The sequence below is a fragment of the Panthera leo genome, chromosome C2 (genome assembly GCF_018350215.1).
Source record: "Panthera leo isolate Ple1 chromosome C2, P.leo_Ple1_pat1.1, whole genome shotgun sequence".
In the NCBI taxonomy this organism is placed as follows: Eukaryota; Metazoa; Chordata; class Mammalia; order Carnivora; family Felidae; genus Panthera; species Panthera leo.
In genome coordinates this window covers 139,216,668-139,793,383 of record NC_056687.1, presented here as the reverse complement: position 1 = coordinate 139,793,383, position 576,716 = coordinate 139,216,668, and the positions used below count along the sequence as shown (strand labels likewise).

General features: G+C 39.8%; 1 protein-coding gene, 1 long non-coding RNA gene, 1 other non-coding gene and 3 pseudogenes across 4 annotated transcripts; 3 read left to right on the top strand and 3 right to left on the bottom strand.

Annotated features, from left to right (window-relative positions):
* Positions 1-34,736: 34,736 nt before the first annotated feature.
* LOC122199020 lies at positions 34,737-34,828 on the bottom strand (annotated as a pseudogene).
* A 16,863-nt stretch (positions 34,829-51,691) lies between these two features.
* Positions 51,692-87,970, bottom strand: LOC122230297 (annotated as a pseudogene).
* Positions 87,971-122,400: 34,430 nt separating this feature from the next.
* Positions 122,401-129,520, top strand: LOC122198685. The gene is made up of 3 exons (XR_006193097.1): positions 122,401-122,742; positions 127,769-127,930; positions 128,858-129,520. It is a non-coding gene; the product is annotated as an uncharacterized LOC122198685 (long non-coding RNA).
* A 28,483-nt stretch (positions 129,521-158,003) lies between these two features.
* On the bottom strand, positions 158,004-527,866 carry UBE2E2 (ubiquitin conjugating enzyme E2 E2). 2 transcript variants are annotated; one of them, XM_042955881.1, is made up of 7 exons: positions 527,720-527,866; positions 521,839-522,022; positions 512,865-512,915; positions 246,552-246,684; positions 206,021-206,168; positions 203,003-203,099; positions 158,818-158,875 (listed from the first exon to the last, which is right to left on the bottom strand). In XM_042955881.1, the coding sequence occupies exons 2-7, from the start codon at positions 522,012-522,014 to the stop codon at positions 158,872-158,874; spliced, it is 609 nt and encodes a 202-aa protein (XP_042811815.1). In that variant the 5' UTR covers positions 522,015-522,022; positions 527,720-527,866; the 3' UTR covers positions 158,818-158,871. The 2 variants fall into 2 exon arrangements, with proteins under 2 accessions (XP_042811816.1, XP_042811815.1); XM_042955882.1 differs by lacking the exon at positions 203,003-203,099 and having other exon boundaries at positions 158,004-158,875.
* LOC122198983 lies at positions 268,610-268,712 on the top strand. Its single transcript, XR_006193268.1, has one exon. It is a non-coding gene; the product is annotated as a U6 spliceosomal RNA (small nuclear RNA).
* Positions 392,057-393,688, top strand: LOC122230177 (annotated as a pseudogene).
* Positions 527,867-576,716: the final 48,850 nt, after the last annotated feature.

Below are 576,716 nucleotides of genomic sequence, written 5' to 3'. Positions count from 1 at the left end.
TGGACCCTTCATGTATACACCTAATCCAGCCTGAGCCTGCCGAGACCTCTCCCACCTGGCTTCCTTCCACCCTTCCTTCTCTTCTGCCTCTGCCACTGGGGACGTGGAAGCAGAGAACATTCCTGCTCTTCTGGGCTGGAGGGCTTGGTCTGGCTCCCTGTCCCGGCTATCTCCCTTTGCTGAACTTGAGTTTCCTTCACTGCAAAATGGGAATGATTTTAGGGCAGTCTTAAAGGAAAGGATGTTCTGTGAGGATTAAAGAAAAAACTGTGAGGGTTAAAATATAAAGCACAATAAATTTCCTGGCACACAGTACGTGCTCACTTGATGGTAGCTATTTCTGTTATTATTTTATTGTAGGGGCAGAAGTAAAAAAAAAAAGTTTAAAGATGAGAACTAAGCAGCTATTAGCCTGTGGTACCGACTTGTTTAGAGTAGGCGTCATCCCTCAAAGAGAAACTTGCCCGTAATTTTGATATGTCTGTCGTCAGGCAGTTTTGGTTTGCAAGATGTATTCGTTTCCTGTAGCTTCTGTTACAAATTGCCACAAACCTGGTGACTTAAAACAACAGGAATTAATTGACTCACAGCTCTAGAAGCCCGAAGTCCACAACTGAAGTGGGGGCGGGCCTGTGCTCCCCGCAGAGGCTCTAGGGGAACATCCTTCCTTGACTCTTCCAGCTTCTGGTGGCTCTTGACGCAAGGCCGCATAATTGCAATCTCTGCCACCATCCTCCTCCTCCTATGCCTTCCTCCTCATGTCTTTCTGTGTCTTCTCCTTTTCTGTCTCTTAGAAGGATGCTTGTCATTGGATGTAGCCCCCCCCCCCCCAGATAATCTAAGATGATATCATCTTAAGATCCTTAACTACATCTGCAAAGACCCTTTTCCAAATGAGGTCCTATTCACAGGTTCCAGGGGTCAAGATGTGCCCATGTCTTCTTCCGGAGCCACAGTTCAGCTCACTACGCAAGGCATAGAGTGTCTCTCATTTCTTCTGTCCCGGGAGAAAAGTCCTTTGTGGTAAGGAGACATGTGGACAGGAAAGGGAACCAGAGGACAGGTCAGCTCCATGGTTCTCGTTCAAGGTGCCCCTGCTTTTCATGGTCTCCCTTCTCCCAACTTCACGCCCTCACGATCCCATTACCATGGCCTGGGTCCTTCCAGGTTTCCCAATCAAATTTCCAAGTAATGAAAGGTTGTCGGCCAGTCTGGGCGTAGGCTGATCTCAGGTTAGGTGTCTTTCTCCGGTTCAGTCACTGGAGATCTTGAGGCGGTGGGGAAGGGGCACAGCACAGCCACATGAGTCAGAACACAGCCTCCCACGTCTACTCCTTCGGTCCTCTCCGGTGGATCTAGTGGAGCAACAGCTTCTCTTAGAAGGAGGATATGTGAGCAGACATCTCTTGTGCGAGCCCTTGGAGAAGAATGTGGTGGAATCTCAGGTTCCATGCTGTACCTGAGATTCTGCTCCCTTTATCGAAGTGTCATGCTCCTTTTTATAAGGCGGCCACATTTCTGGGGAGACGTACAGCAGGAATCCTGGGGTTGTGTTATAAGGGAGGCTCTGGTAATGATATAATCATAATAGCAGTCCCATTCATGGGGCACTTGCATTTCTCATTAATCTTTGTAACAACGAGGCAAGGAGTCCTTAGCTCTGCCAGCCTGCCATGGAGGAGGAAATCAAGGCTGATAGCAGCTAAATTACTCGCCCAAGGTCACCTGGCTTCTAAGTACAGCACCAGAATGAGTCCACAGCCTTCTTCACTGCAATTTCTCCGTAATGGCTGTTTTCATTAATGCCACACATTAGTCACTCCCTTTGGAAATCAGGTTGGAATTAATTTAAAGCCAAGGACACCATCTTAGAAAAGAGAGCAGCTCTCATTTGGAATGAGAATAAATGTAAGGAAGGAGAGATGGATGTGTGAATGTAAGTGCTGGGGAATGTTGCCCACTCCAGCAAAAATATCTCATATTCATTCAATCATTTTTTTTCTCTCTTCGGGTATTATCACTGAGGGCTTGTTGCCTATACAACACATGAAGGACATTCATTAATGTTATTTATCTTCCCCAACTGAGGATTAACTGTGGGGGGCTCCAGCAGGGAGTGGAAAAGACCCCCAGGGAGTTATGGGATCCCTGTAAATAACGGGAAATGCAATTACACAGCTTCAGAGCCAGGAAGGGGAAGGAGAATCCCTGCGCTAGGGGAGCAGTGAACCACCAACCTCCTTTTCCCCAGGAGATGAGAAAGTGATGAGCTGGCTACCAGGAACTGGGGCTGAAGGAGCCGCTTTGAGTTTTTACAGAAGAGCCTGCCTTCCGCTCATTCCCGTTTCCCAGGTTTGGCTCAACACCATGATTCACGGCACCCGGGCCTTCCAGAAACGGCCGCTCTGGGAACCTTCTCTTTTCCCAGTTCACCATAGACACTCTTCCTTTTCAAGGAAAAAAATCAATTTTGAAAATAACGAGATAATCTTTAAATGAAGTGTATTTCCAGTGGGCAACCCCGGCTCCATCCAGAAGGCTCAGGACCATGCAGCCTGGCTTCTGTATCGTTATCTTCTTTGGGTCTGCACTATTTTTTTTTTCTTCTTCTTTCTTTCTTCCTTTTTTTTTTTTTTTTTTTGCATGCTTCAAATGCACCTTTGCGGAAGGAGATTCTAACTCCACCCGCCCAACTCTGGGACGTCATTAAGACCTCCATGGGCCTGCTGGGCGCTGTTGGCTGGGTGTGCTAAAAATAACCGGGTAGGTTAAAAAAAAAAATGTTGAAGCAGATTTAGGGGCTCTTGTGGAAAATGAAACGCAGAAGCTGGGCCCTGGGTGGTTCTATTTAAAGATGATCACCATCTCATCCCTTCCCGTGGATTTCCATGTGGAGACTTTATTCCCCTACTGAGCCAGCTGAGGGCGGGGGTGGGGTCTCATCTGGATCAGGACCCACTCCTCCCCCGACCCCCTGCGCCCGCGGCTGCAGCAGCTGCCCGGAAAGAAAGGAGCTCGCGGGTCCGACCCGCAGCTCGGTTCTTTAGCACCACGATTGTCCCTTTGAATTGAGGAAAGCGAAAATAAAGTTTTCAAGGCCAATTTCACAATTTTATCTTCTGTGAAAAGCAAAATCAACGAGGCTATGAAAACTTACAAGCAGTTAAAACACTTTTATGTCCTCCTCCCCTTAGAGAGGGAGAGAGGAAATCAGACTGCTTTGTTCAAAGCAACGGCCAACATAAGCCTTTTCTTCTTTCTTTCTTTTCCTTTTTTTTTTTTTTTTTTTTAACACATCTGGTCTCAATCTTTATACACCAGTGGACAAAAGCAATTAGACAGCTCTGCTTTCCATGTCATAATAATGAAAGTCATATATTTTCCATGGCTGTCTCATTTGGTTACCCAGCTCTGCAGAAAGAGCTTAAATGGAATTTAAAATGCAGGTCTTTGCTTGACAGTACCATTAGTGACCTGAGGGATAAGTGCTTCAGCTCTTCCAGAACCAGGAGAAGAGAAGGGGTAGGTATTACAGGTGTGTGTTAATAGACGCCCCCACCCCCCCCCCCCCCCCCCCAGTCTTTCTAACACGCCCTGGGTGGGGTGGGGACACACGATTAGAACTGGCTCAGATACAGCAAGTTCTATTGACCAGTCTGGTAAAGTTGCTTTCATGTAAACGATGAAGCTCTTTCTCCCTGTGGTGGTCAGAATTCTTTTGGTCACAAGGGACAGAACTCAACACAACCCAGCCCAAGCAAAAAGGAGAACTGGTTCCTGTAAGTGGGAAATGTGCTGGGGGGGTGGGGGTGAATCAGGTCACACGACAGATTCCAAAGCTTCAAACAATTCCATCCTCTTGTCCTCTCCTTCTCCCTCTCCCAAGATTGACAACCCCAGGGAAAGTGTTGCCTTAATAACTAATAGTTGCAGCAATAATTTAGAAGTGAATTCTCACTGAGTAAGGTGCTCATCCTCAAACTGATTATGGCTTGAGTCACTGGTCCACCTGAAGACGTGAGTGGGGTCAGCTCCACGAAACACAGGACTCAGATTAGGTCACGATTGGCTCCACAAAAGAAAATTGCGTTTTAGCTTCAGAAAAAGGGGCAATGGATGGAGAAAGAGGTAGTTAGCCCATATGGGACCTTTGTGAGTTGGACACAGGCATCCCCTCCTGGCTGATGCAGCCTTGTGTGCCCACTGCTTGGGGAGTGGATGGCACCTACCTTCCAGCCTCTGTGGGGCAAAAGTAGCCCCACACTCAAGACACACGGTTGAGCGAGTGGAGCTAAAGTTGGATATTAGCCCGCTCTCCCCCTTGGCAGGATGCTCTTATGCAGTGTGACACCTGAACAACTGTATGTAAGTGGCACTGGTGGTGGGCGAAACCGGCAGATGTCCCGGACATCCACCCCGAATCATCTTAAAAGAGACCCATCGTCCCAAGTTTTCTTGCCTGATATGCTTAAGCTAAGGCTTCCGCACAAGCGCATATGCATTAGCTGTTTTACAAGTTAACGTTTGTTCACATGATTTGTGTGATGTTTCCTCGTAGAGGGTGTGCGGGAGTGGAAGAGTCCAGACGTGGTTTGATGACCAGCTCTGTCCTTTACCATCTGGGCAGACTTACTCTAGTCCTGACGCTTTTTTGGGGGTCTCAGCTTCCTCATGTGTAGGACAAGAGGACCCTCCCCAGTGGCCTGCCCTCCCACCAGAAGTCTAGACTGGGAAGACACTCTGGTGTCTGGGGGGATCTTTGCTTTCCTCCCAGTCTTCCACTGCCTTTGTCAACAACTACAGTTCTTCCTTGCCCCTCCCCTCAGCAGGTCTCCTCGGCTGTGTGAAATTGGTGGTTTTACTGCCTCGTCAGAGCCATCACCTCCGGGGTATGCTCAGATTGTAATTTCCTTCCCCTGCAGCACTGGTGACCCACAAACCCCTTCTATGCCTGTTAGGCAAATTAGCACCCACTCACTGACCTGAGCCCCTGCAGAAGCCGGCTGGAAGAACCAAAAGCAAAGCCCAGCAGTGGGACTTATATCCCAAGGGGTGGGTTGCTCACAGCTTGAGCGGAAGGAGGACCACTAAACGGAGGTATCTATAGGGGAGAAACGACCCTGGATTGTAAATCCTACCTGGGGGTACTGAGAACTGACTGGTGTGCGTAGAGTCTTTCTCATGCCTATTTGCATTTGCCAACAGCAAATTCTGGTGCCCAGCACAGAACCCCATGCATACCTTGATACCTCTGTTATCGAAGAGAAACCAAACGTCCTTTTAGGTCCTTGTGCCTGGTACCAACCCCCCCCCCCCCCCCCCCCCCCCCGCCCAGGCCGAGGAAAGCTAGGGCAGAGTGACCAAGGTTAGCCTTTGCCACAGCTGCTGGGAGGGGGGAGGGGGTTGGCAACGTCCTTTGGGATGAGTTGGTCTGCTTCTATTTTGCGACTCAGAGGCAAATTGGTCTTCCAAGGCATATAGATTAGGCTCGTTGGTCTGTGTGGGGTTAGGCAATGCCAATGGATGCCACTGGGTGCCAGTAGTGAAGTATTTTGGGGCCCAAACTACCAGGCACACACAAAAGGAATGCTTTCTGGTAATATCTCCTCTATCATTCAAAGCCTTCCAGAGTCCAGAGCATACACAGGAAACATAATAATCATGATGTCTATATTCACGGAGCACCATTCAGTCCTCGAAGCAGGATAGTCTAGCAGTTAAGAGCTTGAAGTACTGGACCCAAATCTTCAGCCCTTTAATAACTAAGGAAGCTTCAGTAAATCGCTTAACCTCCTGGAGCCTCGGTTTGCTTATCTGTAAAATGCAAGATAATAATGTCCTCTACCTTCACAAGTTTGGGGAGAGTTCATTGTAATAATAGACGTTAAGCTCTTAGCACATGGTCAGACATAGAATAAACATGTTGAAGACATGTTGTGACTGCTATTATTATCCATGAACTCATTGACTATAAGAACAACCCTTTGTGAAGTTGATGAGGCTGAGATATTTTCTTCTTTTCTAGATGAGGAAAGTGAGGGCACCTGGGTAGCTCAGTTGGTTAAGCATCCGACTCTTGATTTAGGCTCAGGTCATGATCTCATGGTCCATGGGATTAAGCCACACGTCAGGCTCTGTGCTGCCAGCATGGAGCCTGCTTGGGATTCTCCATACAGAGATGTCTCCATACAGGATGTCTCCCTCTCTCCTTGCCTCTCCCCTGCTCTCTCTCCTTCACTCTCTCTCAAAATATATAAATCTAAAAAAAAAAAAAATAGTGGTAGGGGCACCTGGGTGGCTCAGTCGGTTAAGCACCTGACTTCTGCTCAGGTCATGACCTCACAGGTTGAAGCCCTGCATCAGGCCCTCTGCTGTCAGCCCAGAGCCTGTTTCAGATCCTCTGTAACCCCTCTCTCTGCCCCTCCCCTGCTCTCTCTCTCTCTCTCTCTCTCTTTAAAAAATAAACATAAAATTAAAAAAAATAGTGGGATGGGGCGCCTGGGTGACTCAGTTGGTTAAGCATCCAACCTTGGCTCAGGTCATGATCTCACAGTTGGTGGGTTCGAGCCCCGCGTCGGGCTCTGTGCTGACAGCTCAGAGCCTGGAGCCTGCTTTGGATTCTGTGTCTCCCTCTCGCTCTGCCCCTACCCCAACTCATGCTCTGTTTCTCTCTGTCTCAAAAATAAATACACATAAAAAAATTTTTTTTAAAGAATTAAAAGAATAGTGGTATAAATGAAGAGAGTGAGACCAGAAAGTAAAAAAACAAACATGGGGGCAGGGGAGACAAGGGGGGGAGAGAAAGAGGAGATGTTCATAGGATGGGGAAACAAGGTGACACTTGTAAGAGGCATCGAAACGGACAGAGGCTCACTCTTGCCACAGCAGCTTTGAGTTTCCTTTGTGTGTGCAGGAGGGGCTGTGACCTGCAAGTAACTGGCACCAAGACAAGGCCATTTAAAGGGGACCCATTGGGGCGCCTGGGTGGTGCAGTCGGTTAAGCGTCCGACTTCAGCCAGGTCACGATCTCGCGGTCCGTGAGTTCGAGCCCCGCGTCAGGCTCTGGGCTGATGGCTCGGAGCCTGGAGCCTGTTTCCGATTCTGTGTCTCCCTCTCTCTCTGCCCCTCCCCCGTTCATGCTCTGTCTCTCTCTGTCCCAAAAATATATAAAAAAAAAAACGTTAAAGGGGACCCATTTACGGAAGGGATGGGAACATTACAGGAAATAAAGAGGAAAATACTTGATTAGCATCTTATCCTGAAAAAAAAGAAGACACCGAAATTATGACAATAAGTTTATCCCTCTAATGAAATTTAAATTATGGCTTCAGCCATGTGCTAATTCTGAGAATAACAACAACAAAAATCTAAACTTTTTTTTTCTGATAAAACCTTACGGTATTCTCTACTTCAGTTTTGACTTTCACATCACTTTCATAAAGAGGGTTACAAAATATTTGATGACTTCATCCAATTAAAAAAATTATTTTAATGTTCATTTATTTTTGAGAGAGAGAGAGAGAGAGAGAGAGACAGAGCACGAGTAGGGGAGGGGAAGAGAGAGAGGGAGACACAGAATCCGAAGCAGGCTCCAAGCTCTGAGCTGTCAGCACAGAGCCTGACAGGGGGCTCGAACCCACGAACCTAAGATCATGACCCGAGCCGCAGTCAGATGCTTAAGCAACTGAGCCACCCAGGTGCCCCCATCCAATCTTTTTAAGGTCTTTTCTAAATCCTCGCTATTCACATTGTCTCGCCCTTCTCTGTTTTTGGTGGCTGCTAAGTGGCCTCACTCAAGGCTTTGAGCAGTCCTGCTAAGTTATTTTCACAGACTTCAGGAAACCCTGCAGCTCTGTAAGATTTGCAGTTTCACCTTATGAACTTATTTGCATTGAATTTGCATTATAATTTTGGATGTTGCTGCAAACCACAAAGGTGTTGATGGGTAGGGATGTCTGCTAGTGTGAAACAGGGAGAGACTTTATTTGAGTGTAGACAGTGTTATGGTCCATTAGCACGTGGGTTTCATGTTATGACAACTTTGCTTCATAAGCAAGTCATAACTGTAGGCATTTGGGTAACAAATACTCAGATAAAAACCATCCTCTGTTAGGAATGAAGCATGCAGTTTGGATAAACACAAGGCTCCGTGGCCAAAAACATGGCTAAAAACCTCTTTATGTAGGCCGTTGTAGCAGGATGAGAGAGAGTAAGAAAATAAGGACGGTAACAGATTATATAGAACACATTGAACAAGATAGAAAACCACTGGTCCATTCTGATATTCATAAAGAAATGACTCAATTGAAAGTCTGATGAGGGATGAAATATTTACATAGTTTCAATGGTTTCCGCACAATACTTACGAGAGGGAAAAGAGTCACTGTCACTGTTGATGAGGAAGCTGGCAGACACCTTTCTAGTCAAGGGACCCACATGAACATCACCAGGACTGGGGCAAACGGAAACCGTGCACCATGCAGTTAGATGCAGTGGGCAGAACCCAGCATCCCTTCTGCAGTATTCCTGACCAAGATGCGCTCTTCCTACCTGACTGTAATCAAGAGGAGATAATCAAGTCAAAACAAAATCGAGGGACACTCCACACTCCGGTCTGGACCGTAGTCCTCAAAAATGTCAAAGGCATAAAAACCAAGGAAAGAATGAGAAGTTGCTCGGACGGAAGTCGCCCAAAGAGACACCACAACTGACGCACGCGTGATTCTGGACATTTGCCACGAAAATGGTGTTACGGGGATAGTTGGCAAACCTTGAGTGGGGCTTGGGGATTAGATGGTAGCCAGGGATCAATGTTAATTTCCTAACTTTTCAAAGTGTACTCTGTATGTAGGAGGATGTCCCTGTTTGGGGGGGAAGTAAATACTCAAATTTTTAGGGCATCATGTCTGCAGTTTACTCTCAAATGGTTCAGGAACAAAGGTGCTGTTTGTACTGTATTTGTACCTTTTCTGTAAGGTTGAGATTGCTATTGAAAAGCGCAAAGAAGGAGGTTGTTTTTGCGGAGCGGTCGGCAAATTTCCCCCATCCCTCCAGGGATGGAGTCGAAGGGCAGTACCAAGATGTGGCACACACTGAGCTGTGCTCTGGGAAGCTGCCGTCAGCTGTGTGCAGGGTGGGGTCCTGGGAGTAGGGCAGAGGGGGCTAGGGAGACTGGAGGCAGATGTCCGGGCTTGAGCTCTGACGGTGACAACATGCAAAGCGGAAGACAGACTTGAGACCCATTGAGGAGGGAGACTCCTTACGTTTTGGGGAAGAGGAGGAGAAGATGAGCAAGGTTTCAAGCTTCTTAGAGAGAATGATGTGGGGCCAGCAGTGAGCTGGGAGTCTGGGGGAATGCTCTGGGGCAGCGAGATGATGGGTGCTGTTTGGGGATGTTGCTATGAGAGCAGTCTGCTTGTGACATCGGGCTCCTCACTGATCTCCAAGCTGTCAATCAATGTGGCTCATCTTCCCAGAGGTGGAGTTGGAGATCTTAGTGTGACATTCTCACTGAGCCACCGCAAAGCATGAAATACGATCTGGAACCAGGAAGAAAGATCACAGTAGGCAACATGGATTTGGGGGTCATTTGCTTGCAAGCTAAGAGGGCAATTGAGATTGGTGAGGGAGAGCATGTGGGAGGGGAAGGAGCCTGTGTAGGAGGCACAGAAAGGGTGGCTAGGGTGGCTAGGGTGGTAGGAGGGGAGCCAGTCTGAGTATTTAGTAGTGTGAACGTGAACCACACATTTTCTTCTGCCCTAATGAGAAAAAGATCCACCAACTCGCAAGGGTTTCCTACTTACTTTCAGACATCCTAGCATCTGCTGGCTTTTTTCTTACATATAAACTAACCCCTGTGGCTAACGTAGACCCCTCCCCACAACACACCCACAATCTGTATAATCCCCTCTTGCTCAGTTTTGACAGAAGACTCAGTCAAACCACTACAAGGGAGGAGGCATAGTGTAGTCATCAAGGTCCTGGAGTCTTACTTCTACGGTTCAAACCCCAACTTCACCATTTTCCAGTCATAGGACCTTGGAAAGTTACTTAACCAGTCTGTGCCTTAGTTTCCCCATATGTAAAATGGGGATAATAGTAGTTCCTACTCCTAGAATTGTTATGAGGGCTAAACATTTGTTTGTTTGTTTGTTTGTTTGTTTGTTTAGGGAGCAAGTAGGGTAGGCGCAGAGACAGATGGAGAAATTGAGAGGGAGAGAAAATCCCAAGCAGGCTCTTCACTGTCAGCTCAGAGCATGACATGGGGCTCAAACTCACAAACCGTGAGATCATGACCTGAGCTGAAATTAAGAGTTGACGCTTCATTGAGCCACTCAAGCACCCTGAGGGTTAAAGGTATTAATATATTTTTTTTAGCGTTTATTTATTTGTTTTGAGAGAGAGGGAGAGACAGAATCTCAGGCAGGCTCTGTGCTGTCAGTGCAGAGCCTGATGTGGGGCTCAATCCCCACAGACCACGAGATCATGACCTGAGCCAAAATCAAGAGTTGGACGCTCAACCGAGGCACCCAGGCGCCCTAAAGGTATTAATATTTGATCACTACTTGGAATAGTGGCTGGCACTATATAAGTGTATGTGTTATTACATAAATGGGAATCTAAGTGGGCTGGTGACTCTGTGCAGTCCAGCCACAGACATCTAATTGCCCTTGCTATTTTGTGAGTGATATACAAGTTATACCTCCACAAGCCTACTCCCCGTAGGCCAGAAACTTCTGATGCCCAGAGGCCGGCTTAGCCATCCATTTATTGACCGATTGGAGCCCAATTGGTTGATCTTAGGAATCCGAAGTTGCCCTCAGACACGTGACTATGAAGATGATCCCTCCTGGCTGGAGGAGGAGTAAGGAAAGCTGAATCCCAGCGAGGCCAGTCCTCTTGGACATTCTTTCCTCCCCTGTCTCAGCTGCCAGCAATCCAGTAGAGGAGGACTTCTCCAACCTTCGCGTGCACGCACATGACCTGAAGATCTTGACAAAATGCAGATTCTGCTACAGCATGGGTAGAACTTGAGGATATTATGCTTAGTGAAATAAGCCAGTTGCACAAGGACAAATACTGCATGATTCTACTTACATGAGGCACCTGGTGTATTCAAATTCATAGACAGGAGTGGGGGGAGGGGATGGGGAGCTGCTGTTTAATGGGTACAGAGTTTCAGTTTTGCAAGATGTAGAGTTCTTTGGACAGATGGTGGTGATGGCTCATAGCAGTGTGAAAGTACTCAATGTGACTATACCGTGGTCTTAAAAACGCTTGAGATGAGGGACGCCTGGGTGGCTCAGTCAGAAGAACGTGACTCGCGATCTTGGGGGGTCATGGGCTCAAGCCCCATGACGGGTGTCGAGATTGCTTAAAAAAAAAAAAAAAACTTTAAAAAAAGTGGTGAAGGGGCGCTTGGGCGGCTCAGTCAGTTAAATGTCAGACTTTGGCTCAGGTCATTATCTCACAGTTCATGAGTTCGAGCCCCGAGTCGGGCTCTGTGCTGACAGTGCAGAACCTGTTTGGCATTCTCTCTCTGTCTGCCTCTCTCTCTGCTCCTCCCTCCTCTCTATCTCTAAATAAATAAATAAACTTAAAAAATGGTTAAGATGAGGGGCGCCTGGGTGGCTCAGTCGGTTAAGCGTCCGACTTCGGCTCAGGTCACGATCTCGCGGTCTGCGGGTTCGAGCCCCGTGTCCGGCTCTGGGCTGATGGCTCAGAGCCTGGAGCCTGCTTCTGATTCTGTGTTTCCCTCTCTCTCTGCCCCTCCCCCGTTCATGCTGTGTGTGTCTCTCTCTGTCTGAAAAATAAATAAACGTTAAAAAAAAAAAAGAAGGGAAGGTTCCTTTAAAAAAAAAAAAAAAAAAAAAAAAAAAAAAAAAAAAAAAAAAAATGGTTAAGATGATAAATTTTACACGCGTATTTTACCACAGTTAAGTTTTTAAAAATGCAGATTCTGATTCAGAAGTTCAGGGGCAGGGCCTGAGAGGGCCATACAACTCCCAGGTGAGGCCCATGCAATTGGAGGACGCTTTGTGCCAAGATCAGACTTTGAGCTGCAAGCTACTACAAAGCTGAGCCAGGTGCCTTTAGTTCCTTTTTTTTTTTTAACAAGCCCAACACCTGCTTTGCATTAAAGCTATAGTAACTGCTTGAATGAAATGGAATCGGACTCTAAGCCCTTTGAGAACTTTGGCCTCTGCATTCTACACTCAGAGAAGCTGCCAGGAAAGGCTCCGTCACAGCAGACACAGTCAGGCAAAATGCATCTATAGCCAGGATAATTTTCTGGTCCTCTGGGGCTGGCCTACTCACTAGAAAATTATCTCCAGCTCAACAGCTCATCTGGTCAGTTACCAGGGGGGTCTTACAATGGGTTTCAGCCTGCTGCTTTTCTTTGGGTAGCCTGTGAACACAGGGACCGCCTCTGAGGTGTTCACTGCTCATCTCCAGGTTGTAGCACGGTAGCTGGTACGGAGTAGGTGTTCAGTAAATATTAGTTGAATGAAAATAGCTAACACATATATAGTGCTCATAAAGCAACGTTCTGAGAATCTTAGATTGTTAGATTCTATCTTCCGAAGAAGGCCATAAATTATTTCCCATCCTACATGTTCTTTTTATAATGTGATATTCTTCCCACTGAGGTTTATGTCCCCTCCCCTTGAACCCGGGCGGACCCAGTATGGATCAAATGGGCACTTGAAGAGAAAAGTAGAGGACTATCTGCGCAAGTCTGTGTATGCTTGATCACCGGAGAAAAAAGCTTTCTAGCATTGGACTGTAGCTTCTTCCTGTATCGGTCGACGATTGCCACAAAACGCCCATCAGTGGATTCTCCATACTCCATTCTCTTGGATCCGAGGGTTCACTGAGGTTGGCTGAATCAGACTGCACCCAGCTGGGATGGCTGGGTTTGGCTGAGCACGTCTGTCATCCTTCTCTAGAACCAGTGGGCTAGCTTAAGTATGTTCTCATGGCAGTGGGAGAGGCCCAAGAGAGCAAGCCAAATCACACAATTGCTTTTCAGTCCTCCCCTAGGATCACGTCTGCTTATATCCCGGCAGTTACAACAAATCTCACAGGAACCCCAGTCAAGGGCTGGGGAAGAGAGTAAGTGTTTTTTATTAATAGTTATACCCTTTTCCAAATGTTAACAACCTATTTAGAGGTATTTAGAGGTCTTAGGAATATATATAACCAACCATTTCCTCATTCCCTTTAATACCCGAGAACATTCTTTTCAAAGGCTACCTGGTACCCCACCATATGAATGTGTCAGAATGTCATTTCATCACTCCCCAGTGGGGGAACATTGAGCTTGCTCCCCATTATTGCTACTGTAATTAATATATTACAATAAACATCTACGTACCCAAGTCTTGGCTCATATCTCCTGATTATTTTCTTACTATAAATTCCTAGAAGTGAAATTTCGTACCAGAGGGGCTCAAAATTTTAAGGCTGTGGACAGAGTACTTACTAATGGCAGAGAGCTGTGTTTGAATTCTCTCCTGGACAGATTACACACCGGCTGGTGTATATTAAGGGAAACTCATATGCTGCTTAAACTCTTCCTTGCAGGGGCACCCGGGTGGCTCAGTTGGTTAGGCATCCGACTCCTGATTTTGGCTCTGCTTATGATCTCACGGTTCATGAATGTGAGCCCCGCATAAGGCTCTGCAATGACAGTGTGGAGCCTGCTTGGGATTCCCTCTCCGCCCCCCCCCCTTCCTATGTGCTATCAAAAATAAATAAATTAATTAAAAATCATAACAAAACAAAAAAAGTTTTCACTGCAAATCATGGAAGTGACTTTTAGCCTCAAATGAGTTTGGGTGACAAAAGCCAGTTTTGCCTACGACCCAGGAAAATGGGAAACTTAAGTTTTACCAGGAAGAGAAATTCTGTGCTAAGAACTGTAGTTTGAGTCAACAGATATTTATTTTGCAAAACACTATGGGAGGGGTATAGAAGAACAAAGCATGCTTTCTGTTCTCGAGAAAGTTATTTTTTGTAACGAAATTCAATCACTAAACCACACTTAGGAGTAAGACATATTACATTTGTTTAAAAAATTAAATTAGGAATGCCTGGCTGGCTCAGTCAGTGGAGCATTTGACTCTTGGTCTTGCGGTTGTGAGATCAAGCCCCACGTTGGGTGTAGGGATTACTTAAAAAAATAATCAATCAATAAAAAATTAAAGTTCTGGGCTCTCACTGTCAAGGCTGGTGACAAGTCAAATGTCAATTTGAGAGGCTACTCCCCCCCCCCCCCACCACAGACACACACACTCGCTCAGGTTGTGCACTGAACAACCACAGGAGGAGTTATTCCATAGAAAACGTGTAGGGTTATGAAGGGTTGTTGTCATGTAGTGCAACACCCTCCACCCCACCCCACCCCACCCCACCCCACTTAGGCAGCCCAAGAACTGTGGGGGATCATGCTAGGCGGGAAAATCGAGATACGTCAGCTCTTTGGTTGATATGCTCCCTGATGCTGCTGCTCCTTGGGCAGGCCCACTGAAGGCAGGTATCTCTGTGGGTGGTTGTGAGGGTAGCTCTGGTTTCTCTAGGCCCAGCTCAGCCCTGGCAGGTTGTCTTGACATTGTCAAGGTGAAAATAATTTTTTTTTTAAGTTTATTTATTTTGAGAAAGAGTGCCAGCAGGAGAGGGGCAGAGAGAGAGGGAGAGAGAAAATCCCAAGCAGACGCTGTGCTGTCAGCACAGAGCCCTTCGTGGGGGTCCATTTCACGCGCCATAAGATCATGACCTGAGCCAGAATCAAGGGTCAGGCGTTTAACCGACTGGGCCACCCAGGCCCCCTCAAGGTGAAAACATTTAAAGCCCAGTCCTCAGAGGCACCCACTCAGCCAACTCTATCCCTCATCCTGCTCCTTCAAGAGAGTATGTTAGGGTGGGTGGGGGGCTGGGTGAAATAAATGGTGGGAATTGAGAACACACTTACCAAGATGAGCACTCAGTCATGCATAGAATTGTTGAATGACTATATTGTACACCTGAAATTAATATAACTATACTGGAATTAACATTAAAAACGTAATACAAATTTTAAAAAGGAAGGTAGGTTAGCAGAGGCTAAAGGTTCTATAGGTTCTAAAGACCTACAGAATGTCCATGCTCTCTCTCACTGTTGAAGCTCTTGGTCACCATCTCCTTTCCCTTAATGCTTCAGATGAATACCCTTGTTGGGTCTAAGCAGGGGCCGAGAACTCAGATGCTCACAAAAACAGGCAGGTACATAAAGGAACGATGTGAGTCGTGTAAGATCTTGGGGAATGGTGGAGATTGTGGTAAATTGGAAAGTACATGACCTGTCGAAAAGGGACCAGCAATACTCGGATCCTGCCAACTTTTGCCAAGTAAAAATAGGGACCCAGAGATGCGAAATCTGAGGTGGTGGTTGTTGTCGTTGCTTTAAAGAACCCAGAAATTTAGGTTTTCGTGGGAAATCTCCTACTTTTTGAAAATTGCAACTCATATTTAAAATTCATGTGAAAATACTTCCAGGCCAAATAAAAGATATCCCAAGCCACCGATTTTAACCCGTGGCCTAGACCTCAGAAAACAAAGGGGGAGGCCATCCCACCAGGCTGCTTCCCTTTTTCCCACAGAAAACACACAAAAAGGCTGTTAACTCTCCCTGGGGCTGAGGGAAGTCAGGCTTCCAGGACACAAAGGCCCAGCTACCTTCTCTCAGGGGAGGGAGACAGAAGGGGGTGGGGGAAATACTTTTCATTCTTTCTGGAGGAACCAAGGAGAAACAAATCCTTTCTCAACCAATGTGGTTAATGGAGTGCGTTACAGTCTTGATAATTTGGCTGGCTATTAGTTGGAGAGTCAGACATAAATAACTACGTGTAATAATTACATGGTGGCATTCAGACAGGCCCAGAGCATGAGCCCGCCAGACTAGGGGCACGGAACGTACAGATGCCAGGAGGTGGGAACTCTGGCCGTGGTGGAGGGTCACAGGATGCAGCTGGATGGGAGGCTAGGGGCCAAACTGGGCATGGAGGGCCTGACCTAAGCATTCGGCTACAGCACATTTGGGTTTTATTCTTTAGGAACGAAGGGCCCATTGAGACTTTCTCTCAGGGGTGTGGCATGACCCAGGCTGCAGTTTTGAGAGTCACCTTGCAGACCAATGCTGGCATCAAGGTGGATTAGGAGGGAAAAGAAGGGGAGGGAGGCGGGGAGCCAGTTCAGAAGCTGTGGAAACTGTCCAGGTATGAGCTAAGGGCTGATGCGGGTGTGGGCAGGGAGAAAGGAAGGGGCAGTCACGGACAGTGTTACAAAAGGAGAACTGGCAGGAAGTGAGGCACCAGGGAGGGGAAGCAATCAAGATCACAATCTGGATAGCTACGCGCTCCCTTCCTCTCCCGGGTCCCTCAGGAGGGTGGACGGGAGATACCGATGGTTTCAGAGGACGAGGTTTATAAATTTCCACACTCACACTAGCCGAAGCACACAGAATGGTTCTAGTCCCCCTTCCCGACTGACCGCATTTTAGAACCGTGTGGTTCTGACACGCACACTTGTTCACATGTTCGTATCTCTGACGTCAAGATACATCTAACAACTAATGGCATGCCAGAATTCAGTTGCTGGGTGTGATGGGCTGAATTGTGTTGAAGTCTTAACTTCAGTACCTCAGAATGTGTCTGTATTTGGAGATAAGGTATGTATGTATGTATGTATGTATGTATGTATGCGTGTATCTATTTATTTTTGAGAGAGAGACAAAGTGTGCCTGGGGAGGGGCAGAGAGAGAGGGAGACACAGAATCCGAAGCAGGCTCCAGGCCCCGAGCTGCCAGCACAGATCCCGACGCGGGGCTCGAACCCACAAACCGCGAGATCATGACCTGAGGCGAAGTCAGACACCTAACCAACGGAGCCACCCCTGGAGAGAGGGCCTTTAGGGAGGTGATGAGGTTAAACAGAATTTTCACCATGGGCCCTAATTCAATCTGATTGGTATCCTTAGAAGAAGAGGAGCTTAGGACACACACAAGCACAGAGAGAAGAGCTTGTGAAGACACAGAGAGAAAACAGCCACCTGCAAACCAAGGAGAGTGGGGGCACCAAGGAGAGTGGGGGCGACTGACCCTTCATTTTGGCTCAGGTCATGATCTCACAGTTCGTGGGCTTGAGCCCCACATCTGGCTGTGTGCTGACAGTATGGAGCCCGCTTGGGATTCTCTCTCTCCTTCTCTCTCTGCCCCTCCCCTGTTTGCACTCTCTTCCCAACCACTCTAAATAAATAAGTAAATAAGCAAACAAATAAATAAATAAACTTAAAAACCAAAACAAAACAAGGAGGGTGGCCTCTAGAAGGAACCAACCCAGCAGCCACCTTATTTTTGAACTTCTAGCTTCAGCTCGGTGAGACAATAAATCTCTGTGGTTTAAGCCTCCCAGTCTGTGGTACTTTGTTATGGTGGTGCTGGGAAACTAACACAGTGGGCTTTTTTTCTTTGTTAACGGTACACGACATGTTAGTGTGTCTTAAACTGATGTCATCTAGGGGCGCATGGGTGGCTCACTCAGGTAAGCGTCTGACTCTTTATTTCGGCCAGGGTCATGATCTCACAGTTTGTGGGTTCGAGCCCCATGTCAAGCTCCATGCTGACAGTGTGGAGCCTACTTGGGATTCTCTCCCTCCCTCTCTCTCTCTCTCTCTCTCTGCCCCTCCCCAACTCACGCGCATGCAGACTCTCTCTCTCTCAAAATAAATAAATAAACTTTAATGCCATCTAAGCTTCTCAGAGTCTATGAATTAGTGTAGTACCTCATCATTTTCCCTTTTGTAATTTATTGTTCTTATCCACATACACTTCACTCTGATTAAGGTAGCCATCTAATTTGCCGTCCAAACTGGGATCATTTTAAGAGTGAAAAGGGGAGGAGGTGCTATTAATAATCACTCAGGGACAACAGGGGTGAACTAGCACTGTCCTAGACCAGTATTCATAACCCTCTGACCTATTTGTGAGAATGTTACAAGAAGGGCATGGCCTAGATCTCAGAGGCATCTCATCCCTAGATTTCTGAGTGCCATGACTCAGGCCACCATTTGCCCAAATGACAGCACAAATGACATTACCGACAGAAACAGAGAAACCAGTTGTTCTTTGGTCCGTATAGCCCTGGACACATATAGGATTATATCTTATAATATCTTGGTGACGTAATTGGGCACACGTAAGCACACTCCCCGAAGGCCTGATGTCTCAAGTCTGTCTTTCCCAATTGATCTGCCACAACAGGGGAAATTCCCACAGGACTTCCTCTTTTGAGTTAATGCCTAAGAAAGTCTTATAAAAATGTAAAAGCAAAAAAATTACATATGAAAAGTGACAACACATTGAACTATTAAACCTTAACTTACATGGGCTCAACAGAGAAAACCACTTACTGAGCAAGAACCAGACATCTTATATAAAAGACATTGTCTTATTTAATTCTTACCACAAACCCAATGTGATAAATAATATTATTCCATTTTCCAGATGGGATAATTTGGACTCGGGGAAATTAGAGGGCCTGTTCAAGACCACACAGCTATTTAAATGTAGAGCTAGGATTCTCATATAGGTTCACGGACTCCTGAAGCTGATTTTCTTCTCTGCTGCCTGATGTTCTTTTTTCCTCAACTAATTTTTATAGGTTTAACCAGCTTGCAATATTAAAAAAAAATTTTTTTTAATGTTTATTTATTTTTGAAGGAGAGAGAGATAGGAAACACATTTCCTGGTTTCACCTAACATTGGCTCTATATTCCAGGGCTGTAGCTCCTAGAACCTAGTTCTAATACTATTATTTGGCACTGAATTGAATAAGACAGGCAAACAGTCCTCACATTTTCCTTTCCTTTCAGAAGGCAATTATCTTAATAGTTAATGGTTTAAATGTTATTAGGGTTACAAGAGGCCCAGAAAAAGACATGCAGAGTATTAATCAATCACTTTAATACAGCTTCAGCTTATAAAACTGGACAGGATTATTTATTTATTTTTCTTATACCCATGCTCTAGTGAAGCAATGCTTTTATTCCATTTAAGCAAAAAAAAAAAAAAAAAAAAAAAAAAACAACAACAACAACTCTAACACATTTTCAGAGTTACAGATGCTGATAATAAAATGCTAGGGTGGAAATCAAAATATTGCTGGAAACGCCGTATATGGGTTTTTCTACAGCAAGGCAAATCTCTCATTATCTTGCATATTAACTCTGGAACAAAATTGCCAAATACCCGTTGTATCATATGCCTTATATAATTCTGCACTTCCTAACTTAGGTTGAAGAATCCTTCAGCTGGTGTCATCTGAAGAAATCTCCATTTAGTGTCCTCTCTCCCACTCACTGACCTTTGTTTTCGGGAAAACACTTATTGTGGGCACCTGGCTGGCTCAGGTGGTAGAGCATGTGGGGTTCAGGAATTCGGGTCCCATGCTGGGCACAGAGTTTAGGTAAAAAAACCTTTTTGAAAAAGCAGTCCTACTTTGCTCGTTCTTCAGTGACCATATTGAAAGAGACAAGATCAAGATTTGAGTGGAGACAATATAGGCTTTCTGGTTGTTAAAACCTGTGTATTAATAATAGTTACCAATAAAGGTAAATTATGCCAGTTTTGAGCTGTCTTTTCCTCCAGAAATCTAGTTTGAGCCCAGAGCTCTAATATGTGATGAAAACGGTGGCAATTTCCACTTTCAGACCCTTGGCATTCCAGTGTAAAACTGGCAGTATGATGGGCACTCTATAAACACTCAACAATGCTGCTGAACTGGAAGGAAAAGAGAGAGGAGGAAGGAAGGAAGGAAGGAAGGAAGGAAGGAAGGAAGGAAGGAAGGAAGGAAGGAAGGAAGAAAGGAAAGAAGGAAGGCAGGCTGGAAGGCTGGCCGGCCAGGAGATATTTTCTGGAGGAGTCTAATTTTCCTTTCTAATGATGAAGAAAACCTGGAGAAGTAAAACCCAAACCATATTTGCTTAAAAGTCCAGGCAACCTTGAGTCACCAAGGACTTGATTATAGCTCATGTAGCACTCGGGCCCCACTCCTACTTCCCCTAATTTCTTCCTTCCTGTGGGGCACATCATTGCTCATTAGCACCTTCACCAGATGGTAAGCTGTGAGAAGTGAAACTCAATTCAATAATTTATTTCTTGATGTTTCAGCAGCTCTTGAGTCTCCTAGTTAGGGAGGGAGAAGACTAAAATTAATGGCCAGAATTAGTTATTTGCATTATCTCAGGTTTCCACATACACATTTTTTTATTGGCTAGGTGGGTTATTGAGAGTTGGATCTTATGAAGAAAATTTTCCTTTTTTAAATGACCTGAGGGAAGTGGGACCTGGTGAACACAAGAGAAAGCTGACGTCAGGGTTGGAAATGACAGAGAACCAGAATTGACATTGGTGCACAATGAGGGAAACCATCAACAAAGGGAAAAGGCAACTTACAGAATGGGAGAAGATACTTACAAGTGATATACAGTATCTGATAAGAGGTTAATATCCAAAATACATACAGAACTCATAAACTCAATAATAAAGAAACAACCTGATTAAAAACCGGGCAGAGGATCTGAATAGACATTTTCCCAAAGAAGACATAGGTGGCCAACAGACATATGAAGGGTTACTCAACTTCGCTGATCATCAGGGAAATGCAAATCAAAACCACAATGAGATATCATCTCACACCTGTCAGAAAGGCTAATATCTGCCCCCCCACCGCCCCAACCCCTGCCAAAAAAAGCTAAAGAAATAACAAGTGTTGGCAAGGTTGTAGAGAAAAGGGAATCCTCATGCACTGTAGGGAGAAAGGTACATTGGTGCAGCCACTACGGAAAACAGTATGGAATTATCTCAAAAAATGAAAATAGAAATACCATGTAATCCAGCAATTCCACTTCTTGGTAGTTATCTGAAGAAAAAGGAAAGACTAATTCTAAAAGATACGTGCACCCTTATGTTTATTGCAGCATTATTTACAGAAGCCAAGGTATGGAAAGTAACCTAAGTGTCCATGGACAGATGAATAGATAAAGAAGATGTGCTATACACACAATGGAATATTACTCAGGTACACGCACAGAAAAAATGGAATCTTGCAATTTGCAACAGCATAGGCAGACCTTGAGGATTTTATGCTGAGTGAAATAAATCAGACAGAGAAAGACAAATACTGTATGTTTTCACTCATAGGTGAAATCTAAATAAATAAACCAATATACAAGTAAATAAAAATGAACAAACAAGGGGTGCCTGGGTGACTCAGTCAGTTAAGCATCCAACTCTTGATTTTGGCTCAGGTCATGATCTCACGGTCGTGGGATTGAGCTTCAAGTCAGGCTCTGTGCTGGCTGTGGAGCCTACTTAAGATTCTCTTTCTCTCCCTCTACCGCTCCCTCACTTGCATGCAAGCGTTTTCTCTCTCTCTCTCTCTCTCTCTCCCCCACCAAAAAAAAAAAAAAGAAAAGAAAAGAAAAGAAAAGAAAAGAAAAGAAAAGAACAGAACTGGGGCACCAGCATGGCTCAGTTGGTTAAGGTTCAGACTCTTAATTTCAGCTCAGATCATGATCTCATGAACTGTGGGATGGAGCCCTGCGTTGGGCTCTGCACTGACAGCTGGTAGCCTGCTTGGGATTCTTTCTTTCCCTCTCTCTCTGGCATCCCCCCCCCCCCACCAAAGTAAAAAAAAAAAACCATTAAAAACAAAACAAAATATAAACAGACCTTTAGATATAGAGAACAAACTGGTGGTTGCCGGGGGGGGGGGGGGGGGGCACCAGTGAAACAAGTGAAGGGGATTAAGAGGTACAAAGTTTCAGTTATAGAATAAATAAGTCACAGGGAATATACTCAATCATATTGCAATAACTTTGTGTAGTGACGGATGGTAACTAGACCTTTCAGAGTAATCGTTTAGTAATATATAAAAATATCGAATCACTATGTTGTATACCTGAAACTAATACAATATTGTACGTTAATGGTAATTCAATTAAAAACCCAAAAGAATTGGTATCGGGTCCTCCTAGTCAACTTCTATTGCAAGGAGTTGGGTCAGTTTGACAATTTATGGCAGATTTGCACCAGAGCTATCAAGTTTTACACCATTTTTCTTCATGTCTTCACTTTACTCTTTCAAGAATTGGTGGGTTTCACAGAGAGAGGATGGCAGGGAGGGGCTCTATAACCAATAGGGAACAATGCAGGCCAAATCTTAAATTTAAGACCTCTGGGCTTTATAAAGCATTCTCTCCTCTCCAAAGAAAAGTGGTCTGCCAAAACAGACCTGTTGAGTACTGGATTCTAGTGAAATTATAGTATTAATTTTTCCATTTCTGGAAAAAGATGAGCTTGGCCTCCTTGACTTTGAAATTTTATTAGGGTGTAGGTGTGTGTGCATAATTTTTATTATCTTTGTAGGGGAAATGTGTGTGTGTGGGGGGGATAATGTGTTCAAAGATGGGACAAATTAAACCTTTCTTCTTTGGTTACCTTCAATTTGTTGCCACGGGAAACTTGAAGAAAAGAAAAAAAGACTAGGAATCTGGGCAAATGGGAAAAGGCAGGCTTCCCCATTCACCTGTCCTCACCTTCAGTTATCCTTTTGTACACTCTCATCCAAACAGCTTGCTCCAGGATTGGAGAACCCCTCCCTGTTGGTCTCCTTCACGGTCAATTTACCAATGGTCTTTAGAATTTAGTCCTTGGTGTCAGACTATCCTGCCTTCTTCCTAAGCCTCAGGTTGATGTTCACTCCGATCACTTGCGGGGTAGGTTCCTGCCTTCTGGAGAAGGAAGCATTTGGCTTCTCAGAGAGCAAGAGTTTCACCAAGTTGGGAAGACTGCTGAGGGGGTGGGTGGGAGGGGTGGGGAGAAGAGAGCAGGAAACTCAGAACAGGGGGCCTGTGCTTGGAGGGCTAGGTCACTTTTCCCTTATTCCCCAGGACAGGAGGTGGATAGAAATCTCAGCCCAGAACTCTGATAGAAAACACAGTTTGGTGCCTGAGTGGCTCAGTCGGTCAAGCGTCAGACTCTTGATGTCAGTTCAGGTCATGATCTCACAAACCATGAGATGAAGCCAAGCATGGGGCTCTGTGCTGATAGTGGGGAGCCTGCTTGGGATTCTCTTTCTCCCTCTCTCTGCCCCTCCCCTTTGCACTCTCTCTCTCTCTCTCTCTAAAATAAACATTAGAAAAAAAGAAAAGAAACACAATTTTTAAAACAAGTCACTAATTTTTAAGTTTCCATTCTTCCTGAGGTGGCGGAAGCTTAACCTAAATCAGGTGTTCATCTCTCCTCTTGCGACTCATGCATCGTCAACGCATCAGAGGGGATCATTGATTTCTTGGTCATCCCTCGCTTGGGTCACTCCAAGACACCAAATTGCCGCACTGGGTCCTGTGCTGGTCCAGAGGCCTCATTCTGCTGTTCCTGTGTCTTCCCATGGAGCAGAAATCCCATTTCCTCTGCGGGGTTCTGCCACCTTTGTGGGGCTTGAGCGGAAGCAGAACCCCCAGCCCTCAGGTCTTAACAAACCTCCTTCCGGTTTTGCTGCCTACCTGGGGTTCTGCTAGGAGGGAGGACATACGGCTTCTCTCCCCAGACGCACCCCGGTCTTTCCTCTCTCTAGCCCTGGGAACTCCTTCCTCGAACATCAATTCTCTCTAACATTTTGCTTCTACAAATGTTTGGCTGGCTTCTGGCCTCCTGGAGATCAAATAGTGAAGCTTTCTTTGTTTCTGCTCTGCCCAGGAACATCCACCCCCTGGGATAATAAGCTCACAGCTGCTCAACAGGCTTGAATTGGTCCAGGGAAAGGGTGGGGTGGGCAGAAAACAAGACTGGGAGGGGGATAAAGATGGCTAGCCCAGAAATATTAACGCAATCTGATGGTACTGAAATTCATTTCTCCAAGGCAGGGCACCTAGGAAAGAGGGACTAAGCCTCCTTATCTTTGCACGTATCCTTAGTGAGTTCTAGGAAAAGTAAACCAGACCCATTAGAGTCTGTTCTTTATAAAGGAAACCCTGAATCCCCAAGAGGTCAAAACTGTACCCCACTGCCTTAGGGAAAGGGGGGGCCCTCACCTCTGGGGAGTTGAAAGACAGGGATGGAGTCTGCAATGCTGTGTGCAGAGCCTGAAGCACCCCCATCCCCCACCCCACCGCCCCCGAGCACGAGGAGTGCTGGGGGTAGGGTTATCACCGAGCACCAAGGATCTGCATTTAATAAGCGCTCCCTACCAATTTTTTATGATCTTGGTGACAGGTTTATTACATCGAGGATAAGAAATTTCAGTGGGACACCAACTCTCCTGAGGAAAGGTCCCACAGTTGTACACTGAAAAGCAAGTGAGTGGGTGAATTAAAATGTGCTTGAACTCCATTCTATAAAGCCCCTGTCAGCAGCCACTCAGGCACTGTAAGCATTCGCTCATAGTCATTAGGTATTTTGTTAAATAGAATCACAGAATTTCTGTACATTTACTTAAAACATAAACTACGGCAAGACAAAATCAACACAAATTTTAAAGCTGAACAAATAAATATAACTCCTATAACAAGTGGCTTTGCTTTGGGCTGGGAAGACAGCCAAGTGATATGTGTTTTGGATTAATTTTTTAAGGGAAAACAAATTAATTACTTGGTAAATATAGTTTGCTATACAAGATCTCTCAAAACTGTGGGGGGAAATTGATAAAGAACAGTTATTAGTGATTCAAGCAAAGTCTATTTATTATTTAAAAGTTGGTTACTTTAGTAAAGGGGCAAATATTTGCGTTTTTATGTTGGTCTTAAAAATATTGATATATTTGAATAAAGATTAGGGTGGCAATTAATCAGTGTTAACATCCAAAGTCAGCTTGAAGTTGGCATTAGCTGAAGTCCCTAAACTCTGATGCAGAATTGAAACCCTGGAACCTATCAAAAATTATTGAAAGGGTAGGAGCTCCTGGGTGGCTCAGTCGGTTCAGTGTCCGACTTCAGCTCAGGTCATGATCTCACCGTTCGTGAGTTTGAGCCCCGGGTCAGGCTGTGTGCTGACAGCTCAGAGCCTGGAGCCCACTTCGGATTCTGTGTCTCCCTCTCTCTCTGCCCCTCCCCTGCTCGCTCACTGTCTCTCAAAAATAAGTAGACATTGAAAAAAAAATTTTTTTTAATTATTGCAAGGGTTAGGAAGTTGCAGTTACTGGTAATCTTGGTATTTTTTGTTTGGCATTGGGTTTCTTCTCAGCCTGTGAAAAAGCTGAGGGGATGGCCCTACTCAGTGACCCCATTGTTACATTTTACCTAAGTGTTTCTGACACATTGAAGGGGAGCAAATTTGCTGGTTGAGACCGCTTTTCTGAATCCTCCTGAAATACCGCCTCAAAGCTGTTCGTTGAGAACAGCGGCTGCACCTGAGAATGGCAATCTGGGGCCCCACACTATTTTGTATAAAGATCCTTCCCCTGGGACCCAGCAAGGGACACTGGTCACCAGTGAAGGCAGGAAGTGATAAGCTGTAAGACACTTGCATCTTGCAGCTAGAAAGGTTCATCTGGTCACCCCCTCGATTTACAGATCTGGGACAGGGTGAATGGAGCATTCACCATTACTCCTGAGCAGGCTTTGAATCCACATCTCCTGTATTAAATCCAAAGCATAATCTACTTCATTATGGTTTCAGAACATTAGCTCTGTATGATACTAACAGATGCCTCCCACTCCCCAGATGAGGTTCTGGGGGAACCTGGGGTGCCTCTGCACTCTGGGGTGCCTGGGTGACTCAGTCGGTTAAGGTTCTGTCTCTTGGTTTCTGTTCAGTTCATTCCCACATCAGGCTCCGTGCTGACAGTGTGGAGCCTGCTTGGGATTTTCTCTCTCTCTCTCTCTCTCTCTTTCTCACTCTCAAAATAAATAAATAAACTTTGAAAAATGGTGGGAAGTGTCATGATTTTATGCATACAGAGCATTTGTTTTCCCTCTAAGTGTTTATGGAAGGTGCTGGCGAGAAATCATCTGTTTTACAAGCTGAGAAGCCCATTCTCTTGGTTCCAGGGACACACTGTTTCTTGCAGAGAGCTGGGAAGCATGGGAAGTTGAGCAAAAGGGGGACTTGTATCCAGTGTAAAGTGATCTTCCACTTCCTCCCCTCTCTGCTGCTGCTTGCTATTTCCAGTGAATCCTACTTGGACCTTGGGGGCTGGAAAAGCTGGACTGTGAATAAGTCAGGGCTCTGGTGAGCAGTGAGGCACTCGGGCACAACTGAAGGAGGCACTCACTCTTGGGGTTGTTACATGCTGAGCCCGCACTTACCTGAATCCAAGGGTAAGTGTCTCCTTAAGTCATGCAGCCCAAGCTCCTGCCCTGTCCTTGGGATGAGTGGTAGGTACAGTGGGGCACGGAGTGTGGTCCCCAGAGAAATGAGTCCGCTGGGATGGGGTAACTCAGAACATGTTGCCTGAATCAATCACACTGTGGTCAATAAAGACAAAACGGGTCATCAGTCCAATTCCACGGGACATGTGGCACTAGAGACATCATGATGGCAGGAGGTTGCCAAAAGAACAGGCAGGTCTAGGGACAGAATGTCATCTATAAGAACTGACATCGTTTTTTGTTTTGTTTTGTTTTGTTTTTTAAGAATTTTGTTATTTTTTTAAAGTTCTCTCTATACACACTATGAGGCTCGAACCTACGACCCCGAGATCAAGAGTTGCACGCTCCACTGACTGAGCCAGCCAGGCACCCCAAGAATTGACATTGTTTTAAGAAGTGTCCTACTTGTGGCTCAGAAAACCCACTAGCTGAAAGGGGTTGGGAAAATAATGCCTGAGTCATCAGGGAAGGCACTAGGCTAAGAGGCAGAATGACAGTGTGAGATGGGAAGAAAGGGGGGATAATACAAGGCTTTGGGATGTGCACGGATCAGTGGCAGAAGAGATACAGCGTCTCAGGAAGCAATTTCTATGCTTTCCATATGCAGAGTCTCCTCTACCCCTTCATGGTTCAGAAGTGGGCACTGTGTATGGATTTTATTAGATAACCTCAAAGGTTCATTTTTATAAATGAGAATTCAGCACTTTGCATTTGCAAAGCAATTAATAGTGTGTGTGTTAGTTAATATCCCATTTTTGGTTCAAAAGCAATATTTTGTTACTTAAAAATTAATAGCAATATCACAAAGGGCTGATAAAAAGAGATATATTACTCCAATAGGCAATTCCATATAACGCTGTTTTTATTTGCCATTACTTTAATTACTTAGATATTATTTTATATGTTTTCATTATTTTAAAGTGCCTTGGGAGTATGAAAGATGTCTTACAGATAATGTATTCTGTCTTAGCCCGAACAGCCTAATCATAAGTAGCTGTAGATTAATGCATTTATCACTTAAAATTTCTTTTTAATGTTCTGTAAGCAAGTGAAATTGATGTCTCAGAGAAGACTGATACCTCCCATGCCATGGAACTCCTCTGCAGCGAATATTTCTTCATTAGATTATGAACATTCCTTGGAAAGGAAAAGAAAAAAAGCTAACAAGAAGTGGAAAGAGCTGTACCGCAGCATGGCACACATTAGTTAAGAGTTAGTGCTGAGAAAATAGTGTTCATCCTTGGGGCATGGAATATCTATTTTAGACTAAACTGGGTCTTAAAATTCCACGTGGACAAGTTCCTCTCCATTTCCTCCTGGGTGGGTCGGTGTGAGTGCTTGCTCTGCCGAGGTGGCAGTGTTTTAGGGAGGGTTTTAAATGTCTACAGAGCCATGTGGTTTTCCTTCAGCCGGCAAACTCTGGAGATAAATGTGACTCATGGTCATGATCTCTCGATGAGGGTTTTTAAAAATAACCTATAGCCTCTATTTTTAGCAAACCTGCCAAGCTGAAGTGCTGCCAGCTCCCTCTTTCACAGAAAGTAATTAACAATCTCTAATCCCCTAGGAGAGCGAGATCACTGAAGTTCCTGATATGGAAACAAAATGCAGCGTCTGAACCAGTGGACAGGACTCACGAAACAAAGGCAGCCACCCTCATGCCACAGCCTGCTCTGCAAGAGGGAGAGAACTCCAAAAGGATCAAGTCGATCAAAGAAAAGCAAATAGTTCTCAGCTTCTAAGAGGTGTTATAAATGAGGGGGTCTGAAGCAAAACCATTTAAGGGCAGCTCTGTCCTTTCTTTTTGCACAAGAGCTCCCGGGATGACTTGAGCTCATTTGTTACTCAATTTCACCCCCCAGTCAATGCTACAGGTTTGAAAGCTTTTGGCAGTTTTCAGTGGAATAATTTAAGCACTCTAATAGAAAGAACAGAAGGGCAAATTATACAAATTCATTTTGAGAACCTGTGGTTTGAGAAGAGAGGATACAAACCAGCGGGGAGTGTGTATTATCCAGGATGCCCTTTCAAAATTTTATTTTTTTATATTTTTTTTATGTTTATTTATTTCTGAGGCAGAGAGAGACAGACCATGAGCGGGGGAGGGTCAGAGAGAGAGGGAGACACAGAATCAGAAGCAGGCTCCAGGCTCCGAGCTGTCAGCACAGAGCCCGACATGGGGCTCAAACTCACAAACCGTGAGATCGTGACCTGAGCCGAAGTCGGTCGCTCAACCGACTGAGCCACCCAGGCGCCCCATCCGGGATGCCCTTTCGATGGACAAAGACTGTTGGTCTAGTTGACAAATACCCAGGTAAGAGGCTCCATCCAGACCTTCGTTTCACACACCCATATAAACTGAGTCTTCAGGTCATGGCTGTGGTGGCCCTGTCTCCGTGCATTTACCGATTTTCAATGAAGTTCATTATGATGTTACAGAGACTATTAGTTTGGAAATGTTGGTTGCCTGACACTTCCTTTGAAGATGATCACAAGCAAAGTCGCATGGTGTGGCCCACGTTATAAGTGTTTGCACAATAAATGTTCAATAAAATGTTCTTAACAGTACATTTCACCAGTTTATTTTCTCATTAGTTTATTATTGCTTCTCTGCTGCTCTTCTTAAATTAATTTCTGTTACCTGTTGGGATGAGCACTGGGTGTTGTATGGAAACCAATTTGACAATAAATTTCATATTAAAAAATGAAAAAAATTAATTTCTGTTGCTTTGTCGACTACATTCTCTAGCAATCCTTTCAAACAGGGTTTGTAAATGGTACATTTTCATCTTCTTGCTTATCTGAACTACCTAGATGTGTTCCCCATGTGAATGATATTTTCACTTGAGTCTATGTTCACAACCTTTTTCCATCATCAGGATTTTAAAGCTCTAGCTTCCCTGCCCCCCCCCCCCCATACCGTCACCTACTGCTGATGTGAAGTATGAGGTCAGTGTGATATTCTTCTTGTTTTTAATCCTGTGTATAATCTGCTTTTCTCTCAGGAAGATTTAGGACTTTCTCTTCATCCTTGGTGTTCGGAAATTTTACGATGATGTCAGCACTATACCTGTGGCATTTTTCATTTTTCCTGCTTGGGTCTTGTTGGGTACTTTTGTTCTGAGGACTCATGTGTTTTATTAACTTTGGCAATTTTCTTCTATTATCATTTCAGCATTTTCACCCATCTCTCCTCTTTGTCCTCTTATTCTGAAAATGTTATTAGCTAGATGTGGATAATTATGGAACTCTTCCCCATGTTCCTAACTGTTTTTCATACTTTTCATCTCTTTTCAGGGAAATCCTTAGTTTAATCTTCCAGCCCACTGACTTGTTCCTCTTCTGTTCCCATTCTGCTATTTTATACATCTACTTTTTTTTTTTAACGTTTATTTATTTTGAGAGAGACAGAGTGCACATGTGTGCACACAAGTGGAAGAGGGGCAGAGAGAGAGAATCCCAAGCAGGCTCTGTGCTGTTAGCGCACAACCCCGTGCGGGACTCGATCCCACGAATTGTGAGATCATGACCTGAACTGCAATCAAGAATCAGATGCTTAGCCTACTGAGCCACCCAAGCACCCCGTCTACTTTTTTTTAATGTCAGTGATCAAAAAGTTAATTTTCAGGACCTCCATTTAATATAGCAGATGCACTGTCTGCTTCTGTGTCCATGAAGATACTGATTAAACTTATTCTAGATCCCTCTTCTGTCTTTTTTGATTAACTTCACCTTCTGTTTGCTCTTTTAGTTGTTAAATTTGATGTCTGCTTTCATGGGGTTGTTTTTCATGGCGATTACTGTTGTGAGCTTGAAGCAGGACCTGGCAGGGCTCCATCCACCTGCTCTCGGGTCTCTTGACCATTTTTGTCTACACAGGCTCCTGTGTGCTTTCACCCCCAACAGCGGGCACCTGCATCTCTGTTGCTGGCCAGGCTGCAGCCTGCTGGACCACACTTTGCCAGTGCATACCAAGAGCCAGAAATGCCTGGGAGTTAATGTCCCTGGGGACAGTTTCTGTACGGATGGGTACAGGAGAGATAAATCCTCCAGGCCCCTCGCTCCTTGATGGGGACGACTCTGAGTTCTGACCTGTGCTGTCTCCAGAGCTCCCTGCATTAGGCCAAAGTTATCCCTTGAGGGCCTCTTGTTTGCTACGACACCCGTGGATGGCCTTCTCCGCTCCTGGTGCCACTTCCCCACTCTCCCCTCCATTCTTCCTGGGAATATTTCCTTATAAATCAGCTTCCCGCAAATCTTTGTCTCAGAAGCTGTTTACAAGAACCCAGCGGAAGACTGTGCCTATCTTCCCGTGGAGGCTGTGCGGGGCTCTCTGTGAATCTTGTAGTTCACCACGGCTGGGTCCAGGGACAGGGAGGGCCTGAATGGGACATGTAAACACACACGCGCGTGCTCACGCAAATGGGTATCTAACATAAGGCATATGTATCTTTTAAGTCTATTCTAGAAATTTGGAAGGGGAAGCTGACACTTGTCCTCAGTCTGCCTTTGTAGCTCAATCTCCATAAACATCTATCCAGTTTTCGTTTTGTTAATCAGAAGCCAAAGCTACAGAAAGCAGGGCGATGCGAAATATCCATTCCTGACAGGGCATCTCTAACCTTCGGAGCACAACGACAGATTCGGCCGCAAACCCTGAGCTGCAAAACCTGAGCTTGGAAGTCAGTCATTCATCCCATTATTGAGCTCTTACTGTGTACCAGTCACAAGCCAAGCAGGCTGCTACCCTCACAGAGCATGACGGCTCATGTTGTCACATGCACGCACGCACATTTCCCCATCACTATCTCCCTTCTTACTCCTTTTGGACAACAGTTTGGCCACTTTTATCATAAGCTCTAAGGCTAAGACTAACATTCCTCTGACATAGGAATCTCTCACTTTAGGAAATTTGCCCTAGGGAAGTTATTCGAAAAAAGAAGAGGAAAAATATGTATGTGTAAAGATGTTTATGCTCATAAACATGAAAATTTATAAAACAACCTAAATGTGTAGGACAAATACTGCACGTGAGGCCCACTGGACAGACAATAATGCAGAAGTTGAAAATTATAATGGTCAGGACTATAGTTATCACAGAAATTGTTTATAAAGTTAAGTAAAAAGAGCTGACTGCAAAATTGTGTATACATTTGATCATGATCAATCATATTAAATACATATGTATGTGGGTCCAGATTGAATGCAATTCACTCTAACCAAAAAAAGAGGGGATGTTAAGGTAGTATGATTACAAGAGATTTTTCTCTCTTCTGTTCTCAAATGCCATTTGTTTTCCTATTTAGATTCTTTAAAAACTTTGACTACAAAAAATGTTACCAAGTGATTCTTAGAGAAGCCACCTAATTACCCCCTTACCCAGCTTCCAGTCATTCGCCCCCATATTCTGTTTCCTCTTTTCCAGGCCAAAATTCGATCTAGAATTCTATCTTATTTATGTATGTATTCCCTTATCACCATTTGCTTTACCCAGGTAGAATGTAAACCCCATGAGCAGACAGACCCCATTATTTTAGTTACCTATATCCCCAGTGTCTTCAGCGCCAACTACTGGAGACTATTTGCTAAATGATGGTATTCATCCGCTCGACCATCCCATGGTCTTGATAAGTCAATGTCAAAATGCCCTTCACTTCATAGACTGTAATACCTTCTATGATCTGACCCTTGTTTCCTCTATCCTTTTACTTCCTGACACTTCTGGCCTCAGATTTTAAGCTCTGATGATTCTGACTGCTCTGTTTCCCTCACATGCCACACTGTGCCCAGGACCACGTTTTCTTGCGTCTCATCCCGCTGATGCCTCTGCCCAAGATGTCCCTTCCATCTCCCCTCACCTGGTCACCTCCTACCTAAGGTTCAGCTGGGTGGCCATCTTCTTCTCCCTTAACTGCCCACTTGGAGCCAGGTGTGCCCTGACTCCTGGTGCACCCAATGCTCGCCTCCAACGATGCACTTTATAAAGCACTTTGTGCGGTGTCCCCGTCAGACGAGGAGCCTGTGAGAGCAAGGGCAGTGTCTTACTCACTCTTATACTGACCTGTTTCCCGGTCAGTTCCTAGTATGCAGTAGGTGCTCTATAAATATTTGTTGATCTGTGATTTTGCATAAAAACCCACATGCCTGGCCTCTCCTTAAAGAGGAACAGTTCTTGCAACAGGACAGTGATTAATTGGAACTTTACTTTTTTAAATGTTTATTTATTTTGGAGGGGGGGGGTGCGTGACAGAGGATCCGAAGCAGGCTCTGTGCTGTCAGCAGAAAGCCCAATGCAGGGCTTGAACTCACAAACCGTGAGATCGTGACTTGAGCCGAAGTCAGACGCTCAAATGACTGATGTATGCACCCAGGCGCCCCGTGATTGGGGCTTTAAATAGATGTGCTTTCCTGATTACACAGACATGCAACGAGCAGTTTTCCAGTCCCCACCATTCTCCATAGTCTGCTCAGTCTAAGCTCGACTGTTAATGTCTTAAGAGAAACTACAAAAAGTTGGAAATAAGGTGATAGCATATCCGTTCAGTGTTGCAGAAGAAGATGACCTCTCAGGCCCTGCCAGGGGTTTAGTTCTCTAGGGCCTTACTGTCCAACACCGTGGCCTCTAGCCACCTGTGGCTATTTAAGCTTTAATTATAATTAAATAAGTTTCCAAATTCAGCTTCTCAGCCACACTAGCCACATTTCAGGAGCTCCTTAGCCACATGTGTCTAGGGGCTCCTGGATTAGACAGCCCAGATAAAGAATATTCCATCACTGTAGAAAGTTCTGTCAAGAGAGTGCTGGTCTCAGAGATATACTTGGCTTAATTGACCATTTATAATCAATTAGTGAACTTATAAAGTCGTGCGCTAACTTATAGATTTTGTCCAAATAGATTTCTGTGGGAAAAGATAACACCAGGTTACAGTTTCATTGCCCTGTGAGACATGAACTGTTCAATTTTTTTCTCTCTACCTTAGCGAAGTTATCTTGGCATGCCTTGACTGACTGACCAGAGAAGCCTGTTTCTCAAATTTTTCTTTAAATTTACGTTGCCGTCCTGCTGGTTCCCTCATTAGTGCACGTAGTGGATTGAACAGAGGCTCTCAAAAACACAGGTGAGGCCCAAATCCCTGATTTTGTGTATGTCATCTTATTTGGCAAAAGCGTCCTTGCAGGTATGATTAAATCAAGGGTCTTGAGATGAGGTCGTCCTGGATCCCCTGTGTGAGCCTTAAGATAAGTGTCCTTACAGGAGACAGAAGAGAAAAGAAGGAGGAGGCAGCAGAATGAAGACGGAGGCAGAGAGCAGAGACTTGTGCCCACAAGTCAAGGAGGCTATGAAAATGCCAAAGTCACTAGAAGCTGAGAGGCAAGGAAGGAGTCTCCCTTAGAGCCTTTGAGGGCACGTAGCCCTGGTGACCTCGTGATATGGGGCTTCTGGTCCCTGGAACTGTGAGAAAAACAAACTTCTGTTGGGTTAAGCCATCTGGTGTGTGGTAATTTGTTACAGCAGCCTTAGGACACTGATACGATCAGTTAGACAAACATTTGGCATATGCTCATTTTACATTTCTATGAGAATCATATATATATATTTTTAAGTTTATTTATCATTGAGAGAAACAGAGAGAGTGATCGGGGGAGGGGCAGAGAGAGAGGGAGAGAGGGAATCCCAAGCAGTGTCCGCCCTGTTAGCCCAGAGCCCGACGTGGGCTTGAACCCACGAACCGCGAGATTATGACCTGACCTGAAGTTGGATGCTTAACCGACTGAGCCACCCAGGTACCCCAAGAATCATATTTTGAAGTTTAAAAAATTTTACTTTGAGATTTGTCATTTATGTTCAAGTTTGTGCTATTCTTTTCTCTTGTATTCTTACACTTATTATTATTATTATTATTATTATTATTATTATTACCCTCCTGACCCTGACAGGTTTTGAGATTGAAACACAATCCTTGACCTCATGCCCCAACCCTATAGGAAGAAATAGTCCAGAGACAGACAACGTACTGAGAGGAAAGTGAATGTGGTGCCCGAGAGCACAGATTCTGGAACCAGCCTGCTTTGTTCAAGTTCTGGTTCCGCCATGAGTTATGCCACGTCGGGCAAATTGTTGGTCCTCTCTGATCCTTGCTTGCCTCGTCTGTAAAGTGGGATAATAATAGCAACTACCTCATAGGACTTTTTATCTCCACATAATGTACACAAAGATGCACACCGAGGCCTGATGGAATTCACTGATGCCGTAAGCAGTGAATCAACATTTTAACGATTGATTTTACAATCGTCCTGCGGAAGTAAAACTGTGGTGCAGTTGGGTTTGTAAAAATATGGAACTCTTCATGAATTTGCACAGGGACCAGGAGAATCTTGTCTGTATTGTTCCAGTTTTAGCATATATGCTGCCGAAGTCAGCGCTAGGTGCAAAGTATTTTCATGTGTCGGGGACATTAACTTGCATGTCAACAGTCTCTGAGTCCTGGGCTGGGCTCCCTGGGAACCACGTGGACTCAGAGAGAGTTTGTGAGCGGGATGTTTATCAGGGATCACCCCGGGGACCACCGACTGTGGAAAGGAGCAAAGGGCATCGAGAAGTGGCAGCTGAGATGCAACCCGACAGCAGCCTTGGTGACCCCATGCCTTTCAGCATTATCCTGATTTGAGCCGACACAACCAGGCCCTTAGACCATCCGCCGCCCTCGGTCACCGGATGTGGACCACCTCTGGAGGAGTGACCCTGGTCTAGGTGACCCCTGAAGGGGCTGACAGCTGAGGCTGTCCACTGACAGTCCTCCTCCTAACAGCTGAGCGACAGCAGAGGGAGCCGGAGGCGGTGAGTCCTCTCAGCCGTCTTCACGTTTCAATGTCCCGGGAATCCTGAGAAACAGAGGCCCTGCCCTGGGTGTGCTGACTATGGCACAGTCCTTCCCCTCTCTGGCTGTGGGTGACACTTCTGCGTCATTTTCTTCCACCCACTCTGTCCCTCCCTCCTCTTTTTCAAGATTGCTCTTGGTGCTGACTGGCATGGAATGGAGGGGAAGCTGGAGGAAGGGAGAGGCCAGATCTGAGCAGAGAGCCAGAACTCCTTTCCTTCCAGTTGCCTGGGCTGGCCCCTACCCATGCTGCGATGCTGCCTCAAGGTGTGTGTCCCCATGCAGCCCCGGGCCAGCCTCAGAACCCCTCTTTGCAGGAGGAGGAGGCTGCCTTCATGTAATCCAAGGAACTGCTCTTTAAAAGCTTAAATTCCCAAGGGATTATTGCCACGGGGGGTAAAGGAATAAAAGGAACCCACTTCTGAAAACACGGAACAAAGATCAGAACCAGGGTTTAAAGGCAATGCTCAACTAAGCCATAGAAAAGCATGCAAGACTGTACTGCGTTCTGGGATGGGTTTTCATTTCTGATCTGAAGAAACGGTTAAGTGAGTGAGGTAGACATAGGATTTGGCAGGTCGGAGATGCCAGAGGTTTGAGATGCAACAATCTCAAGCTGCCTGTTGATGCTGTCAAGGGAAGCAGAGGGCTGTGGAAGGGACCCGTGCATTTCTCCTCATGACAGCACGGCCATGTAGTCCCCTGGCTGCAAGGAGGGAGACAAAGTCACAGGGTAAGAGTGATGCTGGTGTTACCAAAATCAGGCTTGACGTTGTCTCTCCCTTTGCATGGATTTAGACTGAGGGTTTGTTTTTTTTTAATTTTTTAAATGTTTTTATTTATTTTTGAGACAGGGAGAGACAGAACATGAGCAGGGGAGGGGCAGAGAGAGGGGGAGACACAGAATCTGAAGCAGGCTTCAGGCTCTGAGCCATCAGCCCAAAGCCTGACGTGGGGCTCGAACTCACGGACCGTGAGATCATGACCTGAGCTGAAGTTGGCCGTTTAACCGACTGAGCCACCCAGGTGCCCTGAGACTGGGTTCTAATCCTCATTCTGCCATAACCCCAGGAGAGTCACTGAACCCTGGCCTTGGTTTCCTTATCTGTATGATGGGGATAATACCCACAGCATCAATACTGGCCTTGTTTGCAATCATGCAAACCAAGTCTGCCTAAAGTAAACAAGAAGGGGAGTTATTGGAATTGATGGAATCCCAGAGGTGAGGGAAAGAGGGCATGAAGTCAGGAGACTCAGAAGGCAGCTTGCCTCAGTGGGTTGGCTGCGTCGGCAGGATGAGCTCCCATCCCTGAACCAGAATAAACACGTAGAGCACTTTTATAGCAAGTTGACAGGGTGACTTTCAAGTGTGTGATCAGAGGACTGGTCGTTTCCAACAAGGAATGGCCTGTGTTGGGTATTGTTGAACTCCTGTGGTCATCGAGTAAGACCGCACGTTGGTCTGCTACACATGGGGGAAGCACTTTCAGAAGCAGTGTCCTGAGCTGCCTTCGCATCTTACAAGCCACTCGGGGAAGGGCAGCACACCATCTGCCCCCCATCCCCGGCGTTATTCCTGCATCAGTGTGGCCACTTGGAGTGTAGTCAGCGAATCTCTTTGCATTTGTGTTGATTTTAGGCCTGAAGTCTCTGGGCACACACACTTGCCAGGACTAGGCTACTCCATCCCTTAGGCTTGTCCCCCACCCAGGAAAAGCCTAGATGAAGCAGGCAAGTGTAGACAAAACAGGCATTCTCTTAAGAGCCTACGACAACGTCCGCCCAGACGTCGTTCCAAGGCCAGTCGTGACCTTCACATCTTGCCAAATGCAGAAATGGCTAGTTGCCACCCCCAGGATCCCTTCTGTGCTTTACTCCTTGCTTCCTCTTTACTTGCCCCTATTTTTAGATGGGCACATTGTGACCAAGAGAAAAACACTGATTTCCTAGCCTCCTATGCCTTTAGATGTGTCTATGTGACTTGCTTCTGACCAGTAAGATAAATTGTGCGGGACGCCCAGCAAGGCAGTGTGAAGGGAGCTGACTCAGCAGGGCGGAGCCCCTTCTTGCCTTTACTTCTCTTCTCCTGGCTTGCAGCCCCAGCAGCTGATCTTGGACCCTGAGGTCACTTGGAGGACAGAAGCTACAAAACAGGATGGAGCCCCAGTAATACAGAGTTTAGATCCCATCATCCTTGGACGCTTGCCTTTGCACTTTCTTTGTAGAAGGAAGAAATAGGCTTCTATCACGTTTAAGCCATTCTTTGATTTTTCTGTTTCACACAGCTAAGTCTAATCCCGACTGATACATAATCTACAGTTTCCCTCTTCTCCTTCTTTCACTGACAATTACCCACGAAGCAACCTTCACTTATCCACCCTCATCCCAGAAGTCATTGAGGAAAGCAGGCTAGGAGGCCAGCAGTCTGATTACACATTCCCACAGGCGTATTTGGACTTCTATAAGGACACCAGAAAACACAGTGTGTTACCCAAAAGAAGCATCATGGCACTGGTTGAAGTACAATTTGGAGTCTTGTAACTCTTCTGTGTAGACCTAGATACAGGCAGGGACTCTGAGAAATGTACCCAGTGCATCCTCTGGCTTTGGGCAGCCACGTGTAAGCACTTGGACACGGTCATGAGAAGAACAATAAAAGCTAACCTGTTACTGGGGCACCTGGGTGGCTCGGTGGGTTGAGCGTCTGACTTTGGCTTAGGTCATGACCTCATGGTCTGTGGGTTGGAGGCCTGCATTGGGCTCTGCCCTGACAGTGTGGAGCCTGCTTCGGATTCTCTCTCTCCTCCCTTTCTGCACCTTCCCTGCTCCCACTCTTGCTCTCAAAAATAAACAAACAAGCATTAAAAAAAAAAAAAAAAACAAGTTAATCTGTTACTTCTAAGATCCAGGCAAACATGTGTTTGGAAAGCCTATAAATTATATGCAGGTTCACAAAACAACTATTCCTCATATCCTACCATTAAAAAAAAAAAAAAGTTGGTCTTCTCCAGAATAATTACATAGAAGTTTGAACTCTTCTCTTAAAACCACTGACTTTTTTTTTTTTTACAGAATCTATAAAGAAATTGCTTTTGAATTTAGAAGTTGAAAGCTCTAACATTTATAAGTGATTAGAGAATTTTATTCACTGAGAAGTGTCATACAACTATAATAAAATCCATTGTTCCTCCAAATACTGTAACTTGTATATAACAGGTGGGCAGACTGATTTATGAAACTTTTTTTGCTTCCCATGAACCATGAGTTTATTACAAAAAGGTACATAATTTTATTTTTATTTTTTTGTTTTTGAGAGAGAGAGAAACAGAGCACAAGTTGGGGAGAGGGGCAGAGAGGGAAAGAGAGAGAGAGAGAGACAGAATCTCCACAGTGGGCATAAAGCCTGATGCTGGGCTCCATCCCACGACCCTGGGATCACGACCTCAGCCAAAATCAAGAGTTGGATGCTCAACCGTTTGTTCCACAAACAGTTCTATAAATTAAACTTTCTCTTTATAGCTTTGTCCTTACCAATGATATCATTATCTCATAGTAAACTAACATATTTCCCAAAAGATACACATATACACACGTGCATATATGCACACATGTACACAATCACTTGCTCTTTCTCACACAGTCAGGTTGATATTGGGCTAAAAGGTTTTAGAGTATTTTAGGTTATTCTAACTTAAAAAAATTAATTATCGGGGGCATTCACTTTCGCATGCCCCCTTTCTGGAAAGAGAGCTTTCCTACTATTCTTACTTTCTAATCTTATATTCTAATAAACTTTTGAAAAAACCCACAAACACACACAAAATTAATTATCCAGAAATACTGTGAAATTCACAGTACTTCCAACTGCCTGTGCCTAAGACAATGGAACTTTTATCACGATTTTTTAGCTAAGTGTGCCTATATCCTTGCCTCCTGTCCCATATGTTTGTTTTTAAAGCTAACCTGTCACAATTGCTATATTTATAAAATCAAGTTTCTCTGTGGTTGATATCCAGAAACCAATTTTGAATAGCTCGATAAAATCCGATGAACATATTAACAACTGGAAAATAGCACCGTGTACTTCTCCAGCACCCCGCTCTGTGACTTCATAGGGCACTGAGCCTTTCCTTATAAGAGGACTTCTTCCATTTGAAGAACGAGAGTTGCCATAAAGAAAGGGACAAAGGAGAGAACTTTTGGCAGAATTACTGGCAGCAACATTAGCTATTTACATTCAAGTCTCCAAATTCGCTTACTAGACGTTTTTTGGTTGCTGTGGTTTCTTTTTGAACTTGAGATTCCCTATAGTTCACGTCCATTACGAAAGAAGGAGTGGTGTAACAAAGAAGTGTAACATGTTCGGTGACAGTTGCCTAAGAAAAGGCTGGAACTGTAATTTCATCTGCGATGCCTTCCTTTTCTCTGGTCGGTACCTCTGCTTCTGTGAACTGGCATGCTTCACGCCCAGCCCCAAACAGAAGGCAAATACGACATAAGTCTCCAATTGCTTAATCAAATAAACAAGCCTAGAGCCTGAACATAAACTTCATGCCTTTTATTATAATCACAGTTGAACAGGCTTGGCTGGACTTCAGTCATTTATCACCAGCAGTTTGTGCTTGCGTTTGGGAGGGGTTCAGAGATACATCATCTTCTCCCCAGCCCAAGCCCATCCCTTGGCACTGACTGTGCCACTGACTGTGGTCAGTGCAGCGGGTCCAGACCCTCGGTTGCCATGGTTGCCATACCCTCATCTGACTTGGCAGGGCTGGCAGAATGAGTAGATGAGCCCTCAGCGATGACGACAAAGTTGCTCCCACAAACACCTTCCGCCCTGGCGTATTATTGCTTTGAAAAAAACTGCATGCATTGTTTTTGTTTTGCTGCATTGTTATTTTACGGAAACATCACATGCCATCCACGAATATATTCTCTTTATAAAAATTTAAAACATCTAAACTCAATAGCACCATCAATTAACTGGATATAATTGACATCTATAGATGATTTCATCGAAAACATCAGAATACAAATTCTACTTAATCTCACATGGAATATACAAGATAGCCCACATTCTGGGCTATAAAATACACCTCAAGAAATTTAAAAGAATGGAAAGCATACAATGTATGTTTTCAGACCACAAAGAAATTAAATAGAAATCAATAACAGAAAGAGAGCAAGAAAAATCCCCAAATACTTGGAGGTTAAACAACATACTTCCAAATAATACACAGGTCAAAGAAAAAATGTTACGAGAAATTTCAAAATATTGTGAGTTAAAGGAAAATACAACTTCTCAAAATTTCTCAAAAATCCAGCAAAAGCAGTGCTTACAGGGAAATTTATAGCATTCGATGGATATATTAAAAAGAAAAAAAGATCTAAAATCAGTCACCTAAGCTTCCATTTCAGGAACCTGGAAAAAGAAGAGCCAAAAAATCAAATCCAGAGTAAGCAGAGGAAAAGAAATAGTAAGAATTAGAGCAGAAATAATTAAATTAAAGCAAATCATATCCAAGAATGTATAAAAAGAATTGTACACCACAACCATGTGGGATTTATTCCACATATGCAAGGCCGGTTCAACATTAGAAAATCAATTAATGTAATCCATCACATCAACAGGCTAAAGAAGAAAGATCACATGATCATATTAATGGATGCAGAAAAAACATTTGACAAAGTCCAAGACCCATGCATGATAAAAACTCTCAGTAAACTAGGAATAGAGAGGGAACTTAACTTGATAAAGAACATCTACAAAAAACATATCACAAATATCACACTTAATGGTGAGAAATGAGAAGCTTTCCTGCTAAGATCAAGAACAAGGCAGCCTGGGTGGCTGGGTGGCTCGGTCCGTTAAACATCTGACTTCAGCTCAGGTCATGATCTCCCGGTTCTTCTGACTTCAAGCCTGCGTCGGCTCTGTGCTGACAGCTTGCAGCCTGGAGCCCACTTCAGACTCTGTGTCTCCCTCTCTCTCCGTCCCTCCCCCAGTTGCGCGCGCATGCTCTCTCTCTCTCTCTCAAAAATAACATAAACGGGGGCGCCTGGGTGGCGCAGTCGGTTAAGCATCCGACTTCAGCCAGGTCACGATCTCGCGGTCCGTGAGTTCGAGCCCCGCGTCAGGCTCTGGGCTGATGGCTCGGAGCCTGGAGCCTGTTTCCGATTCTGTGTCTCCCTCTCTCTCTGCCCCTCCCCCGTTCATGCTCTGTCTCTCTCTGTCCCAAAAATAAATAAAAAACGTTGAAAAAAAAAATTAAAAAAAAAAAAAAACATAAACGTTAAAAAAGAACAAGGCAAGGGTGCTTCCTCTCATCACTCCTTTTCAATACTGTACTCTTAAAATGTCATATGTAGTTCATTTTTCTTCCTTATCTTCTGTAGAAGTAGAGGATGGTGTGGTCTGATTTGTATTTAACATTCTGAGGATGGAATTGATGGGAGTTTTATCACATGCACACCCTCATTCCACATACTCGGCAGCACATTTCAACCCATTTCTGATTACATGGTCTTTGTTCTTAGCATCTGCCCAGGCGTTTCCTTTCAGTTGTCTTACATGACTCCTCCTCAAAGGGCTGGCAGAGACCCCCTCCTCCCCTCTCCCCTCCCCAAGCCATCATCTACACTATCATAGCTCCAAGGATCTGCAGAAGTTCCTGGGATCTGCTCCGTCCTTCAAACGCTTTCTCAGCTGGATTTGCCCATACAACCAACCTTTTAAAAGTGGAGTGGCCATAGCTGTGGTCTCCAGCTATGAGAGGCAGGCAAGGAGGTTTTGCAAGTAATGAAAGATCACCTCTGACTTCTGACTAAATGTGGCAGATTGAACAAACACATTAACTCTGCCCTTTCTCCACATCCTATTAAATGACAGTAAATTAAAAACAACAATATAAAGCCACAAGAAAAAGGGAACAAAAGAGGAGTTGGCAGCAGATGAGCAATATCAATAAAACCTTAGAAAAGTGAAAGCAGATGGAAAGATGATAACTGCTGCCTTCACAGAACAAAGAAATTGAAACCTATTTCTTATAAATCAGGAGGCATATTTGCTTGGCTGAACACAGGATTTGGAGGACCTCTAAGCACTGAGTAAAGGGTGGGGCTAACCCCAGGAATTGACTGAAAGTTGAACTGAGGAGCAGTTAGACCCAGATTCCCTTCCCTCACCCAGTCAGCCAAATACCCTTCCTGTATTAGTTATCTGTGGCTACATAATGAAATACCTCATGATCTGGGGGCCTAAGGCAAAAATAAACACTTATTACCTCACCGTTTCTGTAAGTCAAGAATTCTGGAATGGCTTAGCTGGGTGGCTCTGGCTCAGGGTCTCTCATGAGGTTGCAGTCAAGATGCTGGTGGGAACCGTGGCCACCTAAAGACTTGACTGGTGTTGGAGGATCGACCTCCTATGGGGACGGCGCACTCCCATGCCTGGCAAGTTAGTGTTTGTGGGCAAGGAGCTGCAGTCTTTCACCGCATGGACTTCTCCACTGAGCTGTTTGTGTAACCTCACAACATGGCTGCTGGCTTCACCCAGAGCCAGTGGTCCCAGACGGCAGGTGGAAGCTACAATGTCTTTTATGACCTCGCCTCGGAAGTCACACTCCACCATTTCTGCAGTATTATCCTGGTGATTCGGGTTCCTCTACTCCATACAGGAGGGGACTCCATAGGAGTTGCAAATACCAGGCAGTGAGAACCACAGGGTGTCATCTTGAAGGCCGGCCACTAAATCTCCTTCATCTCTTTAAATGTCTCACTTTTTAATATGAACATAGAGATGATGATCACCAGGAAAACTTTTCACTTGAAAGAGAGACCAAAAAGGGGCACCTGGGTGGCTCAGTCAGTCAAGCGTCCGGCTTCGGCTCAGATCATGATCTCAAGGTTTGTGGGTTCAAGCCCCGCGTCGGGCCCTGTGCTGACAGCTCAGAGCCTGAAGCCTGCTTTGGATTCTGTGTCTCCCTCTCTCTCTGCCCCTCCCTCACTTTCTCTTTCTCTCTCTCTTTTTCAAAAATAAATATATTTTTTTTAATATATGAAATTTATTGTCAAATTGGTTTCCATACAACACCCAGTGCTCATCCCAAAAGGTGCCCTCCTCAGTACCCATCACCCACCCTCCCCTCCCTCCCACCCCCCATCAACCCTCAGTTTGTTCTCAGTTTTTAACAGTCTCTTATGCTTAGGCTCTCTCCCACTCTAACATCTTTTTTTTTTTTTTTTCAAAAATAAATATTTTTAAAAAGAAAGAAAAAGAGACCAAAACAAAAAGAAAGAACTCAGAAAAAGCAAAACAATAGGAAACAGAAGGGAATTAAAAAAAAAAAAAAAGAATTAAGTCTTCAGATGGAAAAAGTAAGATATCACAACCATGAAAGAAGACTAGGATATATTATAACAACAAAATGACACTATTCCCTTGCCCCCCACCCCAATATTTACTAAGTCTGTACAATGTGACAGGCCCTCTTCTAAATAGGACTGTGTATGTATTAACTCACTGAGTCCTCCAAATGACCATCCCAGGAGGTAGGTTCTATTACTCTGTTTTATGGAGGCGTTAAATAATGTCTCCAAGGCACAGCTGGTAAACGGAAAAGTCTAGAGTCGAACCCAGAGCCAGAGCTCTTAGAAAAGAAGACGTCAGTGCCCGTAATCAGTTCCCTCTCTAGAGAAGGAAAGAACGCTGATTTCAGATGCAGATTGAACGGTGAGAAAGTCAGCAGGGTAGAGCTGGAGGTAAGGGATGAGCCTGTCTGCAGTACGTGCCCTAACGGAGAGGGGGTTCCAGGGCTGAGGGGCAGAGGACGCGGCACAGGGCCTGGCTCACTGCACCGTGGATCCGTGTGCCACAGTTCCTCAGGGTAGCCCCTTAAGGAAACTCTGGAGCAGAATCAGGAGTTTAGGGGTCAGCGTCTGGAAACTGGAAACCATGGCTGTTCTTGACCACAGCGATAGCTACCACTTAGTGATCAATCACATCACCCCAACCTGCGCCACAGGCCTGTCTTAAAAAGGAAACAACAGTTCGGAGACCTTTCCAAGGTCTCATAGTTAGTAGGTGGCAAAGTGAGGTCAGGCCCTAGGCCAACCTGGCCTTTGACTGTGCCTTTTCTCAGTGTGAGAGATTGCTTGGTCCAGTTCCTCACCTCTCCTTGTGTCCACACTCTTTACATTTCCACGTCCTCTTACTGCATTTGACCGTGGCTGCTTTGGCTAATGGACCATTCGCATGTGTGATATGGCCAAAGTCGTGAAAATACCTACGACTTGGGTCTTGATCTCATGCACCTCTGCCATCACAACAATGGGGACAAGCCTAAACCAGCCCACAGTTCTCAAGAACAGGATGGGACACACATGGGGCAGAGACGCCCCAGCCTAGGTCAGCTGTCCTCCAGCCGACCCACAGAATCCAGATGAATAAATGTTATTTTAAGCCACTGAATTTTGAAGTGTTGGTTATGCAGTTTTCGCAGCAATAACGAACTGTATACCATGCGCTAAAAATGCCTGCCATCCAGATAAATAAATGGATGACTGACAGCTGGGAGTAAGGAAAAGGCTCATGATCTGCCTGGCTAGGGTCGCCAGATTTAGCAAATAAAGGTTATTCATTCATTTACTCTGTGTCCGTGTCATCCCCCTCGATACATTTAAATTTCAGATGGACATCAAATAATTTTTTAGTATAGGTATGTCCCATGCAATATTTAGGAAATACTTACATTAAAAAAATTGTTCATTGTTTATTTAAATGACATATTTAGCTAGGCATACTATAGTTTATCTGGCGACCCTGTTCTGGCACATTTGCAAGAGTCACATCACGTAGAAAACACTTGTGTGTAAAAATGGGCCTGAGCTAGAAAAAATGCCTGGGTGCCTCAGTCGGTTGAGCATCTGACTTGGGTTTCAGGTCACGATCTCGTGGTTCATGAGTTTGCCAGTGTGGAGCCTGCTTGGGATCCTCTGTCTCCCTGTCTCTCTGCCCCTCCCTGGCCCGCATGGTCTCTCTCAAAAACAAACATTGAAAAAAAAAAAGAGAGTTGAAAATAAGAAGTCACCTCCTCCCATCTCCATTAGGCAACATGTACATGGCAGATTTTAAGTCTCTCACGCAGCCTTTCCTAAAGGGACGGAATCAGACAAAAAGCTGCCTGAAACACTAGGAAAGGGTGGGCTTGCCAGTGGTTGGGGAAAGTCTCTTTCAGCCTTGCTATTCAACCACTCTAAAACTGGGGGTTCATGGGGAGGGCTGGTTCCAGCGGTCTATGATACGACAGCAAGCATCCCTCCCAACCTGAAACCTGCATCCCTTTTGCTGGATCCAGGATGCGTTTCCCGGGTTACTGCACCATCTGTCTCCAAGGTGCCTGCGAGGGAAAGGCGCTGCGGGGGGCAGGGAGAGAAGGGCTGCAGCCCAGGGACTGTCCAAGGACTGTTTGGGAAGAGGTCAGGCAAGTAGGGAGCAACCAGTGAAGCCAGCAGGGCTGGATGAATCAGAAAGAAGAAATCGAACACTAAAGAGGCCAGAGTGCAGAAAAGCCGCCTGGGGGACTCAGTCCACCCTCCACCTCCATCTCTCTTTAGCAGATTGGGGCCAGTCACCGTTTTGGGTTTTGCACAGCCTAATTGGCCATCTTTGTGAATAATCACCAACTCAATCCAGGAAGGAGTTCCATGCTGTCAGCCAGCAGCACAGACTGTTGCAGGAAAAATGAAACAACTTCATCCTCTGGGCAAACTTGCAAATTATTACAAATTTCCCCATCACTCCTCCACTCACAGCTGGCTGGAGAAGTGTGTCAGTTTTTCCATGGAGATGTGAGACTTTTTCTCCATTTGATTTCTCATGATTAAGCAAATCCTTATGGCTCTTTACTTTCATTCCTGGTTCCCTTTCCCCTGACACTGAAACAGCAGGCCTTGCTCCAGAGCACTGGTCGGGACACAGGCACCAGGCTCACCCACGCGTGGCCTTGGTCAAAGACAGATTTCTGAAAGGGACGCTGGCCAGCTAAAATTTTGCATCCCCTGATAAATGACATCATGAAAACCAAACGTGCATAATGCGGTCATCAGTGCAGAACGGTCTTGACATAAACCACAGTTCACTCATCTGAGGACCAAGGTTGACGTAACCACTGATAATGCTGCCCCTGATCGCTGACAGGACGGCTTCTCAGCTTTCTGCAGACCCAGGCTCCCACTCACATGTTGCTTGTAGATTTCATACAGTCTCTCCCCAAACTCACATGTTGCTTGTAGATTTCATAGACTCCCTCCGGCTTGGACTCAATTCAGTTAATAAGTATCAAGCCCCTATGGTGCTCATCACACCATGCTAGGCTCCAGAGGAATACAATAATTAATAATGCACAGGGTCTAGCTTCAGTGAGTTTGCTGTTTGCAAGGAAAGGAGATCTACAAATTGTTGTAATGTGGGAAGAGACCATTAAGGACCTGCATAGTAGTAGCCGTGACTGGAACGGGGATGTGGAGAGATGTCCCTTGGCAGGAAAGGCTGGGGGAGGGGGGTGTCTCATGGAGGAGGCAGCATTGGAGCTGGGCCATAAAGGGCTTCAGTAACGACCTCTGGGAGGTCAGCAAAATCTAGGCACCAGGAGGAACAAAACTGTGGAGGGAAGGTTTGTAACAGGAGTCAGAACCTCAGAAGCTCTCCCTCAGAGGAACACTCAGATCTTGGTCTGTGTCCCCAGCTGGACCCCAGATCGTGGTGGGGTCTCTGACTCCCAGGGCATAGCCCGAAGCCCATCCCTTCCTTTCTTATTTGGAAAGCTAGATTCTAAAACAGTTTACCCCAATAGCTTCAAGGACGAATCTTGCGTATACCGGTGTTAAGTTACAGTCACGATTCCTTAGGCTGTTTCTTTAGAAGATCTCAAGTAGTTTCGTAGTGAGCTCCACCTGTCTCTGTTGATAATGTAAATTCTCCCCATTGCAAAAACTTTTGGAGCAGCGGCAAACCAACCTGTCAAGTGAAATCGATTTATTCGCTCAACTGGAATGACCCGAGCCACTTAACACATCCCCTGAGAGGGAGCAGTTTACTTCATTCAACCCATAGGATCAGGCTGATTATCACATAATAATGTAACATCTTCTTGAGGAAGTCAAGGTAGAAATGACCATTCCCACTTAATAAATGGAGGAAATGGAGTACAGTTTTCACTCAAGAGAAATACTCCTAGCCTAAGAATGTGTTCCCCAGATCATCCTAACAGGATCATCCTCGCACGGTTTCCTTAGCTAGAGGATGAATTCCAGGCTTCCTTTGCATCCCTATATGTGTACTTCTCTTAGCCATAAAGCCAAATGCTGGGACTTCTTTATCATGATAGGGAAAGAGAAATCTAGTTTTGCAATCCCCCCGCTAAATATCCGGTAGCCTCCGTTTTCTTCCTTTTAGGACTATTCCTTCCGATCTCTCTTGCTCTTTAGAATGATTCTGGAAGTTCTTTCTTAATCTGCAGCTTACAGGCTGAGGGAGAGCTCAGAGCCCCGACAAGCTAAGTCTCATTCTGTGACAAGCCGCCTCCAGGGATTCAGTCCGTGAGGAAGTGACATGTGCAGCCGTGTCAGCTTCCAAAACTTCCACCTGGCCTTGATCACCCAGGGTCTCCAGACACTTGTGTGTGTTGATCTTGGGATGCAAAACAGCTGCTGGCCTTTGAGGCGTCTCGGTAACTATGGAGACAGGAACATAAACGTCGATGAGGATGTCAGGGAGCGGGCGCCTGTCTGAGGAGGAAAGCATTGGCGGGCCGATTTGGCTCTGTCGGGATGTGTTGTAAATGATGAAAGCAGGATTCCCAGGCCTCTCTTTTCTCCAGCGAGGTGACCGTAGCTCTATAGTGGGGCTCTGCCACTCTGCTTCCTCTGCACCCGGGTACTGGGTGACTCGTTCGCTTACGCCACAAATAGGTACCGAGGGCCTGCCACGTGCCAGGCGCAGTGTAGGGGCCAGGGACGGAGGTGCAGGGCAGAGTCCCTGCCCTCACAGGGCTTCCCAGGGTGTGGGGCTTTCAGAGCTAAAATCGGGAAGGGCCTGATCAGATTGGGACACGTTGGTCACCCACGCAGGGGGACGGACCATTCACAAGTACACAAATAAACACCTGAAGTTCAAATAGTGATAAATGGAGTGAAGGAAATAACCAGGCTGATGTGATACCAGTTGAGTGGGGGCTGGGGGCTGGGGGCTGGGAGGAGGCTTCTGCTGACAGCAGGGTGGAGGGGGCCACTCTGAACCCAGGCCCCAGGAGCCAGGGAGGTATATTGCAGATTGAGGGAACAGGGACAAAGTTGGCATACGCATCTGAGGAAAAGGAGGAGGAGTGCAGTGAGCAGGGGAGCAGAGCAGGAAATAAAGTCAGGAGGCCCGCTTGGGCCAGGCGGGTATGTCCCTCAGGCCGCGGTAAGGAGCTAGGATCCTGCAACAATATTCATCCAGTGACCTGGCATCTCTGGGGCCCAGACACTCTCAGGGGCTTTACGTAATCTAACTCATTTTATCCTCACAACAAAGTAGGCTCCTCTCATTATTCCCCTCTTGCCGCAAGTGAAAACACCGAGGCCCGAGGAGGGGTGAGGATGCTCCCACGTTCACAGAGCCCCGTGGGGCAGAGAGTGGGGCTTCACGGCCAGCTAGTCCCGCTCTCTTATTTCCCCACACTGCGTCAGGTTGCAAGCAGTGAGGCTTCAGGATCTGATTTGCACTTGGGCCAAACCCTGTCTGCGGCCTCCCTGTGTGACCGGCCCACTCCAGCGCCGCGGGATCCCGGAGCTTCGCGGACCGCGTTCAAGTCGCCGATCAGCCGTGGGCTGTGCCGCTGTAATATTTTCATAATGGGCTTCAAATGGAAGAAGCCAGGGAGGTGAAAATATTATGGCACATTGCCTCTTTAACTTCCACTTTGCTTCTTTATAACCACCCTCGATATGTTATTCTTGCCCCTTGTTGAATGTAGAAAACAACATAACCATCCAACTGCACAGGCTGTAATATCAGCAGCCAAATTACTTTATTGGCGGTGGTTAACAATGGGTTTTCTCTCCTCCACCGTTTCTGATAAAATGTTTGCACAGCATTATATGGGGAAATATAGAACTACGGCAATAAAAAACGAACAAGGGTAATTTGTGTGTTGGCATTTCCACAATAGAATGTCAAATATTTCATACCCTGGCGATACTCAGCCTTTCTACGCGTACTGCTACTTTCTTTGAAAAGAATGCTTTATGTTCATTTTATTATTAATCTTAAGCTGCACAATATACATTATATACACTTTTTGTATGTTTCTCAAACCATATTTTCAAGTCTGTAATAAAAATAAATATGTCTTGAGCTTTGAAAATGATACCATGTCAGATGAACGGACAGGCAGTTGCTACTGACGGAGAACATTCTTTCTAAAGACCACCCTGTCCTTATTTCACACAATACCCGCATCCTTTCCAGAATTCCTTGCAGTGATCCCTTTTATAAAGAGAGTCTGTTGCTTTTACAGAGCACGATGATTAATCAATGTGGGTTCATTTCTCTCATTATTCCAACAGTTTTTTATACAGAAACTTTCTAGCTGTAGGTAAAGATAATCAGATCCCAAATTTAACCAGGAATCATCACATTTTAAGAGTGCTTACAACTCACATACTGTAAGATGAATTGAAAAGTAATCTGTATGCATCATTTGAATTTTAGGGCTTTTTTATTCTTTTTCAAAATATATTTATTTTTAGGAGAGCACAAGTCGGGGAGGGGCAGAGAGAAGGGGACAGAGGGTCTGAAGCTGGCTCTGAGCTGACAGACTGACAGCAGTGAGCCCGATGTAGGGCTCCAACTAATGAGCCAGGAGGTCCTGACTGCAGCCAAAGTCCCACGCTCAACTTATCAACCAATCAAGATCAACTGATCAACCAACGGAGCCACCCAGGTGCCCCAGGGCTTTTTTCTTCTTAAGAAAGAGCTTTTAAATTAAAACACAATATATTCTATGAATATAAATAGAATTTAAATAAAAATTTGAAAACAGAAGAAACATAAACCACAATGGATACTTTACATAGGAAAGTATCAAAGGGAAAAAAAAAAAAAAAGGAGGGGCAGGAGACACCTTATAGCTAACTCTAGTTTTGCATTTCAAAAAGAAGGCTCAAAAGCAGAAGCATCCCATCCCCCAGTCTCCCTGTGGGATGTAGGCATCTCGTGAAGACCTTGCATGGTCCACCTGGTTTGCTGTCCAGGTATAAACCTGCCATAGAGGTGATGGAGGTTTCATGAAGCCTCTAGAGGCAGAGAACCTAGAACCTGAGCTCAGTGGTCTTCAGAACTGCCAGCGAGATGAGGTAGTTGTAGCCATGAGCATACACCTCACATCTGGTACTAAATGTTTTATTTTGTTCATGGCAAAGTCTGAAACAAATCACCTTTAACATCCCAGTGTGAGCAGTGGGTGAAGATGTCATAAACACCTGTCATCTGACAATTGGATACTTGGTACCCAGGTCATGGGAATGGAGACAGAAGGTGTGATTGGTTGAAAAGCGGTCTCACAAAGATTTGTCCGCAAGCGAATCCCCAGACCTGTGAATATTATCTTATACAGCAAAAGATGTGATTAAGTTAAGGAGGAGGAATCTACCTTGGATTATCTAGGAGGGCTCTAAATGCAAGCATGTGTGTCCTTCCAACAGTGAGACAGAAGTTCTGACCCAGACCCACACACAGATGAAGAGATAACTAAGAAAACAAAGGCAGAGACCAGAGTAATGCCGCCAGGAGCTAAGAAACATTTGTCGCCACCAGGTGAGGCAAGGAACTTCCATAAAGTCTGAGTAGGAAATGTGACTCTACTGACACCTAATAATAATAATAATAATAATAATAATAATAACAACTCTTTTAGATAGTCAAATATCAAAGGGAAAAAAAAGAGGCAAGAGAGACCTATAGCTAACTCTTTTTGCATTTCAAAAAGAACACTCAAAGGCAGAAGGATCTGGGTGCCCGGGTGGCTCAGTCGATCAAGTGTCTGACTTCGGCTCAGGTCATGATCTCATGGTCTATGAGTTCGAGCCCCGCGTTGGGCTCTGTGCTGACAGCTCAGCGCCTGGAGCCTGCTTCAAATTTTGCGTCTCTCTCTTTCTCTGCCCCTCCCCTGCTCGCACTGTCTCTCTCAAAAATAAACATTAAAAAAAAGCAGAAGGGTCCCATCCCTTATTATTATTATTATTATTTTAGATAGGAAAGTATCAAAGGGGAAAAGAAGGGCAGGTGAGACCTGTAGCTAATTCTGTTTTTACACTTCAAAAAGAACACTCAAAAGCGGAAGGGTCTCATCCATCATTATCATTGTTATTATTATTGTTATTACTACTAGAAAGAGAATGTTTTGGTACTTTTATGTACAGAAAATTCAACAGCATACACTTAGCCCAGTTTGGTGGCCAGTTTTTTAGCCTTTGCCTTTGGACCCAGGACACTGCCTCCCCAGTGATGGCGGATCTCATCATATCTGTCATTGTCATTGGTTCTGATGGCTTCCACCAGCTCAGCCAGAGCCCCTTTGTCTTCCAAGTTAACCTGTGTGAAGGTGACAGTGGTGCAGGTCTTTCTGTGGACCAGACGCCCCAGCCTGGCCTTCCCCTTGATGATGCAGGAGGGAACCCCATGTTATGACACAGGACAGCCAGGAAGACAGCCGGCTCGGTGGGATCCACAGCACGTGCAAACACTCCCAGCTGAGCCTTCTTGTTTTCCACTAAGGTGGTGACAGTATTAACCCCAGCTGGAAGGACAGGTGGCCTCTTCGTGGGGACATCCCCTTTGCTGGCATCTTTCTTCTCAGCCTGGGACCAACGATTTCGGCTTCTTCCGACTCTGGTCTATATTTGTGGGCCAGCATAAGCAGTTGACTAGCTGTTGGTGATCCAAGGCCAGGTGGACTGGTTAATAGCGGGAGGCACTTTTAGACACTTATAAAGAATGGCTCTTTGCTGCTGCAGCTGGATATAGCGGGGCCATTTGACAAAGCAGGTGACGTCCTATTGGATCTGGATATCTGATCTGATGCCAAGTTCTTGGGTCTTTTCTCAAACAGCGGATTGACACTTCCTTGGCCTCCTACTTCTTCTTTTTTTTTTCTTTAATTTTTTTTTAACGTTTATTTATTTTTGAGACAGAGAGAGACAGAGCATGAACAGGGGAGGGGCAGAGAGAGAGGGAGACACAGAATCTGAAACGGGCTCCAGGCTCTGAGCTGTCAGCACAGAGCCCGACGCGGGGCTCAAACTCACAGACCGTGAAATCATGGCCTGAGCCGAAGTCGGACGCTTAACCGACTGAGCCACCCAGGCACCCCGGCCTCCTACTTCTTCACGAGAGCAGGGGCCAGGGCCACCTTCTTCCCCTTAGCCTTCTTTCCTTTTGGCATCTTGGATGGGCTGGAGGAGACAGAAGGAAATTATTTTTTAACTGCATACTCAAGGAGGCCAGAACCTTCTGTCGTTGTGCAAAGAGTCTGCGAGCTGGCAAACAGCAATGATATCCTGTGGCAGGCAGCACTCTAGGATGGCCATGATCTCCACTCCCTGGTGTTTTCCTGTGGCCGTTACTTCAAAGGGCATAGAGATTTTGCAGCTGTAGTTAAGGCTACTAATCAATTGGTTTTAGAACAGATTGTCCCTGCGGCTCTAACCTAGTCACATGACCCCTGTGACTGCAGAGTGTCTTCTCCAACTGGTAGCAGAAGAGAACATCATCAAGATGTACTCTGCTGGCCTGGAAGAAAGCAAACATCCACGATGTGAGCCCTTGCCAGAGAGGGTGGGCTCGTGCAGCTGAGAGTGGTTCCCATGTGACAGCAAGGGAAAATGGAGACCTACTCCTGCAGCCAGCCGTAAGGAAAGATTCTTTTGTTTTTGTTTTTTTTAATTTTAGTTTACTTATTTATTCTGAGAGAGAGAGAAAGTGAGACAAAGCACACGCACCAAAGCCTAGGGACTCCTGGGTGGCTCAGTCAGTTGAGCAATGAGCTCTTGATTTCGGCTCAGGTCATGATCTCATGCTACGTGGGTTCAAGCGCCACACTGGTCTCGGTGCTGACAGCATGGAGCCTGCTTGGGATTCTCTCTCTCTCTTCCTCTTTCTCTGCCCCTCCCCTGCTCTCTCTCTCTCTCTTAAAAGAAATAAATCTTTAAAAAACAAACAAAAAAAGGATCTACCAAAGCCCAGGGTACACTTTCTACGATCTGATCTATCCAAGTTAATCCTGAAGGAATCAAGTTCTTAGCCTAGCAGATCCTGTAAGCAGGTGCTAAAATCATGTGAAACAGAGAATAAACTTGTCAATTCCAAATGGAATCCCCTTTATGGCGCGCGCGCACACACACACACACACACACACACACACACACACACACACACACAATGGTAGAGCTAAATGTTACCACGTATTTTGCCCATTTTCAAGAGGGAGAAACTACAGACATTCACCACTCTAACCAAGAAGAAGAAAACTGCACTGGACTTAACTCAGAGAATAAAGCGCATCTCTCTCCACTTGCTGCAGCCTCCCTAATTTCCTTTAAGTCTCTGGAATGTGCTAAGCTCTTCCCTGCTCTCTGGCATTTCCACAAGCTTTCCTTCTGCCTGAAATGGTCTTTCCTCCACTCTTCATATGGCTGAGTCCATCCTTAAGGTTCCAACTTAAATACAATTTCCCAAAAGCTCCTGTCTCTGACCCCCGAGGCTAAAGTTGGTCTCCAGTGTCAGTCTCCCCCAGCTTCCGCTCTTCCCTTTCTTGGCACTTTATCGCATTCTGTAATTATATATTGATTTCTCTGCTTGCTGGGCCACTAGAATATAGCTTTATATATTATTCAGCACTCTTTTGGTTGCAAGCAACAGAAACCTCTCTGCCTTGATTAAACTATAAAAAGAGGAGTAGCTTGTATGATTCAAAAAAAAAAAAAAAACCATTGCCCACCCCCTCCCCCCCCACCTCAGCCTCTGCAAGGACAAGAACGATGGATACCCCGCCCCCTGCCCTATAGGACTTCTCAGTCCTCCCACAATTCCAGCCACTATAGAGATTTGGACACCACCACTCACATTTCAGATTCCTAGGAGAGAGCATCTGGCATGTCAGGCTGGGTTGGGTTTCTGCCCTTGGACGTCATTGTAGGTGCCAGTGATGGGCTCAGGGTAAGAACAAGAAAGCACAATCTGTTATTTTGTTATTAGGAGGCAGGAGGGACGAGGTGGATGGCTGTCGTTAGGGAACATACCAACATGACCGCTTTGACCGAACCTGGATTGTGGGTAAGGCTCTGGATTGAGCTGTGTTACTGTGTCTGTGGGTCTGACTTTTTCAGTCTTGCTGTCAGTCTTTTCAGTGTTTGGATAGCACACGCTTCCAGCAGGTGTTGCCACCAACAAGAGACTTGATGTCACTGTGCCGAGGTGCTACGGATTGAGTATTTGTGTCTCCTCCAAATTTATATGTTGAAACCAAATCTCAAGTGTGATGGTATTAGGAAGTAGGGCCTCTGGGAGGTGATTAGTGACCTTACAGAAGAGGCCCCGGAGAGTTCCCTCACCCCTCCTGTGATGTGAGGACACATGGGAGGGCGACCTCAATGAGCCAAGAATGGCTCTCACCAAACAATAATGAGTCTGTCATGACCTTGATCTTGGACTTCCCAGCCTCCAGGGCTGGGGGAAATACATTTCTGCTGTTTCTAAGTCACTTAGTCTACGGTATTGTGTTATAGCAGCCCAAACACACAGACAGAGATTTGTATTGAGAAGTGGGGTGCCCCTCGAATGTGAAGGTGGCTTTGGAACTGGGTATTGGGCAGAGGCTGGAGGAGATTGGAGGCTTGTGCTAGAGAAAGCCTACACTGCTGTGAATGAAGCTTTCAGGGCAATTCTAGTGACAGCTCAGAAAGAAAGAGCCAGAGAGGAAGCCTCAATCTTGCTAGAGAATACTTGAGTGATCTTGAACAGAATGTCACAGAAATATTCAGGCTAAAGGTCATCCCAGTGAGGTCTCTGATGAGGAACATGTTACTGAACAGTGGAGGAAAGGCCATTCTTGTTACCAAGTGGCAAAGAATTTGGCTGAATTGTGCTCAGGTTCTAGTGTTTTCTGGAAGTTCGAATCTGCATGTGGTGACTTGGATATTCAGCTGAAGCTGTTTCTAAGCAAAATGTTGAAGGAAAGGTCTGCGTTCCCCTGACTGCTTATAATTAAATTCGAGAAGAGAGAAATGACTTGAAGAAGGACTCGTTCACCAAAGAGGAAGCAGAAGTTAAAGATTTGGAAAATTCTCAGCCTATTAATTTTTTAAAAAATGACGCAGGGTGATGGGCAGAGAACACTGCGGATGTGGCCTAACCACAGCTGATAAGGAGACTATGAATCAGCCACCTCAACAGAAGCCTAGAGCTATTATCCGAGACGTGGAAGAACCACCACCTGAGGGAACTCACAGGTCACCAGAGCGGCTTCTGCTGTTCGCATTACCTCCGTCTTGTTGCTGGGGCTGCTTCAGATCACCAGCTCTGCTTCCCACAATTAGGTGGGGGTATGGGGGGGGGCGGGGTGCTAGTGTTTCTGAGCTGCCCCAAGCGTGGCTCCTGTGGACACCCCTCCAGAAGGAACCCGCAAACTTTGTCAGTGTCTCTATGGCACTTTCTGCAGAATGCGTGAGCTTTGGGGGCATGGCTACTGACACCCAGATTTCAAAGGATGCCCAGGCACAGAGCTGGGGGAGGGGCCATTAGGTTAAGTCATGGGGGCCAAGTCCTGCCTGAAAAAGATGCAGGGAGGGGGGCTTTACCCTAGTAGGTCCAGAAGGGGAGACTTCTGCCCCAGTGGGCATGGAGGGCAGAGCATCAAGCCACAGAAGATTACTCTCATGCCTTAGGATTTAATGCTGTTTGCTTCATTGGCTTTTGGACTTGTTCAGAACCTGTCATTCCTTTCTTCTTTCCTATTTCTCCCTTTGGAACGGGGATGTCTATCCTGTATCTGCCCACCATTGTATTTTGGAAGCACATAACTTGTTTGATTTCATAGGTGCACAGCTGGAGAGGAATTGCCTCAGGACAAATTGGGAGTGAAGGCTGAATCTGGTTGAGCTGATATTTAGCTGAGACTTTGGACTTGGACTTTGGAGTTGATACTGGAACAAGTTAAGGCTTTTGGGGCCGTTTGGACGGAATGAATGTATTTCACGTGCCAAAAGAACATGACTTGGAGCAGAATGTCATAGAATATTTGTGAATACCAGTCTGTGACATTTGGTTATAGACTAAGACAATAGATGAACCAGGTACCATATGCTAATCCAGCCTATGTGTTCCACAGAGCTGGAGGAGTCCCAATGCACCTTGACAAGACAATCTCTACAGGAGGATGTAGTGAGAAAAAGTAGGCTCTAGAGACAGCCCGTGAATCCAGCCTTACCGCTGTGACTTTGGCCAAGTCATTTAGGCTACACATCGATTTCCTCATGTATAAAATGGGTATAATTATATATACTTATGAGGACATTGCTTTAAGTGGCTAATAAAGCCTTTTCGGGGATTCCTTCTTTACCGTAGTTTCTGTACCACCTATCACCATGAGAAATTACTTTATGTATACATTTATACCCTTATCCCCCCACCAGAATGAAAGCTCGAGGAGAGCAGGAGCTTGCTTCCTTGAATTATTCAAGGCTGTATTGTCAGTGCCCGGCACATTTTAGCTCTTTAATAACTCTCTACTGAATAAATGAATGCACGAATGAATAGATGGACGCCCAAGAGGGAAACAGAAGGGAATATAACGGGGATCACTTTTCCTGGCATCTTACGTGGAGGGAGGGGACTGAAGAGCTCCAAGAAAGAGACTGCACCCTGTGAGCCACGTTTTCTGTGTTCATGTTATTCTGTTTTCCTTTTGTTGTCCCCAAAGCCTTCGTCATTCTTTTTAAACATTCCAACTGTGTCTCAGCAGTGCCACGGGGTAATAAAGGTTGAGGGTTAGAGGATCCCCTACCTCTGAAGATACCAGGACACCGGTGACAATAGCTAATGAGCCAGGAATCCTGACTGCAGTGCCCCCTCTGTCCTGAATCAACCTGGGAACTCCCAGGCGGTTTATCTGAAGAAAGCAGCAATTTCCTTAACACTTCCCTACAAGTATGAGGATCAAATGACATAACTTATATTTTTAGTACAAAATTGTTTAAAGTTCATTTGAGAGAGACAGAGCGAGCGAGTGAGGTTGAGGCAGAGAGGGTGAGAGAGATCCCAAGCAAACTCCGCGCTGGTAGTGCAGGGCCCGATGCAGGGCTCGGACTCACACACCTCAAGATCATGACTTGAATGGAAACCAAGAGTGGGACGCTTAACCGACTGAGCCGCCCAGCCTCCCCATGACATAACTTCTATATAAAGCGCTTGACATATAGTAAGTCCTACGTGAACGTCTGTTCTAAAAATTACCCTAAAACTCCATAATCCCAGCTCAGTACATACTTTTCCTTCAGAAATTTCTAAACATTACCACTGAGTGATAAACTGTACTTTCTCAGAATTACTGCCAGCTCTGGCCCATGGTATTTCCTTTTTCAAGAGAAAAAAAAAAAAAAGCAAACTGGTCCCTTCTTTCTCAACCTTGTGGCAACTGAGCTCTAGCAGAGGAAATGTAAATTGCGCGACGAGCAGCCAATCTGAGGTGTAATCTCACGGTTCTCATGTAAAGAAGTTAAACAGTGGAATGCCTGACCCCTTATTCTGAAGTTTTTCCACCTGCTTTGTAATTAAACACCCGTTTATAGCCCTGGGGAAAGCCCGGGCTAGCTGCACATCACTGCAATCAATTTTCAAGCAAACTTCTTTGTGGGTCTGACAAGATTCCTCTGAAGAGTCAGCCCCCCCCCCCCAAAGTTCCTGGGGCGCTGGGGAGACCCAGCCTGTGAGGATGACCTCTTGGGGCCAGGAGCGCCATCTCCTGAGCAAACCCCGTTTCGAGCAGATGGGTCACCTTTTTGCCCGGGGCTTTAGAATTATTTGTGAGCTGTTTTTACGTTTTAGAATACTTCAGCCTGTTTGATCTTGACAAAGCTCCTGCAGGGCTCCCCTGGGAAATCTCAAATTCTAAGCTTTCAGAAATCCAAGGAAGCTGGGGAAGGGGGCTAGTGAATCTCCGCAGAGCAGACTTCCCTGGTCAAACCCCCTTCCTGTGAGAGCTTGGGGAAGGTCCTTAACCCCTCTGTGAAATGGGAATAATAACAGTATGTGTCTTGTGAGTGTAGAATGAGGACTGATATCTTGGAACGGTGCCTGGCACACGGTATCATTCAAAAAATACTTCTTTCTCCCTTTTCCCTTCCTCTGTTTTAGAAAAGGTTGTCTTCAGTGATTGAGTAGGAAATACATGAACATGATATTTATCGAATGTTTTATTTATTTCTGAGAGAGACACAGTGTGAGCAGGGAAGGAGCAGAAAGACACAGAATCCGAAGCAGGCTCCAGGCTCTGAGCTGTGAGCACAGAGCCCGATGATGTGGGGCTCGAATTCATCAACCGCGAGATCGTGACCTGAGCCGAAGTCTCACACTGAACCACCCAGGTGCCCCAGGAACGTGATTTTTAAAAAAATTAAACTCACGCGTGGCATGGATTACAGTGAAAAGAAACCCTCCCTCTGATTGCTACCCGTCATTCCCCTCTCCAAGAACGTCAGTGTCAGGGGCATCCATCCAGATGGTCAACAGAGGCACACATTTGTATTTGTGTGCACTTTAAAAAAGGCAAATGGTAGCACACAATGCGCTCCTATGCCTTTTTAGAAAAAAATGTACAACACCTCTCTTGAGGTATTTCACATACCATACAATTCACCCCTTTAAAGCGTGCCTTGCTTTCTTATGTATCATTTATCTCAGTTCCATGCCAGCATGATCACATCCATCCTGTTCTTTTCTCTGACTGCATCTCATTCCACTGTATGGATGTACCGTGATTTTATTTACTCCTAGATCGCTGGGCATTTAGGTCGCCGGCAGTGCTCCCATGATAATGAATACCCTTGGACTTAGGTCTTGGTGCGTGTCCAAATATTTCTCTGAAGTTTCTCTTCTTGTCCCCCTTTCCTGGGAGATTGGATCTGTTCCTCAGTTACGTCCATAACACCTCTTACAACCCAACACACTCACGATGCTCGCAAAACATACCTCCACACTGTTCTGTTGTTTTGGCCTAGGGTTTTAACACATATTGGGCAATATACATTATTATTATTATTATTGCTACTGTTATTGAGACTGAGCATGAGGACAGTGGCTTGGCAGGAAAGCAGCAGGGAAAAAATGGGGATATTTGTGGCTTCATTTCGATAGAACACTATTTACTAATTGTCGAGGCTGGGTTTGGCAAGAAATACTCATGGACACACCATGTAGGTCACGAAGCCAATTTCTCTACAGTTCCCCTCCCCCAGTACTTAGAAATGAACTTACACAGACTTTCATAAAGCTCATCCTTAGTGACCAAACAGTTCTCCTAGACAACCCAAGGCTGACATGAAGACTCCTGAGAACTTGTCCAATAAGGGACTAAGGGCATTTCTTCAGTCTTTTTTATAACAATACCAGCAAACACTTGCAAAAGCTTTTGCCACACGCCAGGCATGACTCTAAGCGCTTTACCTGTATTAACTCGGCTGCTCCTTACGATAAGCCTGGGAGCTGTTACTGTCACAACCATCTTACAGATAAAAAACTGAGGCATGTGGAGGCTGTACAACTTGTCCAAGGTCTTCCAGCTGGTGAGCCAGGAAGCCAGCATTTGCCTGGTAGCTGAGCTTTATATCATTAACTGCCCCTCTCTACCGCTGTAGAGATTGCGCGAGCGGCTTGTTTTGTGTCTAAGTAACATCGTGGGAGAGAACCAGGCTCTAGCAGGATGGGCACACAGAAGACACAAGACACATTATAATCAATGTTCTTGTTTTATTCCTGAGAGCCATATTCTGCTTCTTGTTAAAATTCTCCATCAGAGGTGCATTCTCTGCAGTCTTAAAGGCTTGTGGGGGGGGGGGGGTCTCCAATGGAAACACAAAACGCCTGGGGAAAAAGAAAGCCTCCTTGATGGGAGTGAGTTCCCTGGAGGGAACAAAGCCGTAGGCTGAAATTCCTCTCTGCAAGTGGCTAGCTGTATGGGCCTAGGCACTCCTCTTTATCTTCAGTAAGCCTCAGTTTTCTCACCCGAAAGAATGGGATAACGTGCGTTCCAGTGAGGCTTCAATGAACTTGAAACACTCACCACAGGGCCTGGAGCAGGGAGGCTGTGGAGAGTGGTGGTTAACACATAAACCCGAGAGTCTAAATGCTTGGTTTCAGAACCTGCCTCTGCCATTCAGCAGCTGGGCCACCTTGGGCAAATCACTTGTGTCAGTGCCTCATCTGCAGAATGGGGCTTTGGACGGGACGTACAGGAGGACGCTGTAAAAATCAAAGGAGCTACTGCGGTGTACCTACTCGTACGGGGTAACGGGTGTGGCCATCTTTATCGTCCGGGTTGTGTTCTTAATGCTTGTATCAGTCAGGGTTCTCCGGAGAAACGCTTTGTTACCCATTTTAGTAGTTTGCTTGGGCTAACAAAATACCACAGACTGCATGGTGAGACTGGGTGGCTTAAACAACAGAAATTCATTTTTCATGGTCTGGAGACTGGAAATCCAAGATCAAGGTATTGGCAGGTTTGATTTCTTCTGAGGCCTATCCATGGTGACCTTCTCCTCACGTGGTCTTTCCTCTGTGTGCACACGTCTCTGGGGTCTGTGGATTGTCATCTCCCCCTCTTATAAAGACACCAATCAGACTGGCGTAGGGCCCAGCCTAAAGGAATTGTTTCAACCAATCATTTTGTTTTTTGTTTTTCCTGTAAAGACCCTATCTCCAAATGCAGTCACATTCCGAGGTACTGAGGGCTAGGACTTCAGCATGTGAATTTGGGTGGGACAGGATTCAGCCTATAATGGTGTAACATCAACTTGAAAGGATTGCTTTGAAGATTAAAGAAACAAGGCACCTGACAGGTTTGTGACGGTGTCCGTACATAGCAGGCACTCAATAAAAGCTATTTTCTTTCCGTCCTCTTGAAAACCCTTCAGAATTCTAACAAATGATGAGTTTAGGCCTCACGCAGCTGGTGGGAACCTTAGAAAGGAATTTGGAGAACTGATGGGAATCCTTGCCAGCTGAAAAAGAGAAAGATCCCTTTCCAGGGCTTGCCAAATGTAGTGATTCTCAAACTTGAACATGCGTCTGAATTCCCCGGCTGGCTTATTGATACCCAGAGGGCAGAGTCAGTAGGTCTTAGACCAAGGATGAGCATTTCCAACAAGTTCCCAGGTGATGCTGCTGGTCGAGGATGAGGGGGCCACAGGTTGAGAACCACAAGCCTAGTGCCTCAGAAGATAAAAATTAAGAAAGGGAGGGGTAGGGGCGGGAGGGAAGGCTCCGGGCAACAATGGCTTTCATAGACGTCCTGGGCTGCATTCTGAGATGTCCAGTATGATGACCCCAAGTCTATGTCCTATGTCTCCACTGTTCCCCAAGGGACAGGACTGAGGAAGATTTTCCATGCGCTTTGCAAGAAGTCAACCTTGTTCAGCTCCTGTGCCCTTCTTTGCCGTCTAGGTCCCCTCCTCCACCTGGTCTGTGCTGGCTGCAGCCCGTAGTCAGCCAGCTGGGCTCCCCAGGCTGTTACAGGCTTAAGGAGAAGGCAGGTTCCCAGGGAGAGGCTGGCCCCTTCACAAAGCAACAGCTCCCGCAGGAGGGAACAAAGCCGGGCCTCTAGAAATGTCAGCTTTTTCCACAGAGCCGACTGGATGATGTGAGAAGGCAAGGATTTTCTCCTTCTCATTCAAGTAGTTTTTATGTGTCTAAAGATGTTTTATGGAAACAGAAATTGTACCTGATAAAGTGCCAGCATTAATCCATTTGATGTGTTTAAGGGAAGCGTTTTCACAGCAACATATCATGTTAATGTAATTCTGATGGATAAGAAATGGCAGAGGATGATTTCAAAAGATCTTTTTTTAACATGATGAGAAAAAAAGAGAGTGACTTCCCATTTTATTTTTTCCTGTGAATAAGTGTATCTTTAATCCTAATAGTATTTGCTGAAATAGAGTTTTGGCTAAAATCCAAAGGGAGTTTTCAGAGCTGGGCAATTTCTTTTTACATCTGCTTCACTGACGCAGCCATCAGACAAGGAATTCAGTTCAATAAACATTTATTGAGCCCCTACTGTGTGTCAGGCACTATACTGCCTTCTAAGGAACTCATAGGTAAGACAAGGACCCAACAGACGACAATGGTGTGTGACAGCTGGGGAAAATGCCCCCTGCTACTTTCACTTCATCAGGTGTTCTATTAAATAAATCCTTACTATTCTCCTTACTATAAATCCATACTATTCTCTGCAATAAGGAAGCACATCATCCACCTACCTTGTACTAAAACCTTGAAAATGTTTGTATTTTAAAGCCATGTCTCTCCCCACTAAGTCCCTGAACATCCTCTTCACCAAAGGAAGTACAGAATTAAAGTACATTTTTTTTTTTAAACATTTATTTATTTTTGAGACAGAGAGAGACAAAGCATGAACAGGGGAGGGTCAGAGAGAGAGGGAGACACAGAATCTGAAACAGGTTCCAGGCTCTGAGCTGTCAGCACAGAGCCCGACGCGGGGCTCGAACCCACAGACCGCAAGATCATGACCTGAGCTAAAGTCGGCTGCTTTACCGACTGAGCCACCCAGGTGCCCCTAAAGTACATTTTCAAAGGTGTTTCGTATACACGTTAAAGTTTAAGAGGCCTCTGGTTTAGAATATGTGAATGAATTTTTTAAAAACGTTTCCTTAAAAAAAAAATAAACATTTTTGAGAGAGACACACACACAGACTCGTGCCACATGCAAGCGGGGGACAGAGCGGGGGGGGGGGGGGGGGACGGAGAAGCCGAAGCCAGCTCCTCGTTGACAGCAGAGAGCCCGATGCAGGGCTCGAACTCAGGAAATCGGGAGATCATGACCTGTGCCGAAGTCAGACTTAATTGCATCCAGGTGCCCTGACATGGATGCATTTTGATTCTTTTTTTTTTTTTTTTTTTATTGCAACAAGTTTATTATTAATGAGAATCAAAACATTGTGGTTGTCAAAAGCCTGGCTTGTTTTTTGTGTATTTGAGGGTCTTTACTGTTGCTCTCACTCACTTGCATGACAGCAAGCTCACAAGGATCAGCCCACAGCCTTGAGCGCGCTGGTGGGAGGGCAAGATAGAGACTCTCCTCCATCTCGGTGGTTTGGGCAGAAAAACAGGCCAAAACCAAGCTGACCTAGAAAGGACGAGGGTGTGTTCCAGGCGGGGGCTCCCAAAGCTGGACCTGTGGTCGTGTGTAAAAACAGGGCTAGGGCTCCAATTTAGTCAAGTTACACCAAGACACTTTGAAAAGCAGCCAGCAGAATGGAGAGGAAAAGGGGAGTGGAGAGGAGGAGGGGAGAGAGAAAGGTCACAGAAATCGTGTTCGCTTCATCTTCCTTTGGGATTTAACTCCCGATTGACGGAAAGACCACCTTTTAGAGACATAGCCTTCCTAAGTCGGAGTTCAATGGTCTCCCCATCCCAGTGGGATACATGCATGTTTGTGTCCAGTGAAAAGGGTTTCCAACCTTTTGTTTTTTTCCAGTTTATTTTTCAGAGCAACTAAGGGAGCAGGGGCGTGGCAGAGTGAGAGGGAGAGAGAGAGAATCCCAAGCAGGCTCCGCCCTGTCAGCACAGAGCCCAGTGTGGGGGCTTGAACTCAGGAACCGTGAGATCATGACCTGAGCTGAAATCACGAGTTGGAAGCTTAACCAGTTGAGCCGCCCAGGCGCCCCCCCCCCAACCTCCCCTCCCCGCCGCCTTTTTTTAAGTAGGCTGCCTGCCCAACATGGAGCTGGAACTCACAATCCCTAAGATCAAAAGTCGTGTGCTCCATCAACTGAGCCAGCCAGGCACCCCTTTCCAATCTTTATGAAACTGAGTCATTATTTTTGAATTAGCACGAGGGGCTTTCAGAGTTACCAAACGGAAAGGATGTGTTTGGTCAAGAAAGCCTGTTCAACCACCCTTCCACTTTCTAGCGATCCTTCAATGACACCTGGAGCCCCGGCCACAGCTACTGGCTACTGCCACCTTGAAGACCCAGAATAGAATGACCCTATAAACTTGTGACCCTACACCCTAAGGTATATATATAGGGCAGAGGGCCCCATCCCCTTTTCTTCTCTTCCTTTAGGCATTTCTTGCCCTTCCAACCCCAACCCATTCAAGAGCCCAGGTTATTTCCTTCCTATTTTGTGAGTAGTTATGTCACAGGTGCTGTGGGCACAGCTAGGTGCTGGGGCAGATTCGTGGGGAACACAGAACTGTCACCCGGGGTGCTCTCACTTGACTGCTGGGTCAGGAGGGGCCAACTAGCTGAGCACTGCAGAGGGAGGAGCAGGGGCACAGGCCGGGGGAGCTGGGCAGGTTCTGGAACTGCAGAGAATCCAGTAGCAAAAATGTAGCTGGTAAAGGCACGGGATCCTAGAGGAAGCAGTGGGAAGAATGGGAGAGGGTACCCAAGGGTAGAATGTGATTTTGCATTTTAGAAAGAGCCTTCTGGGGGCACCTGTGTGGCTCAGTTGGTTGAGTGTCCCACTCTTGACTCTGGCTCAGGTCATGATCCCGTGGTTCGGGAGTATGAGCCCTGCAACGGGCTCTGTGCTGACACTGCAGAGCCTGCTTGGGATTCGCTCTCTGTCCTCATCTCTCTGCCCCTCCCCCACTCCTGTCCTCCCTTTCAAAATAAATACATAAACTTAAAAAAAAAAAAAAAAAAAAAGGAAGTCCAGGAGAGATTTATTAGAGATTTATTAGAGATTTATTAGAGATTTAATGTGCTACCACTCTCATGAATGCTGTATTTTTAAAAGACCTCCAAGGCAAGAGTGGTGCTCCACACGCAGGGAGGAGTCCCTGATGGTGGAACCCGGTGCACCCAGAGACAGGTCTGGCAGCCTGGATGCCTTCCCTGTGGCTGAAACCACACTGGAGGCAGCCTCTCAATGAGGAAGAACATCAGCGAGGAAAGGGGGTGGGGAGGACATCGGTTAGGAGTGGGGGCTGGGGGGCTGGGGACAGAGAAGCGCGGAAGAAGACCCCGCGAGTGTCAGGACAGCAGGCAACTGCTGCACACTGGACTCACTCGGGGGGTGCGGGATGCTCGCACCTCGTCCCAGCCCGACTAAACATTTCTGGGACAGAGCCAGCCATCGGCCTTTTTCAGGCTTCCGCGAGGCCGATGTGCAGCCAGGATTGAGAACCACTGCCCTAACCCGGTGATGCTCAAAGTGTGGCCCGTGGACCAGCAGCGTCACCTGGGGGCTGGTTAAAAGCGTGGTCCCACCTCGGACCTGCTGAATCAGAACCCATATTCTCCCAAGATCCCTGGGTGACTACGTACCGGAATCATCTGGGGAACTTTCAAGAGACCGTCTCAGCACCTGGGGCCCAACGCTAGCAATTCTGATGTGATAGGCTTGGAGTGTGGGCTGGGCAACTGGACTTTTTAAACCTCCGCAGAGCATTCTCAAGTGCAGACAGGGAGGAGGAGCAGTACCAAGTTCAGAAATTCTACCAGCGTTCTTCATGGCCTCAAAACGAGGAGAGGACAGTGGGGCTCAGGACTCTATAAACACAGACCCTTATAAGTAAATGCAAAGTTAATTTGGAAAAGTTATTCAGAGTTTAAAATACTTGAATGGGATTCTGTGTTCTTTTCAGCCTGTCAGTCCTGGAACTGAAATTCCTGACAAGCAGGAGCAGCCAGAATATTCAGTTGGAAATATGCTAGCCCTGCGCAACCCCATTCAAGGCACTCAGCCTCATGTGCCTAAGTGTGTGCGTGCCTGCAGTGCCCACGACAGCAAAAGATCAACAAAGGAGGATGTGGCAGTCAGCCTCTAAAACGGCCCCAGGGGGATCTCCCTTTTGGTGTTCAGGCCCTGTTTGCTCCCTTTGTACGTGGGCGGGAGTTGGTGACCAGCTTCTAGCGAATAGAAAATGACAAAGCAACGGGATGTCACTTCTGAGATTAAGGTTACAAGACGACTGTGACTTCCATCTCTCTCTGCCTCAGAGCCCTTGTGAGGAAAACAAGCTTCCACATTGTAAGTGGTCCCGTGGGAGGCCCATGGGGCAAGGAACTGAGGTCTCTGGCCAACAGCAAGGTCCTGAGGTATATAGGTGCGCTGGGCCAGGGCCCTTCTCCAGTCAAGCCTGCAGGTGTTTGTAGCCTTGTGTGAGAGCCTGAGTCCTTTGTGTGACCAAAACTCAAGAGCCACACAGCATCACTTCCACTGGGTTCCTCTGTTTGGAGCAGTGGGAAGCCACCCGGGTCAAGGGGAGGGAAAACAGAGTCCACCGTCTCAGTGGAAGGAATGTCAGTCTCATTGTAAGAATATTCGGGATGAGATATACACACACGTGTATATATGTATATGTATATTTATGTATCAACACGTGTACATACATACACATGAACATATCACTGCGTGGCTCTGAACCCCCTGAAGAACTCTTCAGATCACAATCAGGGTCTGGGTGTGAGACAAAACAGCTCCCACAGAGCAGCTCCTTCCACCACCACCTTCTGGATTATATTTTTATAGTTGTCCATCTTTGCAAGATGCAGTCAGTCACCAAGTATTTGTACTCCTATTTTACCATTACTGTCATCATTAGCATGGCATCCCCACCACTGGGGTCCCGGGGAGAGACGAGGAACAGTATTCCCGGCATAGGGCTTTGGAGCAAGACACATCTGGGTTGGAATCTCCGGTCTACCCTATATACTGGTTCAACCCTATTAACAGCAATCTCTTGGAGTCTGCTTCCTCCTTTGTAAACATGGGGATTGTAATAGCTACCAGTGGGGTTGTTGTGAGCATGCAGGGAATCTATGAAGCATCTAGTTCATCATCAGAGCGAAAGAATGCCAGGGTCAGTCAGGAAATGCCCTTCCTTTGGCTAGGAGAGAGGAGAGCTGGGACTTTTTTGGTCCCAGCTCTCCTACAGGCCGCCAGGGAAATGCCTGAAGCCTCTTGGGGCCTGGGCTAACTGTGAACGTAAAGGGTTAAGGTCTGAATTCAGAAGCAAAGGGTGGAGGGGAAGGCAAGGCAGGAGCTGGGGCCGGGCACTATTAGCATGCAGCTGGTAAATGCTGCCCACTGATCCAGGCTCAGCTGTTACTCCTCCCAGAGCCAAAGGAGAAGGATGAAAAACAGCGGGCAGGACTGTTGGTAGAAGGGGTCTCTCTGTGGGAGCTGTTCCATCTTGCACAGCCCTGATTTAAATCCGAGGAGCAGCCCCTGGAGGGGGGTTTGTGAGCCATGCAATGCTAATTAGCTGCATTGTTATATTTTGTTTTCAACATTAGAGTCCCTCTAGTATTGGAGCACTTCTTTCTCTTGCAAAAATTTTAAATCTTGCTCCTGTGTCCAGAAGTCTCTGCCAGCATCTCCCGGCAGAGGGGCCTGGAAGTAGAACCTGCAGGATTTTCTGGGGAAGATTTGGATGGAGACTGGTTTCAGTCAAGTGAGAAGTTGCTAATACACCATAACCAGAATCTTCTTTCGATTTTTCATCCTATTGAAACCACTCCTTCAGCTTCCTGAGTTAGCTTATGTTTTTAATGGCTAAGGTTTTTTTTTTTGTTTTTTTTTTTTAATGAAAGGGGCGGGGACAGGGGGTGGGGAACCAATAAAGTAAACGTTGAGAGACTGGAAGCCCCGTGAAGGGGCTGATTAGCTTATGCCAAATTCCCTGCAAAAGCAATTCCAGAAAATTCAAGCTTTCTCTGCCAAATGCCTGGACTGTCTGGGAGCCAAGAAGGAAAGGAGGGACCAGATGTGAGAAATCTTGGCAGGGAGCCCTGGTTGGTTGGGCAGAACCAATTTTCCCAACTTGATCTGATCCCAGAGAGGATCGGGTGATTCAAAAGCTAGTCAGGAAGACAATTGTTCCAAGGCCTTCTGGGTTACTCATAACTCATGCCCTGACTCACCAACCTGGACCCTCTCCAGGTAGAGACAGAGTGAGAGGCTCAGGGTGAGCCCACAGAATGGCCCGCCCAGCCAGAGGCAAACCCAATCTAGACAAGGACTGCGGAATTGGAATTTTTGTCTACAGGGCAAAAGATGCGTGCAGTTTATGAGGCTGGTGGTAACCTTCCTATTCCTGAAGGCTGAGTTGAGAGGGAGGCCCATGCATTCCAATAACCAACTGGAATTCTCAAGTGGTTGTAACTTGGCTGTTCCTGATTGGGGCAGTGGGGACTTTAATGCACAGGAAATAAGAGCATGGCCAGGTAGCTCAGTGACTCAGGACGACAGTGAGATGCTTCAGACCTGTCATGTGACTACTAGAAAGGTGACTACAAATACGCATGTGACTCTTATCTGTGGTTCACGTTTTGTTTCCTTGGAAGCACTACTTTAGACACATTCAAGTCTCATCTCTCCTAAGGCAGAGTGATTGAGAACATGGGCTCTGGACCCTGACTGCTCAGGCTGAAATCCCTGATCTGCCCTTATCTGGCTGCAAGACCTGGTTAAGTCACATAGACTACCCGTGTTTTGTTTTCCACATGTCTAGGATGGGACTAATACTAGCATAAAGGTGGGGAAAGCTTGACTGAGAACATGGACGTGAAGCACACAGAACAGGGTCTACAGTAAGCATTTCATACATAGTTGCCTTCGTTATTATCTACACTTCCAAGTTTCCCATAAAACCAAGAAGCAGACAGGGAGGAGTCGGGGATAATGGGGCATGAGATTGTTGCTCTTGGGATCCATCTTCAACCCACTGGTCTCTCCATATTAACTTGTGAGAAGAAGCATCCTCTTCCCATGGATTTCATTTACGAATTTGGAAACCACAGTCAGAGAGGCAGACTTTCTTAGTAAAGACCGAAGAAGTCAGCCAGCTCAGAATGAGACACTTGGCGTTCTGCCTTGAAATGGGAGGCCGCGGGTTCAAGTGCAAAGAAGATTTGACTCAGTATCAGAAGACGACCCGGGTCTAAATCCTGTTTACCCTAGTAAGAGTCTTAACCTTTCTGGGCATCAGATGCCTCACCTGTACACAAAGCTGAGTACCCTCCAGTTCTCTACATCGATCAGAGAGTCTACAAGGTTTTCATCAATATCTACTCTATACCTAGCACTGTGAGAACAGTAAGTATCCCACAAGGAATTTCCAGGCCAAGAGGGAAGACATGTAGCGATTAATTATGTAGATGCAACACACACACACACACACACACACCCCGAAAAATGGGAAAGAAAATATAGGAAGCTGGGTAGGATCATACCAGTTAAGGAGTCCTAAGTTGGAAGAATCAGAGAGGGCTTTTCTGCATATGCTGGGACACCATGTGAAGAGAGAGGTGGAAAGCCTCGCAGGCAAAGGGAAGAGAGTAAGCACAGGCTTTAAGGTGCCAGAGACAGAGAGAAAGGCTGAGCAGGGAGAATGCATGAAGTGTGGAAGCATATTGGTTAATTTTATATGTCAACTTGGTTAGGCTAGGGTGGCCGGTTGTGTGATGCTAGACCCGCAGTCTAGATGCTGTGACAGAATTTGAGGCGTGACTAACCTTTAAAATCAGGGTAAAGCAAATTACCCTCCATAAAACAGGTGGGCCTCGTTCAATCAGTTGAAGGCTTTACAAGCAAAAACTGAGGTTTCCTTCTCCAGAGCAAACTCTGTCTGAAGACTGGAACATAGAAATCCTATTGGTAGGGCCATGCTCCAGAGAAGAATCTAATCCATTTTTTTTTAGTTTCTGGAATTTCTGGCAATCCTTTGTATTCCTTAGCTGGTATACATATCACTCCAATCTCTACCATTGTTCTTAGATGGTATTCTCCCTGTGTATCTGTATCTTTTCTGTACTTAGAAGGACACCAGTCATGCTAGATTAGGGTTCACCCTACTTCATCATCTCAATTTGATTACATCTGCAAAGACCCAACTTCCAAACAAGATCACATTCACAAGCCCCAGTGGTTAGGACTTGAATGTATCTTTTTGGGGCACCACAGTTTAACCTACAACACAGCGTATCAACTTTTTTAGGTAAAATGGTACCCCCTATTTAAGGACCCCTTTACCATTCTCCAGAAATCATCGTTTAAAAACAATAAAAGTACAATCATTTAGGGGCTCAAAACCTCATAGAACTTAACCTGCCTCAACAATATCGAAAAGGTAGACTTTTGATAAAAACTCTGATGCCTGTCTTAGCTGAACTTCCCTTTAATGAATATTAAAACAAAGCCTTTGCAATTTTCGTCCGTCACTGAACAAACAAACGGTCCTCTTGTTTCTGAATCAGCAACATTGTAAGTGATTCGATGAGGCACCAGCCAGGTCTGGGTGTGCTAATTAGCCTGGAGACATGTTTGCTGTAAACCCTTAGGCCTTGGTTGAAAACTAAACAGTAGGAAGATGCCTCAGAGTTTCCTTCCGTTTCGACAGGGAAGGAAAGTTTCGTCTGTTTACTCCTGGGTAGCTCGTGCTATACTCTGCTTCTCTCCCTCACAGCCTTAAGGTCATCTATCTGCAGAGATTTTCGGCATCTTTCTAAAACCTCACCTTCGGTCTGCTTGAAGAATTTTACCAGAGAGTAAAATAAAGTTTTATTTTTCCACATCACCAACTAAGTTTGGTTTTTGTTGATATTAACCTAAAGGCTTCGTCTATATTCTCTCACGTAATCCTCACAATGACTATCATTTGGCTATCAGTATTAGCCACAGTTCTAGACGGGTCGCTGTTAGACCTGTAATTTGCTCTTGGTGGCTTGGCCAGGGAGTGGCAAAACTAGTAGTTGAACACAGGCCTGCAGGACTTTACTCCTCACCCGATCATTTGACTTTACTGCCTATTCCTCTATTCGCAAAGTCTCAGCTGGCGGCTCATGGACCTCACCCATCCCGTAGAGGAGTCTTGGGCAGTGATTTTTTTTTTTTTTTTTTAATTTTTTGCCAAGGTTTTTACATTTTATCTTTTAGGTGATCTCCACACCCAATGTGGGACTTGAACTTACAATTCTGAGATCAAGAGTCTCACATTCTACCCACTGAGCCAGCCCCTTCTAGCCCATTCTAATTCCTATTTTCTCACACTGTTACTTTATACGTTGATGTTTCACTCAAGAGTGCATCTGATTTTTGCCTGTCTCTCCTACATTCGAATGCCAGAGTTTAACATCTTTTCCTGTTTTTCTCCGCTTTAACCATTTCAAGACCTTGTTGGATGTGAAGCACTACGTATTTCCACCTGAATTCTATAATTTGTAATTACCAATAGAGTTACAACCACTCCGGATTTGTAGATATGTTCACTGGTTAGAAAGTATTTTAATTTTCGGGGCGCCTGGGTGGCTCAGTCGGTTGAGCGGCCGACTTCGGCCCAGGTCATGATCTCGCGGTCCGTGAGTTCGAGCCCCGCGTCGGGCTCTGTGCTGACAGCTCAGAGCCTGGAGCCTGTTTCAGATTCTGTGTCTCCCTCTCTCTGACTCTCCCCCGTTCATGCTTTGTCTCTCTCTGTCTCAAAAATAAATAAATGCTAAAAAAAAAAAAAAAAAAAAAGAAAGTATTTTAATTTTCTCATAGATGCAGTGGCTATTTTTACCTGATTAATCTGTTATATAACAATCTACCTCTCTAGCTACATTTTAAAGGACAAGACAGGAACTTGGGGAATATCTAGCCAGTTTTTTTTTTTTTTTAAGTTTATTTTGAGAGAGAGAGGAGAGAGAGAGCAAGCTAGCGCACACACAAGGAAGGGAAGGGGAGAGAGAGAATCCCAAGCTGGCCCTGCACTGTCAATGCAGAGCCTGACACAGGGCTCCATCTCACGAATGTGAGATCATGACCTGAGTCCCAATCAAGAGGTAGAGGCTCAACCAACTGAGCCACCCAGGCGCCCCTAGCCTATGTGTGGATTAAGTAGCTACTGTCCCACACAAGTGGGACTTTTACATACAAAGATATTTAGCCTGTGAAAATGAATAAAAGGAAACCTCATTTAAAGTGGAGTCAGGAGGCCAGAAGGGGGAGCCCTCACACCCCACCACAAGTCCTCAAATGCTGAAGCAACAGGAAGAGAAGGACCTTGCATTCCCCACAGGAAGAAGCACATCTACGCTTCACTACCCCACCAGGAGAAACAAAGATTTTCTCCTTGCCTGGCAACAGCCCAGCCAATGAGAGACCGTCACAGCTCAGCCAATGAAAAGCCATGAAACTTAGTACTCCCAGTTTATTCCGGTGGACTTATGAGGCTCTCCCCATACCTCCTTTTTTTTCATAAAAGAATATTCCTTTCCTTTCCAGATTTGCCTATGGTTTTGTCATAGCTTGCATGTCTCAAATTGCAGCTGCTATTCCCAAATAAACCTGTTTTTGCCAGTAAAAGAACTGACAGTTTTATTTTTAAGGTTATCATACCTTATACAACAATCTTAAATATGGCTGGATATTGGGAAACTGGTGTGAAAGTACTCTTTAAGCTTGTGGAGTTGTCTTTTCAAGCCCACCCAGGTGGAACCAAGCTTGGACTCTTCAAACTGTCTCCCCACCCAAGGGAGAGCAAGAGTTCACCCAAGGAGAATAAGAATTCGGTTTGATGCAGTTTAAAAATAAACAACTCAGGGGGCACCTGGGTGGCTCAGTCAGTTGGCTGTCTGACTCTTGATTTCAGGGTAGGTCATGATCTCATGATATCGAGCCCTGCATCTGGCTCTATGCTGACAGCATAGATTGCAGATTCTCCAATCTTGGGATCGGGATTCTCTCTCGCCCTCTCTCTCTGCCCCTTCTCCATGCTTGCTCTCAAAATAAATAAACATTTAAAAAATGAACAATTCACCAGTTCCAAGATTTCCTGCTTCCATAATACCAAATGCCTTACACCAACTAGAGCATTATCTGTGTGTTATACAACATGGTGTTCCATATTAGCTATCTGTAGGTTTTGTAACAGGTTGACTATTGATTACCGGGTTAATCCATGTGTGAGGGGTTATCTGGAAAGCCCTAAGTTCTAAAAACCCTTCTCAGAATGAAACGGTCTTTGAAAGCCATGACAGTGATGTGTGGAAGATAAAATGTTCAGGCATCTACACAAGGGGCTCAGGGATCCCTACAAATACCAAGAAAAGTCCTATGATCAACCCCATCCAGAGGAGAAGTCATGCTTCATAACTGCTGTCAAGTTCCCAGCTAAGGGGTCTTCATTTCCTTCATAAGTCCAGTCATATTTCGACAGGGCTCTGAATGAAAGTTACTTCCAAAATTTAAGCCATGTACTTTTCCTTGCCAATTACATTTAAAAAATCAAACCAAAGACTAATCAGCTTCTTCCCTTGACAAAACACATTTAATATCTCATTAGCTTTGGAAAGTTTCACAGCAAATTGGCATTAATGGACACTCTAGAAAGAGCATTATTGTCTTTCCGTCTAAATAGCTACTGACACTCTTTGTCTTCCCATTTTTTTTTCTTTTTGGACAGTATACTCTGCACAGTGGCTTTATAAAAACAGAGTGAGGGGCGGTATTAGTTCACCTGCTTCTCTGCATCTCGAAGCTGAGATAGACAAATGGGCTGACAGACCGCTGCATTTCCTTTCGCTGCTTTGTCTTCAAGGGATACTGTGGAAAATTAACTTGAAATATTATCAAGAACCTTTTTTGCTCCTTTTAATTCCAGGTAAAGGAGTTATGCCTCAATGTACTGATCCATTTAAAATACCTGACTCCATTCCACAGTTGTCAGATGAATAGTAATTGCTTAGCAATAACTCTTGCACACACAGCCCTTGCAAAATAAAACCACTGTGAGGAGATCACGATTTCAGAGATTCCTTCCAATCTAGGTATGTCCATCCAGTGGAAGAACACGACTACACTTTAAGAAAAGGTACTGAAAGACTCTTATCTAAAAAATAGCAAAATGAACAGTAAGAAATTCCAAGTTAGGGCTGGAATGGAGAGAAACCTTCCAGGGTTAGGGTACGGTTGTTGTTGTTGGTTTTTTTTTTTTTGTTTTGTTTTTTTAATTCTCATATTGGCCACTAGAGGAGAATCATCACAGGTTTGGGAACCACTAGAAGAAACCCAACAGACCAACCCCCTATCACCAGATCGGATGGTGTCTACACTGTCTTCACTCAATTTAATTCACAAGTTTTTAGCAGGCTTTAATATGTCTGTATCACCACGTCTGTTGTTGTAAAATTCTTTAGAGAACGGCAGAGGATGCTCTCGGTCATGCATTTCAGCAAACTGTAATTCTTGGAAGAGGTGGGTGATGGAATTCAGCTTCCACTGGAGGAAGATATAAGGAAATTCTGCTGGGAGCAAGTTGCTACAGTTGTAAAACTGGTTGCCAACACGGTCTTTTATGGTATCCAATGCCTATGCAAAACTCACAAGATAAATTTCTACTTAAATTTGGAGGCAGGAAAAATTTTGTCTTTCTAAGCAGTCGTGTGTGCTTGCTTTTCATGTATAAAAGAAACTGTTTACAATCTAAAGCTAAATTTACTATAGAAGCACAATAATAAACTACTCCAGGGGTGCCTGGGTGGCTCGTGTCTGACTTCAGCTCAGGTCATGATCTCACAGTTCATGAGTTTGAGCCCTGCATTGGGCTCTGTGCTGACAGCTCAGAACCTGGTTTGGATTCTGTGTCTCCCTCTCTCTCTGTCCCTTCCCCACTCGCACTCTCTCTCTCCCAAAAATAAACATTAAAAAATTTTTTAAGAAAATAAACTACTCCAGCTATTTGGCAATGCCTGGTTTTTTTTGTTCATTTTAATTTGCTTTCTTATTATTTTTATAACCTATTTTCATAGGATTTAATATCATGAGCCATCTCTCCCTCCCTTTTTTGGCATACAGGACTACATTTTAAAAATTACTCCAATTAAAACAAGTTACCACTATACACCTATTAGGAGACTAAAATTTGCAACTTTTCTGACCACAATGTTATGAAAGTAGAAATCAACCACAAGAAAGAATCTGGAAAGAGCACAAATATATGGAGGTTAAATAACATACTACTACACAATGAATAGGTCAACCAAGAAATCAAAGAATAAATTAAAAATTACATGCAAACAAATGAGAATGAATACACAATGGTCCAAATCTTTGGGATGCAGCAAAAGTGGTCCCAAGAGGGAAATTTATAGCTATACAGATCTACCTCAAGAAGCAAGAAAAATCTCAAACAACCTAACCTTACACTAAACAAGTCAGAAGAACAAAACCCAAATCTATCAAAGGAGGGAAAGGATAATGATTAGAGAAGAAATAAATGATATAGAAATTAAAAAAAAATAGTAAAACAGACCAGTGAAACCAGGAGCTGGTTCTTTGAAAAGATCAACAAAATTGATACACCTTTAGCCAGACTCATCAAAAGAGAGAGAGAGAGAGAGAAAGATCAACAAATAAAATCACCAATGAAAGAGGAAAAATAACAACCAATACCCCAGACATACACTTAGAATATTATGAAAAATTATAGGTCAACAGATTAGACAACTTAGGAGAAATGGAAAAAGTCCTAGAAACATATAGCTCCACCAAAATGGAAGCAGGAAGAAATAGAAAATTTGAACAGACCGATTACCAGCAATGACATTGAATCAGTAATCAAAAAACTCCCCAAAAACAGAAGTCCAGGACCAGATAGCTTCACAAGCAAATTCTACCGACCATTTATTTGTTTTCTGCCAAACATTTACACAAGATTTAATATCTACTCTTCTCGAACTATTCTAAAAATAGAAGAGAAAGGAAAACGTCTAAATTCATTCCATGAGGCCAGTATCATGCTGATACCAAACCAGATAAGACACCACAAAAAGAGGACTATAGGCCAATATCTCTCATGAATATAGATGCAAAAATTCTCAACACAATATCAGCAAACTGAATCCAACAATACAGTAAAAAATCATACAGCAAAATCAAGTGGACTTTCTTCCCAGGATGCAAGGGTGGTTCTATATTCATAAATCAACCCACGTGATACATCACATCAATAGGAGAAATGATAAAAACCATACAACCATTTTAATAGATGCAGATTAAGCATTCAACAAGGTACAACATACATCATTCACGATAAAAACCCTCTGCTAAGTAGGTCTTAACAGAACATATCTCAACATAATAAAGGCTTTATATGAAAAACCTGACAGCTAACATCATATTCAATGGGGAAAACTGAAAGCTCTTCCCATAAGGTCAGGAACAAGACAAGATTGTCCACTCTCACTAGTTTAAAAAACAATTTTTGTGTAAGTTTATTTATTTTGAGAGAGATAGACAGAGCATGCATACAGGGGAGGGGTGGAGAGAGAGGGGACAGAGGATCCAAAGCAGGCTTTGTGCTGACAGCGAAAGCCCAATGCTGTGCTTGAACTCACGAACCGCAAGATCACGACCTGAGCCGAAGTCAGATGCTGAACCAACTGAGCCACCTAGGTGGCCCTGACTACTTTTATTCAACACAGTATTGGAAGTCCTAGTGCAGCAGTCAGACAACAAAAAGAAATAAAAGGCATCCAAACTCGTAAGGAAGAAGTACAACTCTCACCATTTGCAGATGACACGATACTATATATAGAAAATCCTAAAGACCCCACCAAAAAAACTACTAGTATTAATAAATAAATCAGTTTATCAGGATGCAAAGTCACAGATACAAAATTAGGGTACAGAAATTTGTATATTCCAATACAATAATAATGAAGCAGCAGAAAGAGAGATTAAGAAAACAATCCCATTTACAATTGGCCGAAACCAATAAAATATCTAGGAATAAACTTAACCAAAGAGGTAAAAGACCAATAGTCTGATAACTATAAAACACTGATGAAAGAAACTGAAGGTGACACAAAGAAATGGAAAGACATTCCATGCTCATGGACTGAAGAATATTATTAAAATGACCATATTGCCCAAAGCAATCTGCACATTTAATGCAATCCCTATCAAAATACCAACAGCATTATTCACAGAACTAGAATAATCCTAAAAGTTCTAAGGAACCGCAAGCAACCCCAAATAGCCAAAGCAACCTTGAAAAAGGAAGAACAAAACAAAGTATCAGAATCCCAGATTTTAAGATACACAAGTTGTAGTTATCAAAATAACATGATACTGGCACAAAAATAGATACATAGATGAATAGAACAGAATAGAAAACCCAGAAATAAACCCATGATTATATGGTTAATTAATCTTCCACAAAGGAGGTAAGAATATGCAATGGGAAAAAGACAGGCTTTTCAACAAATAGTGTTGGGAAAACTGGACAGCTGCATACAGAAGAGTGAAACTGACCATACACAAAAACAAACTCAAAATGGATTAAAGACCTAAATGTAAGACCTGAAATCATAAAAATCCTTGAAGAGAGTACAGGCACTAAAGTCTCTGACATTGGTTGTACCAAAATTTTTCTAGATAGGTCTCTGGAGGCAAGAGAAAGAGATGCAAAAATTAGCTATTGGTATTACTTCAAAATTATAAGTTTCTGCACGGTGAAGGAAACAATCAACAGAACTAAATGGCAACTTGCTGAATAGGAGAAGATATTTGCAAATGACATATCCAATAAAGGGGTTAGTATCCAAAATATGTAAAGAACTGATACAACACCCACAAAACAAATAATCCAATTTAAGAAAGGGCAGAAGACATGAACAGACTTATCTCCAAAGAAGGCCTACAGATGGCCAACATCTTGTGTCTACAATAAAAAATGACCAACATCACTTTTTCAATGTTTATTTATATTAGAGAGAGACAGAGAGACAGAGAGACAGAGAGTGAGTGAGCAGGGGAGGAGCATAGAAAGAGGGAGACACAGAATCAGAAGCAGGCTCCAAGCTCTGAGCTGTCAGCACAGAGCCCAGTGCAGGGCTTAAACTCACAAAAACTGTGAGATTATGACCTGAGCTGATGTCAGATGCTTAACTGACTGAGCCACCCAGGTGCCCCTCAACATCATTTATCATCAGGGAAATACAAATCAAAAGTATAATGAAATATCACCTCGTGCCTGTCACAGGGCCTAAAATTAAAAACACAAGAAACAAGTGTTGGCAAGGAGGAGGAAAAGGAAGCCTCTTGAACTGCTGGTGGAAATGCAAACTGGTGCAGCCACTGTGGGCAACAGTGTGGAGGTTCCTCAAAAAGTTAAAAATAGAACTGCCCTACGATACAGCAATCATACTACTATTTACCCCAAAAATGCAAAAACACTGACTCAAAGGGACGCATGCATCCCTATATTTATAGCAGCATTATTCACAATAACCAAACTATGGAAGCAGTCCAAGTGTCCATCGGTAAATGAATGGATAAAGGTGTGGTATATATACACAAAGGAATATTAGGCCACAAAAAAAGAATGAGGTCTTGCCATTTGCAAGCTAGAGAGTACAGTGCTAAGTGAAATAAGTCAGTCAGAGAAAGACAAATACATTGGATTTCACTCATATATGGAATCTAAGCAACCAATGAGCAAAGGAAAAAAAGAGTGAGAGAGACAAACCAAGAAACAGACTGTGAAATATAGCGAACACATGGATAGTTACCAGCAGGCAGGTGGGTGAGGGGATGGTGAAATAGGGGATGGGGATTAAAAAGTACACTTACAATGATGAAAAAAGTAACTTACAAGTGACCAAAAAAAAAAAAAAAAAAAAAAAACGGACAGTACCAATTGCGGGCAAGGATGTGAAGCAATGCAACTCTCATCTGTTACTGGTGGGATTGCACAATGTCACAGCCACTTTGGAAGACAGCGATAGTTTCTTACAAGGCTACACACAGGCTTACCACGTAATCCAGCAATCATGCTTCTAGCAATTTACCCAAGGGATCTGAAAACTCCAGTCTGCATAATCACCTGCATGTGAATGTTTACAGACGCTTGACTCTTAATTCCCAGGAATCGGAAACAACCAGGATGTCCTTCAATAGGAGAACGGATGGGCAAACTGTGGTATACGTATATTGCTCAGTGATAAATAACGAGCTACCAAGCCACAAGAATGCATGGATGACTTTTAAGTACATGTTGTTAAATGAAAAAAGCCAGTTTCAACAGACCACATGGTTTATCACTCCCATTTTTTAAAGTTGATTTATTTGAGTATTTTTGAGAGAGTGAGCTGGGGAGGGGCAGAGAGGGAGAGAGAGGGGGACAGAGGATCCGAAGTGGGTTCTGTCCTGATAGCAGACGGCGCTTGAACTTATGAACCGAGAGATCATGGCCTGAGACAAAGTTGGACGCTTCACCAAGTGAGCCAACCAGGCGCCCTTAGGACTCCCATTATATTAAACTCCAGAAAAGGCAAAAATAGAGAAGTAAAAAAGATTAGTGGTTGTCAGGGGTCAGCGGGAGGAAAGGAGGATTGAATGGGTGGAGCACAGGGGAATTTTTGGGGGGGGGGGGCGAAACCATTCCATATGATACTAGAGTGGTGGATACAGGACACTATTTGTCAAAACCCACAGACCTTTATAGCACAAAGAATGAACCTTAATGTATGCTGCAAACAGATCCCTTAGGAAGCTGGGAGATCCTACGATAGAATGCAACAAAACAAATTATATTACAAATATATGAACAACCCCACTGAAGGAGTGAGGGACCTAAGTAACTTTGGAAATGACTGGAGTCTGCAAGGCTAAAGGCAAAAGAAACTGTCCATGAGCGCTGTTCTCTAATAAGGTTGTTTCTATGGGGGGGGGGGGGTATAGGTTAACCGTGGGTTAATGTATATATATTGCCATACACGCATATTGGAATTGAACATTAAGTAAGCGGATAGCAGGTGGAGGGATCCATCCATCGGAGTGGGGAGGTTAGAATGTTCCATGCAGCAATGGATTAGGGCTGATTACAACAGCATGAACTCACGTTTAGCTTCATACAGATACACAGGTTTGTATATTTGCTCCTTGTTCTGTCAGCTAAGAGGGCCTAGAAGCAAAGTTACCCTAGTCCCAACAAACACTCCTAGCACCCAAATCTTGGTTTCTTCTTCTTCTTCTTCTTTTTTTTTTTTTTTTTTTCCAATTTCTTTACATGTTTATTGACTTTTGGGAGAGAAACAGAGTATGAGGAGGGGAGGGGCAGAGAGAGAGGAGACAGAGACACAGAATCTGAAACAGGCTCCAGATACCCAGGTGCCCCCCCCACCTCCCCAAATCATGGTTTCTAGTATTATTCCCCAATAAAAGGAACTAGAGCCCTTTGGTTCTTCTAGGACTGGGGCCGAAAATATACAAGATGATCTTGGAACATCTAGAAGGCCAGAAAGTAAGGAAGTGCTAACCCAAAACAGTACAATCCCGTGAGGAGAAGGGGATGTCAAATGAACACAGGAGCCAAATGAAAGAGCTCCCACTGGCCAAAGCTGAAACAATTTAAGAAAATACGGTAGTATTATTGGCTTATTACCCAAAACATAAGTTACATACCCATGAGTCTGTACTGGTACAAATAAACGACTGAATATATAAATGAATGGGGGAGAATAGAGAATCTTTCATGAGGAGCAATTTCAACCATTTTATGTCAATACTCTACCCTGAAGGTCTGGAGCATAGTCTCCCATTCCTTAAGTATGGGCTGCACAGAGTGGCTGCCTTCCAAAAAGTATAGTATGGAAAGGAGGGGAAAAGGTAACTCTACCGTTACTGTTGGGGGAACCCGACAAACACTGCCTCAAGCCGGGCACCACAATGACAAAATACTATCATGTTGACAGTACAACCTTGATAGGATGTGAGAAAATGGCCCTTCACCTCTGAGGTCTTCACCCCCTCAACACAGAACCACAGTACAATCGTGGGAAAAACGTCAGGCAAATCCCAATCGAGGGATATTCTGCAGGATCCCTGACCAGCCCTCCTCAAATCTATCAAAAAACGAAGTCTGAGAAATCATCGCTTCCAAGAGAAGCCTAAACAGACAACTGAAAGTAACATGGTATCCGGGATGGAATCCTGGGACGGAAGAAGGTAAGTAGGTAAAAATAAAGGAAATCTGAGTCAAGTGTGAACTTTTGATAATAACGTATCAATATTAATTGTAATCACTGCACCCTGCTGAGGTAAAACGTTGAGGGGGATGTTGGTGCCAGGTATGTGGAAATTCTCTGTACTACTGTCACAATAGTTCTAGATGATTTATTTATTTATTTTTTTTTTTTTTAATTTTTTTTAACGTTTATTTATTTTTGAGACAGAGAGAGACAGAGCATGGACGGGGGAGGGTCAGAGAGAGAGGGAGACACAGAATCGGAAGCAGGCTCCAGGCTCTGAGCCATCAGCCCAGAGCCCGACGCGGGGCTCGAACTCACGGACCATGAGATCGTGACCTGAGCTGAAGTCGGAGGCTTAACCGACTGAGCCACCCAGGCGCCCCTAGTTCTAGATGATTTAAAATTAAAAGTTCAGGGGCGCCTGGGCATCTCGGTCGGTTAAGCTTCCGACTTCAGCTCAGGTCGTAATCTCACTGCTCATGAGTTCAAGCCCCATATCGACCCAACTGCTGTCAGCGAGGAGGCTCTGCTTTGGATCCTCTGTCCCTGTCTGTCTCTCTGCCCTTCCCCTGCTCACGCTTTCTCAAAATTAAACATTTAAAAAAATTAAAAGTTCATTACAATGACACACACACACACACCTCTCCAGAGCATGGGCTTGTGTTTCAGAGGGGAAACTTGCAGGCCCACCAGGCAAACACCTAGAGTAGCTGAGGCTCTGAGCAGAGTCTGTGGGGGTGGAATTCAGACCACCTCACAGTGGTTCAGAAAAGAAGTTCTACTCTCATCTGTTCAAGGTGTCAAGCCAGGACTTCTCATCCATTTCCAATGGGCAAACCCATGCCGCAGGGAATCCTTGGAATTTCACCCAAGGGGGAAGAAACTCCTCAGAGAAAAGAATTTTGGAATCTGACGTTGTCCCTATCATGCAACAGATCTGGGGGAAAATGGTACCACCCACGGAGAAGCGTTTTCTGTCCGGCTGGCAGAGCCTGCCCCCACCTTCATCCCTGAGGTGGGACCCTGGGGAGAGCAATGAGGTCCCAGCGAAGGCACCTGTGGATCACACCCCAGGGAGGTGGATCTAGATACCCTGCTGGGGTGGGCCTGGGAAGCACCTTGAGGCCCACGGAAAGGAGCAGGCCTGTAGGAAGGAGGTGCCGTGTCGCTAGGCCTTCTGATTTTTCATGCAAAGCCAGGCATTCCAAATGTCGTATGCAATTACAGAAACTTTTTTTTTTTTTTTTTTTTTTTTGCAACTGCAGAGCTTTTAAATGTAGGCGACTCATTCAACTTCTTTTTTAAGAAAGCACTGTGCTGGCTAAACAAAACACATCTGACGGCCTTACTCAGCTGGTGGACCCCCAGTCTGTGACCTCCGAGAAAGGGGAACTCTCTTGATAGTGCTCAGGTTTCAGAATTATACATTTAAAAGCCAGGACGATGGAACCTGCATGTTAACCACTAGCCACTGGGATGTGTGGCTATTTAAATTAAAACTAATTTAAATTGTATATAATTAATTATTAATATAATTAAAATTTGACTTCCTCAGTCACACTAAGCCCATTTTAAGCACCCAACAGCCTTTTCCATCATGGCAGAAAGTTCCATCGGACAGTGCTAAATATATAGGACAGATTGGGACAATCGTCAAAATTTGAATACAAGGTATGTATTTGGTAACATGCGTCCATATTAAATCTCCTAATTTTGATCCATATAACATAGTTATGTAAAACAATTTTTTATCTCTGGATGAATATGTGGAAATACGTAAGGGTAAAGCAGACAAGAGGCCTGCAACTTGCTCTCACATAATGTAGAAAGAAAACATATGTACTTAGGTCAGTAATGCAAATGTGGCAAAACCCTAATAACTGGTGAACCTGGGTACTATTCTTGCAACGTCTCTGAAAATTTGAAATCATTTCTGAAGTTAGGGTGAAAGGGGGGAAATGGAGGGGAAAACACACACACACACACACACACACACACACACACACACACACTCCAGGGAAGCCAAGAAAGTTACCATGTTGACTTAAACAAGGGGTGGTCCTCAACTGTCCATGGTAAACCCCATCTCATGGCCTTCCTCAGGGGGTTTCCTCACACACATAATTATCCCACACGTTTCCTCCGTGGCCCTTCAGAACTTCTCACTTCCTTCGTGGTGCCTTCATGCTCACTGGGCAAAGTGTCCCCAGTCCCAGGAAACTCCATTCTCCGTTTACAGGTTGACATGATCATTACTGGACACCTCTTCTGGCTCAAAGTAAGGTATGCCCAGCTCTAGAGCCCTTCTCTGGCCCCTCACTGCTCAGTGTTTCACCTGGAAGAGCGTAGCACAACAGCGTCTGTCCTCAGCTGTAGCCCAATTGGTTTTACACATTAATTCAAACCGGGCAGTGCACCCAGAGGTGTTCATGGTACCAGGCTGTCACCACCTACCCATCTAAGCATCGCAGCTGTAAGAGTTTTTAAAAAAACATTTTTTTTCAGTTTATTTTCAGAGAGAGAGAGAGAAAAAAAATGAGAACACAAGCAGGCAAGGGGCAGAGCGGGAAACAGAGAAACCCAAGCAGGCTCCAATAGTACAGAGCCCAATGAGGGGCTCGAACCCATGAACGGTGAGATCATCCCCTGAGCCAAAACCAAGATTCCAACACTTTGCCAGCTGAGCCATCCAGGTGCCCTGATTTAAGAGCTTTTTTAAATTGGTATGCAGTGGGGCTTCCGGGTGGCTCAGTTGAGTAAGCATCTGACTTCCCCTCAGGTCAGGATCTCGCGGTTTGGGAGTCTGATGCCCGCGTCGGGCTCTGGGCTGACAGACAGCTCAGAGCCTGGAGCCTGCTTTGGATTCTGTGCCTCCCTCTCCTTCCCCCTCCCCCACTCGTGCTCAGTCTCTTTCTCTCAAAAAAAAAAAAAAGTAAACATTAGAAATTTTTAAAAATTGTTTCGTGTTTACATCTTTATGTACCATCTTACTCAAATGTGTAATTGCAGTAATATACGTGCATTTCATTTCAGTGCAATGGTTTTCTTTTTCCTCTTTTGCTTCTAACTTCCTGCAACACCTTTCTCCCTTCTTTTGGCTTCTACCCAGGGTGCGGCAAGTCCTGCTACCCTTGCTTCCATCCTGGCCACAGAGACCCCAGCCTTGGGCACATACAGTTGTCTGTCCACATTCCCTGGCATTGGGAGGGGAAAGGACCTGTGGTGCCAGAACACCCTCAGCTGGTTTTCTATGGAATCCTTTCACTCTAAGAGCACCTGACTGTTCTTAACCTTTGTTCATTAGCAGGGCACTGGGTGCTGTTGTGGTCATAGATGTTGCATGGTTATTTTAACTGAATTCAGCAAACACTTCTTGAGAGCCTACTTTGGGATCCAGGCATCCTGCCAGGTGCGGCTGATAGAATCCTCATCAATGAGACCTTGCCCTTGAGGAGTTCCCAGGTGGCAAAACCCAGAACTATGGAAGGTGCTGGTTTTTATCAGCAGTGCCGGGGTAAACCGGGCATTGTGCTAGAAGCTTGAGCTCATTTGGGGGAGGGCACCTGCCGTGACTGCAGCATGCCTTCTCTGCGAGCAGAACCTCTGACATCTTAGATGTTGCATCCTACCATGTACATTCTTCAAACTTTCATCTCACATGTAGCTCCTGTTATACTCTCAGGCTCCCAGACTTGTTCTATCGCCCAACTAAGAGGCAGTTTCAAGTTCAACCAATTGAGTCCAAAACAAAGCATCCAAGAGAGGAATGCACCTGCTCCCCAAAGCCCCTCTCTGTATAGACAGAATTCATTTATTGCTCATCTGGTTCTTCCTTCACGAGAGACCCATGCTTGTGTCTCAGGCAGCTCTCTTTTTCAGGGTTTTCTATTAATCCCTCCCCACACCCACTTCCAGGCTTGGAAGGTATGGATAAGTCAACCCTTCTTCCCTGGGCTTTCAAGAAGCACCTTGGGCAAGGCATCAGATAAAACCCTCCATATGAGTGATAAGCATTTTCCACACCAGCTCTGCCAGCAACAACTCAACTGCACAAGAAGTGACAGTGACTACATAAACACATCCCACTACACCCAAATTAAATGTGTCTCAGCTTTCCTTCCTCTTGGCAGAATTTCCAACAACAACCGTGGACCCTCCCTCCACACCCCGCTCTTGACAGGAGGGCAAGTCAGAAAGGAAAGAGATAGGCACCTTAACCTCCGACACTAAAAATAAATCTTACTTTTACGAAAAAACAGAAACACAGCAAAACATATGCTGTGAATGCCCCCTGGGTCCCTCCCAGGGCCTCCTAGGGCCAGTGAGGGGCTCTGAAGCCCAAGCTTCAGTAGCTTCTTGGCAAATCCACCTCTGCTCCCATCAAATATTTTGAGCCACTCTAGAAAATCGCTGAGCACTTCCTGCAGAGAGCCCTGGATTTGAGAAAGCTCTCTCTGGGGAGTGTGTTTTTGGGATCCTTCTTTCCTCCAGGACATATTGATGTATCCTCAGTTACAGGCAAGTGGAACAGCAAACTCTTTTAGGTTCCCAGGGCTCAGACCGCGTTGACCAACCATTCAGCTTTGCCCGTCTCAGTTTTAGCTCCCCCAGTCCCACATCCCGGGAAATCCCCTCCATCCCAGGAAAACCAGGATGGCCAGTGGCCCTGGTGTGGGCTCTCAGAGGAGGCACAGAGCAGTGGCAACTTGACAACCACACAGACTTGGGGACTGCACCCATGCCTGCCTGCCTTCCTGGCACAAACCTGCCACATCCCGACCTGAGAAGGAAGGGAAACCGGCTCTAATCAGCTTAAAGGAATTTTTTGAAAGAAGAAATTCCTCTTTCTCTTCTACCTTGAAATCGGAGACCTTGGGTAGGGGCATCTGATTTGCTAAGCCAAGCTACGTGTCCGCAAAGGCACAGTGGGGTCAAGAAGGCAGCTTAGAATTCATCCTTTTTGGCTGTAAAGGGAGGTGGACTCTTGGGACTTCCAGACACATACAGTGACAAATTCCCCAAACTTGGGAAGGGGATACAGGTAACAGCCAGCCAAAGAAACCACGAAGTCAAAGACTAAGAGTTTATGTTGTACACGCATCCAGCATGAACGAGCAGGGCAGAGAGTGGAAGGAAGCTGTGCATGTCAGCGTTAGCCAAAGCAGGTTTACAAAGAGCCAGCACCTGCCTTACAACCTCAGGGGGGCCATGAGGAGGGACGGAGATGTGGTCTGTGTGCTCAGGATCTGTTTGGATGACAAAGAACAGCCAGCGTGGAGGGCTGGTGGCAGATAGGATTGGAACAAGATGGGGTGCTCTAATCCTAAAAACGCTCAAAGGTTCGAAGGCGGAGGCACTGATATTCAGGGGACATGGGGAAAATCACGAGATCTCGGGCTCTAATTCAGGGGCCTGCCAAATTGCTCAGACACGTGAGCTGAGGATTTTGGATCTGGTACATGGTGATAGCGAAACAGGGGAGATAAGACAGGAGAAGTTACATTTTTCTTCCCAAGAAGAGCAAGTGTTAGTATTTTTGCTGCTTTGGGTTTGTCGCCATTTCTCCTCAACCCTACTCTAGGAGCAGTAGCTCAAGTCAGAACCTCAGTGTTTTTCAAAACCCATCTGGCTCGACTTAATCTGTTTTCACACCCAAATGTCCGCTGTTTGCAAGGCCCTCTGGGCTTGACTGCCTGGGTGTATTCCTATCCTTAGCTATTTTAGTTGCACGGATAAGTCACTAGTTGTTTTCAGAAAGCTGTGGTCCAAGTCAAAAACTTGAGCTTTCCAGGGCCTCTCAAGCCAGAGTCCCACCCCTACTGTCTTAGCTCAGTGCTTCCTTCTGGCTGTCTTGTTAGTTTCTACCCTGCACAGGGAGCTCCTTTCCCCAAACATAGGCCTTTTGTTGGGGACAAGACAGGGTTGTTTTCCTGTTGAAATCTGTTTCTTCCCTTCTCAGCTTTTAAAATCTCACCTGTCCTTCCCGTTCCTGCTTTACCGTTTCTTCTCCCCGGGGCCTGCCTGCTCGTGTCCTCCCAGCAGGCAGTCAACTTTCCAGCCTCTGAACTTCAGAGAACTTCACCTAGCCCAGCAACAAAGCAGCGTCTTCCAGCACCTTGAAATCTAGACCTTGCTGTTTTGTAGACAAGAACATAGACCTCATCTGGCAGCAGGTTAGAAATGCTGTATCTTAGCCCCACCCAGATCTGCTGATTCAGAATCTGCATTTTAAGGAGATTCCCACATGACTTGTATTAGACACGAAAGTTTCAGAAGCACTTAAGATCACTGGTCCCCAACTTCAGCTGCCCTAGAATCTCTTGAGGGGAGTTTTAGAACATGTTGACCTCTGGGTCCCGCCCCTAGAGATTGTGATGAAATAATCTGAGATGCCAGCTTGACAAGGGAGAGTTTGACAAACTGCCCAAGTGACCGTACTACACAAGCACAGCAAAGTTTGAGAACCACTGGCTTAGCACAGTCACTCCGTCCTTGTCCCATGGCCCCAGGAAATTCCAGAGCCTCCCATGAGATCTCTGTTCTGAAACCGTCTCGGGCAGGGGTGGGGACGTGGGCACGTCCTCGCCATCACCTCTTTCTCGGGGGTCCTTCCTCATAGCACATGCTGGCACTCCACGGGTTTCGCCACGTCTTTGAATCCCAACCCCCACCCAAAGTAAAATTTGATGCACATGAGACATCTGTGGGTGTGGTCCGCTACAGACCTGGGAACATGGGTGAAGCGGGGGAGGAGTCGACATGACCAAAGTGCCAACAACCTCTAAGAGGAATCGTTTTGTCAGTGGTTAATAAAATGTCTCAATATATTTAGGCCTTTATGGACATAATAGCGCTGCCTTGACCTTATAGTTGTAGGGGTATGTTTCTTAACTAGATTCAGGTGCTTTGAGGACAAGACCCGGCAGCCCCAGCCCTTAGCCGGTATTGGTGCTCAACAAGCCGCTACTGAGGAACTGAGTTAATCGCTCGGGATTTAAAAACCCATGCGTGAGGGGTACCCAGGTGGCAAAGTCAGTTAAGCGTCTGACTTTGGCTCAGGTCAGGATCTCCCAGTCCGTGGGTTCAAGCCCCGCATCAGGCTCTCTGCTGTCAGCACAGAGCCTGCTCTGGGTCCTCTATCTCCCTCTCTCTCTCCGCGCCTCCCCTCCTCTCCCACACTCTCTTTCTCTCTCAAAAGCAAAACACATTAGAAAAATAAAATAAAATAAACCAGATGTGTCAGAGGGGCACCAGGGTGGCTCAGTCAGTTAAACGTCCCACTTTGACTCAGATCATGATCTCACGGTTCGTGGCTTCGAGCCCCGCGTCAGGCTCTGTGCTGACAGCTCGGAGCCTGGAGCGGGCTTTGGCTGTGTCTCCCTCTGTCTCCGCCTTTACCCTCCTAGTGTTCAGTCTCGGTATAAAAACCCTGATCACAAACTCCTACAGGCAAGGAAAAGGAGGCGTCAGACGCAGTTACTAAATGGTAAAGAAGAAAGAAAGTGAAACCTTTGTAACAGACTGTAGGAAGTAAAGTTCTGGGTTACCTGAATGAACGAATGTTAATTAAATATAACACCGTTATTAACTGTAACCATAATTAAGGAAGAATACTTCTCATCTGAGTTTGTCGGCAATAAAGTGATCTTGCTAAGCTTTGTGTTCCTTGCCCCGATATACAAACCCATCTCCACATGTGGCTCGCCTGCTTTCGAATGACTGATCATCTTGTTACCTACAGTACTTGAAACACAGGAAAGTGTTAGTGAGCTTAAAACAGTGGTTCTTGGGGTGCCTGGGTGGTTCATTTGGTTAAGTGTCTGACTTCAGCTCAGATCATGATCTCAGTCAACGGTTGATGGGTTCAAGCCCCACATTGGGCTCTGTGCTGACAGCTCAGAGTCTGGAGCCTGCTTCGGATTCTGTATCTCCTCCTCTCTCTGCCTCTAACCCACTCACATTCCGTCTCTGTCACTCTCGAAAATAAACATTAGAAAAAATGTTTAAATGAATGTCACCTGTTTGTATACTCTTTCCACGTGGTTGCCACAAAGCTTAAAATGAGAGACATGGTCCCATTCCGTTTCTCTGTGATGGTGCTACTTCCAACATGGCAGTCCAGGAGAAAGACGAACAAACGGGGTAGGAGGGGTTGCCTTTGAGGCCAACCGGGTGACAGGTTCTGTGCCTGGCCTCACAACCGCCCTGAGCAGTGAGCTGTATCATCTCCACTTTCCAGATGACAAAGTGCACAGGTTCACAAAGGCTAAGTATCACCAAGAGCCCAAACTACTCAGCTAGGGAGAGCAAGAGCTGAGAGGAGAAGTTACCTTTACTGAATTCTAAAGCACAAAGGTAGGGCCCCCCCCCCCCCCCCAAGAGAGAAAACCCAGTGGGGAGAAGGTCAGAACCAAGCCACACAGCAACTGTTACAGGACTGAGAGGTGTTCAGTGTAGAGAAGCGAGCTCAGGCCAGACCACAGACACCGTTTTCAAATATCTGAAGGTTCAGCGGTGGTCAGATGGATTCTGGGTAGCTCGGGAGGAGGACAGTAGGAGGACAAAGTGGTGAGGAAAAATATTTGCAGGGAGATCGAGCAAGAATTTTTCAGCCTTCATAGCTGCCCCAATTCAGCTACCGTGGAAAGCAGGGAGGGCCGGGTGCGGGACAAGACCAGGCAAAGGCTTGGTCACTTGGCCGACTCCCAAACACCGCGATGCCATAGGGTGGTTCTGGAACACGGCTCCGTGGCACGGCCGCATCAGGATCACCTGGTGTTATTCAAAAAGGTCTCCCCGGGCCTACTGAATCGGAATCTCGCTGGGGGGAGGCTAAATGAGTTTTATTTTGAACAAGTGCCTTCACTTATTCTGATGTGCAGCCAGGCTTTGGAGCCACTGGTGCATAAAGGACATCTGAGCATCCATTGGCCGTTTCGACCAGAGGACTTCGCAAGTCTCTTCCAATGTTGAAATTACATTATTCCATGTCAGGTAACGCTTGCCAACAAAATTATGGTCAGTGAACCTGGCAAGATGAATCATTTCCTTATTTGGTCTGTTTACTCTTTAATGGGAGGATTTCTTCAGCCAAAACAGTAAAGCTGCTAGTCGCCTAGGTTAAGAGAAATGAATTAGATTTTACTTCTTTTCCACTTTTGGCAAGTTAGGCAAGTTCTGGGGTAGGAACACAGTCAAAGACTTATTTTCTCCCAACTCTTCTGGCCAATAGGAATAAGCAAACTTGAGCCCTCATTGCCGGCAACTTATTGTAGACTGGTGAATAAAGTCCCACTTGGAACTTCGGTTGCCTTACTGTAGGTAAGGGTAGCAAAGGGCTTCAACGTTCTGCCTGTGGAATGAGACTGTGTTAACGATTTTCAAGGAAGCAGCTTTCACAAGCTTGATTCATAACACACCAGTGACTAAGAGAAGTAAGTGCCAAGTCCCATCCAGTTGAGGTATTGTTGAGAACACAGCTGGGACAGAGACCGAATCGGAAAATGAGAGCAGAGGAAAACCAGAAGCAGCCAAAAGGAACCAGAAAGAGGGACATTTATTCCTGAGAACGAAATGGATGGCACTCAGTCCAGAAAGAAGGGAATCTTTGAGGCCTGAATTTAGCTTCACAGGACATCTGAATCACCCAACTCAGGTGTCGCAGGCTTTGCTTTCCTCCTGGTGTGGACCAGAGTGGGAGGCGATCTCAAAAAAAGCGAATCAAGTGGTCACTTCTTTCCCAGAAGGCTAAAGCACAGTTTGTCATTTCGCCACCCCTTTTTATTCAAGGGTTGCCTGAAGGACAGGTTCTGAAGAAATGAGTAAAGGAGGTGGACATGAGGCCAGGGAAAAAGCAAATGTGGAAGCAAATGTCTTAACTTGATTAAGTTTGAGCCAATAGCTGCTCGGTGAGGAAAAGTCATAAATGTAGAATAAGCAGCTATTGGTTTCGGCTTCTCTATTTCTCCCTAAAGGGTATTACTTTGTTCTTTGTTTCATTCAGCTGTTAAACATGGTCTTTTGAGAACATTATCTGGATTTAGGACGCGTGGAATCCATTTTTTTTTTCTTCTAGAGCTTCAATAAAGTCATTTGTCTCCACTCCTTCTAGCTTATCATATTTCTGGCACAATTATAACAATTGTTTGATCCTTCCTTCTTGGATACTTTGATTCTGGTCCTCATAGGCCCTTCCAGTTCTATGTTCGGATTATTTCTTTTTAAACATACAAAGGGACTGCTGTCATTTTGGACTTGTGTCTGCAGTTTGTGAGCCTAGATAAACGACACGTGGACGCTTCAGGGATTAAGCATGGGGAATGGCTCAGGTATGCCATTACTAATACATGTTGCAGAAGGTTCCCTAACTAGGGTTTCTGAGAATTTGGAGAAACCCAACATAATGTCACTTTTGTTTAAAGAAGTGGTTCTCCAAGTGAGATCTCTAGTGGCTGTGAACTAATCCAAAAGTGCAACTCCTGTCACCGATTTGTATCTGTATGTACCACTCAGCACCATTTACTGTTCATCTATAATCTTAAAAGAAGCACCATACTGGAGTATGCAGAGAATTATACTTTGTCTTCCCCTAAGAGTTCCAGCTATGACAACATTTGGCATCACTAATTTGACTCATTTTTTTCCTAATGAATAGATTTTATGACCTAGTGTGCATTGTGGTTCAAACGTGAATTAACCACAGCTAAATAAAACATACACCTACGTGCAAGTAACAATTTCCTGCTCTTACCTAGCTGCTGCCTCATAGGGAGGTTGAAATGGGTGGGGCATTGGAGTCCTTTGTTTCAGCCAAATGGTCTGAAACCAGGAAAGTTGGTGAGCACTAGTCTAAAACAATGGGGTATAGGAAAAATAGGGCAGGTTGTTGGAGTCAGACCCATCCAAGGTCAAGCCCTTCTCAGGGTCTCCACCTTCCAATCTGCAGGCTGCAGTTGGACAGGGTCATGGTGTGGAGGGGCTCCTGGGCCTGAGATCCAGCCTGCACTCTGCCAGCCAAGCTCCTTACATTGGGCTGTGTCTACCCTGGGGTGGGAAGGAGGGGAGGGGAAGAGCACTTTTTTTTTGTTTTTGTTTTGTTTTTGTGTTTTATTTTAATCTCATGTACACAAAGGCAAACAGCCTCCCTGCCTGCAACCCTGGTAGTCTATTTTAGTAGCAGAGTGACTTTAGGAAAATGCTTACCCCATTTTTCTAAGTTTGTTTGTTTGTTTATTTCCTTAAAGCATGAGGGGAGCCGGTGGGGGGAGCTGAGAGGCAGAGAGAGGCAGAGAGAGGGAGAGAGAATCCCAAGCAGGCTCCATGCTATCAGTGTAGAATCCCACAAGGGGCTCAAACCCCCAACTGTGAGATAGTGACCCGAGCCAAGATCAAGAGTTAGATGCTCAACTGACTGAGCCACCCAGGTGCCCCAAATGCTCACCCTTTCTGTAGCTCAGGCTTCTCATCTGCACCTGTGGAGTAAGTCCTACTGTGCAGGATTGATGGAACATAAGATGATCATGTATGCAAATGACCTGATGCATAGTAATAGCAACCTAGCAAAAGATTATGCTTTAGTCCCAGCCCTGATCTCAAATGGTTTTGTGAAATGGGGGGGATGGGACTCCTCCTAACTGAGGTGGCCTGGCCTAGCAACAAATTTTTTAATCTTTGTGGCCAAGTGGAGGGGTCAAGGTCTTTGGAGGCCAAAAGGCAAAAGGGTCAGTCCTAACTCTGTTGCTCACTCACCATGTGACTTTGACCAGGTTAGGAAACTGCTCTGAGTTTCCAGTTTTCCTCATCTAGAAGATGAGTGCAAAAGTTAAGTCAAAGTGCTATTGACAATCTGAAAGGAGTTTATAAACCCAGAATTATAACTGGCACATTTTAGGTGCTTGACAAACTTGAGTTCTTTTCTCCCACCCCTAACCCCTCCTAATCTAGTTACTTGTTGTATTTAGTGTTTACTAAACTCCATCCACACAGAAGGTCAGGCTCAGCCTTCACCAGTGCTCTTTCATTAGGCCAAAAAAAAAAAAAAAAAAAAAAAAATTACTTATGGCTTTCCAAGTAAATTTTAATCAAGTTGAATAGCCATTTCATAGACTTAATATATCCCAACAGCCATGTAGGTAAACTGAGTGGAACGAGTAGGAAACAGATACAAAATAGCATACTAAATAGAGAGCTGGGAAACTGTCCTAGATACACTGGGGGCTCAAGTTGTGACAGCAATGTCTCTATAAATCAGCAATGCTGGGACAGCTGGCGATCCCAATGAGAAAAATGGAAATGGAAAAAATGGAAAAAAAAAACAAGACAAGATGAAATTAGATCTCCACCTCACTCATCCTGAGGAGACTGAACACCTGTATGCAAAAAGCAAAACTTTAAAATATTTTCATAACCTTAGGGACAAGCAAAGATCTCTTAGCAATGACACACAAAAATGCAGAACTCAAAAGGCGGACACATCTGAGTTCATCAAAATGAAAACCATCTGTACTCCAGCAGCATCATGAAAAAGTATTAAAAGACCAACAGCAGGGGTGCCCGGCTGGCTCAGTCAGTAGAGAGTGCGACTCTTCATCTCGGGGTTGCGGGTTCGAGCCCCTGTTGGGTGCAGAGACGAAAAATACAATTTAGGGGCACCTGGATGGCTCAGCCAGTTAAGTGTCTGGCTTTTGATTTGGGCTCAGGTCATGATCTCACAGTTCATGAATTCGGGACCCACATCAGGCTTTGCACTGACAGTGTGGAGGCTGATTAGGATTCTCTCTCCCTCTCTCTCTGCCCCTTGCCTGCTTGTTTTGGCTCTCAAAGTAAACGTTAAAAAAAATGAAGACAATTTTTAAAAATAAAAATAAAAAAAATAAACGAACGGCAGACTAGAACATATTTGCAACAGACAAGCAGGTGAAGGATTACATTTGGAATATGCAAAGAACTATAAATTATTTTAAAAAAAAGGACAAACAAACAGAAAAACAGCAATAAACAAGGGCAGGCAGGGCACAAAAGAGGATGTCTGGATGGCCAGCATCTCCAGTGAAGGACATGCTCCCGCCTTAAATCATCAGAGAAACAAGTAACATTTACAACTCCAAAGAGCTGCCATCAGATGAGTGGCAATCAACAAGTCGGAGGAAAACCAAGCGAGAGGATGTAGGAAAGGAAGACAGAAGTGCTGACACCCTGGCAGTCACCTCATCGGTGCAACTCTGCAGGCCAACTGACCAAGACTGAGAACGGGTGAATCCACCTGTGCGGTAGGAAATCACAAGCCAGTCTGAAATATCTAAGAATTGGAAACAACCTGACTGGACATCAAGTTGGGAATAAATACACCAAGGAATGCTCATGATGAAACCCTGCAAGGCAACCCTAGAAATGAAGGAAGACTATTTGTGCTCATGTGACTCCAGCTCACAACCGAGTGAAAACAGCAGCTTCTGGAAGGATGTACATTCATGCAAAATGATAACCTAGCAACTCTGTACTCTGTTTATGACCTATATCCACACAGTCAAGTATAAAACCAGAAGAACACAAAGATGATGACCAGGCATGCCTTGGGGAGGGAGGGAAGGAGGGTTTCAGTGGACCTACAATATTTGTTCTTTTTCCTTTTAATTATTTTTTCGTGACAAAATGTCAACATTTGCTTGTTCGTTTTAGGTGCATGTTAAGGTTTTTACTCTGGTTCGTTTAGAAATTGTTTTCAAGCAAATAGAAAGTATCACTTAGGGCAATGGAAATTTGAGAACGGATGATGAAGTTTGAGGTTTTCTGGATAGAATTCAGTTCATAATAGTTACGGGATGTTAAATGATTAAGAAATTGGGATGGGGTGGGGAACCGAAGGAAAGAAATGACACAGGAGAGGGAGAAGAAGAAGAAGAAGAAGAAGAAGAAGAAGAAGAAGAAGAAAAGCTTAATGAGGGGGGACATACCCTGGCAGCACTGTGAGATTCCAGAAATGACAATGCCATAGAGGGGGACCCAGAGCCCAAAGGCCACCTCTCTGCTTGTAGGCCTCAACCTCATGTAGTTAATTAACATTTGTTCATACAGGTAACCCATAGCTTTGCTTCCTACAGTCTGTTATGAAGGTTTCACTACTTTCTCCCTTCTTTGTCATTTGGTAATTGGGCCTGATGCCTCCTTTTCCTTACCTCTAGGAGTTTGTGATCAGGATTTTTATATGGCAGCTCATATAAAATTACCCTGTTATTTTACCTCAGAGTTTCTTAAAAGGTCATCAATTTATACTGAAAATTCTTTTATGCAGATTTATAGCAAGGCTGGGTGAATCCAATAAAGCCCCATCATCAACACTAGCATCCCTTAAGTGCCCGCTGGGTTCTGGAACATGTAGTGTAGATGTAACATGCCGGCAGGCCCCCAAACGCTCTTTTATTGCTGTATCTCTATTTATATGAAGTGCCTTTCCTTTAAAGGACCTAGGGATCTAATTACATGGTCATAGCCAAGGACTTAAGAATATAATAGATCCAATAATTTGTTATTAAGTACTTGGATATGCTAACTACTTGCATAGCTTAGAGGCGCCACAGAGGATGGAGTTAAAGACACTGAGAATGAACCTATCAAGGTGGCAGCATCTTCAGAAAGCATACCTGAATAAGCACAGCCTTAATCAAGTAGCTTATGCTTCAATACATTTGTAATTGACCCATGATTTGTTGCTATGGGGTAACACCCAATAATAATACCCAAACACCAGGACCTTTATCACATAATTAAATATCTTTAGTTCTATTCTACAGATAATTCAGAGTAGGGATTTGAGGGGAAGAGGTCATCCTTAATTTTAGTTGCTCATAATTTTTTCAGATGCAGTAAACAACGCCTTTTCTTGAGAAAAGGCTTAGTGCTATGGATGTGCACCTTTTCCTATCCAGCTCTTAACACAGTTCCATAGACCTAATATAAAAACCCAAACATTCATTTATTAAGAAGATGAAGATTTAAAGGGTGTATTTTTGTTGCACCTAGCTTTTTGCTCATACCTGATGCTTTTAACGAAAAGCAGGGAAAAACAGACAAAGAAGTGTTAAAAGTTATCAAGAGAACCCTCTCCTTCCTGGAATGTGTCAAATGATAAAATATAGTAGGTGGAACCATCTGAACCTACTAAGGCAGCAATTTCATGTATTCAATATTACGTAAAACAGCCGTGGCTCGAGTCCATAAATGCAATATGGTTAATTGTTAATTATAACATATTTTGCTCAGCTCCTGTACCCTGGGCTGGGGATCCTCCCAGAGCAGAAGAGTTGGGACTTCTTCATGGCTGACAAACACAAAGCTCCCTCCCAAGCTCTAAGGGGTGCTTCACCTGCAAAAAAAAAAAAAAAAAAAAAAAAAAAAAAGGACAAATCTTCACTGTATGTGATAATATAGAATGGCCTTCGGACCTGGCCCAACTGCAACTCCCATTCTTTGTGAGAGAAGTTTAACCAGGAGACAAAACTCTTCTGAGAATTAGGATGAAGCAGTCTCTGAGGGTCTTTTACTTTTTCATTATTATTTTGAGAGACAGAAAATCCCAAGCAGTCTCCACAACCAGCAGAGCCCAATCCAAGGCTTGATCCCATGAACCATGAGATCATGGCCTGAGCCACAATCAAGAGTTGGATACGTAACCCACTGAGCCACCCCAGGTGCCCAGGAGGATTCTCTCAAGTGTTTTTTTTAATTTATTTTTTATTGGTAATAGTTGAAGGCCTGATGTTTGCACAAGGTGAACGTGTCAAGTGATTGGAATGGAGAGCAGGCTCTTCTTCAGAGCAACAGCAATGGAAGATGGTCTCAGGTCCAGAACTGAGACTCCAGGCCTGCTCAGTCCATACCCTACCCTCCTTACGTCACTGCATCAACTTGGCTGGCCGGCCCTGGCCATGTGCTACGGCCAGCCGTCTATCACTGGGGCTGTGGGTCGTTCCTGCTCGACCACCCACCTCTCGCCCATTCCTAGATTTCACACCTAGCAAGGGGGTGGCACGGATGCTGGGCAGGAGCGCTTTTTCCTCACACCTTTCTGCATTTCCCAACCCGATGGGACTAGCCCTTAGGTAGCTGGGAGCTAGGCAGACCTAGATTTTAATTCCCGAACCGCTACCTACCAGCTGTGTATCCTTGGGAACCTCATTGTGTCTTTGTTAAGTTTCTTTCCTTTGTAAAAATGGGACTATAAATATCTCCTTAGAGTTTTGACAACGAAGTAAGTTAAAGCAGTTCAATTGCTGGTACACGATGAAGAGAAAGGTTTTATTTTTCTTTCCCTTCTTTACTGCCTCCCCCCCCTGCTCCTCTTCTGATTATGTTTCTTTCTTTCCCAGGCACCGAAGGGAAAGGTGGTCTGTGGCTGTACAATATTAGTTGATTTCTTAGACAATTCTAAATAGTACAACTCTCATCGGCCTTGGCAGAAGTGGAGCCTTGGCATATCTATAAAGGGAAGGTTTGCTAAGCTCAAGGGCACTAGTAGGGACAGGCTAGGCTTCTACTACAGAAACAACCCCAAGTCACAGAACAGGTTATTTCTCACGGCATGTAGTTTACTGTAGGGGCATGGGGCTCCCCACGGCAGCTGCTTATATCCTGTGACTCAGTGGCCCTACCTGTTCCTGTCACGTGGTTCCATCGGCCAATCGTGGCCTCCACTTTCCCTGCCCAAGGGGAAGAGAAACTGAATAATCACACGGAAGCTTCTTGCTGCCCCACTGGGAAATACCACCCACCTCCTCTGCTTACACTGTCTGGGCCCAAGCTAGCCCGAACACCCTATCTACATGCAAAGGGGTGCAAAGTGTATTTTCACGTTACCAGGAGGGAACACAAAGAAGCACGGTTAGGTGAACACACAGGCTTGCCCCTGCCCTATCAGTGTAATTAGGAATTCAGGGAGGGGCTCCTGGCTTGCTCAGGAAGAGGATGGGACTCTTGTTCTTGGGACTGTGAGTTTGAGCCCCACATTGGGTGTAGAGATTACTTACAAATAAGTAAAACTTAAAATACATCTAAAAATCTACTTGTATACATAAGGTAACTAAGATACTGCAAACAACCATCAGCAGGTAAATGGATAAACTAATTGTCCTGTATTTACACAATGGAACACTGCTCAGCAGTAAAAAGGAGTGAACTATTAATATACACGAGAGTGGGGCTAAATCTTGAAACAATTATGCTGACTGCAAGAAGCCAAATGAAAGGGGACTCTATTGTATGAACCCATTTATATGGAATACTGGAAAATGCCAACAAATCCACAGTGACAGAGAGTAGAGCAGTGACTGCTTGGAGACAGGGATAGAAGAAGGGATGGATTATAAAAGGGCTCAAGGAAACTTTGGGAGGTGATCAAAGTTTTATCTTGATGTGGGTCTCCTTTCACAGGTGTTTATGTGTACCAAATTTTATACTTGACTATATGCAGTTTATATTCCTCAAGGATACTTCGAGTTAAAAGGACTAAGATATAGGTTCAAAATTATTTGATGTAGTATTTATTACTCAAGAAGCTCTTTGTCTCCTTTGAGTTTTCTGATTACTTGAAAGCCATCAAATGGCATTTCATTACACACATTGAGTAGTCTCTTCCCCACCTCCATGCTCTCTGTTTGCTCTAGATTCATTGCAGAAAGACTGCTGTCCAGGGCTTTACAACCAAAAAAAAAAAAAGTTGATTTAAATCTTGGCTCACCACTTGCTAGCTGCCTGGCTTTGGGCAACTTACTGACCTTGAACAGGACACTTATTACCTCACAGAATGGTCATGCAAGTAGGTGTCCAGCTAATTCTGGGAGCCTACCGAGCATTGTTCCGACCTTACACACCTGCTCCCTCCTGCCAAGCCACTGAAACTTCCTATTTGGTTGTTCCGCTGGTTTTGAAAGTGGTTCATATTCACTCGTTTCCAGTCCCCGTACTAAATGCAACAAAATTTAACAGGTTTCAAGACAACTTAGCCATCAAATAAATCCGACTTGAAAAACATCAGAAATATAAAAACCTGTGATGAACCGGGTCTCAACACTTTAAATCAAGACCATCCCTGTCCCTCCCGTTTCCTTGTCGAGCCCTTCCTCCAGTTCTGGCAATCCCCACTGCATCTAATTCTTTTACACCTGAGGTGTGAAATGTCAATACCCCTGGAATAGACGAGTCCTATCTCAAGACTTTCGAGTATTTCTTCATGAGCAAGGCATGAAGGAATTGGAATCAGGAAAAAGGCTAGAATTGGCAATCATGTAATTATTATTCATCATGGATTTTTCTATTTTTATTTGAAAAATATTTCATAGATATTATTACTGAGGTTTTTTTTAGAGGCCCCTTAAATTTTTGTGCACCCTAGTCCTGGCCCTCCAGAAAGACCGTCCACCCCAAAGTTGCTTGGGTCAGAAGGACAGCAAAGGGAGGTGGTGTAACGCGTAGATGTGCCAAGGACTTGGCAGTGAACACCTGAGTTTTAGCTCTTTATTCTGCCGTTGTCACTAGCGCTGTGAGCCTCAGGAGACAGGCTGTGGGTCTCTGCTTTCCCAGCTGTGACAAGGACAGGATGATCTCCCACTGAGGTGGGGTGGGAGGAAGACGGTCCTGTACTGGTGAAGAGGATAGACCCTGGAAACTGGTTCTCTGGGTTCAAATCCCTGTTCAGCCATTTGTTAGCCACATGACCTCAGTTTTCTCATCTGAGAAGATTAGAGGAGATGCTACTACGGATCTCAGAAGACCAGGCTATGGATCAAGAGTCGATACATGGAAAACTCACAACCGGGACGTGACACAGTATCGATTCGGGGAATCTTTCCAACCATCCTCCCCACCACCCAGTTGTTTTAAGGATCCAGTTTTTCAGTATTCTCAGTAAAAGGGTAAAAGCCATTTGCAGGCTGCAAAATCTCACTGCTAGCCATGATTATCACATGGCCTGAAAGGACATCTAAAAATCGATTCTGCTGCTGCTGGCTGGGTTTTGGTCCAGCCCAAGTAATTGCAAAGCCTAAGCTGGAAGACTGACAGGTCGTGACTAAATATTAATCTCTAATGAAGAAGAAGGTCGTCCTTCTCCAAAAACAACCCCAATGCTGCAGATGCCTGTTTTCACATCCATTTCTGGCTTTCCCCTCCTTTGAAGACAGCACTTGAAACCTCTTTTGCATAACTGAATCTTCAAAAGTTTACAGACCCATAAAAGAAAGCAGCTGAAGGGAACCATTCAAATGAAGCTGCTTAGAAAAGTAACTGATAGAGTTTCAGAAATGGAGGGCTTTCTGTGGAGTAGAAACTGAAGCTGAACATTTGAAAAAGTAGAAGAACACTAAGGTACTTGTTCATTTGATTTTGTGTAACTCATCTGAACTTTTCCATCAATATAAAAAAAAAAAAAAAGCAATGAGGTTTTCCTGGGCTCAGCTCCTCTCTATAGATATTAAAAAATAACCCCTGAAAGAGAATTAAAGTCGCTTAAGTGATTGTTCTCCACTAAGAAACTGCGGACTAAAAACTTTGTGACAACAAGGACAATTCTTACGGCAGAAATGAAAACGATAGATAATATGGTCTGTGCCATTATATAAATGCCTATGTTGAAGTTTAGTAAAATGGGAGCTTCTTAGAGATTGGTTCCATTGCAAAAAGAAAAAAAAACTTAAAAGATGGACTCCATTCTATCTGGGAGAAAGTGAAGTTTCAATTTCAATTCCCAATCCATGCAAAAGTAGCAACATTTAAAAAAAAACAGAATCAACTTGACAGTTTTTTTCCCCCTCCTGAGTGAGGGCACACAGAAGCCCCTCCTTCCCTACACGCAATGGCGCCCCCCAGCGCTCCTGTGACCAGGATTCTCCACACTGGGGGCCCAGCCTTGCTAGGGGAGGACAGAGGCAAGATGACCACCATCAAAGAGATGTGAATGGATGGCCATGCTCAAAGAAAAGGAGATGCTTTTGGAGCGGGGACGGGGGGCTTCCCTTACCGCCTTGTCCCTTGCTCATCCTTTTAACACCAACTCCTAACCAACACAAAGTAGTTTGTGAATCACTGAATGGTTATGAAGAACTGGAAAGGACAGACTCTAAGGACAAAAGCATTTAAAGAGGATGCCTAACAGGAATGTTTCCAGAGCCCAAAAGAAAACAAACCAACAAAGAAAATACCAAAAAAACCTCTTCAAAAAAGTTCCCACACGAGTAGAAGGTAGTTTAAGCTTGGCTCTCCTGACTTGGATGCCCTCTTCGCCTCTGAACACTATCTCCATCCTTCCGCTCTGCTGTGGAAAATCTCACCTGCCACCTCAGGAGGTGGTCTTGACTCAACCAGTGTAGACACAGGATAACTAACTCCCAGTCATACTTTGCCCACAGCCTGGGTATTTGCTCTCGAACACTCCCGGAGGGGCTTTGGCACCCCTGCGTCACACTCAAGTTCCGTTAGGGAGGTCGCGATATGCTTCTTTATTCTTTCTGGGTTTCAATGCACAGCTCAGCTGTCGCCAAGATTTACTTCGTCATAAAAATGTCAAAACTAAAAGTTGACTCAACCCACAATTGTGACATAACCCTACTGGGAAGACAGGGGAGGGAGAGTGTGTGTGTAAATAGTGGTGAGGCTGGCACCAGGAGGGAAGGGAAGGTGTGGCCACGCGAAGGCCTAATTTTCCGCCATAGGAACTAAAGGATACTTAAAACAGAAAAAAAAAAAAAAAAAAAAAAAGGAACACATTCAAGTATAAATACTCTAAGAAATAGCTCCAAGATTTCAAAGCGCTTGCCTCTGGAAAGCAATATTTAAAGATAGGAAGGGTAGGAGACTGCTGCGTTTGATTTTTAGTTTTGTAGCGCTATTTAACTCAAAACCAGAATGTGTGCTTTGAGAACAAAAATCAAATCCACCCCTCCTTCTCAAAGGTCACCCTTTCGCTACATAAAACCTTGAAGTTACCCCTGGTCTTTGTCTTGGGCTACGTCAAATTCACGGGCCGGATGGGTGTTCTCTTTTATCCAAAGTTAGGAGAGAAAGGGCTAAGTGGGTTTGGTCACCCTGTTGAGGGGGCAGATTACTGGTGACCCATCATCACATCTTCTTGATAAAAAGAAGTAACCAAGATCATCTGTCACTAGTTTTTATTTGAGAGCCAGAGAGCGAAAGTGAGCAAGCATACAAGCCAGTGGGGGAGAAGAGCCGAGGGAGAGGGAATGCCAAGTAGGTTCCACGCTCAGTGTGGAGCCCGACACAGGGCTTGATCCCACGATCCTGGGATCATGGCCTGAGATGAAATCAAGAGTCAGCTGTGTCACTGCCTGAGCCACCCAGGCGCCCCATTTCACCATTTTTTTTTTAATTTTTTTTTAACGTTTATTTATTTTTGAGACAGAGAGAGACAGAGCATGAACAGGGGAGGGGCAGAGAGAGAGGGAGACACAGAATCTGAAACAGGCTCCAGGCTCTGAGCTGTCAGCACAGAGCCCAACACGGGGCTCGAACTCACGGACCGTGAGATCATGACCGGAGCCGAAGTCGGATGCTTAACCGACCAAGCCACCCAGGCACCCCTCACCATTTGTTTTTTTTACCATTTGTTTTTTTTAAGGAGGTGGTATCCATTATGCTCCCAAGAAAAAGTTCTATAACGAAACTGAAGTACAAAGTCAATGCGGCATTAGGAACTTCCTAGCAAGGGGAATAGACAAGAGTGCTTTCCCATCTTGAAACATTTTCAAGGCAAAGTCCTTCAAAGGGGGCATCCAGGAAGGGATTCCGGTCTTCCACGGGTGGGAGACTAGACCAGATACCTTCCCAATTCCACCCAATTCTAAGATTTTAAGTTGCTTTAGAGAAGGGTCTTACACTTGTGGATTAGACTGCTGCATTCACAGTCCTTTTACCCACAGTATAAAAATTCAGTGACAATTCAGTGCCTACTCTCCACCCACACCGTTCCCACAGGTGTGGGGCATTTGTCAACTATGATAAGAGAAGCTTAGAAGCCACTACCCTGTATGTGTTTGTTTCACACTCTGTCATTATTACAGCCTGTTTTAACAAATGAAGGTAAAGTACTGATGTCACCCTGAAAACTGGTCATAAATCTGCCTGATTTGGCCTTAGTGTGATTCATAAAAGTCTTTTGATGTTCTGGAGATCCCTGTTACACAGGAAACGGCCCAGCTCTGGACTCATCGAGGAAACAAAAAGTCAAAGACCAGTTCCTTTTTTTTTTTTGTTTAAACTAAGTTCAGCATGTCTAAGCTGTTCTTATAACCTTTGAATCAGCTATCTGGGGGGGAAAAGCCAGATTAATTGCAGGGTGTGGAATGAGGAGTCAGACCTTGGTTCCAAGCCCAGTTCTGCCACACTAGCTGTGCAATCTTGGGCAAGTTACTTAATCCCTCTGGATATAGGTTTCCTCATCTCTAAAATGGGTGTAACATCTGGAACAGTTAGGTTGCTTTCAGTGTAACAGAAAAAAGCCAACCAAATTGGCTTCAACAATAAGGAAATTTATGGGCTCGGACACCAGTGAGTCTACAGATTAGGAGGTTTTCAGGGTGGTTGGTCCAACCTTTCAGCCATGTCCTCAAGGATCCACTCTTTCTGAGTCCATGCTGCTGTTCAGCGTCAGGCACATTCTAACAGGGTTCCCTTCAGCATCACACACAATGACAGCCACAGGCAATCCTGGTCTTCTTGTTCATATCCAGCTGAAGATGCAAACTGGCTGTCTGTGGCTCTTTCTCCAACCCAAAGGGGAGGGGGCAAATCCAGAAGCCCCAGCAACCTTGTCCCGCATCTCAGAGCCAAACTGGTCATAAATCCATTTCTGAACCAGTCACAAGGGGAGGGGATTGCACTGACTGGCCTAGATTAATCCAGACCACCCAGTGGATTTGGCATCTATGTCCCAAACCCCTCGGCTGCCACCCAACAGGAGGGGGGCGGGTAGACAGAAGGAGACACCCTGGTACCTGAAACAACATCTACCTCGCACACAAGTTGACCGGGAGGAGAAAACAAGAGGACACACACAGACGCAGGTGGGGTGGTGGCCAAACAAAAGTCCCTCCCCTTCCGATGAGGGGGGAAATGAACTCTAGCATTTGTAGGGTTGGTCTCACCAGGATGAGCTAGGAGAAAGCAGTCCAGGTCCCCTCCACGGAGGACATGAAGACATGACTGGCCAGAAATACCCGGGAGCCTCTATGGGAGGCACAGCGGGGTCCAGGTTGAACTGCCCAACATAGAGTTTGCGCGGAACTCAAACCCAGCTTTCAGGTCTTCCAGTTGGGGCTCACCGTTAGGTCTGTGGCAGGCAGATGACCGCGGGGGCTGACCCCATTCCTTTCTCTAAGCCACCCGACCACACGACCTGGCCCTGGTCAAGGAGGCACAAGGCTGCTGTGAGGCTCTTGGGAACGATCTGGCTTTCTTGATAGCGATGCTCCTCTCCGCCTTTCTCCTGCTGACTGTGGATGTGGCAGCTGGGGAGGGGGCGCTGCACTGATCTCTAAACCACGTGGCATACCCAAGGTATAGCAGGGACACCAGCCCAGATGCCAGCAGGTACCCCCTTCATTCAAACCTTTACTAGGTCAAGCCACCGTGCTGGCCATCAAACAGGACCACTCAGCTCTCCCGCTGCAAGGAGCATAATGGAAGGCTTTGCTGCTTCTCTTCTGGATCCACCAACACATTTCTGGGAGGCCCACTTCCCACAGGCTACTCCCGGCCGGTGACTGAACAAGGCCACCGGGTCGGCACAGGCTCACTCCTGAGAGACGTGGGGACCCTTCAGTAGGCAACACTGCATCGGGGACTCCCCCGTCAAGCTGAGCTGCCCTGCAGTGTGACACTGTCTACTCCCCCTCCTTCCTTCCCTGGTTCCATCTTACCTGCTCACATCAGACCTGCATCCCTGTCTTTCCTCACCTTCTCCGGCCCCTCTTCTTTATCCTCCCCCAGCGCCGCTCCAATCCATTTCTGGCATCTCTACTCCTGTCTTGGCAGCTGCCCCTCAGAAGCCCTCCAAAATGCAGCCATGGTAGTCTTCTTCCATCACTTGCTACCACAAGCTTTCCTAACGGACCCTTGGAAGATCCCTATTCTAAGGGCAGAAATGCGGGGCTCCTGGGTGGCTCCGTCAGTTAAGCATCTGACTTCAGCTCAGGTCACGATCTCATGGTTCATGGGTTTGAGCCCCACGTCAGGCTCTGTGCTGACAGCTCAGCCTGGGGCCTATTTCAGATTCTGTGTCTCCTACTCTCTCTGTCCCTCCCCTGCTTGTGCTCTCTGGCTCTCTTTCTCACTCTCAAAAATAAACCTTAAATTTTTTTTTTTTTTTTTTTAAACAACAGAAAGGATTATGAGAAAGCAAAGTGATTTTTAAGGGTCAAAAAAAAAAAAAAAAAAAAAAAAGACTCTTTCCTTCCACATTCTAAGTTGAGAAACAGATGTGCAAGTCAGTGATCAAAAGGTCCACTCTATTACCGCAAAAGCTGGAGCTGAAGCCAAAATGGCCACGACTTTCCATTGAATTCATACTCACTGAAGCACACTCCCAACAGCTGGGGAACTGCAGGTTCCAACACCCCCTGCTGCACATCCCTACCTCTCCCAGCACCCCATCCCCACCCCCAGGACTAGGGCCTGCGGGGACGAGAGCCTCCAGCCATCAACACCAAGATTGAGAGCCCAAGGAGGGCCAGACAATGCATGGGGGAGCAGGGTCCCTTCGTAGCGCTGACCCCACCCTGCAGGGTCATGCGGGCTGACGGGGCACCTCCATCACCTCCTGCGGTCGGTGGGACTGCTCTTCCTCAGGGTGGATCCTGTGGGAGGCTCCTAGGGGTAACTTCCCCAGGGCCCCGGAGAAGTAGAAAAGCTTGTTGCATAAACTAAGACGATGGAGGGGACAAAGACAGAGGACGCACCCTCCACTATCACAGTCCTGTAGCCGGGGCTCACTCTGCCCTCAAGCAGCCACCAGGTCGGTGGTGCCGAGATGTGCTCCAAGAGGACTTTGATGGCAGGTCCCGACTTGCCAGCCAGAGGTGTAGAAACAATGCCACAGGCTCTAATTCTGCACAGAGACACTGATGGCTCCCTCTGCTCTTTCCTGTTCTCTTCGTATCGTCCTGATTTGATCCACCCTGGATTTTAAAGTTTATTTACTCTTTATGCACTTGTGTAAATTATCATAGATCCTTTCTGGAACGAGGTGTGGGTTGGATAATTGTCATTTATATAAACAGGAGTAGAAGGGCACCTGGGTGGTTCAATTGTTTAAGTGTATGGCTCTTACTTCGGGCTCAGGTCATTCATTACCTGGCGGTTCTGTGGTTTGAGCCCCACACCAGGATCTGTGCTGACAGAGTGCAGCTTGCTTAGGATTCTTTCTCTACCCCCCTCCCTCTTGTGATCTCTCTCGCGCGCACACGCTCTCTCAAAAATAAACGTTTAAAAAATACAGGAGTAGAGTTTTAGGGCTTCGGGGTCAGGCTGTCTGGGTTCAACAGCTTTGTTATTTCCCACTGTGTAACTTTTTAAGAGTCTGTGCCTCAGTTTCAACAGCGGTAAAATGGACAGAATAAGAATATTACCCCAGCAAGTAGAGGTGAAGGTTCAGTGAGCTAGCACTGGAAAAATCTTAACACCATGAGCCCTCTATAAAGGCTAGTTATGGTTTTTATCACAGCAGGCACACCCTATTGTCTGGGCCAACCCGCGCGGATTCCCGCCACGGGGGACTAAAGCGGGACTTCCACAAGGTGACACAAGAACAACGATTACTGATGTATCGAGGGAACATCACTGATGGATCTTGGACTAGACTGGCCAGAGGAGAACAGCCAGTTTTAACACAATGACTGCTGGAACTGGGGGAAAGTTTGGACCAAGGTTATTTTTCCAGAGAGGCACAATGTTCCCTTTTGAACAGCTGAGAAGCTGTAGGGTTGGGGTCTGTGGAGGTGGTGGGTGCAAGATGAGGTCATTACAAGAGGATTTGAGGGCACAGGGGTGCCAAAGACACGTGGGGGTGTTCTTCACACATCCCAGTGGGGAGGCTGTGCCTACACGCCCTAATGAGGTTCAGGTGTGAAAGACCAGGCATCATCCCTGTTCTAGAATCAGGTGCTCCAAGTGGAGATAAAGTGCCAGCACCCAGGGAAAGAGACTGCAGCCTCTGAGTGCCTAATTTAACACAGGAACAGGGAGAACCCTCTAAAATATGCAAAGTGCCTTGCAAGAAAGAAAAGCAACCCAGATCTGAGCAGTAATTCTGTTGCTAATTCTGTCTCCGATATTATGTATAAAGAACATGAACAACTGGGAGCGTTTGGAGTTTCTCAAAAGCCTAGAAATTCAATCAAGTCTCCCCCAGCTAGAGTAACCAGCCCTTCTTGTTTGATGTGCAAATTATAACGAGATTTTTCATTACACCAAAGCAGGAATTTACAAGCTGCGAACGCGTATCTAAGAGTGTCAAGTGAGAAGCTACTTGAACACACACGCACACTTCAAGCTATTTCCAATGTCTTCCGGAAATAGAAACACCTATAAAAACTCAGTTTAAGATCACAAAAACCCTTTAAAAGCCCTACCTGGGATATTAGAAGTTTCCACCTCTTCTGGTTACGGCCAATTATAGAACTTCCTCCACCGTAAATCACAATGAACAGAGCCGAGCAGGTGAATCACACGCTTTTTACGGTAATGACAAGACATAAATTACCATAAAGACTTTCAATCCCTGCATTTCCAAGTGCTGCAATTTGGGAGAACGGCTTGTCCCTTTTCTCACTTGTTATTCACCAAACTTCGCGTTGGAAATGCGCTTAGACGACCGGGATTCAAATGAAAAACCAAGCCCCTGACCTCTGACCGCGAACGCGTGTGGGGCCGTGTGGCCAAATCTAATTTTTCAAGAAAAGCTAGAAACCCTATTTTTTTTTTTCCTTTCAAGAGCAAAACCTCTGGATTTTTAAATGTTGGCAGCTAATTACGATCTCTATAGAGGTACAGTGGGTTCCACAAGACGTACCTGGGGCTTAGTGGCCAGGGCACCAACCAGGCTGCGGGTTCTCCAGGACTTGGCCTCTCTGTCTCCAGAGCCACGTCTGAACCCGACTCCGGGACCTCCGATTTGGGGGGGGCTCCCCTCACTGCTCCTGGTGTTGGAGGCCTCGAGGTAGCACTGCGGTTTACTTTCCCGAGCTCAGCAGTCTCGGGCTTGCCCTCTTTATAGTTGTTTGCCCCGGCGGCCATTGCAAAATTCCACACACCTGGTGGCTTCAACAGCAGAAACTTATTTGCTCAGAATTGTGGAGGCGGGAGGTCTGAGATCAAGGTGTCCACAGAATTGGTTTTTCCCGAGGCCTCTCTCCTTTGGAGTCCACAGGCCCCCTCCTTTTGGGGTCCACAGACCCCAACCCTACAGCTTTTTGGTTTGCAAATAGATGCCCTCTTGCTGCTGCTTTTTAAACACGGTCATCCTGGGGCGCCTGGGTGGCGCAGTCGGTTGGGCGTCCGACTTCAGCCAGGTCACGATCTCGCGGTCCGTGAGTTCGAGCCCCGCGTCGGGCTCTGGGCTGATGGCTCGGAGCCTGGAGCCTGTTTCCGATTCTGTGTCTCCCTCTCTCTCTGCCCCTCCCCCGTTCATGCTCTGTCTCTCTCTGTCCCAAAAATAAATAAAAAACGTTGAAAAAAAAAAAAAATTTAAACACGGTCATCCTGACCTACCCTATGACCCAGCAATAGCACTGCTAGGAATTTACCCAAGGGATACAGGAGTATTGATGCATAGGGGCACTTGTACCCCAATGTTTCTAGCAGCACTTTCAACAATAGCCTAATTACGGAAGGAGCCTAAATGTCCATCAACTGACAAATAAAGAAATTGTGGTTTATATACACAATGGAATATTACGTGGCAATGAGAAAGAATGAAATGTGGCCTATTGCAGCAACATGGATGGAACTGGAGAGTGTGATGCTAAGTGAAATAAGCCATACAGAGAAAGACAGATACCATATGTTTTCACTCTTATGTGGATCCTGAGAAACTTAACAGAAACCCATGGGGGAGGGGAAGGAAAAAAAAAAGAGGTTAGAGTGGGAGAGAGCCAAAGCATAAGAGACTCTTAAAAACTGAGAACAAACTGAGGGTGGATGGGGGGTGGGAGGGAGGGGAGGGTGGGTGATGAGTATTCAGGAGGCCACCTTTTGGGATGAGCACTGGGTGTTGTATGGAAACCAATTTGACGATAAATTTCATATCTTAAACAAATAAATAAATAAACACGGTCACCCTGGGGCACCTGGGTGGCTCAATCAGTTAAGCATCCGACTTCGGCTCAGGTCATGATCTCGTGGCTTGTGGGTTCGAGCCCCGTATCGGGCTCTGTGCTGACAGCTCAGAGCTTGAAGCCTGTTTCAGATTCTGTCTCCATCTCTCTCTCTCTCCCTCTGCCCCTTCTCCGCTCACAGTCTCTCTCTCTCTCTCTCAAGTATAAATAAAAAATTCAAACATGGTCATCCTTCAGTGCAGGGTGGACTGTGCAGGAGCTGGTGTGTGTCTTGTGTCCTCATCTCCTCTTTCTGTAGGGACACCTGTTGGAGTGGATAAGGGCTCAGCCTAAAGGCCTCATTTTAACTTAATTACCCCCTTTAATTTGTCTAGCTCCAAAATGCAGTCATATTCTGACCTGAATTTTGAGAAGGACATAATTCAGTGCATAATCCTTCTGCCTCGTTAGCCCTGCCCCAATTCCCGATTGGTCCCCAAAGGTGAGGGGAGGAGGAATATGGGCACGTGCTTAGAGCAGAATGTCTCTGGAAGACATGAGACCAGATCGCTCCCTCCCCACACTTGGACCACTGAACTGATCTCTTCAGAACTGTCTCAGACCCTCAGACCACTCCACACGGCTTCTCCTACTTCACCCACCTTTTCTGCAGATCTGGAATTTCCAAAGACACGTCTCAAGCCTTCGATCCCCTGACGTCCTCGGTGGCACTTTGCTCCCACACTGGCCGCCCACAATCGCTTCCACTGCTGAATGGGCACATCCCTTCGCCCACTAGGAGGCATAGTGTACTTGCCCTACCCTTGAATCTGAGTTGACTCATGTGATTTGCTTTGACCAGTGGAATGCCCTGCCGGTTTGTCCCATAGGAGCCCCGCTTCCACTTTTGTTCTGTTAGAACCCTGAGCCCACCATGGGGTGCAGAGCCCCAAGCTAGCCATGTGGAGGAGAACAGCCATGTGGAGGGCTGTTGCCCCAGCCGAGCCAACAGCTGCTTGCAGTAACACGTGTGACCCCAGGCGAAACCACAGAATAGTGAGAAATCATCAAGCATGGTGCTTTTAAGCCATTAAGTTTGGGGGATGGTTTTTTATGCAGCAATACTGAAACATCTCTTCCTAGTGACAGACCTCCCCTGTTCTTTGTACTATTTTCCCCATTATTCCAATCACCGTTCTCAGTTCAATGTTAGGAAAGGGAATGATGACCTTCATATGAAAGAGAGGTGAGTTGATTTGCAGAACAGAAGCCGCATGGGAAATTTTTTACAGTTCGTGTCTTCTCTTGCCCTCTGAGCCTTTATTCTTAATGGTGTTCTGTGTACACACTGTGTAAGAGGATTATATAGGAGGTGCAAGGAACACAAAGACTGGGTGGGACGTTTGTGTTGTAACTAGACTAACAATGTGCTGCTCCCTTAGTCCATCTCTGAGAACATGGAAATCATTGTTACACAGAGATGCTTGGGAGAAAGGGTGCCGCTGGGAGTACCATATATCATTTTTGCTTTAAAATTTTCTTTTAATGTTTATTCTTGAGAGAGAGAGACAGAGAGCAAGTGGGGAAGGGCAGAGAAAGAGGGAGACACACAATCCGAAGCAGGCTCCAGGCCCTGAGCTGTCAGCACAGAGCCCGACCCGGGGCTCGAACTCACAAACCGTGAGATCATGACCTGAGTGGAAGGCGGACGCTTAACCGACTGAGCCACGCAGGCGCCCTATGTCACTTTTGCTTTTAAAGTTTCACATTTAGGGGCGTCTGACTTCTGCTCAGGTCATGATCTCACGTTTGTGAGTTCGAGCCCCGGGTCGGGCTCTGTGCTGACAGCTCAGGGCCTGGAGCCTGCTTCGGATTCTGTGTCTCCCTCTTTCTCTACCCCTCCCCTGCTCATGCTCTCTCTCTTTCAATAGTAAATAAACATTAAAAAAAATAAAAAATAAAGTTTCATATTTATTACGTAGTCAGCTGACCTTTGCTGTATCATATTGAGGACTGGGAGGTGTTTCATTTTGTTTGTTTTTTAAAGTGAAAACCAAGGTACAGAGAGATTGAATGACTTACTCAAAGTCAGAACACTGGCAGACTACAAGGAAGCTACTAGATTCTTTTTTTTTTTTTTAAGTTTATTTATTTATTTTGAGAGACAGAGAGAGAGAGCGAGCAGTGGGGAAGGGGCAGAGAAGGATAAAGAGAGAATCCCAAGCAGGTTCTGTGCTGATAGCATAGATCCTGATGCGGGATTTGAAGCTGGGCTCAATCCCACGGACCCCCATGGACAGTGCGATCATGACCTGAGCCGAAATCAAGAGTCTGACCCTCAATGAAACGAACCACCCAGCCCCACAGGCGCCCAAGGCTACTAGATGCCTGGTGTCAATATTGAGTCAGGTCCTTAATGGTGTAGACATTGTGTGTAATAGGAAGGGATGTGAGGGGCCACTATTTGGCATGCAAATGGCCTGAGGGCAAGGCCTTGTTCATCTTGATGGGTCCTGGGACACCCTGGTTTGTGTTAAGTCCCGCTGACTTTTCACGGGGTGTTGAAAACGTTAATTTGGATGAAAAGATTTGGGTTCATGCCCTGGTTCTCCCACTCCTTGGCTATACGATGTTACTCAAATCAGTACAAGAAGCCTCAATTTCCTCTTCTTCAAACTGAGATTGTCAATAGTCTTCCTACTACACCTACTACCACTGCCTTCTACTTCAAAGGGTTACGTGAAGAAAAAATTTTGAAAAGGAACATGAAAACTCTATGAAGTGAAAAGATAAAAAATGACATTATCATTATTCAATGTCCTGTTGTCTATCTCGCATTCTCCTATCACTGCGGAATATAATGCCTCACTTAACACAGGGTAAGGGCATTCACAGGAATTTGAGAGAACCTGGGTTTTCATTTTATCTCTACCAATTATTGACTCTGGGTCTCGGGAAGAATCAGTTTCTTTGTGTCTCTTTCCCAGGAGGTTAGAATCTTAGGATTCTATGATTTCCTACAATGCTATTATTTCTGGTGAATTATAGAATGCTGGTAAGGCATCAAAAAACAGCTACCCAGACCCCTGTGGCTGTCATGCATAGGGCTGTGGAAATGGGCAAAATTATTAAAATTATCTTCAGTAAACTATAAGCATGTTTATATACCACACTCTCATCGAGGTAAAAAAAACAAAAAACACAGAATCTCAGGGCGCCTGGGTGGCTCAGTCGGTCGGGCGTCCGACTTCAGCTCAGGTCATGATGTCTCAGTCCGTGAGTTCGAGCCCCGCGTCGGGGTCTGTGCTGACAGCTCAGAGCCTGGAGCCTCTTTGGATTCTGTGTCTTTCTCTCTCTGCCCCTCCCCTGCTCACTCTCTGTCTCTCAAAAATAAATAAACATCACAAAAAAAATTAAAAAAAAACAACCTGGAACCTCTTGTGAATGGAAATATGTTAAAGCACACTATTAGAGTTATTTCAATATTTAACAAAATTAATTCACGACTTACCAGACTGAAGCGCCACTATCTCAGTGGAACAAGCGTGGCATAGATTATTGAGTGCTGTGGTTTTGTTTCCCTCCCACAACATTTCCTAAATATGATTATTTTCTTCTTTAACAGGAAGGACATAACTGTTTAAGTGGAGACTTAACAGTTTGCAGTGTCACATTTGAGTGCCCTTAGATCTCAAACTGTATTCTTCTTCTTCAGACTGAAACTTCACAATTGCTGCTGACGTAAGGAAATGTCTTAATTCGGCCCTTTGTGCATTGGGCCCTGTGTCTGGGGAAACAAAATGCATTCTGCAGAGAATATAAAGCTTGCTGTGACCCTGCTGGGTTATGAATAATTTGTGCCATCCAGAAGCAGTACTCAGTTTGAAAATACCATTTTAAAGACATCATTTGTTGTTTGACTACCATTTCCTATTTCATACAAAAATTGGAAAGCTGGAATAGCGGGTTCTGTTCTCTTGGGACTTATATCCTCATTTATTTGAGGTCTGCTTCCAACTTGAAAATGTAGTCTGTCTCATATTCCTGATATAAAATGAAAGTGAGCTACCAGCATTCTGCTTGCTAACTATGAGGGAGAGGAGGAGGAAATGCAGGATATCATTTGCAATTTCAAAAGGCGACCAGAGTTTGCATTAAGCCACTGCTGTTTTCTGGGAACATCCACAGGTCATATCCTTTCCCATCCCAAGCCTCCCATATGGAGAGGTCAAGGGCTCATCAATCCAATTAGATATAGAGTTTAAAGCAAAAAATCAGTGTAGGCCAGGACTTCCAGAACGGGGAAGTAGGAGCTCAGCAGACCCCCTCTTTAGCAAAACCATAATTTAACTGGTAAACATTATTTAAAACGCAGGAATTTAAAGTCTCCAGAAATTGTTTGAAGGGTATACAGCACATGGAGGAAAAGTCACTCGAGAAAATCGATCACACCTGAGGGAGAACAGCCAGTGTCTGTGGTATTTGAGTCACATCCTGTTTCCTTACCCCCTTCAGGCCAGCTCCTGATTAGGGACGTGCCGCTGGGCGCTCTCCTGTGGGCAGGTGTGGCCAAGAAGATGGGGGTTCCTTCCTACCCCAGCAACCATCTGAGGCTATGGTTTCACTCTTGTAGGGGCAGGCTCAGCACCACCGCCAGACCCCCACCACCAGGGGCAGAAGCTGTCTTCTGGACAGCATAGCCAGCTTGCTCCTGAGGAAGAAGCTCTACTCCAGATGAGAGTCCTGGGGCCCTGACACCCCCAACCCTGGCCCCGTGCCCTGGCTAGGAGGGTGGAGGTTCCATGGTGCCAGAGATAAGCCAGGACGACCAGGCACTGTCACAGCCCCCACCCCCAGTACACGCTTATAGAGAGGGGCGTTTATCACCCTTTGGAAGAGCGGGTCCCTGACCACAGTGCCTGTGCAGTGGTGCAGGAGTTCTGCCGTGGGGAGGGGGAGGTCGGGGGGATAGTGGGGAGGGTGGAGGCTCGCGCTGAAGACAACAAGCTCAGTAGCTCAGCTGAGGCGCCTATTGGGAACAGAGTGGAGAGCTCCATCCCTAAAAGTGTTGTCAAAAACAGTGGAGGTCTTGGTGGAAATGAAGAGGCTGGTGATTCTGACACACGATAAGCAGAGAGCAGCCAGAAGTTTAATAGAGAGAAGCAGGAAAGAGACCACCAAGGAGAGCCCTCCTGGGGTCACAGTGAACTCAGGGGGTTGGGAAAGCTGTGCGCAGGTGGGGGCTGCCTAGCACCTCCCGCCTTGCCCCCCCCGCCCCCACCTCCAACCCGATGAAGCGATCAGAGCAGCCAGTGGAGCTGACTTGAAAGCATCCTACGAGTCTCGAAAAGACCCAGCAGCACGGGGAGGGGCTTAAATACAACCTCTGATCAAGCACTGACTGAAAACTAAGTCACTTTGACACAGGACACCTGATCAGGTTTTAAAACAGTTATTGCAGTCATTCCTGACAATCTGGAAGACTGTGCATGGCCAAGACTGCACCCACCCAGGGAACAATCAGACAGGAGCAATCAGAGGACTCTAAGATACTAGAACATGGGACAAAAAAGTAAATGCTCTGAACTTCAAGCCGTACACATGTGCCACCGAAAAGGGTCAAAACCTAACTGGCTAAGGGGGCTTGAGCACAACCTTTGACCAATAAATGGCTTACACCCATCCGAAGCGATTCCTAGGTGGCCAGGCTAGAAGAGAACAAGGTGAGAGAAACGTGAGCAGGGATGTCAGAGGCTGTGCACTGGGGGAACTAGACTTCCCAGGATTATTGCAGTCAAGTCCCTAAACAAACAAACAACCCACCCACACCCCCGAGAGTGGCGTCAGTATCCAGTCACCACAAAACAGTATCTAAAATGTTCAGTTTTCCACAAAAAAAGTGACAAGACATGCAGAGAAACGGGAACACGTGAGCCATACACAAGGGAAAAAGCAAACAACAGAAACTGACTTTGAAAGGGTCCAAATAGTGGACCTAGCAGCCAAAGACTTCAAAACAGCTATTATAAATATGTTTAAAGAACTAAAGATAACCATGCTTAAAGCACTAAAGGAAGGTATAATGACAACGTCTTACCAAAAGACAATGTCAATAAAGAAAACCCATTAAAAAGAACCAAACAGAGGGGTGCCTGGGTGGCTCAGTCGGTTAAGTGTCCGACTTCAGCTCAGGTCATGATCTTGGGGTCCATGAGTTTGAGATGGTGTTGGGCTCTGTGCTGAGAGCTCAGAGCCTGGAGCCTGCTTGGGATTCTGGGTCTCCCTCTCTCTCAGCCCCTCCCCGACTCATACTCTGTCTCTGTCTCTCAAAAATGAATAAACATTTAAAAAGGTTTTTTTAAAATAAAATTAAATTAAAAAAAAAAAAAAGAACGAAATAGAATCCTGGACTAAAAAGTACAAACCAAAATGGGAAATTCGGAGGGGTTCAACAGTAAACTTGAGCTGGCAGAGAAATCAAAAGGAAAATTCTCTGAGATGAAATGAAGGCATGCACACTAAGACTCACTGGGAGCAGCTAAGGCAGTGTTTAGAGGAAATTGTATATAGGTAGATGCTTATATTAAGAAAGAAGAAAGCTCTCAAATCAATAACCTAACCTCCTACCTTAAGACATTGGGAAGAGAAGAACAAACGAAACCTAAAGCAGGCAGAAGGAAGAAAACAATAAGAACTAGCGTGGGGATTTATAAAATAGAAACACAACAGAGAAAGTCAATGAAACCAGAAGCTGGTTATTTGAAAAGACTGACAACACTGACAAACTCCTAGCTTAAATCAACTAGGAAGAAAAAAAAAAAAAGAAGACTCAAATTACCACAATTAGGAATGAAAAAAAGGGCATAGGACCGATCTTACAAAGGATTCTGAGAATACCTTGAAAATAGTATGGCAAAAAATTAGATAACTTAGATGAAATGGAAAAACTCCTGGGAAGACACAAACTAGCAAACCTGACTAAAGAAACAGCAGAAAATCTGAATAGAGCTATATCAAGCAAAGAGATCAAATTAGTCATTTTAAAACTTCCCTTAAAGGGAAATCCAAGAGCAGTTGGCTTTTCTGATGAATTCTATCAAACATTCAAAGAAGAAGTAACACTGATTCTTCACAAACTCTTCCAAAAAACAGAAGAGGCGGGAACACTTTCTAATTCCTTCTTTGAGGTATTTCCCTGATACCAAAACTAGACAAAGACGTCACAAGAAAAGAAAATTAAAGATCAATATCCCTAATGAATATAGACACAACAATTCTCAACAAAATACTAGCAAACAGAATACAGGAACACCTAAAGATGATTTTATACCACAAGCAAGTGGGATTTATACCAACAATACAAGATTAGCTAACATCTTAATACATACTGTTAACAGAATAAAGCATCCATATTAGAAAGGAAGAATTAAAACTCTACTTGCAGATGACATGATCTTATAGTAGAAGATCTAAAGGAATTCACTAAAAAACCATTAGACCTAAAAAACAAGCTCAGCAGGGTTACAGGATACAAGATGAACATCAAAAGTCAATGTTATTTCTATGCACTAAAAATGAACATTCCAAAACTGAAATTAAGAAAGCAATTTCCAGGCATCTGGGTGGCTCAGTTGTTAAGCATCTGACTTTGGCTCATGTCATGATCTCATGGATTGGGAGCTCGAACCCCATATCAGGTTAGCATGAGCTCCGCTTTGGGTGAGCCCCACTTTTCTCTCTCTCTCTCTCTCTCAAAAAAAAAAAAAAAAAAAAGCAATTCCACTTACAATAGCATCAAAAAGAATAAAATATGTAAAAGAAATGCACACTTTGCATACTGAAAACTACACAACACTGCCGAAAGAAACTGAAGACCTAAATTAGTGGATCAGAATGGTCTAAATCATTGATTGGAAGACTTACTATCGTTGTTAAGATGGCTATGCTCCCCAAATCGATTTACAAATTCAAAGCATTTGCTATCAAAACTGGCTGCTTTTTGCAGAAGTTGATAAGATGACCCTAAAACTCATATGAAGATGCAAGGGACCCAGAACAGAAAAAAGAGTCTTGGAAAAGAAGATCAGGCTGGAGGACTCACATTTCTGGATTTAAAAGCTTGCTACAAAACTACTGTAATTTATCAGTCATCATAAGGATAGCAACATAAATCAATGGAGTGGCTTTGAGAATCCATGAGTAAATCTTTACATTTATCATCAACTGATTCCCAATAAGGGGGCCAGCATAATTTAATGAGGAGAGGAGAGTCTTTCCCAACAAGCAGTATTAAAATAACTTTATGCAAAAGGAGGAATTTGGAACCCTACTAAACACCATACACAAAAATGAACTACAAATGGATCTTAGACCTAAACGTAGGAGCTAAAATTATAAAACTCTTAGAGGTAATCTTTGTGACCTTGGGTTAGGTACTGGTTTCTTAGCTATGATACCCAAAGCACAACCAACAAAAGAAAAAATAGGTTGGAGTCTATCAAAATTAAAAACATTACTGCCTGTAGTAATATTATCGCAGAGGTGAAAAGACAACCTACAGAATGGGAGAAAATGGTTGCAAATCATACATTGGTAAAGGAGTTGTTTCCAAGAGCAAATAAAGAACTCTTGCAACTCAATAATGAAGAGACAAATAACCCAATTAAAAAGTATTTGAGTAGGCCTTTTTCCAAAGAAGATATATGAATGGCCAATAGGCCCATGGAAACATGATCAATATCATTAGTCATTAGGGAAACCACAATAAGACACCAACCACTTCAGACCCACTAGGATGGCTGTAGTGAAAAACGCAGGCAATAACAAGTGTTAGTGAGTATATGGAGAAATCGGAGCCCTCACCTATTGCTAGCCGAAGCGTAAAATGGCGCGGTCACTATGGAAAATGTTTTGGCAGTTCCCCGAAACGTTAAATATAGAATTATCATACGGCCCAGCAATTCCCCTCCTAGATGCCCAAGAAAATGGAAACATATATTCACACAAACACTGGTATATGAATACTCATAGCAGCATTACTCATAACCAAAAGGCAGAAACAACCCAAACGTCTATCAACTGATGTGTGGAGAAGTAAGACGTGGATTAGTTGAACAGTGGAAGGTTATCCGGTAATAAAAAGGAACGAAGTGCTGATACCTATCACCACCTGGACGAACCTCAGAAACATCATGCGAAGTAAAAGAAGGTGGTCACCCAAGACTGCATGTTATATGAATCCTTTAATTTTTATTATTATTTTTAAAATATTTATTTATTTGTTTGTTTTGAGAGAGAGAGCGCATGTGCATGGGCACACGCATGAGCGGGGGGGAGGGGCAGAGAGAGAGAGGGGCTTGATCCCATGAACCATGAGATCACGACCTGAGCCGAAATCAAGAGTCAGAAGCTTAACCAATTGAGCGACCCAGGCACCCCAATGAATCTTTTTATTTTTATTTTTTAAAGTTTACTTATTTACTTAGAGAAAGTGTGAGTTGGGGAGGGGCAGAGAGAGAGAATACAAAGCAGGCCCCTCGCTGTCAGCACAGAGCCAAGGGCTGAGCTCGAACTCAAAAACGTGAGATCATGGCCTGAGCTGAGGTCGGAGGCTTAACCCACTGAGCCACCCAGGTGCCCTTCCAATGAATCTTATCATAGGAAATGTCCAGAGAGGGCAAATCAGTAGAGAAGGTATATTCATGGATACCCGTGCTGCGGGTCGGGGGCAAGAATGAAAAATGACTGCTTTAAAGGTACAGGGTTTTTTTTTGTGAGGGACAAAAATGTTCTAAGAGTAGATTGTGATGATAGATATACAACCGTGTGAATGTACTGACAAAATGGAATTGTGTATATTACCTGAGTGCATGGCATGGTATATTAATTATATTTCAATAAAGCTGTTCAAAAAAAATCAATGTATGTTTTCCTTGATGAAGATAAAAAACTAATGTCAATCTTGCAAGCAGTTAAACAATCTTAATACCCCTTACTCAAAACACATTCATACTAATGTAAAAACAGTATTTATTTTTCCAGAATAATCCTCACTGGGGAAGATGACTAGAGAGACTTTCCAGATATGTAAGACTGAAAACCAATGGGAACAGGTGGCCGATTTAGTCCCACTGAGTGTTACCAGAGGGACCGCAAAAAAAAAAAAAAAAAAGAAAAAAAAAGAAAAAAAAGGGTTTCTGGAAAACAATAAATTAGAAAAAAATACCTTATTTGTCTTAAAAATAACACAATTACCAGGAAGCCATGGGTTTCTATTTAGAGGGATCATTTTACATTACCAGTTCTTGCTATGAAATGAAATCTCTTTCAACTAAAAATTCTGGCAGATTTTTTTTTGTTTTGTTTTGTTTCCTCATGGGGATTTCAAAATTTTATTCACATGCTTTTTAAAAGGAGAAAAACTCCTTTGTAACCATGATCTGTTTCTTATACTTTCCAGTGGCTGATTATATCCACATTTTTAAGCAGATGGCAGTTGAGGATACTAACAAAAAGAAAACACATTTTAATTTCCTTTATTAAATCGACGTAGGCAGATAATCTCCTGATGATTAAATTAGATGACTTCAGTAACTCATTCCTTAGAAAAAATAGGGCCCAAATCAGAGAGCTATTTATGGAGTGACAGTGGAAATTGAGTGGTCACAGGACAGGGAGGAGGCTGATTTTCTTTTTTTTTTTTTTTTTTTTTTTTTTTTTTTTTTTTTATTTATTTTTGGGACAGAGAGAGAGAGACAGAGCATGAACGGGGAGGGGCAGAGAGAGAGGGAGACACAGAATCGGAAACAGGCTCCAGGCTCCGAGCCATCAGCCCAGAGCCTGACGCGGGGCTCGAACTCACGGACCGCGAGATCGTGACCTGGCTGAAGTCGGACGCTTAACCGACTGCGCCACCCAGGCGCCCGAGGCTGATTTTCTTTAATAACAAAGAAGAAGGAACAATGTCCTGGAGACGCGGCCATCTCACCCCTTTCTCTAGGAGCAGTTCCGGAAACGGCAGGAATTGCCCACAAGCCCTGGTGTGTGGTACACACACAGGAGACTGAAAACCTTAGCAGGAGAGGAGCCTCCAGTCAGCACCTCACACACCTTCTCCTATTACAAGTGAAGAAAACATTAAGGGGCTGCTCGATTTACCGCCGCTCTCAGAAGAACGCGGTGTGTGAGATGTGACCGTTAAAAGTGACCTGCCGTTCTTTCTCAGAGCAAAGATGCCATAACCTCTTCTTCACGAGCCTTTTCCACTTTATTACATTTTTCTGCTCAGTTCTAGGAGTAGATATTTTCTACGAGGATGGGAGAATAAGTCATTTGAACTGTCAAATAGGATCTGGCCTTTATGTGTTCAAGGTATGAATTACATCTGCTTCGCTCCAGGAATGTAAACCAGCCACACTGTAGTTCCTTCCGCGAGGATGCAGGAATAACACAGCACCCCCTCACCTTCGTCAGACCTGCTTTGAGTTGGGGGAGCTGACTGGTGCTGCTGTGGGGGGAGCTGGGGCCGAGGGACCCACTGCCACTTCCTGACCTGTAGACTGTGGGTTCATGAGACAAAGTGAGGCACAGAGAGGAGCTGACCCACTTTGTAATTTTAGAAAATGATGTGTGGCTAGATTTTTTTAAAGTTTTTTTGGTTTTTTTTTTGAGGGACAGAGAGAGACAGAGCAAGCGGGGAAGGGGTAGAGAGAGAGAGAGGGGGAGAGAATCCCAAGCAGGCTCTGCACTGGCAGCACAGAGCCTGACAGGGGGCTCAAACTCACAAACCGTGAGATCATGACCCGAGCCGAAATCAGGAGTCCGACACTTAACTGACTGAGCCATCCAGGTGCCCCAAGATGTGGCTAGATTTAAAAAAAATTTTTTTTTCAATGTTTATTTATTTACTTTTTATTTTGTTTAATGTTTATTTTTGAGAGAGAGAGACAGAGCGTGAGTGGGGGAGGAGTAGAGACAGAGGGAGTCACAGAATCCAAAGCAGGGTCCAGGCTCTGAGCTGTCAGCACAGAGCCCGACATGGGGCTCGAACTCACGAGCCATGAGATTATGACCTGAACTGAAGTCGGACACTTAACCGACTGAGCCACCCAGGCACCCTAAGACATGGTTGGATTTTTAAGAGTGCTTGCATATTCAGTGTTTTAAGGGCTGATAACACTGGAACAGGTAAAGAAAAGAATAGGGTAATTGGTACAATCGTTGACATGCACAGTGATTTTTGGTTTCACTCTGCTTTCATAGTGGACACATTGGTAGAGCCCATTCTCATACATTTTAGTGGGATCCAACTGGCTAAAAAGAAATAACTGTCCCCCCATAATAGAAAGAATACTTACTACATGTCTGTTTCTTAGGGTCTGTGGTAGATTATACATTTACCCCATCCTGCTTGGTTTCCTCACAATAGGACACTGACACGCCCCCCCCCCCCCACCCCCCCCAAGGAAAGGAAGGATCTGTATCTCCTCCCTTCGAAACCAGGCCAAACTTCATCACTGCCTTGACCAACAGGATGGGGTGAAAGTGACACTGTGTGACTTCTGAGGCCATAAAGGCAATATGGCTTCTGCCTGACTCCCTCCCTGGGTTATTTGTCCTTGGAATGCAGCTACCATGTTGTAAGGACTCCCAGGCTGACGTCCTTAGACAACAGCCAGACATGTGAGTGAAGGAACATTGACCTGATGAGCTCAGCTCTGGTCTTCGAGCTTTGTAGCCCGGCCCCAGACCTTGTGAACCAGGGACAAGCCATCTCCAGCCCTGAATCCCTGAACCACAGCAACGGTGTGAGATAATAAGGGAGTATTGTTTTAAGCCATTTTGTGTTGGGTAAGTCATCAGGCAGCAATAGGTAACCAATACAAGAGCTATCCTCTTCCCAGTAGGAAGCCACTAGGCAGGGAAATTAAAAACACTTTTAGGACCCAAGATAACAATATCTCAGAAAGGAGTTGTGGTCTCATTGAGCTTGGTTTTCCCAGAATGCAAGTCAGTCATGTATTTATTTATACCCTAAATGAATTTTCTGTCCTTCCTTCCTTCCTTTATTCCTTCCTTCCTTCCTTCCTTCCTTCCTTCTTTCCTTCCTTCCTTCCCTTTCTTTTCTTCCTTCCTTTTCTTTCTTTTCTTTTTCTTCCTTCCTTCCTTCCTTCCTTTTCTTTCTTTTCTTCCTTCCTTTTCTTTCTTTTCTTCTTTCTTCCTTCCTTCCTTTTCTTTCTTTTCTTCCTTCATTTTCTTTCTTTTCCTTCCTTCCTTCCTTTTCTTTCTTTTCTTCCTTCCTTTTCTTTCTTTTCTTTTTCTTTCTTCCTTCCTTCCTTTTCTTTCTTTTCTTCCTTCCTTTTCTTTCTTTTCTTTTTCTTTCTTCCTTCCTTCCTTTCCTTCCCTTCCTTTCCTTTCTTTCTTTTTCTTTTCTTTCTTTAACAAATAGCTATTGAGTAATTATTACTCAAGCTACGTATAAGAATAAATCAAATATGATCCCAAACTGTACCTAGTCTAGTCTTCCTGGGTTCAAATTTTGGCTGTTTATTAGCAGGTTACTCAACCTCTCTGTGCCCAGGTTCCTTGAATGTAAACAGAGACAACATTAATATCTACTTCACAGATTTTATGAGGATTAAAGGGGTTAATGCACACGAAGTATTAGAACAGGGCCTGGCATATAGTCAGCACTGTGAAAGTGTTAGTATTATTATAATTGTTATCTGTAATAATTTGTTGCTTAAAATAAGACTCGAAGTAAATATGGCAAAGTGTTAACATTTGTTAAATCCATGGGATGTTTTTGTGAGTGCTGTATTATTCTTGATATTTTTCTGTTTTTTTTAAATAATTTATAGTAAAACTAAATTATACATAAAAAGATAAGGTATCAGTTCTAGAATAGTTCACACGTTAGGGAGGAAGATAAGTAACCTATCCTAGAGAATAGTCAGTGTGTGTGTGTGTGTGTGTGTGTGTGTGTGTGTGTATGGGTGCACACATGCATGCACGTGTATGTACATATGTGTGCATGTTGAGCCAAAATCTTTACCTTACCACCTGGATCCCAAATTCCTTTTAGAGAGAGAATGTGTTTGTTTTGGAAAAACAACTTGATAAGCCACTTCAGCTTGGGGTTGAAGGTGGGATCTTGCGGCCTGGGTGCTGGCATGAGTTCAAGTATGAAAGAGACTGAATTAAGCTTCTCTGCATGAGGAGATGAAGGGAGGAAAGCGGGGAGAGGAGACAAGAAGGAGGAAAAGGAAAGAGGAAAGGGGAAATGGTGGGAGGCTGGGCTTTAACCCGTGAAGGGCGCAGGTTAGGAACTCATTCAGCAACAAGTTATAGAGCAAGGGTGTAGAGAGACAAATAGCTTATTTTTCTCTGACAGTGAGTACTTCAAGGAGGTTAGTTTTTGGCTATGGTTCAACAGTGTAAAGATTGGTGTTGGGGTATGCTTCATGGACCTCCTGCCACAGGGAGCATAACTGAACAAGGGCTCCAACCGTTTCTCTTTAAAATCCATCACAATGTTTGTGCCTAAGCTCTGCCTTCCGTGGCAACTAATGATGACTCAGCAGGGATACCGAGGCAGACCCACTCTGGGGGATCTGGGACTCCTCTGACAGCCAACTTTAGTTTGAAGACTTCCTGATGGCTTTGCTGGACTTTGTTTATTTATTTATTTATTTATTTATTTATTTATTTATTTATTTTGAGAGAGAGAGAAAGAGAGAGAGAGAGCAAATACACATGAGCTAGGGAGGGGCAGGGAGAGAGGGAGAGAGAGAATCCCAAGCAGGTTCTGTGCTATCAGTGCAGAGCCAGGCGTGGGGCTCAATCCTACGGACCCGGAGCTCATAACCTGAGCCTAAATCAAGAGTCACAGGCACCTGCTTCTTGAAGGACCTAGACTGACACAATTGGTAACTCTGAGATTCCTTTCGGTTTTCCGCCATGGTTGCAAAAGGGTGACCAGAGCTCCTGCCATCCCACTCACATCCACAACCAAAAGAAGGGACAAAGAAAGAAAGGCTATGCCCTTTGCACCCAACCTTTTCATCCGGAAAGCATACTAGGAGCCTTTACGTACTCATGTCCTCATACCCAGCGAAGTCATTTGGGGTAGCTTTCCTTGGACGTCTGAACTGTAACATGAAGCGTTGAGCAAAAAGCTCCCTGCATGTAAGAGTTCAGACAGCACTTTACACGCTAAAAGAAACTGTCTCCAAGAGTATTGTTAGTCACAGTGCCAACACTTCAGGTATTCACTTATTCAGTATTAAAGCTCCAGCAGGGTGCAAGCACTGGCCCAGACTGAACAAACGTGGAACAGACTGAGCCATGCCCAGCAGAGCCCTCAGCATGCATTAGAGCCGCCCAAACAAGCCATCTGAGATCAGCCAACCTCAAGCTGACCTGCAGACCCGTGAATGAATTTTGGGGGTGTGCAGGGCATCATGTATCAGCCTTGCCTTAAAGCCCATCTCCCCCAGCCATTTCTGCCCTCTCCCGCACACCCTCATTGTGACTGATTGTGACTGATTGTGACTGATTGTGACTCTTTCCTTCTTTGGAGCCCCCAGCACCATGCACCCCTCTTACAGCTCTCAGCAGACCCCTGTAGTGTCTGTCCCCCACCCACATTTGACTGTGCCCTGCTTGAGGACAGGAGTCACATCTTACGCACCTCTGTGTCCTGCGTTGTCCACCGACTTGCACTTTGCTCAATAAGTCTTCACTGAACTGAAGTCTGATTGAGTTTATTTCACGATTCTGTCTTTGGAGGCTTCGATAAGAAATCATCGGTCGATGTCACTAGTGTAAAGAAAGAAAACAGAAAGCGGCCACAAAAGAGCACCATTCGTTTAGCTGAATTTGTGTTTCCTCCGGCCGATCACCTCCTTTGTCTATCACCTTGGGGAGAAGATTCTGGCAATACCTCGGAGGCACCTAAGACTGAGGACTGAAGGAGACAGCCCCGGTCCTGTGAGCTCCATACCCATTACAAGTGGTTTGTCCATACACACACAGCTCTGTGGCTTCCCACGTACTATGGGGACTGAGAAAGCCATCACGGAAATAGGACAACAAATGGAAACAAAATGGACGCCTGGCCCAGGGTCCTCGTCTCCCCTTGTAGTACACGGGACAAATGTCGGTGCTTAATTTTTATTGTTTTCAAAAAAAATTTTTTTTAACATTTATGTATTTTTGAGAGAGAGAGAGAGAGAGAGAGAGAGAGAGAAAGCGAGCAGGAGAGGGCCAGAGAGAGGGAGACAGAACATCTGAAGCAGGCTCTGCTCAGTGAACACAGAGCCCGATGCAGGGCTCAGACTCACAAACCATGAGATCATGACCTGAGCTGAAACCAAGAATAAGATTCGTAACTGACTGAGTCACCCAGGTGCCCCTGTGCCTTATTTTTTTATGTTAAGAGCGGGTAATTTGGGAGATGAGTCATTGGTCTTCCACACGGCTGTGCTGTAGGCTCAGGCCAGGGTCTCAGTGTGGGGAGTATTTCAGGACTGGTGACAGAGGATAGATCCCTCCGGTGGTCCTTGGCCAGAGGTCCCCTCGGTCCCTCTGCGGCTGCTGCATCTGGTGTGGTCTCCACCTCCCTGCACCCTGCCCTCCTGACTTCACAGCCTCTGCTTACCTGGGCCGTCGGTCACTAATAGAACTAATGGAACTGCCAGCCACGGAGGCAATTTCTGTGGCTTTCAAAGCCCTGGTCACCATGTAAGCAGCCAAATGGAAAAACCACTTAAAATGAAGAGAGGGAAAGAGAAGAAGCCCTCTTCTTCTGTCCCACTGAGGAAGAGACAGCTGCATTCTGCTCCCATCTTAGTATTTTATGTCATTTCATTTTTTTAAATGTTTATTTATTTTTGAGAGAGAGAGACAGACAGACAGACAGCATGAGCGGGGGGAGGGTCAGAGAGCTAGAGGGAGACGTGGAATCTGAAGCAGGCTCCAGGCTCTGAGCTGTCAGCACAGAGCCTGACGTGGGGCTCAAACCCATGAACCTGAGCCGAAGTTAACCACTTAACCGACCGAGCCACCCAGGTGCCCCCGTTTCATTTTTAAAGGCTGGTGCGCTGACCACTGTGGAGCCTGGATGGAGCAAACACACTCACCTGTTCGGCACGGTGTTATGGTTTGCGCCATCCAGGAGCGCAAAGGCCAGCTTCCTGTGCGTGTTCAGCGACAGTTCATGTACAGAGCTGCCTGGAGGTGACTTCGCGCTTCTGCTTGGAGATTTAAGAGGCTGTGCGTGATAAGAGTCAGAAAATCAACGTGCCCAGCCGTAGCTCAGGCGCACCTACAGCCTCCCCAGCGTTTTAGTGATGGGCTGAGATCAGCTCTGTCAGCCACAGGAATGTTCGGCAAAATGCACTAAAAAATATAAACTCACCGCTAATTACAGCAGAGGAGAAGTGAATGTTTAGAGCGGCTGTTGGCAAACTTTTTCTGTAAAAGGCCAGAGTGTTAATAGTTTAGGCTTTACAGGCCAGGGTATTTCTGTCACAACTATTCAGTTCTGCCACTGTCACCAGGAAGCACACAGAGACGATCCAGAAGCAGGTGAGCACAGCTGTGCTCTAATAAAACTTTATTTACAAAGCAGGTGGTGGGTCCCAGTTTAACTGCCCCACGTAGAGTCGCACTGAGACACAATCGTGTGGAATCACAGGCTGATGTAAAATTGCCTCTGCTGGCAGAGCACAAAGAATCCCTTTCCACAGTAATCCCAGAGCATAATCTGCCCTAGGTTTTTGCTTCCAAACAATTACATTTATTTTTAAAGTGTAAGTCTATAAATCTCCTGTGTTCAGCAGTTTTCTTTCTCTGATGTCGTCAAACATTACAGACACCATTCGTGCAAACGTCTCCTAGGAATGTCTTGAGCAGAGTTGGAAGGCACCCCAGGACACCCAAACCAACCCCCTTGTTTTACACCCTGTGGAACTGAGGCTCACGTCACAATGCCAGTGGATGACAGAGCAGGACCAAAGCACATTTGGCCTTCATGGTGGGTCACCAATTCATGTGCATTGTTAAGGCCATTTCTTTTGGCAACAGCCATACAATGAAAGGTGTGTGTGTGTCTTCAATTTCCCATCACATTTCCCAGAAACTCCACGAGGGAAAGATCATATTTCATGGCACTTTTTTATTAAGTTCTTAAATTAAAACAAATTGTTACAAAAATAGTACCTGCTTAATGAAACAATTAAGAAGCATACCGAGTAAAATAAGGTCCCTTTCCATCCACTCATAATCTCCTCCATGGCTTCTCTAGAGTAGCTACGTTTTTCCCCCAACATGTTGTCATGAAAATGTTCAAATCTTTAGAAGTAACGATTTTGCAGCGAGCACCTGTATGCTCAACCTACATCCCACAATTCACATTTTACTATTCTTGCTTTATCACATCTCTGCCCATCTTCCATGCCTCTATCCACCCATCGATCCATCTTTCTTCCTTCTTTTCAGTATGTGTTTCTGGGTAAACAGCAGACATCAGCACTTTCCCCCTCCTACTTCCTCTTCGACACTTCCCCCCAATAGTTCAGCATTCAAATCATTAGCTAGATGTTAAGATTTCTTTACATTTTTTTGTCTGTTGAGGTAAAATCCATATCCAATGAAATGCACAGATTTTACGTGTACATTTGCTGGTTTTGACAGAAGTAAGAAGCCAAACACAAACATCAACCCACAGACTGCCTGCCTTCCTTTTCAGGCAACCATTGTGCTGGTATTTTCAAACCACAGATTAGGTTAGTTTGGCCTGTTCTAGAGCTTTACTTAAGTGAATGTTTGTACACACACACACACACACACACACACACACACACACACAGTATTCTTTTGTATAAGATAGCACTGCTTGGTTACCTCCTCCCCATGCACACATTCACACATATAAATACGTGTTTGTTTTCTTTTACCAAAGGGACACGCAGAGCACCATCCTGAGACTTGCTGAGTCGCCAGAAGCTGACAGTCTAGAGTGGAGTTCTCGTTGGAAATCTCCTGACACTAGCTGAGCATTTTAGGCAAGTGATTTAACTTCTCAGTGCTCTCATTTCTGTTGCTGTTGTCAGGCTTAAATGGCCAATGTCTGGAAGCACCTGGAACAGGGCTGGCCCACAGTAGTGACTGCAGTGATCCCGCTGGTGACCCGCCAAGCTCCTTGGACTCCAGGAGTCCATGTGATTTGCTGCTGACATCAGACAGCTGTGACCCTCTTCAGGGACTGTCCAGAGGCCACTGGAGCCCTTACCAAATACACAGAGAGCTGAAGATGCCTCTTTTCTACTCATAGTGGGACATAGCACACAGTAGAGAACATGGATGTGCCCGTCTATGCCTTATGCCTCCACATGGGAGTTTATGTCCCCTGGGGGGCCTGTTCCCAATAACTGACCCATGTGGGAGGTGAGGTGAGGGCTGGCTCCCTTGCCCCGGGGTGAGATACACTGAGAATAGCTTACACCCCACAGCCTGCCTGGGATGGAAGCTCCTGACGTGTGGTTTCCTCACCCTTCCTGGTCCCTCCAGGCGGGACGCCTGCTTCCAGGCGTCTCCTGGGAGCACTTGGGTAGTAAATCCCTTGTCCATGATCCTGGTCTCACTGCCTCTGGGACCCCACCTAAGGCGGTGCCCGTACACTTCTGTTGGTTGATCTTCAGACTTGGCCACGTCTGTGGGCAGGGGTCTGGCAAAGCCTGCTGCGGGAGCCCCAGGCGGGGAAGTGCTCACCGTGCTGGACCCATCTGCCATTTTGTCTCCCTGGACCCTTTCTTTCTAGGTAACATGGGAGGCGGAAACCAGATTACAGTAAGGATCCCATTAAACGACTCTGAGTCAGAGGGGGATTCATCAGAGACCCTTCACGTGCATGTGGCTGGTTCCTGCAAATATTAAGTGTGCTGGGTAAAGGGTTTGGGCATAACCGTTAGAGAGCGAGTGGTGGGAGGGGTGTGAGCCACAGCGGTGCACAGGGAGGCGAGTGGACCCTTAATGTGGGACAGGGTAGGGCCTGGGGACGTGCCCAGCGAAGGCCTTGTGTGTGGTAGAGCCCCGGGGTAGGGGGCGGGTGGTGCTCGCTCACACTGCCCTTACTGCTTATCTGTGCGGACGCTGAAGATCTTTCTATGCCTGTACAGTCGTTTTCCTCTCTAAAAACAGACACCCCAGTGTGTGGACCTCAAGGAATGGAGAGACCAGCCCTGAATACAAGTCAGGTAAAAGTTTCAAGTCAACCAATACTCTGATTCGAGCGGATCATGAGCGACTTCCGCACTTCCCACTCCGTGTGGGGCTCTGAGAGCAAGACGAGCGGTGTCCAGCCCAAGTCCTCCTTCAAGGCCTTTCCAGCTGAAGACAAGTGCTCCTCCCCGGGCAACACGGAGCCTCCAGGAGACACAGGGCAGGAAGGAAGGAGATCCTTCAAGGAGGTTGCCATTTTCCTGAAGTGGGAGATTCACCTTTCCCCAGGCTTCTCCCCTGGCCCGTGGGAGTTACTGTCCTGGGGAAGCAACTAGGACAGAGCCCGGGAGCTGAGGGGAGAGGCCAGCTGCACCCCACCCCTTTGAGGGTATGCCGGGATGGAGAATAGTGCACCGGCTGAGGGAGAGAGGACAGAAGGAGCCCCTCAGGAAACGCAGGCATCAGCGTCTCACCCTCACTTGGAGAAGCCAATAGGGGAAGTAACAAAGACACCGGCTCAGAGGGAAGGGGATGGAGGGAGTGGAAAAGGCTGGCCTACGGAGAGAGTTCGAGAGACGGGGAGTGGGTCCACCATTCCTCACCCCAGGGCCCCCAGGGAGAGGCTCCCGGGTGCAGCCAGGAAGTTCTGGGTTTCCAGGCTCACAAAGACCCCGTGTCCACGCTTGGGGCAGGAGTGACAGAGCCCTCCCATAGTCAAGGACCCCTTGACGCTGACGATGAGTTCACACGTCACCGTCAGTGTCTCAGTCTGGTAGGCTGCTCTCACAGAATCCCATACACTCAAACAGCAAACATTTCTTTCTCACAGGCCTGGACGCTGGAAGTCAGATCAAGGCCCTGGCAGATTCAGTCCCCTGGTGAGAAGTGGACAGTGGGCTTTCTGCTCAGTTCCTAGGGGCCCGGCGCCTCTTGAGCCGCCCAGCCCCTGGCACACACACACACACACACACACACACACACACACACAGTTTCTTTTGCTTGGAACTCACCCCGTCCATTCAGACCTACGCTGCAGGTCTCCGTTGAAATGCCCAGCTTGCTCTCCAGTTCCCAGGCTGGCTCTCTTCAGCACACGCTCTGCTGAGGTACTTCTTAGTGGTTACAAATGCCCGGACTCCTAGCTAGACCTGAGCTCGGGGCTCAGGGATGTGTCTGTCTCGTTCGTCCCGGTACCCCTAGTTCCTAGCCTGGTGCTCAGAATCTAGTCTCCCCTCCAAAATAGGGCGTACAGAGTGACTCTGTAGCGAGATAATGTTTTAAATTCTCACCCGGAGGACCTTCTTCCCTGGCAACTCCTCCCGCCCCCTGCCCCGTCCGTCCTCCCAACCCTTCACCACGAAAACAAGAGAAGCTGAGGCTTGTTCTGCCACGGAAGGAGAAACCCATCAAAACCAGAAGCAAATCCTGACAGAACACGAAACTTCTTGTGGTGATCATTATCTTGATTGTGGCGATGGTTTCCCGGATGTATACCTAAGTCAAAACTTACCAAATGGTACACTTTATATATATGAAGTTTTGATTGCAGTCAATTATCTCTCAATCAGGCTGTTAAAAAATCAAGTGTGGCTGTTGAGCTAGCTCTCAGGTGGGCCTATGAATATTTCAATCAGGTAAGTTTTGAAAGCCTGGTGCCTGAGAGAAGAGAGCCTTCTGAATCCCACACGTGGTTTTCACTCTCAACAGTTGGATGTGGCCGGTGAATAGAGCTTTGCTCAAACTCTGGCCGGGAGCAGCTGGTGGCTGGTTAACCCATGCAGTCCCAGGACACCACCCGTTCCTCTGCCTCGGCAGGTCTGGGACGGAGCCTGGGGATTTGCCTCTTGAGTCCTTAGACGGTCTCTGCTGGTCCAGAGAGCGGAACGCTGGCCTAGAGCATGGAACGAGTGAGGAAGAAAGCTCAGCTTTTCTGCCTCGGAGGAGAGGCTAACTTGAGGGGAAAGGAAAAAGACTTGCAGTGGACAGGACCGGAGCCTCGAGGTAGGGGGTCCCCGAGAAATGCCCAGTGTTGGGTGACTCTGCCTCAGGGCAAGCTCCAAATGGCTGGTGGAGGTGGAAGGAGGTCAGGGGACTGGAAAGCAGACTGCAGCTGCCTGCCTTTCCCCGCGTCGCCCGGATTACGAACCCTCCTGGAGGATGCTGGAGCCTGGGGCCTGGTAGTGTCCTGAAGGCTGGGCTCAGGTGAGGCCTCAGGGCCTTAGGGCTCGGGTGTGGCCACTGGCGAGTAGCTCGAACTCCCACTCCTCGGGGAGAGGCGGGGTGGGCCAGCCCGGGCCTGTAGGGGAAGAGGAGGATAAGGAGGGCAGGCGCCTGACAGCCAGGACATCAGAAGAGATGCAGGCAAGGCCACGCAGGTCCCACCCCCAGAGGCCAGCGGGGACAGCCGGGCACACTTTATGGAGCCTCCCAGCCCTTGGGTCACGAGAATCTCAGGTTGTCCCCCTGAGGTTACCCAAAAGGGCATGATTTTTAAATTAGAAGCGACTAATTGTTTTGAATTGACGCGATGAAGTTTTCCACCTTCAGCAGAAATGAGGGCTGAAAAGCTCAGTTCGTTCTAATCGGAAACGAAGACGGTTCCATCTTTGCACACTTGACTTGCTGACTCTGGGGTTTTCCACCTTTAAACCTGTTGGGGTGACCTAAGATCCCATGTCTGTGGGCGGAGGAACAGTAGCACATCTTTAGGAAGGGGTTGAGGTCTTGAGGTGTGGCAGGGCTATCAAAGGGGAACTGGAACAAGAAGAAAAAAGCCCAGAGGTGAGAAAGCTCAGTGCCTAACCTTGATGAGGGTCAAATAACTACCGGAGATTTGAGTTCTGCCTTTGTCTCCTCCGCCCTCCACCCCCTCGCTCCCCGGGCAGACGTAGCGAGCTCTCAGGGTTGGCTTGATGTGGAGCCTCGCTGGGGGGCCTAGGCTAGGGCATTGATCTGACTCTGGCCCTTACCAGCGGAGTGGAGCATGCCGGGCCACCCTGGGACAGCCACAGCCGTCCGTGCATGGGGCTGGCAGAGTTTAGTTATCGCTGCAGGTAAGATGGGAACAGAGGAGGTGGTCCCTGAGAGGACAGTCATTCTTGCGATCGAGTACTCATTATTCAGTCGTCATCCATACTGAAACCCACACAGGAGACATATCTCGCTCAGCTAAGATGCAGGATTTAGAAATAAGTTACAGACTATGTAACCATGAAATAGCAGCTGTTTGGTCTCCTGGGCAGAAAAATGACGCCCTATTGGCAAACCTTTATTGACGATCCTGTAGCGGGCACTCTGTTTACACAATGAGGTAACCCTTTGTACTTAGTAGGCCGGCTAAAATCAAAGTAACACGTATCGGCAAGGGTGCGGAGAAATCGGAACCTTCATATGTTGCTGGTGGAAATGTAAATTGGTGAAGCCACTATGGAAGACGGGTTGGAATTTCTTCAAAGAGTTAATCAGCGTTAGCGTATGACCCAGCAATTCCACTCTCAGGTATGTGCCCGAGAGAACTGAAAACATGTCCACACAAGGACTTACATGTGAACGTTCAAGGCAGCACTATTTGTAATAACAAACTGGCGAATAACTAAAATATACAATGGAATATTACTCAGCATAAAAAGGAAAGTACTGACATACGCTACAGCATGGAAATGCTAAGTGGAAGAAGCCGCACGTAAAGGGCCACGTTCATGATTCTCCATCTATGAAAGGGCCATAATCGGCAAATCCAGAGAGACAGGGAATAGGTTCGTGATTGTCAGGGTCTGGGAGTAAGGGTGGATGGGGAGTGACAGCTAACAGTATGGAGTTTCTTTTGGGGGTGATAAAATATTCTGGAATTACTGGCAATGGTTGTACAACTCCCTACTAGAAACAGCTGTATTGCACACTTTAAGAAGGTGAGTTTTATGGTCTGTGATTGTATCTTAATTTTAAAAAGGCACTCTCTTTAAGAATACATTTGCACTCGGGGCACCTACGTGGCTCAGTCGGTTGAGCCTCCAACTTCGGCTCCGGTCGTGATCTCACCGCTTGTGAGCTTGAGCCCTGTGTCGGGTTCTGTGCTGACAGCTCAGAGCCTGGAGCCCGCTTCGGATTCCGTCTCTGTCTCTCTCTGCTCCTCCCCCACTCGTATTCTGTCTCTCTTTCTCTCTCTCTCTCTCTCAAACATAAAGAAACATTCAAAAAAAAAAAAAAAAAAAAAAAAGAACACATTTGCTCTCAAACTTCCACCCCGGCTCCCATAGTCTTTGATGATGATGATAGCTGCGTCTTCCATAATATGCTCTCCCCCTCTCTGGCAAAACCTGAAAGAAGAAAAACACTGCGCCTTCTAAATTGCTCACTGGAATAATTGGAATGGTGTATAATAAATGCCGTTTTATAATAAAAAGGCAAGAAGCTTCTTTTATAGTTTGGGGCATCTGTTGAAGAAGGGGATTGTCACTCAATCATACGCCTGCCTTAAAGAGGGGTTGAAACAGTTCCTCTGATCTTTTAAATATCCAAAAAGATTAGTTTTGAAACTGATGTTTAACTGGAGAAAGGAGGGTTTCAGAAGTTGCAGCTTCAAAGCTGGAATTCGTGAAGCCGTACAGGAGTTATAAAGCAGAGTATCACATCATAAAGTAAAAGTGTTTGTGACTTATGAGGAGACCCTTGTGTGCATGCAAGAATCTCTTAAAGGACTCAACCATAATCTTGGTGGAGTAAAGGGAAAGGCAAAAGCTTTTTTTTTTTTTTTTTTTAATTTTTGGGGAGAGAGGGCGTGAGTGGGGTAGGGGCAGAGACAGACAGAGGGAGAGACAGAACCCCAAGCAGGCTCCATACTGAGCCTGACTCGGGGCTTGATCCCAAGACCCCAGGATCGTGCCTGAGCCGAAATCAAGAGTCAGACACTTAACCCACGGAGCCACCCAGGGGCCCCAAGGCATTGTGCATGTAGATTTTATTTTATAGGAGTGACAGTGCCTGCTAGGTCTTACTTCACAGGGATTTTTGGAAAGCAAGGAAATATATGTGAATGTGTTTTGCTCCTTCTAAAGAAATGTGACATGTAAATTCAAAACACTATTATCTTAATTCAATAAAAGTTTATGGAAATGATATAAAATCACCTGGTGAATTCCAGTTTGTGCTCAAATTACCCTACACAAAACATTTTTCACTCACTCCATAAAAGGGTTATAGCCCTGTTTCTTTTCATTTGTGAGAGCTTGAAATGAAATAAACTCACTTCCCGGTAAGGAGGTGGAGAGCTGTCAGATGGCAGGGAAAGGGCTGATGGGGTAGATCGCAGGGGAAGGCCGATGGGGTGGGGGGAATGGACACCAGGAGTTACACCCACCCGCTCCTATCTGGTGTTGCTCCCTCCCCACACCGCATGCTGCAGCCAGAAGCTTCTTTTCCCCCCCGAAATTTCTGCTTGAGAAGGTGTATTTGTACACCTTTAAAACAAGCTAAGTGTGAGCCTGTTCTCCCAGCATGAATTGTGTTCAGGCTTCTCTCCTTTCTCGCTTTCTCTCTCTCTTTTTTTTTGTTTTGAACAGAACCCAATTATTAGAACGATGGTTTTCTTAAAACACTGTGGCACAGAAAGACGGGGTTTCGTCTGGCTTTTCCCTCTGGCTCTGAGGAGAGGCAGCCAGTTTAGGTTTTAGGGCCCTGGGATGTTCTCTGAATGATCACCAGCTGGGAGTGGGCTCTACCCATGTGCTCCTTTGGGGCTGGGTTGTTCCTAATTAAGCCCCGAGATGTGGTCTGCCTGAGGGACCCAGGAGTGTCCTCTGAGCGGGCGAGGGGGGACCTTTGGCAGACTCCCCACACCTTCCTGACTGCTTCGGACTCCCAGTTCCTTTGCACCAGCCACACGTGGAGAGCCGCAGCAGCACGAATGTCCACGTGGCTTTGAGCCCACCCTGGCATATGAGGAGGGGCAGATGTTTTTCCTCTTGATCCAGCTATACCTTCTCCCCACCCTCTCCAACCCCAATCCATCAGCTCTGGTTTGCCGGCTTCGGTGAAGTAAAACCACCAGATTCTCCTTTATATGCTTATAAAATGGCAGCCCGTGACAAACCTCCAGAAAAGGCTCCTCCCCCACTCTGGCAGAAAGGTTCACGCTCACTTGCTTGGCCTTGATGTAAGCTCCCCTTCTCCAACGCAAGACCACCCGATTCCTTAACAGGACGGAACCTTGGCAAGCCCGGAGAGAAACACAGTCTGGCTGATTTGCATATTGCAGACTGTCCATCACCAGTTTAAGAAACAACACCTTTGGGCGCTGTACCTTCCTTGAGGCACAACAGTGAGTTACGGGCTTCAAAGCAGCTTTATTTAAAAGCCGTGGAGAGGAGCAGCGAGGGCCGGCCCGCGGCAGCTGGGGAATGAATTCTTAAGGCCTGTCAGGCACAGGCTCCCTCATGGGGTGGCTGGGTCTGGTTTTATTTTGTCCTTGTCAAATTCTGGCTGGAGTCTGCACTCGTGTTGCCAGCTCATTCGTTCGCCCATAAAATAATAATGCTAGCAATAATAACAACGGGTAATAATAACAACAGTAGATCTCATTTACCCAGCGCTTAACATGAGCCCGACCCTGGGCTAAATGTTTAACCGAAATTTTCTCACTGAGTCCTCGTAAACTCATAGAGGTTAAATAGCCACCCCAAACCCATGCCAGCTAGAAAGCTTTTCGGAATTTAAAAGCCAGTGAGGACTCTCTCTTGGGGGTTTGGGGCCCTAAGAATAAGAAGAAGGGCCTCGGGGCTCCGCATTTTCAAATCCCCAGAGGACTGAGCTTAGAAAGGCTGCTACACCTCAAGCCCTTGGCCACTGAAGGGCTGTCATTGTCAGTGAGGTCCTGTGCACAGAGACACGGCAAAGCCACGTGCCCACCTCTTCAAGTCAAAGGTTAAGGGAAATGTCACTTTCTTTTAAGCGTCAGAAAGAAAATCATGCAATTGGGAAATTGGTATCAGAGGAAAGCAAAGTCTGCTTTTCCTATAGTAGATACTCAGGATTACTTTAGGAACTCAGACCCCCTTCTTGCAAGAATTCTCTCCCATGTGTTTAGGGGATGCCTGTGACGTCTCTGGCAGGGGGGAGTCTCCCAAGCTTACTTTCTCTCACTGTCAGCCTCAAGTTCTTGAGCTGTACATTTTCAGGCTGGATAAAATGTACATGGAAAAACAATTTCCCCCTTAATTTCTTTTTCTCTGCTATCTTGATATTTAAAACTCCGTGGAGCCTAAATGATTCGCATATTTGTGAACATCATCATGATCATCATTGACATTAATACTCTGTTCTATTAATAGAAACAGTGAATGAATCTTAAGTCTATAAATAGCAGAAACCAAAACAGGACAACTCCTCATCAGGCTGTATTTAAAACAGATCCAGATGCAAGATGTCCATTCGGGAGTTTTCAACAACACACCCTGACTTCTAGGCTCTGTGCTTCCATCAAGGGAGCTGTTTCCTCAGAGCGAAATTAACCACCCTTCTGCTATTTCCGCTCTCCTCCTTCCTGCCCCGCCCCCAGTCTCTCCAAGCCTTTGTAGTTGTACCTAATTTTCCTGCAGGCCTTGTAAATCTTTATCTCTGTTTCATTTCTTTGGCTACATCTGTTTGGCTCTGGCGGCACCAGCAGGTGCACGTAATAATGTGGGTAATTCAGACCAAACTGCTGCACGGATTCAGGTAGGGGGACCGACAAGGGACGGCGCCGCCCACCCAGCCCTGTGTTGCGCAGTGGGATGACTGCCCAGCTCCAAGGCTCTGCCTGCACTCAGGCGGCTCCCAGAACCTACCCCAATGGAATGGGACCGAGCTGACCACAGCCTGGGCCCCCAGCCCCCAAACGTGCTGTCCCAGGCCTTTGATGGGCTCTCTTCCCTTCCTGAGAGCCTGCCCTGTCTTCCTTCCCGCCGTGGTCAGAATCCTACCCAACAGACACCATCTCCCTCATGGCCTGACCCACTTCCCCCAGTGGTTATGAGATGTCCCCCACTTCGGGCTTTGCATTCCCTCCCACCCACCCTCTTTCCTGCCTTTCTTTAACAGTTTATTACGGGAAACCTCAAACATATTCAAGAGTAGACGAAATAGCACAACAGACCCTTGTGTGACACCTGCCCAGCTTTGACTATACGAGCACACGGCTAGTGGAATTCTATTGACTCCGCTCTATGGGATCATTTTGCAGCAAATCCCAGATACTGTATCATCTCATGCGTGAATGTTTCGCGATGTGTCTCTGAGGATTCTTTAAGAAAAAAACCAAAACAAAGCAAACCACACACACACACACACACACACACACACACACACTATCATACTGGGGCACCTGGCTGGCTCAGTTGGAAGAGCGTGCCATGCTTGATCTCGGGGTCATGGGTTCGAGCCTCATGTTGGGTGTACAGATTAAGGTTAAAGAAACCCCCACATGATGCTATTATCATACCAAAGACAACGAACAATTCCTTAAATCATTAAATTGTCCTTAATGTCTAAGACATTTCTTGGTTACAGATTGTTTAAAATGAGAATCTAAATAAGGTCCAGGTACTGCAAACGGTGGGTTTGTTTCCTGGGCTGCTGTTAATTTCTATCTCCCCCACCCCCTCCCCCAGTCTCTCTCTGTTGAAGTACCTGGGTCACTTGCCCTGTAGGGTCTCTAGAGCCTGTACTTTGCTGGCCATACCCCCTCTCTCCTTTCCTGCTCCCTTAGCCCTGGCACTTGGGTTCGAGTTAGAGAAGCCCCTCTGGGCTTCGAAGGGCTTTGACTGGGGGTCGAGAAAGGGCCCAGCAAGGTTGTGGATCTCTGAGGAGTGTCTGTGGACTTTCCTTGGAGGCAGGGTCCTCACAGTGAGGGCTTCCCCTTCTGGGTTGCTGAGGAAATGTCCTCAGAGGTCTGCGGCCACTGTAACTGAGTGTCCTGAACCTTTAGGGTCCAGCAGTGGCCCTGCTTGGGGCAGCACGCTCCTAGGGGTCCTGCCAACATGGGCTCTAGACGGGCCCCCCGGGCTCCAGCTATGGCATCTGAGGGTGACTCAGGGTGACCACAAGGGCCTCCTTGATTCCGGCCCTGCCTGGTTTTCTCCAATGGAACTAAGGCCCACATGGCCCCTCTGCTTGGAACCACTGTCACTTTCTTCGAGCAAAAGCCTGTGAGAGGAAATTGCCGTTTTTGTACATCTTAACCTTTCTTCTCTCCCCGTTTCCTTCCTCCCTCTGGGCTGGTGGAGGGACCAGCTGTTCTTCTGTTTCCCTTTCTGTCCTGACTGCTTTTATGTAAATCCCCACCCACTGATACACCACAGGAGTGATAATGGGATGCAGACGATTCAAGAGTGCTTTCTTGCTGAAAAATCCTGTTCTTGAAGTTTAGAAGTCTAAACCTACCTATCCCTGCTTAACCTAATTCACTCCTGCAAGTTTTGCTACTAAGTAATTTAGTCATTTTGGACAAGTCATTTAGTCCAGGGCCATACCACCCTGAATGCGCCCAATCTCATTTAAAGGGCAAGTCATTTAATGAAAACACTTTTTTTTTTTTTCCTCATGAAAAGATGATGATGTGTTTTCTCCCAACCCCAGATACCTCGGTAGTTTTCACAGACAAAACTCTATCAATTGAACAATGAAACTAAGTTCACGCAAGTAATAACAACAGGAAGGTAGATGAATCTAGTTTATACATAAAATGTAACACAACAAAGGTTGTTTTGAACTCACCGAGGGCGCAAGAGTGGTTGATGGAAGAGGGCTGGGAGAGAGGGTTACATCTTCTTTGTGTTTTCCTAAGTGTTCAACCTTTGGGCTCACGAGTATTTTGCTCTCATGCTGCACTGCAGAGAAACATGGTTAGGGAAAGATAAAGGCTGAGCACAAGAGTTCTTGGAAACGTGGAAACAGTACAAGGGTACAGCTTGCTGGTACAGCCACAGTCCCAGCTGAAGTCCTAGGAAATGCTGGTTCTCCACGTCCCTTGCCTGCTTTACACTGGGTTCATGTAGACACGGCATGCAATTCAAATCCGTTCCATGTGATTTTCTTTGACAAGACGCCGCTGTATTGACTAAATTGCCGAGTGTGTTTTTGCCTGCCTGGATGTCAAGATATCACTGCCTTTAACATATTTATTTAGTGTGCTTTTGGATTAAAGGTTACTGTACTGAGAGAAAAAAATAAGCCCTCGTCCAAAACTGTGGTTTTATGTCGATAAGTTAATTCCACAGTCATTACATGAGGCAAGTCTCTTGACTTTCTTCAGCAGTTGATGCTACTTTCCTTTCAGGGGAATGGGTGCTTCAGGTGGACTCCAGAGAACGTCAGGGTCTCGGAAAGCCAAAAGAGAACAGCCTATCGATACTTTCCGAAGTATTACCAACATAGTACTTACCTGTTTCTCAGGGGAATCAGAGTTAAACAGTGCTTTGAATTATTGATACACACAATAACACGGCTGAATGCCCAAAAGATGCTGAGTGAAAGAAGCCAGACACAACAGAACACATACTCCATTTATATGGAATTTAGAACAGGCAGACCAGTCCACGGAGATAGAAATCAGAATGTGTTCCCCGGGGGTCGGGGCAGGAATTGACAGGAAAGAAGCATAAAGGAATTTTCTGGTATGAATGAAACGTTCTGTATCTTGTTTTGGATGGTGGTTATACAGATGTGTGCAATTGTCAAAATTCATCAACTTCAACATCCAAGATCTGTGCATTTTCATTGCATGTTTAAGAACGTTTGAAATAAGCAGGAAAAAAAAAGAATTCAAGAGCACCTTACATTAAATGGTTATTAAATGTCTTTGGATAAACTTTACAGGCTTTGGGGTTGGAGGGTCTAGGTTCGAATTCTGGCTCCAGAACTGGGTCCCAGCTGGAAGACGCAGGCGAGGTAATTATCCTTCCTTAGCCTCCATTTTCTCACCAGCGGCAAAAACAGTACTTACCTCACAAGTGTTGTGAACATTAAACGGGCCCATGTTAGCCCACAAAGCTGTCAGTAACTGGCGAACAAGTGTAAGGTTCCTCTTCTTCCCTGAGCAATTTTAAGGGCACTCATCGAAGCTTTCACGTGCTCGGTGGTGTCCCCATTCACATTTCCCGGTGACCTGACCTCGTCTGTCCCTCCTCCTCAGACACCCCCACACCCTGGCCTCTGGGTTCCATCAGTCCTGGTACCGAGGCCCCCTCTAGTTGCCGGCATCTTCCAGCATTGCCGAGGGCAGGCCCTGCCGTCTCTCACCCGGGCATCTTCAGTGGTTTCCCGGTGGGTTCTGCGTTCTCAAGGTTATGGTGCCTCCAGTCCGACCGCCTCCAAATCTGCTGTGTTTAGACTCCTCCTGCTGATATCCAGGCTTCTTCTCAATCTGGTTTTTTCCCCGTTCTTGCTGACCTGGAATTCTCGTGGTTCAGGCTCATGCCTGGCCTTACCCAGCTCTGCCTCTTTGGTCACAGTAGTCTCTTTATATGAAACGCTCTTACCCATTCCCGCCCTGTCATGAGGCCAGGGAGCCTCCCCTGACCCTCTAGCCTGCGGTGACTCCTCCCTTGTCTCAATGTTCTAGCTCTTTATTCAACTTGACTTTGTTCAACACACATAAATCTTTGGTGGTTGTTTTTGACAGGTGTTACCTTCAATGGGGAATGTTGCAAGAGGGGAAGGATTTTAAGCACTCTTGGGTTCCCCTCCCTGCCATCCACTTAGGAAGTCCTCAACAAGTGTTTGGTGAAGGTCTCTTACTGTTTTTAAAATGTCAAAGCCCCTTTCATGTAGAAAATCTCCATAGATCCTCACAGCACCAATTTGAGGCACTAAAGGGACCTGACCTGCTTGTGATAGATGAAGAGACCGAGTACAGAGAGGGAGGATTGTACAAAGTCCCACAGCCAGCATGAGCCCCCCCGGCCAGGCTTCATTCTCTGCATCATCCAGGCACTAATGAGGGAGGATGCTGTCCTGGTGTTCGGTAGTAACTCAGATTGGGGAAGGCAGTGCTGAGGTTAAAGGCATCTAAAAATGATCACCGCGAGAAAAGAGCATGGTTACAGACCTCACGTCCATGGGCAGTTGTCGTTAGCTTAGTCAAACGCTTTTCAAAACGGTGAATGGTTCTCGATGTGAGGTCCTGGCAAAGTTAGGGATGCGGCAAAAAAGTTTCTAAAGAATTCCAGTTGAGGGGGCGCCTGGGTGTCTCAGTCGGTTGGGCATCCGACTCTTGATTTCGGCTCAGGTCAGGTCATGGTCTCGAGGTTTGTGAGATCGAGCCCCGCGTCAGGATCTGCGCTGACAGCACAGAGCCTGCTTGGGATTCTCTCTCTCTCTCTCTCTCTCTCTGCCCCTTCCCTGCTTGCTTGCATGCACGCAGCCTCTCTCTCTCTCTCAAAATAAATAAATACACTTAAAAAAAAAAAAAAAGAACTCCAGTTTAGGCCTACCACAGCGGTTCCTGGAAAGGAAAGTTGAGAAAGCTTCTTTAGGGTGGTAGTAAGCCCACCTGGAGGTGCACAGTCCTGAAATCAAACCCAGAGGAGGAGCAACATCTTGTGAGACCCCTGGAGCCAGCAGCTTTCTCCAATCCTGGACATAGACGCCCTCACTGGGGCTGCGGTCATCAAGGCAGATAGGATGTCTGGCGGTGTGGGGACATCTCCAAGCCCTACCTCATACCCCACACTCCTGAAGGTGGTTCAGCTTGCACATCTTTCTTGTGTTGCATTTCCCCAGGGCCGTGCAGTGCTCTGCGTGACTGTATTTGTCTCCAAGGCCTGCCAGGATGAAGTGCCATAAATGACGTGGTTTAAACGACAGAAATTTATCGTCTCACAGCTCCGGAGGCTGGGAGTCTGAGATCAAGGTGTGGGCGGGCCTGTGCCCCCTCTGAAGGCCCTAGGAGAGGCCATGTTCCAGGCCTGTCTCCTCGTTTCTGGAGGTTCCTGGGCCTGTGGCTATGTCTTCATACTCCGTTCTCCCTGTGTGCGTGTCTGTGTCCACATTTCCCATTTTTATAAGGACACCAGTCACCCTGGACAAGGGGGCCTCCCTCCTCCAGTCTGACCTCATTTTAACAAACTGCATCTGCAACAACCCTATTTCCAAATAAGGTCACATTCGGAGGCACCGGTTAGGACTCTAACATATGAGTTTTGGGGGAAAACAATTCAACCCCTAGCAGTGTTCTTCAAACTTTAGCCATTTTTTAAACCACCTTGCGACTGTTCTCATGAATAATATGCCACCTATACTGTTACCTCTTGTATCTTCACCTGAGACCATAGTGGACACCTAATGTCACACAGCATAGGGGAGTTAATAGTAAGCGTCATACATGGAATTCACACGTATAAACACAGACGGTATAATAAACACAAGTATGTAACTATTACAACAAGTGTTTGTCATGACACTGCTCCAAATCATTTTCGTGTCCCTCTGGCTGAGGGAAACACATACATCTCATCTGGATAGGGGCTGGGAGGCCTTTCTAGAAACATGGGAAGCTCAGAAGGCACTCTCCGCACGGGGATTTCAGGCACTTTAATGGGGTGGGAGCAGAGACGAGCGTGGTCTGCTGGGGCTTGCGCAGGAGGACAAGGTCTAACTACTCTGCTGTGGCACCACAGATCACCGCGACCTTACAAATCACATTTTATAGAAGAGAATAAGGAGACAGGGAGAGGTGAAGGCCGGTCAGTGCCAGGGCCAAGGCTGGAACCTGATCCTCTGACCTCCCAGTGCCTCGTGAGCTTAGTTAACCCTTCGGTACTCTGGAGTCTCAACGCCCAGGGCTAGGGCCTGTTTCTTCGCATCCTGCATTCGATCAAAAGTGGGTTTGCATTGCAACTAAGCTCCGACTTGTGGATGACGAGGACAAGCCAGGTATTTTCACACTCTTTGGCCGTCATGCGTCTTTATTAGTTTTGGTTTGCTGTTATCAAAAGAGAAAGGTACATTTTGGGTGAAGACATTTCTCTTAATTACCCTCAAACTGTTTGCTGGAGAGAATTTTGTTTGTTATGTTGGTAACTTTTTTTTAGTTACATATGGCTAAAATTCACATAATGCTAAAAGTACCTGGGGCGCCTGGGTGGCTCGGTCGGCTAAGCGTCCGACTTCGGCTCAGGTCATGATCTCACGGTCCGTGAGTTCAAGCCCCGCATCGGGCTCTGTGCTGACAGCTCGGAGCCTGGAGCCTGTTTCAGATTCTGTGTCTCCCTCTCTCTGCCCCTCCCCTGTTCATGCTCTGTCTCTCTCAGTCTCAAAAATAAATAAACGTTAAAAAACATTTAAAAAATTAAAGGAAGTGATAAAAAGTTATAATTCTAACTTATAATATCCCAAATTCCCTCCCTAGAGACAACTGCTGTTACTGTTTCTCATGTATCCTTCTAGAGATATGCAGGTGGAGTGTAGCTTAACCATGAGCACCGATGAAATACCTGAAACAAATTTCACTGGAATTAATAACTTTGGGAAAAACCACTCAATCTCCCCTGATCTAGTGTTTCTACACCGCCTCCTATTTAGCTCACATTCTTTCTTTTCTCTTCCTCTTTTAATTAAATTTTAACCCTTTTGTGTCCCTGGGTTAAGAATCCAGGCTAGGGGGAAGGGAGGCAGCTTCGGCCATATCTTTGGCTCACACAGCAGATTCTGGCTGCACAATCTGGTGATTTCGGCAGGATGACGTTTCGGGAAGGGATAGAAGGTGGGTAATAGCATGTATCCAGCACTCACTGTTGGACAGGCATTTAAAAATATAACCTCACGAGGCGGGAGTTTTATTTCCAGTCTGTGGACAGGCACACAGCAGTGCGGGAGGTTATATAACTTGCCTAAGTCCCAGCTTGTACGGTTCCGGAGTTTTCTCGAACGTGCTTCCTCCTGGAGCAGGAGCTGAGGCAGGTCAGTCCCGTGACTCCCCTGGGGGAACAGATGAACATGGTACGGGCACATCTGGTCCCTTGCAGGATGTGCTTTGTCTGCGTCTGCGGTCCTCCTGCTGCCGTACGTCGTCTAGGGATGTGATAAAGGCATACTGAGTGCATGAGTTCAACTCAAAAACATACAGTTTGCTGTGCTGGTGGGATTCCCAGTTTTAGTGGGAAGTAGCCGATTTGGAGCTGACATTTGTGAGAGACCCCAGGTGAGGGACTTAGAAGTCATCAGAAAACATGAGATGATCCAACAAGGGGGGGAGGCGAGAAGAAAGGACAGAAAATCAGGGATCAGATACATTCAGTGAGTGAAAGCCTGCCATCGGGGCCTGTGGGATTCAAACCTGAGCCAAGGAGAAAAGAAGTTCGGCAAGGAGGGTGCCCGCATGGAGTGTGCTATCTGGAGCCTGAAGATGGGCTTTGAGAAGACACCATTGGCTCTGATGAGCAGTGACATTCGGGTGAGTGGGGAAAGTGGCAGGAAGGAAGCCAGACTGTGTGTGAGACAGAGGCGGGCAGAAGGACGAGGGAGCCAGAGAAGCCCAGTTAGTGTTCGTGTTCACCTCGTGTCTCGTTTTTGGCCTGCTGCAACTTTATGAGGTTAGATTTACCAGCCTCTATTCTGAAGCCTGGCATTTCTCCCAAGTGCACCAGTTCTGCCTAATGAGGGCACCTCAAGTGAATCCACGGGAAAGAAAAAGGAAAGTGATATTTTAATTTTATCCAGCCTGAAACGCAAGGAATGTGCCTGCAGTTCTGAATCATAAACGTATCAATGCATTATGTTACGGAATAGAGATGTGTGCTGCCCAAATTGGCTGTGAAGTGAATAAACATTATTTTTCTACTGAATTCAGCTATAAAACGACTAGAAATCTTCCCACGGGGATTGGAAGGAAAAAAAAAAAAAGAAAAGAGGAAAAGTAGAAACTTCCTGCCAGAGGGAAGAGAATAAATGGCCACAGTGCTCTTTGGTGGGCTTGTGAAGCGCAGGGGTGACTCTGTGCTCTCTGGAACGGATTTCTGTTGCCTTCTTCCAAATACCCCAGACTATAAGGATCACTCACATTTCCTCTTGCTTTGTTCTCCTTGCTTTCCACTTAAGGGGCTATTAAACTCAACGGAGCTGCATGCAATATTTTGCTTTACCTGGGTTTTGGTTGTATAAACCCAATAATTTCCTACATCATCAACTAGTGAACTTGTAATTATGTACATATCAAGTTGCCTTGGGAGGCGAGAATTCTACCACTGAACCACCAATGCTTCGCTCTCAAATTGCCTTGGATTGGGAGATCGGATCACACAGTAGTTTAGCCCATGAGCTTTGCAGCCACGCTCATCTGGGTTTGAGAGCAGCAAATATGTGTTTGCATCTATTAAAACCTCTGGGTCTCAATTTCCACACCCATATGATGAAGATAATACACACTTCAGGGGATTGTAGAAAGGGTTAAATGAGATTATATGTATACACATACATACATATATATTTATATATTGTGTTCCATGCCCTGTGCTGAATATTTGCATAGTGGTGATTCTGGTAGTGATTATGGTGTTAGTAATAATTACAAGGATGATGGTAATAGTAATACAGACTCTTGTCCCAATAGATTACCCTTTTTATTCATTAAACATAAAGCAAAAATAAGCCAAAAGAGCAGAAAAAGCAGCCCGAAATATCCTGCCACAGAAATCTACTTTTGTTGCCCAAAGGTACACAGTCTTCAGCTTTCTAGAATTTCAAGCCTCTGACATTAGTACTTTTAAAACAGTTTCACCCCTAATCGCAATGCCAACTTAAAAAAAAAATCTACAAATAAGAAATGTTACCATATTCTTGAGAACCCCCACCTTCAGCAAGTCACATCACCACCCAAGAATGTACTGCCCAGGGTTTCTTGTTACTTTGTTAGTTGAACAAAATGTGGCAAGAACCATGGAACGTGTGCGCTGGGCCGGGTGCACCTGTTTGGACACGTGATCACCAACAAAGTCACTCTTCTTACAGGGAGAGGCAGGAAGGTGTGAGAGGAAGGGCTCAGAATCCTGACAAGGTTACTTCCTCGCTGGGTGACCTTTGGGCAAGTTACGTAACCATTCTGTGTCTGTTTCCTCACCTGTAAACTGGGGGTGATTATGCCTCTCCTATAGGGCTTATCTTAGGGATAGAGGTGTGAGTAGAACATATACTTCTTCTCCTCCCCTTCGCAGGGCACCTGATGTTATCGTTACCAGTAAACCCAGAATACAGATTACTGCCATTTTCGACACTAGCCGACAGAAAGTGACACGCATATCCAAACTGCCCACAAAACGCGAATCATGTGGAAGGCAAACCCCTGCATTCAAAACAGGAGACCTGTTCCAGTTACAGTAACTTGACTATGTGGTTCATAACTAACCTCAGAGACTAGTCACACGGTGACATGTCTCAGTGCCACACTGCCCGTTACTAATACGTAATCACCACTTTCCATCCTTCCCTTGCCTTTGACCCCACTGTCAGGATGGATGTCAGGGTCCATCATTTAATCAGTTCCCTGTGAGTACCCTTAATTCTCTGGCCTTTCTCTCTCCCTCCTGCCTACATGGCCCAGCACAGTCCATTCTTGGTTGCCTGTCTGCCTCCTGTTCCTGAACGGTGCTGGAGAAAGCCATCCGGGCTGGACGACTAGTTGTTTTGGTTTCTTTTAGCTCAGAGCTCCCATCTCTACGTGGGCGGTGCTCCACACTGGTTGGTCACTTTCTCCTTTCTGAGATGACCCTTTCAGGGTTTCTCTCCTCTCAAACCTCCCACGGTCCCTTTCTGCCTCCTAGGTGATTCTGCTTCATTCTCTACTCGGAAAATAGAAGCTGTCAGGTGGGGACTCCCTCACCTCCCCATTGCCAAACCCATGATCTTCCCTCGTCCGCACCAGCCCCTGGGATCCTCCCCCGCTATGACCAAGTGCCCTTCCTGCCACAGGCTGTCCCCCTGCGCTCAGCGTTGCTTCTGTTTCAGTGTGCACGTGGACCACCTGGGGAACTTGTCACATCCAGCAGGTCTGGGCCTGAGACTCTGCATATCTCACAAGCTCTCAGGTGCTGCCAGTGCTTGGAGTAGCAAGACTAAATTCTTCTCCCTTCATTCTTTTTCTGGTCATTTTCATCATCATAAGGAGGCTCTGGCATCTTTCATTTTCAAATCCCTTCCATTGATCAAACCTCTCTCTCACACTACCATCCCATTTTTTCTACTTTCTAAATTTTTTTAAACACTTATTTATTTTTGAGACAGAAAGAGACAGAGCACGAGAGGGGGAGGGGCAGAGAGTGAGGGAGTCACAGAATCCGAAGCAGGCTCCAGGCTCTGAGCTGTCAGCACAGAGCCCGACGCGGGGCTCGGATCCACAAGCCAAACTATGAGATCATGACCTGAGCTGAGGTCGGACACTCAACCGACTGAGCCACCCACCCGGGTGCCCCTCTTTATCTTTTCAAAAACAATTCTTATTGAAGGGATTTTCTACCTAGGCTGCCGATACCCATTCCAACTCTTCTCTCCTTTGTTATGTCTTTATTTTCCTTCTGATTTCAACGGCAATACCATTATAAAAAACTTAAACTTACCAAAATATATCACACTTATCCCCTCTTATGTAAAGCTTACTTACAATCTGTTTTTCACATTACATTTTTTAATTCGGAAAAATATTTACATATAGCAAAGTACAGATGATGCTGTAACAAACACCCTGTTTTCAACCACCCAACGTGTGTTAACATTTGTCCTAGTTATTGGCTTTCTAGCTCCATACAAAAAAGAACCATAACATGAGAAGTAAAACTGAAGTCTCGTCTGTCTCCCCAGCGTTGTTCCTTCCCTTCCTCAAAGGCAGCCATCAGCATGAGGTTGGTGTGCATGTTTTTAGGCTCGGATCAGCTGCAAGCATCAGAAACCCCGACACGGCAGGGCTTAAAGAAGATAAAAGTTGACTTCTGTCTGCATGAAAGTCTGGCAGGATGTCCACCGTCCTCCAGTGCTCTACGGTACAGGCTCCACCATCCCGTGGCCCCATCCTCTCGTAGGCTATGGTAGCAGCCCCGGTTCTTGCATTTCAGCAGCAGGAAGGAAGTCGAACTCTGGAATGGCTCTTACCCTGTAGAGTTTTCCCTTGTGTGAGTTCTACTTTGCCTATACTTCCGCTTATGGTCCATCAATAATTCCAGCTGCTCTGTCAACCTCGGAATATTTCGTCTGCCGATGGCATTTTTTTTCTTTCCACCAGTAGTATAGATGTTATTTTTAAAATAAACGTTTTATTTTATTTTTATTTTTATTTTTTTTTCAATATATGAAATTTATTGTCAAATTGGTTTCCATACAACACCCAGTGCTCATCCCAAAAGGTGCCCTCCTCAATACCCATCACCCACCCTCCCCGGCCTCCCACCCCCCCAAAAGTAAATGTTTTAAAGTAAATGTGTTAAAGTGTCATCTCTGGACATTTGGGTCAGGGCGGTTGGTAAGCCGCGTGGTTCATCCACCAAGTTTGTTTCTGGCCTTCTTTCTCTTATTTTACACTCACTCTGAGCGGTATCATCCTCTTCTAGAGTCACATACAAGGATTCCCAACTTTATAGCTACATCCGGGACACTCAGCTTTCCTCAATGTGAGCCTCACGTGTCCGAAGGCCAGACATTTCTAGTTGGATGTATCCGAGGCACTCCAGTCTCAACATGTTCCAAACTGAGCTTCTGCTTGTTGCCTGCTCCATACTCTCTTGGGTGTGGCCCTTGTTGACATGGTCACAGCTGGCTCACTAGCACACCTCCACTCCAGACCACGGAAAGTGCAAAGAGGAAGTGGAGGGTGAGCAGCTCCCTCCTACAGGACGAGATCTGGAATTTGCTCCTGTCGCTTCTGCTCACTTCCTTTGGCATTGGCATTAATTACTGCTGTATAACAGAACACTTCAAAACTAAGTGGCTGGAATCGATACCATTTATTATTGCTCACAGGTAGAAGGATCAGGTGGGCAGCTATCTGGTCTTAGTTGGGTTGATGGATGCAACTGCTGTCAGGCCCGAGTACACGGTTCTGCTGATCTTGCCTGGACAACCTGGGATATTGGTGGATGGGCTGGTCTAGGATTATCTCAGCTCGTCTCCACATGGTCTCTCGTCTCCTGGCAGCCTAGCCTGGGACTTACTCTCAGGGCATGGATGGGTTCCAAGAGAGCTGGGAAGTGCACATGGCTTCTGGAGGCCCAGGCTTGAAACCAGCATAAGATCATTTCCACTAAAGTCTACTGGCCAAAGCAAGTCATGAGGCCAGCTCTGATTTAAGCGGTGAAAAAAAAAAAAAAAAAAGACTCCATTTCTTCATGGAAGAAGCTGTAAAAATGTGGATACTAGAAGGATTGAGAATTGGGACCCTTTTTTATAATGAATCTATCACAGGAAGACTGGGGAATTTAGTTCCTAGTTAGGTGGTCATGTGTCCAGCCAAAACTTGATGGTTCTATTTATGAAGGGAAGAAAGAGAGAATGGGTATTGGGGATAATTTATAGACTCGGCCTCAGAAAGAATTGTAGTTCCCTATTCATCTTCCTTAAATGGAAGCTACACTCTCAATCTCTTGCTATCAATAAGAATATTACCATTCTGACAAAATTTCTGTTCTTAACTAGTGCACACATTTTTTATTTCCCTGGACTCTGTTGACCTAGCAACTTGCTTCTTGACCTCTTAACCCATAAAACAAATCAAGGAGCTTGCAAACATTATGGAGTTTAATACATATAATCTTTATGTTATTTTGCAGTGCCCAGGAAGCAGTATTTTTTATCTAAACCTATTTTTTACTCTATTTTATTCAACTATTTAAAAAAACCCCAAACAAGAACATTACCTTTCATCCAAAGTCCAACAGCTCAAATCTGGATTGACAAGTACATCCTGGCATTTTATTACACACCACTAAGAACACACAAGAATTTTGGGATTCGTTAATAGGGACAGATGTTTTACATTTACGTAAAAATGCATAATCACGCTTGAATTTAAAATCATTTCCCCATTATTGTTTAAAGCGAATGGGGTCTCCTGGGGATTCATAACAGCTTCTGGAGTTTCTCATCATAGGTTTTGATTAACTGTCCACAAGCTGCTTTGATTTTTAAGTTGTGGTAGCTGGGACATGTTTGGTGAACATAAAGTCATGAGCTGTCAGTCTAAAGGACAAAGACGAAAACTGTCCAGTTTCATGGTAGTGGCCATCTTCATTTATTTGTTCACCAGCAGTTTCGAGTGGGAGACTGAACAATGAAGAATGTTATCATCTTACTTGTAGACAAGCTCAGCAGAGGGAGGCTGTACCAGCCAGCGAGCATGACCTCTCTCTGCCCCTTTGTACTGTTCTTGCACTACAGATTAAGTAGAAGAATCTGGTGGGGTGCTTCTCGGTGGCACCAACTGTAAAGCATCTGTTACCTTGCTGTTGCATAGCCTGACAGAATTTCTCAGGAGGTCTAAATTTCCTGCAAAGCAGGACGTGATTGTCATCCTGAACTGTGACCTCCCGTCCAATTTTTAAAAAGATGGATGAGACTGCAATGTTGTGCGGGAGGAGGGGGTGATAGGAGGGTGGGATTACGAATCACGCCAGCCCCAAAGGATGCCAAGGTGATTGGGTAAGGCTTTTTTTTCTGTAACCGGAACTGAAAGCCCTGATACCTGGAGATCCGGAACAGCTGGGGTTGCCCCCAACTTTGACTATGTGGATTTATAAACAGGTAAGAGAGAGATGATCACGTTATTTCCTCCACTGTCCTGTGGGGCTCTGATACATTAAAAGATTTTAAAATTTAGGAATTTCCCTTTTAAAAAATCCACCCGGGGTGCCTGGGTGGCTCAGTCCTTTAAGCGTCTGACTCTAGGTTTTGGCTCAGGTCATGATCTCATGGTTCGTGGGATCGAGCCCCACGTTGGGCTCTTTGCTGACAGTGTGGAGCCTGCTTGGGATCTTCTCTCTCTCCCTCCCTCTCTTTGCCCCTTCCCCGCTCGTAAATGCTCTCTCAACATAAATAAATACTTAAAAAAAAATCCTCTCAAAAAGTGTATTATGCATAAGACTATTTCAGAGAAAGGCATACGTACCTTAAGTCATGTTTGAAGATGTAAAGGAAGTCTGCAGTTGGTTTAAATCACTCACATGCTTCCGCACCAGGGAGTGAGTGGAGATGGTTGGGTGTGAGAGCCATAGAGAGTGGTGAAGATTCTTCAGACTGTCGAGTGTGCATCTCTTCTAAAAGGACCACTTTATATCAGGGAAAACACGGCTCCCCAAGCCCAACATTTCCATGGGCTAAACTGGCCCTGTGTAATGCCTGAGATCTGCCGCTGAAATTTAGCACGAGCACAAAAGCTCGAATGACCAACAGCCCTGGTTTGCCCTTGACTGCGGGGGTTCCAAGACATGGGACTTTCTGTTTTAAAACAGGGCAAGTCTGGCAAAACTGGGGTAAGTTCTTTACCCCAACCCACATTACCAGTGCACATGGTGGAATGTGAGAGAGAAAGGTATGTAGGGGAGGGGCCATGCTCCAGGCGCAAGGAACCAGTCAGCGCCCCAGGGGTGTCTGGGTGTAGGGAAATGCACGTCTACTAGGGCAGGTCCTCAGAGGCCAGGCTCCCCTGAGTCCCTGAATGTGTCAATTCTAAGAGATACCAGATGTGATGTAACTTACAGAATTATGGTCCAGAATATAGTTATGCTATATTCTGCTCTGGATCTCCTCTGAGGATAGCTGCAGGACTCCTTTAGGACACGAGGTGCGCCCCTATGGCATGAGAGATTCCACCCCACGTACCAGAGAGCCTCGTACAGAAGGGATATCTTGATGGTGTTATAAAGTTACCTTGAAATAAAATGCATAGGTAGGTCAGGATCCTCTGGTAGGGCTTTTTGTACAACTGTTGTCAATATCGACTATGGACATACCTCTTTTTAACACACAACTTATTATAGAGACATTTAAAAATTGCCATGTATGGATAAAGAAGATATGGTGTATACACACACATACACACACACACACACACACACACACACACACACACACACACTGGAATATTACTCGGCCATCAAAAAGACTGGAATCTTGCCATTTGCAATGATATGGATGGAGCTAGAGTATAATGCTAAGTGAAATCAGTCAGAGAAAAACAAATACCATATGGTTTCATTCGTTAGGTGGAATTTAAGAAACAAAATGGATAAATATAAGAGGAGGAAGAAAAAAAAGAGAGGGAAGCAAACCATAAGAGACTCTAAATGACAGAGAACAAACTGAGGGTCGCTGGAGGGAGGTGGGTGGGAGGATGTGCTAAATGGGTGACGGGCATTAAGGACGGCACTTGTTGGGTTGAGCACTGGGTGCCGTATGTAAGTGATGAATCACCAAATTCTGCTCCTGAAACCAATATTACACACAATATGTTAACTAACTACAATTTTAAATAAAAACTTGAAACAAAAGAAAGAAAAAATACAAATTGCTGTGGAATTTGTTAGGAATAATTAATGGCCCCTTTTACTGCAGTATTGAAATGCAGAGATGTTCAGGGGTCTTCCAAGTGATAGGTTTCCATAGTTGGGTCACGTCTAAGATTAGAAGTGCTGTTTGGTCTCCCATGTAATACCAGGTCCATATTTTCTTCAAATTTTTTCCAATTGTTGAAGATGGCAAAACCCCCACCACCTAGAAATTGTATGGCACCTCGACTCTAAGACTGAATTACGATAATTTGTTTCTGTAGTATGATCTGAGTTTGCAGAAAGGTGCATGTGGTCTTGTATATAGCAAGGCTCTGGTATCACATGCTTGGGTGGGAATCTCACTTTGGTATCTTGTTCATTGCGTATGAACAAGGGCCACTGTCTTAGACCACTCGAGCTACTGTAAGAAAACACCACAGACTAGGTGTCTTATAAACAACAGAAATTTACTTCTCACCATCCTGGAGAATGGAAGCCCAAGATCCAGGTGCCAGCATGAGTGGGTTCCAACAAAGGTCCTCTTCCTGGTTGCAGACTGCTGACTTCTCACTGTGTCTCCACATGATGGAAAGGAGTCAGGGAGCCCTCTGGGGTCTCTTTTATAAGAGCACTAATCCCAGTATTGAGGGCTCTGCTCTTATAACCTCATCACTTCCCAAAGGCCTCACCTCCTAATACCACCACCTTGGGATTCAGGTTTCAACATATGAATTATGGCAGAGGAGGGGGAGACACAAATGTTTAGACCATGGCAGCCTACACCCTGAGGGACTATGCTAAGGTCTTATTATTAGGTAATTTACGGCCTGGTGCACAGTATATTCTGAGTAAATATTTCCTTTCTTCCTAATTCCCAAACCAGTATTGTAGGATGAACTTCTAGGTTGACTCTCTAATCTTAGAATAAGAAGAAAAGATTGACTACTTCTGCACCTGGTGCATTCAATGGATTCTTGTAAAAGAGATGAAGACTGTTCAATTTATTTGTAGTTTTATGGCAAATTAAGGCCACAACCTTCTGAAATACTTAAGATCAATAAGTATCATTTCAAACTACTTTCTCAATGACCAGAAGTCCTGGCTCGCAAGGATCTGCCAACATTTTATTTGACAAATCTGTGAAATACTACAACTAGCAATCGCTGGCATGGAAAGTTAAAGATTAAGGTTCAAAATGACACTTGAATTTTAGAAATGCTTTTCCCATGATTATTAGTGAAACGACTTAGTTTTCCGAGTGCTAAACTACTCTTAAATCTTACTTTGCAAACATTTTAAGAAACACTGGAATTGTATTGCCTGCTGTGGTTATAGATTTCCAGTAAAATTACTACGTTATCTGGAGTCTAGACTTAACAGGCTCAGCTAAGGATTTGTTGTTCTCTCTGGAGTTTCTCTTGCTTTCACATGTTGAGGCGAGGGTACATTTGTTTGTCATTAAGTATTTAGAGTTCATAAACACAGGGAAAAAAATTTTAGAGATTTCCTATCAAATTGACATAAAATCTAAAGATGGCTCATGGGAAAGCAAACACAGATTTGTGACAGGAATTCCTACTAGAACTGTTATCGTCTCTGGCTCCCAAATAACACATATTTTTAAATGATCTGAAGTACAACCAGATAGGAGATGTACATGTAATATATGGGACACATCATTTAAAAAATGTCCAATGGAGTTGACATTTTAAAAGAAGAAAAGCAAAGTGAATTTAGAGATTTTCAATAAAAGTCAGTTGTAATATCGCAAGTCTAGTTTAATCAGTCAAAAGCAAAATAAAAATCAGTTTAATAAGAGTGCATATTTACAGGGCTAAGTGCTTTTAAGATTGACTTTTTAAATCTAAAGTATTAAAGTAAATATAAAAACCTTTGGTGAGAAAATCTGTAGATAAAAACACATTATGAGTAATTTCCTAAAAATTAGTCTTGTATTATATTAATTAAATTAATTTTATTTTAGGGGCACCTGGGTGGCTCAGTTGGTTAAGCATCCAACTATTGATTTTGGCTCAGGTCATGATGTCACGGGTTTGAGTGATCGAGTCCGGAGTCAGGCTCCTCACTGACAAAGCCTGCTTGGGATTCTCTCCTTCCTGCTCTCCCCTTTCCTGCTTGAGTGTGTGCACTCTCTCTCTCAAAACCAACAACAGCAAAAACCCCCCACAAAACTAAAAAAAAATTAATTTTATTTTAAAGAAAGAGATGTTACAATAAAAAAGAATGAAATCTTGCCATTTGCAACTACGTGGATAGAACTTAGTCAGAGAAAGACAAATATCATATGACTTCACTCATATGACGACTTTAAGACATAAAATAGATGAACATAAGGGAAGGGAAGCAAAAATAATATAAAAACAGGGAGGAGGACAAAACATAAGAGACTCATAATTATGGGGAACAAACTGAGGGTTACTGGAGGGGGTGTGGGAGGGGGGATGGGATAAATGCGGAAGAGGCATTAAGGAATCTACTCCTGAAATCATTGTTGCACTGTAGGCTAACTTGGATGTAAATTAAAAAAAAAATAAATTAAAATTAAAAAAAAAAAAAGAAAGAAAAGAAAGAGATGTTAAACACACAGTTATCTGACTCCCACCCCACCCCCACCCCTGTCTGTTTTGGTCTATATATCAGGGACTGGCAAACTACAACTTATGGGCCAAATTTGGCTACTGATTATTTTGATAAACAAAGCTTTATTGGAATACAGCTATGCCCATTCACACATATGGTCTGTAGGAAAATGTTTTCAAATAAAGTGAGTGGTAAAATCATTATTAGAACGACAAAAAATACCCTATGTACTCTGGTTTAAAACTTACCTTTTCGATGTTTAAACAATATTTTCTTTAGGATTTCTTTTTAACCACAAAAACCTGCATCTTTTGAATCAGATATTTAAATCTGTTCCAAATAAAGATTTTAAATCTGAATCAGAAATATTTAAGAGGTGAATGACTTCTATTTGTAAATCCCACTATTTAGCAGTAAAGATGTTCCTCAAATGAGACCAAGCTTTATGGTGGGCTTCTAACTGTGATTAGTGAGAGCAGGACTTTCCAATATGCCTTGTAACACAGAGAACCCTGAATTTCAGTCAGCAGGTCAGTATGTTCTTTTTTTTCAAAATCTTTTATTTATTTTTAAAATTTTATTTATTTATTTTTAAATTTTATTTATTTTCTTGAGAGAGAGGGCCCAAGTGAGTGAGGGGCAGAGAGAGAGAGAGAGAGAAAGGGAGAGAGAATCCTATGAGGGGCAGAGAGAGAGAGAGAGAGAGAGAGAGAGAGAGAAGTGGGTCTCATCCCAAGTGGGGCTTGTGCTCATTGAACATGGGGCACGGGCTCACCCAGTGCAGAGCTCGGACTCACAAACTGTGAGATCATGACCTGAGCCAAAGTCAGATGCTTAACCGACTGAGCCACCCAGGCGCCCCATCGGTATGTTTTTCAAACTGCACCACACACAAGTTTCTTCTGCCTCTATAGCTGCATACCTAAAATAGTCTGAAGGTCAAAGCGAGACAGACATACCCTTGTCACAAATGTATTGACCATGAATGATACAGTTGAGTTTATTTCTTCCACTAAAATTATGGGAGAAAACAAAACATACCTAAAATAGTCTGAAGGTTAAAGCCAGATATACATACCCTTGTCAGTGAATGCGTTGACCATGACTGACACAGTTTACTTCTCCCACCATAACTATAGAGAAAAAACAAAACCCAAACTCAAGGGTAATCACGACAACAATCTTCAGAGGAAAAAGGGAGAGAAATAAATTCAACAGTGGTTAAACACAATGATCAGTCTGACTTGACTTCCACTAGAAGGCTGTTTTTTTTTTAATTTTTTTTTAACGTTTATTAATTTTGAGACAGAGAGAGACAGAGCATGAACAGGGGAGGGGCAGAGAGAGAGGGAGACACAGAATCAGAAGCAGGCTCCAGGCTCTGAGCCATCAGCCCAGAGCCGGATGCGGGGCTCGAACTCACGGACCGTGAGATCAGTGACCTGAGCTGAAGTCGGACGCTTAACCGACTGTGCCACCCAGGCGCCCCTAGAAGGCTGTTTTTGGAGTCCCGTATTTTAATTGTCAAGTAAAGAAGGTTGTAACAGAAAGGAGGTCTACGACAAAGTAATGTGTGGCCAATATGTAAAGTGACAGTGACCTGAAACAACCATAAAATCATCAGGTTATTGACAGCTGGAGAAATTCCACATGGTAAGCAACTTAGCTACAAAGAAATATTACAGGTCTGAGATGAAAAATACACTTGAATCTGTAATTGAATTAGACAAGCCTCGCTGCTCGTAGGGCTATGCTGGTCACCAGGATACAAAGCAAACGCTGGGTTACCAGAAGTGCATTTATCAGCCACAGTGATTTATTGAGTGCTTTAATAATACAAGTGTACATCAACTGATCCACAGTCAAAAGTGGCAGGTCCCTAAGAAATTTACAAGCACTTTAAGTAAATCAAAATACATATTATTTTGTTCAATCCAACAGTCTTCTGTGTGGGAGACAGAAGGCTAGTGATAAACAGAGTCTCAGTAATGCACAGTGATTCTGATTGAAGCTTTTGTACAAAAAACTTGTTCCCAGTAGCATGCACCCACCAATAAAGACTTCAGTACAAAAAATTAATCCTAAGCACTACATTTAAGTAGAAATGAGATATAATTCTGAATTTGTGTTTTCCCAAAGATCACATAAAAGGAAAAAAACCAAAATAAAACAAACACCAACAAAAAACAAAACCACACAGTAATACGAAGCTTTGTAAGAAAGCTCTTACTATTACAGATCCGACATTGTTTGCACTGAAAACAAAAGTTCCCATCCATGTTGAGGTGGGAAAAAAAAAACCCCAAATCTTTCAAGTTAATAGAAATCAAAAAAAGGGAATAAATTGAGAAGGCAGGGGTGGAGGGAAGAGAGAGGGAAGAGGAGGAAGAGGAGGAAGAGGAGGAAGGGACAAGGGACGGGGGATGGATGACACATCATCAGAAAAAGGTTCAAAATGTAATAAAAATAAGAAGATCAGAACCGAGGTCCGGAGGGGTGGGTAGGGCTATTGATGCACTTGGTGAATGTGCTTGCACAGGTCCGGCGGGGGCAGCAGCCAGCAGGCCCCTATGTGGCATACCGCTTGGTCCACTGTCTGGCCATCCGGTCGTGCTCTGCTCTGTTGGTCATGTACTGTGTGGCGATGCTGCCCACCAGAGGGTCAGCTGGAAGGGAAGCAGAGCCGGGAGTCAGTAAACAGCAGCAGCACCTCCTCTTTCAGAGCTGGGGAAAAGGAGTGTCTGGAAAGCTAGCCCTCGTTCAAGGAGCAGACGGGGAGGTGGTGGAAAGCGGCTCTCTACCCTGGAACGTTGCTTTAGCAAGACCTGTAAATGCCCTGCCAGAGATAGATCACATCTCACACCAGTTGCCCAAAGAGTCGTCTGCTTGTGCCTTTACTGATGGCTCCTGTCATGTTTCCTGACAGGTCTCATTCTCTCTCCCTGTGCCCACCGCACGTCTCCCATCCTCCTCCCCTCGTTTTCAGATAGACTCTTCACTGAGAACTCTTCGGGAAGTGGTTGCGATGGCCTGGCTAAGTCCTCCACCCGGAGGCTTAGCCCCCCCGGTGGCCTACACTGAGGGAACCTTCAAGAGCCTCAGCCAAACACAATCAAGCAGCAGCCCCGAGTGAGACCCACTGACACAGGGGAAGCTGATCTACCTCTCCCTCCAAACTGGGGAATGTCAAAATCCATATAGCTCTTTATTACAAAAATACTGGTAGATATTAAATAATAGCTAATACTCAAATACACCACGTCCTAACACAAACATACTAATTCCAAAAAACTCGGAGGAGCTGACACACCAGGAAAGTGAAACACAGGAGGGTAAGTCACTTGCTCCAGACGGAGTAAGTGGAGGTGCCAAGCTCTGGGCCCGGAGCCCCCACACTTCACTACACACTGCTCGGGAGCCTGCTCTCCACCCAGACAGGACCCCCAAAAATCAGAGCAATTAAAAAAAAGTAATTTAGGTTTCTGGGGACCCCAGAATGCACCCCCTTTTCCTCCATTCTCGTCTGATTTTTATTTCCTCTACTTTTGGTGTTGAGAATTTGGGTGTATTAGAGCAAGTAGATAAGAAAGAACCAAAAGGGAACAGGAGAAAAATTAGCAAACACTATGTTAAAGACAAGAAAAGAGTAAGGAAGTGTGCCCATGCTCTAACACAACTGATAACTGGGGAAGATTCTGAGACTCTAGCCTAGTAAGACATTCATGGTTATAGCTTCTTAATATTAGAGGTCCAAGAGAAACACCACCTTTTAATGATCTGGTTAGGGTGCTGCTGCTGAAGCTTTTGAAAACCTTCTCGACAAGACACTGCTTACAACCTTGCTTATGTTTTCTTGGATTTGCGCTCAGCTTGTTACGATTATTCTAGGCAGAGGCCAGTGTCTTATGCTCACTTATATCACAAACAAATTCATAGACTACCCACTATTTGGGTTTGTTCAGAACTTCTGCCTCTCTTCACTTGCCCAAATCCTATAACTGAAACCACTGCCTAAACCAACCAGGTTCAAGAAGATGAAAACTAGGAATACCAAATGCTTGGAAACTGGCTAAGATACTGTAAAAAAAAATGCAGTCTTGCAGTTCAGATTAAGTAATGACTTTAGAGTCTAAAGGGACGAAGAGAAGTCTGAGTCACACAAAAAAAATCATCTTGCTCTAATTTCTCAGTCTAGAATGCAAAACCTTAGTGAAAACATAGGTATTCTTAAGAGCTGAGATCTACGTCACTGAAGACAGGTGTTTAATTGAACAGAATGTCCATTAGTGAAATGCACTAAAGACCCATCTGTGCTTCCTAACTCAATGGTCACGGTAAAGGACAGGTTTAATGTCAGAATGACCAGTGATGTTAATGTTCTGCCTCAAATCATATCCTCACAGTGTGGGCATACGGGAACAAGATAGGTCTGTCACTGCAGCTCAAAGGAAGAAGAAGGGGACAGATGAAGGATAGGGAACAGGAAGCTGTGGGAGGGAAAGGTTTTATATCAAGTGTTAATACTATTTTAGTAGGGGAAGAAAGGAAAATCTCATAAGGCGGAGAACTGGTAAAATTAACATGCATTGTGCAAAATTTCTTTGTATGCTTAAACAATTTAACATTACATTTCTTTCAGAGATCCTTTTACCTTTTCAAGTCTGATTTTAAAAAGGCTATTTTTTCATATTTACATGCTAACTGAAAAAGCAATAATTAATAATAAAAACCACCTCCAACAATACATATGACAGAAAGTTGTAAGTGAAGACCATCTCCAAATTTACTCAGAAAGAAGTATTGTTAACATTCATAGATCTTCCTGAACTTCTTCTCTAAACACACAATTAAAAAAAGATTAATGTAGAGAATGCTTTTATCATCTTAAAAAATCATGATATGGTAAATAAGTTTTTATGTCAATAATCACAAATTGATTTCATCATTTTTAACATTTACCTGAATAACCAACTTCTGGTCTAGAGACATTTGGGCTCTTTTCAATTTTTGCTTTTATAAACAATGCTGTGAGGAACATTACTGTGCATACACTTTCACAAATTTATGCAAATCTGAAATTTGTTTAATGTACAAATGAAGGAATAACATAAAGGTATAAAATGAGGGAATTTAAACATCGAGTGTTGTTAACCACGTAGTTCTCAATGTTAAAATGTTTTTGGTGAATAGAAGAAAATTAAGATTGTAGGTTAGTGAGTCAAAACTATGCAATATATAAGCAGCAAATGACTATCACAGAGAATTTAATGGAATGAGACCCACTCTTTGTAGTGTATTTATAATTACGATCCTAAGTAAAAACAAATCTCCTTACATAGGTTTCATATTTCATGGATATAGATATGTCAGGGACGTAATAACAGTTTCCAAACATGCATTACTTGTGTCTCTAACAATTTCTTTCTAAAAAAGAAGAAAAATTCCCATCACTTTAGGTTTCTACATTGTTACTACTTTCCCAAATCTTCATCCGTCTTTGATATTATCCTCTATTGGTCTTCCTCCTCTTACTAATGAAGATCCACAAAATTTATCAGTGGATAAGTAAATTAAAGTTTAAGTCTTCTACACTTTTTGCCTTGTTCACAGCAAAATTTTGAATTTTTGAGAAGAGGAGCATGTTTATGCTTACAGCACAGGGCTGGATGATTTTAAGCACTTAATTCTCCCAAATACCATTGATGCATCTATTAAAGGTTCCCTGAGGCCGAGGAACAGGATTTACAGCGTGGGGTCAATGGAAAATAATGGGGGTGAGAGTTGGTTTATAATGCTCTTCATTAACTAGACCTCTAAACCACATCATCTCGTCTGTTTAATAAAAATGCCATCACTTTTGTTGACACAATACTAGCTATGAAATACTAGCCTGAATGAAAGTGCAAGACTGAAAGACCATTGATTGGCAAGGGGCAGTACAACTTCCTCTTCTCCCAGCTCTACCTCCTGGTCTCACCTCTGCCTCCCAACTCAGTTTCGGGCGCAAAGAGAAGCTATTCACTAAATGCTTGTTGACTGAACAGCCATCATGATTATTTACAAGTGAGTGAAAGTGAGTGAAAGGTGATCATATTGAGTACTCTGCCCCCTCTCCCATTTTTTTGAGATCTGTGATCTGTGCACCTTTGATTCTGGATGGTGAAGTCTCAGACAACTCCTGCAACTTCATCGCCCAGCTGGCCTCTCTCTCTTGGCTGGGGCTACACTGGGTACCCTGGAAGCCAAATGGGTTAAAGCTTATCCAGAAAGGGAGGGGAGGGAGACAAGAAGCAAGACTAAAGGAGATAAAGAAGCAGCTGTATGGTAAGAGGGGACTGGAAAAGACAGGCAGACTACTAAACTGCTGAATGATTCTATTTGCAAAGTCAAAGAACATTCTATCTTGGTTGGTAGGCGATACGGGAAAAATTACATGGAAAAAAATTTTGATTCCCTTTTCTTAAGAAAACAAATATGTTCTTAAAAAACACAAACAAAAGTAGTACAGAATATAGGAAAAAGGCATGGGCTTTGGATACAGACTGCTTGGGTTTATATATCAGTTCCACCAAAAACCGAGTCACCTTGGGCGAATTACTTAACTTCTCTGTGCCTCAGTTTCCTCAACTACAAAATGGAGACAATAACAGTAACGACTCCATAGACTGTTATAAGAATTAAATGAATTAATTCTTGTAATGCACATACAAAATTGCTATTACTTTCAAAATAAAGACTGGCAACTAAGTGTTCTTGTGCATCTTTTAAAATATAAATCTGTTGGGGTGCCTGGGCGGCTCAGTTGGCTAAGCATTGGACTCTTGATTTCTGCTCAGGTCATGATCTCATGGTTGTGGGATCAAGTCCCACGTTGGGCTCTGTGCTGAGTGTGGAGCCTGCTTGGAATTCTCTCTCTCCCTCTATGCTCTTCCCCCATACTCTCTCTCTCTCTCGCTCTTTCTCTCTCTCTCAAAATAAAATAAAAATAAATTTTAAAATCTAAATCTGATTGTCTTCGTGAAGACATTCTCTTCAGATAAAATCTAAAAGTCCTTAGTAGGGCTCCCAAGATCTTTGATCTAGACCTAGTCTTTCTAGCCTCCTCTGCTCATGCTTGAAGCCAGAAAAAACAGCTTGCAGCTTCTTCAATAAGCCCTGCTCTTCCGTAAGTCTGAACTTTTGCTTCTGCCATCTCCTTTGCCTAGAAAGCTTCTCTTCATTCTCAACATTTAGCTCAAGCATAGCATCCTTGGGGATGTCTTCTAGGAGCTTTCTTGCAGTCTTAGTCGTCCCATTTCTGTTTTGAGTGTTCCCATCCCTATTACTGCACGGAGAATACTGTCTTTTAGTTGGCTGTTTACTAATCTGTATTCCCCCCTGGACTAGAACCTATGCATTCATTCGACAAATATTTATTGAGTCCCTACTCTGTACTGGGTACTGGAGAACTAGAGCTAAACAAAATCCTGCCTCATGGGGCTCTGCCTGTCACTCCGCTTCCCTCTTGCTAAGTCTGTTTACTGAGTGAATATAAGTATGGACAGAAACACATGAGACAATAAGTAAGAAGCACACACAAAATAGCAACCATATCACTCCATATGGCAGGTATCCCTGTGTGGTAGTACCATCATAAGTTGGTTCATCACAGACGTTTCTTCTCTAGATGTGAATTATCGGCAAGTCAGAGAAGGGGACCTGATGGTGACTGTGACAGCTTTCTTTCACTTTTCTGTTTTTTTTAACTTAATTATTTTATTATTGAAATCTGTGCTTTGCACTTCGCCATTTCTTCGATTCTTCAAGGTTATAAACGACTGCCTTGCCAGCCGTTTCATAATACCTGTGATAACATGATTCTTTTAGCTCCCATCAAGTCACTGGAGGCTTTCTGTATGTCTGCCTTGAAATGATGTCAAGTAGCTCATTTTTGTGTCTTTCATGGAATCTTTCTTCTGTGGTTCGGTCTAACCTAGTTTTATTTAAGTCTTATATAAAATGAATAAGTAATAGATTCTCATTATAATAAACTCAAGTAACAAAGAAGTACGTATGATATCAAAAACATTACCTTCTTCCTTCTATTTCCTCCATCCCTATACTCCTTCCATCTCAAGGTAACCACTGTTAACGGTTCGAAACTCATCCCTCCATACTTTTTTAAATTTATGTTTACATCAAATGGGAATCACATAAAAACATTCTGCAACTTGCATTTTCCTCTGTAACAATACACTGTGCTTGCATTTATATGGCAGTATGAATACACCTAGCTCATTACTTCTAATAATTGTAGGGCATTCCTTCATGGTTCTTCAGCATTCAATTCTCCGTTCCTCTACAGATGCACACTTAAATTTGATCTGATGTTTTGTTATAACAACGAGTATTACAGTTTTGTATAAATCTCTGAGCACATGGCTGGAAGTACTTCTGGAGGGGAGATTCCTGTTAAGTAACAGTGCTGGACAAGAGAGTACACATCTCAAACTTTTGGGGAATACTGCTGAGAACTGCCTTCACTACAAGGAATTTACCTAGTTTCTAGGCATTCTCAGCAACACTGCATTACCTATCTTTGTAATTTTTTTTTGTTAAGCTAACAAAGCCTGTTATTGTTGTAACGGCCTTTAACTTGATTCCTAAGGTTTCACATTTGCTCAGTTTTGTTCACTATTTATATTTCTTTCTCTGTGAGTTGTTTGCCTTTGTCCATTTTTTCTTACCAATATGAAGGAGCACTTTACGCATTACAAATATCAGGCATGCACTGAAGTTTAGCTTGGGTCTCAGTATTTAGCCAAAATCTGCATCAGTGTTTGGAAGACCGAACAGACAGATGCCTCCTTTGACGCCATTTCTAGCTTTACCGAACTTGCGGAGCTCACAGATCATGTCAGTTACCATCATCTTTAATAAGCACAACACCCTCATTCGTACTCAATGCTACTATGCGAACGGTGGCTTTAAAAGTATTGGTAAGCGATACGAGGGTCACTTTGGACGGAAAATCTCTTTCAGCCAAAGACAAACGCTGTGACACGCAGGGGAGTAATTTGGACCTGCCTCCTGATATTCAAACAAATGTTCCGAGTGAGATAGAAGAGCAGCTACCACATGTGAAGAGGCTGCTGGAACAAAACGGTTGGTAACACTGTCTGCTGTTAAACACCGGCACTGACAGGAAAGGACTTGGGAAAGACCAGCGGCTGCTGGCAGGGAAGGCAGCACATCCAGTGACTGTGGGAAGCAGCAAGCATGCAGAAATATGAGAAATTAAAATGCGAGGGGAAAAAACCTTATGTTTGCTTCGTCAATATTCGGAAAGTGATTTCTTTCAGCACCGCACAGAGCTTCTGCTCACGGGAGCACTTCAAAGACCCTGTGCCCCCACCATCAGCCAGATCCTCAGGGTCTGGGCGTTGAGAAGGCCAGTCTTTACCTTTCTGTAACTATTAGAGGAAAAGGAAGCTTACCGACCTCAGAGCAAAATCTACCAGTAACCTACACTGGCATAAATAACCTCTCCTCCCAATTCATGCTTTTCATTAAATGAAAACATCTATTTAAGTATTGCAAATATGCACAGGAGCCATCTAGTAGTTGGCAGTGCTGAGAAATTACATTGGTACATCATAATGACAAACTTTAAAAACATACTGAATTTTTAATAATGAAATTATAATATTACTTAAATTCTTAAAATTTCATATTTACTGCTGTATCTCAGAGGATCATTTTACGATGGGAATATTCAGCCTTGCCTTAGGCTGTTCATTGATTTTAACACTGGCTTTTCAGTATTCAGCCAAAATAAATTCAGTGCACCTCTAACAATAACACTATTTATCTATTATGTGTGGAGAAAATATTTTCTCTCAGTGTATCATTTGCCATTTCACCTAATTTATGATGCCCCGTGCCATACATAAGTTTAAAATTTTTAATAAGTCTATTTTTCCTTAATATTTTCCAGTTTCATGTCATGCTTATTTATAAAGGCCCCCTTCGTTCACTCCAGTATTTTAGAAATATCCCCCTCTATTTACATATAGTAACTTTTATGTGCAACGCTAGCTTTATCATTCCTAAGATTCCTATACATATCTGGATTTGATTCTGTACTTGATGTTCTTTCAATAGATTAATTTGTCTTTTGATTTATTTGTTCATCCTGCTTTTCTCACTATAGTTTTATAGTGTGTTTTGATATCTGGTAGGGTAAGTTCTTACCCTTTCCCATTTTTTTTCTTCACTAAAATTTTACTTAAAGAACCCTAATCTTGATGAGGTTAAGACTCGGAGCATTTAAAGCAATTTCACCCACGGGTATAGGAATCTTCTGTTTCTTTTGAAGAATGTTATCAAGATTTAGGAATATCTGAGATATTCCTCTGGATCTGCTAATTAAATCAAGTGAGTAGGACAGAGTTAAGGTTTTTGTATTTTGGAATGTGGGGAAACAAGACTACTAATTATAGGCCTAGCCCAAACCAGAAAGATGGTTAAATACCCTGAGAAGATACATTTGATTTAAACCAAATGGTGAATATTATCCCTAACATAAACTAGATTTAAATTTGAGAATGCTAAATAGAACTGCATACAAGTCTAGCAAGATACGCTGTTACTTCCGAATTAATAACCAGTGATGGTAAAAGGTACTGAGTATCTCAAATTCTAAAGAAACCATGAGTACCTTCCATAAGACTTATTAAGAGAAGATGAGCTGGCTTGGACAGCCCCAGTCCCGTCATAAAATACGGGGAAGGAGAGAAAGAAGTTTTGTGGGAGTATGGAGCTATTATCTTGGGAGTGTGGAACTTCCCTGTCTCCCTTCTCCCACCACCACAAAAATGGGGAGAGGATGACTTTTCCCTCTCAAAGCCAGGTGAAGAGGGTACCAAGAGACCCAACAGTAAAGACTGGGGTGCCTGTAAGAAGCAGACTGGAGTGTGATCCCCGGCCCGAGATTTGCCCCTTGACTGAGTAGCGAGAGGGGACACCAAGGAAATGGTCTGTACTGTCTCTGCTAGCTCATGAGTGTCCTATCAAGAAGGCAGCTCCCCAAAAGAGGGGACCATAGTAGCTAAGAGGCTCTTAGGAGAATGCTATGAGAGGGGCAGTGGTATTCTGGAACCAGCTTGCCAGCCAATTTTTAAATTTTTAGGAATTTTAAACACCACCATTATTAAAAAATAGCATTACAATTAAATAAATTATTTACAAACAAGGGGAATCCTTAAAGCTCATCATTTCTTAATTATTTTACTGCTATGATTACTATCCTCATAAAATTTTTTTTTATGCCTACTCTATCTGTATGGTGGAAAAAAACAATGTGCTGCCATGCATCGTGCCCCAATTATGCATCCAATAAGGTCATGCATGTAGCCTGAATTGGCAAATGCTACAAAATTAGGACTTGGTTTATTGTTTTATTGATTGTCTGGAGCTAAGAAAGCCATGGAAAAAATGCAAATAATACAGATTAAACCTAAAAGTGTAGTATGTCTAGAGTCCTTACATTGTCAAAAGCATAAAAACTGGAGGATATATTCTTCCAGCATTGAACCTATTATCTCAATTCAGCAAAGGAGTTGCTCATGACACTAATAAGTGAAATTCCAAAATCCTTCTTTATTTCACTTTGGTCTTAGTTTTTTTTTAAATTTTTTTAATGTTTATTTATTTTTGAGAGAGACAGAGTGTGAGTAGGGGAGGAACAGAGATAGAGGGAGACCCAGAATCCGAAACAGGCTCCAGGCTCTGAGCTGTCAGCACAGAGCCCGACGCAGGGCTCGAACCCACGAACCATGAGATCATAACCTGAGCTGAAGTCGGATGCCTAACCGACTGAGCCACCTAGGCATCCCACTTTGTCTTAGTTCTTAAATGAAAATATCATCCGTTCATGTTAGAATTCCACTCATTTGTCAGCTGCAACCACAGGATGGAAAAAAATCACTGACTCACTGCTGGGAGAGTCTACTGACTACATGGAATTTACATTAATGAGTATTGTATATTTCATTACTTGTAAGTTGTGTACTACACATTCTTTACATCAGTAAAATATGTAATAAACTTATGTACACCACCCCACTCCCACCCCTAGCCCGTTGTTAAATATTTACCAGGACACCACAGGAGAAGGGGTTAGTAAGAGGCTGAGCCAGGGCTGGGTCTTCCACATCAGGGAATCGGGCAGTGAGCTCTCCCAACTACCCATGACAGGCAGCATTTTGACACCTGTCACCTGTCACCTAGAAGGCATGGATGGCAAGATGGTGCTTGCCAAGAAGCAGTGAAGATAATAACCACAGGAAATTAGGTAAAGGGACACCGTCTTCATTCATTACCTAGCCTCCATATGCTTAGGAGTTAGGCCTTGAAAAGGGAGGAGAAGGTGGTATCTGAGAGGCAGACCATGTTCCATCCACCCTGATGGGAGTGGAGGAAGAAATTAGATTTAAATCAGGTATGAGGTGGGAGTTTAAAAGTGGACCAGACTGGCTAACTGAAAGTGACCTGGATGATATGAGATCTGCTAAATATTATTAAGGAATAGAAAAGCAAGATCAACAAAATAAGGCCTAAGGCAGTGATGGGAGAAAATTAAAACCATTCCATATTAACGCCCACTGAACTGAGACTGCTCAATAAACACAAAATACACTGGCTCTGATCTAAAGTACACGGTTGATAAAATATTTTTAAAAATTTAAAAGCTCATCCTATAAGTCTAACACTGTAGTGCTATGTACATTAAATCAATGTGTTTGGAAATATAAAGTGTTCTGTTAGAATAGACTCATCTAAAGAACAGCACAGATGGTGCATTCCTACTGAGAAGCTATTGGATTACAATGCCAGGCTTAGTTAAGCAATAATTCCTAATGAACTCTAGGAAAAGAGCCTTACAGTAGAGGACTTGCTTAAGACACCAGAAATTCACACATTGCTTTCCCCAAAAGACCGCTGCAAAGAGCTGTTGCTGAAGCAAGCAGGAGTCAAAGATGCCAAGATGTTGAAGCTGGGTTTTGTTTTTTTTTTAAAGCAGCTTCAACGAGATATAATTCATACAATTTACCCAATTAAAGTGTACACTTCAATGGTTTTTAGTACATTCACAGTTATGCAGTTATTACCATAATCCATTTTAGAACATTTTCATCATCCCCAAAAGAAACCTGGGACCCCGTGGCAGTCACTCATCCTCCCAAATTTTCCAGCCTGTGGTATCCAGTAATCTACTTTCTATCTGTATATATTTGTTCTGGACATTTCATATAAATGGAATCACACACATAGGGTCTTTTGAGATTGGCTTCTTTCACAAAACATAGTATTTTCAAGGTTTTATCCATGTGATAGCATGCATCAAATCAGACCTCATTCATTTTGTTTTAATTTAACGTTTATTTATTTTTGAGAGAGAGGGAGAGAGACAGAGTGCAAGCTGGGGAGGAGCAGAGAGAAAGGGAGACAGAATCTGAAGCAGGATCGAGGCTCCAAGCTGTCAGCACAGAGCCCAATGAGGGGCTTGAACCCATGAACCGTGAGATGATGACCTGAGCTGAAGTTGGACGCTCAACTGACTGAGCCACCCAGGCACCCCACATTCATTTTTTATTGCCAAATAATATTCTATTGTATGAATATACCACACTATGTTTATCCATTTATTAGCTGATGGACCTGTGGGCTATTTGGACTTTTTGGCTATTAGAAATAATGCTACTATGGACATTTTGCTTGAACATGTTTTCATTCCTCTTGGTATATACCTACGTGTAGAACAGCTTGGTCATATGGAAACTCTTTGTGTAACCGTTATAGGAATTGCCAAAGTGCTGTCCAAAGAGATTGCATCATTGTACATCCCTACTAGCAATGTGTGAGGGTTCCAATCCTCCACATCCTCATCAATACTTGTTATTATCTGAGGATGGTAGATTATAGTGAGAGAATAGCTATTTTTAATAGTTATTAAAAAATATATACTCTTTATAAACACTTGTTACCGCCAACCATGGGAAACAAATGATCTTCAAAAGGGTATTTTTCTCATGGTCTCTAGCTGCAAGAGACTGAAGATTATCCTGGATCTGCTCTTCCCTCTACTTCCAACCCCAAATATAGGTAAAAACGACAACAGCAATCTAATGAGACTTGTTTGTAATGTATATCTTTTCTTCAAAATAAAAAGTTTTATTTTTATTCCATAGTCCTCGGATGTAGTCCACTCTCTACAAACAAGTATTGTAATTTATCAATTTTCCCATTGCACAGTGTTTTCTATTTACACTCTTCGGTAGCTAAGAGTGGTACAGGAGATGGCTTTCAAGAGTGAGTGTGAATATAGCAATTGTGTCCTACATACTATCATACGTGTCCACAGTCTCCGTTGCATCTGGGAATCTGGACTCGAGTCCAGGGATATAAATAGCCCAGCTCAGAGCCAGAGATGGACAAGAATCTCAAGGGTTTCAGTTTACCAGATCATTCTGACTGCCTTCAAGTGCCAGACATCTGTAATTGAAGCAGCTCTAAGGATGCTGTCCCTGTTGAGGAATAACACTGAGGGTGTAGGCTTTGATTAGGGCGCAGGCATTGCTCTTATCCTCTCCTCTGAAAGGGATGTTGTTGAGTTCTATGCTAAAGCTAGAACCCAACCATTCTCTCTGTCTATCCCTGTGCTTGCTAACTCCTATCTCTTGGTGAGGGTAGGCAGTATTTCTTTCTCAGTCTTGTATCACAAAACCAGTAGTATTTGGGCACTTTGGGTGACCAGTCAATAAGTATTTGTTTAATGACTGAATTAATGGGTAATCAGACCCACTGATGAGGATGAAATTTAGCATGTAGATGTTATCAAGTTCCTGGCATCTTCCTCCTTCTCGTGCATAAGGCTAAATGACATTTATACCTGTAGGATCAGCAGCTCTCCAAGTTGCTGACTTGAGATAGAAACATTTGGGCAGCCCTAGTGTTATTATTTTGTGGTTTAATATTTAGTTATCTCTGCTCTGAATCTAAAGCAGACAATATGATCTATTTCCTTTAATTGAACTCTTGCTTTCTTCAAGCTTCCCTATCTTCTTTTCTCAGTCTTTGAAGATTTCAATTCTCATAATTCATATAGTCTTTTTTTAAGTTTTTAAAAAAAGTTTATTTTTATTTATTTTGAGAGAGAGACAGAGAATAAGTGGGGGAAGCCAGACAGAGAGGTTAGACAGAATCCCAAGCAGGCTCCATGCTGTGAGTGAAGAGCCTGACACGGGACTTGAACTTGTGAACTGTGATATGACCTGAGGCCAAATCAAGAGCTGGATGCTTAGCTGACTGAGCCACCCAGGTGACTGAAATTTGTATATTTAGTCTCTGTTCAGTATTTTCTTGTTTTATGGTATCTTGCCTGAACTCGAACCGGTCGTTTTAACCCGGTGGGCAAAATGTTCTCCCCTACTTCTGCTTCAGCCAAGTGGGCAGGTCTAATTCTAGGACTCAAACTATTATTGTACTCTTCTAATATAGGTAAAGAACCATGTCCAAACAAATTCTAATATATCATAAGTGGCAAACTGTTTCTCATTTTTCTGCTAGCAACATGGGGTGACAGGAGGGTTAACCCACTGGGTACCATAAACTAAGTAATATTCACTGGTCTTAGAATGCATCCTTCTTGTTCAACAGGATTGGTTTAGAAATCTGTGGGAGATCAGGCATAGCCAAGTTTACACAGGTGCTAGGGATGTTGTCATAGTGGCTAGGAAGCCAAATCCTGGCGATTCTGATCCCCAAATATCTCTTGGCCCTTCTCTTCCTCTTCCCTCTTCATGGTCTCTGTCATCTTTTACCTGGATCATCAAAATACATTCTTAAACCTCTCTGCCTTCAGTTTATTCTCAGGTGAACTAAACCTTACTTTTTAAAGTCACAAACCTGGTCATGTAAAGTCTCTCTTTCAAAACTTTCTATTCCTGCCCAACTTCACCACCATGCCCATCCCACATGAGATCCCCAATAGCAAGGCTAACTATGCATAAAGATGTACTTTTGCTAGTAACCTGTTTGATGTCCCTGATGATTTTCACCCATTAAATTGTTTTTTTTTTCCGTGGTGCCTGGGTGGCTTACTTGGTTAAGCATCTGACTTTGGCTCAGGTCATGATCTCATGGTTCATGGGTTCGAGCTCTGCATTGGGGCTCTGTGCTGACAGCTCAGAGCGGGGAGCCTGCTTCAGATTCTGTCTGTCTCTCTCTCTCTCTGCACTTCCCCCACTCGCACGCTCTCTCTCTCAAAAATAAACATTAACAAATTGTTTTTTCAGTACATTAAAAAAATTTTTTATCTCCTTTTAAAAAAATATTTATTTTTGAGAGAGAGAGAGAGAGATAGGGGCGGAGAGAGGGAGAGAGGGAGAGAGAGGGAGGGAGGGAGGGAGGGAGGGAGAGAGAGAGAGAGAAGATAGAGAATCCCAAGCAGGCCCTGCACTGACAGTGCAGAGCCTGATGCAGAGCTCAAACTCACAAACTTTGAGATCATGACCTGAGTCGAAGTCAAGAGTGGGTCACTTAACCGACTGAGCCAGGTACCCCTGTTTTTTCAATATCTTAATCATACTTTTATCTTCAATAAGGGCTGTTCTGTTTTCCCTTCTCTTTAGACAACTATTTAGTGTTTACTGTTTCTGGAGGAAATATGTTTTCAAAAGAGGTAAACATATTAATGTGACAGAACGCTGTAACACAGATTAGTGTGAAATCATTCAAAAAGGAAAATTCATGCTAAAAACTTTGTGGTAAGTGCGAAGTGCTGGCCTATATATTAAAACAGCATCAAAGCAAAGTGGCTTCCGTCTTTACAGCCCAGAACAACAACTCCTGACAACAATTTGGTCAGTCTACATTGTCCTTGTCTTCCCCAGGGAGATCAATCTGTGCAGAAGAGGAAGAAAATACAAACCACTGATCTCATGGTAGAGACTGGGGTGTGTGTTATGAAACGCAGAAAGGAAGAAAGAAAAGAGGTGAGACAAAACAAAAAAAAGCACTTATCAAAGTTATCTGTCTACATATTAACTCCTTAGAAATAATGAACTATTGTTTCCGATTTTATTTTTAAGTAATCTCTACACCCAACGTGGGGCTCGAACTTACAACTCCTGAGGTCAAGAGTTGTATGCTCTACTGACTGGTGCCCTAATAATGCTGAACTATTTAGTCGCAGTCATTTTGTCCTGTATGTGAGAAAGAGAAAAAAACGATCAAACTGCTTGTTGTGGGATTTTTCTGATCAGCATTTTAAACTGGATTTTAAACCTTTTCAGAATGAAGCCAACTTCTCTCTAGCCAGCTGGCCCCTATAACTGGTGGAAATCCCACCTCTTCGCTTCCTGATGCTTCCCTAAGTAGGTCTTTGATTACTCCTAACAAGCCCTGTTGCACCGGCCTCTCTAACCTGCTGACCTTTCTTCACCTTAATACTTCTCAGCCCAGCTGCAAGCCTCTCTTACTTTGAAAAAAAAATGCCAGGCCTACTTTGGGACAAGGACATACATAAAAACTCTCCACCTTTCCCACTCTTCACCTGAGTGTAGTAATTCAGAGTTGGGCCTCTCTCTAATTGACTGCATAGCAACTTTGTAAAGTAGGGGAAATCCAGCTTGTGTCTGGTTGGCTCCCTCCCCACTTGGCTGATTTCCTGGCACATTTCCCCCTCCTGACATGCACAGACCTTTCTCTCCCAGAGGAAATGTTCATATGCCTGATCATAATGTGACCCTCCTCTAAGGTGCCATCTTTTCTACAGGTATGCACATTTTCAAAGAGAAATACAGAGACCACACGTAGCACCAAGTAATGAAACTAATGAAACGTGATTGGAACAAAAGAGTGTGTGCGTAATTTAGTTGTTTTTTGACTAGGAGGAATTTGGGGTTCTTCAGATCACACAGCCGAAGGCTACCATCCACTCTGCCACTAAGGCACCCACCCAGCGCAGCGTCTGACACACAACTGTATCTTTTCCATCCTCTCTCATAAGCCTGGTTTTGATTACTACTTTTCAGGTAGCTAGCTGTGCTAGTCATTCTTCATGGAAATCTGACCCTCATTGACGCTTTAACTTTTCAAATGACATTTTAGCATTCATATTCTACTACTTTAATTCTTTTTCCAAAACACATCATTAAAAGTGAGAAGATAGGTTATAGAAAACTACCTTCTTGGCTGTGATCATATAGATCATTTAATGGGTGGGAGGGACCATGCTTTTTTTACCCCGTGGATGATGCTAACAGGGGTTCACCTACAGGGGTTTTAACCCACTACTATATTTATTCAAGATTGGTCAAACCATGGCATTCTTTTTGGAAATTCAAAGGCCACCCTTGATTCAACAAGAAATAGGACATGATGAGGCCCTAATTTTTAAATACTGTGTGGTGGGCACAGTCATAGGTCCCTAGATGCAAGGCTTCATGTGGAGTATTTTTTTGAAACTAAATTTCGGTGTTAAAATTCAATCTGGTAACAACCACTAAATTATACAAGCATATTTGAATTCTAAAATAGTTATTTTTACAGCAGCCTTATAAAGTTTAATTTACCCCCTTGCCCTGAGAGATTTAATGAATGCTTAAAACAGCTCCACCTATTTTTCTATAATTGGCTACATTTGTTCCCAGTATAAACATTCTGACTAGATTTGCATAGTGATTATATGTCTGGAGCTAATATTTTTTGGTGGTGGTGGTGGTGGGGGGGAATGAACAGACCTACTGCCCCTAAATGAGAATGAACTCATATCTGCATAAACAATTATATTTTCACTTGCAAATTAAGTACCGTTTGTATCTATAAGGTTTTCCTTGCTTAAACAGCCATTCTTCAGACATACACACAGTGAATATTCTTAGGAATGATGGTTTTAAAAATATACATTTTTTGCAAGGTTAAATCAACCCTCTAGACTTGTTAGTTTTGCTCTATTTTGTTAGAGGTCATGAGAACAAATTTTTGGTACTGACACATTACTTACTTAGGTTTAAAGACACACACACACACACACACACACACACACACACACACACACACAAATACAGCCCTATGGAAAATATACTCCTCAAAGACTATTTGTGATGAGAAAAATTAATAGAGTGGATGTCTTTTTAAATTTTATCTATTTGTTAAATTTCACTTATAGAATACTTTTAGTGAGGATTCTTGTTTACATCCCTAAATTGTCAGTTTGAAATTTACGGACATCAAAAATATTTTTATTCTTCCAGATAAAACACTAAGTCAAAAGCTTCAAAGAGAAAATCATTAGAGAATACATGACCTGCTCAGCACACCAGGAGAGCCTTCCAGTTCCATAGTAATAAACAGATAATAGAGGGATAACTGAACAGCTTCTTGGCCTCTAAATGAGAATACGGCCACTATTTGTGTGAACAATGACTATATTTTCAATTGCAAATTAGGTCCAGCAGGTACTATAGGGCTTTCCATATTTAAATTTCTCAGTCCAGGATGATCAAAAAAATTAGTAATCAATCAAAATAATATTGGAGAACTATTCCTGTAAAGATAACAAAAGAATTAATTATCAGCATTTAACTTGGTTAGAGGTTATTTCTAATGTACATGCCACCAAGCCACTGTTGTGTCAACTCATGCAAAATATTTCAACCAAACTTCAAAATTCTTATCGAAGGGACAAGTAGAAGTTTGTGTCCTTTATTCAGTATCGTTAAAGAAAAAGGAAAGAAGGATGGATATATAAGGATATATAAACTGCTCATGGCAGGACAGTCAGGCTCTACTGGTATTTTTTTTTTTTTTTTAAGTTTTTATTTATTTGGAGAGAGACAGAGACAGAGTGTGTGGGAAAGGCAGAAAGAGAGGGAGAGAATCCTAAGCAGGCTCCTCACAGTCAGCTCAGAGCCTGACAAGGGGCTCGAACTCATGAACTGTGAGATCATGACCTGAGCCAAAATCAAGAGTCAGAGGCTCAGCCAACTGAGCCACCCAGGCGCCCCTAGGCTGCTGGTATTAAACATGACTATATCTTATTTCTGGAGACAGTAAGTTTTGCTTAAAATCGGACATGAAAATTAGCTTAGTAATTTAAATCTAATTCTCATTTGTACTAAGTTCAAGTCTCTAGTATGTGATATCTGACACAGAAAGACCCTCAGGTAAACTAGTGTGGGGGTGACAGGTCATGGTTAAGGCTGACTAAAAGGCAGAGAAATTAATGTTTAATGTTTTCCATGCTCAATGGCTCGTTGGGATTGCCTGTCCCTGGGAGTGATGTTAAATGCTGAATGAAATGCACTTGGGTTCCTTAAAAGGTGCCTGGCTGTGCTAACAAGGCAACCCTCAAATTTACAACCAAGTTTTAAACCAAAATAAAAATGAGTAATTGTTTCTCCAGAGACAACATAAAAATAAAACTTTAGTGCTTAATTTCATTAGCTGGTTATTTTTAATCTGCCAAAACTAAAGTCCATGAGTTGTAATGTTTAGCCCAAATCTATAGCAAATCGTTACATTACACTTGTGTTGAGACTTCAGTTTTCTGATGATTTATTTGACTGATCTCATTAGAATTTCTTAGGAAATTGTACTTAATTTATATCATGGGAATGGAGGTGTTGTAAAAATTTGGTTTAAGAACTTGAATTGGTCAATAAATACCATTTAGATGAGCAGATTTTAGTGAACACAAGTGTGGAAACAGGCAAACCAATACGCCCATCCTGGATCGGGATTATCCAACTGATGGATCCTAAGAAACTATGTCATATTTTAAAAGTTGGTACATATTACCCCTCGCATTCACTTAAAATATGCCACAAGTTAAAGGAAGGATGAAATTCTGTAAACTAACCACAAGTGAGTCCACTTTGGGAAAATCTGCTGAGATGGTACCTTGAAATTCCTTTTCTTGGAGACTGATTTCTGGATGGTCCAAACATCAATGCTACTTTTAAATGGGTCTGAGATTCAGGCATCAAATTGAGAAGAGATGTGTGTATACTTATAGACAAGTCTGTGTATGTGTCTTCTTAGGTGTATAAAAGTGAGGGGCAAAGGAGAAGCTATAATGAAATGAAATACTGATTGTGTATACTTGCACTTATTTGGGTTTTCACCCTATACTTACAGAATAGAAGATATTAAGCAATGTACTTTTGAGTTCTGAGAATGAATGTGCAGATCAGACATGGTTAAGTCTGAGACGAGCCCAAAGTCATGGTGAAGTATTCAGGCAACCAGGTTTTGTTAGGGCATCAAGCCATTAGTGGCTTTGGAGGACATATCTCATTAGGCGGAACCAACGCTTGCCCAGCTACTATTGTTGGTGTGTCTTTGATAAAATGATCTATAATATAACCTTCAAGGGATATCAACCCAGAGTATAACAATGAGAAATGCAGTAAGACAGCCATTTTGACATGCTCGTCTCAGACGTAGGCTGACCTAGTGTGTTGATGTCAAGAGACACAAAAAACTAGAATGACTTTCTAATGGAATTTGTCATTCCCTGTAAACTCCAAGGAAGCCTACTTAAGCCTCATTGGTGGACAAGAGGGTAGAGAAACAGAATAACAGAGTACCTCGCTAATAAAGAACTGAGAATTTACCTTTGAAAAAAGTTACAGATGAGGTCTGCCAGGCTTCTTTGAAAAACTGAGTAAATGACTAGGAAGTTGAATCTCATCAGTTGTATGAAATACATCATACATTACTGATAGGTAAAGAAAGGAATAATGTTACATAACAGACCAATTCTGTGTGCACGATTTCAGAATGTTAGTATTTGTTAAAAAAAAATTCTTTTTTAAATGTTTATTTTTGAAAGAGACAGAGACAGAGTGCAAGCAGAGGAGGAGCAGACAGAGAGGGAGACAGAATCTGAAGCAGGCTCCAGGCTCTAAGCTGTCAGCACAGAGCCCGATGCAGGGCTCAAACTCATGAACCGTGAGATTATGACCTGAGCCGAAAGCTCCCCACAAAATGTTAGTATTTGTTTTAAAGTTGTGTAGGATTTTAATGAGTTAATTTACAATATAAATTTTAGGGGTGCCTGGGTGGCTCAGTTGGTTAAGCGTCCAACTTCGGCTCAGGTCATGATCTCATGGTTCATGAGTTCGAGCCCCGCATCGGGCTCTGTGCTGACAGCTCAGAGCCTGGAGCCTGCTTCAGAGTCTGTCTACATCTCTCTGCCCCTCTCCTGCTTGTGCACTCTCTCAAATATAAATAAACGTTAAAAAAAATTTTTTTTAAATAGAAACTTTGATGGGATTGAAGAAATGCTGGGTTCCTGAGATATACGGTTTAGCCACCTGAGGGGCATAAAGGACACAATTCTAAACCATGAATTTGTATTATATATATTAAGGATGAATCTTTAACTTCATATAAACTTAGTGAATGTACATAACACCGGTGTTAAAAAAGAAACAACAGGCCCCAAATGGAATCTCGTGTGCTAAACCCCATGTCAGCAAACCAAGACTTAATACCTAACCCAACTGCTGTTTTAGCCCCTCCCAGGAATGGAATCTTAACTGGTCGGTCTGGAATTTCCGGGTCAGCACTAGTGACGTAATCCACCTAATAGACCCCTTCCTTCCCCCAAAGAAAGATGAGGTAATCTGTTGTTGCTTTTTTTTTACTCCCTGCCCACTCCTGCTCAAGAGCCTTCCACTTTGTACAGCTCCTTGGAGCTCCTTTCTATCTGCTGGATGGAATGCTGCTCAATCCATGAATCATTGAACAAAGCCAACTGGACCTTTAACTTCACTCAGTTGAATTCTATTTTTAACACTGATTTCACCTTAAATCCAAGATCAGCTAGTTTTTAACAGTGATAGAATATCAACAATTCTAATCTGCTTTCTTTTCTTGTTTCTTTCTGAGGTTTTGTTGGGTACAGCTTTTGAGAAAGCCTTCTCATGTCTAAAAAAATCTGAGGAACTTACTGTTAATGATTGGAAAAAAATAAGAACAGAACAGAGGCGTTTAGAAAACCAAACCATTTCTTCCAGAAACAGATGTCCAATTTTGGATGGCTATGTATAATCCATTTTAAGAGCTGTGTCAGTTTATTCATGTAAATGGGAGGTTAAAAATCACTGACCAAAACAAAGGCGCCATAATTACGGCTATAAGCATGCTGAAGTATGCTTTGACAAGACATTAAAACTACTTAAGACACTGTGATGGGAAACGGCTTCACTCCACGCCCACAAGTCATGCTTCTTTGTAGTTATCCTCTTTTTCCCTCAAAAGGTTATAAACTTCATAGTATCATTGATTCTTATTTTAGCATTTTATTTGACTAAAGTGTGACCAAAGGTTTCTATTATTCTAATTTTTTTTTTTTTAACGTTTATTTATTTTTGAGACAGAGAGAGACAGAGCATGAACGGGGGAGGGTCAGAGAGAGGGAGACACAGAATCTGAAATAGGCACCAGGCTCTGAGCTGTCAGCACAGAGCCCGACGCGGGGCTCGAACTCACAGACCGTGAGATCATGACCTGAGCCGAAGTTGGCCGCTTAACCGACTGAGCCACCCAGGCGCCCCTCTATTATTCTATAAAAAGAGATGAAATGCAGAACATTTTGGGCTATGTTAACAATGGAAACCTGTCAATTTATTGATTTTGTTACCTTACTAAAACACCATAGACCAATTTTATGATTTATATAAAGGTGAAAATTTTTCCCCCTGAAATAATCTTCAACTTTGATATGAAGACCTTAGTTTAGATATAATCAAGGTGATTATGAATCGATAAGAAAATGTTTATTAAAATTCAGAAAATAGGGGCACCTGGGTGTCTCAGTCGGTTAAGCGTCCGACTTCAGCTCAGGTCATGATCTCATGGTTTGTGAGTTCAAGCCCCATGTCGGGCTCTGTGCTGACAGCTCAGAGCCTGGTGCCTGCTTCAGATTCTGTGTTTCCCTCTCTCTCTGCCCCTCCTCCACTCATGCTATGTCTCTCTCTCTCTCTCTCAAAAAAAAATTTTTTTTTTACAAAATTAAATAAAATTCAGAAAATAAAGGACTTTTTTAACATTAAAAATTTCTATGGTAAATGTTATTAACATGTTTTGGAAAATTCATTTTGTTATAAAATGACTAACTCTTATGGCAACATGTAAATGTATTAGTAGTTCAGACAACTGGCTGACAATAGCAGGAAAAGGAGGAAAACAGGCTTCCAGAATTTTCATCATCCTAGAAGTCAATGTTTTTCTGGATGATCTATGGCCATGGCTACATGTTCAAAGGTTTGAATGGTAGTTGAAGAGCATTTCAGACTGTGCTTCCTTCATGTGGTAAAAACTGTTGGAGAGATGAGGTTAAGCTAGCTGAGATGCCTCAAAACCGTATATTCTTAAAGTTTCACAAGTACAATCTGTAAAAAAAGTCATTACAAAAGAAGAAACAGTGACTATTCCTAATGACGAGAGCCAGGATTCCTGATTGTGCAGACACTGAGCTGCAGGGGCGAACTCTCTAAGGGCTACCTCCTAACTATTTAGCTCTTGGGACTGCAGAAAGGCTCAAACCCAAAACTTCTCTGTGGGGACATCCTTGTGTAGGTTCTTTTTACCTAGTGCCTCAATAATATCAACATCTGAATTCAGTGAAGTAGACATTTACCATGAGCCTTTTACAATGCGGGACATCTTGCTAAGGAGTAAGCAAGACGTGGAGGAGGATCAATTCCTGCCCTTATGTCTAAAATTTTGGAATTGACCCAAGGGATACAGGAGTGCTGCTGCATAGGGGCACTCGCAGCCCAATGTTTATAGCAGCACTTTCAACAATAGCCAAAAGATGGAAAGAGCCTAAATGTCCATCAACTGATGAATGGATAAAGAAATTGTGGTTTATATACACAATGGAGTACTATGTGGCAATGAGAAAGAATGAAGTATGGCCCTTTGTAGCAACGTGGATGGAACTGGAGAGTGTGATGCTAAGTGAAATAAGTCATACAGAGAAAGACAGATACCTGTATGTTTTCACTCTTATGTGGATCCTGAGAAACTTAGCAGAAGACCATGGGGGAGGGAAAGGGGGAAAACAAAAGTTATAGAGGGAGGGAGGCAAACCATAGAGACTCTTAAAGACTGAGAACAAACTGAGGGTTGATGGGGGGTGGGAGGGAGGGGAGGGTGGGTGATGGGCACTGAGAAGGGCACCTGTTGGGATGAGCCCTGGGTGTTGTATGGAAACCAATTTGACAATAAATTTCATTAAACAAATAAAAAAAAAAATAAATAAAATTTTGGATAAAATAATACCAGGTCCACCTTCGAGGCCAGTGGGTAGTGTTGGATCTTAAATAAATCAAGGAAATTCTGGTCTAGTCAACCTCCAAAGTCCCCTAGGAACTGGTGCGCAATGCAGAATATTTTTATCAGCATTGATATTTTTATCTGACTGAAACTTGACATATACCCTGTACTGGTGGGCTTAGGCTGTCACAACAAAATACCGGAAACTGGGTGGTTTGAACAACAGAAACTTATTTCCCGTAGTTCTGGAGGCTGGGAAGTCCAAGATCAAGGTGTGGGCCAATTCGGTTTCTAGTGAGGATTCTCTCTCTGCCTGGCAGGTGGCTACTTTCTCCCTGTGTGCTCACAAAGCAGGGAAGAAGAGAGGGGGCTTTCTGGTGTCTCCTCCTGTAAGGACACTAATCCTATTAGCAAGGGCTCCATCCTCATGACCTCATTTAACCTTAATTACCACTTTATTGTGCCCATCTCCAAATACAGTCACGTTGGTGGTTAGGGCTTTAACATGTGAATTTTGAGAGGATACAGTTTAGTGCTCAGCACCCCCTCAGAGGCTGCTTTCTCTGGGCCTGGGGGCCAAGTGGAGCAAGCCATGTTTCATATCTCCATCCTCCTTTTCTGACACACAAGTCCTCTGGTCAGCCATCCTCACAATATCATCTACACATCTGTTTGTCCTATACTTCTTCAGGATAATGGCTCTCCCAGCTGTCCCAATCCTTGCTGACCACACTCTCTCCAAGCTCCACTGTGGCAATACGCTATTTATGTGCTTCTTTTATTCTCAACCCACCCTCCGTTAGATTGTAACAGCTAGACGAATATTTCCCATAGTTGTAGTGATCATAGGCCTCGTAGAATCTCCTGTAGTGTCTGGTGTAGTTCCTCCAACATTTTGTGCTAAAAATAAACGTGTTTGTTGAATTGAGCGCCTGAGGATTCTCTGAAATTATAGTAATTAATAATTGCTGCAATGGCTATTTATTAATTGGCCAATTTTAAATGAGTACTTTTACAGGGAAGAGGAAAATTATTTTACATTTAGAAATCTGTGAGAATAGTTTGTGTGAAGGCAAGTGTGTAAAGAGAATACTGTGAAAAAATTGGGGTAGATGAAGAATACTTTGAAAAGACTAACCCCTAGACATTCATTCAGAGAGAGACTTACAGAGTGCTGTTACCATGCCAAGAGCAAGACATCCAGTAGCTAGAGGTGCCCTGGAAAAGATACTGGAACCTTATAATCACCAGATGTCAACACTGGCAGATATTCTAAAGACAGAGAAAAATGGATGCTACACAGAATATATGCAGGCAGCACTGACACATCGCTCCTTTCTGTACACAGGTTCTGAAGTCTTTCAGAACTACAAAGGTAGGTTATTCTACCTCACCCTATGCTGGGCAATCCCGAACCCAGAATTAAAATTGTGTTCCTGCAGGCGACTTTGAGCCATGTGTACATTATAAAATGTGCATGTGAGTGTGCTACGATGAACTCTGGTGATAGATAAATCAGTGAATTACAATGGCATGTTTGAGGGTGATCTACTCTTAATCCAGCTTCTGGAATCTTGACCATGCAGAGCTCTCCTCTTTCTCTTCATGATCTCTTTGTACAGATTGCTAGGGTCCTCTGAATAGGGCAGTTCAAGGAGACAAGGCACCCTTGGAGCAGATGGAAGGGCAGTGGAATGTGTTGTGTTCACCTCTAGGGTCTAATGTGTTTGACTATTAAGGACCCACCCTGTAAAGGAGTCTGATGACTGAGAGAGCGGGGTTACTGTAGTATCATGCCCCACTCCATGCCTCTATCCCTTGAATTAATGGTGTTGTGAGTCTCTTAACTAGCCAAAGGGCTGGACACTGAAGAAATGCTGACCGAAAGCATTCTGGATTCCTTAAAAGGGAGCACTGTGTATCCTAGCCACAGAACTGTGTGGGCCATGATGAGTGGTTTCTGAGTGTCGGACATTCTGGTGGAGCAGGTATCCTGAGGCAGAGGGCTTCCATCATTGGTCACGGTGGCCTTCATAGTGAACACAAGTCCTGGCCCCAACTTCTGGTTTTAAGTGATGATTTGAGTACTGTCAGACTCTTGTACTTTAATCTCCTCAAAAGCAGGGACTTTGATCCAAGTAATTTAACTACTGCCTGCTTTCTTCCCTGGCCTTGGGCCTGAACCAGAGCTTGGTAAATGTTTGCTGAACAACCAAGTGACTGAGCTTAAGGCATCCATGTGGTGTCCATGCACAGATGCTACAGCTCAGCTGTGTCACACAGAGATCGTGGTTGGGGCCATGTAACCCAGCTGGTAAGAGCTCAGGTTCGGGAGTCAAACTCCTTACGTGGAAATCCTGGTTTTGACCACTCTTACCTGGTCACATCACTTAACCTCTCTGAGCTTGTTTTCTCATCTGCAAAAAGCAGGTAACATCAGTGTCTACCTCGTAAGGTGGTGGAGAGGATTAAATGAGAAAACTAATGAGAAGCACTGAATACAGTGCCTGGTACTCTGTAGGCTCAAAATTAGCCAGCTGGTACCGCATTCATGATCACATGCATTATCATGACCATGGCCACGCCTGGCGAAAGAATAGTAGAGAAGTTACCAGCCACTACTTACCCTCACAGCTGCCTGGGTGTTAATGCTGCTGCATTCATTCCATTCCAGCTGCCTCTGCAGAGAGGGCTTGCTTCTCAACATTCCTGTCTTTGCCATGCTGGGTCAAACTGTCACTCAACAGGTTAACCTTTGGGGTAAGCTGTTTCGAGTCCCTAGGAAGCTGCTTTTAGAAAGGGGATGGTGATTCTTTAAATCTGTCTTATTGTGGTAAAATATACATAAAATTTACCATTTTAACCATTTTCAGGGGTGCAAGTCAGTGGCATTAAGTGCACACACATTGTTGTTGGATGGTGATTCTTGAAGGGCAATATTTTATGGCTTCCCTGGGAACAACCTGCAGGGCATTTTCCTTTCTCCTTGAGTCTAGTGATGACCCTGACAGTGACCAGGGGCCTCCTGGGTGATGCCTAAGCGTCTGCTTCAGTTCAGGCACTGTAGCACATGCAGTGTCCATGCCTTGGCACTGAGATTTACTAAGACCTTGGTCTAAGTTTCTTCTGATCAGAACAACATTTGTTTTCATGGGCAGTGAAGTCATCACACAGTGGTCGGTGAGAATCAACTGTGGTCACGTGATGCATAATTAAGACATGAAGTCAGACCTAATTTTCATCTCCTGGGCCACAAATAGAAAACCTACACTGTAAATAGATTGTCTGGGGGTGGGATGACAGCATGGGGGATAATAATGTTATCACTTATTTGACTACTTAAATTGCATAACACCTACTGCCTCTAGGACTATTTAAAGAATGTTAGACTAGAGAACATTTAAGAAGAAAACGTCACAGCCATTTAAGAACTTCCTTCCTGGTGTTAAAAATTTTTTTCCATCTTATCTTTTGGTTGATTATTACAAAGGCAAAGGACATATTACAATAAACATATAATACACATTTTAAAAGTAAAAATTAGAATTACTCAAAAAAAGCATTCTAATTCTCTACTAGGAAGACCACGGTAGAAATAAGAGGGCTACGTTTTTTCCCTGATACCCAGGAAGATGATGCCTATTCCTATGCTCTCTAGTTCTCAAGAGGGGACACCTCTACAAATCCCTTCACTGACATCAAAGTGGAGCTGAAGCAACACTTCTTTACTAAAACCTCTTGAAAAAAGTGGAAATTAATTCTCTGTTAATTCTGAAATGTGTTTTTATTTCCTGATGAGTTTCTAAGGCTCTGTAAATTAATATAGTACAAGTAAGCAGTAAATACACACATTACTAATTGTTCATAAAAACAGTAATTTGTCACGACAAAGAGAAGAAACTTCCTAATTTTAGGAATGAGTCATCAGCAACTTGAGTGGATGGAACAGGTTGATGCTTTGAAACTATAAAGAGGTGCAGACAGCATTCATAAAGTACAGTACTGCTAACAGCAACTTACTGCAAATTTGAATAGAATAGTTACTTGCACATTTGTACCACAACACAAGTTTCTGCCTGGCTTAACATATGGTATTTTGGTTCTAAATACGCAAAAGACATACTTGTCAATTCTCGGGGCGCCTGGGTGGTTTAGTCGGTTAAGCGTCCAACTTCGGCTCAGGTCGTGATCTCATGGCTTGTGAGTTTGAGCCCTGCATTGGACTCTGTGCCGACAGCTTAGAGCCTGGAGCCTGCTTCGGATTCTGTGTCTTTCTCTCTCTCTCTCTGCCCCTCCCCTGCCCACGCTCTGTCTCTCTCTGTCTCTCAAAAATAAATAAACATTAAAAACAAATTTAAAAAAGACTTTCTAGTCAATTCTCAAGCATTTACTTGAAGGTAAGACCTGAATAAATTTGAAAATATTAATAATTAAAAACTAATAATGCTTCAGAAACTAACTTAAAAAGCTTGCCCTTTCATCAGCTGAAATTTAACTTTAGGCACTCTCATTTTAATTTACTAATACTTACTTTAAAAAATTTAAGTTATATAAACATTTAAAATTATTTACTAACCCTTAAAAATCTAAACCATAAAACAAATATAGAAGTAAATCATGAAAATCCTTCTTTCCTACCTTACACCTTCAAATTCTAACTCCCCAGAGGGTAACTGCTTTTTAACAGTTTTGTGTGCCCCTTTATACAATTTTTCTATGCATTTTATAGTCGAATACATGTGTGAGGGTGTTTATGGCCAATTTTATTTTATTTTTTAATAGATCAAACTACATAATATTGTGGATTTTCCTTCTTCTCTTTTAGGACTGTACAGCTCTATTTAACCATTCCCTACTGATGCACAGTAAGAACTTTTCCAGTTCTTTACTATTATAAATAATGTTGTGAAAAACATATGGCCAACTAATGTTTGACAAAGCAAGAAAGAATATCCAATGGAAAAAAGACAGTCTCTTTAGCAAACGGTGCTGAGAGAACTGGACAGCGACATGCAGAAGAATGAAACTGGACCACTTTCTTACATCATACACAAAAATAAACTCAAAATGGGTGAAAGACCTAAATGTGAGACAGGAAACCATCAAAACCCTACAGGAAAAAGCAGGCAACAACCTCTCTGACCTCAGCCGCAGCAATTTCTTACTTGACACATCTCCAAAGGCAAGGGAATTAAAAGCAAAAATGAACTACTGGGACTTCATCAAAATAAAAAGCTTCTGCACTGCAAAGAAAAAAATCAACAAAACTAAAAGGCAACCTACAGAATGGGAAAAGATATTTGCAAATGACATACTGGATAAAGGGTTAGTGTCCAAAATCTATAAAGAACTTACCAAGCTCAACATCTGAGAAACAATCCAGTGAAAAAATGGGCAGAAGACATGAATAGACATTTTTCCAAAGAAGACATCCAGATGGCCAACAGACATTTGAAAAGATGCTCAACGTCACTCATCATCAGGGAAATACAAATCAAAGCCACACTGAGATACCACCTCACACCAGTCAGAGGGGCTAAAATTAACAACTCAAGAAACAACAGATGCAGGTGAGGATGTGGAGAAAAGGGAATCCTCCTGCACTGTTGGTGGGAATGCAAACTGGTGCAGCCACTCTGGAAAACAATGTGGAGGTTCCTCAAAAAAATTAAAAATAGAACTGCCCTACGACCCAGCAATAGCACTACTAGGAATTTATCCAAAGGATACAGGAGTGTTGATTCATAGGGGCACATGTACCCCAATGTTTATAGCAGTGGTTTCAACAATACCTAAATTATGGAAAGAGCCTGAATGTCCATCAACAGATGAATGGATAAAGAAGATGTGGTTTATATAGACAATGGAATACTATTTGGCAGTGAGAAAGAATGAAATCACGCCATTCGCAGCAATGTGGATAGAACTGGAAGGTATTATGCTAAGTGAAATAAGTCAGTCAGAGAAAGACAGATATCATATGTTTTCACTCATATGTGGTTCTTGAGAAACTTAAGACCATGGGGCAAGGGAAGGGGAAAAAATAGTTACAAACAGAGAGGGAGGGAGGCAAACCATAAGAGACTCTTAAATACAGAGAACAAACTGAGGGCGGATGGGGGTTTGGAGGAGAGGGGACATTGAGGAGGGTACTTGTTGGGATGAGCACTGGGTGTTGTATGTAAGTGATGAACCATGGGAATCTACCCAATAACCAACAGCACACTTTATACACTGTATGTTAGCCAATTTAACAATAAATTATATAAAAAAATAATGTTGTGGAGTATTCCTTGAGCATATACCCATGAACACTTATGAGTATTTTTACAGGATGGATTCCCAGAAGTGAGACTGCTGGTCAGGGGTTATGTGCATTTTACATTTTGACAGGTGCCTCCAAATTGTCCTTGAAAAACGTAGTACCAATCTATATTCCTAAAAACTGTGTAAAAGTGCCTTTCCCAGCACTCTCCCTATATCAGATGTTATTAATCTTTTGATTTTTGTCAATTGATTAAAAAGAGAAATCTCATTTTAGTTGGTGTTTACTAGAGTCTGAAGATCTTTTCTTTTGTTTCTCAGTTATACTTTGCTGTTCTATGCATTGAGTGCTTAGATCACGTTCCCAATTTTTTACTGAGTTATTGGTTTTTCACTTGTTGATTTATAGTTCTTCCTACATTAGGCATATTAACTCTCTGCCCACTATATATGTTATAAGACTGCAATCTGTGAACAACTTACGGTATTTTTGCCATATAGAATTTAAAAATTTTTAGGTAGTCAAATCTGTTGATGCTTTTTCTTTATGCTTTTTGGATTTTATCTTGCTTATAAAGACCTTCTTCTAATGCCAATTTTTACTTCAGAATGTGCATAAGCTTTGGTATGTTTTCTTGGAAATAACCTGTTTTGAAATATATTACTACTGGGTATAGAATTCTGGGCTGACAGTTTTTCCTTTAGTACTTTAAAGATGTAGTTCCACCATCTTCTGGTTAGCAGTTTCTCAACAGACGTTTGCAGTCATGACTATCTTTGCTTCTCTCTAATAATATAACCATTTTTGGTGGGGCTGCTTTTAAGAATTTCTCTATCATTCTTCAGCAATTTGATATGATGTACCTGGGTGTGGGTTTTCTTCATGTTTCTTCTGCTTGGGGTTCATAAAGCTTCTTTGATACATGTGTTTAAAGTTCTCATCAAATTCAGAAAATTATCATCCATTATTTAGTCTAATTCTAACGTCTGTGTCAGTTCTGGGTCTGTTTCCAGTAAGTGGTTATGCTCCTTATCGTGTGTCATGTTTTCCTGCTTCTTTGCATCCTGGTAATCTTTGGAGGCCAGACCTTGTGGGTTCTACCATGTTGGTTGATAGATTATTTTTGTATTCTTTTTTTAAAAAATTAAAAAAATTAAAATTTAAAAAAAATTAAAAATTATTAAGTTTTTAATTTTTGTGTTCTTATATTCTTGAGCTTTGTTCTTGCAGACACTTGGATCCTGTCTGGTTTTGCTTTTATGACTAGGTAGGTAGGCTGAAGCAGCGTTTAGTCTAGGGCTAATTATTTTCCACAAGCTAAGGCAAACCCTTCCTGTGTATCCAAATGTCCCAAGAATTATGAATTTTTCTAGTCTGGCTGGTGGGAAAAGGCACTGTTTCTTTTAACCCTTTAAGATGGTTCTTGTAGTATAAGACCTAAAATTAAGGTTCAGCATCATGTGCTGCCTTAACATCTCAGGAAAACTGGGAAGGCTTCAAATGGCCTAACCACAAATTCCCTTCCTGACTCTGCTCCCATGGATAAGGGTCACTAGTTGAAAAATGCTCTTTACCATGGACAGGGGGAATAGTTCCTGCTTATCACTGAATAGTGTTACTCAATTTCTTGCCAGCCTGTGGAATTATTCAAATAAGCCAATCGCATCTTCCTGCAGGAACCAGGGAGCATTCTGCCCTCTTGAGACTACAATGCCTGTCTCCCACAGCCCTTGATTGCTCCCTCTGTTCCTGAGTGCAATCCCCATGTGGCCCTGCAAGATGTGCGACGTCCTCCCCACAAGGCTAAGAATGTAAGTGATTAATAAACAGTTGTCAACCTCATTTGTCCAGTGTTGGGTGTTGTGTGTTTGGCCACTCCTCATAACCCTAGGGTGGGAATCCATCTTTCACCAATGTGGCAAAGAGGTGGAACACACCAGTTCTTTCCCAAACTTGGGTAGTTTCCTTGCATGAATGTGCAAGGGGCACCTTCTGCTAAATACTTGAGGGGTACCTTCTGCAGATATTTGGGGTTCCCTCTGTGTGTGCAGCTCTCTCCTCTCTATACTCCGTCTTTGGAACTGTAGCGCCTCGACTTCCTTGGACTCAGTTCTGTTTGCTCAACTTAGAGAGTCTGCTGGGCTTCCCCTGGGTTCCTTTCCTCACACTATGGATGGAAACTCTCACAAGGCAGTAGTCCAGGGTTCACTTTGTTTCCCATGTATCAGGGATCACTGACCTTTACTGTCTGAGCTCCATGTCTTGAAAACCATTGTTTTATGTATTTTGTCTGTCTTTTGGTTGTTTCAGGAGGGAGGGCAAATATGGTTATCCCTGTTACTGGAAGTGGAAGTTCCTCTCATTATTTTTTATAATATTTTTTCTTTCCTGACTTCCTTTTCTGGGACTCCCAGTTATAGGTATGTTAAGTAGCCTGAGGTCATCCCATGGATCACTTAGGCTCTGTTCATTTTATTTTTTAAACTTTCATTTCTCTTGCTTCTTTATGGATAGTTTCTATTACTATGTTCAATTTCATTTCCAACTTTCTTCTACTGTATGCAATCTGTTGTTAATCCTATAATATGTACTTTTAATGGCAGAGACTGCATTTTGTTACTCTACAAGTTTCATTTCTATCTTGTTAATATTTTTTCTCCTCATCATGTTTACACTTTCCTCTACTTTCTTAAGCATATGGAATTTATAATAACTGTTTTAGCATTCTTGCCTACTAATTCCATCATCTCTGTCCTTTCAGGGTCTGGAACTATGGATTAATTGCTCTCCTGGTTACGGGTTCTATTTTCCTGCTTTTAAAATGCCCAGTAATATTTTATTTGAGGTACAAAAGTGAATTTTACACTGTTGAATGTTGGAATTTGTTGTATTCCCTTAAAGAATGTTGTACTTTGTCCTAGCATGTATTTATTTAAGAAAAGTTTGATGCTTCCAAGCTTTCTTTTAAATTTTTTTTAGGGTAGGTAGGTCCAGTGGAGCCTTTGGTGTAGAGCTAATTTACCCCTACTATTAAGACGGTATCTTATGAGGACAACATGGATTCCTGCTTAATGTGAGGTCACTCACAGCCTTGTGTGAGCTCTAGGAACTGTCTGGCCTACTGCTTTGTGCAGGTTCTTTCCCTGGCCCCAGGTGGCTTCTTCTGACATATGAAGAATTCTAAACGTAGCCAAAGACTTGAGGGGATCCCTTTCGGATCTCTGGAGCATTCTCTCTGTGTGGTCCCTCTTCTCTGGATCTCTGCCCTACAAACACCAGCACGTGGGTCTTCCTAAACCCCTATCTCTGTCTCCTCAACTTAGTGAGACTGCTGGGTGCTCTCTTTGTTTTTTTCCTCTCTATAATGCAACCTGGACACTGCCTCTAAGCAGTGAGCTGGGGCAAGTGTGGGGCTCACTTCACGTGTTTCTCTTCTCTCAGGGATCTTGGTCTTGGGCTGCCTGTTGTTCAGTGTCTGTTTTTCTAGTTGGTTAAGGGAAGAGTATAAATCTAATTCCTGTTATTTCTTCATGGCCAGAAGCTGAAGTCCACTCTGATGCATTGTGAAAACATTACAGACAATCCAGAGAGTACAGTATATCTAGTTCAGTAAAATTAAATTTACTTAAACCTGGCTAAAAATAGCCAGCTTTCACTTCTATCTTAGCTAGACAGTCTCTGAACTTCAGGAGTCTGTCATGTGATATAATATCTTGAGAAATTTTAAGCTGCCTTTGGGCTTGAGACATATTTTATACAGGGCAAGAGCAAAGGAACAATAGGGGTGGGAGTAAAGATTTTAAAAGGCTTGGCTGGACTTGAAATAAGGCAGAGTTTCCTAGGAAGTTCTTTGGCCAGATGGGGGTGCCTATGGGCATACAGTTTGTGCATTATGTGTGCTGGGAATAAAGAAGGAGACTTCATTTTATAGATGACAAAAGATAATATTAAATACTTAAAGTTTTTTAGATTATAAAGATAGAAGCCTAAAGCAAATTGAGATCATTAAGCCAAGTTTGAATTTCAATTCATTTTTCCTATTAGTTTTCCTTCTGAAAGGTAAATTCCATCACATATGAAACTCCGAACTCATCAAACTATGAATAAGCCACTTAAAGATTTTATGCAAGAAACAAAATGGCTCTTTTGACATCTCAAAGGACAGGTGAACTGCACCTTGCAGAGCTAATGTAGGCCTTCAGTACAATACATTCTATATAATGATACTCACAGCTTTCAAAGTGTTTACAGAGGTCTACACACACAACTTTATCTTCACAGCAATGCTGCAAGATAGTCAGGGTCATAAGTAGTCTTCAATTCACAAATGAAGGCACCAATTTACCTAGTAAGGGAAAGAGCTGGGCAACACTCTAGTTTTCTTGACATCTTCAAAACTCAGTATAATTTAGCTCCTTTGACTTAATCTTTTTTTAACATGGCAAAATATAACCTTCGTTGTGCTCATGCTCTATCTGACACTGGTGAATCTAGCAAGGAGCATCATAAGGTTTGCTGAAAAGATGCATGCATGCAAAGGTATGCCACTGTTACTTAGAGAAGTCAGGCATAAATACAGTGAGGGGCAACAGCTTAGAGCTATATAACATGAGCCATCTTACACTATAGACTAACTCCTGTGTTTTTCACTTAAAGCCCTGCCATCCGGATGTACACAGGACAATCAATTCAGAACGTCAAAATGAGATTATCGTCCTACACGTGTGATACTGCTTTAGCAACGCTACTTACAGAGCATAGGACTTTAATATATTTTCCAAACTAGATTTAAAAAAGCAACTGTTTAACTGGAAGAAGAGGCCATGGAATTAAGAAGGTATGTACTGGCTAAGACTGGCAACAACTCGAGCATTACTCACAGTGTTCAGCCAATTTTCTGAGTTGACACCATACCCCTTTTGAGAGTTGATGGGGCCATTCCTGCCCTGGCACACAAGATGGACAAGAGCCATCAGTTGGCATGTGAAGTGAAATGGAATATTCCAAGGTTATACTAGGCCAATAGACGCTACAAGCTAAGTCATATGGTTATACAGATAATACTAAATAAAGCTCTTTTAAATAAAAACAAATAAAAAGACAGTTTGGATATCCCTTAAAATTTTTTTTTTTCCTTGGTGAAAGAAAGGTTAAAGGAAATTAAGAGGGAGAGCAGAAATTAGGGTAAGAAAAAGAAAAGAAAGAGAAGCAGTAGCAGAAAAACAAAAAAAGCTATAAATACAGATAAAAAAGAAAAGACTGGAGAACAGGAAAAGGGAGAAAGGAGGACTAACCAAGGATAGATACACCACAGAGCTCTGTCCTGAGGAAATAAATGTGTGCGGATCCATTTCCCTTTGCCATTAGCTCCAGCTCAGTGATTCTTATGGAGAATAGGATACACTTCAGGCGGGAGGGAGGAGTCAAATCAGAGCCTGGGGTGAAGCTGGAATTTGTACATATGTACTGTGAAAACACATGCAATAGATCAATTGCCTTTACATTACAGACTCCAGAGGGTAAAGCACAAAAGAGTCCCTAGGCTAATGTGGACAGGCCAAAGATGAGTAAGAAAGCACTGGAGGGTCACCAAAGGCTGGGAAATGGCTATTCATGAAGTTCCAGTACCTATCTCTTTCAAAAGATGATGTGGGTTATATTACTCTATAGATGAACTCTGATGTGGTTCATTCTCTTTCTCTTAATTGCTTTTTCTATTAGTATTTGTGAAAGAGACAGTCTGTAGGAGGCAGCAATGAACAAGCTGATGTGAGAATGTAAGCAAAAGCCCAGTGGTTTACACTGCTTTGGCTATTTCTTTTTGTGGGCAGAAGGAAAAATCTAATGCTTCACCTTAAGAGTATCACTATTCCCTCCAGTCTCTAGACCTGGTCCCTGAGGACATTAGCCAACTACTAACAACATACAGAATAGTTTCATTAAAAATTCCTCTGTACATAAGGATCCGTTAGGGGTGCCTGGGTAGCTCAGTTGGTTAAGCATCTGACTCCTGATTTTGGCTCAGGTCATGATCTCAGTCTTGAGATCGAACCCCATGTTGAACCCCACATTCGGCTCTTGAGCTGGGCGTGCAGCCTGCTTGAGATTCTCTCTCCCTTTCCCTTTGCCCCTCCCCTGCTTGCATGCCCTCGCACATGCTATCAAAATAAATAAATAAACTTTAAAAAAAAGTCACTGTGATCACAGAGGGATCTCTTTAGTGCTGGATGGGTGGTCTCAGTAGTTTCAGAAGATGGTACTCTCTGAAAGGTCGCCAGAAAAGGGAATGTGACAGCCACATGGCAAATCATACTAAGACAAAAAGGAGATCAGGGCACCATGGCCTCTCGACTAAGGGATCCTTCTGAGTGCCGAATGGGCAGTCAACATCCTGTACAGCGTTTTATGCTGTTATCAAGTTTAAAAAATGTATTCACTTTTAAAATTTACATAAAGTAAAATCCATGCTATATCATTTACTAACCAGGTACAGATGTTTCTGACAATAAATATTAGAACAGTTTGATTTACCAATAACAAGCCTATGGTATTAACAAACCACCACATTACAGATACGAACTGAATGAGGACAGAAGTCTAAATTGCAAAATAAATTAACCAACAAAGAAAGAGCACTTAAGAGTTTCAAAAGCACTTAAGATCTGAAAGAACGACATGAACCACAGTCAGCTACTTAATAATCTCATCATTTCTACATATATTTTAAGTGATAAAAAAGACACCTGTGGCAGATACTTGCCTGGGAATAACACCGGAAACCTTTCTGTTCATGTGGAGAGCAAGAGACTACAGAACAGACACAGGAAAAGTAAGTCTTGTTGTTGGAACTAAAACTGTTTAGTGAAGCCTGACACAGTTAAGTCTCTCCTGACAGAAGCTGTTAATAAACCCAAATAGTGAGTGCTATGGTGAAAAAAAAAAAGGTAGACTACATGTAGAAGAAAAGACTAATTTCAGAGAGCGACAAACTTATTACTGGTCCTCAACTGTAAAGAATGAAAAATGGAAAACAAACAAACACTGGGAGAAGTTATCCAGGGGAATAGGAAAGACCTTGGACCTAAAATATACAATTTTTGCATAATTCTTTCCCTATCATCAAAAAACCCCTCTTTTTACTCTAGAATGAGAAAAATTAATCTTATAATTCTTTCTCAATTATTTTCATTCCAGAAATCATAAAGAAAAAGTTAATTAAAATCTAGACTAAATGTTCTGGACTTGTCAGAAATTCCTCAAGTAAGGGAAAGAAAAAAAGTCTTTGAATCATTCCTTGGGTAAACTCTTCTGAGTAAAAGACACATTCCCATGTGAGTAAAGAATGGTGTTTGTTTATACTGAGGGTCTGCTTCACTTTTCAATTTCTTATTTGTGTTTTCTGAGCTTTTCACTGGCAACAACAGAACACATGTGTTGCTTCAACAGCTTTCCCCAATTCCCTAAACAGCATCAGATGCCAAAAACTTGCTTTACGGGAGAAAAATACCTCTAATACAATTTGCTATATTCTAAACTCAGAAAGACATTAATTGATTTAAGTGGAGGAAGAGGTCAGTTTTGGGAGAATGTAGAAATTGAGAAGTACTGATCTACACCATGTCATTTTCTTATTAGTGTTTCCCTAAAACAACAACAACAACAACAACAACAACAACAACAACAAATCACTGGTGATCTCTAAAAAGGAAAACCTCAAAATGCCATTTTCTAAAAAGTAAATTGAAGGGAATTTTCATCATGGCTTAATATATACAATAGCTTTATAATGAGATCAACTTCCAAACCAGTAAATTAGAGGTTATTATTGCAGGGACAGCAATAGACTTTACAGCAGAAAACTTGTAGCAACAGCTAATACCCATGTCCAGATTTATATTAATTAAGGGGCAATAAATATGCACAGGGAAATGCTAAGTAGAAGCAGGTCAAAGCCAGGGCTAAACATTGAGGTCATGTGTTTAAATTTACACCAAAATTATAATGAGACAAACTTAACTGACAAATATACTTTGCTAAGTCCCATCAATTTTGAGTTTGCAGAGCAAGGAGCCTCAAATGAAAACTAAACACGTATCTTTAAAGGATAGTTGATTTAAGAGAAATTTAATAAGCAAGAAAAAAACTGAAGATATTTCCATTTTGAAAAAAAGAAAAGCCAATACTGAGACATTATCAAGAAGTACATCTAGACCTTTTCTTTACCTTTAAGATATCCTAGCTCCACCATGAAAACTATGAATATGAAAACTACAAATATGCAACATAGCCAGAGTTCCCTAAATGCAAATCAATACCATATACAAATCAATGGCTTCTTTCTCTAGTATAATTATAAATTTAAATAGTCTTTCCAGTGAATTAAACAAGCTAATGGAGAGCTCCATTAACAGTAAACTTTCACTTAAAAACTTTCACCAAATTGGACACAAGACTATTTTGAACTCAGATATGAATCCCAACTCTAAGCTATCCACAATCCTATGAGTGCGAATCCACCAAGAGGATGCTTTTCCTGCAGGAATGGAACCATTCTGAGTAAGGCTAAAATTAAAATACACCAGCCCTATCAGACCCTTGATTCGATAAAAATGTATATATTCCTCAGGTAGAGGAATCCTCTATAGAGGACAAGGGGTGCCTGGTGCCTCTTCCCCAGTGTAGCTGAATGATCTTTTCTAGAGCTTTTCTTTTTTTTTTTAATTTTTTTTAACGTTTATTTATTTTTGAGACAGAGAGAGACAGAGCATGAACGGGGGAGGGTCAGAGAGAGAGGGAGACACAAAATCCGAAGCAGGCTCCAGGCTCCAAGCTGTCAGCACAGAGCCCGACGCAGGGCTCGAACTCACATACCGCGAGATCATGACCTGAGCCAAAGTCGGATGCTTCACCGACTGAGCCACCCAGGCGCCCCTAGAGCTTTTCTTATAAAAATCTAATGGTGGTACCCAACGCTAGATAAAGACATCTCCTCTAGGTCTCCATTTGTCCTAACTTGCCTTATGTATTTGAATTAGACTGTGTATGACCATGCTTCCATCACGGGAGCCAGTCTAGACAAGAAAGTCAGTCACTGGAGTACGTATGTGGGCACAGTTCTCTGAATAAAAGGTGATGCACACCTCACTATGGCTGCCCCTTAAGGCACTACCTACCCCCCGCCTACAGGCACACAGCTATGTAGGCTTTTTATAGGCTGTGCTAGGTATGTGAGTATCGCAAAAAATATGGCTTATTTGGGGGAAACGCTCTCAGAGGGAAGGCAGTGCTGAATTAGGGGGGAAATATCCTTGTATTTTCAAGAAAAGATAAATTTAAAAACTGATTTTTATTAAAAAATAAATTCATTATTCAAAGTTATAAATGCTTTATTTGGCAACAGGTTTCTCCATAGGCTACTCGTTTAAGTAGGAAGTTCTTCAAATATATCTAAAACATTTTGATTTATGATTTCTTTCCAGGAACACTACCTATTGTGGAAAGAAATATGCCTGTAGTTTAAAGGAACTCCTATACTGCTTATTATGCAAATTCCTCACCAATATGACATAACCAAAAATTCAACACCCATAAGCCCCAGGATCTCTTAAAGGACAAAAATAAGAAGGAAAAAAGAAAGAAGTTATTGCTGTTGTGTAGGAATAATTAGTCTGACATGTCAGAAGCATCCTTTTTTTTTTAAAATAAGAATTACTGTGGGGTGCCTGAGTGGCTCAGTCAGTTAAGCATCTGACTCTTGATTTTGGCTCAGGTCATGATTTCACGGTTCCTGAGATTGAGTCCTACACTGGGCTCTGTGCTGGCAGCATGGAGCCTGCTTGGGATTCTCTCTTTTCCCCCTCACTCTACCCCTGTCCTCCCCTCTCTCTCAAAATAAATAAATACACTTAAAAAAATAATTAAGAATTATTTTGAGTGCTGTTACTGGAAGCACTTTACCCAGGCCAAATACAGAATGGAAGGCTGTAAGTAAGGAAAGTAAGGAAATATAAAGATAACTGCCTGGTAATTGAGGGTCTCAGACTCAGACATTGGTAGGGTTACATTAATTCTTCGTATTTTCATAATTATAACATTTCTCCCAAGACACAATATGATCTCAAATATCTAAATTAAAAAGGCAACATGTTATTCAATCATCCAGATTTTTTGTCCATGCAAATAAATTTCTGGACAGTTAGAGGATTTTTATTATGTTGTTTCAGAACTCTTAAATTTCCATATTAAAACACTATAGTGCATTGTTATATTTTCAAATATATATTATTTAACTGTTTTAATATCATTTCTCCTTAAAAAGAAAACCAAACTTTACCAGTAGCCTACTTTCCAAAACAACACATACTGTACCCTTGAGTAACAAATATTAACAGTAATTCGAATGCAGAGACCTATTCTGAAGTTTACTGTATTATCTCTTTTAAAAAGGGTTGCCATGAAAATTAATAGTGTCAAGCAATATTATCTAAGAATATTTAGCCTGTCTGAAAGAAGGCCTAGATAACCTGTAAAAAATACCTAAACCCTAAATAAAGGTAAGTTTTGAGGCTGAGTGAGGAATACATTAGGGCTCATTATAATCATTTTCTCTATTTTATTTATGTGAAAAACCCACTTCATTCCTGTCCTTGGTAAAGCAGAGTCTAAGGCCATGTAGCTTAAACATTTTACTAGTATTTCCTACATGTGCTTAATAGGTCTTCACTCATTTAAAATTTCCTACAATTATCAAAAAATTTTATCTGACATCCTAATTATACTGAATTGGTGAGATTTTACTCCTGTTATAGGACAAGCCAATCAGAATCTCACAAAGGATAAGCGGACAGCTCTATAATGGTAAAAAAACAAAACAAAACCAGGAAAGATATTATAGACTGCTACCCTAGGGATTCATCTTCCTGCTTTAACCATGCTGGAAGCACAGTTATTACCTGGTTCAGAGCTACTTCCTGGGTCAGAGGTAAGGAAACAAGTGAGAAAAACGAACATAGGCATCATAAATACACGGTTGTATTTTCTTCTTTACTCAAGGAGAGTGATTTCTCCAATGGGTCTTTCCTTTAGATCAGATATGAAGGTAAAACTTTACAGACATATTTTGAATGCAACTCAGATTATCTGCAAATAAGGTATAGTTTTTACCATCTTTAAAAGAATCAAACCTACCAAGCAGATATATTTAACTGAGCAAAGTAATAAAGTTTTTGTAAAGGTCAGCATTTCTGGACAACATGTCAAAAAAATAATAAACAGGTAATATTCCCTTTTTTTTTTTTGGTAATATTCTTTTAGACTAGGCAAACTGGATGTTCAGGAAGGATATAAAACTGATGGCTATGTTAAATAAAGATTTGCCTACACAAAGCAAAAATATCAAGGGCTGATTAGGACACTTGCTTTGTCATGGAATCATCACTCCCCTACATAGTGAAGCCACCAATCCTTTCCAGACAACTCTGACTCAAGTTCTCTTTACTTGTTTCACTACCTGGCAATCCAAAACCTAAACCCATGATCAAATAATTTTAGCTTTCTTTTCTCATTCTGTGTTTTTTAGAAAATCATTCTTTTTTTTTTTTTAAAGTTTTAAATGTTTATTCATTTTTGAGAGACAGAGAGAGACAGAGCATGAGTGGGGGAGGGACAGAGAGACCCAGAATCCGAAGCAGGCTCCAGGCTCTGAGCCATCAGCAAAGAGCCCTACGTGGGGCTCGAACTCATGGACTGCGAGATCATGACCGGAGCAATAGTCCGACGCTTAACCGACTGAGCCACTCAGGTGCCCCTCATTCTTTTTTTTTTTTTTTAAATGTTAATTACTTATTTTGAGAGAGACAGAGAGAGACAAGGTGAGCAGGGGAGGGGCAGAGAGAGAGAATCCCAAGCAGGCTCCATGTTCAGTGCTGCTCACAAACTCAGCTGAAATCAAGAATCGGACGCTTAACTGACAGAGCCACGTAGGTGCTCCTTGAAAATCATTTTTGATAAAGGACCATGAAATAGGATCTTTTAGTTTACATTGTTATACACTAGTATCCCTTGTAACACAACTAAAAAGTTCCTTTTTACAGAATGACAAGGTAAGGAAACACATTTATAAATATACAGGTAAACAGAATTGATACTTTTTTTTTTTAAAACCCAAATTTATGATGGTACAGAATCACTTCTGTGAAATTTTTTTTGGAAATGTTTATTTATTTTGGAGAGTGAGTGAGCATGAGTGGGGGAGGGGCAGAGAGACAGGGAGACACAGACTCCAAAGCAGGCTCCAGGCTCTGAGCTGTCTGCAAAGAGCTCGACGTGGAGCTTGAACTTACGAACCATGAGATCGTGACCTGAGCCAAAGCTGGACACAACTGACTGAGCCACCCAGGTACCCAAAAACTTCTTTAATGCACAAAACAGAAATGTTCTTCTCCGTTTAATGATGTGTATTCCTGATTTTATTCATCCTTGCAATGAATCCTTGGTTCTTCTAGGACCTCCACACCATGGAAGGCCTATTTCCAAACAGATCCGAGGGAGTCTATGGGAACCTGTAGTGCATGAGGGGTCAGTGTCCCAGGATTCTGTAGATAATACGGAGTTGGAACCCAAAGTCCTTTATACATTTCTTGGACTTTATGTACTCTCCCGGTTTTTAAAATACCGGGTAGATTGACTATCTACATAGAACTATAGCTTTCCTTTACATAAGGTGTCAGAGAAGTTACAGGACTATGGATTACAGCCTATCTATATCCATATTTGGAAGTACCAATTACAAGGACTTTTGGAATTTACCATGTGACATTCTAGAGGAGAGCCAATTCTTCACAAAGAAAACAGCTTCAAGTTAGCTGTATGTCGTACCATATATTTCTACTTTATAAATTTTCTCACTTTAAAAAAAAGTCATAGGCATTAGGAGAAACCTTAGGTCTATGTATCCATATTTAATACCTCCTACAGAAAAAAAATTTTTTTTTGCATTCCTGCTAAGATAGCTTGCCTTGAAAACAGGTAGGCTTATCATTTTTACAGCTTTATCTTAATTTCAGTTAAAGAAATTGTTCTTTGCCAGTTCTCAAGTGTAGCAGAGTAGAATGTGTAGAAGCCAAGTTCATGCTGCTATAGCAGGCAGTAGAATCCTCTTAAAAGTCTGTTTATATACCTTTCATCAGTGTAATAGCTCACAAACTTAGTGTAAATAATCTACACAAATATGCCTGTGTTGAAATAATTAATTCTACTTTATGGTCCCCACCCTCTAGTAGTCATTACCAATTATAATATTTTAATGGTTAGTAACACAATTTATTATCCAATCATAACCAGGTCAAAGACAAGCGATTAATAACAATCAAAGTTAAGGTATATGAGACAATGTATGGATAAGGATTGTATTTATCAGTTGTTTGAAAACTGGGCTGTAAGTGATCTGAAACAAAGGGCTATGAAGTTGGAGAATAAGGAAGGAGCCATTCTCCGACCTTTTATAGAACACTATAAAAGAGCCACTGGGAGCAAATTCCTCTTTCCATTTGCTCAGTCCATTTGTGAAGAATAAAGCTCTTGCCAATGACGCTGCAGCTGTGCTCACCCTCGACTTAATCACTGTGTAAGGCTGAGGGTTAATTAGCGCCATTCTTAGTTCTATTTGTTGTTTTAATAAAAGATACGCATAAATCTAAGACGGGGAGTAACTGATACTTGATTTTTATTTGGAAGGTGCTGGGGGGAAGGGGAAGAGCTCATCCATCTTGGGCATTGATGTTTGTGGGTGTGCTCAGAGCATTTTCATTTGACCTGGCCTATACGGTTCTGCCTGTTTGAAGAGTGGCAGACAAAGACTTTATGGTTGTGTGAATGCAGGACCCTGATGGCCCAGGCTGAACCATGAGGCGGTCTTTAGTTGGAAGGCAAATGATAGGGAATGAAATACAGAGGGTGAGGGTCAGGGCCCAAACGATTCTCCCACAGAGCAAAAGGGCCAAATCACACGCCTTTTACAGACTACACTGCTGCTCATCTTCGGCAGTTACGAGGAAATCCTTATCATGGAAAACTTCAGACATATTCAAAGGTAGACAAACGAGTATAATGAAGCCTCCCCCCCCCGCCCGCCCCCGTGTGCTCATCATTCATCATTCAACGATTACAATGGTCGATCTCGTATCCTCCACATCCTTATCTACTTCCAATCTAATCTTTCTGGATTATTTTGAAGCAAATTCTAGATATCAAAGGACTTTATTGCAAGTAGTTCCCTATCTCTAAAAGGTAAGGATATGTAAAAACTTCATGACAGTTCTGTTTAACTATGCCTAAAAATTTCTGGCAGTAATTCCTTAATATCAAAAGCTCATTTTCAAATTTCCAATTATCCCATAAAAGCCATACATTTGGGGGATAATTTTTAAATGATACAGTATCAGAATTACATTCCGAATAAAACAAGCTTATAACACTTTAGATAGCAACAGCAATAGAGCAAGAAAGTCGAACTGAGGTTAAAAAAAATAATGCCAGATAACATCCAGATTGATATACTTTTCAGGAAAAAAAAAGAGGAAAAAAAGATTAGAAATACTTCTGAAAGTTACTCCGTAAATAAAGCATCTGATACAGGAAAACCGTTGACCTCCTTGTTTTATTTCATAATTGTCAGTGTTCTCAGGATAGTTCATTTTTTATGAGGGAAAACACCCATTATTTTTAGGTCTGAAGACCATAAGACAAGCATATTTGAAACAATAACCAGACTTCATATAAAGAATATGATAAACATCTAAGAGTTTAAAAAAACAACCACAAATAGCACAAACTTCAAAAGATACAATCAAACAGAACAGAGCTTAAATTTTGTATATGCTTGAGAAGAGAGTATTGACAGATAAGAGCATTCCATGAAAGATGGAAATCTGATTAGTACTCTAAATGACAGCAATTCCTGGATTAAATCATGTTCACCAAGGAGGACTAAACTCCGGGAGCTTGGAAGGCCAGTGTGGGCCTTTGGAGCTTATCAACTTCTACTCCTTTCTGCTGCCATTCTGTTCCTCAGCAGTGTGACACAGACAGACTCTGGCAGCCAGGGAGAGTCTGACAAATAAGAGTGCTCTGGCAGGGTCAATGAACACCACTGTGAAGTGTGAACAGCCCTATCAAGGCCAGCAGTTAGACCTACCTAGACCGTTGCATTGGGAACAGAGTGATTATCACCGGTGCACCCGTCAACTGGCTGGTGACTGTTGGACATTTTGCCACCCGCGAGATAATCCTTCCTAGGAAATAATGCAATAGGGACTACTAATTGAAGGTTAGGCTTTTTCCAGAGTTTAAACCCAAGAGTGTCAGTGCTGAGGTGGTGGTGTTTAGAGATTATTCAATACTCTCTTCTCTCAGTTAAACTCAACCGAGTAGGTATTTGTCAGCCATTGAATGTATGCCCATTTGGAGTCCTAAGTACCCTGGGAAATGACATGAACAACAGCCCATGATTGTTTACAGAGGGCTTGCATGTGTACCTCACAGGAATCCCGTGATTTAGGTAGGGCTGATGGTTATCTCTGTTTTGTAAATGAAATGGAGTCTGAGGAAAGTGAAGCGCCCAGAGCAAGTCGCACAACTAATTAACAGTGGAGCTGGTATTAAAATCTGTATCCGTGGACTATAAATACCATGCTGTAAGGATGTACAGCCCCACCCTCGAACTTTTAAAATTTATTTCTGAATAGACCAAAAATTCTTTAAGTAAGAGACAAATGTAAATTATGAGAAGAGTATGAAAAAGATTAAAAAAGTAAGTTTATGTGGAGAGAAGAGTGAGAAAAGCACTTTGAAAATTGGTGCAAAACCTTATGCAAAACCTACTTCAGAGCTGACAGCATTTCTGGTGTTAAACTAGCTCTACAGATTTAGTATAGGAAAATCATATTTATTTGTGTTCTATCAAACTTATATTTGTGGTAATTTGAAGATAGCTTAGGTTGAAGTTCAACTTAAATCTGGGGGAAAAAAAATCTACACATTGGAAGTGTACCAGAAAAGGGTGTGAAGTAAACCCATTAAACAAAAGAAAGGCCATTTTGACTTAAAAACTCTTTTTAAGACTCTAGAAGTGTGAACACACGTATCGATGATGTGCCAATTAGGAAATTTTTGTATTATGTCTTAAAGTACAAACATTTAGTTTGTTGCCACGTATTTTACAAACAATAGTCTATTCTTAGATAAGATGAGCTGTATCTAGTTGATCAAACTTGAGGCTTAATCTTTAGGCTTATTCTTTACTTTTTCTTTATCCCTTACACTTATCCTTACTACCAATATTATTGTTTTCAAAATCTATTTTGTTTATGTGATTTTGCTTTAGCCAGGGGTGATTTTACTTTTATTGTTTTGTAGCATATATCTGTAACTTTCTGAGACACAGCAAAAGAAAACTCTAGTGAAGAGAAATATTTTTGATATTCTGAGAGCTGAATATCAAAGCTGAGAAAAGGCTTTGGTGGGATGAATGTATTCCTCTAAGCAGCGATTACCTGTACAGAGAAGAGCTTCCCACATACAAGCTGATTCAGGGGGATAGGACCATTTCAACTGGCTGGGAGACGGAACAGGCCTGGCTATGGCTGAGTAAGGAACGCCTCTCAGCACGGAGCTTTCTCTCTAAGTGTGCAGTTACATCTTACCCATGTGGAAGAAGGAAGGACTTCTTACTCGTCTAGTGTTCAGAAGTGCCTCACGCATAGTATGGCCTCAAAAGTTTCTTCTCTCCCCCTAGTTTTACTGAGATATAACTGACACCTAACACTAGCAGTTTAAGGTGTATAGCATGATGGTCTCATGTCAAAAGTTTCTTGTATGGGTGACTTACTTCTCAAGATAAGTGTTTTTTTCTTAAAAAACCACTCCCTTTAAATTTCAGCAAAGCCCAGAAGTCCTCTGTTGGGAGAGGGGAGACAGATATAGTTCCATGTTCCAACATTTCCAGGAGGACCACTGGGCTTAAGCCTCTATCACACAAAAAATGTCTTCTTATGACATTACCTCCAAATGAAGTTACACACAGTCATACAGACAAATGGGATTGAAATAGTAATAAGGAGAAAAAACACACTATTTGTCATTCAGTTTTAAATTAGTGCAGCATTAATGAACTTCGCTATCTGGGGTAAAAGTATGAAATAATTTAAAAAGTATTTTATAATGATCTTGCATAATTATATTTTATGTTTCTTTTGGTGGAAGTATTTTTATATGTCCTTATTTTTAAAAGTTTTAAAAATTGAACAGATTGTAAATTCTTCCTGTTTTATAAACCAGACAGGAGCTTAAGAGAGACCCTCATTCCCCTTTGTCATTTCTCTCTTGTCTAAAACTTCAATTATCTAGTGAATAAAGTTTATTCCTGAATGTGGAAGATAGAATCTTATAAAATATTAACACTACTAATTAAATACTCAAAGAAGAATTTCTCATTAAAAACATAAATGAAAACTCTGTAGCTACTTTAGATTTTTGAAGTTTCCAAAATAAACCCAGATACGTAAAAATTTGGCAGTTGGGTTTGTCTGTTAGTTAAAAGGAGTTGGTCAAACACATAATCATACATCTGCGACGACACAGAAAGTAAAAACTTTCAGCATTAAGCACACCAGCAAGCCACCAAGGCTTCGTCATAAACTCTCTTTAGTTTTCCTGGGAAGTTGTATTTCCTAGTTGAAGACCATTCAGCTTTTTTGTTCTATTAGCTTGAAAGGACGCATGGTTATTAAAATGCCAACAAGGTCATGTCTGCGTGGTGCTGCTTGGTTGTTATCAGATTTTAATAGCCCACATTTCTCAAATTAACATCTTCTGGTAGGCATCTAATTAAAGATTAAGCTATTCAATTTGAATTTTTATTATTATTTGCCAGCAGAATGTAATGCATTCTGTAAAAGCACTTCCCTATCCAAAATGATTTTTCATTAATTTTTATCACATTGTGCTTTTTCCTTCTCGGCAAATAATAGGTCTCAAAAAGACTAATGAGAAGACCCAATTTAAAAAGAAAGCAGTTAGATATTATGGAAATTTAAAATCAATAGTAATAACAGTAGTTACAGTGGTGGTGGTGGTAGTAAAGTAAACAATTTCCTAAGGTCTGACATTGAAGTCTTTAATAGACTTGAATTCAATATTGGATTAAGTCTCTTACCAGGGTTGCAATCGGTAAGAAGTGAGCAGATGGAGAGGAGAACTTTAGAAATGGTTAGGGCTGGACTCCAGTTGTCCTTTAGGATGTCCAGACAGATGACGCCCTGGCTGTTAATATTACAGTGATAGATTCTTGTCCGGAAAGTAACCTAGAAGAAAATGTAATGTTATTATAAATAGACATACTTTTTATTAGACAAAATAATCCAAGGGTCACTGGTAGAACCATATACTTAATTATTCCTTAGGCACCTGAGAAGCATCAAGAAACAAAATCATTATTTTAGAACTTGTTATTCTGGGCACAGAGAACTAAATAACCCCCAACAGCAAAATCATATCCTTTTGCTTTTGATGAAGAGTCCTATCGATTAGCTAGTGTTCTGGGGACTGAATTTGCTCTTGGTACAAGTGTAGGAATGTTCGTAAGAGAAAAACTAGCTGTGGCTTCTAAAAACATTTCAAAGGGGTGCCTGGGTGGCTCAGTCAATTGAGCATAGGACTCTTGATTTCGGCTCAGGTCATGATCCCAGGGTCATGGGATCGAGCCTCACGTCGGGCTCTGTGCTGAGTGTGGAGTCTGCTGCAGATTCTCTCTCTCCCTCTGTCCCTCTCCCCCACTCATGCATGCCTGCTCTCTCTCTCTAAAATAAAAGTAACATTTCAAAGAAAAAATAAATTTCAAACATAAAAATTTCAAAAGAAACTTGTTGGAGTCCAGTTGTTTTAAGGATTTTGTGTATTTTGAGGTTCAAAATAGCATGGGAACACTATAAAAAGGACATAAATATTCTTTTCTGTCATGGTTTAAAAACACAAATTAGGCATGCATGTAAATAATATACCTAGTTTATAAAAAACTGTATTGGTTACAATTTATGAACCTTCTTCTCCTTAAATTCTATATTTTAATGTAATATTAGTGTAGTCTCTCTTCCCTATAATAGTTACATTACCACTGCACGTCGTTTAGGTATAATTTTGAAAACATGTTTATAACATTTTTCAAGAACTTAATTAAAAAGCTAAGTCTAAATCAGTTTTGTAACTCTGGTAAAACTCTGTTTTCTAAGAGTCTTATGTAAGCAACAATAAGATCTTAATGTTATTCATTAATATCATGTTTATAAACGTTCTCAAATTTGTAAGTTGAAATATAAAAAAAAAAAACCCTTAGTGTTTTAAAGACCAATCTTTTGGTCCCCTAAATTAAAAATGGCTCTGAACCAAAAACTACGTGGCAGAATTTTGTATGTGTTGCTACCTCCCAGGGTATCCAGCATCTGCTCGAACATCACATTTACTTAATTCATATAATATCAAGACTCAGAAAGGACAGATCCAGTCTTCTGTAATTATTAGACAACACAGTGCCATTTTCAGGCTAGATCAGTATTCCTAATAAGAACTGTCCTAGTAACAGGCTGGACCTTATAGATAACCTTGACATCCCTTCCACACAAACACATTCCAAACACCTACCAGTGCTGAAGAAAATGTAAGTAACATTTAAAAAAATACACAGCTGAATTTTCACAGAAATCCCCAGAGGCCAGAACTGAAAACCAAAAATTACAGTAAGCACATGAGCTGACAGTGTCGTTGCCAGGGGCAGGACTTGGGTAAGAGGGAGGGGGTGAAGGACAGTACCCAGTCTAGATTAAAATGGAGGCTTGGGTTTTGATGCCCTCATGGAAAAAGGTGAAACCTAAGGTCTGCATGTGGCAAGAGGTTGGGATTGAGAGCCCTTACACAGATTAGAACACGTGAGCAGCTAGTCTTTTAGTGAGTGGATGGACTTGAAAAGATAATGCCTTCTGGGAGACACAGCAAAGACACCTGCTGGAGAAAGCCTGGGCTCTGGTGGGGAGAAAAATGTATCCCCTGAGAATTCTAAATCCTCAGCACATAAACTATGCAAACACCAACCGAAAGAGAGCCTAAATGGCTATGTTACTATCAGATCAAATATATGTTTAAGGTAAAATGCAGAAAGATAATCAATGCGTTAGGATAAAATGAACAATTCATCAGAAAAACGTAACAATTCTGGATCTGCTGTACCTAACAAGACACCCAAAAATATAAGAAGTGAAACTCAGCAGAACTTTAAGGAGAAAAATGAGACATCTACAATCAGAGGGACATTTCGCTGCAGGAACTGAGGTCACGCAGATGAAAGAAAATGTAGTAAGGATGCTGAAAATATGAAAACAATTTAACAAAATCAAGGGATTGAAGATAAAATTCCACACTCAACAAAGAATATATATTCTTTTCCAAGCATATAAGAAACATTTATAAATACTGATCACATGCTAAGCCACAAAGGAAGCTTAACATATCTCAAAGAATTATTAAGACCATAAAGATCCCCTATCAAATGTTTGGGAAACTGAAAAGCACATTTTTCAAATAATTCTTGGATCAAAAAAAAAAATAAGTTACATTTATAACTAAATGACAATGAAATGTTGGACTGTCAATACAAACTGTGATTTGGCTAAAACAGTTATCAAAGGGAAATCTATAGTTTCGAATACATAAATTAGAAAGGAAGAAAGACATTTAGTAAGTGTTTAAGGAAGGAAAAAGAACAGAGTTAATCCCATAAAAGTAGAAAGAAATAAAGACATGAGCAGAATTGAATGAAATAGAGAATACCTGGTAATAATAAAATTCTGCAGAGGCTTATCCCTTTAAGTGCTAGATGAAAATACGAATATTTTTATGATCCAATGTAAATGATGAGTGGCTTTTATATACAATGTTTTAAAAACCTATCAGATACTGACTGGCTATTCCGAGCCAGTTAATCCTCAAAATAACACAAAGAGGTAAGTAGTATTATTGTAGCCACTTTTAAAATAAAGAAACTGTAATTCTGTGAGGTGAGGGATGTTAACTAAATTTATTGTGGTAATCATTTTGCAGTACATACATATATCAAATCATTATGCTGTGCACCTAAAATAAATACAGTGCTAAATTTAATTATATCTCAATAAAAATGGAGGAAAAAAATAAATGAAGGCCCAGAAGGGTTAAAGGACTGGCATGCAGTTGCACAGTTGTAAGGGGGGGGGAGCCAGAATTTAAACACAGCTTTGTTGACCTAAAAGCTCACGCTCTCCTAGTCAGCCTCATTGCCTCTGTTTTTTTTTTTTTTAACTTTTAATTTTGAGATTATTATAGATTCACACTAGGTTGTAAGAAACAATACTGACTGGGGCCCTTGGGTGGCTCAGTCAGTTAAGCGTCCAACTTCAGCTTACATCATGATCTCATGGTCGTGAGTTTGAGGCTCTGTGTGGATAGGGCAGAGAGCCTGGAGCCTGCTTCGGATTCTGTCTCTCTCTCTCTCTCTCTCTGTGCCCCTCCCCTGCTCATGCTCGTCTCTCTCTCTCAAAAAGTAAATAAAAATTAAAAAAAAAAACACACAAAACAATACCAATGGATCACACTATATTCCTCATCCACTTTTCCCCAATGGTAACATCCTGCATAACTGTAATATCACATCACAGGAAACTCACACTGATACAGTCCATTGACCTTTTCCAGTCCATTGACCTTTTCCATTTATCATCAGTTTTATACGCACTCATGTACACGTGTTTTTATGCAATTTTATCACACGTAGATCTGTATGACCGCCATCACAGCCAAGATACAGAACAGTTCCTTCACAAACACTCTTTGTGCTACCATTTAAAGGTCACTTTCCAAACCCTTTCCTTCCTTAATTCTTGACAGCCACTACTCTGTTCCTCATCTCTGTGATTTTGTCATTCAAGAATGTCATATAAGTGGTATCATATAGGATGTAACTTTTTGAAATTGGCTCTTGTTACTCGCACATTTCCCACGAGATCCATCTAAGTTGTTGCATGTATCAATAGTTTGTTCCTTCATACTGCGGGGGTAGTATTCCATGGTATGGATGTACCAGTTTGTTGAGCCATTTATCTACTGAAGGACAAATGGATTGTTTCCAGTTTTCGGCTATCACAAGTAAAGCTGTCATGAACATGTGTGTGTGTATTTGTGTGAATGTAAGTTTTCATTTCTCTGAGATAAGATGCCCAAGAGTGTGACTGTTGGGTTATATGATAAGCTCATATTTAGTTTTATAAGAAACTGCCATACTTTTTTCCAGGGCAGCTGAACCATCTTACGTTCTTACCAGCAGTGTGATCCAGTTTCACTTAGCATCCTGGCCAGCATTTAGTGTACGATGCTTTATTTCAGTCATTCTGATTAGGTGAAGTGGTACCATTGTGGTTTTAATTTGCATTTCCCTAATTGCTAATGATGTTGAGCACTTTTTCACGTGCTTTTTTTTTTTTTTTTTTTTGGCTATCTGGCTACCCTCTTTTTTGAGAGAGGATCTTCAGGTTTTTTGCCTGTTTTCTAATTAGGTTGTTTTTACTGTTGACTCTGTTTTAAGTGGAGATATTAAAAGTGAAGTATGGGGGCGCCTGGGTGGCTCAGTCGGTTAAGCGGCCGACTTCGGCTCAGGTCACGATCTCGCACTCTGTGAGTTCGAGCCCCGCGTCGGGCTCTGTGCTGACAGCTCAGAGCCTGGAGCCTGTTTCAGATTCTGTGTCTCCCTCTCTCTCTGACCCTCCCCCGTTCATGCTCTGTCTCTCCCTGTCTCAAAAATAAATAAACGTTAAAAAAAAATTAAAAATAAAATAAAAGTGAAGTATGGTTGGAAGAAAAATAAAGCATGAGTTTGCAAAGAATCTTGCAGATTTTTTGGAGAATGCTTTACATTTCAATATTTTGTAATACTGATTAAAGGATCTACTTTAGTGACGTTTGTTAGCTTTTGTCCCAACAGATATTCATAAAGAAACCACACTGAATCAAACAGGTAGGCTGATCGTTCCTACATGTGCTAATGCTGCAGGCTCCCACAAAGAGCACCTTAAAATATTTTTTGTGTGTGTATAGTTGACGATGTCACATTTCTTTCAGGTGTGCAACACAGTGATTCAACACATCTATACATTATGCTCTGCTCACCTCAAGTGTAGCTACCACACAGTGCTGTTACAACTGTCACCATACAACGCCATTTCAGTATCATTGATGACATTCCCTACGCTGTGCCTTCTATTCTGGTGACGTATTCACTCCACAGGTGGAAGCCTGCATCTCCCACTCCCCTTCACCCATTTTGCCTGTCCCCCAACCCCTTTCCTCTGTTAACCATCAATCAGTCTATTCTCTGTATTTATAGGTCTGATTCTGCCTTTTGTTTATTCATTTATTTTTTTAGATTGTGCATGTAAGTGAAATCATATGATATTTGTCTTTCTCAGTCTGACTTCCTTCACTAAGCATAATAGCCTCCAGGTCCATCCATGTTGCTGCAAATGCAAGATTGTATCCTTTTTTTATGGTTAATATTCTATTGTGTGTATCTATGTGTGTGTGTGTGTGTGCGCGCGCGCACGTGTGTATGTATATATCATCGCATCTCCTTTATCCATTCATCTATTAATGGACACTTGGGTTGCATATATTTTTTCAAATTAGTGCTTTCATTTTCTTTGGGTTAATACCCAGTAGTTGTTATTATTAAATCATAAGTATTTCTATTTTTAATTTTTGGAGGAACTTCCATACTGTTTTCCACAGTGGCTGATGATTAGTGATGCTGAGCATCTTGCCACCTGTATGCTTCTTTAGGAAAAGTGTCTACTCAGGTCCTCTGCCCATATTTTAATCAGACTGTGTTTTCTGGTTTGTTTTGGTGTTGAGTTATATACATTCTTTATACATTTTGGATATTAACCCTTTATGAGATATATCATTTGCAAATATCTTCTCCCATTCAGTAGGCTGCCTTTTTGTTGGTTGATGGTTTCCTTTGTTGTGCAAAAGCTTTTTATTTTGGTGTAGTCCCAACAGTTTATTTTCCCTTGCCTTAGGAGACGTATCTAGAAAAATGTTGCTGCAGCCAATGTCAATGGAATTACCGCTGTGTTCTCTTCTAGGAGTTTTATGGTTTGGGGTCTCACATTTGGGTCTTTATCTACGAGTTTTACAGTTTCAGGTCTCGCATTTGTGTTTTTATTCTATTTTGAGTTTATTTTTCACAAATACCACTATTTGAATTGGATAAAAAAACTGATGATCCCAGAGTTTTAAGAAGTGTTACTTATTTACCTATTGTAAAGTAAACAATAACTTCTTCAGGGTTCCCTTAATCACACTCCTACTTCTGCTACCACACTTGCCACAGGACCTCCTGGACCTCCTCATCAAACCGGGAATTACCCATGAAAGTCTCTTCTTTCAACTGACGTCCAGTGCAGTGCTTGGCACATAGAAAGAGTCCACTGTTTGCTGAACAAATGCTAACAAATCACTGGCTAGTGCTCAAAGAGACAAGTATCTTTCTGAGGGGTTGTAACATCTTATTGTTCTTTAGATACAAGAAGATTTTAGAACCATAACTTACAGTAGACTGAAAACTGGAAAACTGTGGAGAATAACCTGATAAAGCAGGATATATTTTTAATATTTTTGTACCCAAATGTTACTTTACTAAATTGTCCTATAGATTAAAATATTAGTTCAGAAAAGATTTCATATAGGTTAAACCAATAATAAAAAATAATAAATATTTAGTAAGTACTCAATACGTGCCAGGTACTCCAACATAAACATTTTTATTATTGTTACTGCCTATTTAAATAATAAAGAAAATTTAAAAATATGTGGCCTGGTCAGATCAGCAAAAGAGTTCCATAATCAAGGCAAAACCTTGCTAATGACAGTTCTTGAAACAGTCAGCATTGTCTTCCAGACCCTATCAACAAAACCAGGGGAAATGAGAGACAAGAACACATGCAAACTGATAAAGAATTGTCTGCAGTCCTTTTAGACATTAGTGATGCAGAAATCAAAAATGATATTTTGAATATTGACAAATATCAAGGGATGTGCACATGTTAGACGATTTTTAGAGGCTAAGAAAGCGCTCATCTCCCACCCTCATCCTACAGAAGGCTGCTCGTAACTGACTCAATTTTATAGAAAGCCCATCATGTTATCTTGTTCAGGGGGCTGGACAACAGTACATCCTTCACTTCACCCTTCTGACAAAAAAACAAATGATAAAAAAATGACCATAAAGGAATTTCCAGCTCTACTGCAGGGCTTAATTCTCAATGAGTTCTGTGTATCACATAACCTACACCTGCATTTGCATTTATTGCTGTTTTGGAAGCATAGTTCAATACTGATGTTTATAACGATAGCTATCATTCATCAAGGAGAGGTAAAATTATATTGAGAATACTGTTTTCAAAGGCTGGGAAGACAGTACATTTTAGAACATTTTCCATATATTAAGGAAAATTTTAAAACGATTTGGTTATAGTGATACCGAAAACTTATTTGTCCAGAATGTCTAATTCCAAGATGACTCTGGACAAGAGCATTTTAATTTTTTTTAAGTTTATTTACTTATTTTGAGAGAGAGAGAGAGAGCGTGGGAGGAGCAGAGAGAGAAGGAAAGAGAGAATCCCAAGCAGTTTCCGCATTGTCAGCACAGAGCCTGATGCAGAGCTTGAACCCATGAACCGTGACATCATGACCGAAACCAAGAGTTGGACACTCAACCCACTGAGCCACCCAGGTGCTTCAAGAAGTGTTTTAATTTATGCGTGATATCTAAATGCACACAGAGGCAGGTAGGTGTGTATGTGTGTGGTGGACAGGATACTGGCCTATTCCTCTAAAGATGTCCACATCTCAATCCCTGGAACCTGTGAATATGTTCTTATATGGTAAAAGGGACTTTGCAGGTGTGATTAAGTTAAGGCTCTTAAGATGGGGTGATTATATGGGTGGGCTGGATATAATCACAGGGGCTTTACAAGAGGGAAGCAGGAAGATCAGTAGGGGATGTCAAGGAGTCAGAATGATGGGGCCATGATCCAAGGAACATAGTCGGCCTCAAGAAGACAGAAAAGGCAATGAAATAAATTTCCCCTTAAAGCCTCAAAAAGGAACACAACCCTGCTGACACCTTGGTTTTAGTTTGCTGACATCCAGAACTGAAGGACAGGAAATTCACATTGTTTTAAGCCACCAAATTTGCGTTAACCTGTTATAATAGCAACAGGAAACAATACAACATGTAAGTATATTTCTCAGTTGCATTATTACTTTATCTTAAAAGGTAAATGTAGCTGTGCTATTTCTATACTTCACAGGATCACTCCTTAAAAAGTAATTTTCGAAAGAATTAACACAATTTTTTATGTTGACTACAGCATAAAACAATGCTACTAAGTAGTGAATGATCTATGGGAAGTTACTTTGCTACTTTGAGCCCCTATATCCTGACAAAATGAGACTTAAATTAGATTATTTCTAAAGCCCACTCTAGTTCCAAGATCCAAGAGTTATATTATGAAATGAATATGTGGTTTTGGGAGCTAGCTGGACTTGAGCTGGAATTCTGACTTCGGATGAATCAGATTAGCCTGTTTGAGATTCAGTTTCCTCATCTTAAAATGGGAAGAATACTAGCTATACCCACTGTGGCTGTGAAGACTGAAGCACCCGAGAAGTTCTAACACCACACTTGGCACTCAGCACGGATTCAAACAGCGCCAGTCTCCTTTCCCCTCTTCATGTCTCCCGGTTTTACAGGGCAATTTCAGAATGCATGTGTTCACATAATAATTGCCCTATCGCCGGAGTTTTAGATGTGTTTTCTTTATACCACTCCCTTGCTCTAGAGTATGGACAACATTTCACACAGAGACAAAAAGTATTTTTGTAAAGGGAGAGAAATCATGTAGGGCATGAGTATAGACAAAGAAGAAAATATTTTAATAAATTATTTCTGCCAAATTGATTCAAGACATAATTCAGGAAAATGTTTTAAAGTAAAGAAATACCTCCAGGCTGGAAAGCTGATAATGATATTAAAAATGATCATTTAAAATAATATTTCAGTAATAACCTCTATTTTTCACATAGCTTACATTTTTCAAAAAACTTCTCATCATGATATACATGACACGGTGATTTTACTGAGGAAGTATGAGATCAGTGAGAAATACATTCCTCTTAAAAATACTTTTCCATGGAGACCCAGAGAGGAAATATTTGGAGCTCCTGTGCCATAAATCAGTGAATCATGTAACAAAAGTCCAAAAATAGCAGGGTTAACATCATTCAAATGGATCTTGGCTCTAAGCTCACTATGAAACTAGTTTATATGAATAGGTTGTTAATACACATTTTAAAAATGTCAGTGCTACCATACTTTTTGAAATTTCAAGTGCTCTTAAAATGGACTTAAGAGCACTGCACCAACAAGTAACACATCCTAAGACAAAATAAAAACTGGAAAAACTCATTATAAGTGAGGAGAATCACAAATCTTAAAGAAACTCTAAGAAATACACATTAGTAGAACACAACAAAACCCCTTCCCAAATTAAAAAACAACAACCCTGGAAATATGTTTCTCCTATCCTAAGTGACAGTAAAGGAATTAAAATTAAACGTTACTTAGAAACCATCAAGTGGAAAGATGACGCTCACCCTGCTGTGAATGAGGCTGGGTAGCATGCTACATTTGACTGCAGGCTAGAGCTTTTTTTTTTTTTTTTTTTTTTTTTTTTTTTAAGATTTCAAATACTATTTAAATGATGAAGAATGAAAGATATTTACAGTAGAGGTATTTAAATTTTAAGTCTTTCTCAGTTCCTTGTAAGTACAGATGTAGAAAAGCACACAACTAGAAAATGTCCCCTCTCGTGAGAAGTAAATCTCTTAGAAGACGGGAGCATCACACTCACTCCCCAGGGCCCTTTCTGACCGTGCAGCACCTGACTACACCCAAGCCCTGCAAGGGGAAGATACTTGGTATGACTTGATTAGGAACCAATAATTAGATTCCTTCTTATCTAACTTATAAAAATTCAATTTATATAGAATGTTTCAGGAATGTATCTATATTGAATGAGGTTCAATTTAGTTTTTTTCAAATTTGTGTGCTCTTTTTTATTAGTGACTTGTTCTCTCATTATAATATTTTCTATTCTTTTTCTCTTTAGATGACTATCTCACCTCTTTTTTGACTTGTTCTACTGCCTCCAGTTTTAATGGTACTTCAGCTGATTCTCCTTTAGGGTAGCATTGTATCATAGAGCGGATTTTAATCTGAGTATGAGCTCATCCTCAGTGCACATTATTTTCCTGTAGAAGTTCTGTGAGCCTTGGACTGTAGAATGTTCTGCATTTGCTTCTTCATGGGCCTCAAGGACAACACTAGTTTGAGAACAGATTGTATCATATATGCCAAAATATAAGGCCCTATAGACTCATCCCTTAGGAAGAGCTGATTTATACTTAAATCTTTATAAAAATCTCTTATAGATGATGTCTCGATTACTTTATTTTGAACAAAATACTATCAGTTAAAGACACAGTAGCTTGAAACCAGATCAACCAATGCTTGTTTGGCACGCATATACAGGTTTTCTTCCCCAGTCAGTTAAAAAAGAAAGAAAACAAAATAAACAAATTTAACAAAGCTTCGAGGAATGGCACATTCCTAGGAGTACAATTTTACCACCTGAAGGCTTGTATTTTAACAGTCTCTCAAAGGCTATTTATTTAATTTTTAAATTTATTTTTGAGAGAGGGAGACAGAGCGAGTCAGGGAAGGGCAGAGAGAGAGGGGGAGAGAGAGAATCCCAAGCAGGTTCCACACTGTCAACACAGAGCCCGATGTGGGGCTCGAACTCACAAACTGTGAGGATCATGACCTGAGCTGAAACCAAAAGTCAGACGCTTAACCAACTGAGCCACACAGGTGCCCCTTAAAGGCTATTTAAAAAAGCAACATGGTACTTTAAAACAATTACGTTTTTTTTTTCTTAAAGCTGGCTGAATGACTTTTCTACAAATGGGTTTTCAGGGCTTGGACAATTTCTCCAGTAACATAATCACATATGGATTAAAATACTGCTGAATCCCCAACAATTGAGGAAGAAATGATCTGGTATCTAAACTTAACCATGTACACAAAATATCACTTAAGCAATTCCTATTATCTTCATTCATTGAGCATACACACAATAGGGGATCAATCAATGCCTGAGGGTCCATCAAAACCAAAACCCAAAGCTCTCTGAGTTTAATATTTCCACCAGACACATCACCCTCCAACCCCACCCCCCAATCAGATACTAGAACAGCTGCTCTTGAACAGTGAACTTAAAACTATTATGTGGGGCTATGTTGATCCAACAACACTTACTTATTAATTAGTATTGCATAGAGAAAACATAATTTAACAGATGTCCAATGAACCCACATTTCTAAGACAAGATGATTCATTTCTGCTTTATAACTGCAAAAGTATCTCATATATAACGACAATTAATTACGAAGCACAACAGCTGAGATACTTAATGGATTAATGGATAATAAATGGCCAACCATATGACACTTTCTATTAAATTAGAGGCAGTGACATAAACATAAACATAAGGAGAATGCCCTCCTTTTTATTTTGTTTACATTTTTTATAGGTCTCACACTACCCAAAGCGATTATATAAAATGTAGCATATTTACAGGTTTCCTAAATGTAAAATGGAAATAATATACAGGCTTCCTTTATCCTTTGGGAAAGAAGTAATACATTTTATGTTTGTAGACATACGAAGTGGCAGTTATTTATTTAAGAGATTAATAATTCAATATACATACCACACAATACAAAGTATTCATCATAACTAGCTGGAAATGACAATTTGATTTTTCATACAGGCAACAGTGTTGAAGTAAACTATATTTTAACACACAGTAAAATGAAACAATGACTAATTCTGTTAATGATACAGTAAATTAACAGCAATTATAGAGTTGGCTTAATGCCCACTCTCTCAGTGAGTGCTATATTACACACAAAAGAGACATTCTTTGAATGTGGGAGTGTTCACAAATACCACAAAAGTTTCTAAACTTTGCATGTATACCAGAGAGGGAAAGGTACTGGTTTCTCTATGTTTATACCATGAAATAAGAAAATACAGCATGTATAACACAGAAGTGTAACCAAAAAAATAATAAAAATTAAGAACGGTGGACGATTATGCAATGTTTACGTGCTGAGCACTGCTCTCAGTGATCTGCTTACTACATAACTTAATCTTCACAATCACCCCGTGAGGTAGATATGGTTATTATTCTCATTTATGGATAAAGAAACCGACACACAAGTTCAGAGGAATTCAAATGTGCATAGTTGAAGCAATTTCAATAGCAAATAGAGAAGTTATATAGGGGTGCCTGGGTGGTTCAGTCAGTTAAGCCTTCGACTCTCTGTTTCAGCTCATATCATGATCTCACAGTTCGTGAGATCAAGCCCTGTGTGGGGCTCTTCATTGACAGTGCAAAGCTACTTGAGATTCTCTCTCTACGTCTCTTTGTCCCTCCCCCAGCTCGTGCACACACACACACACACACACACACACACACACACACACACACACTCTTTCTCAAAATAAATACATAAAAAACGTTATGAGGAAGGAAACAAAAACAAACCAACACACACAGGGAAACAACCCACAGCTCCACAGAGTTTTTTGAAAACTACAGGAAAGCAAACGGGAAGAGAATAAAAAAATTTATATGATTTCTAGGTCTCAACAGTTGGAGGTAACAGAAAAGGTAACCATATAGGGATTTAGTAGCTTTTTCAAATCAAGTCTGGTAAAATGAGAATTCATATAAAGTTTAGCAAAGAGAAAAAAATGTTTAATGATATTCACTATTATTATTATCGTTCTTATGCCAAATGACCTGTCATTGCTAAGATTACTGAAGGCAAGAAAAATCAAGTCAGTTTAAAAAAAAAAATAAACAAGTAATATTTTAATATGACTTGAAAATCGTCACTTAAGATTTATCTAATCTCTGAATAATTAAAAAAATCTCAGCATGTAGAATATCCTAGTGAAGAATCTTTTTAAAAAAATATTTATTTTGAGAGAGAGAGAGAGAGAAAGAGAGAGCGCGCAAGCAGGGGAGGGGCAGAGAGAGAAGGATCTGAAGCAGGCTCTGTGCTGACAGCAAGTCCTATGAAGGGCTGAAACTCACAAACTGTGAGATCATGACCTGAGCCAAAGTCGGACACTCAACCTACTGAGCCACCCAGGTGCTGCTATCCTAGTAAAGAATCTTTAAACATCTGTGGAGAAGAGATATGATGAACTAATCTGATACTCATGATAATGTATACTATTGACAGCTAACCAGGTAGTTTACTTAAAAAGTAAAATAAGGCTGAGGTCAGACTGAGAGAATGAAGGAGTGGGTGTTGAATGCTAAAGAAGCTGGTCTGTTATTCTGTAGTTTTTGATGATGAGAGTGCAGTGATGAAAGGGGTATTTAGGAATTTATAACAGGGTTGTTATATAGCATTCTTAAACTAAACCCTCAAGCATGGAATGAATCCTTTATGGTTGATGACACTACTTATTCCTAAGTTCACAAAATGGCTTTTCTATGATCCATACAGTGGAAGCTTTTTTTGTACATGTAAGAGCTGACCAAACCAAGAGATAAATGAATGAGGTGAAACAAACAAAAATAGAAAGAGAGCGGAAATGGAGAAAAGATGGGCAATTCAAACCACAATATGAAGCAGGTGTGTAGGAAAGGAGGGACCAAATGCTGCAGGCAAAGAACAACCAGAAATGGCTAACTGTGGCCCTCACCCCCCGGAAAAGGTAAATGGTAAATATATAATAGAATAGTCCAAGGTAACCACTCTTACCTTGAGTGATTCTTTGGATTGAGGTATCCTTATACGGAAGGATATTTATTTCCCTCCTCATCACAAAAAAGAGGTACGTAGACTTTTACCTCATGCCAAGAACTACTGCTAATGTATCTCTTTTTGTCGTCCAGTAAAGTATTCAAGAATTAGTAGTTAGTTTTGCTGAAGGAGTATTTGCTATTAAAAGGGATTTTTAAAATTTTATTTTTATCTCATGATAACAACATGGGTTTGTTTTCCTTTTAAAATTTCCTTTTTCTATTATCCCAGGGAATTTCTTTCCTTCTTTTCCTCTCCCATTCTTCACTTGTCTACAATCTAATCTCTGCTACCATTCTGTGATTTTGAACATTATTTCTTTAGTCTCTATTTCCACCTTCTAGGTTATCTTGCTTCATTCACATCTCAGAGCTTCTGAAGCCTATTGTTCTGGGCTTACCTTTTTCCTTCCAGTATTCTCTGTAGGACTACTACCCTAAAAATACTCAGAGGCTAGTTTTCCCTAAGGCTTTGTGAAAATGCATCTGATAGAAACAAGGAGAAAGAAATGTCAAATAGGTATGATTCAAAATTGTGTGGAAAAAATACACTCCCATTCCCAATGATCTATTCCTGCTGCATGAATCTCTTAACCCTAAAAAAAAAAAACAAAACCATGAAGTAGTATCATAACTCTGAGCTGCTTTTTGCTTTTCCCTACAATCTGTAATATTCAATTTTGTGCGGTAGAAAATTGATTGCTGTGGTATAACAATAAATACTACCTTTTAAAAGCAAACAATGGCACCATACATGACTCTGTTTAAATAAATAGTGCCAACTTCATTTTACAAAACTGATAGCTGTACATATAGCTAAATAAAGATTTTAGAAATGAATTTTTGTTGACAAGCTGGCAATGAATATTTATTTATAAAGGGAACAAATTTATACAGAGTTCTTAAGAACAAGGATTTTATCTGATACTGATTTTTATCCGCTATAGGGGAGAGTAGGATGTCAACGTATTTGTTCAGTAAACAGATGAACTGGAAAAATATAGAATATTTACATTTGAAAAGAGGCCATACGTACCATAATTAAAAATGACAACCGGGGTGCCTGGGTGGCTCAGTCGGTTAAGTGTCCGACTTTGGCTCAGGTCGTGACCTCACAGTTCATCAGCTGGAGCCCCCACATTGGGCTCTGTGCCGACAGTTTGGAGCCTGGAGCCTGCTTCAGATTCTGTGTCTCCCACTCTCTCTGTCCCTCCTGTGCTCACACTCTGTCTCTCTCTCTCTCTTAAAAGTAAATAAACATTAAAAAAATTTTAAAAAGGGGCGCCTGGGTGGCTCAGTCGGTTAATCAAAGCGTCCAACTTCGGCTCAGGTCATGATCTTGCGGTCCATGGGTTCGAGCCCTGCGTCGGGCTCTGTGCTGACAGCTCAGAGCCTGGAGCCTGTTTCAGATTCTGTATCTCCCTCTTTCTCTGACCCTCCCCTGTTCATGCTGTCTCAAAAATAAATAAACGTTAAAAAAAATTTAAAAAAGAAAAAAAAATGACAACCAACTGAAAACTTCTGATGTTCTAACAGGTTTACAGTGACATTGTTGGGGGGGGGCGGTAGGGGAGAATAACTGAACTATGTATAAAGTTTATAAAGGGATATGTGTTTTTTTGTTATTCAAATTTTGCTGTGGGGCAACTTCCAAAGTCTTGTAATTAATATTTTTGTCAGTAGAGATTATGAATCTCAAATATTGATTGCAGAGTTGGGATTAAGATTTCATAGATCCTTCAAAGTAGAAAACAGAGGGGTGTCTGGGTGGCTCAGTTAGTTGAGCGTCCAACTTTGACTCAGGTCATGATCTCATGGTTCATGATTCGAGCCCCACGTCGGGCCTTGTGCTGACAGCTCGGAGCCTGGAGCCTGCTTCACATTCTGTGTCTCCCTCCCTCTCTGCCCCTTCCCTGCTCACACTCTGCCTCTCTCTCAAAAGTAAATAAACATTAAAAAAATAAATAAAAATAAATTAAAAAAACCCCAACAAAGTAGAAAACAGAACTGATAGACATTCCATAAGTAGGACATATGGTACTACATTGTACACTTCAAATAAACAGAATGAAGAATTTAAAAATCGGAGATATCTGGGTAAAAATGACTAACAAACTGCCTTTTTTCCCCTCATAAGAATATTCACCTATTTTTATCCTGACAATATTAGAATAATACACTTTTCTTCAAAGGTCTAACCTAGTCAGTTTTTCAATACTTTTGTCCTTTTTTTGGTCAGAATTATTTCGTGACATACAAAGGAAAAAGACATCAACCTCTTGTTTGAGGTAGGAACTAATGTAAGTGGTTATGCTGACCATTGCATTGACCAGGTCTAAGGTGTTCAAAGACATACGTATTCAGAGGCCCCAAAACTCTTAACATATAGATGGTTTGACCTTGGATGTCATAAAACTATAAAAATTAGTAACATTTCATTTCTCAGGTATGTACTTAAAATCTGTATCACTACTTCATGGTCACATTATGGAATATTTTTGGTCTGGTTAGGAGTAACTGTATTCTTCACGGAGCATAAAAATACATGAAAGATGTTAAGAATAGAAGATATATGAATAAACTGAACATTTTATCCAAATTTCTAATTATTAGCACATTTTCACAATCAAAGGAATTTTTTTTCTAAATGTTTATTTTTGAGAGAAAGACAGCAAGTGGGGGAGGTGCAGAGAGGGGGACAGAGGACCCGAAATAGGCTCTATGTCTCACAAACTGTGAGATCTTGACATGATCTGAAGTCGGACACTCAACTGACTGAGCCACCCAGGCCCCACCCACCTACCCCTGTGAAAAATTTTTAATTCTTCAGTTTGATATTATAGTGGAGGAATAGCATTTTATTGAACACTGTTGATTGTTAAAAATACACATTTGCTGGGGCGCCTGGGTGGCTTGGTCGGTTAAGCGTCCGACTTCGGCTCAGGTAATGATCTCACGGTCCGTGAGTTCGAGCCCCACGTCAGGCTCTGTGCTGACAGCTCAGAGCCTGGAGCCTGTTTCAGATTCTGTGTCTCCCTCTCTCTCTGCCCCTCCCCTGTTCATGCTCTGTCTCTCTCTGTCTCAAAAATAAATAAACGTTAAAAAAAAAAAATAAAAAACAATACACATTTGCTTACTTTATACCTAGCTTAGTGGAGGAACAAATATACTATTGCTTACAGATACTGCTGATATAACAGACTGTTGCTATAGTTATTAAGCTTTTCTTCCCTCTAATAGTAACTGAGGAAGATTGAAATGGAGCTCCCCTTCAACAATTTGCCTCACGGATTTGGTCCATGGTGATAATGCACTTTGACTTAACTAATCTCACAAACGAAGTTTTATGTACTGTTTTAAGAAGATGTTTTGGAATATTTTTAAGAGCAGACTTAATGCTTTTGCCCTGATTTATATTCATTTATATATATGCACACATATACACACAATATTTATCACACATATAAATATTAAAATATATATTATATTCTAAAATGTAAGAATATAATATATATAATATTCATAAATAAATGATGTACTCTAACACTTTTGCCTGCACTTGTTGCTTCACACAGTCACTTGAGGAAGAAAAGTTGCTCTTAAATCTTGGGTCTCGAGATGTGGTGGTGTAGCAATGTGTTGGCACTGACAGGATACAAAGGTCTCTGAACGCCCACCTACATTTCAGGTTTCAAAGCACGCATGCCAACATCAGCATCTTTTTTGGGGAGTAGAATGATACAAAGAAGTATACTTTTGAGAAAAATTAATCTGGTTACTTCTTTTTAACTTAACATTCTTATCTCTCATTAATAAGAATATCTTACAATCGCAAACGTGTCATTCTACATGTGCGAGTCTGTGTGTATGTATACGCACGTGTGTTTTACAGTGAGTATAAGGTGTTGGCCAGACAATTCCCAGCCAGAGATGGTGTTCGTTTCTGATGAAGAGGGAAAGCTTGCACTTTCCATACTTCAAAACACTGGTATTCTATACCTTGATAAACCTTCATTGTCTTTTCTCCTTATTGACACTTATCATCTATTATGGACTAAACAGTATTTCCTTTAGGAAAATTTCCCCTGCTATTCCCAGTTTGTCTGATAATAGTATTCCAAAATGTTGGGTATGCACGTGTGTGTGCCTTTGTGAGGAAATACTTCCTAGCTCGTTTAGTTTTACATTATTCTTTTCAAATTTTTATAAAAAAATTCAAACCGACAAGGAATATATTCACTAACTGTTAATGCTGAGGTTTTTCCTATTATAAAAGTTTCAAATGAGACCCAAGTATCCTGTTCTAGATGTGATGTTTCTCTAAATTCAGGTTCCATATATGTAATAGATTACTATGCTTAGGACATGCTTGGTAGAACGAGCTTGCTTTTTCCACACTTCAAGTTCTGCCATCCTACATCTTGATAACTTGATATTTTCTTTTACTTATGGAAATGTTATCCATCTTTCATGGATAGTTTTTTTTTATGAAGCATTTCCTTGCCATTTCCAATCATAATACTCACTCCTTTTTCTAAATCTCTTACGTTTAAGCCTACCCTTGTGTGTATATATATTTCTTTCTTCCTACCTAGACTGAAGGGTATCTGAGGGTGAGGCATGTGGGAGATCCTTTGCAATAGCCATGATATCCAGTACTGCCACACATCTAAATGGGGCGTGGCTATATATTTATTGACTGGATAAATAAACAGTAATTCTCTATAAAAAGCCTCCAACTATCAAATGCCTCTTTCTCCTCAACCCCCAAACAGGAGCAGGAGTAAGTGGGGAAGAAGAGAAGTTTTCTCTGAATGTATTTACTGATTTTGTACTTGATTTGTATTTAAATTTTAATTTGATTTGGATATTTTAGGATATTTAATCTCAGGAGTATGCCTGACATGACTAGATGGTGGTGTTTTTTTTTTTTTTAATAGTGATTAGAGTCAACTATTTTGGATAGTTACCAGTCCCCCTTGCAGGTCCGCCAAACTTGCTCAAATATAACTCAACTCACCTGAGTGAGCATTTATACAAGTAAATACAACCTAGTAGGTGAGAATCTTTTTCTGAGAAGATGCATCATTGAATATGCCATGAATTTTATTTCTTTCTTCTTTGTCCTTACCATCAAAAATCTCAAAATAATCAAATCTAAAATAATAAACCAAGAAGGTATTTATTGATGCCTAAAGTCTAAACAGTCTACATTAGGTTCTAGGGAAGATACAAAAGTATAAATACTGGTCTGAGGAACATTCTGAGGAATGTTTGCTGCAAATTATAAAAAAAAAAGTTTGATTTAGAACAAAGAACACAAAGGATAAATTTTTATTTATTCAACAAATATTCATGGACTCTGTACTACCTTCAAAGCACTGGGTGGAATTGAGAAGCATAAGGCTAATGGGTGGGAGAGGAAGCCCAGATGCAGAAGTCAGGTCCAGACCCTCACATGCCTGACCATCTACCAGAGAGAGAAAAAGATCATAGAGAGAACTATGAAGAAGTAAACGTCCTATGAGAGGACACAGGGCTCTAGGGTTCAGATAGAACAGACGATGTCTGGCTGGGAAAAATCCCAGGAAGTATCAGAGAAGAGGTAGGAACAAACTGAATTCTGAAGGATTGGGGTAACAAGGGTTTGATGATTATCTTTTTTTCCCTTTTATTTTCCTGAATTGCTCACCAAGAAGAAGAGAGTGAACTTCAAACATGTCTACATCAAAAATTCTTGCTATGTCATGACCTACTCATTTGCAGTTACTGACTTCATATACTCTCAGCTTCATAGCAATGATTGTGCACAAAAGCTTAGATCTTCAGAAAAAATACACAGGGATATTAATGCATCCTGCAAGAAATGTAAAGAACTGACATGAGAGAAATGTATGAGTAGAACCTACCTCCTCGATTTCTCTTATCTCTTCATTCTCCTTGTCACTACTTTAGTTCAGGCATTCATCATTACTGGATGAAATTATTACAACAGTCTCTTTCACGACACTATTTCTCTTTGGTCTCTTCTTTCCACCACCACGTACCATATTGCTTCAAGGGTGATCTGTCCAGCATGCAAATATGTTCACCTGTTTATTGCTTGCAGGATAAATCCTTTAAGGTGGCACATCTGCCTATCCTGGTCCTCCATGGACCACACTGCCCTGAAAAGGTCACACATGTGCAGTCTTCCGTGTATGCTATTCGTTTTGTCAGAAATACAGCTTCTTTTCACTGGGGGGGAACTCTACATTCCTTCAAGAGCTCTTTCTCCAATGTTCCCACTGGATTGTTACCTTTGGTGCCGTTACTGGTGTGTCTGTCCCCACTACTGTTCTGTAAGTTTCATGAGGGCTAAGGCTGGGTCTCTTTTATTCCAGGGAAGGTACTATCTCCTAGCTTTAACGTTTAATTATCATAAAATCCTACCATTAAAATCAATTCACGGATTTAGACATATCTAGCAAAAGAACATCACAAACAAAACAAAACAAAACAAAACAACAAAAGAAAACAAAAGCAACTAAAGAAAATAAGGCTTATCCAAGCAATTATGTAGCAAATGAAGAAAGGGAATCACTCCTTGGAGTAGATAAAAGTGAACTGTAACAAATAGTAAAGTGAAGGCACAGTTTTCAATTCTATTCAATTCTATTAAATTTTATTTATTTTTTGTTAACAAGGAGAATGATGTAGTTTTAAACAAATCTCTAGAAAGGATTATTAAACAGAAGATTTGTTAGTATTGAGAAAATGATGTGATGATCAATGGGATTAAGCATGGATATACCAAAAACAAACTGTGCCACGGGTCACTCTATTTCCTTCTCAACGTGGCTATTATAATTACAAATTAAGGGAATAAAGCAGACATATTTGAACTCCTGCATGGTTTATGATGAGGTCTTTTGAAAGTTGTTAAAAAAACTTATTAAGTCAAGGCATAAATTGAGGGTCATACGCAGATTCTCTTTGAATGCCAAGCGCTGTGCCAACCAGTTATATCTCTGAGGTGACCGCATCATTCTTTGTTCATACCCATTAACAGCTTCTTCCTATTCTGGTCAGGAATATATACAATCAAAACTCTCCGAAGTCTTCTTCCTTTATTATTGTCAATGGTACTGGCTCAGTGCCAAAATAAACACAGTAGCCTGGCAGTTATAAATTTGACTTCTATTTATGTAGGGAAGTATAATTTATGACCAATGAGACTGTCAACAGTAGAGTCCAAAGGCAAACTGTGCTAAAAAGCCTCACTTTGACTTTATCCTTGTGGGCGAGAGGGAGAATTCCAGGCTGGATGATAACTTAGTTTTTGGTAGATGTGCAATAAGCTTGGTAAGTAAATTTTAGCAGATTTTGCTGAGTGACCAAATACATCAAGTAGGCACAAAAAAGCTCTTTAGTAGGGTAATGTGTGATTAGCCTATCTTTTTCAACATTTTATCAATGACTTAAATGAAATGGAGACACAGAAGGCATGCTTATCCAAGCTGCAGGTAACCTAAAGCTAGTTTACACACCGGTCAGACGAAGAATATCAAGATCTACACAGGTCAAACTATAGATTAAAAGAAATAATACAAACTGTTCAGGAAAAGAGAATGACCTACATTTAGTCTCAAAGCATGTAATTTTCACAAGATGGAGGAGAGCAGGCTAACATGTAATGATATAGTGCTTTCTGAATGAAAACTATCAGAAAAAATGAAATATATATAAAAAAAAATGAAGTACACCCAACCAGTGCACAGCTTGGTGAGTTTATACAAAGTCAACTAGCTCGAGTAACAACCACCTAGAAGATACAGAATATTGCCAGAACCCCAGAAAATCTCACTTCTTTTTCTTCCCAGTCACAACCAACCATCTCCCCAAATGTAGCCACTATTATGACTCCTACTTCTATACAACAGTTTTTCCTGTTTTGTAACTCATATAAGTGGAATCATACAGTATATACTCTTGTGTCTTCCTTCAATATCATGTTTGTGAGATTCATATGTATTGGTCATTGTTCCGTTTATTTCACTAATATATATTATTTTCCATTATACGAATACACCACAATTTATTAATCTATTCTACTAGACATGAACTTCCCCCACCAGGAGTCTTCTGTTTAAATAAAGCTTAAGAAGTGACAGTGCAATGTGACAAAGTGGAAGCAAAGACAAAGTTCACATATTTTCTTTGCCTATGTATTCCTTGGAAAACAAACACATGCGCTGATTTGGCTTTCACGATTTGACTTTAAATTCTAAAGCTGTAAAAATGGCACAGAAAATTGAGTATGTTCATACTACATTACTGAAGGTAGATACCCACAGAAAAAGGTACTTGGTTCTTGGATTACACTATTTTCCTGCTTTGCAAAATTTAGCCCAGCTTTGCAAAACTTAGCATATGTACTTAGCATTACTTGAACCTATATTTAAAGATGCAAATTATTTGCTTCTAACTTATGTCAACAGATTGTCTGCATAAAATATAGCCTAGATACTTTATGAAATCAAGAGTATAGTTATTTCAAACAAGATGAAAATAAAAACAATTTTTTTTCTTTAACAAAGATTAATTTTTTGACATTAAATGTCATGCTAATATCTGTGGCACATAATTTTAAGCATTTTAAGATAAAATGCATTATCTTTCACTGTTTTTTTAAAAAATTGTATTACTTTCTATCGTGTCTATTAAATGTTTTTATGACAAACATCTTCTTTGAAAAGAATGACCCTACCCTCCAGGTGTATCTAATTCTGTGGAAGAGAATGAGCACATACACACATGCACACACATACACTCACTCACTCTCTTGCTCGCTCATTTTGAACTTTTCAATACTACAAACCAATTAAGAAACAAGACTTCAGCAGTGTTAAAGATGTGACAAGATAAATGAATATTTTCTTGTTTTATCAAACCTACTATATGTCAGGTACTACAAAATAAATAAGGTCTTTGCACTCATAGAGCTTAGAGTCTAGTGAAGGTAGGTAGAAAATCAACCTACAAATAAATAAAAATGTCAGACTTTTTTCATGAAAGAAATGATCTGATATGACAGAAAATAAACAGTGTGGAATTATTTATATAAGGTGGTCAGGCAATGCACCTCTCATTAGCTAACACTAAAGATGAGGCCTAAAAATGAGAAGTTGCTGGCCACCTGAAGAAATTGATCACACATGTCCTAGGCAAGGAGATCACCAAATCCTAAGGTTCTGGAGAATAAAAAGGAGGCCAAAGAGGGCTGCAGTGTGGTGGGGCTGGTAAAGAGACCATGAGGGCCTTGTAGGCCAACCTTATTTGAATTTATTCTAAGTATAATGGGAAGCCATTAAAGATTTTAAGCAAGGATCACTGACAGTGCAAGATTAAGGGAATCCTGGAGACTGTTGAACTTCCTCTTCCTACAGATACAAATACTAAATTCCAGAGAGTTTAGTGTCATCAAAGTTACGTGGTTGGAAAGTGTAAAGAGCACAGGTTTCTCTAAGGTTTCTTTTCAATAAGAAAAAGGCTAACCTTCAGGCACATGAAAAGGTATTATTACTCATAATAAGAGAAATGCAAATAATTAAATATTCTTTCCTATGTATTGGTGTGCTACACAGCACTGGTGAGGAAGTAGGGTTTTCCCTACAACCCTTAGGTGCAGGTGCATCTCAGTTGTGAGTATAACTTGGTATACACTTTGAAAAGAGAGTAGTCTGGGAAAAATCTATTAAAACTATTTAAATCTATTAAATCTATTTGTGCTGTTTGAACTTTTTACTCTGTGTGTGTGTGTGTGTGTGTGTGTGTGTGTGTGTATGCATTTTTATATCACCTATTTAAAACTATTTTTAAAAATGAAATATTCTGGAGGCACTGGGGTGGCTCAGTGAGTTTAGCATCTGACTCTTGATTTTGGTTCAAGTCATGATCCCAGGGTCATGGGATTTAGGCCTTTGTCTGTGTTGGGCCTGTGTGGGATTCTCTCTCTCTCCCTCTGCCCCTCTCCCCCACTTGCATGCTTTCTCTCTCTCTCTCTCTCTCAAAAAAAAAATGAAATAGTTTGAAGAGGAAAGTTTAGAGTGATATAGGCCTACCTCAAGAAACAAGAAAAATATCAGTTAAATAATCTGATCTTACATCCAAAGGAATTTGTAAAAGGAGAACAAAGCTCAGTTAGAAGACAGAAAATAATAAAGATCAAGGCAGAAATAAATGAAATAGAGACTAAAAAAATTAGAAAAGATTAATGAAACTAAGAGCTAATTGTATGAGAAGAAAAATAAAATTAATAAACCTTTAGCTAGACTCATCAAGAAAAAAAGAAAGAACTCACATAAAGTCAGAAATGAGAGGAGACGTTATAACCAATACAACAGAAATACAAAGGACTGTAAGAAAGGTCTACAAAAAATTACACACCAACCAACTGGAAGATCTAGAAGAAATGGATAAATTCTTAGAAATACATCACCTTTTCCAAACTAAATTAGGAAGAAATAGAAAATCTGGAGAGAGTGATAACTAGTGACAAAATTGAGTTGGTAATCAAAAAATTTCCAACACATGGAAGTCCAGGACTATATGGCTTCAAAGGTGAATTTTACCAAGCATTGAAAGAAAAGTTAATACCTATCTTCAAACTATTCCAAAAATAGAAGATGAAGGAATGTTTTCAAATTTATCCTATGAAGCCAGCATTACCAAAGTAAAAAAAAAAATTATAGACCAATATCCCTGATGTTGAACTGAATTCAACAACACCTTAAAAAAATCATTCACCATGGTCAAGTGGGATTTATTCCAGGGATGCAAGGATGGTTCAATATCCACATGAATCAATGTGATACACCACATTAACAAAATGAAGGATAAAAATCACATGGTCATCTCACTAGATGTAGAAAAAGTATTTGACAAAATTCAACATCCATTCATGATAAAAACTTTCAATACAATGAGTATAGAGGGAACATATCTCAACATAATAAAGGTCATGTATGACAAACTCAGAGCTAACATCATACTCAATGGTGAAAAGCTTAAAGCTTTAAGATCAGGAACAAGAAAAGGATGTTCACTCTCAGTACTTTTATTCAATAGAGTACTGGAAGTCCTAGCTACAGCAATCAGACAAGAAATAAAAGGCATCCAGGGGCACCTGGGTGGCTCAGTCAGTTAAGTGTCCAACTTCAGCTCAAGTCATGATCTCTCAGTTTGTGAGTTCAAGCCCCTTGTCGGGCTCTGTGCTGACAGCTCAGAGCCTAGAGCCCTGCTTTAGATTCTGTGTCTCCCTCTCTCTCTGCCCCTCCATGACTCTCTATCTCTCTCTCTCTCTCTCTCTCTCTCTCACACACACACACACACACTCTCTCTCTCTCTCTCTCTCTCTCTCAAAGATAAATGAACATTAAGCATTTTTTAAATAAAAAAATAAAAGAAAAAGAAATAAAACGCATCCATTTTGGTAAGGAAGAAGTAAAACTGCCACTATTTGTAAATGACATGATACTATATATAGAAAACCCTAAGAACCCAATCAAAAAATTATCAGAACTAATAAATGAATTTAGTAAAGCTGCAGGATACAAAATTAATATACAGAAATCTGTTGCATTTCTATACACTAATAACAAAGTAGCAAAAAGATACATTAAGAAAACAATCCCATTTATAATCATATCAAAAAGAATAAAATACCTAACAATAAATTTAACCAAAGAGGTAAAAGACTTGTACTCTGAAAACTGTAAGACACTGATAAAAGAAATTGAAGATGACAGAAACAAATGGAAAGGGATTCAATGAAATCCCTATAAAAAATATGAATAGTATTTTTTACATAATTAGAAAAAAAACCCTAAAATTTGTATGGAACACAAAAGACCCTGAATAGCCAAAGCAATCTTGAGAAAAAAGAACAAAGCTGGTGGTATCACAATCTCAGATTTTAAGATATACTACAAAGCTACAGTAATCAAAACGTTATGGTACTGACACAAAAAGACATAATTATCAATGGAAGAAGACAGAAAGCCCAGAAATAAACCCATGCTTATACAGCCAATTTACCTATGACAAAGAAAGCAAGAATATACAATGGGGAAAAAGAAAGTCTCTTCAATAAATGATGTTGGGGGGGTGCCTGGGTGGCTCAGTCAGTTAAACATCTGACTTCGGCTTCTCATAGTTCATGGGTTCAAGCCCTGCATCGGGCTCTGTGCTGACAGCTCAGAGCCTGGAGCCTGCTTCAGGTTCTGTGTCTCCCCCTTTCTTTGCTCCTCCCCCACTCATGCTCTGTTTTTCTCTCTCAAAAATAAGTAAAATTAAAAAAAAATAAATGATGTTGGGAAAACTGGACAGTTATATGCAAAAGAATGAAAGTGGACCACTTTTGTATACTATACCCCAAAATAAGTGCAAAATGGATTAAAGACCTAAATGTGACACCTGAAACCATAAAAATGCTAAAAGACCACACAAGCAGTAGTCTCTTGGACACTGGCCTTAACGTATGTATGATATGTCTCCTAAGGTAAAGGGAAACAAAAGCAAAAATAAACTATTGGGACTACTTCAAATAAGCAGCTTTTGCACAGTGAAGGAAACCATCAACAAAACAAAAAGGCAACCTAGTAAATGGGAGAAGGTATTTGCAAATGATATGCCCAATGAAGGGTTAATATCCAAAATATATAAAGAACTCCTACAACTCAACACCAAAAAAACACACATTAAAAAATGTTTGTTTTAAACATTTGTTTAAAAAACTGATTGAAAAATGGGCAAAAGACTTTGTAGCAACATGGATGGAACTGGAGAGTGTGATGCTAAGTGAAATAAGCCACACAGAGAAAGACAGATACCATATGGTTTCACTCTTATGTGGATCCTGAGAAACTTAACAGAAACCCATGGGGGAGGGGAAGGGAAAAAAAAAAAGAGGTTAGAGTGGAAGAGAGCCAAAGCATAAGAGACTCTTAAAAACGGAGAACAAACTGAGGGTTGATGGGGGGTGGGAGGGAGGGGAGGGTGGGTGCTGGGTATTGAGGAGGGCACCTTTTGGGATGAGCACTGGGTGTTGTATGGAAACCAATTTGACAATAAACATCATATATTGAAAAAAAATGGGCAAAAGATATGAATAGACATTTTTTGAAAGACAGTCAACAGAAAAGATGCTCAACATCACTCATCATCAGGGAAATGCAAATGCAAATCAGAATGAGATATCACACCAATAAGAATGGCTACTATCACTCTAAATCGTACACTCTGGTGGAAATGTAAATTGATGCAGCCACTGTGGGAAACAATATGCAGGTTCTTCAAAAAATTAAAAACAGAATGCCATATAATCCAGTAATACCACTACTATTTACCCAAAGAAAATGAAAACATTAATTTGAAAAGATACATGCACCCCTATGTTTACTGCAGCATTACTTACAGTAGCCAAGATATGGAATCAGCCCAAGTGTGTGTGCGTACAGAAGATTACACACACACACACACACACACACACACACACACGCACGCGCCTAAGGGATATTATAGTAAAGTGAAATAAGTTAGACTGAGAAAGACAATTACTATATGATTTCACTTATATGTGAAATCTTAAAGACAAAACAAATGAATGAATGAACAAATAAAAAACAGAAATGGACTCTTAAACACAGAAAAACCTGGCAGTTGTCAGAGGGAGGGAGGTGGGCAGATGGGCAAAATAGGTGAAGGAGACTAAGAGGTAAAAACTTCCCAGTTATAAAATGCAAGTGAGTGGGCTGAAAAGTACAGCATAAAGAATATATTGGGGTGCCTGGGTGACTCAGTCGGTTAGGCACCTGACTTCAGCTCAGGTCATGATCTCACAGTCTGTGAGTTCGAGCCCCGCGTCGGGCTCTGTGCTGACAGCTAGGAGCCTGGAGCCTGCTTCAGATTGTGTGTGAGTGTCTGTTTCTTTCTAACTCTCCCCTGCTCATCCTTTATCTCTCTCTGTCTCAAAAATAAATAAAAACATTAAAAAAAGAATATAGTCAATAATACTGTAATATCTTTGTATGGTGACAGATGGTAGCTATACTTGTGAGCATTTTGTAACATATATAAATGTTGAATCACTATGTTATATACCTAAAATTAATATTATATTGTATATCAGATAAAATTCAATAAAAAAATCAGTCTGTTTTTAAAAGCAAACCACTACAGAAGAGATGATGGGTTTTTTTTTTAAGTTTATTAATTTTTGAGGGAGAGAGAGAGATTGTGTGCACGAGTTGAGGAGGGGCAGAAAGATCCCAAGCAGGCTCCACACTGTCAACACAGAGCCCGAATCAGGGCTTGAACCCACAGAACTGTGAGATCATGACCTGAGCTAAAACCAAGAGTCGGACACTTAACTGACTAAGCCACCCAGGTGCCCCAAAGAATTCGTTTTAAGGAAAGAAAGGAAGAAAAAATGTGGAAATGAATAAAATAATGGCAAAAACGTGAAATAAACATATTGCTTTATGTATTATTTCCTTATTGTATAAACTATTGTTTTATATAATCTATAGAGTTAGAGATTAAAATAAATTAGTGGGCATGTATAGGGAGAATATAAATATATATATCATATATATGTAAATTTATAATTTTGCAAATGCCAAAACAAAAAACCTTATTTAACCTAATTATTCACAAAAACATAAGCAAAATGGATGTTTTCCATCAAGTACATAAAAGAAGGCAAGGGGTCATCTAAAGTATGGCTGTCGGCAATAAACTGGATTGTTGTGTTTTTAGCAAAGATCACTTCCAGTTTAGCTACTACAGATGTGAAGGGTCAGGGTAGCTGGAATGGATCAGGAGGCCAAATTTCTTTATTTACTTATTTATTTATTTTTATTTATTTATTTAGAGAGAGAGACAACGAGAGTGAGAGAGTGTGGGACAGAGGGACAGAGGCGGAGGAGAGAGAGAGAGAGAGAGAGAGAGAGAGAGAGAGAGAGAGAGAATCCCAAGCAGGCTCTGCACTATCAGCACAGAGCCAGATGTGGGGCTTAATCTCATGAGGAGGCCAGGAGTTCTCATCCTGGCCTTGGCACTTATTGGCTATGTGATCCTAATCACTTTACTTAAAAGCTTCAGTTTTCTGGGGGCGCCTGGGTGGCTCAGTCGGTTGAGTGTCTGGCTTCTGCTCAAGTCACAATCTCACGGTTCTTGAGTTCGAGCCCCGCGTCGGGCTCTGTGCTGACAGCTCAGAGCCTGGAGCCTGTTTCGGATTCTGTGTCTCCCTCTCTCTGACCCTTCCCCGTTCATGCTCTGTCTCTCTCTGTCTCAAAAATAAATAAACGTTAAAAAAAAAGTTTCAGTTTCCTGCAATAATGAAACCTACCTATCAAAGTGAGAGGATCAAGTACGATAGTGAATGTAAAATTACATAATGTTAGCATAAAATACTAGCCATTAAGAAATACGGTATGATATCTAGTACACAACGCTCCATAACCACCAAGATGTCAGTAGAATTTGAAGCTGAAAAAAGGCTCAAGGAGAGCTTGCAGAAGGTCATTTAGTCCATTCCCTTGCAGGAGTAATTATTTTGATTTATTTTAGTCCTTATTTAGGCACTTGTAGGAAGACTAATTTGTTTGACTGGTATAATTATTCATGCTGTTATGATTTATTAACAGATGAGTCTTTTAAAAATAAGAATATGATATTTTGTGAGGCATTACTGTATACTCTTGCATGGAAAATAACCTCCAATCCTCAAATACTGAGAACATATGGAAAGAAAGAAAATGTGAGTTTTGTTGCTCTTTTCGATTATCAGTCTTTCCTTTGGGACACCCATTCTGGAAATTTTTAATTTCAAAAACTCAGTTTTGGTTCAAAATTGCATATTTCTGTGGGTGAGGTCATTTATTCTAGGGTTTCAATCCTCAAACCTGTATCTCTAGCTCATATCCCTCACTTGAATTCCAGATCTGTAAAGCTGCCTAATGAACATTTCCCAGCCAAATGTCCTATATGTTCCTCCTAGGAAACATGTCCCTACCTGGTTACTCGTTAGAAACTGGAGAGTCCTCACAGATGTCTCTAATCAGTTAAAAGCGGATACCAATGTTACTGCTAAAACAGTGCTTCTCTAAACAAAAACCAGAATCAGATCTATAGATAAAGAAAACAAATTGATGGTTGGTAGAGAGAAGGGGTATAGGGGATTGGCAAAATGGATGAAGGGGAGGTTAAAATACAGTCTTCTAGGGGTGTCTGGGTGACTCAGTAGGTTAGGCATCTAAGTGCTGATTTGGCTCAGGTCATGATCTCAGGCTTTGTGGGACTGAGCCCTGCGTTGGGTTCTGCACCGACTGTGCGGAGCCTGCTTGGAATTCTCTCTCTCCCTCTCTCTCTCTCTCTCTGCCTGTCTCCTGCTTGAATGTTCTCTCTCTCTGTCTCTCTCTCTCAAAAATAAATAAATATAAATAAACATTAAAAAAAGTACAGTCTTCCAGGTATGAAATGAGTAAGTCACAGGAATAAAAGATACAGCATATAAAAGATATGTAGTCAATGACACTGTAATAGTGGTATATGGTTGGCAGATGGTAGTTACACTTGTGAGCACAGCATAATGAAGTTGAATCACTACGCTGTACACCTGAAACTTATGTAACATAGCGTATCAATTACACTCGAATAAGAAAATAAAAGAGAATACTGCTTCTCAACCACAGGTGATCTCCCTAGGGCCTCCAGAGGACATCTGACAATATCTGGAGACACTTCCGTCTGTCACAAATTGGGGGGCTCAGAGTGGGGGAGAAAGACTGCTATTGGCATTTAGTGAGAAGAGGCCAGACATGCTGCTATGGATCCTACAATGCAAATGATATCCCTCCGCGAGAATGAGTTATCTTGTCCAAAGTATCAACCATGCTGAAGTAGAGAAATCTTGCTCTATTGTTTCTTGAATGTAAGCTCTTCAAGAAAGAGTCATTTCTGTATGTTCAGTATCTGGACGGTGCATGGTACACGCGAATTTACTGAAGAAAGTAAAAAAAAAAAAAAAAAAAAAAAAAAGAATTCACATACTATTCCCCTTGTCTTTATCCCCAAAGCTCCGCCTTCCTTGTTTCCTAGCCTGGACTACTGTATTAACCCCTGCTTGTTGTTCTCCTTGTCTACATGGTCCCCGGGGCTGTGTCTTATTGATCTTTATGTATCAAGGCCCAGAAAGCAGTAAGGGCTCAATAAATCTTTGCTTTATTAGCCTTAGCACAGACATTTTAAATAGAAACTAATAAGAATTTATAAGAATTTTTGGCAGGTTTCTGCTAACATACTAATACCATAAGAAAAATGTATCTGATCGCTTAGAATAGTTACACCTGTATGAAGTAGTGTAGCTATCTGATATTAGGTCTATTCTATTCATAATCTTTAATTTTTGCGTGACTCTGTTTCTCCTTATTTTCTATAGGGGAAGACTGCAAAATACTTGTAAGGGCCAAATGATCACATCTTTCCCCTAACTCAGTGACAAGCCACGATTACATACTGTGATCTTGGTCGGCTAGGAACTGAGAACATTCCTTTCTCCCTAATTTTCCTTGGACCTGCTTAAGCAAATCTCTAAGAGGCTGCTATCTTAATAAGAGATCCAGATTCAAGTCTAAGGGGAAAAATCAAGGAAACTTGATCATTTGCTAAAAAAGAGCTGATATTTGGCTGGTAGTCTTAAAAATGAACTCAGACCTCCCCATTCTATCCAAACATGAACAAAACAGCATTACATATATAGCCATCCAAACAAGTAATACCTTTAAATAAGGTAAAGAACAATCACAATTTTTTCTTACGTGCAGAATACCATTTTCCCCACCTCATTTCTCAAGTGGATGACAGAAAATAATTTGTTTTAAAATTTACAGACACTTCATCAACACATGCTGTCTGTTCTAGGTCTTGATCTGTTCTCATCAGGGAGTCTTTTCTACAAGGTTAAGAAAATTGCAAATTTGAACTTTCTTCGGGCTTAGTTGTGAAGAAATTTCCTTCTTCACCAGACTATTCCTTCAACACTGCCTTGTTATCTCTGAACTTTCTGAGACTCACAGTGTTTCTCTCAGAGTCCCCAGTGTTAACCTTGTTTTCTGGGACTAGTGGATCCCTGCCCTTTGATGTTGGGATCCTGAAGATTTAATCTTGAAGCCACCCCACCCTTTTCTCTTCAGAAAACCTTCTCGAGGGGAGAGTGTCACTTGTCTGAATTTGGGAACCTTTCTTTGGAAAAACCACCTCTCTCTGGTGAGTTGCCATCTTCCCATGGCTGTGACAGCAAGAAGGTTCCTCATTTTCCAAACATCCAGTTTCCTTTGTTCATTGAACCTCCTTACAGAAGAACACCCCTTGTGAAGGAATTTAGGTCTGCCCATTCCTTCCAGTTATGGTGACGGTAATATCAACGAACACCCACTCCCATGTGGAGTGAGGTCAGAGAGAATGGAACTTCAGACTATGAAGGAACATAGTAAAATACTTGTTTGAGACGCCTACCTCTAAGGCAAGACTCTCAAAGGGGTGTGTGAGTAGATATGAGAGAGGCTGAATACACACCAACATCTGAGCTTGGGCAAAGGTGTAGGTGGCTGAGTGGATCCAACCCAAACAGATTAAGATGTCTTGGGCAATAAGCATTTCAAGAAAGACAGTGATAAATTAAAGGTATTTCTCCAAAATCTGGGACTACATCACGTCTATAAAACTAGAAAGGGGGGGAATCCTCACAAAATAGGATGAAATTGACCTTCCTGTCAGCCAAATGGCTGATTCCCTTTCAGCTTATCGGCAAATTTAATTTTGTTTAGAACAAATAAAGTTGGTGAAAATAAACAAACAAACAAAATCCAATCCTTCTTAGTAATTCTTAAATTGGTGGTAGGACACACAAATGGATACAATGCATACTGTTTTAAAAGTAGGAAGATAATGACCACTGTTTGGATCAATTTTTACTCATCATATGAAATTTCACACCACATTAACATATACCATGGCATTTTTAAATGGCTTATTATAAAGGAGAATGGACTAAAAAAGAAAACTTATGAGATACAAGTAATGCTGTAGCCCAGTCATGACACTGAGGATACAAGGCTACTTCGACAGTAATTAACTGTGAAAAGGACCTGTGAAATGGGAAGTAACTTCTCTTAGCTTAGGGTTAACAAAATCCAGAAGTCAAGTTATTTGTGGTTCAACATGGAGTTAATACCTCAGTGTCTTTGAAGTAGGAAGACACTGGAGAAAAGCCCCAGGTGCCTTTTGGAAAAAAAGATCCTTGCCCAAACTGAAAGGCACTTGAAATCTCTTCCTAACATTCTTTTCTCCTTGTATCATCAATTTCATCTGCTTTCCCCCCAAAACTGCTTTAGAGAATGATCTGATATAATTAACTTATACCAGAGTGTAAAATATAAGTGTTCCTTCTCCCAGGAACCTGAGCAATTCAAATCTTCTCTACTGTTGGGGAATGAAAGGATCAGTTTAGAACTGGGTTTGGAGTCCAGTTTAGCTGCTTACTTTCCATGTGACCTCTGGGCCACTTAACCTCAGTGAGCCTCAGTTTTCTAGTCTATAAGCAGGGGTGATGGTAGTAATGAATACAGCCTTTAGGGCAAAGTTCTTTGGATTAAATTAATTCAACAATTTTTTACCGAATGCCTATCGAATCTCCAGGCATTGTTATAGCTGCCGGAATATAGGAGTGACAGCGAAACAAAGTCCTTGTGCTCAAGAAACTTACATGCTAAATGAAGAAAGGTAAACATAAACTCACGGACAAAGAAATGTATCATGCCAGGAGGGAGAAGTGCTATGGAGAAAAATCAAGTATGGTGGTTGCGGTGGGAAAGCTCATGGGGAGCAGATGTCAAGCAAGAGCTTCTCTGAAAAGGTAACATTTGAGCAGACACCTGAAGGGAAAAATGGAGTGAGCCACACGAATTTTAGGCAGAGGAAAACAACGCAGGCAGAAGGAAGAGCAAATGTCAAGGTTCTGTGAAAGCAGTATACTTACAGTACCTGAGTCAAGAGTGATTGTGATTTTTGAAATAGGTGTATTCATTTTTGAAAGCGAGAGCGAGCGAGTGAGGGAGGGGCAAAGAGAGTGGGAGACTGAGGATCTAAAGCAGGCTCCGTGTTGACACCAGAGAGCCTGATGTGGGGCTTGAACTCATGAACCACGAGATCATGACCTGAGCCAAAGTCGGACACTTAACCTACAGGGCCACCCAGGTGCCCTGAGCGACAGCGGTTTTGAAAAGTATATTGCGATTTTACAAGGTTTTGTGTGCTTTTACTCAGTGAGTTGGGAATCACTGAAAAGCTTTAGGCAAAGAACTGATATATCTGACGTATTATAAAAGGACCATTTGGTATAGGGGTGCACACAGCAGAAGGGATAACAGAAGCAGGGATACAAGACAGGAGACTTCCACAATAATCTGGGGAAGGGGAGCAACTGATGCTAGTTTGGGCCAGAGTGTTTGTTACTAGGGAGAGGTGATGAGAAATGGTTAGAGTCTGGATTTATTTTGAATATTTATCTAAGCCAGTGAGACTGGGCCTGGCTAGGGTGTTTGAGAGTAGTTAAAAAGGACTGCAAAGTTTTTACCTTTAGCCACTAGAAAAATGGAATTCTCTTTAATTGAGATGGGGAAGACGGGAGGAGCCGGTTTGGCAGGAGTGGGATGGGGCTGTGCAATCAATGGTTTGCTTTTGGACCTGTTAGGTTTGAGATGACTGTTGATGTTAAACTGGAGATGCCAAAAAGGCAATTCAATATGTATGAAAGCACTTAATTCACAGCCAGGCTTTGTATAAATGTATGAACTCAGGTTAAACAAGTTAATTCATGTTACTCCACAACGTGTGTATTCTATCCCCAAGGCCAGAGCAAATGAGTGGGAAACTGCATTTACGTATGTAAACCATGGCTCCTTCTCAAAACCTGACACACCATCAACTTGTTCGAGCAACAGCAAAAACAGAAACAACAATAAAAACAAGTAAATAATAATAACCTAATTCAAATAAAAAGCAAAACTCCTCGTTGAACTTGTTTTAGGTATAGATCTCACTCTGGCTTTCAAATGCTTAATATCATTGCTCCTTCCTATAACTAATTAGCTACTTTATTCACGACTAGCCTTGTGCCGTCAATTTAAGGTTAAACTCTAATGAGGGTAATAAAATACAGATTTTGAAAATATGATGGACCTAAATTATCAATTTCATTGCCTGAAAGCAGTTAAGACTCTTCTTATTTGATGATGTTTCATTAGTAAGCAATGTTATAGTTAGATTTAAAAAAAACCCATAAAACATAAAATATGCTCTGAAACGACTGCTAAGATTATTTTTAAATATATTGATAAAATTTGTTATGAAAAACAAATTACATTAAAAAGCTTTTAGGTATTATTAATATTAAAGAGCTTTCTTTTACTCACACAAATACTTTTATGCATGCACTCAGTTTTTAAAACATTTTAGGCACAGATTTTATCATTCCTTTTTGGAAAATACCTACCGGCAGATACCGTCTTGCCATTACCAAAGAAAACAGTGTTTTCCAGTAAAAGATATGAACACTGACAGCATGTTTGACTTGTGCACAGGCTGCCTGAGACACTAAACTGACAAACATACTTCATTCTACCTACCTACCTACTCTTAAATCTGTTTTAAAATGCCCACTTACTTTTTATAAGAATATGCAGATCCACAGGGAGACAGAAAAAAAATCAAATCTGAAAGGGCTACCTCTACGCATTTCTGCTGTAAAAACAAAGATCTGACCTGTTACCTAAGATGACTAAGTTGGCACGTATTGTCATCAGAATCTCTGAGACACAATATGCTGCACACAGGGTGTCACAATATTTGCAAAGTGTTTTCAGTAGAAAAAGAGAATACAGAAATAAAACAATATAGAAATAAAACATATCCTATTATTTTGCTTCTGAATTTCTCAAGTATGCTTGTTAATTTTATTTGGTGTATAACTTTCAGGGAAAGATTTTCATATTATTCACAAAAAGAGAAAAAGCTGGACAAGAGTATATGTGAAAACCTCCACATCTCCCAACTTTTCCTCTATTGGTCTGGCAAAGATTTAAAAAGACTAAGAATCCTCAGAGCTGAGCAGACTGAAGGGAGGTACTGTACTCTTCACTATGTTGATGGCCATGATGTAAACTGATACAATTTTTCTGGAGGGCAATTTGTCAGCCCTTAACAAAATTTTACAGATATAAACCTATCTACTCAGAAGTTCCATGTCAATCAATTTAGCCTCAGGAAATAATTATACAAGTATAGGAAATATGTAATTGTAAGGATATTCATCACATCAATGATTATAACAGAAATACTGGCAACAGCTTAAATGTCCAATAACAGGAAATTAAATTTGGCATATATATACAATGGAATACCCTGTAGCCTCAATAATTCTATTGCAACCACATATTTATTGAGCAATATTAAGTGTTTGGTGAAAACAGAATATTAGGCAAAAAGTAATTCTAAAAGCAGGAGCAATAGGGCCCAATATTTATTTATATGTTTGTGAGTATGCATACAACATTTATATGCAGAGAACAAAAGTCTCAAAGGAGATATACAAAATGGCGTGAATAATTAATTTTTGGGTTAGGATTATAGGTATTAACATTTTTTCCTTTTGCTTATTTTCAATTACTTTTTATTCTATAACAAATATGTAGACTTTGTAGAGTAAAGAACATTAAAATATTTACACACTGGACTTATAAAAAAGTATAGGTTTTGAGCACAGGAGTAATTATAATATGAATAGGAAAATGTAATCCCCAATAAGATAAAAAGCAATTTCTAGTTTACAAATAAATAGATATCTGAATTATAACACTGAAATATATGTCTATACTGAAAAAAATACAGTATTAAAAAGCTTTGGGATATACCAGAAATTAAAAAGCTTTTGGATATGCTTTTCTTTTGGCCATATTATTCTTAGATAGTTTCATTAAATGGATATTTTCCCATAGAAATAATATTATCATTGATGGCTAAATATTCACCTGAAGACTTGGCATCAGATACCACAGATACAATTAACAAGGTTGTACAAACAAGAATGCTGTAGCTTTAGTAAGACAGCATAAACATATTGATTATACAAAATTAATGCAGTGAGAATCGTACTCGGATGCAGCATTTCCAAATGTAACTAGTACTTGACCTATTTAAAACCAGCATACTAAATTTAATGGACATTAAATACTCAATTAAAAATTGTTTTGCTTGCCTTAGTAAAATTTAGACGGATTTTGGAAGAAATGATTGGAATGGCTTGTCTGATTTTGAAAAATCAGCTAGTGGAGTGTGGGATTTTCAAACTAAAGAAGTCCTACTCCCAAAAGTTCCTATGGCTTGAAGAGGCATCCAAATCACTCCACTGACATTTACATGATGTATTTGAGCAGTGTAGTATTTATTTTTTCCCACATTTTAAGTGGTAGAGGTTTATTTATTGATATTTTTCAACTGAAATACATGGCTAAATGGCTTATTATGTCAAAGTATTTATTTTGAGCATGAGGGCATTTAAAGTCCTCACTTAGGATTCCAAGTGTAAGATTTTGGGGAAAAGTCATCTCATAGATCCCATTACGCTATATTCTAATTTTATGGTATGGATATCTGATAACCATTAGGCAGCCAGTCAGATTTATTTGTGAACATCTGGCCTCACTAACACTTCTCTCTGACACCTACTACTATCTGGGTTCATTCTTCAGAGTATTGGGAAATGGCTCATTAATCAAACTATGTGGCTAAGACTGATGTAAAAAGAACAAAGGGTGATGGCAACAGAGGAAAAGCACCAAGAAAATGCCAAATGCAGACTACTTAGAATAATAGGAGACTAGAAAGGCATGGACATGGTACCGCAAAACTATTAATAAAAGTGTTTGTTTTAGTTAACAGCTTTCAAGACACCCACAACCCCCTCCCCCCACCGAAGAGCATATCTGTCTACAAAATCTGGTTTCTAAAACTGATAAATTAGGGGATGATAATTTGCTCTGAAAAACTTCCCACGGGTGCACATTTAAGTGTGCATTTAAATTGTGATTTGAGTTACCAAAGTTTGATTTTTCCTTTGTCCTAAGAGATTGTTTAATCAAATTCATTCAGTGGTGGAGCTTAATTTTTTTCTGGTAATATTCTGATAGGTAATAATTCAGCTTTTTTAAAAACAGAAATATTAGCAAATAGTTACTCCCAGGAAAGGGAAGCCCACTGTCTCCGAAGTCGAGCTATTCAAAAGCAGACTGTACAGCTGTGGATCAGATATTCCCCATAAGAATTAACTTCTACTTCCCTGTGACACCCTCCTGTGTCTATTTTTGTCCCATCCAGCCATCCAGAGTAAGGTCTAAACCCTAACCCACACCACAGTTCCTGAAACATTTGAGGACAGATACCACATTCCTCCTAGGTTAACATCTCCAGGTTAACAGCGGAAAGTACATGGTCTGTAAAGTCAGATTTCAGTAAATTCTTGGTTGTCTACCGGAAACCTCTCTAAGCCTCACCTAAGTTTCCTCATCTGTGAAAGGGAACATCTAACGCTTTGTGGGGTGTTTTAGAAAAGAAAGGAGTTGGCACGGCTGATGTCCACTGTAGTGTTTTACCCAACGAAGCAGCTCAGGAATGTGGATGACTCTTTCCCCAGCTTAATCTTGTTTATTCTTCTTAAAATGAAGAGCTTAGAAGTGAATGAAGCCCTCCAGATACAGTGCAACTGGTGCAGAGTTCTGGGGATCGTAGTCCTGAAAATGTCACCGTAAGGCTTCAGGAACCTTAAGTTCCCAAAGAATTTCAGTCAGCTAAAAGCCCACAAGTTGTATTTACATGAACATGAAGTAGGTCTCTCTTTCCTGTCTTGTATCATGATTTCCTTCTAATTCTCACTGAAATACTACACATTTAGTCATGTTAAATTCCATCCTGTTAGTTTCAGGCCATTCTTGCAGTCCATCCAAGCCTTTCTGGAAACAATTATTTTATCTAACTTATCAGTTACCCCTTCCAGCTTAAATCTACACATTTCTGTCATGCCGAACGTGGATAAGCCCACAGGTTTTCTGAGATGCGTATTTCGGATGTAGAGAACAGCCTGCACCAGACTCACAGGCTGCACAACTCCCTGATCTGAACTTTTCCTCCTCTTCCCTGCTCTGTCCTTCCTCTACTGAACAGGCTGTCCGAGAAAGGTCCTCGCATCACTGGCAGTGCGGGAACTACTCCAGGTGATTTATGGGCTCGGTCCCAGTAGAATGAAACACATAAGGTTCCCTTCCAGTAAAAGGAGAAAGTAAATATTAGACACACTACTGCTTCGTCACTGAAAACCAACCTAATGCAGGAATGGGGGGTCACTGGTGCCACCAGCTCTGTCAGCTTGGATAAAATGTATTGTGTGATGTAGAAAAGAACATGGGCTTTGGACTCCAATTTCCTGGGTTCAAATACGGACAGCACTATTTGCATGCTGTGTAATACTAGGACAGTTACTTAGTTTCTCTGTGCCTTGGTTTCTTCTTTAGTAAAATTATACTTGTTACTTTTGCTTTGATATCCAAGCATCAGTGGAAACGAAGGAAGGAAGAGAGGGAAAAAAGGGAGTAAAGGTAAGAGGGAGGGAGAGGAATTACAGAAATTCATGGTAAAGGCAGTTTTATTTTCACTTTTTAAAACTGTGCACTCCAACATACATCTCAAGTAAGTTTTATTTCCCTCTGCAATGAGGGGTTAAGTCAGGTCAAATAAGAATTCTTTTCTGGTGGCCAATGCACAGAGTCAGTATTTTTAGGGTCTTTTCCTTTTCAAAGTGGAGAATGAATTAAAACCCATCAAATCATCAAATGACTGACTTACAGACAGTAGAAAGGAATGTGAAGAATTCTTAAATTGTATAGTTTTGTCTTAAATAAGTGTAAATTTCCTATGTTCATTAATTAGTCATTTACATTAACCAACTATTACAAATACTTCTTTACTAAATTCTCTTGGCATCATTTTTCAGCCTTTGTGGGTCACACTTTCCATTCTAGTGCGTGTGTAGTTCATGTGAGCAGCTGAACTTTCAAAACTCAAAACTCCACAGCTGGAGTACCCTAAGTACCCTAAGACTTGAGTGGTGGGACTCCCTCTGCATTTAGTCTGGCTCCTGGGCTCGGTTCTGGCTCCAGCTTCAGGCTGTGTCTGGTTTTCTGGGTTCCAGGGCTGGCACAGGCCCAATCTCACTCACCTAGTTCCACCCATTACATGCTGTTTTATGTTACATTACAACATAAACCACAGAAAGGAGACGCTGAGAAAGGATGAGAAAAATCAATGAAATATGAGTGAGGGGCCGGGGTAGGGATATAGCCTATAATTTTTCACATTGTTTCCTTTTAAATACAATTAGCCCTGGAAATCTGTCTGTGTTAACAGAATAGACATGCATTCCTAGATATGTATATTTAAAAATATGTATATGTGTATACATATACAACAGTACATATTGCTAAAAATGGATGAATACTTCATACTGACCTTAGGGGGTTTAAACGGATAGTCTGGTGAAAAGGTAATGTCAAGAAAGAACACCCCTCCTTCATAGACAGATCCTGGGGGTCCCAATATAGTTGACCTCCATTCATAAATGTTGTCTCCTTTGGGTCCAGCACTGAAATAAGACATACAAATGAAATGTGCTTAGAGATTATGTAAACCCTGAAATTAAAAAAAAATTCTATTTTGGTAACAATTGAGCAATTGCAATAAAACACAACAAGTAGGATAATTCTATATGATGGTTCACTTGTCAGTATCATCAATATTCTATAAAGAAAAGATGTTGGTATTACTTAATAAAACAGAATCAGGAAGATTCTGTTTTGCCATCCACAATCCTGTACCTATTGAACAAAAGATTCCTAGGACCAAAGACCAGAGGTAGAAGCACAAATGTTTAATAAAGCATGAAATTATTTGTGAGGTCTTAAAAAAGACGATTTGGTCATAGAGTGAAAGAGACAAATTTCTGAAGACAGAAGGGCCACTAGAGAAAATAAAGTCTAATAAAAAATAGTCTAATCCGTCTGTTAACAACTGAGAATACAAATGAGGTTCACAGAGATCAGTAAATGTTCATCAGCCATAAAATTCAGCTCAAGTATCATATCCCACGTGAATCTTCCTCTTTTCTCTTTTCCCGCCAAAGAATCTGCTCCCTTGGCCCTCATGTATCATGAATAGTGTGGCCTGTAGAAAACAAGATGTATTTCATTTTATAACAATGTTTTTAATTAATAAATGTTTTAAAGTAAGTTCTAGGCCCAACGTGGGGCTTGAACTCACAACCCCGAGATCCAGAGTTGCAGGCCCTACCAACTGAGCCAGACAGGCACCCCCATAACTGTATTTTTAAAGTGTTTACTTTTTCTGCCACTCCCTAGAAGTTCCTTGAGGAATAGATTTTTGCCCCGTCTTAAGGCCTAGTAAGTACATTTTGTTCGATGATGATACATTAATAGGAAAGCAAGTGAAGCCACATGGCGAGTAGCGGTAAACATCTGTCTCTGACTCTGAGAAACTCGCTGAGGAAACTAATGCCCACATGAGTCACATGAATTGCAATCTCTCAGGTGAACAAAAGGACAAAATGAGATTATAATTCAGCTTTTCAGTGTTCTTTTTGCTACATCAAGCTAATACCTACATCTAATAGCCACAAATTACCCTCATGTCCAGTAGGAAACCCTTTGGGGAGGATTTTATTGTCAACAAAGATTTAGTTACTACTCTTTCTTATTTTGAAATTAGTTTAGATCTACAAAAACTTCATTGTTGAGCAGTGTAGCACAAAAGCATGCATCTTAATTAAGTTGGGATATGCACTGGAAATGCAAGGATAGTTTAATAATAGAAAATCATTAATGTAATTTACCTAAGATATTAAAGTTGGAAAAAAAAGGCATAATCTCAGTGGGTGCAGGAAAAGCACTCAATAGGCTTTAATAATAGCCATTTATGACAAAGAAGCTTTTTAGCAAAAGTGGAATAGACAGAAACTTCTTTAACCTGATAAAGAATATCTACCAAAAACCTCACAGCAACTAATATATTCAGTGGCAAAATACCAAAAGTATACCCTTTAAAAATTGAGGAACAAGATAAGGTCGCCCACTACATATACTTCTAATCAATACTGTATTAGAGATCATATCCATCAAGGTATGGAAGACACAAGGAAGGAAAAAACAAAAGGTATGGATTGAGATGGAAAAAATAAAACTGTGAGCATCTGCAGTATTTATGTACACAAAAAAATCTATATACAATTTATTAAACTTAATAAAAGAGTTTATAAAGTGGCTAGATATAAGATCAATATGAAAAGCCAACTGAATTTCAACACACTAACAACATTAGAAAATATATTTTAAAATATCTTGTAATAGTATTAGAAACACACACACACAAAACCTATGAATAAGTTTCATAAAAATATGTAAGATTTTTTTGAAGAGAATCAAATAAATGGAGAGTTTATGAGTAGGGAGATCCAGCATCCTACAGATGTCAATTTTCCCCATATTGATCCAACGCAATTCCAATCAAAAGTGTAACAGTTATTTAAAAAATGAAACTTGATGGGGAGGCTCGGATGGTTAAGCATCCAACTCCTGATTTCGGCTGAGGTAATGATCTCATGGTTTGTGGGATTGAGCCCTGCATTGGGTTCTGAACTGATAATGAGGAGCCTGCTTGGGGTTCCCTCTCTCTCCCTCTCTCTCTCTCTCAAAATAAATAAAAATAAACTTATGAAAAAAATAAACTTGACAACTTGGTTCTAAGATGTGTTTGGAAGCTCAGAGAAAATCATCAAACTTTTCTGCACACTTACAGGAATCTGATATATGTCAGAAGTGATGGGGCTAAGCAAACAGTTTTTGTATATGACAAATAGAAAAACTGGATTTCTACTTCAATAAATATACAAACCCTTGTTGTAGATGGATTAAGCACTTCAATGCAAAAGTCAGAAGTTTAAGAGGTTGCCTAAAGAGAATGGCAAGCCACAAACTAAGAAAAGACTTTTGGATCATATAAAATTGATCAAATTCTAGTGTCCAGTATACGGATTCCTGTGAATCAAAAAGAAAAAGACTAGCAATAACTTAGAAAAGACATAAATAGGCATTTCCAAAAAAGAAGAAACATGAATGGCCAATAATCATATGAAAAATATTCAATTTCATTAAATTATGGAAATGAAAACTTCAAATTACAGTTCAATATTATTTTACACTATATACAGGCAAAAATAAAAGCATGACAAAATCAACTGTTGAGGATGTGGAAAAACAAGAACTCCTATACATTGCTGAAGAGTGCTCAATCACTTTGGATAAGAACGTGGACTTTAGGTTGAATCTATATACTCCTGTGTTACAACATTTCAATTGCATTCCTAGGTACATACCACAGAGAAATTTTTACACATGTGCACCAGAAGACATATACAAGAATGTTCATGGAAACACTATTTGTAATAGAAAACTGGAAACAACACAGATGTCCATTGACAGGAAAAGGAATAAATTCATCCAAAGGAATACTACATACAGTGAAAATATACTGATTAACATGGAAAATCTTAAAAATATCAGATCGAATAAAAAAAGCAAGTCTAAAGAAATATATACAATATGATATAGCATTTTCATCAAGTTTAAAAATAACCAAACAAGAACATATATTGTTGAGGACACATACATATGTGGTATGGCAAGAAAATGAAAGAGAACAAAGCTCAAAAGAGTAGTTTCTTGGGTAGAATCAGATGGTAGAGGAGAAGTATCTAGGAGCTGCAATGGTTCTGATGATGGTCTACTTTTCAGTATGTATGGTGGATTCATGAGTTACCTGTTTCATTACTAGGTCTCATAATTTACTTACGTGTTAGATATGTTCTTAGATATGTGCCAAGTTTTTGTATTAAGAACAAGTGTGCCAAAAAAGTCTATCAAAATCATACATGAAGACAGTAACATGCAGCATATGTGCAGTGTGATCCTATTATATAAACTAGAAGTACAAAACAGTATTTTATATATTGTTTGTGGACACACATATATGTCCAAGTCTTTAAAGAAATGAACTAAAAAAGACAGACCTAAATTCATGACAGTGGATGTGCAGGGAACAGGAGAGAGGTGTAGGGTGAGTGATGGGATAGTTCTGAAAATGGGGAATGAAGAAGAGTTTAATCAAACAATTTTTTTAATGTTTATCTTTGAGAGAGAGAGAGACATAGAGTCTGAGCAGGGGAGGGGCAGAGAAAGAGGGAGACACAGAATCCGAAGCAGACTGTGATTTGGTGTGTGAGCTGTCAGCCCAGAGCCTGACGCGGGGTTCAAACTCATGAACCATGAAATCGTGATCTGAGCCGAAGTTGGACACTTAACCGACTGAGCGAGCCACCCAGACTCCCTGAAGCAGAGTTCAATTTTGTCTCTAGTTTCGATCTCTCTTATTTAAAAAGGATGAAGTAAAAAAATAAAATCAGATCACAGTGTATTGCAAAGTGCTGAAATATGTTGAGAAGCAGGGCACGCACCCCTGCCGCATCCTCTTTACCTACCTCTCCTGAAGCTGACAGTGAGGTACAGACAGAATGTACCGAGGCCAGATGACAATAAAGCTTTGGCAACAACAGCTCCTTGTTGCCAGACAAGCTCACTCATTCAGATGAATAATACACATGGTTAGGCCTTGAGCTATAATTAGACTCAATATGAATAGATAAGTTTATCAGAAGGAAGAACTTAAAAGTAGAGTAAATTATAGGTTTGTAGTTACAACATTACTTCAAGGAGGATGAAGAAATTTAGTTGAAAAAACACACACAGAACACAGCTATGAAACAATGTGCGTAGACATGTTTCCACAATACCAAGACGCAATTTCTCTGAGTCATTTGAGAAATTTTAAGATGATCTTCCAAGAATGGCCATCACAGTTAATTACATAATTTGGGCTGAGGAGGAACCAAATAGTGCCACCAAGGAAGGGACTCAGAAGCAGAAGTCGGGAGACGTCTCACAAAAGCAGCCGCTGTCTATAAATAATTTACATTTAATTAGTGCACATTTTAGATTTTATTTGGTTCTTAGTCAGAATACCAAATTTTATTGGTTCTTTGAAGTCAGTCAGCTGTCTGTGCAGTTATCAACAATGGATTAAATAACAGAGCTAACATCATTCTGAGTTGGTTTATACCGTCCAAATGTGCCTTTTTAAAGAAAGTACTAGTAGTAATAAACTATATTGAACACAGGGTGGTGTTTCAAAATGCATCTAAGACTTCTATCACTTCTCTGATACATACAGATTAAGTTTTAGCAGGCTGGCCTCCTCTGTGATCTGAGAAGTGGCATTTGTGCACTCCCTCCAAGCCCAAAGCTTATAGTAATGGTTCCTGAATTACACAGCCCTCTGTCCCACTCCCATTTTGTGCTTGTTTTTTTGTTTTTGTTTTTTTAACTTTTATTTTTGAGAGACACAGAGAGACCGAGTGTGAGCGGGGGAGGGGTGGAGAGAGGGAGACACAGAATCCGGAGCAGGCTCCAGGCTCTGAGCTGTCAGCCCAGAGCCTGATGCGGGGCTCAAACTCAGGAACCGTGAGATTATGACCTGAGCCGAAGTCAAAAGCTTAACTGACTGGGCCACCGAGGTGCCCGTTTGTTTGTTTGTTTTTTGAAATTTTTTAATATTTATTTTTGAGAGAGAGAGAGAGAGAGAGAGAGAGAGAGAGAGAGAGAGAGAGAGAAAGGCAGACAGAGGGTGAGCAGGGGCGGGGCAGAAAGAGAGAGAGAGAGAGGGAGACACAGAATCCAAAGCAGGCTCTAGGATCTGAGCTGTCAGCAGAGAGCCTGACGATGGTGGGGCGGGGGGGGGGGGGGGGTTCAGATCATGACCTGAGCCGAAATTTGGACACTTAACTGACTGAACCACCCAGGCGCCCATTTTTTGCTTTTTGAGAGAGAGCATATGCAGGTGTGCACACGTGGGGCAGGGGCAGAGGGAGAGAGAATCTTAAACAGGCTCCATGCCCACTGTGGAGCCTGACACGGGGTTCAAGCCCATGGCCGTGAGATCATGACCTGAGCCAAAATCAAGAGCTGGATGCTTAACCTACTAAGCCACCCAGGTGCCCCAACCCACTCCCATTTTGATATGCCCCAGCTGATAAAACCCTGGGATAAAAGTCCAGAAGTGTGTCGTATAATATGGTAGCCACGTAGCTATTGAGCATTTGAAATGCAGCTAGTTTAAATTCAGATACGCTATAAACTATAAAATACATTCCAAATTTCAATGACAATGTAAAGGAAGGTAAAATACATCATTACTTTTTTGTTAATGACTTGTGGACATGATAATATTTGAGATACACTGGGCTAAAAATATATTAAAACTAACTTTACCTATTTTTATTTTTTTAATGTGGTTACTAGAATATTTAAAATTATATAAGTGGCTCATATTATATTTCTATTTGACAACAGTGTTCTAGAGCAGCGCTAATAAAACTTTGTGTGATAATGAAATGTTTTTGTGCTTATTCTTATTCACCATCGTAATCACTAGCCTCACATGGCCATTAGGCACTTGATATGGATCTAGTGAGAATGAGGAAGTGGATTTTCAATTTCACTTGATTATAATGAATTGAAATCTAGCCCATGTAGCTGGTGGTCATATATATACTGGACAGTACAGACTTAGAAGCTCCAGTAGTCCCTACTGGCCAAATTGTTTGTCCCTACTGGCCAAATATGTCAGAATGACTTGGATTTACATAAAACAGAAGAAAGGACTTCTACATACTTGGATCAAAAAAGTGAGAAGCAGAAGCTGCAGACCGTTTTATATTTTTAGTGATCGTTTCTTCCTTAAGTTGATCAAATAAAAGCTGGTGTCAGAGGACATATGCACTACAGAGTGATGGTGAAGACCATGAATGGGCCTGAGTCAGACTTGCTTGTCGGAATTCCACTCCCACCTGTATACGCCCTGGGTAAATACGTACTCTCCTTATATACTCTTTCCATCTGTCTGTTTCCTCATCTGCAAAATGGGGCAATACAGCACTAACTTTGTGGGACAACTGTGAAGTTTTATCAGAGATGTACTCCCGGAGCTTGGAAAATGGGGCCTGTAAAAGCCCAAATAATAAGCCTCCAAATGATAGCTGCTATTCTAGTCGTTATGCTCTGTGCATGACACAGAAATTCACCAACACACTCAAAAGATTAACTGCCTGATTTTATAAGAAGGGTTTCAACATCCCAGGACTAGAAAACAGGCTGCCAAGACTCACCACCACGACCCTGAAACCTAATCTTAGGATACGTATTCCAATAGGGCAGAACTTTGGAAACCATCAGAAATTCAAGCTGCCACTTCCAGGAAATCCAATTTTTCACCGAACGGAACGTTTATTTAACATCATGATTTTTAGGTATGAGGTTATTTGCAATGTTTTCCCTCTTGCAGTATTTGTAATGATTACTACCCTTAACTTTATTTTCAGATTTTATTTTTTTAAAGAAAAAAGATAAACACAGCTAACAGAATTCTATTTCAAAATAAAATGCAATTAGACAAATCTATTAAAATGCAAGTATCAGTTAGCAAAGTACAAATTAGTTGAATAACCAAAGTTGCCACGTGGACAATTTCTGTCAGAGGATCAACATCGTAAACTGTTCAGCTTTCTGTGCTGCTGCCTACAGAGGATGAGCCCTTCTGTACATGCGAAATGTAACACATCTACAATAAAAACGCTGAAAAGGACTAAGCGCTGTCTTTATTTAAGATCATAAGTTGTTTTAAATACATCTGAATGTTTTCAATGTGCTGTGCCCCAGCTGTGACTCTAAGACCAAGAAATTTTGGCTGTGTCTGCTGCCTTTTCATTTAACACTGACTCTGAGATAGAGAAAGAGTAAGGAAGCCCAGGCAACGTAGGAATTCTGGCTCCGTGGGACAAGGAACTTGCCTTTGTAGAGAATCTCTGATATGCCCACACAAACCTGAAGTTGATGGGGATTGAATGGGGAAGAGGAGACAGCACAAGGGATTTCTCAAGAGCTCTGGAAATCTCTTATATGTCAGATTCCACATAGACGAATTCATCCCTTCCAGTGGCGAGCACACTGTTCACAGGCAAATGACCTGCTGCCCATACGTCCAAAGTCCCTCTAAGAGTAAACAGCTGTAGGAATACTGAGCTGCTTGTTTAAAACACAGTAACACACGTTTCTTTAATGTCAAACTGGAAGGAAAGAATAGGCCTATCCCTTAAAAGAAAACATGAAAGCAAGGCTCAGACGAGTTACAGATAAGGAAGGTAGGAAAGGCAGCTGAAGAGGGGAAATACCATCAAACTGTAGGAATGATATGAATGAATGAAAAGAGAAAATACATGTGGGAGTGGGGGATTTAAGGGGGAAATGTTTTCACACTGTTCTCAAGGCCATGAGCTGACCTATTTGTTGCTAAACCCAACAGTGCCTTTTGTTTTCATTTTACTACAACTGTAGCTTCTACTCCCTGATTCCTAAACAGCTCCCTTCCCCAGGTATCTCTCCAAGAGACACTCTCTGCTCTAGTGTACTTCTCCAATTCTTTTGTCCTCTCCAAAGACATCTCTTCAGTGTCTGCTTCCTGAGAGGTTCTACTCTCAGTTTCCTTGTTTTTTCATCTTCCTTCTAGGTATCTCGTCATCAAACACTGATGGAACCTCTAATCTGGGGAGGAACCCAAGAGTCACCTGATTGTGCTTCCTCCTTCTCTTCTCTAAATTACCCAAAGCCTGTACAATCTATGTAATCTGTCTACTGGTTGCATTAGCTCTTACTTACATGACGGCACCAGCATCCTGTTTCCCTGCCTCCAATCTTGCTTTCCTCCAGTCCATCCATCAAACTGCTGCTGATAGGGCAATTTCCAGAAAATCCTTTAAATGGGATCTTCTGCTTGCCTGCTTTCTCTGGCTTCTTAATATTTTCAAGATCAAACCCAAATTTTCTTTCAAAAATACCCGGCTCCAGCTGACTTTTCTGGCCTCATCTCTTGCCACTCCCTTTTCCTCCAGCTCCATTCTCCGGTCATATTGGACTTAGTTATAAAACCTTCAAGACAGCTGGGCTTTTTTTTGGCCTCCTGGATTCAGATAAGATGCTCTGTAGGTCTGACCATTCTATTCGTCCCATAGGCCTCAACTTAGCTACATTCTCCTCAGTGACATCTTCCTTCCCCTCAAAGGCTAAGTAGTCTTTTGGAAGTGGTAACATTCTATGCAAAAACAGCATTATAAAAAGTTATTTTGGGGACCTTTAATACTGGGGAAAGAAGAAATATTTAGCAACAGCATTATCTGGGTCACAGGAAAAAAAAGAACTCATTCTGATAGTGAAAAACCTCCCCTATGGCTAAAAGGGTGTTGAGAAAACAGGCCAGGATTGTAGCTCTTGAGAACACAGATGAAGAATGGTATTTCATCAACTCCTGAGGTTTCCTGTATTTGTTTATAGATTTTGTTTTGAATACCTGTAACACCAAAGCCCACCACAACATCTTAGGAAGTTACAATATAATAGTGGTGACAGAAAAGATCCATTTCGTTCACTAGGCTTGAATGGTTGATATTTTCTCCTTCATACATTTTCTTTCTAGTTCTTAGTGGTCTGGTCCTTATTCATGAAGTATTCCAAGAAAAAGAATTATTTTATACTTTCTGTCAATGAGTGCTTAATAAATGCGAGGATCTCTGTCCTCAATCACACTTCCCAGATTTGAAATGTGAAGAATAAGAAAAAATGACTTCACTTGACTGTAGATATCTTTTATCAAATCTTACCTTAAAGTCACTACCGTCATCTATTTGTATCCTTTCTTAACGGGTCAACAACTCAGTAGAAGGGAAGAGACTAGAGAAAAAGAGGTTTTTAAATGAAACAATAACTACTACTTAATAATCACAATACTTCCTTTTCCCAGGGAAGGTAGTAGCTAAGTAAGTTAGTATGCTTAGTGCGTAAAACTAGCCTTCTGAAAGTTACTGAAGAAGGCAGACTCTGAGGTCATGACACCTTAGACTTCTTTCCGTGTTATGTGTATGTGTGTGTTTGTGTATATTTAAATGTTCCCAATGTGTGATATATTGCAAGGAGTATACAACTTTGCAAAAGACTTAAAATTTTAAGACCTAACTGTACAAAATAATGAATAGGGAGAAACAGAGAAATTGGGAAACAGGAAGGAAGACCATGGGGAAAAACTGCATATTGTTCCTTTTCCTCCTAAGCTGCATTTTGATAAGACACATTATCTTTGTAAGGACAAAGATAAGTCACAGCCAAAAAGAACCAAATCTTATTTTGTATATGTGGGTTGTTAGAAATAAGGTTACAATTATAAAGACTTGGGAGACCATCTAGTTCAGCTTTTTCAAAACACAGAAGAAGCAGAAGCATTAGAACAGGACTGGAATTCTACTGAATTAGACAATCAGGCATAAAATCAACAAGAATTACTTAAAATACTGAATTATATAATCCTTTAGTTAGTTGAAAGACTCTAGAAATAAGTTGAGTTATCTGCAGATTTTTTTCTCTTCCTTTTCAACACACCCTCTTCCCCATAGAAAAAATTACGGACTTCAGTAGCAATTCTTAGCATGCATTTGCAAGGGTGAGAACCTGAAAAATGAAAAAGCTCTCACTGAAAATCTCTTCTATCCAAAGCCTTCATTTAAAAATTTTTTTAAAATGTTTATTTATTTTTGAGAGAGAGACAGAGCACAAGTGGGGGACGGGCAGACAGAGACAGGGAGACACAGAATCTCAAGCATGCCCCAGGCTCTGAGCTATCAGCACAGAGGAGGACACGGGGCTTGAACTCATGAGCTGTGAGATCGTGACCTGAGCCGAAGGTGGATGCTCAACCAACTAAGCCACTCAGGCACCCCCAAAGCTTTCATTTTAAAAGTGATATAATTAAGGGGCACCTGGGTGGCTCAGTCAGTTAAGCATCTGACTTCAGCTCAGGTCACGATCTCACAATTCGTAGGATCGAGCCCGGCATCGGGCTCTGCACTGACAGCTCGGAGCCTGGAGCCGGCTTCGGATTCTGTGTCTCCCTCTTCCCCGCTCGTGCTCTGTGTCTGTCTCTCAAAAATAAATAAACATTAAAAAAAAAATCTTTAAAAAAAAGTGATATAATTAAGGTTCTGCAAAGTGAAATGCTTTGCTCAAGACCACACGCACAGCAGAAAACCAGAGTGCTCTGATCCTAAGGAGAGGCTCTTACCATTTCACAACTGCTATCAATTTAGATATGAAGACTCAACTGCAGAAACTATATAGTTACCATTATGATGGACTGCCCTGTGTAAGAGAAGAGACCAGAGATCAGGACTAACACCTGGGTTTCCTTTCACGTTTTTATCCTGGGCATGTTTCAAGGACTAGATTCAGGTTTGGTAAAAAGCCATTTTTATTTTAGCTACCAAATTCTTCTTTTTTTCAGCTTTTTAAACTAGAAATACTGATTTTATGCTACTCTCTTCATTTCTTCAGCAAACGGATGACTTCTTGCAACACTGCTTTCACTGCCCACCTCCCAACTTGACTCTGTGCCTTTTCTCCATTCTATATTGAGAGATGAAAGTGCTCAAGGTACTCAAGACTTCCAGAACTAGCCTCTCTTACCTGTACTGTAAGAGCCATTTTGGCATGTGAGCTAGCCAATGCAGCAGGTCATGTTTCTTTATTATTTAAAACGTTCCCCCACACATGTGTTAGACAGGATGGCTATAGAACTTTAATGTGCCTACTGATCTTATCTGAAGGTTAAATAAGCTTTTGACAAAAGTGCAAGCCTCTGATGCCCCTACATAGTTTGAGGAAGTCAAATCCTTCTCACTTTTTTTTTTTTTTAGTTCTCAAAAAAGTTACCACTCACAGACGACAGAATATAAGCTTTCCTGGTATCATTCCAAATGTAGCTTTGTTGCTTTCTAACATGTTTTTTATTTTGTTTTTAATGTTTATTTATTTTTGAGAGAGAGAGAGAGAGAGAGAGAGAGACATAGTGTGAGTGGGGGAGGGGCAGAGAGAGGAGACATAGAATATGAAGCAGGTTCCAGGCTCTGAGCTGTCAGCACAGAGCCCAAAGCAGGGCTTGAATTCATGAGCTGTGAGATGATGACCTGAGACGCTTAACCGACTGAGCCAGCAGGCTTGAACTCTTGAACTGTGAGATCATGACTTGAGCCGAAGTCGGACGCTTAACCAACTGAGCCACCCAGGAGCCCTGTGGAGCCCCTGTTTTCTAACATTTATAATACAGTATTGAAGTGAAAATTCCATTTGAAAGTTGAGATGGGGCAGGGGCATCTGGATGGCTCAGCCAGTTAAGCGTCCAACTCTTGATTTTGAGTCAGGTCATGAGAGTTCATGGTTCATGAGTTCAAGCCAGGCATCATGCTCTGTGCTGACAGCACGGAGCCTGCTTGGGATTCTCTGTCTCCCTCCTCGTGCTCTCCCTCTCTTTCTCTCTCTAAAAAAAAAAAAAACATTAAAAAAAAGGAAGTTGAGATGTGGCAGATCTTAGGGACTGTGAGCTATTTTATAAAGATTTATTTATTTGTATACAAAGTTATTATCAAGGCAATTTCTTTCCCAAGTGGATTAAATACCTCCAATATACTCAATACACTTTCCACTGGCTGGGAACATCTTTGGTTCTTGGATAGGAAAATGGTAAACAACGATTTCTTCATACAGCTATCTAATTTCTTCCAGAAAAGGCTGGCTGTGGTATCCTACAACCTGCATTTTTCTTTGTATTCCTGACATCGCTCTGTGGCTCCAAGATCCACCAACAGGGTTCTCTTTCAATAGGTCAAATAGAAGGCCAATGGCAAAAGTAAACTGCACACACAGATATACAATAAATGTTGAAAAATAATACACAAGCATCTTAAGTAAAACACTAGTCTACTGGTATAGTTGCAGATCAAGACAACCAGGGGTCTGAATCCTGGTTCTGCCATTAAATATGTGAATTACAGCAAGTTATTTAATCTCCTATTGTCTCAGTTGCCTCATTTTTGAAAGAGTGGCTCCCTCATAGAGTTGATGTGAACAGTAGATGAGTTAATATATGTAAACAGCTTAGAATAGTGTCTGGCCCATAATAAGGGTTATGTAAATTTATGCCATTGATATTATCAGCCATAGTCCAAATGAGGGACTAGTCATCAGGCAAATCAGGGTCCTGAAGCTCACCTCATCCTTTACTCCTGGACCCAAGACATGCAAATAGGAAGGGTTTCTCTTTAGGGGGTCTGACTTCCCTTTTCTGTACTTGGTGTATGACACCTTGTATGCTAATATCTCTCTCTGTCCACCATACTTCTTCCTGTTAAATACTGAGCTCATGACAGAAAGTGACAAGTTGACTGCTTAGTCCCATCTTTTCTGGTTTCTAATTCAGTAAAGAATAGCTTCAGTTTCTCATGTTCCATCCTGTAACAACATGTGAGACTCTACCAAGCCAGAATTCTCAGATGCTGTAGACTAGTGGCTTTAATACTCATTTTCTCAGCTCCACGATACACACACATTACCACTTCGACAACAACAAAATACCAATACATAGAGAGATACACTTTTTCCCCAAGGTCAGGAGAAGAAAGGCTAAATGTCAGCCTTGTAGATGGAGGTGTCAGGTGGCTAAAATAGACTCTACTGTAAATAATAATCCTGTGTTAAAAGACATTGACTGTCAACAAAAGATGGCATTTAGCAGACTTAATTCAAAATTTTCCTGTGATTACACTTCAGGAGATCAAGGTCTCCACAAGACCAAAATACTGGCTATTGGGTGCTGAGACTTATTTTCAAGTTTCCTACCTTTTTTCCTCAGTGCCTATTATGTGTAGAGCATTGTGTTATGATCTGAGCAAGATTTAAAAGAAACAAAAACAAACAAACCAAACAGTCCTGATCCCTAATGGGCTTCCTAACTGGGCAACATGGGAGAAGGAAGATGTATGTGTTCCATGGGACTCATAATTAAGATGATACAGGAGCCCCGCAAAAAGAATGATTTGATTTTCAGCATTTCCAGGTGGGTGGGCTTTCCTACACCACAGCACTCCCAGGTCGTGTGTCAGCAGTGATCTGAGAAGAAACATCAGACTCTCTCAGCCAGGGTAAGCATGTGGTTTGAACATATCCCACAGGTGGTTCTGACATAAACCACACCTTTTCTAGGAAAAGACTTCATTAAAAAAAGGTGGCAACTAAACTGGCTTGGAAAGATGAAGAAGATTTCAACAGGTACAGGAAGATGGGGCATAACAGGTTAAATAAAGGCACTGTGTAGAAATAAAGCAGGGAGGAGGAAAGTGAGTTCTCTGTTGGGAGAACAGCAAATATGCCAGCTGGCTGAGGTTAGATAATGTAGGGCTTCAAATGCCATGATAGGAATTGGAAATGTATTCTGGAGACCTGTGGTTTTCAAATTTGTTGCTTCCAGGAGCAGCCGCACTCCAATGAGGTCTTTTGGGATCACTAATCTCTCTGCTCCCTCCCTACCTGAGATTCAATTACAGAAACTGCACTTCTGTCTACACACACACACACACACACACACACGTATAGATTCAGCACATGATTTCTTTGAATAAAGGGAGGCCAGTGCTGAACTGCTTCTGGAAAAGAAAAGAAAAGAAAAGAAAAGAAGAAAGAAAAGAAAAGAAAAAAAGAAAGAGAGAAAGAAAGAAAAAAGGAAGGAGGAAGGAAGAAAGAAAAGAAGAAAGAAAAGAAAAGAAAAGAAAAGAAAAGAAAAGGAAAGAAAGAAAGAAAGAAAGAAAGAAAGAGAAAGAAAGAAAGAAAAAGAAAGAAAAGCCCAGGTCCCATCCCAGACTATTTCAATCAGAATTTAATGAGCACCTAGGGCTGAGAACCGCTATCAGACTATGGAGTCACTGAGGGCCTCAAAGTGTGGTCCAGAGAACAACAGTATTATGCAAACCTATTGGATCAGAATTTAAAAAGATCTCTGGATGACTGATATGTATATTAAAGGCTGAGAGGCGCTGAAGGAAGGTTCCATGTGATATAATTTACTGATCATCTTCTATATGTCAGACATGATGCTAGGTACTTTTTGTACTTCTGTGAGCCTTGGTTTCCTTATCTTACCTGTAAAAGGAAACTTTACATTGTGGGGGCTTTATTAAGAATTAGATAAAAAGTTTCAAGTACAGTGCTTGGCAAAGAATGTTTTAAAAATGGCAACTGTTACCATTAATACATATTCCTTCAAATGACTGCCTTTCTACAAAATTACTGTTATCTGAAACTGAGGCTCAAAGAAGTTCAATGGCTGGACAAATTTACACTGTAAATGGTGGAACTGAGCTTCAAACCTAGGAACGTGTCGTTCAAAAGCTCATCTTCTTTCCCACACAGCTCTCTGGCATCAAGGCTTAGTGTAGACTGGAAGCAACACAAACAGAAGACAAGGCAGTCCTGATGAACTAAGAGGTGCTAGCATCAGCCCCCACATTTCTGCGTCAGAGATGAGAACTGGCCAAAATCACAGGCAAGTACCAACAAAAGGCAGATGTGAGTTATGTGAATCCCAACATCATGGAAACATTCAGCCACTTAGCTAATATTTGTATAGCATTTGGTTAGCATTTAACAATATTTAGTCTCTAGACAGGTTTACAGAGTTCACAAACAACTTTTGTATGTATTATAGTCTTTAACCTTCACCACAACTAGGTAAAATGGGATTATTATTCTAAAATGAAATCACTCCATTTTTTTCTCCTTTTTAAGGGCCTTTATTTAATAGCACAAACCTGGATTTCTTAACACATTATAGAGGCTTTCATGTCAGGCCTTGTGTTTAAGAAAAATCCAGATTCTCAATGACATGCACAGAGTTCATCTCCTACGCTTCTTTCTTCCTTCAGCCCATCGGCGAAGGTCAGAAGTAGATGGGTTTTTGGTCAAAGGAAATACGACCAGGGCAGGTAGCACAGGTCTGGCGATCTTGTTTGCTCCAGTGAGGGAATGAAAGGTACCTGACTGAACTCTGGGGGTTCTTGGCAGAAGTGGTGCCTCAGCTGGAGGCGAGTTTTTTTTTTAATTTTTTTTAACGTTTTTTAAATTTATTTTTGAGACAGGGAGAGACAGAGCATGAACAGGGGAGGGTCAGAGAGAGGGAGACACAGAATCTGAAACAGGCTCCAGGCTCTGAGCTGTCAGCATAGAGCCCGATGCGGGGCTCGAACTCACGGACCGCGAGATCATGTCCTGAGCTGGAGTCAGACGCCCAACCGACTGAGCCACCCAGGCGCCCCTGAATATTTGACTTTAAAATAGAGTCATCTACCCAATTGAATGCTACCAGACATTCCAATCACTAAACTAATTTTGTTGCTCTGATCCACAACCTCCAGCTATCTTTTGATTTCAATTTAGCTTCTCAGTAGGCATGCCTATAGGGAGAGAATGTACTTCTCAAAGGACATGAATGTCCAGTCCCCCGGGCACTGATAGTCCTCATCACAAATATAACCATCACTCTTTTTCTTAAAAAAAAAATTTTTTTTTAATGTTTATTTATTTTTGAGACAGAGACAGAGCATGAACGGGGGAGGGTCAGAGAGAGGGAGACACAGAATCCGAAACAGGCTCCAGGCTCTGAGATGTCAGCACAGAGCCCGACGCGGGGCTCGAACTCATGGACCACGAGATCATGACCTGAGCCGGAGTCGGCCGCTTAACGGACTGAGCCACCCAGGCGCCCCTGGAGGCGAGTTTTTAAGAGACCAGTCCCACAAACACCTTAGGGGAGAAGAGAGAATGAGCAACCAAACAGAAGACTAAGACGTTGCTTCCTGGCTTTTGGTGTATTCATAAAATCTGAGTTATGTCCCCTACCTTGCACATCATTTGTGCCAATATTTCTATGAGGCATCCTTAGGAGTCCACAAAATTCCTGACTCCATAGCTATAAAGAATACACGTTTTAAAAAGGGAAGCACATGAATGGATCTAGAAACATTTTGCAGGGATGGAGCTATGACGGCACTTTCCTACCGCCTAGTTGACCAGGCACAGCCCATTATGCCCTTGCTTTCATCGGAGATTTTGTAGTCTGCCCTTGTAAAACATTTATAGAAGTGACTTCCAGCACTCAACTTAGTGATTTAATATTATACAAAGTTCATTAGTCATGGTATCTACATCAATTCTCTACAGACGCTATTATTACCTCTCAGGTTTCAGCCATTGCGTTCTCTCTTTGTAAGCAAAACAAACACAGATTTTATTGAAGATTTGCAATTTAAGAACCACCAATTTGTAGCATCCCTTAATAACTCCTGTCAATGTAGGCCGTCTTTGAAGGATTCAGTGGTTTTTGCTTTTGGCAGTGCTACAGTGGTGGAAATAACTTACGCTGCCCGTGCCCATCGTACAGTGTCTGCTAACACGTAGGGTTGCTGGCTGCCAAGCAGATTTAATTTACCCACTTCTCAGCTTGCATTAACCTTTGAATAATAAAGCACAGCTGAGGCTGCTGTAAGAAACAAACCGAGGAATGAATAATTAAAAGCACCTTCTCAGCCTTGGAAAGACCAATCCCTAACCATTAGGGGAGATTTAATTGTGACTGAACCAAGCATTAAAGAGGCTAATTGTATTCTTTATAAACTGAAACAAATGCTAAGGACATAGTGTGACTACAATATCTGTAGTATATGAAAAGCAAAGCGCTGAAAGCGCCCCATAATCAGTTCAGATGAAAAAAAGGGAGAGGAGACGGATTCTAAAGAAAAACAATTACTTCTAAAGATGGGCACTCGTGCTGTCTACATGCAGACCAAATTGCTACTACTTATAAGAAGCTATTATTCACGTAACACAGGTGGACTGGCTAGAATAGCATCTGAAGGGATAGAAATGTTAAAGCTGAAACAAAAGGTTGAGAATAGAATAGATTACAGGAAAACCCTATCTCCTTTGAATCTGTCAAGTGCTTATGCCAGCTGGGATTCTTCTTTGCTTTTGATGGATTTAATTTTCCTCTGGGAACCCAAATCTAATGTAGCTGTCATATTTATGTGTTAAGATCACTAAACAGTCATTGATATTTTATATACTTGCTAATACGTTGTTAATGCTTAATTCTATATTCAAACCAAAGAGTGACCTCTTTATCTGAATGGTTGGAAATGATGATCTGTTTCTAGACCTCCGGCAAAGGGCAGGACATCCCCCTAAATCAAAGAGGGCAGTTTCCCCTCATTAGTGACTTTAAAGTATGTGTTTTTAATACTTCAAATTAGGAAGCTTTTCTTGTACTTAAGTTTATTTTGCTAAATTTAAGGTCTTTTTCTCTACCTGTGTTCATAAAGCCATTATTGTCAATGCCCTTCTCATAGTAACCTTTCAATTACTAGGAGGTAGGCAGGTAAACATTGTTTTTCTGTACTAAGCAATTTTATGGCTTTTAAAATGGCTTTAGTTTTCACTTTTATGCTTCTTTTAATTCTCTGAATGAACTTCTCTAATTTCTGATATATCTAACTTAGAGATGACTCTTTGTATAGAGTAGGTAAAAGATGACCAAAAGATGGTCACAACTGGATTTACCATTTTAGTACAGACCAGCTTCTCATTTGGGAGAACAAGAATACTATTTTTTTTGTTATATTCTTAATATTTTCCTGTATCACATCAATTTTTGATATAAGAAAACTAACTGCTGGTTTATTAACTGCTGGGACTAAAAATCTTAACAGTTCTATTTGTAATTAATCACCACTGGAAACAGTTCTCATTACTCCTGTTTCTTTTGAACATCACTATACCCTCGCCAACACCTTCCAGCTGTCAAGTACTTGTTTAAATTTCCTTTGGTGTTCAGTCTATTGTATTCTTCTCACAGTTAGCCATTTTGTAACACTTGGTTTCACTCCAGCCCCAGCAAAATAAATGATCCCTACCCCTGGTTTCCCATAGGCCATGACTTCTGTCTCCGTGACAGCACTTACACTAGGTAATTTTGCCGCCTGCCTTTAGTGGAATGGAGTCTCCTGGGGGCAGGCATTACGTCTTACTCATCTTTATACCCTAGTCAGCTGCCATGGTGTCTGGAACACAGCAGATCACTCAATGTTTTTCGATTCAACGTGAATTCACAAAGAATTGGCGCTTGTAACAGTGCCAACTGAGGAGGGAGTAGATACTGAATAAACATAGGATTAGCTTTTGGGGGGGATTATTTTATTTTAAACCTTTTAATTTTAAAAGTTATAAATTTATAGAAACATTGCAAAGATGGTTTAGAGTCCTCATATACCCTATAGCCAGTTTCCTCTATTATTAACATTTTACAGTAGTATGGTACATTTGTCCCAGTTAATGAGCCAATACAGGTATGTTGCTATTATTAGAGTCCTTAGTTTATTGAGATTTCCTTAGTTTTTTATCTAATATCCATTTCTTGTTTCAGGATTCCATTCAGGATACCATATTATTTAGTAGTTGTGCCTTTTCATAATGCTCCATTCTTTAAAAACACTTTTTTTAATGTTTATTTATTTTTGAGGGAGAGAGACAGACAGACAGACAGACAGACAGAGTGTGAGCAGGGGAGGGGCAGAGAGAGAGAGGGAGACACATAATCGGAAGCAGGCTCCAGGCTCTGAGCTGTTAGCACAGAGCCCGAAGCAGGGCTCGAATTCATGAGCCGTGAGATGATGGCCTGAGCTGAAGTCAGACGCTTAACCGACTGAGCCACCAGGCGCCCCAATGCTCCATTCTTTTTTAAAAAACACAGTCATACCTCATTTTATTATACCTTGTTTTATTGCACTTTGCAGATACTACGTTTAAATTTAAGGTTTGTGGTGACTCTGACTGAATCACAAGTCTGTCAGCACCATTTTTTTCCAATAGCATGTGCACACTTTGTGTCTCTAAGTCACGCCTTGGTAATTCTCACAATATATCAAACTTTCCTATTATTATTATATTTGTTACAGTGATCAGTGTTCTTTGATGTTACTATTGTAACTGTTTTGAGGCACCATGACCACACCCATATGAGACAACAAATTCAATTGATAAATACTGTGTGTGTCGTGACTGGTCTACTGAATGGCCATTGCCTGCCTCTCTCCCTCGCCTTTGGCCTCCCTATTCCCTGAGACACAACAGTGATAAAATCAGGCCAATTAATAACCCTACGATGGCCTTTACGTGTTCACATGAAAGGAAGAGTTACATGTTCCTTTAAAAGCTGGAAATGATTAAGCTTAGTGAGGAAGGCATGTCAAAAGCTGAGATAGGCTGAAAGCCAGGCTTCTTGCAGAAAACAGCCAAGTTGTAAATACAAAAAAAAGTTCTTAAAGGAAATTGAAAGTGCTGGTCCGGTCAGCACATGAATGATGACAAAGCGAAACAGCCTCATTGCTAATATGGAGAAAGTTTTAGTGGTCCAGAAAGCAGATTAAAGCAGCCACAACCTTCCATTAAGCCAAAGCCTAATCCAGAGCAAGGCCCTAACTGTCTTCAATGAGAGAAGGGAGAAGGCTGCAGAAGAAAAGTTGATTGCTAGCAGAGGTTTGTGTACAAGGCGTAAGGAAAGAGGCCAACTCCGTAACATGAAAGTGCGAAGTGAAGCAGCAAGTTGTTCACGCAGAAGCTGCAGCAAGTGATCCAGAAGGTCTAGCTCAGATCATTAACGAGATGGCTATACTAACAACAGATTTTCAATGTAGAACAAACAGCCTTACACTAGAAGATGCCATCTTGGACTTTCATAGCTGGAGAGGAAAAGTCAATGCCTACCTTCGAAGATTCATAGGACAGGCTGACTCTTTTGTCGGTGGCTAATGCAGTTGGTGACTTTAAGTTAAAGCCAAAATTCACTGACCATTCCAAAAATCCTAGGGCTCTCATGAATTATGTTAAATCTACTCTGCCTGTGCTCTATAAATGGAACAACAAAGCCTGGATGACAGCTCATCTATTTACAACATGTTTTACTGAGTATTTTAAGTCTACTGCTGAGACCTACTATTTGGGAAAAAACAATTCCTTTCAAAATATTATTGCTCATTGACAATGCACCTGGTCACTTAAGAGCTCTGATGGAGACTTCCAACAAGATTAATGTTACTTTCATTACTGCTAACACAACATCCATTCTGTAACTCATGAATCAAGGAATCATTTTGACTTTCAAGTCTTATTATTTAAGAAACATATTTTGTGGGGCACCTGGATGGCTTAGTTGTTTAAGTATCTGACTTCTGCTCAGGTCATGCTCTCATGGTTCATGAGTTTGAGCCCCATATCAGGCTCTCTGCTGTCAGCACAGAGCCTGCTTCAGATCCTCTGTCCCCCTTTCTCTGTGCCCCTTCCACGTTGCTCTCTCTTTCTTTCTCAAAAAAGTACATTTTGTAAGGTTACAGCTACCATAGATAATGATTCCTCTGAGGGATCTGGGCAAAGTACATTGAGAACTTTCTGGAAATAATTCACCATTCTAGATGCCATTAAGAATATTCATGATTCATGGGAAGAGGTCAAATGTCAACATGAACAAGATAACCGTCATGGATGACTTTGAGGGGTTCAAGACTTCAGTGGAGGAAGTAACTGCAGATATGGTGGACACAGCAAGAGAACTAGAATTAGAAGTGGAGCCTGAAGGTGCGACTGAACGGCGATAATCTCATGATAAAACTTTTAACAGATAATGAGTTACTTCTTATGGGTAAGCAAAGAAAGTAGTTTCTTGACATGAGTTTACTCCCGGTGAAGATGGTGGGAACACTGTTGAAATGGTAACAAAGGATTTAGGGCATCACACATAAACTTAGTTGATAAGCAGCAGCAGCGTTTGAGGGGATTGACTCCAATTTTGAAAGAAATTCTCCTGTGGGTAAAACGCTATCAGCCAGCAATGCATGCTGCAGAGAAATTGTTTGTGAAAGGAAGAGTCAATTAATGTAGCAAACTTCATTGTCTTATTTTAAGAAATTGCCAAGTCACCCCAACCTTCAGTAACCGCCATCCCCATCAGTCAGCAGCCATCAACATCAAGGCAAGACCCTCCACCACCAAAAGATCAACTTGCTGAATGTGAAGATGATGGTTAGCATTTTTTAAGCAATGAAGTCTCTTTTAGTTAAGGTATATGCATTCGGGTTTCTTTTTCAGACATAATGTTACTGCTTACTTAATAGACTACAATACAGTGTAAACATAACTTGTATATGCATTGGGAAATTTAGAAATTAATTTGACTCACTCTATTGTATTACTGGCTTATTGCAGTGGTCTGAAACCAAACCCAGAGTATCTTGGAGCTATGCTTGTAATAAAAACTTAAGTAGAGAAACTGAGAGAGGTGTTATGGAATACTTGGTACTATCTTTGCAACTTTTCTGTAAATTTAAAGTTATTCCAAAATAAAAAGTTAACTTGTGCTTGCTTCAGCAGCAGATGCATGAAAACTGGAACCATATAGAGAAAATTTGCACAGCCCCTGCACAAGGATGACACACAAGGTCATGAAGCCTTCTGTATTAAAAAAAATAAAAATAAAAACTGACACTGAAAACAATAAAAGCAATATCTTGAGTTTCCTTAAAAAAATCTCTATGTACAAATGTTCAGCTTGCACATGTTTAAATTTTAAATGTAAGTCTATGATTACTCATCTCTCTATATGGAAGTTTTCCCCAAACAGTGCCAAATGCTTTACCTTAGCTACATCCTAGTTTCATTAATCACCCTGGTAATATGACAGTGCTCATGAAAGATATTAATAAAATATCAACATTTAAAATTACTTGCATTCTGGGGAGGAGAGGCATGGGGAGAGGTGATGGTGGGGATATTTCAACTGGATCTGCTCTGTAACTCAAGTTTAAGTGTATCAATTCAGTATGCTTGATCCTTTGCTCCCCAGACGCTCAACCTCTCCATGTATATTATTATTCATAATGTTACTAAGCTCAGTGAAAATGGATATACAGTAAAAGAAAAGTTAGCTGGCATGCCAATGACTACTTTCCAGTGTATGAGATCATGATATATAAGGAATCCAAAGTACCTTCTCAAAGCCATCTCCCCTTTATCCAAAGACTATGGATAGGCTGTGTCATTCAAGATTTTGTTTGAAGCAAATATGCCAATCGAATACTCCACAGCAATGAGACAAATTCCTCCGAAATAGTTAAGATACGCTCAATGGTCACTTATCAGTTTGGTAGGCTTCCACACTCCAAACTGTCCAGATATCCATCCCTGTAACTTCCTGTAAGCAAGAGTGGAGGCAGTACCAGAGCTCCAGTGGAACTACTGAGAGCTAGTGAAGCCACTTCTTAACATTGCAGTCTCAAACTTTCCTTGTTAGATCTGTCTATCAAATGTCTATCCATGAAGATATAAAGGAGGTCAGTACGGGATGGAAGCTGGTAACAATAAAAGTATTTGAGCAACAGTTACTTGTTCCCTCATACCTTCACATTTGACCATATGTGTGTATGCGTGTGTGTGTGTATACATACATACATACATACAGAGAGAGAGAGAGAGAGAGAGAGAGAGAGAAGGCAGTGGGAAATAAAAGAAACATAAAAAGTTAGGAGTAAAAGAGAGGTTTGAGACCAATAAAATGTGACAAGGTAGATTTACAATTTACAATTCTTAAAAAAATTTTTTTAATGTTTATTTCTGAGAGAGAGAGAGAGAGACCAAGTGAGCGAGCACGGGGCAGAGAGAGAGGGAGACACAGAATCTGAAGCAGGCTCCAGGCTCTGAGCTGTCAGCACAGGGCCCGATGCGGGGCTCGAACTCATGAACCATGAGATCATGACCTGAGGCAAAGTCGGACGCTTAACCAACTGATCCACCCAGGTGCCCCTATTATTCTATTTTTAAAAGCTGGAAGAATTGAATTCTCTTGTCCTACTCCAGTTCAAGCCCTGATAAATATAAAATCCAATTTTGTTTAAATAAAATAAATTGTGTAACATATAAAAGCAGAGCAGCTATTCAACAACAACTACCTGAAAAAGCGGAGCAGGATTGTAGGGTGGAGGCAAAAAAAAAAAAAAAAAATGATTGAAAACTACCCAGCTGTAGGATTCTTATATTATTGAATGGACACCAAAACAGAGAACGTCAGCTTCATGTTCCTCAAAGGTAATATAACTATCAAACTGCTAGCTAAATATTAAGAGGACAACTATTATGCTATTTTGCAGGCATGTTTGACTTCCTTGAACTGCCCTCCAGCAAACAGTCAGAGGTTTTTTGTCCCAAGTGAGTCACTTTCTCACTCTTGCTTCTGACTCCAACAACCTGCTTGGGGCACAGTCTACTCCACATCGATACGTGTAATTTTTCTTACATTGGATGATGAATATTCTTCATTTACAGAGGGTTTTATTTTTTAAATCCGAGGAATGATATCTTCATGAATATAAAAGAATAACTATACTATAAAGCTCTTCTCCTTTTCTTTCTCCCAAAAAGGCTGTGGTAGATCAAAACATACAATCTACAAACTGTCATGTACAATCTCAGTTTACCACAGAGTAACTAAAACATCTCCAACAGATTTGATTTACATTTAGTTTAGTGTACCATGATTTCCTCTTTAAAAAAGTATTTTACTCTCTATTAACATGAAGAAAAGCTCAAAATATGTCAAATAAAAAGGGAAAAACGATGTAAAATTAAATCAATTTACTTGTTTATTTATTCATGCATTCGACAAACATATTCTAAGCTCCGTCTATGTGTTGGTCACATAGGTAATGTGTATTTAGCACTGAACAAATCCAAACTCACTTTATATCCTGGTGAGGAGAAGATAACACTAAGCAAATAAAAGTAAACACGCAGTTTGTCTGACAAGAACTATGGTGAACAATAAAAAAAAGGGTTGGTAAAGGCAGTGATTCCAAATTATTTTTAAAAACAAAACAAAAACTAGACCACATATGTGGAACATTTAGGTATTACTTTATGACATTTATCAACTTCTGTAAGTTGTAGTTTTCCACTCCAAAAACAATCATGTAAAAGCTCCTAAAAATATATTAGCACACGACAGTCTGTTTTCTCTGTGAAGTGTGATATTATTTTAACGTTCACAGCTGGCTAAGGATTTGTAAAATATCAAAAGAAAGGGTCCCAATTCATGTCAGATTTCTATTTTAGGCTAACAATTTATTCACTGCAAATACAATTACACTGTTTATGACCAGAGCATGCTAAATATTCACAATGTAATTTTTTAAATTATAATTTTGTTAATGATTACACCTCTTCAGCTAAACATTAAAATAAAGACAGATACAATGTCTTTTTTAAATAAGATTTTTCTTTCTTTTTTAATTATTTTCAGAGTGAGAGCATGTGTGAGAGCAAGTAGCAGAGGAGCAGAGAGAGAGAGGAAGGGAGAGAGAATCCCAAGCACTAAAAGTACAGAGCCTGACACAGGGCTCAAACTCACAAACTGTAAGATCATGACCTGAGCCAAAATCAAGAGTCACATGCTTAACTGACTGAGCCACCGAGGCACCCCAAGACAGAAAATGTTTTTAGCAAAAGAAACAATAAGGAATTTAACCCAAATTCCAGAGTGAAATTATAAACTCTGGAAGTTATCAGTTAATGTCAGAACATTCCAATTTGGTTATTCCTATAACTTTATGTATGATGCAGGTAGCAGCAACTCATAGTACACATGGATGTATTATAACAAGGAATAGCTTGTTAAACATTGAACATAGTAGAACAAAAATCAAATGGTTTAGATTCATTAAATTTAAGTTGTGGGTCAATATCTTTTAGTAGTTTTCTACTACTAATTTCATAAATCTTACGGTATATCAAGTATAATAATTACATTCAATGTCTTTGCTCAAAGAAACACTGTCAGTATTAAGAAAATAACTGAGCTGTCAAAACACCAACATTATTTTTTAAATTTCAAAAACAGCAACAAACAAGAACCTCAGGGACAGGTCATAAGCCCCCTGGGTAGCAGACAGAAAAGCAAACCAATATTGATAAAAATATGTTGGATAAAGGAACAAAAATCCACTTTACAAAGAAAATTGGTTTGCTGGGTTATTTAGGGAATGCAAACAACAATATGGGAAGGAAAGGAAGAGGCATGCGAGCTTCAAATACTATAAAATAGTTGATAACTCATATAGTGAATGGGAATCCTTGGGTACCCCACGCTTCTGATTTGGTTGGTAGTAGTCCATTTGTAAAGCCTCCAAAGTCACCACAGACAAAACAACCCTCTAATTTTAAATTTAGACTCTTATGTAGATGGCAAATGACAGATCAACTCATGCATGTTTAAAACGACTCAGTTTGTTGTAGACACATTAAAAGTATCCACAGAATTACTTCTAATGCCCAGCTTGCCCACTCAGCGACCTTGTATGGCAATTAAGGTAAGTAGCAGTTGAGAAGGGTCTATGTTTTGGTAGTAATGATATTATCACATATAAGCATATTTCTCTTCGAGTAAACATACATAAATGTGTTCTTCCTTTTATTAAAACAGTCTCAATGCCAGGAAAAAAATGAAAGACCTTCTACGTTTGTAAACTTGGCTCCCATGGATTTCAAGACAGTTGCATTTTTAACTGAAAAATCCAGCACAAAACAATTGAGATCTGTTTCCGTTTCATGGTTAATCATACTTTAGAAATAAACTCCTGAAAAAGTTCAAACTCATATCTTGGCAGGTTCCTGCTTCTCCATAAACCCTAACTGATTTAAGTTTTGAGTTATTGATTTGAATTTTAAGGAATTTATTTTATCCAATTAAACTATGGCATATATTAATAATGAAGTTACAAATACAGAACAAGAGAAATATATTAAGAACTGAAATGCTGCTGAAGGACTTCACTTAGAAAAATGGTTTCAGACACAGAAGCTCTGAGATGGTTACTTTCAGGGAGTAGGAACAGTGAAACTAGAAGCATACCAAGAACAGGAAACTCCAGATGAGATCCTGATAGGTTTGACTGGCATTTGTGATACTGTAACGGAGATATCAAGAGGGCTGGAAAAATATCAGTTCTCTGAGCAAAGCAGTGATGAGTAGATAAAAATATACCTACCTGTGATGATAAAGTAAAGGCAAGGAAACAAAGATAATTATCACACTACTCCTAAGAAGGAATGTTATGGGAAGGAGAGACCAGAGGCTGATATGGACCAGAAAGGGACCAAACAGTGAGAAAGACACTGAGCAGAGAACCCAGATTCAATCTCAAAATGGGTGGTCACCAAGATGATGAAAGAGAATACCCAAAAAATACATACACTCAGTAGTGTTAGGGAGATTTTAAGTGTTATCACTCCCCCTTTTTTAACTTGTTGCCAGCATTCATGAACGTTAAAATTCTGTTTCTCTGCGTATAAGTAACAAAGGTAGATTTAGAAGCTATTTGTATCAGTGGTAGGATAATTAACAACGATGTTAACTGGAATTTTAGGCATTACATCTAGAAAACAAAAAATAGTAAGATAATGTTTTGCATTCCCAAGTTGCCTACCAGATAAATTTGTGGGCCTTCTGGGGTTTAGCCACCTGTTCTTAGGCAACATTTAAGTACAAATGTATTTTTATAATAAAGGTCATTGGATTTTTTTTCTCATTTATCCATTATAATTAATTCAAAGTCACTGTAACCAGATGTAAAGGTAAGAATTACACACACAACCTTCAGAAATAAAGAAAAAGAAAATCTTTTCCCAGTCTCTAAAGGAAAAAAAGAAAACTCAGAAAACTTTCCTAGGAGTTATCACAGAATTACTGAAGGTAAGGTTCTTTTCAAACATTTAAAACTTTGGGAAATCTGTGTTTCCTTAACTCAGTATGCTGGAAAAGGGCTATTCTATTTATTGCAAAAGTTCAAGAGAGTTTATATATTTAATTTTTCAGAGGGCTAAAATCTCACCAATGAGATAAGGATATGGTATGGATCCCAAAAGCTAGTTGTATCCTAGCTTTAGTTCCACTGCAGTGAACTTATTGTTATAACTAAGTAGGGTATATTAATTCATCCATTCAAAGAAAATGCAGATGCTAGATCCTGGGGGCATGGTGGTAAGGCACAGCCGCTCTTCTTGAGTTTCACCATTTAAGGGGAGAAGACAGACAAGTTAAGGGATAATTACAGTGTATTATGATGGATGTGGTCTGTATTAGGAATAAGTACAGAGTACTTATGGAAGTAAAGAGGAAAGGCTCCTCAACCAAGCTGTGAGAGAGGAGATCTGAAAGATTCAAGGAAGTTACCCAGGAGTAGGGGAGAGTGGAAGAAAGGGCGGGGAAAGAAAAGGCAGGTAGGGGAAGAGCACCGGCCAGGAGGCAACAGAGAAGAGGGTTTCTTTCAGAAAACTAGGCACCATGCGGTGCTGTGGCAAAGGGTGAGGCAGGAAAGGTAAGCAGGGCCAGATCAAGAAAGCACCTTTTATGCAGTACTAGAATGGATTTGTCCTGAGGACAATGGAATCACAAATAAGTTTTAGAAAGAGAAGTGAACATGAACATATTTTCATTTTAGAAACATCAGTCTGACAGCAGTGAGGAAGGGGCTGAGACTGGGGACATGAGACCAGTTAGGAGGCTTTATGGTATTCAGGTAGAAGATGATGGTGGTAATGAAGTCTGAATTCTGGAGCCGAGACACAAAAGGAGCATGTTGAATCTGAAGGACCCGTAGGATGTCCAGGTGCAGATGCCCAGCCAGCTGCTGCAGAATAGATTTGTGAGAAAGCAGTAAACAGTGCACCTTCAGAGGCCCAGGAGTACAACACGTTATATGAGAACCAGCAGTGAGAATGGTGAGAAATTAAAAGGGTGTTCTAATGAGAAACAGTCACTGACATTTAAAAGTATGGGCATTAGATGAGGTGACTGAGAAAGAGCAACCAAATAAGGAAACTCCAGAGAGCATGGCATCACAGAGGCCAAGAGAGAGGAAAGCACTTGAAGGGGGATAAAAAAGTCAACTGTAACATACTGCAGAATGGGAGAGAAAATGACACTGAGAATGGTCCATGAGTTTGAGTAAAAACTGATGTTCCTGACTTTGGGAAGAACAGTTTAAGTGAGACTACTGGCATCGTGGATTGTGGATTAAGGAAGGCACAATATAAGAGATTAAAAGAAAGACAATGTGTTTCTCCTTCTGGAAGTCTGGATGGGAAGGGGCAGAAAGGAATGTGGCCTGAAGAGGAGGCAAGAGGGGGCAGAATACGAAGCAGGCAGGCAAGAGAGATGATGAAATCACCGACAGAAGCACTGAAACCTCTTCTACTGTGATAGGAAGGTAGGAGAAGAGGAGGAAGGAAGACGGGAGACTGAGGTTTTAGCACAATGTTAGTACCACACATGTGGAAACAGCAGTTTGAGCCTAGACTGCCACCTTGGTTGTGTCATCATGGGTAAATCTGACTGTATAAATCAAAACTTTTCTGGTCCTCAGTTCACTCTCATAAAGATGAGGATATGGTGCGTTAGATACCCTCTAAAGCCCCTTCAGTAATAAAGTCCATAATAACAGGTCATAATCGCATGAGGGTTTTTGCTTGTTTTTGTGATAGAAGGCTATAAAAAGTGAACTAATATGTACAGAAATGGACTTACTTATGTCTGATATCTACACAGTCCCCTTGGGGAAGAGAACTCTGAATCAAATTTACACTGTAAAGTAAAAACCAGAATCACTGTGGCTCAGGCATGTAATAGAAATGTTCAGTCTGGCCCAGTGTGCCCAACCAGAAAACTGAAGCCAGGCTGGTGCTTCTTTTGACCCCTGGAGATAATCAGTAAAGACCATGTAAAGCATTCAGAAAAACTAAAGTTCTTTCTACTAAAGTATTTGAATAAAATCAAGAGATCACTTCCAGTATAAATTTTTAAACTTTCCTTTTTATCATTTTCATTTAAATACAACAAAAATTTCTAGCTCAAGCCATTTTCAACATATGTTGACAGAATGGGGAAAAGGCCCTCTGTTCCTACGAATTTAGAGACTCCATATCCTTCCATTTAAATCGGAAGTTCTAGGGGCCCCTGGGTGGCTCAGTCGGTTAAGCTGCTGACTTGATTTCAGCTCAGGTCATGATCTCATAGTCTTGAGACTGAGCCCCTCATCAGACTCCTGCTTAAGATTCTCTCTCTCTCTTCCTCTGTCCCTCTCCTCTGCCTGTGCATGCACTCTCTCTCAAAATAAATAAATAAATTTTAAATCAGAAGTTCTTAACCTCTTTTTTGCTCAAGGACTCATTTGGCAGTCTGCTGAAGCATATGCACCTCTTCTCAGAATGCTTTCAAATGCATCACATAAAATGCATAGTATTACAAAGGAAACATTATATTGAAATGTGGTTGCCAAAAATTTGGTGTCACAAATGTGCTTCCTTATTAGATTCAATGACAAAATTTAATCCAATCTGGTAAATCTAATAATTATTTCTGTAATCCTGAAGCAGTGAGGCATAGATATTATTTTGAGATATTTGGAATAACAATAACATGATTTCTATTGGTATCACAAAATACTGTGCAAGAGCCTTTGCATCCAGCTGGCCAACTGGTGAAGAGAACGTAGATGGTGTCCAGAAGTACTCTGTATTTCTGCCATCCCACCTCAGGGGCCAGAACTGAGTCACGTAGACCACTACCTAGTGCTAGGAAACAGAATTTCACCAGCTCTTACTCTGAAGTCTCTCCAGTTGTTGTGTTTTTTGGGGGAATGTGGGAAGGGCTCTTGTCTGAAACTCATTCTCTAGTAGATTCTCCAGGAAGAGAATTCTTGGAGTAATCATAATCATTTGTCTGTGGTAGTTATACTTGAAGGGAAGTTTGGCTGGATAGAAAATTGGTTGCTCATGTGGGCACCTGGGTGGCTCAGTTGGTGAAGTGACGAACTTTGGCTCAGGTCATAATCTCATTGTCCTTGAGTTGGAACCCCGCACTGGGCTCTGTGCTAACAGCTCAGAACTTGGAGCTGGTTCAGATTCTCTGTGTCTCCCTCTCTCTGCCCACTCCCGCCTCCCCACCTCTTTGCCACCCTCCCCCCCGCCCCCCGCCACCAGCTCGTGCTGTGTCTCTCTCTCTCTCTCAAAAATAAACATTAAAAAAAATTTTTTTTAAGGAAAATCAGTTGCTCATGTTTTCCATCCTTGAGTATTTTAAATACGGAACACTTCACGGATTTTTCTTGAATCAACTAATTTTTCAATCTTTCAAATTCTGATTTATGTTTTCTTTTCTATCCTTTAGCATTAAAAAATTTTTTTTACTTTGTTTTAAAATAATTATTCTGCAGACTTTTGGGGGTATGTTTTCATTCCATTTCATTATTTTATTCTTTATTTTTTTCCTTAAAAATATCTTTGCTTAATTTTGTCTTTTTTTTTTTTTTTTTTTTTTTTAATGCAATGACCTCTTCTGTACTTTGAAAAGAAGAGTCCAGGATAGTTTTTCCAACTTCATGATTCTAGAACTCTCTCTAGATTTCACAAACTGATTTTTTAAAAAATGGCCTTCCACTTTGTGGGACTGCCTATGTTGTCATCACCTGCTTTATGTATTTATCTGTTTACTTATTTAACTTATTTACTCATTTACTTACCATTCTTTTCCATTTATATTTAAGCTTCTTATAAAAAGAATTAAAAGCATTTTTTATGGTTTGCCATTTTTAACAGCTTTCTATATATTTTTTATTGAAGTATAGTTGACACACAATGTTACATTAGTTTCAGGTGTGCAACAGTGATTTCACAACTCTATATGTTATGCTAGCCACACAACACTATTGCAATACCATTGACTATGTTCCCTATGGTGACTTATTTATTCCATAACTAGAACCCCGTAACTCCCACTCTCCACCCATTTTGCCCATCCTCCCACCCCACTCCCAGCAACCACCAGTTTGTTCTCTGTATTTGAGTCTATTTATTTATGCTTTTACTGTTTGTTTTTTTTCCAATTCCATACATATGTGTGTGTGTGTGTATCTATCTATCTATCTCACATCTTTTTTATTCATCAATCAAAGGACACTTGGGGTGCTTCCATATTTCGGTTATTGTAAATAATGCTATAATAAATACATGGGTGCATGTATCTTATCAAATTAGTGTTTTCATTTTCTTTGGTAAATATATAGTAGTAGAATCACTGGATCTATGGTATTTCTATTTTTAAATTCCTGAGGAACCTCCATACTGTTTTCCACAATGGCACACCAATTGATATTGTCACCAACGGTGCACAAGGATTCCCTTTTCTCTACATCCTTGCCAACACTGGTTATTTCTTGCCTTTTTTGATGTTAGCTTTTCTGATACCTATCAGATACCTATCATTAAGGTGATATCTGATTGTGTCATTGTGCTATCACCTGCTTTTTATCTGGACTTTTTCTTTCTTCTCCCCTCTTGTCCTGTCCTGCTCAATTTGGATTCTACTTTAAGCAGCTTTTCTCAGTGAGAGGATCTGTTTTGGAAGGGAGCTTTGGTTTGCTTGTTTTGAGAGTATGTAAGAACCAGAATGATCCAGCACCATTAGACTGAATTGCTTCCCAGTCCCCTTGTATTCACCAATGGATTAGGTCTTGCAAAAATACCCATCCAATCTCAACATCTACTCTGACTGGCTTAACGTCTTTCCAGAGAGTAGTTCCTGGCAATTTGAGGGATTTCCAATTCTCAGGGATATAAACTGCCCTGCTTCCTTTCCTCTGCTTCCTCCCACACAGTTACCAGTCCCATATGAATCTTGTAGCTGTTCGTAGTTGGTCCTTACCCGCTAGTATTTGGGGGTTGGTGGGGATACCTAATTTGGATGTAGTTGCTATACATAGGTTTTGATTTTGATATCCTAGTTGCTCTACCTGTTTTTGTGAAGAAATTAAAGAACAATGCCACTGCTACCAGTATCTTTCAGGAATCTTCTTCTTGAAGTTTGTGTTTTTTAATTTAAAATAATTATTGTTCAAAGTCTACTTCAGAATAATATGAATTGGGGCTATCAGTCATTTAACAAAAAGTTAGTAAAACATCAGTGATTTTCAAACTGTAGTACTTGGAATCACGAGAGATTTATGTATATGTGTATGCATGCCTCCGTGGGTCCATGTACTTCTGCTTTCCTTCCTTCACCCCACTTTGAACAGAGGGGATCCACTAGAGATCCTGTACTTCCATGAGATATTCTGTTTGAAGAATCAATTACATGGTTAAAACTGTTTGAATACTACTGTTCAAGAGTCATTTTTAAAAATTAGTATTGAAAATCTAAATAAAGTGAACTGACATTCATAAAACAGATTTAGTATTCAGAAAGATAATTTGAACCAAGAACTACAAACAGAATTCAAGCAAAAAAAAAGTATCTTTTAATAATCCCTCATGTTTTTCAAAGGTTTAAGTATATTTTTATTATATTCCTTTGTTAACAGTTTTTACTGGTTTTATGTTTCTCCAATTTACTACCTGCTTTCTGAATATCCACTGTGGTACCAAATATAGTTCTTAAGTTGTCCAACTATTTACTTAGAGCAAATGTAAAAATTTAAACTTACATATGCTTAATCATGAAAATGATCAACCAAATTCAATTTTTCCATTTTGTCTTATCTACTTAAAATTTCAATTCCTTTAGAGGTGCTGTGAATAAAATGCTTCACAGAACAAATTTAGAAAAAATAAAAACAGGACTCTAAATATGAGTGTTTGTGGAGAAAAACACGAATCCTTGAGGGTCAAACATTCTGATATATACTATAGTATATCACAAACCCATGAAATTGGACCTCATGGACCTACCTGTCAGCCGCCTGGAACCAAATCAGGATCAATAATAATAATCTTCTGGTAAGCAAAGAAGATTTCATTTCCCTAGATGGTGAGATCCCCCAGAAGCAAGGAGGGTAGTGCCATTTTGGAATTCTAGCAACCGGAAAAGAAAGAGTAGGACACAGCAACAACAACCCCTTCGGAAATCTACAAGGCCCAATTTTAAGATCTATTTGGGGGATTCTAATGTATTATTTGAGAACTGGCTGCATGCCAGATAAACACAAGGCACTGTACATCCTTATTCAGAAACTTGCCAGACTGAGACAATATTCAAGGTTTGTGTGTATAGAAAACTTGTGAAAAGGAAGGAAAAGAAAACTGATTTTGTCTTTATTTTAGAAATCAGAGGCCTTCAGGTAAAACAGACACGCACACACAGACACACACACACACACACATATTGACAACAGATTACATTTTTCTCTGTAATAGGCAGAGTCCTTTACTGAAAAATAGACTGAATCGATGTTACATTCTCTTGGAACTTGTTTAATCATGTATAATATTAAGCAAAAGTCAAACCAGATATATATATTATAAGACATAGCGCTTCTTTTTCCAGTGAATTACCTGTCAACTTGACAGGTTCAACTCTGCTTTATTACTAAGGTACTAGATCATACTAAGAGTACAATACACAAAAGTTCTTACTGGGCAGAATGGAATGTCAAAATCCATGGAGAATATGTCACAGATGTCCACTGACAGACTATAAAGGTAAAGCCATAATGTGAATATTTTACTACTGCCTAATGTAATTTACATGTATCCATTTTTTTTTGCTACAATTGTTTCTTTTAGGTTAAGTTAGGAATCTCTGATGAGCTTAAAAATCCTTTACCCATTATCTTCTCTCTGAGGTAAGTGACACAGAATATTAAAACTCAAGAGGTTCTGGTGCTCCTCCAACTCAAGTCCCTCATTTTACAATGAAGTCAATGTAGATCCATCGAGGTTAATTTAAAAATAAACACACTTAGTATGTGCCCACAATATTCCAGGCACCATCACACACGTCTTCCAATTTAATCCTAGTAGCTTTGTGAGATGGATTTCATCACCCTCAATTTAGAGATGAGGAAATCAAGAGACACGTGACTTCATCAAAAGCACATACACAGTTAGTTCCAGAGCCCAGATTAAATCTTCAGAGTCCAAGTCTATTTTAATTTTTTACTAGTTGTCTGGTTTGGTTCCCAACTCTCCTCCATCCCTCTAATTTCACACCTAATGTTAAGTGACTTGCTCAAGGTCATGCAACTAGAGCAATAAAATTTGAATCCAGGTCTTCTGACATCAGAGATTTAGCATATTTCCTGTTCTCTTTTCCACTGCATTCCCATTACTGAAAAAGTTATGTATCTCCCCCCATTTAAGTAGACTTCAACTTTAGACTTTGACCACTTCCTAGTGACTGCGATGAGAAAGGTACCACGGCAGATGCTCGGTGTATTGTAACCATCCCTAAACTAAAGGTATCAGAGTGTGTCATGTTCTTACTTTATGGCCACTACCTTCTCTTCTTCTCCACGGATCTGCATCAGGGTCTTTTTGTTTGTTTTTGGAATTAAGCCAAACAACTGTGTGTAACTTGGAAAAAATATAGGATGCACTCTTTTTTGCCCGTAATACTTACCATTTATTTGTAGAAATTAAGATCTGAATAGAGAAGTAGAGGAAAAAAACCCTGCTAAATTGTGTGCTATTAACTGGAAGTCCAGATGAAACAGTAGTAAAGAATGAAATAAAAAGGGCAAATGACAAGTAGGATTGACAAGAAAGGTTGGGCTGAGGGATGGCAGAAGACATGGCTTGAAAACAGACACTAAGCGAGTAGCAAAATCCAGAGTGGTCTATGTGGAGCCAGAGTAAGGGAGCTGTGTAAGAGAAGATCAAGGAAAGAAGGCTGCCACAAGTGTGTGGTGAGGCTTTGAATAGTAGGCTTACACGATCAGGATTTATGCAGTCACTTTTGATCGTTGAAAATAAAACTAACAGTTACCATCTATTTACTCTGTCCCTATGCTGCACTAAACCCTTCAGAGTATTTCACATTAATCTTGATTGTAACTCCACGAAGTAAAGATTATTAGGCTCATTTTCAGTTGGTATAACTGTGGCTTGGTCAGGCAACTTGCTCAAAAAGTCCCAGGAAAAGTAAGTAGAAGCTCAGTATTCTAAACCATGTCATATGGATTCCAAAATTCATACTATTTTGGACAGTTATTTTTCTATTAAAACCAACAGATAAAACAAAAAAAAAACTTTCCCATAGCACAAATCTTTGGCTTCAATTTAAACTATATTCCAGTATAACCACAAAGGGAAAAACATACTGAAAAGATAAAAAGCCAAGAAAAGAAAAACCTTTAAGCTTGAGGTTTCTCATGCAGCCAAATTCAAAATATATAAACACATGTAATAAAGTGTGTTTTATGGGCAACAGTCACTTTAAAATCCCAATGGAGCATATATTTCATATTTCACAGAGCCCTTACATATTCCTTTTAGCCAATTTCACTTAACGAATATCTTATTTTTTCAGGTAAAAACTGCTTTGAAATTTTATCTCAGACTTCTCCATAGTTAGATCTCATTTAAATAACCAAGAAAAATAATCACTGTTCTGCGTTCATTTTGCAAACACATAGTAACTCTATGAAGTTTCTCCCTAATGTGAAGGAGAAGGCAGATAAAAAATGCACTGTTAGGGGCGACTGGGTGGCTCAGTGGGTTGGGCGTCCGACTTCGGCTCAGGTCATGATCTCGCGATTCGTGAGTTCCAGCCCCGCGTCGGGCTCTGTGCTGACAGCTCAGAGCCTGGAGCCCGTTTCGGATTCTGTGTCTCCCCCTCTCTCTCTGCCCCTACCCTGTTCATGCTCTGTCTCTCTCTGTCTCAAAAATAAATAAACGTTTAAAAAAAATTAAAAAAAAATGCACTGTTATAAGAGAAATAAATAAGACTCAGAGATTAACTATTATTTTGCAGCAGGACAAAATATTTCTGCAAAGAGTAGTTTGCTATAATGCAAAGAATAAGCTATTCAAAGTTATCATTACAGACCGTCACACAGGCAAGGATCATCAAGACTCTGTTATACAGGATACTATACTGTAGAAAACTAGCTGTGAGCTAATTGTGCATATAACAGACCAATCTTTTCCACACATCATTTATATGTGTACCTGTCTATCTCTACTCAGGTACCAACTGTAGTATCCTTCATTTAACATTTTCTTTAAATTAAAACATTTTTTAAAGAAGCAAATGACTATTTTAAGCCCTTTAAAAAAATAAAATACCTAGTTCAGCCTCAATTAAAAAGCCATGAAATCACAGCTCTGATGTACTATATGCTTTTCCCAATATAAATTAAAATTAATAGCTCTGATGTAAAAGTTACAAACTTTTCCTAATATAAATTAAAATTAATAAAAATAATATAAATTAGAATGAAATAATAAATACAAATAATATAAGTAATTATAAATTTTAAAATGTTATTCTGTAGTACCTATAATCATTTTGCACACCTCAGGAGTAAAGCATCATACTTTGGGAGCCACCTGAATAGGAACTCTCCTAATGCAGGAACAGTTAAAAAAGTATTCTATTACTGTGCAAACTGTTATGGGTATTTGCCCAGCTCTAGAGAATGTGTGCCTATACTCATAAATGCACACTATGCTCTGAGACTAGAAACTCAGTCAAAACAGAAATTTTGTAAAAAGTGAGGCATACCACACAACTCCCAGTTAAACATTTTTCCTTTGATAGCTACTGCGCAAGAGAGCGTTTGTAGGCATTCGAGCAAAATGGCTTAAGCAATTCTTTAAATATGTCACAATACTTGTCATGAGTTAAGGAAAAATGCCAGTTGTGCTAGAGCTGGAAGTCTGAAGGGTAAATGGGGTTTGGAGATACAAAAGTACAGACAGAGTCCTACAGACCTGGCCTGGGGAACAGCAAAAGTGAAGATTCCTTCCGCCTACATTTCTATTCTGGCTACAGGATTTCCAGTTCAGCCACTGCATAACCACTGGTGGTCTCTGAGAAGCCAGAAGGGTCATCCACTTCACCTTTTTTTTTTTTTTAAAAGATTTTTTTTAATGTTTATTTATTTTTGAGAGAGAGACAGAATGCTAGTGGGGAAGAGCAGAGAGAGAGGAAGACACAGAATCCGAAGCAGGCTCCAGGCTCCAAGCTATCAGCACAGAGTCGGATGCGGGGCTTGAACGCCAACCAGAACTGTGAGATCATGACCTGAGCCAAAGTTGGACATTTAACCGACTGAGCCTCCCAGGCACCCCCATCCACTTCATCTTCATCTGAATTTGTCAGATACTCTTAGATTTAGCAAGAGCTAATGGGACCTTCTGTGGGGAAAAGTTATGATAACTAAAACTATTTCACGACCGTAGTGTTTTAGAAATTAATGACCTTTGGTGTCTTTAATATGAGATGAACTATACTATGCCTAGTGTGACTCAAACTGCCAATTGCAGGGGCAAGTAGAGCTGTCTGGATTCTAGAACCACATGGACTAGAGTTCTATCTTCACTGCCACTCATTAGCTGCGTGACCTTGGAAAATTCATTAAGCAGTTCTGTTTCAGTTCCTTCAATGGTGATAACGTTACCTACATCATAGGACTGCTGTAAGGATTAAATGATATGACATGTAGAAATAATAGCTGAAGAGTAAAATCAGGATGTAGAATAACAGTAAGAAGTCAATAAATTTGTTATCAGTTATGTGAAGTAGCATCCCCTTTAATGAGACAAAAATGAAATTGAAAACTTAAGTATCAATGAAAGCTCAGTTTACAGCACACTTGCTTTTCAGAGGATATTAGGCAAATTATTTTCTGAGATACAGATGTGCAGCCTTAGAGACTATATTGCTAATTGCATCATTTGTATTTAAGACTTCACAGACATTTTAAAAACACTTGGTAATTAATGAAGCATTTTCTCGCATTTTATGTCATCTGATTCCCAACACAAAGCCTAAGAACTAAGTTGTACAAGTATTATTCACATTCTGTAGATGAGGAAACTAAAGTTCGGAATGGCTATTTAATAATCCCACAATTATAGGAACTGGAGAAGTACTTTCTTACCACACCAACTCTGTCTCTCATAACTTCTACTTGTTTCACACTTTAGGATAAAGAAATGGGTATGACAGCACAGGCACTTGGGTGGCTCAGTTGGTTAAGCATCCAACTTTGGCTCGGTCATGATATCACATTTCACGGGTTCGGGCCACGCGTCAGGCTCTGTGCTGACAATTCAGAGCCTGGAGCCTGCTTTGGATTCTGTGTCTGCCTCTCTCTCTCTCTCTGCCCCTCCTCCACTTAATGCTCTCCCTCTTGCAAATAAATAAACATTAAAAAATTAGAAAAAAAAAAGAAATGGGAATTACATAATTAAATTCTGATTTAAGATTACTGCTTATTTGCTTTGCCTTGGATAAGCAGAACGGACAGAGTACTTGTTGGTACAATAAAATTTCACATATCTCATTAAGTTATAGAAAAGTATCCCGGGTTTCAAGGGCCCTAAAAATAAATGTAAAACTTTATGTCAATAGTTGATGTTCCTGGCTCCTTGGAATAAAGTAGTAAGTACATTTAAATAATTTGACAATAAATTTCATATATTGAAAAAAAAAAAAAATAATGAATTAAACACCGATCTACCATAAATGATAACAAAATACTTTGACAATACTGTTGACTTTGCAGATCCTTCAAAGATCAACTTCATGTCTAGATGACTGTTCACTTCTGCTGCTACCAGCTAAGATTCTCTGCCATAGCTGCTGATTTTTTGCTACATAAATCTAAGCCAGGGCTTTATGGCCATTAGAGGAATGAAACAGCCACAAAAGTGTTATGCAAACATGCTATTTTAAAATCAAGTCCAATGTCACAGTTCATATATTTGGTACATTCTAATTTATCAAGAACATTATCTTTAAAATATTAAATAAAAATTAAAATAAAATTACTATTAGTTTAATGAAAAGCCAATGGCTAGCATGAATCCCTCTATTTCTTTTCAGTTAAAAGCAGAGGGCCATTCTATATTGCCAATAAATGCCAATCACTAAACACGAAAGGAGTTTATAACTGTATTGGAATAAACTTAAAATGGGTTCAATCTGAAGCAAAATGATGTAATCAATGGTTACTACATTACGTTGGGTAATAAAGACAAATACTGTGCAGTTTACTTATGTACTACTTTTAAAAAGTCAGCAAAAAATTTTAAAGAAGAAGAGAGAGTTACTCATCCGATCCAGAAGCCACTCTGAGGCTCTCTCTGCAGACATCTGGCCATCTAGGGACCCAGGAGGTCAGGCCATCTCAAGTCACTGGCAAGAGAGTCTCATGGCCTAATGTTCCATACCATCATGTTAGGACTACCCCTGCTTACTAGGAGTGTATGGTAAAACCTGAGTCTTAGATCTTTCATGGCTTACAGTAAGGCAATATCCTCTCTGATGTGAGAAGTTAAACGGATTTGGGCTTCTAGGTGACAGGCTCAGGTTCTCCTTCCTAATCCCAAATTTCCTACAATTCTGCCAATTAATACCATTTAAACAGTAAACATTCCTAGGGTGGGGTCACTAGTCATATCTGGTTAGTATGATATGGTTTAGCTGATTATCATCTCTTCTCTCTTAGCATCCTTAAGAGCGTGTACACTGAAGGAATTATGGGAAAAAGGCTGAGAATTAATTTTGATCAAGATGCCTTTATAAGAAAAGGCAGGTCTTTCAGTAATGGAATACTGGGAAATGCAACATTTATTGACCCCATTTATTGAGTATACTGGGTCTCCCCTGTAGATAACCTTAACTATCTAACGTGCAATAAGAATAATTTATTATAATATCACTACTGCTAACACTTCTGTAGTGTCTACTATGTGCTAGGCACTGTTACGTATACTTTACTGCACTTCTATATACTTCACTTATACTATACTTTATATGTAATTTACATCCCAGTTTTAGAGACATGGGAACTGAGGCACACAGAGGTTAAGTACTTTTCCCAAGCTCACACTGCCCAAGTGGTTCCGGAGTCTCTGGTTGTAACAGCTACCTTATTGCTATAAAAGAACTCTTCTATGAGATAGAGAGATGATCAGGTGTGAGGGATGCAAAAGACGAAGTGGGAGAGTATCAAAATCAGTTTTTCCATATTGATTCTTGGCCTAGAATTTGTCTGGTCCTTTCCTTGACCTAGAGTGCCCAGATATCACTTAACACTTGTCCTGCCCCTAATCCCACTCACTTCCTCCTGCCTGCCTAGATCGGTATGTGCCTAGTAAATAGGAGTAGGGGAAGACCAGGGAAGTTTTAATGTTTTAAAAAGTTTATTTATTTACTCTGGGTGGGGAGGGGCAGAGAGAGAGGGAGAGAGAGAGAATCCCAAGCAGGTTCCGCACTGTCAGTGCAGAGCCCAACGTGGGGCTGGAACTCATCAACCACAAGATCATGACCTGAGCAGAGATCAAGAGTCGGATGCTTAACCGACTGAGCCACCCACATGCTGCATGAAAGTTTTCTGAGCTGGGGTGGAAAAACCTGAGAACTCAGGGTTGGTCATGCACAGAAAACAGAAGTATGAGAAGCTGTAGTCTTTCATCACACATTATCATACATATACCGGTGCAGACAGATAAAAGCTAACAGGGAAGAGTCATTGGTCTTTTAAAGTAAAATGAAGAATCTCTGGAATTTGTTTCCACCTAATGAGAATTAGCATTGTAATACTGTGTCCTGCTGAAGACTGACAGCTTGAAAATACTAGTTCACCTCTAAAACAGTAACAGTGGGGCAGGGGCGCCTGCGTGGCTCAGTCGGTTGAGCGTCCGACTTCGGCTCAGGTCATATCTCACGGTTAGTGGGTTCGAGACCCGCGTCGGGCTCTGTGTTGACAGCTCAGAGCCTGGAGCCTGCTTCGGATTCTGTGTCTCCCTCTTTCTCTGACCCTCCCCTGCTCGCACACTCTATGTCAAGAATAAATAAACACTGAAAAAAAATTAAAAAAAAAATGGTAACAGATATTCTTGATAATAGTTACATCCTGGTAACAAAGGCATATATTCACACACAATTTTTAGCAATGTTAAAACAGGAAGCATATAAAGTAGAGACAGTGTTAGACAATGAAGACCTCAAGTTAAAGTCAATACCATCCAGTGACAGCATCAGGGAGATATTTTTGAATTACGCTGTATAGCAATATAATATTTCATACTGAATGATGTTAATCTTGTATTATTAAAAATGAAAAACATGTTATAATGTATTCCAAATAAATCCCTTAGTGGGATATTTATGACAAATCTCTTCAGTTCACTCCCAAGTTTACAACATAGCCAGAACTGGATGGAATTACAGTTTGTTATAATTTCAGAAAACCCTACAGAGTAGATGAAAATCACATTTAATATAAATGTCACATCATATAGTGATATTACTCTTGAAATAACAGTTTTACTGGAGTAGTGTGTTTTCAGAATATGCAATGTAATCAAGACATTTCAAGTAGAAATATGTTAACTTCATATTTAAAATGTAACAAATGTGCAACAGCATTATCATGGGAAGTAGACAGTATTCTAACACCAGAAATATCTGTCTTGGAGATTTGATAATCACACACACACACACAAGCTTTTGTGACTTATTATATCAACTAAAATAAATAAATGCAAGTTGTGACATTTTACTTACATTAAAAATCCTTTAAAAAGGAAATCATACTGGCGCCTAGGTGGCTCAGTTGGTTAAGTGTTTGACTCTTGATTTCGGCTCAGGTCGTGGTCTCATGGTTGGGGGATGGAGCCCTGGACTGGGCTCTGCACTGACAGCGGGGAGCCTGCTTGAGATTCTTTCTCCCTCCCTCTCTCTACGCCCCTCCCCCAAGCACATGAGTGCTTTCTCTCTCTCAAAATAAATAAATAAACTTTTAGAAACAAAATCATACTAATGGTAACTAGAGAATCATTCAGAGTACTATGATCTGTGAGTAGATGGCTATTTAACTATTATGAATTTATAACTTCCTAGTATCAATATGTAAAAATTCTTAGTTCTTATTTTCCAAATATCTTTGGATCAAGAATCAAGAACAGGATTCCTCTAACAAGTGCAGCACAGCTTTGAGACCTTATATTCATTTACTGGTCAGTTTCAATTTAATAAACTAAAGACAACAATACTTGAATCAAAACTACCTAGCAAACTTAAGCTGTGACAAAATGGTGCAAAGATCACACCAAGTGTTAATAACACTTGCTTCTCGGCTGCCCTCAAGGTATTATCACTAGCAACCTGTGGGTTTGAGGTTATAATAGTGGTGCTAGATTTACATGGGGTCATCTGAACAGTTTTTCCAGCCCTTCTGAATATGGCACACTTTTTTTTTTTAGTTTGTTTATTCATTTTTGAGGGAGAGAGAGCACAGAAGCAGGGGAGAGGGGCAGAGAGAGAGAATGTGAAGCAGGCTCCAGCTCCAAGCTGTCAGCACAGAGCCTGATAGATGTAGGGCTCAAACTCATGAACTGCGAGATCGTGACCTGAGCCGAAGTCAGCGCTCAACCGACTGAGCCACCCAGGTGTCCCATGGCACACAGAAGAAAGCAGTCTTGGGCCAACTATACGGTTGATGCCTTTGAAACTGTCTACTAGAGGCCACAGACTGCTATAGAAATATGTGAAATTTAGTGCCTGTACAATGGTCTGTTCCCTCCTTTTACCAATTACTGCTGTGAGAGCCTCAGTCTCCTTATGTATAAAATGGAAATAACAAAACATATTTTGATGGTTTTCTGTAAAAATTAAGAGTACTTTGTGAATTACAGAACAGTTTGAGAATTTCCAGTACTGGGGGTCCTGGCTGGCTAGTTCATGCCACTCCTGTTCTCGGGGTTGTGAGTTCAAGCCCCACACTGGGTGTAAAGATTACTTAAAATACATATATAAAAGGGGCGCCTGGGTGGCGCAGTCGGTTGGGCGTCCAACTTCAGCCAGGTCACGATCTCGCGGTCCGTGAGTTTGAGCCCCGCGTCAGGCTCTGGGCTAATGGCTCAGAGCCTGGAGCCTGTTTCCGATTCTGTGTCTCCCTCTCTCTCTGCCCCTCCCCCATTCATGCTCTGTCTCTCTCTGTCCCAAAAATAAATAAATGTAAAAAAAAAAAAAAAACATATATAAAGATAATTAAAAGAATTTCCAGTACCTAAAGCAGTAGGCTATGTTTATACAGACACAGATACATGGCCAAAAGATGAAATAAATGTAATGGCTGCTTGAAATCCATACAGTAATTTAGTAATAAGAACTTAATTTTGTTCATGTTTCTGCTTCTTGGATGTCCCTGACCACTTCCAATTTCTCCCACCTTAGCATGTCCAAATCGTTACTATCCTTTAAGACCAAGCTCAAAAATTACTTCTAAGGACATTCCCATGACAATCCACATGGAAATAATCTCTCCTTTCTGTTATTACCAAAGTAGTTTAGCCGGTCTTCATCCACCTTATATTACAGGTATTTATATACATATTTTATCTCCTCTAATTATATATCAACAGACGGTGTATACTATGCTATCAAACACATTTCACTGATCCTAATACTAACAGTAATAATAATAACAAGAAGCAGCAGCAGCAGCATTATGTGCTCCCAGCTATAGAGGGCTTATTACACACCAATAATCATAGATTTTTGAGGGTCTTCCATTTAACCCATGTGGTAGGTACCAGCATCACCTTATATATACACGTGAAAACAGGGACAGGGGTGCGGGAGAGCTGAGATTTGAGCCTGAGTGCTAAGGTAAACTACCTCGGAAGTGTTCTGTATAGTAGGCCAAAAAGTCATGATTTCCACAAGGTCAATGAGGCAATTAATTATTTAACAGAGACTTGAAGCCAGGTCTTCTAAATTCAGTTCTAGTGTTCTTGTATCTTTGGCTTTCACACTAACTCCAACTTTGTGCCTAAGGACTTCTGGGGGGCAGCTCAATGGCTCAAAGCGCCACCCAGTCACATCTAGTCCAAATCATAAAAATAACCCCAGAAGGGTCATCCACTGAGTTGCTGCTTAGCGGTACCATGTATTAGAGAGCCAGCTCAGTCACTGAACTTCCTTGCCAAGGATTCTTCATCTGGAAAACAGAGATAAGCACTTGACCACTACCTAGTAAATTCATAGGATTTGAAATCAAGGGGGAAAAACCCTTTTAATTATTCAGAATAAAACTTTTCAGCACAAAGTATATTTTATGTTTTTTTTTCTTTTCCTTTTTAGTGTTTAAAACGAACACAAATATTTGAATTCATTATATAGAAAGTATACCGAGAAAAGGGGGCTTCATTCTGGTCTGTGCTTCTTACAGATCACAGAAGTTTTGAGGAATAATGTAATTAAAATAGGCCAAATACCTCTCTCTACAATAGTTGGTGGACCTTTTCCAGAAACTTCCCTCACAACTTGAAATGGCATGAGGCTTGGCTAATTTGCTCACAGGATGAATTTGTGTGGCAGACCTCAGGGCGATAGAATGGTTATTGCAGAGGTCATGGGGGTGTTTATATAGCTCCCCTATTATAAACCAGCAATTGGTTATTTTTTCTCCTCATAGCTTGGCTAGTTTAAATGTTGTCTCATAATGTGTCTGCATTTGTAAACATTTTACGGTTCTCACTTACCTTCTCATGATTAGAAGCTGGAAAACAACTAAAGTTACTAATTAAGCAGACTTTAATGATTACTGAACTAATTTGGGGTGTAATTCTACTATGTGTATCGGTTACAAGTTCTGCTCTTATTATCTTTCATCTTTCTTAGCCACATCTGCCATGTCAGACATCATAAGCAGAATACTTATGAATTATAAAAAAAATCACTTTGTTCTACTAGTTAACAAAATAGCTAAACAATGAAAAAGAAATTTCAAGAACAATACTCTCAGGAGTCAAGGCTGGACCTTCTGAAATTTCTTATGGGTAGATTTGCATATTTAAAAAAAAAGCATTTGTCAGGCTTTGAAAACATAATAGAAGTCCATAATTTGTGAGCACAGATCTGTGTTTACTTTATCAATATTATTATTTTGCAGGTGGTTGTAACCAGTTTTATTGATGGGGAGGGAGCTGGGGGAGCAGAGAGGGTTTAGGACCCATCTAGTATGCATGGTAAGCTGGAGGTCAAGAGAGAGGTCATCAGGGGGATCTGCATTTAGTTTAAATGTGTGTGGCCCCATAATTAAGGCAGAAAACTGATTTTGAAGGGAGATCTAGTTCAAACTACATATGCAAAAAATGAGATAGACTCTGAATTATCAAATCAGAATGTACATAAAATATAGGCAATTCATGATTATCTTTTTGATTTATTGATACTTACTTTGTTTGGTAGACACAAAGTGCACTTCCTATTGACAATTAAGTTAGGTATTGACAGGGGAGGTAGTTAACTTGCTTAATTATAGCTGTTAATAGTTCTGCTCCCTCTACTTTGCATGCTGGGAAGCCTGTGTAAACCTAACTTTCAGGCCTTCTCCCAGAAACAGGAGAGGGCAAAACCCGTATTAAGCTGTTCTAGGCAGGTATAGTCCTCAGTATGGCAGAAAGATAGGACAATCCTAATGCGTTCTTTGGAATCAAATCCACACACTTGGAGTCAGTGACTTTGAGACTCTCTGACACACCCATAAATGAGCAGAGCACATTTTAAGCCAGCAGATAAAAAACATTTCCAATATTTTCTATGCAATGTCCAGAATATGAGTTCAGCTGCAGCTAAATTAGTGCATTGTACAGCAACTTAAAAGAGGTAGTATTTTATTTTAGTGTTTGCATTTGTATGCAGTTTTAAAAGTTTGGCATCTTAAGACTTACACAAAGTTCAAACACAGCTTTAAAAGAGTTATTCTACGTGTATATGCACAGCATTATTTTGCATCCATCCATCACTCACACAGAAAGAGAGCTGTTAGATTATCCTTTCTGGTTTGTGAGGTGACAGTCTTTGTCCTATAAGGAAAGCCCATGTGAATGCTCACTCTCATTACATCTTGCTAACTTCCTCTAGCCCACAACTCTGTTGTTTTAGGCTTTCTGGCAATTGATTCGATAATTTCTGTCTTGAAGTTTTTTATGAGACTAACAAAGACACAAGGGAGAACATGAGACTTAAATCAGATTTCAGAGGGCAGATGGAAAGCAGTCAGACCTGAGAGTCCTATGAAGGTCAACCTAGCTCTCAGGTTTTAAAATAGGGACTCCCTTCATGGGCGGAACCACTTCAAATAAGCCATTCTTTTTCAAAGCTTCCCTTCTCCTAAAATAATAGACTCTTTCTAATAGAGATTCTGCTATAAATTAATAACTAATAAACATAAGTTATGAGAGAAGGAAGTTATAATATTAAGTACTATAAAATTTTTTAAAATCAGTTATGAAGTATTAAAAGCAATCAAGAACAGCTAATGAGTATCTAAAAAAATATTCTTATAAAAAATCCAAGGAGAACTAAATTGAGAAAAGTAAAACATGTCTCTATCTTATTCTTCCCTTTAAGTTCTAGTAGCTTTTAATTCTAACAAAAACCTGAATTTGTAATTTTATGCAATTTGCAAATATCTCTGAATTTCTGTCTCCCTGCTACGAAACTAAAGAGTACAGAAAATTGTACTTTTAGGTTATTTTATAGCAGACATCCTAGCTATTTATTCTTAGGTGTTCATCTTCTTTAAAAAGTAGCCAGCAACTCTGTAATGAGCTCAGGAAGGGGTTCCTACCTATTCAAGGTATTAACATCTTAACACATAAGAGATACTTCCTGGGCCAATGTGCAAATACATCCTGAAAAGAAAGCTGTAATATTTTGCCCTAGAAAGTTCTGTTGATTGCAAAGGATTAGGAAAATCTATAATGATCTATAGATTTCATCATATCTATGATGAAATCTATAGATTTCACCTATAATGAAAAATTTATTTATTGTTTGCTTTACAATGTACTTTTTATATGTAACATCTTGATTCATACTTTATTAGGATCTTCGATGATTCCCTTTCCAAACTGAGAAAAGCATATAAAGAGATTTTTTTAATTTATTTTTTTATTAAAATTTTTTAAAAAATGTTTATTTCTGAGACAGAGACAGGGCATGAGTGGGGGAGGGGCAGAGAGAGAGAGGGAGACACCGAATTAGAAGCAGGCTCCAAGCTCTGAGCTGTCAGCACAGAGCCCGAAGTGGGGCCAAACTCACAAACCATGAGATCATGACCTGAGCCAAAGTCGGTCGCTCAACCAACTGAGCCACCCAGGCACCCCATAAAGAGATTTTTTTAAATCCCCTAACTATATAGTTCTATGTATCTAAGTTCTAGTCTTCTAAAATTTGAACCACTTTTACATGAGAAGGGGATATACAGAAAGAGAAAATGTGCCAAAACTTTAGTCTTGGTTTTTCTTTTGTTAATACTTTAGATATTTGTTCTAACTCTTTAAACCAGATTCATACCAACTCTCTTTTTAAAAATAGATTAACAATATAAAGCATGTTCTCTTTTTGCTCACTATGGAAAGCAGAAACAAACTGAGAGCTTGAGAACGTATTGTTTCCAACAGAAACAGATGAATTAAAAAGTCTGTGTTCGTTTTAACAAAAATTCATTAGTTTTAATAACATGTTGAAAATACCACAACCAGATTGATTTAACTGACACATTTAAAATGTACATGATAAAGCAGGATACTCTATACCAAAGGTAGTAGTTACTAGTTACAGAAAGATCCAAACTTAGACACCTAAGTCTTAAGTATACTCCAGTTCCTTGGAAATGGTGCAAAATTATTTTACTTATCATTTCTTCTGTACAGTAGTTACTTTTCTAAATATGCTATTTTTAAAAAATGGGACATATGGTTTAAGCAGTATAAGTGCACTTATGGGGAAAACAGGATGAAATATCAGAAAGATGGCTTGTTCTGGGAAATCCAGGATGTATAGTTGTTACTTGAACAAAGGGGTATGCTATGTGCTGTAGAGAACAGAAGCCATTGGCATGAAAAGAATTTAAGGCTATCTGTTGGATATAGGCATTTTGGGATAAATTATGATCTTCTAAAAGTTTTCTTCCTCCTTATTGTCCTTACCAGATCTCTAGCTATACACTGCCTTTTAAAGAATGACAACAATAATGTCATTTTCCCCTTAGACCCATCTGTGACCAACACAGAATTGCATAGTAGCAATGCAACCACCTAAGATAACATGAATTGCCTGGCCTAATAAAGATTATAACTAGATCAAGACAGGGTGTCAATCTAAACCAATAATCTAAAGCTAAATTTTAATTGGTCAATAAGTACTAAAATGTGTAATTCCCTTATTTTGCAAACATGACTTTGCCCTGAAATTTCTACAGTATGACAAAATCTTCACAGTGATTTGAAAAATATATATTCTTAGCAAGAAAGCACTGTCTTCCAAATCCAAATAATTTGTCAGAGTCAACAGAGGATTGCCAATCAGTTCACAAGTGTATACAATAACAGAAAAAGAATGATTCTATAAGAATTGCACCTGTTTATGATTTGAATTCCCTTAAAGCATTTCAATTCTGTCTCTTACTGACAATTAAAGGCATGACCTTAAATACTTGCAGCAGTTAGATATATCATGTCATTGAATGTGTTAATCCATCAATGGGTATATACTATTTAAACAATGAGTGGACAAACCAATATATTCCATTTGCAACAATTTCTGAACTATGCAACAAACTCCATCTTTTTTCTTCCCTGTTTTTAGTGAAATACTTCCCAAACTTCACAAAAACACCTCAAAGAAATGTTGATAATTCACCATCAACCTTTCCTATATTTCAGTTTTAACAATTACATATCCATAATTTAATGTCCAGGAAGAATAACATTACAGGCATATGGTAAAAGAAAACACTCTAATGGTAAAACACTCTATGGTAAAACAACACTGAAATAATTTCGCAAAATAATATGCCATATATTACTCTAAGTTCCTTAAAAACTTATTCTCATTAAAACTTTGCCTTTATGACATAACCAGCCACATCCATCTCCCCTTACTCTTAGGCAATGCTCAATTTTTTCATTCTTAGTCACTACCTTAAGGAAGTACAAATAAATTTTTTAAAACCCCACTAACATAGATGCTTCTTGTCAAGAGAATATGAACATATTCCTCACTCAACAAAATAACCACTGTATGAAATAAAGTCTGAATCACTGTTACAGAAATAAAGCATACTTCTGTATCTTTCAAGGTATAAAAGTAATTTATCACCATGGTATTACTTTATTTTGGATTTCTTATACTGGGAAGTTTGTACTGCTACACTGACAGCAGAAAATCTGTATCTTCTATGGCATAATCAAGACTCCTAAAAAGGTACCATAGTGTTGGGGCACCTGGGTGGCTTAGTCGGTTAAGTGTCTGACTCTGGTTTTGGCTTAGGTCATCATCTCCCGGTTTGTGGGTTGGAGCCCCATATTGAGCTCAGCACTGCTGGTGCGGAGCCTGCTTGGGATTCCTCTCTCTGTCTCTCTCTGTCTCTGTCTCTCAAAAATAAATAAACTAAAAAAAAAAAAAAAAAGTAACATAAGTGTGGTTAAAAGCACTGACTTGCTGGGTTCAAATCCCGGTACTGCCACTAAGTAACGCTGGCTGAATTATTCTTTATTCGATGCCTCAGCTTTCTAATTTTTAAAATTATAACAGCACTTCTCAGGGATATTTTGAAGATGACATTTAGTGATACTTATGTAAGTACTACTAATTACTGAGCTGGTAATTCTTATTTTGCACAGATACAAATGGATACCACGACAAAATTTGATGAAACGATTTTTAAAAATAAACTTCAGTGGCACCTGGGTAGCTGAGTCAGTTAAGCATCTGATTCTTGATTTTGGCTCAGGTGATCTCACCTGAGATTCTTGATTTTGGCTCAGTCTTGTGAGACTGAGCCCCATGCCGGGCTCTTTGCTGGGTGTGAAACCTGCTTGGGATTTTCTCTCTCCTTCTCTCTCTGCCCCTCCCCTCCCTCTCAAAATAAATAGATAAACTTAAAAAACATTAGTAAGCTTCAAAAAATTTTAGGATCATTTTAGATTTACAGAAATATTACAAAGACAGTACAGAGAGTTCCCATACATCCCCCGCTCCCCACAATTTCTCTTATTAGCATCTTACGATGTAAGCAATTTTTAATGATTGCCCAATAGTGGAAGGACATCTACCCTCAGTAGTAAACCTAAAAATATAGTTAATCTGTAATTTCAATAACCTATCTACCAGATCCAAACTTTGAAACATACTAAGTACTGCATTATAATGAATAAATGCTGAATTTAATGTTTTGGTAATAGCACTGCATGCACTATACTAATGTAGGATATTTTATTGTCTCATTAAAAAGAAATAATAAAATGGAAAAGTTATTTTAATGTGTATAATTACTTCTACATATATAGTGAAGTTCCAAATTAAAACATGTAAAGAAGCAAATAAAGCTAGGATATTTAAATTGCTATTACTTTGTAATTTTAAGGTTGAATAAATTTTCTTAATATCATAAAGGAATTAAAACTACGGAAGGGCAATATGGGTGAATAAGTTTCGAAGTAAGAATTTTTAATTTAAGTATTTTCTTACTTTTAGAGAATTCTATTTACAATAATATAAAACAAGGAAACATTTTCTGGGTTATTAAAGAAACAGAGGTAAAGGGGTACATTTGTAGAAATATTCAAAAAGGCTGGACACCTGAGGCACACAGCGTTCAATGTACGCATTCACTGTTCATTTTAGTAGCCACTAGTCATATGTGGAGAATTAAATTTAAATTAATTAAAATGAGATAAAACTGGAAATTAAATTCTTCATTTGCACCACATTTCAAGTACTCAGCAGCAGTATGTGGTTGGTGGGTAGTGTATTGGCAAGGGCATACAGAGAACATTTCCACCACTGCAGAAAGTTCTGTTCAACAGTATTGCTTGTTCTACACAAGGAACCAAGTGTCTCACTAATCACACCTGAGTCTTAACCAATAGTCTTAATCTCTTATCCAAACAAGTTCTTTTGATTACACTTGGAAAAACGAAGCAGAACAGTAAAAAGAGGCTTATATCTCCTTTACTGAATGTTTAAGAGAAACAGGAAGAGGTTCTGGCCATTTCTCACAGACAAATGGCCACCAAGAAATGGAAAACTTGCTGAGGTCCTCAAAGCCATTGCTGTACTCACGTGGTAGGGTAGCAGTGGGCCAGGTGGCCAGGAGGACTCCTCTTCAGGGGTACATTTCCTCACTAGGGGAGGGGTCCCCATGTGGGGCCTTCGCACTGGTGGGACCTTCCCCATTACGGGGCTGGGGTTCCTGCCAGTGAAAAATGGGAAATTTCATTGTTAGCCAACTTTGAATCTTTCCCTTTTTGAGATATTAAAAACACTGCTTACTGGATTATTTAGTTAATTCAAAACAGGGTTATATGAGATAAACTCTTAGAACTGGTTAACCATGATGAGTGACGGATTCTACCTGCCCCTCAGTCTCCCAGGACACGACCTGCAGCATTACTGAAACTATTAGAATCTTAGATCTAGTCACATAATGAGAAGATTAGATTGAACCAGATAACGGGTTTTCCCAATCAATGTTAAAAACTGTCTTTTAATTACCAGTAATGAGCAGTGGTGAAAAGAGAAAATATAATCATATGTAACAAAAACCTTACAAAGTTCCACAGCTCCTCATTTTCACCCCATCCAAACTTTAAAAATTAGAGTTGAAAACGGGAAGCAAATGTTTGAATTCCATCCACTTACTTCTCCTGACCATTCTATGATTTGGTATTATTAAATGGTGATAAATGGCCAAGGGTGATTAATGGTCTTTGAAATGGTCAAGAGAAACTGGGATCTGTTGAGGTTTTTTTTTCAAACAAATTTTAAGAAATCCATGTAAGCAGTTTGTAAAGATCTACAAATGTGGCTAACAATAAAAATCCCCCATGAACGCTTTCATTCAACAAATGCTATTTGTTCAAGATGAGCGCTTTCATTGTTTTAATCACAACATACACAACTGCAACAAAATATTTTTGCTAACATTTCAAACTGTAATATTATTACCCCGAATTCTTCCAGTTTAAATTATTTTTGCCAGTGTGTTTTATAATGGCATACCTTTGGGCAATAAGGTAAGGGGCCCCATTCAACAGAACACTATGGATTCTTCGGGAAGATAACATCACACTTCTATAAAGCACTGAAAGGAAGGGAAAATGCAAGTTTGTGGTGAACTCTGAGAAGATGCAGGAGGAAGTAAATGCATGGAGTTGTGCACTGAAAGATTTTCCCAAAGATACCAGACCCTGGTTCTGCCAGACTTAGTTTCCTAATCTCTTGAGTTGCAACTTTTGCCTCTAATCCCTTATAATTACCTGGGCTCCCAGACAACAATTTAGAGATCAGGTTATTAAAAATTGCACTTCTCTGTCTATAACTACACGGAGTCCCCTGCTCATGCTCTGTCTTACTCTCTCTCAAAAATAAATAAACATTAAAAAAAAATTTAAAAAAAGGGGGGGGGGCGCCTGGGTGGCTCAGTCGGTTGGGCATCCGACTTCAGCTCAGGTCATGTTCTCACGGTTCGTTGTTCAAGCTCCATGTCGGGCTCTCTGCTGACAGCTCAGAGCCTGGAGCCTGCTTCTGATTCTTTGTCTCCCTCTCTCTGGCCCTCCCCTGCTCATGCTCTGTCTCACTCTCTCTCAAAAATAAATAAACATTAAAAAAAATTTATAACTACACGGAGGATGGGGGATGGAGAAAGGAAGAAGAAGCAGGAAGAGATATTTTATTAAAAAATTGGATACACTTGAATATAAATGATAAACCTTGAAATTTGTAACAGAAATGCATTTCAGATAGTTAGAAAGTATCTGGAATCCAACGACATAATATTACCTGTAAGTTTGAATACTTTCCATAAGAAGAACTACTATCGTTCTTGATTAGTTTTCTATCAGAATCCTTATGGCAGGCCATGCATAAAAAATATTAATTTCGTAAACTATTCCTAAGTGAATTCAAAATCTTAATTACAGTGGATAAACTAAGTTTACCTAAGCTGTTGTGAGACAAAGTGAGGTTGTAAAAATTTAAATTTTGACATAATCTGTATGAAAAATAGTTCCAGACTATATGGTCAAATAGAAACACTGTCAAAGACATAAATATTAAGATCTATATTAAATAGCAAAGGCAGGCATGCCTTTCAGGAGTTGACCAAAGTTCCCAGGAGGGGGACTGAAATGCTTCATGACTAGAGCTTCATTCTGGAAAGATTATGAGGTCACTGACCCAGACAGATTCAATCAAATTAAATTCTGCTGGACTTCCTGTCTACCCAGAAACACCCTAATATTCACAGATAAGAACTTCTTCACAATGGCTTATCTATTCGGAAAAAATGACTTCCCTAAAAAGAATGATTTTTAAAAACAGAAACTTACTGTTCCGAATATTGATTTAATATTCACTTTGCTATATAATCAGTTTTTCTGTAACCTTTCTTCAAGTCATAGGCTTCAAGAACAGAACAGCAATGTCTAAAAACTACATATAATGCTCTGTTTCCCAATTCTAAGATAAAATTGTAAAACATATTACCACAAGGATACCTGAAGCTGCCACATGTGGTGGTGGTGGCGATTTCCCACACCCCAAAGGCACCTGGCGGAGAGGGGCTCTCCTCACCACACCTCATATCCCGTGCAAGGCTGTTCTGGAATGTCTCTTCCTACTCCACGCAAGATGCCATATATGTTAATGGAGGCCCTGAAGACAACTATATCATACCCTATTTCATTCACTATAAAATGATGATGCACTATTATTTTATGAACCATTAAGAAAAAAATTGCCAAATTAAACTATAACTAAGTGATTTCTTAAAACATAAAAATTATTTTACACTTACTGAATGGGCTCTCATGATAAGTACAATGGTGATAGATGGTAATTATCACTGGAGCACAAATAAAAAGACTATGTGAGCAAAAAATTATTACTAAAGCTTCTTTACATTCATATTTCCAATCTTCTGCACCACTTTTCAGCTCAGAGATGACAGTTTTCCCACAAAATACAGTCCTGTGTACCATTAGGAGCATTGTTGGTGCAGTGTATCTTGACATGTTGCTCCACTTCTGCTTCTGGAATTTTCTTCCAAGCTGCAGACTTTTTTTGCAAGTGTTTTTGTGAATGCACAGGCACTAACAACTAAGTCACAACAGCTAGCTGGCCAAAAGCAAAGATAAAAGAAGTGTTAAAATATGAGAGGGGTGGGAGAAGAAAGGCTTCCTAGAATTGCTGAGCTAGAGTAACAGTGCTCCCAAAGTCTGCAAACGCTTCTCTTTCACTTTCTGTCATCCATCCAACAATTCACTCCCCAAATAGTTATTAATCTCCTAATATATAAGGCAGATACTAAGCTAGGGCTAGAGCAGTGTACAAAGCAGGTAATGATACTACCCTCAAGGAACTTATGAGCAGGTTAGCATACACAATTTATACGAAACTACAATTATTGTAATATTATAAAAAAGAAACACATGGTGAAAAATAACATACATGACTAATTTGACCCTGTCAAGGAGGACAGACAGTACCTAAGGAAAGAGAGGAGAGAGAAATATGTCAGGCAGAGAAAAGAGCAAGCGTAAGGAAGGAGAGAGCAAGGAACTTTTTTCACACGGGTAATAGTACTGGGAAAAGGAAAACTCCAGACTTCTTGAGGACTATCACATTAGAGTTCCAAACTATACTCATATTGGGGCATCTGAAATGCCACTATATTGCTCTGATTAGAATGCAGGTGTATGGAGGCTAGGTAATTCCTCAAGTGTTGGCTCAGGTCCAGTGGGATCTATAGACCTCCCATGGACTTATTTCTTGACTTCAAGTGTATAACTGGGAAACCCTCACGCTGGCTCTCTGACATTGGGATACGTGTCATTTTTGTAAGAAGAGCGGAGCAAACCCTTGAAACTTTCCCCTACAACTCCATCTTCAGTCTAGATATAGTAAATCAAAAGCAATACCGTATACTGGGAAGAAGTGCAGAGATTAGCACCACTATCAGAGACATACAGATGCAGGAGCGGTGGTCCTTAATTATATACCCTTTCTATACTTATAGTGACCCTGCAGAAAAAAAACAGATGATGGATCATTGTAACCTTAAACTGGTGGAAGTCCCAATAGCGGCTGTCATGCTAAGTATGACATTATACGGCTTCTGGCATTTGGTATTCAGCTATTTATGGAGTGAGTACTTTCTTCTCAGAGCCCACAGAAGGGTGGATCAAAAGCAGATTCCTGGTACAGACAGGATACTACCCTGCCCCAGGGCAACAGTAACTCTCCTGATCTCCCTCAACATTTAATCTGCACGGACCTGGATCATCTGCTCATTCCACAGAATGTGACTCTAATCCATTATATTGATGACACCATACTAACTGGATCTGTAAAGCAAGAAATGGAAAAGAATCCTGGTTGACCTAGTAAAACGCACACCAGACACCTCACAAAAAATAGGAGATACCGCACACTGCTTATGTTTTTAAGAACTCAAGGGCTCCGAGACATGCTAAGAATATCCTCTGTCAGGTAAAAAACATCTCGCTTTTCTCAGCACCTACTGCTAAGAAAAAGGTAGACCTCACTGGGTTCTGGAGACAATATATTCCATATTTCATAACACTGCTTTGACTCGTTTATCAGAGATGCAGTGGCTGCCTGTTCCAAGAGTGACCCAGAACTATGCAAAAGACTATGTAGCAGGTCCAGGCTGTGGTGCATCTGTGCCAGTGGATCTGAGGGTGCAGGACCTGTCCCTGATAGAAAAGGTGTCTGTGGAGTCTCTTGCAAGTGCCAAAAGAGAAGCCACAGTGCAGAACCCTGGGGTTCTGTGGCAGAAAACAGAGGGCCCTAATGGAATTTTTATGCCTGACCATGGGTCAACAAAGGACCCTGGGACCGGAAGTACTCACTGAGACACAAAGTTAGATGGGCACAGAAACAACCTGCTATATGATGGAAAGGACTTATTTTGGATTAGGCCCAAGTATACTCAGAAAGCATGAGTAAATTACATTTCCAGGTAACCCAGACTCCCAGGTGATAAATGTCTCTTTCTTTCATGACCAACTGACAGAAAGAAAAAGAATTCGACAATGGACTACCGCTACACTGCAGTCTTATTCAGGAGTGGACATAAACGACTGTGGCAGAGGAAGTCTGGCCGGGGAGAACAGCTGGAGCAGTGCATTTGGTCATCCATTTCAAATGGAGGGAGAAACGGCCTCAACCACACACATCTTGACTCGTGGGCCGTAGCAAATGGCTCAACTGCTGATCGGGGCCTAGAAAACAGCGGTGAAAGACAGTATGATAAGGAGGTCTGGGAAAGATGGACTGGACACAAATGAGGCACAGTTTTGTATCTCACATTCGTGCCCACCAGGAAGCATCTACCCAAATGTCAATGTGTATTGCCAAAGGTCAACAAAAGGTGAACAGGATGAGTCCTTCTATGGGTGTCAGCCAGCCTCCCAGTTAGGTCACCAAAGAGTTGATACAACGAGCCCATGAATAAAATGGCTATGGTGCTTCTGCTCACCAATGCTGAAAAAAGTTATTGCTACTGCTAAATGCTTTAACCTGCCAGCAACAGATATAGTGTCAAGCTCTCAATGTGCCACAATTACTCAAGACCAGTCCATCACTGGGTGTAAGACTGAGCACATGGGAAGGGGCAATGATTTATTTTACTAAAATTAATACCTACTCTGGATATGAGTTTTGTTTCTAGCTCCCAATACTTTTGCTATCACCACTATCCCAAGGCTTATAAAATACCTGATCTATCAATATGATATCCCACAAAACCCTACTTTAGGCCAAGGACCCATTTTATAACAAAGAAATGTGACAATGGGTACATAACCTTAGAATCCACTGTTCTAACCATGACTCTACCCACAGAGAAATAGCTGGCCTTACAGGCAGGTAGAATAGCCTATTAAAAAGTCAGGGGGTGCCTGGGTGGCTCAGCAGGTTAAGCATCTGACTTCGGCTCAGATCATGATCTCACGGTTCGTGGGTTCGAGCCTCGCATCGGGCTCTGTGCTAACAGCTCAGAGCCTGGAGCCTGCTTTGGATTCTGTGTGTGTCTCCCTCTCTCTCTGCCCCTCCCCACCTTGGGCTCTGTCTCTGTCTCTCAAAAAAAAAAAAAAAAAAAAAAAAAAAAAAAAGTAAGAAACAAAGAATCAACTGTTAAAAAATAAAAGTCAGCTAAAGAGAAATCTTAAAGATAACTCCCAACTCCAGATGTGGCATATACGCTGAAGCAATGCTTTCAATGTATGGTCTGCTACCAACAGCTAGAACACTTAGGTCTGGGAACCAAAGGATGAAAGTAGGATTAGCTTCTGTCATCATCATTCCCAGTGGACCCACTTGCAGAATTTGTGTTTCCCTTCCATGAAACTTCAGTATCTGCTAAGTTAGAAGTCCTGATACCCAGGCTGGTTTGGGGAAGTAACTGTTTCATCCAGAGGACACAAAAGAGTTACATTAAATGTAAATCTCTGACTACCTTCTGGTCACTGTGGGCTTCTCATGTCTGTACACCCATAGAAAAAAAGGGAGTCAGTCTACTTTTGGGGATACTCAATACTGATCATTATGAGAAGCAAAGACTATGGCTACAAAGTGAGGGAGGGAGAAATATGTCCAGAACTTGGGGGATTTCATCAGAAATCTCTTGGTGCTTCCATGGCCAGTGGTAACAGTCAATGGGAAATTCCAGCATGACTCAATAAGAAAAAGGCAACTAAGGGCTCAGACATTTGAGGGAAGTCTGGGTCACTTCAGCAGGCAAGGAACTCAAATCCGGCAAAAACATTTGCCACTGATGAAGAAAATGTAGACCGGGTAAAAGAAGGAGATGATGAGTATCACTCACAGTTTCAGGGTCCGTTGCAGCAGTAGGGACTGCAGTAGTTAGTTTCTCTTAGCTCTCTTGCCTTAAGTCTTTTGCCATAGGATTAAAGCAAGGCTTCACCTTAAAAGGGACTCAGTTACTGATTGCACTTGTATCTCTGATCTCAGGGAGGCAGTGAGGCCCCATACTGTAGTATGGAAGCTAGGTATAATTTAGGGCACGAGTGATCTGAGTGGTAAAAGGGGTATATTACACTGGACACCTTGTCTGTACCACGTTAGATTCTCTCAATTTCACTTGCGTCTTATTTCAGCTTTCATCAGTACTAACTTCACAAAGGTATATGTGACAGCACCTTGCCTCATGTCTGTGGGCAGCTCTTGCCACTCACTCCAAGATCTTTGTTGACATTGATCCCCACTTGCAAGTGGATCCCCACTTGCACATCACCCCATTAACTACTGGGGGACTTGGGGAAGTTAATATATCGTAGGGAAAATCTTGACCAGTAAGAACTAGTGGAAAAACTCTTCCTCCTTTCTCCTCTCACAATGCACAATCTTAAGACAGTTTACCTTATTTCTCAGGGGTATGGTCCTCCAGGATCGGGCAGTGCCAGGCAACTCAACAGCTTATCCATGTATCGACTCTCCCTGCTACCAAACTACATTCTTCTTGCCCTCTACTTGCTGAGATTACAGCCAGCCCCTAACAAAGTAACAGCACAAAGCCCCCTGCTTCAGATTCTTCTTTCTGAGGAAGCTAAGACAAACCTCAGAGTATGTGGTGTCGTTATGATGTCCAAGCGGTCATTCCTCTAGTGCTCAGAGGTGGTAAGTGAAACCACAGGCAGAGATGAGATCACTCAGAGAGGGAGAGAGAGTGAGAGAAGAGGACCTAACAACTGTCAAATGAATGGCCATGAGGAAGATAATGGCTAGAAAAGATGACTGGCGACTGGCAGGAGAGGTGGGTGGAAACCTAGAAAGTATTGTTACTGTAAGGGAGTTTAGCAGGGCACACAGATAATACACATCCAAGGAACTGTTGCTTTCTTATTACTAAATTTGGTTAGATTTTGATTGCTGTGGATATTTGATATGATGCATTGTCAAAGAAAATTAAGTAATATGCAAATAGAAGTGTGGTGGAGGAAGTTTTTTCAAACCACATTCCTCTGAGGGGAAACCCCAGGCAAACTGAGCAAGAGTGATGTACTTTGTAACCAGTAACCAGACCTTCTCCTTTGTGCCTCCCTGGAGGGCAAACTGGTGGTAGATACAGACTGATGAGAGAATGATCTGGTGGCTAAGCTATTAATTTATGAATTGTTACCTTTTAAAGATCTCTTTGGATAAAAAAAAAAAAAAGCTCAGATACAAAAAAATAAAAGAAAAAAGGCTCATAAAACATGCTTTTGTAAGGAGATATTGTAGAAAAAAAACACAGAAAGCTCAGCACCCTGAGTAAGGCAACTTCAGTTTAGTAAACTCAAAACTATTTCACAGCAAATTTTTCTTCCTTACATTCAGGAGGGCACAAGCGTTCATAAAAATGCTCTATATACCTTTACGAACACTTAGGATCAGAAAATAAATCTTCCTTAATACTGAGAATTTACCACTTAGGCTAAAAAGTATGGAATACTGTTATAAGAAGCTACATAATCTTTACAGATTTTTAAAGATTGATTGTATATATCTATCATTTATAGAATTTTTTTATTTTTTATTTTAAATGTTTATTTATTTTGAGAAAGAGCGAGAGCGGAGGGGGGAGCGGGGGAGGGGAAATCAGGTCGCGAGAGAATCCCAAGCAGGCTCTGTGCTGTCAGCACAGAGCCTGATGCAGGGCTTGAACTCACAAACCATGAGATAATGACTTGAGCTGAAATCAAGAGTTGGACATTGAACCGACTGAGCCACCCAGGTGCCCCCATAATTTAACTTTTTACAATTTATAGAAATGTTTTGGCATTCTTCTTTAGTTCATTCAAACTTCTTTCAGTTTATTAAGTTCAGTGTAAAAAAAAAAAAAGAATCATTCTGCCTGACTTCACTCTGATTTCCTGTTTCATTCAGTATTACTAGTCTCATTGATATTAAAGTCTAAGGAGTGTAATGATACTCCAGATTTTATTAAAATACACTCATGTTGTTCTTTCAACTTCCAGACAGGTTTTATTCTCACAGCATGCATTACATAGGTCACATTTAAATCTAAAGTTATAATTAACAATGTAAAAGTGAGAGAACTAAAATCTAAATTTCTAACAATATGAACACTGGGGAGCTTCAATTTAAATCACAAATCAGTGCTTTATAATAACATTCTTTAAGTTTTTAAATAAATATGAAATGTTCTTGAACATAAGTGTCACAGTAATTGTAAATATAAGTGTTTCAGAGGACCCAAGTGGAGAGTTTCATATTCTGTCACCGCCTTTGGTAATTAAAAAACATGACATATTTAAAATCTTTAGTTCATAATAGTGCCTCAAGCATTGTACAGTTAACAACCACCTTTGAAAAATAATAGCATAAAGCTACTACAATGAACACATTATAACTTCAAAATATGACAGAATCGATGATACCTGTTGGCGATGTCGGGAGACCTGCTCTGGCCGCACAAGCGTTACAATCAAGCTAGTGGGCTCCTCTAATAAGATCTGCTTCTTTGCAGGAACCCCACCGTTTGCCTCCTTCCTCAGAGACAGTGGCATCAAGCTTTCCTTCCCCAATTTTCTGATTCATGCTCAAGTACATGGATGGTATTCCAGCAATTCTAATTCAATGACAGGCACAACAGCTGCCTGCCAACACCAGAGTGGATTTAGTTTTCATGTGATGCCTTAGAATACCTAACTGATGCAATACCAGGTGAAATGACTTCAGAGATTTTTTAAAAGTTGGCCTTAAAACCCCAGCATTTGTACACTACAGCTCAGTACCCGAACAATCCATTCTCTCTACAATTCTAAGTAAAATGTCAGCAGCTAGGGTTTTTTTTTTTTTAAATAGCCTTTAGGTGTTTCAAATTTCCTGTGCTTATTTCAGCAGACTTCTGACCTGCCTAACAATAAGCAAGTCACTTAGGATTTAAATACCCAGCTATACTGCTGGGAGTCAATAAGAGCCAGATCTAGGAAGAGCAGGAAAGGAACTCGGAGGGGGCAAAGTGGTAGGAAATGTCTTCCGAACACTCCCTTCCCATTTAAAAAAATCTAAGTCAAGCAATAACTCAACTCTTTATAGTTCCTTAAAACCTGAACACTATTCTCCGGACAGTAAAATTTATAAGTAGTATACAAATCAACTAGACTGAAATGTTTACGTTGATCTTTTTTTTATCCTTTATCTCAGTATCTTGCCTGATGGCTCTATATTTCAAAGCTCTGACAGAATTGTTTGATTGGTATGATCTGTGACTACTTCCTTTGTAACAAAAAATAACGTTTTCTCCTTTAAAAATTTTTATTATTTTTTTTTAAGTAAGCTCTACCCCCAACACGAGGCTTGAACTCATGACCAAGAGTTGCTCGCTCTACTAACCAAGCCAGCCACGTGCCCCCAGTTTTCTCTTTTGATGCTAAAATATTTCTGTTCGCAAAGCACGATCCTTGGTTTGTTCAGACTTTGAGGCGCAAATGTTATAGATAATGCAGGTCATTATTTTGTATCTTATTAAATATTCATTTTAAAAAACTGTAAGAATTTCTAGTATTAATAAATATAACTTTCCTGGTTCCACTGGAGGCTCATTCAGACAGACTGTTGAGATCAGGTAGGTTTCATGGCCATGGAAACTTGGATTGTGCATGTTAAAACGAACTGGGCTAATCGCTGAGAGAGCTACGGTACTTGAGTTATACATCTGGATTACGGGATGGGGTGGGCAATATAATGCATTTTGGATGAAAGTGTTACTCTAGTAAAACACAGTAAAATTATGTGTATCTTCCCCTTTTTCAAAAGGTGGTGTCACATGACAGGGGTTTCAAACTGCTTGAGAGGAGGGGTAGGGACAGCTGTTAAGAGGCTAGGATACAGAATGTTCATTTTAAGAGTAAAATTCAACCCTGATCTCCTGAGATTCCCTGTCATGATCTCTGGGACGTTAGAGGCTTTGGGCAGCTAGCCAACACTAGGGGTCACTGAAAATTCTAATTTCATCCCCCAGATCTACCTTCATTTATTCAAACGTTTATCCATGAGAATCCCGAGCATAATTCCAGGGTTCAGATCCAGAAGGGAGAGGTGCCTCTGTGCACAATACCTCCTGGCTAGGACATACACTCTGTATCCCTTTAGTTCTTAGATTCCTGGCATTTGCCAAGTAACAATATATGATAACGAGTCAGTAAGGAATTCAGTTTCATGGCTTCCTTCTACAGTGTACCTGAGGGGACAGGGTCTCCCGTTTTCCATAGAGATATCCTATAAACACAACAACCTATTTCTTATTTTTTTTTTTAATCACATACAAAAAATAAAACATCTCATAAACTCAATGTCAAGAAATAGAAAATATTTCTTTTGATCAACCTATTTATAAGTGTTATTGAGTTCGTATTCCAAATCTCATACTCTGATTTCTTTGTTGACAAAAATAATCTCACAATTATTGGAGGAAAAATCTAACAATATTCACATTTTCCTTAAAATGAAGACAAAAATAGCTAGCCAGTATATGGTAAGTATTCAAACATACTTGCAAGAAGTTACAAACCATACAAAAACACTGAGATGTGGTTGTTTGAAAATCTGTACCTCCGGTGGTAACTGTGACAACATAAATCTACAGTCATTCTGATTCTTTTATGGTTTCAATCTGAGCACAGATGAAACCAAATATTTCAATTTATGAACTATGTTAAATTTCTCCTTTCCATTTACATGTGGTATGGGCCACATGGAACAGTATCTAACTTCATAAGTATTTCAAGAATATATCAGGTTTGTGATACGTAAAATACAATGAAAAGGAAAATTTTAACACTTTAAATATTACTCAAGTAAAGAGAACATGACTAAGAGCTGAATGACTGCCTGTCACCAACTGCCTATCACTCTCTGCTACAAAATTTACTTAGTACCAACTAATGAAAGATCACAATTGTACAACTACTGAAAGTGTTTGACACATCAAGTTGAAGAGATCTGTCCCTTTTAACTCGAACCTTTTCATACTTAGATTCAAGGAATTTGTAATACCAGAGAAAAGACAGAAACATATTATCTAATTCTAAGTACTACTTCTGCTGATCAATGTTCAAACCTCCCACAGGCTCCTGAATGTCTACAGAATGAGGCCCATGTTCTGGCAGTGGTACCCTAAATCCTCCATAACTTGGGAGGCCTCACGTCAGTTTTATTTCCTCTTGCTCTGGAACGAGGGAACCTGTTCTCTAGACAACGTGAATTCCCGAACCTTAATGACTCTGTACCTCTACCTGCGTACTTTTTCTTCTTTCCCCCTTTCCTCTTCCTTCTCTCTTTTTCTTTCCTTGCTTTCTTTTTTTACAACCAACCTGGGGCCTGAATTCATGGCCCCAAGATCATTGGTCGCATGCTTTACCAATTGAGCTGGCCAGGCGCCCCTCTACTTAAGTTCTTGCTGAAGCCTGCAGGGAACACCTTTCTTGCTTCTCTCCATTCATTCAAGTCCCATTGGAATCAATCTTGGATGCTTTAAAGGAACCTATATGGTTCAGGTTTGTGCTCCCACAGTCGTAGCTCAGGGACTGGCATGAAATGAAGTTCTTCAAATTTCTGTTGAATTAAACAGACTCTATAATTAACTTAGGACTCTATTCACAGTCTGCCCCTCATTGCTCCAACTGGGCCATTTCGGTAACTGATCTTTAGAATCACTGTGCTCATATTGCATCCACTGCCCATAGTGACATACAGTTACGCTTGTTGCTTTCATGGCATGTCTCTGAGTTTCTCTTACATTGATCAATTACAACATTTATGGATTATACTACTTCTTTTACCCTTAATGGTAACGATGATTACAAATGGACCGTGTTTACTGAGTGCTCACTACATGCCAGGGACTCTTAAAATTATAATTAGCACTTTACATGTGCTATTGCATTTAGTTCTCAATCTATCAAAACCTTCCCATTTTACAGATTACCAAACTGTGGCAGAGAAATTAAGTATCTCGGAAAAATCACCTAAGTGCTAAGAGGATGACCTGGGAGGCGCTATGCATGAAGAGTCATAAGGGTAGTTTTTGGTAGCATGGTCAAAGAAGTCCTCTCCTTATAAATAACACTTGGGAAGAGAGCTTAAAGAGAAAGAGATAGCCGTGAAGGAAGAGTGTTTCAGGAACAGCAAGGAGAAAGGTCTCAAGATGGGAAAAACCTGGTATAGTTGAGAAGCAGAACTAAGGCCGATGTGGCCAGAGCCAAGTGAAGAGAGGAAAAACAGCAGACAATGAGGCTGCATAGGGAGGCAGCGGCTAGCTCATGGACAGCCCTGTGGGCCAAGCAAGAAGCTCCACACGTACCGATTTTCCTTTACATCGTACAATCCTTATTTTTATTCTCCATAGCAAGAGCCTCAATGGCAGACACCATCTCTGATTTAACGTCTCTTACAGCAACCAGCCCAAAGTATTCTGCAAAGTACCCTGTGAAGAATCTCCTAACTGGCTTAAAGACTGGGGAGTGTATCACTGTGTGCAGGAGTGGTGGAAAAGATCTAATTTAAGAGAAGCAACTGGAGAAAGGCGGTATCCCAGACTTGTGGTCTATAGCTGCATGGCTGTGGCGGGAGAGCAAAAAAGTTCTTGTAACAACTACATGGAATATGGAGAAATGATTTTGTTTTGAAAAGGGGAGGTAGAGTTCTTGAAAGAAAAACTTCTCTGTGTGAGGAAGAAAACTCTAAATCAAGATACAATTAGGACTTAGATTTCCTATAAAAGGAAAACAAGTTCTCAAATCCTTTCCCAAGTAAGAGTGTTCCAGTTTTTTATGGGAATAAAGTTACTACAGCATGTGAATTCATAAAAAAACAACAACAACAACAAAACAAGATTAAGAAATGCCCAGAGAAAGCAAAGTACTTAGTTACCTATAAAAATGTTAACATGTGATCCCAGCAAGGGGAAGAAATATCGTCGAATAGCAGAATGCATATGGTCACTGAAATCAGAAAGTCCACGATTAGAATCCCACTTTAGCCACTGTTTTGTTAAAACCTAACATTAAGGTTCAAAATTATGTGATGCCCTGAAATCTGGTAACATCAGGAAGGCCTTGAATAGCCTACCCATAAGTTGCTCTCTCTACTCTGGTTCTATCTACAAGGGCCCATAACAGACCTTATCAAAGGGCTCACGTGTAGTTCCTGCTTTTCCCTGAGTAGCAGGTTTCAGTTTCCTGCGAGCTTGCAGATATATTCGGACAAGCCAATCACATCATTCTGTGGGAACCAGGGGATACACCACTCTCTTAATACTACAAAGCCTGCCTCCCACAGCCTCTGGCTGTTCACTCTATTCATAAGTGCAATTCCCACGTGACCTGCATGGCATGCAGGGTCTTCCTCCCTGAAGCTGTGAGTATATGTGACTAATAAACAGCCGCCAATCTCATCTGACAACTATCGGGTGTTGTGTGTTCAGCCATCCCCACAACCCTATGGCAGGAATCCTTTCCTCATCAAAGGGGTGAAGGGGTGATCAAAACAGCCACTTAACTGGGTGTGTGACTTAGGCCTCAGGCCAAGTCACTTAGCGTTTGTCTCAGAGCCTTTTATTTTGTAGAAGAGGATTAACGATATTTACTTTGAAACTTGGGAGCACTCTGTCCAACAGCTATTATTGTGAACACTGTGCCTAGCAGTGCAGTGCTAGACCCATGGTGGATTCTAATGCCATCTGCACCCCATCGCTTCCTCGGTACCCCCATGACTTTTACTACTGATTTAAAACTTCTAATTTAAAATTAATAATAACTGAGTTTGAAACTATAGATGGGGATATAAATGACAAATTGGCGAGATTTGGTTTAAAAGCAATCTGGCTTATTTGTAAGAAATAACATTTCAATTCCAGCTACCACAAAAAGAACTACAAAGCGAACTTATCAAGTTTTTGGCAAATAATGAAAAGTAGACATGAAACTAAGACTGCTTTCAAGATACCAAATAGTAGGTTCAGTTGTGCTTTGAGTGAATCTTGATATGCAAATAATGTAGTAATTTACAGCGATAAAAGACCTTCTAATAAGCTAACATTGTGTGTGCAAATGTTTTATTTTTAAACAAATGAAAAAAAAAACCTGGGTGCTTCAGATAAGAGACAAGAGGAAAAATAGAGCTAATAAAGCTTTACTCTGGCAGAATTTCTTCTTCAGATTTTTCTTCTTTATCACATCTCAACTTGTGTAAACACATACCCTAGTGTACCCATGTTTCCTGAATTCAGTAGTATATCCTTATGCCTTTTGATTTTTATGTAAGTACATAATTTATACAAGTTTGCATATTTATGTATTTGGAGAGGAAGAAGATTATAAAATATACCTTATATATATTCATACTAAAATGAAATTTTAGAATTATAAAAAAAGAGTGGGGAAAGAAACTTAAACAGGATATTGGAAATCCTTTTGGACACGCATGGGGTTATCATTTTGGAGTATGTGTTTTGTACTGAGAATTTTTTGACTTTAGATTTTTTCTAATTTAATAGAGCTGATGCATAATTATCTCATTTGGGGGATGCAAACTTTCTTCTCTTCAGAATTCTAAGTTGATATTGAAATATTACTTATTATTATAAAATCTGAAATAAACCATAATTCAGATTACGTTGCTTAGTAAGCAACTGAATGCCATATTGAGATATTTTTTAATGTACCTTTTAAACATAGCTCCTTGGCTACCACATTCAATAAATATTTAAGTATGAGCTTAAAGTGGATTACTGTTAGCATGTTGTAAGAAAATTGCACAGTGATAAAGCTTGTAATAAAAATAAGCAGGACACCCACTGTTCATACACTATAGTTAAGTGTATTAGCTGGTCTCAAAAGCATTAACTTTTACTCAAACAGCAGCAGTATTCTGTCCAATCTATTAGCTTCAGACAGTGCATACTAGCTGCAGGCTATTGGAAATCTTTATGTTTGTATGCTCAAAGAAAATGGTTTTCACTATATTGTAGTTAAATATAACACTGAGGATTTATCTTAAACACAAATGGGGAAAAAAAAAAGAAAAATCTCTTTTATTCTGATAAACAAGGAAGCTTAAAAAAATTTACCATTTGTATATATGTATCCACACATTTTCAATCTTGAAAAAAGAGGAAAGACATGATTTGTTATAATTAACTTTTCTTAAGGAATATAAATTTAAAAAAGGAGAACACCAATTGGCCAGATTTCTTATTTAGTCTCATTCTGTTAAGTCTATCTTTCCCTTGAGCCAAATAGTTTGGGAATATTAACCAAACACATAACTTCGCTCGGTGTTGAAAAAAAAATTTTTAAGCCATGAAGACAAGCCATTTTCTTGGCTCCTTAATATTACAAGGTATTTTTAATATTCAGAGATTACATACTGTGGTTAATTACAGCCAATAAGATGTCATCAGCCTATATAATACATAGGTCTGATCAATGTGTTTTTAAATTTTTCTCAGATGATTTCTAGTGCCAAACAATGCTATAAAGTCATATTCATTTACTGTTGACATTAGTCCAGAATTGAAACATCTAATTAATTGTCTGCATTAAATCACACATCAAACAGGATTCCAGCTTCACATAGGATAGGATTCAATCAGCTGACTTTCACAGTTTTTCTTTTTGTAAGGTATAAACGCATGATGATTTTTTTACTGTCACAAGGGTAGACTAGTTCTTTATAGAGGAGTACATCAATAATAAAGCAACTTAATTGTGGGTATACTTGTGAGAACGTTGATTTTGTTTGGTGCACTGCACTATCCCAGGTGCCTGCAACAGTACCTGACATATAGGAAATTACATGCAGTAATTATTTGTTGAATGAATGACATGTAGGTACAAGTCTTCTACCAAAAAGTCATATTTATTTTTTTGCTTCCATTACCATCACATAAATGAATATAGAGGAGTATATATAAAGACATCAAAAGCTGAAAACGTCATGTTTAGTATTTTCAGTTGCAGTGTATTTAAGAACCTTTTTATCATGATAGCAAATAATGTCTACTTTTATAGGACCACATATTTATTATTTTCATTATGAACTTCAACAAAAAAGCAGAAATCTATGTTATTGCTATCTTGGAATGAATCCAGATGAATCCTAATGAACATATGTAAATACATCTCTATAAGGTTGGGATGGGGAGGAAAGCTTTTTAAAGTATTTATGTCAACTTTAATGGAATATGAGATATTCAAAATTGAGAAAGCTCCTACTGCAATGGGACATAATAACAGGAAGCATTATACTTAAGTATTAAACTTGTTGGAAAAAGAAAGTAAAGAGAAAAATAGAGCATGTCAGACTTGTGGAGGTTTACAGTGGCAATTTGCCAACAAAAAGTTATAACTGGTATACTGCTGTGTGCAGTTGTAGAATAAAAATCTTCTAAATATTATAAATAATCTCATCAGATATTAAAAAATCGGTTTAAAGTCTAATGTAATCATTTTTAGAAATGCGTTTAAATGCTGGCATCATTTGTTAGTTTTTGGCTTTTCCTTTCACTCCACTTTTTAACTATTAAGCATGAAGAGTGTTCACTCCAATAAACAGTAATTTGCACTTTATGGCACTCTTCAGCCCACAATCTTACAGCATTAATTAATTAAGAAGGAGCTATTTCTCCAAAATCAGGGCAATCAGAATTAAGAAAGGCAAAGACTGTTGCTTTTTTCCCTCTACACAGAGACTTAAATTTGAAACTGCTTGTGATTTAACTACCGTATTTGATAAAACAGGGAATACTTTACATAAATCACTGCAAAGCTGATCTCTGGACATCGCAGTAGGACATTTATCCAAATCTTCTGGACTAAAAGTTATACATTACCATATGATCATGATTAGTAGGGTTTACCTACATGCTTTTAGTTACTAGATTTAAAGATGGTTTTACATGTACTGTTTGTTAGAACTTAATTAGTAATGTACATTATAATCTGATGACTATTTATCAGCCTGAACTGCAGTATGTGAGCCAACTTGGCCACATTCTTATTGAAAATATTTTGAATTAATCTCTAAATACTAAGGCTTTATTTTCACTACTAACTGCATTTCCATAATGTCTTAATTTATGATACAAAACAACCAAACACAGGCTCTTAACTCCAGCTTGCAGGCCTTGTATATTTTAAATGGATACTGCCTGAGAAAAGGAAGATTATTCTATACATAGTTGTTAATTAAAATGAAGTTATTTTCAAGGACTAAATATGTTTATACTCTTATTTTAATTGTAAAGCTCTGTTTGTTTTTAAAAGGAGATCCAAAGATATGTCAAAAGTGATGATAAATCTGCAAATTCCATTATGCAACTCATAACATAGCTCTATTAAGTATGTTATCTAAGGAAAGGATAAGAAAATTAATAGCTGATATATACCAAAGCTCAAGAGAAATCAGAATTTTTAATGATTAGAATCTACCCATAGTAAATATACTATACTGTACTCATGCCATTTCCCGAGAGTAAAAAAAATTGGAGACTACATCTCCTATTAAGAAAAGAGACAATCTGGGGTGCCTGGGTGGCTCAGTTGGCTAAGCGTCTGACTTCAGCTCAGGTCATGATCTCACAATTCGTGGATTCGAGCCCCGCGTTGGGCTCTGTGCTGACAGCTCAGAGCCTGGAGCCTGTTTCAGATTCTTTGTCTCCCTCTCTCTCTGACCCACCCCGTTCATGCTCTATCTCTGTCTCAAAAATAAATAAACGTTAAAAAAAATTTTTAAGAAAAGAGACAATCTTAACAGGAAAATAACATGAAAAAGTAAACTAATACTGATCTAGACATCCAAATTTTTTAATCCATTAAGTGATGCTATCTAATACATTGCACATATTGAACTCACAAACAAAATTCGCTGATTTCCAAACAGTAAAAATCCATCTTCTTGCATAGTGAACTCAGTATGCAATAAAGCCTGACTCTTCAGTGGAGAACAATGATTTTCAAGCGGTGTTCTTGTAAGTTATTTAAAAGACTTCTCCCTTGTCCCCAACCTTATTTAGAGAAGTGGGGGATGTGTTAGTGAGTTTTAGCTTTGTGTTTCTACTCCAAACAGAAGAGCCCAGCTTTTACATGTTCTATAGTTTGGGATCAAATTTTGTTTAAGCAAAGGGTCCACAGTTTGCACAAAAAAATCCCAAACCCAAAACACTGTAAACCAATTTACAAACAGATGACCTTCTCCTTCTTTCTATTTTCCCCCGACCCACTGCCCCTTACATACACACATTCCCTACATTTCAGACACTTAACAGCACCAGAGTCAAAGATTGGGGATGGGAGGTAAGAGTGGAGAAAAGAAAAGGAAGAGATACCATAGTCGTGAAACTAATGTTAAATGTTATCATCCTACCGAAGTTGAATACGCACGGACCCTTATGTGTTTGAACAGATTAAGAGGTATGACTCTCTGTTAACAAAATTTGTTTTTGACAGCCCTGTGTAAATATCAGTGTCACTTCAATACTTGAGGGGCTCCACTAACACATGTACTCTTTGTCTCTGCTTATCAATAAGAGTGTTACCAGTGACAGTAAGGACACTAGAGAGTTTCTAGAAAGCCAGGCAGAGCACTGTCATTATCTCTGTTCATATATCCAATGTTGCTGATGGGAGTAACAAAAAAGAAATCTGTACAGATTATTTTCTTTCAAAAAACTTTAAAGAAAACCCAATTCCATTAATGCAATAAAAGAAAAGAATGGGCAGTGTTCTCAAATTGCTTTTTCAAATGCCTCAAAAGTTCCTGGAAATCTTTTAATACTCTATTACCAGGTAAAACTCTCCAATGAATTCACAAGGCTCTATTAAACATCCTTTCCACACTGTTTAGACAATACATTTAATTCTTAACAGTGGTTCAAAGAATGTATTGGCCAATACATTAAAACATCTTTTGAATACTTGTAAATTAGCTAGGAATTTTCTACATGATTCATAAACTGTACATTCAGGGATTTTTCTTACCATCCCCCACTGCCCAAAATTATTCTTTTTCAGACATGAAGACTTTTTTTTTTTAGTTTTAATACCATATTTTGCTTTTATATCCTTACATAAAGAAAAGGTTTATTCTTAAAGTAATTTATTTCAGAGGGCAGAGATAGAGGAAGGAGAAATAGCAGCAATAATCTGGAGAAAAAGGTACGTAATTTACTAAAGTGGGATAAGTGGATTTAATGTCTCATGTGAGACTATAATATATGGATGTGAAAGTTAAAATTTTCAAATAATGAGAAGTTGTTTTCATTCAAAGATAAAATAGGCACCTCAGGATCTATCTGTTTTCTGCTACTCATCAATAATACTACGTTATGTGTAACAGGAATATAGTGGAATGATAGCATCTTAATGAAAAGTTCCTTCAGAGACTTCAAAGAAATGTTAAGCATGGTTAAGCAGTTTTTGTTAGTTACATGACAGGACACATTAGTGGAAACCTAGTAAGAGCATGGATTTCTAGGACAGACCTCAGTTTTAATTCTAGCTTAACTATGATTTTAGTCATTTAACCTCTTTGAGCCTTATTTTTCTCGCATACAAAACAGGTGTGCTTGTCCTGCAAGACCATTGTGAGGATCATGAATAATGTGCGTGAAGTATCCAGCAGAGTGCATTTAGTAGGTTCTCAATAAAGGTAACGAAATTAAGTCTTCAGTTAACTGGTTCTTCTATAAATAATAAGAGGAAAAATACGAGAACCACAAACTATGGAAAAGTTATCACAACCTCAGTAAATATTAAAAAAAATAATTACACCATGACACAGAATTTCAAGCAACAGCAATCCCAATGTCAGGATAGGAGAAATTGTAAATGTAGAATGCTTGATGTGTGAGTTTAGCTGAGAAACTTGAAGGCTAGCTGGTGGCAACCATTCTCTTAGTCAGACTGCTGCTTCTCCAACTCTCCGTTCAGAGAAACTTTCAGGCCAGCATCCTTTTTCATTTTTTTAATTTATTTTTATTTTAAGTAATCTCTTGTCCAGCGTAGGGTTTGAACTCACAACCCTGAGATCAAGAGTCACATGCTCTACTAAGTCAGTCAGGCACCCCAGGCCAGCATCTTTTAACTGCCCAATTGGCATGGCCCCACGTGGACCTCCATGATATTAAACAAAACAAAGGAAGCAGACGCACCTTTCTGAGATTTTCTCATCCTTTCAGTTGTATCAACAATCTCTGAGCCACATAAGCTCAAAATCTCAAAGTGTTTTTTTTATACCAAAGCCTGTCAAGATTTCCTTTGTCATATCTCAAGCAAACATCTCAAAACCTTTTCATTTCTATTCTCCAAGCTCCAATTTCCTGTATAGATTAATCCTGTAAAATGGATTAATTCTCATAACAGACCATTTGTCCCATCCCACTCCACTGCTGCAAAGCCCCCAATGACTCTTTACTATCTTCTGCAGCTTCTCAACGTGAGGCCTTTGGGCTACCTGCAGCAGAATCACCCATACAGTTGTGCAGATGCACTGGCCAAATCCATATCCACTCAATAAAATGCTCGGCAATGGGATGCAGCATTTCACAAACTTCTCACGTGTTTTTTACATACACAGAAGCTTGTGAACAGCTAACTATAAAATAAATATCACCACCACTAAGAATAACAGCCAACAAATTAAATGCTTAACGTGGCCCAAGCAGTGTTCTAAGAGCTTCATATGGATAAACTCATTTAATCTTCATAACAACCCTGTGAAGTAGATATTATCACTATCAAGCACTTGACACAGGAAGAACAAGGAAGAGAAAGGTTAAGTAACTTGCCCTGGGTCAACAGCTTGAAAGTGGTGGAAATAAGATTAGAGTTCAGTCAGTCTGCACCCAGGTTCTATGTTTTTAAAGCACTATATAGACCACTTCAGGCCATCATTCAAGGACCCCGAGTCTCAAAACCTAATCTTTCCTGCTATCCAATGTGAGTATGTCCTTTCATCTCTGTAGATTCTCATTGTTTCACTGAGGTCATTAGACCCTTGAACTGAAACTGAGGTAAGTAAAGAGGTCATTCATTATGTTATAATAAAACCAACAGAGCAAACTCCTGAGTGCGAATACAAGGGCTCCGGCTCCAGGTCTCTGGCTTCCTTCTTTCTTTGTGGTGGCTTCATGGTCCAGCTGGTAGCAAGACTGTTCTAGGATCTCCAATCCTTGTATCTAGATAGGACCACTTCCAGAGGAGGAAGAGAGAGCACCACTTCCCATGTTCTCTTCCACAGAAGTGAGGAAAACATCTCTAGACCCCAAACAGCAGACTGTCCCTCATGTCTCATTGCTCAGGACAATCTACACAAGGGAAATACGATTATTATTAGTGGCTCAGACTAATTACTGAGGTGGAATGGATATTAGGGTTAACTGTCAGGACCACTATACTCATTTTTCTACATTGGTTCATACTACATTCCTGTCTAGGGTATTTTCCCTTCTCCATTTCTTTCTTTCACGGAAAACTTAGTTAAGTTTTTCCAACCTCATTGCTCACCCTTCTTCCACCCCTCCCTCCCTCCTTCCATCCATCCAATATGTTTGAAATGTCAAAAATGATGAGCCAAGGGCGCCTGGGTGGCTAAGTCAGTTAAGTGACTGACTCTTAATTTTGGCTCAGGTCATGATCTCACAGTTCATGGGTTCGAGTGCTGCATGCACTCAGCGTAGAGCCTGATTGGAATTCTCTCTCTCCCTCTCTCTGCCCCTCCCCCACTCAAGCTCTCTTTCTCTCTCTTTTAAAATAAATAAATAAACAAAAAATAAATTAAAAAAGAATGAGCCAAACACTACTACAGACCTGAATCTACAATGGCAAGGTAGACAGACACAGTCTCTGTCCTCATAGAGCTTATGTTCTGGCATGATGCCAGACTAATGTCACAAAAGCAGACCAAGTAAGAGTAGTACTTGCAGGCTATAATAAGAGTTGTAAATTATAAAGGCAACCAACAGCGGGAGAGGGAGCTATTTTAGCTATGTGGTTGTAAAGAAAAGCTTCACTTTATAGTGATATTTAAGCTAAGAACTATAGAATAAGAAGGAGCCATGTAAGAAATGGGAGAGAATCAGGGGTGCCTGGGTGGCTCAGTCGGTTGAGTGTCTGGCTTCTGCTCAGGTCACAATCTCACGGTTCATGAGTTCGAGCCCCACATCGGGCTCTGTGCTGACAGCTCAGAGCCTGGAGCCTGCTTCTGATTCTGTGTCTCCCTCTTTCTCAGCCCTTCCCCCCTGAAAAATGAATACATGTTAACAAAAAAAAAAAAAAAGAAAAGAAATGGGAGGGAATCAGAGTGTGCAAAGTCCCCATGATGGGAAAGAAGCAGCTTTGAGAACCTGAAAGAGGGCCTCAAGTTGAGTAAGGAGTGTGGGAGGATGAGGGCTCGGAGGCTGAGTCATACAGGGTCTTCAAAGGCACGGTAGGAAGCTCACAGTTCAATTTTATTTCAAGCATTATGCAAAGTCAACAGAGACATAATATCATTTATATTCTATTAAGAACAGTTAGGCTACTCTATAGATGCTGGACTGAGCATGGGTTGGGGTGGCAAGAATATAAGCAAGCAAAGCAGAATATTTTAAAGAGGAGAAGCTGATGATTTCATTTTGTAGGCACAATGGATAGATCTCAGGGGTAAACAGCTCAGAAGGATGAAGGAGAGGTAAAAATTGATTCCGAGTTCTGGCTGAGCTACTAGATGAGTGACATGCTATTGTTAGGAGTTGAAAAGAGACTGGGGGGAGGGGTGAGAAGGTTGCAAATAAGTTTGGAGAGTAAAATCAACTGCTCCCATTGAACATGTAAAATTTGAGATGTTTGTGAGACATCTACATGAAGTGTCAAATAGGTAGTTGAACAGGTGAGTGTAGAGTTCTGGGGAGAGAACAGAGTTGGAGATACACACATAATGCGCGCGCGCACACACACACACACACACACACACACACACACACACTCACAAGTCATTAGCATAAAGAAGTTATTATACTATGACAATCATATTATACAATTTGAAGAGGATATGCTTAGATGTAGCTTTTTTGGCGTTTAGCCTGTCTGGCATTCTCTGAGTTTCCTGGATCTACAGTTTGGTATCTGACATGAATTTGGGGAAATTCTCAGTCATTGTTGCTTCAAATACTTCTGTTCTTTTCTTTCTTGCTTGCTTTTCTCCTATATTATTTCCATTACATAAATGTTACACTATTTGTACCTATCCCACAGTTTCTGGATATTCTGTTTGTTTTTTTCAGTCTCTTTGCTTTTCCTTTTTGGAAGTTTTTATTGATATATCATCAAGCTCAGAGATTCTCTCCTCAGCCATGTCCAGTCTACTAACGAGCCCACTGAAAGCATTCTGTATTTCTGTTACAATGTTTTTGATCTCTAGTTAATTTCTTTTTGATTCCTTCCTAGAATTTCTATCTCTGCTTACCATGCCCACGTTTATGCATCCTATTTTAACCATTAGAACCCTCAGCATTCTAATCATAGTTTGTTTTAAATTCCCAGTCTGATAATTCCAACATTCCTGCCATATTGGAGTCTGGTTCTGTTGCTTGTTCTGTCCCTTCAACCTGTGTTTTTTGCCTTGTAGTATGCCCTATGATTTTAGCTGTGTGTGATGTACTGGGTAAAGGGAACTGTTTCTTCAATAAATGGCCTTTTAATAATGTGGTGGCAAGGTACAGAGATAGGGAAAGCATTCATTAGTTCTAAGATTAGATCTCAATCTTTTAGTGAGCCTTTGCCTCTGAACTGAAAACTCTGTGAGGGCTTCTCAGTTTTCCCTCCAACTTCGGTGGGACAGGATAGAGTGGGCTAGAGGTGGATATATGGATATTTCCATTCTCTAGGTCAGTGAGGCCCTGATTAGTCCCCAGTAGTTTAGGTTCTGGTGAAACAGTTTCTCTGGAGGGCAGCCTTTGTTATGAAGGACAGGATGTTCTGGAGCATTTCAGAATGGTTCTTTTCACCCACCCCTCCCAGAAGTAGAAGGGGTTCACTGTGAGAACCTAGTCAAACTATGGGAGGTAAAACCAGGAAAGTATAGAGACCCCCTAGACTGCCCCCACCCCTGGACTTTTTAACTCTCAGATGTATCTACTCTGAACCTCAAGAAATTCATGGGTTGTAGTTTAGGTTTTCCCACCCCAATACCGGTTCCCACAGAGATTTCTGCTTTAGTAAGCTGTGATTCCCTGTATTCACCTGCAATTCCAATTTTGAGGACAGTGGTTTGCCCTGTGACCTCACTCTTCTGACAGAGCTAAGGAGAGTTGTTGTTCTTTCAGTTTCGAACTTCAGCTTTTTCAGTTAGGACAAAGTGACAACTTATAAGCTCCTTACATACTGAACCAGAAGCTGGAGGTCTCTTCATTTTTTAAATTATAAATTTTAGAGACAGATGGGATTTTAGATATTATCTTGTTGAATCACCTCTTTATAAAGACAAAAAAGCATGGAGAGTAAAGGTAAATGACTTGTTCAAGTACCTAAGGCTGAGTACCTAGAGCTATTTAAAGTCATCAGAACCTGGTTAGACCCCAGTGTTCCCTACTTCCTGGCTGCAATTAAAAAGCAGTTCTGTTTTAAGAGCATTACAGTTACATTTAAAGGAAAAAAAGAATCCTTATTCATAGAGACATGTACTGAAATATTTATAAGGAAATGATGTGATGCCTTGGATTTGCTTTGAAATCTGAAGTGAGATGATGGTTGTTAGGAGTATAGTTAAAACATGAATGGCCATGTGTTGACAAATGTGATGGGAAAATAGGTTCATTGTAATAATCTACTTTGTATATGACTGAAAATTCCCATAGTCAAATGGTAAACACAGTTAAAAGTAGAAAAGAATGAAACAAATGTTTATTTTGACTCTAATTATCCATTCTTATCTCTAAAAGAATTGGTGTTATTATTAGAAGGCTTGTAAGTAAGCATGCATTGAAAGTTGATACCAACTCAAAAATTACTTGGTTTAGTACACCTGCCAAATCATGAAGGTAAAATAAACTGTACCATTTATAAATCAAATTGCTTTATTTATATAAAATTCACAGTCATACTTCTCTAAACTTCTCCATTATTTTTATTATCTTATAGCTATCAGAGTACTTTAGCCCCAGCTGAGATCAAACTGACACAATACCTAGCTACGAATCTTTTACACAATACATTAACTCAATTTGCTTTTTCATTCTCAAATGAAGTATTTTGCCTGCTGCAGAGGAATTTTCATTAACGGTACCATTTGTACAAGACATTAAAAGAAATGCTCATAAATCCAAGCAATAGGTTTGAAGTTTCTGTTTTACTCTTATAAACCAGAAAAAAAGGTCATCGAATTCAGTTATCAATTAAGGCAAACAGAGGAAAATCTAAGGTATTCAAGTCGATTAATATTTGTTCTCCAATAAGGAAGGCTACCTAATCCCCTATTAGAGGAGATATCTCAGTTGACTACTTCTTTAGTGACTGATTGTGGATAAATAAATTCAGTTAGGAAATCATTTGTACCTCAGTGTGATAACTGGAAGCCTTTGCTATCTTTCATTAATATTGTACGACAAACCATGTAGTCTGTGCTTTATTTCTTAGACATACCTGGTTGAATATAGAAAAGAAGCTCCTTAAAGAGTTATGTCTTATTTAATTTGGTATTTTCTACAGATCTTGGCACAGGAAGTAACTAGTGAATTAAATAAAATTATCGAATGGTATTTGTATTTCCACATTAGGGAAGAAAAGTTTGAAGGAAAATTCTTAAAATATTCGTTCACTCTCTGCACTCTCAAAATTCTAAGTATCACGTCACTATTCAAGAGGTCAACCACTAGACTCAGTAACTAAGTCCAGCAAAATGAGCCTTCCCAAGCATCACAGATTGAAGGACAGTGTAGGGATTCTGTCTTCAGTATTCCACTGCTAAGGCACGCATTCCACTGCTAAGGCACAAACAGGTAGCATAAGTCCTACGTACTACTGATCTGAAGATTCAAGAAGGAATGTGGGATTTATGACCATACTCTCATTGATAACATTTCATGAGTATCCTAATAAAAACTTCATACATTTTGCAAAACCATAGTTGCCCATATTGCAGTTTAAGGTATGTGTGTTAAGCACCTAGTACCTATTACAATAACTGGTTTAGAAATGAATAAGTATACTGGCCATGCAACAAGCACCATACATATTATAGCTTTAGTCTGTTACAGAGTAATTAAAAGCAGTTAGAAGTAAAAGAAAACCAAGAACTCTTATCTAGACTGGCAATATATTAACTGTCATCCTGATAAGAAAGAAACAATTGTTAACCATTAAAATGAGTTATGACAAAATAGAGATACACTCCCATATTAAATCTTGAGACAATGTTATGCATATTGAGTACAGAAAAATGAAATAACAGAGCTCTATTTTCATATCCTTACTATAAGATAAATAATAATGAAAGTGTGAGACAACTGCAGTGAAGGATTTATTTAAACAATTATCTTTAGTTTACTTCATAATGCATTGCTAACGTACTACACCTCCAAAATACCAGTAGCTATAAAACTGTTCTATGTGCAAGAGAAAAAAAAAAACAGTTAACAACTTCAGAGACTCTAAAGCTTTGACTTTGAATGTTGTGATTCTTTAACACAGTAGGGACCTTTTAAACAAGAACTGCAAACCGAAGAATCTTCAATGTATATTCTAAGTAGACAACAAAGAAAAAAAACCAGTCTTTAAGAATGTACTGACTTGACCAGTATGGGAGGGTGTTCACTCACTTCTGAACATAAGGGCCAACATTTGCAAAGAAGCTAAATAGGATCTAGAACTTGGTGATTCAAGTCTCGGGATAGGAGGGGCACCTGGGTGGCTCAGTAGGTTGAGCATGTGACTTCTGCTCAGGCCATGATCTTGCGGTTCTTAAGTTCGGGCACCGGACTGGGCTCTGTGCTGTCAACGTGGAGCCCACTTTGGATCTTCTGTTCCCCCTGGCTTTCCCCTCATACTCTCTTTCTCACTCTCAAAAATAAATGAACACTAAAACAATGGGGCATCTGGGTGGCTCAGTCAGTTAACTGTCCAACTTCGGCTCAGGTCACGATCTCACTGTGAGTGAGTTCGAGCCCCACATCGGGTTCTGTGCTGACAGCTCAGAGCCTGGAGCCTGCTTCAGATTCTGTGTCTCCCTCTCTCTCTGTTCCCTCACACCCCGACTCACACTCTGTATCTCTAGCTCTCAAAAATAAATAAATATTAAAAAATAAAATAAAATGGCCAGGTTATCCACTGTCCCTTCTTTTTCACTGTGTCTTTTGTCAATGTGCTCTTAAGTACCTAAGAAAATTCTCTCTTTAAAAAGTAATCTCTTAAAGAACGTAATATTCTAGTGTGATCTGATCAACATCAATTACCAACTTAACTCCCTTGATTTGGAATATATACATGTATACATATATATACATGTATGTATACATGTATATATAATTTTTAAAATTATTCATTTAACTCATTCAGCATCACATAACATCTAGTTGGTTATTTTGGACACCACCATTAAACTTTTGACTCATTGACCAACAAATCTCCTGCTATCATGATACCACTTGTCTCTCATTCAGTAACTGTGCCACTATTTGGAAAAGCCAAACTTGGTATCTTCCATTTGTTCCTGTTAAGATCATCCTCTGGATCAGCATAAGAGCATCTCCTAAGCCAGGTAATGCTAGATTCTAAGAGATATCTAACTATGTAAGTATCTGTATCTACCACAAACACACAAAGTATTTTCTGTTGAATTTGTTTAAATGATCTGAGAATGTGTAAGTACAGATTCTCAGATCATTTAGCTGACTTTCAAGGTAACAGAGAAACACATTAACAATCCTCATGAGGTGCTTAAACACTACTAGTTCACACAATATAAGGTAAGTCATGCCCCTTTGGAAGAGTTTTCGCTTTCACAAAAGTTATCCTTAATACTAAAACTCAAATCTTGCTTCCTGTAACTTTCGCTCTTACTCATTTGAAAGCAAAAAGAATCAGCATGCTACCTCTTCTACATAATCCACACACCCTCCTTTTTATATGTCAAAAAACAGTTATCTTCCTCAAGTTTACTGAGTTTCTGACTAGGCAACATCTAGTATGGGATTTTGTGTGCCAAATCACAAAGACAGAAAAGTGTAATGTAAATGTAAAGACTACTCTTTTCCTGCAGAGAAAAGGAAGACTCTTGCGGAGAAGATTTCATAGAAGAAATGGATTTACACTAAACTTTAAGTATACATATCAATAGATCTATCATGATTCAATACTTAGTGAAAATTCTTGCCTCTGGTACAGATGATGAAAATACTGTGAATGCATGTCTTGGAAGTTACAACTATGAACATCGTTTGTCCCTATAATACAGATAAAAGGAATAGTCACTGACAGATTATGCGGCATTGTTAATTAGAAGTGCCTATCTTCTGCATTATTCTCTAGTAACCCAATTACTTTAGGTTTCATATCCAACAGTAAAGAGCCTCATTTAGACTTTAAATTGCATATACACCTTAAGAATACAATGTGACTGACGAGAGGATTGTCAATTAAAATTATTTTTCCAAATCACAAAATCACAGAAATTAAATTTAGAATTTAAATATCTAAAAATAGAAAAATGGTTAAATAAATTACAATACAGTCATACAGTAAAATAATATGAAGTCATTAAAAATGATATATTTGAAGATTCTTTAATGGTAGAGGAAGTGCTCAGTGAAAAAAGTAAAATACAAAATTGATTTCATCCAATTTCTATAAAAATTACATACACACACACAAAGAATAGAAACCTGAAAAGAGGGGTGCTTGGGTGGCTCAGTCTAGTTTAGCATCTGACTCTTGATTTTGGCTCAGGTCATGATCTCAGAGTCATGAGATTGAGCCCTATGTCAGGCTCTGTGCTGACATCATGAGGCTGCTTGGAACTCTCTCTGCCCCTTCTGGACACGGGTTCTCTCTCTCTCTCTCTCTCTCTCTCTCTCTCTCTCTCTCAAATTAAAAAAAAAAAAGGAACCCTTAAAGATATCAATGTGCTGATATCAATCATCCCTGGATGACAAGATGACAGATGGTTTTCATCATCTTTTTGCACTTTTTTATGTCCAAATTCTCCATAAGACTGATTTTCTTTCACAATTAAAAAAACTATTTTTATTTAGAATGTCACCAGCATTCCGGTTATGGAGTTGAACTTCATTAATAAGTAAATATCAAATTAATAGATGGTAAAAAAAATAAATAGACATAGATTGTAGGCTCAATGAGCTTCTATTTAGCCCAAAATTGAAACTAACATAAATAATGACGATTCAGGTTAGAAAATCATTCATAAGTTCTATAGTAAATGAGGGCCACTTGTTCTAATGCCTCATCAAGTACTCCCTCTTTTAAGCATCTGCCTCCTTCTAAATGCCTAAAATGTACTTTGTTCACTTGTTCTTCCGTTTGCATACCAAGACCTAGCAGTCTACCAGTAGGTAGGCATTTTGTCAGCATCCATGCAAATCTGACTGCTGGTTTTGAAACTTCGTATTTGAGGAATGAGTCAGAAGACCTCAGGATTCTGCAGCCCTGAGCAAGAGGCAGGTGGATGGAGGTAGAGGGAGGGTTTTCCCATTGCATGTGGGTACCATGCAATTCAAACCAGCTGAGCAGGTGCCTTGAGAGAAGAAAGTATCAGTGAGACCAATGATTTATTCATTCATTTAACAAATATTTATTCAGTGCCTAATATGTGTCAGAGGCCATACCAGGCACAAAGGTCGCCATGTTAACGAAACAGGACATGTCTCTGCTACCACAGAGCTCAGAGTCCAGTCCGTGTTTCTCTCTCAAGACTGCACAGCGAGCAAGTGGGAATAATCTCTGCAAAGCCACTCACCACAAAACAAAATAGAAATTCCCAAACAACACCCACAACTTCCCAGGTGATTCTGATGACATACTTCCCTATGTTATTTCAAGTCCTGAGTGGATTCCACACTAGGCATCGCCATGGTGGACCTAAGGGAGGTCTGGTAAGAGAAAGTGTGTTACATATTAACAACCCATCGCTTGAGAGACAGAACAACAAAAAGAGCACATTCAGAGGGTGAAGGAGTGTTAACTCTTTTCTACATTTGAAGCATCTGCATAGCCAGAGACAGTAAAACTCAAGGGTTATGACTAGCACATTTGAAAAGAAACATTTGGGAAAGAAAGTCAGGAAGTCCAGAACAGGTGCTAAGGTCTTTAATCTAGCATCCCTACTGCCAAGGGAATTTTAACCATATTAAAGTATCATTTGCAAAGTAACAGCATGACTTAAATACTGTTAAATCTGGCACTTAGAGTGCATTCCTGCTGTAATCAACACATCACATCTTCTCCTTCTACTGTTCTGACGATTCAAGGAGTCTATCTATATGCTAACATGAAAGATCTATCATAACAGTGATTTTTTTAAGACCTTCAGAAAATAGTCTGTTATTGATAGAATGCCTATCTGGATCTGCTTTTCAACAAACAGTATTATTCAGTTACTGTATTTCAGTTACTTTTTCTTTATTAGTTACTATCTTAGCTAACAATTCTGTATAAGAGTAATGTAATTTCAGAAACATGAGAAAGGTTTAGATTTTTATTTACTAAAATTATCCTCAAGAAATCAGTAAACTCTATTCCATTATAAATCTAGAATTGGCCAAATGTATAATTGTACCTCATCTGTTATTTACTTTAAAATACTACCTGCTGATTTCAGATTTTTTTTTGTCATTGACTCACAGGAAGAGATGTATTTCACATTATTACCCAGGAATGGACAGACACACACACACACACACACACACACACACACACACACACACACACACACACACGTGTATCTGTATATAACTGAAAGTAAAGGTTCACAAAACAATACTTATTACATGCAATGTATTCCTATCTCATCTCATCCTAAACTATAATAAACTAAAGACGTTGGCCCCACTGATTTTTCACAAAGCGCTGATTTGAAACTTGAAAAAAATGTCAGTACAGACCACATGATGTATCTCTGTCTGCAAGTTAGCGTTTGAAGAACCTAATCGGGAATTGCGTTTCAGAGAGTGCTTGGTTAGCTTATTAAAGACCTTATTTGGGATTTTAACTCCAAAGGGAGCTGGATCCAATGTCTTTTCTTGCATCCATTATCTTTACCTGCATCTCCAATGGTGGATTCATCCTTAAGCATAAAAGATGTTGGTAATAAATTTTATTGGGGAAACAGGATTCAAAATATGGGACTAGTCAGAAATAACATACAAGCTCCTCCATCCTTGCATGAATGGAGTAGGATTCTCTAACAAGTCCAGCGGCCTAACACCTTTTGAGTTGTATCCAAGGTCAGGAAAGTCTTCAGCTCTTGTTTCTGCACCAAACACCCTCCCCCAATTAGAAGACTCTGATGCCTAGGGGCACCTGGGGGCTCAGTTGGTTAAGTGTCCAACTTTATCTCAGGCCATCAACTTGTGGTTGGTGAGTTCGAGCCCTGCACAGGGCTCTGTGCTGACAGCTCGGAGCCTGGAGCCTGCTTTGGATTCTGGGTCTCCCTCTCTTTGCCCCTCCCCAACTCATGCTCTTTTCTCTCTCTGTCTTTCTCTCTCTCAAAAATAAGTAAACGTTAAAAAAAAGAAGATTCTGATGCCTAATCAGACTAAAAAGTGAGCTGATTCCACTATTAAAGTATTATTTTCTTGCTTTAGCGCTTGCTCAAATATGTTTCAAAGAACAAAATGGGAAATTCACTTGCCTATTAAATAGGGTTCTATGATTATTTTTGTATCTGCTTGCTAATAAAGATGTGTAGATGGGGCAAAATTTGGTTTGAGATTTCAGTTCACCTGAAGCAAGGCTATGACCAAAAGAACCTGAAAAAATGTGAATAACCAAAGTAACTTGGATAAATCTGCAACAGACAGGTCTGTTCTACTTTATTTGTTGCCAATATGATTCTCATGTAATAAAAAAAAATCAGTATTATTTTACCAAACACCTAATTTCTTTTAAACATGTTTTAAATTATAGAAAGAAATCTTTAGCAAATAATTTTTTTGGATCCTGAAATAACTACTATCTCGGTTTCTCTTCAATGAATGATCCTACTATATTCTAATCCAACTGTATACAAATTTTGTTTTTTCAAACTAGAGGTCAGATGCTGTAGCAAACTAAAATACAGCATAGAGAAATGGAAAACAGAGGATGGAAAAAATAGCCTATATTTAAAGTGTTAAGGAAAGCTTAATTCTATCAAGGGGAAAAAAAACCCCGAACTAATTTCAATGGGAATGTAATAAGTTTGAGACCTAAACAGCTCCCGATTTGTCAAGTCAGAGTTTGATACTTGTTTTTATAACATGAAACAGATGCATCTTTTATAACATTAAAATTTGGATTATTAAAATGAGGTATTACTTTAAAAAAATCTGTTTCACCTCAGTAATTAAACAGAATGTACACTTCTCATTACTTTTTGCTTATCACTCTTGTTGTTTTCAAACTTTTTTGGAGGGGATACCAGAAGTTCTTACACAAAGGACTAAACGCCAGGATTGAGTTCCTAAAGTTTAAATCCGTTTGGCTGCAAACAGTTCATTCACTGTGGCATTCTTAAAGCATCTAGTGATTCCTAGCACTCTAGGCTAGGTTTGAATACTGTTGCCATTACTTATATGTGTGTAAAATTTAAAAAACAGTAATATGCACACAGCCATATGTAATAACAGTGCTATTAAAATACACTTTCTAGTTGTACCACACACAGATGTTAAAGGGAAGTAATGGATACTATGAAAAGAATATTTCAGCAGTATTACTCAAAGTGTGGTTTTCAGACTCAATACTAAATTGGATTCTCTAAGTTAGGAACTGGAAATTAACACATTGAACAAGAAATCTAAGAAGTTAATGAGTTAGTCAAGTTTGAGAAACACTAAGTTAGAAGTCTGTGGAAAACCCACCCATTCAAAACCTGAATTTTACACTATTTCACAAAACTACTTGCAAGAAAAAAATGCAATGTGTTGTTCAATTCAATTCAACAGGTACTTGAAGGGGTGCCTGGGTGGCTCAGTTGGTTAAGGGTCATGACTTCAGCTCAGGTCATGATCACACGGTTCGTGACTTCAAGCCCTGTGTTATGCTCTGTGCTGACAACTCAGAGACTGGAGCCTGATTTGGATTCTATGTCTCCCTCTCTCTCTGCCCCTCCCCTGCTCATTCTCTCCCACCCTCCCTCCCTCCCTCTCTCTCTCTCTCTCTCTCTCAAAAACAAACATTAAAAAGAACAGGTGTTGGAAATTTAAGTAGGTACAAGCAAATCCCTAATAAAATAGTTAAGTACAAGGTATGGTATGATTAAGTACTAAAAACTATGAAATATACCATCATTTCTAAAGAAGTAGTTAAGAAGGAGATAACCAGTGAGGAGAAGCTGGTAAAAAGTTTGGTTTTGTAAAGAAGGTAATACTGGACATGATTAGAGGAAATTAGGTGTTTCAGAAAGGCTGAGTTAGTGGCAACATTTTAAGATTAGCTGACAAGATCAATTAAAAGCTATTAGCAATCATCTGAATGTGAAGTACAAGGTGCCTAAAGGAGGCTGGTGGCAATGAGGATGGGAAAAAGGAGGTGACTGGATATAAACTGTGAAAAAAGAATTCATAGGACTTTGTGTCTGTCTGACTTAATGAAGAAATGAGATATTCCCAAGAGGTAAATTCTGGTGAGAGACTTGGAGTGGACATACCCAAAGATAAAGATCTGAGTAAAAAAGGACATTGCGTAAGTTGTAAAAAAGCCCATCCATCATCACAGAGAACACATGCAAGAAGAGCAAAACGCCAAGGGCTGAGCTTTGGTAATACCCAATTAGGGAACTGAAAAGTAACCAGACCAAGAGTCAAAAAGGAAGTGGCTGGACAGGAAGAACAAAGAAAGAAATGCATCATGGAAGCCAAGGAAAGAAAGTTCTTAAAAAGAATGAGTCTTCCATTGTGCAAATGTCCAGAAAGATCAAGGAGAGCAAGAGATTTGAAAGTGTTACTCTAAGCCTGCAGGTGACCAGAAGTCAGCAGAATTACACAACGGTTTTTTTTTGTCAAAACATATTAAAAGCCAGAAGGAGGAAAAGGGTTTGAGATGCTGAAGCAGGTGACTGATGTCATCTCAGGTTTTCAAATTTGCTTAAAGCCTATTTAAATCAGTTGGCAATAGAACTCACAGGAAACTATACCTGGCTCCCCCCCTCTATTAACCACTTGGAAATCTGCTATCACAATGATGTGCTTCTTTTATCTAATTACTTGGTAAATGGTTTTCCCCTAACACAGGGCAAATTAAAGTGGCGAGAAAGTACACATATTCAGTATACCCCCCATCCTCTCCCCCATCTCTTCCTATGTGTGTACTGGCACCAGATGTCACACTTCTGTTTCCTCAGGTGCTGCACGTGTGCTGCTTCAAAACCCTCATCTCTTGGAGTGGATTTAGCCGAGGGACTAATCCACCAAAACAAAACAATAACAAACAAAAAGAACCCCTCAAACCCCCAAAGTCAGTGATTTGACCTATCACCCCTCATTAACCTTTCATAAAAGACCAGAGGAAGAAAATGCTTAACCTAAAGAATATACTTGTAAAGCTTCCATCTCAAGTCCGATAGGATGGACAGCAAGGGAGTGAGAAGAGTTTGGAGGGCAGGCAAACTCCCAGGATCCCTGAAATCAGACTTGGTGAGGGGCTTCTTATTTCACGCATTCATAAGGGCAACCTTGACTTGAAACAAATTTTTACCCTCTGGAAAATTCAGGATTATACAGCAAAACTAGAAATTTTAAGTTAGCAGGATGGCTTACCAGGTATCCCACACCTAAAATATTCTTCTTTAAATATCACTAAAATAAATTTCCATGGAAATGGAAAACCTTTCTTAAATTCAATTCTTACCTACTAGAGTAGACAGAACCTGGTGCTATTTTAACATGGCTTCCTTTTCTTGACACAGAAGTCTAATAACAATAACAGCAACAATAGTAATAAATGTCCATACATGAAACTTTATTTAAAAAAATTCTTTTTCTAATGTTTTATTTATTTTTGAGAGAAAGAGAGACAGTGTGAGCAGGGGAGAGGCAGGGAGAGAGAGGGAGAGCCAGAATCCAAAGCAGGCTCCAGGCTCCGAGCCATCAGCACAGAGCCCGATGTGGGGCTCGAACTCACAAACTGTGAGATCATGACCTGAGCCAAAGTTGGATGCTTAACCGATTGAGCCACCCAGGCACCCCCATAAAGGAAACTTCAGAAAATACAAGTAAGAGGAAGGGGAGGAAAGCTGCCCCTCTTAGAAGTAACTACTATTGTTACTTCAGTGTATTACCTTATGAAATTATTTCTTTGTTTTAATCAAATACAGATATGTAACTGCCTCTCTCCCTGCACTTAACATATTAGGCAAGTATTTCCATGTTCATATATATGTACCAACATTTTAATGATAACCTATTCATTTTGTTGAATAGACATAGGTAACTTACCTCACTAAGCTCTCACAGCTGGAAATTTCAGCTACTATTACACAAAATGCTACATGACTAGCCATGGACAAACATCTTTGAGTACCTGTCCCATTACTTCCTTTGTAATTTCAGAGATACAGGATACATACTGCTTAACTGCCAGCGAGAATGCCTGTACCAATCCACAGTTTCACCATCAGTGTACCGTGCTGCCTATATACCCACATCCTTGACAAGCTGGGTTTTATCTTTTTAATCCTTGCCAACCTGACTTGCAAGTATTTGGGTTCTCCTGTTCTACTGTTTGCTTTGGTAAAATAAACCTATTTCAGGTTTGAATACAAATGAAACAAAATTTTCAGTATAACAGTAGCAGAGGCTAATTGTTTTCCTTTCAGGACTGAATGCCAAATTCCCACAGGTCTATTTAAAATGCACATACACACACACACATACACACACACACAATAACCACAATTTGTAAAAACAAATACCTTTAGTGATCTAAAGTATACTTAGATGTAGGTATTTTTTAGTGGCTAATACAAATTTCTTGAGCTATTAATACTGATTCATTGAACCCATAACTTTCTTTTGCTAAACATGATAAAAAGAAATATACATTATGAAATTTAACTTGGAAAATACATAACAACATCTAACTAATAATTTAGAAATTGAGGATGAGGTTATACTCGAGCACCTTCCTTGAGAGTTAATATGCTCATTCCCTCCCTTCCCCACATTTTCCAACGTTCCCATGGTCTCCACTTCAGAGAAATGGTCTACTATCTGTTTCTGAAAGCTCAAAAGAGGGAAGGGAAGGAATTCACATTTTTTACCACTCTGTGTGAGGTGCTTTATGAGTGTATATTGATTGGTTCATACAGACAGATTAAAGATATTTTCACTCACTGGAAATAGGGTCAGGTAAAATGAATGTCTCCAGCCAGTGGGATCTCCCCTGAAAACCAAAAGCAACAGACCAGTATGGTTTTCTCCAAGGTTCATTACAAAATTCAAAAAAGCAGGTCTCAGATTTAAAAGCTTCTTTCATACTGTAACAATTTCACTAAAATGGAATTTCACAAGCTGAGCTGTACACTGGGGTAAAGCACCATTTGGGTCCTGTTTATTCTCTTTCAAAACACGGATAAATGGGATGAGGCACATGTTAGAAGAATTCCTAACAAAGGGAGGCAGTGGGTTACAAAGGATTATACTCTCAAACATAAAAAAGGAAAAAAGGGAAAAACCAAGTTACAAAATATATGGTAATAACAGGTTATATACATGTACATGCATGCACCCATACCGCTTTCTTGAATGCTTAGCTGCTAGTTACCTAATGGAAGGACTACTCATCCAAGTTGCCAGGTATGTACTGAATGCTGACGTGTACCAGGCACTATGCGATACCAGCTGGAGAAAATCAGACCTTAGAGAGCATACAGTGTATTAAAGGATACAGAGAAATACACAAACAATTACTCTCTAGTGGTATGCACAGAATCTGTGGGAACAGAAGGTAAGGGAAGTTTACTTCAAGAAGTATCCAGGCTAACTAACACCTAAAGACTGAATAGGCCAAAGGGAAGAGTTGGGGGAAAGGTGCTTCCAGGCAGAGGTAACGGGAGTCTTTTGCACCAAAAGGTGAAGAAGGAGCATTAGAAGTTGAGGGAAATCAAGTAGTTTAGACTGACCGAGTCTTTGGCAGAGCAAGACAGAGGGAAGTACCAAATGATTAATACTGGATTGATCTTAATGACTAGAATTGTCATTTGAAATCTGATACTTTCAATTTCTTCCTTGAAAGTTTATAGTTAAAATATCATTATGAAAAGGTCAAAGGAATATTAGCTATACTGTTATAGAAATCAATATGATATAAATTTCATATTAATCGCCTGAAACATTTACCATTTGTTTCTGTTAGAGAGCTGAAGAAAATGTTTACCTAATTAACGTTAACCACATGATTTGTTGACGTTTAAATTAACTTTTCAAAAAGCATCTTGGTTCCCTTTCTATAATGCAACAGTTTCTCTAGTTTGTCAGTTTTTCCTTAAAATTTCCATCACATTGGCTAAGAGCCAACCTGATAAAAAGTAATGATATTCAAGCTTTGGCTGCCTCAGAATTACCTGGAAGGCTTGTTAAAACACAGGTTTCTGAGATCCCAGCCCAGAGTTTCTGATTCTTTAAGAATAGGGTGGGATCAGAGGATCTGTATTTCTAACAAGTTCCCAGATGATGTGATGTTGGGGTCCTGAGACCACATCTTGAGAACCAGTGCATTACATTATCATGTTGTAAGTGTACTCAAATAAAAGTAGGAGGAAAGAGGAGTTGTCTCTGAACTCTTTTACCTATGGTAGCAAAAGTCAGGTGTCCAAATTTAACTTACTGAGTTACCGTTTCCAAATATCTTGAGAAATTGACATTTCTATCTTTTTGTTTGAATTTACTATTCTAAGAACCAGTAGGAATGCTGCTAACACCCTACCTCTAACTTCATAAAGCGTGGTTAAAGAGTTTAAGCTTTTCAAAAATGTCTAGTAAGAAACATTAGCCAAGAGCACTGCACCTTTGAAAACTCTTTGAAACCCACCTGCTCTTGCTGCTGCCACTACTACTAAATGTAACCCACATGCTTCCAAAATGATCTACAGTAAAAATAAGTTCCCTCACAAGCCAAAAGGATTTTTAACATGAACAACAATTTCTTTAAAAACACAAGCAAATAAGGGCGCCTGAATGGCTCAGTCAGTTGAGCGTCCAACTTTGGCCCAGGTCATGATTTCGCGGTCCGTGGGTTTGAGCCCTGTGACAGGCTCTATGCTGACAGCTCAGCGCATGGAGCCTGCTTCAGTTTCTGTGTCTATCTCTCTCTCTGCCCCGCTCCCGCTTATGCTCTGTCTGTGCCTCTCTCAAAAATAAATAAACATTAAAAATAAATAAATAAAAACAAATACAAACAGCAAATACATTTTAAAAAAGCGAAAATGAAAATTTTAAACAACTATAATGCATTTTATCAACGAAGACCAACATTTACATACATTTATCCTACTTAATTAAATATGTGACTATAATACTTACTAATTAATTCTGCATTATCTCCAGGAGGCTTGCCACTTCTTTGAACACAAGATGGCTACATATGGGATCCATACTGTCATCTACATGTGTTGTTTGTACAACAATTTTAACTATCACAGCAGCTAATTTATGATCAGTTAGATAATTACCTTTACTCCTCTCTACGCATATGTAGACACACTGCAGGCAGGTAAGTGTGACTTCACTTTTATTCCAATTAGTATTATTAATTTTAATAATGCATCATTAACAAAGAGGTACTGTTTTCATCAACAGATAAAACACTCACTGTTTCCTTAGAAGGTAGCATGCACCGCACTAAGTACTTCATCTTCACACTCTCTCGGTCTTCTAGTTGAAGGAGAGGAGCCACAAAAAACTCAAGTGACTTGCCTAATGTGATACAGCTATTATGTAGACAGCTAGGACATTTATATCATACTTTTGAGACAGTATTACAGAAGAAACTATTGAAGTACTTCTGACTTCTAATACTGAAAACTTTTCAAGTTTAACTGAGCAAGTATAAATTTGACCTCAATCTCCTTTTCCTTCCGACTCTTCCTGGAAGATCTTCAACAACCAACAGGCACATTGGTGAGGCCCAGAATTATCCTGAAGTCTCCAAGTGGAACTTCACTTTCCTCATCATTAGGCAAGAGCCAAATGGCCAACAGTAAGGAAAGGCTTGCCTCTCTCTCCGAGGTCTAGAAACCTGGAATAAAGACTAGCAGATTGGAGGGGTATCTAGAATAGAGGCTTCTGGACACCCACAGGATCCAGTCCTCCCAACCCCAGGCAGTCTGCCCTCCCTCATGAGCCAAACTGCTTCTGGACTTTGTTGACTCTTGTGTGTAGTTTAGAAGCAGAGAAAGCTCTTCCCAGGGCCTCAGCTGAGAGGAACAGTTTGCTACCTGAATCTTGGATTTCCCTAGACTTAAAACAGACTTATTTACCCTTTCCTATGTTTTGCTCTATGATCTGAAGTATTTGCACTTGATCATTCGGTGCACATTATTCTACAGTAATCACCTCTCTGTAATTTGTTTATTTATATATTTTTTAAATTTAGAAATGTATACTAGTTCCAGGGGAGAAAAAGGGCGAAGAAGGGGAAAAAGAGGGAAAGGATAAAAAAAGGAATGGTTTTTGTTCATTCTTGGTTTTTCCTCAAAAAGTTTCATTCCTTTTTTGGTCAAAACCCTTCCATTTGCTAGATATATATACATCTATCACTAACATTACATTAGACTTAACTGCTTGTTACTTGTGTGTACCCCACACTAGATATGAATGTCTTGAAAGCAGGGGGCATTTGATATTTTCTGCTCTTATGTTATCTACACATATTTCCACTTGGTACAGTGAACAGGATTCACATTATTTCTGTAATACTTCCGCTTTTATACTGCACTTTTAAGTGCAGATAATACATATTCTAACTTACTTCACAGAGTAAAATTAGTAGAAAATAAAAACTGAAGTACTACACACTTCATAAGTTAATAGTAGTTTTCAACCCTAGTCCTCACAATAAAGTTTATTAGAACATTCATAATAATACATGCCTCATTAATTTTACGAGTGTGCTGAACAATAGGGTTGACACCTAGTTACCTCCCACCCTTTTTTTACTCTTGACATGTATCTTGAGATATATGTATCAAGTATGTAAGCAATGAAAAATAAAGAAAAGGAAAAATCAAGAAATAATATCTTATGTAGAAAAAAGGAAACACTTGTGCCCTGCTGATGGGAATGTAAATTGGTGCAACCATTGTGGAAAGCAGTATGGAGATGACTAAAAAAAAAAAAAGAAGAAGAAACATATGATCCAGTAATTCCACTGCTGGGTATTTACCCAAAGAAAATGAAAACACTATTTCGAAAAGGTATATGCACCATGTTTATTGCACACTATTTACAATAGCCAAAATACAGAAGCAACCCAATTGTCCATCGATAGATGAATAAAGATGTGATAGACACACACACACACACACACACACACACACACACACACACACACACAATATGGGATATTATTCAGCCATAAAAAAGAATGAGATCCTGCCATCTGTAACAATATGGATAGACCTAGAGGGTATTATGCTAAGTGGAAGAAGTTAGGCACCAAAAGACAAGTTATCATATGATTTCATTTATATGTGGTCTCTAAAAACAGAACAAGATGAAAAACCAAAATAGACTTATAAATATAAAGAATAAATTGGTGGTTGCCAAGGAGAAGGTATGTGTGTATGTGTGTGGGGGGCAGCAAATAGATAAAGGGGGTTAAAAGATAAAAACTTTCAGTTATAAAGTCAGTAAGTCATGGAGATGAAAAGTACATCACAGACAATACAGTCAAGAATACTGCAATAACTTATGGTGACAGATGGTGACGACACACGGCGAGCAATAAGTAATACATAGAACTGTCAAATCAATAAGCTGTATATTTGAAACTAATATAATGTTGTATGCCAATTATTATTCAATTTTTAAAAAGTAAGAAAAAAGAAACCATATGCTAAAGGTTAAAACTGTTGTTCAGGGGCACCTGGGTAGCTCAGTTCATTAAGTGTCTGACTTCGGCTCAGGTCATGATCCCATGGTTCATAGGTTTGAGCCCTGCATCAGGCTCTGCGCTGATGGTGCAGCACAGAGCCTGGTTAGGATTCTCTCTCTCACCCTCCCCACCTCAAAATAAATAACTTAAAAAGAAAAACCTGTTGTGGGACACCTGAGTGACTCAGTTGGTTAAGTGTATATTCCCTTTGCTTGGTTGAGAACAGTCACTTTCAAATTGGATCCTTACCTGATGACTTAGTTCCTAATACAGATTAAGCATCCACTGGCAGTAGTCACTATGAGGCATAATTAGGTCATACTACAATGAAACGTTTATAGCATACATATGTGTGCACACATATATATATATATAAACATATATATATACATGTTATATATATAAACATATATATAACACATATAAACACATATATATAAACATATATATATATATAAATCATATATATATAAACATATATACTTGCATCATTAATAAGGACACCAGAACCTACCGATTATGGCAATGATTATTTTACACACAACTATATATACCTTCTACTCTTTGGCTTAGCAAACATGTTAGAAATTTGTCTACTTGGGGGCACTTGGGTGGCTCAGTCAGTTAAGAGTCTGACTTCGGCTCAGGTCATGATCTTGTAGTTGCTGAGTTTGAGCCCCTCGTCAGGCTCTGTTCTGACATCTCAGAGCCTGGAGCCTGCTTCAGATTCTGGGTCTCCCTCACTCTCTGCCCCTTCCCTGCTCATACTCTGTCTCTCTCTCTCTCACTGTGAAAAATAAATAAAATAAAATAAAATAAAATAAATAAAATAAATAAAATAAAATAAAATAAATAAAAAAAATAAAATAAAATAAAACCCTGCATAGATTGGTTCACCAAAAGTATTTTAACCAAACATTCTAAATAAAGTGGAATTAATCTCTCACTTTATACAAGTTTCCAGTGTGTGTTAGAGAATGATACCCACTTTTAAATTATGCAATTAATAATTTTATAATAAAACCAAGAAGAAATAAAACCATAACTCTCAATCTATACTGAAAACCAATCCTTCTGCTTACCCCTGACCATGGCCTCTGTGTCCTGGGTTAAAGTGTCTCCCTCAAAAAGATATGTTCAAGTTCTAACCCCCAAATTTGTATTTTTTTTAATATATGAAATTTATTGTCAAATTGGTTTCCATACAACACCCAGTGCTCATCCCAAAAGGTGCCCTCCTCAATACCCATCACCCACCCTCCCTTCCCTCCTACCCCCCATCAGCCCTCAGTTTGTTCTCAGTTTTTAAGAGTCTCTTATGCTTTGGTTCTCTCCCACTCTAACTTTTTTTTTTCTTCCTTCCCCTCCCCCATGAGATCCTGTTAAGTTTCTCAGGATCCACATAAGAGTGAAACCATATGGTATCTGTCTTTCTCTGTATGGCTTATTTCACTTAGCATAACACTCTCCAGTTCCATCCATGTTGCTACAAAGGGCCATATTTCATTCTTTCTCATTGCCACGTAGTACTCCATTGTGTATATAAACCACAACTTCTTTATCCATTCATCAGTTGAGGGACATTCAGGCTCTTTCCATCATTTGGCTATTGTTGAGAGTGACTAACCCCCAAATTTGTGAATGTGATCTTGTTTTAAAATAGGGTCTTTGCAGATGTAATTAAGTTGATGTCATATTAGAGTGGGTCCTACATCTAATGACTGGTGTCTCTAGAAAAGAAAGGGAAGACTGGGATACAGAGACACACACAGGAAAGAAGGCTATGTGACAATGGAAGCAGAGACTGGAGTGACGCGGCTACAAACCAAGAATTCCTAGGATTGCTGGGAGCCTCCAGAAGCCAGGAAGAGGCAAAAAAGTATCCTTCACTAAGAGCCTTCAGAAGAAGCATGACCCTGCCGACACCTTCATTTCAGACTAGCCTCTGGAACTGTGAGAGAATAAATTTCTTTGGTTTAAGCCACCATAGTTGTGGTAATTTACTAAATTAATACAGACTTTTAAAGAGGAACACACATTAGCTGTAGTAGAAAGACTGAAAAACAAATAGTTTTACAGCATCCATTTTCTCAGTTGCCTTACAGAGTTAGTGGGAAGGTATCTGAGGGATAGATTTCACTAGAAGGATTAAGCACACATTGTCTTTTCATCTTCTACCCACATAACATGTTAATCAGGGAGTAGCCTAAGGCTACTTTTGGAAATTCTACCCAAGGGTTCTTATATGTTCTATCTATTTTCTATTAACACTTGATTGTTTTGTAAACCACACCGATTTTGGCTTGGCATTCTATCACAGCCATAGACATCTCTCCTTCTGCAATCCTATACCTATTTTCTAAACAGCCTCCTATGGAACTCTCTTTTCTGTGCTGCTTTTTCTGGTTTAGTGATATTGTGTTGGATGTTTAAAGATGGTATACAAACTACCCTGATCCTTTCATAGTCCTCTACCTAACACTAATTCTACTTGACTGGAAGAGAAGCAAGAATACAGCACCATCCACTTTCCTTTACTCCTGAGAAAATAAAGTCAATGGTGGGAAGTGCAGTCCAACGAATAACACCATCGGAATCATCCTCTTTAATTATGAGATATGGTGAGAACCACACTCATTACTATGTAATAATCATTCATCTACTTTGGGTATTGTGGCTATTCAGATCTAATAACCTCCTACAAAAGTCAAAATGAAGCATTACTCTAAATAGAAGGGCCTGTTCTCAGAGTCACACAAAAATCACTGCTGATTTCTGGAGGCACTCTTTACAATCCCCGAGGGAAATCCACTAAGGGCTAATACGACCCTATGCATTTGCTCATGTTTGATATTACCTTCAGCTAAAGCCAAAGAACAAAAACTGACAAGCATACTCCAAGTAAGAAGTGTACTCCTGAAGGAAAAGAAAATGAAACTACAGTACTGGCAAAACCCTGGCAGTTTTTGTGAACTGTGACTCTTAGATATAGGCCAGGAGGCCCAGCTGGGTGCTGCTCCAGTGAGCAGCTTTCGTTATCCTCAAAACTGTGCTCCCCATTTCCAACTCCGGTGTTAAATTGGAAAAAGTTCATTTCTAATTCAGGTCCTGTACAACTTACTATAAAGATTTATGACCTAGAAGAGCCAGCCAACAGAGTCCTACACTTCAACAGATCTAAAGCCTTACCCAGGGTTGGCACACTTACCAGCTTTAAACCTACATCTAACTCGGTGGGGGGAAACTGCTGCAGGAGTGAAGGAGCAGCATGCGTTTTAATTTAAAGATTTAGATGTCCAGTGTGACCCACACGTAATGATTTTCCAGATAAATTATATCCATTTTTTGACAAATAAAGAATCTAACCAAAGTTGATAGTAAATGGCCTTCCTTTGAAAACATTTTATTAGCACAAAAAAGAGAAAGCTTTGTTTCTTTACAAACATGGTAAGAGACTCCTAACTTGATCTTGAAGCCACATATATATATCTAGCTTTAAATAATCTTTTTCCAAAATTGTGTGTAAAGCATTTATAGTTTAAAGGGCCTTGCCTTACTAAATACAGAATTATAACCAGAATTTAGCTGTTACGCTACAAAGACATTATTATGATGTGCTAATGTATTTTTACAGATTCTTTATCAAGATTATAGGATCTTCTGCATATAGTACTTCAATTTATGCAGGACCCCAGAATCTGGTGAAGACTCTATATACACAGTCTTTACCCAGGCCCAAATTCTCTGAGCCAGGGACTCCTTTGAAACTTTAAAAAATGATATCACTTGAGGGACACCTGTGTGGCTCAGTCCGTTAAGCATCTGACTATTGATCCGGGCTCATGTCATGACCTCACAGCTCGTGGGTTTGAGCCCCATGTCGGGCTCTGTGCTGACAGCGTGGAGCTTGCTTGGGATTCTCTGTCGCTCTCTCTCTCTGCCCCTTCCCTGCCTCCATTTTCTCTCAAAATAAATAAATTAAAAAAAAAATAAATGATATCGCTTGATCCCCTCATCAAAAAAAGCACAACTACATGTGCATGCAAATATCTGCATTAATATCAAAATGTTCCCATACCCACCAGGTGTTCAATAACTTCAAATTAAGAATTGCTGGGGTATGATTATTATAGAATCAGAAATCTCTGGAACACAGAATTTTTTGTTTCTCTAATATTGGTAATTATTTTTAAGAGGAGTGAGGGGGCAGAAGAGGTCAAAGACTTGAAATTTTTAGGTTTTATTGAGATGTGAGCAGTTTAGAAGTGAAAAAGCATGAAGACTAGGCTTTTCTTCAAAATACTCTACTTAAAACACAAACAAAAAACCCACAAAGGTGGAAAGGAGTGCAAGACAGAGGATGAAATAATAGGGCAAATTGTGGCGGTAGTGGAAGCCATCAGGCACATGGGGGTTTTAACTCTTCGCTTTTGTATATGTTTGGGCATTTTCACAACTGAAAGTTTAAAATTTTTCAAAAAGAACTCTCCAGCTAATCAAGACATCAAGATGTCAAAATAGAATTTTACATCTGTGATCCCTGAGATCCTAGCTAGGTCACAGAACCAGGGAACAGACATGCAGTTCCCATAACTAGACCTGTTTCCATTGTGCCAGGATGTCCCAGATCTTACATGAGTCTATAACTTTTTTCCAAAAGAAAACCAGGAAAACGTTATGACAGGTTAGTTTTGGATAAGGGCTCTTGGGGAAAGAAAAAGAGGGGGCAGAGGAGAAGGGTATGAAATCTGATGCCTACTGACATCTTTTGGTCCTCTTTTTCAGGCCATTCTGAAAGCCAGGATTCCCCAGAGAAAAAGAATTTACCATCTTAAAAATTTTTTATTTTATTTTATGTACTTATTTTGAGAGACAAGAGAGTGTGACCAGATCCCAAGCATGCCCCACGCTGTCAGCACAGAGCCCGACGTGGGGCTCAAACTCATGAACTGTGAGATCATGACCTGAGCTGAAACCAAGAATTGGACGCCCAAAAGACTGAGCCACCCAGGCGCCCCAGAATATGCCATCTTGATGACATCCTTTGGAAAATATCTTTATAGCATGTGAACCTGAAGAAAAAAATGTCTCCAAAATATTTGGGGAATCTGGGGGGGAAAACTAGCCCATGAATTCAAAATATGCTTTAAGATTTGGAATGGGCTTCTCCTGATGACCTTTTCCCCCCTTGTGAGGGCACTGACTTTATAAAGAAGCTATGCCAAGAGAGATAAGTGAATTAAATTGAATACTCTGTGGCACAGTTTAGCAGGCAATTCATCATCAGGGAAGTCTCAAGTACTGCTGGCTGAATTTTCAAGCACTTTCTCCAATAAGGCTGGACATGCATGCCTCTGGGCATACAAATTTTCTTTAAGTTGGCAGGAGAATTGTTTCCTCATTCCATCTTTCTTACAGTCAATTCAATTATTATGGTCACAGAAGACAGGGTTAACAGGAATAACCCCACGGATAATTTTTAGAAAACTCATTTCAACGTGAGTCTCAATCTCCTCTTTAACTAAAACTTATCAAGCAACTCATAAATCATCAGATTTACCTGAGTTTTATTATGCTTTGTTACTCTGTAGTTTCAACAGGATGCATAACAATATTAAAACTCCTGTTTACTAAATCAGTGCTTTAAATCTGTTTTTTTTCATTTTCCCCAATAACCTCATAAATTAAGCATTATTCTCACCATTTTACAGATAGGGAAATGGAAGTATGCTCAGAGAGTTAAATACATCAGTCAGAGGTCACAGAAGGAGCAAGTGACAGAGCCAGGATCTGAGCCTACGTCAGCAGGACCTACCTCTTCCAGTATGCTGCATCATTTCTACAAAGGAGAAAAACAAAAAAGGGAATCAAAAAAGGCAGGCAGCAAAGAAAAGAAAGAAGGGAAATAGAAAGTGTACTACCAAATCGCTGTGAATTGTATGACCTTGGAAAGACTGTCACACTGACTTCTACTTTTTGGTTCCACTTTCCAGGCAGTCAATATAAAATCAGTACTTCTAAGTGGTCCAGTTTTATACCCAAGTTATTGTCTTCATTCATAATTTAAACAAACACGTTTAGATCCTTACTAAGACGATCTTTATGGAGAAAAGTGTCATTAAAAGAGGCTGAGATATTAAGTTGGCACTAGTTATGGAAAATGATAGACATGTCAATTCTTCTGAGTGACTGACATCAGAGACAGCACCGCCATAGAATTTCTGTTATTTTCATCCAGACCTGCATGGGGTAAAATACTTATCTCCAGGGGCACCTGGGTGGCTCAGTTAGTTAAGTGTCCAACTTCGGCTCAGGTCACGATCTTGCGGTTCGTGAGTTTAAGCCCTGTGTCGGGCTTGGTGCTGACAGTGTGGAGCCTGGAGCCTGCGGCCCCTCCCCTCCTCATGCTCTATCTCTCTCAAAAATAAACATAAAAAATTAAAAAAAAAAAAAAAGAGGTATCTCCAAACAGCAAATTATGCAAATTTGAGTGCCCTAAAATGAGTAATATTAAGGACTATAAAAGTCCCTAAGATTAAAACTAAATAAAATGGTAAATATCTGATGAATGAACTCACATAAGTCACTCTGACCTGCTTTCCTTCCTTCTGTACTCCCCATTTCAGTGGATAATCCCATTAACATCACTCACCCAGTCAAAAGCATGGACATCTATCAACTTCACTTGTGTTTTTCAAATCCTACTGATGTTTTGGAATTCTTGAGAAAAAATCCTTAACAGAATTTACAGGAAAAAATTATCTGAAAAAATCATAACCCTATATAACTACTTGCCAGCAGCCAGGCTTCCTACTAACTACTAAAAAGAGACAATATACAGAGGCTAGGAATCATTTTCGTGTGTCAGAAGACCTGACTTTTTTGATTGATATTCTGCCTCTAACAAGCTCTGGGATTTCAGGACTGAAGAAAGGCCTTGGACACTGTGTTAGATGTTTTACATAACCTCATTTCTTTCCTAGAACTCAACAAGGCAGATATATCATTCACATTTTTAAGTAAGAGTACAAAAGCCCAGTGAGTTAGATGTGTTACCCAAATTTACAAAGCACAAAGACAGATTTGGAATTCAAACCTAAATCTGTCTACCACATTATAGTATCACATGTGATTTCCCATCTATAAAATTTTAAATGAAATCAAACCGAAAAATATTGTATAGGAAACTGTTGCTGTAATATATTTCTCAAAAGTGCACTGATTTTGGCAGCAACAACTGTCAATTAAGTGCCACCTTTTTGTCCACTTTATTTCAGCATCAGAAAAACACCTTAACTCTTGAGTCAAAATACACAAGCCAGATTTTGTAATATTAACAAAGTGGCTGGAATAAATAGAGTAGGGGGAAACAGGCTGTGGTAAACTACTCGTATCTCGGATTCTCTTGTATTCAATATATCCACAACTGTATAATGTAATTTGACAGTGCAGGAACTGATGGAAATTTATAGGCAAATTATCTCTGCCTGTTGCCATAGGAGTATTGAGCACAAACAGACATATTAGGCTTGGCAAATATCTGAATGCTCGAGTTGGCAATTATCTTAAACATGAAGTGTAAAAATCATGCTTTTTAAATTGTAAAAGAATGCCGATTTCAACACAAATCTATGCAAAAGAAGATAATTGGGGCTGCTATAAATAAACTCATAAAAAAGAATTAAAAAAGAAAACCAGTAGAAAGTCTTAATCCGTTACTAGTTCAATTCCAAATGCTATATTTCTAATAGTCACTCAAACGATCTATTCATCAAATAACAAGAAAAATGGACTCACAGCTCAATTTCTACTAATGTAGGAACAATTGGGTTATCTGATAAAGAATGATGATAAGAGTCTGTGGGCTATGGGTAATAAGTCTAAGGTAATTACTACCTGTTACAGAAACACTCCATTGATTTGGGCATTTATTTTTGATGAATGGATGTCATGTTGCAGAGTTAAGTGGGGAGGCCCCTGAGGGGCAGAAGAATAGTTCAGAATACTGGCATCAAATCCTACTGCAGTAATATAAACCCAATGTTTGATAAATACCAATAGATATTCCTCGTCATATATAGTTATACCAACATGCAGAATTTCATTACTACTGAGTTTATAAATAAACTAATTATTGTGTGTGTGTAATCCATCCTCAGTAAATGATGTTAAAGGAATGGAATCAAGAGATTAGGGGTAGGGAGTTCTGTTTCTGGAACACAGTCATTAGTACTTTGCATCCAGCTCTTGCTCATGACTTGAGAGAAAATGGGATAGCAGTGAGAAAAGGCAGGAAGAAAGAAATACAAAGAGAAGCCATGATGATAGATGCAGCTATGGTCCACTTTTTGGTAACTGACAGAAGTGATTCTTCCTCTGGGCTGGAAGCACAAAGTGCCTTTTGTTTGTTCTCCTTGTTTATTTTTAAAGTCACTACTATCTATCCTACTATGGCATTCATCACATATAATCACTCTGAGTATTTAATATGCTGACGACAGAGTTCTATCGTGGCTGCGGTGCTTTTCCATGGAAAGTTAAATTTGTGTATTCAGAACTAACAAAGAACTTTTCAACACAGCGTTGTATCATTTGACATCGGCGATTTATAAAAAACTGAACCAAATGCAAGGTTAGATTTAATAAGAAAGGCTTGGCAATTAACAGCACAAGACAAATTTTACTAGACCCCAGAAAAGTAAAACTGAAGATGTTTGAAAGATGTGCAATTTTCAACTGCTTTTATAGTCACTGCAGTATCTGTGAAATCTTGCCTAAGGGTATTTCTCTGAATGGTTAGATCAAGTACTGCAAAGTGCAAGTTAAGTGATAACTATGTAAAAATAATTACATCTGTTCAAAAAGTTAAATTCATTTTAGTTTCATTAAGCTTTTTCCTTTGCCCAATTTTTATGAAACACTATTTTGTTAATTTAATTCCGAATAAGTATAAACTATTGACACACCAAGGTCCAGTACCCCACTGCCACTCACCTTGTAAAAGAAACATCCAACCACACCTCAGGCTACTTTCTTTACCCATCAGGCTTGAGGTGTGTCAAGGGTGATTGGGGTGTGTTTGTATTCGGCTGGGGCTCAATCACGTCTATGGTCTGGAGTCTAAACAGGCAACAGACTAAGGTCATAGGCTCATCTTGAGCCTTCAAGTGAGTGTCACAACCACTAAGGATTTTTGGTGGATAAGATGGTACACATCTTGGGAAGTTACTGAAACCAAAATGACTCTCTGTGCTACTGTTAAAATACGCCTACTTAAAAGCACGTATCTGGAATATTCCCTTTATTTCATATACTATAATCCTAATGACCTCACAGCTATAGATCTAGAGACAAATGTCACATAAAATTATTTTTTCTATTCTATTAATTCTATTAATTAAAGGAGATCACATATATTGCTTGTGAAGAACACCTAGAGGTACGTGGATGGCTCAGTTGGTTAAGCTCTGACTTTGGCTCAGGTCACAATCTTGTGGTTTGTGAGTTCGAGCTCCACATCAGGCTCTCTGCGTCAGTGCAGAGCTTGCTTTGGATCCTCTGTCCCTCTCTCTCTCTCTCTGCCCCTCCCCTACTTGTACTCCCTCTCCCTCTCAAAAATAAATAAACATTAAAAAAAAAAAAAAAGAATAGCCAAACTAAAGATGGGCGAAGATCTCGAGGGTATTGTGACTAAAATACTACCGTATTTCTGAAATACAAAATATCAGCTCCTGGATTAAAGTTTTTAAACAATTTCTAAGCATTATCGATCCTGACACTTATCTCACACTCATTTTTTTAATGGAGTGATCACAATTTTTAGTGAAAGTAGAATATTTTAAAACCATTCTAGTCAAAATGGTTTTGTAGTGTACTTCTTTTGGCAAATTGAAGTACCAGTAATTGTCAAGTAGAATCATGCTGACAGTACTGGAAGTTATTTCATAATATCCTAGTCTTATCTGCAGTTTGTATTCTTTGCAACTTAAGATAGTGTAATTAAGTCAGCAATTAAGGGACCCAGGGTGACAAATAAGAAAAATAAAATAAAAATGAAAATAAGATTGGAAGCCAGTTCCAATATCTTGGGTTTCTCTATGTCCCAGTACTGGCGTTAAGTGAAGAAGAAATTATTTTGAGGGATGCAGGGGACAAAAGAGGAAACTTAGGAACAACATAGATCCTTTATAATATGGTAGCTAAGAACACAGGTTTTGGAGTCTATTAGACCACAGCTCAAATAAAATTCCATTACTTCTCTACTTCATAGAAATGTGATCTTAAGCAAATGAATTCTCTCTGAGCCTCACTTTTCTCATCTGAAAAATGAGGATGGCAATACTTACCTCATACAATTGTGAGAATTAAATTGGATAATTTACGGTAATATGCTTAGGACAGCATTTGGCATATTGTGAGTCCATAAACAATGCTACCATTGTCATTCTTCTTTTGATTATTTCCATCTCTACTTCTTACCTACCCTAAAAAGCATTTAATGATCCAATAATACTGGCTTACCTCTCTGGCCTCATCTTATACCATTCTTTTCTCCATACTCCAGCCATCTGGTCTCCTGTTACCTGGTAAGCAAAGCTGATTCCTGCCTTAGATTCTCTGCACTAGTTCCTCTATCTAGAATGTTCTTCCCAGAGATATTAACATGATGATTCCTAAAGACAACCAAGCCACAGCTTATTATCACCTCCTGAGAGAGGTCCTCCCTAACCATCCATTCTAAGGGAACACAGGAGTTATTTTTCGGCAGAACCCCCTCTATTAATTATCTGCAAAGCACATACTCACATCTGATTTCTTACTCATTTGTTTGATTACTGCCTGTCTCACCACACTAGAATATAAATTGAATAAGAACAGAGGCTTGTTCACAGCTGTATCTCTACCACCCAGAACTAGTTGTAAGTACTAGTAGAAGGAAGGAGAAAGAAATGGAGTGGATGAAAGGAAGAAAGGATAGAGGTTTGAGACTGTGAAAAGATGATTCTGAGGCTTTAAAAGGTTGCTACAATTGGATAGAGGATCTGGTTTTCCATTTAAGTGGACAGTAAACGAATTCCTGCAGCTAAATTGCATTACTGAAAGGCATGAAATCATGTAAACAGGGTTACATATACACATAAAAATACATATACATATATCTATACCTATATCTCTCTCTGTATATAAATCTATCTATCTATCTATCTATCTATCTATGAAGGTTCATTTATTTCCTTCTCTCTCTACTTACAGATCTTAGGATAAATTTTGAGAGTTAACTGCGAGCCAGTCATATGCTTCTATCCACAGGATACATGATTCATCCACTACTATTTTTCATCTGTAAGTTAAATGGATCATTTCATTCCTTTTTTCTGTTTTCTGCTGACTAAACGTGGCTTATTAAACAAAGAGATTAGTCAAGAGTACTGATCTGTAGGGATGTCTATGGTTTTTTTTTCTTTTTGTAACAAGAACTTTGTTTCCTGATTTGGATATTTATTCTGGCAAATCTTTTCATTTTGTAAAATATAAAATATGCAAAACTACATTAGGGGGCTTCATAAGTCTTTATCAGCAGAACTTTTATTGAACTTATATATGACAGTAATGTTTCTTTCAGTGTTTTATCAATGGAACGGTAATAGTTCAGACAGAGATGTGTTGCTTTTTTCATGCTCCGAAGTACTTATGTAATGTTCAAGAAAAGAAAGTAATTAAAAGCAGCCTGCTGTGTAGCAGAGTAAGGAGTGTAATTCTCAAGTGACAAATAAGGATGCAATTACTTCAGCAAAGTGGGGAAGAGTCCAGAAATCATCTTTATAATGTCTTCTTCCACTTTCACACTATCAATATGCTAATGTAAATAAATATATTTCATAATGTAAATAGTGAAGAGTGGATTATAATATAAAAGTACTCCCTGGCAAAAGAAAATATAGCTGTACACATAGTTTTGTAAACATCTGAATTGGTCTTTACAGGGTAAATTTTTAATTTTCACTTTCATCATATGGAGTTTTAGTTTACATCTAAAAAGATTTGTAATCTACTAGTTTTCTCATAATTATGCTAATATTTAATAAAGTGATATGATTCTAGGGCTTGATTTCAAGGTTCAAATTCAGACTATTTTAAAGAAAGAAGATATATCACCAAGGTAAAGGCACTGCTATAAAACACTCTGCCTTCAGAATTTCTTGAAATCTCCTTGCAGAAAGACAGCACTTCTAATAGTTTTCAGGAGATTTATCCTAATGGTAAACAAACAAAAAATAAAACTACTGAAGTAGAATTTTGACATGAATATAGAAGTGAGCCAAAAGTGCTCATTTCAGCACACATCCCTTTAATATACATCCCTATACAAAGTTTTCCACTAGTATGAGTGGAAAAAGTAAAATGTGTCTTCTACTTTTTCTAATGCCAAATTGTCATTATCATGTCTCCCCTAAGACTTGAATTCTTTTTTATTTCTTAAAGCTTTATTGAGGTATAACTAGCATACAACAAAATGCACACGTATTTAAAGTATACAATTTGTTATGTTATCACATAAGACCCATGAAACTGTAAGACCTGAATTCTCTGGTTCTTGGTTATACGCCAACCATCCCCAAAGCTAGGCAGAGCAGAAAGATCAAGACAATGAAATGAGAATTCCAAAACATGATGACTATTTTGGACAACCAGACGACAATGAGGAATCTTACCTCCCAAGTTTCTTCAGAGCTCATTTAAATAATATAATCTAATAAAGTGGCTGTATGATACTTCAAATACTGACGTTAAAAAGAAATGAAGACTTAGAAAAATGTAGAGTATTTATCATTCTAGAAAGTGGCTATGGTAAGAGTCAGGACAGTGGTTGCCTTTGGGGAGACAGAAGCCATTAGGACTGGGAAAGGGAAAGTGGAGACTGACTTTCAGGGGTGGCTGGTAGTGTTCTACTTCTCCACTCTGGTGGTAGTTAATGGGTATTCACTTTATAACAACTCATTATGCTACACATTTACTTTGTTCTCGCTTTTGTAAATATGTTGTTTATATATTTTTTTCAAAGTTAAAAAAGAAATGCTTACTACTAATAATTTATTAATAGTTACTTGTAGTCACCACCTTGCTATAGAGTCTGCACTGCCTTTTATTATTTAGCCATTCCACATGCGTAAACTTCTTGATGACAACAAGGTCTTCCACTTCCTATGTATTCTCCCACGAAGAGTAACAAAATCCTTTATATGCTCTGGAACTATGCAAAAACAATTTATTTTACCTGGCATTCATTCATCCTTGAACTACATAAACATATATGGCAAGTTGTTGGTCTATGGACCCGGGTTCCAATTATTACCTTCTCTGGGCCTATAGGTGGAAATAATCATACTTATAGCATATATCACAGTGTATTTCTTACCATTCTTCCTCCCACTCATCTACTCAAACTGGTCTGTGACCACATCTCCAGCAAAATGCCTGATTGTAACAGGGATGAAGTAACAAAAATGGCATTTTTTATTATTATTAGGAATAGTGATAAGTATCATTTACTGAGTGCTTACCATGTGCCAAGCATTGTTCAAAGTACTTTATATGTAGTATTATTTACTACATATAGAAGAAGTTACTATTATCTTGATTTCATATAGAAACTGAGGAGCAGAAAGGTTAAGTAACTTGCCTGAGGTCATACAGATAGAAAAGGGCAGATCTAGGACCCTAACTTAGGTATACTGATCTCCTGGATTCCTAAAACCGTATTCTTTCCATCAAATCCTGCTATTCTACTATGCTGTGAGATCTCAGGATAAATAAAGTCTGAGATTTTGTTTTATAAATGCCTGAAAATATGAAGGCAAGAAGCTTGATTTTCGCTCAATTCCAAGTTTTAAACCAAATCTCTTAAGATATTCTACCTTCTGGAAATGTTTGTCTATAAATTCATAGGAAAAGATTAAGTTCTGCCGTATACCAGAAGAAATTACTATAACTATAGCCATTATACTAATTTGTAAAAAGACTAAATACAGGAAATATATTGAACAGATTTAAAAAGCACAGTAATCAAAAAAAGAGAACTATTCCTCAAAACATAAGTGATGAACAATTTAAACACACATTATATATAAAGTAACAATGTAAGAAAATCTTCCAAATTTACCAATACAATTTGGATAATGAACATGGTAGTAAATAAGGTAATTTAACTGCATTACATAATATTCCATTTCAATACATTCACTTGTGCACTTAGTGAAGCTATAATCAAATCGAATATCCACTCAAATTTTACTTTAAAGTTTTCCCCCTTTGCTCTGAAATAATTCCTACTCATCTGCCTGTGTTACTAGTCATGTGGACTGACAGAAGAGAGCAGTAATGCCCAGATTCTCCTTTCTAGTTTTTTATCACAGGATACAGTCAACGGAGAGAAAACTTAGACTATCTCTTTCTAGGCATTAGAAGTTAAAAAAGATTTTTGGATCCACTCTTAAAAATAAACAAACAAAAGAGATATCACTCTCTAAATGTGAATTATGCAGAATCAGGGTGACAAGAATAACTAAACTCAGAAGTCTACTAGTCAGAGAAATTAATTTTACTCTCATTCACCCAGCACATAGTGGGTACTGAAGGAAAAATGCTTTTTGGAGAGTCTGGATAATTTATAAACAGCTTATTTTAATGTTCCATAACCTACCTGCATGTTTTAAACAATTCAAGCACTTTTGCCATCCTAGAACTGACAGCGAAAAACAGACATCTACTGCCTGTCTCTCTTCTTACCCTTCACCCCAAGGCAGAGGATTTTTAGGTGCTGGGACCCAGCCTCAAAGGGACACAGTCGCTTTCATGAAATGACAGTGCTAGAATCTGGATGCTGCATGGCTCCCCATTTTCTGCTGTTTGGTTTGTTCCTAAAGGGGAAGTTGTGAGGGATCAAGGCAGTGCTCACAAGCATCATCTAAAAAACCAGCAGTCCCTTCTCCTGACCAGTCAGGTTTCTTAAGAGATTTTCCACCCTTAACCTCATGTCACCAGAAGCAGCAGGTTTACTCACATAAATGGTCCTTCTCTTCTCTCATTTGAGAAGTGAAGGGCTTTCCTTCCACAGGCTGATTATTCCCAGATAATCAAAAGCCTAACTGTTGGGCTCAACTGCTTTATCTGATTAAGAGCCCAGTGTAATAATAGTAAAATCAAAGCAATTCTACGGCAGATCACCTTAATCCACTAAAGCGCTGGGCTGACTGGAGACTGAACTATAGACCTTCCAAGTGCTGCTCTACCCTGTGGTCTCAAATGAAAGCCTGGGGTGTTTGTCTGGGTCATTCCTTCTTGCAAGTCTCTGGATTCCAATTTTTAACCTCTGTACCAGAAGTACAGCAATACCAGAAGCTCTGGTCAGATTCTTAGCTACTGCTGAGAATTAGGCAAATGACTAAGGGTAAGGAATAGTACCAAATGTTGAGTTCCTCTCTCTGTACTTCCATTTCCTGGATCCCTGGCCCCTCAAATGGTCACTGACTTACTAGCTCTCCAATGCCTACGAATAGATTTTGTTTTGCCCAGTTTTTCTAGTTGTTCTTAGCAAAAAGGCTGGTTTACAATGAGCTTATCACCATTAGTGAAAGCCAAATTTTCCAAAGTTTAATTTTTGCCCATGATAAAACTGATTCTTACCTAAACAAGCCATGAAGGCATACTCATGGTGAACACGCTTGAGGACTTTCAGAAGATCATTTACACATTTAAGTGAAAATATAGAATATTTTTATATACAGTAAATTCAATACCAAGATATCATCACTGTATGAAATAAACAATATAGAATCATTTTGATAAAACTATGTCTTCACAAGTGATTACAAAGAACACCAGGGAAGTTACTACCTCAAGTAAAACCATGGGTTCTAGGATTACAGGCTCCTATACAGCACAAAACAAAGACCATGTTGTTTGCACTCATCTTTCCAAATCAAGCAAGCTGAGATTTCTGCCCATTAGACTCAGAGTCCATCTTCTACCCAGAGTATTAAACTCCCCATGCTGCTCTTCTATGTTTTCACCAGTGACCAAATACAGTGCACTTTAATGTGCTAACGCAAGGGTTGGCAACTTTTTCTGTAAAAGGCCAGATAGTAAGAATTTCTGGCTTTGTCTGGCTTTCTGTCACAAATACTCAACTCTCATTATGCAAAAGTAGCCATAGGCAATAGATAAATGATTGTATGTTCCAATAAAATTTTATTTATGGACACTGAAATTTGTTTTTAATATTTTCATCTGTCAGTATTATCCTTGTTTTTATTTTTTTCAGCCATTAAAAACATTTTTTATTTAGTTATTTTTTTTTAGTGTTTACTTATTTATTTTGAGAGACAGAGACAGAGAGCATGAGTGGAGGAGGGACACAGAGAGACAGAGGATCTGAAGCAGACTCCAGGCTATGAGCTGTCAGCACAGAGTCTGACGTGGGGTTCAAACCCATGAGCCATGACATCATAATGTGAACCGAAGTAGGACACTTAACCAACTGAGCCATCCAGGTGCCCCTAAAATTTTTTAAATCATTTTTACTTTGTGGGCTATATAAAAACAAGAAGTGGACCAGCTTTGGCATACTGGCTATAGTCTGCTGACGCCTGCTCAAAACTAATAAAAACTCATAAACTAATTAGGTTCTCAGCTCTGACTATACCATTCATTTGTCCTTCCTCCTAAACTTTTCCACTGTGCCTCTAAGGACAGTGGTTGTCCAACTTTAGCAGGCATTAACATCAACTGAGGGCCTGTTAAAACACAGATTAGAGGGTCTCACACCCAAGGTTCCTGACTGGGTAGGTCTAGAGTTGCACTTTATAATTTACATCTCTAATAAGTGTCCAGGTCCAGGGACTAGACTGTGGGAATCACTGTTCTAGAATTTCCTCAGTATTACCAGCAAACTCTAGTACAAACCATAACATACATTATCTTTAAACAACTGTACTGTTGCCATGTGCATCAAATCCTTTGAATGCTTCCATACCCAACATCTGTGCTAAACCATTTCACCTACTTATATATAAATGTAAGCCAGCACAAACAAAACATTAACTAAGACAGTACCATTATCTAGCCACTAAATTTCTGTGGTAATTATCTTTAGAGAGAAATAGGTATTCTTGTTGAATACCTTTACATTCAAAAGGAACAATAATGGAGGGGTAAATGTCTTAAATCACAACTTCATTCTATTTATTACTATTTTATTATTTTAAGATGTGATACACATATTCCTCACAATCCAAACTGTTCCTTACTGAACACACACTATGCAAACTCAGAAAATGAAGAGATAAACTTTTTGAGATAGAATTATTTTCCTTTGCTATTCAAGCTTTCATTACTACTCACTACCCAAAACTTATGGACCAAAAATATTTGGATAATGACATATCCCTCACTATTAAAAACTCAGGAACCAAGGAGAATCAGATGGTTAAGGAATATCTAAATTTATTTTGAGATTTTAAATTAATAAAGTCATGGCAGTTTGGTTGATTGTCCAAGAGAGACATAGGTTAAAAAAAAAAAGATTGAGAAACATCTAATTAGATTTTAAGCTTCCTGGGGACAGTGATCACATTTTTTTTTTTTTTTTTATCATCCCTGTTGCTGATGAATGCTTAACGTGTTAATATACCGGCAACCGAGCATCCGCATTCCTGAAACATGGTTTACACACACATACATTATAAATTTCAAACTTAGTATTATTACAGACTAGGATTTTAAAATAACAGCTTAACTAATAGTTAATATAACTAGCAACTCAGGTTGATTTCTAGAATTACCTACTAGTTAAATTACAGTTAAGAAGTTAAGAACCCTGCCAATGGAATGTGATAAAGCTAGCTACTAGCTAGCTGTAGGACTTCGGGTGAGTAGCTAGCCATGCCAAGACTTTAGATTTCTTATCTGCAAAATGAGGATAATGTATCTACTACATAGGCTTCTTGTGAGGAGTAAATGCTTCCAATGTATGTAAAACAAAGAGCATTCCATAAATAAATAAACAAACAAAAAATAAGCATCCAATAAGTATTAGTTACTGTATCACTACTGCTATAACGTTCAAATATAAACTTGTATATTACATTATTACTTATCAATTTATTAAAATGGGATGACTACTGTGATTTAGATATAGGTAAGTGTGAATGCCAAAAGCAAAAATATAATGATGCTATTTGCCAACACATAACTATTGCAAAACCACAGTAATAGTAAATCTGAGTTTCATACACCCTTTCATTAGGTAGGCTGTTCAAAGTAGAAAAATATCTACAAAGATAACCCAGAAAGTGTTTTTTAAGAGACATGTTTTAAAACAAACACTGTTGTTGGGAGTCTGTTAAATCACACACTCCAAAAACAAAAACTAGTATATCAGCTAAAGAAAAATGTATTCATGTGAACAAAGTCTCCATGTTCTTAGGAAATATTATTCTGTACAAAATAAATAATACTGAATCATTTTCATAAGAACAATTTCTCCAAAAATGAATACAAGGAACATTAGAGATTATTCCCACAAGAGCTATCTTACGGAACCTCTAGACGGAGAGTATCGTGAACTGCTAAGAGCTGATGATACTAAAACAAAAACTGAAAAGTTAGAGAAAATAATTTAAATGTTTTCAAAAATTTCACAAAAGAAAAATCTAGCATTAGAATTGTGATTGATCATAATTTTTTTAGAAAAATGTATTTTCATGGGTCAACTAAACACTCAAATATGTAACAGTGCAAACATTTCATTAATTAGGGACTTCAGACTTCTATGACCTAGCTTCACAAAGCTGCCACTCTGGAATAGCACGTGTGGAGACCTCAGCCTGCCAGGGCAGGTGTGCCCGGGACTAGATTTTTGTGAGTTCTGCTTGCTCAGCTCTCATCCTATCCAGGGTGGGCATTTACTGCTTTAAAACTGCACAGCCCTGCCATATGGCTCTGGTCCACAGTGGCTTTGCTCTAGTTTGGTGGACTAGGTTCTGGCATCTAGCCATGGTCTCCTCAGCATCCTATTTACTTTTTTTGCCTGGCTTGATTTTTCCAGTTTGAGTAACTGATGGCATTTTTTATTGTGGTAAAACACACATATCACAAAATTTACCATTTTAACCATGTTTAACTACACAATTCAGGGTCATTAAGTATATTCACGATGTTGTACACGTATAACCACTATCTATTTCTAAAACTTTTTCACCACCCCAAAAAGAAACTCTGCATCAACTAAACAGTAATTTCCCATCTGTCTCTCTCCCTGTCCCTGGGAACCTCCATTATACTTTCAGTTTCTATGAATTTGCCTCTTCTAGGAACCTCATGTAAGTGGAATCATAAAATATTTGTCCTTTTTATTTACTCTTAAGACTGTTTTCAGTTCTTACTTTTTTTTTTTTTTTAAGATTTTTAAGCCATCTCTACCCCAACATGGGGCTTGAATTAACAGCCCCAAGATCAAGAGTCACACGCTCTACCAGCTGAGCCAGCCAGGCATCCCAGTTCTATAAGCTCTTAAGTGAACGGTGACAATTCATACTGATCTTACCTGATATATCGTCTGGTACAAACAGATCACTAGATTATTATATTGTTCCAACCATAACACTCATTTACCTACAGCCAAAAACCTAGGCTTCAGCAAACTGTTATGGCAGGTCTAGAACTTCGTATGATTCAAGATAGGATGATTTCTGGTGCCTGACACATATCCCACAACGCTTTTGATCAGTTTCTCATCTTTGCCTACTTTGCCTTCAAGATCCCACTGAACTACCTTTGGTCTGAGAACTACTTCTTCATGCTATCAGATTTTTAGTTCTCAGCTAGTAGACTTTGGCATGGTAGCTGAAGAAGTATTCTGATGAAAATGATCCACACAAGACTGAAAAATTTATATGAAGACCAACGTATTATTTAAAGAAACGTGAAGAAAACCGGGGTGCCATCGGATAGCCAATTAGGCAAAAAAGCTTCAGTTTTCAAAAGAATGGGTTTTGCCTACGCTTACAAAAAAGGCACAATGATTTCCAGAACTTAGCTATATTTTTAAAGAAGTCATACTAAGAGATTCTAATTTTCTTCTTTTAACAGGGTTACCAGACTGACAGCTGAAGGATTTTAAAGACACAGTATACCAATATTTGCAAGACATTCACTAAGCTGTCATGAAATATTCAAGACAGAGAAATTTGTGGATTCTTAGTTAACTGAAGGATCAAATCCAAACAGTGCTGATCAATGATATGAGATTAACTTGCAACTTCTAAGGTACGGTGCACCGCGAAACTTGTTTCTTTAACAGTTATCAAATAATCTTCATGAAAGAACAAAAATGATAAATTTACACGTTATAAATCTAGGAAGTCGGCTAATATAAGAATTGATATTTTTTAAGTTTGTAAAGAAGTAAAAGGTACAAAACACATGGGTTCTTTTAAATTTTATCAGACCTTACCAGATTTCAGATCCTGTGCCAGGAACTGGAAATATGAATACAAGCACTGGTTTATAAAAACTGTAAACATTTGGCATATTGGGCCCACAGGGTGTTAAGGTTGTTTTGGGTTTTTTTTTAATTGTATGAGTTGCCAAAAGTGAAAAATCAGAAGACTTCTCACAAAGATGTACATATCTAACTTCTTTTAAAAAAACAAAAATAACTGGAAAAACGACACTAGGGTTCCTACTTCGCAGCACTTGACGGAGTTCACCGAGGCACTCTGAAAGTACGTACTTTCATCTAACCCAAACCCAGACTCCTTACTGTTCACACCTACTTACTTCAGTTCACTGGCCCCCACAGGTACCATCGTGTAAAGTGTGACTAAGTACCATCTTGCCAGAAGGACTTCTGTCAACCTAACAGAATAAACTGAAAAACAGAAATGCTTCGTAAAAGGCATAAAAGGATCTCAAGAGAAATCCCCGGGGTACGGCAAACCTATGGGGCTCTGACGTTTGACAGAGGTCTTGGTACTCATCTGTGAGTTGTGTACGCCTTGAGATGACAGAAGGTGGAGAGGCTGAAATTGAGATCTCTGCTTAACGTTGACAACTTCCAAGAGCTATTCTTTCCCTTAGCAGAGCACTAGAAAACACCCACAGGAATAGGATCTAAAGGAAAAGAAATCACCTCTGAGATATAAAAATACCTAATCTGGACCGCACATAGGGTATGCTACTTGGAAAACTGTTTTTTCTACTCCATCATACTATTCACATTTATTGGCTGACATTCTTATGTAGTTTTCCCTCACCAACTTGAGAAGATAGGGTTAAAATTTTTTCTCCCCTTTTTATACCAATTTTCAAATAAGGAATTGGTGTAGTTGTAACCTCCAATGCTGGCAAATAAATTTTGGGTCAGTTCGATCTCAGTATTACAAAGGACTCCTGGATTTTTTTGTTTGCCCAATGTTAAATCAATTACATTTAACTATCTCTTGTAATTCTATTGTCACTGTACCTTTTAATTTCAAATCATCGCATATTTAGACAGTAGGGCTCCTGGGCTTTTTTAGCACACTATTAGGTTGGTCTCTTAGAGGGCTTCCTTGCTTTTTGGTACAAGATTATCCTAGGCTCATCTTATACCTTTCTTCCCCACATCTGGTTTCTCCAAAGAATCTTGAGGAGTGGGGGGTTGTTTACTGTTGTTGCTTTGTTTGTTTGGTGGGGGTTTTTTGGTGGTGAATGGTAATTAGAAGGTAAGATTTGGGTGGTAGGTACAGTCTGCTACTGGGATGGACCTGCTTCTGGCCCATTTCTGTGGACAGAACAGGAAGTATATTTTTAAAATAGGAATACATAGTGATAGTGCCAATTCAAATTTTACACTAGAGGTTTTTTTCCCCTTAATGTCTTTAACTTTATATTTACAACTGTCTCTGACACTGAGTATCCTGGATTCTAATGACATGCTTATCTCCTTTTATACACAGTTAAAAAGTTTAAAGAAACAATACTAGCATTATTACTAATATAAAATTACTGATAAAAATTCAAGATTTTCTTGCAGTTTTATGTCCCTAAAATATAACTCACTAAGGATTTCCCACCTTTTTCATCGCATCAAATTTCCGTATGTTCTTGTGGGTATTCTAAAGCTTTTATATTCTGTTCTATTCTGATCCATTCTTCGAACTGCCTAGGAGTAACTGAATTTTAATGGATGTGTGAAAAGTTAAATGAATCTCTAATTAGTTGAATGTGGGGAACAGTGACATATTTATAGACAGAAAAGCCTGTAAGGGTTTGTATTTTTTTCTTCTTTCATTTGTTCTTTCAATCATTTCCCCATTCATATTCTGGCAAAGGAACATGTCTAGAACTTTGAGTTTTGGCATAAAAGTTGCAAAGGAAAAAAATCTTAATATTTTGAGAGGACTTCAAAATGAAAAGCATAAATTAGGCACCCAACTTAAAGTAGTATTTTTGGGGATTTTATACCCAAAACTCAGTTCTGTAAAGTAAAAATTTGTGCATTCAATTGAAAAACATACAAAAAAAATCAAAGATAAGATAAAAAATATTTAAGTGGGAGCACGTGGATGGCTCAATCAGTTAAGCGCTGGACTTTGGCACACGTCATGATCTCATAGCTCCTGGGTTTGAGCCCCACCCCAGGCTCTGTGCTTGGAGCCTGGAGCTTGCTTAGGATCCTCTGTCTCCCTCTCTCTGTTCCTCCCCAACTCACATTCTGTCTCTGTCTCTCTCTCTCTCAAAAATAAATAAAGATTAAAAAAAAATAAAAAAGAAATATTTAAGTGTCCCAAAGGAGGAAATTTAGCTTTTACTTTTGCCCTGGAGCACAGTTTAAAATACATAGTTTTCAAAGTCAGCTCTGGAAGTAAGGAATACTTGAATACACAAACATCTGAGATAAACTCAACTGGTATCTCTTGAATAATTTTTCCTGAAATAAGTAGTTTTCTGGGTTGATAAAGATAGCATTGTTCAGTGTTACTAAATGGCATAAAGGAACAAAATGACCACACAAGGGAATGTCACACATTCTTTAAAAAGTTTGGTAAGTTTAAGGAGTCAAGTTAATGCTGGCAACAAAATAAGACACCAAAACCAATGATGAAAATCATCTACCACCTTTGATCTTTGCCTTTAGTGTATATGCCCATTTTCTTTCAAAAATACTAGCTCGGTATTTCAATAAACAGAAAGGGAGCTGATAGTGTCAAAGTACTGTATTTTCTAATACATAAAATAGTATGAACTATTTCATTAATATCAGAGTATTACTATACGACCTTTCAATAAAATGAATTCAAGTATTTTAAAGGTATTAGTATAAGCTTTGTAATTCCTCAGATGTCTTTCTTTAAGATTAGCTTACATTTCAGTAAAAATGCATCTGTAAATAGATACCATCATACTGTCATAAGGTTTTTATGTAAGATATCTTTTCCCCTCTAATGTCCTAAAATTAACAGGGCTCTCTATGACTAGAAATGTATGAGAACAAACTATTTGTTAGCATACAGAATATCCCCCAAACACTAATATTTTAAAATAGACCAGCAATGAGAATTCCACCTATGAAACATGCTACATATTTTACTGCCAACAGTAAAAAAATTACAGTATAATTACAGAACCAGCAAGTATTGGGAAATATTGTTTAAACAGGGTAAGCAGTCCTTATTTACCAATAGTTTTACAGTATTTACTCCATAAATTATTGTGAATCAAGATTACAAAGAATGGTAATGAAACACAGACTTGTATATCTTTAATTTCTTTGAAAAAATTTTTCCTAAGTAGCTAAGAATTACCTAGTGGTTTGGAAGAGGTATGTATAAGGTCACATTTCACTCATTTGAAGCTCAGTTTCAATTTTTCAGGAATTTAACTATTCTTTGTCCTCTTTGTTAAACATTCTTTCGAGCACCATTCGAAAGGAAATAATAATAATGGTTTTTTGTTCAAATGTCTGTTGTGTAATTTATTATTTATATCTTGTTACTTCTGAAAAGGAAATGCATACATGGCAAAAATAAATACTGAAAAACTGTTAAAGTCATGCAACCATTACAATTTAAATATTGTAAGTAATAAAACAATTTATTTTTTTTTAATTTAATATTTATTTTTGAGAGAGTGAGAGAGTGCAAGCAGGGAAGGGGCAGAGAGAGAGGGAGGCATAGAACCTGAAGCAGTCTCCAGGCTCCAAGCTGTCAGCACAGAGTCTGATATGGGGCTCGAACTCACTGGCTGCGAGATCATAACCTGAACGGAAGTTGGAAGCTTAACGGACTGAGCCACCCAGGCTCCCCTGTAATTAAACAATTTAAAGAAAGAATACAGGACTATGTAATGGAAGAAGAACAATAGTTGTTACAGAAAATTGGGCTACAGAAAATAGTTACATTTAGACACAAAATTTAGTTTTGAGCTTCCTGTCAGCCAGTGAGTTCTGCAGATATGGGTTCTCTATTCAGAAACTGTGTCAAGTGATGTGTTCATCTGTAGGAAGGGGTAGTTCTTAGGTACCCACAGGATACTTTTAGGTGCCAACCAAAAGTATTTCACTAAAGCCTGAAATCACTTTGATAATTTTAGAGAAAACCAACACTTTATAAAGATTCCTTTGGCACTTTTTAAAAGTGATGACAGGTATACATGCTGTTAGCTCTGGAAAACACAGCTATGCATTTTGTTATACAGGTGATAAAAGCATTTATTCTGAAGCAGAAGAGATGTGAAAAAGATCAGGAAAAGTGTGATGCTGATGATTTATTCCTGTTTCTTCCTCACCCCTATCAGCAAGTCCCAATGTTAACTCTGTGTGCGTGCTGTTCTTGCATATCTTAAGATTATTTTAAGATTATAGATTAATATGAAGTAAGTGAAAGCTCTTGGAAGGCTTTTTGAGACTAGTGGTTTTCAAACTGGTCAAGGGGGTTTGGAGGGATACCAAATTCAAGCCCAGATTCCTGGGTTTCTAGAACTCTGAAGAAAAAGTTCTTTCTCAGGGCGCCCAGGTGGCTCAGTTGGTTAAGCATCCAACTTCGGCTCAGGTCATGATCGTAGGGTTCACCAGTTCAAGCACCACATTGGGCTCTGTGCTGATGGCTCAGAGTCAGGAGCCTGCTTTGGGTTCTGTAATCTCCCTCTCTGCCCCTCTCCCATTCGTGCTCACGCGCTCTCTCTCAAAAACAAACATTAAAAAATTTTTTCAAAGTTCTTTCTCAGTTTTAAATATTTTTAAACTTCCATACCTAACACCAGTCTTAGTAATGCATCAAATATGATATTTATTTCTGTCCCCTTGGAAGGCTAAAACCCTCAGGGAATAAGTTATTAAACATTTAAGTAACCAGTGCTGCATATTTTCTTCTCTCAGGAACTGTGAGATTTATTAGGGCTAAAAAGAGATTTTGATGTTCCCAATCAGTGATGGGGTAGGGGAACCTTTAGGACATGTTTTCTGATACAAAAACACAGCACCTACCTATATGACTAAATTTTTTTCACCTTCAAAAGAAAAAATTAAAAGAACTCTGTAAAGCTTCCCTAGCATTCATCTGTTTTGATTAGAGCAGTCAGAGAGGTCAATGACAGTATTAAAATAATTTGGAACTGTTTATAATCCTATATATTGTCATTGTCAGTAAGAGTAGTGAGTAATGGTAGAAGCAGTAGCATCTGGTGGAAGACAGTTTGCAATTTACAAAGCGTTTACAGTTTATTCTGTGTGTATATATGTATATGTATAATGTCATTTAATATATGTACTCTGAGAGATACAGGTACCTGTGTCATCACCCTGTTTAACAGATGAATGAATCAAGACTTACAGAGGTTAAGCAACTAGCCTGAGATATACACGTTAGAACCTGAGACCCAAGTTAAACTCATAAGATATCAAATCTCATGTTCTTTCAACTATAACAAATATTAAATTTTAAGATTCAGATGCTGGTGTACTTTGTCCACTCAGAAAGATCAACATGAACTCCATTCTCATTATTTAGAAAAGGCTTAAGTTAAATTAAAATGTACACTATCTTTAGTAACAACTATTTTAGTAATAAAGCAGTATGTGATTTATATTCTAAGGATATAATCCACAATGTTTCTCCATCTTCTTTATTCCAGTAAAATTTACTAGCATTTTTGTTTTGTTTTAAATTTTTTTTAATGTTTATTTATTTTTGAGACAGAGAGAGACAGAGCATGAACGGGGGAGGGTCAGAGAGAGAGGGAGACACAGAATCTGAAGCAGGCTCCAGGCTCCAAGCTGTCAGCACAGAGCCCGACGCGGGGCTCGAACTCACGGACCGTGAGATCATGACCTGAGCCAAAGTCGGCCGCTTAACCAACTGAGCCACCCAGGCGCCCCTTTACTAGCATTTTTGTAATGATTACTTTTATTATGGCTATGGAGGAGGGAAATATCTTTATTCTAATATGTCTGCTGAGCCCTCAAGACCTCTTTCTCTATCACTTGATGACGGGAGCACAGCCACTAGTATGTAAATATCCTACACATGAGTATGAGTGGTAACTAATTATAGGAAGATTTCAGTGTACAAAAACAGACCACAGTGTTTATCTCATCCCTTTTCAATGACTGAAATCTCAAAACAAAACAAAACATGGTAACTGAAGAAATTATAACTCCTGAGTATCTTGGAAGTATTTAGAATGATTTTTGAACAAGGAAACATTTTCAGTAAAAACAAAAACAAGAAAATAAATGGTAAACATTCAGTAAACTGTATTAGCATATTTTTGTACTCATTAAAAATCAAGAATGTCATGTTTTTCCCCCTCAGGTGATATTTTCAAAATCTCCAAGAACAGCCTTCTTAATATATTTTGTCTGGGAGAGAGTACATACAGCCACAGGCTCTGGAATCAGGCAATTAACTGTATGATTAAGCCAGGAGATCTGCTATTGAGAAATGAATTATCCAGATTAGCTGTCTCTTCTTAAAATTCAGCTTATTTGTGAGATTTTTCTTTGACTTTCTATGGAGATTTTAACAATTATGATGCAATCAGGGTTTTTACTGTGTGCAAATTTGAGAAAACTAAGGATTTGGGGCATTAAGAGCTCTAGTAAACATCATATTACATATGCACACAAACGAGTACCATTCCTAAATACAAAGATCTCTTTTCCAATTGTATGGATTATCCAGGCATCTTCCTCTTTTACAGTGCTTTCAAATCAAGGAGTCATTTTGTGGTTCTCAAATATACTTCCTTAAGGGCTTCATGAATCCTTAGAGTTTCAGAAGAATTTTATTATCAATTAAGAAGGAAAAAAAAAAGAGAATGAGTCAGGCTTTCAGGGGTCTAGTTTATTTCTGCCCTTCCTTTCTACTGATTTACCGATCGAAATAAAGACAGATTTATTTCAAACAAATCACAGAAATGTTAGGCTTTTTTTTTTCAATATATGAAATTTACTGTCAAATTGGTTTCCATACAACACCCAGTGCTCATCCCAAAAGGTGCCCTCCTCAATACCCATCACACCCCCTCCCCCCCCTCCCACCCCCAACAACCCTCAGTTTGTTCTCAGTTTTTAAGAGTCTCTTACGCTTTGGCTCTCTCCCACTCTAACCTCTTTTTTTTTTTTTCCTTCCCCTCCTTCATGGGTTTCTGTTAAGTTTCTCAGGATCCACTAAGAGTGAAAACATACGGTATCTGTCTTTCTCTGCATGGCTTATTTCACTTAGCATCACACTCTCCAATTCCATCCACGTTGCTACAAAGGGCCATATTTCATTCTTTCTCATTGCCACATAGTACTCCATTGTGTATATAAAACACAACTTCTTTATCCATTCATCAGTTGATGGACATTTAGGCTCTTTCCATAATTTGGCTATTGTTGAGAGTGCTGCTATAAACATTGGGGTACAAGTGCCCCTATGCATCAGTACTCTTGTATCTCTTGGGGGGGATTTCTGAAGTAACTATAATAATTATTTCTTGGATCAACACTAATATAGGCCATCACTTTGTAGAGTGTTAGCAGATGTCATACACAAATATGGTTTCGTCTTTAAAAAGTTGAGATATAGGGATTTAAATTGACACTGATGTCTTTACTACTGGACTTTGAAAAAAAGATATATGCTAACATTCACTGAAGGGAATATAGTATAAAGCATTTTTAAAAAATTCACTCCATCACGGAACCCCTTTTTACGGAGTACCAATTAACAACTCACGACTAAGAAAAGGACTTTTAAACCAATTTTAAAAATCAATTAATATTATAAAATCCCAACTATTACATAAATCACCACTGAGTCAATCTCAAATTTAGAAACTTCATATTTGAGGATTATATTGAAGAACAACCTAAATATAAACTTATACACACCAAGCTATAGGTCAGATCATTGGTAAACTGGCAAATGTACCTACACATTAAGAAAAGGTTTGACATAAAGTTCACAAATGAGGCCTAAAATACAAAAGCAAACACTGTGTGTATACAGTTGACCTTTGAACAATCTGGGGGTTAGGAGAGCTAACCACCTATATAATTGAAAAACCAGGGGCACCTGGGGGCTCAGTCAGTTAAGCCTCTGACTCTTGATTTAGGCTCAGGTCATGATCTCCCACTTCATGAGATCAAGCCCTCATCAGGCTCTGTGCTGACAGCACAGAGCTTGCTTGGGATTCTCTCTTTCCCTCTCTCTCTGCCCCTCCTCCACTCAAACACGCATGCTCTCTCATTCTCTCGCTCTCAGAATAAATCAACTTCAAAAAAAGAAAATCTATGCATAACATCTGACTCCCCCAAAATGACTATCTACTGTTAACTAGAAGCCTTACTGATAACATAAACAATTAACATATATTTTGTATGTTCTATGTACTATATCTTGTATTCTCACAATAAAGTAAGCTAGAGAAATGTTAAGAAAATCACAAGGAAGAGAAAATAGACTCATACCACTGTAAATGGGCATATCAAAATAAATCTGCATATAAGTGAATCTGCACAGTTCAAAAGCATGCTGTTCAAGGGTCAACTATATACGTTATTTCACATAATGCTCTGTGAAAAGCAGTGTGTGTATTAAAAATCATTAATCCATTTGTCCAGACCTACAATCCATAATTTTAACCAAAAGAACAAAAGTAAAAACATTCCCACAGTTTATAGTATTTATGTGTGCGTGTGTGTGCACGCATGCTACAAATGAATAAAAAACCATGGGGGGGGGGGAAGTAAAAAAAAAAAAACTTTATAGATCTAACAAATCATTTTAATTCTGAATGTATAGGAAGTATTTTTATTTTAAACCAGGTGGGTCTGCTGATAATTTTATTCAAAACATTGCCTTGGCAGGCAAATTATTTTCAATGAAGTAAAGATTTAATTTTCTTCTTTTTTACTTAAATGTCCACACATAGCAGTCATGTATATTTGAAATACAGCTTCATCACCAAACCCCAGAGATAGATTTTGTTTATAGACCCTTTTAATTATCTTTAGACTGTTGTAATTTGATATTTTATTTCATTTAATAGAAGCCAAGTCAGTTTTGCCCTAAGAATTCTGTGGCTATCTAAGAAACATGACTAGCTTCGAATACAACTATTTTAGACCGTTTAGAAAGAAAATAATGTTCATTAAAAACAATTATCTGATTCTAGAGATGGATGGTGGTGATGGCTGCACAACAACTGGATGTACTTAATGCCAACTGTACACTAAAAAGTTATTAAAATGGTAAATGTTATGCATATTTTATTACAATTTAAAGAATAAATTTAAAAGTATCTGATTATAGCAGCATCTGGGTGACTCAGTTGGTTGAGGGTCTGACTCTGGGTTTCGGTTCAGGTCATGATCTCATGGTGGTAGAAAAGAGCCCCTTGTCAGGCTCCACGCTGGGCATGGGGCCAACTTGGGATTCTCTCTTTCTCTTTCTCCTCCTGCCCCCCTGGTTCTCCCTCTCCCTCTGCCCCTCCTGGTTCGTTCTCCCTCTCTCTCAAAAAATAATAAATAAAATAAAATAAAATAAAATAAAATAAAATAAAATAAAATAAAATAAAATAAATAAAATAATAAAATAAAATAAAATAAAATAAAATAAAATACTTGTTTTAATTAAAATAAAAGTACCTGATTATAAAAGTAAATTTGTGTTAGAGAAGATTTAGAACATAGTAAAAACTCAAGGAAGATAACCACTCTGAATCTGATGTAATCTAGACTTTCAGTTTTAATTTTACTTGTTTTAATGATCATGCATATATCTTACAGGTTTAAAATAATCTTTCAGGGTTTTAACAAATATTTAGAGTTCACTAGGCTTGCTTTCAATTTATATTTCATGTTAGCTTTAATCCACAGTAAATATCTATAGTAATAATAGCAGTTACAGTAAAACTTTATCACTTGAAGCTCATTATTTTCACTTGTTTTACATTTGAGTGAAATAACAGCTAACATGTAGTTTGCTTATTTCTAATGTATTTTTAACTTCATGCAATGTAGTTACCATTTAGTGAAACTAAATTTAATAAATGAATGTTTCATTCAAAAGCCACAATAATTATCATGAAGAGAGTAAACAGTTTGACTCAGCTTTTCTTTGCTCAAAAACTAGGGGTATAGTAAGTAGCATAAGCCTCCTAAATGCCTCAAAATGTCAAATACTGTCTTTTTCATTTTCAGCCATCAGTTTTAGAGCAAGATTGGCTCATCCTCTTATGATATGTATAGTGCTTTTGAGCAAGACTGTCTTATTTTCACTCACTAGTACAAGTGAGTGAGAAACAGTGTTTTATTTCTGTAAGAACTAATACTGTTTAGCTTTTATAGTATGGTTTTGAAATCACCAGTTTGCTAATATGTTGACTTATTAGATGTCTGATGTTCCAAGGTGCAGGGAAATAATTGTACCAGAAAGGAAAAATAAAAAAGAAAGGAGAAGTAAGGGGGAAAAAAATCTGCAATGAACTATAGCCCTTCTCATGTCACTTCTTGAGAAATAAAATAAGATTCTGATATTATAAGTATCTAGAAGAATGAAAGCCAAAATCTTCCCCAAATTCCTACAGACAAATTACTTTGATGGGCAAACACATTTAAAGGCTCATTTACGCTTGGTTACAGTTTTCTCCAGTCCCATGAGGGTAAAACTTTTGTCAGAAAGTCTACCGAACTGGGAATACAATGGCAGTGACAAAACATCTCAGAATCTGCTCTCACTGAATCAGACTGGTCTTTGTATCAGCGTTCACCTCCACATAAATTATCTTGAATGCAAAACTGCAGCAAGCACATCAAGCAAGCTAATCCAGATACTGCATAGCTCAAAGCAGCTGCATTTAAAATAAGCGATGATTAGCAAAATCTAATTAACTTCTGAAAGGAACAGTTGATGGAAGATTTTTTTTTACATGTTAAATTTTAGGCTTTTTAGAAAATTATTTTTCATGTCTCTTGGCTCGTTCAAATCAACTTCAACCTTTCTCCATTTACTGGATGAGAAAAGGGCTATATACTTCTAGTGGTATTTCCAATATTGTAAGGTAATAAATGCACCAGAAAGGATCCAGAAGTCTCTGTATCCATAAAAATTGGACAAAGATTAGTTTCTGTGTGTTGCTGGTAGCTATCAATCATGATATCACTCCAGCATCTACCTAACATGTTTTGACAATATTTTTTGGTTCCTTTATTCATTTATTTAGGCATTCACTCACTATCAATTGAGCCCTGTTTTTGTGCTTACACTGTTTCAGACACAATAAATGTAACAGTGTGCAACAGAGAAAAATCCCTTCAAGAAGTCTGTAACATAGATGGAAAAGCTGACTTTGAAGAAGCAATTACAAATATGTTTAGTATAAACTGACACTGAGAAATGCTTTGGGATGATATGACATGGGAGTCTAACTCAGAATGGCAGTTCAGGAACTACTTTACTGAGAAAATGATATTGAAGTTAGTTAGAATGACATTTAGAAGTTAGGACTAAGGGGAATGCAGGGAAGAGAGCACCCTTGGGGTGGGGGAACAGCATGTGCAAAACCTGGGGTGTAATAGAGGAATTCAAAGAAGGTTAATATAGATGCAGCAATGAGAATAAGGGGAGTGAACACTGTATGCTTTGAAGCTACGAAGACTGGCAGAAGTTTTAGGGCATGCAGAGTGCTTTAGGCTATGATGAAGGTTTTAAACTTTATTTGAAATAAACAGAGAAAACCATCAAAGGGAGGAACAGTTAAATGATCACATTTGTATATTTAAAGGATCACTAACTGAGTCTCTGGATTGGAGGGGAGCAAAACCAGATGTGGGGAATCTACCAGAAAGCTATGGCAGTGGTTTAGCTAAGAGATTCAGTAGGTTGGGGAGAAGAGAAGCAAAGCAGCTTGAGAGCTACTAGGAAATACAATGAATAAAACTTGTTAACTGTGACAAAAGATGACCTCCTATTTCTTTGGGATGGTACCATATATTACCAAGATGGAGAAGACTGGAAATAATGTTTATTGGTACACTTCCAATAGGTGAATGTGTGTGTGAGCATATTGTTTGTGCATTTTAGAATCAAAATGTGCAAAATAAAAAAAAAAAAGGGGGGCGCCTGGGTGGCTCAGTCAGTTGAGCGTCCGACTTCAGCTCAGGTCACGATCTCGTGGTCCGTGAGTTTGAGCCCCGCGTCGGGTTCTGGGCTGATGGCTTGGAGCCTGGAGCCTGCTTCCGATTCTGTGTCTCCCTCTCTCTCTGCCCCTCCCCCATTCATGCTCTGTCTCTCTCTGTCTCAAAAATAATTAAACGTTAAAAAAAAATTTAAAAAAAAAATCAAAATGTGCAATCTAACTAGACTAAGCAAAAAGTCAGCAAACTCAAAGTGTGAGTTAGCAATTCTGAAACTACTTGATGTGTATCTGAGATTGAGCAAATAAATATATTGTGGTTATCAAGAATCAAGTTTTTAGGGGCGCCTGGGTGGCGCAGTCGGTTAAGCGTCCGACTTCAGCCAGGTCACGATCTTGCGGTCCGTGAGTCCGTGAGTTCGAGCCCCGCGTCAGGCTCTGGGCTGATGGCTCGGAGCCTGGAGCCTGTTTCCGATTCTGTGTCTCCCTCTCTCTCTGCCCCTCCCCCGCTCATGCTGTGTCTCTCTCTGTCCCAAAAATAAATAAAAAACGTTGAAAAAAAAAAAAAATTAAAAAAAAAAAAAAAAAAAAAAGAATCAAGTTTTTATGTCAAAGAAAGGAGCTACAAATAACTTCTTACTTGTAGGGGAAAGCTATGGTGAATCTTGTAGTGTTGGGTTGTAGTTGGAGGTATCAATATCAACTAACGGTTTTAGGTAGATATAAAAATAAAAGACTGTGTACTATGTATATGTTACATATTTCCTAGTTCAGTACATGAAAGAACCACTCAGCACAAATGAGTTCTCCCAGTGCCCAGATTTTGGTTTCTAAGTAATCAACATCAAAAACAAAACAAACAAACAAACAAAACAAAACAAAACAAAAACACGAACCAGGACTTCTTGGATAAAGAGCAGACTTCACAAGGCACCTGAGTGGTTCAGTGTCCAACTCTTGATTTTGGTTGCAGCCATGAGCTCACGGTTGTGAGACAGCCCTGTGTCAAGCTCTGCACTGTGACTGGGGTTCTCTCTTTTCCTCTCTCTGCCCCTTCTGTGCATGTGCAGGTACTCTCTCTTTCAAAATAAGTAAATTAACATTAAAAAAGATAAAGAGCAGAATTCAGGACTGGAACAGGGGAAGTACAGAATAAGCCTGGAATATCTTGCATGCTAGAAAGTAAGGAAATGTTCAGAGAGTGATGGAAGCATGGCCCTTGGGTGGATGGCTCAGTCAGCTTAGTGCCTGACTCTCTATTTCAGCTCTTGGTCTCAGGGCTGTGAGGTCAAGTCCCGCATAAGGCTCCACACTGAGCACGGAGCCTGCTTAAGATTCTCTCTCTCAATTCCCTTCCCTTGAGCATGTGTGTACATACTCTCTCTCTCTCACACACACAAAATATATATACAAACATTTTTAAAGAACATGATGGAAGAATATCAAAGAACAGAGGAAACAATTTTAAGGAGCTCTCTGTGGCCAAACTGGGGACAAGCAGGACAATGATAATAATGGACAATAATAATCCATAGAATAAAAATATATAGATAGAAATAAGTAAATATAAATGAGAAGGGAAAGCTTTTCTTTGCCACAGAACTTCAATTATACACACAGAAGGAATGATGGAAATAGGAAATCACCAGTATGGTAATTAACTGTTTCAGGGAAGAATCACCAGTTAGTGGGTATAGCATGATTATAAACAAGATATTTACACAGCATCACACTACAAGATACTAATTATAAGGGGAAACATAGTAACTTCATAGTAAGAGAAAGAAGACATCTCCTTATCCAAGTGATCAAAGTAGACCTAATCAATGAGACATATGGATATTTTGTATTTCTTCATATGATACACTGAGAAGGACATAGTATCACATTTCTTGACAAAAATGCATGATCTGAATTTAATCAAAGAAAATATTAGACAAACCCAAATTGAGAGCCATGGTACAAATTCACAAGTGTCAAGACTATGGAAGACAGAGGACTTATGCCAGATTAAAGGAAACTAAGGAAAACTGACAACTAAATACAACTGGGAATACTGGATTGGACCTTAGACCAGAAGGGCATTAGTAGAGCAATACACAAAATTTTAATAAAGGTCTGTAGACTGGTTAATGGAATAATATTCATGTTAATTTTCTGATTCTGATACATGATAACCATCAGGGAAACTGAAAGAAGGGTATATGGGAGTTGTCTGTGGGAATACTTTGTACTATTTTTGTAACTTCTTAAAAGTCTGAAATTACTTCACAATTAAAAAACTGAAAAACCAAAAGACACAAAAGCTCCCAATTTGAATTTTTCTTCAATTTAATGGGGGGTAGAGAAGAAGATACATTGGGGATGGTTTTCTTAAATTTAATTTTATAATAATGTCCTGTATTTCAGTTATCATGATTATAAACACTGACCAAAACACTAGATAATTCTGCAAGTACTGGGAAATACAAATCAAAGCCACACTAAGATACCACCTCACACTGGTCAGAGTGACTAAAATTAACAAATCAGGAAACTACAGATGCTGGCGAGGATGTGGAGAAATGGGAACCCTCTTGCACTGTTGGTGGGAATGCTAACTGGTGCAGACACTTGGAATACAGTGTGGAGGTTCTTCAAAAAATTAAAAATAGAACTACCCTATGACCCAGCAATAGACTGCTAGGAATTTACCCAAGGGATACAGGAATGCTGATGCATAGGGGCACTTATACCCCAATGTTTATAGCAGCACTTTCAACAACAGCCTAATTATGGAAAGAGCCTAAATGTCCATCAACTGATGAATGGATAAAGAAATTGTGGTTTATATACACAATGGAATACTACTTGGCAATGAGAAAGAATGAAATCGGGCCATTTGCAATAACGTGGATGAACCTGGAAGGTATTATGCTAAGTGAAATAAGTCAGAGAAAGACAGATACCATATGTTTTCACTCATATGTGGATCCTGAGAAACTTAACAGAAGACCATGGGGGAAGGGAAGGGGAAAAAATAGTTACAAACAGAGAGGGAGAGAGGCAAACCATAAGAGACTCTTAAATACAGAGAACAAACTGAGTGTGGATGGGGGTCTGGGGGAGAGGGGAAAATGGGTGAAGGGCATTGAGGAGGGCACTTGTTGGGATGAGCACTGGGTGTTGTATGTAAGTCAATTTGACAATAAATTATATTCATAAAAAAGATAATTCTGCAAGTATTTATTGCAAAAATTCTCTATGCTAGTGTCAACCTCTTTACGATTTTGACACATGCTATTTTTCTCAGCTCTGTCTCTGAATATTTACCTCACTTGAAGATTATTTCAGTCTTTCCACCTTCTTCTTACACATTATCTGGGGAACAGTATATTTTTATTATGTTAGCAGCATGTATGTTTAAAATATATCCTTAAAATATAATAATTGTACTTCCTAAAATTATTTCACTTTAACCTGAGTTACAATAATCAAAGAAGGCAAAGTGATTAATTTCATGTTTGCTTTAGTTTGTGTTTATTATTGGGAACAACTGGAAATATTGGGAGAAAAGGCATTAGGATTAAAAGAAGGAAATCATTTAAAATCTTCAAATATTTGGATAATATTATGAGTTTTCAGTTGTTAACCTCCATTTAACATGTGGATAAGCTGAAACCTACAAGCTTAATGGTCTTTCCAGGGTCATATAGTTAACATATTGGAATGACATTTCAACCTAGGTCTGTTAGGCTCTAAAATTTCCCACAATACTGTAATGAATAAAAGATACACACAATGTTCTGTATTTCTGAAGATTCATTACTCTTTTTAAAAAAAATTATTTTTATCTATTTGGTAATCAGGTTTTCAGAGTTCAAAACTGTGAATATTCATTTACATTAAGTTTTTAGCTAAAATATAAAATATTTGTCAACTATCTTTGGACTAGTGAGGAAAAATAATTTCAATCTACCATGTACCACGTTCTTTTTTTCTCGTGAAGCAAATGCATATGCAAGTTATGCTCTTGAAAATATAAAATCTAAATAAGTGATGATTATAAAAATAATTACAGGTTACCATTAGGAAGAACACAATCACACCTAATCCTCCTTAAAATAAATATACTCTACACTAAAATACATGTGTTAAAATGTTAAACAGAGAAAAAAAACATGGACAGTACTGTATTTTGAAGGACAGATACAAGATGGGTGCATAGTAGGAATTAAAAAAAAAACATAATGAGATCCCTAGTCCTGGAAACCTTTCTTGGTCTGTATTGGACATAAATTTCCCCATGTAGAGTGTAAATAAGTCAAAATAGGAAAAACTGAAAGCTAGAAACAAGGTATGTCCTTGTTGACTCTGTTAATAACTGAAAGAAACTTCAGAAAAATAATGATTAGGTTAATGGGATCTTTAGGGCAGATCCCTAAATCATGTGTTTCTCTTCTACCCAGGCAATGCACTTTTCCATCCTATTTTACCATTTTCTCCACTTCTTCCTGTATGCTCCTTTCTTTCACCAGTCCCTGCCCCCTGTTCCCAACCACGAGGAAGACATCAACACCAGAGGAAGAGTTTTATTTAGTTTCTTTGGAAAGCCTTCTGACTATAGAAATGAGTAGGTCAGTATCTTTGTCCATAAAAATGACTTTTGAAATGCAGACCATAGTTCCAAAGAGCATGATCACAGAGCCAAAGGCCCTGCATTGTAGAAAGGGACAGGAGTCTTGCTAATAGCCTAGAATTCCATTTTCCATCCTACCGCAGCATTAAATATTGGTGGTAGGGTAGACATAAGACACCAGACTGGGAAGCCACAATTACCTTATCGGTGGTAATGTTAGTTGCAATAATAATGGTAAACTTTTATAGAGCACTTCCTTCCTGTGTGCCAGATACTAGTTTAAGTGACTGGCATGCATGACCTCATTTAACATTTATAATCTTATGTAGTGATAACCTTATCTTCATTTTACGGATGAGGAAACTGAGGTATAATTCACTCAAAGCCACACTGTTGAGAGTCTACTTGTAGGGTATTGTAGGTCTCATTTTGGACTTATGAACCCTGGTAGTTTATTTATAATATACGTAATTTTCTAATTGTGTCCTTCAGCTTAAATCTAGAAGACCACAAGCTCAACGTTTAAGCATAGGTAATGATTCAGTTTGTCACCTAAACCTTAAGCTGAAAGCTGTGAAGAGGAATTAAAGATAGTATTTTAAAGCCTGTCTCCCACAGCTACTCTTATCTGCATGAGGTATATTCTAAATCATCGTTTTCCCTTTCACTTTCTCCTTCCCTTCCCCCTTTTCTCTTTTCTAACAATGCCCTAATAATGTTAATAGTGTAGCCACTGATCAAACTGTTTATTTGCAGAAGTATCTGGCCAATTTTTCCTCTTTATGAGAAGTAAACAACACTCAGCTGTATATCATTTTACTTTAATTCTCAAAAGGAATCAATGAGATGATGTAAAAAAATTATGAAGAAACCAAAAGACTATAAAGACTAACAATGTGTTTATAGTTCCATAAAACACACCTAATAATTAACAGTAAGGGAAATGAAAGAAAATAAACATTTGTTGACGTCCTAAGAATTAGGTGTTTTATAAAACATACTGTTTACAATAGAGACTCTGAATTTGAAATACCAAAATTTGGTTAGATTAGTAGGGTGAAAAGGTGTTGATGGAGACACTATTCTCTCCAGATTGAAAGGAAAATTTAGGCATTACCGAGTACTTGTCTTAGTTAATTTGATTATTTAGTTTATTTAGCACAGGAGGTATAATGTTTTTTACTGCTTTATAAACATTTACTTTACCATTCTGTGAGATTTTGTGAATGATTCTATGGTCACAGACTAAATTCTAACATTACACAAACCATGCCCCTGGTAACAGAAGGCAGTGCATTCTGTGGAGCACTGGTGTATTTACTTATAGTCAACTGTATTATTTATTCATAGGTGTATATTTTAAAATTTCTGACTTGTTCCTGACACCAGAAATACATATTTATATTCTTCACTAGGAATATTATGGAATGTAAATTAATAATTAGCATCAATCTGATTGAAGAGGTGAATGTACTACAAAAAGGGGAAATTTCCTTTAATAGTCTTAAAGCCAAGAATATTTTTTTTATTATTTTCCCTACTTTATAAACGTGAGAAACTATAGCAACATAGGTCTTACAGTTAAAAGAACTAGTATTTCATGACAAATTATAAAGAGAAGCATTTCCTTTGGGAGACTTTTCTCCCATTATTACTGTTACTGTGCTGGAGGAAAGATGTGTTTGCTTTTGGTAGCATAAGCCTAGAGGTCTAATATGAAAAAGTATTACAAAATTATTCTATACTGGGTTTTTAACCCCAGTTTTTATGTTGCAACTTTACATATTAGTGTGTGTGTGTGTGTGGGTGTGTGTGTGTGTGTGTATGCATATATATACAATAAATATTTCCCAGTTCTAATTTATCAAGAATCTGCAGACGTGGAATGCCTAACACCATGTTATTGATTACGCCTGACTTATTTTTCTTCAAACATATGTACTTTGATTCATCTGGTTCAAAGATTTTCACTCCCTCTTAATGGTGGTCATCATTTCACAGTAGAGGTAGCTAGCTCAAACTCCCTTTTCAAAAACCTGTCCAAAAATACTCCAAAAAACTTTCCCACAGGTCATATATTGGGCAACTCCTGCAGTCTATAATAAAGAAACCAAGAGCTCATTTTAAAAAAGCTTCAGAGCCACAAAACCCCATACCTTAGTCATGAATGTAGTCTGGGGCAGATTTTACAAAGCAAGATAATGTCTTAGAACTTTTTTTGTTTAACGTGAGTATAATCACCTCCATTCCTGTCTTCATTTCCCACTGTCTCTCTGAGTTGCTTTCTTGCAGGATCCTGCTGCAAGAAATGAGTAAATGGATTAAGAATTGAGATTAAGTATGGATGCTAATGAAATAGCATGGGGTGAGTTAAATGATAACATGTAAAAAAAACACAAAGGGACTACCCATATACACATCCTTTACTGGAGACAGTCTCCATAGTAGGGATCCTAAGCAAATTATTAAAATGTGACTTAAGCATATTTTAAAAATGCTTCTCAGGGGTGCCTGGGTGGCTCAGTTGATTAAGCATCTGACTTCGGCTCAGGTCACAATCTCACAGTTTATAAATTCAAGTCCTGCATGGGGCTCTGTGCTGACAGCTCAGAGCTTGGAGCCTGCTTTGGATTCTGTGTCTCCCTCTCTCTCTGCCCCTCTCCGACTTGTGCTCTCTCTCTGTCTCTCTCTCTCTCTCAAAACAAATAAACATTAAAAAAAATAAAGAAAATACTTCTCAAAGATACTTCTTTAAAGAAAAAAACCTAATTCTCTTTTTCAGTCTTATACACTTATCACATTGTTCTACGTTTGTTAATGTGTCTCTTCTTCTAGACTGAGCTCCTTTCAGGATGGGTATTGTGATATTAAATTTTAGATCACTTAACAAATGTTTGATGAATGAGAGAATGAATTAATTAAATGAGGAAGTAATTTTTTGGGAAAAAAAAGTTTGTGGGGAAAGAAAAAAAACATTGTGTATGTAAGGTGTTACTGTTCTGAATTCAACTGTGCACCCACGTCTGCAATCTTGAGTGGTGAAAACATCCTCAGAAGACTGGAAGAGAAATTTTGTCCTGTAACAGGTGTTTGTCAGTACAGCTGCACTCATGCGCACAGGTCATTTCTGCCTCTGACAGGGATTAAACAACTGCGATTCATTTGAATTTGCAGACCACCTGCCTGAAAGTGTACTTAAACGGCAATCCTTATAGGCTTGAGTCTAACCGTGGTTGTAGTAAACAGAAAACTGAATGATACAGCTAAACACTGGCAAGGGTTCCATCACCACACTCTTGATGACTGTGAGTTATCTGTCCTGTGGACACCCTGTATTAAACTCTTGTTGACTATTAAAATTTAGAACAGATGAATGAAGGCAACATTTTACAAGGCTCAGTAGCTCTCTGTACAGTAGAGCCAATACAACATTTTTTTTATTATTTTGTTACATATCATTTACTTTATGTAGTTTAAAAAATAACACGGCAAAACATTCTTCAGAATTTCAATCACAATAATAATCACAATACCAACACATTTTTGTTATTATGTAACTAAAAATGAACTTGAGTTCCATCTTAACACACTGACTATTTACTCACAATATAAATAGTCATGGGAGAAAATGGGTGGAGGAAAAGTAAGTTCCAGAAATTAAAAAAAAAAAATTAAGTTCCAGACATCAAAAATTAGAAACCACTAAATTGATAATTTGTTATGTTTACTGTCATGTTAAGCATTTATATTTTATTTTTTTAATGTTTATATTATTTTTGAGAGACAGACAGAGAGAGCGTGTGCAGGCATGCACAGGTAGGGGAGGGGCCGAGGGAGACACAGAATCTGAAACAGGCTCCAGGCTGTGAGCTGCCAGCACAGTGCCCGACATGGGGCTCGAACCCACGAACCGTGAGATCATGACCTGAGCTGAAGTCGGACACTTAAGCAACTGAGCCACCCAGGTGCCCCTGTCATGTTAAGCATTTAAATTACCTTCATGAAATATTCTTCACAATCCTTTTTTGAGCAGATGCTGCTGTATATTTGATTAATATGTAGGCAAAACACTGATACTCTCCTTTTGATTACTTTATTATTTTCTTTCATTCTTTTCAATTCTGTATTTAAGGTTAGCAGAGCCTCAGACACTGTGTAGCAAAGTGATGAACTGATATTAGAACACCTAGGAGGAAGAAAAACATCTCACCAACAGCAGCCACAACAACTAACGATTTCAGCTGTTGCTGATCGAATTGATCATGGTGCTGTAACTGAAAGCCGTTTTGTGGGATTCATATGTTGTTCTACTAGAACACATTCTACTCCTTTGTTATGTTAAGCCTAACTCTGGTTTCCTTTCCTTAAAAGGTTGTTTCTAGCAGTGTATTAATGCTAATAATTAATAGTGAAAAAGAACCTGGCAGCTTGTTGAGTTTCAACAGAAGTCTTCAGACATAGAAAAACAGTATTATTTGACTGAAATATAATACTCAGCTATTTGAAAATGTGTCCTACATTTATAAATGCCTTCAGCTGAGTTGTTAATATCCTAGAGCAGTAAGATGAGTATCTTTCATTTATAATTAACCTACTGGGTCCAGATTTTGCTTTCAGATACTACCATCACATTATCACATAGGTTTAAAATGACATTTTTCAACTGTCAAGGCATAACTTTCAGTGAAAGGTATTTGGCTTTCAAAGACCTGCAAACAGTCCACTAGTTGAGACATGAAGTTATTCTGGCTGATCACTAGTGAAATCTTAGCTATACAAGTGTACACAATTATGAAGGCATTCACTATTTCAAAGACTGTGAGGCATTGTGTATTAGTTAATACGAAGTTCTCTTGTATAAGGGTGCTTGGGTGGCTCAGTCGGTTAAGTGTCAGACTCTTGATTTCAGCTCAGGTCATGATGTCATGGTTCATGAGTTCAAGCCCCGCACTGACACCGTGCTGACAGTGCGGAGCCTGCTTGGGATTCTCTCTCTTCCTCTCTCTGCCCCTCCCCTGCTCGCTTTTGCTCTCTTAAGTAAGTAAGTAAGTAAGTAAGTAAGTAAGTAAATAAATAAATAAATAAATAAATAAATAACTTCTAAAAAGTTCTCTAGTATAAATATTCTCCCAAACTATATTCAGTGGTGTTTTCTTTAGCATCAATAAAATTTCATTCACAACACTAAAAAATATGGAATAGTTCCATGTTTCCAGTAGCTTTTTATTTTTCTTTTTTACTCATCATAAGAGTCATGAACAATTCCTAAGAAAACACTATTATTTCCTTAACATACCCTGGAAAACTTTGTTCATTCCTGAAAACTTCTGATTTAACTTAATTTTTGATGAGGGAAATTAAGTTACATATCAACTGTTAGGTACTATGGTTACTGAAAGATCATAATCAGAGACTCCTCTCTCTTGAAGTGGTACCATTCTCTGATGGCCAATTAAAACTTAGGGTAATATAATAGCTTTTTTCAATGTTACCCAATGCACCCTTTTTAAAAATCATGCTATTCCCTTCTCTTTACTTCTCCTCCAACCCTACCCACACCCCTACATCTCCTCCTGCCATCATGACTATTTTTTTTAAGTTTATTTATTTATTTTGGGAGACGAGAGGGAGGGGAGGGGAGGGGAGGGGAGGGGAGGGGAGGGGAGGAGAGGAGAGGAGAGGAGAGGAGAGGAGAGGAGAGGAGAGGAGAGGAGAGGAGAGGAGAGGAGAGGAAAAAGGAAAAGAAAACGGAAAGGAGAAAGGAAAGGAGAAAGGAAAGGAGAAAGGAAAGGAAAAAGGAAAGGAAAAAGGAAAGGAAAAAGGAAATGGAAAGGGAAAGGAAAAGGAAAGGAAAGGGAAAAGAAAAAAGAAACTGAGATGCCTTCTGAAAAGGCAAGGTTGAGTATTTTATACCATGATGAGTTGTGTATTTTATAGCATAATTTAGAAAGGCTGCCTGTAACCAAAAAGAGACCAGTTTAGAAAGTAAAGTTACTTTTGTTGCACACCCTAGATTGGGATTGGCCACTGTATACCTCTTATGCTAAAAAATGTCTAATTATAATATGATACTATGCTATCAATCGTGTCTCTCTGTTCACTGACCCTGTAAAGCAGTATTTAAAATATGTACACACCCTCTATAACTACATTAAGAAAATTTTAACTCCCATCAAAATGAGCTAAGATTTTCTGAATTATACAGTTAGATACTCTACCATCTCTTAAAGTTTTTATTTTGCATATGAAGCTACCAGTTTTGAGAAGCAAAGGTAGTCTCTGAACTGTCTTCAGGACGAAGGGAAAGCAATGAGTCAGAAACTAAGGTCAGGAAACAGGATGGCTACATATCCAGTGCATTTACATGGTCAAGAGTTTGAGTGAGACAGTCACTGACAGAGCAAGAAAGAGGCATTGGTAACAAAGAACCAACTGGTAACAAAGAACTCGACTGTGGAGTAGACAAGTATTTCGCGCCTGTTGGAAAACAAATCCCAGAATTGTACAGACTAAACTTGCAGTTATGCACTTGAAGGGAAGTCAAAGAGGGCTGCGAGATTAGGGTTAGGGCTTCATCCTGATGTCATACTTAGGGTGGTACAATCTGATACTAACTACAGGTAAACTCTTCACTTTCACATGTTCCCTGAAAACTCGATTCCAGAATTTACTTTTATTGATGCTTTCATCTCTTCCTATATCCAAGTGTATCTGACTTCACCTGCTCACCCTTGTTTTAAATATCCTCCAAAAGTGTTCCTCTACTCCCCATCAGTTATCCTTCACTCTGTACAATTTTTGCCTGAGACTATTCTCCTCTTTGAACAAACCTCATATAAATTCCAAGTAGCTTTGGGAACCAGCCTTTGGTAAAAGAACAAACATTAAATCTCTATTATCAGTCAGGAAAGTCTAAGTTACACTGCACAAAAAACAACATCAAATTTTCAGTTATATGTATATACAAATACACAAAAATGAGACTGCAAGCATATCCACTGAAAATATTTAAGTATTTTATTCCTTTTCAATTCCAAATAGTACTCAGTGTAACAGGTCGATTTAGGATTTTTTAAAACTCTGTCGTAATTGTACACATGGAATTATATTCCAAAGAGGATTTCAGGAGTCTGGGAGCATAGCCTTTCCATTAAAGCCATTAATTCAACATTAGAGCTCTCAAATCAGAGTACTATTTTAAGAAAATAAATGTACTGAATAAGAGAGATAACTAAAAGGAACTAGAGAAACCACAGGTATACCTTTGGGGGGGGGGTAGTAATTTGACTCTAGCAACACTGTCTGACTCTTAATGATTCTTAAACATGTATCATCTACATTTAGGTAGAAATTCTTCATCTGAAATTATAGTATCTTCAAAGTCAAAGAAAATCTATTTTTAAAAGGGGAAGAAAACTGGTGGCAAGACCACTTGAAAAAATATTCATATACTCCTTTTCTTGTTCTGTCAGGGTTTTGAATCAGCTAATTTTTTTCTTTTATGCAAAGGTTCGGTTAAAATGTCCATCTGGTATAAAATGGTGTAGCTACTCTGCCTTGTTGAATGGCTCAGAGCAAAATAAATATAGTGAACTAGTTTTAAAAAACAGTTTTGCATAGGATGGTTCATAAAACTGATTAAGCCCTGCTGATAAAATTAGTGTAGAAACATCTAATATATTTGTCACAATATATAATAAACCTCTTTAAAAGAGGTGGAGAAAATGAGTTTCAAAATAGCTCCATCAAAGACATCAATAACTTATTTTTTTAAGAATCGGACTGTCAGAATCAAATTGATACAAGTGTTGTACAAGTATAAATTACAAAGTAATTTATAAATTACACAGTTAAAGATAACCATGCTGTCTATTTTGCTTACTGTAAGAATATCACAAGATAATTGAAAATAGGTTTTCAAATACCCCAATTTTTTGTTTTTTTTTTTGTTTTTTTTTTTTTTTTTTAATTTTTTTCAACGTTTATTTATTTTTGGGACAGAGAGAGACAGAGCATGAACGGGGGAGGGGCAGAGAGAGAGGGAGACACAGAATCGGAAACAGGCTCCAGGCTCTGAGCCATCAGCCCAGAGCCTGACGCGGGGCTCGAACTCACGGACCGTGAGATCGTGACCTGGCTGAAGTCGGACGCTTAACCGACTGCGCCACCCAGGCGCCCCAAATACCCCAATTTTTTGTAAGGAAAGCAAAACAAAACAAAACAAAACCCACATCATATGCTTTAAACTAATGTGCCACAAATGAACATGGCTTGAGTGCTTGCCTATGTCAAGGCACGGTAACCTATTTCTTAGCAGGGTGTCTCATTTAATCTGGCTGTAATCCTATGAGAAATGAGGCTCAGGTACTTTGAATAAATTGCCCAAGAGCAAAAGCAAAACTCAAACCCTCATGTATATTCTTTTCACTCTACTCTGCTGTCTCTGGTAAGAGTTGGAGTGGGAGTGCAGGAACAAGGGAGGTGGTCATGAAGGAGCCATGATCAGGTCCCATTCTACAGTCAGCCCTGTTTTCAACAGCACAAGCCTTACGTTTCTTTCAGGGTTCTTTGTGGCTTTTCATAACTCTACAAAGATAACTACTTACGTGTATTTGCACTCATGTTTCTTTGCAGTCTTCCAGGACTGTGGTGCTGCTGGGGTAGTGACAGAGTGCTGGGGGTCAGCTCTAGGGTAGCCTCTGCTTTGGGAAAAGTTGTGGCAGGTTTTCAGTGTGTCGACTGATACAGATAGGTCAATATAGTACCAGGCAGTGGGTCCTGGAGAGACCACCTCAGTTCCTCAGGCACGAGTCAGATATGAACGGGCCTGTGTTAGCTCATCGTGCAAAGTTCTTTTCTAAACACAGGTCTATCTACTTGTTCCTCCTGTTAGAATTCAATGAAAAATAATTTCTGAGTAACTTCTCATGACCTCTATAACTGCTATCTGTGCACTTTGGAAACTGCTTTGATGGTTCGCACATTTGAAATGGACCTGGATCTACAAAATACACACTTGGAGCATGTTAAAAACCAAAACTTAAGATACAGAATGTTTCCTTTTTTGCCTTCCTGTGGTCATTGCAAAATGATACATTTTCATCTTTGTGTAACTCTTAATTGAGCACTAAGATGTTCTTGTTTTTTATGTAATCAAACACTAATTACTTAAAAAATTATAGGTGCAACTGGAGGACATTTTGAAAATTTGGAATTCCGGTGTACTTGGGAGGGAAAATTTTATGAAACATAGTGGAATTAAATATGAGCTAGTTTTCTAAACTCTGAATGTAGAAGTAAACCTGAATCCTCAGGAATGTCGAGAAGACCTCAAGCTGCCACAGAGCCAGCTGCCCCAGGTGTATCCATGACTGTCCTCAGTGTAAAGGCTACTGATGAAAAGTGCTTCTTTAACTGGTTTTCCTGGTCAACTTTCAGTTCTTCCTGTAGATGAGAAGAGGTATCCCCAGTTGGAAAGCCCCACAGTAATGAATTCTTGGGAAGATCAACCTCAGTATTTGAACAGTACTAGAAGGCATCATTAAGAAGGCACAGAGCTATAATTAATGTTACAAACTATGACCCTTAGCCATCCAAAAAAAGTTAAATAAGCATGTTTAGTTCACTCTATACATTAAGAAAAAGAAAAGTGCTATCATTCAGAGAGATTATTGTTAAAAAAATATTCACTGTTAAAAATAAGGTCGAGCCCTTCCTCCCCATCTCCTTCTTTCCTCTATGTGACAAAGATTAATTGCATTTCTACTTGTGCTAGACCTGCACTGAATGCTGTGGATACAAGGATGAAAAAACATGTCCTTTGTCCTCAAAGAGTTTGCTATGTAATGGTTCACACAGACATATAAGCAAATAATTCAAATACAGTGTAGTATTTTATCGGTTATGTTCTAAACACTATTGGGTAGCACAGAAGATAAAATAATGAAATATTCCTGAGGAGCTATGGGGAAGACCTATCAGGACCAGCTTCAGATTCACAGTAAGTTTTCCAGTTTAATACTTCATTGTCCAGTGGTGTCAGATAAATGAGGTGCAACTATATTTGAAAAGATTACTAGTTTGGGGTTGGTCATGGTTATTCCTTTAGGATTTTAGCCTATTTTAAATGAAAAGTGGTCTTCGCTGGAGGGCAAAAATTAGAAGTTATTTCAGGCCAAAGATGAACCAATTTATAAATTTTGTATGAAGCAATTTGAACTCCTCAGAAGAAATTACTTTCTATAAGTTTAAGATATTGTTGGATACTCTTTATGTAACCATAGAACCACTTTAATATAAAATCACATATTTGAGTACTGAGGATAACACAAAGTACCTCCTATATAACTTGATGTAACTTAAAATTTTTAATAATTTTTATACAAATTTTACTTCGTATTTGGAGGTACTTATAATAGGATAATTTTATGAAAAGCCTCCTTAAAGTGAAATCACTTTAAAATGGGACCAAATATTCAGAGTAAATTGTGAGAAATTAAAACTAAAAATTTTTCAAAACGTTGATTTTTACTCTGAGAAAATCTGTAACATTAGAAAATCTTTTCTAGTTAACAGAATAGTAAAAATCGAATGTTTATTTTATTGGCATAATTGTTTGTATGCACGATAGTAAATTACTAGACTTTTAAACTGCATATTTGACTTTTACATTATAGTAACATCATTTTTTTACAAAAAGATAAAGGCTTCATCAGGTTTTTTTTTGAATTTTTTAACATTTATTTATTATTGAAAGACAGAGCATGAGCAGAGGAGGAGCAGAGAGAGAGAGAGAGAGAGAGAGAGAGAGAACCCAGAATCCAAAGCAGGCTCCAGGCTCTGAGCTGTCAGCACAGAGCCCGACGAGGGGCTCGAACTCACAAACCACGAGATCATGACCTGAGCTGAAGTCGGACGCTCAACCGACTAAGCCACCCAGGCACCCGCTTCATCAGATTTTTTTTAAGGCCTTCTTCTTTGATAATCAAGTCCTTCTGAAGAAGTTACTCTGTCATCATCCTTGTTGATTTTGTCATTCATTGGTGGCCTGGATTGTGATCCCAGCAGTACTTCATCACTGCTTTAACTCATTACAGGAAATTTTTTGAATGACTTCCATTTCACTTTATAACTGAATTGAATTTGCCTTCTATTTATTGAGAAACCAAAGTCTTTGATAGGATGAGTGTGTGTGTGTGTGTGTGTGTACACACACACACACACACACACACACACACAAGTACTAAATGGAGAAATAACATCTGAGTTAGGACTAATTTTGTAAGTAGTTGCTTCTGCACTATTTTCATTTTGTAAAGGCTTTAGTTTTCCTATGGATTGTTTTTTAACTGTAGGAACTTGTATGGATTACTGTTTCTTAACATTTAATAGAACATTTCATTTCATCTCCTTTAGTTACGTATCTCATTATGTGTGGAGTTCACCTTATAGACATTAGAATTACTGTCGAAGCCAGCCATGAAATGACAACAAAGATGATGGTGGTGGTAGTGACGGCATCCGCCATTTGTGAAGCTCCTGCTCTGCCAGCTGCTCTACTCAGCAGTTTCCATAGTAATCCTTCCCGCGACCTAGCAAGGTCAGTGTTAACCACCCTGATTTCATTGATAAGGAAACTGAGGAAATTCAGATAGGTGATGAGTGTCTTAGGAGCGAAAGGCAAACCATTCTATTCCTCAAGTTGTGCTCTTTGCACTACACTGTGTCTTTCTCTGCTATAAAGAAGCACTCACTTCAGAGTTTCCTCTTAAAAATTATGTTTTGTGGTACATATAAAATACATAAAAATTTGATTAGCTGACACTGGTAGAAATAGGTTGCTAGGTTTATATACACTGGCTATTAGGAATCTTAAAAAAACTATGTTTCTTCCTCTTGTTTGTTACTGCAAAATATTCCACAAATATACACTCTTGCTGTAGTGGAGATTCAAGAACCAAATCTGGAATGGAACATGTGGAATTAATGAAACTGGAATCTCAAAAACATCACAAAACTTTGTAATGTTTTTAAAAAATGTTGGGGCGCCTGGATGGCTCAGTCGGTTAAGCGTCGGACTTCAGCTCAGGTCACGATCTCGCGGTCTGTGAGTTCGAGCCCCGCGTCGGGGTCTGGGCTGATGGCTCAGAGCCTGGAGCCTGCTTCCGATTCTGTGTCTCCCTCTCTCTCTGACCCTCCCCCGTTCATGCTCTGTCTCTGTCTCAAAAATAAATAAACTTTAAAAAATAAATAAAATAAAAAATAAAAAATGCTTTAACCTCATGAAGTACATCCAATTCTAACAACTTATTATTTTCCAAGAGGATGGTACACTATTTCCCAATGTCTATCTAATGGAAACCTGTGATTGCCATTGGAATTGCATTTATTTAACAAAGTCTACTTCCTTCTCTACAACCCATTACTTTAAAATACCAGGACTCATTCAGCTTTGATATACACATGAGTTGAATGGAGGAAATCCAGATATTTTACAGTCTTTCATAACTATGGAATCAGGAATTTCAGAATCTAGTCTCAATTCAGCCTTTAGCAAATTTTTAGTTATTTGAAAGTATTATTTCTTATTCAAAGAGCAGCTCTGATCATGGCCTTTGGTCACAGAAACTGTTTGTATTGTGTAAAAAATCTCTTCACGAGAATCAAGCTGGTGCAGCCACTCTGGAAAACAGTATGGAGGTTCCTCAAAGAACTAAAAATAGAACTACCCTACGACCCAGCAATTTCACTACTAGGCATTTATCCAAGGGATACAGGGGTGCTGTTTTGAAGGGACACATGCACCCCAATATTTATAGCAGCACTATCAACAATAGCCAAAGTATGGAAAGAGCCCAAATGTCCATCGACGGATGAATGGATAAAGAAGATGTGGTATATATATACAATGGAGTATTGCTCGGTAATCAAAAAGAATGAAATCTTGCCATTTGCAACTAAGTGGATGGAACTGGAGGGTATTATGCTAAATGAAATTAGTCAGAGAAAGACAAAAATCATAGGACTTCACTCATATGAGGACTGTCAGAGACAAAATAGATGAACACAAGGGAAGGGAAGCAAAAATAATGAAAAAACAGGGAGGGGACAAAATATAAGAGACTCTTAAATATGGAGAACAAACAGAGGGTTACTGGAGGGGTTGTGGGAGGGGAGATGGGCTAAATGGGTAAGGGACACTAAGGAATCAACTCCTGAAATCATTGCTGCACTACATGCTAATTTGGATATAAATTTTAAAAAATAAAAAATAAAATTAAAAATCTCTTTAACATCAAACAGTATATGAAGAAGGAATCTAAAATTAGCCCATTAGGCACACACAACTTTGTGGTCCCAGGAATAATGGCCTTTCTGGAAAAATGCCTCTTAAGATGAGGTAAAACTTCAGAAGTTAATGCTTTTATTGCCTTGGGTTTTTGGGTTTTTTTTTTCTTTGTTGCTCTCTAGCATGTATAATTAAATAATGTAACATTTCTTATGTATAAGGTTTTCAACGAGCTGTCTTTTAGGCTTAGATTTTTTGGCTTCTTATATTCTCTAAGAAAAATAATGGGATTACACTCTTTAAAGCTGCCATTTTCTTGCAAGTTATTATTTCACATACGTATTATCATATGTTTGGTACATCATGTCCCTGGGACTTGCTCTATTATTATTTCTCAGCACATCTCCAAACCACCAAACCTGCTCAGGCACTAAGCATACTTTTGGATATGCTCTTGGGAATATAAGAATTGCCATATTGAAGCTAGCCACCCAGCCATCATGTCTGGTTTTCTGCTTTGAATATATTTCTGTCTTGCATTAGAGGCAGGCATTAAGGTCCCATGAGTTGCATACTTGGGCAGAAACATACAGAAATGAGACATTTCATTTTGATCACATTCAGTGATCTTTTTATGCCCTGAAGCATGGAAACTGATCTTTTGTAATTCTAGCCTAGTAAGTGTAATTGCAGCTATTTCATATTTATATAGGTCCCTAATCCCTAAACCAAGCTTCTACGCTGGGAATTCTAAGTTAATTTTATATAATCTTTTTAAAAAATCCTCTTGCTTTTTTGCAACAAATCTCCTGTCAGAACACAGGTGTCACAAAAACCACCACTAAATCTAAGCCAAAGTGAGAAAGGAAAAGATTCAACACATCATCACTGGGCACACAGATGAGTGCAAGTTTACAACCACTACTGGCTCTCTGATCTAAAAATGTGGTGGGATTGACAAAAGAACCATCAAAAGATTTTTAAAGGAGACTGTTGAGATGGGAAAGGGCCCCATCAAGTATGCCTGGGTCTTGGATAAACTGAAAGGTGAATGTGTACATGGTATAACCACTGATATATCCATGTGGAAATTTGAGAACAGTAAGCACTATTTTTCCATCACTGATGCCTCAGGACACAGGGACTTCATCAAAAACATGATTATAGGGGCACCTGCCGGGCTCAGTCAGTAGAGCATGCAACTCTTGATCCTGGAAGTGTTAAGTTCAAGCCCCATGTTGGGTGCAGAGATTACTTCAAATAAAATATTTAACACACACACACACACACACACACACACACACACACACACACACGATTATAGGCATAACTGAGGCTGAACCTTCTGTTCTGACTGTTGCTGCTGGTACTGGTGGATTTGAAGCAGGTATCTCTAAGAATGGGCAGACCCAGGAACAGGCCCTTCTGGTTTACATACTAGGTATGAAACTAATTGTTAGTGTTAACAAAATGGATTCCACTGAGCCACCCCACAGCCAGAAGAGACACAAGGAAATCATTAAGGAAGTCAACACCTACACTAAGAAAATTGGCTACAACCCCGCCATTTGTGCCAATTCCTGGTTGGAATGGTGATAACATGTCAGAGCCAAGTACTAATATGCCTTGGTTCAAGAGATGGAAAGTCACATGTAAAGATGGCAATGCCAGTGGAACAATGCCACTTGAAGCTCTGGATGGCATCCTGCCACTAACGCATCTAATGCCCCTCCAGAACATCTACAATATTGGTGGTACTAGCACTGTCCTCGTGGAGACTGATGTTCTCACACCTGACGTGGTGGTCACCTTTGCTCCAGTCAGTGTTACAACTGAAACAAAGTCTGTTGAAATGCGCCATGAAGTTTTAAGTGAAGCTCTTCTGCAGACGATGTGGGCTTCAGTGTCAAGCGTGTGTCCCAAAACGTTCGTCGTGGCAATGTGGCTGGTGACAGCAAAGATAACCACCGATGGAAGCAGCTGGCTTCACAGCTCAGGTGATCATCCTGAGCCATCCAGTCCAAATCAGTGCTGGCTATGCACTGTGCGGGATTGTCACACAGCTCACAACGCTCACAAGTTCGCTCAGCTGAAGAAGATAGATCACCATTCTGGGCAGAAGCTGGAAGATGGCCTCAAATTCTTGAAATCTGGGGATGCTGCCATCATTGATATCATTCCTGGCAAGCCCATAGTTGTGAGCCTCTCTAAGTATCTTCCTCTGGGTTGTTTTGCTATTAATGACACGTGACAGGTAATTGCTGTGCTTGTCTATCAAAGCAGTGGATACGAAGGCTGGTGGGGCTAGCCAGGTCACCAAGTCTGCTCAGAAAGCTCAGAAAACTAAATGATTTATTTCTAATATCTGGCAACCCAGTCTTAATCAGTGGTAGAAGAATGTTCTCAGAACTGTTTGTCTCATTTGGTCATTTCAGTTTAATAGCAGAAGACCGGTTAATGATAATAATGCATCATAAAACCTTCAGAAGTAAAGAAGAATGTTTTGTGGACCATTTGTGGGGGGAGGTCAGTTTTAAGTTATTAGGTTTTTAAAAATCAGTACTTAAGGGAAACAACTTGACTGAAAATCTGTCACACACTTGAGACTCCTTAAAACAAAGTTTAGTCCTCTCAAATCTCCCATAATTTATACCTGTTGCCTCTTTAGATACAAATAGCCTGATGTGGAAATGGAAAACGTACGCTGTTTCCATTGTTAATCACTGCTTTAGAGCTGTGAAAATTCCTCACAAGCTATTATCAGTTCAGGAACACTTTTCTGATCTGTTCCATGTTTTGTTTCCCTAACTTTTTTACTAATAGCAGGGGATGGGGGGGGGGGGGTTGTTTTATTTTGTTTTAGTAGCCCTAATGACCCTGCTTCTTTAATTTTTTTCTATTAACCTATCTACACTCTTTGTACAACTTTGTCTTTCTCATCTCAGTTCTGTATTATTTTTCTATCAGATTTCCTTTTTTTTTGTCTTTGTCTTAAGTTTGTCCCTGTTTTGAATCACTATCTAAATGTTTCCTGGGCTGCTCTAGTGATGCACTGTTCAACATGAATTCAGCAGGCACCTATCCCTGCTACTTAGCAGCTTAAAGTCAAAACATAAAACACTGAAATGGATTAACAAGATAATGTAATGGTAATTTAGATAATTCAAGAAACACTGAGTAAATTTAAAACAAAGGGAATCTAGAAAGTGAATACGCTGGTATTATATATATAGACTCTGTATATGAAGTTTCTAGGAAATAGAACAGAAACAAATTCATGATAGTTCAAAACTTTCTAAATGAATTTTACTGTATTTTCATAGGAGTGATGTGAAAGGAAGGATGGAGAGAGGTGTTCTTTGAAATGATAAGAAAATAGGGAACTGCTGAGAATGGCATTTTAATATTTAAGGACTTGCGTTGGAGATGGAGGAAATCATTAGCTTCACCAGTGGTGGAGGGAGAACTACCAGATTCATTTGAATATAAAGAGAATGAATGTGCCGAGTTCTAGAAACAGGAGGGAAAGGAGATGAAGAAAGACAATCGCAGAATACCAGTGGAAAATAGCAGGAGGAAGATGAATAGGCAAATGAAAACTATACTCAAGAATAGTATTCTTATAAAAAAGGGAGAAGTGAAAACTTTGAAAAGAAAAATAAATGAGGCTATTGCTTACAGAATTTTAAGCTTTTTAAAAGATGGAGTAAGGATAAAATTAGTGTGAGTGACTAGCATTTTATACACTTAACTAAATCTACAACCAGTTGTGAACATATTTTTAATGGATGTTTTTTGATTTGTTAAAATATCAATACCCCACATACAGCATTAGGGATACTTTATATTTTTCACTCAATATCATTAATTGGTTCTTTATTATTTTCTTAACTAAGTGTATTCTCACAACAGCAAATTTTCTACCCAGGTGACTGTCCTTGTTACCTAATAATTTATTTACCCACAAAATAAGAGCTGCTTTTCATTGAACAGGATATGAAGGAATAAGGTCAAAAGCAGAAGAGAAGTGTTCTGGAAATATATCGGGGAGAGAAGATGGCAGCAGGAAGCACTCACAAGCCTGTAATTTTGAAACAGACATGGTAGTTTATATAGAGCTGGAGGTAAACTGAGAATAACTAGAGAAACAAAACTTCTAAATAATAACAGATGTGGTTTTGAAAGGCATGAGGAAAGTTTCTAAGGTGGTAATAATGTTCAGTACTTTGATCTAATTGCTGATTACATGGGTTTCTTCCTATCTTAAAAGTCACTGAGCTGTATAATGTAGGAAGAAATCTTAATATTTACACATTTTGCTGTATGTAAAGTATATTAATTTTTTAAAGGCAGGAAATAAATTCACCTGAATTCTAATGGGGGTTTCAGACTAAGATATTGTTTAAATTTTTCTTTTGTTATTTCTACTGGATATACACTTGGTATTGTCTTTGATGCTACTTTTAAAATGCTCTTTAAGGTGATACCCTAGGAAGAAAAACTAGGCAGTGTATTTCATTTATAACTGTCATGAATGGAAATTTCCCAACGCTAACCTCCGTTTCAGATTCCTGCTGTTGCTTCTGCACTATTAGTTGGTGTCAGCAGGGGGTTAACAGCATTCAATTTAACCTTGCTATTTGTACTCTGTTTTGATTTTTTTTTTCTTTTTTCCACATTTAACTTCCTTACATGGATTCTCCATTTTACAAATCGTGCATGCACCATGGGGTCTATACACTGAAAGACTGTAAGTGCAGATAAGCACACAATAAAAGCACATTTAAAGATAATGTGAAGCTACAAGACATTTCTTTTTTTCTAGGAGTACAGAGGCATTGCTGTGAAAATCACTGGAACAAGAGAAAACTGAGTGAACCTACTCATACTATTATTTTTCTGAGATTATAGACCTGTTTGAAATAAGTAAGAATTGTATAGGTATGGATTAATTATAGGTTATATGTCCAGATAAAGGAGTATCTCAGTGACCGTTCTACTTGTAACTAGCCATGGACATCACATCAGATGCAATCCACTGCTCACTGAACCCTGGTGAACCAATTACTCTTACGAGTGGTCTTTGTCTTGCTCTGAGTAGATACTGAGTGTAAGACTAGATTAATGAAAATGGAAAAGAAGGAAAGCCAGCTCAAATTCTGGCTTCTCTGTAAGAACAGTAATAATGGAATATCCTTCTGTGGAGTTGAAACAAGGACAGCTCGGTTTCCCTTTTCCTCTGCTTCCAATTCCTTTCATTTCCAACCACCACTTTGCACAGCTCTAGCACACTCTTCTCTTGGTCTGAACCCCAGGATTCTGCTAGTTTCACCTTCATGTGCAGGGCATCCTCCTGGGTGCTGGAGACACCAAAGTGAAAACAACAACAAAAGTACCTCTGGTGGCTTGGAGTTGAGGGAACCCAAATCTAACACTGTATGTAGCAAGGAGGAAACATGTACTTCTGTTCTCCCAAGCACGGATTCTGCAAGCATTTCTTCAGAAATGCTGTGCTTGAGCGATTAGGAAGTATAATAACTCAGGTACTGTGCTATAATAATGGCTTACTATTATAATGGGGTGATATACTTTCTGGTTTCCACCTACTGTCCTGACACATTCATTTTTTATAAAAGCATCCTCTTTAACTCACCAAAAGTCTCCATGGTAACTTATGTGGTCACTCTAAGTCATAATAAAAATGGACTTCTCAAGAGAGGCAGGGATTGTTTAACAAAAGCCCCAAATATAAACATATGACACTTTTTTTTTTTTTAGAGAGAGAGAGAGAGAGAGAGAGAGAGAGAGAGAGAAAACGAGAATGAGTGGGAGAGAGGAACAGAGGAAGAGAGAAAAAGAGAATCTCAAGCAGACTCCATGCCTAGCACAGAGTCCATTGCAGGGCTTGATCTCAGGGCTTGATCTCAAGATCCTGCAATCATGACCTGAGCTGACATCAAAAGTTAGAGGCTCAACTGACTGAGCCACCCAGGCATCCCATGACATTAAGTATTTCAAAGTTAATGTAGTAGCAGTGATGTTTAAAAATATTATAAAGACAGAGGTGTCTGGATGGCTCAGTTGGTTGAGCATCCAACTCTTGATGTCAGCTCAGGTTGTGTGCATCGGGCTCTATGCTGACAGTGTGGACCCTGCTTGGGATTCTCTCTCTCCCTTTCTCTCTCTGCCCCTCCCCTTCTCACACACACACTCTCTCAAAACAAACAAACATTTAAAAATACATATTATAGGGGCGCCTGGGTGGCGCAGTCGGTTAAGCGTCCGACTTCAGCCAGGTCACGATCTCGCGGTCCGTGAGTTCGAGCCCCGCGTCAGGCTCTGGGCTGATGGCTCGGAGCCTGGAGCCTGTTTCCGATTCTGTGTCTCCCTCTCTCTCTGCCCCTCCCCCGTTCATGCTCTGTCTCTCTCTGTCCCAAAAATAAATAAAAAACGTTGAAAAAAAAAATTAAAAAAAAAAAAAAAATACATATTATAGGGGCACCTGGGTGGCTCATTCAGTTAAGCATCCAACTCTTGATTTCAGCTCAGGTCATGATCTCATGGTTTGTATTTGAACCCTAGGTCAGGCTCTGCACTGACAGCAGGGAGCCTGCTTGAGATTCTCTCTCCCCCTCTCTCTACTCCTTCCCTGATCAAGCTCATACATGCTCGCTCTCTCTCTCTCTCTCTCTCAAAATAAAGAAACCTAAATATAAATACATATATATATATATATATATATATATATATATATACACACACATACACATATATAATAAATATAGACACTCATTATGTGTTCTTCAAAATAAAACACTCTTTGGAAAGAGTACTATCATTACTGAGATATAATTCCTACATGATATCTATAGCAATACCCATACAATTAATGTGGAATAACCACCTACTATTTTAAAACATTAAGGTCAAAGATAATGGCATAAAATCTTTACAAAGGAATACCTGAACATTTCAATCAGGCATTCTTCAGCTTTAATAATAAAATTAAATGTTTTCATTTTTTTATTTCCAGTTCTTCATGATTAAAGTTAACCAACCATAAGCCTTCATTCTGGATATTGTTTTTAACCCATAATAAATGTAGAAAACAAACAGTGTTTAAAAACAGAGATATCAATTTTAGGTTTTGACAGATGTTTTACATTTATCTTTTTATTTACCTTTGAAGACCTATTAGTTCATATAAATTATTCTATGCATTTAAATGCATAGGTATGAAGTTGGAATTAGTAAAACATGCTCTGGTAAGAAAACAGTTTATTTTCTGATTTAATACTAATCATCCATTGCTAATGTACTATAAAATCCTACTTAAGAGAGATACTGACTCTAATTATTAAAGTTAATGGCCTCCAGTTGTCTCATCTTGCCTTTAGTGTAGGATATTAAGCATGCAGAACCCATAATTTAATTATCACCTGTTAATATTGGCTCTAAGTTCATTTCTCTCCTTTCAGGATGAAACTTCAGTGATGAGCCAATTAAAAACTATTATCTTCCTACTCAAAACACCAGCCTGCTAAGTATATCCACAGTATACAGATCACAGATCTGCTGGGATTCTCAAGATGGAACCTGCTGCCTCTTGCCTTTAGGGATTGCTAAATTAAATTATTATTTCTGTCCATTTTTCATTCTAATTTTTAAAGTCTCTAGATTACATTGGGGTGCCTGGGTGGCTCAGTCGGTTAAGTGTCTGACTTCAGCTCAGATCATGATCCCACGGTTTGTGAGTTCGAGCCCTGTGTCCGGCTCTATGCTGACGGCATGTAACCCGGAGCCTGCTTCGGATTCTGTGTCTTCTTCTCTCTCTGCCCCTACTCCGCTTGTGCTCGTTCTCTCTCACTCTCAAAAATAAATAAATGTAAAAAAATTTTTTTAACTCCCTAGATTATATAAAGATTATATCTTTCTTCTATATATATACACACTTTAAAAACCATTCAAGAAGTGGAGAATTATGTTATTCTACAATAATAAAAGGCAAACATTAAAAGAAATACATACTCATTCCTATTTGGACATCATAAGAGTAACAAAACATCAGAGAATGTGGTACAATAAGAGGGTTAGCTTTTTATAAAATCCCACTGATATGCACTGGAGAAATGCGCAGTGCATTTACAGGAATTTATTAGAAACTTTGTCCCCTGTGCCCTCCTGATATATGTACTATTCTACTGAAATCTAATTTTATCAGTTCACCCATGGGAATGAAACTCCAGGAAATTCATTTGTGTTAACCAAATTCACAAGAGATTGATTTATAACTAGTGAATCACATTTTAATTTGCCATGGGAATGCTACCTGATCCAAGAGCCAGAAACATTCACCTGATGTTTCTCAGTTGCTAGCACTACAATGAATATAAAGGTGAAAAACCATCCCTGTCCTCAATGAGTTCATAATTTGGTGAGGGGGCTTGGACAATATACAAATACAAGCCAGGCTACAATTAATGTGTGAATGGTGTATAGTGGTTAAATGTATAGATGTGGTCCAATTCTTTCCACTAGGTAGAATCCTATAGATTGGAAACCAAATTATACTTTAGGTGGGTTTTTAGTAGATACATTTTAAGGTAGGTTTCTCTCAAGTCATTCCTGGTTAATAAATTATCTTTCCTGGAGCACCTGGGTGGCTCAGTTGGTTAAGCGGCTGGCTCTTGGTTTTGGCTCAGGTCATGATCTCATGGTTCTTGAGTTTGAGCCCCACATTGAGCTCTTTGTTGTCAGCAAGGAACATGCGTGGGATTTCTCTATCCGTCTCTCTCTGCCCCTCCCTGACCTGCACTCTCCCTCTCTCAAAATAAGTAAAAAAACTTAAAAAAATAAATTATCTTTCCCTTTTATCTGCCTATTTCTGTATAAAAAACCAGAACCAGCTATCTGTAATTAGGACATCTTTGTTCTTGGAAACATTCTAGACACTCTACAAAAATTCTTAAACTATAACATGTTCAGATCCATGACGATTCTTCTTACTGCAGTTACTATTATGTCCACCTCTTCTGTACTCTAGAGTCACAGCTGGTTTGTAAGTTGATTCTAAAGTTAGTACATAAGGCAAAAATTATCTATAGTCAAAATGCCCACAAAAATTCCATAAATAGCCTATAGAGTATAAATTCTGCAAAACAATATTAACATAAATGTACAATGTTTAGTAAAACGTGACATAAAATACATAATCCAAATAAAATTTTAAAGCATTTTAATTACAGTACTTTTATTTAAATGAACATTTATGTAAAGGAATACATATAAATTAAATGTATGTATTGTGCATATCCTTGGTCACAAAACCCCTATTTGTAGATTTCCTCTACTGAATAGATTTTAAGTAGGCCACTACCTAACAATATATATTGAAAAACTTGTCTTTAAATCACAAGACAGACTGTGTTGCTTCTGAGGAGCTTTTTAGATATTTTATGTGGATTCTTATCAACTCCAGTCTCAGGCATCTCTCCTAGATTTGGATGTTAGTCTGCTTTTCTCTAATTACTATACTCACCCGAACACACCATGCACCTGGCTGGCACTGAGCCCATATTCCCACTCTGACCACAGATAGCTAACTATCTACAAGGAAGTAAAAGAAAGGAAATCAAACCTCTGACATGCATTATCTGCACTGCACTCAATCAGCTGAGCCTCAGTACCTGTATAACTGAAATGAGTTATATATATATATATACATATATATACGTATATATATATATACGTATATATATATACGTATATATATGTATATATATACATATATAAAGTCTAATGTAGCAAGCACACTGAAGCAGGAATAGCTGTGTATACATGTTTCAGCCTGCACCTTCAGTGTGTTATGATGGGACTCTGCTCACTATAATACTAATTTTAGGCAATCAGTAATGGTACTGTTGATGGTACCACTGCCTGATCATTTTCATAATAAGATCAATATTCTTTCTATGATATACAAAAGCTCTGATATGAAAGCAAGGGTAAGACCCAGCTCAATGGTTTCCCCTCACCTACTAGATCAGTCAGTGGTCCATTTATTAGATCACAGCCATTATGCAGAATATTGGGAGGATGTGGTGAAAGATGATTTTTTAGAATCTGGCATTGAAAGTGTGGAGAGCTGAGGTTCTGGAATCCAATAGTGCGTGAATTTCACCTGTTCCGCTTACTTGCTGGGTGACCTCTAACTAAGCAAGTTATGTTAAACTTTTCAAGGCTCAGTTCCTTACCTCCCTTAGGGTTTTTTTTTTAAGTAGGCTCAATGCCCAATGTGGAGCTTGAACTCACGACCCCAAGATCGATAGACGCATGCTCTACTGATTAAGCCACTCAGATGACCTTCCCTTAGGGCTTTTTAGACAATTAAATGCAATACGGTGCTTGGCACAGTCCCTGGTGTATGACTAGAGCTTAATAAACATTATATAATTTTTAATTTTGATTACAATATTTGGAATTTCAAGTTGTCAACAACTTTTATACACCTCTTGTATGTGCATCTATATGAGGTGACAGCCTGTACTTAATTTTTCTCCCTAGAAACAACAATGAAGTTATTGTTAATGAAGACACATATAATCACTACTCCCAACACCTATTTTTGGTGTCTTAAATTTAATTATTCCTCTCATAATATTTTTTTAATCTCACATATTTTTAATGTGAGATCTATGACTACAGCTGAGAGATATTAAAAGCAGAACAGAAAACCACACAAGTTTCTTAAAATAACGATATAAAGTCTCACACACATGATGTTTATATACATAACAAGGAAATACAGTCAGTAAGCAGAATATACTGAACGCTAACCACGAATGAGTTAAAAAATACCATAGTTTATTTTAAAATCACACATATTTTACTTTCATTAGTATGTACAGAAATTTCATTGTAAGATGTTTTTTTAAACACTTTCAAAGCTATGTGTGCCCCACCTGATAATCCTACTGTGGTCCTGATTATCCCTCTAAAACACACACGTGATGCTAAAGCTGAGTATGAGTGTTGCTCTGTCCTTCCAAACCCTAAAACATGTATGCTACCTAAGCAAACCCCATCCTTTGCAGGGACCAGCAAGTCAAACTCATGCTTCTCAGGTTTGGTATGTAAGCTGTTGGTGGCAAAACTTTTGTGGGTAAGTTCTCGATTTTTCTTTATTAATGTATAATAAATATCATAATCAGCCTCTAATAATTACAGGTGAAAAATAATGTTTATTCATTTTTGAGAAAGAGAGAGAAAGACAGAGTGTAAGTGGGGGAGGGGCAGACACAAAGGGAGACAAAGAATCTGAAGCAGGCTCCAGGCTCTGAGCAAAGAGCCTGATGCGGGGCTTGAACACATGAACCATGAGATCATGATCTGAGCCGAAGTTGGATGCTTAATCAACTGAGCTACCCAGGTGCCCTTTATATCCATATTTTTAAAGTGTATTATTTATTTTGAGAGAGAGAGAGTGAGTGAGTGTGTGTGTGTGTGTGTGTGTGTGTGCGCGCACGCGCGCATGGGAGCTGAAGAGGAGCAGCGAAGAGGGAGTGAGAGAGAATCCCAAGCAGGCCCCTTCTGTCCCTGAGGAGCCTGATGCGGGGCTTGATCCCACAAACTGTGAGATCATGACCTAAGCCAAAATCAAGAATTGGATATTTAACTGACTGAGCCACCCAGGCACCCCTCAGAGATTCTTTAAATGGTGTAGATATTGGTTCTTTTATTACACCTTTGAGTATGGTTTCCCTTGATTCAGAATTGAATTTGCTGAAGATATTCTTGATTTCAGGTATACTGCAACTTTTCAAAAAATGAACAATCATGGGATTTTAATACCAGTATACAAAATAATTTGAGTAAGTGAATTCCAGACACTAAGCACTGAGATGGACAGACCAAGTTTTGAAATATAACTGGTTCTGAAGTTGTGAACTACTTGAACTGAACTATATCTTCATTTTCAATAATTTTGTTCTGTGACTCACTGAGAGAGTCCACAGTGTTGTCACTGATATTTTAGTGGTGTTAGTGAATAAAACCTTGATGCTTTCTGCTGTCCTAACTGGAAAGGCACTTTATTTAATTCTTTAATTATTATTTAATTAATAATTATTAATTATTTTAAATCTTTATTTAATTCTTGTTCTCTAATGAAAACTTTTATAAAATCTCTCTATAACCCTGCTTGTTCTCTTTTGTTTCTATTTCCCACATTAAAAACAATCCAGGGGTGCCTGGGTGGCTCAGCTGGTTAAGCACTGGTCTCTTGATTTCAGCTCAGGTCATGACCTCACAATCCCGAGATAGAGTTGTATAGGGCTCCCCACTGGGTGTGGAGCATGCTTAATATTCTCTCTCTCCAAAAAAAAAAAAAAAATATTCTCTCTCTCCTCCCTTGCCCTGGCGCGCGCTCTCTCTCTCTCTCTCTCTCTCTCTCTCTCTCTCAAAACAAAACAAAACAATCCAATCCAAAGACTATACTTTCAGCATAAGTTTACAGGTTCAGGATAAGGTTATGGTATACATTAGCACTGGATTCAAATCAGATGGTCAGATATGACTTCTTTCCAGGTAAATGTGGAAAGAAATGTGTAGAAATATATCCTGTTAGCAAAATGAGAAAAGCTATCCAATATCCTAATAAATCCATAAAATTCAATGTCTGTGAACAGAAAATGTCAAATGATCATTAGCCACTAGTTTATGCAAATGTCTCAGAGAAACATAGGCTAGGTTTTTCTAGTATAGGATCAGATTTGTTTTGAAAAGAATCTCTAAGGTGATGAGTGTATGTTAATCATTCTTTTACTCCTGCAGGGCCACACAGGGCCTTCCTTGCCAAGCCAAAATCTGGTTTATAGAGCATCTCTTGCCCTCTTGCCCTGACAAAAGTATGTCAGTCAGGAAGGGACAAATTACTTACTTAAAAACAAAACAAAACAAAACAAAACAAAACAAACAAAAAAAAACCAATACCTTACAAGTATCACTTAAAAGTACCTGCAGATACTTTTTTCTACCAGTGAAAATACAGTTCACAATTTATCCCCTTTAGGACCATGATTTCAAAGTCCTGTTTCATCTATGTGATATACTTTTACATGAAAATAAAGACTTCCTTTGGTGTGATGTTGGTTATGTTGACTTTTTTTAGATGCCACATTCCCAGTGTTTTAGGCCATTGTGACCTGGAGGTGAAGGAAGATATGGACTAAAAAGGTGAGGGCAGGGCAGCTGCCGACCACAGGATCGAAGATACGCTGGTGTTCTCTATGTTCTCTATGGTCTTTATGGTCTAAGGATAATTCTCACTCTCCCCACTCCTTTCCCATCTTGGGGATAACTTACCCTACCAACTCATTTTTTTGAAAAAGTTACAACAGCTGTTGTAACTGAGAGATTATTAATTTTATTTATTGTTGGTAACTCACCAGGATTAACAATTCTATTGTCTACAGTTTATGAAATGTCAACAAAACAAGATAATTTAAGTTATTCTATTATTCGTAAGTAGTAACACTGTAAAATCTCAACCACCGATTTTACTGTGAGCATATGAATGGCATATTTGAGAAAGAAGTTGATATTCATTTTAAAATGACTCCAAATTTTTATTTTGAGAGATATATGTTACACATAATTCATTATTCTACATTTACTACTAGCCAAGTGTTCTATAATTAATTTCTTTATACATTTAAAAGTCTGTGCAAAGGACCAGACAAGAAAAGAAATGGCACAAGTTTTTCATTGAATTGTTAGAAGGTCAGCCTAGAAGGTAAGAGGCAATTGGAATAAACACTTGTAAACCACAAAGGGCATTGTAATTCAAGTTAAAGAGTTTATACTCCACTTAAAGGCAAAAAGAGCAGTTGAAGAGTTTGTACATTTAAAAAAAAATTTTTTTAAATGTTTATTGATTCTTGAGACAGAGACAGAGCATGAACAGGGGAGAGGCAGAGAGAGAGGGAGACACAGAATCTGAAACAGGCTCCAGGCTCTGAGCTGTCAGCATAGAGCCCGATGTGGGGCTCAAACCCACGAACTGTGAGATCATGACCTGAGCCGAAGTCGGCAGCTTAACCGACTGAGCCACCCAGGCGCCCAGAGCAGTTGAAGAGTTTTAATTTAAATCTCTATTTTAACATTTTCAGGCTGGAGTTTTAGGAAGTACAAGCAGAATTTGAAGAAAAGACTTGAAAAAAGAAAGCTCAAAGTAGGAAGAACAGTTAGGATATCACTGCATTAATATGGGAGAGAACGGACCCGATTATGGATACAAAGGTGAGGGGTTAGGAACTCAAACAGTTCTGACCTGAGTCATGAGTGGATATGCATACATTTTGGGGTTTTTTTGAAAGGAACAGTGTGATAAAATCAGTGTGGGGCATAATGAATTTAAAGTATCTGCAGGACATCCAAGTGAAAATGTTTAGTAAACAGTAGAACACAGCAAATTTAAGAGAAAAACTCTAGATTGGGAGCACAGATTTGGAAGTCCAGCAAATAGAAGAGGATAATGAAATATAGGGAAGCAGATGAAATCACTAGGAAGTATACAGAATGAGAAAGAAGTCAACTGGCTTTTAAGAGATGAGCAGAAAAAAAGTGAAGGTTTCTAATTTTCCCTTATCAGTGAAAAGAAAACCATTTTAAAAGGACATTAATCATAAATTTCTAAAATACCTCTCCTGTTCCAGTACAGATTTCAAAACAGAGTTAAAAGTTTTTAACCAACTGCTCATTGGCTCTAATTAGCTCTGTTAATCCTTTTCTTACTGTTATTATCAAACTATTCTTTCACTTTAGCTGCAGCCTTTATTTGTGTGGTCTCTGGTTTACAAGCTATTGTTTTAGGATCATGTTCTTTTCAATGGCTTTTCTGCAAAGAGATCACTTAATTTCTGATTATTTTATCCTCTTATTTCTTCCATTTTTTTCCACTTTGTTTAATTACTGGTATGTATCAGCAGTGGTTATCATCCTTTTTCAGTACAAATGTATAATATTTTAGGTACATTATGTGTTAAATTGGAATTTGTAGGCAGTCTATGAATGTATTCTTTATTATTTCTTTGGGAATGTGCATTCTGAGTTTCTGTTACATATTTTAAAGAAATTTGGGGGTACAACTTGCCTTAAGTTAGAAGTTTGGCTATATGAGAAAATATCTTTTCCTCTGGATCCTTATTTGGTCCGTTTTTTTCTAATTTCCTAAAATTTGATCATATACTCTTATGTTACAGGACTTTTAAACTAAATTATTCTATATTACTGTACCAATATGATTTATTCACAGACAAATGAACTCACAGGCAAATAGTCTATATATTCCCATTAATAAAATGAATTATTTCTAATAAAAAAGATTTCAGTGTGCCATAAAAAACTACTAATTAATTAGCTCCACAATTTAAAAGCACTTAACATGCTCAAAATGATGTCTTATATTAGAGGAGGGAGAAGCATTTCTACATCAGAAAATTAGCCTTTTGGACATTTGATGATATTATTTTTAACATTTTTTTTTTGAGAGATAGACACAGTGTGAGGGGGGCGGGCAGAGAGAGAGGGAGACACAGAATCTGGAGCAGGCTTCAGGCTCTGAGCTGTCAGCACAGATCCCGACGCAGGGCTTGAACCCATGAACAATGAGATCATGAGACCTGAGTCTGAGCCACAAAGGCAGCCCTGATATTATTTTTTAAACCAAACTAACATAGCTTAAAATTCTTAGATAAGTGATTAGGTTCTTGACATCTTGATAATCAAAGATATCTCTAATGGTTTGTGAACTGCTTTAGAAAAAGGATCTAATTAATCCTTCTCATGATGTTTGCATTAAATTGTCCTCTGATTTGAGTAGCAACTATCATTTATTTATTCCATCCATGTTTGCAAACCATTGTTTCAAAATCATGTTATTTTCAGTAGATTTGCTATGAAGGAATCACTTTATTTCTGATTATTACATTCACAGAAACAACTGTTTCCTGGCTGCCCTGAGTTGTGTTTTATCATTTGACGCTGTGATACACTGTGCCCTTAAAGTATTTCTTCTGTTGGCTTGGTTTGTGGTCTCCCTGTTTTAGATCAACCGCGCAGCAGCTGCTCGGACAGCCTTCTGTCATCTATTTTCAATAGTGCTACACAGCATCCCACATAGCTTCAAGGATGATAAATTGGCTGGACTCCAGGGCTTGCACTGTAATCCTGCCTTGTCATTTAATGTTAAGTGTATCTCACAGCTGACACTGATGAAACTGCTTAAGAAATCAGATATGATCTTTAGCAGAGCCACATCTCACTTTCACATTCAGGGTTAGGTTCTATTTTGATCAACTCCAGGGCAAATACTAACTATTTCAAAAAACTGCATCATTCTTCAATGCCTAACATATCTTCTCCATTCATCAATCCATTCTCTCCTATTTTTGATTCCAGAGATACGTTTACTGATCTGTATTTGAGTGGTATCTGTACTGTCAAAACAAACAGAATTTAAGTGTTATATAATTTAACTCACAAACTCTGCTCTAACTGCACACATTGTTATTATACATCAAAATTTATAGATCTTGGGGGTAAAAGTATAGATCTGACCTTTTAACATTTTTTTTTAACGTTCCTAATATCATAGTCAGTTTATTTGCCAGTCACACTGATTTCTGCCTGGCATCCTAACTAGTCTTGATAGGAACAGGGACTTGAAAATTTTTGCTAATTAAGACCTTACAGGAAACTAGTAAAAATATCTCAAAATGCTAAAAAGAAAGGAATCAGGTCTATTGATGTTACTTCAATTTATAAACTGCAACACAGCTAAGATGCCACAATAATTTCTTTTTTTTTTTTTTTTTTTGAGAGAGAGAGAGAAAGAGAGTACACGAACTGGGGAAAGGGGCAGAGGAAGAGAGAGAGACTCATAAGCAGTCTCCACATCAGCATGGAGCCTAATGCGGAGCTCGATCCCATGATGACGAGATCATGACCTGTGCCAAAATCAAGAGTCGGACACTTAACCAAATGAGCCATCCAGGCGCCCCCACAATAATAATTTTAATGACTGTAGAACTATTTAAACAATACATACCTGTTATATTAGAAGTAGCATTATAAATAACAAAAAAGTCTTGTAAAATTCCCAAAACATTTTTTAGTGAAATCTCAAACACTTTCTGAAGGAGCTTCTAACCCAAAGCAAAATTATCCAATTTGAATTTTATTATATTTTATCTGTGCTCTGTTGAAGTAGAATGGATGATTATAAAGCACAAGCTGTCAGCAAAGAGGATAAAAAAGAAAACCAAGAGGATGGATAATCAACAAATTGTAGATGCCTGCCTGGAATATTTGAAGCGACTCTATCCTTAAATGATTCCCATCCCAGGTCAACATCAATACTGTTGCCAAATTAATCCATTCATTTTCTAAGTGTTTTTCATTAGTAAGTTTCTAATAGATGATAATAGTCCATTAAAGGATGCCACCATAGTCAGTACTCTGGCTTAAAAATCACAATCTAAAATTATTATTCAACTGGCTACTTTGGGAAAAACAAAACAAACTTCTGTCTTTCCAAAGATTAAATGTTCTATTCTTTCATACATAGCAGGTAATCCGAACCAAATTTCCCAAATCATTTAGGTTTTATATTATTGAGGTTTGGTATGTATTTTTCATGATTATTACTGAAGGCAAAAAACAGTTAAATTTCATGGTGGAAGAGATGACCTGACTGGGGATCCAAAACAGTTTTAAAAAGAGAAGACAGACTGTTGTCAGTTGTGCCAAAAGTTTACGAGAGAGCACATCCTTCCTTGGTTTGCTGCGTAGGTGCTCATCAGGTAGTATGGTATCAGCCTTCCTTAAATAAAAGGTTTAAACTAGGGTGTCATGATGATCCATCCTTAATCTGGACTCTTTATCAATCTACCTAGCTCTTTCACTTTGGTGAACCACAAAATCAAGTAAGTATTGTAAGCCCAATATGGGCCATTTAACTTTTCTGGGCTTTAGATACCACATGTGTAAAATGGATTAAAAGGCTCCCGCAGCCCTTTCCTGGCTCTAAAATGACGATTTCTGAAAGTATCTTGGGAGCTATAGTTGAATTCAGAGAAGTGTTATTCTGGTCAGCATGATCTCCAAAACAGTGGAGCTACTGGGGCTAACCGGAGAACAACACGCTAGTTAAAAAGTCACATAAAATTTGTGACAATTATACTGAAAAGCTGGTAGAACTGTACCAGGAATTTTATTACTGTACATCCACTAGCATTTATAGATACTCTGTTCATTCTTCAAGGTCAGCCTCAACTTTGTGTCTGGTGACCTAGGCCTTTTTAGGGAACTTACTGATTACATGTTCAGATCAAGAAGGAAGAGGATGATCATTTGGGGAAAGTTTTGAAAATTAAACAGAATCTTAATTAATATTAAAAGCAAAATGGGGAAGTCAGTAGTGTTTTTTATATGTATATGTTTTCCACAGAAGTGCTATATGAATAAAGGTTTTGAAAGGAGAACATGGTAATGACCCCTTAGTGGAGCTTCTTTTTAGGGGTGAATATATTTATATTTGGAAAACAGCCAGAGAACTTCGGGAGTCCTACATCATGAAATGCTCAATCATGTAGAAGAGACAAAACTGATCATAGCAATTCAGAGAAACAATCAACATGGACTTATCATTGTCAAAGGAGCTTCCTGAAGATTTTGGAAGTTGAGCATACCATAACTCTGTATGCTACATTATTAGGAATTTTTTCAGCAAAGGAGAAGGACATTCCAAGCAACAGCTTAACCTGGCACAAAGAAGTGGTAACTCTAACACTACCATCATCATTATTTTATTATTACTGTCAGAATTGGAAAAATTGTGAAGGACACTGGTTTGTCTGTTAGGATATGGCTTTTTAAAATAAACTGAATTTTCTCAATTCATTTAGTGCAGAGTTAGTGCACTATAATCAAAGAAGTACAAACATATTTATTTCTCTGGGTCAGGGCTGAATGCTCAGGTTACTTATTTCTTTGACATTATTTGAAAGAAGTAGTTGTTTTTAATAACTGTAGTGTCCATAAAGGAACAAAAAAGAGGACATGGTTTGATTCTCTGTGGTTTTTTTTAAACTTTTCTTTTTCAGTTTATTTTGAGAGAGAGAGAAAGCGAGAGAGAGAGAGCGAGACAGCACAAAAGCAGAGGAACGTGGGTAGCAAGAGAGGTCTATCAGCACAGAGCCCGACGAGGGGCTCAATCTCATGAATCATGAGATCATAACCTGAAGTGAAATCAAGAGTTGGATGCTTAAACAACTGAGCCACCCAGGTGCCCCCAGGGTTGATTCTTTAAAAGTAAGAGTTTATACTAAAGATAAATAAAAATATTTGTCTAATTGGTATTATAAGACCAGAACTATTCAGCTACTACACTTATTTTCATAGACTTATTTAAATGTATCATGATTTTTTAATATGAGGCATATTTAAGTGAGTTTTCACATACTAAGAAACAGTGTCTAATTTAGTTTTGACATAGACAGTACTTCTGGAAGAAGAGGCCAATTGGCGCATTTTAGTCAAGTATTTAACACACTCCGATTACAAAAAGTAGGATTTCTAATCTGAAATATTTTGAAATATATTGAAGTATTTTCCTATGAAGATACAAAGAATTTAGATCTTGGATTTTCTGGTTAATTTTCATAGACTCTGAACTATTGTCAGATCCTGTTATTTTGATATTTGAATCAGAAATTATAATCATTATTAGGAATGGTCCTACTGACTGACCTTCCTCTAAGTTATAATTTACCCAAGTTGTTAAATCAAAAAGCTTTGAAGAGTGCTTGCTATTTGAAAAACATCTATGAAGATTGTGAAAAAGTAATCTATTTGAGGTTAGTACCTACAAAGACTTTTGGGTTTAGGGGTAGAGGGAAGGCTTAAAATGAAGGAAAGCGGGGGCACCCGGGTAGTAGCTCAGCTGGTTAAGCGTCCAACTCTTGGCTTCGACTCAGGTCATGATCTCATGGGTTATGAGTTTCAGGCCCACATCAGGCTCTCTGCTGACAGCATGGAACCTGCTTGGGATTCTTTCTCTCCCTCTCACTCTGTCCTTCCCCTGCTCACTTACACACACTCTCTCTCTAAATAAATAAATTAATTTAAAAAATAAAAATTAAAAAAAAAATTTTCTAAAGAAGCAAAGTTTAAGATATGCATATGCAGATACCTCTAGAAGGACTTTTAATTGTGGGGGGATTTAAACAGTGTTCGTGATGGTTTAATTAGATGTGGTTACAGATTACTGTGGGAGCAGGTGAGAAATTCTAACAGGCTGTGAGATTCTCTTCACGTAAGGTTCAAGGTATTATTTCATTCTTTGTATTTATACTTTAGTTCTTTCCAAAAAGTGAACTGGATTAGATTTTGATCACATTTCAGGTAAATCCTCCACTTTCAACCTCTGCAAAAACTACTTTTTTAATGATGTCTATAAAAAACAATCTTTGTACACTTTCTGTATCCATTAGGTACTGTAATTGTGATTTCCCTCTTCATCCATTAGACACAATTTTCTCATCTTTTTTTCTTGTCCTCATCTCACTGAAATTTTTTAAGTGAAATGAACTATCAGAAAGAATTATGACAAGTCCTTGGCAATTTGAAAATTGTGTAAAGCTAGTCCCAGTTATCAATGGCTTTGTTATCAATGGCTTATGTTTCTTCTTTCTTTACCATCCCTAATTATTTGTGTTTGCTCTTGCTGTTAGGCATACTGTTTTAAACACTTGGTTGTTACGGTGGGTATGAAGTGCCTGATAGTCTACCGAAAATAAACCAAGATAAATTATAGTCAGGGCAGAGGTTCCAGTCTTTGTTATTCTTGATATGATACCATCTGCGCCTCTGGTGAATTCCTTTAGACCTTTAAAATAGCCTGTCAAACTGTTCAATGGAAATTAGACTTTTTTTTTCCCTAATGCTCTAGCAGGGTCACAGAGAGAAGTATCCCTCATATTTTTTAAAATCAAAAAAATCAATTACTTTAGACCCATAAAAGCTAAAGAAGTGAAAGATTTTAGAAGTGGAAAAAATGCTGTGAAGTTATCTACTCTTCCTTCTCCTTTTAAAAATCAATACATTTAATTCCCACCTCCTTTCTTTTGTTCAACAGACCAGCAAGTACACACAAGTTATCAAATGCTCCATTTGGAATGAAAGCTAAATCGTATCACTACTATCCAAACCTCTCTAGTAACTTGTCATCTCACATAAGCTAAAGTCCTTACAGTGGCCTTCAGGATCCAACGTGACCTAGCCCCCTACTTCCTCTCTGACCTCATCTCCATGCACTCTCCCCATGACTCGCTCTGCTCTAGTCACATTGGTCTCCCACTGGTTCCTTTAACATGCCAAGAATGCCCTTTTCTGCCTGAGATACCTTTCCACCAGAGAAATTAAATTAGCACAGCTTGCTCCCTTATTATTTTCAGGTCTTTGAACAAACATCAACTTATCAGAGAGAGCTTTCCTGATCACCTGTCTAAAATCAAAACCTCACCACCACCACCACCCCCATCACCACCATCTACAAGTCCTACCCATCTCTGCCCCCTTCCCAGCTTTACTTTGTTCCAAAGTATTTTTTTTAATTTTTTTAATGTTTTATTTATTTTTGAGACAGGGAGAGACAGAGCATGAACAGGGGAGGGTCAGAGAGAGGGAGACACAGAATCTGAAACAGGCTCCAGGCTCCGAGCAGTCGGCACAGACCCCGACGCGGGGCTCGAACTCACGGACTGTGAGATCATGACCTGAGCCGAAGTCGGCCGCTCAACCGACTGAGCCACCCAGGCGCCCCTGTTCCAAAGTATTTATTACCTTCTGATATACAGTATAGTTTATCTGTTCACTTTCTTCTTCCTCCACAAGAATGTGAACTTCAGGCTGAGAGTTTTTGTTTTTCTTGTTTTGTTCTATTATTATGTCTCCAGCACCTAAGACAATTCCTGGTACACATGAGGTATTCAACACATATTTGTTTAATGACCCAAAACTGACTTAATAAATAAGGTTCTCTCAGGGTGCCTGGGTGGCTCAGTCAGTTAAGCATCTGGCTTCGGCTCAGGCCATGATTTCACGGTTCATGAGTTCGAGCCTTTCTTCAGGCTCTGTGCTGACAGCTCAGAGCCTGAAGCCTGCTTCGGATTCTGTGTCTCCCTCTCTCTCTGCCCCTCCCCCATTCATGCTCTGTCTCTGTCTAAAAAAAATAAACATTAAAGAAAAAAAATTTTTTTAATTAAAATAAATAAAGTTCTCTCTCTCTCTACTCTGCTTCATACCAATATTCCATTTTCTAGTTTTTAAAAGATTTATACCATTTACCCACATATGTAATCTGACCTTAATTGAAAGAATTCAAAATAACTTCATGACAACATTTAAAACCTGAACTTGGCTTTGATTTACTTTTAAAAACCAGTGTAATACATGAGGAGGTTGAAAGTAAAAGGATGGAAAAGGCATATCATGCAAACACTATTTTTTTAAAAAAGCAATGATAGCTATATTAGTATCAGATAAAGGAGACTTCAAAGCAAGAAAGTTACTACAGACAAACAAGGACACTACATAATGATGAAAAGAGCACTCCATCAGGAAGATAAAATCCTAAATGTGTATGCATCAAATAAGAAAATCTTAAAATACACATCAAGCAAACACTAATAGAACTGAAAGAAGAACCAAATAAATTCACAATTACAGTTGGGAACTTCAATACCCAACTATCAGCAACTGAGAAAACTATGAGGTAGAAAATCAGGAAGGCAGAGAAGAAATGAACAAATAATCAACTATCAGGATAAAACTGACATACATAGATAACTCCATCCAACAACAGTAGATTACACATTCTTTTCAAGAGCTCATGGAATGGTCACCAAGATGGACCATATCTTGGGCATCCAAACTGCTAAGGAAGAAGTAAAACTATGAGTATTTGCAAATGACATCCATGACTTGGATGAAATAAGTGATGGGGTCCACCAATGTAGACCATATGCTGGACTATAAAACAAAATTTCTTTATACAGAACACCCTAAAGATTCCACCAAAAAAGTACTAGAGCTGATAAATGAATTCAGTGAAGTTGCAGGATATAAAATCAATGTACAGAAGTTTGTTGCATTCTTATACACTAACAATGAAGCAGCAGAAAGTGAAATTAAGAAAACAGACCCATTTACAAGTGCACCAAAAATAATACAATATCTAGGAATAAACTTAACCAAAGAGGTGAAAGACTTGTACTCTGAAAACAATGAAACACTAATGAAAGAAATTCAACACAAGTCAAAGAAATGAAAAGATATTCCATGCTCATGGGCTAGAAGAACAAACATTGTTAAAATGTCTACACTACCCAAAACAAACTACACATTTAATGCAACCCCTGTAAAAATACAGCGCTTTTCACAGAACTAGAACAAACAATCCTAAAATGTGTACGGACCCACAGAAGTCCCAGAAGAGCCAAAGCAATCTTGAAAAAGAAAAAGCTGCAGGTATTACAATTAAAGACTTCAAGTTATATTACAAAGCAGTAATAATTAAAACAGTATGGTACTGGCATAAAAACAGACACACAGATCAGAGGAGCAGAATAGATAATCCAGAAATAAACCCACAATTATGCAATCAACCTTTGACAAAGCAGGAACGAATATTCAATGGGAAAAATACAGTCTCTTCAACAAATGGTGTTGGGAAAACTGGACAGCTACATGCAAAAGAATCAAACTGGACCGATTTCTTTCACTATATACAAAAATTAACTTAATGGATTAAAGATCTGAAACCATAAAAACCCTTAAAGAGAGCAAGGCAGTAATTTCTCTGACATCAGCCACAGCAACATTTTTCTAGATGTGTCTCTGGAGGCAAGGGAAATAAAGCCAAAAATCAACTACTGGGACTACTTAAAAATAAAATTTCTGCACAGCAAAGGAAGCAATCAACAAAACTAAAAGGTAACCTACTGAATGTAAGAAGATATTTGCAAATGACATATCTGATAAACGGTTAGTATCTAAAATATATAAAGAACTTGCAGGGTACCTGAGTGGCTCAGTCAGTTAAGCTTCGGCTCATGTCATGATCTCACAGTTTGTGAGTCCGAGCCCCGCATCGGGCTCTGCACTGACAGTGCAGAGCCTGGTTGGGATTCTCTCTCATTCTCTCCCCCCTCCCCCGAACCTCTTCCTTGTGCATGCACACATGCACACACTATCCCTCTTTCTCAAAATAAATAAAAACTTTAAAAAAGAACTTCTAGAACTCAACACACACAACAAAATCCATACACAGTCTAATTCAAAAACGGGCAGAAGGTATAAACAAACACTTTTCCAAAGAAGACACTCAGATGGTCAACAGACATATGAAAAGATATTCAACATCAGGGAAATGTAAATCAAAAGTACAATGAGATATCACCTCACACCTGTCTGAATGGCTAAAATGAAAACACAAGTACAGTAAGTGTTGGTAAGATGTGGAAAAAAAGAAACCCTCTTGCACTGTTGGTGGGAATGCAAACTGGTGCAGCCACTGTGGAAAACAGTACGGAGGTTCCTCAAAAAATTAAAACTAGAACTGCCTACAATCCAAGAATCACATTACTGGGTATTTACCCCCAAAATACAAAAATACTAATTCAAAGGGACATGTGTACCTAATGTTTATAGTAGCATTATGTACAATAGCTAAATTACGGAAAACAGTCCAGGTGTCCATTGGCAGATGAATGGATAAAGAAGATGTGGTATATACATACCCTAGAATATTACTGAGCCATAAAAAGGAATGAAATCTTGCCATCTGCAACAACATAGAGCTAGAGAGTATAGTGCTAAGCAAAATAAGTTAGTCAGACAAAGACAAATGCCACAGGATCTCACTCATATGTGGAACTTAAGAAACAAAAAGAAAAATAAAAGAGAGAGAGACAGACCAAGAAACAGACTCTTAACTATAAAGAACAAACTGATGGCTACCGGAGGGGAGGTGGGTAGGAGGATGGATGAAATAAGTGACGGGGCCCATGGAACGGTCACCAATGTAGACCATATGCTGGGCCTTAAAACAAACTTTAAAACATTTTAAAAATTTTAAATCATACAAAGTATATTTTCCACCATAATATAATGAAATGAAAAATGAACACGAGACAACAGGAAAATCTCCAAACATTTAGAAATTAAGTAGCATACTTATAAATAATCCATACGCCAAGTCTCCAAGGAAATAAAGAGAAATACATAGAACTAAAATGTAGGTAGTGGGGTATAACTCCCCATCCCTTACATGTGAACAGCACATAGTGAATTCCTTCCAAAGATTACAGCATAGACAGAGGGAGAGGGCAACTTCACGGTGGAGAAACCTGGCAAACACCACCTATGTCATACGATCAAACTGAACATCGGTGGTTAAGTCATGCTGATCACATGTACCCTTGATGTGGTATGATGAAATGGCACTTTACCTCTGTGGTCTTCCTGCCAAGAACCCATAAACCCCAGCGTGATCATGAAAATGAAAAACATATCAGATAAATCCCAACTGAGGTACACTCTACAAAATATTTGGCCAGCACTCTTCAAAACTGTCAAGGTCTTGAAAACAAAGAAAGTCTGAGAAACTGTCCCAGTGTAGAAGAGCCTAAGGAGACATGATGAATGAATGTAGTATTATATCCAGGATAAGATTCTGGAACAGAAAAAAAGAATGTTAGATAAAAAGTTAAGGGAAAAGAAATAAAATGTGGACTAAATAACAATGTATCAATATTGGTTTATTGGTAGTTACAAATGTATTATACTAAAATAAAAATTTTAATTTGAAGTTTAACACCACTCATCCTTGCTAAATATTGGGGACCTAAACCTAGGCAAAGATTTCTTAGACTTCACACCAAAAACATCACCTATCAAAAGCAAAATTGACAAGCTGATTCTCATCAAAATTTAAAACTTCTCCTCTATGAACGACTCTATTCAGTGGATGATAAAGACTGGGAAAAATATTTGAAAATTATCCTACAAAAGGCCTTGTATCTAGGGCATATAAATAACTCTCACAACTGAACAGGAGAAAAGCAAACAACCCAACCCATTAGAAAATGGGCAAGGGGGTGCCTGGATGGCTCAGCTGGTTAAGCGTTCAACTCTAGGTTTCGGCTCAGGCCATGATCTCACAGATTGGTGAGATGGAGCCTCACATCGAACTCTGTGCTGACAGTACAGAGCCTGCTTGGGATTGTCTCTCTCCCTCTCTCTCTCTGCCCCTCCCCCACTTGTGTGCGCACTCTCTCTCCCTCTCTCAAAAAATAAACTTAAAAAAAAAAAGAAAAGAAAGTGGGCAAAATCAGGGCGCCTGGATGGCTCAATTGGTTAAGTTTTCAACTCTAGGCTTCGGCTCAGGCCGTGATCTCACACGCTGGTGAGACTGAGCCTCGCGTCCTGTTTGGGATTATCTCTCACCCTCTTTCTCTAACCTTCCCCCACTTGTGCACTCGCTGTTCGCTAGTGTTCTCACTCTCAAAAATAAACTTTTTAAAAAAACATTTAAAAAATGGGCAAAATCATAATGAAGCACTTCAAGAGGATGTACACACAGATGACAAATAAATACATTAAAAGATGTAAAGTTCATTAGCAAAATGAAATGCAAATTATGCCCATAATGCAATATCACTACATACCTATCAGAATGGCTAAACGAAAAAATACTGACAAGATCAAATGCTGGTAAGGATGCAGAGCAACTGGATACATAGCTGGCAGAAATGTAAAATGGTACAGCCACTCCAGAAAATAGTTCGGCAGTTTCTTATAAAACTAAACATGTACTTACCATAATACCTATCTCTTGACCATACAACCCAGATAAATGAAAACTACGTTTACACAAAATATATACAAAGGGGCGCCTGGGTGGCTCAGTCGGTTGAGCGGCCGACTTCGGCTCAGGTCACCATCTCGCGGTCCGTGAGTTCGAGCCCCGCGTCAGGCTCTGTGCCAACTGCTCAGAGCCTGGAGCCTGTTTCAGATTCTGTGTCTCCCTCTCTCTTTGACCGTCCCCCGTTCATGCTCTCTCTCTGTCTCAAAAATAAATAAACGTTAAAAAAAAATGAAAAAAAAAAAAAAAAAACCAAAATATATACATGAATGTTCACAGCAGCTTTATTTGTAAAAGCCCCAAAGAGAAAATAACTCAAATGTCCTTCAAGAGGTGAAGAGTTAAACAGACTGTGCTACAGCCACAACATGAACTAGCACTAGGTAATAAAAAAAAAGACTATTAATACACACAATTATTTAAATATATCTCAAGGTAGTTATTATGCTGAATAAGCCAATCTCAAAGGTAACTTAGTGTATAATTTCATCTTATATAACATCCTTCAAGTAACAGAACGGTTAATGGCTCTCAAAAATGAGAGATTTTTGGCAATGATGGAACAGTTCTACAGATCTTTACTGTGACGATATTTACATGAATTTACACATGTGCTAAAACATTACAGAACGAAATACACAAGTAAGTGCACGTTAATGAAGTCTAAATACAGTTGGTGGCATCATCAACGTCACAGTTGTGTTAACTGCTCTAAACTTATACAAGATGTTACACAGGTGAAAAATTGAGTGAAGGGTTCAAGGAATCTCTGTGTTTTTTCTTATGGCTATATCTAAATATGTAATTATCTGAAACTAGAAAGTTTAGTTTAAAAAGCCAATATAATGAAATAGGTACATACTTAAGGGATTAACTTCTTTCATAATCAGTGTTAAGGACAGAATGAGAGCTTAGCACAGTGACTCACACAAAGCTAATCAATAAATGTTAGCAAGTTCTATCACTATTTGAAAAAACTAAAGAGACAACAACTTTTCCTTTAAACAGGTGTCATTTAAACAAGTTTTGAAAGGACTTTTTAATTGTGCTGATTTTCTCTTTATTTTTTAATTCTTTTCTTTTTTTTTTAATGTTTATTTTTAAGAGAAAGAGAGAGAGAGCGTGAGTGGGAGAGGGGCAAAGGGAGAGGGAGACACAGAATCTGAAGCAGGCCCCAGGCTCTGAGCTGTCAGCACAGAGCCCGACGTGGGGCTCAAACTCACCAACTGTGAGATCATGACCTGAGCCAAAGTCAGATGCTTAACTAACTGAGCCACCCAGGCGCCCCTTCTTTTTTAATTCTTAACAAAACAAAATCATTAAGATGTTTAATTCTTGTATATGATACCCAAGTATCGAAGGATAAAGTGGATATGAAAAATCTTCAAAGAAATTACTGTCTAAACATATTTGCCAAAAATTTCCTCAAGTTAATATGTTCCACTTTGAAAATCTCAAGTAAATACTAACTGGATTACACGGTGGCCAACCAACCTATCAATTACATGAATAAACTGCCTAGGTGTTACAGAATCATAAAAAGATAACTAGAAATAAGTTGTGTAACAATGCTGTTCTAACATTTTTCAATCACAGTAAGTCCTTGCTTATCTTATGTTTTCTTATTGAGGAAGAATAAATTAGTTCTTTGGGCAAAACTATATAACCTTGAATATGTTTTCTGAGGTTAGGATGCTAATTTGGTTTGATGTTAGAAGGAACTAAGTAAACAGATACAGTTGAATAGTATCTGAATACTACAGCTGAATACAGCATTTTAGAATCCTAAATCATTTATCTAGTCCAATCATGATGCATAAAGCTCCTGGACAATGACGGGGTCATCTGGATTCTCTCCCTGTTATCTATAGGGAATGTACTCTGCCTTATCCAAATCCAAAAGGCTCAATTAAGAGACACCCAAATCCCAATTCCTTATAATGTGTGCACTATTCAATATATAATAAGGACTACAGGGCTGTATCAACATAATCTTTTATGTACTTATTATGTGTCAAAGTTTTAAAGAAAGACAGTTATCATCTACTCCTGCAGGATAAATGTATCCTCACCAGCAACACAGAATAAATGTATATTTGAGGATTTCTTTTCAGTGTTTAATTCTATACAATAAAGAAAAAGCTCCTTCAAAGTCCTGCTGCTAAAAGCCTAGAAGTGTACTAATAGAAACTAATGAGCTCATATAATTGAAAGTATGGTATTTAGAGCTGTGAAAGGTGGATACTAAGTTCAGCTCTGAATGACATGTTTACAGACCAAATTTGTTTATAAACACTTTGGGTATTAAAATCATTTCTGGCTTCTGAATATTTTAGGAGACAGTCTCCATTCTAGGTAAGCTGGGGAAAGGGCCATTTCTACAGTGTTTCATTACACACCTACCACATTAGAATTTATGGAGAGGTGCCACCAGAATGTAAATTTTTAACAAGATACCTGGGTATTTTTATGCATGATTAAGATCAGCTGCTCTCTTGTAAGCTACCACTTAATGCAGAAGCAAGATGCTTTGTAATAATTTTTATTCTTGCCAAATAAGGGAATCTCTCCATTTTTCTAGAGTGTAGAGCTTTGAGACTGCCAAATCACCTTAGGAGGGATAAGTATAAATTGCATCAACACCACATACAAAGTTATGAACATCTCCTGGAACACCCCTTGTTACTAATGGCCCATTTAAGGCAAAGGTCTCTATAAGAGGGATGGAGAGATCTGCAGACATGATCACAGCTGAGCCTTGATGGAAGTCTTCCTAGTCAGCAATAAAGCCAACTGTGCCACACCCTCCAGCATTCGTGCCAATAGATACAAGCTGTCTGAGCCACTGGCTCCAATTAGTTGTTGTCTAATTAGCTTGCACACCAAAGGAAACAACACTGAGGAAATTCAACAATCTCTCATCAAAGCCTAATATTTAAATTCCTTGCATCAACTCATCTAAAGCCATTTGGCAGAGAATCTACCCTTTTGCCCGCCTACATACCAATTTTCTGCCTACTATTCTGCCTCGTATTTTGGCAAAATACAAACTCTGCATTTGCTTTTTAACTGTTTTCAACAAACGCAAGACTACAGCAAGAAAATGTGCAATTTCATCCCCCAAGGCAACAGGTAAAATGGATCCACCATTCATTCAAGGGACATCTCTTGATGCCCATTCTGAGGACCATACTCACTTTTCCATAAATACCTTTCCATAAATACCTTTTCCATAAATACCTTTCCATAAATACTTGTCTAGTTGGTCTGACGTTTCAATATATTATTGAAATTTTGACTTTTAAGCTTAAGTAGAATTTCCTATTATAAAATATAAAATACCTATTATCTATGAATTCCTACCTTAATTTTCATATGATTAAACAATAAAATGTTCACAAAACATTATTTTGATAACTATTTTGTCATTTCTCAAGAGAAACCAACATCTGCCATAGCAAATAAGATGCTGGGATAAAAGGACAACAGGTTAAGTATGGATGTTTTATTCAATTTAGAGAGCACATGTGTAAAAGACTACTGAGCCCGAGACATGTTAGCTAAATGACAGCGGAGTCTATGTCACAGACTCAAAGACACAGAAGTAAAAGATACTTTTAGAAATCAATGAATCTTATCTTTTGTTTCACCAATTAGTAAATTTCCCTGTCAAGATTACTGGAATCCTTTATTTTTCTTCTCTTTTTTATTGAACCAAATTATTCTGAAATGCTGCATTCCTTTTCACATTAGATCTTTTCCTTAAAAAAAAAAAACTACAACTGATCTACTCAATATCTTTACTGTAACCACTGCCCCATGTTTATGGTAAGGAGATGAGTTAGTTATTACATACAGTAATCACTGTTAAATAAAAAGTGTGCATATCCCATCATCCTACACTAAGATTAACAGAAATATGGAACATTTCATGAAATCAGAACGTGAAACACTTCATCTTCACAAGCTCCTAGACCACACCAACTCCTAAAATTTGCACACAAAAGTTTCATCTGAACCTTACAATGCTTTTTTTCAGAACTGTAGAAGGTGTCACTGGTCTGTAAGATTTTGTACAGTCTTCCCAGAGTTGATGAAACAAAGTTAGAGTTTTTGGCTTATTTAATCAGAATACATCCTATTATTTTAGGTCTTCACTGCTTTTTCAAGACTTCAGCGAGACAGACTCCAACCAGCAGCGTGGTCCCTTGACCTACCATCTTCCTGATGCCCACCAAACAATTCTATAAAACGTTGCTTGCTCAAGTATTCTCTAGTGATTGTTTTTCTGGTATGTGTGGCCAAGAAGAGATAATAAGTGTTTCACCAGGCACTCATACTGGTCCTGACAAGAGGAAAAAAGGACAATGAAGTCATATACCACCACTGTCTAACAGAACAGAAAAAGCAATTCCAAAATAACTTCCTGACAGTCTCCAATATTAATCACAACCACAAATAAACCTGGCTATAAGTACAATAAGCAATCTTATCTGTACTGGCTTTTACAAGCATTTCCCTCAGTTATAAGGCTGCTTAAAGAGTTTCTCATTAGTGAAATGGAGTGGACAATAGTGGGAGAAAAGCAGTAACAGTAGATTAGATTTTGTATTGCAGATTAAACTTTATCTGTCATTTTGAGGATTCTGGAAAATTTCTGATGTCCAAAACTATATACAGCCTCCAACTGTTTTTTAGAAGATACCTGACATTAATTATAACCTTTTTCTCACTTAATAATCAATATTCTTAGTAAGATTAAGTCATTTAGAAACATCAAGGGAAAAACACTTCTTCAATGTTCCTCTTTTAACCTAAAACAACTTAAAAATATAAAAATCTCAGCAGCTGCTCAAAGGGATACTCTCAAAAAAGAAAACAAAAACAGAAAAAGCACTGAAATTGGTGCTTTTCTCTTTTTTTAGATTGCAATTTACAAACACATAGCTATAAAAAGTAAAAATGAAAGAGGAAATTCTTACTTTTACATTAGGGAATTTCCAAGAACCAACTGGCAGTCCCTTGCCACCTAACTGTGAATTAAGAAAAAGTGTCAAATTTAAGGCATTTCTTCTTTTCCCACCCTGCCTTAAATCAATATTTCCCTCTTCTAAATTTCCATAATGCTTTATATGAAGTAGCCTAATGCTTAAATTCGGCTAAATGCTTAAATTAAATGCTGATACTTATCTAGTTGTTCACAGCATGACAATGTAACTTGTCACCCAAACCAGGACATGTGAATGTGAAAGGGGATACTATTAGTAATTATGCCATGTTGAGAGGCATAAAACAAAACATACAGGCTCCCTAGTTATTCTCACCATTCTCTCTCCTCTACTGGACTCGAAGCTCAATGATACAGGGGGAGTTGGAAATTCATTATTATATTTATCACAGCAGCACATTACCTGGCACAAACTAAGCATTCAAGTCTTACATGCTGAAAAATGAACAAACAAACTCAAGAGGTCTTTCACAGCTGCTTTGGGAGCTACAAGTAACTAACATTCAAACTCCTTCGGATAACGGCTAAATTTGTAAGTCTATTGTTCTGGACTTAAACATCCAAGAAAAGGAAAAGAATGGAAACTACCTGGGCTATCTTGTTAAACATAATTTAATGTTCTCTATATAATCTGAAAGGACCTAAATATGTTCAAATTCTAACAGTAAAATCTTAATAAGTACCGCTATTCAAGAAAAACCTTCTGAAAATATGGTATACTCCTAGTAGCTGAATAATCTAGAGGATTTATCTTCTACCTCCAGCCCAGATTGGTATGTAAATTGTGGAAAGAGCACATACACTGACTATTTTCATTTGCTTTTCAATATATTATTATTCCATGCATATTTACTATATACAATACACATTTTATTATTAAATCTAAATCCTTGTCCCAAAGAAAACAAACAAACAAAAAAAAGGATAGCACTACTGTGTGGCTGATTCTACTCTTAAAGAGTAAAAGTATTCTACTATTTGTATTCTCCATGAACAAAATGATTATGTGCCTAGCTGACTAAAAACTAAAGCTTGCCTAATAGTAAATAAGGACCTATTCTGTCCTGTTCCCCATTAACTTTGTATCAGCAGATCTAGTTTTCATTAGGACTAGTACTGGTTGATGACAGAAGCAATTGGTATTGCTAAAATATTTACAGTTTCATTTCAATTCCACCTTGGTTTGCTGAATAGACATAAAACCACAATCTTTATCATATGTGCCATTTCCTGTAATTCACAACTGAGCCCAATTCCACTATTCATTATAGAACATGAAATGTAACAAAACAAAACACCATAGATAAAAAAAAATAATTTGAATCCATTTAGGTCTTTTTTTTAATTTTTAATACTTTTCCCAAAAGAAAGGTGTGAAAAAATCTTAAGAAACATTTCTTAACTACTCTTCTTTCATGCAATTTTAGTCAACCGTAGATAAGTCATCACTATCCGTGATAATTGGGAGGCAGAAATAATAGGGATAACTATTTTCATTCTTCTTCACACCTAAACTTTAAGGAATCTCATAACAAGTAACAAAAGTGAAGCATGTGAACTTCATTTCCTATTCCACTCTCAGGTATTACAGCTAATAAAGCGCCAAACTGTCAGAAGGTGGTTACTAGAAGGAAAGGAGAAAAGCACTGAAAACAGAGGAACTTGTTAATCAGACCCTCACCAGATCTTCTAGATATATCCACCTTTAAACTTACTTCCTAATTTAGAAGGAAGTTTCGTCTTTTTAAAATTCACTTATAGGATAGTCAAGAGTTAAGCTAAGATTTTTATTTTTATTTATTATTATTTAAGTAGGCTCCATGCCCAACATGAGGTCTGAACTCACAACCCTGAGATCGAGTTGCCTGCTCTACCAAATGAGCCAGGCAAGTGCCCCCAAAACTTTTTATTTTTAAGCAGAGACAAATGATGATAGACCTCAATCAACAAAATTTCATTTTTGTAAAATATCAAATGTACTGAACCATACTTTTTGTTTTAATAAAATCACTGATTCAACTAATGCAACATTACAACAAAACTATTGGCCCAGGCACCAACTGAAGACTCCAGAATATTTATGCAGCAAAAACCAACAAAACATCATGTAGTAAGTAGTTAAGCATTCAACACTCACAGTTACTCCAGGATCAGAGGGCACACACTGCTTGGTTTATATGGCTTACAGACACATATCAAGCCTGCAGTATTCATTCATCCATTTATTTTTTAAAATATTTACTAAGCTCCACTATGGTTCATTCAAGGCCCTGGAGAAGTGAAAAGGCACATCACAATTTTTGCCTTCCAGAAGCTCAGGAGCACCTGGGTGGCTCAGTCAGTTAAGCATCCAACTCTTGATTTGGGCTCGGGTCATGATCTTACAGTTCATGAGTTCGAGCCTTCTGAGTTTGAGAATGCTTGGGATACGCTCTCTCCCTCTCTCTGCCTACCCTGCTGGCACGTGCACGAGCATGGTGTCTCTCTCTCTCTCTCTCTCAAAAATAAACAAACATTTAAAAAAACCTCAATCATGGTATCAACAAATACTACTTGTACCAAATGAGGCAGTACGAAAGTGCTATAAAGTATAGAGGAATAAAGGATTTTTGTCTCCTTTAAAAAAAGGCAGGCTTCACAGAGGTGTCATTTGAACTAAAACTGAGAGAAAGATAGGAGTCTGCTAAAAGTGGGAAGAAAGGAATGCTGGCATTCAGAGTTTAACTTACATTCCTTCCATTTGTGCTACCTTTGGGATCATGCCAAATGACAGATTATTCCTCTTAAATTTTCAAGAATAAAGATCATCAAGAGTTCTGCATTCCCTGGAAGAAACAAGATAATAAATACTACCATGACTGACCAGTGACATGCAAAAAAAAAAAAAAAAAAAAAAGGTAACTATAGAGGTAAATTATTAAGGTCATAAAATTTAGGCCAGTTAAACTCCAAACCTCAGTTTCCCCACCTATAAAACAGAAATAATAAAAGTTGTCTAACCTACCTTCATAAGGGGGCTATGAGAATCAAATATAATATATAGAAAGCTTCTTTTACTATATAGCAATAAAGCAGTATATCATAATTTCTTAAGACCTAATTAATATTGATGTTAATTAATTTCTGATTCACGGTTTCAAAAAATTTCTAAAGTGAGGTATATAGATTTTATATATTTACATTAATACTGACTATATTTTAGCTTTATTAAAACATAAATACTGAGAAAGGAGAAAAAAATGCTTTCTGCTAAAAAAATTTAGGGGTCTGTGGCTTAGTTAAGCCTAAAATCAAGTTATTTGATATAAATGCCAAATTAATGCTAAACAAAAAATATTAGATTACAGGGGGAAATATATGCTATTTCTAAAGCTTTCTGGAAGAAGACGACTATACATCGCTTCATAGATTTTTTGAAGTGTTATAATATTTTTTAATGTTTATTTCTTTTTGAGACAGAGAGACACAGAGTACAAACAGGGAGGGGCAGAGAGAGAGGGAGACACAGAATCTGAAGCAGGCTCCAGGCTCTGAGCTGTCAGTACAGAGGCTGAAGAGGGGCTCATACTCACAAACAGCAAGATCATGACCTGAGCCAATGTTGGATGCTTAACCAACTGAGCGACCCAGGCGTCCAGGAAGTGTTACAATTTTGTTCTTGCCTTTACAGTTATATTTGTGTAATATCAAATTCTGATGCTTAGAAAGTTACATAATCTCTGAGGACTTCAGTTACTTCACTAAAATTGGTAGGGTAGGACTAACTAAAATCTAAGGTTCGAAACATCCCTTAAAATTCTAATAAAAAGGCATTAGAGAATGTATACAGAGAGGTAGTTACAGTCCTACAAAATAAGATACAAAGCTTACAAAGCTTCACAGAAAACACTAAAAAGAATACCTTGTGATTAGTTTCTAAGTGATTTCCCAGTCTAAAAAGCAGCACTTTGGTCCAGGAGAAATAACACAAGCTATACCAGCTTCAAGTTTTACCAATCTCTAACTGGAGAACTCAGCTTAAGTTAAAACTAATCACTGTAAGAATGCTAACCCCACATAAATACATTTAGAGTTTTAAAAAGCTTTCAAGATATCTTGCTGGCCCTTTCAACTAACTGAGTAAAATTTTAAAAAAAATTACAGCCCAGATGGTGACATTTACATCAAATAAATACCCATGAAAGAGATGTGCTATAATAAGTTCATTATGAAAAATTTCAGCTTCCAACAAAATGAAGACTTAGCTTACATAATTAGCTCGTTAAATATTCCAGGAATAATTTTAGTTATTGAAATGAAATTTTATTAACATTCTTCTCTAATCATTTATCTTTAAATGTTTTCTTCAGTGTTTTGTGTGTAGGTGCAAAAAAAAGGGCTATTAAATCAAATGAGGAATGATTTTAATAATTTTAACAAAGGGTTTTAAAACTTTTCAACACTTGAATATGTTGAAAAATAACATCAGCACTAATGGAAATCATTTTTCTATGGTCTGTATTCCCTCAAGAGCTATATGCTGTTCCAATCTTCTGTCTGTCTCACTACCCTACCTCAAAGACAGTGCTTTAAAAATTATTCAAGGGGTTAGACTTTCTAGAATGGCCATATGAGGAGCTCAGAGAACTCCCCCAGCCCACCCCAACATTTATTAAACTTGCAAAAATCAGCAGAGACATTCACAGTCTCTGGAGATTGATCAAACAGCTTGCAACAAACTGCAAAGTATTACCAAATAAAATCTACAGACACTTGGTAATAATAGTGGAATGCCACAGCATTCCATCTAGAGCTTGCATGTGCCCCCAGCAACTCTGTGTTATAGAAGAGCTGTTCTAGTAGGTTCATCAATGGAGTAGCAGTTCACATCTCCCCCAGATACCCGGAGTGGAAGAGCTATTCCTAGAGGATGTGGCAGCTGGTAGACATGAGCAAGTGTCATCTCCCACAGCACTAGGCTGCAGAAGATCTACAACAAGAAGGTGGGAGCTACAAGGCAGCACCTGTTTGTTACTACCAACTCCTATTACTAGATCTGGACCATGGATAATTGATGTTAAATGGCAGGATCACTTTCCAGCCTCTTACACACACATACACACACACACACACACACACACACACACACACACACACACACACACCCCTTCTGCTCCACAGGGAAGATACAGGTGGACAGCTGATAAAGAGTAAACTCCTCATCACCCTCCAACTCCTGATCCACGGTACAAAAGTTAAGCCTAGAAGAGGGTCTAAACAAGCCTCAAAGACTGGCAGCACCCTACCTGGTCCAAGGAGCCTGACTTTCTTTGGATCAGAATGTGGAGAAATTTATGTCTCAGAACATTACTAAAAACGAAAGAGCGCTCACCTTGTGTTAAGCTTTTGTCCTAACCAACTCCCATCTGTGAATGTCACCCCATTTGGAAACAGGGCCTTTGCAGAGGTAATCAAGTTGATGATAAGGTCATCAGAGTGGAACCCAATCCAATATGACTGGTGTCCTTATAAGAGAGAATTTGGACACACACACAGAGGAGAAGAGCAGGTCAAGACACAGACACATGAGAGAAGATGGCCATGTGAAGACACAGACAGAGCTCGGAGTGATGCGTTTATAACCCATGGAATACCAACGTTTACTGGCAAACACAAGAAGCCAGTAAAGGCAAGGAGGATTTTCCCCTACAGGTTTCAGAGGGAGCATGGCCTGGCTGATACCCTGAGTTTGGACTTGTGGACTTAAGAACTGTGAGACAATATACTTTGGTCGTCTTAAGCCATCCAGTTTGTGGTAATTTGTTATGGTAGCCCTAGGAAACTAATCACAGCCAGGAATTGGTGAAGGCCAACTGCTGGGTTGACACTGACAGAGGATAGTCAGAATCTTAGCAGGATATGGAGGGTGGAGGGGCAAAGAGAATACAACTAAAACCACAATAATCCCTGGTGGTCCTGAACACCATACACATATGCAAGGCTGTGCTTTATGAGGAACAACTCAAGAAGGACATTTTGTGGTATAAGTCCCTGGGCTGAACACAGGGCTAACATGTAACCTCTATGAACATTGAGAACTTTATGTCAAGCAAAAGACTTCAGTCATAAAAAACACGTTTTATGATTCCATTTATATGAAATGTCCAGAACAGACAAGACTCTTGAGTTGAAAAGTAGATTAGCAGCTGCCTAAGTCTGGAGGTATGGGGAAATGAGTGACTGCTCATGAGTACAGAACTTCTCTTGGGGATGATAGCTGTACAATTCTTTTCTTTTAATTTTTTAATTTTTTTACATTTATTTTTTGAGAGACATAGAGCAAAGTTGGGGAGGGGCAGAGAGAGGAGACACAGAATTGTGAACAGGCTCCAGGCTCCGAGCTGTCAGCACAGAGCCTGACGCAGGGCTCGAACTCACAAACCGTGAGATCATGACCTGAGCCGAAGTCGGACGCTTAACCGACTGAGCCACTCAGGGGCCCCAATAGTTGTACAATTCTAAATATTCTAACTGAATTGTATACTTTAAAAATGAGTGAATTGCATAGTAATGTGGATTATATCTCAATAAATCTGTTATTTAAAAAAAACTAGTAAAGCCTACAACTTGCAAAGAACTAGGACAAAATAATGAAGAGATATGAAGAACAATTCAGGGCTATGAATGAAAACAGGTCAGGATGGAGATTAACACCTTGAACCTAGCCAATGGGCACAGAGAAGAGGGGACTAATGAAGGGAAACAATGTGTTGGTATAACAACAGTACTTAAGAGTGGACGTGAGGAATTAAGGGGAGAAAGATGTGTGGGTGCCTGGGTGGCTCAGTCAGTTGAGTGTCCAACTTCGGCTCAGGTCACGATCTCGCAGTCTGTGAGTTCAAGCCCTGCGTCGGGCTCTGTGCTCACAGCTCAAAGCCTGGAGCCTGCTTCAGATTCTGTGTCTCCCTCTCTTTCTGCTCCTCAGCTGCTCACATGCTGTCTCTCAAAAATAAAGATTAAAAAAATAAATAAAAAATTTTAAAAAAGGGGGGAGAGATGTCTAGGACAACTTCCAGGTTGCTTTTTTAGGTACCTTTGTATTAGGCACTGTGACAACCCAGGCAAAACTTGGTTTTCCCCCAGGAGGGGGTGCTTTCATGTATGGCTGCTGCTAAAGCTGTGTGACTGACATATCTGCTTCTTGAAAGAGGTCTGCTCTCTGAACCCCCACTGGGTACGAACCACTAGTGCTGGCCAGACCTTGGAGATTTTCGCTAAGTTCTACAACCAGCTATCACACTTGATACCAAAAGAGAAGGACAATCTGTAAAAAGGGGAAGGGTAGTTTTTTTTTGCCACAGGGTTGTTTTGAGAATTAAATGTGCTAATATACATAAAAGAGTTCAGAATAGTGTCTGGCATTGGTCAGCATCAGGTAAGTATTAGCTATACAATGAAGAGAATTACAGTGCATTACCAAGGTCAACATACAAACGCTTCTAGTAAGATAAAGATTACAACATTTGAGGGGAATGTGCTCACCTATAACCATTCTCACCAAGAATGCAGGTTTGGGCAGAACAGCCAGGTTCATTTAGACTAAAGACATCATCAAGACTTAAGCAAGAAAAGAGCAACAAAACAATACACCCAGATCCTTCCTCTTTACTTTGGAAGATTACAAAGTTTATAAACCCAGGCTTTGATCAATTTTGGTTAACACGGTCAATGTAAACTAACTACAATATAAATTCGGTTTACAGTTTTGACAAGTAACCTCATGAGAGACCCCTAACCAGACAGCCTGGCAATGCTGCACTCAAATTCCTGACTCACAGAGATGATACAGTGTTTCTGTCACTACATCCCGGGGAAGTTCATTATGCAGCAATAAATAACTGATATATTTCTTCACCATTACAGCTCTAGCACCTAGCACAGTACTTATTACAGTTACCAATGAATGAATGAAAGAATGAGGCATTTGAAATAACACCTAGCACCTAAGCTATTATAACTGTGTTCATTTTCCCAAACTATTCTCGTGATCTATCCAAATTATAATAAATTTTGAGAAACTAACAGATACCATTTGTGTCTAACAGGATTAACTGTCTTAAAATGATTAAAAACTCTTTTTTAAAAGTTCAAGGCATAGTTAAAATTTTTATGATTAAATGATGCAAAACCATTTTCATTACATTAACATTAGTATAAAAACAATATCATCTTTGTAAAAAGTCATCTTCTAATTTTATTGTTAATTCAGTTGAACAAAATATAGCACCACAATGGAATCTTCACACTGAAGGCTGATCATAGTAACATGAATAAATCACAGGAAAATGATGGGAAAATTAACATCTGTCATCCTAAAGAAAGAAAAACTAGAAAGCAGTCTTACAAGTGAAAGAAAGTAATATCTAAATTCCTGGCATTGCTCTAGGTACTGTGCATATTTCATCTCATTTAACCCTTACAACAATTCTAAAACAAAGGGCATTATTTCCATTTTGTCCTTCTTAAGTAGACACAGTTAACAAGTAATGGAGCTAGTATCTAATGCAAGGAATATCTGATTTCAAAATCTGCAAACATTCCATTATTCACCTCAAGGCCACTTGTTAAAGTATTTTGGGGAGTTTGTAAAATCTCAAGGCTCACATTCTTGAAACTCATTTCCCTAGAAGGTGCCTCTTGATTAGTATGTCTGAAGAAAAGTACACATATGCAAAACTAAGACTATTCAAAACCAAACTAATTCTGTGCTCCTCTACATCTTCCCCATTTGTGAATTACTGCTTAAGTTGTAGAGCATTAAGAAGTCTACTTCCGGGGCGCCTGGGTGGCGCAGTCAGTTAAGCGTCCGACTTCAGCCAGGTCACGATCTCGCGGTCCGTGAGTTCGAGCCCCGCGTCAGGCTCTGGGCTGATGGCTCGGAGCCTGGAGCCTGTTTCCGATTCTGTGTCTCCCTCTCTCTCTGCCCCTCCCCCGTTCATGCTCTGTCTCTCTCTGTCCCAAAAATAAATAAAAAACGTTGAAAAAAAAAAATTAAAAAAAAAAAAAAGTCTACTTCCTTTTAACTTATGTAATGAGAACTACTTAATTCATTAAATAGACGTGTTTTTTTAATAATTCATAAATTTAAAATCCTATAAACTTTTAACAAAAATAACACGTGATAATTCATAAGCAACATTACTGAAAACATGATTATTTTATGGTATCTGTACAATATGAACATAACTGCTAAAACAATTTTTTAAACGATTGTGTTGACTTTAGCGCTTACTTGCTGAACTCAACTTCTGTTTAAAATAACAACAGTATAAATGTTTTCATTTATATAAGCAAATATTAAAAAATGGAAATAGAACAAACACAATGACACCTGTTCCTTTTCAAAGCCATACTAAAATGACAGTATAAAACTTGTAAAAAAAAAAAAAAAAAGAATAAATATATCAGTGTGAAGGTAAATGGAAAAGAAGTGATAAATTCTGAGAGCTGGAAAGCACATAACCAAGTAATAATGATTTAGGAGATTCGAGAAACTAACCCATAAATAAATATGTAAGAGTGTCCAAGAATTACTGGACATGAAAGAGTCAAAAAAGAGTAAATTAATGAAATACTATACAGAGGAAAAAATTAACTATTATTAATATACTCAAAGAGATATTCACAACCATAAAACTGTAATTATACTACTTTTTTTAAAAATTCACAAAATGAAAAGAGGGCATAGGAAGTTCTATCTTATTTAGACAGCAAATTTTAATCAAATATGGGTACCACTTCTACTCAAAATATCTCCAAATTAGTGTCCTGCGTTTAAATTTCTTTGAATTACAAAGATTGTACTATTCTAGATGTCAGTTTCTCTGCTGCTTTTCTTGCATTATAAAGCCTATAATGTCTTTATTATAAACAGAAGGATTCTTAACATACTGAGGAAATGTGTCAATCTTCCTTACTCAGTTTTAGTCAATTGGTTAAGATTTGCTTGATTTACTTGCAGAATTCACATTTGATAACAGAATTTAGTTTTTAAAATATCTAAAAATGATCACACACATCTTTGTGCATTGGTAGAAAAATACTTAAAACTCTTCCATCTTATACACTAAGCAGTTGAGCCAGGTTCTAAACTCAATGTCCATGGTTCAATGGTGGTTCTTGCTCTGTAGGTATCCAATGGTTCATTTGCTTGTCATTCCAGATGGAATGATGGCACTATAAGAAAGCCAACTGGGAGTAGCAAAGTGAAAAAAATGTGAATGTGTCTGGCCATAAATCATAAATTGGTGCTACTAAGCAACAGCTACATTTGCAACGTATACGAAATGACAATTCACTCAACTCTTTATTTTGACTGAAATCTTACCAACATCTATAATCTGAACTGGAACATTTTAATATTTTTTAATAGATACAGTTGTTTAGCATTCATATACCACTCATTTCTGAAAATACAATGATTACATGTCCTCAGAGGGCAGGGGGAGTGGATACTGAACTAACATGGCACTTTAGATCCAATCCACAAATAAAATACTGTTCTGTTAGTGGGCTTTAAGTTAAAGGATTCTGTTTCTTTCAACAGAAGTCTGCTTCAGTTCTTAGACATACTTCCCAGAATTATAGCAATGTCAGCTGTTAAGTGAATTCAGGCATAGATAGGTCAAATGACTTGCTCAGGATAACAGAATAATTACATTTTTAATTAGATTTGGGCACACAAGTGGCTAACTCTCAATCACTATTACAAAATGAAAAGACACATCAAAACTTAGTTTATTGTAACTACTTCATTGGGTAGTAGGTTTCTAGTACATGTTTTTCTAAACATTTTATTTTCAGGCTCTTGCTTTTTTAACTACCATTAATTTCTGAAGAGGGTTCATCCAAGAGTAATTGTTAATAAGGTCATGTTATCACTTAAAAACCCTATAACAAAAACCTGGTGTTAGAAAAATGAAGAATGGTTTCATAGTAATGTTCCTGGAGAATACCAAAGTAAATAAAATAGGTGAGAAAGGAATGTTTATAATTTTATATTGTCAAAAGAAGAGGGAACATTAAATATTGTCTTCTAAAGGGTTACAAATGTAGTTCTCAAAGTGTGGCACAAAAACTTCTGAGGATCCCAGAATCTTTCAGAATTAATGAAGTCAAAATTATTTTCATAACAATACTACTTCATTTGCCTTTTCCACTGTGTTGACATTTGTACTAACTATGCAAATGCAACAGTTGGTAAGACTTGGTGCCTTATGTCAAATTAATGAAACTGGACCAAACCACACTACCTGCAGTTAAAAAAAAGAGACAGCTTCACTTGCTCTTGATAATTCAGTAAAAGTTACTAGCAGTATTAAACACTGACCCTTAAACATGCATAAAGCATTTTTACTGCATACCAAAATATGATGGCTGTGATGAAGTAAAGCACTTGTATATGTGTTAGAGGTGCAAGCTAAGTTTGCTGCTTTTTTCATGTGCTTTTTCTTAAAAGAATAACTGACAGGCACCTGGATGGCTCAGTTGGTTGAGCACCGACTTCAGCCCTGGTCATGATCTCTTGGTTCGTGGATTCAAGCCCCGTGTTGGGCTCTGTGCTGACAGCTCAGAGCCTGGAGCCTGCTTCAGATTCTGTGTGTCCCTCTCTCTCTCTGCTCCTCCCCCATTCATGCTCTGTCTCTTGCTGTCTCTCAAAAATAAACGTTAAAATTTTTTTCAAAAAAGAAAGAATGACAGATAAACTATTCTTATTCAGACTTGGGCATACAGCAGGTATTTTCTGAAAATAATAACTGAATGAACCTATTGTGTGTGTGTGTGTGTGTATATATGTATATATGTGTATATACATATATAGCATATAAACTGAAAGTATTTGTTGCCAACGATAAAAGTTGACCTCCCAAACAAAGATCAAAATTTTGGAAAACCTGAATCTGCCACCAATACTTAAAAGATATTTGTCCAGAATATAAATTAATTTACAACAAAGGAGCCAAAAATATACAATGGGGAAAGGACAGTTTCTTCAATTAATGATGCTGGGAAAACTGAACAGCCACATGCATAAGAATGCATAACTAGTACTATCTCACACCATACACAAAAAAGCAACTCAAAATGGATTAAAGACCTGAATGTAAGACCTGAAACCTTAAAATTTCTAGAAGAAAACACAGGTGGTAAGTTCCATGACATCAGTCTTAGCAATGTATTTGTGGATCTGTTTCCAAAGGGAAAGGAAACAAAAGCAAAATTAAATAAGACTACCTCCAACTAAAAAGTTTCTGCACAGTGGAGGAAGCCATCAATAAAATGAAAACACAACTTGTGAATGAGATATTTGCAAATGATATATCTGATAAGGGATTAATATTCAAAATGTATAAAGAATACATACCATTCAACACCAAAAAAGCAAACAACCCAATTAAAAAATGAGCAGAGGATATGAATAAATATTTTTGCAAAAAGACATATAGATGGCTAACAGACACATAAAAAGTTGATCAACTTCACTAACCGTAAGGGAAATGCAAACTGAAACCACAATGAAATATCACCTCACATCTGTTAGAATGGCTAGTGTCCAAAAGACAAAAAATAACAAGTGTTGGCAAGCATATAGAAAAAGGGGAACCCCTGTATACTGTCGGTGAAAATGTCAATTGGTGCAACACTGTGGAAAACAGTACAGAGATTCCACAAAAAATTAAAAGTAGAACTACCATATGATCCATCAATTCTATTTCTGAGTGTTTATGTGAAGAACAGGAAAACGCTAATCCGAAAAGAAGTATGCTCATTGCAGCCTTATTTACAATAGCCCGGATGTGGAAACAACCTAAATGTCCACTGATGGATAAATGGATAAAGAAGATATGGTGTATATATATATACAATGGAGTATTACTCAGCCATTAAAAAGAATGAGATGTTGCCATTTATGACAACAAGAAAGGACATAGAGGGTAATATGCTAAGTGAAATAAGCCAGACAGAGAAGACAAATACCATATGATTGCACATGTGGAATCTAAAAAATAAAACAAACCAACAAAACAGAAACAGACTCAAATACAGAGAACTGGTGGTTGCCAGGTTGGTGGGGGAAAGAATGACTGAAAATAGGTGAAAAGGTATTTAAAACTTCCAGTTATAAAATAAATAAGTCACAAATGAAAAGTACCACATACAGAATACAGTCATTAAGATTGTAATGATTTATGTGACACATGGTAACTATACTTAACATGGTGAGCACTGAATAATGTATAGAACTGTTGAATCATTATGTTGTACATCTGAAACTAATAACACTGTATGTCAACTATACTTCATTAAAAAAAAAAAAACATGTGGTATGTATGTGTACACACACACACACACACACACACACACACACACACACACAGGATTACTACTCAGGTATAAAAGAGAAGAAAAATTTTGCCATTTGCAACAACATGTATGGACCCTGAGGGTATTACGCTAAGTGAAATAAGTCAGGTGGGGAAAGATAAATACCATATGATTTTACTTACATGTGAAATGTAAAAACAAAACAAAACAGAACAAAACAAAACAAAACAAAAACTCATAGATACAAAGAACAAACTGGCAGTTACCAGAGAGGAAGAGGGTTGGGTGGTGGGTAAAATAGGTGAAGGGGCTCAAATGTATAGCCATGGATGAAACTAGACTCGTGGTGATGATCACTTTGTAATGTATACAAATATTAAATTATAACGTACACCTGAAACATATAATATTATATACCGATTTGATCTCAATATATTTTTTCTCATGAGACCAGTGGTAATATTTAAAAAATGGGATATTGTTTGGATAGTACATAAGGAAATACATAAACATTTGGAAGGTTTACATAATTTCCAAATGACCAATGCCTGATGTTATAATATCATGCACAGGTAAAAGATTCATTCAAAGAAGAAGGGAAAAAACCAAAAAGTAAAACATGCGCACACACACACACACACACACACACACACACACACACACCCAGACAGTAAGTGAATGAATGCATGCATGCAAAGTGTAATACAGACCAATGTATTTAAATGCAACAAAGTATGAAAAGTTCACTAATTAACTTACTTCACTGATACAATTACTAGTTGTCAACTTTTAGTATATTATCAAAAATACCCACAATCATCTGAAAAAGCTATTAAAACAAACCTCCCTTTTTCCAATTATATATGTGTGTCATATACTTCCAAAAACATATCATAAGAGACCAACAGAAAGAGAATTCAGCTGTGGTTTAATAAAGTCAGACATTAAAGAGGTTTGCAAAAATGTAAAACAACGTTCCTCCAAGAATTTTTCAGAATACAAACTAATGCGTATTTTTCTTAACACATTTATGTTAACATAAAATGGGTTGTACTACTGCTGTTTTAATTAGGTAATCTCTCCACCCAACAAGGGGCTCAGACTCATAACAATGAGACCAAGAGTGGCATGCCCAAGTGCCCCTACTGCTATTATTTTAAACAAGTTAATTTGTAAATGTATTTCAAATTTTAATTGCTAACATAGAAAATATTGATAGATATAATCTAACAATTTTCAAGACACATGAAGGACTTGTGTCTTTTATAGATTATACTTTAAAGTTTCCTTAATACCTAAAAAGTAGTATTTATACCTCAACTGAAAAGACACATTATTGTATGACTTCTACAGTTGAATTAAATATGAAAATTTATACCTGATAATAACAAATAAATTACACTTTCCTTCTTGATCTGATGATGCTTCTAAATTAAAAGTTAGGGTGTTTTTTTTTTTAATGTTTTTGCTCTTTTAGATGCCTTAATTCTAAAACCAACACAAAAGGAGAAAAATATACTAGGACACTTACTAGTAATACTCTATAATGGGTTGGCAAATGACTGCCCACAAGCCAAATCAGACCTGCACTTTGTTTTTGGTAAAGTTTTATTGGAATGCAGCCACATTCATTAGTTTAAGTATTATGTGGCTGCTTTCATACTACCTTGCCAAACTAAACAAGAAGTCTAGCTTGGGTCCTGCTATTAACTAATATGATCAAGGGCAAGTCATAAATTCACTATCATTTATAAAATGCACAGATGCATTCACTGATTTCTAAAATCCTTTCTATCTCTAAAAGTATCTAAAAGTTAAGTGATTTAGAAACATATGCTCAATGTTTCTCTTTCCAATTTTCAAAGATCCCATAATCTTGCCCTGAATCTATTCCCCACTATCCAACAGTTATTTTTCCAAATTAGGAAGATGCTTTATTACCATTTACATCTCCTATTTTTTGTTTCTTGCTGTTTCTCCACCACTAAAATCTCTCTTTTACTCTTCTAGCAAGGACCGCACACAACATTAAGAGCTCAATTTCACACCTTTCGGGAACCTTCTCTGGTGACTCTAACTCATAGTAATCAAAACCACTGAGTTGTTTGAAAAGAGAAGTAGAGTGGTCAGTATTTACAGCAGACTGGAAATGGTTGAAAGGGACACAGAGAGACTAGAGTCCTGGAGATATGCTAGAGAACAAACGTGGCTGCCAGGCCTCAAGAAGTGCTGCCCCAGAGGCCATGAGGACAGATGGACAAGAGTCAGCAACTTTTTACAAGTCAGAATTATCATGACCATGATTAAAGACTAAGAAAGGAACTAGACTGAGAATAAACATGATTTCAATGTGACATATGCTAATTTTAAGCTGGTGAAGAAAAGAACACAGAAGTAGCAAGGTGTTCCAGAAGTGGTTCAAAATATGAGAACTAGTGTGAGAAGTCAGACAAGAAACATAGATCTAGAATAATCTGAATCATAAATTTTAGAAGTGGAAGGCCCTTGAGCTTCACTGACCCTGACTATCATTTTGAGGTAGGTAAGTACTTGCTTTCAGTTCAAAGATCAGCGACAGCCAAAGAACTATGACTCCCAAATCACTAGCTAAAACTTTTTTTGAAAAGGAACCAGAATTTAGTTCTCCACTTTCTATTTAGAAATGTTTGAAGTTGTAAGACTGTATGAACTCTCCAAGATTCAGAGCAGAACCCACAAATAAAAAGTCCACAGTCATGTCTGTTTGAACTGTAATGTTTTTTTTTTTTTAATTTTTTTTTTTTTCAACATTTTTTATTTATTTTTGGGACAGAGAGAGACAGAGCATGAACGGGGGAGGGGCAGAGAGAGAGGGAGACACAGAATCGGAAACAGGCTCCAGGCTCCGAGCCATCAGCCCAGAGCCTGACGCGGGGCTCGAACTCACGGACCGCGAGATCGTGACCTGGCTGAAGTCGGACGCTTAACCGACTACGCCACCCAGGCGCCCCTGAACTGTAATGTTTTTAAAGAAAAGAAGGAGAAATGGATTAGCTTCCAACAGTTGTGGCAGGAAGAGTAGTTTGTGGGACATTTACTCCCATCATTTCCATCAACCTTTCTTCCATAGCACCCCAAACAATATATACTCAAATTACAAAATGTGCACTTGCTGTGAAAATACAACTTTAAAGCAATCCCTAGGACCACTCCTTATGGTAGTACAAGCAGGACACATTATAATGTAGACTGTACACCCAAAGGCTGTGCAGTGGATAAACTACATAGACCCCCATCCAATCAGCAACCCCCTCTCATTTGGGCATTCCCAACTTCCAATGACTGCTAATACTCATAGTCTGGAATACCTCACAGAAAAATCTAGACTTCCCATACATCTCTTAATTAGAAGATCTGATTACAGTAACGTTCCCCCCCCCCCCCCCCCCCGCATGAAAGTAAGTGTTTCTTTTGGACAGGGATCTGATTAGTTATTACTTGTGTCCCTACTTGGCCCATTCATTCCTTCACATCACTTACAAGCCTCTTGAGGGGAATCTGCAACCCTAAAACAGATAGGAGAAGTCTAAGGCCTCATGTTTAGAAAATACTTAAAGCCATGAAAAGAAAGAAACCAGCAAAGGGACCAAGAAAGAAGAATCACAGAAAAGTACAGTACTACTGCAGAAATCAAGGAAGACAATTTCAGTGAGCAAAAGCAGACACCAGAATTTAGCAAGGACATTAATGACAGCCTCTGAGAGAAGACTCAGTAATGTGTAGAATCCATTCCATAATGGATGAATTCAAGAAGGACTAGAGAAAGGGAAAATGGCAATAACAACAAAAAAGAATGGATATTACAAGTAAAAAAGTTTATAAGATAGTTATTTTTTAATTGAAAATATCCACATATACTTGAATGGAAAACAGTAATACGAGGAGGAAATTGGGAAAAGTCTCAAGAAGATAGGAACAATGAAGTTTCAGCAGAGTGAATGGCTTTAGAAAGTAATTTTTTAGAATCAAGAAATTAATTGCCTGCCTTATTATATTCTTGGTTATTACAAATTTGAATAGATAATCTTTAGAGAAAATAATGATGAAATAAAAAGATACAACAAATTGCCTATATTCTGAACTTGATACAAAGATGATAAGAGGCAAAGAAATCAGGTAAGTCATTTCTCAATTTTCATTTCTGGTTGAGTAATCTAAGATAGTAATCAAGGAAGGTAGGAGATAACATCACAACAACTGGAAATCAAGATTTCTCTTCAATAAACCTACATAATTCTTACAAAACTAGTTGACCACATAATTCTTATAAAACTAGTTGACCACATATACAAATTACAGGAAAAAGTCTACACTAAATATTAGTGTTTCACATCCTAGTTTAACCAGGCAATGATTTATCATTATAGCTCTGTAAGTACTGCTTTCTACCTATCTATACGCCATGGATAATTTAAGTACTATGAAGGACATTTAAATTTTTTCTTTTAAAAACATCTAGTTGAAAATGCTTTGCTCACAAATCAGACCACTGCACATTTATTCTTGTGGAACTGTTAGTTTCTTAGCATTTTTTATTCAGTGCCCTAATTATTCAAGGTAAACAAAACATGTTTCTACTTTACAAATTATGCTTATGATCATCCTCACTGCCTAAGAACTATTTCTTAATCCAAAAGCAATATTACTACTGCATGGCTTCTCAAGTTGAACAAAAAAAGAAAATTTACACCAGAAAGTAAGAAAAATAAAAGTACATTTCCTACTTCTTAATAAAAGGGAAGACTGCTCTAAAGCCAAAATAAAGGGAAAGAAGATGCCATGACAGTTGTTAGTCTTACTCCAGAAATAAGGTAAGTATTATGATTTTTATATGTTTATTTATTTTGAGAGAGAAAGAGCGTGCACAAGCAGGGGAGGGACAGAGAGAGAAGTCCAAGTAGGCTCCGTGTTGTAAGAAAGAGCCCAACACAGGTCTTGAACTAAAGAATTGTGAGCCAAAATCAAGAGTCAGAAGCTTAACCAACTGAGCCACCCAGGTGCCCCTTTATTATGATTTTAATGTAGTTCATTCAAACTTTTTCTAATAAACCAGAGGAAAAATATTCACAGATGATTGACTTCTTATACTTCAGTGAATTTGCCATTAAGGTCTCTGAAACTTATCTAGTACAAATGTTTGCTCTTATTTTCTGTAAAGTCTATGTTATCTCATAAAACTATAAGGTCTGACCACACATTCAAGGCACTATGTTAAAGCTTTAGACAAAATAAATAGGATCTCTACCTTTCATATGTATGAATACATATAATCACTCCTTAACGGCTAAGACAGATCCAAGATGAAGTTCACTGTGAGAAGATCTTTATGGTACTGTATTAAATATAACACAGGGTAATCTCTTAAATATAAGAATCACCTAGAAAGCTCATCAAACGTAGCAGGACTTCAGGTGCCTGGTGGCTCAGTTGGTCAAGCATCTGACTTCACTTCAGGTCATGATCTCACAGTTTGTGAATCTGAGTGCATGCCAAGCTCTGTGCTGACAGCTCGGAGCCTGGAGCCTGGAGCCTGTTTTGGATTCTGTGTCTCCCTCTCTCCCTGCCCCTCCCCTGCTAGCACTCTGTCTCTGTCCCTGTCTCTCTCTAAAAAATAAATAAACATGGAAAAAAAAACCTCCAAGCATACCAGGACTGAAACAATCTTGGGGTGGGGGTGTTAATTTTTATTTACTTTAATCTGTTGTTTTCCATCCGATAACTGAAATTAGGATGAGGACAATAAAGCAGCTGAGTGCTTATTATGTTGACTGTGCCACATCCATACAAAGGATGTACTTTTATCCTGATTTTAAAATATGAATAAAAAAGGCACAAATAGGTTACATAGCTTTGTCAAGGGTTACATAATGGCTATGCTGCCATTAAGTGATGGTGCACAGACTGTCTAATTCAAGTTCTTACCTGCCATGCTACTCTAGCTAACGAAAGATTACTGTGAAGGCCTGGATTTCTCCCAGGAGGAGGTGAATTTTCATGAAGTGATGCAAGAGTTTGGGTAACTATGAGGCACCCAGTAGCCAGATGAGAGGGTCTCTCAGGTAAAGGAAGTTAAAAAGACTGTTACCATTTTATCTCCCTCCAAATTTTACCAGGATCCTTGTTGGTATTTCTCTTCTTTCTTAAAGACCAAGGGAGCTGTTTCTCACTTTGAAGAAAATAAGGTCAGAAACAAAAAGTAGCATGGGTGTGCATGCCTGCACACAACCACACACACAAAAATATACCTCTATATATTACCCACGTTGTTTCACAAAGAGGATACTATAACACCCAAAAAAATAATAAAAGTCCCTTAAATAATATAAATTTATAAATATGAAAACCTTACTAACACTGCCAATTTCTTCTTATTTGCCTGATAACAAATATTGGGGAGCCATTTCCCTAGAAGTGGTAATCTGTGGATATGGCTATTTTTCAAGTTAACATCATTAATAGTATGCTGCTTGTATATATTCTCTGCATTTTAGTTAGCCTGAGTATACAGCAAGATTTTTTTAAAGCATGAATATTAAAATCGTAGAGAAAAATCCTATTATAAAAAGAGGGATTTCTTGTTTTGTTTATATACTTTTTGAGCAGTTGATTTTAACACTATAATGAGCATTTTAAATGTCTTTTCACATTGTTCTGTAACTTTATACTAAGAGGTTTAAAAAGGCGGAATCAACCAGTAATTTGTAAGTCTATGTATACTGCACAAAGGCTTCCAGCCTAGAGAGTAAGTGAGGGCTCAAGTTCAAGCCCTGTATGCAGGACTGCATCACTTAGGAAAGACATCTTTTCCTAACTCACAAAGGCCTCCCAACTGGCACCTCTTTCAAGGACCATTTGTATCTAGTCAGTAAAAAGTATTAGAGAGGCTAGCAGCAGTCCTTGAAGCAAATAACATTTTTTAAACACAAGAAAAGACTAAAATTTGAAATATTTAAAACTCAGTGGAAATATGTTATCCCTAATCACATTTTATCCGAGATTTTAAATTCTAACTCCCAACTACGACAATCCTTTGCTTTGCTGTTCAAATAGACACTGGAATCATCTGGGAACCTGTGAGAAATGCATTTTCTTAGGCCCCACACTACACCTACTAAAAAGAAAGTCTGCCTTTTTAACAAGATCTCCAGGTGATTCTTACATGCATTCCAGTCTGAGAAACAGTGACCTAGACTAGTAGAGACAGCAAGCCTTGGGCTCCACGTGGCCTGGATAGCTTCAGGAAATAACCCATAATCTAATTTAAGTGCTCCCACATTTACTGTACCGACCTATTAGATACAAGTGGCTGCTACTTTGTAGTCACCAATCTTAACTCTACGAGATAGTAAATACATATTTGGGTTTTGTGGTGACAAATACTTCCTATGCATGTATTTTAAAACCAACCAGTCTTTCATACTTGGGGCGACTAGATGGCTCAGCTGGTTTTGAGTGTCCAACTTCAGCTCAGGTCACGATCTCATGATTCATGAGATCAAGCCCCACATCGGGCTTGTTGCCGTCAGTGCAGAGCCTGCTTTGAATGCTCTGTCCCCTGCCCCGCTCTGCGCCTCCCCCACCCGTGATCTCTCAAAAATGAATAAACATTTTTTAAAAAGTTTAAAGAATGTTTTTTATATTCACTTGTTACTGAACTCAAATTTTCCTTTAGAAACGTTTCAAATGAGTCCTCTTTAGTTTATTCTGAATACGCTCATACACACACACACATCACAAGAGAAATTAACAGTCTATCAATCAACTTTACCCAAAAGTGTAACAGCATTTTAAGGAAAAATTTTATTACATAAAGGAAAACCACTTTTACAGAAGGTTTATATTCCTAAAATGGAAATATAAAACAACTTATTACAATTTGATAATGAAAGGCTGTAATTGTAATGTTATTGGCAGGTGTCGTTTCTTTTAGTCTCCTGAGTTTAACTAAATATTAAGAAATACTTGGACATTTTAAAACTAAATAGCAAGCATTTGAAATACCACAGGGGTGCCTGGGTGGCTCAACTGATTAAGCTTCCAACTCTTGATTGTGCCTCGGGTAATGATCTCATGGTCTGTGGGTTTGAGCCCCAGCACTGGGCTCTGGGCTGACAGCATGGAGCCTGCCTGGGATTCTCGCTCTCCCTCTCTCTCTCTGCCCCTGCCCCACTTGCGTTCTCTCTCAAAAATAAATAAGTAAACCATAAAAAAAAAAAACAAAATAAAATACCACAGTATTCAGCTAATGTGTCTATTTAAAAAATAATCAAAAAGATCTTTTAAGTATGGGGTCTAAAAATGCACCCTCTTTTATCATTTATGGTAACATACTACGATACCTCTTTATTATTATAGTATAATATACATGCAATGCTAGATTAGTTTCAGGTGTACAACCTAGTGATTCAACAATGCTTTATATTACTCAAAGTTTACCACAATAAGTGTAGTTACTATCTGTCATATAATGTTAATACAATTTTATTGACTACACTCCCTATGCTCTTCTTTTCATCTCTATGATTTATTTATTTTGTAACTGAAAGTCTGTACCCCTTAATCTTCTTTATCTATATCACTGATAGTCCTCACCCACCTCCCCACAGGCAACCACCAGTTTGTTTTCTGTATTTATAACTCTGTTTGTTTTCTTTTGTTGTTGTTGTTCATTTGTTGTGGTTGTTATTTTTAGATACCACATATAAGTACAATTATATAGTATTTGTCTTTCTCTGTCTGACTCATTTCCCTAAGCATAATGAATACCTCTAGGTCCAACCATGTTGTTGCAACTGACAAAAATTTCATTCATTTTCATAGCTTAGTTTGTGTCTACATGCATGCATTCATATACATACACACTACAACTTCTTTATCCATTCACCTACCAATGAACACTTGGGTGCTTCCATATCTTGGCTATTGTAAACAAAGCTACAGTAAAGAGAGGGGTACATTCTTCTTTTTGAAATAGTGTTTTCATTTTCTTTGGGTTTTCATTTCTTTGGGTAAATTCCATTAGTGGAATTACTGGATCATATGGTATTCATATTTTTACTTTTTGAACAAACTCCACAATGGTTGTACTAATTTACCTTCCCACCAACAGTGTACAAGGGTTCCCTTTTCTCCACATCCTCGCCAACACTTTTACTTGTCTTTTGGATACTAGCCATTCTAACATGTGTAAGGTGAGATCTCTGTGGCTTTGACTTGCATTTCCATGATGATGAGTGATGTTGAGCATCTTTTCATATGTCTGTTGGCCATCTGTACATCTTCTTTGGGAAATATCTATTCAAGTCTTCTGCCAATTTTTAAATCAGATTATTTGTTTTGTCTGATATTCAGTTGCAGAAATTCTTCACATATTTTGGATATTAATCCCTTATTGGATATACCTTTTGCAAATACCTTCTCCCATTCCCTAGGTTGCTTTTTTTATGTTGATGTATAAAACTTTTTTTCAATAGTTTATTTTCGCTTTTGTTTCCCTTGTCTGAGGATACATATCCATAAATATGTTGCTAAGGCTTTTGTCCAAGAGATTACTACCTGTTTTCTTCTAGGAGTTTTATGGTTTCAGTTCTCACATTCAGGTCTTTAATCCACTTTGGGTTTATTTTGGTGTATGGTGTAAGAAAGTGATCCAGTTTCATTCTTTTGCATGTAGCTGTCCAGTTTTCCCAACACCATTTATTGACAAGACTTTCTTTTCCCATTGTCTATTCTTGCCTCCTTTTTGGAGACTGACAATATAAAGGTGGCTTTATTTCTGGCCCTCTACCCTCTTTCATTGATCTGTGTGTCTATTTTTATCTAAGTACCATACTGTTTTGATTACTATAGCTTTGTAGTATATATGTCTTGACATCTGGGATTGTGATACCTCCAGCTTCTTTCTTAAGATTGTTTTGGGTATTCAAGGTCTTCTGTGGTTCCATACAAATTTTAGGACTATTTGTTCTAGTTCTGTGAAATGCTATTGGCATTTTGATAGAGACTGTTGAATCTGTAGATCCCTTTTGGTAGTATGGACATTTTGATATTAATTCTTCCAATCCATAAACATGGTCTACCTTCCCATTCGTCTGTGTCATCTTCAATTTCTTTCACCAACGTCTTGTTTTCAGAATATAGGTCTTTCACCGCCTTGGATGAATTTATTCCTAGGTATTTTATTCTTTTCAGTGCAACTGTAAATGGGACTCTTTCCTTAATTTCTCTTTCTACTGTTTCATTATTAGTGTATAGAAATGCAAATGATTTCTATATATGTAAAAGCTTGGTTTGTAAGCATAATTCATCCTGGAAACATGCTTGTAACCCAAAGCACTCGTATATAACAAAACAAATTTCAACCACCACTGGCTCAGCTGTGATCTTGTGACATTTGGTGTCACATACTACTTATACTGTAAGACATGACTCATTTATCAATTTATTAGAAATGTTTGCTTGTCTTGCAGAACAAAGAACAAGTTACTGTTTTTTACTGTATTAATTTTGTATACTGCAACTTTGCTGAACTTATCAGTTCTGACAGTTTCTTGATGGAGTCTTTAGGATATTCTATATATGTACAGTATCATGTCATCTGCAAAGACAGTTTTACTTCTTCCTCACCAATCTAGATGCCTTTTATGTCTTAATTCTTCTAATCCATGAGCATGGTATATCTTTCCATTTGTGTCACCTTCAACTTCTTTTATCAATGTCTCATAGTTTCCAGAGTAAAGGTCTTTCACCTCCTTGATTAAGTTTTTTCCTAGGTACTTCATTCTTTTTGGTGCAACTGCAAATGATATTTTTTTTAAATACATTTTTTAATTGAAGTATAGTTGACACACATTACATAGTTTCAGGTGTGTTAACACAGTGATTCAACAAGTCTATACATTATGCTATGTTCACAAGAATAGCTACCATCAGTCACCATACAACACTATTATACCATTGACTATATTTCCTAAGCTGTACCTTTTATGCCCATGACTTAGTCATTAAGTGGAAGCCTTTATCTCCCACTTTCCTTCACCTGTTTTGCCCATTCTCCTACCCTTTCCCCTCTGGCAACCATCAGATTGGTCTCTGTATTTATGGGTCTATTTCCGCTTTTTATTTATTCATTTGTTGTGTCCAATGGAATTGTTTTCTTCATTTTTCTTTCTGCTACTTCATTATCAGTGCATAGAAATGTGACCAATTTTTATATATAAATTTTGTATCCATGGTATGGTATTTTAAAGTGACATTTTTCATAGTTTTTCTTCCTGATTTGCTTTTGTTATTTCCTAATTATACAACTGGAAATTTATATCTACCAATGGCAGTGTATCAAACGGCTTTTTGCTCAGGGAAGTTTTCTTTTGACACTATAAGGTATGTGTGCCAGGAATGTTAGCCAAAGAACCAAGCCTTCCTTGTGTGAGGAAGGTGCTGAGTTAACATCATTGTTAGTTTTTCTTCTTTCCAACCTTACACTTTAAAATATTACAAGCAGAGGCACCTGGGTGGCGCAGGCAGTTAAGCATCTGACTTAAGGTCAGGTCATGATCTCACAGTTCGTGGGTTCAAGCCCCACACTGGGCTCTGTGCTGACAGCTCAGAGACTGGCGCCTGCTTCAGATTCTGTGTCTCCCTCTTTCTCTGCCCCTTGCCTGCTCATTCTCCCTCTCTCTCAAAAATCAATAAACATTAAGAAATTTAGGGGGAAAAAAACATTACAAGCATGTTTTTAGAGAAAAAAATATATCCTTATATACTCCTTGTCTTGGTCTTCAGGCTGCTCTAACAAATATCACAGACTGGATAGTTTATTAACAACAGAAATTTATCTTTCACAGTCCTGGAGACCGAGAAGTCCAAGATGCAGGCACCAGGATGGTGGTGTTCTGGTGAATGCTCTCTTCCTAGGTTATTACTAGAACCTCACAGAGCCGCCATGGTGTTCTTCCCAGGTGGAAGGGGTTAGGAAGATCTTTGAGGTCTCTTTTTATAAAAACGTTAATCCCATTCATGAGGGCTCCATCCTCATTACCTAAGTACCTCCTAAAAGCCTTATCGCCTAATACCTTATATCAGGCATTAGGATTTCAACATATAAACGGGGAGGGTAAAGAAACAAACATTCAGACCCATGATTGACCATGTTACCCTTCTACCCCCATGTATTAACTCTTATTATCCCCATTCCAATTATTTTAGAGCAAATATGAGATACATACTGAAATATTTACAGATGAAATTATGTATCTTCAAAAGACAAATAGTCCCCTATTAAACATACCCAAAGTATCATCCACTCTCTTACACATATACAAATGACTAATAATCTCTTAATACAATCAAATATCCAGTCAGTACAAAGATTCTTTACTGAAGCGCTGGGAGAGAATGAAATACTTTATACTATTTTCGCAAAATTTCTTGATTAAACTATCCAAAATTTTATAAGCACAAATAAGGCCAATAACAGATTAGTTACATTGTTAAAATTACATATAATTCATTAAAATTAGTTACTTCTCTTTTATTAAAAAAAAATGGTCTCTTTCTTTGAATAATATAAATTTTATGTAGTTCTTACCCAAATTCTAACTCCCTGAACATAGTTAATTAAGTCTAGAGTAGAAACATTAAGGCTGATAGCTATTTTAGCTTATTTTTTGAGTAGGCTCCACACCCAATGTGGGGCTTGAATTCATGATCCCAAGATCAAGAGTCAAGTGAGTGGTCTACTGGCTGAGCCAGACAGGCACCCTGATGGCTATTTTTTTTTAAATAGGTAAATCAGATAAATCAAATTTGACCACATGTATTGTTTGGATTGTTTTTTAAAATTTTTCCCTACATGGGACTGAAAAGGAGGAAACTGTTGTCAATTCAGGTTGTACCTGAATTACAATCAACTAGTCACAAAATGAGTCTATCCCTAACACCACTCTAAGTAGGAAAAGCCCTACATTACACAGAACCCTTCTTATCTGTGTTAAGGTTCCAAATTGCAAAGATCCTAAGGCAGTGATTCTCAAACTCAGCTTGCATGAGAATTACCAGGAGGGTCTGTTAAAAGACTGCTGACTCCACTTCCAAAGTTTCTGTTTTAGTTACATTTGTAACAAGTTACCAAGTGACAATGCTGCTGGTCTGGAGACCACACTTTGACACTCACAGACCTAAATTTTTGAAAGCCTGCAAATTTGCATGATTTGGCATATGCTTTTAATCCTCACATAACAGGAAAGAACGTGGGTTTTGGAATGAGATGGAGGTGGATTCGAGTCTCAGCTCTTCCCCCTTCCTAGTTACAAATTTTGGGAGTAAGTGACCATTTTCAAAGCCTGCGTTTCCTAAGTTCCAATTTTTCTAGTAAGAAAAACAACTTTTTATTGGTTGCCCTAGGGGTAATTTGGAACATCACCTATCTATCTGCACTGAGGGGTGAGTGTCAAAGGGTGACATTTATTAACTTCTCTTTGCATAACAGTTTTAACGAGAAAAATCAGCCTGTCCTAGCTGTCCCAAAAAGTATGAAGCTATCTCTGGACTCCCTTGGCTTCTAATATTCAATCTGATGAAACATGAACTTTAGCCCTCTCCAAGTTCTGCCTTTTCTGATCTACTTATATCACTATTTTACAGCTCCTCCACATTCTTACTTATCTTGGCCTGAATCTTTTCTCTACAAATTAACCTAGCCCATTACCAAGTTAATTCACTGCTGCAATTTTTTTATCATGGCTCCTACAAATGATAGTGTAATATGTGTTTAGTATAATAAGTTGAACCCAGTTAATTTCACATTCCTTACTTGTGAAAGTACACTGACTGTACTTTTTAACTTCACTTTAAATCAATTTTGTTCACATATAAAGATATAATTTTTATCCTGAAAGAAGATAAAACTCTAGATTTCACACCGTAGAATACTAGTCTTGGGTTAATCAAATACAGTGTTACCGTCGAACATTCAAAGCGAATTTTATTTACAATTTAGATAAAGTGAACCCAAATTGCTAGAGTATTATCTCCCAAAAGAGCCTATGAATTTATCAGCTATCAACATGAGATTTATTTATTTATTTATATTTCAGAGAGGGGGGAAGAGACGGAGACAGAGAGAGGGAGGAAGGCAGAGGGAGAGAGAGAATTAATCTTGAGCAGTCTCCATGCGTGCAGCCTGATGCAGCGGTCAATCTCACAGCTCTTGAGATCATGACCTGAGCCCAAATCAAGAATCAGATGCTCAACCAACTGAGCCACCCAAGGGCCTCCAACATGAGAATTATATTTATATGTGCTTGCTTTGTTTATATTAAATATATGGTGGGAGTCAAAGAAAATTGCTCACAACAGTACAGAAGCTGATACGTAATAACATTAGAAGGTAAGCCTGTGTCATTGTGTCATTAGACTGATGGTTTTACATACTTAATTCATTACATTGAACATTCATCTTCTAACATCTACACACGGATGACAGAAGGACCTAGATGAAAGCTCACAAAATGCGATGTAATAAAAAAATTTCTCAGAAGGACCAAAAATGATACTATTTTTTTTTTTCATTCACTGCAATGTAGTCATTTGTATAGGACAACAGAAATTAAATACAGCTTAAGGGAAAGGGCTGAGCTTTGGAATAAGATGGAGACGGGTTCAAGCCTCAGCTCTTCTTCCTTGCCAGTCATACAACCTGGAGAACAAGTGGCCAAATCCCAAACCTGAGATTCATTTGCAAAATTTAAATAATTCCCCCAATCTTGTGAATCATCTGGAGAATGAATTAAAATTACATCCAAAGTTATCCGTGGTACAAAGAAATTACTCACTGAATAGCAGCTAATATTTACTTCATGAAAAAACAATGAAGCTACTTTTGAAAATCTGGCCTATATTTCTTCAATAAAAATAATTCAAACTATCTGTACTTCAAAGATTTCTAAGGGATTTAGCAGATATCTAATGTTACCCCTAATGGAATTTTCAGAAACAGAGTTTTCTATTCACAAGATTTTCTGGTTATTCTTATCATTAAAAATATAGAAAATTTAAGAAAATAGATGTTATTTCCTTATACATGTTTATTTTTATCAATGTTAGATCACAATTGTAATAATTGTAAAGACAAGATGGACACAGGAAGATATAGTTATTAGTATATCAAGAAAAAATATTCCTATAAGTAGATGTACCTAAATATGGATATACAGGTATACTTAAACTTAAGTAGATATAAGTAAAGTAACTATGAAAACTTAAAAATCATTCTTCTAAACAAAAATATAAACTTTTCATTAAAGTTTTAATTTTAACTTTCACAATACAAATATATATACTTTCTGCATTTTATATACCCCCCCATAAAAACTGTTTCTGAGTTAATGTATAAATAACACGTGTAGAAGATAAAATATATTTCTCCATTTAGGCTCTACCAACAGTCATCATTATAATCTCTGCCTACCCATGAGTGACTGATTCCTCAAGCTCTGGGTCTGGCAAGCCATTTACGCAAGCCACAGCCAATTAGAATAGAACTCCACACCCCAGGGAAAGGCAACCCTCTAAAGGTTGAAGGGAAGAGAAACTGGGGGTCTCAGTGATAACTGGTGTAATAACTCTGCTTTCTGGTCACCCCAGATTGAATGGTCACTGACCAACTTGACCCACTATGGGAATTCTGAATGTGAAGTAAGAGAGAAGGTAACATGAATAAAAAAAAAAAAAAAGCAGATTCAGTAAACACAGAAAAGGACAGTAGGAAGCAAACATAGAAAAGTGGAGTCTCCAATATTCCCTACTGTATTCAACAAATATTCACTGAGCCCAAGCAGTGGGTTACATGTCAAACATGTGTTAGGACAATTATGGCAAGTGCCACTAAAAGAAGGCACCATTTCTGAGTGAATAAGACAAATGGGTAACGAGGGCTGCTCTTAGGTCTATAAGAGGCTTTCCAAGTAAACAACCTGAACACTTTCAACTTCCAAATACAGAAAGGAAAAAAAAGTTCAAAATGTGAATTAAGAAGATCAAAGAGGGACACACATGGGTAGCTCAGTTGGTTAAGCATCCAACTTCAGCTCAGGTCATGATCTCATGGTTTGTGAGTTCCAGCCTGCGTTGGGCTCTATGCTGACAGCTCAGGGCCTGGAGCCTGCTTCAGATTCTGTGTCTCCCTCTCTCTCTGCCCCTCCCCAGCTCACGCTTTCTCTCACAAACACACATTTAGAAAAAAAATTTTTTTAAGGATCAAAGAGATTGCACATTCATGCCTAGTCCCGTTCAAAATCCCTCAAAACTCCCCACTTAAAACTGAGACCAATGTGATTCTGACCCATATCAGGTCTTCACTGTAAGGGTAAGGGGGGCTATGGTATATGTACAACATTTATACTTCTCAAAGAATATTAGCACTATCAAAAATCTCCCCATAACAAAATACCTTCAGGGTGCAATTCTGAATACCAGAAAGAGCTGCAAATGACAGGGTTAATCAAAACCCATCCCACAACTGTTAAGGGACTTAAACACAGGGAGTGCATTGGCAAAATTTTAAAATAGGTTATGACAGGTTATTTATCTTTGGTACCCATAGCCCACCTTTGCTACAAGCTCCATCCTATCCCACTGTGTTCTCTTCTCCATCAAAGCCTCCTAAGAAGAGAGATTGGTATCAGTGATTTGAATCTTAATGTGGCAATAAGTCAAACATGTATCTTTCCCACACTTATTTGCATTTATGGCCTTCTAATAGGTGAGTGAAAGGCACTGCTGACTATAACTGATTTTAAGCATCAGTGAATGAGTGTTAACAGAGGTATCCAAGAGAGAAGGGTAAGTGTTTCCTTAAATTACCCCTCAACTACTGAACGGAATCTGTCACTTTATTACCTGAAAATTAAAGACAGTATAATTTTTTTAATGATAGTCGTTTTAAAAGCATGTTTATAACAGAAAACAAGTTAAACAGTGTGCTCCTACCCTTTAAAAACTTACACAATGACTCAAAGTATATGTAAAGTCCAATAATACTAAAAATTGACAATTTAGTATAGTGAATGATTTATGATAAAAAAAACACAAAATGAGTATATGAATATGTTTTTAAATAAACTATCAGCAAGTCGTAGATCATATCTAATACTGCTGTGCTTGGTTCTATACAGCCAGAGTCTTGGCAATTTAGGTTTTAAGAGTACATTTAAACAAAATTCACTGCTGAATTCTGCCACAAATCAATTCTTTTTATTCTAAATTAGCTTCCAATTTCATAAATTAATACTGATCATGTGATTACTTAGTTCAACAACTGCTCAATATCTTTTGGAAGCTACATCTAGGAAACATACATTTAATTCAATTCAACAAATGTTTCTGTGTACTTACAACATGTCTTAGACATATTTTACATTAAAATAAAGCTACAATGACAGCTAAATAGCCATGTTTATTATAAGCTTCCATTTACTTGCACTTAAAACTCCTCAAAATAACTTCTCTTTGATCTGGAATATTTTTACTCTCATTCTCATCCATAAGATTACAGTTAAGGTTGAGTAAGTTCTCTAGTATCACATATTCAGGGACTTACCAAATGTTTAAAAGTTGTATGATCTTACAATAAGGACCTGTTAGGGGCCACTGGACCTTAAAAATGAAAGAAATTGCTTTTTTCCCTAAACTAAAAATATATTTAATTTTGGGGATTCAAACTAGTCATGACGCTGTACTAATTAAGTTTCTAACTGCTTAGAAATCTTAAGCAACATGAGAAATTGAATACATATTATTTCTCATACATGTATATAAATGATTATGTGTTAACATACAAGGCATCTAAGTACACTTTAATGCATGTTTTTTTTGGAAAACTGCTCTCTGAAATACAGCTAGTCTTTCCCAGGAGAAACTGTTCCATACAATTTGCAAACTTTTCCACTCAGTTATTTTGTTACTTTAATTCTGAATAACATCTGACTAAAATCTGAATAGTCACTGCAAGTTTTATTAGCTCAACAGCTTTAGAAAACATACTAAAAAGCTGGGTGTCACACCACGTGAAGCAGAAAATTCGGTGCAAATACTTTATGCAACACAATTTAGAAATGGACTGTTTTTGTTATGCCCACTTCTCATAATATTTTGAAAATCAGTCCTCAATGTATAATTAATGGCTGTTATCCTTAACAGAGAATCTCCAGCACATCAAAATAGCGCTTTGAATGAGGTCAAAATCTTTGCTGTTTTGGTCCTAACCACAGAGCCCTGAGTGACCCACACATGGTAGGCATTCACTTAACATTTGGTGAATGTATCTAATTCAACTCTATGGCCCTGGTTAAAGTTAATAGCAGAATCAGAATCACAACTCCTTACTTTAGGACTCTTTCTTATGTATCATTTATTAACTTTTCATGATTATATTTTTAAAAAGCATTGAGGAAAAGGATTACTTCTGCATTTTTTAAAAATGTTTATTTATTTTAGAGAGACAGAGTGCAAGCAAGGGAGGGGCAGAGAGAGAGGTAGACACAGAATCCGAAGTAGGCTCCAAGCTCCGAGCTGTCAGCACAGAGCCCAATGCGAGTTCAAACTCACAAACCATGAGATCATGACCTGAGCCAAAGATGGATGCTCAACCGACCGAGCTACCCAGGAACCAGCAAAGACCAAGTTTTTAAAGAAATATGTTGATTCTAGGAAAAGTAAGCAGAGGTTTTGGTTCTAGTTCTTAGATGGGTTGGATAATCTATGACGTTTACACAATGAACACACTACATAGATAAAAATGTTGACCTCTGAAGCCTGCAGGAAATCATAACTCCCTGAAACCTACACCATCAATTATCAAATGCAAATCTTATTATCAGCATGTGTATATTCTGGCAGTAGCCAATCTTTGAAAATATAAGTCAGCATGGATTTGAGAAGGATACTGTGTGAACACAACAGTTTTACATGTCAATGGGAAATAATGAACACTCCTGATACTTTTTTTACTTTTTTATTTAACACAGCTTATTAAAAAACTAATTTTATTCCTCCTCTGTATTAACTATTCTTCTAGTGTACAGCTGCCAACCACAGTTAAATCTGATTAGGCCCCGTGCTGAGTTAATCAATCTGATAATGTCAGACATTATTAAGAAAGCATACATGATATGGTCACAATGTCTACTATCAAAAGCATGTAGACCAAAGCCTTTGTTTTCCCAGAAACTGCCTGCTTAAATTAGCTCAGTTTTATTTTGTTTTGTTTTAAAGAATAAAAGGAAAAAAAATTTTTTATCTCTTCCTAAGGCAGGTACAGAAGATTATTGTTAAAATATTAATACTATGATGAACTATTTCTTTCACTTTTATAAATCTTGTTCACGTAATGAAATAATCCCAAAATCACATACATGATTAGAAATAAAAACAAACGGGCACCTGGATGGCTCAGTCAGTTAAGTGTCCAACTCTTGATTTTGGCTCAGGTCATGATCTCACAGTTCGTGGGATCAAGCTCCGCATTGGTACTGACAGGCCAGAGCCTGCTTGGGATTCTCTCTCCTCTTTCTCTGCCCCTCCTCCCTTCAAAATAAATAAACGTTTAAAAAAAAAAAAAAAAAAAAAAAAAGAAAACCAAAGTATAAATACCTACAATGTAAAATCACATCCCAAAACAGTATCTTGAGGGAACTTTTCTATTTCACTTTAGTTTATAATGATTAAAGACCTCAAAACACAACCCACTCTACTTGTAATTTTTAGAGCTTTGCTGCACTCAAGCTTACTTCTGAGTAATCAAAGTAAAAAGCAGCATGATCATTTGAACACATAAGTCTGTGTCATGATTCCACTACAAGACAAGATCCACACAATACATTTTAGAATACAGAAAGCTTTACAAAATATATTAATATTTTTACAAACTTTCCATCTCTTTTTCCCTTCTGAGATCATGAAAAGATTCAAAGAGGGTAAACGGAAAGGATTTCTATGGTAAGGGCTATTAACCTTTCCTTAGTTTATATATTAAAATTTTTCAGTTAAAATTTTTTAACTTGATCAAAAGCAGGAAAATTTTTTTTAAAAGCTCTGTTTCTTGAAACTAAAATTTAAGAGGAAAAATTAGAACAAATAGAAGTGTACCTTTTATGGAACTACAATTGTAAGAAATGGGTTGTAATTTACTGTCTGAATCTTAGAAGAAAAAATAGGAGGTTGGTAACTTACTGGAAGAGCTGTCTAGAGAAGGTAAGTGAAAACCATAAGAGGCTCTCTAACAACCAACCTATGCACATGCCAGACAGCCGTCTTAGTTTCACTGGCATCATGAGGCAGATAAAAAGAGACAGAAATCATACAATAAAATAAAAATAACCTTATATCTACGTTTCTCCCCCAAACCGTGTCTTGTCAATCTACAGAGTCCTCAGAATCTTTTAGCAAGACCCTTAAATGACATCCTTTCTGATGTGATCATTGAACACCAGATGGGATGGCGGCAAGCATCATGACAGAAAGCAGCTCCCCAAATTCAGACTGTTCACACATCAGATCTGCTGGGCAACATATCCTTCTCAAATACAAACTTAGTCTTCTGGACACCGTGACGGAAGAGATCGAGAGTTTCTTCTAAACCTTGAATCATCCCTTCCTTCTCCCCCAAGCCACAGCTCCAACCCCTGCATCAACCCCCATGATTACAGATTTCAGTTGGCTTCTTTTTAAGAAATGTAAGCACCTCTACCTATCAAACTGACATTAAAAGGGCTGATGAAAATTACAGAGCAAATAGAAAACTGTATACCTTACAAACCCATTGTCCATATGGCAGCCAAAGTGTTCTTTTTAAAAAGTAAATCCACTAGGGCCTCTACCTGGAATACTTCAAACGTTTCCCAGTATTTTGAGGACAGAGTACAGAATCCTTAATATGACCAAAAAAGACCCTGTGTGATCTAGCCCCAGTCTCACCCTGAGCTATTCTAGGACACCTCATAGTTCCAGTCACATTTCATCTAATTGCAGTTCCTTGAACATGCCCCCATTTTACCACCTCAAGGCCTTCACACATGCTGCCTCCTCAACCTAAAACACTTCCTTCCCCCATATGTCCTACTCAACTTAGGCTGTAAAGGTGTTTTTTCAATGATAATTGTTTTCTTGTCACACACCGCGCCCCATACCCTGTGTGATACACTTTCAAAGTAGCCTAAATTCCTCTTTCAGTCTTTCTCACAATTACAAATAAACTGAGAATAGTCGTTGTCCTTTTCCTTTAGAATGTGGGCATCAACAATGGTTGCTTTGCTCATTCCTATAATCCCCTTGCCTATCACAGTGCTTTGCACATAGTAGGTACTCAAGGTACTTAAGGACACTTAACCTCCCTCACAAGGTTATTTTGAGGATCGAATGAAAAAATCCATATAAAGCCCAGGTTCTACCTAGCACTCAATACAAGTTAGCTGTTATTATTAATATTTTATATAAGAGTGTATAAATAAAAGCAATTAGACAATATTTATTAAACCTATTCAAAACTAGACACTGACACAGCTCCACTCCATTTATTTATTAACTGCACAATATTTACTGTAAAAAAAAAGTGAGAGAGAGCTATGTAGAAAACTTATAAACAAGAATATTCACTGCATCATTAAACAGTAAACAATTTTAGTGATAAAGGATAAATGATGGGACACGTAAGTAAAGGAATATGTGGACAGTAAAAATCATTTTATGAATCTAGGCATTTTTTCAATGATATGAGTTTTTATAACTTAAAAGGCTATCACAAAATACTAGTATTTTTGCATTCACAGACCGTCATTTGTTTTGAACACAATTCAGAAAGATCAGAAACCAGCACTACATATAGGGAGAGATAATACAGCAGCATGGCAGTTCATTGCTACTGTACTTTTTAAAAAAAATTTAACTCAACAGTCCTGTACTACATTTGACATCCCTTCTTTTACCAACAGCACTTTTTTTCCACTGCAGCAAAGGGTTTCTGCACAAGAGTGATTCAATCACTAAGAAGAGTCAAGTTTGTTAACACCTGAATAGTTTTTTAATAACATATACTAGGTCAACTTCAAATGAAAATAATCCTGGAAAGTGGGAGAGTAATTTCTAGTTCAACAATTTTAGAAGTTCAGGGCCTATTTCATGATGCTTTAAAATGATTACACTGCTGTTTATACTATAAACTACTTGTAGAAGTAGAAACTGTCTATGACAGTTAATTTTGTGTGTCAGCTTGACTAGGCTGGGGGTGGGTGTTAACTGACATTTGGTCAAACAGTATTCTGGGTGTGTCTCAGGGTGTTTTTGAAATTAACATTTGCATCAAAGGCTGAGTAAGGCACACTGCCCTCCCTCATGTGGATGGCCCTCAACCAATCAGTTCAAGGTCTGACTAGAACAAAAAGTCTAACCTTCCCTGAAATAAGAGGGAAGCCCTCCAGTCTGACTGCTTGAGCCAGGACACCCGTCTTTTCCTGCCAACTTTGAGTTCCAGTCAACTCAAACTGAAACATCAGCTCTTCTTGAGTCTTAAGCTTGCGAGCTTTTGGACTGAATCATATGCCATCAGCACTCACAATTCTTAGGCCTCTGGACTCTGACTGGAACTACACCATCAGTTCTCCTAGATCTCCAGCTTGTGCGGTGCACATCTTAGGACTTCCTTATAATAAATCTCTTTCTCTCTATATGGATCCTGTTGGCTCTGCTTCTCTGGGGAACCCTAACAGACCATCCCATATGCCCATTTCAAAACTCTCCTCCCTCACACACGTCCCTCAAGAATCGTTTGAAGATCCATCAGAATACAAGTTCCAGAAACTCCATGTTTCTATTCATTATTGTTACTATCTCCACTTCTGCATGTCTACTACACAGTACGCATAACGAACAGAGCAATGAAGAAAATGAATCTGTTCCCTCCAAATTGCTCACAGGTTACACAAGATGCAAGCAGATACAATTAGTAACAGCCTCTTTACAAATGGGGTATAAATTCAGTTGTCAGGATGATCTCAAAAATGTTAGACTATTATCATTCTTAATGCAGGATTTGTGATTAAAAACCAAATCTGCTTGAGAAAACGATTGCATACGCACGAGAAACTATTAAATGCGTTCCTGAAACTCTTATTAAGTATTATAACTAGTAACAAGTATCCACACAAATGACCTTTCTGACAGAGCTAGAAAAATCAGAAGCCAGTAATGATGGGTTCAAACCATTTCTTCCTTATTTCTTTTGCCAAGACATAGAGAGAGAAAGCTCAAAAGACAAAAATACAAGGGTTGACCCTTTTATCAGGACCTAATCTCTCTATATGTACTCCACAGTTCCTGAAGACCAGCTTAACTAAATCACCCAAAATCTTGTCCAGGAGGAAAACAGAAGCAACCCCTGCAGAGAAGCGGGCTAAGCCCCTAGTGTGTTTGCAAACCAGACTGAGTGGTTCCCATGACTCCCACGCCTTGGTTTCAGGCTCATCCCATAGGTGCAGAGGAACACAAGCCCATGGGGCTCTTGTTGAAAGGAGTGCTGAGAGAGCAAGAGACAAGCTCTGCCAAGTACTATCTATACAAATCTGCCATTCTGGCATGGCACATGCCCTGAACCCAAAGGCAATCTTACCATGGTAGACTGATGGGCCATCAGGAGAAGAAGATTCCTGACCCTCACACCGTGGATGACTTGGTGGTAGGGGGAGCCCACTAGACACAAGAAACGAAATTGTCCATTGAAGGAAAAGTGGCAAAAAGGAAAGGAATCTTGACCACAAAAGAGTTAACAGCCTCAAAAGTAGGGACCTTTCTAGCCCATGGCTGCTGGCATAGTAGCCAGACAGTAAATCCATTAGCCACTCAGAGCCTGCACTTGGACAAGGCATTTCTGGAGTCCCAGGTCAAAGAGAGGAGCTCCAAACCAAGACTTTCAAGAAATCCCTAGTTTCTGGTGTTATTGTGGCTCCTATTTCTTGATTTTGGGCTGTGAGGGCCGGGAAAACATGTTGATTACTTACAAATAGAATGAAACAATTTCTCCCCTTTTCTACCAGGCCTTTACCACATTAAGTAAGTGGCAGAGCATTTTCCTTCCTCTATGATTTTTCTCTACTACTTTCATTGCCATGGGCTTTCTGCTCTCTGCCCACAAAGAGCTCCAGCACCTTGCACAATCTATTCAGTTGTTGCTGCTCCTGGTGTACTATCGGCTAAAAGCTGTTCTTTGATGCCCAGAGTAGATGACATTTTCTTAACCAGCCCTTTACATGACAGAAAAGCATTTTCCTTTTTCTCCTCTTCCCTTCACTCAGCCCTGAAATCCACTCCCCTTGGATGCTGAGAACTGATCTGGTCAGGCTGTGTGCCTTCCCAGCCAGTAAATACAGTTCAGTCACTGAGTGTCCTCTACTTTTCTTTATTTCAATGTGTCTCCAACAACAAACACAGTCCCTAAGGCCTTTAGTCTTTAGCTTTTAACTCCACATGCCAACTCTAAATGGGTTTCAAATATCCGCCTACAACAAACTTCCTGTACGAGAGGTGCAAATCCAGCTTCCTTACTACCCAGTTCCCTGTTGCTTCCACCACACGTATTCCTGGGTAAGCAAGCTCCTGAGGTAGAAGGAGTCACTAGGTACAAAAGCAAAATCATACACTGGAAGAAGTGTCAAAATGAATTTACATTTTTATTTTTGCTGGGATTCTTGGCTTCTCTGTCACTGTCTAGTTTAACCCATCTTCCACCCCCAGTTCCCCTTATTTACAGCTCCCAAGACAGCTCTCATTTTCAGGGTTTAGCGGAGAACTGCTGCTGGTCTCAGTCACCTCTTCAGTGGGTCATGCACTCTTGATTCATATTCTGATTTCATCCACCTTTTCTAGACTAAACCCCATTATCCCCATGTCTATACTTCTCTGAATGACTTGGGGAAGGTAGCAAGTAGGTACTCTATTTTTCAGTAGAGCTGATTTATTTGCCACCCTCAATGGTCTGAATTCCATCCCCTCCAGGCCCAAACATGTGTACCTTGCAATATCAATCATCACTGTTTTTTATCTTAAGTATTTCCCTCTAAATTGGTTCCTTGTCCTTAGCCTACAGTCTCAAGTCTCTTTAAGTCCTTCAACAAAACTTCTCCTTCAATGCTGGGGTCCTGAGCTTCAGGTTCTCTCCTTCCCATTACAACCTTCGACTACAAGAGAAGTCAACACACAAAGTTGCCACTTCCTCATCTTGTACTCAATCCTGAATCCAAGACAATGGGATTTCTATTCCGCAACACTCAGCACTGACACTGTACTTACTAAGATACATAAGACCTGTTTCTGAAATTTAATTTTTCAGTCCTCATCTAATCAGGCATCTCTGCTGCATTTCACAGGACTGAAAAATATCTTCTTACTAAAGTTTACCTTCTTGGCTTCTAGAACAGTCCTGTAGCCTGGGATACTCATTCAATTGTGAACTCAATAACATGAATCATCACTATGTTCTTTGTCTATGCTTCTCAATTTTCAGAACAAAGATGTTAACTCTACTCTGTGTTCATTTGATTTCTGAAGTATATACAAAACTCAGGATTGACTGGCAAACATACAAACCATCGTTCTATCCTTCTCAGTATTCTGGATTTCATACATGGATCATACCAAACCACGCATGCTTGGTCCATACTATCATAGTATCTCACAGAACTCTGACCAAATCATGCTTTGACATTATTGCCTCAAGTTTCATTGTGAGATCAGAAAGCAGCAGTCCTATTGAACCTGTAACCAGATATATTATAAGAAATATTACTGAAGAAATTATTCCCAACACTTTCCAAAGAGACTCTTTTTTGAGGTTCCCACAGAGGGACTCTATTTGAGAATTAAGTCCTAAGAAAAGGATTTTATGTGGTATTCTCACATACCCATTTTGCTCTCTTCCAATTTTTTTTTCCTACAGTGAATTCAGAGTCAAATTCATGATCCGGTCATAAAAGCCATGGGACCTAAAGACATGAAATTCCATTGTTTTTCTTTTTTCTTCCCAGTTTGGACATTTAATTCTGGTTTGCAATCCCCCCCTCCCCCCGCCCCCATAGAAATTAGGAGCAAAAATTAGATTTCCTAAATCTGCATTCTAGCTTCATCTCTTAGAAGGTTAAATTTTGGCAAGTTACTTAACTCCTCTAAGCATCATTTTCTCAACTTGAAAACACAGATAATACTCACCTCATAGGATTTGTGTAGGAATTAGACAAGATCATATGTCTAGCTCAAAGTAAGCATGCACCTAATAAATGCTTATTAGTAGTAGCAACAGTAGTAGTCACCAAAAATCCTCTGTGAAATGAGATACAGTACAAATAAACTGTTGTCTGGGCAGTCCAATCTAGAATCTTAAAAATGGAAAGGGTGCTTTGGGTGGCTCAGTTGGTTAAGCGTCCACCTTTGGCTCGCAGTTTGAGAGATCAAGCCCAGCATTGGGCTCTCTGCTCTTAGCACAGAGCCCGCTTTGAACCCTCTTTTTCCCTCTCTCTGCCCCTCCCCTGCTCGCATTCTCCCTCTCTCAAAAATAAATAAAAATTTAAAAAAATTTTTTTAAACAAAACACAGGGAGGCTTAGGGCGATATACCTATTCTAAGGCAGCAGTGACCTATGCTACTTCACCAAAATTTTACACTAATAAAAAAGGGTTAAGAACACTATGACTTTTGTATTTATTTACATAAAATCTTACGCCAAATCCAAGAAATAAACTATCTACGAACCAAGCTCTATAATATTAATATAAAGTCAAATCTTCTAATGTTTCTTTTAAGTCTCTACCAAAATTACTATAAAAATCAAAATGACTGAAATATTCTTTTAATAAAGCAAGTATGGGGCACCTGGGTGGCTGAGTAGGTTAAACATCCAACTTCGGCTAAGGTCCTGACCTCACGGTTCATGAGTTGGAGCCCTCCATCGGCCTACCTGCTGACAGCTCAGAGCGTGGAGCCTGCTTCAGATTCTGTGTCTCCTCTCCCTCTGTCCTCCTCTCTCCCCTGCTAGTACTCTCTCTGTCTCTCTCTCTCTCTCTCTCAAAAATAGACATTAAAAATTTTTAAATAAAAAGAAATTCTATTCAACAAGTTAATGCAATTAATTACTTAAGAAGTTCAACCCAACCGCCCAAAAGATCTGTATGCAAGTGGTTCAACATAGTATCTTTCTATTTGGCTCTCATATATAAATATCAGACTTTAAAACTAATACCTGACAAAAAGATATAAATAAAAGACAGAAATCCATGGTTGTTTGCTCTCCTAACTCAATTAGATGTCAAAATCCCCCAGCTGTCCCAATGGCTCAAGTAGTTTATTAATTATAGAGTTAACAGACTTCTGTATCCCAATCTCATGTTTTTCCTCAAGTAAGAACATCTCTCCACCTACCTCTCACCTAAAAGTTAAAAATGTCCCTTCTCTCAACCTGGACAAGTCTAGGAGGTACATCTCAATTTTGTAACACCAACGTCACACTAGCTTTTCCTCATCAGAAAATTATTTTCCTTTGTATATTTAGAAAGCAAGCCAGCACAATTCCAAAAGAGTTCTATGCTTTCTGAAGCTAATGACTTTGTATACCAAAATTTAAAACTGCAGTAAGATTTAAACATTATGTTATCTTGGTGGTTTGCCTTAACTTCTCCACAGGTAAAAGGCTTTTATAATACCAATGCATTCCAGTCTTGCCTCTGTAACACAGAATATCGTACTTTAAAAAGGACTTTCAAACATATTTCTAAGGTTTTAAAGGATTCTACCATACCCTTACATTGCTTACTATAATACCAAATATTCTATTGAATTACAGGGATTTTTTATATAGAAGATTATCTTCTTACTTTTTAAAAAATGTTTTTATACATAATTGGATTAAAGAACTATCATTTTCACATCCTAAATTTTAAGTTTGCTGATTTATTTTTTTTTTAAACTAAAACTATACTGAAATATTCTTGGCACTGAAAATAATTCAGGTATAATTTGGTATAGGCTTATAATTTACAATTGTCTTCCAATTCTAAAAAAAAAAAAAGTACAGAATATTGTAAACATATTTAATGAAGGGTGTTTTTATTTTTGTTAATGTTTATTTATTCTGAGAGAGAAAGAGCAAGCATGCACAAGAGCACAGGCAAACAGGGGAGGAGAAGAGGGTGAGACAGCGAGAGAATAAGAGAGAGCGTCCCAAGCAGGCTCCATATTGTCAGCACAAAGCTTGGCACATGGCTCAAACTCATGACCTTGAGATCATGACCTGAGCTGAAATCAAGAGTTGGACACTCAACCAACTGAGCCACCCAGATGCCCCATAATGGCATTTTTAAATTGTATAATAGATCTATCATGCTTAACATATGTACAATGACTCCAAAAAAAAAAAAAAAACTAATATATTAGAAATCTCCTTTCTAAGTCAGATGCTTTCAAAGACACATAGATCAGTAATAATAATGTTTAACCTTGCAATGCACATCTAGGACTCCACCGTGACAAGTTAAAAAGGGAAATTTAACACTGAGATACAATTTTAAATGACACAAAAGAATAAAATTTTAATTTTTTTAAAAAGATATTTATTTTTATGAGAGAGTAAATTGTTTTTGATAAAGAAATTAAAATCCTCCTTCAACCTCAGATCCTTGCTTCTACAAAGAGAAGTCTACACACAGAGTACTTCTGTGAGAAAAGAGAATTCCAGGCAAGCATTATATTTAATGAACTTAAGGTGAATTTTGCAGCCTACTGATCTAATTTCATGTATTTTCTGTCCATAACTCTTGGTAAGGAAAATCAGTGAGTTTCTTTTGTTTCTAAAATGGGAAGTTCTCTAGACCTCTTTCACCCTGAAATATTCCACAGAAATCTTTTATTTAAGGAAACAGAGCAACATAAATCTCTTCAAATACATTAAATCATACAAACAATTTCCACGGAGCAGATATGATGTAAAGTAACTTTTCTACGTGTTAACATTTATACATGCAATATAGGCTCTGGTCACTAACTTTAATTCTAAGAAAAACTGCTATATTTGAGTGATTTTTTTTAAAAAATACTATTTTTTCATAAGAAGAAATAATAAAATGCATTTTCAGCAAATATTTAAAGAAAAAAAAACCTAGTATCTTATAGAACAATGCTCTCAAAAATAATTTAAATATAACTTTATACACACACACACACACACACACACACACACACACACACGCACACACACACACACACACCCCCCAAGGGTCACCAGGAAGTAGTCAGTGATGTAGGGATGCCCTAGATATGGAGAGGCTGCCTTGTCTATTTTAGGAGAGAGAGGATGGCTCTTCAGCAGGTCTTATGTAGTTACTCAAGATATGTCACAGAGATGGGGCTCCTGGCTGGCTCAGTCGGTTAAGCGCCCGACTCTTGGTTTAGGCTCAGGTCATGATTACACAATATGGGGAGTTTGCGCCGCGTGTCAGGCTCTGTGCTGGCGGTGCAAAACCTGCTTGGGATTCTCACCTTCCTTCTCTCTGCCCCTCCCCCACTTGCACTGTCTCTCTCTCTCAAATAAAATAAAACTTAAAAAAAGAAAAAAGGTATTTCACAGAAGTACTGGTTGGTAAATTCCTGTCCCTGTTCCATACATTTTCCATGACCTAAAGCCACTTTTTGTGACTTCTTTTCCACTGCAATTAAAAAAAAAACAAATTTAGGGATGCCTGGGTGGCTCAGTCAGTTAAGCATCCGATTTTGGCTCAGACCATGATTTCCCAGTTTGTGAATTTGAGCCCTGTGTCAGGCTCTGTGCTGACAGCTCAGAGCCTGGAGCCCGTTTTGGATTCTGTGTCTCCCTTTCTCTCTGCTCCTCCCCTGCTCACACTCTGTCTTGTCTCTCTCTCTCTCCCTCAAAAATAAACAAACATTCAAAAAAATTTGTTTTAAGATTTAAAAAAAAAACAGATCTGAGTATCAAATCATTATGTTGTACATGTAAAACTACTAAAACACTGTATATATCAACCATACCTGCAATAGAACTTAATTTATGAATTTTAAAAAGAGAGGAGAGTTTTAAAGCAAATGAGGGATAAGAGGAGCCTGGAGCCTGAGCCCTGCATGGGGGCAGCAGTGACACGGGCAGCCTCAGGTCATCTGTGGAGCCCAAGACACTTTGCAGAGAAGACAGGGGAGAGGGGTGACACCCTCACTGGGAAGAGATGACACTGCACTGATTCATGGAGTGTGTGACGAAGGCTTTCCTCCACCTATCCTATGCCGTCCACAAAACAAACAAAACAAACCATTTCAGATGACACGATCATCTTGTGAAAAATCTGAAAGAATCCACAAGAACATTCCTGAAACTAATAAGCAATTACAGCAACACTGTGTCATACAAGGTTGATACACAAAAGTTAACTGCCTTTCTAGATACTAGTAACAAACAAGTGAAATGTGAAATGAAAAACAGTATCATTTACATTAGGACCTCCCAAAAAAGAAAGTTATTAATCTAAAAAAATATGTACAAGCTCTATATGAAGAAAACAAACAAACAAAAAACTTTAATGAAAGGAATCAAAGAATTTAAGATATATCCCATAGCCATAGATAGGAACCCTCAATATTGTCAAGATGTCAATTCTTATATAAAGAGAAGCAAAAAACACTTAAGAGCCAACATGATATTGAAGGATAGGAAAAAAGCTGAAAGACTATCCAACTTCAAGACTTACTATAGACAGTGCCTGGGTGGCTCAGTCAGTTAAGCATCCAACTTCGGCTCAGTTCATGATCTCATGGTTCATGAGATTGAGCCCTGTGTTGGGCTCTACACTGAGCATGAAGTGCTTGGCAATCTCTCTGTCTCTCTCTCTCTCTCTCTCTCTCTCCCTCCCTCCCTCCTGCTGCCCCGCCTGCCCTGCCTCCACATCCACTCTCTCTCTCAAAAAAAATAAACAAACTTTAAAAATTAAAAAAAAAGGAAGTAACCAGGATGCCCTTTGGTAGGTGAATGGATAAATAAATTGTGGCATACCCAATGAAATATTACTCAGTGCTAAAGAGAAACAGCAATCAAGCCATGAAAAGACATGGAGGAACTTTAAGCACATATTATCGAGTGAAAGAAGCCAGCCTGAAAACCTGTGTACTGCTCGATTCCAACCATATGACATTCTGGAAAAGGCAAAACTATGGAGACAGTAAAAAGATAAGGTGTTGGAGGAAGGGAGAACTGAACAGGCAGAACACAGAAGATTTTTTAGGGCAGTGAAACTACTCCATATGATATTATAATGGTGGATACATGTCATTAGAAATTTTTCCAAACACATAGAAGGTACATCACTAAGAGTGAACTCTCATATCGACTCTGAGTGATAATAACATGTCAATGTTAAGTTCATCAACTGTAACAAATGTACCACTCTGGTGGGGGATGTTGATAATGGGGGAGCCTATGCATATGTGGGAGTAGGAGGTATATGGGAAATCCATACCTTCTGCCCAGTTTTTCTGGGAACCTAACTCTGCTTTAAAAAATAAGGTGCAAGGGCACCTGGGGGCTCAGTCAGTTAAGCATCCGACTCTTGATTTCAGCTCAGATCATGATCTCATGGTTCTTGGGTTCAAGCCCCACTTTGGGCTCTGTGCTGATAGTGCATGGAACCTACCTGGTATTCTGTCTCCCTCTCTCTCTTGCCCTCCCCTGCTTGCTCTCTATATCTCTCTCAAAATAAATAAAAACAAACTTTTAAAAAATAAAAAATAATGTGCATTTTTTAAAAAATGTGATATGCACAAAAAAATTTAAAAATAGGTTTTACTTATACAAAAATGGTCACCTTAGGGGCAGGGCACCTGGGTGGCTCAGTCGATTGGGCATCCAATTGATTTTGGCTTAGGTCGTGATCTCAAGGTCATGAGACTGAGCCCTGCATCAGGCTCTGCACGGACAGTGTGAAGCCTGCTTGGGGTATTCTCATTCTCTCTCAAAATAAGTAAACATTTTTAAAAAAATAGTCACCTTAAGGGGCACCACGGTGGCTCAATGGGTCAAGCGTCTGACTTCAGCTCAGGTCATGATCTTGCAATTTTTGAGTTTGAGTCCCATGTCAGGCTGTGTGTTGACAGCTCAGAGCCTGGAGCCTGGCCTGCTTCGGATTCTGTGTCTCCCTCCCTCTCTCTCTCACCCTCCCCTGGTCACAGTCTCTCTCTCTCTCTCTCATAAAAAACTTAAAAAAGTTTTTTTAAAGCATCACCTTAAAAAAACTGAAAAGGATTTTCTGTGTTTTATAAAGTCTTTTATTACACACAAGTCAAAACATTATGACAAACACCTTTTCCTTTCCTGAAGTTAGATTCATTTTTAGAAGATCACTACCAAGAGAAACATGTTTATTATAATTAACATGTTAACGTGTTAATATCAATGATTACTGATCCGATTTTTGGTAGCTCTTTTTACTGTTGTTATTTAAAAAACTGATATAGAAAAGCAAACTACTTTAAAAGGAGACCATTCAAAAGCAGTACCTTAAGGTGACTCTTTCCAGTAGGCCATGAGTCAACTGCTAGAAACAGGTTTAAGTTGTTTTTCTACATTTTACTATCACTATCAAAACCCACTTAAAACCATTTCCATGACTCACCTCTCATATTCTAAACTGTTGGTGACATCTCTTTCTTTATGTCCAATCAAAAACATGCACTAGTCACCATCTTTACTCTCCTTGTGAGGGATCTGTTTTGCCTCTTGCCCTTCTAATAAAATCTAAATTCTAAGTCTTCTCTTCAGTATGCTCAATCACATGCTCTAATCTTGCACATGCAGTGGCCATTCCATCCCGCCAGCATTCCAATCCCATCCCTCTGCTAGGCTTAGCCTCCATTATCAGTATAATTAATTCATACTTTACAGAGCAATCACATGGTTATATATGTACTGTCATCTTTTCTCATTAACCTTTTCTTTTTAAATCCATTTCTAATACTCGTTTCTCGTAGAAGAGAATTCTGTTTAATGGCAATAGCTGAACAGATGAAAGAGGCAGAACTAAATGAAGAAAAGCAAAAACACACAACATAAGAAATTGTACCAAGTTTGGAGATTTCTTTCTAATTATTAATTTTATAATCCTGGAAGATGAAGAAAGGTAAAGCAAACGTCAGTCTATATACTACAAATTTTTCCACAACATATTTCTGTTTTTGTTCAAACTTAAACAGAGATGAAAGTGATGCTGACATGTACAGGACTAGACACTGGATATTTTGGAGATTCAAATGTACCACGAATCAAAAAAAAGGAAAAAATCCAGAAGAAAGTCCTAATATATTAAATTTGTCTTCCCTTAAGCAAGATAAAGCAGTAAAGCAAACACAGGAGAGTTATTCCGTTGCAGATCGTCACTCATGAGCTTGACCCTTAGCCAGAAATGTGAGAATGAAAGCTCATCTCATGGTTTGATTGAACAGGCTTGGAGACATGGGACCAGTGAAGGGCTAGCCCAGCTCTGATGGAGAAGAACTGGGTAGGAGACCACTAAGAAAGATCTTAGCCTGAGCCATATGCTGTCATTGTCATTACATACCTATCCCATTTAGATGACAACCAGAGCCCGCTATAGTTCTGACTTAGCTTTTCCCGAAAGATGGAGACACACACAGAGGAGCCAAGGTTCAGGAGTTATTAAAAGAATTTCTCTCATAAGGCACATCCATCTAGAGGAAAGGAATATATGTCCCATAAATACACCCTATTCCAAAACCTGAGGTGGAAAAATAGGGAAAGAACTAAGTTGGTACCACTTCCTTCTTGATTCACAGCACCCAAACAGATTTCTATTCTTTTTAAAATGTCTGATGTTCTATCAAACAATACAGGTAGACAGGAGGAACTGAAATAAGACTGCACATTACTCAAGCTAGACCAGATGCTGCTCTATCAACCTCTGGGAGAACAAAATAGAAATGGACAGTAATAAAAAGAAAGTGATTTTATGTGTGTGAGTGTGTGTGTGTCTCAGAACATAAATAAAGCCTCCAGGTAAGCAACTAAATATCAAAGCAATAACTAATGCACTGCATTAAAATACAGAAAAAACTCCAAAGCAAAAAATGCAACAATGCTACTGACCTAATTTAGTATTATTATGGAGAATTTATATAACCTAATAATTTGAAAGGGACTTTATTAATTGCTTTCAAAGAAACTAACATAATCTCAACAAATCACATTTTCCTCATTTTTTAAAATTTAGAACTAAGAATCAAAATGCTCCTGATGAAGTAACATACCCTTCAGGAATATAGTTCGAACTAACCTTTTTTGTCAGAGATTAAAACACAAAAATTTCTTTAGTCAACATTACTAATAATTACATGCACATGCATGTGCACGCACGCACACACAGGCGTATCTTGTTATGGACTATAATATAAAAACAATAAAAACATGGGGTGCCTGGGTGGCTCAGTCGGTTAAGTGTCCAACTTCAGCTCGCCTCATGATCTCACGGTTCATGGGTTTGAGCCCCACATCAGGTTCTGCGCTGACAGTATGAAGCCTGCTTGTGATTCTCTCTACTTTCTCTCTGCCCCTCCCCACTCGTACTTTCTCTCTTTCTCAAAAATAAATAAACTCTAAAAAAAATAATAAAACCAGTAATCTAAATCCTGAAGCATTCAATAAAACAAGGCAATATCGATATTTCACCTAGATGTACAAAGAGCTAAAATAAACGATTATTTTCATCAGAAACATCATGATGAGACTATAAATACAATACTAATTTGAGTGAAGTCTTTCCGATACACATAAAAACATGTGTATACTAAAAAGAACTTTGTAATCAGAACTTTGTAAGAGTAAAGGAAAAATTATGGGGCCCAGGCTCACATGCCAGCTTTATTTGTGAAGAGCAGGCAAACAGAATGATCTCCACAGCTGCCGCAGAGGCTTAGGACGGGCTGCATCGTTGGCTTTTCCAACAGTGCTGTTTCCTGAATTAACTTCAAAGGCTTGTGTGGGGAAGCAAGTTTACTAATAAATTCTCTCAGAAGCTGAGTACTAGGTTTCATTCCCAGCTACTGGGAAATTTAGCCAACAATAAAACAGTTCAAATTAAAAGAAGCTAACTCTGCTAAAAGTCAAGATGAAGATACTAAGTGTGATCAAAAGTAACATGTTCAGTAGCTCATAACTTTTGTAAAACAGAAAAAAAAAGAGCGCTTAAACCTATAACCACTTCGAGGGGCAAATGGGTGGTGGCTCAGTCGGTTAGGCATCTGACTTCAGCTCAGATTATAATCTCGAGGTTCGTGGGTGTGAGTCCCCGGTCGGGTTCTGTGCTGAAAGCTCGGAGCCTGGAGTCTGCTTTGGATCCTGTGTCTCCTCTTTCTCTCTGCCCCTCCCCCACTCACACTCTGTGTCTCTCTCTCTTTCTCTCTCAAGAATAAAACATTTTTAAAAATCAAAACAAACAAACAAACAAACCTATAACCCACTGGACCAGTGTCAGTTTTCTGGAAATGCTACTTCTCCCTATTTTAACTCTTTCTGTATGTGTCCTCAATACCCTTTAGCTGCCTCACTAAATCCCTGAATTTTTGCCTTCTGTTTATTTAGTGTATCATTAATAAATAGACCTCTAGCTTTCACCTCTTTTTAATTGCAGTATTTTAAAGTTAAATAAAACCCACCCCTTAATTTGCCCTTTGCTATCTCACAAATTGTTCTGAAATAAGATGTGTTGACAATGGCCAAGTTACATGAAATCATAATCCATTTAGGCATTCTGGCTTATCCTTTTCACTAACAAATTTCTTTTAAACATAGTCAATTTATTTACTACCATATCAAGAGGCCTAAGAAAAAATGTCTAAACTAAGAGTCCCTGATTCCCTGTAAGACTATATGTACAACTACTCTGAGAAAAATCTGGCTATATCCTGCCTTTCCAGACTGTTCTTTTCCTCACTCCCATTCTCTCTTCTAATTTCCACTTACCCTTAAAAACCCAGGGCACATAATGGCCTCCTATAGCAACTTCTGGGTCACTCCTTCTGGCCAGGATCAAACACTCTCCGCTCACCCTTATATAATCCTGTAACAGTCTACAGTTTCCTTTAGAACATCATAATGTCTCGAATCATAAATTTTATAATAAGGTCAAATAAACCTTAACATATAAATGTAAGCTAATACACTAGATTTTAACTAATTATTGCTCCCCACACTAGACCACATGTTTGTTGAGAATAGAAGCTCTTTGACTTATGTATCCCTAGTCACTTGCACTAACCAGCACAGACCAGCATCTCAAACACTGGCTACCAGGACTCCTACATGAGTAACCCTCAAACATGTACTTACTTTTACCTCTAGAAACACAGGGCAACCAGATACTCCATAAATCCAGGATTGGCATCTCTATGACTTTGCTCATGCTAGTCCCTATGATCTGGAATCTTCTTTCATCTTCCTCAGCTTTCATGGATCCTCAGCCGCCTTCAAAGCCCCCCCCCCCCCACCCCGAAAAACCACTGTTTATTTCACAACCTTTTACCCTCCTTCAAGGCTCAGCAACCTGTCACAACCTCTGTAATGTCTTCCCAGTTCCCTCCATCAAAGTTACCTATCTTCCCCACAATTTCAGGTCATTCTTGACGTAAACATCAGTTGAAGTGCTTAACAAAATGTGACTTGTATCAGGGTCTAATCACTACCAAGATGAGTGTCCTCAACTAAAGCACAGCTCCCTTGGAGCAAAGACCAAGTTATTCATCTTCATTCATTACCAGTCCCGCAAATACAGGCCTAGAAAACTTTATAAGCACTCCATAAATGTATTTAAGTAAATACCTAGCTAACTCTTCTGTAGCATAATAGCATAAAATGTAAACTAACAGTTCTACAATCAAAATGTGAATAAAAGGAACAGCATCTCACTGACATTTTTAAATTCATAAATGTTTTTCAGTTCATAACCCCTATTCAGCTTATTTCATGAAGAAACATTAACTTTTAAGGGCAGCTGGGTGGTTCAGTCAGTTGAGCATCCAACTTAGGCTCAGGTCATGATCTCATGGTTTGTAGGTTCGAGCCCCGTGTTGGGCTCTCTGCTGTCAGCCTGGAGCCCACTTCAGTTCCTCTGTCCCCCCCCCCCCCCACCTCTCTCTCTGCCCCTCCCCACTCTCTTTCTCTCTCAAAAATAAACATTAAAAAAACACTAACTTTTAAAATTCACCTGACTTTATAAAATCACACTATGTAGTAAAATGAATTTCAAGAGTATTTGTTTATGTCTCTGTTCACATGACAATTAAATATTAGTATTTATTTAGGTCTATCCCTTCAACTGGCAGTTTCTTGGGAAGATCTTATGTTTAAATTTTAAAATTAGTATCACTATTAGTATCACTATCACTATTTCAGAGAACAGAAAAGAAGAAAGGAAATTATCTATAACTTCATTACTTTAATGCAAGAATTATAAATTTTCTTTCGCTTTCAAATTTTTAATATTTACATTTTATAACCTTATAATCAAATATTACACATAACAGTCTACTCTTTTTATATGCATCTCTTCATACTACTATATACTTTCTCCCCTTATTTTGATGGGATATATAACCATCTGATAAAAGAATTAACCATAACTTAGGTATTTCTCTTCACATAACATTGTTTACATTCACATATTCACTGTTACACGTATTAGTCTTTACTTTTAATTATTTTCCATAAGCTAGAGCCACTCATGTTAAATTACTGAATGAACATTTCTTACTGCTACTGAAGTACAGCGCTGATGACATGCTTCTATCAGAGCTGTATCTTTTACGGTCCTCCAGCAACAGTAGTTTCATCAGCACTGTGTAGGACTCCTTCTTATTTAAAAATCACATTTCCTCGATTCCTGGCAAGTTTAAACATTTTCCATATCCCTGTTTACTAACCCTATTTCCTTTGTGAACCCTGTTTGTGTACTCTGCTCATTTACCTATCACAGTCCTCATGGTTTTCTTACTGCTTTGTCATCCTCTGCCTGTCTCATTTACTGTGAATACATTTCCAGTTGTTATTTGCCCCTTTGGGAATATCTTCTCTTCTCTCTCCACCAATGCATACATTTTTAAGCACTGTACTTTGCAATTTTATCTAGTCAAATTACTTTTTTCCTTGCAATTTCTTCTGTCACTTCTATAAGGCATCCTCAAAATCTTTTTACTCCTAGTTTTATTTCTCTTTTGTATTAACCCCTGAACTCATGGGTAAGGAATATGTCATCTCTGCATGCCCTCACAGAACTTATTTCAGTACCTTTCTCTTTAAGCATTCAATAGATGTTTCTGAAATATTCCTTCTTGAGAGATAAACTGCAAAAAATACTTCCCACTATTGTAATTTTACTAGTCTCTTTGCAGGCTATTCAGCCAATATGGATACAAAAGTAAAATACTACTCTCTAATGAAGGACAGAGGCACCTGGGTGGTTCAGTTGGTTGAGCGTCCAACTCTTGGTTTCAGCTCTGGTCATGATCTCATGGTCCATGAGATCAAGTCCAGTGTCAGGCTCCATCACACAGTGCAGAGCCTGTTTAGGATTCTCTCTCCCTCTTTGTCTGCCCCTCCCACACTCATGCTCACTCTTGCTCTCTCTCCCTCTCAAAGTAAGTGAGTAAACTATAAAAAATACTTATAATGAAGGATAAGACAATGCAGAATTAGTTTCTTTCTCTTATGAGAATATAAATCATAATGTTTAAGACAATTTTTTTGTTGGCAAGCCCAATTTTAATGTCCATGGTTAAGTCATACAAATTCTTTTTTCACACACATAGCCTGCAGAGTAGCAAACTGGATAATACCGTATTATTCATTTTCCTAAGTCACAGTCCTCATATCTGTTACTCAGAGTCCTATACTGTGGAGTAAAGTACTACTGAATAATTTATTATAATTCACACCATAATACTGCTATATAATAATTCACAGACACAGCCACTTTTATTTTAATGATACCTTGGTAGATTGTTTTTCTTTTGCCAATCCTCAACTCTTCAACGGAAAAATATATATGTCTATACAATTTATAGATTTAAACCAAGACCTTGCCTAGTGAAAACCAGAGAAGCTTTATTCCTCTTTTCCAGCAATCATAATTTTATTTTGTTGCAGAAAAACAGTCAATCAGTCCAAAAAGGCTACTACAATCAAAAACATAATACATGTGCCCCCTTGGATTATAGCACATTTATGCAGAGTACCTGTCAATATAATCTGCATTTGAAAACCTATAAAAAATATTGTTAAAATGACAGCTATGGAAATTAATCTGAGTAGTGAGGTTGGCAGCACAGGCTTTATTTCACTCTAATGGTTATAGCTTTTACCTATAAACATATAGGTATGGCAAATAATTACTGGCAACCATATCCTACGTATTTTGGAAAAGGTGTACCTCTTAATACATAGAGTCCAGAGATCATTAGGATTTTAAAATCTTTTCTACCTTCAAAACAAAGGGAAAACATGTAGGAATACTGTTTTCATATATAACTGACCTTTGAAAAACTCAGATTTGAATTGTGCAGATCCACTTTTAACATGGATTTCTTTTTTCAGTAAAGACAGTGCAGTACTGTAAATGTATTTTCTCTTCCTTATGATTTACTTAATAAAATTTTTTTCTCTACCTTCCTTTATTGCAAGAATACAACATATGGTATATATATCACACAAAACGTGTTCATTGACTATGTATATTATCAGTAAGGCTTCCACATAAAAGCAGGCTATTAACAGTTTTTGGAGACTCAAAAATTACACACAGATTTTCAACTGCCCAGGGGTGGAAGGAGGGGTGGATGGTGGCCCTAAACTCCCATGTTGGAAGGTTTCACTACATAGATTTTATGGTTTGACTATGTTAATTCTAAATTAAGTTAATAATCACTTTACAAATAATTTACTGTTACCTATTTAAGAAAATGAATTTAAGAGAGATAAGTTCCTTTAGAAGAAAATAAATGTAGTTGGTACATGATTTGTAGGAAAACATCAACTTTTTCTTTTAATGAAGTTAACACACATTATTATATTAGTTTCAGGCATACCACACATTGATTCAATACTTATATCCTTACAAAACACCTACCACAAGAAGTATAGTTACCATCTGTCACCCTACAAAGTTATTACAATATTATTGACTATATTCTCTATGCTGTACTTTTCATCCCAATGACTTGACTATAACTCCCAAGTTTTTATCTCCTAATCCCAATCACCTATTTCACCCATGCCCCCATGGCTCTCCCCTCTGGCAACTAACAATGTGTTTTGTGTTCAAGAGTCTGTTTCTGTTTTCGTCTGTTCTTTTTTTTGGTTCCGCACATAAATGTGAAATCAATTAGTATCTGTCTTACTCTGACTTTTTTCACTTAGTATAATACACTCGAGGTCCATCCATGTTGTCACAAATGGCAGGATTTCATCCTTTTGTAAGGCTGAATAATATTGTATTGAATATATACCACTTCTTCATTTTCCACTCATCTATCAGTAAACACGTGGGTTGTTTCCGTACCTCGGCTATTGAAATAATGCTGCAATCAACATAAGAGTTCATATATCTTGAAGCCTGTATCACTGTAAACTTCCCATATAACAGTTTTTGCTGCATCCCAAAGGTTTTGAACCATTCTGTTTCCATTTTCATTTGTCTGCAGGTATTTTTTTATTTCCTTTTTGATTTCTTTCTTGGCCCATTGGCTGCTTAGCAGCATGTTGTTTAGCCTCCATGTGTTTGTATTTTTTCCAATTTTTTTTCATGTAAATGATTTCTAGTTTCATACCGTTGTGGTTAGAAAAATTGTTTGATATGATTTCAATCTTCCTAAATTTATTGAGACTTTTTTGTGGCCTAACATATGATCTATCCTAGAGAATGTTCCATGTGCCCATGAAAAGAATGTGTATTCCACTGTATTTGTATGTATGGTTCTGTACATATCTATTAAATTCATCTGGTCTAATGTGTCATTCAAAGCCACTGTTTCCTTATTGATTTTCTGTCTGAATGATCTATTCATTCACGTAAGTTGGGTGTTAAAGCCCCCTATTATTGTATTACTGTCAATTTCTCCCTTTACGTCTGTTACTAATTTGCTTTATATACTTAGGTGTTTCTAAGTTGGGTGCATAAATATTTACATTATGTGCTCTTATTGGACGAATCCCTTTATTATTATGTAACACCCTTCTTTGTCTCTTTTGATAGTATTTGTTTTAAAGTCTATTTTGCATCATACAAGTATTGCTACCCTAGCTTTTTTTCCCCCACTTTCATTTACAAGAAATATCTTTTTCCAGATCTTCAACTTAAGTCCGTATGTGTCTCTAGGTTTGAAAGGAGTCTCTTGCAGACTGCATATAGACCAAGGATTTTTTTAAGTTTTTATTTTTATTTATTTAGAGAGAGAGAGAGCAAGTGGGAGAGGGGCAGAGACAGAGGGAGACAGAATCTCAAGCAGGTTCCACACAGTCAGCAGAGTCCAATATGGGGCTCGACCCTGTGAACCATGATTTCATGACCTGAACCGGAGTAAGTCAACAGCTGGACACTTAGGGGTGCCTGGGTGGCTCAGTCGGTTAAGCATGCGACTTCAGATCAGGTCATGATCTCGAAGATCCTGAGTTTGAGTCCCACGTCGGGCTCTGTGCTGACAGCTCAGAGCCTGGAGCCTGCTTCAGATTTTGTGTCTCCCACTCTCTCTCTGCCTCTCCCCACTTGCACTCTGTCTCTCTCTCTCTCAAAAATTAAAAAAATAAAAAAAATAAAAAAAAAAAATAAAAGAGTCAAACACTTAACAGACTGAGCCACCCAGGCACCCCATACCAAGGTTTTCCTTTCAATCCATTCAGTGACCCCTATGTCCTTTGAATGGAGCACTTACTCCATCTACATTTAAAGTTAATACTGATAGGTATGTCTTTTTTGCCCTTTTGTTAATTATGGTTGTTTACATAAGATCTTCTGTTTCTTTCTTCTTCTCTTGCTCTCTTCCCTTGTGATTTGATGACTTTCATTAATGTTATGCTTGGATCCCTTTCTCTTTGTGTGCATCTACTATGGTTTTTGGTTTGTGGTTACCATGAGGTTCATACATAACATCCTTTGTATTAAGCAGTATGTATTAAGTTGGTGGTCGCTTAAGCTCAAAAACATTCTAAAAGCACTAGACTTTTACTACTCCCTCCACATCTTTTGTATATGTTGTCATATTTCATGTCTTTTTGTGTATCCCTTAACTAATTTTTGAGGATATAATTAATTTTACTCTCGTCCTTTAACCTACATAGTAGCTTTATAAGTGATTATAAAAGCAATAGCTTTGGGGCGCCTGGGTGGCTCAGTTAGTTGGGCGACCAACTTCAGCTCAGGTTATCATCTCGAGGTCTGTAGTTTCAAGTCCCACACTGGGCTCTGAGCTGACCGCTCAGAGCGCAGAGCCTACTCCAGATTCTGTCTCCCTCTCTCTTTCTGCCCCTCCCTGCTCATGCTCTCTCTCTCAAAAAAATGAATAAACATTAAAAAAATATGTTTAAAAAAAGGAGATAGCTTTACTATATGCTTACTATAATTAACAGTGAAACTCGTCCTTTCATAATTTCCCTGTTTCTAGTTATGGCTTTTTCTTTTCTGTTTAAAGAACTTTTTTTTTTTTTTTTTTTTTGGTTAAAGATCTAATTTGTAAATACTTTTTATGTTTATTTATTTAGTTTTAGTTTGCATTTTTTTCTTTATATATATATATATATATATATATATATATATATATAATTTATTGTCAAATTGGTTTCCATACAACACCCAGTGCTCATCCCAACCAGTGCCCTCCTCAATGCCCAACACCCACTTTCCCCTCTCCCCCACCCCCCATCAACCCTCAGTTTGTTCTCAGTATTTAATAGTCTCTTATGGTTTGCCTCCTTCCCTCTCTGTAACTTTTTTTTTTAATTTCCTGTAAGTTTAGGTTGTTTTGTTGCTATTGTTGTTTCTGTAAGTGTAGGATTAGTGGTGTTCAACTCCTCTTTAATTTTTGTCTGGAAATTCTCTCTCTCTCTCTCTCTCTCTCTCTCTCTCTCTCTCTCTCGCAATTCTGAATGATATCCCTTCTGGGTGGAGTATTCTGGTTGTAGGTTTTTTCCTTTCACTTTCAAATATACCATGCCACTCCTTTCTGGCCTGTAGTTTCTGCTAAAAAATAAGCTGATAGACTTATTGGGTTTCCTTTATACCTAACTGTTTATTCTTCTCTTACTGCTTTTAAGATCTCCTTATCTTTCATTTTTGACATTTTAGTTTTAACATGTCTTGGAGTGGACCTCCTTGGGTTCATCTTGTTTGGAGCTCATCTTGTTGGAGCTTCCTGGACCTAAATATCTGCTTCTCTCCCCCAGTTAGGAGTGTTTTCAGCTATCATTTCTTCAAATAAGTTTTCTACCTCTTTCTCTGTCTCTTCTCCTTCTGAGGACCCTATCATGCAAATGCTGGTATGCTGATATAATCCCAGAAGCCCCTTAACCTATGCTCAAATTTTTTATTATTTCTTCCTTTTTGCTCTTCAGCTTGGGTGCTTCCCACTACCTTGTCTTCCAGACTGCTGATCTGTTCTTCTGCATCCTCTAATCAGCTACTGATTCCCTCTACTGTATTTTTCATTTTACTGTATTCTTCAACTCTGGTTCGTTTTTATATTTTCTCTCTCTTTGCTGAAGTTCTCAATGAGTTTATCTCCTTTTCTCTCAAGTCCAGTGAGCATCTTTCTGACCATTACTTTGAACTCTCTATCAGGTAGATTGCTTATCTTTCATTTGGTTCTTTTTCTGAGGTTTTTGTCTAGTTTTTTTCATTTGGAACATATTCCTGTGTCTCCTCACTTTGTCTGACTCTGTATTTGTTTCTACATATTAGGGAGGTCAGCTACATCTCCTGGTCTTAAAAGCAGTGGCCTTATGTAAGTGTCCTGTAGTGCAATCTCCCCCTTGTCACCAAAACCAGGCACTCCAGGGTGTCCCCTAAGTGGACTGCATTGCATCCTCCTGTTCGTATTGTGCTGTAACTGTCACTGGTACCTTGATGGGCGGGGCTGGCCTCCAGCCTGCCTATCTGCAATGACTGGCCACAACTGTTATGGGTGCACTGGTGAGCAGGCATAGGTGGCTAAGAGGCCCGGCTGCAGCTGCTACACACATGATGGCCAGTCCCTAGTACAGGGGCTGAGAAACATGTTGGAAAGTGGTCCTGGCTCCCCCACTCCCCTAGGCAGGAGTCGATTTGGAGGGGGGCCAATCCCAGTTGGGGCTGCCTACCAGGTGTGGCAGTGTGGCATTTGCTTTGAGAGGATACCAGTCCCCATGGAGGCCACCCACCAGCTGTGGCAAGGCAAGAGCTGCTTTGGGTGGTGTGTCTGCTGTGACAGAAGGGCTGGGTGATAGGTCTGCAGGGGAACACCAGGGTGGGGCAAGCAGTGTCAGCAAGGTAGATGGAGGGTGTCAGGACTGACCCCCACCAGTGCTGGGCCAGCGAGGCTGAAGGAAGGCAAGAAAAATAGCACCTACCAACACTTCTGTTCCTGGAGAAAGATCCTAAAGAGCCTTGCCCCTCAGGCAGATACCCTAAAATTAATCAATAAATTTCCTTCACATATAACCCAGGCACTATTCAAACTACTGCTTCTGAGCTGGATCTCCACTGAGTGATACGGCGCACTGGCCCTTTAAGAGCAGAGTCTTGGTTTCCTACAGACCTTCAACTATCCCAGGGGTAAGCTGCTGATTTTCAAAGCCAGACATTATGAGGGCTCATCTTGCCAATGTAGATTCCTAGGGCCTGTAGTGCCCAAAGGGACCTGATCCCCTACCTCCTCAGGGAGGACCTCAAAGAGTTCCTGCGATATCCCTCCCATGTGTGCATCACCACACTGGAGGTTTTGTTCTCGACCACATTTCTGCTCCTTCTACCCTTCTCAATGTGGCTTCCTCTTTACATCTTTAGCCGTGGAAGATCTGTTCTGCTCATCTTTAGCTCTTTTGCAGGCAGAGCTGCATTACATGTAACTGTTGCCTCACGGTGGGTCTGAGAGAAGAGGTGTGGGCTCAGGATCCTCCTACTCTGCTGCTCTCTACCTTCTGCTTTATCTGTTGATAAAGATTATCAACCATTCTTTAAATTTCCAACACTGAGTGCTTTTAAAATTAGAGAGAATGCTTTTTAATTTCTGAAAAAATTAAGAAACAGGATAATGATTTCAATGTAAAGGTAGGATTTATAGCCCAACTACTGCTAAAAAGGGTACTAGCAGGGAGTGCCGGAGTGGCTATGTCAGTCAAGTGTCAGATCTCAGCTCTTGATTTCCTCTCAGGTCTTGATCTCAGGGTTGTGAGTTCAAGCCCCACATAGCACTCCAAGCTGGGAATAAAGCCCACATAAACAAAGAAAAAAGAAAAAAGAGTCCATAATAAGTCCTTTGGGGTGTCTGGGTGGCTCAGTCAGTTAAGCATCCAACTCTTGATTTTGTCTCAGGTCATGATCCCACGGTTTGTGGGACCTAGCCCTGCACTGCGCTCTGCGCTGACAGCATGGAGCGTGCTTGGGATTCTCTCTCCCTTTCTCTCTCTGCCCCTTTCTTTCTCCTTCTCTCTCAAAATAAATAAGTAAACTTAAAAAAAAAAAACAAAAAAAAAAAAAAACAAAAAAAAACTCCTGCCACAGAGAATGAGAAGAAATTATCCATTCAAAAGCCTAGGCTAATAAAGTTACTATGATTAAAATGAAATTTAACTCCAAACTTCCTTGCAGCCAAAGCAAATAAAAAGCACAATGGGCTAAATAATTCTCAATGGCTAATAGAAGGAAGTGTGCCAGATCATAAGGAAACTTTTGTCTGAAACCAAATCCTTAAAGAATTGGTCATTCTTATAAAGCAAACACTGTACATCATATGAGACAATGTGTTCAAAAACTGTATAGGAGATAAAGAAATATTTTTCATATAACTGCACCTTATAAAGATTCATAAAATATGAGGGAATGATACAGGTTTCCCCCATTATCTAAAAGTAGAGCATTCCTATGAAAACTTTTGCAAGCTGAAATGGTATAAAGCAAAGAACAATTACCATTAATTTATACAGAAAATCGCTGAGTGTTCCTAGACCCCCCCCTCCGCCAAAAAAAAAAAAACGCTCTTAGGCCTCTCTGATACCTTAAGGCATGTCTTGCTAACAGATGCACAAAATAAACTGAAATAAAGCACAGATACTCACAGACACCGTTCAAAGCTAGGACAACCTGATACTGAGATGCTAAGTGTAGTTCCCTGGGAAGGAGTTTGGCAGTCCTCAATCACTGCTTGGGGTGCATGCTGCCTCTCCAAGGGCTCAATATAAAATAAACACTGAACACTATTTTTGCTTTCACCTTTCTTCATAAAAGCAAAAAACCTCTTCAGATTTCTGTTAGTGAAAACAGGTACTTATGTAGGTCTTTCATCAAAGTTAAGTGGTATAATGCAAACTTTCAAATAGGGAAGGGGAGGATACCCGTACTAAAACATAGGACTAACTGGCTTTCTGATGATCTGAGGTTAGAAATGAAAATATACCACCACTCCCCAATTTCACGCTTAGGACAGCCTCTGATAAAAATGAAAAAGTTCTTGCTGACCTAGTCTAGGAATCCTCAAAGCAGCAACTTTCCATAAAATGGAGTAGGCATTTGAAATCTTTCTATGTTGAGAGAGAATGTTAAGAATGTCAAGAGAGAATCAGGAATCAGAAAAGAAGGGGTGCCTGGGTGGCTCCGTCGGTTAAGCCTCTAACTGCTGATTCTGGCTCATGGTTCCTGAGATTGAGCCCCGCCATCAGGCTCCATGCTCCACTTGTGGCATGGAGCCTGCTTGGGATTCCCCCTCTCCCTCTCTCTGCCCCTCCTCCACTCATGCTCTGTCTCTGTCTGTCTCTCTCTCTCTCTCTCTCTCTCTCAAAAATAAACAAATAAATAAACTTCAAAAGAAAAAAAAGGAATCCGAATAGAAGACAGGTTAAGAGTATAGGAAATGGACCCAATCTGAATTTGAATACTGGTTCATCTACTTTAATAGCTGTGTGCCTTTCTAATCGTGACTATACTGCAGGTTCTCATCTGCACAGTTGTCACAACAACAGTCCTTATTCTCAACACAGTTGTTGAGAATCAAATGAGTTTATAGAAAACACCTAGAACAGTGTCTATTGACCCACCTACAACTGTGATGATTAAGCAGGGTTAGACAGGGTCTGACACATGTAACTTATCAGCTAGTAGGCAATCCCTCAAAAATGTCTATTTTAAAACTTTAGCTTAATATTAAGGCATTTTTATTTTAACTATCAGATTTAATTAAAGTGACCAGATGATTTACTTAATGTAGACACTTAATATCAAGATCACTGGAGTCCCTCATCTTGGCTAATTTAACTACAACTCTGCTGAATCAATCCTTTGCGTCCCACTGTGTTCTCTGTAGCCAAAATTTTAAGAAGTTGGAAAATATATTAAGCAGACTTAAAAGAAAAGTGACTGATTAAAGAATTATTTCTCTATACCTATCTTACTCAATGTTTAGTATTTTTCAAAGCCATTTGTTCTCAAATATTTCCATTTGCTTTACCTCTGTTGATCTAGCTAATCTTTAATTCATGTGAAAGTATGGCAATGTCGTATCTTACTCCAGAATAAGGTTCTACAGTCACGGTAAAAAGGCAAAAACTGCACAAAATTAAAATTACCTCTGAATACCTCTTAAGAGAGGATATAAACTATTATTATCCCTCAGTAAGGCCCAAACAGCCAGTTTTCCTCTATCACTATTCAGATAGCCGTCCATTCAGCCGAATATTAGATGAAGTAGCTGATCTGTTCAGGAAAACTGGTATCACACTCAGGAGAGGGAGCTGTTCACACTATGAAACACAATCAAGAACACAAAGAACATCTTCCATCTCTCACTGAGAAACGCACATTCACTGATCAGAAAGACAGGCATGGCTGAATGACTCTCTTGTACTCTTTGAACTGTTTCTCCCAAGCATGCTCCATCCCTTCTGTAAGAGAGATTATGTATACATAGTGAATTAGAGAAGTTAAAACAAGATGCGATGCATGTGAGATGTTTCCACTAAAAATTCGAGAAGTGGTTCTGATGCCATGCAACTTTAATGTTTGCATCTTTTATGTTAATTGTATAATGTGGCACATTCTTTTTCCAGGTTTCCATATGCAAGCTGATCAGAAGATGTTTTTGGGCTGAATATTCTAAATTTTTAATATTCCACTTAACTGGTAGAACTCATATTCTGTGGAACAATTTGAACAAAGTTCACCTGTTTCCCTTAACTCCTTCTGTCAGGGATTACAGTGGGGAATTAAGTTGTAGTCTTAGAGAAATTCCAGAGAAATTCCTTTCCCATCTATAAGAGACAAACACCAGAGAGAATATGGTGTAATTCAGACCACACTGCCTAATGAGTATTCCCACATTAAAGATTCAGATATCTGTCATTAAGGCAATCAGCTGATCAAATCATCTACAGAAATGTGTGAACTGGGGTGCATCAAGTCAATCAATAATTGCTTTTTTGAGGAAAAAACGTATTCAATTAAAAAAACAAGGCAACATGATCTAGACGTCTGCAATAGGGAGAAATGAGGATACAAATTATTAGAATTGGGAACTGGAGACAAAAATACACTTGTCTGGCATATGCGATGGACTCTTCTAAAGCTTTAGAAGAATTTTGTTAACCGAAATTTTTACACGTCAACACTATCCTTTTAAAATCTAACACTAAGACTTTTACAACTTAGAGATGCTATTTGGGTAAAAGAATGAAAACCGAAATGAATTTACAAGTGATTTTTTACAAGTTATAGTATCTCCTTAGTAAAAGGGGAGAAAAGGAAGGAGTAAATGTCAACAGAATTATTTTATAATTTCTGGGAGACAGGTGCGGTGAGAAGAGCCTTTGCCAATGAGACTCTAAATTCAGCCCACCTTCAATGAAATGCCTTTCTAATACTCTGTGAAAGAATTCTTCTTTAGGCCCCAATACCTCTGCTTTAAAATGATACATTCATTGATATAAGTAATATGTAACCAAATTATATATTTTTTAAAATTTTTATTTATTTATTTTGAGAGAGAGAGCCCACGCACACTAGGGGCAGAGAGAAAGGAAGAGCATCACAAGCAGGCTTTGCCCTCTCATCTTCAGATTCTGTCTCCCTCACTCTCTGCCCCCCTCTCGCTCGCATTCTCTCAAAAATAAACATTTAAAAAATGTTTTAATTTAGTTTATTGCCTATTTTCAACAACTTGTGGGTAGACATTCACCTGAAGATTCTTGCTCCTCCTTTTGAAATCTGCGGTTTATTTATCCACTCATCCATTCACTTAACTATAATTGCCCAACCATCCATTTAACATTTAGGGGGGGACAATGAAAGATGTACATATGAAAATCTGTAAAGACAGTTCCTAAACTTAAAGAGGCAAGTTTTCCCCTCACGTTAGAAAGGTCAAGAAGAAGCAAAAACAATTATATGGTAGATCTAATGAAAGGTGTAAGGTGCTTAGGTAACAGATATGAAAGTGCCCTTTAAAACAGTAAAATGCTATTCTAATGTAATACATTATTACTAAACAAAATTGCTTGATTACTCTGATGACTTCAATAACTCACATTATTATTATGAATATCAGTGTCCTCTGCTAACCTGAACTGGTACATTTAAGAACCAACTAAGGCCCGTAATAACTTTTTTTGATTAGTTTAGTTGTAATATTTAATTAAAGACATTCAATACTCTGTGCCAATTCAGTCAAGTTTGAAAAAGTTATATCCTTTGAGGCTTTCTAGTCATTTATTATGATTTAGCGGAAAGAAAATGGGATTTAACGTTAGAGTTTGAGTTTTGGCTTTATGTGACCTTAAACAATGTAAACTCTCTGAGATTCAGTCTCCCCAGGTGTACAATGAGGATGATACCTACCTGGAACAGATGTGAAGATTCAATAAATAAGAATATGACAATATCCAGCAAAATGTCTACCATATATGAGAACTCAGTATGTCCCTTTTACCTTCTTGCAAACAATATATAACCTATTTATCAGGTACATACCCTCTTTTACCAGGCAATAAATCCTCTGTGGGTTTTTTGTTTTTGTTTTTTTTTTCATTTATGACCTTCCACTTTTAGGTAAATTAACTGTAATCTCCATTATTTTTACCATCTTCTCCCTTTTGTGTATACCAAAGTGCCTGAAACACTGGGTAAACACTTTTACTAGACCATAATAAGTAAGTCCAAAGGCTATTTCATGTACAAATCTATTTATATAAAAGGAACATAAGAAGTAGTACCTGAAATAGGACTTTCCCAAAAAATGTGGGAGGGACAAAGCCTGCACAGTATTGACCCTACTGCAAATTTTTACTCTATTTTATTCTATTATTAAAGAATAATTATTCAAATGTATCATTTTTCTTTATGCCTAATTTGGCAAAATCTGAAACAAAAAAATGTACCTTAAATTTTCATTCCCTTTCTAACATTATTCACTTGTACAAAAGAGCTAAAAGTCTTTCAGAACCAAAGTATATATACATAATACTTCTCCGATACAATTATTTCTCCAAGTGAAATTTCCACTATTTTCTTATAACAGCGCAATAGAAAAGACAATTAAACTTAGGAATGTGGGGTGTACCTGGCTGGCTCACAGTCAGTAGAACATGCAACTCTTGATCTTGGGATTCTGAGTTTGAGCCCCACATTGGGTATAAGCTTATGTAAAACAATAAACTATTTTTTTTAATTTTTTTAACGTTTATTTATTTTTGAGACAGAGAGAGACAGAGCATGAACGGGGGAGGGTGAGAGAGAGGGAGACACAGAATCTGAAACAGGCTCCAGGCTCTGAGCTGTCAGCACAGAGCCCGACGCGAGGCTCGAACTCACGGACCGTGAGATCATGACCCAAGCCAAAGTCGGCCACTTAACTGACTGAGCCACCCAGGCGCCCCAATAAACTATTTTAAAAAAATATTTTAAGAGAATTTAGGCATTTTAGTTCCTATCACCTGAAAAATGTAAGCATGTGCTTACAAATTCAAGAACCACCCAAAGAAGACATTATTACCACTGACCATCCTCACACATTGTTATATTATTTACTAATCCTCTCTGTATGTTTTCCTCTTCAAAGCATTGTTCTAGTGCATAGCTAAAATAAACAAACCTCATAAAGTTAATTCTGTTGCATAAACAATAAAAAGTTGGCCCTCTTCCACTCTGACTATAAAAACCTTCATTAAGGGGTTGCAGAGGCGGGGCATCTGGGTGGCTCAGTAGGTTAAGCCTCCAACTCTTCGTTTCAGCTCAGGTCATGATCTCATGGTTCCTGAGTTTGAGCCCCACTGTGGGCTCCACACTGACAGTGCAGAGCCTGCTTGGGATTCTCTGTCTCACTCTCTTTCTGCCCCTCCCCTGCTTGTGCTCGCTCTCTCTCATAAACATACATATTAAAAAAAAATCTTCATTAAAGAGACTAATGAACACTAATTCTGAAAAGTCCACTGCACAGGATATGCAACTTGTTAAAAGTAAAGTATACTAGAAAATACAAGAAAGCTAGAAGCTAATCCATCTTTATACACGAGTAATGTATGCGAATGTGAATTTGTCAACATATGATGAGAATTATTAAGGATCACTGATTCTTGGTTAAAATTTCTGCACAAGGCATATTTATCTTCAAAGCTTCTATGTTAAAAAAAAACTAAGCCTGTTTATAATCTCTCCCACTTAACAATGCACTTTTTTTCCCCATATAACACTCAGGGTCTATCTTTTTTCTACCTATAAAATTTCCCTTAATAGATATGAGAGATTAAATGCTGTACTGCTTTAAAAAAAGAAAAAAACTCTCCTTGGTTGGAGAAGGAAAAAAATCATCAGGGATACGTCACTTTACGCAGTGCAGCTAAAATACCAAGTGAAAATAAATGAATATGCAGGATAAAAAAAACCCTGAAGCATCATAGTTTTCATATATAAAGTAAAATATTCTCCAAATTGGCAAAATCTGCTGCATCCTATATAGGTATTTTAGAGAGAACTATTTGGTTAAAAAAATCGTTATTAAAGCCCTATGGCCAAGAAAAAGAAATACTAGTTGTAGACAACTGATTTGAATTTTTCAAATCTCACAGATGTATTTACAAGTTCAACTGGCCCAACCAATGCTTGACAATAGTCTGTGAACTTGCCAAAATGATTATGCCTAAACTGACAGAATAATTTTTTGCTGAGCCACAAAAGGTATTATTTTTAATATTAAATAAATTATTTTCTTAAAGCCAGAACCTCAAAATGAGTATATGGTGTTTTTCGGAGAAAATTCAGAATATCAAATATGAAATAATAAGTCAGAGAAAAGCTGTGGATGGGGGGGCCAACATGTGGAATAAAGGGCCCAATATTTGGAGTCTGATAGGAAATCTGAGGCTCGGAAGCTGAACAAACATATTTAGAAACTTGAAACTGTAATATCTGCCATCACAGAACTGCTAGGAGCCTGAAAAGATGAAGCATGGGATGTGATACAAAATAAGTGCTTGATAAATGATGGTATTATTAAAAGTGTCCATATTACTAGCTCTAGAACAACACGCAACGAATTTTGTTCACCAAAATGCTGACAACTGAGATAGTGTCCTTTGAAGGTTTTCTTTGCAGTTCCCTTTGTTTAAACTTCAAGAGTCATTTGATCTTCATATTTCTATTCAGTGATAACTATTTTCAAGCAAAGGAGTTATGGCAAGTTGTAAGAAACGAAAGTTTTAATTGCTTTTATTAACCAATTTATTAACTTAATAACACTTTAATGGCAATAATTCAATTTTTCTCAGAAAGACTTGAAAGTTAGTAGAATGTACTGCTTCCCTCCTCAATATGATAATTAACCTTGATATCCACCTGCAAAGTGCTCAATACTGTCAATAGAATAAAATGATCACCATCTAAATCATAAAGATTCTAGTAAAACGTTCGTGAAGGCTGTCATCCCATGACATTTGTATTCACAAGCAAAGACTGCAGAAACAATTTAAAACACATTTTCATACACTCAACAAATAGTCTTTCTGTTCCAATGTACATCTGGCTTTGTGGGCTGCTCTTGACTGTACTGGAAAATACAAGGTACAAGGATGTTGTTACTCTAACCTCATCTGAAGAATGAAGCCTGATGTACAGACTATGACCCTGCAACAGACTTTTATTTGTATGAGAATAATGTCCAATCATACTTAAATAACAACTTTAAAAACCATCAGACTTGGGGACAGCCATGAATGGAAGGGAAAATGAGGGAGGCTTCGAGAGTACTAGTCATGTCCTGTTGTCAATAAAGTACAATACATTAAACACTTAAATTATCAGGGCCTTTACGATACCAACAATCTAATGGGAGAGAACAGACAATACACATAATTGTAAGTAAATGTTAGGTGTTTAGTCCCACAGAAACAGAATAAAAATGATTGGCATACTGAGGTAGGACGGTTAAAGTAGGCTCACTGAAGTGACATTTGAAGAAAAACTGAAGGTCAAGGACTGGGTAACGCAGCTATTCAAAGGAAGAGCAATCCAATCAGAGGAAACCCACTCTAGAGACCCTGAGGTAGAAGCACATCTGGTATGTTAGAAGAAAAGGAAATAGGCCAATGTGGCAGGAGCAGAGTAATCAAGAGAATATGAGGGGAGGTCAGGGGGATGAGGGACCTGATCACTTACTATTTCATAGGTCACTGTAATGGGAATCCAAAGAGTAATATGAACAGACTTTCATTTTAGAAGGATCATTCTGTCATATTAAGAAAAGACCAGAGAAGGAAGGACAGAAGCAGAAAGACCCACTGGGAAGCTGTGGCAATTCATTCAAGCAAGAAATGAAGAGGACTTGGACCAGAAGAATAACCGCGGAGGAAATGAGAAGTGGTTGGCCTCTATGTGTATTCTGAAGGTAGGGCTAAAAGGCTTTACTGACATAATGGATGTAAGTGAGAGAGAAATAAAGGAATCAAGGATGACCCCAAGTTTTTGAGCCCAACTGGGGAGATGGATTTGCTATTCACTGAACAACAAAGACTGTGGGTGAAGCAGCTTTGTAGAGAGAACAGGAGTTCAGTTTTGGACTTGTTACTTGTGAGGCATCAATTTTACACTCAAACAGAATGTTCAGTAAGCAGGTGGACATATTTCAATAAGAGGGTTTATTTTACAGACAGCTAATCAAAAATAAAATTTAAACAATAAAATTAAATCTTAATTGTTAATATCTATTTGACTAGCCAATCAACAAAATAAATTTTCCCTATTATTCATCTTCACTTAAATACATCCATATAAAAAAGCTCCATCATTTAAAGATCACAAAACTCTACAGAAAAACTCACCAAATACTAAGATACTCCAATAGAATTATAATTTCATCCAATAGTCAGTTAAAAGTGAGTATGGGCAAACAGAGAAAATACTTACACTACCCAGTAACCTTAAATAATCACAGCTCAATAACACACAGGGCTTATTAACTCACCCCTATACCAGATGTATAATGCTTAGAGGTGAAACTGCCAAAAGATCCTGTCAGATTTCATCTGTAGCTTTCACTGCAGACATAGTAAGCCCTGTAGATTCATAATGGCATTGTAAATAGTGCTGTTGTGTACCACAAAAACAAAACTATTTAATGACAGGTTTTCTCTCTAAACAAAATAGCAGGATCATTACCATTTATTACAGATAACATGGTAAAACTGGAACAGAGTATTTATAGTTAATGTTAGCACACTGCTATGCAGCTATACATTGCCATATACCAAGTATTTACCCAACTCAGTTGTTTACCTAATAAGACTTAAAAAAAATTTAATTGGCTACTGTATGAGCACAGCTTTAAAACAAAACAAAAATTAATTAAGCCCCAAAGAACTGCTAAGCTAAAAAAATAAAAGATAAACAAGTGAGATGGGGGAGGCAAGACTGTCAATGGAATAAATGAAAAATGTGAATTGCCAGTTAGTGAAATGTGAATGTTTAGACAAGTATCCTAACCTTAAATACCAACCAATAAGGTATGCAGGGAAATTACTGAGATGTCTCCTTTCCCAGCCAATAATATTTCCAAAATTCAACTGGCTGCTCTAGGATAAATAAAAAACTGTAACAAAGGACAAGGCTGGCATTATACAGCAAGAGCCCTATATACGTTAAGAAATGTAAATTGGGAAGAAAGGGGAATTATACTTTAAAAGAAAAATAAAAGTCAAAATTGCACTCGTCCAAAAGTTAAGCGTAAGTAATACTCTGCTTTCCAACTCTTTTTCAAAGACCTTATTCTGCAATTCTATACAATTAAAAGCATATAACTTTTCTTACTATTCAAAATCCCATTATCATCAACCAAAGAACAAAACACCAGCATACAGTTTAGAATGTGTTCTGCTTGAACACCTGATAACTTCGCACAGTGCCAGTCTTATAGATATTCAATGTTTGCTAAACTTCAATCTCTTCTGATCTCCTCCCTCTCTTATTTCACCTTCCTTCTTTCATGGGATCTCTTCAACCTCCCCACCCCCACTCAATTTATTTGACTAGCATTTTTTATTATAAAACTATTTTCATTTTGCTAAGTGAAAGGAGCCAGGTAAAAAGGCTACAACTTGTATGATTCCATTTATATGAAATGTCCAGAATAGGCAAATCACTAGAGACACACTAAGACACACAGTACTCGCCACGAGCTGGCAGTAAAGGAGACTGGGAAATGACTGCTACTAGGTATAGGGTTTCTTGTTTGGAGTGATGAAAATGTTCTGGAAATAAGAGTAATGGTGGTTGTTGCACACCTCTGTAAATATGCTAAAACCACTTACATACTTTAAAAGGGTAAACTGTAAATATTTTAATCATAACTTAATTAAAAAGAAGACTGCAGCCTAAAGTCCTTTACAGTGCATGAAGTAAAAGCACTTCCTATACCACCCTTCAATAACTCAGCAGTTGTGTATTAATCACTATACCACAGTAACATAAATGAAGTTCAGGATGAGGTCCTAAACTAAGAAGAAAATGTTAAATTCAATACACTCTGTTTTAGAGGGGAGAAACAGGCAAAACTCATTTTAGAAATACGTTTTATCTTAATAAAATAGAAAATTTGTGAACTTGAAGGGATACATTTCTGGTGTTCAATGAATTCACTCACACAGAACACACAATTGCACAATTTCTCCATCTTACTGAAAAATGTCTTCTTTCTCCAAGTACTTCATTAATCTTGTGTATTACTTTTTAAAAACAGTCTTTCCCCCTGATATGGTCTGCCCCTAACAATTTAACATTATGTAACTCTTTATATTTGCACTATGCTTTAGTATTCTCGGAGCTTTCATATACATTATCATATTTGATCCTTTTATCATTCTATGAGGTAGGTGGAGTAAACTCAGTAAAGATAAGGGACTTGTTCAATTTCTCAGCTCAGCGGCAGATCTTGGCTTAAGATTCAGAGGTTCTGCTCCAACGAAAAGGTGCACAGCAGGTTTTGGTGAATAGGGAAGACTGCTGGGTGAATTATCTACTACTTACAATATACTTCTTTTGTATACCATCTGCTATTTTTCTCTATTTCCAGTGAGTCAGCCTTATTCCAACAATTAAGATTTTTAAGCTCCTAGTCAAGAAGCCATACCTTACACTTATTCTATGTCTCCACAGCATGAAGCACCTGTAGATGAATTGATTAAAATATCAAATTATCCATGAACACTAAATATATTCATGGCTGTTGATCTGTACCATCAGAAAAGACAAACTAAACTAGAAAACAACCCCACCAAAATTTTAATCTTAAAAAATAATCCCCCACCAGGAACTTGTATGAGAGCTTACAACCAAACTTAAGCTCATGTTATGAGGAAATAAAAAATGCACTGTACAGAAAATTTTTTAGCTTAAGCAAGAGCTCATACCTTTCAAAACCAATTACTCTTCCAAACTACTGATGGTAGTAGCATGCTCTGTGGAAGGCAGAAGACCTAAGACAATTTACATACCTGTGAGAACGAAGCAAAGTACCCATACTATGTGCATTTGATATAAAAAAAAAAAAACACTAGAGATTACATTTTAAGAAAAAAAAAAAGATCTTTTAACGGACAATAAGCGCAATCTCAATTAATGAGTTTTCCAAACATGAAACACTGGGTTAATGTAGAGATAAAATAGTCAATGCAACTTCATAATGAATTTTCTACATTTCCTTTTATTGACATTAGCCTTCCTTTTATTGACATTAGCCCACTGGCTGATAAGACTTCTACATACTCGTGAAAATGGAAAACCTTTATAAAGAGATATTGACAACTGGGGCACCTGGCTGACTCAGTGTGTTAAACATCTGACTCTTAATTTCGGCTGTGGTCACAGTTTGTGAGTTTGAGCCTGGCACCAGGCTCTGCTCTGACAGTGCAGTCTGCTGGAGATTCTGTTTCTCTCTCTGCCCCTCCCTCGGTCTCAGTCTCAGTCTCTCTCTCTCTCTCTCAAAAATAAATATTTTTTTTTAAAAAGATACTGATAACCAGGCAATCTAGGGTCACACACAAGATATTTACATGTATGCTTAGCTGTTTAAAGAAAAATAAAAACATTCACAAGTTCTCTGCCTTAGTAACTGCATAAAAACATTGTCTATTATATGCAATATACCATATTGAGAAGATAATGAATTCAGTATGCCATATACCTTCACCATCCTCAAAACATATGAAGAAGGTAAATGCATGCAACCCTTATAAATAAGAGTAACTGCATCAACAACTAACAATTATTGGGGGTGCTACTTTTACTGTTTTACATATGTTAACTCATAATCTTCACATAAACCTATGTGATTTTACAGATGAAGAAAGCAAGGCACAGAGAAGTTATATTTAACTAGACTAAAAGGTGTGTGGGTATGGGTGTCTGGGTGTGCATCCTGAATACAACAACACATTAAAAAGTTTATACACCATGACCAAGTGGAATTTAACCCTGAGATGCAACGACTGTTCAAAATACTCAAATCAATAAATGTGATACACTATACCTTAACAGAATAAAAGATAAAAATCATACACACACACACACACACACGCCCCTAGGCAGTCTCTCCAGAAGAAACCACTGTGCAATATTGCTTCTCTAAGTCAAAGTAACAGCTACTGTGGGTACACTGAGAGCAGACAAAATTATAGAACAGAGGTAATATTTGAGGTAGACCTTGAAGTCCAAATGAAAGAAATAGAGAAAAGGCTATGCTCAAGCACATGGGTAAGGAAAGGTTTTCTAAGTTTGCTACTTCTGTTTGGCCTCTGCACACACAGAACACAGGCAGGACTGGTGACAAGCAATCCATATATCCACAGGAAATGTCTGAGAGCACACGTAAGTCACCCCTGGCTCTAACAGCAGCCTTTGCTGTTCTCCAGGTATAATACTCCTGACAGTTCTTTCTCAGAGGCAAAAATGAAGAAGAGTATATGCTGATCACACTTAATTTTGTGTTCCATGAGATAGGAGCTAGACATACATAAACTGACATGCTGTCAGCAATGGCTTCTCTAATGAGAAATACACTACATGAAGAGAAGGACAATAAATAATGACATGCCCAACTGGCTGTGTTCAGTCCATAATCCTAGTCCAGCTGTGAGTTCTCAAAAGTGTTCCTAATTAAGTTAGCCCCTGATCCTGAATGGACAACATTCAGATGGACAGAACCCTGCTTCCCAAGGGAGAAAACCATCCCTCTTGAGCCCAATTATGGAGTATGGCTAAATAGGTAATATGAATAATCTTAGAAAATTACAAAAGAATTACAGTTTACCCTTGAACAAGACAGACTTGAACTGCACAGGTCCTCTTATATCATTATTTTTTTTTAATATAAATACAGTTTATTATCTTAAAAGACATTTTCTTTTCTCTAGCTTACTTTACTGTAAGAATGCACAGTGTAATACATGTAACACACAAAACATGTGTTAATCAACTGTTTATATTATCAAGAAGACTTCCAGTCAACAGTAGGCTATTATTAGTAGTTAAGTTTTGGGAGAGTCCAAAGTTATATGCAGATTTTCAACTGGGGGGTAAGGAGGAGTTGGTGACCCTAACCCCTCCATTGTTCAAGGGTCAACTGTACTCTAGAAATTTCAATGCAACTTGATAATATTTATTCACTTATTACTGTCCTGTTGAGGACAGTAAGTAATTACAACCTTATTTCACTTTTTTACTCACTTGAAAACTTCACTCATGATCAATTTCAGACCTACTCACTAAGAACGAAGTACTCTCCTTCTCTCCTAGTTTTCCTCCTACTCCCTGGATGACGGACTTTTGTTCTCCTTTACTGGTTCCTTCTTCTTCACTCGTCTCTAAATACTATGGTTTCAGAATGCTCAGTCTTGGGTCCTCTTCTTTTTTTTACCCTTTCTGCACATAAATTCATCAATTCCTGTGGACTTGTCTTTATAATGACAAGTTTAAATTGATAGTTCCAGTTTTCCAATGAATTCATGTTCAACTGCCTGTCTGGCACCTTCATTTGGATGTCTCACATTTTTACAATTAACATATCCAAAACACAACTTTTTTTTTGGTAAAAATGACCATGGTATATTTGTAACTCTCTAGTTTGTAGACATATATTATCTTTGTTACATTAAAGATTAAAAAAATACTTTAAATTTCCAGACTAAAATTCTCTCTTCCATAAATCAGCAACTCAGCTATTTCACTTTATTTTTTCTCCATGCCCAGGCAAACAGCTCAGGAGAATATTATAAATATTAATTTATGGTTTGATCAATCTTGACTGACACTTGGCTAAAACCAACTCTAAATCTTTTGTTCAGATTACTTCTTTTTTTCCTCTTTTTCTCATATTCTGTGAAGCTTTTTTTTTTATTTCAATCAGGAAGTAATCAAAGCTAAGGCCCTAAGGCCATCTAGAGTGGGGACAGAGGTGGAGCAAGGGGAGAATCCAACATGGCACCTGGAGAGTGGGGCTGGGCATTGTCTTGGCAGCACCGAGAGCAGAACCAAGAAGAAGGAGGCTTGCTGAGTACAGGGCAGAGGGCACTGCCTGGCAGGCTAACTCTGTGCACCTGCCCCCTACAAAGCAGGCAGAGACCCTGAGAACTACTTATGTGGCCAGCCTGCCCTAGAAGAAGCCAACACTCAGCCTGGACTCCCTGTGAGCAAGTCCAAATCTTCACAGTGCTGTCCACAGTCCTTAAGAAAAGCCAGCCCTGGGCACTGCCTTCACAGTCACATTGCCCTGGTGACACAGCATACAGATCATGCTGTTCCTACTTCAGACTCGTGAACCACTTCCAACCATGAATCTTCCACATCTCAGAAGAGGCACCACCACTTCCCAAAGACTCAAACCCGATGATTTCTCCCTTTCCTCTCACATTCCACCCAATTCTGCCATCTAGCAGCAAGTCCTGTAAATTTTCCTTCAAAAAATATACCTCAAATTTCCCTCTTTCCGTCCTTACTGTTACTACCCTAAACCAGAATATCATCCTCTCTTACCTAGATGACCAGCAGCCTCTAATCTTACACTCCCCTCTTCCAGTCCAGCAGCCAGAACAATCTTCATAAAAGCCAAACTCTACTGGATTTGGCCCCAGTCTCACTTTTCTTATCTTGTGCCACGGCAAGCCCCTGCCCACTCCCCACTCCCCTTCAATCCAGCCACACCATACCTCTTCCAGCTCCCTGAACACCAGAGCATGTATCCACACATGCAGCTCGATACACACACCATGGGTCCTGCACACCTTATGCAGCTAGCACCTTTTCTTCATTTAGCTCTCAGTTTAGATGTCATCTCCTTAGAAGAGGCTTCCAAACCTGAGGCAAAAGTAGAACCCCACTCTAAAACTCGTCCCTTGTTTGTTTTCTTCAGAGCAATTACTATGTCTGTGTGTCCATGTGTTAACCCCTTTCTGCAGTCTGGGGTTTTTTAAATACAAGTCCAGGTCTGTCTTCACAACTGAAGTGTAAACTCCACAAAGACTGGAGATCCCTTGTTTGTTTATAACCACAACCCCGGCATCCAGCACAATGCTGATCACATAAAAGACCCTTAGGAAAAATCTGTTTAATGTTAAATGACTATTAACTTCAAAATACACTCCACTCAGCTTATTATTCATTTAACCTAGTAACAGTTATTTTCTAAACACAACAGCACCTTACACATTCTTATTCAAGAATGTACTTTTATTTTGCTGTTTCCCAGGCCGCAGTACCATCTTGAGCCTGTTCATAGGCTTTCCTATTAACCTCTGACCAGCTGCTTTGTCAAACATGGAGGTTATTCCTATCCCTGTGACAAATTCTTACCTCTTAACAATGTGGCGAAAATACATTTCTGCTCTATTCTACCCAAATTCTAAAAAGCACTTAGAGGGGCGCCTGGGTGGCTCAGTCGGTTGAGCGGCCGACTTCGGCCCAGGTCATGATCTCACGTTCCGTGAGTTCGAGCCCCGCGTTGGGCTCTGGGCTGATGGCTCAGAGCCTGGAGCCTGCTTCCGATTCTGTGTCTCCCTCTCTCTCTGACGCTCCCCCGTTCATGCTCTGTCTCTGTCTCAAAAATAAATAAATGTTTAAAAAAAAATTAAAAAAAAATAAAAATAAAAAGCACTTAGAGATGTTTATCCTAAACCCATAGGGATCAGTATTGTCAACAGACCCCTTCCTTCTCAAGCCTCCAGAAGACTATGGGGTGTCAATCCCAATAGTCCTTGACTATGTCTAACTTATAAGGTCAATGTTGTAAACATACAAATAAACAACTTAAGCCTGACTAATCTCTTACCTAGAAAGTGTGCTCACCCAAATATAGTCTGTATTTTGTAGACCAGTCAAAACTCCCAGGTGGATCTCCAGCTGATGGGCCTGATCATGGATGGAGCTAAAGGCCACAGGGTCCTTTTACATGTATGTGTCTAGATGAATGTACGTGTGTCCAAATGAACATCCATCTCTGACTACCTCCTACATAGAAGAATGCTCCACCAAAATTTGCCATCTCTGAAATCTACAGTCAGGAGTTCCCAACTGGTGATTACAAAGCTACACTCAATTTGGTCATGTCCCACTCAAACCCCTAACTTTTTTTTTTTTTTAAGTTGCCAGTATTAACTTGTTATTTTTATTATAATATTTCCCAAATGAATATAAACACAAAACCAACAATACATTTCTGGTGTTTATAGCTCACAGATAAAAACATGAAAGTAAATACAAATACAATAACGTATCTAAAAATATTTAAATTAATAATGCCAGTTGAATATTTTGGACAATATTATTTTGCTGAAACTAAATAATAAGTTTCTTTTATATACTAATATCATTATGAATTCATATGAGAATGAATGTTCACCAAAATGTACACCATGAAAATTCTGAAAACAAGATTTTTTTTCAATTTTTTAATTTTAATTCCAGTATAGTTAACATACAGTGTTATATTAGTTTCAGGTGTACAATATATTGATTCAACAATTCCATACATTATTACTCAGTGCTCATCATAAGTGTAATCTTAATTCCTCCCACCCATCTCCCCTCTGATATGCTTTATCTTAAAGGGGTACCTTAAGTTAAAGTTACTATTTTTTTCAACAAGAATATTTTTTACCTGAAGCATACTTCAGAATACATGGCTCTAAAAGATATCCAAAAAACATTCCATCCAAGAAAAATAGAATACACATTTTCTTCAAATACACACAAGAAGAATCCCCTGGTTAAATCACATAAAAAGAGGGTGCCTGGCTGGCTCAGTCAGTAGAGCATGCAACTCTTGATCTCGGGGTCATGAGTTCAAGCCCCATGATGGGTGTAGCACTTACTTAGACACTCAAACTTCTAACTTCTTAAAAGGATGGCACCAGGGGAATGAAAGATTATTTCAAGTGCAGACAGAGAATGATGACATCAGAAACCACGTACAACTCCATTTCTCTGTAAAAAGATTCTGTCACCAACCAACCCATTAACCCACACCTCTGGTGAGCTCAAAAACGGAAAGAACTGTGTAACAGCTTTTCCCTGCTTACAAGACCGACAATCTGGCCTGAACATAATTCAAAGAAGGAGAATAAACCAATTAGGGCTAACTACATATGATAATTTTGATAAATACTTATTATGTGTTTTATAACACCTATATTTACATATCTGAGGAGGTTACCCTGAATTTAGTACTTAAAACATTTTTTCCATTAGAATATATTCAGAAAATTATGTGATTCATATTCCATGGTTTTTAAATACTATGTATTTTCATATCACAATACATAGTGACTTACTGATTTCCCATTAATGCAGATTAAGAACAGAATAAGTCTGCTACATAAATATTAGAGGCTATTTCTAATGCTGTCTTTGGGGTCCACTTTACCATTTAGGCAAAGCTACCTTACAATGAGGTTCTTTTGGTACTGCAATAACTAAAGCCACCTGGAGACATAGTTCAAGCCATTTGGATAGTGCCAGAAGTGCCTTAGGCCTGGTCAAATTTAGAACAAAGTGCACAAGCATTCATTTTCAGCGTATTAAAAAATCATCCCGGGACACGCAGGTGGCTCAGCATGTTGAGGGTCCAATGCTAGATTTCAGCTCAGGTCATGATCACAGGGTCATGGAACTGAGCCCTGCATCAGACTCCACGCTAGGGGCACGGAACCTGATTAGATCCTCTCTCCCTCCCCCTCTCTCCCTTGCATTGTCTCAAAAAGAAAAAAGAAAGAAAGAAATCATCCAAGGCAAAATATCTACTACATGAACTCTAAAAATTTCTAAAGAAGGGGTGCCTGGGTAGGTCAGTCAGTTAAGCGGTGGACTCTTGATTTTGGCTCAGATCATGGTCTCACAGTTCCTGAGTTTGAGCCCCCATCGGGCTCTGTGCTGACAGTGTGGAGCCTGCCTGGTTCTCTATCTCTCCCTCTTTCGCATTCTCTCTCAAAATAAATAAATAAACTTAAAAAAAACCTTTTTTTCTAATTGCTAAAGGATCTGACAACAATACAACAGGACAGTAAAGATAATTACTTTGTCTCCTTTAAAACCTGTCTGTCCCTTTCCTTCCCCTCAAATCCTAATTACTGACCAAGGAGAATCATAACACTGTTTCATATCATTTATAAACCACGCTGTTGCTAGATATTTACTGAAGTGATACACAAGTGCTTGGTTAAGAAGGCAAATTTTCTATCTCAGTGGAGAAGATGTTAACTTTGAAAGAACGGAGACTACTCCTATTCCATCTTGTCCTACCCTACTCAAGGCGCAAGTCCCTATAGTTCTACTTTTCCAGATTCTAGACCATCTTTATCCTGGCCTGGCAGGCTCAGGTTAGTACCACTCCCCCTCCTGCAGAACCCCTTACTCACTACCTAGCCACCTGAAATCCAAAGACTGCACACGCGGGGCTTCATTTGCCTGCTACCTTGGGCCTAACACCAAAATGCCAATTGTTGGAAACCATATGTTTTTGTACTCTTCAGAAACTTTGCCCTAGCTTCAGACAAGGATTTTCCCCCAGCATGTGCGGTGGAATCTGTCACCTTCCTTCAGTTCACCATTTTTGTATGCAGGTTTCAAATCAATCTACTATAATGCATGAGGCCACAGAATTCTGCCCTAGTCTACAAACAGGCTTGAGAGTGCCAGACCATATACTTCCCAATTTCAATACGCTATGAGTCTATCTAAAAACAAGGATTTGCAATACTGCTTTCATTTTGTTAAAAAGTTAAAAATAAATATTTACCCAATACTTCATAATATTCATACGGGTCTTTTACTTGAGAGCACTATGTGTTATGATCTAAACAAAACAAAACAAAACAGTATTTAAAAGTCCCTGACATTTAGAATATAATGGTGGCTGGTGAGAAGACAGAAGGGAGACAAATACTTGGGTGGTATGATAACATAACTACAAGCATAATTTTTAAAAATGTCTAAATTTACCTAAAACTGAAATTAAGCATAAATTTAAGCTTGTGCAGTTCTTGGGTGCCTTGTTTTTTTCATTTTTTAAAATGTCTACTTATTTGAGAGAGAGCAAGACAGAGCACACGTGACAGGGGAGGGGCAGAGAGAGAGGGAGACAGGGAATCCCAAGCAGGCTCCACGCTGTCAGCACAGAGCCAGACATGGGGCTCCACCTCACAAACCATGAGATCACCACCTGAGCCAAAAATCAAGAGTCAGACGCTTAACCAATCGAGCTACCCGGGTGCCCCCAAAAAGTTCTTGTTTTTCTAGATCTGCACTGCATAATACAGTAGGTACTAATCACACATGGCTATCTAAATTTAAATTAAGTAAAATTAGGAGTTCATTTACTGAGATTAGCCACCTTTCAAGTACTAAATAGCCATATATGGCTACAAAACAGTTTAATCATAGCAAAAAGTTCTACTGGAGCAGTGCTGTTCTAGACAGATTCATTTGTTTCTATTTTGCAAATGGAAGATCTGCATAGGAAAGTCTCAAAACACTTGGCCTCTAAAGTCAGAAACACCAAAGATGAAATCCTAGTTCTGTGACTTACTTGTTATGTGACCTTGAGCAAGTTACTTAAATCTCTCTAAGCTTACCTTCCCATCTATAAAACACTGTCTAAAACTAGCATCTACTTCAAGGTTAGTCATGAAGATGAAAAGAGATAATGCTGGTAAACACTCCCCACACGGCCTCAAACACTAGGAAGCATTCAAGAGTTGTCAGCTCCCTAGTAAAATTAATTGTATTTATGCATACATAGGCACACTGAACATCAACTAAATGCTAGGGTTTGAAACACAGAGATTAAAGAGAGCATTCTCTTTGGTTGTAACATGAAGCATCAGGAGTACTAACAACAGTGGGTGTAGAAGGGGCGCGTGCTAGATTCTAGGTGGAAGGAACAAGAGGTGGCAAGGTAGAAACCTTAGCTCTGGTATGAGGACTATGCCTCTCCTTTTGGTCATTTCACATTATTACTAGGCTTTATCTTCCACATAGGTCAGAGGAGAAAGAGTCTCTACACTCCATTTACTGGAATAGAAAATGAATTTGAGTTTACAGCTTTGCCTAATTCTATTATACATTTTGGCACAAGGTGCTGCTTCTACACAAATGTGGATTTAGATATACTTTTTTTTTAATTTTTTTTGATGTTTTTATTTATTTTTGAGACAGAGAGAGACAGAGCATGAGCAGGGGAGGGGCAGAGAGAGAGGGAAGCACAGAATCTGAAACAGGCTCCAGGCTCTGACTTGTTGGCACAGAGCCTGATGCGGGGCTCGAACTCACGAGCTGTGAGATCATGACCCAAGCTGAAGTCGGACGCCCAACCGACTGAGCCACCCAGGTGCCCCTAGATATACTTTTAAAGGCATCCCAGGTAAGTCTCTAAAGTATGCAGACATTCTAATAAAAAATTTTAAATAAACATTTACAAAAAACAGTGAAAAAAATCACACTTGGACAACATAAATTTAAAAATGAAAATTTCCATTGCTCTCAATATATACCAACAAAACTGTTTTACTTACTATTTGTAATAACACTTAATTGATAAAAGATATTTAAGTCAGTGAATGTAATAATCACTGCAAAGAAATGCTTTGGATATGCTAAAAATACAGTTTTCAGGGGCGCCTGGGTGGTTGGTTCAGCGTCCAACTCTTGATTTTGGCTCAGGTCATGATCTCACAGGTCGTGAGTTCAAGCCCCACACAGAGCCAACTTGGGATTCTCTCTCTGTCTCTGTCTCTCTCTCTCTCTCTCTGCCCCTCCCCTGCTTGTGTGTGCTCTCTCTTTCTTGCTCTCAAAATAAATAAATAAACATTTAAAAAGAAAGAATACAGTTTTCAAGACATCTTAAAAGATAAAACATTATGGAAAGAGCCTAAATGTCCATCAACTGATGAATGGATAAAGAAGTTGTGGTTTATATATACAATGAAATACTACTTGGCAATGAGAAAGAATGAAATATGGCCTTTTGTAGCAACATGGATGGAACTGGAGAGTGTTATGCTAAGTGAAATAAGTCATACAGAGAAAGACAGATACCATATGTTTTCACTCTTAGGTGGATCCTGAGAAACTTAACAGAAGACCATGGGGGAGAGGAAGGGGCAAAAAAAAAAAAGTTACAGAGAGGGAAGGAGGCAAACCATGAGACTCTTAAAAACAGAATAAACTGAGGGTTGATGGGGGGGTGGGAGGGAGGGGAAAGTGGGTGATGGGCATTGAGGAGGGCACCTGTTGGGTGTTGTATGGAAACCAATTTGACAATAAATTTCATATTTAAAAAAGATAAAACAGCAATGCAACTTAAAATAATCACATGTTAGAAAGTAATATGACACTTTCTATCTAAAGTGCTCAGGTAATAAATCTGAAATAATAACCAGCTTAAAACTGGGCAAAATAAGTGATAAAATGTTCTGTTACTATTACAAAATACAATCCCAGTGTGATCATTTAACACATTTTTTCAGACACATTCTTGTACTGCTCTTAGAACTGCAAAGAATTAAAAAAAAAAACAAAGACTCCAAGTACTGGGCACTAAGTTCACTTACTCATTCAATATTTTTCTTTATTATGAAATAAACATTAAAAAATTTTTAAAGGCAGATATTTTAAAAATTAACATTTTGAAATAAAAAAGTAAAAAAAATTCTGGTGGTTTTATGGAAATGGTTATGTCTTTCCCAAGCACAGTTCTGAAGTAAAGGTACACGATAGCAAACAATTACACCTGATTGGCTGCGCCCCAGGTAAAAAGTCAGCCTCAAGACAAAAAGACAAAAAGAAACCATATATATACTTTTAGCAGTAAGGAAGGAGCACACCTTCAAAATTATAAAAGGCAGCACAGAAATGAAAACATAAACAAGGTTGAAACTCTCAATGCCAATGGAACAGAAGACCGTGCTTTATCATTCTGTCATGTTGTACACGTACTCCAACTCGACAGCTATCCAACCATAGGTGCTATTCCAAACAATTCTTTAGCTGTTCTAACCATTTAATGCATCTCAAATATTAAAGACTTTTGTCTTTGTAAAGTCTATGCAAAGCCACTCAACACTGCAGCAATGGAGTCAAGAACTCACAGTGAGTGAATAAAAAATATTCCTCAATTATCTGTACCAAAGAAAGGAGAGAGAGATATGAATAATTCAGTATCCTATATAACACAGGCCCTCAATGTATATTTAAATTTTGTCATGTTAATGACTCCTCAAAAAGGCATTTCAGCCTTCTGCTAACCAATACACATTTACATCACTTTTCGTTATTCGTAGTGTTTATTTATTAATAATCAGCCTCACTCCAAAAAGACTGTGATGTGGCTTAAAAATTTTATGTAGTATAAAAGTACAAAATGAAGATATGGAGCTTCAAAAATAGTTGGGAGGGAAAGAGTAAGAAAATAAAATATAATCTGAGTTGAGGTTTCTACACAAAAAACAGTTAACTACTCATGTCGAAGAGTAAATAAGGTATTAGTTTCTGGGCAACCAAAGTAAAGAGGAAAGCATTATCAATTTTAAGATTTACAGAAGCCACAAATATTGGCAGTTTCTGCCAACAGTATCATCATTCTTCTAGTCTTGGTTCTCCAAGCATCTGTATGTCTCATCTCTCAATTAGTTACAACCAGATTTTAGGATTAGGAACTAAGCATGGATAGTGTACTTTATTGTAGCCTACACTTGCCCTAACACAGATCTAACATTAAGCCCTCAATAAATACTAAAATGAATGGTAGCAGCAAGTGACCTAGTATTAAGCTGAGTAACCAAGAAAAACCAATTTGGCATTAAAAGTGCAGACATATGCAAACACTGAGGCAAGAACTGTCAAATGTAAAGAAATTCTTTACTTCAACAAGTGCCAGTAATAATAACACTAACACTAACAACGTACCCACAAACACACACACAAGGGAGTGTAGTAGAAAATGACTATACTCAAAAAAAATTACTTTTCAAAATGTTCTGGCAAAAAAATGTCTTATGGAATTCAGAAATATAAATCAAACATAGTACAAATGATATTCTGGAATGCCCTACATGTTGATTTTTTTTTTCTTTACTGAACCACAAACAGCTAGCCATAAATGTAATTTTAAATGTATTTTTCTATCTAGTCACACATTTGTAAAATAATAAAAGATGAAAGAGTAGAAAACTTGGGTTTAAATCCAAATCAACAAGTAACTCTGAGCAAGTTACTCAATCCCAGGAGTCTCACAGAGTTATTGAAAAGATTAAGTGAAAACCATATATGAAAATCCTTGAAAAGCTAAAAATGCCACATAAATATTACCACAATAACCAGAAAAGGAAAACAATTAGTGACAATAATTAGATTTTTGCACTGGTAGCTCTTTCCAGAGTTCACTCCTATATAAAAACTATTCCCAATTTCTATTTCAATGCCTTCCTATTCTGTGATATAGTTTTGAAAAATATTAATCCAGATGTACACATTTTTCTCTACATACTGCCTCACTTACTATGATCTGGAAAATACATTTTCCTCTATTAAATGGCTCTCATGACACAGTGGTTGGATTTATGTCCAGTCATGGCCTCTCCTATAGTGGGAACACCTTAAACTAATGAGTGAAGACAATGAAAAGTAAATCAATTAGAAAACCTACAGTTTCTGACCCAAAACTTACTACAAAGCTACAGTAATCAAGACTCTGTCAATAAAAAGGAAAGAAAGACTATGTGGCATTGGCATAAGGAGAGACACACAGATCAATGGAAGAAAATTTAGAGTTCAGAAATAAGCCTTCACATTTATGATTCATTGATTTTTCAACAAAGATGTCAAAACAATTCAACAGTCTTTTCAGCAAATGGTGCTGACATAATTGGGGATGCACACACACACACAAAATAAATGTGGACCTTTACCTCACACCATATACAAAATGGATCAGAATCAAAATATTAAAGCTAAAACTAAAAAACCCTGAGAAGAAAAATAAAAGTGTACACTTCTGTAGTACCGGATTAGGCAATGGCAGAAGTGACACCAAACATACAAACAACGAAAAGAAAAAGTAGGTAAATTAGACTACATCAAAATTTAAAACTTTTGTGCCTCAAAGATCACCATCAAGGAAGTAAAAAAACTATCCACAGGGAAAAATATTTGCACATCATATATCTTATATGGCCCTTGAACCCAAAATAAATAAAAGAACACTTACAACTTAACAATAAGACATGCAACTGAATTTTAAAATGGGCAAAAGATTTGAATAGACACTTCTCCAAAGATATAAAAATAGCCAATAAGCATATGAAAAGATGATCATCAGCATCATCGTCACTATACCCATCAAGATAATGCAAGTCAAAACCACAATGATATACCACTTATACCTAAGATGGTTATTATCAAAAAGATAGACAAGAACAACTGCCAAGGTTGTACAGAAACTACAACTCTCAAACACTGCTGGTAGGAAGGCAAATGGTGTCGCGTTTGTAATGCAGTCTACCAATTCCCCAAAAGGTTAAATATAGTTACTCTATGACTCAACAATTCTACCTAGGAAGGTATAAACCCAAAAATATCAAAACAAATGTCCACACAAAATCCTGTACACGAATAGCTACAGCAGGATTCCTAAAAGTCAAAAAGCGGAAACAACCCCAAAGCATATCAACTGATGAATGGATAAATAAAATGCAGTATAGGGGCACCTGGGTGGCTCGGTCCATTAAGCGTCCAGCTTCGGCTCAGGTCATGATCTCACGGTTCATGGGTTCTAGCCCCGCGTTGGGCTCTGTGCTGACAGCTCAGAGCCTGGAGTCCGCTTCGTGTTCTGTGTCTCCCTCTCTGCCCTTACCCCACTCGCTCACTCGCTCTCTCTCTCTCAAAAACAAACATTAAAAAAATTTTTTTAATGAAGATAAAAATAAAAAACTAAAATGTAGTATATTCACACAATGGAATATTATTCAGAGACAAAAAGAAGCACTGATGCACACTACAACAAGGATGAACCCTGAAAACACTATGCTTCATGAAAGAAGCCAGTCATAAAAGATCATTCTGTCTGATTCCATTAATACAAAATGTCCAGAACAGGCAAATCTATAAGAAACAGAACAGACTGATAACCTAGGGCTCAAGGTTGGAGAGTTGGGAGGAAATGGGGAAGGAGTTACTGCTAAAAGGTTTGGTGTATCCTCTGGGGGTGATCAAAATGTTGTAAAATTGATTGTGATGGTTACACAACTGTGTGAATATAGTAAAAGCCTCTGAATTTTACACTTTAAATGACATCTCAATGAAGCCATTAGTTGTTTGTTTTTTTTTTTAAAGCAGAGGCTGTGTCCAATGAGTAGATCATTGAAACATAGCAATAAAAAGTGAAAACTCGTAGTATAACTGAACTACATCCACTTTTTTTTAGTATTTCCTCCTTTTACTTGTTCAATTACTAAATCAAAAATCAAAATCCAAATGAATCCTTTTACCATAGTCTCTACTTTCAAAAAGTAGTTAAGGATCCCTATCATTTCCATTCTCATAAAGCAAATACAAACTTGGGCAGTATCAGATAATGACAGAATTTGAATTTAGTTTCTCTACAATACAGAAGAACAAGTTACCCTTTGAATGAAAAAGTTTTAACTTGGAGACTTTTCTAGTTAGCTCCCAGTTTCCCACTAGCATTAAGTAATAGAAATGAATATATTAGCACATTTACAGATTCAAGAGCTGTGCTTTTGACAATTTGTGAAGAATCAGGATAGTCACAACATATAGTCATTTACAAAGGGCAGCAATTCTACCCATCAGAGCTCCGTAAGGGTACTGCATGAATTTTAGTGGCTCCATCCAGCTAAGCTGTTGAACAAGGCACTGAGGTAGTGAGCAATTCCAGTCCAATACCTCCAATTCAGCTGGCACTATGAAAACACTTGTGGATCTGCAGAGGCACGAGGATGGAACCCTTGCAAATGTCATGGGTCAATTATGTTACCCATCATAAGAACTGAAGCCAAACAAAACATATTGTACTACTTATGGGAAATATTCTAAATATATAACCAAACTTCACCCAAACTGGGTGTAATTTTCTATGCCTATGGCCCTACAGACCCCACGATTTTATGAACAGAAACTTTTTTCTTAGTTGTATCGTAAGGTTTTGTTTTTAAACATTAACTCTTACGCTATAATAGAAAAAACACCCAAAGGTACTTAATTGAATCAAGCGTTAAGAAAAACTGTATTACTGCATTTTTACCTTAAAGACAACAGAAGTGAAAAGAAAATTGAAAGATGTACAGGTATGTGTTTCTTATAAAAAGAAATAATTCAACTTATTATCAAAGTATTTTGTGGATACTTTAAAAATATTTAGACTCATTCAAAACCTGAAAAGAAAAATTAAACAATACCACAGTAGTTCCTCTAAAAATGCCTTACACAAACATATCTATCTACACTGAATGACAGAATTCAGAGAGACTTTATATTCCCAACATGTCTACATGACAGACTCACAGAGTACTTCAACACATGCCAGTTCCCGCAAAATAATTCCAAGAAATGCTAAAATGGACATCACATAAGAGATGCACCAAAATTCAGAGGTGCCATCTCTAACTTGACAAATAGATATAACTGGGCTGTACTGGTTTAATAAGGCTCCAGAAAATAAGGGTAAACCACACTCGAAGTGAAATGTAACACACAGTCAGCCACCCTGACTGAGACCACTAATAACAGATAAAATACTTTCTCTGTTCTGACTGCCTAAACAGGCACACTCACAGATGTTCCCTCATACATAATCTTTACCTGTGATAGTGAGCTAACAATTACCCAAAAGGCAACCAAACAAAAGGCAGGATTTTAAGAGGCCTGCATGCTAGTAAAGATAATACACAAAGAGAGTACTAGAGGAATATGATTTTGACTCCTTCTAGTAGGCATATAGCTTTAATTTAGAATATCTCTGTAAATTAATTATTTAGTCATTAGGGCACAAATACAGGCAGCACAGAACTTTTAAAAATCAACCACAAAAGCACTGTTAACTTTGTGCCAAAAATAAGCCAAACTAAAACTGTGGTCTAACTTCGCTTTCTTAAGATAGTAACCACATTCTCACCGAAATATAGATGGAGAGATTTACTATAAACCACAATCAAATATTTGACACCAAACAATCCAAAGGCCACAGTAATCCACTTAACGATCACAATGACATCTATATTAAGTAGCACAAGTACAGAGGGCACGTAGAACCAATCACCACTTCCCAATCAGCCACAGCATGGAGGATCTTTGCCTGCAAAGGGAGCACCACATATGTGAAGGTAACTATGATCTTCATCTCTGCCTGATCTAGTCCAATCAGCCATTCAGGGATCAAGAAAAGGAGCCAAAGCTACAGAATCACAGACCTGGCTTCTAAAGCAAACTTGCTAGCTATCCAATCTTCATACCATTAAATCAATTTCCTTGCAAATTCCCATAAGCAAGCAGTTTAACCAAGGTAGGCATCTTTCTACAACGTTCCATGTCAATTATATCTCAATAAAACTGGAAAAAAACACAACAAAGTAGGTATCTTTGCTAAAACTGTCTGAAGGGCTTATTGTGTGTGACATCCACATTTTAAAATGATTTTATAAAGAGTTTACATAACTAGTAATGATATCATTAACTATGGCTCAGTGAAAAAGTTAATCTCCAAATTTCAGATGACATTATAAACTTTTCTTTTTTAAATAGAATTGTGATTTATTTTAGTTTATTTAAATAATCATCAATATGTAATTCCTTTTCTCACACTTGATGCATGTTTTCCTGCATGTTTACAACATACTGGTTTAATCAAATCTAAATTACTATCTGTAATAAATCAAAACTAAATTAGGCAAATGTACTGGAAAATAATATATCTTAAAGTAACAGTCTAGCCATCACATGATATTATATGTAGATTTCATTTATTAAAAATGAGCCTTAAACAAGCTCATTAAGGGGCTCCTGGGTGGCTCAGTCAGTTAAGCATCTGACTTGGGCTCAGGTCACGATCTCACGGTCCATGAGTTCAAGCCCCGCATCGGGTTCTGTGCTGAGAGCTCAGAGCCTGGAACCCATTTCAGATTCTGTGTCTCCCTCTCTCTCTGCCCCTCCCCTGTTCATGCTGTGTCTCTCTCTGTCTCAAAAATAAATAAACGTTAAAAAAAATTTTTTTAAATAAAAATTAAAAAAAAAGCTCATTAAAACAAAGTAGTTTATTTTGCCAATTGTTTTCAAAAGTTAAGCAAATAAGTATATAAATTAAGTTCACATTTTTACCAATTTAGTTGTAAGAAGGTTACAAAAGTCATACATGTGGCTAAATAATTTAGTTTTTTAAAAACATTCAAACTGGAGCACCTGGGTGGCTCAGTTAGTTAAGCGCCCAACTTCGGCTCAGGTCATGATCTCCTGGCTCATGGGTTTGAGCCCCATGTCAGGCTCTGTGTTGATAGCTGGGATTCTATGTCTCCCTCTCTCTCTGCCCCTCCCCCCCGCTTGTGCTCTTTCTCTCTCAAAAATAAATAAACATTAAAAAAGTTTTTTAAAGATTCAAACCATTAAAATGAATACTGTCATAAGAAACAAGAGATTTTAGATTTCATTCAAACCGGAATTTTCCACAAATCATTCCATTTCCATGAATTGGCCAGCAAAGCCTAAACAATGATCTGCCATCTGAAAAAATCTCTGATGTAACACAGTCATTAAGTGTGACAAAAAGTCTTAGTGTTAAACGGTTTTTACCTAACAGAAATATTTGGTCTATCTGAATAAAACAGTCTTTGAATATTATTGTGAGTACATACACTGTATATGACTCTCATGTAAAGAACCACAGTAGATTCACCACAAACATAAAAGGCCCTATTAGAAATGTTTCTACACAAAACACTTGTCAACTAGCCAACTATCAAATAGCCATCTGCAAAGTTTTCACTTTCATTAATACACAGAGTTGCTATCTTTGCTTCCACAAAAAAATAAGATCAGTGAAATCAGAAATCGCACCAAACAATAAATTCTACCTGCATTCAGTATTATCAACACTTTCCTGTGATCTGCTGTCTCACCTTCAATCCACAAGACTACCAATTTAAACTATGAAAACTCCATGTTGGCCTAGTTCCAACACCAACCTCACATCAAACAGAAAGAAATGTTTAAAAGAGTCAAACAGCCGTCTTCTAACTATTCCACCAGATCCAAGATACAGTACAACGTTAAGAGTTTATTTTTCTCCTCTTCCTCTATGTACCTGTATAACATTAATCATTTCCAGGCAAGCAATTTTACTTCTTATAAGTAAACTCTGACCAGAAAATTGAAAAATGTAGTCATAAAGGAGAGAACATTTTCAATTTAATATCACTGCCTCAAATCACCCATTCTTACTTCTACACCCATTCCACGGCCAATGATTTAAGAAATAATGTAAACCGTGAAGAAACACTGTTTAATGTTCCAGCACTTTTAAAAATCAATTTCCAACAAGATAACAAGTGAATGATCAAATAGCAAATACTTTAGCCACACTATTATTCTATCATTAAAGAAATCATTTAAGGCCCCATCACCTCACCAACTGAAAGTTAACTGTATTTGTTACTCTATAATTTCATTATCTTATTGTCACTGCATTGCTGTATGTTTGACAACTCCACCATTCCTCTACAATAAACTTGATAAGTATGCCATTTCAGCACAGAAACAACAACCATCTTCCACAGTCATTTAAGTCCAAACCACAATGATATTTTACTAATTAATCAGACTATAACAACAGGTGCACATCAAACAATTCAATTATACCTTGTGCAAAAGACACAAATAAAAATCCATAAGTACTTACCTACAATTGGGAGGAGGGTCCAACGTAATCTCTGCGAGTTCCTTCTGAATTCTTTAAAAAAGACAAAGTTATGTTAAAAAAGAGACAAAGTTATGTTAAAACGTCTTCATACTCTTAACAGTTCATTAAAGTGTTATACTTTTACACTAACACTTCCCATTTGTGTGTTTTTATTTTGAAACACTAATACTGTATAAATCATCATACACAATAACATTCAAGTAGTAACTTCTACCATGATTTTGGCAATGCACCTACAAAAGGTAAAAAGACTGGCCATGATCAGTACATGTAGCCTACAGAAACAACACTGACTTAAATTAAAATGTCACTGAACCACCCGATAACACTAACCAAAATTTCTAGTTTAAATTGGAAACCTTTGCCACATTATTTATGGATCATTCCAACTTCTGATCTGTACAAGAACCTCCCCAAATAAGATGGAAAGATGATTATTAATTAAGGCTTCTGAATGATCCAAACCACTGATAAAGAATTATCAGGATCCCATTTCAACATGTGAAACTGCTATCAAAATACAAATGGGGGCACCTGGGTGGCTCAGTTGGTTAAGCGTCCAACTTCGGTTCAGGTCATGATCTCGTGGTTTGTGGGTCTGGGCCCCGCATCAGGCTCTGTGCTGACAGCTCAGAGCCTGGAGCCCGCTTCAGATTCTGTCTCTCGCTTCCTTTGCCCCTCCCACTCATGCTGTTTCTCTCTCTCTCTCTCAAAAATGAATAAATGTTACAAAAATTTTTTTTAATATAAATGGTATTCCTCCCTAAAGCCGCTAGGTTGGAGCAGGTAGAGGCTTTCCAGTTTGACATTGTTCCTTCTGCGTGGACTATCCTAATAATATGCAGGTAACCATCTTAATGTCATTGCCCGAGATTCATGCAAAAAGAACTTTTTTTAAAACCTGCTTTTCCCATGTGTTATTTTTCAACTTTGACTTTTAACTGCATCTAATTCCTTATATACATATACAAAGGCTAACAGTGCTACAACGTTTTAGAAGACTATACTTAAAATTTTTCAACTTTGACTTTTAACCGCATCTAATTCCTCATATACATATACAAAGGCTAACAGTGCTACAACGTTTTAGAAGACTATACTTAGCAATCTCTTAACTAGCATTCTTCTCTTAAATACCATTATTAAAGAGAGGCTTCGTTAAACCAAGATACAAAAAAAATTCTCAAAACCATTTCTTGTCCTTAGCTTTGGTTTTTAAACATGAGATTTGCTAACTGGATGCCTGTTATCTGGTAATTATTGTGATAGTAAATGGATGATAGTTACTAAAGTACCCTAAAAAATAAGAATCTGAAAACATTTACTCTCAATTTCATTTCATGTCTTTTTCAAGGCAACAAATGAAAATACAGAAATAGACGTGACTCCTCTGAGAGGACTGGCATCAATTTCCTAAAGGAATTGCATGTTACTAACATAATTTTCACTTTTCTAAGCCATGTGATTCAAGGTTGGGAAGGCATTATGAGGTTGAGAAAGACTTATAAGTTCAAAGCCAAAAACACTTTCATTTTAATTCTGCTATGCCATTAATTGAGAGTTATTCAGTAAAAAGACTGTTCACACCTGCATTCTCTTTCTTTCTCTCTCTCTGAGCCTCAGCTTTCTATCCTATAAAATGAAGAGGTTTATTTTCCATCCTAAAAAATGAAGAGGTTAACTTCATGATCAGTTTTATCTTTAAAACATATGATTCCTTCTGATACGGATTCTATGATGTGTTCACATACATATAAAGTATATGCAATCTATAATTAAATGAGAAATCTCAAAGATCTGATATAGAGGAACACCCTTTATGGATCTCACACAAATGTATACAACAGGCACTTGACAACTAATAAGTCCAGGTTAAGGACAGTAAACTAAGCACACACACATCCACCTCCTATCCCTTCAGGACTCCACTCGGGGCAGGCAGGAAAGGGCAGGGAGGCAAAATACAGAAAGTGAAAAAAGGAATAAACAGCAAAGAAAAGGAGATGAGAAGTTTCAGTATATTTCTGGAAGACAAAGCAGACAGGTGTAAATTAAACAGGTGGAGATGGCCAAGAAAAGGGGCTGCAGAGTGTGTAAAAATATAATAAAGACTGGGGCGCCTGGGTGGCTCAGTCAGTTAAGCATCCTTGATTTCAGCTCAAATCATGATCTTATGGTCATGGGATTGGGCCCTGTTTGGGGCTCTGCACTGGCAATGAGGAGCCTGCCTGGGATTCTCTCTTTCTCCCTCTCTCTCATTCTGCCTCTCCCTTGCTCCTGCATGCATGCCCTCTCTCTCAAAATAAATAAGCATTTTTTAAAAAGAATATAATAAAGACACATTATTAAGAGGAGGGGAGACAACCAGAAATTCCAGAAGAAAAACACCTAGGTAAGAAAAGCATAGATCAGGGCCCTGGGTGGCTCAGTCAGTTAAGCAATAGACTCTTGATTTCGGCTCAGGTCATGATCTCACAGTTTGTGAGTTCAAGCCCTGCATCAGGCTTTGTGCTGAGAGTGTGGGGCCCACTTGGGATTCTCTCTCTCCCTCCCTCTCTCTGCCCCTCCCAAGCTCTCTCTCAAAATAAATAAACTTCAAAAAAATTATTCAACAAATAGGTGAAAATACTGTATATAATTTAGACTTATGCAGAAAAACCAATAGAAGGACTAAAACCAGAGATGGCTAAGAGAGAGAGAGTCTGCTTCAAGACAACTGGGATAGGAAGGTATTTGGACAGAAAATTGTTGCTTTCCATTAAATAGGTCTCTGTACTACTTAGTTAGCAGAAACATGAATAACTTATACAAATTGTTTCTAAACCAAGAGGACCAAAAGAATAGGCATTCAAGAGTGAGCTTAAACTGTCAATGTAAACTTTTTGACATAAAAGAATTTCTTTGGGATTTTCAAATAACTCATCTTACTTTATGCTTACACTGTCCCTTTTGATTTAAAAATTGATAAATCAGGGGCACCTGGATGGCTCCGTAGGTTAAGCATCCGACTCTTGATTTCCGTTCAGGTCATGATCTCACGGTTTGTGAGACTGAGCCCTGTGTTCGGCTCTACACAGATAATGCGGAACCTGCTTGAGATTCTCTGCTCTCTCTCTCTGTCCTCCCCTGCCGCCCCCAACACTTGTGTGTGTTCTCTCTCTAAGTAAATTTTTAAAAAGCTGATAAATCATAATTTTCTGTCAAATAATGGAACTTGAACACCTCTGGATGTCTATAATTCCCGATCTAATTATTCAATACAAAAAGCAATTTATTGATAAACTTGACAACTCTAAGCCGTGAGTCAATATATTAAAATATATTTTGTGCCACACCTAAGAATGGATATATTTCTCTTGACAATATATTCATTGCTTTTCTTGACAGAAAAGATTATACTAAGAATTGCTATTTAAACAGTTGCAAGATGTCCTGCTGCTTTCAATGACAGCAATTCAATTCTATCTCAAAAGCTGTGATCATGGTATGTATTAAGTTTCGCAGTCTTGACATGTGGGGTAAGAAAGGTAGCTATTTCAGGCACTGTCCCTTAGGGTGAGGAAAAATGAAAAAGTATCAATAATTCACACTTACAGTGTACCTTTCACATGATGATCTTAGTCTATTAAAAGTGAATTAAATAAATCTCACAAAATTCTCTAAGCATTACTGTTTTATCATTTCCCATTTAAAAGATAAGGAAACTAAGGCTAGTTATTGTACACTGGTAAGGTGAGAGGCAATTATCTTGCTAAGTCAAACAAATAAATGACCTCTCTCTTATCAAAACTTTGAAGACAAAATTATTTCTTTATATATAAATCAACTAGACAATTGGCTAAATTCCCAATTTCCATCTAGCAGTGCCACTTCTTTGGTTATTAAGATACTTAAGTCAGCAAATGCACATAGTTATGGAGACAAGTCGGAAGCAAAATACAAACTAAATTTCAGTTTGAAAGACTTCACCTAATACCTTAACTGTTCCAAGAATGGTAAGAGTTACTGCATGTGACTGTCATTCGCTAAAAAGAATGGAGTGAGGGGAGGGGAAAAGAAACAACAATCAGGATTCATTTAGACTTAATTGAAGAATATGGTACCAAAATCATAGATATGCTTATGCTTACACTGTCCCTTTTGATTTAAAAGAAGGTATGAAGCATGCATTTTAACATCAACATATTGGTTTAATGGCTCGGAAAAAATGAAGCAGTACATGTGTACTGACATATTTCAAACACACATATTTCAGGTTAAAGAAAATTCAAGGGGGGCACCTGGGTGGTTCAGTAAGTTAGTTAAGCATCCAACTTCAGCTCAAGTCATGATCTCACATGGGTTTGAGCCCCTCACTGGGCTCTGTGCTGACAGCTCAGAGCCTAGAGCCTGCTTTGGATTCTGTGTCTTCCTCTCTCTCTGCCCCTCCCCAGCTTGTGCTCTCTCTCTCAAAAACAAATAAACAAACATTAAAAAGGGGGCACCTGGGCGGCTCAGTTGGTTAAGCGCCTACTTTGGCTCAGGTCATGATCTCGCAGTTTGCCAGCTGGAGCCCGGCATAGGGCTGTGTGCTCACAGCTCAGAGTCTGGAACCTGTTCTGGATTCTGTGTCTCCCCCTCTCTCTCTCTGCCCTCCCCCCACTCATGGAGTGTGTGTGTGTGTGTGTGTGTGTGTGTGTGTGTGTGTGTGTGTCTCAAAAATAAAATAAACATTAAAAAATTTTTTTAAAAACATTAAGACAAAGACGATTCAGGAACTCACTCAGGTCCAAGTAGAGCATGAATATTTGGACATGGGAATTCACAAAGGTATTTTCTTAACAGTTATTTAAAAAGAAAAAAGTGTGCCACCAAAATGCCTTTCTATATTCTTAAATGGACTGTATTCCTTGGCCACCTGAGAACTCCTACTCTAACCAACTGAGTCAACTGGTCAAAACCTTTGAAAATGAAATTATTATCAAGAAAAACACCACTCAATTAATCACTAAATTTTTTTAAATTTCAAAGTAGTCTCTGAATTAACCTAGAAAAGACAGTCAATGCACATAATAAGCCTAAAGTTTAATTCTGAATGGTGATATAAACTATATATCCGTGATTTTAAGATATCCTCAATAAATATTTTTGCACAATGCATCCTGATTTCAGAAACATTAAAAAAGTTTTTATGTGTACATTTAGAATCAAGAAGATGAAGAGTACTAATTCATTCTAATGTAGAAAACTGTAATAAACGTTTACACTGGAACACACTGGAATCCACCCTTCAACCTAACAAAAATTTAGAGTCTAAAACCAAATAGCAGTATGTCCAGTAAAATCACAATGTCTACTCCAAACAAAGTTAATTTGGAATAAATGTGATTTAAAATTCACAGTTACAGATGTGTCAACACTTGAAAGCAGTACAGTCAATTCAATGACGAGCTCAAAATAATTGTTTTATTGAACTGACTAGTCAATCAAATAAAATCATCAAAATGTGTCACTGCTAGACATAGTCCAACTACATACTTGCAAATATAACAAGTGATATAGACATTATCAAGATAAAAGCACGTCAATTTTTTAAGAAACAAATTCTTGCCAAGGAGCAAAAACTGATCAAATATGTAACTATAATCTTCCTCTTACCTCAAAATAGATGAAATTAACTTATACCATTGTTTAAATAAAGTGTCCACTTAAATGATTCCTATATTCTACGTCACTCTTCCATAATACCTTAAAAACTGAGATTTTTTTTTAAAATACGTTTCTACACAAAAGTATTAGTTCTTCAGTTACAGCACATTTCATGCAATTGAGCACTTATGTACAAAGTAATTTTCCCGAGTTACGTAAAATACACATAATCACAGCATCTGAGTATTTCTAGTTCAACAGTAGTATTATGTCCTCAAAGGTTAACATAGATCTCATTTTCCTAAAGTTTATCAAACGAACTTAAAAAACATCTACAAGACTTTAGGTGGCACAAAGTCTATAAATGACAGCACCACTGTATGAGACCTTACTAGATGGCAAATAAATGTGTTATCATATTCAGTCCTCATGACGGCCTTGTGAAGAAGTACCATTATTATCTCCATTTTACAGAAAAGGAAACTGAGGTTGGAGACGTTAAATTATGTATCTCAGATCACAGAGCTGCTAAATGCCAGAACCTATAATCAAACCCAGATCCCAGCTCTAGAGTCCAACCTGTGTACTTCTTCTGATAAATTATCTCTTATAAAATGACACTATATGGAAAAGACTTCTCATCTCAATAAAAATTAACAATAATAAATTAGAATTTTATTTTGAAATGATCTCTTAACTTTGAATCTTCTGCACACATTAGTACTGGGATCTTAATTATCCATGGAAGAACCAATCCCTACAATCAAATCAAGGTTCTAAGACACCTGTAAGTAAATACTGTGACTCTACTATGGTAGGCACTATAGATATAATGATGAATTTAAAAGATGTGGGTGTCTGCCTTCCTGATTCTCAATTTTTTCCTGAGTTCTTAGAATTTAAGCAAAAATAGAAAAAAATAAAATAACTTCACTATCAACTAAGTTGGAGGAAAAGATGAGTGAAAAATTAAGCTTTCTCTTTTAACTCAGACAATACTTCCTACTCTAACCACTGCAATAATACCAATTACTATTATGCGCTGATCAGGCACTGTCTTGGATTCTTTACATACACGTACTATCTCAAAACTAGGTCTTATCCTCTTTTTAAAGGGGAGGGGGAGGGACTAGGTTTGACTATATAATGTATACTTTGGGGTTTTTCTTTTTATTTTTTTTAATGTGTATTTATTTTTGAGAGAGAGACAGAGATAGAGCACGAGTGGGGGAGGGGCAGAGAGAGAGGGAGACACAGAGTCCGAAGCAGGCTCCAGGCTCTGAGCTGTTAGCATGGAGCCTGATGTGGGGCTTGAACTCATAACCTGAGCTGAAGTCAAACACTTAACCGACTGAGCCACCAGGTGCCCCTATAATGTATACTTTGTACACACTGTAGTAAAATAAAGTAAAATATTACCCATGTACTTGAAAAAATCATGCAATCCTCACTTTCACACACTGTACACTTAATGATCTCTCACACACAGAATTTGGTCTTTTGATACATCACTCAATTATGATTTTGAGGGATTATGGAGATCCTCCTAATGAGGGGGAAAGGCAGGGCCTCATGAAACAGACAGGAGTCTTTGCTAACTAGCATCATGGGACACCTGAGCACAAACCCAGGCAAAGCACTATCCCAAGTCTACTTCCCACAGACCTGGACAGCCCATTCTCTCCCTTTTCTGACAAGCTGAAGATGCCCTGTGAAAATCCTCATTATCAGAAGCTGATGACTGAATTACAGTTTCCTCATTTACATGCAGGTACACTCTATAACTGAGTATCTCTTATCCACTCGCTCACCCCAACCTTTCTTTCATCTTAATGTCATATTTTCTCCATTCCTACCTTTCTTATCCATACTAACTCCACCCCACATTTCCCAGCAGCAGGTCATTTTGTGCTGTGGCCAGCCAGCAGAGGGGTCATCGGGTCAGCCGACTAAAGCCCTCTGGACTTGTGGGGAGATAGCGAAACTAAACGGAACCCTGTTCTTCCACACTGGCATGTTCTAGTATAGAGGTTTAAAGCTTGAGGCTACCTGACTTTCACACCACTCCTTCAAGAGAGATCAGAGACCAGCAACACACTTCTGGGAAGGAGTTGATTACCCTAGTCCCTTGGAATAAGTTGCTGACCACTCACTATCACTCCAACATCTCTCCCTAGAAGCTCATGTCCCACCAGGAGGCCTGAGAAGGTTCTTCCCAATCCTGTGGATTGACTATACCAGAGGGAAACAAGGTCTACTACACCATAATGGTTTTGGATCATCAGGAAACAGATCCTCCTAATTCATACTATCCAATAAATATAAAGCTATCATTCAACATTCACATTCTACTATGTCTAAAAATTATAGAATGCTTTCATTATGCTTCCTATTTGATATTTTTAAAAAGGTATTAGAAAATAAGACCATTAAACCACAAAATGAGGAAAAACTGTATTAAATTTAGTTTACTTCTAAATTCTTTTCCAAGACACATTCTATAATTAAACAATATTAAAGCAGATTCTCTGGTGAGTCCAGTCCTCATAAGCAATTGATGTGGTAATAGAGACTCATTCAAATATCTACCTTCCAGATGTATCTATTGTCTAGAGAAAAAAAAATCTGTATCAAGACAGAGCCACTGCCTTATATAATGAAACCAAGATATGTTTGTTGCTAACTTCAGCATTTCTAACTTTACTAACAAGTAGTAGAAAATATACATCATTCAAAAACTATTTTAACAGATTCCTACTCACTCTTCCATGTTGCTGAACAGAATAAAATATTTATGGTCGAGTAAACCAAACTACCACACTTTTACACACGTTTTCCTATATATGCTCACTTATTAAATAATACAAACACACACACAATGAATATGTATTTTTATGAATTTGTCTATTCATATACAGATTTATTACATTACATTTATTACATTACATTACAGATGTATTCAATATACAGATTTATGAGGGGCGCCTGGGTGGCTCAGTCGGTTAAGCGTCCGACTTCAGCTCAGGTCACGATCTCGCGGTCCGTGAGTTCGAGCCCCGCGTCAGGCTCTGGGCTGATGGCTCAGAGCCTGGACCCTGCTTCAGATTCTGTGTCCCTCTCTCTCTGCCCCTCCCCCATTCATGCTCTGTCTCTCTCTGTCTCAAAAATAAATAAACGTTAAAAAAAAAAAATTTAAAAAAATAAAAATAAAAAAAAATATACAGATTTATGAATCTGTATCCCAAATAAATGATTAAATACAAAAGAGAGTACTTAAGATGATAAATTGATACTAAAACCAAAAAGGTTAAAATTATTAAGGTACCTTTTAGCACTAGTTGACAATTTAGCAGCTGTTTTGCTGGATATTTTTCCCTCCTTCTTCTTGGGCTGAACTTGCTCTCTTTCTGGTTCTTGCTGAACACTTTCACGCTGGTCTCCATCAGAACTTCCTCCACTAGTGCTTGGACTGTCATCAACTCTTTGTGCCTCAGTGGACATTTTAGATCCTGGATTAAAAATCAAAGATCATTTATTTAGTTGTGGGAGGACGACAGTAAGTTACCTCTAGAACAGAGAGAAAGAGAGCCTGCAAGTAGAATTAAGTAAAACTAATATAAAATGAACAGGGTGGTCATTTACAAAACAACTTTGGGAGCTGCCAAAACTTTTCTTTCAAAACGTACTGAGAAGAAAAAAGAAAACATACAAAATGTATACACAAAACATTCATAGCAACATTATTCACAGAGCCAAAAAGAGGAAACAACCCAAATGTCCACTAACTGATAAATGGATAAACCGAATGTGATACAGCCACACAACAGTGTATTATTCATCCATACAAAGGAATGAAGTACAATATGTACACACCACAACATGGATGAACTTTGAAAACATCATGCTCATTGAAAGAAGTCAGTCACAAAGGACAATAAACTGTATGATTCCATTTACACAGAATGTCCGGAATAGGCAAATTCACAGACAGAGAAGTTGGTAAATGGTTGTCAGGGAGTAGGAGTGAGGGAAGAATGCAGAAGGACTGCTAATAGGTATAAAGTATGCTTTTGGGTTGATGAAAATGTTCTTAAATTAGATAATGGTGATGCTGTGGGGCGCCTTGGTGGCTGAGTCGGTTAAGCGTCCAACTTCGGCTCAGGTCATGATCTCACAGTTCATGAGTTCAAGCGCCTCATCAGGTTCTGTGCTGACAACTCAGAGCCTGAAGCCTGCTTTGGATTCCTTGTCTCCCTCTCTCTCTGCCCCTCCCCTGCTCACATTCTGTCTCTCTCTCTCTCTCTCTCTCTCAAAAATAAATAAACATTTAAAAAAATGTTTTAAAGATAATAGTGATGTTGTACAACTCTAAATATTCTGAAAAACTACTAAGTTAAAATTCTCCAAGCTAGTCAATTATTTTAAGTAACCTTTCTGATAACAGAAGAACACAAAAGAACACAGAGGCCTGCATGATTCTAAATAAAACCTGAACCATATGATGGTGTCAGCACTGATCGAGCAATATACCAAGCAACTGTGTTTCACAAGAAATGGAGACTGTATTGAGATGGTGAAGGATTCTTTTTTTTCCAGCCTTGGATAAAATATCCCTAAAGACTTTCAAATTCCCTTTGCTCTTAGTTCATGTTCCCCAAGCAGCTCTAATTCTCAACTCAATTTCCTTAATACCTACCTTGATACATAGGTATATAACTGCTATAACCTGGCTAGCAGATACAAAAAAAATTCTAGTAAGTGAAAAGGGATATCCCCTCTGAACTGTCATTCCATAATAATCAATTCCTGAGTTTGGCTTCTATGAAGACATTCCTTACAACCAAACTAGCTTAAAGTGTACTGACAACTCTAACCAAACTGACAAATCAATGTCCAGACTCAAAAGGGCCTTGTGCTCGCCATGTTACCGACACCTAAGAAGTACTTTGTAAAAGAAAGATACCTCAAATAAAGCACTGTTTTTTATTACTGTAATTAGTCTAAATGTATAGCTAGTTGACAGTGATGAAAATTCACCCCCACCGAAGATTTAACTTACAGCTTCCTCTAAATGAAAGTGATTTCATAATACAAGTCTTTAATGGGTTGAAATTTTTATGGTAAGACAAACCAAAAAGCGCTGCAAGAGAATGATCCGGATGCAGAGGGGTGAAGAGTCAACAGAAGATACTGAATGCCTTCAAAGACACATCACACAAACACAACACCACCCCTCTCCACTCCAACAGCTCCCTTCCCCCAGGCCAAACAAAAATACGTCTGTACAAGCAGCTCTGAAAACACACTGACGGAGAAATGTGACTGCTCTTCTACCTGTTCTGTAAATGGAGATCATCAGTCTCCACAGCTGTGACATCTTTTATGAGCACTAAAGTCACTTAATAGAATACTGAAATTTTATACCAGTATGTTTCAAGTCTAGCTGTAACACTCCTAACATATATTTCTTGCTTTTTTTTCATTTTTATTTCACTTTAATTCTTATCCTTGGATTTAACATTGATTTTTTTTCCAGCTTCTTTCAGTTAAAATATATCAGAAGTTCAAAATCTTATAAGTATGTACATAAAAGCGTGTTAGAGCAGATGCGCATGGAAGTGAGAAAGAGAACAATTCTCAGGGAAAGGTCCTTGGATATAACAAAATGCTGTTGGCAATATTTTAAGAAATGTGAAATGAGTGAGAAATCATTTTATACATCTTAAACCAGAAGCAACCCATTGTATGAAAAATATACAGAAGCCTAAATGAAATAAAATTCTTTTTTACTGAACTTGGTCCTTCAGTTTAATAATCTATGCCTAGAGTTTCAGTTCTATCGTACGTTAGTTATAAAGCTACACATTCTTCTCAATGTTCTTATTTATGTACATTTGCACAATAATAATGCTATGAGTATATAATTACTCGAAAGATTACTCAATGACTCAATCTGAGCCAAACTCAACTTTCAAACACCACTCCAGAATATCAGAAGACTAATCTCTCCAGAGAATTATTAAAAAATACTATTATGGAGCTCCTGGCTGGCTCAGTTGGTAGAACATGCAACTCTTCATCTCAGGGTTGTGAGTTCAAGCCCCACACTGGGTGTAGAGATTACTAACTAACTAAATTAAATTAAGAAGAAAAAAAAAACTATTAAAAATATCCAAGTAGGGAGTGAGTGCTAATAGGTATGGAGTTTCTTTTTTGAGGTGCTGAAAATGTTCTAAAATCAGAGAGTTGTGACGGTTGCACATCCTTGTAAATATATCCTAAGACCACTTAGTATACTGTATACTTTGAAACAGTGAGTTTTGCAGTATGTGGAATACATCTCCATAAAGTGGTTATTAATAAAATGGATTTGAGTCTCAGCGTGTTTGGCCACTGGGAGTCTAGAGAACTGACAGATCAAGAATTGAATGGAGAAGTATTTGATTATGTGGATACTAAAAGAAGGCCAACAGAGGATAAGTATTAGAGGAAATCCTTAGCTGAAGAAAAATTCTTGAAGTGTACCGTATAGACAAAAAAGTACACAAATGTTGAGTGTTGGCCAATGAACTGTCATGAACTGAACACACTTGTGTTACCAGTATCCAGACCAAGAAATACAGCATATGCATCACCTCCTGTCACTACCCTAACTTCTAATACCATGTCTTGCCCAACTTTTAATTTTATATATAGAAATCATATGATGATATACTCAATTTGGCTCCTTTCCATAAAAAAGGAAACCCAAATAAAGGTATAATTTCTATAGTTTCACAATAAAGAAAAATATTTCATTTTCACTTTTGACCTAAGACAACTTTATTTCATCTGAATCTTAACCTACAGATAAGAAATTCATCTGAGACCGCTAATAACCACTACAGAAACTTATAGAAACAAAGTTTTCGTTTCTTTTTCAAATATCAAGAGTAAGGCAAATTTCCACTGATTTTGGTTTTGAAATGCCTCAGTACAGAAAAAAGTATTGGAAAAAAATTATTGTACCACTCAGGTGACAACTGATTTTTACGAAGAAAAAGCAGTCTACAAGCATTTTAATTAGGTATAAGTATGAAATTGTTTTGTCTTTCCAAAATACAAATGAATAAAAAGTCATGAATTAAAAGTCTTTAAAGTTATCTTCTAAATCAGCATTTTTAAATTATCTTTAAGATTAATTCCTACTTAGCTAATTTGATCGAATCATAGAAGGAAGATAAACTTAAATTCCAGAGTTAGAAACATAGTGTTCTTCTTCAATGATAGTTTCAAAGCTAATAAGATATCCCAATTTCTATTTTTATTATGGACTCAAAGTAAATCTTGGTTTCTAAACATAAAATAGAAAGGTGGACTTTTCCTCAAACATGCTATATTAAAAGTTTGGATGTTGTTTCTTCTTCAACACACAAAATAATCTTGTATTATAGCTGTGTACTCTATGTCGTAATTACATGCAGTCCTGGAAATCAGCAATATAATAAATGAAACTCACATGTTCCATAAAAATGAAATGATTCGGTTATAAATATAACTGATAACGTAAAAGCAACTATAGTCACTTCATAAATCCAACTACTGTCCAGATAAGCCTTATAACTGTATCTCATGGTATAAAACTGCAAAAGCAAATGTTCATTTGAGCTTTTACAACAGGAAAACGCTTAATCCTGTCTTTTGATATCTTATTTGTCTTCCTACTCAGATTTCTGAACTTACCTAAAATGTAAAATAAAATACAATTTTTGAAGAAAAGGTGCTATGTTCTGGGGGAGATATAATGGGGTATGACATTAAACACTATCGTCAGCATCAGCCCATATGCAAAAACACTAAAGAGCCAGAGCGTCCAAACCGCTGAGACAATTATTTAAATTGCAAGGTCCAGACTGAATTATCACATATACAGAAACATACTTTTTAAAGAATCAGGAATAAAATAAAAAAAAAAAAAAAACTAAGAAGACCTTAAAATCTTTCCAAAGCGCTAGATAATCCGAAGGTAAACCCTAGCACTTTCTTTTGTACTTTTAAATAAAAATATTTCAGTAAACTCTCAAGAATACACAATACAAAACGATGAATCTTGAAAACATGCAAATAGGTCTAACAGCCACCGAGCACAGGATGATGTCTTTCTAAAGCGGCCTTAATTTCCTTAAGGGAAGATGGATTGGACATTTCTGGTTGGTCGTGGGAAAAAAAAAAAAAAAAAAAACCCACAAGAAGCTACGCTTTATCTTCATTAGAAATGGTAAAGGGCAAAAGGATCAAAACATTATGAGAGAAGAGAGGGGGAGAAGTGGGGGAAGGAGGGCAGAGGGAATCCAGTTTCAAACCAGGCCAGTGGGGGCTGCAGAGAAGAGACCAGAGAAAAATGGGCTTCGGCTCCAAACTGTGACAAGCGCTAGGCTTCACAAAAGACCAATACAACACCCGGGCATACACAAACACACCCCACAAGGTCTTCTCCAGGAGGGCCACGGGGTTCGGTGGCGGCGCCAGACCCGGCACTCGCCAGAGAGACACCATGTGCAGCAATTATGCAATTAGGGAAAATAGCAAAAGATCAAGCCGGGCACTTTCCACCGTGACATTTATCCAGTACTTTTGCAAAGACTTAGTTCCAGGATGCGGCTGGGAAAGCAAAGGGGCTGGAAGGGTGGCGAAGGATGGGGAACTGAGAACGGAAGGGGGTAGAAGATGGACAGGCAGGGACGAGGCGGGCGGGGGTGGGGGGGGGGGATAGGAAGGAGGGGGAAGGGTGGAAAGGGCGAGAAACAGGGGCAGGAGGCTCGCGGGAGGGGGCGCCGGGAATGGGGCACGCTAGGGAGCAGAGAAGGAGAACTAGGGCGCAATTGGTGTAAGGAGAGACCTGCGACGTGGAGAGGAGGTTGGGGGGGGGGACGCCCACTAGAGGGGGGACGCCAGCTAGAGGGAGGACGCCGGGGACTGGAGTGGGGGAGCACCGGCGAGGCCCGGGCGAATACCTGAGGGAGGGGCGTCTGCGCAGGTCACGGGCTAGAGCCCAAGCGCCGCGAAAGAGGGCTGCGGAGGCGGGGGGGCGGAGGGGGGGCGCTGGGAGGGCCGAGGACGGGGTGTCCCCGCAGACGGTCTTGTCACCGAAAGCCGGACCCGCGCACCACGCACCCGGCCGCCCGGCCACGCCTGTCCCCGCCGCGCTCGCGCCCGCCCGGACTCACCCTCAGCGCCGCCGCCGCTGCCCGCGGCCGTTCCAGCTCCGGCTCCCGAGGCTGCTGCCCGCGGCTGCTGCTGCGGCCGCCCCTGACTCCTGGAAAGTGAAGCCACCGCCTCCGCGAGACGCTGCCTCCGCCCGGCCGTCCGCGCGCGCGCCCGCGAGTGCGCGTGCCCGTGTGCCCGCCCGGGAGAGACCGCGAGAGCGCGAGCCCCACGTCGGCCGTGCCGCGCCGCGCGCCTCCCGGCACCCCAAGCCCGCTCCGCCCCGCCTCCTCCCGGCGCGTGGCCGCGAGGGGGCGGTGGCGGGCGCGCGCACGGGCTAACTGCCCGGCCGGCCTGGCGAGGGGGCGGGGAGGCGGCACGGAAAAGTAAAGTGACAGCCGAGTCCCGCGAGCGAGCCGTGGCGGGGGTGGGCGAGGGCTGTCCCACGGAAAAGGAAAGGCAGGGACCAGGAGAGGAGAGGGAAACAGAGGCTAACGAGGCGACTTGAGGGGAAGGGACGCGGGGACCTTGACGGGCACGCGCATTAAAGGGCAATGCTGGCTGGGGGGGGGGGGGGGGGGGGGAGGGGAATTGCCCTAAGACGAAGCTGGGTGTGGCGTTTTACCCCCAGCCACTGCGGCCGTGGGCTGCACACTTGCCTCACAGTGTTCGCAAAGTAACTACAGGGACTGACCCTGTTGACATATTAACCAAAACTCAGACGCTTGGTTCCCACATGCACCCAAGATGAGAAAACTTCGCACTAGCCTGGAAAGTTCGCGAAGGCTAACCCAGACTCTCTACCCTACACTGCAACAGTAAAATCCTTCAGCCTTTTGGGTTGTCCCGGCCTAGAATGTACACGGTAGCTAGGAGCTCCAAGCCATTTTAACCCTGGGATATTCGGGAGAGAGGAGAAAGGAGGAGGATATTTGGGAGAGAGGTGAAAGAGCGAGTGGGAGCTGCCTTAATGCCCAGTTAAAGGCAATGGGAACAGTAGCAGTGCTGTGGGTGACCTGAGGGAACGTCGTGTTCCCCTATAATCTTCACCCCAAATAACCATAAAAAAAAAAAAAAAGAACCCACGCCTGTCATGCAAACTCAGCTTCCACAAAATTTCCCCCACCTCCAACCCTAGCTCCTTTTGCCAAATGATTGCTATTGCCGCTCCTAGACCTCTCCTATATAGGACCTGTCGCTATATATGTGACATACTCTGGAGCTGGCACCGTATGTGGGGAAAGTGGCTGCAGATAGCCTCCATAGAGTCCAGCTCAATTCAAACAGCCTAAAGAAATCAGTGCAATAAGACCTGTGAGGACAGGAGCAAGTCAAGATCCATACATGTTTCTCCAACTGAAAATCCTTTCATCAAATGCTTTCTTCAAAAACTATTACTTCATCGCATCCCTGAAAACTGGCAAAAGCAGGTATTGGCTTCCAACCTCCATAAATCACTACTGAGTAAAAAGTGGGTGTGCTCTTGTGTATTTCTTCTATGCAACACTCAACAGTATCAACAGGCCCTGTTGCCCTTAGACTCTAAAATATGTATTGGAAGACTACCAATTAGCATATTCTGAGATTCTTACCAATTATATAGCCATATATACCTCTCACAGGGTGCAATATATTAGCAGAAAGAGATGACATAATGCACAAAATTTGCTTTTTAATATTAGAATATGACCAAAATAGAACATTTGATAGATTGTCTTGAATGTGTGAAAAATTCTACATCGTTAAATATGTGTATTTTAATATTTTCATTTGACTGATTGTGTATTAGTGCATTTTGTGATGGTTTGGTGAAGATAGATGATGGAATCCCCGTTTTCTAGGTCTCTATGCTTTTCTCCAAACAGAGAACTCTTAAATGTACTCAGGTGGACATCCTGTTGGGTTTTGTTTGTTTCTAATGAATATTTTATAACAAAGCACTCTTCTGTTGCAGCAAATAACAATACTGCATTTATCTGTAGTTGTTTTCACTGTTGTATAGTATTTACTGAACGTAGGAAGTTAAGGATATAATACAAATCAGAACTGCCCTTTTCATTAAGTCAGGGAATGCCTGTTGAGTAATAGGCACTGTATAGTTGGTTGGGATATGACATTGAATAAAAGAGAAAAATCCCTGTCCTCACAAAACTTCCCTATTTTTGACCTTTCTCTTTGTTTTAAGAGCTACATCCAATTCATCTGCAAATTCTGTTGACTCTGGGGGCGCCTGGGTGGCGCAGTCGGTTAAGCGTCCGACTTCAGCCAGGTCACGATCACTCGGTCCGTGAGTTCGAGCCCCGCGTCAGGCTCTGGGCTGATGGCTCGGAGCCTGGAGCCTGTTTCCGATTCTGTGTCTCCCTCTCTCTCTGCCCCTCCCCCGTCCATGCTCTGTCTCTCTCTGTCCCAAAAATAAATTAAAAAAAAAAAAAAAAAAGAAAAAAAAAACGTTGAAAAAAATTCTGTTGACTCTGCCTTAAATTTTTGAATACACCCTGAAAAGTATCCACTTCTTCCCACCTCCCTCCCCACAGCTAATACCCTAATCCAAGCTACCATCATCTCTCAACAAGAGACTCCTACCTGACTACCTACTATCCCTCCATTCCCCCCACCCTCCATCCCAACGTACAATAGTCTAAGTTGTCCTTTAAAATCTAGGTCTCTCGTCTTCTCAAAACCTCCAATGGCTTTCCATCCTAGAGCAACAGACAAATTTCTTACAATGACTGCACGGCCCTACATGATCTGCCCACTACCCTCAACTAGGACCCCTCTGACCTCACATTGTACAACTTCACCCTATCCTCATCTCCCTCCAGCCAGAATGGGACACACCAAACATTACTCAGCCTCAACGCTTCTGACTTAACAATCTCCTGTCTCTAGAACCTTTTTCCCTTCACCTCTCCCCACCTCCAGCACTTCCTATAACCCCTACTATGCTTTCTTTTTTGCATGATCATCATAATAAATTCTAAAATAGTATATTTTTACTTATTTGTTTATTTTAGTCTTCTATTTCTCCCCTGCTCTTCCCTCCCTCCCTCCTCCACATATAAGTACCTTGGGAACAAGGATTTTGTTGTCTGAGGTTCATTGCTATACATATATTCAATAAATATTGGTGCAGTGAATGAACTTGACCTCTGTTGACTACACAATAGACATTGTTTTAATTTCTCCAATAATAATAATTAGCGCTTAGTGTGTTCTCAATTTACACCAGGCAAAGTTCAAGTACTTTATATATACTAGCTCACAAACACCCCAGAAGGTTGGTTTCATTCAGTCAACTCCAATGTACAGATGAGAACATTGAAGCTCAGAGAGATTAAGTCACTTGCCCACTGTCACATAGGTAGTGAGTAGCAGAGCTGGGATTTGAAATCAGCAGTTTGGCTCTGGAGTCTGTGAAATTCAGAACACATTAACATGAGTCCAGTGTTACTAACAGATTTCACTTGATTTTTCTCAAGTCCTCTCCCCTAAGACTCAAATTCCGTCTCCAAAACAAATAGCTTACCTGCCTTGTATTTCCTGCTCTGGTCCATCAATCCATCATCATGAACTCACTCCTTTCCTACACTTCTTATTTCTGGACTTCAATATATTGCCTACATTTTACCCCTAGCATTGGCAAACAGGAATATTTTTTGTAGGGCTCATCTTATAACTTTTGTTACTGCCAACTTCATGAGTAGGTAGAGTCACAATTAGTTTTCTAACATGACTGGGGTGTGCTAGAAAAGACCTCTCTGAGGGTAACTGGACTGGATTTCAGCAAAAAATGCGTCCTACTGGTAGAGCCAGACCTTGTTTAGGCTGTTTCCACTCTTATTAGGCACCCAGTGGTCAAGGACTGTGAAATATTTGGATTGTGCTCCCTGAAGGAAATATCATTATTAGCTTAAGTTTACCAAAGATTAGGACCCTGTGAAAATGGGATGAAAGACAATAATCTTTTGCTTGAAAGGGGCTGTAGGGCACTCTGTGGTCACTCTGAATGTCTTGGAAATCCAGAAGAAAAACACAGATGTGGGAAAATCAAAGCCCTGTTAGGCTGAGACCCTAGGACCCCATTACTCAGTACATTATCAATACAGACGCATGTTACAGGTGTTTTAAAAATGTTTGATGCAAGTTACCAGAGGGGAGGTAGGTGAGGGAGTAGGTAAAAAAGATGATGGGTATTAAGAGCACACTCACCATGATGAGCACTGAGTAATGTATAGAATTGTTGAATCACTATATTATACCCCTGAAACTGATATAGTATTGTATGTTAACTATACTGGAATTAAAATTTTAAACTTAATAAAAAAATGTTTGTTGAATGAATAAATAAGTGAATTCCTAACAGGTAATGGAAGAGTGCTGAGGACAAATACCCCTGATTTTGCCACCTGGTGAGGGACTGCCACCTGGGCCGCTATGTGTGGTTACATATGCTGCACACTGCAAAACATCAGTGGACACCATTCCCATAAGTTAAGATGCAGACACAGAAGTCTGGCTCTTCCTCCCACCCCTGGCCCCTGCCTAAGTATGGGAGTCAGTCTCTAAGATGGCCCTAATGACCCTTGCCTCAGGTATTCACATCCTAGCGTAGTCCCCTCCCACATCATGTTAGGGCTGGCTAATAAATGATAAGAAGTGATAGTACCTCACTTCCGAGATTAGTATATAAAAGATAGTAGGACTTCCATCTTGGCGGCTTGCTGGTTCTCTCACTCTCATCATTCACACTGAGGGAAGCTAGCTGACGTATTGGAAGCAACCCTACAGAGAGGCCGATGGACTAGAAGTTGACATCTCCCACTGACACCCACGTGAGCAAACTCTGAAGGAGATCCACCTTAGTCAAGCCTTCAGATGCTGCCAACTTGCTCAACAAGGTTGCAGTGCAACCTCATAAAAGACCCTGAGACAGAAACATCCAGCTAAGGCACTCTTGAACCTTGAGGCAATAATGTTTGTTGTTTTCAGGCACTAACTTTTGAGGGTAACTTCTCAGGCAGCAATAGGTGACTAATACACATGCTCTCTGCTCTCTGATGATGATGTTCCCTCAAGTCCCCTACGTATCAAAGATCCTACTGCCGTGGTAGTTTCTGTGGGGCCAGGAGTCCCACTCGCTGCTGAAATGGGCTGTTGTCTCCAACTTCCCCAGAAATACAGAGGAGCTTGAGTAGGTGCTGAGATATGGCTAAAGGGTCTCGAGTGAGCATAGGCCAGGAATGGAAAAAAGGAAAGGTGGTTCAGAGCAGCCATCTTTAGACACCATAAGATAGGGAGAATCTGCTCTGGAAAAGACTATCATCAGAACAAAAGAAAGAATAATGATATGTAAGAGTCAGAGATTCGTTGAGCAATGAGATTATAGATAAGGTTTTCTTCGTTAAAGTTTTTATACTGTTATTAGTACAATAAGTAAAAAATATTTCAAACTTAGCAAAACCTCTGAAGCAGACAAAGACAGAACAAAGGAAAGCCTTGCTCAGATTTTGCCCATCTTAATGCAGTACAGGGGTCCTCTGGAAGTGGGCTGTCCGGATTTACCATCCTGGCTCTACTTCTCCCACGCTGTGATGATGGACAAGGTACTTATCGTCTCACTAGCTCAGATTCCTTGTCTACTAGTGGGGCTTATTTTAACAGCTGATACTTACATAGGGTAAGAGGGAAGATTAAATGAGTTAATACATATAAGCAACTTAAATAGAGCTTGAAACAAAACAACTGTCACGCAGGTATGAGCTCCGAGTCTTCCTAGTGCTTTGCTAAGTAGCAGGTCACATCACCCTCAAGGCTGATGCTATTATCTCTCTGGACTTTGCCACTTTTTCTTGCAAACAGTCTCGCAGTCTTGCAGTGTGTGTCCCTGCATCCTAGACTGTTTAAAAGTCTACGTCCCCTGGTTTGCTGTGAGGTACTCAAGGGCTCAAGAGACCATACTTAGGATGAAGAGTAGGCACCCCCTTCATGTTGGTCAAATGAATGAATACACCAACTTGTTCAACTGCCATTTCCCCAAATCCCATAATTTGGGGAAGTAGGTGTAATTGTTCCATGTCATTCATTTTAGCAGCCATTTCAAAGAATGCATAAGTTCTTCACTATTTCTGTTCAATTTAAATTCAGAAAGTATATTGATGAATATTTCCCAGAGCTTTATAAACCCTCTGGCCCTCTCTGCATGAAGAAACACTATGAAATCTCTTTATATATGGCCAAAGTGAAAAAGAGAAACTATTTACTCTCTATCTTATTGCCTTTATCTTCCTCTACAGTCATCTTGGTATTTCCTTGTCTACTTGGAAATGTACAGTTTTTAAAGGACACTTTTATCAAGATGTAGTTCACAGGCCATACAATTCACCAACATAAAATGCATAACGATGATTTTTAGCACATTCACATATTCATGGGAGGGCACAATTTTTGTGAACGGAGAAGAATAAAGATTCTTGTGCTCCTTTCACTTGTGTCTATTCTGTTATATTTTTTCTGTTGACCAGGACTTACTATAAGTACCCTATCGATGAACAATTTCCTTGGGTTCTCTGGGATTCCCATTCAAACCAAGGGCAAATGAAAAGGCAGTACCATGAGAGAAGCCAAGTGTCAGGGCCCCCGGTCAGTGATTTATCTTACTGGTATAGATGGTATTCTTGCAGTGTCTTGGAACACTGGCATCCCTCCTGTAATCAGCTGAGTCTTCCAGAAAGCAGACACCAAGATGTAGTTACGAATGGAAGAGACTTAACTATTTATCTATGAAAAAAAAATAGAGGAAAGTAGCAGGAGTAGACAGTGACATCCTTCAGGCTACCATGCAGGTTTGACACCGGTGAAAGGAGGGAGGAAGGAGGAAGGGTTGGGTGGGAAGAGTCTCAGGCTGCAGTGCAGCTCTGATGAAGGCCTGTCCAGCCTAACCAAAGCCCCAGAACAGACACTGCCCGCAAAGCACTTCCACACTGGGCAGAAATGGCCAGATCCTAATGCTTCCATCATGCGTACTCATTTGCTAAGACTGCCTGGGAAGAGCGTGTCCCCGACTCAAAATGTAAGATGGGTCCTGAAGGCACTTATAGCTGGAAGCTGTCAGCTAACTAATCCCCTTGCATCTGATAGGCGAGTTCTTTCCTGAAGAGTGATACAAGTTATTCACCTCCATAGCTGCGCACTCGCCTGGCCTCTTTGTCAGCCGAACTCCACATTCATGAAGATAGTTTGACACTAGATTTCTGTTTGTCCACCTGCCTTGGACTTGTTAACTCGAGTGACTTCCTTTACTCATGCTGTTGCTCACCGTCTCCACTTTGACCCAGGTTATAAGCTTTGGGCTTTCGATCACAGCTGACACACTGCCCCTGGTTGTTCCATTTGCATTTGCTTAATAGTTTATATATGCAATCTCATGCTATGCTCAACTTATACTAGATTGGCCTCAGGAATCAAAACAAATGCCTGAGTCCTTTGGAGATTTACGGATAGAGTGAACTGAGTATTAACTTTCTTACTGATTCCCATCATTCCTCCCTCTGTCTTTGAAAGGTAAGAGAAAGAGCCCCCACTGCAGGAGGTTCTGAAGAATACATAAGAATTCGAAGAGTTGGCTGTCTCTGCCCACCCCCCAACTTTTTCCAAAACTGCATGCCTAGGGACTTATGCACCTCTGAGGAAGGTTCAGATGAAAGAGCTAAATACAGTTATCTCTCTACTCGTTCAGAGGAAGGGGCAAACATATGGTATCTCCCCCATTTACCCTCAGCCTAACTTTGCCAAGAACATGCACAGCAAGTTGCTTCTTAACTCATGAGTTGGAGAATATCGACTGATACACATGGTGTGTGTGTAAATATCTTTACATAGTGTATACATAATTTATTCTGAATTTGACTCTCAAAATGCATAATTAGCATTGAATGAGTAATAAAAATTGTTTTGCAAATACTACCAGAAAGCTGCTGGATATTTGTTCCTGATATATAGGCTAGGTTTTCATCAGTGAAATCTTGTGGAGGATGACCAATTACATTGTTAGCGCTAAATTACACGAGTACTTCTTTCAGTCATGCTATTTAGTAGTATAAACAACATTTTGAAATTTTTTTAAATTCACGTAAAAATTATAATTAAGCCATCCACACCGCGTTGTTCTTTACCCTTCCCTCCTCTGAAGTATTTTTTCATTTGTTATCTTTACTTTCCTAATTTTTTGCTCTCACTCCTCACTCATGGAATCATGTAGGATGGGGGGCAGATACAGAAAGGGAAGAAGACAAGGCCACAGCTTTGTCTAATCTGGGATTCAGAATGTCAGGTATGCCCTTAGGGAGGAGCAGGGATATTTCAATGAGGGGCCAAGGAGTGTCCTGTGAAGAATGGACCTTAAAGAAAAAAGAAGAATGGAGACCTAGAAGAATATGTACTTAAGGACAATGAACACATCACTCTGGATAAAGGTGGTTGTAAGCAAGACATAAAATCTGTTGCTCCCTGATTATTCCAACTCAAGCCCCTGTAGGCTGCTGGTTAAGTCCAAGGGGGGAAATGTCCATGACTTAGAACTAACAGCTATTTGCCCATAAAATATATTTGACATTATAGGGTTCTGGATTGACAGCAATTGTACAGTGTATCACAAAAGGGGGAAGAAGTCAGCTATTGCCATGCGGAGGGAGTTGACAGTTCAGTGGCAGTGGAAGAGGGTGGGAGTCAGCAGCATAGTGGCTTTGGCACAGAGACACAACTCTGGCCCTGGGAGGCATTGGCAGGAAAGAAGGGCCTGTGTTATAAGCACATGTGGGAGCACATCCTATGACTCCCAGAGGTGACAGCACAGGAGGCTCTGAAGCAGTTCAAAGCTCTTAGCAATTGAGTAAAGGATTTTGTAGGATGTTGAATCCAACCACGATCTGATTTAGAATTCTTTCAAAATAATGTTCGTGAAGATCTCCAGTGATTGGACCTCTTAGCTCCCCCAACAGATGATTCCATCTTTGGACAGTTTTGACCTTCTTCACCACTAAATTGCCTCTTGATCCTTTTCTCATTACGCTTTGGGCAACACAATAATGCTCACAGCTCTTCTGCAAGAAAGTTTTTTCATTATTTAAAAATGTCTACCATGCCCTGTGAGTTGTCTCCTCCCCTAAAGTAAGCATCCCTTTTTTCTTCATTTATCTCTCATCTGACACAGCTTTTTGTTCCCTCACCATTTAAATCACTCTCTTCCCAATGCACTTGAATTTGTCCATGTTTCTGTTAAAATGTAGTGCCAGGAACTGAACACAATATTGTAGGAGGAGTCAGCTTAGCTGAAAGCAGAAGGAAACTGTTTGTCACCTGCTGTCTCCATCCCAGGAATCTCTGATTATGAACTCAAATGTAATTTAAATTCCCATACTACATGGGGATATTGCTTTTCAACTAAATATTAGATTAAGGTCAAAAGAATAAAAAAAATTTTTTTCAGGAGACTCACAGTTTAGGAAATAATCCGGGCATATCTATTCAGTACATTCTAAATCTTTATCCCTCAAATTAGCATACACCCACCACGCCTCAGGCCTCTAGAAAATAAGGTTGTTAGCATTAAAGAACAGTCACAAATTTGACCTCTTCCAGAAACTCTTAGTTTTTTTTTTTAGAAATGTGGGGTTTTGGGGGGGCAGTGGGGGAACAAAGGTATTAATGGCAAGTCAGAATTACATACTCTTATCCCAAGAATAGGGGGACTCATCCCCCAAAGAAGAAGTCAGGTAGGCTCTTAATTTGCTTTTGAAATTATATTATGCTTTCATTGTGGTAGTAAAATCTATAAATTGATTTATTTCTTTTTTTAATGTTTATTTATTTATTTTGAGACAGAGAATATGCACATGAGATGGGGAAGGGCAGAGAGAGAGGAAGAGAGGGAATCCCAAGCAGGCTCCATGCTGTCAGTGCAGAGCCGCATGCAGGGTTCGATGTCATGAACTGTGAAATTGTAACCTGAGCTGAAATCAAGAGTCAGATACTTAACCCGCTGAGCCAACCAGGCATCCCTATATTTTCTGAAAGAGCCATGAATCATAATTAATCCACGTATGGTTGACTACACAGTACAACCTCATTACATTTACAGTACTAATGATTTGTTTACTAAACTTTTTTCCTTCCACACCATAAATTCAGCATTCCCAACATTTCCCATGTTTCCATGCTTTTATTTCTAATAGCTGAGTTATACATAAACATGCTATTAGTGAGGCCATGTTTTAAAACACTAAGCTGTTCCAAGCCTCTTTACCTTTGGATACTGTTCCTGGAATCTATTGCTGCATAACAAACCAAAAGTTTGTAGTTTCAATAACAGCAATCATTTATCTTGCTCATGAGTCAGAAATTTGGTCAGGGCTTGGTGGGAATGATTTATCTCCCCGCAACACAATGTCACTTGGAGAGTTTCACTGAAGAATGGAAGACCTGCTTTAAAGATGGCTCATTCACACGGCAGGCGAGTTGGTATTGGTTGTTGGCTAGGAGCTCAACAGGAGTCCTGGGTGGGGAACTCAGGATCCCCATAAGGACGGTCCATGGATTTCTTGGCTTCCTCACAGTCTGGTGGTCGGGTTCCAAAAGTGAGCATCCCAAGAAAACCAGACAAAAACTCCATACTCTTTCCTAATATAGCCTCATAAATCACCTGGTGTCATCTCTCCATATTGGATTCATGGAAGCCATCATAATTCCACCCAGATTCAAGGAGAAGGGAATTAAACTTTATCTCTTGATAGGGGAGTGACAAGTTTCTAGAAGGTTTTATGGAACTAGAGATATTGCTGCAGCCATTTTTGGAAAATATAATCTGCTACAGATACATCTGTATCCCTTTGTCTTGAATCCCCTTTCCCTCATTGTTCTCTAAGAATCACAGTGCATCCTTCAGTGCTCTGTTCACACATTACTCACTTCTGCTGTGTCACCTGTGTGCCTCAGATATTTGTCTAGTATCCCTCTTAATACAATGACTTGCACTTGTTGATATCGAACTCGTCATTAGATTTGAGTTCCTCAAGAGCCAGTACTGCAAACACTCTTGGCTCACCAGTCAGCCATCTCCCAGGTGATAAAGGGTTGATGGTGCTGAAGCAACCCTTCACCGCTATAGATGTCCCTCCCATTCCACAGCTGCTCTTAGAGCCAGCTTAGTAAGGCTCCTGATCTGGGCCACTGATTTACAGCTTTGCTACTCAAAGTGTGGTCCACAGGCCAGCAGCAGAGCATCGCCTGGAAACTTAGAAATGCACATCATCACACCTTACCTCAGACACACCAAATCTACACTTTAACAAGATCCCAGTGATTTGTTTGCATATGAAAGTTCTGAGAAACATGGCTTTAGAGAACACCTCTGGTCTCCTTCTAAATAAGTCAGTGGGGCCAAGGCAATGTGCCTGTCCATCTGGAGCCCATGCCTCTGCTTCTAGACCATGTCTCTGGTAAACAGAACTGGAAGTACCTGCCCAAGTGGCTCTGAGAGAGCTCTTTCCTAGCAACTACTTGGATCTCTGCTGTCGGTCTGTCCTGAAAGGGGACTATGTTTCTATTATGCACAACCCTGGGTTGAAGGGGTGACCACACACGCACACACACACACCACCTGCCCATGAAGCCCCTCATGGTGCCAGGGAGTGAGAAGAGAAGAGGGCAGTCTGTGGCTGGGACTTCCATTCTTACCCTTTGCTATGGGTCCCAACAATAGTTAAGAGGAAGCTAACAGGGATACTCATTTTTACAGCCTGTCTGATGGGATTTTGCTAGGGATTACACTGCATTTATAGATCAATATGAGAAGAGCCACCTCAACAACATTTAGTCTTCCAGTCCAGCAACATGAAATGTCTTTACATTTATTTAGGTCTTCTTTAATTTCTTTCGATAATGTTTCATAGTCTTCAGTGTACAAGTCTTGCATTTCTTCCTTTAAACTTATTCCTAAGTAGTTTATTCTCTTTGTTGTTACTGTGAAGGAATCATTTTCTTAATTTCCATTTCTGGTTTTTCCATTGCTAATGTATAGAAAGATACAATTAATTGGTATATTGATTTTGTAATACTGCTAAAGTCCTTTATTAGTTCTGGTGAATTTTTTGTGGATTCCTTTGGATCATGTCATCTGTGATTAAAGACAGTTTTACTTCTCCTTTTCCAATCTGGATGCCCTTCATTTAAAAAGAGGTGGGTTTTTTTGTTTTTTTTTTATTGTACTAGCTATAGAAACTCCAGTGCAAAGTTGAAGAAAATTGGTGAAAGCAGACATCTTTGCGTTGTTCCTGATCTTAGAAGGAAAGCATTCAATATTTCAAGCATTCAGTATGATATTAGCTGTGGCTTTTTTATAGATGCCCTTTATCAGGTTGAGGAAGTTCTATTCTATCCTTAGTTTGAGAGTTTTTATTATGAATGAATGTTGGATTTTTTTCAAATGCTTTTTTCTGTGTCTATTGAAATGATCATGTGGTTTTTGTGTCTTTTGAGATGATTGTGTGGTTTTTGTCTTTTATTCTGTTAATCGACTACATCTTCTTTTTTTCTTTTTCATTTAATATGCACTTTCAGGAATTTTTAGGGCTTCCTGAAGTTCACAGCCAAAAGTTGTTAACTTTCACTTCCTCCGTTTGTCTTGGAGGCAACTGATTTTCTTCCCTGAAATAAAACAATCTGATTGTCAAGTGTTACTCCCAGCCTCCTACCGGGATGAGTCTAATTTCTCTTCCCTCTCTTGAGTTTTAAGTCGTTTCAAGACTATGTTGAAATATTCTAAAAAGAATTAGACTTCTAAGGAGCAAATGGGGCTAAATTGATATGAAATTTAAACCCATTCAGATAAAACCTACCCTCTCTACCACAGTTTTTGCATCTCACCTGAAAGCCAGAGCAAAATAAATCTCCAGATACTGCTTATCCAGAAAACAGTTATAGAAATAGAATTGAGGACTGGAGGAGAGAGATGACGTATAGATAAGGATTCTGGAAAGAATCTTTTGTGCGAGCACTTTAATTAACAAACCCCAGACCCTTCATCCTGATAACAGCAAACATTTACTGAGTGCTACTCTGTATTTGGACTGTCCAAAGTGCTTTAAATGACCTCATTTAGATATCACAGCAAATCCATGAGCTAAGCATTGTTTCATTTTCCAGCAGAGGAAACTGAGGCACAGACTGATTGGGCATCTTACCTGATGTCACGCCTTTAGTCAGTGGTGGAGCCAGAATGTGAGTCCAGGCTGAGTAACTCCAGTCTGTGTGCCTAATCACTGTGTTATACCAAAAGAAAGTAAGGGCAATATTAGGACTGGGTTCTAGTGACTTACAGTTTATATGGTGTAAAATCCAATGTCTCAGAAACGAAAAAAGACTCTAACCTTTACCCCTATGTCTGATGCCTACCATCAGAATTGGTCCTTTGAGTCCAGTATCAAAAGTATTGTGTGTGTGTAGTAAGACAAATAACATATTCTAAATGGGGAGAAGATTTGAACAGATACTTCAGAGAAAAACTATATGAATGGGAATAAAAAGTGCATGAAAAGATGCTCAGCATCATTAGTCATCAGAGAAATGCAAACTAAAATCGCAATGAGATACACTGCACAACTTTCCAAATGGGAAAAGGGAAAAGGCTGACATGACTAAATGTTCGTGAGGATGTACAAAAACTGGAACCTTCATGTATTGCTGGTGGCCATGTAGAACAATATATCCACTTCATTTTTATTTTATTTTATTTTATTTCATTTCATTTTATGTTATTTCCAGTGCAGTTAACATACAGTATTATATTAGTTTCAGGTGTGCAATATAGTGATTCAATCATTTATTTGACCACTTTAGACGGCAGTTTTTTATAAAGCCAAATATGAACTTACCATATCTCATAGTTATTCTGCTCCAAGTATTTACTCAGTAGAAATGACAATATATGTCCAAGAAAGAATTGCACAGAATGGTGATAACTTTGCTCATGGTAGTTCCAAAGTGGAAATAGTCCAAATGACCATCCAGGGGAAAATGAATAAACTGGTATACCCAGGAGCACCTGGGTGGCATAGTTGGTTAAATGTCCGACTCTGGATTTCAGCTCAGGTCATCACCTCGCTGTTCATGAGTTTGAGCCCCGCGTTGGGCTCTGTGCTGATGGCGCAGAGTCTGCTTGGGAGTCTGTCTCCCCTCTTGCCCGTCCCCTGAATGTGTGTGCCCCACCCCCCAATAAATAAATAAACTTAAAAAAAATTTTTAAAACCTCCTATATCCTTACATACAACAACACGAATGAACCTCAAAAGCATTATGTTGAGATAAAAAAAAAAAACCAGACACAAAAAGTACCCATAGCATGATTTCGTCTATATGAATTCTAGAGCGGGCAAAATTCATTTGTAGTGATGAAAAGCAGATCAGTGGTTGCCTAGGGCTGGGAGGTCAGGTGTGGGGTGAGATTAACTGCAAAGGGGCAGGAGGAAGCCTTTTGGGGTGATGAGAAACATTAGATAGTTTGAGTGTGGAGATGTCTGCACAGGTGTATATCTGTTAAAACCGTTTGCACTGTATACTTAAGATAGCTGAATTTTATTCTATGTAATTATACTTGAAAAAAAGTTGATTTAAAAAGAAAAACTATATGCATGATGAAAAATACCACAATAGAAAATTTTCTTGGTGATTAATTTATTGTTTATTTTATTCACCTAGAGGGTAGAACAGTTTTTATGGGAAGAAGGGAAAAACAAAGGATATGGTTCCTGAGATGCACTGTTCCAGAAGGAAGTTTTGGTGACCTGCTAATTTGGTGACATCCTTCAGGTGACTGGATGGCTGAAGGGAGGGGGACCTGAGGGTGGGGGTGGGGGATGGTGAGAATGGAGGGAGACTAGAACGACTGCCCGCTGTACTATTGCCGATGCTATCTGGTACAAAGCTATTCACTCTATTGTTACATTTCTACCATAATTATTTTGTCTTTAGTTTTTCAATTTGTTGAACTTCACTCTCTTAAAAGAAGTGACAAAGAATATCAGGAGAAAATAGAAAGGTGGAGTGGGATAGGATGAGGGACTGGAATCATTCAGACAATGACTGCTTAATTATGTTGTAAATAATTTACTACTGAGAAAGAAGAATGACAAAGCCCTTAAAGAAGTAAGAAGGAGGAGCCTGGGGTGTTTCAGAGGCCAGGGAAGTGGGTGTACTACCTTGATTTAATCTTGCATTTTTCTTTTTTACGGTGTCAAATAGCTCTTGGAAGGGCTGTATGTTAGTTTATTTAATTTAGCATTTAAATCCCATATAACAAGCTGTAGCAGTGACTTTCAAACTTAAACGTGCACAAGGCTTTTGTGGGGAAATGCAGAACTGAGACTGCTTCAGCTCCTTTGGCATCTGCATTGTATCCTATATGGTTTGGGTACACTGTCTTCATGGACTGCACTTTGAGAAATACTGACCTGGAAGATTATAGGTGAGAATGAGAAAGTATAATTTCATGATCATATTTACTCCAGAGAAAGGAAAGACAGAAGCAATCAAAAGAAATCTTATGTTAAGAAAAGCATCAGTATTTATTTCAGTGAGAGGTGTGTGTGTGTGTGTGTGTGTGTGTGTGTGCATACACACGCATGCACGCTAAGAGAGAGCCAAGTAAGATATTAGGTAGGAGGTTTAGAGCCTTCTGATGTAGGGAACATATGCCTTGCTACTTATCAACCTGACCCAGACCTGGTTTTAAGGACTCTACTCTTTACTAGCCTATACCTCAAATCCTTTTTTCCCAAAGCCCATCAAATCGGTAGCAAATGTGAAACATTTGCTGGCCTGTCCACCTAATCCATCATAGTACAATACAAAAAGATGTGAAGAGACTGAGGTGGATAAAGGAAATCAATACCCGTTTCCTGTTCCTTACCTTGAGATCCTTTGTCTGGTTTCAGTATGTCTTCAACAGAATAAGAAACATAGCTCTGATTCCCAATCAAAATCAGATAAAATGCAGGCGATAAGACATTGTGTCTCTCTTTTCTGCAGATAAGAAATTTGAGTTATAACAGAGCCGAATTGTCTAAGCCCACTGCGGTTTTTTAGCGATTAGAAGTTTTTGTGTGTCTCATAGCAATTTATGCACTTAACCATAAAGTATTTAGAAATAAGGCAAATATTCCAACCTAGAATGTTGAGCAAATTGAATGAAAAATTTAATTCTCCACAAATTGCAAGTAATTCCATATACCTTCCAATTTAGATTGTAATCTTTCTTTTAAAATCTCTGAACACTACTAAATTGTATGTACTGGACCAAATATAAATATAGTTATTCTTTCCACACTTCATCTATTGAGCAGTGTAAGGAAAAAGCTAGTTCAGTAGTGATTTCTAGCTTGGTGGCCCCATAGGACAGTCTGCAAATTTTTTATAAATTGCCTTTAATTTTTTTGTAAGTTATGTGTTTAACAAATATATACAGATCTCTCACTTAGACACTTAGAAAATTACGTGCTTATGACATACATACTACATTGTTTTCCAATTACAATAAGGATTAAGTAAGATAATCAGCAGAGTATTTCATTTTCAATATGATATCTGTTGCTGCTTGGTATCACACCTAAGGCATTTCTTCAAAATGGTCATGTAGTGGAAGAGAATAAACCTTTTTCCTTAGTCTTTGCATAGAAATGTGTTTACTGTTATACTTGTAGACAGAATCAATAAAGTTATAGGAGACTTTAAGAAAAAGGTGGGGGGAAAAGCCTATTTACAGCAGGTCTGATAAAGCTTGTGTGCTTAACTAATACCCCCTTTTTCCCACCTGCACGTGGACACTAACACTTAAGAGTGGCTAACGTGGGCTTCCTTTCATTTTGTTTATCATTATAAAGCAAGGATTGTGCCCTCAGATTGTCCCCCATAAAAGAGGGAGTTGCCTAATATCCAAGCCCTTACAATGTTTCTTCTATTGTGGGGCTCTCTTGATTTTTAAATTTTGAACAAGTACTATTTGGGAATGAAGTATTAGCCTGAAATGACCCTCCTTGACATGAGTTTTAAATGTTGATAGAAGTCATGTGGTGAAAAATTAAAAAAAATTTTTTTAAATATTTATTTGTTTTGAGAGACAGTGAGAGACAGAGTGTGAGTAGGGGAGGGGCAGTGAGGGAGGGAGACTGAATCCAAAGCAGACTCCAGGCTCTGAGCTGTCAGCACAGAGCCAGACCCTGGGCTGAAACCCACAAGCTGTGAGATCATGACCTGAGCAGAAGTTGGAGGGTCAACCACCTGAGCCACCCAGGCACCCCTAGGTTACAAATTTTAAAAGGAGGCAAAGAAACTTAACACAGCCATAGTTATTATTACAGGGAATATGATCTTATAAATACTTGTATTGGATACCAATGCAGAAAGCTCTTTAAAATAACTTTTAAAGCAATTCAGAAAGTTATTGCATTTAGCTTACAGGCGTCACTAGAAAGAAACTTTTGTGATATTACCCAAATAAGTATATGTGATTTAGGATAAGTTATTTAATAGCATCACACATGGATTTTAAAGTGCTCTATTTCAAAAAAAGTACTTGCATGTAAAGATGATGTATTGTGAGAAACAGTTGGATGGTTCCAAGATTAGTTCTAGTCATGACAATGATGCTATATTTTGTTAATTTCTATTAGGATTGCCCTGATCTAAAAAATTATTGCTTGTTCTTGGGAGAAATGTAAATGTGTGTTCTTTTGTAAACATTTGTTTATAGGAGAATGTGTTATGCTAAAACAGAAGTGATTAGCAAATTTGATTATCGCCTCTTCTACTTTGGAGCATAGGCAGTGACAAAGAAGTAGAACACTTGGGCTCAGCTGCTGCCTGAGTAATACCACATGTGGGGTAAAAAGGACCAATGAGCCCAGACTTTGGGCTGAGAGTTCTCCATCCGTAGCCTCTCCAATCTCTTTGCCATGTTAATGCACACGGGCTACCTGTATGCTTTCATTCCCAGCAAAGCCAGCACTTGTGACGTTGAAGGGTTGGTCCAAGTGTCTGGAATCCAATTTGCCTACACTTGGGCGTATCTATTTATTTAAGTTCTCCTAGACACAGACCTTCATCAATGGTTAATGGACGCAGGGATATAATAAGCTAGCTACCTTGCCTCATGATGCGGATAACTCTGAGGAAATAGCTATACTGTTGCCAAAGCTCCCCTGTAGAATGGAGCCAGTGACCAGGAGTAGAATTTTGCTTGATAACCTTGCTGGCCTCCTCTCTTTACACATTTCCTAATAAATCACTTTAATACAAATCCTAATCTCAGGGTCTGTTTCTAGGAAAATCCATCAGCCTGCACACCTGAATTAAACGGATACTATCCCTGCAGCAGGAAATGAGGTGGGCTTCCTTCTTTATAGTGGATGCTGTCCAGATCTATCTTTCAGGACACAGGCACTCATTTTCCCAGCTGCTGGGAACACTGGCAGTTCACATCCTTCTCTGTGAATTGCCATTAGGCAAAGGATGGCCCTCATGGCATGGCTGTTCACTATGGGAGTTCAAGGCCAGGCACCCTTGTGTCCATTTGGGACAACTTCCAAGTGCTGTCCCAATTCCAGAGCTTCCAGGGCATCAGGAAAAACTGTTGCTCTTTGTCGTAACCCAATTTCTTCTTCCACCCAGCCCTGCTTGTTTCAGTTCCCATAGGTATTCTGAAGGGCATTCTTCCATAAAACTCTTGCTAGTAAATCTCTATCTCAGAATCTATCTCCTGGGGAAACTGACCCAAGATATTCTTTAACCTAGAGAGGGAAGGGTAGGTGACCTGAACTCTGACATTTAGAGATATCTGAAAACAAAGACCCAGGGAAGTGGCTTGCCCAAGTCCACATAGTTTCTAAGGATTGACAGAATATCTGACTCAAACCACCCAGGTAAGAATCTGGATACCTTTCCATTTGCACTAAAACACCCAAAGTGTAGGGCTATATTTTATTGTTGAAGGTCAACAGCTGCTTGTTTTTATTTTCATTATTTATTTTAATAGGACATGAAAACACTTTATTTACTTGTTTTTATTTTCTTCTCATGAAAACAAATACTAAGTACCTATTCTTCAGGATGATGGCCCACATTAACCTTTTCTTTACCAAGTACCCTTTCTTTGTACTCTCACCAAGATTCAAATAAGAGTTTTCTGGCAGCCAATACTCAGAAAAACATTAAGCAAGAGCAAGACTGTGTGCTCTTAGGATAAGTTTCTTTATGTTGGAAGAAAGTTTCCATCCTGTACTAATGATAACATTTTCCTTTGGAGCAGATGCCCAAGAGAATAGCAGCTTAATGGGAGAACTTTCATTAACTGCCCAGACAAGTTTCTGTCAACTACAATGAATAACAAAACATGTATATGGATCTGAACACTGTGCACACACGCACACAAAAACGCACACGTACTGGACCGTCTTACATTGGGCTCTGTCAACCTGTGAGCAAACAGGACTACATAAAAATGTTCATTAAATTATCTACTGTGCCTAGCTGTGCTGTGGCTGCAGAAAATGAATAGGATTATGCCTGGTGTTTTGCCAGATATGACCTAGTATTAATGAAAAGAAAGACATAATCTCATCTGCTGTGAAGCTTTAAAAGAAAATAAATTCTGAAGAAAATATTCTTGATAACATTGAAAATTAAGCTGGCAACATTTTATTGAATTTATTCAATGCATTTCATTAGTATTGTCAAGATGGGAAAGTAAGGAGTAAAAGGGAAAAATGAAATGTGGGAATATAGATTGACTGGCAAGAGTGAGAGAGTGAGACTGATAAATGGGACATGTCTGTTATTGATTGGTATCCCCAATTTAACTGGTTTTCTGACCTACTGTGGATATTCTTCTCTCTTGAGTTTATGTACAAAGAGATAATAATAGTGTTCCACAGCTATCCAGTAGAACTTTTCTGTATCTTCCATGTCCAATATGATAGTCGCTAGCCACATGGGGCTTATCAGGTACTTGGAATGTGTATTAGTGCACGGGTGCTTGGGTGGCTCAGTTGGTTGAGCATTTGACTCTTGCTTTGGGCTCAGGTCATGGTCCCAGGGTCGTGAGATAGAGTCCCATGTGAGGCTCCAGATTGAGGGTGGAGCCTGCTTAAGATTCTCTTTCTCTCTCCCTCTGCCCCCTCCCCCGCTTGCACTCTTTCTGTATCTTTCTGTAAAACAAAATAATAAATAAATAAAAAGAAATGTGTACTAGTGCAACAGTAGAACTGAATGTTAATTTTATTTTTAAGGTTTATTTATTGATTTATTTTGAGAGAGAGAGAGAGAGAGCTTGCAAGCAAGCAAGGGAGGGGCAGATATAGAGGGAGAGAGAAAATCCCAAGCAGGATCCATGCTGTCAGCACAGAGCCCTTCATGGGGCTTGATCTCAGGAACCACGAGATCATGACCTGAGCAGAAATCTAGACTTGGACACTTAACCAACTGAGCCACCTAGATGGCCCCCTGAGTGTTAATTGTAGTTAATTAAAATTTAAATGTAAGTAGCTACGTGTGGCAGTGGCTACTGCATTGGACAGTGCAGCCTACAATTATATAATGCAGTGAAAATTTTATTTCTTAACATTTATCATCAGGATTCCTTTTAGGTATAAAAATGGTTTTCTTTGCAATGACCTGTGCTAAGCCCGTTTGGGATATGTATTCCACTTTATATGTATTAGCTTATTTAATTCCCAGCAAAGACAGTAACTAGTATTATCCCCATTGCAGAGGCAAGGAGTCTGAGGTTCAGAGAGATTAAGTAACCTGCCAAGAGTCACATAATAAGTAGATAATAATAATAATTAGTCACATAATAAGTAGAGATCCAAAGACATGGCTGTCAGCAGGTGGGCAGATGCTGTAGTCTCACGGGAGAAGGATGAGCTGCTTGGCATGAATTAAGGGAAGGTCTGAAAAGAGGGTGAGAAGAGTGAGAAAGATGGAGAGATTCTGGGACTCTATGGGATGAAAAGCTCATGAGGCTGCAGGGAACAAACTAGAACTGTGTTATAAATACAGTAGCCACTAGCCACATATGGCTATTTAAATACAAATATATTAAAATTAAATAAATCCCAAATTCAGTTTCTCAGTCATACTGGCCACATTTCAAGTGCTCCAAAGCCACATGTGGCTAATAATGACTGTATAAATGGTGCAGAAGTAGGGCATTTCCATCATCATAGAAAGTTCTATTGGACAGGGCTGAGTCACATAGTTCAGGATGACTGTATCTATTGACCAGCAAGGTGGTTTTCACTGATATAAGGTGTGTCTTTCATCTTTCCCCCAAACAAACAGCAAAGCTCACGAGTTTCATAAATGCTCTGTAGAAGTAAATGTAAATTGAAGAAAGGGCTGCATTTCTTGCTTAGGGCAGTAGGACGTGATGTATGGGATATGTTTCAAAAGCGAGTCTGGAGTCCAAAGTGGTCACATAAAGTTGTAAAAAGTATTCTTGGGGCAGGAACGGGGTCTTGAACTCCCATAAACTATGGAATTAGGGGAGTGACATGGTGGTTTGAACTAATTTTCACTAAGATTTGTGGATTCTGTGACTCTAGTCCCTCTAGCTCACAATATTCATAGGACCATTCTTACAGTGAGAAAAAGGGAATTACATTCTACTCTGTTCTTGATCTCATAGTCTTTAAAATATTTGTCAAGTTTTCTTGAAAGCCACAATTTGTGGTAAGTTTGTATTTATCCATCCTGTTACTGATTTTAAGCCACCACACAGGTGGCATTCCCGGCTTTAATTAATAGTGGTTACCAGTCTAAGTGCAAAACAGTGTTTTAAGCATTTTATATGTATTAAACTCATTTGTTTTTATTTAAAAACTTTTTAAGTTTATTTACTTATTTTGAGAGAGACGGAGAGGGTGAGTGGGGGAGGGGGAGAGAGAGGGAGAGAGAGAGAGATAATCCCATTCAGGCTCCACACTGTCAGCACAGAGCCTGATGCAGGGCTCGAACCGTGAGATCCTGACCTGAGCTGAAATCAAGAGTCAGATGCTTAACTGACTGAGCCACCCAGGTGTCCCTGTATCAAACTCATTTCATCCTCAGAGAAACTGAGTGAGAGAGTTGCTGTTCTCCCCATTGTAGAGGCAATGAATCCAAAGCACAAGAGATTAGGTAACTTGCCATGGGTCCCACAGTGAGAGAGGCAGGCTTTGAATGAATTTTTCTCCAGACGCCAATAAATGTTTCTTACGTTTCAATAGGCAGGTAATCGAGTGTCTTAGGGTTTATTGGCTTGGCTCTTGAACTCCACCTTGTGTGTTGCCTTCATGGAGACTTATTGCAAGAAGAGTCAGCTCTGCGGGTGAATTTAAGACATTAATTTATGTGCCTGTCATCTCTGGGAGGGTGGAATTAGAGAGCTGAAGAACACAAGGGAATCCTGAACACTTTGGAACTCTGAAGGTGCCAATCTCTACCCTTTGGGTGGAAAATAAAAGTGTCCCTGACCAACTGTGCAGCAGTCTGAATGTTCACTGAACACCTGGTTGGCATCATTTCACTAGCCAGTTAGAGGAGGACAAGGAGTAAGGATATAAGCAATCTATAATTAATGACATATTATAGCCCTGTACAATGGTAGTGCTAGGATGGACTTTAGGGGTCATCTGGTCCAGACATTCTCAATGGCTGAGCTGTAGACATTTAGAATCATTCCAAAAGACTTTTAAGTATGCAGAAGCCAGGTCCTACCCCTGGAGAATCTGGTTCCATAGATCAGTGGTAGGATCTGGACATCTGTACTTTAAGGAGATGCTCATGAAGAAGAAATTCATTGGTCACATTTGGAGAATGTTAGAGAAACAATTCATTATTTTAAAATCTGCCAAATAGGGGCGCCTGGGTGGCGCAGTCGGTTAAGCGTCCGACTTCAGCCAGGTCACGATCTCGCGGTCCGTGAGTTCGAGCCCCGCGTCAGGCTCTGGGCTGATGGCTCGGAGCCTGGAGCCTGTTTCCGATTCTGTGTGTCCCTCTCTTTCTGCTCCTCCCCCGTTCATGCTCTGTCTCTCTCTGTCCCAAAAATAAATAAAAAACGTTGAAAAAAAAAATTAAAAAAAAAAAAAAAAATCTGCCAAATAAAAGGGGAAAATCACGCACTCCTCCTGCTTTTCATTTACCAATGCTAACAGAAAATTAATAGCTATTTAAGGAAATTTTCCCTTTACAGAAGACTGCAGCTAGTAAGTAAAGAAAGGATGTTAAAATAACATCATTTTGGAGTGCCTGGGTGGGTCAGTTCATTAAGGGTCTGACTTTCGCTCAGGTCATGATCTCATGGTTCATGGGTTCGAGCCCTTCATCAGGCTCTGTGCTGATAGCTCAGGGGCCTGGAGCCTACTTCAGGTTCTGTGTCTCCCTCTCTCTCTCCCCCTCCCCGGCTCATGCTGTGTCTCCCTCTGTCTCTCTCTCAAAAAAAAAAATGTTAAAAAACATTTTTAAATATCATCATTCTGTAACTCCTAATGAATCAATGGATCTAGGCAATCAGTAGGCATCAGTAGCTGTAAATAACACAAAAAGGGACTGCAGATGAGGGCACACAACATCACATGTAAAGTGTTCTCACCAACAACTTAAGTTGGAATCTAATCAAGTTTCCATATCTCACTTTCAATTTACAGGAAATATAGGGGACAAAGGAACGTGCTAAGTGACACCACTAGGATTCAATAATCAAAATGCAGGCTGGTCAAATAATCCAGTTTCTTCGTCAAATATATTAAAAGGGGGAAAAAAGATAGAGGGGAAACCCAAGGAGACCGAAGAGAAAAATCAATCAATTGAAACTGGATCTTGTTAGGCTCTTAATTTGATCCCATATTTAAAAGTACATATTGTTAATTTAGTTAGGTGTGATAATTATATTACAGATATGTTTTTAGAGTTACTGTAATATTTATGGATGAAATGAATGTGAATATTTATGAATAAAATTTAAAAAAAGATTTACTTTAAAATATTTCAGAGACGGGAGGTAGGTAAAGAGTTATATGGAACAAGATTAGTCCTAAGCTGACAACTGTTGAAGCTAGGTGATGAACACTGAGAAGTCACTCTACTCTTCTTGCAAGTTGTATATGATTGAAATTGCCAAAGAAGTGGAAAATAACAATTGTGTCCAAAAATGCAAAGGCTGTGGCGTATCTCAGGGATCAGCAAACTACAGCTTTCAGGTTAAATTCAGTCTGCTGTCTGTTTTTTGTTAATAAAATTTTATTAGAACACAACAAACCACACCTATTTATTTGCATCTTGTCTACAGCTGCTTTCAGGCTACAATGGCAGAGCTGAGTAGTTGTTGCAGAAACTGTGTGGCCCATAAAGCCTAAAATATTTGCCATCTGTCCCTTTACAGAAAATGTTTGCCAACTCCTAACTTAGAAGTTGTAAACTGTAGCAAGAATTAAGTACTAATTTTTTGTTTGGTTATTATTGTACATACTATTTTTTATGTGCGTTTTTCTTATTTTTTTCAGCTTTTTGAATAATGTTAAACAATATCATCATTTTGTAACTCCTAAGGAGTCAATGTTTGTAGGCAATGTTATCAATAGCAATAGAACTTGGTCATCAATGAATAATGCATAAGAATATCGATGTAATGTGAAAGACTATGAATGATAAATGGCTTAAGCTACTGTCCTAAAAAAATATATCATAGGTGATTCCAATAACTAGACCAAGTTGAGAACATTAACCTCCTTCCTCTTCATTATTTATGTGAGAAAACAGTTAGGTCATGGAACAGATACCAAAAGAAGGCACCCCCTCAGAGACCCAGACATGTTTCATCATGTAGGTTCTTTCTGTCCTCTCACAGTGTATTAGAGTGTTTTAAAACAAAACAAAACAAATCAAAACAGTGTATGAATACTAGCGAGATGTGCTTTGCATCAGTTTTTTTCTATCTCAGTTCTAGTAGTTCCTACAGACCATATTGGTCAGTACAATATTGTGTCCTGCAGCATCATTACCTGCCAAGTGGAGAGAGAAAGAAAGGTAGTTAATGTAATCACTGTCCTTACAGTAATGGTCCATATATTATCTGTCTAATCTTCTAAAGAATTGGGTGGTGCAGAGGGTGGAGTTTTGTAATATTCCAAACACTAGCTTTTCTGAAGGACAATTACGTTGCTGACTGAGGTAGTGGTTTGAAATTGAGAAGTGGGAGGGGAATGGTTGGAAAAAACACTTCAAGGAATCTAGGGTTCTCACAAGCCTAAGGGAGGTAAGGCTGGAGGAGCAGAAAGGCTTGAGGCTGAAAGACGTAGTTTGAGCCCTGGCTTTTCCCTTATGACAAGGTGACTTCGGAAAAGCCACCTAACCTTTGTGAATTTCAGTTGCCTCTGATGTAGCAGGCTAAACTTCACAAGGTCGTTGTGAAGATTGAGTGGAGTAATGTATCTGAAAGAATTTTGCAAACTCTATGACGCTAGGTAAATATAAAGGGTCATTACTTAGGCTCATTCATTCCGTCAATGAACTAGAGCCATCTTTGATAGTTGCCAAGTTCAGCAACGTTAAAAGAAGCACTTGGCTTTCTTGCAGATGGATGATTAACGCTGAATCTAAGCTGTTGCACTTTCTTCATCCGTAGCTAGACAATCCATATTGTCTTTTTAGACCAAATAGCTTATTTTCCCTTTATTCTCTTATCCCTAGGAGGGGAGCCAGATGTGTCATGGAGAAGAAACACAGAATGAAAGGAGAAGCAGGAATTCAGGCTGCCATATACTTTTTAAAGCAAGCAACATTCCTCTCTAATTTGGCAGAGAGAAGGTAAAAGAAATACAAAGTCATGTGTAATAGAAAATAGAACTGAGAAGGGAGGAGTGAGGAATGCAGAGAAGGTAGACATGCTTTCAGATACACTTGGTTTGGGGTCACCCATAGCATGGCATTCCAAAGCCAAACACGGTTTCTTGGTCTTGTGCATAGCTCTGGCATCCTCCCAGCCTATTTACTCCTCTTGGTTCTAAACAGTACCTGACAAAGTGCTATGCACATAGCAAGAACTCAATAAATATTTGTGGAATGAATAGTCCTTCCATTAAGGTTGAAAATTGAGAGTTGGCTACACATATTTCTTTCTTTCTTTCTGTAAAAGGACTTTGATTGCTCAGAGGAGGGCTGAGCCATTAAAAGAACATTGAGAATTTAGTCCAGGTTTGAGGTGATTAATTATCACCCTGTTTTCTCTGGCTTGGCTAGATACCATAACTACTTTGAAATGTTCTGTACAGCTAGCATGTGGCTAGAAGCCACTGACAGTCTAGGAAACTACTATTGTCTAAACATTTTGTGGAGATGTATTTTTGATCCTCTGTTAGCTGAATTCTTGCTCTTGTATTCAGTCTAATTGCTACTCAAAGCAGAATATTTTTAACTGGTGCATCCTTTCTACCTTGCCCACTTCTAAATACATGAGTAAAAGTGTTTGCTGCTTAAAACAGAGTAAGAGCTTCCTCCAGAAGGTCATGTTGCACTAAGAGTCTCTGATGCCTTAGATATTGAATAATACTATAGATATTAAATAATATTGTAGCTATTGAATAAATGTGTATATTTTTATACAATATACTGACCAAGTCATAAGGATATAATGTACAACATGGTGACCATAGTTAATAATACTGTATTTGAAAGTTGCTGAGAAAGTAGATCTTAAAATTTCTCATCACAAGAAAAAAAATCTTATAACTATGGTGATGGATGTTAACTAGACTTATTGTGGTGATCATTTCCCATAAATATGAATATTGAATCATTATTTTGTATACCTGAAACTATCATAATGTTATATGCCAGTTATACTTCAATAAAAAATGATTTGACAGGGTTGTAAATTGAGTATGCAAAAAAAAAAAAAAAATACTGAGCAGGATAGTATTAGTTTCTGAAGTTTAACGCAGGTGACCCAGACAGTAATGGCTCTTTTTGAGAAATTTATTGCTTAGGTCTTGCCTTAAGTCAGGTTGGTTAGAATCAGTGCCTGGGATGGGGATTCTTGTTTGAATGATTTACTGGGGAAGCGTTCCCAGAACAGCAGTGCAGAAGCAGGAGAGAGTAAGGAAAGGAGCTAAGCAATGATGTGGTCTTAGCTGGAGACTGGCTTCAGCCTAATCCCTGTGGGGCCCTGACACCACGCACTACATGGCTCCTTTTATTTTTATTTTTTTAATGTTTTTATTTATTTTTGAGACAGAGAGAGACAGAGCATGAGCAGGGGAGGGGCAGAGAGAGAGGGAGACACAGAATCCGAAGCAGGCTCCAGGCTCCGAGCTGTCAGCACAGAGCCCGACGCAGGGCCCCAACCCACGGACTGCAAGATCATGACCTGAGCCGAAGTTGGACACTCAACCGACTGAGCCACCCAGGTGCCCCTATGCTGCGTGGAATTTCTTACTTGAATACAGTTGGTAACAATTATTTCAGTACATGTGTGTGTGGAGGGATGTTGGAGAGAATGGGATAGGGTTGTAAGTATAATGACATAGAATTGGTAGATTTTTCTATGGCTAAATAGAGAATATGTATTGTATATATAATATAATATAATATAATATAATATAATATAATATAATATAATATATATACATATATAGCTAAATTTATATATATCTATAAATAGAAAATATATATATTATATATATATATATACACATATATATATATATACACAGATAGTAAATGTATAGCTAAATAGAGAATGTATATATTCTATGGGGATATATATTTCCCATAGAGTGTCATTTCATACCCATTTCACTGCTAGCACTAAAATGGAAATAGCATTTGTTACCTAAATTGGGTTATGGGAGAAGTAGACTAAATTCATACAACATTTTACAATTTTAATGTGATGAAATTTGTCAAAATTACTCATTATCTCTTCCCTTCTTACCTTTTTCTAATTTGTAAAAATAAGTCAATAATTTATGCTATCTCTAAAAGTGTTTATTTTTTTAAAAAAAACTTTTTATTCTTTCACTGATTATTTTTTATTTGACAATTTTTTATTTGACAAGAGCCAAAGTTGGACGCTTAACCGACTGAGCCACCCAGGCGCCCCCCCACAATTCTTTTTTTGACATATGTGCACAAAAAGCTACGAGAAAGCTATATGAAACAAGCAAAGATCATTAAATATGTATACTACAATCCAAAATACTATATATCCATGGGAAAAGACAGGCATATGGGAAAAGACAGGCATATACCTGGACCCTGATATGTTTCCATATGAGAACTATAAAAAAAAACCTGAAGGATGGGGAGGAACGGAGTTGGGAGACTCCAGAAGGCAAGCTGGGATGTATAAAATGTTTCCAAGTGTCCCAGCGTAAAGGTAGCTTAGAAAATGTCAGAAAGATGGCAGATTTTATTAAGAGTAAGCAGAATGATGAGAGAGAACCTCAGGGAATTAGTCAAGTGCCAGGATCAAATGGGAGAGTCAAGAAAGCTGGAAGCCAAGAGCCTCAGGGAGACTCCAGAGGTAGGAAAGTGTTGAGAAACCTTGAAGGGAATGGAATTTAAGCCACGTTTGGGAGAAAGCCCCTGCAGACACTGCACAATGGCCTGTAATTTACAACCTAACCAGAATCCTCATTGCTTGCTTGAAAAATAACAACCCTTTCCCAGAATGGGAGCCTTGACTCAGCTCGTGCCCTGGGCCCTCACCAAGAGCAGTCCTTCAAGACGGCTGCTTCTGCAGGTCACAAATGCCATCTCAGAGGTAATCTTTGCTCTCTGGTCTCTACTGCATGGAGAGACCCTTTGAAAGGTTGACTCACGTTGAGTCACGGTCTATCCCTCTCCAGCTCCTCACTGCTACTGCCAAGGAAAAGTAATCGGAATTTTGTGTTCTGAGGTTAAAAAGGAAGAAAACTGTCATGCAGCCTGGGCTCCCTGAGGACTCCAGGGGCTTCTGAAGACCTAAAAACAGGTGGCAGGACCTTGAAGGGGCAGAGTGAAGAGAAGGCAGCCACAGCACAGCTGGGCCTCCTGAGCCTGGCCTGACCAATGATGGGGTGGGTCTGCACAGCAGACAGTGGGCCACAGCGGTGGTCTCCAGGCACAGGTGCACTGCCAGGGCAGCATGAGACATGATCTCCTAGGAGATGTGCAGAAAATGTCAGAGCTCCTGGGGTTTTCTATCTAACATTAAACTTTAGTAATAATGAATATGCATATTGACACTGGTGCCTTTGGTGTATATGAGATGGTGCGTGTTACATACAGTCTTTGAGGCATCTTCAGGCAAAGGTAGGAGCTCCGCTATGTGTGTGTGCATAAGGGGGGAGGTGGGTGTTGACCTTGGCACTTGCACTTATTTAAGTGTTTCAGAGCACCGTAATTGATGTGCTGTAGGTTGCTCGTGCCATATTAATTGCACTGATGAATTATTATCCCTACTTGAACTAACCCTTGCAAGATGAACAAGGGGATTAGGTAGATTCCTACAAAGAGGCTGAAGGCTAAAGTAAACGCACACATAAGCAAACAGCAAGAGACCAGATCTGATGTCACTTTTATGCTTCATCAGTCACCAAGGAGGTAAAAATGATGTTGATCTAACTAGATATGACAAAGTTAGCCAAAATAAGTTGTCATTCGCAAGATGACTTTATGACATAGATATACATCTATTTTCATGAACAGTGTCCTTACCTTTTGTGGATACGGAGCATGAAGATATATGTTTTTAAGAATGGGCTGCCCTTGGTGGAACAGTCAGGCAGAACAGGACAATAAGGAGTTGGCTTTATTTTTCTGTGAACATCGTTCTTAACCATGACTGTCTTAGTCCATTCAGGCTGCTATAACAAAATACCACACCAGGGGGCTTATCGAAAAAATCAGAAATTTATTTCTCACAGTTCTGGAGCCCGGGAAGTCTGAGATCATGGGGCCTGTATGGTTGCCTTCTCTGATAAGTGCCCTCTTCCTGGTTCATAGCTGGCGCCTTCTCAGTGTGTCTTCACAGGTGGAAGGGGCTAGGGAGCTCTGTGGGGTCTCTTTTATGAGAGCACTCCACCCTCATGACCTACTCACCTCCCATAGGCCCCATTTCGTAATACTTCACATTGGACATCAGGATTTCAACATATGAATTTGGGGGGGGGGGGCGACATAGCAATGACATATCCCTCCTCTCTCACTGTTGAACAAGATATTGGGTTAATTCCATTCTAGTTACTTTCCAGCTATGTAAAAAGTCTCATGTAGGTAATTATAACTCATTTTCAGGTGTTAGAAGACTCAGCTCAGGCTAATACCAAAACAACACTCTCACATCCAGGGGACCAATGGTGTCAGAAGAGTCCCTCCCTCTTTCTCAACTTCTCTCAGTTAAAAAGAGAAACTGGTGCTGCTATTGTTCTGTCTTGATTAACACTGTCTGGCTCTTTCATGGGACATTTTTGTGTTGTTTGGAATGTACTCCTGTGGGGAGTGGTGGGGGTGATACATTCTACTACTGACTCCTTGGTCCAGTGCCCTCAGCTCTTACCTTTGGCAGTCTATGCCCTAGACCCTAACTGCTCAGGTTCCCTCTCTCCATGGGCTGCTCTCTTGGGCAGGTCCCATCACGATGGCTTGAATATGCATCCATGTGTCCATGGGGAGCACCCACACCTTTGCCATCCAAATGGTACAACGTGCTTTACTTACTGTTCTCCTCTCACCTTCTATGGCTGATGGCTCTATCTAGCCTCTTGCTTTCTGTCATCACTAGCTGGTAAGTGGATCCTAACCTCCGTGTTCACCCTTTCCTTCATCCAGTCAATCCCCAAGTTATTCTGATTTTACCTCCTAAATATTTCTTGAATGGATTTTTTCCCTCTCTTTCCTTGCTGCCATTTTTCTAGTTCAATCTATTATCTATTTTTCTTTCTAACTTATCTTGTCCTCTTAATTTTTTTTTTATTTATTTTTGACAGAGAGAGAAAGACAGAGCATGAGTGGGGGAGGGGCAGAGAGAGATGGAGACACAGAATCCGAAACAGGCTCCAGGATCTGAGCCGTCAGCACATAGCCTGACACGGGGCTCGAACTCACAGACCGTGAGATCGTGACCTGAGCTGAAGTCGGACGCTCAACCGACTGAGCCACCCAGGCGCCCCATATCTTGTCCTCTTAAAACCTACCCTCCACAGGGGCACCTGGGTGGCGCAGTCGGTTAAGCGTCCGACTTCAGCCAGGTCACGATCTCGCGGTCTGTGAGTTCGAGCCCCGCGTCAGGCTCTGGGCTGACGGCTGGGAGCCTGGAGCCTGTTTCCGATTCTGTGTCTCCCTCTCTCTCTGCCCCTCCCCCGTTCATGCTCTGTCTCTCTCTGTCCCAAAAATAAATAAAAAACGTTGAAAAAAAAATTAAAAAAAAAAAAAAACAAAACCTACCCTCCACATAACTGCCAGAATGATCTATTGAAAATGAAAATTGGATCATATTGCTACCCTGTATCATGAATGTTGGTATTTCTTCCTGGACATTGCCTACAGGATCAATTCCAGGTTTAACTTCTACATGATCTGGCTCCTGTTGGGCTCTCTGGTCACCATGTGTACATGATATGTTTCATCCTAGCTGCCTTGATTTTTGCTGTCCTTCTGTCAGAAATGTTTTCTAGCCACCATGCTGTCTTCCCCACAACTGACTCATTAGTTAAGACTCAGCTTACTTTAGGGGCATCTGGGTGGCTCAGTCGGTGAAGCGTCCAACTTCTGCTCAGGTCATGATCTCACGGTTCATGGATTTGAACCTCACATCGGGCTCTGTGCTGACAGCTCAGAGTCTGCTTCAGATTCCGTTTCCCTCTCTCTCTCTCTGCCCCTCCTCTGCTCATGCCCTCTTTCTCTCAAAAATAAATAAACATTAAAAACATTAAAAAAAAGACTCAGCTTGCTTTAAAGTTTATTTATTGAAAGAGAGAGAGAGAGAGAGAGAGAGAGAGAGAGAAAGTGAGTGAGGGAAGGGCAGAGAGAGAGGGAGAGTGATAATCCCAAGCCAGCTCCTGGCTGTCAGTGCAGAGCCCGATGCCGGGCTCTGTCTCACAAACCATGAGATCATGACCTGAGCAGAAATCGGATGTCTCACCGAGTGAACCACCCAGGCACTCCAAGACTCAGCTCACTCGAAGCTCCACCAGGGAATTTTCCCCGAGACCTCACTTCTGCCTGCACTCCCGCTGCCGCTGAGCTCTGTTAGGAGCTTCTCTTCATCCCTCTTTAGGCTCTTCTGTCACTGTCAGTTCTATTACTACACTTGCTGTACATGTTCCAGTATGTGCATGTCTGTTTCCCCCATTAGAATGAGCGCCTGGGAGGCAGACAAGGTCATTTTGACTTGAGGCTTGCCTCGTGCTGGTGCGTGATAGGCACTACAGAAATATTTGCTGAAGGAATAAATGAAGAAATGGAAGAATAAAATAAGGCTTTAGGATAACAGCGGGAGACCAGGTTGGAAAAGATGATTCCTCTCCTTCTTTCCTCTATTGTTTCCACCACAGTTCTGAGTCACCACCAAGTGGGCTTTGTCAACAGCAGTAGGGAAGCCATCTGTGCTCCCACCACCGGTCTGTATGTCTTTTTTTCCTACTTGAGAAAATACAAGGCCAGAGTAGATGATCACTCCTGTTTACTTGCACCACAAAGCTTCCCTTGCCTCAGGGGATCGTGATGGGTTGCCTGGCTTTAGAAAACAAAACAAACAACTGAACTGGTGCTTGTGGGTTTTCTCATTGGATTCCAGACATGTGGTGCACAGGGCAGAGTGTGAGTAAGTCATAGAAGGGCATTTCTTAGATGCTTCTAGATCTCCAAGGTAGTCTGATGGTCCCAATGCTTCCAAAGCATTGTCATGATGGCAGTTGCCAATAAGAAGGTAGAATCGTCATGGGCAGGATGACAGACAGCCGTGAAAATGTGGGACCAGGATGGGTGGAAGACTTAGGAACAGACTATTCAAGATGGTGCCATGTGATGGTCCCCCTCGATAGCAGGCCACAGGAGGTAGAGAAAGGTGGGAACATGGTGGCCCTGGTGGCACATTTTGCCTCTGTCTGTATTTACCTAGTGTCTAGCACTGAATCTGGGAAATATCAGACATCTGCTAAGGGGGGATGTGACCCAGGACTCCGCACTGTCTAGGATTATTTCAAAAAACAAATAAAACTTGTCCTAAACCATGGCAGTCACTGAAAATAACTTACTCTTGCACACGCGTGGATTTTCTAAATTAAGAGAAATGGTTTTGGCCTTCAGTTCCTGCATATTCCTAAGATCATTGTTATCTAAGCAGGAAGTTTCTCTCCTATAAAACTCTGAAGAAACGCCAATATGCTGTTGCTGTCTGCTCAGCATCCATTTCCTCTTTTTCTGATCAAAGAGCCCCACTTTTTCTTTGGGGGAATCATCCTTCTCTGTAATGAATCCATGTGGGATCTGTCCTCTTTTGTTTCCAGGAGTGGACATGTTGAAGACCCAACTAGACAATAAGAGGATGGCAACCCCTGGCCATAGTGATGTGTCTAGGGGAGAGGACAAAAGCCAGACCTAGGAGATACAGGCTCGGGTCTTATTGCAGAATGATTGTCAGAGAGGATCTTTGTATTAGGTTGGCTAATATGAGAAAATGTAAGCCCAGAAATGCTGGAAGCCACATCTGGGGAAAGGCTGCCTGGCAATGATGCCAAGTCAGAGGAAAGCAGAGCCTAGTGATGGGGAAAATCATCCTGATAACACTGTGTGTATGCCTAGATCAAGCCAGACCTGTAACCAACATGCTTTGGACTTTTATGTTCCAAAAGCCAACAAATTTCCTTGTTTAATTCAGGCAGTCTTAGTTGGGTTTTCTATCAGTGTCTCCCCCCAAGTTTATGACATACTAGACCCTGGAATTCTGCTTAGAGTGGATAGAGCCTCTTCTGTTGCTGTCTAGGGCGTACTTCTTACTAATGCCCTCGGGTTCACACAGAAGCATTACAGATGCCCAAACCACGTCAGGAGTTCTTAGGACAGACACTCATTCTATTTACTCTTCTTTTTAGGTAGATATGTAAGGTAAAGAAATATTGATTTGAGACATGATACATATTTTTAAGGCTACTCTAACATTTTGAATCCTTTTACGGGGGGCGGGGGCACCTGGGTGGCCCCATTGGTTAAGCATCCAACTTCAGCTCAGGTGATGATCTCACAGTTAGTGAGATCGAGCCCTACAATGGGCTCTGTGTCGAAGGTACAGAGCCTGCTTGGGATTCTCTCTCTCTCTCTCTCTCTCTCTCTCTCTCTCTCTCTTTCAAAATAAATAAACAAACTTAAAAAAATCTATGAATACTTTCAAAAAGGAAAATAATTTTCCAGTTTTCCCTTACCCTCTATTTCTTTTCTGAGGACAGTGATAAGAAAAGCTCTTCTACCTTGAATCTTGGGTTTTCTATTGTCCTTCCGTCCAGCCTATCCCTTTTCCCCGCACTCCACCTGCGGGTCTCCCCACAGCTATGCCTTAGATGGCTTCACCACCCAGGGGCCACACCAGCACCAGCAGCTGCAATTCTGAAAGTGTTCCGATATCATTGTTCTAGCCTTCCATTTCCCCTACTTTCCTATTTGCATTGAACTCGGCTCTGTCCTCATTTATCCCGCAAATGTTTATTGAGCACCTACCAAGTGACAAGCACAGTTTTTGGCACTTCAGATACATTAGTGAACAAAATTCAGATTCCTGTTCTCAGAGAGCTTACATTTTGGTGTGTATGTTGGTTGGGGGGGGAGGGAGGTAGATAGATAAGAAATAATAAATATTACAAGCAGGTAAATTATACAGTCATAGAAGGGTCATGGGGAAAAAATGAAAAAAAAGAAGAAAGAGTAAGGGGATCAGGGTTCCTGGGGGTGAGGGTGGTTGCAGGGTTAAAGAGGCCACACTGAGAAGGTGGGATGTGAGTGAAGACATGGAAGGAAGGCTTAGCGGTTACATTTGGGGGAGGAGCTTCTAAGGAAAGGGAAGAGCCAGTTCCAAGTCCCCATGCAACAGCGTGCCCAGCAGTGTTCATGGAATGGCAGAATGTCTCCCTGGGATGGAGACACGACAGGAGACATGTGTAGGAGGCGAGGCAAGGTGAGCAGTGGGAGGGGAGGTAATGAGATCTGTATCACGGGGGACTTGGGTTTTTACTTTGAGTAAAGGAGGACTTACTGGAAGGTTTCGAAAGGAAGAGACGTGATCTAACTCAGATTTTAGAATGATTACTCTGGCTACGGAGTTGAAAATAAGCTTCAGAGGAGCAAGGGTGGAGCGGCGAGTATGTAATCAACGCAGAGATGATGACAGTGGCAGGAGAGGTAGAGACAAGTGGCTGGGTTTATTTGAAAGACGAAGCCATCAGGATTTGCTGACAGATCTGATGGGGCGCTTGTGAGAGCAGCAGGGGAAGATACTTGCCTTCAGCCTTTGCGAGGATAGAGTTGCCATCACCTGGGAAGGAGAAAACTGAAGGGGAAGCACCTCTGAGGTGTTGCTCTGAGGGGATAGCAACAGTTCGATTGAGGACAGCTGAGGACGAAGTTAGTGATGTTGGATAGGGAGTCGAGTACTGGGTTTCAGGAGGTATTAGAAAGGTATACTTGGGAGTTGTTACCATCTAGATGGTACTTAAAACCTTACTGTGAACTCTAGGTCTTTCTTATCAAGCAATCCTCCTATTACCTTCCTGGTCTGACTTGCAGTGAGAGTTGAGAGCCTGACACATTGGGAAAAAAATATGGGTTTTAGAGTGGGACAGATCTAGATCAGGATACTAGTGATGCTGCCTTACTAGTCATGTGACCTTGGGCAAGTTCCTTATCTCTCTCACTTGCACTTTACTTCTCTGGAAAATTGAATGTTAAAACCCACTTTCTAGGATAGTTGAAACTCATGAAATTAATGCCTGTGAAACTCCTGGCACATAGTGTGTACTCAAGAATTAAGTTCCCACCCCACTCTTTTTTTTTTTTTTAATCTAGTATGGATGCTTACCAATGATTGCAGCTCTGCTCTTATTTCCCTGGACTAGCTCTACCCAAAGTGTGGTCAATGATAGAAGCATCAACATCTCCTGGAAGCTTGGTAGAAATGCAGATTCTCAAACCCCATCATCCCAGCCTACTGAATCAAAATTCCGGAGTGGGTCCTAGCAATCTGTGTTTGAACAAGTCCTCCAGGCGATTCTGGTAAATGCTAGAATTTGAGAACCACAGTTTTAGTGTCTACCCTTTCACAAGCTTCCATGTGACCCCCGAGTACACCCGTCTGTCTCTGCTCATGGTCCTGCTGTTGTCAGAAAAATTTATATTGCCCAAGTTAAATAGCTTTACTACACATTCTTTCTATTGATCCTTTAGCCCTGACCTCTCAGTTGAGTCCAGACTCATACTTCCAATTTTCTCCACATTAAATAAAACTGTTCTGGAAGATACTCAAACTCAAGGGGCAAGATCCCTGCCACTCAAAAAACAAAAAAACAAAAAACAAACAAACAAACAAAAAAACAACTGAAAACCAAAAACTGGCTATAAGACAAATAACCCCAACTTCCCTCTCTTCTTCTAGGTTCCTTATTTTAATGCTAGAGAAAGTTATTTGTTGAATGCTCCCTATATGTACCATAACGCGTGTGTTTCATTGAGTTCTTCCTAAAACTCCATAAAGTAGGACTAATGTGAGGTCCCACTTAGCAGACAAGGAATTTGAGGATTAAGGAAATTAAATAGCTGACTCACGGGTACACAGGTTGTGCCAATGAGGGGCACCAGAAGGGGACTTTGAGGCTGAAGAAGGGACTTGTTCTTTCCTGCTCTGCTTAGAATTACTTCCTATGGTTTATGGACAGCAACAGCGCTTCCCCTTCATGCAGAAAGAGAGTGGGCTTTCTTGAGTGTGTGTGTGTGTGTGTGTGTGTGTGTGTGTGTGTGTGTGTCCCAGTCTAAGAAGACTGAATTAAGCAATCTCATCGCAGGGAATCGGGTACTAATCAAAAAACTTTCATTCCTGTCTTCAGAATCTTACCAAAGGTCTCTTTTCTCACGCTCTTGAGGAAACTAGGTCACTTTTGCTTCCACAGAGCAATCAATGGAGCTTCACAAATAGGTTGTCTGCCACTTTAGGTTATTGTTAGTTTGTTTCTATACAGTTGACTTTTGGGATATGGAAATGAAGATCTGTTTTCCTCATTACTTGGGAAAATGAGGTTTATTTTTTGATTCCAACTCTTTAAATACATAAAACAAAATTATTTAAGAAACAAGTAGGAGTTTTTGTAAGGAAGGTTATGTGGTAGAATATATTCAGAGACATGTAGGAGAGGATAAGTGTAGCCAAAAAAAAAAAAAAAAAAAAAAGCTGTAGTGAATAATAAGAACAGCTGGAGTGTAGACTTTGGTAATTTTTGGTATTATCATTTGCATTTTAAATGGGTGAGCAATAAAACAGCAGCTATCTATATATGTCTCTATCCAGCCTGACTTTAAAGTACACAATTATGATTTCACCCAGAAAGCTGACAAAGTTTTCAAAGCACCATATTGTCCACTTTCTGCCCCTGAGACACATTGTGTTAAAACAAAATAGAGGCTTTGTGAGGCCAATGGCTACAGAAATACCACCATATAAAGCCCTGGGGCTAGAGAACTCACGTTTGAGTCTTCTTTCCTCCACAAAGTTGAGATCTTTGTTGCCTGCCATCGTCGTTTGGGTTCTATAGACTGATGAGAACAGAGCATCCAGGGCATTTGGAAATGGATGATTCTCCTTCTTAGTTGTCAGATTATATTTTTTCCTTTCTTACTGATGCATTAAAAGCTTACTCTCTGGAAAGTAGATGTCCCAAGAGACTATTATCTAATCCTAATTACTCATTGGAGAGATTAAAGTAAGAAAGTGTTCCTTAAAATAGAAGGGGATTTTCACTTTGAGGGCACGAAGGTTTTCCCTTCTTATCCTTAGTCATAGAGGTTGCGCTATCCCTGACATCCTTCTTCCTGTTCTGCTTCCTGACTCATTAAAAAAATACCGGGGAATATACTCCATTTTTTAAAACATTTTCTTCATGCATTTGATTAAAGACTGGTATTTTCTGCTGATAAAAATACTCAGGACTGTAGAAGTCCAGTGTAGATGCATTTACAGACAGATCCATATATACAAAGTGATGGTGAAAAGTCTTTTGACTATTGCTTGTAGGGGAGAATCACCTCAGCAGATTACTTTCACAGCTCACAGCCGTGTGGGCAGAGTTCCACAAACCATTTCTGCCCGGTAGGAATATTGTTACCTACGTTGCCAAGACTTTGTTTACTCTTTTCCCCTTTCTTTTTTAAAAAATGTTTATTTATTTTGGGGTGAGCGCAAGTGGGAAAGGGGCAGAGAGAGGGGGACAGAGGATCTGAAGTGGGCTATGTGCTGACAGGCCCTTCCTATCAGCAGCGAGTCTGATGTGGGGCTCGAACCCACGAACTGTGAGCTCATGACCCGAGCCAAAGTCGGATGCTCAACCAACTGAGCCACCCAAGTGCCCCTCTTTTCCCCTTTCTTATATACTTATCAAATGTAGTTAGCAGTTTTTTTTATTTGTTCCCACATCAGCTTCATGTCCCCAACTAGCTATGCAAGATTTGGGACACCTTTTCTTATCCTTGGACTTCATTTTCTGTTAAAATTATAGGTACATTATCTTTAAAATCTTCATCAGCTCAGAAATTCTATAGTTTCTTATCTATGCTTCTATGTTTTAATGCATTAGACTCTGGTCTTAATTTTTAAACTTATCTTGGTATTTAGCTCTCACTTGAGATAAATGTCACAAGCACAGATAGGAAGAAATAGTATCTTAGTGTTTTAAGTACAGGTATTAGAAGCTCATGAATTACAATGAACCTTGAGTTACTTGGTGGTGATCTTAACTTTATATCATTTTGCCTCAGATCACTCCTGTACAAAAGGCAGATAGTGTTTGGAGGTCAAAGAAAGAATCCTGGGGGGTGTAATTATGAATGCCATACAAATAAATAATACAAGGACAGCGGCAACATTTATGATTGACAATGGCGTGAAAACCACTCTTGGAATTGTATTGCCTCTTGTTGAAGGTAAAACATAGTGGGGTGTTTTACTAGAAGTCTGTGTGTGCTTGTACTGGGAATCCTGACATAAACTCCATCGTAAATTAAAAGCAAGGAATACTGTTTATTCTAGGGGCCTTTGTAAACCCAAATATAGTCATCACTTTGTCTCATTTAAAATATTATGTGTCTGGAAAACATTCATATGTCACTCTGTGGGAGCATTGCCATTCAACTCTTCATTGTCTTTAAAACCAGGAGAAATTTCCACTTAAAAAATTATATAGATTAACTGTAAGATTTAAAAGTGAAAAATAATTTTTAGATGAGAAGGAAAATGATATCATTACTTGACTTTTACTCCTTTATTGCCTTTAAAAAACCCCATTGTTTTCATTGTATAATGATAGACTATTAGAGATTAATTAATATAGTTTAGAAAATTTTATAAACAGTAAGACAAGTTGAGACAGTTATTTTGACTAATGTCTGTATCTAATCATAAATTAAAATACTGAGAGGAAATCATATAAACATTAAGACAAGTTGAGACAGTTATTTTGAATGATGTCTACACTTGATTGTAAATTAAAATACTGAGAAGAAATATAAACACGGGTTCTTTCTTTAATGTAAAACGTTACATAGGCTGCTCGGTGGTCAGGAAAACCACAGGCTTACTGCAAAGTAAGTTGTAGTGATTGTTTCAGGTCAGTGGTTCAATTTTAAACAATTTGTGCTATATGTTTACCAGGCTAGTGTTTAAAAACCTTCATAAATATGTATTCCCAGGATCTATAGCTGTTAGAGAAAGTCTTGTCAACTTTCATGCACTTTTATGACAGATTGTTTTTCTTTTTCACACAAAGGATACATGGCTGACTCAAAGCTCAGAACAGTTCGATAGCAGTTATATGATCCCATGACAAGTTCTATCTAAGCTGGTTTAAAAATATTCCTCAGGGAATGTTTCAAAGAATGGCACACAGTGACAACTGGAAGAAAACTGCTTTATTAATAGTTGGCAATTCCTACCAATTCCAGGCCTGTTGCATAGCCTCTGCTCAGCTCCATTGTCTGTTGGAGTTCACATCCATCTCTAAAATCCTGCTTACACGTCCGACTTCAGCCAGGTCACGATCTCGCGGTCTGTGAGTTCGAGCCCCGCGTCAGGCTTTGGGCTGATGGCTCGGAGCCTGGAGCCTGTTTCCGATTCTGTGTCTCCCTCTCTCTCTGCCCCTCCCCCGTTCATGCTATGTCTCTCTCTGTCCCAAAAATAAATAAAAAACGTTGAAAAAAAAATTAAATAAAAAAAAAATAAAATAAAATCCTGCTTACATATTGTGTAGGTATTAAGGAATACTCTTGTGCAAACTAGGTTTTACTTTACATAAAATAAATTTATATTAAGCCAACAGAAGCAATGTGAAATATAAAACATTGACCTCTCTGATTAAGACTTACCATTCCCTTTGGGGTGCCTAGGTGGCTCAGTGGGTTAAGCTTCTGACTTTGGATCAGGTTATGATCTCACTGTTCGTGAGTTCCAGCCCCACATCCAACTCTGGGTTGTCAGCACCTCTGTCTCCCTCTCCCTCTCTCTCTGCCCTTCCCCTGCTCCCACGTGCTTTCCCTCCCACTCTTTCTAAAAATAAATAAACATGGGGATGCCTGGGTGGCTCAGTCAGTTAAGCCTCTGACTTCGGCTCAGGTCATGAGATCATGAGTTTGAGCCCCGTGTCAGGCTCTGTGCTGACAGCTCAGAGACTAGAGCCTGCTTCAGATTCTGTGTCTCCCTCTCTCTTGGCCCCTCACCTGTTCACACTCTGTCTGTCTCTCTCAAAAATAAACAAGCATTAAAAATTAAAAAAAAAAAAAAAAAACACTGAAAAAAAAAGAAAAGGCTTAGCACTCCCTTTGATCGAAATGTAAATAAGATGGCTGCAGCTTAGGGTCTTTTCAGTTACCCTCCAGGTGAGAGAGGATTTTCATCTCCTGCTTTCCCTTCTCTGCCCCATTCCCATTTTCACTTTCTCCTCTTTCTTAACCTTTGTTCTATTTGCTTTCCCACTGAACCCTCCTTCTCCTTCCTCTGTTGTTTCCTCTTCTCCCTTTTCCTCTTTATACTTTTTCTCCCTGCTTGGATTTACTTTCTTCCCTCCGTGCTTTCAATCTCCCTTTGTCTCCCTTCTGGTGTTGAAATCATTACCGTCTAGTAGAGTCAAGTAAATGGTGATTGCAAGGATGCCATGCGATGTGTACCACAGAAAATTTACATTTGTGATTCCTTCTGTTGTTTATACTGGCAATTACACGAAATCCAATGTTAACTTCTTAAAGCCATGCCTTAATCAGAGGAGTATTTATATGAAACCACTACATGTGAAATGCAGAGTGGAATTAAAAAGCTTTTTTTTTTTTTTTAACACCAATATTATTTCATTTACTAATGTTCACTGCTGGCTATTTAGATTTAGCCTATTGAGTGAAAAAGCAAACAATTAACTCATTTAAGTATAAGTAGCAGATAATTCATGAATAACTAAATTATACTTTCTTGCTACAGTATCTTAACAGGAAGCTTTTAAAGTAGTAACACCTCAGATCTATAACAAAATTGTTTCCTTTAAAACTAAACAAATGCAAAAATAAAATAAAATAAAATAAAACTAAACAAATGCAGAAAAACAAGGCAGGAGGTCAGGCTCTACAAACCAGCCCCTGGGATCCATCTGATCTAACAGTCTCAGCTCATTGAGAACAGGGATTGCTAGCCTGCAAATGTAAGCTGTCTGAACACTGAGAAAGCAATAGGTTATATTCTGTTTACATTAGTCCTCAGGAAGCAAATATTAAAATAAAAATATTCTGATATCAGCCTCTGTATCTCCATGTGAGCTAAAGGACACCAAGTTTTTACAGGCCATGAAATACTTAACTCTGTACTCTTTCCCCCTCAGAATTGCAATATTAATATCTAAGCAAAGGTAAACACTAAAAATGTGAAATTAAAAAAATATTACTGTTGAGTTGCAAGACATAATTTTGCAATAAGAAAAAGAAATGTGATTTTAATAGCAATATAACCAAAACGTTTATTTCAAATCTCTTAAGTTTGCTGATAAAACTCACCCAACTTTTTCTGATCACTAAGGAGGTCTTCCTTAGAAGGCTCTCAGGAGGATACCCAGCGAATCAATAGCACATTGCTGTATCATTACTATTTATTAAATATATTCTTCTTTAGTGGTCGTACTATATTTCGTGGGCTATTGCGTTAAAACTACTCTAGGAGGGGCTCCTGGATGGCTTAGTCAGCGTCCGACTTTGGCTTAGGTCATGATCTCGCGGTTTGTGGGTTCGAGCCCCGCGTGGGGCTCTGTGCTGACAGCTCGGAGCCAGGATCCTGCTTCCGATTCTGTGTTTCCCTCTCTCTCTGCCCCTCCCATGCTCATGCTCTGTCTCTCTCTCTCTCTCTCTCAATAATAAATAAACATTAAAAAAACTACTGAAGGAAATGGCCTTATCAATATTAAATAATGTAGTTGTTTAATCAAAATTAGCTCTTAACATTTTTCAGATCTGGATTAAAATAAATTGCTAGTTTATTTTGATTTGGAGCTAACCTAAACCATTCTATTTTTGTCTGATGTTCTTAAATCAAGTTGATATAGTACACTTCCAAAAAAACCCATTTTTTATATGGAAATAATTCTAAGAGCACTGAAAAGTTTCAAGAATAAGAGCGGTATAAAGAAGATCTGTATATCCGTCACCCACGTTCATCCATTATTAACCTTTTATCCAATTTGCATTATTACTTCTGCACACTCTCTTTCTCTCTCTGTGTGTGTTTATATGTATATATAGACATAAGTGCACATATTTTTTCTGAATCATTTGAGAGTCAGTGTCCTATACTGTGCCCCTTCACTCCTAAATACATGGTGTGTATTTTCTAAGAATAGGGATGGTCTCTTACCTAACCAGGTACCGTTAAAACTTGAGTAAATGCATTGATATACTTGTATTTAATATGCATTCTCATTCTGTCTACATACCCAATAATGGCCCTGCCTCATTCCTCAACTTGGCTCCCAGGATGAAATCTTGTCTAGGATAAGGTATTGTCTCCTGTGGTTGTGTTTCTTTAATTTCCTTTAATCTGGAACATTTTTATACCCATCCTTTTTCTTTTATGACAAAAGTTTCTCATTTTTGGTTTGCTTAATTTTTCGTAGTGCTTACAGCGAGGCTATGCATTCCTGGCTGGTATATTACATGAGCGATACTGGACCTTCTTAGCGTGTGGCCCGGATGCAAGTACTGTTGGACTCGTCCATGTTAATGATGTTGATTTTGACCACCCAGTCACGTGTTGTTCTACGTCACTGTCGCATAGTATTTTTTTTTTTCTCTTGCAACTAATAAGCGATCTGCGGGAAGCACATTACGATCACACAAGTATTCTGCCCTTCCCTCGTCAAACTTTCTCCTAGATTTAGCATCCCTTTACAATTTTTGCTTGAACTAATTTTCTCTGCGGTGGTTGCACCGCAAATGTGCAAAAGTCCTGTAGTCCACATTGACCAGTTGGCACTTGACATGCTACCATAAATAAGATCCCTCCTTTCTCCCTCTTTAAGTATTTATTAGTGGTGAGGACTTATGGATTCCTTTTTTCTCTCAGTGGTTTATAATTCATCACTGCCCTTAGGCATTTTGTGCTCAAATTGTCCCAGATTTGGCCAGTGGAACCCCTTCAAACTGCCTCCCCAGTCTTTATGAGTTGGTTTATTTTTGTGAGAACTTCCTTATCAGAAGTTCCAAGGCTATCTTTTGTTTATCCTTCCCCAGCCCCAGCCCCAGCCCCAGCACTGGCCTTCTCCCCACCTCCTCCCCGGAGGAACCCTTCCTATTTCCTGGTAGTGGGGAATGGTATTTAAAATGGAATATCTGGTGCCTGGGAGGCTCAGTTGGTTAAGTGTCCAACTTAGGCTCAGGTCATGATCTTGTGGTCCATGAGTTCGAGCCCCTAGTCGGGCTCTGTGCTGACAGCTTGGAGCCTGGAGCCTGCTTCGGATTCTGTGTCTCCTCTCTCTAACCTTTTCCACTCACACTCTGTCTCTGTCTCTCAAAAATAAGTAAACATTAAAAAGATATTAAAATGGGATACCTGGGTGCTGCTGAGGTATATTTGTTTCCATGGCCTTTCAGCAGACAAAGCTAATAAATATCTGTATGTGTGTGTACGTGTATACACACATACTTACACATGCACAGACATATGTATATGTATGTGCATAAGCATGCATGTATATATGCATAGACATACATATGTTTAAAAAATCATGGGTTCACCTAGTCCTGCAAGTCCAATGTATCACCAAAGGGTTTTTTCTCACCTTCCTCTATTTTCTGTTTGTATGTTTCTTCTTTCATAGTGAGAACCTGGCCACCAACAATATTGACATATTTATTCCTTCATTGCTACACTTTATCCAAGATGGTTTCAGAAGTACTTAGCTCATACCAGTGCAATAAACAAGGCTACAAAAATAGAGCTTAGATTGTGTGTGCAGTTTTACCACAAACTACACAAGACTGAAGATACGGATTTGAAGTCACATATTCTGCTCGTATGTTTCTTAGATTACATTTTTTCCTTCCCTATTTACTACAAATACGGTATTCACTTGAAAAATCATTGGATTCATTATTGTGTCTTGCTTTCAGCTTTAGATTTTTAAATTTTTCCCTTCCCATCTTTGTTGATTGAATTTGATTTAATTTTTTGAATGTCTAGAACCGTAACATGCTTCCAAAATTCAAAACTATATGAAAAGATAGAGTCAGAAGCATCACTCTGTCCTACATCTTCTACCTCACCCTTCCCACCCCTGTTTTGGGCTCTTGTTCTCCCTGTGTTTCTTTGATAAAGATAGCACATAAATGTATGCTAAGTTATTTCCTCTTCTTTTTTTCCTCTATATGTCTGCCATCTATCTATCTATCTATCTATCTATCTATCCATCAACTTCATTTGCATTTTACTTGAATTTTTTTTCTTTGCTTAACAATAATTCCTGGAAATACGTTTATATCAGTTCATAGACATCGTTCTGTTCCTTTTGACAGCTTCATGGTACTCAAATGTGATCGTAAACCAATCAATCCTCTGTATGTAGTCTCTGATACTTTGCAATTACAAATAATGCTGCAGTGATTGAACGTGTGCATGTGTATTTTCATATTATTGAAGGTATAATCTCCAGGATAGATTTCTAGAAGGGGGGTTGCATATGTAGTGTTGTGAAATATTGCCTGTCCCCTCCACATGGGAAGTCTCCTTGATGTTGCATTTCTACCAGCTGTGTAGGAACATACATGTTTCCCCACAGCCTCAGCAGCCAATGGAGTATGTTGTCAAGCTTTTCAACGTTTGCCAATCTACCACAGTGAGAAATAATATCTCACTATGGTTTTAATGTGCATTTTCCTTATTGGGAGTAGTATTGTACATCTCTCACATTAAAGGCCACTTCTATCTCCTAAAATTTTTTTCTGTGTCTTTATCTTTTTTTCTTTGGGATTTATGGTCTTTATCCTCTCAGTTTTTTTTTTTAATTTAATGTTTATTTATTTTTGAGAGAGACTGAGACAGAGTATGAGTGGGGGGAGAGACCAAGAGAGAGGGAGACACAGAATCAGAAGCAGGATCCAAGCTCCAAGCTTGAAGCCATGAACTGTGCATATCTTGACCTGAGCCCAAGTCAGACACTTAACCAACTGAGCCACCCACGCACCTCTTTTTCCGCTCAGTTTTAAAGCATCCTTTATATAGTAGGTCTATTAGCTCCTTATCGATGTAATATACAGCAATTGTTTTCTCCCCATTTATTGTTTGTCTTTTGACTTTATTTATGGTCATTTTTTTTATTGGCCATGCAAACATTCTTTATTTTTATATAGTCACGTTTATCAGGCTTCTCTTACTGTGTCTAAATTTTTAGTCATGGAAGGACTCTCCCTACATCCAGGCTAAAGAGGAATTCACTTAGTTTCCTCTAGTATTATATAAAATTTGTCTAATTTTATTTCTTATATTAAGGTCTTAGATACATTTGGAGTGTATGCTTGTGTATAGTTTGTGGAATTAACCTGGTTTTATCTTTTTATCCAAATGGTCATCCAGTTATCTCAATATTTATTAAAAAGACCAACTTTGCCTCAGTGGTTTAAGATGCCACTTCGATCGAATAATAGATTCCTGCATTTTGTTGGGCATATTTCTGAACTCTGTTTTATTCTGCTGGTATGCTTGCCTACTTACTCAACAGCACTGCCCTGTTTTAATTCTCAAGGCTTTGCAGAAAGCTGAGAGAGCAGTCCTTCCTAGAACTCTTCCCTTTTAGTGCTTTCTAGCTGTTCTTTCATGGTTTCCTCACCTTGTGAACTTTAGGATCAATTTGTCTAGCTCCATAAATAGCTTATTAGTATTTTAATTCAAATCCCATTAAATTGATCAATTCACTTAGAACGGGTATTTTGATGATGTTGAATTGTCCTAAGAACAAGGGATGTCTTTGCATTTGCTCATCTCCTTTAGGGCAGCCCATCCTTCTTCCCTCCTCTTCACAAAATAAGCTCTTATTGTAACAAGATAAGTATATGTACATTGTAGATATTAGAAAACGCAGAGAAGCCGAAAGTGAGATGGTAAAAAGATACCATTCTATAGCCCATTCATTATCATGATTAAACTCTTAGTGTATATTTTTTCCTATCTTTTATCTAGGAGATCATACTGTCCATGTTGGCTTGTTAATTGCCTTTTTCAGCTAAAAATCTCTAACTTTTCATGTCCTAACGCCTATGGACATCTTCTCTAACATCGTGTTTGTATTTAACTTCCACAACTGGACAGGCTATTCCTCATTTTTTTAAATGTTTATTTATTTTTGAGAGAGAGAGAGAGAGAGTGACAGAGCGTCAGCAGGGGAGGGGCAGAGAAAGAGGGAGACACAGAATCCGAAGCAGGCTCCAGGCTCTGAGCTGTCAGCAGGGAGCCCCATGCGAGGCTTGAACTTAAGAATCGCAAGATCAGGACGGGGGCCAAAGTTGGGGATGCTCAGTCGACTGAGTCACCCGGGTGCCCCTGGAGAGCCTATTCCTAATCAAAGTGAGTAATGATGTTAGGTACTCTTTAATTTTTTTTTTTCTGCTATGCTTCAATCTATATGATGGACTGACAGGCTGTGCCTGCTTGGGATTCTCTCTCCCTCTCTCTCTGCCCTTCCTCTGTTCTGTCTCTCTTTCATTCTCTCTCTCAAAATAAATAAATAAACTTAAAAAAAATTTTTTAAAGTTAAAATTTAAAAAAATATATGGTGAAATAAATAAGAAATTTAAGTGGCCGTGGGCAAGGGAAAGAAACACTTTGAACACCTTGTAGGTGCCACATACTGTACAAAGTGTTATTTAATTCTCAAACGACCATGTTATTGATTTTGCGTTCTACGTGTTGGGGAGGGGAGTACTCTTTCAGAGAACTTATCTTACTTCCCTGATAATAGCCCATGAAGAGTGAGAGCAGGACTCGGATCCCACTCTGTGTGCCGTAAGTGTACATTTTCTTTTCTATTTTTTTTTAATGTTTATTTTTGACAGAGAGAGAGAGAGAGAGAGAGAGAGAGAGCGAGCATGAGCGGGGGAGGGGCAGACAGAGAGGGAGACACAGAATCCGAAGCAGGCTCCAGGCTCAGAGCTTTCAGCACATGCCTGATGGGGGGCTCAAACCCACCAACCGTGAGATCATGACCTGAGCTGAAGTCGGTCGCTCCACCGACTGAGCCACCCAGGCGCCCCAACGTACACTTTCTTTAAGTTCAGTACATGTTAAAAACATTGCATCATTCTTATTGTATCGAAGGTTTACAGTGTCTTATTTGGTTTTTAATTTTTTTTAATGTTTATGTATTAAAAAAGTTTTTTTTTTAACGTTTATTCATTATTGAGAAACAGAGAGAGAGAGAGACAGAGATAGAGCATGAGCATAGGAGGGGCAGAGAGAGGGGGAGACACAGAATCCAAAGCAGGCTCCAGGCTCTGAGCTGTCAGTGCAGAGCCTGACACAGGGCTTGAACTCATGAGCCATGAGATCATGACCTGAGTTGAAGTTGGATGCTTAACCAACTGAGCCACCCAGGAGCCCTTCTACATTTATATTATACTTATCAAAATTTTTTTTAACATTTATTTATTATTGAGAGACAGAGAGACACAGAGCGTGAGCAGGGGACAGGTAGAGAGAGGGGGAAACACAGAATCTGAAGCAGGCTCCAGGCTCAGAGCTGTCAGCACAGAGCCTGACGTGGGGCTCGAACTCACAAACTGCGAGATCATGACCCGAGCCGAAGTCGGTCGCTTAACCAACTGAGCCACCCAGGTGCCCCCCCACCAAAAAATTTTTTTGATGTTTATTTATTTTTGAGAGACAGAGAGAGAGAGAGACCATGAACCAGGGAGGGTCAGAGAGCAAGGGAGGCAGAACGTGAAGCAGGCTCCAGGCCCTGAGCTGTCAGCACCGAGTCTGACACAGGAATCAAACTCACAAACCGCGAGATCATGACCTGAGCCGAAGTCGGATGCTTAACCAACTGAGCCACCCAGGCACTCCTGATTTTTAGAGGTACCTGTGAAGTCAGTAAGGCATGGGCTATTATGACCCTAATTTTGCAGATAAGGAACTGAGGCTCAAGAGAGGGTAAGTGACCCAAGATTGTGGTTAGTGTCAGAGTTGGTTCTGGAGCA

Bases quoted from the DNA above. Each gene is read 5' to 3' on its own strand.
- UBE2E2 (XM_042955881.1), bottom strand. From the start codon at position 522,014: ATGTCCACTGAGGCACAAAGAGTTGATGACAGTCCAAGCACTAGTGGA. The intron at 246,685-512,864 runs GTAAGTACTTAT...GTCTTATTTCAG, and splicing joins GACCCTCCTCCCAATTGTAG to TGCTGGACCCAAAGGAGACA. The intron at 206,169-246,551 runs GTCAGTATGAAG...ATTTTCTTCTAG, and splicing joins ATCCGTTTAAACCCCCTAAG to GTTACTTTCCGGACAAGAAT.